This window comes from Aulonocara stuartgranti, assembly GCF_965226115.1.
Source record: "Aulonocara stuartgranti genome assembly, chromosome: 14".
Taxonomy (NCBI): Eukaryota; Metazoa; Chordata; class Actinopteri; order Cichliformes; family Cichlidae; genus Aulonocara; species Aulonocara stuartgranti.
In genome coordinates, this window is record NC_138950.1 from 32,533,953 (window position 1) to 33,083,734 (window position 549,782).

At 40.8% G+C, this 549,782-nt stretch overlaps 7 protein-coding genes and 4 long non-coding RNA genes across 20 annotated transcripts; 4 read left to right on the forward strand and 7 right to left on the reverse strand.

Annotated features, from left to right (window-relative positions):
* Positions 1–12,186: 12,186 nt before the first annotated feature.
* mrps22 (mitochondrial ribosomal protein S22) lies at positions 12,187–18,060 on the forward strand. Its single transcript, XM_082504112.1, has 8 exons — positions 12,187–12,337; positions 12,692–12,849; positions 12,954–13,118; positions 14,512–14,655; positions 16,475–16,558; positions 16,785–16,930; positions 17,050–17,158; positions 17,681–18,060. The coding sequence occupies exons 1-8, from the start codon at positions 12,211–12,213 to the stop codon at positions 17,771–17,773; spliced, it is 1,026 nt and encodes a 341-aa protein (XP_082360238.1). The 5' UTR covers positions 12,187–12,210; the 3' UTR covers positions 17,774–18,060.
* Positions 18,061–18,138: 78 nt separating this feature from the next.
* LOC309688399 (coatomer subunit beta'-like) lies at positions 18,139–30,147 on the reverse strand. 2 transcript variants are annotated; one of them, XM_082504110.1, is made up of 23 exons: positions 29,983–30,147; positions 29,399–29,490; positions 28,792–28,929; positions 28,538–28,624; positions 28,219–28,345; positions 27,779–27,927; positions 27,328–27,474; positions 25,777–25,876; positions 25,551–25,693; positions 25,171–25,370; positions 24,795–24,905; positions 23,554–23,642; positions 23,345–23,451; positions 23,095–23,238; positions 22,835–22,965; positions 22,449–22,656; positions 22,014–22,124; positions 21,423–21,637; positions 21,218–21,310; positions 20,792–20,972; positions 20,563–20,634; positions 19,091–20,062; positions 18,139–19,010 (listed from the first exon to the last, which is right to left on the reverse strand). In XM_082504110.1, exons 2-23 carry the CDS (start codon positions 29,399–29,401, stop codon positions 18,927–18,929), a joined length of 3,612 nt encoding a protein of 1,203 aa, XP_082360236.1. In that variant the 5' UTR covers positions 29,402–29,490; positions 29,983–30,147; the 3' UTR covers positions 18,139–18,926. The 2 variants fall into 2 exon arrangements, with proteins under 2 accessions (XP_082360236.1, XP_082360237.1); XM_082504111.1 differs by lacking the exon at positions 29,983–30,147 and adding an exon at positions 29,771–29,960.
* A 58-nt stretch (positions 30,148–30,205) lies between these two features.
* Positions 30,206–32,529, reverse strand: LOC309688401 (retinol-binding protein 2-like). Its single transcript, XM_082504113.1, has 4 exons — positions 32,381–32,529; positions 31,125–31,303; positions 30,918–31,019; positions 30,206–30,659 (listed from the first exon to the last, which is right to left on the reverse strand). The coding sequence occupies exons 1-4, from the start codon at positions 32,451–32,453 to the stop codon at positions 30,606–30,608; spliced, it is 408 nt and encodes a 135-aa protein (XP_082360239.1). The 5' UTR covers positions 32,454–32,529; the 3' UTR covers positions 30,206–30,605.
* A 14,774-nt stretch (positions 32,530–47,303) lies between these two features.
* On the forward strand, positions 47,304–49,948 carry LOC309687113. 2 transcript variants are annotated; one of them, XR_014270629.1, is made up of 6 exons: positions 47,304–47,471; positions 47,948–47,987; positions 48,134–48,180; positions 48,493–48,537; positions 49,223–49,252; positions 49,714–49,948. It is a non-coding gene; the product is annotated as an uncharacterized lncRNA (long non-coding RNA). The 2 variants fall into 2 exon arrangements; XR_014270628.1 differs by having other exon boundaries at positions 48,134–48,537.
* Positions 49,949–87,148: 37,200 nt separating this feature from the next.
* Positions 87,149–88,464, forward strand: LOC309688066 (lysophosphatidic acid receptor 6-like). The gene has a single exon (XM_082503496.1). It carries the CDS (start codon positions 87,340–87,342, stop codon positions 88,174–88,176), a length of 837 nt encoding a protein of 278 aa, XP_082359622.1. The 5' UTR covers positions 87,149–87,339; the 3' UTR covers positions 88,177–88,464.
* Positions 88,465–97,903: 9,439 nt separating this feature from the next.
* LOC309687253 (calsyntenin-2-like) lies at positions 97,904–438,904 on the forward strand. The gene is made up of 19 exons (XM_082502078.1): positions 97,904–97,967; positions 98,957–99,232; positions 99,323–99,558; positions 207,608–207,730; positions 276,564–276,759; positions 295,839–296,047; positions 318,477–318,626; positions 353,995–354,180; positions 355,957–356,214; positions 356,903–357,024; positions 394,163–394,325; positions 404,341–404,507; positions 407,542–407,690; positions 421,497–421,708; positions 426,684–426,854; positions 426,948–427,093; positions 429,384–429,507; positions 435,671–435,855; positions 436,181–438,904. The coding sequence occupies exons 3-19, from the start codon at positions 99,495–99,497 to the stop codon at positions 436,391–436,393; spliced, it is 2,838 nt and encodes a 945-aa protein (XP_082358204.1). The 5' UTR covers positions 97,904–97,967; positions 98,957–99,232; positions 99,323–99,494; the 3' UTR covers positions 436,394–438,904.
* On the reverse strand, positions 181,898–234,594 carry LOC309687259. Its single transcript, XR_014270676.1, has 3 exons — positions 234,538–234,594; positions 187,760–187,831; positions 181,898–182,056 (listed from the first exon to the last, which is right to left on the reverse strand). It is a non-coding gene; the product is annotated as an uncharacterized lncRNA (long non-coding RNA).
* Positions 340,778–343,133, reverse strand: LOC309687257. Of its 3 annotated transcripts, none has more exons than XR_014270671.1 (4): positions 342,908–343,133; positions 342,328–342,516; positions 341,865–341,957; positions 340,778–341,226 (listed from the first exon to the last, which is right to left on the reverse strand). It is a non-coding gene; the product is annotated as an uncharacterized lncRNA (long non-coding RNA). The 3 variants fall into 3 exon arrangements; XR_014270672.1 differs by lacking the exon at positions 342,908–343,133 and having other exon boundaries at positions 340,778–341,007; positions 341,093–341,226; positions 342,328–342,871; XR_014270673.1 differs by lacking the exon at positions 342,908–343,133 and having other exon boundaries at positions 342,328–342,871.
* LOC309687258 lies at positions 356,953–397,959 on the reverse strand. 2 transcript variants are annotated; one of them, XR_014270674.1, is made up of 5 exons: positions 397,728–397,959; positions 397,270–397,356; positions 394,253–394,339; positions 358,893–359,005; positions 356,953–357,015 (listed from the first exon to the last, which is right to left on the reverse strand). It is a non-coding gene; the product is annotated as an uncharacterized lncRNA (long non-coding RNA). The 2 variants fall into 2 exon arrangements; XR_014270675.1 differs by lacking the exon at positions 356,953–357,015 and adding an exon at positions 357,637–357,948.
* An 18,412-nt stretch (positions 438,905–457,316) lies between the features above and the next one.
* On the reverse strand, positions 457,317–513,148 carry LOC309687256 (SPRY domain-containing SOCS box protein 4-like). 5 transcript variants are annotated; one of them, XM_082502085.1, is made up of 4 exons: positions 513,006–513,148; positions 488,230–488,343; positions 474,379–475,247; positions 457,317–458,565 (listed from the first exon to the last, which is right to left on the reverse strand). In XM_082502085.1, exons 3-4 carry the CDS (start codon positions 475,085–475,087, stop codon positions 458,438–458,440), a joined length of 837 nt encoding a protein of 278 aa, XP_082358211.1. In that variant the 5' UTR covers positions 475,088–475,247; positions 488,230–488,343; positions 513,006–513,148; the 3' UTR covers positions 457,317–458,437. The 5 variants fall into 5 exon arrangements, with proteins under 5 accessions (XP_082358211.1, XP_082358208.1, XP_082358209.1 ...); XM_082502082.1 differs by having other exon boundaries at positions 512,801–513,148; XM_082502083.1 differs by lacking the exon at positions 513,006–513,148 and adding an exon at positions 510,385–510,470.
* Positions 513,149–521,720: 8,572 nt separating this feature from the next.
* On the reverse strand, positions 521,721–536,369 carry LOC309688251 (solute carrier family 25 member 36-A-like). The gene is made up of 7 exons (XM_082503850.1): positions 535,898–536,369; positions 533,222–533,386; positions 531,694–531,771; positions 529,440–529,540; positions 525,990–526,056; positions 524,479–524,768; positions 521,721–524,386 (listed from the first exon to the last, which is right to left on the reverse strand). Exons 1-7 carry the CDS (start codon positions 535,936–535,938, stop codon positions 524,193–524,195), a joined length of 936 nt encoding a protein of 311 aa, XP_082359976.1. The 5' UTR covers positions 535,939–536,369; the 3' UTR covers positions 521,721–524,192.
* Positions 536,370–549,782: the final 13,413 nt, after the last annotated feature.

The following is a 549,782-nucleotide window of genomic DNA, read 5'->3' on the forward strand; positions in this document are numbered from 1 at the left end:
CGGAGTGAAAGGATGACATTAACCTTATATATATGTACTTTAAATGCTTTATCAGCCATGTGCCACATAACGTCTGCACAAACAGAACTGATGCATTTACAATAAATAAAGCCAAGTACTATGTAAATTTGAGCAGAAACTAACTGTAGCCAGGTTAGGCGCCGCCAATCCTGTCTTTCCTTGTTTATCAAATTCCAGTAACCGTGATGCTCATGTAAAACGCCAACGGACAGTAAAGTACCAAAGATCGAGATCGAGAGTAAGCACCGGGGACGATGTAGACAGATAGTGGCCGAGCTGAAAAGGTAAATGAACGAAATGAGCTCATGCAATAAGGAAGATGGCAAGAATGAAAGAAGTAGCATGTGAAAGGAAGAGAGTGCAAGTGAGGAAACAGAGTCTTCCATGAGTCAGGGGTAAAGTCAAAGCTGTAGCACACACACACACAAGCACTTTTCTGTGACTGCCTAGCACTGGATACTCGGCATGTCATAACTTCACCTTAACAATAGGACACGAGGGGCTTTGGTTGCAATTCCAGATAACAAAAACCTTTCATATGACATCATGACAAGAGGATGAAGAGGTTTAGTGAAAACGCCTTCCTCCAGGTTAAAAAGAACAGAAACAAATTAAACGCAGTGGAAAACAAAACGATCTCTGCCGCACACTTCCACAAACACATTATGGAAAATTGGGGAAACACTGTTTAATTCCACCCTCTTTATATTCTAACATCCACATCACAACAAAGAAGCCATGTGCTAAACTGAATATTATTCATAACAACCCCCAAACTGGAGACTGTGTCTCAGTGGTGCACTAACCATGCACAAATTTCCAAAACAAATACGGATCTTATCAATTCCACATTTTGGATCTGGATATTTGGAATCTTCCCCCCCCCCCATTTTTTTTATCATTATGCTTTAAATGAACACCGTAAAAATAAATATGACTCTCAATGAAAGTGCACTAACGAGGCACTTAAAGCATTTTTCGCCCCCATAACGGACGCACAGTGTGGTACTTGTGCTGTCGCTCTGGTAATTTGAGTAAGTAAGGGGGACTTTTCAGAGGAAAGCGGCTCAGAGCTAAGTGAGAGCAGCTGATGTTGCATCATACTTCAAACATTCTTCAAATTAAAGATATGTCAAAGGCTATGGAGCGCTCTCCGGCACACACACTCAGATCTGCTTGAAGATAAGAAATAACCCCAGCACCTCTTCAGAGCAGTGCACGGTGAGTGTGTGTGTGTGTGTGTCACACTGATATGACAAGGGAGCTCTAAAAACTTGCTCTCCCACAACCTTTGTATCATGGGAGACAACCGCAGTGCATATCAAAGAAAAAGCGTGGCCCTTCAATATCATCCTTAATCCACCAACTCTATTATCGTAAGGTTGAGTTCTAAAGCTGCAGGGGGGAGATTCTCACCACTGGCGGACGTTGCAGATGTTTCTGGAACTGTCCGAGGCCAGCTGTTGGAATGTTTTCCCACCGCACGAAGAAGCGAGGGCAGCAGCACTATTGGCTGCCCCCACTGAGTCACGTGACCAGGGTCATGTGACCGAGGAGAACCTGACTAGTGGGTTTGGCAGCTGACCATTGCCGTTGTGGTCATCTTAACCGGGCTAGCCCACGAGGGCCCTGGCCACTGATCTGAAGCCAGAGGGAGAGAGGAGGCGACTGTCAGCCACATCAAAAGCCTGCAACCTCCCACTCTCAAGGGTACAAAGTCAGAAGAGCCGGAGATACGGTATGGTGGACAGACTGAGGTCACTCACACAGATGGACGCACACCCCCACGTGCATGCTTCAGTGCATGCACACTGTGCACCGAGGTTCAGCTTACCAGTAGAGGTCCATTGTGTCTATTGCAGTGTCATCGAGCTTTGCAGCACGTTTTCCGTACTTCTATCACTTTATGCAAGAAGCAGCCATGACAGGGACATTTACCTGTGGCAGATCGAACAGGTGCTAAAAGGGCAATCATTAGCAGAACAAAGTCAAGTGTGGCTGATTTGCCAGCACAGCTCAGAGTGATTAGTGCTGACAGACACGTCTAAACATCTCTAATGTTGTCTGCTAATTAAAATTAAACCCTTCTACACGCCACTGACAAGCAATATAATATATGGGTGTAGGGTGTCTGGGTGTATTTGTGAAGAGTGCCTGAGTGATAGGAGAAGTGTAATACAAAGTAAGTGTGTAACGTCTCGTGACATTACATTTAAACATCCAGCTTCAGCCGAGGTGAACCTTAAACATGTATTGTTTTGAACTAAAACCTCCGAGCACGCTCTCCACCTAGTTTAAAAACATTCTTTCTTATGTCTGTTTATTCCCAATGACAGTTTTTGCATCTCTGCTTTCATTTCATTGGCTAGATTTAAATCCTAATATTTTTTCTTGAGCTGAATTTTTATTTTGTGTATTTAAACCAGTGACACCAAAAAAATCTCAATTTAAGATGGTATAATGACCAATTTCTACTCAACTAAGATCATCTAATTATTTCGGATGCAACTTTGATTCATCCTTTTTTCCTGAAATTTTAAAAACTCTCATTAAAAAATGACATCCGCTATTATATATGCAACAACAAAGAAGGGGAAGAAGGCAGATCCATTTCACGGTATTTCCTACCCAAATGTTAAAGAACAAGATTTGCTCCAAATGAAAGTGACAACATACCATAATGTAAGATACATGAGAGAATTATGTATGTAGCTATAAAAATAAATCATGTAGGCCATGCAAGCCCATATAGTACAACCATAATTCATGCAATATTTTTCAACCCATGTGGAAAATCTGTGAAAGTCAGGTAGTGTTAGTTCAGTTATTCCAAACAGAGCTCTGGCCTGATGCCCTCTAGTGGTTTATCTTCCATTAAATAATAACTCCTATCTCAGAACACACTGAGATACTGTGCATGCAGACATTAAGGGACAACAGTGTGCACACACACCTCTATCACATGTATGTCATTGCTTAATTATGAAATAACCATAAAAAGCAGAGCCATGAGGTAAAACTGTGTTTCAGCTACAAATTGAAATCCTACTCTTATTTTTTTTTTTTAAAAAGAAAGAAATGAAATGAATGTGCAGCTCCTGAAACAAATGTGACTTCAGCTATGTGCACCACTCTATTTTATTTGGTTGGAAAAAAACACAGATTCAAAATCATATTCTCAGAATCTGTAAATACTGACAAAGTTCCCTCACAAAATTATCAGAATCTTTTATTTTGTCCTCATTTGTTTTCTTTTTGTGGCTAAAAATTCCATCCAGTGAAATGTAATCTATACACTTAAAGTCACATAAAACTGTCTGAGTCAAGAGTCTGTGCGTAGCTCTAACAAATGAAATACAGTGCATATGCTCCAGCTGTCCCCCTCCCTAGACAACAATAACAACAACAGCTGTTAGCATCTCGCGTGTAACTCCATTTCCCCGACAGCATCAGCGCTGCAGACCCTCCCCTCTCGTGCGCGACTTTGCCGTGACAGACATGACAGTTATTAATCACCTTTTCTTCCGCCTGTTCGCAAAGAGCTGCTATTTGGGAGCCAGGGGCCGACGGCTAAAATTAGAGGCCTGCTCAATCAACAGGCTGATTTAGTGCTAGCATGTGTGTGTGGTAAACTGTGTGTGTTTGTTGTCTGAGTGCTAGGGCAGATCAGAAGACTGATCCCAGTGGATTTCCTGTTCCTCTGAGCCACTGATTCTGCTTGCTGTCACTTAGGCAAAGCACCTTCATTTTCCTGCTGCAGTGTTTTGGTTGAAATTTTTCACCCCTGAATATTATGTGATGAACAATAATACCACACAATACCCATTCACCCCCCACCCCCACCCCCAAACACACACACACACACACACACACACACACACACACACACACACACACACACACACACACACACCCCAATCACCAGCAGTCAAGCAGAGGTGACCTTTGACATTTTAAAAAGCTGGGTATTAGCTACCTTATCAGTGCCACGCTCCCCCTGTCACCTCATCTCTTACTCTCCCCAGTCTTGAATTATAAAAATAACAATGTGAGGGTGAAAGAGGAGGTGGAGGGAACATGGAGAAGTATGTGTGTGTTGCTTCTCACATTGCATGTAAACCCTGTAAACCAAGCTGACTGTGGGTTTAGTTAGAAACAAATGCATTGGAGGCGGGGGTTATTGTGTGCATATGAATGCTTTTATTTGAAAAAGAACATTTGTGACTGCAAAGTTTTTTCAAGATCTGATCTATTACTATTATTAAAACTTAAGCTATTGCAATCCCTCAGAACTTGAAACACAAATTATTTGGGGCAAATATGAAATTTTTCAACATTTAGTCATAAAGAATTCCTTACACAGGGGACATCAGGTACTTCCAGTTGGTTGGATCCTTTCCATTTGTGATATAATTGATTGCTGTGTACTTTTTATCACCTGTGTGGCATTAAAGAAGAGACTTTGAAGTTGTCTAACACAGATCAGCTTCAATTTTAATGTTTTTAATCCTCTCCAACTCCGGGCTTGTGTGGTATACCCCAAGGTTCCATCAAGGCCCTAATTTATGTTAATTGCACAATTTTTTGCACATGATTTTTCACTGCTGCAGAAAACAGCTCCCACTGAAACCAAGAAAACCAGTCTTTGATCAGGATATTTCAAGTTGCTTTGATGATATGAAAAGCGTTAGTTTGGTTCAATTCAATTTGATTTCTATGGCACCAATTTACAACAGCAATTAGCTCAAGGTGTTTGTTATTGTAAGGTAAAGACCCTACAATAATGGTGAGAAAACCCCCCCAAATCATATAACCTCCTATTTGCAAGCATTTGCCAATGGTGGGAAGAAAGAACTCCCTCTTAACAGAAGGAAAACAGCTGGGGAGGAAGACAGGACGAAAAAGAGACACTCCAGAAGAGAGCCAAAGATCAGTAAATACTAATACTTTAATTCATAGGGTGTAAACACATGGTGAGTGAAAGGAGATAAAAAATGAAATCCCTTTTTTCCAGCTGTGCAATGTCAATGCTGATGCAGTTGCCCAATCTAGAATCCGTTTTGTCAAAGAAAGAAAAAAAGACAACATGCTTGCAGCACCACAGCATCACGAAATTGTTGGACACGATGATGGAACCACTGATGTAAAAGCCAATGAGTCACCAATGATTGGCCACGATTATGTCTGCCACAGTTTTCTTCCACGGGAAATACCCCAACTTCTGCTAGTAATGTTACATAACCTGTTAAAATGTGGGCTGATTGTTAAATGGCACCAAAGCGTAACTTGGTTTGGTTGAAAAAAAAAGTATAAATACACTCTCTACTTGTTTTTGTAAATGGCTGTTAGTAATGTAGGATTCATTAAAACAACACAAGGAAAAGTCTTTTTTTCCTCCATTACCATCCTTTTAAACTCTTTTAAAATCTTCCCTAGAGTTAATGCAACAGCGAAACTACATGCTGTATTACTGCACACTGGTTACCAGTCCCAGTCTTATGTGTTACTTACAACTGGTTAGGAATTTTATCCTGATATTGTTTAATGATATTCCCTTCTCTCAACACTTGACTTGGTAAATACCATGTTAAACCCGCTACTGATCAGAATCACCCTGATCCACTCCAGTTTCTGAAGACAGTACTATTTCCTGCGTTTATATGTTTCCTTATCTGACTATAACATGGATGGATGGATGGATGGATGGATGGATGGATAACATGTCATAGTGTCAAATTCTAAGTAACACAAATATAAGTCTAAAGATTTTATTTTTAAACCTACTAAAATATACATGAATAAATTTTCTGTAAGGCATGCGTGTATCCATATGTGCTTGTGAGTGTGCGGTGGTCTTCTCTGGGAGGCACGAATCAGTGAATATAAACAGATGGATGGAGGTTAGTGAAGGTCATGAGGGGCAGGTGAACTGCGCTGCCATTACTGTTCATACCTTCTACATTCCCCTATTTTGACCCTTCTCACAGCCCCCACTTTCTAAAGCACACACGCCAAACTCCATATGACCCTCTCCTCCAGCTTCTCTTCTCTCAAACAGCGGTAAATGTCGGCAAAGTCAGAAGCCTTTTTTGTTGTTGTCTATTAAAAATTATTCCACTTGTAGGAAACGGTTCCTGCAAATAAGAACTAGTAGAAGTGTCTTTAAACTGGTTTTAATGAGGTACCTCTCCTAGTTCCCGGTCTGTATCTTTGCTCTTACAGAACTGCATCTCTTAACTCCCGTGAGATAGCAATATTATGGTTGTGTGCCCTTGAAGTGTTGCCTTCGGCGATACCAGACACCTCCCAGTCTAGTTTGGAATGCACAAAGTTGCTGGGACAAGATACTGCTTTAGTCTGGAAAGTGACACAGGTGTGTAATTTTGTCTCCTTGTACACCACTACAGTAAGTTTTAAATCAAACAGTCAAGATGCGGTTGGCACTCTTACCCACATAGCAAGAAGTTCCTTGCTCCGTCATGCTGATTAGACTGGTAAACTGGGGTTTCTAAACTGGGTGCAGCTGTGGATGTGAGCATTAATGGTTGTCTGTGTCTGCGTGTTAGCCTGTGAGAGACAGGAGACCTGTCCAAGGGGCACCGCACCACTCACTTCAGCTCCCCCACCCAGTTTGGATTATATAAGTGGTTAAGAAAAGGAATGAATGGATGGGGCAATCAAGATCGAAGTGCAGATTTTCAGCTTGAATTTATGAAGTTTTAGGGATTACAGTTATTTTTATTTATACCTTATTTTCAGAGGCTCTAATGTAACTGGAAAAACTAACATAATTTATATAAAAGGATTGTTTTAAATACTTGGATGAAAATTCTTTGCAATAAATGATGGGAGAATAGAACCAATTAGTGATTGTTTGATTTTTTTTAAACCCACTGTGGTGGTGTACAGAGGCAAAATTGCAAAAATTGTCTTTTACGGTATTAGATTAGACGGTATTAGATTAAAAACACTAAACACATACCTTGCTGCTGAATTTTCTTTTTAAAAAGTCAAATAAATAAACAATAATGTCTATAGAAGTGATTTTTTTTTTCTCGGCCTTTGAATTACAGAGTTTGAGAGGGAGGCTGCTGAAGCCAGTGTCACTGTGATACCCCCACCCGAATCTTTTCCTTCCCTCCCTCTCACTCCTGCTATCACTACGTCTCCTCTGACCTTCCATCTGCCCTCTTTCTCCCATCCACATTCCTCTTCAAAGACGGGATGGAGGAGGTAGAGGAGAATAACACTGGCCTTGAGAGCCCACTGCCAAGCCACAACAGCTCATGCACTCATGCACAGGTGCATATCACACACACACACACACACACACACACACACACACACACACACACACACACACACACACACACACACACACACACACACAGCAACATTCTTCATATTTTTAACTTACATGAATCCATTTAAAAGCAAATCATTCATACATGGCCTTTATCTTTCAACAGGAAGCCTCTGGAGATAAAATACCTCTTTTATAAGAAAGCTGCTCAGAATAGAAGAAACAGTCAAACTCACAAGGCTCATGCAGTATACAGCGCACAGCAGTAGGATACAAAACTTCATGGCTAATAGAAGTCACAAGTACACATGTTCGCGTTATAAATATTTTTTCTAATCTTGAATTGTTTCTTTATCTCATAGCGGGAAAAACTGTAATAAAGGTTGTTAATGAAGGTTAATAATGTTAATAATGTAGATGTTGTCCAATTCTTTGATATTTAGCATTCAGCAATTACCTTTGTGCAATAATAAAAATGATGAAATATGCTGTCATTTGACGTATTCACACTGTGGTGTGAAAACATTCATTCAGAATCATTTCTGCACTCTGGCACAGTCACAATATGACAACAATGAAAAGAAGCACGATAAAGAAGCACAAAGTGACAGAGGAGAGTGAACACCTGACACACACAGAAACATATTTAACTGGTGTATGGATTTATATCTGCATGCAATATTTATTTATGCAACTTATGGTTGCACTGCTGTCCTTCTTTGGCCAGGACACTCTTGTAAAAGAGATTTTTGATCTCAAGAGCTCAATTTTTTCATGGTTAAGTAAAGGTTAAAAAGAGGGGGAAATAACAGCTTTTGTATCTATTTTTGCATTTTTACATGAAAAAATCAACATCATAAAAAATGATAGTGCCATATAACTCCACATCATTTTCAACATTGAACTCTTTTTTAAAAGTGTCACACACAGTTGGTAGTGTGTGTGTGTGTGTGTGTGTGTGTGTGTGTGTGTGTGTGTGTGTGTGTGTGTGGGCGAGGGGGGGGCAGACTGTATCGGGGCCGAACTGACAATGGCGAGCTGAAAAAGTTGAACTTATTTGTTCCAGCATCTCCTCTCACAGCCCTGCGTTTTTTACACTCCAGTTGTTTGAGCACAGACATCCTCTTCACATTCTCTCTCTCTTTCCACACACACACACACACACACACACACACACACACACACACACACACACACACACACACACACACACACACACCTTTCCGTTTCACCTCGCTCTGAACTCGTTCTCCGTTGACCGTGCAGAAAGCTAAATAAACATATGCGGCAAGTCATTCCCAGAGTGCCCCTACCACCACCACCATCACCACTCACCCACCCACCCACCGGCTCACCGCACTCCTCAACCCTGCATCCCCTCTCCCCGATTCATCCCATCCACCCCCCCTCCACATCCAGCCTCTCGTCCACACTCAGGTTTCACCTCTCAGCTTCCTGCTGCTCCCAGTCACGCTGACACACACTCTTACACTCAACCTATTCACTGTAGCCAGAGCAGCAGTAGAAAAGTCCTTTTCATTAATAGAGCAGAAGTAACAAACCTTTATTAAGAAGTCTTCCATTATAGATAAAGGCTCATGATGAAATGACACTTTCAGTAAGAAAAAGCAGAGACTGGCAGCAAAATATATTTAAAATATATATTTTTTAAAATCACTTAAATTTGAAGTTTATTCTATCACATTTTTATAGTTATGAATGAATGAACAAACAGTATTTGTTACAGCTGGTGGAGGATGAGATTGTTTTAATGGCTATATGGCCTTTTTATTTAATATTATCCATCATATTTTCAAAGATGATCATGCATTTAGGAGTTAAATCATTTCAGTGTGATTTTTCTGGAGTTTTTCAAAGATACTTCAGAATCTTACAGTAAAACCCTTAAATCTGTGTGTGTGAGTGTTGCACGTGTACTACGACTCGACAGTAAGAATTTTAATAGATAGATAGATAGATAGATAGATAGATAGATAGATAGATAGATAGATAGATAGATAGATAGATAGATAGATAGATAGATAGATAGATAGATAGATAGATAGATAGATAGATAGATAGATTAATTGAATTGGAAGTAAAAGTACTTGCGGTCATTTAAACCTCCACGGGATAGACACTAATTTTGTCTCTGTCTCTCTCTGGCTCTGTGCTTCGGTGGCAGGATTACTTTCTGTCAGCAGTGTGACAGCTGTGTACATCTGGTTGCGTAGGGGCCTCTTACATCTCAATCCACACGTCGTTTCGCCGGTGTCTGGGCCTCCGGATTCACTGCCACTGCTCACCTCATTACCAACTGAGCCACACCTCCATCTGTCCGTCTAATATCTAAATCCCACTGCAGATTAGTGGGGGAGTCGGGGCCCGGAGGAGGAGGAAGGGGGTCGAGGGGGAGAAGGCAACTAAGATCCTGGCGGAAGAGTTTGTGCATGGCGCATGAAGTTATATTAATGATCCCCATGGCTATGTGGTGGCGGTGGTGATGGTGGTGGTGTTCGGGTGGAGGGTAAAGCGGCTGCATTTTGGGTTTGCGGACTGTGGTAGCATGTGGGGGGCTTGTGGCTACTGTCGTTTGTGCACACGAGTGTTGAAGGACAAACAGAGAAAGAGAGAAACTGAGAGAAGTGCCGTCATATAAAATCTAGAAAAGACTTATTTCTAAAGTTTCTGGTCTGCATATAGTGAAGGTCAGCTGCATGACAGCCTTCTTTTCAATGCCTGTCTTTGTGCATATGTATCGCCTGTGTAGACAAAGTCTAATTTATCCTTTTCCTCTGTGCCACAGAGTCACAGTGATGGTTAAATACTGGACTGGATCTCACGTTCCCTGTTGAATTATCACTATCGAATGCTATTACTCTGGTATTAATGCCTTTAATATAGAGCACCAAATGTGGAATAATAGTGCTCCCTCATACTCTAGTGACATTTTCTAAAAATAAAGTGTTGCTTTATTATTGAATCAGGCTTTTTTTTTCTTTTTTAAAAGAGATACTTTTAGGTTTTTTTTTTAAAGTTTTGTTTTGTTTTTTTTATTTGTTTTTAAAGCTTGGAAACAATTGAGTGTCAGTCTGAGAACTATATTACAGTATAAAAAACCCTGCCAGAATTACCCTTTAATCCTATTTTACCATGCATCACAAAACATATATAAAAACATTAAAAGAAAGCTTGTGGTAGGCCTGCTGAACTAGTTCAAATCAGTACTAGACGTTAATTGCACCTCCCAAGATAATTCAGAGGTGTTATTTCGTTTTTTTTTAAACTTTTTTTTATTTGTTAGTTTTTACTATCTTTTATACATTTAATAATAGTGGAGAAGGATATGTTTGTAATATTAATATTACTCTAGACAAATTAGGCATCATAGATGATGAAATTACCTTAATCATTCTAAAGTAGAGCCACCATGGAATTACAAACTATTTCAAACATAAAAGTGACTCACTTAAAAATAAAATAATAACAATATCTTGGAAACTTATATTGAAAAAGATCTTGGATTGAATTTCCAAGCCAAGCACTTCCGCTAATGATTACTCATTATCACTTCTTTTTAAAAAATATTTTCTTTTCATTTTTCCGGTTGGCCAATAGACACTGCTTATTTTTAAGTCAAGGCTGGAGTGTCTATACAGCGTTGATAACATGTGGTTTGATTTTTTGTGTGTCAGCAACTGACTCACTTGCCCTTAATTGCCCTCTCATACTCGAGAGGGCAAGTGACTAAAATGCTCCACCGTTCAAGGGCATTTTCAACCGCATTAAGCAAAACTTTCATCCTTTTTACTCGCAACACTTTTCCACATTTTCCCACACTGTCTCAGTTAATCTGAAGTAAGAAAAAAGTGTAAAACACCACTGTACAGTTTTTGCTCGTTCTTAATATTGTAAATATTTGAAAGCATGCATTTTCTTGAAGCTATAAAGTCATCGACAACTTTTTTTGTTTAAACATATTACACTATTTTTTTCACCGTTAAAGTCTGTTAAAATAACAGAATTTCTTAAATCTTTTCATATTCTTTAAAAAAATGTTTCAAAAAGTGGGAAAGAGAAAAAAAACACAGTCTTGACCGTCTCGCGTTTTATAGCTACACTTAATTCTTTTAGTCCCACACTGCACAAACTTGGTGTTAAATAGGACAAAGTTCAAAACACCCAATGGGTATTTTTTGAGACAGACCTATCTTTACATAGAAAAAAATGTAGCATATGTTTTTCGCTGGAAGAAGAGTGTGTAATTTATCATCCAGACAGATTATCCAGTTATCAGACAATTCAAGAACACGCTGTAATGGCAAGTTAGGAATGTGTGTGGGCTACCCAAAGTTAATCCGCACAAGAGGAACAAAAAACAAGAAAAAAAAGGTCTTTGAAAATCTGATACAATGGTACGACATTTTTGAAAATGAATTATTTTCCAGTGACCACACTAAGGTCACAAGTGAACGCTTTCATAAGGGACTAATCGCATGTGGCAGCACAGTGCCACCTGGTGGATATTTTCACTGAGATTATCTTTTAATGGAATTAACTTTTTTAATATTCTACAATGAAGTTTTGTTGTAGACAAGTTCTAAATATCAATACATTACCAAAAAAATGAAGTACCCAAAAACAACAAATTAAAAAAGCTTCTCTTTTTTTTTTAAACAGCCACAGTTTAACACTCGAAAGAAAAAATAGTTTTAAATTGCTTAATTATTATTAATTTAAACTGCGCAAGCTATGAGAAAGAAACAAACAAATACAGGTGATTTTATTTTATTTTTCGTAGCGTTGTGTAAACATACTACATATCCCATGATCACTTGGGGGCGAGGGTTGAAAGGTCCTGTCGCACAGATGAGGTAATAACAAAGATGGCGGCCCTCGGTACTGCACGGTGCTTGTTGCGGAGCTGCTCTGGGGTGAAAAATGTGCAAAGCAGCAAACAGATACTGATGAGGTCTGGCGCGAGGACTTTTTGTAGTGAAACACAAGATAAAGGTGCGTTTTATTGCTGGTAACATGACTGCAGCTCAGGCTTCTTCTTCGCTGTAACGCTGACCTTGTAGCTCGTTGGGCTCAGCAGTTGGGGTGCCGGTGACAAACGCTCACGGACGCTTTATTGTCGCTCTGCCTTTCGGCACCTATGTGCAGCATGTAAAGGCTTAGCTTCTTTTACAAGCCGCTGTATTTGGAGGTGTTGGCCGGTATAGTCGATGCTTGCTAATCCCAATGAATGATGCTATACAAGCTAAGTTCGTCTGGAAAGTAAACAATCTACAGTTAAACATAACTGTCACCAAGCCAGACTTTGTAAATTATTTAACTCATTAACTAGTATGTCTTTCTCTGCAGCTGCTACAGACCATGCAAAGCCCCAATTCACCGATTCAGCTGTACAGGACATCCTCACCAGGATTACAGGCCTGGACCTGCAGAAAGTGTACCGACCAATTAAGCAGGAGCTGAAGCCACCCACGTATAAACTCATGACGGATGAACAGCTGGAACAGGTGCCCTGTTGAAGTGTTACAGAGTCCACCCCTTTTGATCGCATACATTCTTACATATGTTGGTGTTGCTTTTGTTTCATCCAATCCTTTTTTTGTGATTCTAGGCAGTCGAGTTAGCCAAAGAGCGAGCTAAAAAGCTGCTGCAGATGCCCCTTGTGTTACAAGAGAGGAAGCCCATCAGCGATGTGCTCTGTGAGGATAAGATCCTGGATGGCATGGACACAGCTAAATACGCCTTTACAGACATCACCTATAATATTCCACACAGGGTACACACATCTTGCTTTGTGTGTGTGTGTGTGTGTGTGTGTGTGTGTGTGTGTGCTTAAGTGGGTATTAGTTGGCTTCCACAAGTCGATCAGCCGCAGTCCTGGCAGAGCAGTAGTTACCCTTCCACATATCCAACGTGCGACTCTCGTATAGGATGTTCCGTTTTATTTGCTTTAAGCTACATTTGCATCATATCTGCAAGTGACTTTGCAATCCACTTCCACCCCAGCTCATCTTTTCATGCTGCTTCTCATTTAGTCACCATCACTATTGCTTTTATTGGTACCTGCTCTGTGCCAGACTGCCATATATAAAATACAGGCTTTTTATTATAGGGGTCCTGACTGACGTGAGCTTCCATAATATATACATCTCTATGCCCCTAATTAGAGCAGGGTGATATGACCAAAAATATTTATCACAATATACATTTGAAAATGTGCAATAATGATATAATTGACACTAGACAAAATACTTTACAACTCCACAACTTTATTAGTGCAAATAAAAAAACATCAATGTATTTTCACTTAAACAAGCAGCTGTTTTTTATGTGCATTAAAGTTTAACAGTGCAAATTCCTCGCTGACAGTTTAACCAAAAGGCATTTCCAGTGGAAATTAGCTGACATATCCTCAGCATAATCATGTATAATGTCCACAAAACTTAAAAAGAGGTTATACACACACAATACGGTAATATTATGTTGAAGCACAGTACGTATCACTCCGCGAGGCTCCTGCCTACGATAGCCATAATGCTCCGACAATCCATCCAACGGTGTGGGTTCGTAGCTTAGCAAAGTCGTACTAAAACATTTGACCGATGTTCGAGCGCCGTGTACCACATAAAATCGTTTCAAGGTCAGTAAACACAACCAGAATTCATACATAAGGCACACAGGATTATAAGGGGCACTGTCGACTTTCAGAAAAAGCAAAGGATTGATTTTAAGTGTGCCGTATTTTCCAAAAAACAAGGTAATAACGGCGGCCCGCTAGCATGCTCTACCAAAAATAGTGCTTTGTTGTGTATCTGACGGACGAAAGCTAAACCAGTTCCACACCACTGAAGTTGCAGCATTTTTACAAACAAATTCTGGTTCATTCGTTTCATTCAACAACCCGCTTTCGCCCTTCTTATTCTCCGTCACTGCCATGCTTTTTCCGCCATATGAAAACAAAGGCACTGCGCATGTGCGTTTCACCCATATTCTATCGCGATATTTCATTTTCTTATCGTTGCCCAACATTATACCGGTATTACCGTGAACGGTATGATATGGCCTAGCCCTACCCCTAATTGCCTAAAACTCACCAATTTGATTTAGCTTTGGATTCAAGAATGTTACTAAAATATACCATATATATATTCTGTATGTCTTTTCAACAGGAGAGATTCATAGTTGTACGGGAACCTAATGGAATCCTTAGGAAGGCCACTTGGGAAGAGAGAGACCGACTTATCCAGGTCTACTTCCCTAAGGAGGGACGCAAGCTCACTGCACCACTTCTGTTCAAAGCGGAGAACCTCAAGGTAGGACCTAAGAATTCTCCTACCTCTCTTTCTTTTTAAATGATATTCCATAAAACTCCTTCGATGCATCTTTTACAGAGCTCAGGTTTTATAAGCGGCAGCAGCCTTCTGTAGACAAAGGCTTCATTTTATGCCCATGAGTTGTTCCCTTTTATTTTTTATTGGTCGCAGTGAAAACATCATGTGCTGAAAGTGTTACACTAGAGTGTGGTGCTGGCCAACAGCAGATACTTGGCCTTGAACTGCTGTAGTTAATATGTTTAATAATGGTTGCCTTCCATTTATGTCTGCCTGTTCCAGCGTCATTTTATTCTGCATGCTGGGCTCATCGTCACAGTTTGCTGAACACTATTAGCCATTATTGTGATTTGTTGGATCTGTGATTTATTTATTTATTTTATTTATTTATTTTCCCCCAGTATGTAGCTCATGTTTGCTCTGATATAAAATGTGTTGATGTAATCTACTTTACTTTTTAAAGTTGTTTTTTTATTTACACACAGTCAGCATAATCCTTGTTTACACTGATGTTCTATTAACAGGGCTAACAAGGGAAAACTCTTGTTTGGACCCCATTTTCCAAACTTCATGTATTTCAGAATATTGCTGCTTGTATAGCATTACCGTGGATACATTGTATCCATACATGGGCACCAAATTTTAGTTTATTATTTAAATTGCAGATACAAATTAACTTTTAAGTACCAGAATGGTAAAATCAGTTTCTTTTGTAGTCCACCAGAGGGTGCTGTGGGGTTTTCCTAGCCAGGTCAGCTATGATGATTGTCAGCATGCAGGAGGAACGTTCATTAAACAAATGGGCATCAGAGAAAGAAATGAGAAAAGCACCATCTGCATTAAGATGAAAAATATGTTTGTTTGTTTTTTACTTTTGTAACAAGCCCGGGATAAAGGTGCAGTATGCAAGTGAAATACTCTGAGAATGTTACAAACGTGAGGAGTTGTCTCATGCACCGCTATCCTGAAATACCTCATGTTAAATCAGATCAGTCAAAAAACAACTAACACTTGACCTACTTATCATGATTCAATTCAGTAAAACTTTTTTGATCCCGAAAGTTGGCCTGGAATGAAATGAGAAACCTACCTCACAGTTAACGGTGAGCTAAGAGAATAGGGTACATGCTGAAGCCACTGGAATGAGATATGTGACACTGTCACAGTGTTTTATCACAGATGCAGCCCTGTCTAGGCTGTACAGAGGAGTGAACTGTAAGGCCGAGGAAAGTTAGTGTAGAACACAAAGGGTTACATTAAGTCGCAGGCAGTGGAGTCATATGTGATTAATATGGCTCATTTTGTCTCAGAGGAGCGGTGACTGCTGTCTCATATTCTAAATGTATGTAATGGTTCACACATTTGCATTCAGTTGTTTGACTAGAATGTGATACAAACAGTTTGACAGGTGGGTGCTGCATTTACGACAGGTTTTAATGACAATGTCGGTCCACCTGTGTGCCTAACAATAAAAGTCATTCAAGTGGAAGAGACTGAAAACCTTGTCAACATTTGTTTTAATTAATAAGATTAAGTTTATCACTGGAGGCCATAATTTGCAGATAAATCGCAGTATATGTTATTGCAGAACTCAGCATATCACAAAATGTTTAAAATCACAAAATATCACGAGTGAAGTGTTGTGATAATATCATGATCTACACATTATTCTGTCCATTTAAAAAACGGCTATTAACCATGACTGACAACTGATCATCACCTCATGTTGTTCATTGTCATTGTGTCTGGAGGGTTTTCCTCAGTACACTGTTACCCACTTAAACCTCTTTCTCTTCATTAGTTGGTGTTTTCCCAGGACCGCCATGAGGATGTGTTGGACTTGTGCCTCGTCCAGTTTGAACCAGACTCTTCAGAATACATCAAGGTAAAATACCAGTGACCTTGTGGTATTTTGACCTCATCGTTGGCTGCACTGAGATCTGTAAACTCTATCTAGAACTTGTTATGCTGTGAAATTTTCTGTCTTTTTATATGTTCTCTGCTTCATTTGATATGAAGTGAAAAAATGTGCATAATGAGTGTTGTGCTGATTAATTACAAATGAGCTAAATCATCAAGGTCTGTATTCATTTAATGTGTTTTGTGTCTAGGTACACACAGCCACATATGAGGACTTGGACAAGCATGGCAAATATGATCTGCTGCGGTCCACCAGACACTTCGGAGGCATGGCCTGGTACCTAGTCAGTGTTCGTAGGGTGGATGGGCTCATAGTGGACATGCTAAAAAGAGAGCTGTGAGTTTTTTTTAAGCATTTGCATTATTTTAGAATTGAGTTACATTGAGTATGTACTCATTGTACCTGCTGGCAAAAGCTCTGATCTGAGCCTTCAGTGTGTGTGTTGGTGTTTCCAGGCTCCAGGATGCTGTAAGCCTCGTGTCTCTGTTCCACATGGTCCACCCCCACAGTGAGTCAGCCCGGGAAGCTGCCAGCCAACAGGCCACAGGCACCGACCTGCTTAAGGTAGTTGAACTGTGACAAACAGTGTGCCGATTTGTATCTCTGTTTGGCACTTGAGTTCATTTGAAGTCTGTTTAACGTATTGCTATTTGATCTAGTTTATATAAATGGTATTCCTGGATGTTCAAGGCGAATCAGGAGTCAGTATAGCTGTTAAGAGGTCAAATCTAGGCTGTTTCCTGCATTAGACGTTTGGGTTTTTACTCTAAAGTGGGAATAGAGGGACCAGGTCCAGGATACATCAGGTCTTATTTGTTCTCACAGGCCTTCAGCCTTGAAGTAAGGGGGAGAGACACTGAGAATGACAACCATTTAATGTGAAAGGTTAGCGGCAGGAGGTGTGGGTGTGTGTCTGTCTTCTACATTCAAGGCCTCTCATTTAGTCACAGTTGATTTCGAAACCCAATCTTAGCTGTGTTTACTACGTCCAGTAATAATACTATTAATACTGTGATTGCACTTTGACTGCACTTTAGTGTAATTGATCTCTTTTCTTTTTCTATTTACTCACGTGTGCCCCTTCAGATCTATGCCCAGAGGGACTCCCAAAGGTCGGGCTACATCGAGCTGGCTCTGCAGGCCTATGAACAGACTGCTGTTGAGGGCTCTGCTTCATGATTGGTCCATACCTCAATAGAGAAATGCTATACAGAACGTCTGGAAATCCTGCCTCTCATGTATAAAATATGACAGTTTGTTGTTTTTGTGTTGGGCCAAGAGTAAAATATGCTTCTCCAAAGGAAACCTTTTCACATCACAACCAACAATTTGAAGAGTTGGCTGCAACGTCTTGTGAGATACTTTAAGATGTTTGTTTGTTATGCGGAGAAATTGTCAGTGTGGTTCTTTGAATCAAGCTTCATGTCTGCTTATATCATGTACATAAAATAAATACAGCCTTTGTACTTGAGTGTCATGTTATTGGAATTATATTAGAGACTATGGAAGCTCCTTTAATTTACTCGCCAAGAAAACAGTCACAGTAGCATGCAGTTTTTATTTCAAACAAAGGAAGCAGAAAACCATGTTAAACACACTAACAACAGCAACATTTTGTATGTTTTTGATCATTTAATAAGCTTAGAAATAAAATTATGACTTTATCATTTAAGACAATGCATAAAGTGGAATGGCATGCGGAACATTTAACTCACATTGAACCGGTGCAATGGTAATTTGGAGTCTGATAAAATGCTGTGATGCTTGTGGGAGAGGTATTGCGATTCTTTCCTATGAAGGCTATGTTTCTGTCAGCAAGTAAAGCGTGAAGCACTTAGATTTGAGACACAGCAAACCCCAAAGTATTTATTTAAAGATACAAACCATTTAAAATAAAATCATAAAGGCACGCTAGCAACAATGAAGAAATGCCTATTTGTCTGTCAGTACATTTTTGGCTTTAATACACTGCATATGCAGATAGTGTTAAAATACAGCCTGGTCTCATCAGAGTTGTGGCTGGAAACCAGCAAAACAGCTCTGTCCCACTGAAGCATAGACGGGCTTCTTAAGGGTGTCTGGCATCGTGCATCGAGAGCAGATACTTTGGGATTTGTGGGCTGCAAGGTAGGTGGGTTGGGCTTATTCCATTGTGTTCGATTAGTCTGGGATCTGGGCAGTTGGGAGGCTGTTTTTTGTCGTGTTTGGATAAGGGTTTAGGCCAGAACTAAGAACGCAAAATGCCTAATAATATTCACTTCAGTCTTAATTGTTTTGATTTATGAAACTCGCATCACTGAACAGAAAAAAATGGCTTGTGAAAGGCTAGTTTCTATTCACCCAGGAACTCTTCATCTAGGTTGACATCTGTGGTGTCAATATCCTCCAGGTCAAAGTTGTCCAGATCATCCAGAGCCTACAGGTGTAAGGCAAAACGATTCTGGATTTAACATTCATAGCAATATTAGTGTAACAAACTTATAAACCTTTGTTTACCTCATCATTTGCCTCGAGGTCCTCTGGCAGTACCTCAGGTCTTTCAGGACCTTCCTCTTCTGCTGCATGGCCTTCTGCATGAGCTACAGTGAGGGCTAAAACCTCTGGCTCAGCCTTGTGAATAACAGGAGGCTTTACTGGAAGTTCTCCAGTTTGTTTCTCTTGTTCTCGTTCTTGTGCTGGGACAGGCTTCAGTACTGGCGCTGCATCTTCAAACAAGTCTAGCAGAGGATCCAGGGTCAGCTCCGGTAAAATCTGGACAGCTGCGTCCAGCGCTGGAACATCTGCGGTTTCAAAAGAGATGAGCTCCTCCACTGCTGTGTGTGAAGGTGCTGTTTCTGGAACAAGTTCGCACGTAACAGGAGTCTCTTCTGTTTCTGCTGCTCCACCCATTGAACCTGGAACTTCTGAGGCGATCCCATCTTTTTCCAGATCTTGATGAATGATCATTTCCCCAGGTGCTATAGGCTCGGACGTAACTTCATTATCGACCGTCAGACCAGCGCTAACCAGGACATCCTCAGCTGCTAATGCCTCATTTGGCGCTTCTTGTGTTGTTAGAGTGGTTTCTGTTTCAGAAGCACAAACAGCAGGTGGAGCTTCAGTTTCTGAAGATAATTCCTGAACGTCTTTCTTCATACATGACCTGACATCTTCCACAGGACTGAGCTGTACCATCTCAGCCTCCTCATCAGGCATCCTGGTGATTTCCTCTACAGAGACTAGAGTGTCTGCTTTAGTGCCCACCTCCACTGCTTTAGACTCGCCTGATTCTGACACTGCTTGTTCTTCTGTAGCAGCAGTAGGAAAAGGGTCTGCTCCTCTCAGGACAGATTCTACTTCACTTGCTGAAACGGGATCAGTCGACTCTTGTTTTACTGAAGTGTCCTCCTCCACTACTGCAACTTTTGAATATTTACTTTCTGTTACTGCTGGCACACTGGTGGCCTCACTAATGCTCTCTGCCCCTTGCTTTAAAGAAAACACAGAACGATCAAATTCAGAAAAGGAGTTGCAGTGTTTGCTCAACCGCTGGCTTTAATTATCTGTTTAAGTTATATCTTTTTTAAAATTTGGATACTACATTTAAGTTTTACAGAAGGAGCAACACTGTTCTCTTTCATGCACCATGTGCCAGACGTGGTGCATGAAAGAGAACAGTCAAGTGTGAAAGGAGCTGAATCAGTGGTAAATTTGAATGGGTTTTTTTCGCTTCTCACAGTGAACCATTACAAATCTTTACAAATCTTTTTCATTTTTGTTATCATCCATTAGCTTATATTGTTACCCTAAAAACACATATTAGGTTAGGATATTACACTGTAGTCAAGATACCATGGAAGGAAATTAAAAAAGACTGGTATGCTGCTGTGACATTTAGAGTAGCTTAGGCACTTATTGACACACAGGAGCAGCCTGTTTGACTGCACTGACTGAATGAGCATGTGTAGAGATGAAGACTGTGCTCTCACCTCTGAGTCAGTGATTTCTCCTTTAGGTCTAAAACCTGCTGATTCCTCCAGAAGACTGCGCTCTTCATTTGGCTAAAGAACCAAAGAAATGGGAAAAGTGGGATCTCAGACTCTTAACTTATGTTCAAAGTATGAACAGCTATAGTCCAACGAGCTTTGCAGAAAATGCAAAAAATCTTAGATGCTGATTTAACTTTGAAAATACAGTTCGACTGACTCTCGCACTGACCGTAATGAGAGGGTATTCTGAAGCAGGTCTGACCCCGACATGAGTCTCCTTCAGGTACTGCTCAGCCAGCAGGGCTTGCTGGAAGCCAGGGAACAGGTTGGTGTACTGGCTGGGGTCAGCCAGAGCATCTGCTGCCTTCTGGTTGACCTTGGAAAGACTCTCCTTCCAGAGTTTCACCACCCTGAAGGAAGAGAGGCACACACATCGCCACAGTGATGCATAATATATTATAGAAATTCTAATTAATAAGAAAGAACATTTTTCTAAAAACTCTGATTCAGACTAGTAATTATTTCAACAGCTGGGAGGAAAACAGGCACACCAAGTGATACATGCAGAGGTTCTTCAGGACACAAACAGATAGGCCCACAGGCAAAGAGTGTTACACTTGGACATATGTTAGGTATTCATTAGAAGCAGCATTACCTTGAGACATGGCTGGGCACATATGTTCTTGCCAGGAATGCAGCTTCTGGCAGTCGATCTGTTTTGATCAAAAGGTCCAGACATTTGTCCACTCTGAGCAAGTACAAAAAAACAAAGATGGTGGTGACAGAAAAAAAGAATAAAGTTTAAACACATAAGTCAGTTTAAAAACCTCCTTTGTGCTCTTTACCCCTGACGCACTAACCTCCCCTGCAGGAAGTAGGTGAGGAAGGCCACGTTGGTCTTCCCATCTCTCTCTGCCCCCTCAGCCAGTTGGCCCACCATGTCAACGTTGCCTGAAGTGGTGGCCAGAAGCAATAATCCCCCATAATCCTGAGCTTGGTGGAGACACTCCTGAGCCAAGCTAAACTGGCACTTTGTAGTTGCAAGCTCTGCCAGCTGCTTCCATTTTTGTTCTGACTGACTCGGCCCCCGCGAGCAGAGGTGCCAAAGAGACAGGAGAGCGGATTATCTCAGGACGAAAGGCATGAACCTCGACAACAAAACACTGTAAAGCGGTTACTAAATAAGGGACACCGGGTCTGTGACTCACACTCTCAGGCTTGTATAGGGGAAATAACTGATTCTGCGCACATTATGCATCAAATTACACAGCTGTTGATTAAAAAACAAAACCAATAATCATTGATTTATTTATGTGAATATACACCACACAACTATTCCACTCTGTAGCTTTAGCTAACTTTAGCATTTAGCTCAGAGTAGCACAGTGTCTAAAGACATCCTTACATAGCCGCTAACATTTAGTAGCTATAGAAATTGTCCAGGCTCTCACCTCCACTTTCAGGGCCAGTTGATAGGCTGTCTTGAGCTCTCCCAGCTGCAGAGCAAGTTCAAACTTATGCTCTGGGTCATTGGACACAGCGAGGGCCTGCTGCCTAAAGCCCTACACAGCACAAAATAACAATGTCATTAGTCTATATTCTGTATATTATCCTTTCTCACTCGTTGTGATGGCCAGCAGTAGAGGCTAGATATATGAAGCAATATGAATAGGGGAAAAGTGACTGCGTGAGAAGCCAAAACCCTTGCATGATAAATATGTTTTATAAGAAACACACAGAAATTCTGCCCAGAGGTATCACACCATCTGGCTGCCTCATGTTCTGTAAATTATGCATTCGTCCAAGTCCTGAATTTTTACTCAGCCAAAGGAGCAAGAGAAGCACAAAGATGGATTTTCAAGGTAAAAGCTGGCATGCAAACATACCTGTTTCTCCAAGAAGTGGGCTACACGGGTCTGCTGCTTCTTGGGAATCGTGGGTAGAACCTTGTCAGCAGTGCTGAAGTCCTTCCTCATGACAGCTGTCTGATATTCTAGCACAGAAAGCAGCAGCGAATAGCTGATAACGTTCAGCTCCTTGTCTCCGAGGTAGAGACGGTCATCCTTCGGGATGTAGCCCAGCAGATACATCGTCCTACACCAAAGAAAGACTGTCTGTAGTTTTGAATTTACTGGATAGCAAGTGGAAATAAAACGTGAAATAAGACACTAAATGGATTCATAGCCATACAACAGATTTTGCAGCATTACAGGAACATTTATGAATATGCCAAGGAAAAAAAAACAATGCAGATGCATATTTGTGAGTTTACCTGTCCATGTGAGCAATGGTGATTATCTCTCCTCCTACATAATAGCTGAGTCTGTTAACAGAGCTGGTGTAGATGAAGCAGTCTCCCACCCAAACCCCTGTCTTTACCACCTCTTGGACCTCCCCCAGCACCTGACCAGCAGGAAAAAGAGGACAGACATAAAAGAGATTGAAAAATGATCTAAAAAGGTAACAGAATTCTTCTAAGACGTCAAATTTTTACTTAAATAGTCTAGACAATTAACCATGTGAGTCTCTGACCTCAAAGGCAGCCTCTATCCCATCTTCTGTCACCCCTTCTTTAGACTCCTGGGCTGTGGACACTCGCTCTGGTAGGTAGCGCAGCACGAAAAAAGACTCATCTGTAGCGATACAGACGAGCTCCCCAGAGTCAGACCACAAGACCTAAAGACACAATTAAAAAAAAAAAAAACAACTCTTATTAGAAAGCCACAGTAGTAAATTTAGTATCGATTTAAGCTGATAAAGTGCTCATTGGATTATAGCTGACATGTTTAGGCTGGATCTCAATACGCCGGATCAATTCAGAGCTCTCCCAGTCGTAAAAGGCCAGGCCGCTGTTTGACCTCACTCCTAGTAGGAAGCCACCAAAGATGCCTGTAGGGATGCAGGATAGTAATACATAGGCACAGATACTCACACATATGCTCTCAAAAATATATTCAACAAATTCAAACAAAAACGTGACATGAAACTCACCTTCAGCTCCAAATTCGGGTTTGAATGTCTTCTTCTCTTTGAAGTTCTTAAATATTTTGACCACACTGTTGCTTTCTCTGACTGCATACCTATAACAATATTTATAATAATAATAATGATAATGTACCAGACCACAGGGGACTTACAGTAAGGCTAATCAGTCCTTTGACCATTTTCACGAGTACATATTTTGGGTTTATGTTGACAGTTCGATGAGCAAGTTTAAATCCTGTTTTTAAAAAAATCACTCTCCATATAATCATTAGTTATTATTAATCTCTGGCTCTTCTTCACAGCATGTTTTTGTCCTCTCTCTCTCTCTTTATCCCCAAACAGTCTCAGCAGATGGCTGCCGCTCCCTGATTGTCCGGGTTTCTTCCTGTTAAAAGGGAGTATTTCCTTACGATTGTTGCCAAGTGCTTTACTCGCTGGGGGGTTGTCTGATAACTGGACTTTTTGCTGTATTGCTGTAGGGCCTTACAATAACAAAAGAGCCTTAAGGCTACTGCGATTTAGCAAATAAAACTAAATTGAACTGATTTGAAATTGGACGATGTGTAAAATGTAAAAAAAAAAAAAAAGAGAGCAAGAACACTTTGCAAATCATATGAATGCTATGTTCATTTGCAAAAAGTACAAGGCAACATATCAGGGTTTAAATCAAGGAAGTCTGATTTTATCTTAAGGTTAAATTCATTTGATGTTACTATTACCCCTGAGTTACATCACATTAAGAATATTCTGTGATTTTTTTTTTTTTTGGGGGGGGGGGGGGGGGACTGATGATGTAGATTTTTGAAAGCCAAATATATTTCAATTCTTGATGTAAAATATAGATATTTAGCTGCTCAACAGAGCCTCCTTTTTCATATTTCTTATTTCAAAATGAGCCAAATGGTTTTAATGGGCGATAGTTCTATCTTGCAAACAGGCCCATTTACACACCTAGACTCTTTTACTATCAAGCAACACTTCTGTAAATAGATTAAGATTTGCACTGCTGAAACAAGCTAGGTCTTCCCTAAAAATGAACTCAGTCCTCAGACCTTTTTTGGAAATTGGGCTGTACCACTCACCCTATAAAACTGCAACTTTTTACAGTGTTTACTGTTTTCAGTATTTACTCTGAGCTAATCAGCCTCTGCATATTTAGCATACGTGTGATATTGGTTTTCTTATCTAAGTCAGCACAAAGTACATTTTCTAAAATGCTGAGCCTTAATGTAAAGGTAAAGACTTACTGTGAAGAGTCATGTGCCCAGATAAACTCCAGAGCAGAGCCGAAGCTCTTGTTCCTCAAAGCCATGGCAGTATAGATGATATACTCCCCATCCCCACACACCACTACAAATCTGTCAGTGTGCAAATATACAAATTACACACATGATTATCAAATTATACTTTAAGATTTTTACCCCAAAGACTCCGTGAGCACGCAGGCTGCCACTATCTTACCTGCACTGAAACAATCATAGGCATTACACAATCACACTGCAGTTAGACATAAATCCAGTTCAAGTCTAATTTACACTTTAATAACGGTCATATTTTGGTTAGAGGAAAAAGAAAGATTAGTCAAAACCTCATGCTGTTTCCACCCAAAGCCTGGCGCTTTACCTCCCATTAGGGCTGTGTCTGATTGTCTGGGGGTAAATCTCACAGCTTCCCAGGTCTTTCACACTCAGAGGGAGCCTCTCTCCATCCCTTATCTCAGTCTCTGTCAGTGCCTTTAGGTTGGCCTGCTGCACTTCAGAGTGACGAGCCCAGATGACCTTCCCGCTAGAGTCCATGGACATGACGGGCTCCACTCGACCAATCTGAAACAAAGAGGAGAGGGAGTGGATGAAGAAGGATTAAGAATAATAAAGGGAAACAAGAGAGAAAGGTATATGAAGAAATGGAGGACGGAGATGTTACATCATCAGCTGAATCTTAACCACGCCACTACTTAAAAAGTCTATTCAGAAAATCTGTGAGAAAACTACAAATATAACTACCTTGATGATGATGCTGCCTTCATCAAAGCCTATAGCCACACTGTTGGAGCCGGGCTGGCCACATATGCACCACACCCGCTCCATGCCATAGTTGAGTGTGTTTTCCAGCCGGTAGGTGTTGGAGTGCCACACACGAACAGTGCCTATGGAAAGGACAAAAGGTCAAACTTTAAGCAAGATGCCGTGCCCATTTGGGAGCAGAAACATGTACCAATGTTTGACCCACCATCTTCAGCGCCTGTGAGAATGATTGGCAGCTGCGGATGGAAGCTGACGCAGGTCACATTCTGAGCGTGACCTTCCAGAGTCTGAACACACGTTTTGTTCTAGGGAGATAAAGCACACACTGTTTCTTGTTCTTTTCACATGTGGTAAGTTTTTTATATGAATGCACATGAACGTGTGTGAATTGACTATATCAACGCTGAAGGACAACGACTTTGCATATAATGGCTATATAACACCTTCTTACGTTTACTTCTACTACAGATGCACCTCTTACTGTTGCAAAATTAAATGGGAACAGCAGAAATAGAAATGGTTACATAGATATGGTTTTGCTTTCCATTCATAATAACCATATGAGTTATTTAACTGTCCTGATTTAGCTGTATTTAGAATAAAAGGTGTTTATCTTTAAGCCTTTTTCTTATTTTGCTTTTTAGCATGTACAGTGTACATACATAAATTGTACCAGATATAGAAAAAAATCTAATACAAAGGCCCCTAATGTCCAAAGTAATAATGATAGCACTTAATTGTGTCTAGTTTTTAGCTAATGAGAATCACTATCAACAGTCCCAAAGAAAACAAACACTTCATCAGGGCAAGGAAATTTCAGCTATGGGTACCAATGTTGGCTACAGTTTAAGGCAGACCTGAGAGTCTTTCAGTTACGTCTTCAGACTATATTTGCAATCTGTGCTTCACACTCTGATGCACACACACACCTCAGCCGCCTTAACTGAAAGCAGCTTTGCCCAAATGTTGTAGATGGAAACCAAAGATGAAAGACTCCTTGAGTTGAAGCTGTCATTAACCTTGAGTCAGCACTACATGTTTTTCATATTTTTACACACTCTGGTAGATTGTGGATACTTTTATACAGTGCAGCAACATCACCGCTGGCTCAGAGAGCTAACTTCAAATATGAAACTATCAAAAGACTTGATAGTGCTTGATTATCTATTTTGGAGTGGCGATGAGAGTTTGGCCTTTTGTCCATCATTTTCCATGTTTGTTTTTATAGACGAAAGAGGAGTTACACTGATGCAGGAAAGATAACAGTGTTACCATTTGAGTGACCGTGTTTTTTATAGTGTTGATAATCAGACCATCCAAAAATCTCTGCATTACATTTTTTTGTTGAGTGAAATTCTAATATTTTATTTATATATTAGCCCTAATTAGCAGGTAGCTGTGTCTGTGTCATGCACTATGTACAGTGTTTGGATACTCCTTGCTAACCAAGCTAGTTACTGTTAGCGGATGAGTTAGACATGAAACTTTTCATCCACAAATCAAATCAAATCAAATCAAATACAAATGATCAAACTGAAGGCTTGAAAATAACAGTGGGTAATATGTCCATCTTTTATATACAGGTTATGGTGGAAATATTTTCTTAATACTGTAGTGTGTTGTTATTGTATTTATTGTTTTTGTGTACCTCTTTGCATGTTTTGTATAATAGATGTCACATAATTATGGCAATAAACTGTTTTGATCCTAGGGTGCAGAAAGGAAGAAAAAAGCAGTCTAGTGTGTTTGTGATAACCTGATAATCCCAGATCTTGACCAGGCGATCATCAGCCCCTGATATGAGGTACGGCTTGTCTCCGCCACTGTTGTAATCAATACAATTCACTCCCTTCTCATGGCCCTCCAGAGTAAAGTTGGGAGTCTTGGAGCCCAGCTGCCACACCTACAGTACAACAATTGAGTTGTTTATCACTGAGCAACTGAATAATGTCAGCAAATTACTGCTCCTGTCTCACTTAAATTGTATTGTTAGCAGTAGTGTTTCTCAAAATGAAGACCACCAATCCCCCTTTTCTTCCTCCTGTAGAGAAACTACACCTGTGTGTTCCTCCTTTTTGTCTCCTTTAACTTCATTTAAACTGAAAAACACTTTCATTTCTTCATGGCTTACAGCGGTCTTCCTTGCCTGTTCTCACAATTACTTTCCTGTATTCGCTAGGTGTGCTTGTGTGTGCGTATGTGTATACCTTAATAGTCCTGTCCAGAGAGGCACTGGCAAACTGGTTGGTATCTCTGGGGTTGATGACAATCTGCATGACATAGTGAGTGTGTCCCTCAAACACCTGACTGCACAACCACTTTCTGTCCCAGTCCCACAGCTTGATCAACATGTCATCTAAAAACACGGAAACACGAGAAACGTAATTTCAATTCAATTTTATTTACACACCGTAGCACCACATCACAAAAAAAAAGCCAGACACGGAAAGGCCATCCAACTGCTGTGATCGGTTGGGGTGAGGGAAAAGGCAAGGAGAGAAGAGCGTAGAGAGGCAGTAAACAAGAAGCAGGAAAAAACATGATGATGATGATTACAGCTTGCAAAGTTTAAAAAGTTACATGCATGAGGTCATTTTATATGAGAGCATTTGTGTTTATGTGAGTATGTGCGGTGGCAGTTTCCTACCACTGCTGGTGAGGATGTATGGCTGTGTGGGGTGGACAACGATGCATCGGATGTAGTCAGAGTGAGCCTCAAACAAGTGAACTCTCTCCAGCGTGTTGTAGTTAAACACTCGGACCTGCATGTCATCCTGCAGACAGTCAAAGAGATTTGAATTTCTCTGCCAATTAGAAACGGGTCATCTACCAAAGCCAACATTACACACAACAGACTCATTCTTTTTAACCTTAAAACTGTCACATTTGTATTGGTATTTGCACAAAAAACATACAGTAAAAATAAAAGATTTGAATCAGCAGTGCACATGAATTCAAATACTTACGGCTCCAGTGATGACCCAGTGTTTCCTGGCTATGAACTTGGCCACTCTTACAGGCAGATCACACAGCTCGAATGTTTTCACTATCGTCTACACACAGAAAAAAGCCCCATGCTGTCAGACTACATCACCATTAAAGACATCAAAAGCACAGATGAAGGAAGATGAAAAGATTGGTTATTTCATGTAACCACTTAACGAGCGATTAGGGGGGAGATCAAACGGCTTTGTACAAATGTGCAGAGATGGATGGTGACCTGTGTTTCATGGTTCCAGACCACCACGGTGCCGCTGTAGAGGCTGACCACCATCCACGGCTCAGTGGGATGCAGGTCCGCACTCTTCACCCGGTCTGACCGAGCTGTCAGCTTCCGCTTGATGTCCAGTCTCAGAGGCTGTGGAATAAGAGTGAAAAGACAAAGAGATAATAACGCTGCAAAAATATGTTAAAGTAAGCTTTAATCATCCAATTTTGTCAGTAATCAGCGTGTCTCAGCTGCGGTTTGATTTCAGTTTTTGGCTACCTTGAGGGTGGGGTTGTGTCTGTTGATACTTCCCATACCAGATTTTATATGCATGCCTGCTCCATAACAACAAGTCCTTTCAAGTCTTTGCATAACTCTGCTTATTTAGTATTACGAATGCATGTTCAAAATATCCAACAACCAAAGGACAAAAGTGTTTTTTTCAGCCTTTTCATTGTCTCATTTTGAGAGTTTAAGACATACAAAGTTATTCCAAGTTATTATGTCACAATTATTATGTCGCTGACAAACACCCTTAAAAAAACTGCAAACGAAATAACTATAATTTTTTTCTTAAAGAATAGTCACATAAACAGTTTAGTGTTTCAGTTGTACCTACCATGGCTGCACATCGGTGAGTCTCTGCGGTGCTGTCCACTGTAAATACGGGCCTCACTGCTGCCTGCCTGTGGAGCTCAGCGGAGGAAGTTTCTGTAAGAAAGTTCGAGGAGCTTCAAAAACTACCTCCGGTACAGATTTTCCAAAATAAGCCTGAACGCCCAACTTTCAACAGCGTTATAAAGCCGAATATAGAACCACAAGGCTCAGTATAAACACCCGTCTTGTAGATTTTGCTAGCTTTAATTAAAGGCGTTTGTGCAAATAAGTGACTAGTATTTCTTCAATAACAAGATGCTAGCTCTGCATGTTCACACTTAGGAAAGCTAAGCTAGCAGTTGTTCTGCACATATAAATATGGTTAAGAAAATACCATTTTATAACAGGTTTTCTCGTTGTCAGAGCTACACATTAGCTGTGAATAATTTTTTAACTATTAGGTATAGTAATTAATGCAACACTAAATATATAAAGGTTGATATTTCAACAAGTTACAGTGGGCTATACGGGATAGACTGTATCCCGTTTTACAGTATGTATGCAGGTTTATATATGTGCTGCTTCCTGTTTTTTGGGGGTGAGCACCATTTCAAACACATTTCTCAGCAACAGCATAAATCTTTTCTTGTGAAGACAGAAATTTCCGGCCTGTATATCTCAGCCGCTGTGTGATTTACACAGCTTCCTCCAACGTGGATTCTTGCGCATTTCCTGTAGAGGCAACACACGGCATCACTTGTACACTTTTACCTCCGCATTTGGTTCTCAATAATTTCCAAGCAAATTATTATTTTGGTCTTTTATTTACGTTTGTCTGACAGAAGAACAGATGAACGTTATTTTCTGACGCATTCCTTTATTCATTCTGGCGTGTATAATTAGTATTTCTCTGTTTATAGTTTAGACATCAGACATTATTACATACATTACTTACATATCAGAGAAACCTTTAATTATAAAAGTTAATTTTAATGTATAAAACATACACTCTTTATGTGTTTAAAAGCCTGTACTTTTTAATCCAGTGCTGGATTTATGAGCAAGGTTGGACTTCACTTTTTGTATGCATTTAATAAACAAAATATATCATATCAAAATCACAGTAAATTAGAAAAGTTGTGTGACATCAGTTTATTGCAGCTCTCCATAATCACATTTTAAAAAAAGACACAGCAGACGGTTTTGTGCAGTTGAACTTCATTCCCATGTTATTTCGCCTTCTTAAATACTTGGTGGCAGATTTTGTCGAGAACGTGGATTTCCTAGAAGAGAGGGTACAGACCTTCAGACTTAAAGTCCAACATGGTGCAACACATGTCTGTCTAGATTACACAACAAGGCTGAGCCCGCATGTGTGTTGTTGTTTTTTTAGATAGTGATTCATTATCTTTGTTATGACATTTAACTGACTTAATGGATAAGATTCCAATAAGTAAGTTTAACTGCTTTTGAAAGATTCAAAACACAAGAACATCTAAATATATGGTGGAAATTTCCCAGCATGTCACATTTTTTCTTACCAGGTGTAGTAGGTCTCCCTCAATCCAGTGTCTCCAGCCACGATTTTCTTTCTCCCCCTTCTGAACACACACCAGCTTATCCCCATCCCAGGTAACTAGTGTCTGTTACACCACAATATAGGACAAAGACATAGCGCTTAATGCATCACTGGTTCAACACAAGGTGCACTTGTTAAAGGTTCTAGGAGTAAACAAATTCAGTCCTACCATGACCTTTCGGCTGTCCAGTCCCTTTGTGTACTCCTCAAACTCCTCACCCACGGTGAAGTTGACTTCGTAGTTTCGGAAGGTGCTGAGGGTCTTCGTTTCAAACTTGTCTCCATTCTGGACTATCACTTTCGTCTGATGCAGGTGGACGGCGATCTTCCTGGTGGCAAAGTCAATGTCTGCAAGCATGCAGGGATGCAAAAAGTGAACGCAGTGTCAGCTGAGGCATCAACTCTTTGTGGGTCTGTGAAGAATATTCTGTCCTGTCTTTGTGTGTGCGTGCACACACCCAAAGCACACATCCAACAGAAATACACACAACACCACAGGCCACTTATTATGATTCCTCTCCTGCTGGTCCTTTTGACAGTTTTGTTTACTCTTTAAAAATGACCTTGCTCCCAGTCAGAAGAGGCCTAAATGAGTTTTCCATCCTGCTCAGTTTGGGCTCTGCCAAAGAGAACCACCCATCCTGACCGTTTAGATATTCATATCCCATTTGCCCTAAAGTGAAAATTCAATTTCTTCCCATCACTCTTACAGATGAGGTCCCTATATTTACCCATCTAAATGATATTTTTGACCCATTTCCATAAGGATGTCATTTTCCCATCCGCTGGATGGAAATGAGGCGGAGGCATTGAGGATTTCCTGGATTTCGTGTGAGCCGAGTGTACTGAGGGTTGTTTTATGAATTGCAGATAGAGTCGTGAATAATGAAAGTGTTTCTGGGCCTGATCAACGACACGCCAAAAAAAAAAAAGAAAAAGGAAGGAGAGCCTTTTTTCCCCCTCCTTTTTAAAAAATTGACGAGCTGGCCCGCTGCCTGATCCAGGGTCGGAATCTGTCTTCCATTTCTGCGGATCGTGGAGGATGAAAATGCAGAAAGGAGTGAATCAATATTTATTTGGCGTCGTAACAGATGGCAACCGCTCACAGAGTGGAGGTTAACTCGGCCTGACAGCAGCTCAATGATGAAATGAAGCAGTGCCATAGCACTCTTCTTTTTTTTCCCTTCCTCTTTCCACTGTCTTCATCTGTCTCTCACGCTGCTGCTCTCTCATCTTTTCTGTCACACACATGCTAGATTTCATGCCCAGACCTTCCTGTCTATTTGGCTGCTTTTAATTACAGCACTGTAACTGAGCTACAGTAAGCTACAGTGTGTGTTTTTGGGTTGGTTTTTTAAAGAAAGTTGTCAAGCCCCAAATTGTCTCGTTCTATGCCGTATCAGATGTTGCATGAGCGTGACTTACCGAGGGCTTTCATGACGTCCTCAAAGTTGTCATTGCTCACCATCTCCCAACGTCCATTGTAATCTGCAGGCATGTTTGACTGGTGTGCGTTTGAAGGCAGGAGTTTACTGTAACGTGTGTTTGTTAAGCAGAGAGAGAGAGGCAGTGCGACGCCCAGCCCTTTATATATACTGTGTTTGTTCCTGTGTGTATGTGTGTGAAAGTGCTTGAGTGTGCATGTGTGTGTGTGTTCACACTTATACCACTATGTGAGGACTATGCTTGTGGGAACCAACATTTCCCACAAGCTTGAGGGTCAAAATGTGGTTTTAGTGTCAGGGTTACAGTTAGGTTATGGTTAGGTTTAGGCTGAGGTTTGGGGTTAGGCATTCATTTTTGATGGTTAGGGTTAGGATGAGCGGCTAAGGAAAGCATTATGTCAATTAGATGTCCTCACTAAGGCATAAAAGGGAAGCATGTGTGTGCGTCTGTGTGCATGTGTGTGTGGACCAAAGGACAGGGTCATTGTTTGTCCTTTCAGTGAGTGTGTGTGTGTGTGTGTATGTATGCAGAATAAGCTTAGGTTTGCATTTTTTGCATTGTAAACACACTCATGTGGGTTTGTGTGTAATGTTGTGATATAAAATCTCATATTACCTACAGCTGAGAGTAGACTTTGTGCATGCTTCGAGTTCCGAGCATCACACTGATGCACTGTAAAGAGTCTCCTGCACTTGTTCCAATCTCCATTTCCAACTTCCGCAATCACTCATTCTAATGTGCTGGAGTGGAGATGAGCTGTAGTGGAGCATGGAGATGTGTGCTGATTACCTTAGGGATAGGTTTGGGAGTTTTAGCAGTGGAGACATTCTTTTCTCTCTCTTTTTTTTAACTTCAAAGGAAGAAATTCTGTTGACTCAAACACAGACTTTTTTTTCTTTATTGGCAAATCGTTTGATAAGATAAGACACTCAGGCCTCAGTCAGCTGGATTTACTTTATCAGCAATTGAGTGTGAGTGTGTGCTCACATTTTTACAACACAGTCTTTCTCTGTGTTAATGTCTGAGCTGCTTAGTTCGGGTTAATGAAAAGTTTCTGGTTGGTTTATGTGTGCGGGGGTTTCGGCATTGGATCACAGTTCCTTATTTGTGTTTAAGAATTCTGAAAGCTGCCATCTAATCCAGTCCTCTTCCATGTCTGTTCATTGAATCAGATACCCCAGCAGAGACTGTGTCCGACACAGAGTCAATATGACTCACTCTCTGGATCTCTTTCAGAAGCTGCAGTGATTTTCATAAAATATTGTGCTGTTGTCACATGGTTTCACAACGGCAGCGGTACCGCGCGCTCACGCTCGCATTTAATTCATCTACGGCTCAAAGATGATGTTGTATGTGGAGGGCCAAAGGTGATGTTGGAGCAGAAGCTCTGATAAACCTCATAATTTATCAGAGCTGATAATAACCTAACCACAGCAACACTTACATTTAACACAGAGAGAAGAACAGATCGCAATGTCCAACTGCACTCTTTGCTTCATCTCACTGCATTTCAGCTGTCTAGTGTAATCATTGACAGACTCTGCCTGCAGTCTGTTTAGTTTGTGTTCTCCTTACACTATGCATGATTCTATGCATAATACATATGCAGTAGAGAATTAGTAAGACTAAGTAATACTAGTAAGACTAATACACTGATTGCCGAAATAAGAATCAGAGAAGAATCCTTCTACACTGTCTCACCTACTGCTGAAATTTTTACATAATACATATTTAAAAATGGGTCTGACCCCAGGCTCACCAAATCTGCTTTGAGGCAAATCTGGGTGTGTTTTGGGATTTTGTATCAACCATAAAATTAAAGCAAACAAAACTGGTTCTTTTACAGTGCTGCATATCTAACATTCACACTCTAATGAATGCATCAGGAGCAACTCTGGATTCGGTATCTTGCTCAAGGGTACACTCAAAAAAATGAAATTGGGTGGTTGTTACATGCATAAGATCCAAACTTGTAATTTGAACTAAATAATTCCATGTTTTTATGGTGAACGTAATTAAATCATGTAGCATCTGCATGAAATTCAGCAACTTAATTAAGTAAGAGTGGCTGGATCCAGGCAATTAACCGCTCTTACTAGATTGTATGATGTCATCTCAACAAGAACAAATTGCCAATTGTCCCACTGCCAAAGCGTACTAACATTAGCAGCCTCAACGACTACTGACCAGTTGCTCTAACACCTGTTATAATGAAGTGCTTCGAGAAACTGGTCCGACGTCACATCGTGTGCCATTGCTACAACGCTCCACACCACCATCTCTCACCTGGAAGTGCAGGGCCGTTACACCAGGCTGCTCTTTGTTGACTTTAGCTCTGCTTTCAATACGATACTCCGGACAGACTAATAGTTAAACTGCTGGAAATTGGACTTCCTTCTACCACCTGCCGCTGGATCAGAGACTTCCTCTCAAACCGTGTACAGAGAGTTAGAGTGGGGCCTCATCTTTCCTCGGCCCTCAGCCTTAACACCGGCTCTCCACAAGGCTGTGTACTGAGTCCCCTACTGTACACTCTGTACACACATGACTGTGTTAGTTCCCACCCAGACAAGGCAGTCATCAAGTTTGCAGATGATACCACCGTGGTGGGGATCATCTCTGGGGGAGATGAGACGGCGTACAGAGCTGAAGTTCAGAGGCTGTCAGATTGGTGTGTAGATAACAACCTGGACCTCAATACCAACAAGACAAAAGAACTGGTAGTTGATTTCAGAAGGAGGAAGTCTGAGCTGCAGCCTGTCAGCATCAACGGGGAGTGCGTGGAAAGGGTCTCCAGTTTCAAGTTTCTGGGTGTGCACATAGACACAGACCTTCAATGGAGCTCTAACACCTCTGCAGTTTTAAAGAAGGCCCAACAGCGTCTCCACTTTCTGAGAATCCTCAGAAAAATGGAGCTGAAGAAGGAGCTGCTGACCGTCTTCTACCGCTGCTCCATTGAAAGTGTGCTTGCATCGGTGTGTGGTTCTCCAGCTGCACCACAGCACACAGAAAGGCACTCCAGAGGGTCATCAATATGGCCCAAAAAATCATTGGACATCCTCTTCCCTCTCTGAAGGACCTGTACAGCACTCACTGTCTCAAGAGGGCACGCAGCATCCTACGGGACGGTACACACCGAGGACACCGGGTGTTTAAGCTGCTGCCGTCTCGCAGGAGGTTCAGGCTGCTGAGGTCCCGAACAAATAGACTCAAGGACAGCTTTTACAACAGGGCAATAGCCCTGATCAATGCAAATAGCTGACCTGACTGGCTACCTACCTGGACTTTTTTTTTCTTTGGGGGGGCTTTAACAACAGTAAAAACAGTAATAATAATAATATTTATATTTATAACAACGTGCAATAATAATTTTATGTGCAATAATACCAGTGTGCAATACAAATACACTTATTCTTCTTTTTTATTACTAAGTTAATATACTGTGTTGTGTTGTTTGTGTTGCGTTGTGATGTGTCGTATCGTGTCGTGTTGTGTTACATGTGCCGACTTAGGACAGTTTTCCAATTTCATTGTACTACTGTACTATGTATGACTGTGCAATGACAATAAAGAGTTATCTCTTATCTCTTATCTCTAATTTTCCAAAATTCTGAGACCTTTAGCAACTCTCAGCTCATTGTATTCATTTTGTTAAAGCCGCCACCTTGAAGGTTCTGGCACAAAGTGATCTCACCCAATGGTTTTATTTTCATCAGCAGCACATAAAGCAAAAAACAGCTCAGGTAAAGCCACTGTATAGGCTTCTACCTGCCTAGCACAAACAACAGTTAGTTGACAACAAGTCAAAAGCTGGTTATTTAAAAGAGAGCAAAAAAAAAAAATCTATGAGGCTGAATAACAGACTTAATTTATGTTTGTTGAATGTATAGAAACTGCAAAAATAAGAGCTTTGTATATTTAACAGTATGTCAGACAGATGCACACTCCCCAAGCCCTCAATAAAATCAAGCACTATACATTTAACATAAGAGAACATAGATTCTATAAACAGTTACACAACAATGACACTTTAAGGTACACCTGCAAGGTAGATGGATGAATAGATGAAATTGTCAATACTGAGGTCTTATATTATTAGTGCAAAAATGTACATGTGCAACACTGATTAAAAAAGAAAGAAAAGTAAAAATGAAGTTACTCAAAGCAGAGTAAAAATAAGACTGACTGAGTAGTGCAAATTGCATAACTAATATGTACACTATAGATCTAAGAACAACAGCTACAGCAAGGTATAATACAGACATATGTGTGTGGAATCGTATGCCTGACAGGTGTGTTCACCTGTCATACACAGAAGAGTTATAAAGTTTTCTAGCATTAAAGCAGTCTTTATGGCAGTGTGGTTGAATCAGTGTGAGAGCAAAGGAGCTCTGCTGAATGTGGAGTGAGTGTGATGTGTCGTCCTCGATGCAGCAGTTTGTTCAGTGCCCTCCTGTCCTGATCTTTAGTCAGTGTGGCTCTTGCGCAAGGTCTCGATCAAATGAACAGGAACGGCAGAAAGGGCCTGGAAGCCTTCTATGGGGCTCAGGAGGTATAGCATGTAGGCTGTCCACTACTCAGATACTTATTATTCAATCCGTCCTCTGCACTTGCACAGGTAAATTGTTCACTCATTCACACATGTTCACAGCCAGAATAATTGAATGTTTCTTGTAGTTTAATGTGCTTTGAGCAGTTTATAAGATTTGAAAAACTCTGTGCACGCTATCTATTCACTAAAAAGTATGAGGGACTTTATGAATGTGCATCTTTTGGCCAACTTGGAACACTTGTGATGATTCAATATGAAATATTGCTGCACTTTTTTCTCTGCTCTGGACAGTAGAACAGGCTCTGCTGTAAAAAAAAAAAAAAAGATGTTATGAACTGAAGCAAAATCTAACAAAAGTTGAAGGGTTGTTTGCTTATACTACCAAGTTGCTAATCACATCTGATCAAAGTGCACCAGCACAGCACTGATAAAGCAAATTACTAGAGGTTGCTTTCCCTCTTTAACATTTTAACTTGAGCTTGATTGGTGGCTGTTTCTGCATATTTAAGGTTAGAGAGAAAACTATTGCACTTATTTATCCTAATTAAAAACCACATTTCTAACTCACAATACAGAACTGTGCCTGTACATCACAACAGTTTCTACCTGTATCTACCTACACTTTGAAATGTGGACTGCTCTTCATCAAAGTTACAATAAACTAAACTAAACTGAACTAAACACACGAACAGCTTTACTCTTGATGTCTTGATGACACACTGGGTAGTCATTAACAGTTTATGCTGGAAAAAAGCATTTGATCATCTACAAATGTCTCACAAAGCTACTTGATACCAAAATTTTCATTTTGGAGAAGGATTGTGGGCTGTAACTGTGTCCCTCTCCGTAAAAAAAAATCTTGCATAGTCTGGTTACCGGCAACGTTTGATCTTTTCAAGAGAGATTGGTTCATGTAAACCACGCTTCAAGCACAGCAAATTTCCCTTTAGCCCTGAGGAGAAGCATTATCGAGAAGCACAAATCTGAGAAATGCTACAAATCATTTCTCGACCCAGATGTTTATCAGTTCGCATGAGAGGGAGTCCTGCAAACAACATCAAGACCACAGCATCCAGCCCTGAATTAGATAAGAAGAAAGGTAACAGCAACACCTGCAGAAATCTCTACAACTGACTAAATATTAAACCGTGCGTCCATTATATGAACATCAGCTTCATGCTTTTAACTGAACTAATCAAAAAAAACAAAACTGTTACTCTCCAGAAAAAATAAAACGGAAAACTGGACGTCTGAAATTTAGCGAAAAGAAGTAGAAATGTTGAACTTCATAGTCACATCTTTATCCTTGGTTTGATTTCTCTTTTTTTGTAGTTCCATCCATCCATTCGCTTCCGCTTATCCTTTTCAGGGTCGCGGGGGGTGCTGGAGCCTATCCCAGCTGTCATAGGGCGAAAGGCGGGGTACACCCTGGACAGGTCGCCAGTCTGTCGCAGGGCTAACACATAGGGACAGACAACCATTCACACTCACATTCACACCTAGTGGCAATTTGGATTATTCAATTAACCTATCCCCACAAGCTGCATGTCTTTGGACGGTGGGAGGAAGCCGGAGTACCCGGAGAGAACCCACGCAAACACGGGGAGAACATGCAAACTCCACACAGAAAGACCCCGGCCTGATGGTGGAATTGAACTCAGGACCTTCTTGCTGTGCAGCAACTATCCACTACGGTGGTTAGCACTGTGTAGCACTGTGTAGTTTTTTAAATAAAAATGGAACTCCACACTGACTCTAAATCCTCACCACTAGTGATGGGATTTCCGGCTCTTTTTAGAGAACCGGCTCTTTCGGCTCCGAACCGGCTCTTCAGGTTGTTTTGTTGCTTTAATTAATTTATTATTATGGGGCGATCGTGGCTCAAGAGTTGGGAGCTCGCCTTGTAATCGGAAGGTTGCCGGTTCGAGCCCCAGCTTGGACAGTCTCGCTCGTTGTGTCCTTGGGCAAGACACTTCACCCGTTGCCTACTGGTGGTGGTCAGAGGGCCCGGTGGCGCCAGTGTCCGGCAGCCTCGCCTCTGTCAGTGCGCCCCAGGGTGGCTGTGGCTACAATGTAGCTTGCCATCACCATTGTGTGAATGGGTGGATGACTGGATATGTAAAGCCCTTTGGGGTCCTTAGGGACTAGTAAAGCGCTATATAAATACAGGCCATTTACCATTTACCATTATTAACAATAATATAAAATTATGCACAAAAGAAATTACTAATGTAAAAAAATGCGATGACCTCTAGAGACAAAGCATGTACAAACTCCAAAACACATTTCTAGCGTTAACTGAACTTCCAAAGCAGAGCTACCTAGATCACTTAAATTACACAATTGAAAGCATATGTGTATTCTCTGTTGAGGTCAGGAAAGCGTTTCCGCTCCCTGAAGACCAACACAGAGAGACTGAGGAGGAGCTTCTTCCCGCAGGCGATACGGTCTCTCAATCACACCACCACACAGTACTGACCCACACATATAGTTCTTACACACACTGGACATTCTGGACATTGTTTTCACTTCATCACTTAAATCACTTTAAGCATATTTGCACTGCACAAGACATAATGTGGATTGCACAACACTGGTCACTACATTCTTCATTTCCGGTTAATACTTGTACAGCTGCTGTTATTGTGTATATATTTATTTATATTTCTTCATACATTCTTATATAGTTCTATATTGTGTATTTTGTTGTACAGTTATTTTATTTTCAACTTTAATTTATATATTTTATCTTATTCTTTCCCAGTTAAATTTACCCTTCATTCTAATTTGTGTTGTACAGCTATTTCATTTTTAACCTTAATTTATATTTTATTCCTTCCTAGTTAAATTTACCCTTTTTAATTTTTCATATTTATTTCCTATCTTATTCATAGCCTTTTCCTTTTTTGTTTTCTTTAGGTCACGAGCAGTTGTCCAAGCATTTCACTACATATCGTACTGTGTATGACTGTGTACGTGACAAATAAAATTTGAATTTATTTATTGTTTGTGCATTTATACACAAGCACTCATATATATTCAACTAATTAAAAAAAAAAGTTTACCTGTTACTACCACACACCAAATCCAGTCGTTGGTACTTCCTGGCTTGTGTAGCCACTAGGTAACAAAAGCTCAACACTGCGCCCAGCATCCTGAAGCACTTCTGTTGTCTTTTGTACGTGTTTTGAGTTTTTATGTGCTTCTGAGTTTTTACGTGTTTTGGAATTCGTACATGTTTTGAAGTTCGTACATGTTTTGAAGTTTGTATGTGTCACAAACAAGGATGCAGTGGACTCAAGAGCAGACTCAATTGCTCGAACTATGTACAATTTATTGAAAGGAAAAGGAGCTTAAACAAGACTGGGTCTAACAGAAATCATTCGCAAGAACTGAGGGAGGCCCGAGGGCGGAGAAACGGACGTAGAACACAGGGAGGACACGGGCGGGAACTTCTGCAAACACAGGAGAAGGGTTTTACTGAATGGGAAACAATTAAAGGGCAGAGGTGAGTGGTACTAGTGGAGAGTCTTGGGCTTACTTGAAAACACCGGCTATTAGGCGGGGAAGGGGTTGCCATGGGAGCGTTCCAGGGATGGTTGAGAGTGTGGGGAGGCTGGTCCAGGTTCCAAGGTGTCCAGGGAGGTTGAAGTACGGGCTGGAGGGCAGGCTGAGGAGAAGATGAGTGTGTGGTCCTCGGGTTCTGGGCAGATGGGAGAACGGGACGGAAACAGAACCAGCACTGCTGGTGAGTATGACGGGTGACGAATCTGGAGAATACAGGAGACGGAGGACACATTAACCCACGATCCAGGCACACAGAGTCTGAGCACAGAGGAGGCCAAGTTTACCATGGGTGGTAGCAGGACGAACTGGCGAGGAGTAGCAGGCAGTGCTGGCTTAAAAACCCTCTAGATGGAGCCCCGGAAATTGGAAGCAGGTGATGAGCTGGCCAACTCCACCCCAGGGGGCGGACAACAGGAACCTGGACCACACCCGACCAGAAACTCCCACAGCATATGACAGTATGTGCTTTGTCTGTAGGGGCCACCGTAAATATACTTTTATTTATTCACTCCACATAAAATGTAATAAATAAATCATATAATACAAAAACCAACTATTCACATTTCAACTTTTAACTATTTAAATTTTCAGCTTTTTCCTTTTAAACAAATTTAAAGTGAAACAACACAAAACACTGCAAACCACAACACAATTAAATATAAATTAAAATATGAAAACGAAAAGAAGATGCATATTCTCTGCCATATGGGCCCGCATGAATAAACTTCCTGAATCCTTTATCATCTGCAACTGAAAATAGTTGTGGATGATTACTATACCTTTCTAATGTGACGTTGTTGTCCCTGGCTCTCTTTCTCTCTCCCTCCTGCTCTGTTCCTGTGGTACTGCGAGTGCAACCGCCCCTCCCCCCTCTGCCCAGCGCAAAGAGCAAAGCGGAAAAAAAGTGCGAGAGAGAGGGTGAGAGAAAGAAAAATAAAAAACCCACGGCTCACGATAAGGAGCCGGCTCGTGTCGTTCACCTCAAAGACCCGGCTCTAAGAGCCATTTCGTTCGCGACCGACACATCACTACTCACCACTGCTATGAACGAGTGTGGAGGGAACATCATTTAAGGCTTCATGGTTTTGTAGGGACAGCAAATTTGAATTTGAATTAAGGAGAATGTCAGGGCAGCAGTTCATCACCTGAAACTTATGAAAGGTCAGCAACGCAACCAGGCAATTTATCCACAGCCCAGGAAAAAGAAAGAAGAAAATCCATGTTTGTGAGGCGCTAAATCCTGACTTCACACCAAATGAGATGCTGTGGTTCGTTAGGAATATTGATAGACTGAGATTGGACTGAGAAATGATTACCACTTCCTACTGTTCTTTGTGTAATTATCATAGGCAGCCACAGGAAGCATCTATTGTTAATGCTAAAGGAGTTTGTATGAGTTACTGCAGTAACACTTACTTCTTGTTGTGTGTTCATCTCTTTGTTTGTAAGATGAAGTCACATGAAGGTGAGCTTACATTTGATAAGTGAGGGTTCACCAAGCTTTCCTCGCTGCCGCACACGCAGCAGAAAACGAAAAAGTCTCTTTCTTCTCAAGTTCCCTCTCTACAGTTTCCCCATTTTACCACACAGGGGCGATGTTGCTACACACGAGACAAAGTACCTCGTGAGACCTTGTGAGAATATCTTGGACTCTGTGCAAAAATATTAGCACATTTCATACTGCGATCAAAGTTAAGACGACACGGAGCCATCTGGGAACTGAGAGGCCGACTTAGTGGAAATCTGTTCATGTTTTTTTTCTTTTTTTTTGTTAGGTTAAAGAAAAGTATTAGCTGATTTATAGTAAACACAAAGACAGAGACGGTTAATTACACAGAGAATGACAAGCAGTCCCCTAAGAAAGAATGGCTGCAACTATGTGCACATGTGTGCACGGCGTCTCATAAACGTATGCAAATGCAATTAGGGTAGTTTTAATAATGCATGACAGTGCATCACATTTTCAATTCTGCCTGATTCACACCTAATGGCACAGCCCCCGTAACCTTGTAGGCACACACTGCATTGACATTTACTTCTGTCAGCTGATTACACACTTCCTTGTGTGTGTGTGTGTGTTTCAAGATATCTTCACAACTTGCCTGCAACGTTGGCATCTAACTGATACACATCTTTGAAATAGTCTCACGATTCTGTTTCCTGCTAGACTTCACACCTACCCACCTCCCCACCCCAACTTGTGAGTGCCTTATTCCACTTATCTCAGCATAATCTTTTTAACGGTGAGATGTCGTGCATTGTGCTCGCATTCTGCATCAGTCTCCACAAAATGCGATTTCAATATCCTGTGCGATTCAATTCAATTTGCTTCATTAGTGTGGCATTCAAAGCTTTGCATTACGAAGTCTTTACTCCCCCGTGCAGCTCCCGCAGTGGGCTTCTCATCCCTCCCTCATCTCTTCCTCCTCCCCGTTGTTTTAAAAAACATCAAAGGTTAGATTAATCACAATCCTCAGAGGAGACGGATGACTGAGAGAAGTCTGCTCTTTGTTATGAAATCTTAGTTGCAGATTTCAGCAGAGAATAGATATATTTGCAGTATTTTTCCTTCATCCCACCCATGGATTCTAATAGTGCAGTGTCTTGCTGTGTGCTTTGATGTCCCAGTGAGAATTGAAAGGGCCCCAATGTTCCCACACAAATGAATGGTTTTTTTTTTTGCTTTTACCCTCCTTATGGAAGCCTGTTTGGGAAAAAAAGAAGCTCAGCAGTGTTACATGCATCAGTACACACTGAAAAATAGCCGTGTTAGAGGAAATTGCGCAAACAGGGGGAAAGCATGCTCACGCGCACAAAAAGATGCATAAAAAGACATTTTCATCCTAAATAACCTTTGCAATTTCAGACAGAGGACACAATCCAGGTAGAGTGTAAGTCTGTTATTGCTTCTGCACTTTTACAAATGATATGCAGGGCTTTAGACTGCAGAAAATAATAGATCTGCTGGTTATACAGTGTTGCTGTCAATACACAGGGTCCTTTCAGGTGTCAAAGACACGCTCTGTGGAGGTATCCTTTGTCAAGGTCACTCAATGTGCACTGCAGGCTGCTTCATAACAAAAAGAAAAAAAAGAAGAAAAAAAACCCCCAACAGTCAGATCTACAAAGCAAGCTCTGCTTCCTGTCATTTGTACAGAATGCTGCCATGAATGTATGCACGTGCTGCATGCACTCAGCTGTGCTTGTTTGTCCACTTATGCATGCTAAATGATTCACCCCCAACCAATCAGCATCGCTACATGTGTTCTTTGTTGCTTGCCTGCACCGAGTCTATCATTCTCACAATAAATCAAAATCTTTTTTTTACACCTCTGTGTGGACTCATTCCCCAGAGAGGGGGAACCCACCCCTTTAAAAAAAACTCTGACCTTTGCCAATCCACATCGTGGCTCCCCCCCCCACCAACCATTCAGATATAGCAAGACCACATACTGTAAATAAACTCTCTGCTGCCATCTTTCACTTAAAAAATCAAAAAAAGTAACTAACTTTTTTTCCCTCAGGAAGTTTGAGCAGGAAAGTAAAGAAGAGGAGAGGGGAATGACAATGTTAAATATTTCATGTTTTCCTCTTGGTAATTCCGTGCGGTTGGAACGAGACCTCGTTTTCCACAGAAACATGAGCAACTTTGGGACTGATTGCAGGAGCCTGGGAAGCTGTGTGTTTCTCTTTTATTTTTTTATTTTATTTTTTTTGCCTCTCTGCTCCAAAATAGGCCTGGGTGGTGATGCATAATGCATGGGGCTTCCTATGTGCAGCTGGAAAGGGCTGTGAGTCCTGTGGGATCAGCCTGGGAAAGGGGTGTCCAGATTCACATTCTGCTGCATGGGGCTGGGCACCTCAAAAAAACAAAACAAAAAAAAAGAAAACGGAGCTTGAAGGAAAACATGAAGTTTGTGTGTTTTTTAAAATTTCCTGTTCAGATTACTGTAAGATATCTTACTGGCTTTCATCTAAATCAGGGCCACGAGAGAAAATGTAGGGCTCTTTTTGTCAAATCTATTATTAATTGAAAGTTTCTTCTAGTGTGTATTTAATTTTTATGATTCAAATAATATTATATTCGAGCACCGTGTTGGTTCAGGCGTTCCATGGGAGTCAAGCTGCGGCAGATCAGCTGATTTCACTGCCAGCTCACATCAGCTGATGGTCAGCTGATAGGATTCTACACATCCAGCTGTCAAATCTCATACACATGGGTCCATAAGTATTTGGACAGTTTTCTTTTTTGTTTGATGTGGTGTTGAAAAGAGAAAAATTTAAACCGATTTATGTCGTTACTCAAATACTTATGGACCTAACTGCTATATAGGCTACTTTGGTTCATAGAGTTGGTGGTGCAACTGCAAGCCACTTAGGAACCCACCACTATCTCAGCTTTTTCCATTTCATTCTATTCATGCTACTGTATTTCTGACTTAACCAACACCAAGTGTTGTCATTGATGCCTGATCTGTCATGCCTTCAGGCCTTCCATTCCTGGGACAAATCTGATTTTGACCTAGGTGGCAAGACAGCTGGACTTGTAGAAATGACATGTAAAGACTGCCTCATAAGAGATTTGCTTTATCTGTTCCTGACAACGTCATTATCCCTTATCCTGTGGTGGTTCAAGTAAATCTGAGGCTCTGCGCTATCGGTGCATTCCTTGGCATATTTATGCAGAGTTGACGCTGGGTTTGGTTTTTTTTTTGCGCAGCGTGGCGGCTTTTATCCTGCCAATCCAGTGTTTTCCTGTTGTGTTGAAACAGAATCTCTGTGCGTCTCTCACGCGTACAGTTGTTTATTCTAAACATTAGTATGCACAGGCATGTCAGCTGTCACAGTCATGCTTGTATCCATAGCCCCTCCCCGATGGAAAATGAATTTCAGTGCACTGCTTCTTCTTCTTCCCAGTTGTTGACAAAAACCAGTGCGCCGTAGACTCTTATGCTGCTAACCTGTTGTCGTGCAAGTTTGGATTTGTATAATGAGCATTCATTCTCTTACATCCGACGCTGCCTTGTGTTCAAACATTTGTTTGATTAAGTAATTAGCAGAGGAAAAGAAAAGAAAACGCCAGAGTTTGGAAGAAGAAGCCTATATATAATGTGTTCACTTTAGAAGCATCATATATATATCTCGAATGATTAAATCCCCCTGCTTTAAACACTAAAAAGCAACTGATGCCGGGACTTGATGTCTTTGGGCGTGTAATTAAGATCAAAACAAAATTTGTAGCAGGACCGTCCTCTAATTTCAAGATGCTTCCCAAACACTGCTCAAGGTCTTCGTTGTGAGACCTTGGAGTGGTTATATGATAGTCCCATATTATTTCTATCTTTTTAATCCCTGCGCACATCTTCCACGGTGCCCCTGCCTCTGGCTCAGAAAGTGACCAAAATAACTTCCCATCACATGACTCTTCAGGTTTATATGGCTCGTACTGTGATTTATTCATGAAAGTGCGTTTTTCTCCTCTAACAAAATCAAGAAGGAAATAAGTAAAAGGGGGGCACTGTCATTAGTAGAGACACATACTGAGTCTTATAAATAAAACATTTACTATCAGAATGAACATAATTTGTTCTAAACTTTTGTTCTATTTAATTGAAACCGATAAAGTGCCTTGAGGCGACTTTTGTTGTGATTTGGTGCTATATAAATACAATTGAATTGAATTGAATTGATATTGTTGCCAATATATCTGAACACAACGTCAGTGGGGGAAAGTAAGATACTCATACTGTGTTACTATGACTTTTTGACTGCGAGGACAATGGCTGGACGGCAGCGGTTTACCTTTGTTCCACCTGTCAGTACTGCAAGTAATTCACTAGCAAAGAACACAATTATTGCACAAGTCATTTTCTTTTATTTCATAGTTTGTCATTCTGTATCATTATACTGACTGGGGGAAAAAATCAACCTTAGCTCAGCTTCGCTTTGCGACACCTCTTGCATGCGAAGTGTGCATTATTTAACAGTGTATTCACTTCACTTAGATATTTCATGTGTAGATCGAGGAGAGGAGAGGCTGCTGGCGGAAATGAGAGTCTGTTGTGCTGAGACAGTTGGTTGCCAGTCCATCTGGGTATGAAAAGTGCTCCAGTTGTCACAAACAGTCTGCATTTCTGTCCTGTGTTACTGAGAGAAATGGTGAAAAGGACAGGAATGACTGAAGAAAAAGCGATGTGAAAGCATTGTGGGAACAAGGAAAGGAAGGCAAACATAAGTGAAATGTGGAAGGAATGGAGGAAAACATAGGTTAATTTAGTTATCTGGAGTTTATGCCTCACTGTAGGAGCATTGTCGGGGACTCTGATTTGAGGTGGGGGAGTGAAATGAGAAAACTTTGGGCCAGGTTCCCGTCTAATTTCTCTTAGTTATTTGGCCTTTCCGCTTGCGGAGCTTTCAATCTCTGAGGCCTTCGGGGGGTCCAGATTATCTCTTTCGTTTGGAGAAAATGAGCTGAGCTGGAAGCTACATTACCTCCCCTGCCTTATGTGAGCTCATTTTTCCCACACCGCCATTAGCTCGCTAAAGCCATTTGGAGATGCACTGTGGAGTGTTTTCCATGTTCATCAGTAAGTGTCTGGCATTCCTTCAGTCAATTATCACCAGAACTGTCTCTGTGTGATAATTCAGGCCTCGGGCTTGTGTCTCTGTGCCAGGGTGGGTATACAAGGGACATGTTGATGGAGGTTTTGAGCAGAGCTTCCAAATTCAAAGTAGCAATCAGCCATCCCTGCTTCATACTCACATATGAGTGATTTAATTAAGTGGTTGGAAGATGTAAAATTCTCAATTCTGCCAACTGAACATATACGAGATTTTAATGAGGATGAATAATTAGCCGGCATGGAGGAAACGGACCTTTATTTCGTGGAGTGGCGACAAGAAGCCAAGGCGGGTGGCCAGTCTAAGAAGCCTCCATCATCAAGCTAGCAGGTGCCTTTTCCCATATAATATTACTTTATTCTCGTGTATTTGGAACGGAAGCGTAGAGCTGTCACCCAGGCAAAAGAGAAATATAAGTATATCACGTTATAACGTGAAAAGTTTATCGTTCTAACAATATACTATCATGTTTGAACAACATGTTTGAACAACATTGTACGAAAAATGTACATAATTATCACGTCCGTACAATATTGTGCGAACGTGACAATTATGTATATTATAATAACGTGATATTATATTATACAAACATGAAAAGCATAATGTTAGAACAATAAACATTTCACGTCATAACGTGATACAGCTCTATTTTTCTTTTGCCTGGGTGGCAGCTCCACGCTTCCATAATTTGGTAATCAAAATATGTAACTTAATTAATTATATTGTGACGTACTTTTGCCTTTTCTTATTATTCTGCCTTCTCAATAACTATCAAAGCCTATTCACATTTAATTTGGCTTTCACAGAAATCCTACCTCTCCTTCTGGCTACAGAGTACTTACCAAGGTTAGAAACAAAGAACAGTTATGCTTTATTAATGTTCGCTAATTACAATGTTCCACATTTCCTTGCTTTTTAAGTCATTTTTAGGCTTTTTAGAGTTTTTGTTTTTTATTTTTTTTAGCAGTAATGTTTCTGCCTATTTATTTCAGCCCATGAAATCGAATGCAGATCTTCCTAATGTGAGATTTACATAAATGTAAGTAATTTTGTTTGTCATTGTCATTAATGTTGTTGCTGTTGTTGTTTTTGTGCAGTTTGCAATCATATAAACCTAGCAAGCATCAGTCAGCACAGTGACTAACCTAAACAGATTCTTGCTTTATTCACATATATTATATGTAATTATATATACCTGCACATTGTACCTAGGGTTGCAGCCACTTGGCCCCACCCCATTGTTGTGACAGCCCTGATTGTACTTATACACTGCATCTGAACAGGGAACAGTCTGCCACATTAATGTATTTTTAAGTGACTTGTTTGTAATACATGAATTTGTTTTTTACAGATGTCAAAGTCTCAACCTCATGCTGCCCTCCCCCATCCTCCTAAAGTAAGTATTTGTTGTTGTAGTTTTTTATGCGGTGTCTGTGTCACATGCTAATCATAATTATTGAAATAACTGTTTTCTAACAGATTTTCCAAAACACTAGTTATGTTTGTTGTCATTCAGACCAATACTACTGCTTAGACATTGTTTAGTGGTCATGCATGTTTGACAAGCTCGTTATGATACCAAAACAGTAGGCCTATCACAATAATCGATATATCGACTTAACACACAATACATGTACATGACCTCAATAATTGTTGATGATGTAATTTATCCGCCATTATATTTACAAAAATAAAATATAATGATCTTGCATTATTATGGTGTTATATTATGATTATACATTCAAAGACATAAAATGGTCTTAAAATGACAATGACATAACTTGTCGCAATTGTTTATGGGGCAATATACCGACCAACAAAAAGTCGCTATCGTAACAGGCCTTCAAAACAGACGGTTTTATGATTGATAAATTCAAAAAATAAATACATTTAATTTCTCTGAGATTCTCTAATATTCAGTTACAGTTCACAACACAGTTACCCGTACATGCAGTATTATACTGTAAATATAAATCTCTGCATTTAGCATCCCACTAGAAGCGTCAGTTACTGCCTCTTTTTTTTTTTTTTTTTTACAAATACCTGTACTATCACTAACACATTTACTGTTTTACTTTTAGCCTGTGGATACAAATGCAGATTTCCTTAATGTAAGTTGTGCATTTTAATTACATCATGTTATTTTTATTATTATTTATTTATTTATTTTATTTTACATTCAAATATTTCAAGCTTCTTGGTTAAAGAAGCTTGATTGCTAGTAGGTAAAGAATAGTTCACCTATAATTCATATTCCCAATTAATTTCTCACCTCTGATTGAATGCCTTTGTTTGTTTTCCTTTTGACTATAACAAAACATTTTTGCTGGATATATATGGTGAATTTATATGCATAGATACAGTCGTAGTGCTTGACACATGCAAACAGCAGTAGATGTACTAAAAAGGAAATAATTACAATCATGATGTTGATTGCTGATGTCAGTATATATATTCTAGAGGAATGTTTTGTTTTTCACCCAAAATGAACTATATTGCTTCAGAAGAGATTTATTACCCTACCGGACTCTTATATATTGTTCTGTTTTTTGTTTGTTTTTGTTATTTTCAGGTTCAATGGTGCGTGTTCTTCTAATGGCCGCCTTCCCACTGGAGGTTTTGATCCACAGCAATTTAAAAGGTAATCAGCTTTGAAAGTCAGTTCAAATGGTTAGCTAATAGTACTTTAAAAAGCCTACAACTCTGTCACCAGTTTCTTTACCAAAAATTACCCATAAAAGTATCGCTCAATAGCATATATTGTAGTTCAAATGTTTAGTTGTACAAATATCAAATTTTTGGAAATCTAAAACTAGTCAAACACTCAAATGTTCATGCTTTTTATAGGAGGACATCGGCGCAGAGTGAAGAACTGCCCTTGATAAGGACACTATGACAGCCATATATAGTAAGTGAAGACTTTCTGTGTATCTAAAATTGCATACAGCACAAGTAACTTACTTTGCAACCATTAAAATAGGTTGTAAAGTAAGTTACCAATACAAATAGGTGATAATGCATTGTAGTGGTTGGTCTCAGACAAAGAAGGTCAACAGATTTATGAATGCTGGAAGGTAAGGAGAGACGACCAAAAGGGGTGTTAGCATTACTGTAATGTGAACTGGATAGACTTCCCATCTAGGAAAAAAAAGAGGTAAAATTATGCGTAAAATATATCTGTATTAATATTTGTATCTATATAAACAGAAATATCTGTTTGCTAAATGAAGCCAGCTAACATAAATCACATTTTTATTTTAACTCTGATAAAAGTAATAGAACTGTGACTTTTGTTTGTTACAGTGGCGGTAAGGAAGGGGTTTCCCAGCGTGTCCAGAAGGGCTTTGAGGATTGCCGTGAAAGCTGGGGGAACTGAGACTGCTGGAAAAGGAAAAGAAATTACATTTTAAGTATGCTGACTTATGTTCATACAATCACACACACATATACACATACACACACATATGTGTGTGTGTGTATATATATATATATACACACACACACACACACACATATATGTATATGTGTGTGTGTTTCTTTTAGAATGTTTGAGTATGTAATGAGAATAAACTTATAAAATGAATATTCCTTGCTTGATTGATATGCTATATGTATGTTTTAAACATCAAATAAAGATTTCTTTCAGATGTTACATGTGAATGTGTTTTCTTAGAAATATATGAAGGGTTAAATTTATATTTTTTTGAATGATTTTAAATAAATTTAAATTGTATTTTGAAATATATTTTATTAATATATTTCAAAATATACAAAAAATGGCCAAAAAATATATGTGCTAAAAAACATTTCAAAATACATAAACATATTTCAAAATGTATTTTAAAATACATTTTGAAATACATTTCAAAATATACAAAAAATGGCCAAAAAATATATGTGCTAAAATACATTTTAAATATATAAATATATTTTAAAATGTATTTTAGCACATATATTTTTTTACCGTATGGGATTGTGACATAACTACAGCCCAGCCGATGCAGCAGTATATTAAAGACTACGGTAACTTCATATTGTGGATGGATTATCTCAGTTGTTCTCCTGGCTGAAGTTTGGTCCATTTATAGCATCCCACCATGCAATTGCATTTGTCTCTAACCGTCAGGAACCCTCACGCTAACTTTTATTGAGTGGAAAAAGGTTAGCGTTCATCCTCCACCTCAATGAATGTAGAAGCTCCACCTTCACTATTTATTAAGCTAACATAGCTGTGTTGCTAGCGATCACGTAGCACATCATTATATACCAGCTAGCCAAATTTCAGTAACCCTACAAATGTCCCTGCTGTTTACTTTCCTGTCTTCATTTATGTTGGAAGTGATAGCAGAGCTGTATGTCTTACTTTGTTTCAAAAATCCCTCAGTCTGAACATGGTGTATTATATTTAGATGGAAGCTAGCAAGCTAACTCTCTGCTAACTTCTAACTCTATTAAATATAATAAATTCTGTTTTCATGGATGCCTGGATTTTAAACTTAATTGTTACACCTAGTAGAGCAGCCACACTTTATTAAATTTTATTAAAGATGAAAGAATTTAGACAGTTTTTCAACTCTCAGTGATCCCACAGTGATCGTTTGCCTTTGGGACCTGCAGCGTAGTTTGGGCCCAGACATGACGAATGACATTAGACTTAAAGACAGATAGGTCCATGTAGTTTTATATTTACTGCATATTTTTAATGAAAAGGCAGTAGGAGTTAAAGCAGATGCTCTTAGACACTTATTACCACTTATTACTTTTTTTTTTTTTAAGACTTTTTATTTTCATTTTTTAAATTGAAGACGAACAACAAACAAACAGAAACAAACAATAAAAGACATTTACAGCTATGGGACAGAGTAGGTATCATCAACTAGCCAAAGCTTGACTGGCCATTATGACAAAAAAAAAAAGAAAAAAAAAGAAAAAAAAAATACATATATATATATATATATATATATATATATATATATATATATATATATATATATATATATATATATATTCTCAGGAACACACTCTAGTGTCTTTATCTTTCAAACATAGCCTCAACCATCTGAGGACCGAGCATAGAAAATACGGGCGTATTAATAATAATAATAATAAAAAATAATAATTATAATAGTAACAGTATTGGTAATTACAGAAATTTTTAAAAAAAAGAAAAAAAAAAGGCTTACTTATTACTTAATATATTTTCTCTCAGTCCCGGAATAAAAAGCGTAGCCTCAGTAAGCTCTGTGCTTCTTTTTAAAAAATATAAACACAAAATGCATCATGACACAGGGATGTTAAACTTTTACTCCATACACATCACTTAAACCCTGTTTTCTTGGCATAATATGTGTTATATTGAAAAATTTAAGCAGTTCTCTCCTGTTTGGCTGACAGATCAGCTGACCCCCACCATCCTCCTGCTTCCTTCTCCTTTTTCTTCAACTGTTATTTGCCTGTTTGGGGCACAACTTCCAGTACTAAGGTCCTTGCAACACAAGCTTCCCTTTTTAAAAGAAAAAAAATTACAGCATCAGTACTGAAAAATACATTTCCTGGTCTTTTCTTTGCATCTATTTCTGTGAAATTCTTTTGCTTAGGCAACCTAAACAAGCAATTTCTCCACAATGAACCGCTACTCAAAATCGTTATTTTCTTGCAGAGAGCTATACGGCCATGGCGGTATGTTCACTGCACATAGCTGGACCGTTATCCGCTATCAATTAGTCATCAATTCTTGGGATTCATTTTTGGATGAGTACACAGTTGGGATCTCTCCAATATTATGATGTCACATTAGGTCAACTGAAAGCTCAGCAAAAGCAAATATAATATTATAATAAAACTGTAACTCAAAATAAAACCTATACCTACTGGTTAACATCCACAGAAAAATGTGTGAAATAATTTCCAATTTAAAACTTGTTTATTGAACGCTCATAATGATGTAATCAATCTACTACAAGTAGTGTTTAAAGATGTTCTGTCTGTACTGATGTATAAGAGCATACATATATGTCATTCCAGAGCAGCCTTAACATTTTGACTCCACAATTTCACTTCATTATTGCAACTGAAGAAAAGTAGCATAGCAGCTTCAGGTTACTGAGAGAAATAACTGCAAGAGTTAAATTGCATCCATAGTAACAAGCGTCCTTGCCCCCCCTCGCAAACTTGGCTGTTCACATCTCACATTGATACACTTCTTCTTAGTGACTATTCCATAATGATCCAACATTGCAGGCTAAACATATTTTTATACTTTTATAGTTAACTGAGCGTAAGATGGTGGCACGGTGGTTGGCACTGTTGCCTCACAGTAAGAACATACTGGGATTGAGCCCACCGTCTCACAGACAATGATTAAATGGTTTTCCGTCTCTCTGTGTTAGCCCTGCAACACATTGGTGACCTGTCCAGGATCTACCCTGCCTCTCACCCTTTGTCAGCTGGGATAGGCTCCAGCCCTCAGGGCCCTGAATTGGTTAAATTTAAGTGTAAGAATGGATATAGTGAAACTGAAGTCAGTTTTACAACATAATCTATCTGCAGAGCCCTGAGTTCTGTTTACTTCCTACATAGTTCTTTTCACTTCAAAAATCAAGCAAGAATATAATTTCCGCTTGAAGTGACCAAAAGCACTCAGACAGCTGTGTGAAGAGTAAGTCCAGTGAGTATGTTGAGCCACTTCCAGGCACTACAAACTGATAGGATAACCTCGTTTTTACCATAAATACCATCAAAGAGGCCTGACCGCAAATGTTTTCATCTCAGGTGTGTGTGTGTCTTGGTGCAACAGTCATATTTTAGGGAACAGAAAAGTCCACATTAGGTCTTTGCAGGGGTTATATGGGAGCATGTCACGAGTGTGCCAGCCAAGAGGCCCCAGTTTGTGAACTGTTTGAAGACTTTGTGTTTTGTGCTTTTGCTGGTAAAGTTCACAAAGACACAAAGAAGAAAATGGTAATGTTCAAATATGCTACAACACCATGGTAACAATGTAGACTGAAAAATGACATCCACGTATGGCCATGTGGCCAGCAATTGCAGCTTTGACAAACCTGTAGCATTTAAAGCCCTAATAAAGAGAGCAACCTGATACAACACATCTCAACCTGGTAATACAAGGCCCTCCTAATATGCAGTCATTTGCTCAGGATGCACTCTGCATCATGTCTTAAAACACTGGATACACTTGTAACACCAGTTCTCATCCCGTGAGGCCTCCTTGTATGCCTCAGTGGAAGCCACAGTTTTATGATGTAAACATCATAAAACTGTGGCTAAATATTCAAACTATTGCAGATGGGAGGAACAAGCATTCTAACATGTGGTTAAACGGGTTATTGTGGTGAACAGGTTACAAAGGGTACCTCAAACCATGATCATTTCCTGTCCTTAACCAGGTACTTAACTTGTTCAGCTGAACAGCAACTACAAATCAAAGAAAACAAAAAGAAATAAAATTAAAATAAAACTACTACTAATTATAATAATAATAATAATGATTAAAAAAAGGGCACAAGCTCCTGCCTGCTTGTATGAGCTCCCTTATGCCACTGCCTACTTATGCAGACTTCCATTGTTCTTCCTAATTTATTCAGCCAGCTGATACCCTGCAGGTCACAGTCTGAAGCTAAGGGGTTACACAGTGACTGAAATGTGACTCCAAGGAGGCATGACATCAGTACGTCAGTATGCGACAAGCTGAGTTGAAAACGTGTTGTGTGTTCCAGCAATAATGCATTGCTTCTGAGGCAAAAGATGAGCTCTGAGGTCAGTGTGTCTCTCTCTGTGTGTGTGTGTGTGTGTGTGTGTGTGTGTGTGTGTGTGTGTGTGTGTGTGTGTGTGTGTGGTAGCTTTCACTTCGAGCCGCATTCATGCCGAGCTGATGTGATGTTGCCATGGGTCTGAGGGGTTCATTGTGTTCTGGAGGTTTATCGTGGGCTTAAAGGGGCGTATCAAACAAGTGAAAGGGCTTTTTGAATGTCACTTCCAGGTCTGATCTGTAATTGGTTATTTGCAGTTTTGTCCAGAATTGTTAACCTGGGCCTTCACGACTCCTTCTAACCTCACTTTTCTGCCTCGCTCTGGCCCACGCTCCACTGTCTCGGCTAACATTTATTGCAAGTTATGGACCGTATGAATAATTGATCCTGATTCTATTTAAGATCCTGACGAGGACAAATGGGATGGGGCTACACTCGCCAATATTTCTCCCTCCACTGCCCTAATGGGAGCCCTCTTTATCCGTGCCACCGCAGTCATTTTTCCTCCCTCTCATATTCCCTCGTCTTCCCCACCCAGTTTCCTTTTCCCATAGTGCGCCATACCTTGTTCCAAGTTGCCGACACTATTTTAAGAACTGGAATCATTCCAGGCAGTGTAAAGGGTATTAGAGAGGAGTAGCTTCAGCTCTATGACGGACGATGCCAGCATCGGTCGATAGCAGATAGCGGGGTAAGGATGTATCTCTGTGGTTTTATAGTGGACTGGCCCTTTAAGTGTCATAACCAGGGAGATCATTTGGAAACAACAACATGAGACCATAGTACATCTATTAGTGCTATAAGGCGAACACCAAGATCAATGCTTATCACATTGGGTCTTTATGTCTGTGGAAGTAGCCCAATCTATTAAGTGTGCCTGTGTGTACTTCTGTGTATCTTGTGGCCGGAGGGCCGAAGTGCAGTAGCTCTTCCGTAGGAACGTGTCCCTGTGGTCGGGCCAGCGCAAAACGCCGGATCCAGGTTCAGAAGTGATGGCAGATCATTAGTGTGCAGACATGCTGCGGGGAAGTCAGAAGATATGGACCTAATGGACTGTAATGGACCCACAAACACAAACACATATATAGGTAGGCGTGTAATTCACTGCAGCACCGGCCATAATGAGCAATTCACTCCATGTTGTAGCATTCATCTTTCCCCTTCTTCTGTGAATTTGCTGGATGAGACAGAGACCCTTGAAAATCTTTCAGCACTAACCATCCCTACAGAAGTTTATTCCTTCTCTTGCTGAACACTAGCGTCCTTCTCAGCATTGATATTTGTCCAGCAGTGAGATCTAATAGCAGTCTAAAAAGAAGAAGGCCGCTGACAGAGCTTAGAATATCCCCGTAAACCTTCTGAATGTCATTCACTGTCAGCTGGACTCCTACACACCAATATGTTGTAAATAGAACAATAGCTACCCTGATGAGTTGCACAGAGAGCCCTGCTCCTGTTGTCGATGTCTCCCCCTTAGCCTTCTTCCTTTTTTCCAAGCCTTTATCATGTGCGTCATCCACTCTTTTGTTTTTCATGACTCAAACTTCCACTGTAGCACTTAAACAATGCAAATCTCCTGAAGATAGATTTCTGTAGATTATGATTTAAAAAGGTCTATAAAAGTGTAGGCAGGGAGATGAAAGGCCAGACAAATGAATAAAAGGAAGGTAAGATTAATTTAATACAGAAATATACTGGCTTTGGTGCTCGTAAAAGAAGCATAGCCAAACGTAACCCGGGGGGGAGGGGGCAGGTACATCAGCATTAGTAGCTTAGGTTCGTTAGAGCACATCTGCTCTCTTGTGATTCATAAAAACACACCAGCACTGGAAATATTCTGTACACAGGGTCTGTGGCAGCCAGTGGCATCAGACCCATTTCAAAGGCAGCAGGAAGGAAAGGGTTTGCATGAAATATCAGTAAATTACGGATACAAATATAAGCCAAGAAACTACAACTTAAAACTATCTCCATCTTCATAAACACTGAACACGAACTACTTCAAGAAACACAAGTTAAAGTGTTTGGAATTACTGCCACAGTTTCCTAAACTGAATAGAATTTAAACAATCTCCAACAAAGAGGATGGAAAACCCTAACTAGGGAATAAACACTTTTTTTAAGCTGAGTTAGTTAGGAGTAACTTACCATAGGAGGATCAACAGACTTTCGTGCGCCGTGGATGTTTGAAAAAAAGATGGGGGTGTTTTTATCGCAGCTGTGTGGTTTTTTTTTTCCGCTCTTACTTCAAAGAATAGTTCATTTTCACCCAACTTTTGTAAGTAAGAGTCTACTCAGAAACCATCCAACAACTGATGTGGCAACACTTCTGTTAGAGTGATTATCACATACAGTGTGACGCACTCTTATGAAGCACGCTGGAGTGTCTTCTCCGTGCTCACTGCTAATAGCTTTCTGACAACTCCTCTGAAAGAATGTGGTGAAGTTGATTGTTTTTGAGGTGGGGTGGTGGAATAACGTATAGAGAGAGATACCTGCCGAATTCTTGCAGGTGCGATCGCGCCCTCGGGTCATTTGTGTTAGTCCCAGTTATCTCGTGTCACGTGGTACATTACTGCCACCAACTGGTATGGAGTGTGTGCCGTGGCAACTTTTGGCCGACCTTTATAGCGGGTTTCCTTCCTTTTTATGTCTCTTTCCACACTCAAACTAGGATCTTTTGTTTAATAGTCAAACATGTTGACCTAGTAAGTCCTATCAAAAATGCATATGGCCTGATAGCTTTCACTGGTATATCAATAAGATCCAGTTTAACTTCCACTTTAAGTTTGAAAATCAGTTGCCTTCTCTCAGTGTGATATTTCTCAGAGTTGAATAAAATCTTCATCTTCATCTTCTCCACAATAGTTACACTTCTCTGTATGGTGTTTTCTCGTTATAAAAGATGTGTCAGCAAAGATGCTTATGTGGGTCCACAGTGGGCAGGTGTAGGTGAACTGCGGGGCTGTGTGGTAAAAGCAAACCCACACTGATCCTACGCAGGGTCCAAGTGGGTATGCCTACACAGTGCCAATAGCAGTTTTGACATTTCGGGTTCCTGTATGAGTTTTCTATGGGAAAGTCCACTATGGTTTGTGTATAGAAAAGCGTAATGGTATTTCCTGTAGAGCCTGCGTGAGCGAATCCACAATGAGGCTTTACAGTGGGTAAACCCACTGTGGTGTGTGGGGGCGACTCTTCAAAGAGCTATTCTTTTGTATTATTAAGTTGTTTGAACTATTTGGCAGAATCAACAGTGATTAAACTCTGCCAATCTGTTATTTTTTTTTCTTAAAAAAATTGTCACAATAATTAAAATTATTCCTAAAATATTAAAAATGTCACAAACGCTGTTACATCTGGAACATAAATTACAACTGTGGTTAAATGTTTTGTTGGGCTACAGCAAAACAATTTATGATGCAGCTGTGCCACACATCATATTTAATTGGCATGCCTTTAAAATGTGGGATGTCTTATTTAGTTAAATGGCTGTTGCTTCAATTCCTCTCTGCTGGTGTCGCTTTCTCACCTCCTCCACCCACATCTGTGGAGGGAGGAAATCGGGGCATGCACAAACTGAGAAATGAGGAGTGGGAGGGGGTTCTAGTGAAGTCTTAAAAAATAATCAAATTGGCAGAAGTTATGCCTGGCCTGATCCAGGCCCCAGGCAGTATAAGCACCTCTTAACACGGTTAAATTCCACCTCACACCTGCTTCCAGCACTAACCTGAATCAGCAGCAAAGGATTTACAAGAGTATGCTTCATCACACCACTTCGTTACAATGAAGTGCAGTTTATTTAACCTGAGGTTTGGGTCAAATTTGTCCTGTTTTGACACCTGACAGCAGTAAAAATACCCTAAATGTCATTCTTTTAGCTTCAAGTTTGATGACCTGTGAAAAGTATATGATTGAGTACAGTGCAGTGAAGTAGTATTTGCTTCCTGATCTCTTTGTTTCATTTCATATTTGTCACACTTGCATGTTTCAGACCAATTCAAGTGTAATGAATATGCAAACTAATAAATCAGGAAGGGGGCAAATACTTCTTAATGGTACTTTAGGTGTGCCAAGTCTTTGAAACTGCTCCAGGTTGGATTTGACTGGTATCTATTTACATGGATTTTAGAATTACAGTAAAGAGAACTCTCTGTGTTGACTCCACATTTGCCCAGGTCCATGCAGAAACAGCCACCTGTTGTTCTTTAAAGGCTGGTGGACTCTTGATAAGACCCATCATATATGGTACAAATAAGGAGCAGAGGTCATACTGAGAACACAGGCGCCTTATTACAAATTTCATGTCTGTGCTTTGACAGATGGCGTCTTGACACAGACATGAGATGTGTAATGAGGCACCACAGTGGTGAAGTGTTAACCACGCCACCATCGTAGCGCCTTATTAAATAGATCTTATGTCATGTCAAGAAACCCTCTCTCAAAGTGCAGACATGAAATTTGTAATAAGGTGCCAAAGTGGTGGAAGGGTTAGCACACTCACTCTTGCAGCAAGAAGGTTTCTCTTCCTTTGCCCACAGTCCAAAGACATGCACGCTAGGCTAGCTGCGAGTCTAAGTTCGCAGGGGATCTGAGGTTTGAAGTGTAAAGAATAACGTACTAGGCTAGCTAGACTTATGCTAGCAATTGCAACATGCCTGCAAGTCAACAAAATCTAAAATGTGTGAAAGTCCTCAAAGCACAAGGTTTCCTGCCGCTGGTTTGAATGCACATCGTAAAACTTTAGATTCCAGCCTGCAGCTCAGAGCTAATTCCCCTGTAATAGAATAGAATAGAATAGAATTCAACTTTATTGTCATTGCACATGCACAGGTACAGGGCAACGAAATGCAGTATTTCAATGGTATTTCACTGTATTTCGTTTAAAAAAACACTGTAATTATGTTTACCTGCAAATACTTAAAGTCAGAGACACTAGAACTCAGGGGTAATAAGTCAGGTTTTTACAGGAAACAAAGATGTAAGTACACTGTAAATAAATTTAAGTAGTCTTTCTGTGATTTAAGGTCAAGTCAAGTCAAGTGGTTTTATTGTCATTCCAACCATGTGCACTGACACAGTACACAGTGAAATGAGACAACACTGGTCCAGGTAATGCAAGGTAATGCGTTAGTAATTCTAAGGGTTGCATAACTTCACATAATCGGTAGGAATGAAGGAATAATTATTCTTTAAGTCATTTAAAATACAGTAACACTATTTCCCCATCTTACATTCAATGTAACTTAAATTTCCCTAACTTCCAGGTGTTTTACAGCACTCCTTTGCTGTAAAATCCTTTTGAAAGTTATCTTTGAGCAGTGATTGTGAAAAACAGAAACATAAGTGAGGATTGTCTCTATCATTATAACATCACATAGGCAGCAGCATCACAAATAATAAATAAAGATGAAAAAAAAATAGAAAAAGGTAAGATTAATCCACTCCATATCCATGTCCTGAAAAGTACCGTTTATTTACTATGTAAAATTGGGAAATTTTTAGCAAAAAAAGTAAACTTCTTATTGTATAGTTTCTTTGTTTCCTGTAAAAACCTGACTTGTTGCCCTCAACTTCCAGTGAGCTCACCTATAGTTACACTGTAACCCACTGGCGTCAAGCCATCCTCCAGTTTGTTTTCTGTTCCCTGTGTATTCAAAGTAATACGGGAAGAGATGTGGAAACCTGATTTCAAAATAAAAGCCAACTCCGAGTGAATTAACAGATATGTTAAGAACATAATAACCTGGGCACGAAGGGTTAGCTGATGGCATGACCATAGCGGGACTGGACATCGGGCATACCGGGCGATGGTGATTTTGTTGTTGTTTTTTTGTAACGGTATAAACAATGAAAGGTGGTGGATGCAGAATATATCGCTGTTACGTCCCCCCCGAAGGGGTCTAGGCATGCGAGTGAGGGGACCAGTAACAAATGAGTCCAGAACAGAATGAAAGGAAAACAGACAGGTGTTCTTAGTAAATAACATAGTCTTTATTGTAGATAATCATAACATAAGGAGCCGGCAACGCCGTATTACCAATAACATGCCGAAAAAAGGGAAAAAAGGTTGCAACAACAAAGAACACAACAACCAAACAAAAACTCCACACCACGAGGAGGTACTTCCAGGGGCCCACAAGCTCACCCTGTCACTAACAGCAGCTGGCTTTACTGCTGCCAAGGCCCACAAGCCCACACTACTCACGTAAAGCAGCTATGCTGTTTCCACAACTCCACACTTCAGGCAGGCTACCTACACACCAAGCAGAGACACCCCACACCCTGCTCACAGCTCATCCCCAGCTTATATGACCTCAGAGAGGTGATTGCTGACTGGGCCCAGGTGGTAAGTGAGTCCAATGAGCAGCAGCTGTGTCCTGGGGAGAGAGAGAGCAAGAGAGAGACAGAGGGGTGGAGCAAAAGAGGAGGAGGCGGAGAAAAACACCACGCCCACACAACGGCAGTATCAGGAGGCCCAGCTAGGGCCGTAACACCCCCTCCCATAAATACAAACCAGTGGTTTGTCACAGAACGTCCTACCCAGCTTTTAAACATATCACCTACCATGCACCATAATAACGGTTAGGCATACCCTGCCGAATCTGCCAAGACCTTTTTGATGGGTTGAAAACACTGCACGGGGTTGGCTCAAGTCCCTCAACATGTCCCAAATGACAGCCAGATGTTTTTGGAGCCATCACATATGGAGAACCCATCAGGCAGCTAGAAGGCCTTACAGCAACACTTCTCTGACGCTTCTTTGCTAGGTCATGGCAAAAGGCATGCTGGTTAGCCAGAGGTGCAGGTTGAAATGGTTGTGTCACACACAATCTATCACACTGTAGGTCATCTGGACCCGAGAGACCGTCATCAGGTGGCAGATTACAATTAGTTGATCTCTGACAGTGACCAAATGACACCACTGAGCAATTATGCTCCAACTGTTGCCTAGGACTGGCAACTTTGTCGGTTTGTGAACCACAGTTCACTCTTTTTGAAAGCAGATCGATTTTGCTTTGAGTTTGCTTTCAAACAGTGAGCAACCAGGTGGCCATGTTTGTGGCAGAAGAAACAGAGCTTTGTTTTGGCTCTTGAAACCACGCCTGTATCGGCTTTGTTAGCTGGCACACTCCTAACTCTCAAGACTGACTGTTTCTGTTTGTAGGCTCCACAATTTGCTATTAAATGGCCAGACTTGAAACAAAAAAAAACACTTTCGTTTTACCTTGGAATGGGACACAAGTACTTCACCCTTTGGGTACTGTGTAGCTGGCACATCACTAACCTTCACTAGGTCATCGCGTCGGTCGTGCTTAATGACACTGGTTTTATGGATGAGGGCAAACTCATCAGCGAGTGTTGCAGCATGCTGTAATGAGGAAACCTTCTGTTCACTGAGGTATACTGCAATCTGCTCGGAGACGCAATTCTTAAATTCCTCTATGAGAATTAATTCCCGTACCGAAGCTAGGTCTGCAGCTTTACAGGCCATACACCACCGATCAAAGAGGACACTCTTTTCTCTTGCGAAATCCAGGAAGGATTGACCCTGCACCTTTTTCAGCCCCCGAAATCGCTGCCTGTAAGCCTCGGGGACTAGCTCATAGGCTAACAGGATCGCACTTTTCAGTTTGTCATAGTCCAAGCTGCATTCAGCGGACAACGAGGAACAAACTTCCTGTGCCTTGCCCACCAGCTTGCACTGCAGCAGGATGGCCCACACATCCCGCGGCCAACGCAAGGCTGTCGCTATCCGCTCAAACGATTCAAAATAAATCTCCACCTCAGTGTCACGAAACGCAGGGACCAGATGACTATTCCGTCCTACATCAAACTGTACGTCTGTCTGTGACAGCGAAGCCACCACAGGAGGGGAGGAGGCCTGCTGGAGTTCCAGCTGTCGCAGCTTGACCTTCGTCTCTGCCTCCACCTTCATCAGCTCAACCTCCCTAGCCCTAGCCAGTTCCGCGTCCAAACGCCTAAGCTCTAGCTCCCTTTTCAGCTGGAACTCTCTCTCACGCTGGTCCTTCTCCAGCTAGAGACGAGCCAGACGGATTTTGAGCCTAGCATCCTGCTTAGAACCCTCTGATGACTGGATGGAGAGTGGATCAAAACGGGGCAGCGTCACTAGCCCCCCCTCGGGCAACCCCTGGTCCATAGGTGTAGACACTGATGGTTCTACAACCTGGCCTGGAACGTGAGGCGCCGCACTTGGTCCAGCCGGGCCAGGTGTGCTCGGGGGTTCTTGCATTACAACCACCCTCTTCTCCAACAACCCGGACACCAGAGCGGCTTTCAGCTCGGCTTTGCGTAGACCAGTGGAGACACTGATCCCGTAATATGTAGCCAGCTCATGCAGATCCCTCTTCCTACAAACATCCAGCAGGGCAAGCGACGGCTCTGCCGTAAACCCAGCAATATCAAAAGTGGCCATGAAAACTCAAAACGGCCTGCAAAACACAAGCAAACCACTAAAGGGCCACACACACACACAACAGAACTACACACAGGCGAAATAAAAATGTGTTGTGTCAAGTCAACCATTAATTAAAAATTCTACCCACACTCCCCCCAGTCCTGCCTACTCAGACTCTAGCCTGTCCTAGCTTCTGGAGCGTACCAGGCTCGAGGCCACTTTAAAGGCAAATCATCAAGTGCCACAGGCACCGACAAGCCTACCCCCAACAGAGAATTAATCCCCACCCGGGTTTGCTCCGAAAATAAAAAAGGCAAAACAAAAAACGAGTGTCCGAAGGAAGAGCAAATGCTCAGCTAGACACTCCCCTGTGCTAGCCGGGGAGAGCAGCAGCTAGCCAAATGACCTTCACACAACACACAAACACCTGTTCACACTTGTAATCAACCCAATTCCTTCCATTCCGATCCCGGACGAGCCCCCACTTTGTTACGTCCCCCCCGAAGGGGTCTAGGCATGCGAGTGAGGGGACCAGTAACAAATGAGTCCAGAACAGAATGAAAGGAAAACAGACAGGTGTTCTTAGTAAATAACATAGTCTTTATTGTAGATAATCATAACATAAGGAGCCGGCAACGCCGTAATACCAATAACATGCCGAAAAAAGGGAAAAAAGGTTGCAACAACAAACAACACAACAACCAAACAAAAACTCCACACCACGAGGAGGTACTTCCAGGGGCCCACAAGCTCACCCTGTCACTAACAGCAGCTGGCTTTACTGCTGCCAAGGCCCACAAGCCCACACTACTCACGTAAAGCAGCTATGCTGTTTCCACAACTCCACACTTCAGGCAGGCTACCTACACACCAAGCAGAGACACCCCACACCCTGCTCACAGCTCATCCCCAGCTTATATGACCTCAGAGAGGTGATTGCTGACTGGGCCCAGGTGGTAAGTGAGTCCAATGAGCAGCAGCTGTGTCCTGGGGAGAGAGAGAGCAAGAGAGAGACAGAGGGGTGGAGCAAAAGAGGAGGAGGCAGAGAAAAACACCACGCCCACACAACGGCAGTATCAGGAGGCCCAGCTAGGGCCGTAACAATCGCGCTATATATCGTTACCGCATATGCTTCAAATTATACCGTGATATGGATTTTTGGCCATATCGCCCAGCCCTACTACCAACATCTGCGAACAAATATAATGCTATAAAGTTGTTCTATATAGTGTGTAACTGTTAATATAGAGCGTTATTACATTTATTGCTAACGCAATCATATGGCACAAGGTTGCCGACCACTGAAGCAGGCTAATAATAATACGGCACAGGCCAAAATTTATAGTATATTAAGTTAAAGTGTAAAAGTGTAAATATTGCTAATTATGGATAGTTGCTATAAGGATTTTATTTATGATATAGCAGCGAGGAAAGCCTTTGACAGTTATAATGGTTATACATGACCAAATAACAAATCCCAACACTTCCAGAATGCTCTCGTTTTCACTTTGCATAAAATATATTTAAATCATTGTAGCTGTGATGTGTCCATGTCTTAAGTGAAAAACAGGATAAAATAATATGTAAAAACTAGTGCTGTCAATAGATTAAAAAAATGAACTAATTAATCTCACAATTTTCTGTAATTAATCGCGATTAATCGCAATTACTTGATCAATAGCCTGGTTGCAATTACATTTTTTTAACTTTATATTTAAGCTTGTAACTAACATTTATTGAATATAATGAAGTAAATGCAGAATAAAGAATGTATGCTTAAATTCAAAGAGAAGTTGAATAGTTTTCTTCTTCTTCTTATATACTAATAGGTAAGTATAGACTAATATATAATATATATTAGTTCTGTCAAACAATTAAAAATTTTTTTAATCAGATTCATCACAGGGTTACAATGGATTCATTTTGATTAATCACGATTAAATATTCATTTTTATTCTATATTAATCACATTTCATTTTGCATGAGTAAACAGACTAAAGAAAAAAGGTAAAATATACGCATTAAACATGTTTATTGAACATCTAGAACATTCATGTTAACAAAAAACTCCATAAACATTTATCCACCCTCTCTCTGTCACTCTTGGGGAGGCACTTCAAGTCCTTGAAAGGAGGAACCAAAGCTATGTAAAGCACGAATCCTCAACGATATTAATAGTTCTGCAGTTTGTTGCAATCCACTTGGCAACTGTGTCAGCCAATATTTCCGGGGTAGACTCACTGAGTCCCCGATGCTCCGTGAGTGGTTTGTTGCAAGCTGGGTGACACGTAAGTCCTAGCAGCATCCCCAACTAACGTATGCTTTGCGTCAATGTACTATTTTAAGCTGGAAGTGCTTCGGTGAAAGGAAAATTCCTTCTTGCCCAATGTGATAGTACATTATGTCGGTCAACTGTTCCGTCTTGTTATTTTTTTTAATACTCAAATGTCCCATTGAGATGGCCAATGTGCGTTTATCATCTTCCATTGATTGTCACAACCAGATCAACTGCCCATTTGCGGATGTGCAAAGGTAACTCTACTTGGACAAACTGCTTGAAATGCGTTGACAGAAACATTTCTGGGATTTTGAGTCATTCTGCACTCTAGATGTGTTAATTGCATTAAAAATTTCAATCGTGCTGACCATGATGGCGGATTAATTTGCGTTAACGCGTTAATTTGACAGCACTAGTAAAAACACATGAATTTTATCCAAAAATGATTATTGGAAAAGCTAAAAAATACACTCTAGCTCCCTTCTGAAACATTTTTCAGGAATACTCATCCATTTATTTATACCCTCTTAACAGATGCACTACAATACTATAATAGTATATATAGTCCGGACAATAACTGACTATAAGCAACCAGCTTCTTCAATGATGAATGCCGATGCTTCACTGGCTGATGAGCTGAACACGTTTATGCTCACTTCAACGCTGCAGCAAATAACACAACAAACGGCTGCGAGTGCACCAGTGAAGACAATGCTTTCACCATCACAGAGCATGCCATGAGGAAAGCTTTCAGGACAGTGAACATCAGGAAGGCAGCAGGATCAGATGCAATCTGGGGTCCTCAGAGCCTGCGCTGACCAGCTAGCACCGATGTTCACTGAGATCTTCAACCTCTCCCTGGCACAAGCAGTAGTTTCCACGTGCTTTAAATGGTCCATCATCGTCCCTGTCCCAAAGAAACAATAGCCCGCTTGCCACAATGATTACCGCCCAGTAGCACTGACTTCAATAGTGATGAAGTGTCTTGAGAAACTGATAAGAGACAACATCACTTCTTCACTTCCTGCCACCATTGACCCACTTCAGTCTGCATACCAGACTAATTGTTCCACAGACCATGCCATATCTCACCTGCCCCACACATCCCTGAGTCACCTGGACACTGGCAGAGGGAATTATGCTAGGATGCTGTTTGTGGACTACAGTTTAGCATTCAACACAACAATTCCCTCAAAGCTTTTTACCAAGTTGAAGGATCTAGGGCTGAGCTCATCACTGTGCCAGTGGCTCCTCAACTTCCTCACAATCAGCGAGGGTAAAAAAAACAAGTCTACCCCTCCATCTCACTCAACACTGGAGTGCCTCAGGGCTGTGCCCCTGCTTTACTCACTGTACACTTATGACTGTGTAGCCACATCAGACACCACCTCCATTGTCAAGTTTGCTGACGACACTGTTGTTGTGGGCCTGATCTCTGACAACACAGAGAAGGTCTACCTGCAGGAGATTAGGAACCTGGACAACTGGTGTCAAGAGAACAACCTCCTCCTAAGCATCAGCAAGACTATGGAGCTGATCGTGGACTTCACTACAAAGCAGGCGAGGAATTACGAGCCCTGATCATCAGTGGTGCACCAGTGGAGACAATGGACGGCTTCCAGTACCTGGGTGTACACATCACTCAGGACCTCTCATGGTCATGTCACATCAACATCCTGTTCAAGAAAGACTTAGAGACTTTCATCTGCCACTGAGGGTGCTTAACTTCTACTCATGCACCATCGAGAGCATCCTGATGGGATACATCTGCACCTGGTTTGGGAACAGCACCAAGCAGGACAGATGAGATCTGCAAAGAGTGGTGCGCTCGGCCGAACGCATCATTCGATCAGAGCTTCCTGACCTGCTACTTTCATACATCGCGTCACCATATGCACTCTGTTTATTTGCACACTTCTTATAATTGCACACTTTGTATTTTCTTGCACACTTCTTATAATTTCTTTCCTAAATGTTACTTGCACATTATTTTTTACTGTAAATTTCTTTATTGTAGTTTAATGGTCGGGCATTTCACCACGTCATACTGTGTATGGTTGTGTGTGTGACGAATAAAATTTGAATTTAAGTTTGTAAAGGCATGAAGTATGAAAATGTTGTTCTGTAATCCTACAGTACATTTACATCAGTTTCTTCCCGACATGTTGTACCAGTAGTGTGTTTCAGTTGCTGAGCCTCTTTTTCTTTTTCTAATGACCTTATGTTTATTGTAAACAAGCAAAGTAACCCATTTTCTCCAAACTTAACTAAAACTTGAAAACTTGCTACATTGCCTCCTAAATGGGCTGAGTTTGTTGTGAAGTGGAGGGACACTGACAGCCTGGCAGGATTTTTTAGGAACACGCCTAAAAATTTAATGCGGAGAAAATGTGTTTAGTCCTTTTTAAATTTTCTTATGAGAAGCACGAGTATTGGACACAAGTAGTTCCATTTCATGCTGCCGTGTATGAGATTTTAGTTGCAGGAAGTCATTTTCCTTTGTTCTTATTTTCCAAAGCACCTAGACTTTAATGCCATTTGGGGTGGAAAGAAATGCTCCAAAGATGTTTGGCGTGACGGAAAATCCTACTGAAGAAGGTTTTTAGCAGGAGCAAAGCCATGTTCTCCGCACCAGTTTCATCTTCTCTTTGTGTGTCCCTCTGAAGAGGTTTATTTATAGAGCCATCTGCATGTAGACATACGTGGTTCTATCTCCTGCAAAACAGCTAGCTATCCCATTACTGCTCCAAGCATGCTTAATTCAGTTTGTTTTGGGTTCCGTGGTGACAACTGCTCTCCTCCAGAATCTATGTGGGCTGTGTGTGTGTGTGTGTGTGTGTGTGCGCGCGCGCATGTGGCAGTGTGATAAAAGACAGATGTCAGACCTAGACAGAGATAGCATAAAAAAGAGGAGAGCAGGCCAGCCTTGGCCAAGTCGCTTGGAGTGGGTGGAAAAAGAGAGTCAGAGATAGCAGCAGAGTGGCGCATGTATAATTGACAACCTATGCTTCCTCTCCATAGAGTTTATGACATTTCCGCTCTGTAATCTACTTTTCCTGGCCAATACATAAGATGGTAGTGGGCTGGGTTGTGAGTTGGCGGCTTGGATGGAAATGGCAGAGCGGAGCACAAGCCTGGCAAGGAGAATGTGAAGGGGAGAAAATGCCATGGCAGCCTTGACGTATTTTTTCTTCTTCTGTGTTGTACTTTCACCAAAAAGCAGGTCTGTCACTGATAAAGCAGTGAGGATGGGAGGCACTGAGGTGAGAAGACACTGTGCTAAAGCCAGAGAGGGTATTTTGTTTCAATATTGTGGGTGGGATTTAAATAGGTGTTGATGTGATTGATAGAAAGTAAGAGTGAAAGTGAGGTGGGGAAAGAAAAGGTTTGGTTTTGCTGGTTCAGTGCGGAATACATTTTCTCTGCGCTGGCTATTAGGTGGCAGGAAGCTGGGGGATTTACACATGCATAGGTGTGTTGCCACTAAAGTACAAAGTCAACGAGATCTTGAAACACATGTTACAGTGCAGTCTGAAGGCCAGAGATGACCAGAGCATGTTTATTTAAATAATGAATTGCAGGTTGAATTGAAAGTAAGCTCATCGTGATAAATACGATATGATTAACTCGGGGAGGAAAAGCTGCGTAGAGTGTTCAGTGAATATGATGCATTTTAAAAAAGCAAGATCCGCATATTTTCATTAAGACTTGGTTAAATTAGCTGTAAATTGCTGTGAGGCTTTTTTATGCCTTCTTTAAACCCTCCTCATCATTAAGCCCCATAACGCATGTGAATAAAAGACATCATTTGGCTACTCAGACACAACAACTATTCGAGATTCGTTTTTAACGGACCTAATGGCATAAATTGTGAATTCCCATCATTTTTCTTATATAAGAGATTTATATGAAACGAGGCGCATGAAAAATACGAATGTTGTTAGGTGTGAATTTTGAAATTTTGAAGTATTAATGTTACTGAAACTTTCCCCAAGTTATTTTAAGACTTCTAGATAAATTATGATACATTTCCCGATTCTCACTGTGAGGCTGTATTGGGAATTGAAAAAACGCTTCTCTTACTTTCACTTTCACTCTAACATAGAGACAGAGTTTGAAACAATAAAAATAAAATAAAATAACTGTAAATGTGCTATTTTCCTGCTCAATTTTGATATTTTAACATAGAAGTCTACAGGGTCTGCCTGTCAATGGGTGCCATTAGAAAAACTGCCAGTTTCTTTTGGCACTTCCACGTTGAGTTCATTTTTCAGTTCTGGAGGTTCCCCCAATGCATTAACCTAGTACACAAAAAAAGAACACTCACTGAATTTAAGTGTAGTGCCAAAGGGCCCTTTTACAAGCATCCATATGTGAGGACTGACATCTGAATTGCATTGGATTTCCATAGAGCCATGACATAGCCTCTGAAAGCATTTATACCTGTGAGGGTTGCTTGTGTTTTTACATTTCTAGGGAGGTATGCTTCAGTTGACAACATGGGCCACAGTGTAGGGTTTCAGAAGGGTCAGTGGTTATGACATACCTAATGCATAGATTGGGTGCAGAAGGATAAAAACCCCATAAGTGAGACACTCACTGCTGCTGCAACCCAGCAGGGTTAAGGAACAGGTGTTAAAGACACCTCACATATGTCTGTATGATTTCAGCTGATATTTGATATTATGCATGGCAACAAGAAGGGAACAATCCAAAAATAAATTCAAAGGACTGAGAGGAAATCAGCAAGGAGGGCCAAGCAGAGAAGGAGCTGAGACAATGAGCAGTTGTTGCTGCATTTATTGCCCAGTATTGCCAAAGTTTGTTTCCCTCTCATTAAAATGACTTTTTCTGTGGTGGTCCCCAGGGTTTAGGTTAGATGTAGCAGAAATACCTGGCTGGGTTTAAGTTAAGCATCACTGTATGCAATTGGCTGGATTGGTTCAGATTCAGGACAGCCAACAATTACTTGTGAAATGGCCACCTGCTGCTGCTGTCCACCTCCTGGAACCACATGCGTTCAGTTGAAGAGAGCAGTTTGCAGCTTAAAATATGATGTAATGTGACATTAATAAAGTCAGTTTACTTTGTTAGCTGATTGTTAAGTGGTAGTTATAGGACATTTTGATCGCAGTATGCCACTGTATGATGCCTTCATCCAAGCTGTGTTTCTGCACTTTGCATGTTCACACGATGAATGTTTTTAAATCAGGTTTTATGAACTTTTCATCAGAGGGCAGCATCAAACCATTTGTTTCTTTCGGACTTCAATTTGAACAATGTATACTTTGCAAGATTAACATGCACAATATAATGGAATTGTCCCCGATACTCAGTTCAGGTTTATTTATATAGCGCCGAAAGATCCTACAGCAGAGGTGTCAAACATATTATCCGGGAGCCAGAATTGGCCCGCCAAGGACTCCAATGTGGCCCAGTGGATGACTTTGGAAAATGTGAAAGAAGACATGGATTTGATGTATCCATACGATGGTCAAATTAATTCCATTCTTTTGTGAGCATGTCTTAAGTAGAGCAGGGCGATATGGCCAAAAATATTTATCACGATATATATTTGAAAATTTGCGATAACGATATAACTGACGATATAATTGATACGAGACAAAATACAACTCCACAACATTACTAGCGCAAAAAGACAACCTTCCATTTATTTTCACTTAAACAAGAAGCTGGTTTTTAGGTACATTAAAGCTTTATAAAAATGTAACAGTGCAAATGCAAATTCCTTGCTGAAAGTTTAACCAAAAGGCATTTCCAGTAAAAATGGGCTGACATATCCTGAGCATAACCATGTATAATATCCACTGAAGTTAAAAAGAGGTGCTTTGCAACATTAAACTGCAGTGTGCAGTACGTATTTTTCGGACCATAAGGTGCACGGGATTATAAGGCACATTAAGCGAAACAAAGCAGTCAGATAAATCAAACTTTATTAAACTCATTCTTCTTGCTTCCTCCACTTCTGTACCATTGATTCATTAATGTTGAATTCTCTGGCAGCTGCTCTATTCCCATGTTGTTGCAGTATATTAATGACTAACCTCATATTGTGGATGGATTATTTCAGTTGTTCTCCTGACTGAAGTTTGGTCCGTTTACAGCACCCTGCCATGCGATTGCATTTGTCTCTAACTATCAGGAACCTTAACGTTAACTTTTATAAGTGGAAAAGTGTTAGTGTTCGTCCTCCAGCTTCACTGTTTATGTTATGCTAACATAGCTGTGTCGCTAGCGATCACGTAGCACATCATTATATACCAGCTAGCCCAACTTCAGTAACCCTACAAACGTCACTGCTGTTTAGTTTCCTGTCTTCATTTATGTTGGAAGTGGACTTGGATTTGGGGAGGAGCCAAGATGGCGACCTGTGTGGACGCTTCTCTGTAAGCTCGTGAATTTCTGATGAGTACCTAACGTTTTAAATGATCTAAACGGACTCAGATAATTCCTTTATTAGAAGTGACTCATTGCACTTGTGTTTTGCACACGTACAGGACATCTTTATAACATCAGGCCGACACAAAGTGTGGAGAGCTTCCCTCAACTCTGATGTGATGAAGAAGAAGAATCTCAGGTTGGCTGAAGATCTCACCTACATGGAGAGACAGTGCAGAAATAAACTGTGGCCAACTGTCAAACAAGCCCGTGACGAGGGAAAGAAGACCAAACGGATTGGTCCTGTGGCCATCATTGATGGTGTAAGACACACTGCATAAATAAGAGGTTATTAAAAGATCAGCAAGATGACTGAAATACTTTAAGTTCACTCTGTAAGTTACCTAACATTAACAGGTATTTCAACTACCTCAGGCTCCCAATGTTACTGTTCAATATTTAATAATTTTGAGGCACTTGTATATTGTATTTTTTGTTTGTTTTGTTTTGCTTGAAATACCTCAGGTTCATTAGGTAATATGTTTACAACCAATAATATCCTCTTTAAATTTTCTATAAAACTTTCATACCTCCAAGTTAGTTGTACCAATATTTGGCAAACATTATTATGGTTATGTTTGGACTTGCTTATGTTTTACAGTGTGAGTAGTTAAACATCCTACTTTCTTGGTGTATAAATGTTAATTTGCTTAAGTATTTGGGTCACTTCGATGGGGAAAAACGAAATAGAGTCTGAAGACTTTTACTTAGGTACTCAACATTTAGTTTTCCTGTTTGAGAGTATCTTCTTTAGGTGTTTATACCTTAGCACCTTATAAATTTCTAGTTAATTTTACAGACATCCAGTTCACTTTATTCATTCCCTTCTTCTCTTATGACAGACTTATATTTCAGTTCCTTAAAAATACTATCCCTTAATGTTAGAGGTATTCGTGACAGTACCAAAAGAAAGTTAATTTTCATTTTCTGTAGACGGAAAAATGCTGATTTGATTTTTCTACAAGAAACTCATTCGAGTGATAATGATGTAAAATTCTGGAAAGCACAGTGGGGTGATCAGTGTTATTTTTGCCACGCCTCTCAACATTCGGCAGGCGTAGCCATTCTCCTTAACAACTTTAAAGGCAATATTATTGAATCATTGTCTTCAGATGAAGGCAGATGGATTATTCTGGTTTTCAAATTGGACAACACCTTCTTTATAGTCTGTAATTTATACAGTCATAATAACACAACTCAGGCCAAATCTATGTGCATACAATTATCTGAGAAACTTGATTTTTTAAAATCAAAATATAAGGGAGCCCACATGATTCTTGGAGGAGATTATAATGATGCTCCAGACGATCTTATAGATAGAGTACCAATAAGAACATCTCAACACTCAAAATTTAAAAGCACTGCATTTTTCTGTGAACAACTTGCAGTTATAGATGTATGGAGATTCTTCAACTCTGATACAAAAGAGTTTACCTGGAGCAATGCAAATAGATCTCTACAATCCAGAATTGATTTGTGGTTAATATCTTCTTCGTGTTTACATTTTGTTTCAGAATCTTCTCATGATTTTGCTCCATTAACTGATCACAAATTCATCACAATTCACTTAGTTGGCAATAAACAAAGTCAAAGTAAACTATGTGGTTTTTGGAAGCTAAATAATAATTTATTGAATGATGATACATTTTGTAGTATAGTGGAAAAAACGGCAGAACAGATATTCGGGGATACCAATATGAATCACACACTAAAATGGGAATTTTTCAAATTCAAGGTAAGGGAAGCGGCAATAAGGCGAAGCAAAGAAATTAAAAAAAGAAATGACACTAAAGAAATCAGTATTATGAATGAATTAAACATATTAATGAAGAAAGATGCTCTATCAGATGATGAAGAAATTAAATTGAAAAGACTAAAGGAAGAAATAGATAATGCATATATTAACATAGCTAAAGGGGCTTTTATAAGGTCCAAAGCAAAATGGCTAGAACTAGGTGAAAGAAATTCTAGTTACTTTTTTGCTCTTGAGAAACGAAACCAAAGAAGAAACAATATATCTGCTCTTAAGATTGATAATAACATAACCACTAATTATTTAGATATCTCAAAACATGTTGGTTCATTCTACAAAGATATATACAAATCAAATTGTAATATCAATGATTGTGATAGATTTATCGAGTCAGTTAAAAACTTTGCACCAACTATCTCAGAAAACTTTAAAACTAATTGTGAACGTCCCATAACAAAATCAGAAATTTCAGAGGCAATTCGATCAATGAAAAAGGGCAAATCTCCAGGTAATGATGGTTTGTCAGTGGAATTTTATTTACAGTTATGGGATATCATTGTTGATCCTTTATTAGAATTGTTTAAGGAATGCCTTGATGGAAAAGAAATGTCCACAAGCATGAAACAGGGTATTATAACTTTAATTCCTAAACCTGATAAAGATCTTCTTGTTATAGAAAATTGGAGACCTATCACGCTTTTGAACATAGATTATAAGATTATCTCATTGGTCTATGCCAAAAGATTAAAGAAAAATCTGGATGAGATCATAGCTGAAATGCAAACCGGATTTATATCAGTTCAAACATAAGGCTTATTTTTGACCTATTAGACTACTCTGACAATATAGATGATGATTCCCTTATTGTGTTTCTTGATTTTTATAAAGCTTTCGATACGGTAGAACATTATTTCTTATTTAAAGCACTCAAAACCTTTGGTTTTGGTCCAAACTTTGTGTCAACTATCGAAATGTTTTATAAAAATATTGACAGTTGTGTTATACTATATCCAAATACTACTAAAAGATTTCCTGTCATGAGATCTGTTCGCCAGGGTTGCCCAATTTCAATTTTTTGATTGTGGCTGAACTACTTTCATTAAACATTTTAAATAGCCCAGTCATTAAAGGTTTATCTATTTTTGGTAAAGAAATCAGAGTGACTCAACTAGCAGATGACACCGTTTTATTCTTAAAAAACAAAGATCAGATTGAAAATGCTATTTCATTAATAAATGATTTCTCAATTGCCTCTGGTTTAAAACTAAATAAATCTAAATGTGAAATTTTCTGTTTGTACCAATCAAATGTCAAATCCTTATACAATATTCCTGTCAAAAACTGTGTTAGATACCTTGGTATTCATGTCTGTAAGAATGACACAGAGCGTCAACAACTCAACTTTTCTCCCAGGATGGAAAAAACTAAAACTATACTGAACTTATGGCTCCAAAGAGACCTATCAATTTTTGGTAGAATCCTTTTGACTAAAGCTGAAGGTGTTTCCAGATTTGTGTATCCAGCCCTTTCCCTTAATGTGTATGATTCCACATGTAAAAATGTTAATAACTTATTTGTTAACTTTGTATGGAAGAATAAGCACCATCATCTAAAAAAGTCATTGCTTTGTGGACCTAAAGATAAAGGTTGTTTTGGCCTTCTGGACTTCATGGACCTGAACTATACATTTAAGGTGAAATGGCTAAAAGAATGCTTAAAATCTCCTGGATCATTATGGCATTTCATTCCACATAACATTTTTAGAAATGTTGGAGGTTTACAGTTCCTATTGTCTTGTAGTTACAGTATATCAAAGTTACCAGTTAAAATGTCTGCATTTTATTAACAGGCATTGTTGGCTTGGAAATTATGTTATTCACATAACTTTTCTCCACATAGATCTATTATCTGGAATAACGAATGTATTACTAAGAGGAACAAATCACTATATTTGCAGAATTGGATTGATAAAAATATAATCTATTTAAAAGACTTATTTGACTCTGAAGGCCAGCTACTTAGTTACAATGACTTTATTACAGAAAAAAACATTCCCTATCAAATTTAAAGATTTTAGCTCTGTAATAAAGTCCGTTCCCAGCGGACTGACTGAGTTGATGAAAAGCTACAAAAAACAGAACACACCACATGCATCCGTTAACACTCTTTATATAAATGGTATTGATTTCTTAAGCAAGAAATGCACCAATAAACATATTAGAGAATGTTTGTATAATGCGAAGAAAATAACTCCAAGAGGGAAGTTTTTTTGGAATGCTATTTTTGATAATATCAACTGGGATAAAGCGTGGCTTGTTCCTTTTAGATTTTGTATTACAAACAAAGTTAGAGAATTACATTTGAAAATATTACATAACATATATCCATCCAACATGTACATTTCAAGATTCTGTGACATTGATAGAAAATGTACCTTTTGTAAAACTGAACTTGAAAGTGTTACTCATTTGTTTTATGGCTGTTCATATAGTGCTACATTTTGGAGAGAGCTTGAAAATTATATACTGTGCAAGACAACATACGAAATCAAAATTGAAGGGAAGAACATTATCACTTATTTTGAAACTAAAGAAAAAAAAATATGTGCCATTGTCAATCTTTATATCTTATTAGGGAAATTCCACATACATAAATGTAAATTTCAAAACTCAACCCCATCATTTAATTTGTTTTTGATTGAAATTGAATATTATTTAAACTCTCTTAAATTAACTTCCAATAAAAAAGGTTTATCATTGATTGAAATTCATTCAGAAATGTTTAACAAATGAGCTGTCATGACTTTCAAGTACTAAATTATGAAGTCTGTCACCTCCCCCCCCCCCCCCCCCTTTTTTTTTCTTTATTTATTTATCCTTCTTATTTCATTGTACTGTATATTGTTACCTTTATTTGCCTTGTATGTCTACTGTTCAGGCTGAACTGGAATGACTGGCTGTTCACTTTGTAATTTCAATAAAGTTTGAAAAAAAAAATTTATGTTGGAAGTGATAGCAGAGCTGTAGGTTTGAATTTTTTCAGAAATCTCTGAGTCAGAACATGCAATATCATGCTTAGGTAACTAGCGAAACTAGCGAGCTAACTTCCGCTAGCTTCCTGCTAACTTCTAACTCCGTTAAATGTAATAAATTTTGTTTTCATGGATGCCTGGAAGTTAAACTTCATAGTTACACCTGGTAAAGCAGCAATGCTGATCGTTTTATTAAAGATGAAAGAATTTAGACAGTTTTTAACTCTCAGTGATGCTGCAGTGTTCGTTTGACCTGAAGATACGGAGTTTAGGACCCAGATTACTTCCAGATTTAAGAGCATCTTAGTCCGACAAATACGACGGCCGCTTGCATGTTCTGCAAAAAAATGTGCTTTGTCGTGTATCTGACGGACAAACACCAAACCAGTTCCACATCACTGAAGTTGCACCATTTTTACAAACAAATTCTGGTTCATCTGTTTCACTCAACAATCGGCCATGTGCGTATGAAAACAAAGGCACTGCGCATGCGCGTTTTACTCATATTCTATCGCGATATTTCATTTTCCTATCGTTGCCTAACATTATACCGGTATTACCGTGAACGGTATAATATGGCCCAGCCCTAGTCTTAAGTCACTGCCGTCACTGCTGCTGTTATGCTACCTACCAGAAAACACATGACACTCACGAATACGCTCTTTCTAACAGTAAGTATTTCAATCATTACTGGTGAAGGGCGGTGGAATTAAAACACTTTGAAATCAAAATCTTTTTGATAAAGCCTATATATACACATTTAAATAACAGGAAATTTCCTGTTATTTCTTTATTATTTGTTTTGTTTTGGAGATTATGTATCAGAATTTCAGGAGCAGGGCCATACCTCCAAACACGCTCTTTCCAGTTGTCATCTATATAGGTTCCCCCAGTTCTGCAAGCTGTTCATTCTCGTTTACGTGCCCCACCCTCTCTCCCTCCTTGTTCTCACTTCTTTAACTTCTTCATTTCTATTTAATACTCGGGGATCTGCCAGGCCCGGGAGCCATCGCCAGTCCCTTCCCCAAACCGCAGCTCAATTCATGTCAAAGCATTAACCTTTACCTACTAAAATGCTGTCAAACGTAAAATGAGGACGTGGGCCCAGCTAGTGAATTTTAAAACAGTGCAATAAGCTCATCTTTTACTCATACTCATACAATTTTAGACCCAAAGAGTTGTGCTGGCATATTTCTAGCGTTTACTACAGCAGCACCTTTTTTCATGCAGAAAAACTGACATGTATTATGTCAATAATACAATTTCAATAAAACTGATATATCTATATCTACATATATATTCCTTCCTGTGTGGACACAAACTTGTTCACACAGATAAATGTGAAAACACGCAATTCCATGCTCTGTGACACAAAAAAAAACTGATGGAAATGAAACTCCAGCATGCACACATGCTCACAAATACACACAAGCTCTCCTTCTTCATATCGATGGCCCTTAAAGAAGAGGAGAAAGAGAAAGACAATCAAGTGCATTAACTGGGTTAACCATGTTCTTTCTCTCCTACACATCTTACCCACATCATCTCCTCCTCACTCTGTCGCTCCGTTTCTCTCAGGTAGCGTCACTCGCGTTCTCTCGCCTTGTCTTGCTTGTGACTCAGTGCATTGCAGTTTCTCTCACCCCTCGCTCGTAACCCCACCACCACCCACCCTTCAACTTAGCAGCTACAGATCACTTTCTTCTTCTTTCACACTATTGTTGCTTCATCTGCCAATTTTCCTCCTCTTCAATCTATCCCCCCCACCCATCTTTAAATCTTCCTAGTCTTGCTTTTACCCACCCAGCTAAGCGTGCATTGTTTTTGCACCATGCTGTTTCACATAATGGCGTACAGCTTGTGTCGAAGTCCCGCGACTCCTTCGAAAAGAGCTTTATCTCCCAGTATAGCGCTTATCTGCGGTCTCTGGGAATAGTATGATGCAAATTGAGCAGGTGGTGATGGGTAAGTGTTGTGTATTGCCTATTCGCATTAAAATGCAGGCATTTACATTTTCCAGGTTTACAATTAAGCTATGCTTTGTAACTAATTAACATAAGTGGCGTGGTAAGCAATTAAAGCCTCCCTTTGTAACACGCAGGAAGAACAATTATATAGTTGAGTAATGAGTTCTTTCCTCAGTCTTGTCTGGTGTCTTTTTTTTGTAGTTTTTTCCCCCCCAGTGTGTCGCTCAGCTTCATGGACACATAACCATAAAGGTCTTGCAGGCATGTAGCGTATATAAGCTATGTGTAATTTTAATTTATTTATTTAGCTCAATGCTTTCCTTAAGGGTGCTGTTGTGCTCTGCAAATACACTAATACGAACCACCCACTGACAGCAAATCTAATGAAGCAGAGTTTCTCAGTATGCACATGCACAAGTACACGGGTACACAAACTTGAAAGAAATGGAGTTTGCGATGAAAGCAAACATGTTAATCGAATAACTTCAATTTTCAGACCAAAGTAAAAGGATTTGCCCCCTGGCGGACTGGAGAGGGTTATTTGATTTTTTTTTTTTGGAATATGAAATGATTCCTCTCCCTTGTGTTCTCACAACATGTCATCTTCTGAATGCCCATGATTGGCTCAGCTTTACTGGGGGAAGTAATTTACACAACAGCAAACCGTTTTATGTTAATAGAGAATAGAGATTGGGAAGCCCACCTCCTCAAGCTTTTATTGTGTAAAGGGTAGATAAATGGACCATACTTTTAGTTCTTTTAATGTGAAAGCGGTACAAATTGCTTTATAGAGTTTCAAATTCACCCACGCAAATATACCATGGTGGAAAAACTGCTGTGCTAGAGAACATCTCTTATGTTGGCCTGCTCTGCAAAAGCAGTTTGAGGTTTAAGTCTTTAGTTAACCACACTTCCTAGGCTAAAAATGAACATCCTGCGTGAGTCTGAAATGAGAAAACGGAAAGTTACATACCCTTAAGATCATTCTTTTCAACATGCAGAACAGGACACTGTGATGGCAGGTTATCACTGACAGGTTGGATTATAATCTATGAGTATTCACCATTGTCAGCAGAACAGATAGCAGGCATTAGCTGGCACGTCAGAAAACCTAAAACCTCAGTCAGAGATAAAAGGTAACAGAACATTGGTTAACACAGCATTATCTATTAGCTCTGGCTTTCTGCTTCGGGTTCTGTGCATTCTCACATTTGTTGCATCATTTGAATCTTCTTCTATATGAAATGATCGACTAAGCATTGCCGACGGACATTATCAGAGGATTGGATTGAGATCCTTCAGAAATCTGAAAAGCAGGAATAGTAAAATGCAACACTGTTGCTGCAGTAATATAATTTAATGTATAAAAATAATAATATAATGGATAATAATATAGTATTATAATATAATATTTAATTATGTGATATTATGATGATCACAGGCACACAGTGGAAAAAGGAAATAGGCTGACTTAAGTTAATGTATTTTCTTTTACTGATTGGTGTAGGCTTGGTCCTGTTCTTTATTTCTAATATGACGAGCTGCTAAATTCTTAGAGCTGCTAAATTTGAAAACCTTTATAATTAAACATTACAGGTTACTCAGTGTGTTCAGGCCTGAAAGCCTAATAAAGGACGAGGAAATCACTTTAGTTTGTTGCCGGATCAAAATGAAATTAACAAATTAATAATTATAAATAACATACAAATGCTCAATTTTCTTATTTGTCTTCTACTAGCTGCTACTCCAGGGTGTAAAAGACACATAGGAGCTTTAGGATAAAACATAAAGAACACCAAAAACCTTGTGATTGTTTTGATCATGGGCAGATTGCCACAGTTACTCATAGTTTCCATGGAAGACTTGTCTGCACTTACCATTTATAGAGTGTTCCTAGATAAGTCAGAAGTGAGTAAACTATAAGTGAAAAGCTAATTAAATATTCCAACTGTGTTTCTTCTTTTTGGCTACAGTAGCAATTTACATAGTTCTTTTTCAAATACAAAGAGGAAATTCATGAGGAGAAACTAAAATCTTGGCCAAAGTTCCGCCCAAAGGTACAGTTATAAACACTAATCAATTTGTCTTGTTGCAACTTAAAGTGTCTTGGGAATGTTGTCGTTCTTTGTTTAGCCCAGCGGCAATGCTCACGATTGCAACGCTCTCCTATGTTAAACCCGTTTATTTCTGTTGACAGCTTTATTATAGCTTCCCGCTCATTTGCATAGGTAATCAGGCCATACTTTCTGAGCCTGTTAAGATTTAAGATGGCAGGCACTAATTGGAAAAGGCAAGGCAATAAAGCACCATTTGAGCTTGATTTTACAACTTCCTCTCATTGCTTGGGACTAATAGCAACGTCCCTGCACCTTGGGACAGATTAACTTATTTTGTTTTTTTTGGCCTCAGATGAAACATATGAAGTGGGTTAATTGCCTTGCCCCAGCTGGAAATGGCAGAGAAATTGTCTAAAGCGTATAATCTTTTCAAATCCAAGGTTCTTATACAGGCTCGAGCTTGACAGCAATATTGACTTTCTGTATTTGCAATGGCTGTAAATATTTGACTGAAGCAACAAAAAAGAATAAAAACAATTTGTATGCATTCATTGCAACCTTCACTTCAAACACTTAGCTCTATGGGTCAGTGTTCAGTCATTTTCAAGCTACCAGAGACATGCATCGCCTCTGCAGGTCATGAGAGCAGGGCTCATTGTGACACCTGCTGTTCAAGAAATGGAAATTTTAATGAAGTGAGCACAGAAATGGCTGTATTTCCACCCTCCCTGGTGTGGGAGAATGGCACTTTAACCACACTGCCCAAAAATGGACCGGTGATTTCATTAGAGATAGAGGCAGTCAACCCATCCTGTAATCCCAGCTCTCCTTGTGCCAATATGTAGCATGTTGGGAAAGTGAATCAGCACTTATTGAATATCTTCACTTTAGCCACTTATCCATTGCTGTTTCTACTTTTCTGATCATCCAAATTACTTTTGATACAAATATTCTGATAGTGAACAGAGGTTAACAAGTTAGAATGAAGCAACACAGAGAATGGAGCCAAACATTTGCTGTAGTAGCTGTATTTTTGTCAAGTCAGTTAAATTTATATAGTCCTTCATCATAAAATCTACACTTGCCTACCTGCCAAAGACAAAAGCTGACTCATGGCCAATTGGATTGCTTTTTGCAAAAAGTAAGGCTTAAAAAGAACAAGAACAAAGAAGGATGTCTAAGCAACTAAAGCAGCTTAAAGGTTAAACGATGAGAGAGCGGTTGCAGTTGTGGGTGTGGGTGTTATCAGAAAGTCTACAAAAGAGAAGGCACGAAAGGAAGAAGGTGCTACTTCATTTATCAGATAAAATTATACCAGCTTTTCTTAAAATTTTCAACAGGAAACACACTGAATGATATACTGCCTTCACTGTTTGCACTTTTAGATAAACCAAAAATGATTATACGGCTATCAAGCTAGCTATAGTTCAATCTGACCAGCTAATTTTCATAGTTGAAAAATGAATGTACCCACTGTGATGTCATAAATTAGATTGTAAAGTCACATGTAAGAGCCTTGATTTTAACATTTGTATCTTGCCATCTTTTATTTTGGAGACAGAATTGCTCACATTAGCATGACAGGGTGGAGTGCCAAGTTATCGCTTAACGCTAACTAGCCTGATTAGAAAGGTGCAGCTAAAGACTGCATGATTGCATTGCACAGACACAGAGAGTGCATATTTAGTGCTAAGTAACAGTGCTAAGTTCAAATAAAACACCCAGTCAGAGTGCACAACACGTTTGCCACTCTGGCCTTAAGATGCGTATTGCTGTTGTGTACATAACATTAGCATTTTCTTTCTTGGTCAGAATTCAATATTTATCCTTGTAGTCTGGTTTAATCTAATGTCTCCAGGAGTCTCTGGCTTTTTTTTGCTGCTTGGTGCTTATTAGGTAGTAATTTAAGAGTAGTGATTCATTTTTGATCAGTTTTGTTTATAAAAAATGTAGATTAAATAAGCAGCCGTTAATAGTATATAGTTCATATATACTTAATATATTGCTGACCTTTTGAAAAATCACTTGTTCATTCCTGTTATTCTTCCTTACTCAAAACAAACTTACACGAATAATGTATTTTTGTTCAGTAAAGAGCAGAAATTATTATTATTATTAGAAGTAGTAGTTAACTGACTTCTTTTACTCCTTGCAAAGACCCAAGTATCTGACTTTCTGCTAACACTCACAGTCCATCTTGCTATGAATGCAGGGCCAGCATTTTAAATCAATGTATTTTAACCAAGACTCTAATAACAAAGATTACCTGTCCTAGGCAGTGCTCAAGTTTCTCACACATTAGAGCCCAGAGAAAATGGCATTCGTGCTTTTCCACAGAAATCAATTTAGATGCTCTTGTGCCCTGCATGCATTGATGAGTTAGTTGGCCTATTACTCCTTTTATTTAAGTGTGCGAGTCAGATGAAATCACATAATTGCTGTCATTGCAGTAGCCATTTTGATTTCAATCTTCCAAAAGGTTATAGCTGAGAGAGTTTGAGGGAAAACCATAAGTGGTAAATTGAAGTTCGGGTGATAAGGTGAAGTTTGATTATTATTAGTATTTCACTTTCCAGGCAGTTTTCAAGTATAGCGCTCGACTATATTAATGCTTTATTTACGCAGTCCAGTATCTGCACGAGAGAGAATGAATGATCATGTATGCTGTGCAGTCACATTTTGAACATTTTGTTCTTCAGCTGTGACTTGAAACTGAAACATAACAGAACTACAGATAACGTACCACTCTGTGACAACCCTTAAATGATTACATCTTTCTCACACATATGATTCATAGTTGAACAATCTATTGCCTTAAAAAGAATTAAAAATGTAATTTTGTCTTAGAGGTGGTGGTTGATTTTTTTGTGAAGAGCCAGGTTCCCATCATTTCTGTCTTTATGCAAATCTACCTGATGCCTGTGGGTTTGGATGTACCTTGTAAAAAAAAGTCAGATTGTTTTTTTGTTGTTTTTTTAGGAAGTGGAGCGACATTTTAAAAAAAACATTGTAGCTACAAATCTGACAGCACATTGGTCTGACATGTTTGTGCTGTTGTGCTGTGTATTTTGGTTATCACCAAACACAGTGCTGTGCATTATGCCTAAAAAAAGGTTTTGTGGTTTGTTTAGATGCAAACCTGAGCTGCGCTGCATGTGCTTTTTATAGAGAGGAGGTTTTTTCCTGACAATCTTTCTTTTTCTTTTTCTGATAGTGCTGTCATGATTAACAGTTACATGCTAACTCAGACCTGTAGCGCCTGACATGAAGCTCTAGGGAGGCTTTCTTTTTAATTTCTCTGACCATGAGGTGCATTTGCGGAGTCTTCCACTAATAATATTGTGGCATTCGATCATTCAGACCAGCAAACTGCCAACGCTTGCTGATGATCGATTAATCAGATGCATTGGATTAGTAGCAGCTAGGTAACCTCTTAATTCTTATGGAACCAGTAAGTCAGTTTAGTTTTACAGAAAACTGCATACAGTCTTTTTCACATGTCTGTATGCCACTAATCAGCAACCAGTACAAGCAAGCGAAGCACTGTTTGACCGCTTGAATATTAAAAAATTCAAATGAATCAATTATCATTTAAAATTATAGCAAAGTAGCCATTTGGATGAAAATTAAGTCACTGCTACAGACTGATTGTAAATCAGATAAAGAGAAAAAATGATAAACTTTTGGTTTGAACCTGGGAGAAGAGCCAGACCAGTCACTTTATAAGAGTTAGAGTTACCTCTCGAATGTGCCTCAGTGCCCATATGAATTGAGGAACTGAAGAGACATTTGTCAAACTTCACACGCATATTGTTTCTTGAAGCTAGCTCGAGAATATGGTTTTAAATTAAACTAGCTGACAGGATACGTAGTATTTTGAAGGCACAATCAAACTTCGTGCTACGTATGCTATGCCTGAGTGTGGGCAAGTTGTTTCGCTGTTTTGTTGTGCTGATTAAGATCATTTGGTGGTGGGAGAAAATGATTCATTGACATTGCGTGCCTTTCAAGTCACCAGACACAACTGTACAAAACCAAACCTCATGTGCATTTGTGCTTCTGGCAGTGACTGCATCAACCTCAATAGGGCTGCTGAATACGAAGCTGTTATCACCATCGGTAAGCCTTTCTGTTCCTTGCACCTCCTTGCAGCAGACACTGTGCAGTTTTTTTCTTTGTGTTCTTGTTTATTTACAACTTTAATAATAACAATGATTTGCTCAAATTCCATTATCTGAAGTGTTGGCAATGACCAAGAGTGGCATTCTGTAGTTCAGTCTCTTTTCACGTTTCCTTATTAAGATAGTTTTGATGTACAGTTTCTATCACCTAAAACATCCAACGACTTGTGTTGTTTCCTGTGTTACCATTTTGTAATTGTAAAGTGCAGTGGGTGTAGCAGCACCCACAGGCGCGCACACACTAAAACACAAATGCAGGCACAACTGGTCAGCTCACAGAATAGTTAAAGTTTTGGGGTTAATCAAGATGTATTTTTGGCAAATGTGAGACGAAACCTTTTTTTTGGTCAGCAGTGGTTTTGTCTTTAGAACTCTTTCTTATTGAATCATGCACTCACACCTTACCTGAGAACATGTGAGGCCTGCACTTATCTAGATGTTATTCTGGAGTGTTTTTTCTTTTCATTGTTGCGCTCTTGGAGTAATTTTGCAGTAACCCAAGAAAATTTCACTATTGTTTCAAGTTTTCGCCATTTGAGCACAATGGCTGTCGCTGTGGTGGAGTGTCGAACCTTAGAAATGGCTTTGGAACCATTTCCAGTCTGATCAATGTCTTTTTGAGATCTTTTGGCCTGCTTACCTTAATAAATGAAATCGTTTTAAAAAGCTGCATTTTGTATTTATTTGAGTTAGCATTGTCCAATAATAAAATTTGTTTGATCTGAAGTCTGTAAGTGTGACAAATATATAAAAAAAAGACTAAGAAATCAGCTACATTTTCACAGCACAACACTGGATTTTAAATCATGGGATTAAAGCACAGACCTTCAGGTTTAATTGAAGGAATTTAACAAAAGTATGGCATCAATTGTTCATGAATTACATTCATTTTTTTCCTATAATCACATCTTGATTGTTTGACTCACACTGCAACGGTGCAGAGAAGCAAAAACGTATCATTGCCCTAAAGCTTATGAATCTAACTGTATACTTCTTATGTCTGAACCCGTCTGCATACACCTGTGTCACTCAAAGGTTCCTCTTTTGCTAGAAAGACCCTACTGTGAAGTATGAGCTAAAAAAAACCCTCCTTGTACTGTGCACTGTGAAAGCAGAAAAAGAACTTCCTCTGAAAGATAAAAAGTCCACTGACACTTGTGTTCATTTGGCTAATGTGCACCTGTTTAGGCTGTACTGTAAGTTTACAACAGCGGGTTAGTGTTAAAACTTAAATAGCTGTATCCAAATCACAAAAATGCAACCATAAAGGGATAACATTAAAATCTTGATGCATTGATATGTTCACTAAGATGAAAAAAACGACAATGCCATCAAAGGCACGCATGGTGTTTCAGAACACTGTAATCAATCAAAAACTTAAACAAAACCAAAATTCATGGCCACGTTTTCTTTTTGTCACATCACAGAGAAGAAGAAAGTCTCACGTGCTGCAACAAATTTATTTTCATAGAATTCTTATTTGCTAGTAAATCCATGTTAGATATCAGAACAGAAGAACGGGTGTGAGAATGTGACATTGTGGTGCATAACACTGTAGTATGCAACACCCAAAGAGAAACATAGTAGCTGGAATATTCAAGTATGGGGAAGTTTTGCCCTCACTGAAAGTGGACGCCTCCCAGTAAATAGATTTCATCCTGTACAAGAAGCAAGCAAGTTTGTTCTGAGCATGTCGACATGCTGGAATAAGATGGGTAACGTGAGTTTTGAACACATTTTTAATTTCTGTGCAGAGGAAGACTGGATTAAACAGTGAGGCACTAAAAATATATTTTTCAGAGAATCAGATTTGAACTCAAACAAAATTCTGATTTCCCTGTAAAACAGATGTAAAATTTCTTGAATTCTTTTATTGTTTTTCGATCAAAAATTAAAATCCACCAGTTACTAAAATCTTTAATGATGCTTTATCACAGAAAGGAGCTAAGTGTAAACAAACAGGATTGTGGATTCCTGAAATAATCCACAGAGAACATTTATAGTTTTACATAAAGGAAAAAAAGAAATTGTAACTTTTTTTTTCTTTCAACTTTAGGCTCCCACGCTGAACTAGTTCCACACAACTCTTTCATTCTCATACGGTTACTTCCTGTTTCAGCTTTCTCTGCTACTTCAGCACTGTTGAAACTTTTTTTTTCACACTGTTTTTGGCATTTGTGATTTGCAGGGAGGTGTGTCTTGCGGTTTCTAACACTCATACAGTCACTTCCCCCACTTCTACATTTCACACTCACGCAAAACATGCACGAAATCAACGTGGCTCAAAATGGCACGAAATGGAACAGAAGCTGACACGGTGTACGCCGTAGTTTATGGATCTGTTATAACGCTCGGACTGCCTCTCAACGCTCTGTCGCTATGGATTCTTCTTCGCCACCACGGCCGCAAATCACCCAACGCTGTCTTCATGATCAACCTGGTGATCTCAGACCTCCTGCTCATCATCTCCTTACCAATGAAGGTCTACTTTTATGCAACACACAAATGGCCTCTGGGAAACATGGCGTGCGTATGGCTCACGATGCTTTTTCGCAACAACATCCGCTCCAGCGCAGTCTTCATCACCTTCATCAGCATCGACCGGCTGCTGGCTGTAGTCTACCCTCTGAAGTCACGCCAACTTCGGTCCTCGTCCAACGCCACAAAAGGAGCTGTGCTCGTCTGGCTGATTGTGCTGATGGTGAATATCCCAGAGAGTCTGAACCTTTTAAATTATTTGAAAAACAACACTTCGAATGTTTCCACTTGTTTTGATGACAAGAAGGACTTCTTTCCTCCAATAGCGTATTTTCAGCTTGTGTTACTCTTCACCCTGCTGTTCATCAATATTGTGTCCACAGTTCTGGTGTCTTTGACTCTAAACAGACATTTGAATATCAGCACAAGGATCAACAACAGAGTGAACGTCATGCTGATTTTTGCCATGAACTTGTTGATGTTCAGTATATTTTTCTTGCCCGTGTCCTTGACTGTTTTCTTTGATAATAAACGGGCTCTGAATTGTCTTGCCAGTGTGAACTGCTGTCTGGATCCACTGTTGTATTACTTCTCATTTGATGGTTTCTGGAAGAAAAAAGAGGACACAGACAGGTCTACTGAATAGTCATCGAACATGACCAGTCAGATTTCCCAGTTTCTTGTGAGAATGTTTCACAGTAAGGTTGTAAGGGAAAATGAATATCAGTATTTAAGAAGGCCAGTTCTGCATGTCATTTATCTAGCTATCTAGTTTTGCATTGTTTTTGTTTTTACAGTGTATAAGCTCTCCTGTTGCCTTGGAAATGTAAACTAATGTGTAATAAGTACCAAAATTAACAACTTTTGTTATTTATTTGCTCTAAATGTTGCTCTTAAATATATAAATATTAAATACTTGGCAAGTCAGAGATTATGCCAGAGTCTGTTTGCATCACTGTGTTGGCTTGTCTTGAGTCATTATGTGAAATAGATGTGCAAAGCGGCTTTTTACTGTTTTAGGTTTTCAAAACAGTTCAATCACAAATGCTTTACAAGCTGTCATGAACCTCACGGACTATGTTAGTAACTCTCAAACCTGCGTCTTTTCCCTAAGATTGAGTGGAAATTACTTAAATTGATGCATGCCTTTGACGGCATCAGAATGAACTTTTTTGAGGCTGTAAGGATTGGTGCAGCTGCTGCTGTTGCAGAAAGTGACAGCTGTGCATGAGAGCTAAAATTTACACGTAGAAATATAAATGATCACCGTGAACTGCCTGAATTGCTTGCAGGCAAAATCACTCAGATGTTCTAAGTTGCACTAAATTATCATGTTTATTATATCTGATATGGAAGAAAAGAAATCTTTACTTCTGGTATCATTTGATGTATATAATTTTTTTTCTAGATACAGGTGCGAATATTAATTCATTCTAGCGCTAAAACAGCACCCCTTGTTTTTTTAGTTTTTCATTTATTTATTTATTTTGATTCATTGTTCAAATCATGCTCTAAAGCTGACTACTGGCAGGATCTTTTTACGATCAAGCTCCAAGTTAAGATGGGATGGACATGTGTGACAGGCACGTCAGGAACCTGCATGCAGGACATCTCCAGGTGAGCACACAGTTGCTGGTGCTTTCAATGAAGCGATGTCAACTATCCCTGGTATTTACTGTCATTCCTTTAATACGCAGCAGATATGAAAACGGGGCATTTTTATTTTTGTGATAAGACCTTCTTTTGATTACCTTTAACATCATTTGGCAAGTCAAGTGTGTGTCTTTGGGTATAAATCCTTCAATGCAGCTGAGGCTGTTGTGCTTTTTTGTCAGCATCTTAGTACGGAGGCCAGCAGCACTCCAGTCGTATGACTCCTATGAGTTTTGGCAAAGAGACGGGTAGCTCTCTACGCTTGTAGCAAACAATCCAAAAAGGCTCTAGGTGTGAAACAATCCAGACATAAAGCACAATTGAAGTTATTCAAAACTCACTACACGGTCATCTGTACCTAGCATCAGCTAACCTTAAACGGTTATTTGTCTCTGTAACTAGGTTAGTAATGGAAAAACACCAAACCTCAAAAACCACTCTCTACACGGTGTGTTCATCCTGTGCCATTTAGATGCTTTAGATGCGTGCTTTCATGTTTGCTTTAACTGTGGTTGAATTCGTCTTTATTACATAGGCTCTCTTTGTTGAGTCAGTGGTAAAATAAACAAAATTAAAAAATAGAAAGAGATATTTATGTCTTTTGTTAAATTGCCATTCAAACCTCTTTGTCTGCAGCAGGCCACATATCAGTTATTAATTTTTTATAGTTTATAATTCATCTCTTGTCTGTTGAAAACCTGCTTTGAGGAAGTTCCATCCTCTGCGTAGCTCACGTTTAATGTCAATTTCGTGTGTAACCTCTACCAGCAAATGCAAACTGAGAAGCTGAATGGAAAGTGCTATCGTACATAAGCAACCTGTACTGCTTTTATAAAACGTCTTATGGTTCATAAAACATCTGCTCTTATTTATCTTCTTTCATTTTTTATTAACTTCTCTGGTAGTTCTACAAAATAAAAATCAAACAGTCTTTTTTCAATCAATTTTTACAGCCTTTCTTTCTTTTCTTACTTTTGTTTCTTCTTTAAATATTGTCAAATTAAATGAATAATAGTCACAAAAATATGTGTTTTCTAAATGGAACATATCATTGCTTTCCATAGGGGTGTTGATTGATTGGTTTGTCCCAGAATTAACGTGTATTTTGGAGTTTCTTTTGGGTTCGTTTTTCCCCCCTTGTATATGTGTAAATCAAGGTTGTGTTCATGTTTATTTGAAGCTCTCCATCTGTAAGTGGCTGATACACCAGATCTGGAGGGATGGGAGGCTCTGACTGGGGCATGAATGTGTGTGCAAAGTCTGGTAACGGTCAGCTGACCCTCCACCCCCAAGGTAAAAGAAAAAAAACAACAACCAGAAAACCACAGACGCACACACATATACACCACACATACACACACAGACACACATATGCACACACCACGCATACACACCATAAATACACACAGACAGACCACACATACACACACACACACACTTAGACACATACACACCACACACAAACGCAAACACACAAATTCCACTGTTTGTTTCTCTATCACATATCACACACACACAACAGCACAAACACATTCATGCCATAAAAAAAGACCCTAAGTAGGTACATTCAGGTCTGCAAGCCTCTCCTGCCAAGGCCCACAAACAAGCCTGCTGTGCTGCAGCCAAGTCTCCCTTGGACCAGAGGAGGACTACTATTCAAAGACAGCAGCAGCTTTAGTGACTGTGGAGAGTCACGCAGAACAAAGAGGCAAAAACCAAGCAAAGGGGGGCAGAAAGGAGGAAGAGACAAAAAGAAATGCAGAGCTACCAAAACAGCAATGAGCAGACAAATGGCTATCGTCCTTGCATGTGCAGGAAGTGGCTCCATCCAATCAAGTTAAATGTTTTTCTTTTCTGTGTCACAACAGTCAGGGGGAAAATCCCATTTTACAAGGTTCTCAATCGCTAAAGCACTAGACCCTATTCTCTGTGTTGTAAGTCATTTTATTGTATCAGTCACTCTTTTGGCTAAACCTTAAACAGTTCATGACAGCACAATTAGAAAAAGACTGAACAAGTACGCCTTCTTTGGAAGGGCTGCCAGGACAAAGCCTCTACTTTCTGAAAAGAACATGGCAGCATGGCTTAGTGAACAAACCACAAGACTTCTGAAACACAGGTCTCACTTCTCCTTTGGACAGATAAGATGAAAATAGAACTGTGTGGCCCAAATGCATGGTGCAACATTTGGTGAAAAGCAAACACACCATATCAGCACAAACACCAACTGTCAAGCACAAGTACAGCTGAAGCTTGGGCCAACCTCGACATGCGACATATGCACCAGAATGACTGAAAAATAATAGGTGGCTCGTGTTAGGTTTTGTATTGTTGATTGTCCAGCGAATAGGTTCAAGCTACAAACCTATCAGCTCGGTCAAGTGCTGAAGTGGTTTGGTAGGACTTTATAGGTGCAGTGTGTAGAATCTCACCACTAGATGTGAGTAAATTGTAGATTACAGTCAACTGAGTTTTGAGATTTTTAAGTTTTTTTTTTATTCCCTTCTAATTCAAGTGCAGCAGCAGTGCCAAGTGTAAGCAATCCTTTATCTTAGCAGGCCCCAACCCCCGTGCCACGGATCGGAGTCATTTGGTACCAGGCTGCGAAAGTTGAGGCTCGGGTGTGAAATTTATGGTTTTCAGGGGTTTTTAGTGGTTTTTATTGTTATTTTTTTAAATTGTTTTTATCATTAACTCAGTTTCCCTGGGTCTTTTCCCATGTGTTATGAATAAGTCTTTTTTTGGTACTGGTACTGGTTTTATTTTGTTGTATTTATCCACGACACCTAAAAGGCCAGTCCGTGAAAATATTGTCGGACATAAGCAAAAAAGGTTGGGGACCACTGCTTTATCGGATCTACTGACAATAACTAATTGCGTAGTAGAATTGTAGTATTGTATAGTATAAATACGCACATTCATTCACATTTTCGTGTTTTAGAGGCCTGACTTGAGTTCAGGAGATGAGGCTTCCCACAAACCAGCACCCGCTCCTTCCTATTTTTATTGGAATAATTCTGTTTATGAGAATGCATCAATTTGTTGTGAGACACAATAATACACTAATAAATAACTAAATAATTTCTCGCTGTATCTTTAAGAGAGCTGTGCATTAACAAATGCATTAAGAGTCGACCACAATTCAACCACAATGATGTAAGAGTCTGATAAAGTCAGACTGAAAACAGTTACTTCATAAAAGTGTCTCTACACTGTTGAATTACAGGATGCACATAGTTCTTCTGCTTCTGCATTCTGGCTCTTTTTCAGTAAATGGCATGGTGTAATGTGTCCAATGTTCATCTGAGTGTGTACTTAAATAATTTTAGAAACTGATAAGGACTAATTATTATTATTTGCTTTATTATGTTGTGATATGTGAACCATTTGACTTGATAGAGTTTGTACTTTCTTTTTCACATGACTGTATGAGGTGTAATGTGCACTGCAGAGAATGAAAGGATATTGTTATCTAGGGCTGCCACGAGTAGTCGACTAGTCACGATTACGTCGACTATCAAAATCATCGACGACTGATTTAATAGTCGACGCGTCGTTTGAAGCTTTGTAAGATCACAACAGCCGCAGGAATAAGTAGTAGAATTTAATAATGGACTGAAACAGAAGATGGCAGCACTGCATGTACAAGGATGCCAGCTGCCGTTAAACCCCGAAGAAGAAGTAGCTCTGTCCCAGAATTCATAGTCCAGCCCAGGTCAGTTTCCAACAACGGTGGCAGCTAGTTAGTTTTAATATTACTGTTATTATTCTTTCTGGGTCACAAAGTAAACGTTTAACATATTTCGGGTGAGAATGTAGCTGTGTAAACGTCAAATATCTGCTCAATTTATCAAGACACCACATATTTTCAAAAGCGCTCCGACGTTTTCGGAGACGTCTGTTACCCACTAGCTCGATAGCTAGCCGGGGGCAAGGCTCACTAGAGCCCGTGAGAACACCGGACTCCCGGCAAATCGTTTTCAAACCCACCGCCGTCTTTCGCTACGCAGGTTAAACATGATATATAAGTCATTTAGATAACTTAAAAATGTTATTGTTTGGATTTTTTAATATTTTATTTGTTCCTGAGTAAATCGGTTTGGCTGAGATTAAAGTTATAGTTTTTACACAGCTGAATAAACGTCAAGCAGACAACTGATTATCAGAAGTGTGAGATGCTGGAGAATATACTCCGGTGTCCCGTTATATTTTAGATAGCAAGGAGTTTATTAAACTTCACCGAAACAATCTGCAAATTTCATTAAAATGTAATAAACTATCATCTTGTCTTTATTTTTAGTTAGCACATACCTTAAACACTTAAAGCTGTAAGCTAATGATAGTTATATAAGAGCAGATGCTGCTGGTGCAATAAGCTGTACGTTTTACGTCCAATGGATGATGATCTGATTAGTCGACTAATCGCAAAAATAATCGGTGACTAGTCGACTCTCAAAATAATCGTTTGTGGCAGCCCTATTGTTATCATGTGAAAATTTTTTGTTTAGGTTCTTATTTGTTAAAAAGTTTAAAAAGGACGTTTTCATTTCATCACCTACCTTTCAGCTTTTTTTCTTCTGTGTGAAGCATGTTGAATAAATACAATTTTATTCAACATACTCAAATCTTTACAGGCAAGAGTATTCTTTGTAGTATCACTCATGCTTTAAAAAAAAGGAACCTCTTTTTCTTTTTTCATGTTCATTTTAGAGGAAATCAAGATGACCTGAATTGGTTTTGGATGCATTGCAATAATGAGACTGAGCTACAGTGCGTGAGAAAGGACTGAACTCTCATACATGTGATGCTTAGTCATCTGTAACTGCTGTTCAGAATAAGTAACGAATAAATGCGATATATATCTATGGTGGCCCTGAATAATAAAGTGAAAAACCTGAAAGTCTTGTATTGTCTACTCACAATTCTGCAACTTCAGAACAGTACAAATAAAAGCTTTTATATTTCAAAAATGCACCTGCATGTGAGGGATTTATTTTGGTCTCTAAAATAAAATAAAGCCTAGTCTAGTATTGTTGTGTTCTAGTAAAAAATGTTGTTGTTGTTTTTTTTTTTTTTTTACCAAGTTTAATGTTTAAAGAAGAAGTAAAAATGACTGAGTTAAAGACATAAAATTTAAGTGTTTGGATTTTTCTGACGGGAGAGGAAACAATATTTTCTCTTACAGTTTTCAGTAATGGGATTGAGAAATGTGCAAGGCTTTGAGCAGATGACAACTTCTGGCCCAGTTCCTGCCAGTGAGACAAGGCAAAACGGGGCCAGAAGGCATTCTCACAGCTTCAGACCTCTGCATGATGTAGGCGGCATCAAAGCGCCGCCACCGACACTTCCTCAGAAAAACGCCAGGGGGATGGTGGTCTATCTCTTTGCCTTTCTTAGCCGCCTCTCATGCCTACCCTTCCCCGTCCTCACCTCCTCCTACAGCCTCAGCCAGCTGTCAGTGGGAGCATGCCGAGGCATTGCACTCTTGTCAAACACACACACACACTTACTGGACAGCGAGGGTGAGAGGGGAGAGGAGGGGGAGGGAGATGGAGAGATGTGATGTGGTGACAGTAGAGTGATTAGTCTATACACAGAGCTTAGAAGAAGAACAAAACATGGAGTAAAACAAAGGCTTTGTGCACGTGGAGATATGGTATAAAAGATCAAAAGGAAACATGGGAGCGTCATTACTTGAGAAAAAATTATCTCTCAACTGAGGGAGAAGGATCAAGATGCTGGGAGAGTCCCCACAGTCATAGGATGGAATACTGAGGTTAAGAGCATTCAGCAGGCAGGAGAACAATGGGAATGACATTGGGGTCTGGCTTGGACCTGCTTTGCAAAATTTTGAAAATAAAACATTTTTAACTGTCAACACATTCCCCCGCAAGCTAATGTCCAAACTCTGAAACTGACTAATAAAAAAAAATGCACACAAATAAGGCATTCACTTCTCTCCATGATTATATTCCAAATAGCAGCACAATGGACCATTAGCTCCTGCAATGAAGACGATGGTGTTTCTATTCTCTCCATGTGTTCAGCAAATGATCAAATTAAGATGCACGACTGTGCTTTTCTATCTGTCACACTCGCTGTGCACAGAGGGATCTCCAGCCAGACCTGATTTACTGGAAAAAGCTGTGTGTCTGTGCACAATTCCTGGGTGTGCAAAGTAAACGTTTAAAGTCAGTGTTCTACATGCATCTGTCTTCTTTGTGTGCCACGGTCCTGCATCTAAACTTTATGCAAGAGCAAAGGCACATGAGAACAAGCTTGACCGCTAGCCACACCTATGTGTGTAGCATTCTGGCTATGACTCACAAATCTTTGGTAAGTGGCCACAATGTTCCACACAATAAGTTATTGCTGATTAAGCCTGCTGAGTCACAAAAGCTTCATTGTGTTCCGCTGTGTTCAGTGTCAGTTGTTGCAGTCAGGGTGACGGTGCATAGTAAAGAGATATGGAATTAACTCAGAGCAGACTTGAGATTCAAAGATAAGAAAATTAATATGAAACAAAGCTATCAGTAAAAAGAAAAGAAAAAGAAAACGTAACATCAACATTCTCCTCTGAATTACCCAGATTGTGTTTTATTTAAATCCTTGCCGGTGCTTCATTTGTTATGGAAGGGCTACGTTCTGACATTATATATTTATTGCACAATAGTAAACTAATATTGTCATTCTTCCTAAGGTTTCCATCATCATATAGTAGCCGGTAATATCTCCCAAAAGTGAAATACTTCCATGAGGCGACCAGAATTGCACATTAAAACCACTCGGCCGGGTTAGATTGCCTGACGGGGCGCGTTGCGAGCGAAAGTTTTCTCTGGACTCTGAGCAGACAGACGGACATGGTGTGATATCGCATTAGCATTATGGCTCCCAATTCACTATTCCCAGGGTGGTAGATACAGTAGCCTGGTGGGAATAATGTGTGTCAATAATGAAAAAGCATCAAAAACCTGGAGAGCAGAAACGGGATTCTCACAAAATTGGCCATTTGCAGCAGGTTGTAATTTTGAAAATAGCCCTGATGAAAAAAATTGAAGTATTTTGCCTGATGCAGCTCAGTTACTGATATGGAAACTTCTGTCACATTCAGGACGTATCTTGCCAGGTGACTTGCCTTGCTACATTATTATGGGCCCTGCTTTTCTGTGATATAGTATTTGCGTCTGCAGATTAATAATTTGGAGAAGAGCTGTCCCTAAGCTTTAAAGCCTTGTGGAATATAATAGCTTATAGTATATACCCTCAGAGGTGTTTAAAGGGGACTGATTAGAAGCTCCATGTTGTTATTTTCGGACTCTACTATTGCAGCTTTAAAGAACACATCACCTCAGTTGATCATTCATCTGAAACTGACGCTTCACTTTCCTTCCCCCTCCCTTTAAGCCAACTTTCTGCTGATTGGCAGCCCCTCGCAAGCAAAAGATTTGAACAACAGCTACATGAGATTAGCTCATGTAGCTTTCATTTGTACTGTTCTGAATTTTCTGACTATGTAACTGTATAGTCAGAAAATTTAAAAAAGTGTAATAGATTCTCTTTCAGCTATGAATGACAAAAAAGAGGAAACAAAAAATTAAAGGAACAAGTGATGAACTGTAGCAAAAGCTTAACCCTCTGAGTCCTGATGTCTCCGTTATGCTAGCCTGTAAAGTTGCTCATGTAGCTCACCTTCATCTGAGTACACAGTGAATGGTTTGACTATGAAAATGATTTGAATGATCATTAAAATAACAAATAAGGGAGTATCTTTTAGAATCAATCCCAGTGTTTACTCAAGCTGTTCTGGGTGCAAATGATCATTCAACACTTTATTTTCCTACTGTGATGCATTTTGTTGATATTTTTCCCCTATGTCACCCAACCGTTCACTCGAGTCTTCTTTATGCAACATATTCCTTGGGTTGTTAAAGTCGAAGCATGCTAGCTAGAAAGACACTGCTCTGCCCCGTCACCTCTTTGTACACACGCCCTTGTAAGCTATACACCACTTTGGTCATTTTCCAGTGAAACGAAGACCAAAATTTAATTTCATCACTGGATTGTGTGGATTTAAATCAGAGCATTGTCATCTGTTTCTTACCCCCCGTAGATAACGGAGGCAATATTTTCCTCTGCCTCCCAGAATAATCCTTAACCAGCAGAGATGGTCCAAAAGAAGAAAAATCCCTTTTGAGATAGGCTACTCAGGAAAATTGAAAAAGTTATTATTAATCCCGCTGTGCAGCATCAACAACAAGGCATATACAAACCTGCACGCCTGCCAGCACACACCCACACATACACATTGACACACGCACACCTTCCAGACAAAAGTAGAAGAATGAAATGAGATTTCCCCCCACTCCCAATTTGAAACATGCAAAGAAATTGTGCTCTTTCTCTGCAAACATGAGTCATGTTGCACAGTGATTTTTAATTTCATTGCCCGTTTCACGAAGCAGCGTAAATGTCTGAACCAAGCAGCAACCTCTGGCACTGTCAAAATAAATCCAGTGTGAAAGTGCCAAAAACTGCAGTTCCTCTAATAGTCACTTGGGCTTTATGGATAGTTTCCTCCTTCATCACACCTGTATGGCGGGTGATTTAAAAAAAACCCAAAATCCATCATGATCATGATTATGTTTGATGTGAGATGTCAGACTAATTTTACACCGTGGGCCACATACAGCCCACTTTGAACCTACATGGGCCAGACCAGTGAAACTCCCAGTTTAACTACACATTGAATTCTTCTTCTAGCTTCTTATAAGTGCAGTTTCAATGGTAAGTCTCAGTTTTTCTACATGCTAAAGAAATGGTGCTGTGGTAACTGTAAGAAATCTGCCAACATAACTCTTTGTGCATAAATTGTAAGAAATAACAATTTCAGGAGGAAAAAAAATCTATGCGGTTCTTTACATTTTCCAAAGGTGTCCAGTGGGCCGGAAAACTCATCTAAACTGCCTTGAAGAGCAACTAAACATGAGTAGGAGCAATTTAAAAGAGCCGTTCAATTTACTGTGAGCCACTCAAGTAAATGGCCTGTATTTTATATAGCGCTTTTCTAGTCCCTAAGGACCCCAAAGCGCTTTACATATCCAGTCATCCACCCATTCACACACTGGTGATGGCAAGCTATATTGTAGCCACAGCCGCCCTGGGGCGCACTGACAGAGGCGAGGCTGCCGGACACTGGCGCCACCGGGCCCTCTGACCACCACCAGTAGGCAACGGGTGAAGTGTCTTGCCCAAGGACACAACGACCGAGACTGTCCAAACCGGGGCTCGAACCGGCAACCTTCCAATTACAAGGCGAACTCCCAACTCTTGAGCCACAATCGCCCCAAATATCCATGTCAGTTAAATTGTAGATTATTCAAAACTATAGATCCGACTTGCGGACACACCAGCCTGCACAGTAAATTAGGACTGCTTTAGAGCAACAACACTTTAATGAGTGGCAACAAAAAACAAAAAAACGCTGCAGTATTAAAATCACTTCCTGGATATTCCGTTTAAATTTACCGTGCCTTAATTGTATGGCCCTTTCCCCTTCATCGCAATTACAGCATTATATGCACTGCTTTCTAATGGCATTGTAGCGTTTAACTCTGATGGTGTTGTAATGAGCCTTTAGCGCTTGTAGTTCAATTGTTTCGGTTTTATTTTTTATTATAGAAATATTCGCTGACAACCCAACAGTGTTGTACACGGAATCCATTCAAATAGCTTCTTTTCAAACTCCCTCACCCTCTCGTTTTTTGTAACATTAGGGATCACTGCACGCTGCTGTTGGAGTGGGCTGGGATGCTCTACAGATAGGGAGGAGGAGGAGAGCGAGGAGGGCGGAGGATGAGAGAGTGAGAGGGAGACGGGGAGAGCGACAGAAAAAAAAGAAAAAGAAAAGAAAGAAAAGGAAAAGCGCCCGGGTCCATCTCTCTCCTCTTCATGACGTAGCTCGGTGTGGTCCCGGGGGTCCGCCGCTCTCTGGTCCCGTCTCCACAGTCCGAGCAGCCTGCGGTGCGACGCGCGCGGTGCCGAGCGGCGAGGTGCGTTGCGGTTATCCGCTGTCCTTCTACTTCCACGCTCCCCCGGCTTGTCCCACATATCAGTGAACTGTTTCCACACTGCCTCAACAGAGAGAGAGGAGAGACCCCGCGGAGAGAGAGAGGGCGGAAAGGAGAAGAGAGAGAGAGAGAGAGAGAGAGAGAGAGAGAGAGAGAGGGAGGAGGAAAATAAAAAAGGCAGAAAGAGGAGAGAAGAGGAGGAAGGAGGTCGCCTTAGTCCCTCTCCTGAATCTCCAACGAGAAGATGCTGAGAATAGCCGGCGTGCTGGCTGCTCTGGTTTTGGGGTTGAGCGCCGCTCACACCAAAGGTACGGTAGGTGAAGGGCAGCGTGCCCGTCTGCCAGTGTGCTTTATTATTATTATAGTGGGTGGCTGTGGATGCAGAGGGATGACCATCTGATGAGGCGAACTAATTGATGTTTCTGCTGATTGCACTGTGTGCGCGTTTTGTTCCTCACTCCAAGACAGGGCTGTAATTTTCCGCTGGTGTTTCTGCGTGGACTTGTGGATACTTAGCACTTGATAATAACTGTACGACGGTGCAGCCCCCGATGGCACTCGGAAGTATTCGTTTTTATCTTCTGTGGCATCACTACAGTCGCTCTGTGTTACTCAATAAAGACCGTACAGTGACCTTGTTATGGCCTATATTATAGGGTGGGCTAATCTCAGGTGGCATTGCTAGAAAATTGATTACGACTTTTGTTATAGTAGCTCACCCTCTTCACATTTGTTTCTTCATATTTGTGGTGTAGATGAGTGTAGATGAAGCATCCTCGTGCACTATTTGAGGTTACGGGCTTTCCTGTTTTCTGCTGTTTGTGACTGATAGGCGGAGGAATAGGCAGGGGAAAAAGCGAAGCAGAAGTTTTAATTAAACAAACAAACAAAAAAAATCATCCAAGACTGCGTATATATATTTGCATGCATGTAAGAAAATACATGACAGAATATAGTTAAAGCAGGGGGGGTTAGTGTGACCTGTCATGAGCTTATTGTTTGAGAGAATCTGCATGACTCACTTCTGAAGTCCAGGATCTTGGAAAAGGAATAAGGCAATGTCTTTGCCTGAGGATACACATGCCATGCACATGTATGTAACGTGGCAGCCCCCAGCTTAGTGTTGCAAAGATATGTACCTATGTAAGCAGCTAAATATGGCAAATTCTGCAAAAGCAGTCGAAGCTTTCAAGATCCAATCAAACTTTTATGAGTCTCCTTTAAAAGTCATGCGCTTTTGTGTGTGTACCTGTGTCAGTCCACAAACTGCCTCTAAGTACTGGCACTTACTTTTGGCTCATTTCAAATTGCAAAACACGCGCCACGAAAAATCCCCCAAGCCACCTGATATACGATAATGACGTCCAGATGTCATAAATCTGTGCCATACTGTTGGCAGTTTTGCTTCGCTGCTGAGCTAATTTTAGGTCTCCCAGCATCCCCACTGCAGCGGGGCCGCTCAGTCCTCTTGTGAAACTGGCATGTGCCGTAGGTAAGCAGGTAAATGCGGCAACAGGTTCATGCTAATCAACTCCCTGTAGACCTGGGCGGGCTTTTGCACAGCAAAATAACAAGGTGACACCTGTCAGTTTCATCTGGCAGCCACGCGGCACCAGAACTGTGATAAGCTGTTCATCCTCCTCGCCTTCTGACACGGGGAAGATCCTCCCTGTTGCTGGTCGGCTGGCTGCCTACAGCTGCAATCTTTTCTGCGTGTGTGTGTGTGTGTGTGTGTAAGGAAAAGATATGCTAAAAGACCTGCTGTGGGCTGCGACCTGGCCAAGAGGTCAAAGTTTTGCCTTTAATGCACTTTTCAGTTGCACGCAAGGAACAGTGGGGCTGTCTATCATGTGCAAATACATGTTACCTATTAGGGTATTAACTGGATTAGTTCAGAGATGTAATATGGCCAGAAAGAAAGGGTAAGGTTGCTTTGTAAGGAAGGATTTATTGTGTGTGTGTGTGTTTTTTGTTATCCAGAGCTTGGCTGTGAAGTAAACAAATTACTGCCAAGTCAATGGGGGTGGAAAAAACCAAGCACACCATGGTTCTAATTGATTCCCCTGGGACACTGTATAGTGCAGTTAAATCCAGGAGAAAATAAGAGGCTATTGTATCCAGTATCTGCCTATCTGCTGCTATCTGTTGCTCTGTACATTGCCCAACCTTTACCACCCGTTCCTGCTTCCTGTCACAGCTTCTGGGAAGCAGACACAATAAGAAGCACCATTCCCCATTTTCTTTTTTTTCCTTAACTCCAAGTCTGGTTCTCACTTTCAGCTTTTGAGATAACAACTGAAAGAGTGCATCCGTGTCAGGCGCCGGAGAGGGATCTGCCTCTGCAGGGCCAGTATACAAACTTGTTTCCCAGATAACTTTGAAGCGCCGCCGCTCCTGTCATTTTGTGTTTAGCCACCGTTTCATTCCAGGAAGGCGACTTCCTTTAAGCACCGTCACCCTCGAGTCATCCAGTCAGACTCGGCATGCAAGCGTGTGTTTCTTACTTAGTTGTCAATAATCAGAGCTTGAAGTGTTAACACCCCCTTTGCATATGTGTGTGTGCATGCAATCTGAGCGAGAGTGATGGATTGAAGCCAACATGTTGACAGCTGCCAAGTATGCAAAAATAGGCAAGGAGGTGATGTCGTTTACAAAGGAATTATTGCGTTCGCTAGATACACGCTGCGGCTCAATCGATTTCCCCAGGACCGACCGTGTCCCAGCTCAACAGGGAGAATCTCCTGGCAGCGAGGCAGAAAGAGCTATACAGTTTTTTGCCAGGGCTGCCCGGAGCCTTGCTTTTGTGTAATTCCAAGTAATATGAACTCTGAATTTAGATAGCTCATTACCAGCACACTGTATTTTAATTCAGCTGCCCACTGTGTGACTCGTTGTTGGGGGAACCTTTTTGCTGCTTTGTTATATCCAGATAAACACACTGTAGGTCCCCCCCCCCCCCCACCCCACCCCCCATCAGTGAGCGTGTAAGCAGCTAAGAGTGTAATATTCAGCCAGTGAAAGAGGCTCCGTGCTAACCAGCTGGCTGCTCGAACATCTGCTAGAGAAGTTGCAGGATTAATCAATGCAGGTATTATAATTTATGCCATTCCTTATAGAGCTTCTGCATGCGCAACTGTGTGTGTGTGAGCTAGTGCTTTTATGTGTGTGTGTGTGTGTAGAGGGGATAAAGACAAGCCAAGAGGATAGGCATTTGAGGATCCCATTAGCAAATAAAAAAGGGGGGTGTCAAAAAAATAGAGGCAGATTTATGTCCACTCCAGTGGAGGAGCGGAAGTGCATTATAGGGAGCACTCTATAAATCCTCCAACGAGGCTGTGACACAGTGTGCGGCACAAATCCTGTCCAGTTTGCCACGGCCACGGGGAGGCAAGCCTCAGTGACACGGGGGAACTTCACAGATTTCTTTTTTTTCTCTTTTCCACAAACACTTTCTTTCTTTTCCTATTTTTTTTCTTTTCTCAGAGCTCTATGCCATTTGTGAAGTAGGAGAGCTTAAGCGGCTGCAGTGATGGAAGAATGCCAGGCCGCTGATCCCGGCACAGTTCCACAAGCATTAGAGACAAAAGACAGAGTCGGAGTGGATAAGTTTAAGGAGAAGGTCGAGAGGCTTTCTGTGATCCCATGAGTGCCGCGGCTAGATTCGCAGGGAGTCTTGTGACTACGGAATAACACAGTTCCTTACAGCATATTGAACTTTGCTCATTAGCGAACAGATGCTGTTTTTATTGCTAATGAGAAATCAAGCCTTTGTTCTCTGCCTCAGTGCTAAGGATGGCATGAATATGGGGTAGTGTCGATTGGCTATTTGTTGCTTCCTTTCAAACTTTCATATAAAGCCACAAATGGGAACTTGGTGTCTGTTATCAGATCTTAGTGTATGCTGCTTGTCCGGGGTATTCCACAGTGGCCTTTACACTTATATTCGCCTACATCTTCACGCTATATACAGAATCTTTTTGTTCAGCCTCTTCTGCTTTTGCTCCATTGTTTTTTGAGACGTGGAACGGAAGGTGGGAGGGGCTTTTTGGGAGTCATGGTCTATGTGAGTATGTAGTTCAGTGGCTGACTGAACTGGGTAAAACATACAGTGAGTAGGTGTCTCATCTCTCTTAGTGATGGGTCGTTCGCGAACGAAATGGCTCTTAGAGCCGGCTCTTTGACGTGAACGACGCGAGCCGGCTCCTTATCGCGAGCCGTCACGTGGGGTTTTTTTTTTTTTTCTTTCTCTCAGCCTCTCTCTCGCACTTTTTTTCCGCTTCACTCTGCACGCGAGCCTTGTGCTTTACGCTGGGCAGAGGGGGGAGGGGCGGTAGTTACACTCAGTAGCACAGGAACAGAGCCAGAGAGAGAGAAAGAGAGGCAGGGACAACAACATTAGAAAGGTACAGTAATCATCCACAACTATTTTCGGTTGCAGATGATAAAGGATTGAGAAAGTTTATTCATGCAGGTCCATATGACAGAGAATATGCATGTTCTTTTAGTTTTCATATTATAATTTATATTTAATTGTGTTGTGGTTTGCAGTGTTTTGTGTTCTTTTCACTTTAAATTTGTGAAAGGTAAAAGCTGAAAATTTAAATAGTTAAAACTTGAAATGTGAATAGTTGATTTTTGTATTATATGATTTATTTATTACATTTTATGTGGAGTGAATAAATAAAAGTATATTTACGGTGGCCCCTAGAGACAAAGCGCATACAAACTTCAAATCACGTACGAACTCTGAAGCATGTACAAACTCCAAAACACGTAAAAACACGTACAAACTCCAAAACACGTAAAAACTCCAAAAACACGTAAAAACACGTACAAACTCCGAAGCACGTAAAAACTCAGAAGCATATAAAAACTTAGAAGCACATAAAAACTCAAAACACGTACAAAAGACAACAGAAGTGCTCCAGGATGCTGGGCGCAGTGTTGAGCCTTTGTTATCTTGTGGCTACACAAGCCAGCAAGTACCAACGACCGGATTTGGTGTGTGGTAATAACAGGTAAATGAACTTTTTTTTAAATTATTTGAATATATATATGAGTGCCTGTGTATAAATATACAAACAATACACACATGCTTTCAATTGTGTAATTTAAGTGATCTAGTAGCTCTGCTTTGGAAGTTCAGTTCATGCTAGAAATGTGTTTTGGAGTTTGTACGTGTTTTGTCTCTAGGGGCCACCGCATATATTTATATATAAACATATATAAATAAAACCACTTGTTTTTACGTTAGTAATTCCTTTTGTGCATAATTTTATATTATTGTTAATAATAAATTAATTAAAGCAACAAAACAACCTGAAGAGCCGGTTCGGAGCCGAAAGAGCCGGCTCTTTTTAGTGAGCCGAACCGAAAGAGCCGGATCTCTAAAAAGAGCCGGAAATCCCATCACTAATCTCTCTCTCTCTTCTTTCCTTACTTCTTTCCTTTTGGTTGTTTTGAGTGGTCACAGCTGACCATACTTGGCAGCAAATAGGCAGCCAGGGCCTATTGATTTGCCCTACAGACAGACAGAGAGTGAGACACACACACACACACACACACACACACACACACACACACACACACACACACACACACACACAGGAAGGCACACAGAGAGGAGACGAGGCCAGAGTAGATTTTGCAGAATTAAGTTAGATGCTGCAGTGTCTTTTTTGAGATGCATTTGGAAGGAGCAAAGAAATCAGCTTGAAAGGGAAAGAAAAAAAAGGATGGATGGATTCAAGAAGCAGAAAGAGGAATGCAGAAATGAATTATTACCGTATTTAGATTTTTTTTCCTATGGACCTTCACGAAAGTTGTGCAAACACTTCTTTGAAGCTTTTCACCATTTCATGTGATCTTCAATCTGCAGATGGCCTGTTATGATGCATTACACACTACTTGGAATGCATTGGTTTACCTTTTCTCTTAGAAGATAAAGTAATCTGTTCCAGTACTCATTACCAAGTGAAAATATAAGAAAAAAATAAAAGAAATTTAACTACAAAGTGACATATTCCACTATATTCTTGTCCTTTCATCCAAAGATCTGCATATATCTACTCTTTAAAAGCTCCACCCCAATGCCTTTTCACCCTGTCTTCTTCATGACCTCAACTCAGGCTAGTGTTGCTCACAAGTGCATGAAGAAGACAAGTAGAAACATTTCCCCCATCTTCCACTTTAATAAACCGTTGATGTGTTTGCTGCATTTAGTCACAATGATGTGTTGCATTACTTTGCTTTACTTTGTTAAACAAAAATTAAAGGTAATTCTTTTTTTTTCTTTGTCAACACTAATTTTGGAATGGTAGAGTGATGGTGTGCTGATTAGCATTTTTGCCTCAGAGCAAGAGGTTTCTAGGTTTGACTCCACCTGCTGGCCGTAGCCTTTGTAGGTGGCACTTGCATGTTCTCTGCATGCTTATGTGGGTTTAATCTGGGTACTGTGGATTCCTCCCACAGTCCAAAGACATGCATTAGTTAGATTAACTGACAATTCTAAATTGTCTGTAGCTATAAGTGAGCTTGCCCTGTGATAGGCTGGTGACCTGTCCTGGGTGCTCCCCACCTTTCACCCTGTGACTCCTGCATGTGCCCTGCTAGGCACTTAAGGGACTTTTTATGTCTGTTAACATAGGGACCATTTAAAGGAACATTTAAGCAACTCTACCTTTGCTGAACAATGGTGACTGTGGTCATATGGGGACAAAATTGAATCTTCTTGCTTCTAAATGGGCTTTCATATTGTCTTTCTAGACACTGGCTAGAAAGCTGATGTTATCTTTAGGCATTGGCTGTCTTAGCTTTCAACGAATTATGTCATTTATTTAAAAAAAAAACAACTAATACTGGAAAACACTGTTGTAGTCCAACACACCTACATTACAGGTCTAACCTTTGGTATAAAAGTGCCAATTAATTACCATTAATATACATTATGGACATTCTCTATTACACCGTTATCACTTAGCTGTTACTACTTTGAAAAAGAAAAATCCACTTGAGACACAACAAATGCTTTTAATGAATCCCAGGCACTGGTTTGTAAATGCTTGATTTAAATACATAATATTTCCATAACAGTACAACTCCTACAACTGTCAGTCACTGTAAAGCAGGACCCGTGTTCTCATAAAATAGAAGGAAAAGGAATGAAGAAAACACATTGCATTAAGAAAACTTGTAACTTAAAAAAAATTAACAGTTTAATAACACTTGCAAGTGAAGTACCGCTGTTCAGTTGTGTTTCGCTATGATGGCTTTTTTTGTCACCTGGAAGAGTAAAAAACAGTGGAGTCACATGAAGAGGTCGAACATTTTGATATGATCCTGTTCTCACTTCAAGCGCCTTTAAAGCTATAGAGCTTAAGTGCAATTCTGGAGCCTTGCTCTCTCCATTGCTGTTAATTTAACAATGTCAATTATCAGTGAGTTTTAAATGTGTGAGCTTTGTTTTCAACAATAACAGAAACTGCATCAGGCTGCCGTCTTTTAACTGATTTATTAGTAGATTTTGTGTGTCTTGATGTCTACCAGATGGTGACTTTCAACTCACATTGACTTTAAAGTACTTATGACACACAGCTGCATGTCTGAATGTGTGCGTGTATGTCTCTCCTTACTGCTACACTTAATCCCCACTTCTTTTGGATTATGAAGTTTAAGTTATTCTAAGTGTCTAGCCAGACCCTCACCAAACTCTCCTGTTGTTTTTGCTCTCATGGACTACAGTGCATACAATAGTCACTTAAGCCTGTTCAGCTATCTTAATGAGGACCTTCACTGACGTAATGGTTTCCCTAGCCCCTTACCCTAACCCTAACCATCAAAAATGAATGCCTAACCCTAACCCTTACCCTAACCATAACCTAATTGTAACCCTGACACTAAAACCACATTTTGAGCCTCAAAAAGGCCTTCACACTTGTGAGCACCGGTGTGTGTGTCCTCACAAGTGACTGTTGGTTCTCACAAGTATAGTAGAATGCAGATTTCGGTCCTCACAAAGATAGCTAGACAGGAACACACACACACACTTACGCTCAAGAGCTCTACAATATATTCAAGGAGGTCCTTCTGCCACCTTCAGTCCTCCTTTCATCTATTTGGTCCTGTTTTCCAATCACTTACCTCTAGCCCAATCTCGCCAGTGGACTCTCTTCTATTTTTCAGAGAGGAATGATGACACATCCTGAGACACACACACACAGACACATGCACGCACTGATGAGTAGCAAAGGGTTACACAGACAGATAGTGCCCGACCTGTCCCTCTCCACCAGCTGGGTCTGGCTGACCTCGGAGGAAATGATCAGAGGGAGAAGGCAGAGAGAATTATAGGATGAGTGAGAGGAAAGGGTCAGAGAAAGTTGCAGATCTTTGTCTTTGTGACTCATAAATCTTCACACTTGACAAGTGGAGCACTCTGAGTGGAGAGCGGACTTCAAGAAACGATGCGGAAAAATAGCAAGAGCCTCTGAGGAGCTTAGAGATAAGTCTCTACACTTATTTTTGACTTTTACTCTGTGATACACATCACCTATCTTAAATATATATCCAAAACATTAATTTCCTATCTGTATTTGCATAGTGCTGTAGGCTACCTTGAGGTGATGTATGTAAATTTTCCAACCAGCCACCATCAGTCCAACAGATGGTGACATGCTCATTTTTCTTTTAACTCTTTTCCCCATAAAGACGACATTTGACGACCTCGCCTGTGTCCTTAATGATGAGTTCTGACACCTCAGTATACGCCATTAATGATGCTGTTTGACAACCATTAGAATAGTTGCTGGGTTTTTCCAAGGACAGCTGCATAGGCAGAAATCACCCTCACTAACACTGATGCAAGCCCAGTCATTTTGTTCTATAAGCAGGCCTGGAATGTGACAGAAACCAATGACAAAAACAGCTTCAGGTGATCAAAATATTGTGACTAATGCTGGTATTAATAGACAGAAACATTTACATTCCCGGTTTACCCTTAAATAAACGGCCTTTGTAGGTTAAAAGTAACAGTTTCAGAATTGGTGTTGGTATACAACAGTGGCCCTGAATTTGCTTGGTAGCAGCTTGATAGCTTCAAGGGTTACTTTATGAGCGACAAAATGACAGTAAAGAAGATTCTAAATGAAGCTGAATGAATGGAAGTCCTCTAAAAGAACAAACCGGTGGGGATTCAACATTATGCACTCCACACTGTATATAAATGCCACTTGTTTTGCACATATTCAACTCTGTATATTTTATATATTTTATTATTATTATTTTATTTTATTTTTTTACTATTTAATTTGTAAAAATGTGTATACACACACACACACACACACACACACACACACACACACACACGTAGGAAAATATTTAGTATACACATCCAGAAATGCATACACTATTATATATTGTACATATATTTATTAGTTTCAGGTTGGCCATTCTTGTATTTTACTCGTTTGTGTTGTTGTGTTTGCACATCTCTGTTGCTTGTGGGGCTCGCACACAAGAATTTCACTCGCATGTGCTGTGCCAGTGTGCCTGCACATGTGATGTGACAATAAAAAGTGATTTGATTTGATTTAATGCATGCTTTTCAATGATCAGTGTGCGTACCATGTAAAAATTGCTGGTCAAAAGCTAAGCAAAGTGGCTAGGTCACCTGGTAAACTTCTTGGACATGCAAATGGAGACTGCCACACTGTTGCTTTGCTGCATATTATTATACATTGACCGTACATACTAGTTTTCCATGACTATATGTTGCACAGGATTGTACAGTTGCATATGACTCACCACTTTTAAGCTTAGTATATCTTCATACAGAGACAAGTTAATTACTTAACCCACTGAAGTCTTAAGAATGCAGACAAATACAATAACAGAAAAGCCGCAGTACATACTGGTCAAGAGGAAGGAAAGTATGTATTGTTCATGCTCAGAGTGCTGTTAGAACATTTTGTCCTGCTCTATTAAATGTAAAGTTAGGCTAAATATTTAATATTTTGAGAACTACTGGGAAAATTTTTTTGGCCTTGATCAGTTAGTTACCAGAGACTCTAAGATCTTATTGATTCTCCCCAAACAGAAGCTCTAATAAATCAAACATTTTTTACTGTCTTTTGTTTTGAAGAAAAATTATATAACACGATCACTATAAACGCTTTGAGTGAAGCAGAGTTCCCAAATTTGGAACTTTTACTTTAAGAATGAAGGGCTCCTTTATTAAACTGTTAAATAAGACAGAAAAAGGTCTGGTTGGTGCTGATCTGGTGCTTGCTTCAACACACAGATGTGTTGTAGGAGCGGGAGGAAGGTTGTTTGAGTTTCACTGCTAAGAGGGCTCCATATTCAGGTCAGCCCTGCATGAGTGTTAGCTGATTCTTTCAGCAGGGCAAGCAGCAACACATGCTCCTCATTGTCAGTCTACACAGACACGCACCACACACAATCCTCATTAGAAGCCATCAGTATTTGCTCTTGGTTTGCTGAGGTTGATGATCTTCCACTGGTATTGGGCTGGAGCTGCCGGTACACACATATTAATTAAGCAGTAATTGTTGTTTTCTCCGTTAGTCCACAATCCCTCAAAGCGCCCCGCACAAACACGAGCATGCAGCGCATAAGCGGGGTAGCGTGCAAGGAAGTCCCTGTGTGATTTTTCCTTGATGATTGCTTTAAGTGATCATCAGTTGCTGCCTGTTCTTCTATCTGTGCTCAATTTCAATTAATCTGTCCATTTCCCCCATGAAGGCAACAGTTGTCATCCAATATGCTAGCCACTTACAGGCCTGAGCAGACGCTGGCCGGGTTTATACGTATACAACCCAAAAATTCATGTACACACACACACACACACACACACACACACACACACACACACACACACACACACACACACGCAAACACACACACACACACACACACGCAAACACATAGGCCCTCACAACTGCTTTCCTGTGGCAGTGCATAAATAAAACAGCTTTTCTTTGTCTTTGTACTTGTGGATGCGTGGACTCCTGAGGCTCGGGGCCTTTTTGGCAGTTAAACCTTACATCTGCAGGGGTCTACAGATATGCCTGCCCTGATAAAACACATGTTATTTAGTGCTGCTTCTTATAAGTTAAAGTGCCAGTGCCCCTGGTGTTAATCCAGTCTGCCAGCAGATGCTCCAGAGTCTGTCACCCTTCTGCAGCGGTTATGATTGGTAGTGACTGGATATGAGGTCTGCCTAGCCTAAACCTGTTTCCCTACATTACCCCTGTTCTGGCATTATCAAAGCGTTGTCACTTTTTTTTTATTATTATTTGCTGAAATAGGAGTCATCATGAATTTCTAACACACAGAGAGATGGATGCCAAACATCTAGTCTTGCTATTATCAAGCCTATGTATATTTAATACGGGCTGATGCATCACAGATCAGTATAAACGCTTCGAGAGCAGCCTCGGTGCTGTTGTTTGGATGGGAGAAAGTGTTGTTTTCATTTTCCTTTTAGAAATATCCCACCCTCCCAAAGAACTGCACGACAGCACACGAGTTATAAACAAGCAGACATGGAGCGAGTGCTGGCGCTGTCCTTGGTGCTGAAATGAGCCAATGACACTCAGAGAGAAACTGCATTAACGGAGCCATCCATTGTGCTGAAAGCAGACTTGCCGGAAGATTTTTTTGTGTGTGTGCGTATCTCCATTAGCTCATTTGCATACACCGGCATGCAGAAAGATTGGAGGGATAGAGGAATGTGAGAACACACCGGGGACCTGACAGTCTGTCACAGTGAGGATAAGGCTGAGCGGTGATTGATGAGTGACAGATGGACGGGTGAAAATGGCCAGGAAATGTGCAGCATCTAAATGTTAATGCTAAGCAGTGCTCTTTGTTTTTTGTTTTTTTAACACGTAGCCGTTACATAGGGAGCTGCGGCATGACGATGATGCGTGTCTAGGCGATGAGTTATTATTCGCGAGGGTCCGCGACTTTCTCCAGTATCGGGGACCACAGAGCCAAGAACCATAAAGCATCTAAAAATAGAGTTCCAACAGTCTGAAGTGCACTGATTTGTTGCCAGTGATTCTCACACACAGTCTGCTTGACATATTTTCAACCTGCTATAGAAATCTAGGCACAATGATCCATGAAATCCCACATCCTTGTGATGAGTTTGTGGGGAGGTGTGTGTATCTGCGCGTGTTAAAAAATATGAAAGGCCTCGCCTCGAAACTTCAAAGTTGTCCATGCACGCTAAAATCCCTCTTTCCAAGAAATCTGTAACAACTGTGTTTACTCACATGATTGCATAGGAACACACACGCGCACACACAACTTGCACAGGTGGAGCGTTTGAACAGGTGGGGCAAGAATTATGTAGAAGGGCTGTCACGGATGCAGCAATTTTATCCCTCTGCTGTAACTGGGCCACTGATGCACACGTCCATGCACACATATACAGACACACACTTTGAGCGCCTTCTCTTCCCTCTGTTGAGTTGCGTTCCCTCTGGCTGTTGCACAACCTCAGTAATTGCATGGTCAAATGTGTGTATGTGTGTGTGTGTGTGTTTACCTGCGTCTAGATCAAATCCTGAGGGACGTGAACTCTGTTGGGTTGTTTCATTTTTTAACGGGACACTCGGGGCCTCATCACCAAGGTGCTCCTGTCTCACTCCCTGGGAAAAAAAAAGAAAATAGGAGGAAAAGGGGAGAGCGAGCACAGCACTGAGGGTACCTGTCAGCTCTTATAGGAGCTCAACACGCACCAAAAAAATCACACAATTTGAAGCTCCACATCCTCACATGTTTATTGTGATTTAGACCAGCTGTCAGGCCGTGGCGGCTGTTTTGGCTCATATCTGTGTCCTGTATCTCTTCATCCTGTGCTCCAGCCCCCACTTGCAGACAGCAGCCAGGCTGTAGCAGCTCCCCTCCTGGTTACCAGGAGGAGGATCTGGGTCAATGTGTACCACCTCCTCCCATCGCTTTGCTTTCTCTCACTCCGCCTTGTTCCTCTTCTGTTCTATCTGCCTCCATCTTACCCTCACGTGTGCCTCTTCCTTGTCTGTCTTTGTCTGATCTCTGAGTCACTAATATCAGACATTCGACATCTCCTCTTTTTGTTTTATGTCTTTCTTTCTTTCTTTTTTGTTTTTTAATCTATAGTCTTCATCAGTTTCCATGCTCCCGCTGGGTTTTTTCCTGGTGTAGCATTAGCGTGGTGGTAATTACCGGCGGCGAGGCTTAGCCAGGTCTTATCACACTGTTCTCTCCTTCCCTCAGGATTCGTCTATCCCCTCTCTCTTTCACATTCAGTTGCTGCCTCGTTTACCGAGGACCCCACTGAGATCCCACTTTTGGAAGGGCGTTGGGTTAAGGACAGTTAGAAGCTCAAATTTTAATCCGACTTTTGTTCTAGTTTTTGTTGACTTGATTAGACTGTGCTTTATCAAGGCTAAACATACCCAGGGGAGACTGAGAAAAAGAAGCAAAGCAATAATATTAGAGCCCCACTGATAAAGTGGTATATTTCAGCTGTGACGGTATTGGCGTTTTTTGGCATACTCGTAGTACAATATAAAAAACAAAATTATGCAGAAAAAACACATGCTTGGGGCCATTGAGATATAAAGTCATCACAAAAAAGAAAAGAAAAAAGGAATAATTTTGCAATCACGGCACATTTGCCAATTTTCTGACAAATTAAAGGAAAAAAAGAAGTAAGTGTCAGAGTAAATTCTAAATTGGCCATAGGAGTGAATGTGAGCAGATGTTTTTTGCATCTGTTAGCATTGTGATAGACTGGCAACCCCTCCCGGGCATATCCCGCATCTTCTTGGTGGCACCTATTTAAGTCCCACCTGAATTGCATAAGATAAAGACCAAACAGTTGATCAAAATGATTAATGTAGACAATGCAGTTCTGGAAGAGACTGTTTTTAAGGTTTTCCCTTAAATTCTTATCTAAAAAAACGAATCCTCCCCATAAAACAGTATTCATTAACCTATAATTCAAACATTCGTGTCCTGGGTTTGAACTCTTGAGGATTTGCATGTTCTCACTCTGCCTGTGCTTGTTAGATTAACTGGAGATTCCAAATTGGCTGTAGGTGTGGATGTGAGTGTGACTGGTTATCTGTTACTCTGAGTTAACTAGAAAACTGTCCAGGATGTATCAAGCTGCTTGCAGGACTGGCTGCAACCTGGAATGAATTTTAAATATGTTTTTTTTTTTTTTAATTACAATCGGGTTCCATAATAACACACAGGAACATGGCAGCATTCACAAACATGCATGCAGTATGTTGAATTCAGATCTTCAGATCTTATTTTCATACCCATTTAAAACCATGAGTGGACTCCTTTTCCCCCTTTGTCATACATAATAAAGAAGGTGCTACATTCGTTCATGGGGCACTCAAAAATGCTTCACAGGACACACACACACACTCTTTTCCAAGCCCTTGTTCCCCCTCCCCCCCCAACTTCTCACTGCCCTCTATTTGAATATCTTGTCACTTGGATACACTGCGTGTTAACATGGATGCCTGCATGTGTGCGAAGGTCACTTATTTTTCTAGCCAGCACAACATTATTAAATCATGAGTCCACCCACCGCTCTTGCTTGTTTACTGTTTAGCTCTCAGGTTTTGTTGGCTGTGTGTGTGTATGTGTGTGTATGTGTGTTTTGGTGTGCGTTACTGATGTGTGCTGGAAAGACAGGTGTTTTTTGGTGTGGTCATGCATGTGCATAAGTGTGTGTGTGTGTGGGACCGGACCCCCTTGAGTTCTCATTATGGTGAGAGTGGATGGCCGAACCCAGGCTTAACATCTGTCTCTGAGAGTGGAGGGGCCCCACATCGAGCCAGCGAACGGCCTGAGAGAAGAGGCTGCTTTTACCTGAATACCAAAGCCACAGCGCCGCACCTCGCTCTGCTGTTAGCTACTGATCTTTAATTCAACTGTTAAATGCCGGTCTCCATTACTGATAGCACATCACGCTGCAGAGAGCATTTTCCCTATCTAATATTGTTACTCAGTTTATATTTTCCATCAGGTGACAGGTTGCTAGGACACTGTCATTAATATTAAAACAACCCTGCGATGGGAAACAAATGTAGCGCTGAGCTGTATGAATGTTTAAACAATCGTTTATATCACATTTATAATACATTGGTAAGCAGATGTTGTTAATGTCAACAGCTGGTCTTCTACTCTGTCACATAAGTAGAAAAAAGAATAGCAAAGCACAGGTCTGACTGTAAGTTGATAAATGCTGTGCATTTATAGGCAAAGTAAAAATTATATCATACTGTACTCATACATTTTTTATATCTAATCTTTGTATACTGCTTGTTTTATAAACAGATTTTATTTTATGTAAAACTGGTCTGTTCCACATTAGACTTCTTTAATCTGTAACTTAACAGAAACGCTGGGTTGGATCTAAATGTCGGAAGTGATTAAACCCAATAACATGAAGGTGTTTAACAACCTGTCGTCATGTTTGTCCTCCTGAGTAAAGACAAAGAGAAAGTAAACACAGTGACACCTGCCAGAGGATAGGGATACATTTCAACATTGTAAGTTAAACAAGGACTACAAGCTGGTAAAACTTGTGGTCTTAACACTGGAGGAACACAAATTACTTCTCACGGAAGCGTTAATATTTCAATCAACCACATTAAAACAATATGACAATGCTGAGCTGGAAAATGTCTTATTTTGAAAATTAAACTAGATTTCCCTTTTTATTCTTTTGTACATAAAGTAAAATAAGATCCCAGTGTTTTCTTCTTCTTTTATTTATCAACAGAGCGAAAATCTATTATTTATTCAGCTCGCTTATTATACATTATTGGTAGCTGGGAAGGGGAGCAGAATATAATATTTTTTGCTCTGTTGTTCCTAACGATTAATAATTACTTATGAAGGTGGTGAAGCTGACATTCCAAGTTATGATATGAAATAATAAACTTATTATTAAAATGCATCCCAAACTGCACTTAGGTGGAAACCTAGATATTACATCTATACGTGACTGTTCAACATCTAATGGTTGAAGGTGGTTGGAACGAGCTAAACTCCTGAGTTTGTTTTTTTAGGTTAATTCTCAAAACTACAATATTAAATCAACATGGCAAAACAAGCAAGTGAATAGTCAGTCCATAATTATTGATTCAAATTTGAATGTTTGATTTCAACATGATGCGTTAGAAATGCACCCTTGTCTTTCTGATCCGTGGTGCTCCTTGCTGGACTTTGTAAACAAGGATTCCCTTTGATAAATAAAAAAGATAATGATGAAACAAGCCCAGGCAATGAATAATAAAAGAGATTTTGGATTCAATCCAATTCAATTTTATTTATATAGCAACAACAGTTGCTTCAAAGCACTTTATATTGTAAGGTAAAGACTCTACAATAATAGAGTAAATCCCCCAAGTATTTCGGGGTCTTGTTCATGAGTGATGGGAGAAGGGAACAAGAGATCGACAGATGGATTGGTGCTGTACTGGTCCGTCGTGGTGAAGGGAGAGCTGAGTGTAAGCTGCAGAGTTTAAGCCAACCAGTAAACTGAGAGCCGAAGTTTTCAGTTTAGTGAGAGCCGAAGCCAGCCACCCTTCCCCCGAAGGATGGCTGGCCTCTCCCTTAGAGATAGGGTGAGGAGTTTTGCTCCCATCCAGGAGGGGCTCAGGAAAGAGCCACTGCTTCTCCACGTTGAAAGGAGCCATTTGAGGTGGTTCGGGCATCTGAAAGCATTCCTCCTGGGCGCCTCCTGGGTACCTGTTCCAGGCATGTCCCACATGGAGGATGCCCCGGAGCAGACCCAGGACATGCTGGAGGGATTATATCTCTCAGGTGCCATGGGAATGCCTTGATGTTCCCCCGGATAGTCTAGAGGAGGTGGGCGGGGAGAGGGAGGTCTTAGCTTCTCTACTTAGGCTGCTGGCCCCACACGTAGAAGATGGATGGATGGATGGATGGATGATATGCAAAGCAGCGCATAAACACATTGTGACTGAAATGGGTGAGTAAGAAACCCTCAGTGCATCATGGGAATCACCCAGCAGCCTAGGCCTATTGCAGGGTCACCTGATGCAGCACTATATGCCTTATCAAAATGGAATCTTTAAGCCTAATCTTAAAAGTAAAGAGATCGTCTGTCTCCTGAATCCAAACTGGGAGTTGGTTCCACAGAAGAAGGTTCTGCCTCCCATTCTACTTTTAAAGATCCTAGGAACCATAAGTAAGCCAGCAGTCTGAGGGGGAAGTGTTTGATTGGGGTGATACGGTGCTATGAGGTCTTTAAGAATAGATAGGGCCTGATTATTCAATACCTTGTATGTAAGAAGAAGGATTTTAAATTAAATTCTGGATTTAACGGGAAATGAAGAGAAGTCACTATGGGAGAAATGTACTTTCTGTTTCAAGTCCCTGTCACTAATACTGCTGCAGCATTTTGTATGAACTGAAGGCTTTTCAGGGAGCTTTTAGGACAGCCTGATAATAATGAATTGCAGTTCTGCAGTCTAGAAGTAATAAATGCATGAACTAGTTTTTTAGCATCACTCAGAGACAGGATGTTTGCAAGATGCAAGAATGTGAGAAAGCAGTCCTACATATTTGTTTAATATACCTGCTGAAAGACCCTGGTTTAACATAGGAGATGAAAAAAAGCTGCATCCTTAGTGTCTCCCTGTTCCTTAGTGGAAAGCAACCCACTAAGGGACAGGGAGAATATGCAAAAAAGTCCCAGTTGACCTGGAGATTTAACCCTACAACAGCTTGACTGTGAGGCAACAGTGTCTGGCCTTCCCGGATTCCAATCCAATTAACTTGCCAGAGACTGATCCACGGAGTGGGACGCCACAACACTGCTTGAATTGAACCCGCAACAGGTGCCCTTGTGCCTACATGCCTTTCTTTACTGGGCCTCATGGGTTCCATGTCCATAGCGCAGTGGTGCAGAGCTGTTTTAGTAGAACGTAACCATATAATGCAACCAACTTGCATTATATGCTCTATGCTGTCGGTAGATCATAACCCCTTAACAAAGGATTGTAATTCTAGCCATTAGGTGGGATTTTTTAAAACAAGTTACAGCCATTTTCCATATCAAACTTAGGATCCATTATCATTTAAAAACTGGCGGCTCTTGCAATTATCCCGTTACCTTGTGAATCAGTAACAAGATCTAATTACTGATATGAATGCATTAGTTCTGTCATCTACTTTGCAGGCGTTTAGACACCAGCTGGTGTTTACTGCATTTCCTGAAGAATATCAAACGCACCTGGTGGATATGTTCCCTACATTCGACATGTGTAACAGTCAGAAAAATAAGCTGAAAAACAATGTTAATAATCGCCCTGAAATTTGCTCTTGAAAGCAGAAAATAATCTACCCGAGCCATCACCACATCAGATTCTCCTGAGTCATAGAATACATTCTGGAGATATGAAACAATCCATCTCTGCCTCATAACAGTGAAGAAATGTCAACTAATCTAATCTCCCTCCACATCTAAAAACAACAACAACAACAAAATAATCACACTTTTATGTTCATGGAATACAGTGTGAGTGAGTCTTTTTCTCACTCACACACATACTGATGCACACATACACTTAAATATCAGTGACTCCTCTCCTTTTAAGCTTTGCTGTGGGTCCAGAAACAAATAGATTATATCTAGCTGTGTGGCATTTCCCAGGTGGTATTTTCAAGAACTCGAGTGTTGGCCACCTGATGCTCGAGAACATATGAAATGGCTTTTTGTGTATGTGTGTGTGAGAGAGTGAGAGAGAGACATGCGGTGCTGTTATTCCGTGCCCTTTCTGAGCGGTGTCGAGTCTCTTTCCATCTGTTTGAATAGTGACAGTTCTCCCCCACTGCCCACACCCAAGAGAGCCGAACACCTGTAGAGAGGCACGCGCACACACGTTTGCATATAGACACATCTTAGCTGTTGACTCTCTCCTCCACCTCTGAGATGGCCCCTTCTTCTTTTTTTTCCCCACTTCTTTTTATTTACCCAACTCCAGTTTGTACCCTTCACTTTGCATGTGTATATGCTGATGTTTGTTGTGGTGCTCCACTGTGTAGCAAATGACTTGTCCCCGGCTGGGTGGGTAATTTTCCAGTGGCATTGGTGCTTTCATCCATGCAGTCTCTCGGTGTGCTGTGTTTATGAATTGACATCGTAATCACTCCTTTGCCACTTTCTCTCCATTTCCCGCACCTCGGGAGGGGAGGCAGGAGGGTCTCAGGTTTATATGCAGATGCTGAAAAAAAGAAAAGGAAAAAAGAAGATGGAAATCTGTGACAGAGTGTTTCAGAGGCCGGTAACAGCGTGGAATAGGTGAGCGACTGACTGACAGGATGAAATTGAAATAGGGAGAAAGTCCAGGAGAAAGAGACAGGGGGGGGGGGGGGGGGGGGGGGGGGAAGCATGACTCACAATGAAGTTGAGAAAATTGGATGGAGATTTTTGTCAAATCACATTTGACGATTCTATCTGTTGAATTTTTATATAGATAAATGTCTGCATTTTAATGTCTAGAATGAAAGGAAGAACCAGTTTCCTCTGTTGACATTTACCATCTGTAGCTGTCGGTGCTTGACAGCACAATGGCTGATTTGCGGGAAAACACTGAGGACCTTTTTAATCAAAGCGTGAGCTGAACAAGTTTTGAATATGTGTGTCAGAACTGCCACGATGAACAAGAAAGTTAGTATTTGGTACTCACCTTTATGCAGTCAGCGATCATAAATAACGCTTGTTCTACATCCATCTGCTTGTGCAAGTACAGGCTGATTTAAATACAGGAGCAGTTGCACTGTGCTGTACATGGTTAGTCACTTTGAAGGTAACTTTTTCCTAGATGAATGCAGCAGCCGGAGTAGATTAAAAGGAAAAATCATGACAGACAACAGTATCAAGCAACTTTGATGCTGTGTTTCGAGTTATTATTAATCTCTGGCTCTCTTCCACAGTCTTTTTTTGGTCCCATCTTTAGGACAGACAGGCCTCCCCGAGCTTGGCCCTGTGCAGGTTTCTTCCTGTTAAAGAGAGGAAAAGATGGTATTTGGCAAGCAATTATAAGAATCAGCAAAAATTCGCCCTACTGGCGTTTTTCCTAGGCCTGTAACACACTTGATACATTTACAGTTAAAGAAAACATATTTAACCTCCTAGGACCTGGTGTCTACATTTGTAGACAACACATTTTGGGTAGACCAAAATACTAAATTTTGCTCTACAAGGGCCTGATATCCACTTACGAGGACATTATGCTGCCACTGTTCTAGTGAAATTTAAAACGAATGTCCTCTTATGTGGATCTCATTTTTATCAGAAAAAAAAAAGTCAGGTAATTTTTTGCTTTTACATTCATCAGGTCCCAATCAGCCCCAGTAGCAAAGAGAAATTGAAAATGCATGCCATAAAAGAGAATACGAGTCTTGGGAGGTTAATAACTAACAATTTGAGCCATTAGAAATGCAAAAGGAGGGCGTAACTAATAAGAAAAAACAAAATACCTCATCCTGTATGTGTTTGTGTGTGTCGGTATATCATTGTTAGCTATTTACACTGATTGTCAAGCATACCTTTTTTGTTATTTTCGAATGCTGATCTATCTATAAATAATAATCCTAAATAGCTTAATTACTACTAAATAGGATTTTGAGCAGCATTTAAAACTATGACTTTCAGTACTTTGCTACAAGTCAGACACTTTAACTCTCACATTAATATCAATAATAGTTTTTTTAGTTGTACACACAGAAATGAGGATAGAAATGACTGAAAAGGTGATATTTGCAGACTTTTATGTCCATCATGGTTCTTTGGATGAAGCCTGCAAATGTCCCAAAAAATGTATGTTTACCATATTTTAAAAGGCACGCCAGCTAGGAAATAAAAATGATCTCATGCAAATAGGCTACAATCATTATAGTATGATAATAATGTGGTCTCAGTATTAAAATGAGGCTGCAAGCTCAAACTTTATAAGGAACCAAACAATTCAGACACTTTGGACGATACGAGACACATACGAAGATTTAGCGTCTGTGTCTTCATTAGGATTAACTAATTAAGTTCATTCAGTGCAGACCGACAGCATCTGAGTGTTGAATAAGGATGCATTCATCCTCCTCCAGCTGAAAGACTTGCACAGCATCAGTCATATTGGGGTTTGTTTGTCTCATTCACATTTCTACCTGTACATAACGCCCTCTATAAAACACAGCTTATTTGTTCCCGCGGTCGCGTTGCATCTGCACACACTGTCAAACAAAATCTGAGATATTCTATTGAAATAAGCACTTTGAATCAGAGTGGGTAAATCTGTATGAGCTTATGCTGAAGGTGAAGAAGCAACACAAAAAATTAAGAATGTCTTGTTTTCTTAAAACCTTGATAGAATGTGAAGTAGGGGATGGTTGTTTTCCTCTGATCGCCACTACTTTGAAAGCATGCTTTCCATCCCCTGTGGGAAGGCAGCTGGATTACCTTTGTTTTCAAGTGCTCCGTGCCACTCCTAGCTGCTGCAACTGAGCCTTCAGTAACAACCCCGGCTGGCTTTGTTGGGTCTTCTTACATTCAAACTCCTTTTTTTTTTGTCTGTCCTGTATTCTCTCAAGTCTCTGAAGCTGCATGATGAAATATAGAGGTACAGTTAGCAGCGTCAAGACACTGAGGCAATAGGAAAGGGATTAAAACCTTCACCCTGTGACACTGTTGAGAGCAGATGCCTTTTGATGTGAAAGCAATTGGCTCAGCAGAAAGGAATAAAAACCTAATCATACTTATAATGTCTGACAGCCAGATATGCAAACACACACAGTTTAACATGTGTGCATGGGAAAATTTCAGTTTCTCTCCTCTGATCTTTCTAACACTCTCTTTACGTCTGTCTCTCCGACTCAGCTGCCTTTTTTTCTGACTTGCTTCTTACAGGCACAGTGCTTCATTGTTTACAGCAGAATAGATCTCTTTATTTGAGGGATTAAAGCGATTACGATCCCCATTTTTTTACAGGCACGGATCGTGATTGAGTCTTTTTTTTAACCTTTCCCCACTTTTGTCCCAATGTCACGGGCAAAGCGGCAGAGGATTCAAGGTCTTATTGAACAAATTCAGTTAATAAAATACCAACCAGGAGGAGAAAGATGGTAGTTAATAGCAGAGGGGATTTGAGCTGGTAGCAAGAGATTAGGGTGCAGTGTTTTACTGGGCCAATTCTCTTGGAGTCATTCGCTGTCCCCTCCGTTCCCATCTCCTGGGTTTATGGACAGGAAGGTGTTCATAAAGTTACATGGGTGAATGGATGCAGGATGGAAGGAGTGTCATCCTCATATGTGTGTACTTAGATGCTGGTTTTCCAGCATCTACTGAGCCTGGCTTGATATTTCCATTCTCTGTATGTATATATATGCCTGTATGAAGCTCCCCAGATTTGTACTCCTATTTTTTAACAAAACTGATTTGAAAAAAATGGTTGCTTATTGCACATTTGGCATTTATGGTGACTTGATGAAGGTAAATTCAATACTCTACCACCTCCTTGGGGAAATATCAGCCGCTGTGTTCACAAGCTGCTCACTATCTCTGTTCTTTTGTGGTGAGCAGGTGGTGGGCAGTGAATTGAGCTTTTGTGCTGGAAATTACTTACTGCTACTGAAAGCACCAAAGCAAAGTAAAACAAGCCAAACAAGCTGAAACTTTCCATAATGCATTGTAAACATGATGGGAGCTACAGGTTCAAGTTTGTCTGTCACTGAAGGTGAACTATTTCGTGATGTTGCACCACTTTAAAATAGCCATTAGGATCGATAATTAGTCTAAAAGCATGGCTGTGCCCGCTTAGAGTTTCAGCAGACTTGGAGACACTGGCTATTTGGAGACATGGAACCGTTTAACGAGATTAATAAAGATTCCAGAAAGTTGATTCTGTACATGTGGATGTAGCGTTTTCAGTGGAAGAGCTCTACGGTGAAGAGAGTCAACAGTTAGCTGGATGACTGAACATTCAACAACTGAGCATACAGATAGTGAAGGGAAATCTCTACTCTGTTTTATCCATTCGCAAGAAGCACAGTTGCACGAGCTTAAAATTTGCTTTAGCCTTCTTTGCATTAAAGTTGAACGTTATATTGATAAATGAATACGTGTCTTAGCTGTGTTTGCTGTCATTCTTTGATGTTGGTCTTAGAGTTGCATGCTATAATTTTTTTTTCTTTGCAGCAAGACTTTGCAAAATTCAGCTCAACTCCATGCATGGTTTATCGCTCCTTTTGAGCCAGTGCACCACCATTACCAGCACTGGCTGCCAGGGGCAACGGGCCGGCTCGGCGGGATTGGAATACAGCCGTGTATTTGTGTGTGTGCTTGTGTGTATGTGTGTGTGTGGGTGGATGGCAGGCAATCTGTCGCTTGTTTACACTTTATATATCACTCTCTGGGTGCTGTAAATCTCTATCGGGCTCTGTCCATGACCATCTCCCTCCTGGTTGGATTACATCTGCTTTTCTCTGTCTTTCTCTCCCCTTGTCTCGCCGAGTGTGCATCAAACTATAAATCACCGCGTGACGCACTGTAGTGTCTCGAGGTGATGCGGTTCTGCGAGCAGGCCCTGAATCACCTTCTCGCCCTGCAAATTTTGAGGTCCGCAAGGGTGAATATTGATCCTCCTAATGGAAGGCGTGATGCTCCTATCAGTGTTGTGATGTCACAGGGTCGGACAAAGAATTGCACAATCGTTCCCTCCCCGGCTGCCTGGAGACATCACCTATATTATTGATTTATCACTCAGGTGTCACTTCTGCCACCGTAAATCTGTCTGCTGACCGGAAAAAAAAAATGAAATTAAGGCAGAGAGAGTGGAAGACTTTTGAGCCAGGTTCTAAATATCCCGTGCCTTCTTAACAAGCACACTTCACAGGTCACTGAGAGGCCAGGGCTCTTATCATGAAAAGCCTGCTTCGCTTACGGATCACCATCTTGCCAAATGACAGTGATGGCTCCAACAGGAAAATCAATGCCTTTCCACCCCCGTCATATGTGAGTCCTCTAAAAGCATTTTTTATCCTGCTTTTCAGCTGCATTTAATGATCTTTCAACCACTGACTCCTGTCACCCTCTCCATCTTAACATGTGGGATGAGGCCTGAGTGGTTACATGTTCCCCTCGTCCCCCCTTGCCAGCAAAAATGACCCGCTCGCTGGAACCTGATCTTTGGCCCTTCATGGGCAGACAATTGGAATTTATTTTCATGGTGATGGATAAAATAGATTGTTTGATAATTGATTCACATTTTTATACTTTAAGGTGTTGCTGTATTGCCATGAAAATATTAAAGACTAATGAATATTTAGCCCCCTCCAACCTGTTTGACAAACTATTGATTGAGGCACTTGGATAGGTCTTGAAAATATTATGCTCAATTTGTCAAGACTTTCCAGTTGTGAAAGAAGGCAGGGGAAGTTTAAGAGTGTCTGGCGGTAGGCCCAGGCAACTGGCTATGGGCTGTTTGTCAGAGTTGTCTGATTCAGCCGTTGATGGGGGTATTATTTGCAGTTGGAGTAAGGATGAGTTGCAGCAGATTGTGTGGAATATGAGGGATTTTCTCAGCTCCTGGATCACGGGTTGGGCTAAGAGATAAAATAATCCCTTGACAAGTGCAATATGAACGAAATCCTCGATGGAGAAAATCCCATGTTTACTTGGACATGCAGTTACACCATCTCCATTTCTGCTAAGGGTATGTTTTTTCATGGACTGGACGTGGTGTCTTTTTTTAATACTTCTCCAGTCACTCAATTTGCAGGTTTGAATATAAAAAGTCACACGCAAAGACAAATACTGTACACATGCACTTGTATTGCTGTCCTTTTAAAGATTGTAATATTCATTCCTCTATTCTGAATATGATTTCTTAGCACAAGGTTGGCATCTAACTAAATGTTTGAAATAACAACATAGAAATAGCAATAAAAGTATTTTGGGAGAAAGCAGAACTACATTGTGCTTATATAAAAAGTAGTAGTAGCAGTAGGAAAGCTCAGTTGGAGATTAAAGCACCATTTCTTTGCTGCCATACAACAATAATGTCACTCTTCTCGAACAAAATGCACCTGTTCTCTGAAGATCGGTGGGTGATTTTACTTAACCTGTTATTCAACTGTGTCCATTGATGTTCAGTTGAATAAAGACCGGGGCTCAAAGCGGGCCATTTTAGTATTGTGCACTGTTTTCTTCTCATTAGACTAAAGGTTTACTTTGACAGCTGAATAAAAGTGGCTGTTTCTCAAAAGGTTGTTTCAGCTTATTTGGAAATTAAGGCCAGTTAATGTGGCTTTATAGGTTCAGTTGCTATAGCAGCCTCTCCCGTTATAGCAGCTGAGTAAATGTGTAGACATGTTTAGTGAAATCATAAGCTGTTCGTTGACCAGATGTTAACTGTGGGATCAATTTGTCTAGTCTGTGATCTGCTACCTTTCCACAGCTGTAATTTCTAACTATTGTAAAAGAAGACCTTTAGTTGCAGTATACATGCCTTTACTGTATGTAAGCGTTAACTAGCCTTTACTGTGCAAACAAACTGTGCGCTTATGAGGAGATGGAGTTGTAAACTTGCAGTCTTTATTTCCTTTTCTGGGGCAGTGAACACGGTACACAAGATTTGCACAGCTGTTACACTGAAACTTGGGCCTATTTACAGAATTTATGGCTGATTATAGTAACTTAATCACCCTGCCAGCATGCATTTCACAGTGGCTTGGGGTACTTGCTGGCAGCGTTACTTCTCACAGAGTCAGAGCAGAGACAAAGTTATTCATTTTCCAGAACAAAGGCCACCTTTCTACAGGGAGGGTTCCTGTGGGTACCCGACCCAGTGCCTGATTCTGCCATAGTGCCACTGTGTTCATTCACAGATACTGTCAGTCAGTGTTCCTCAAAAATGTTCATAATGTGGCACTAAAAATGCTAGAAGCTTGTTTTAAAGTTGCTTACTTTCTCAACTGTGCACATCTTGCTTGGAAAGGGGTCAACACCTGACAGGAACTTTTGCTAGAACATGCTGAACCGCTCTGAATAAATTCCACCAGTTTGCAACCACAGCTCCAGTACAAGAAACAGGCCAAAACTATAAAGGGAGTCACATTCTGTATGAATGTTCTCACAAACATTTTCCATCCGAACTAAAGTTCAACATCAAACTTCTGTTTTGTTTTATTTTTTGTTTTGTTGTTATTTTTATCTTTAGCAGGAATATGTATGATGCTGCTACAGCCACTTTGGAGTCATTTTATTCATTAAAAGTTGTGAGTAAATCTAGCAGTTCCTTATTCTTTGTAACTAGGGTTGTAAAAACACTTTAGGGTGAATTTCAGAGGTCAATAAAGCTCCTGTTTCAACAGCCTGGCAGTATTAAACAGTCAGCACACATGTTAATGTTAGCTGTTTAACTTTTAGCAGTTATCCACTAGCCACATTAGCCTCTTGTTATCATTAACATAGTGGCTAGCGGACATTAGCTTAGGTAAAAGATGAATAATTTTTGTATTATGGCTAAACGTCTGAATAAATTATGAAGATTTACTTTTCTGCTTTTACAATAATTTATTAAAATGTGTTTCTTATTTTGTCGGCTGTGAGGGCACCTTTAAAATGCTTTGATCGGTTTAGTCTTTCACAATGAGCACTTTTTTTACTGTCTTTGTTATAATGAAATGAAATTCTCTAAGTAATTTATATAATGAATGCCTTATTTTCAAATGTATATTTTTTAAAATTGAACTTAAAATTGGGAAAATTAGTTGAACATTAACAAGTTAACTTTAGTTCTGTTGTTGCTAAATGTTCGGCATGGTCAAGTTTAAAATTCCAGTATTGTGACAACCCTGTTTGTAACATTGTATCTATCTGCAACTAGCTCCTCTCGTCTTTTTTTTTTTAAATTTCTGTATTTCCATTGAAAATAATAAAAACTTAGCTTGTCATTTACCAACTCTCCCAAACAGCAGGTCCTGCGAGGTCACTGCTGTGTTGTTTATATGACTGCAGCTCCTGTGACCGTGGCAGCAGTGACGTGATGAGGATTGTGAGGGCATCTGGGGAATGGCAGCCGTGCGCTCTGTTTAAATGCTGCAGTGCCCCGGGGATGGACGCTCACGCTCAAAGTGTCCATGTCTGTTATTTGATGACTAAAAATAAAAAAAAATCCTCTGACCTTGGTTGGTCGCTGATGATGGAGTGAAGACAAGAGATGATGAGAAACATAGTGAATGTGTGTGTGTGTTTGACAGCAGAGAGTTACAGGAACTGAGGGAGGATGAGAGAAGTTTGTAGGAGTATTCAAAGTAGCAAGACGAAAACAGATGGAGAGGTCATTCAAGGGAAGTAGGGTAGAAATATGATAAGGGTATAGCAATATTGTACATCACAGATTTTGACGACCTCTTCAATTTGCAGCTCAAACTTATTTAGATAATTTGAAAATACATACTTTGATCTCTAAAAGAAAAGAGAGAGATGAATTTTAAACTGGATATGTCATATCTCACGCAGGGGGAAAGAAAGTCTGTAATGTGACTGTGCACGGTTTAAAAATGGGGTGCAAAAGATTACATTTCTCTTTCTCTTTCTCTTTGATCCTTAATTATAAGCTTAACAGGAAATCACACATTTTGTCATCATCATTACAGTAAATATAACAGCATGTGAAAGTGTTTTTCTGCACCTAGCAACTTCTATAAGCTCACTGTCTTTTTCTAAGAAAAAGATAAATTTAATGTGGTGAAAACAAATGAGAAACCTGTCTAGTTCATCAAGCCCTGCAAGTAAAATCTATTAACATCTTGGTTTACACTGCAGCCTTTATGACCTTCAAATGATTATGTATAAAATAAAATCATATAAAAATATAATACAGCAAATGCTGATTAATGTAATTTTTTACATTGAAACACAGCTCGAGAGATTACAGGGAGTAGTAAATAACAGTGTCTCGGTTTAGCCTTGCTCTTTCAGTTTACATACATGGTGATTGTGGGATTTTTGAATTTTTTTAAACGCAACAATACCACACACAGAAAATACAACACTATCAACAGAATGAATTTTGAATTTCCATGGATCGACTATTTTCAGTGCAAAAATGTGTTTGACATGAGTTTAGCTAACAGTGTAGGGTAAGGATTACAGGTGCAAATACCATAACCCTACATAAATGCCACAGCAAAGGGAAAACTCACAAAAACTGCAGTTAAATTTTATTGAACCTTACAGTTTGCATTATTAGGAGTGGGACTGCTTTGACGACAGACTCAGGTTACTATAGCTAGCACCTGTCTATAGCTACTATATAATTAGTCAGTATTAAACTTGGATGTACCCCTGGGTTACCAAAATTAAGCCAATGTAAAAAAGTGTTAAACTCACATTCTACCTGAAGGTCACCAGGTTGCAAAGCAGTAGTTGCAAAAAGTCGTAGAGAGGCCTATGATTAGATGTCTTTCTGACTTGACCTCTGTAAATGCTTTCCTGGTTTGACTGTCAGGTCTGCTTCTTCTTGTGACCTGTTTTGAAACCAAGACTGTGATGAGAAAACATAAGAAACTAACAGATGACACTACAGTATGTTTCTTCTTTTTGGAGCATTTTAATGTCATTAAAAGAGACATGGTTTACTGCGGGATTAACCTTTATGGTAAATGGACTGATTCTTATATAGCGCTTTTCTACTCTCCCAGATTACTCAAAGCACTGTATACAACATGCCTCATTCACACAAGCACTTCTAAACACAAGTGCAACTAATCTACATTCACACTCCGATGAACACATCGGAGGGCAACTTGGGGTTAGCCGAAGGATATTTGACATGCAGACTGGGGAAGCCAGGGATCGAACCACCAACCTTCCAATCAGTAGCTGATCTGCTCTACCACCTGAGCCATAGCCACCCCTATCCAAGAACTCAGTTTTATTTATATGCTACAGAGCACTAATTAGTTAGTGTCTGTATCTCTATGATGCACCTATAGAGTGTATAGATGCACCTCTCTGACTAGGTTGGCTAACAATAACTGCTAACATAGCACTCCACTCTCTTATCCAAATATGGCTGGTTCTCACTAATAAACAAAAACAAAAACCTGTAGGCACCTATAGTGACTATGATGTCTTTTATATACAGTGGACGGAGACAGCACTTCTTATAATGACACTCTTAGTTGTCATTAAATATAAATAGCATAACTGTAATTGTCCAGCATGAACTTAATTGTGAGATGAAGTAATGAAATTTATCACTAATGCATTTTAACCTACTGTACATTTAGCTGCTAGCTACTTGTCCTGCCATGTAGAGATGAAAGAGATGCTCATTCAGGGAGCTGCAGAACTGTTGATATCTTATTCACATACACATTCAAATGCTGATACTTCTGCTCTACAATTGCACGGTGGGGTTGTACGGCCTGTACTTGTCTTCCCAGAAAGGACAGGAAGCATAGATGGAAGGGTACAAACGCTGTTTAAAGGCTGACTGACAGCACTGTAGGAAATACACAAAAGACAGCAAGAGAATCTAAGTAAAATATGGAGCATTGGGAGCCAACTCTATGGCAGAAAGGGGATAGTGGTGAAATCTGTACAATACAAGGACGAACAGATAAGCATTGAATGTGCTCTTTTCAACTTCTTTCATGCTAGAAACTGCAGACTATTACATATAGCAGCCCTTTCTTGGCTCTCTCGCCTATTTGTGGTTAATACAGCCCTCAAAGTCAAATGGAACTGGGTTACTGTGAGTTGGAGAGACTGTAATGATGTCATCTGTCTCCTGTCATCAGTGACAGGAAAAAATATTTGCCGTGGTGCTGTTTACGAAGGCTGTACAGATGTTGGTTAAAGTTTTATGGCTCTTGATTAACATCAGAAAGATTCATTGGAGCCACTGCATCCTTTTCCTCTAGTGGTGTTTGTGGGTTTGCGTGCAGACTCAGCGCTGATAGATGCCTGATCGTGTTTGTGAAAGGCTCAACAATGATATGTCGTAGATTGAACCAACAAGGCTCATGTCATTTTTAATAATGTACACCAGACACCTCATGGGAACAATGCAGCAGTACATGTTTGGGTTTTGGCGACACTTTAGCTGCCGTCCTGCCTGTCCCTCTCCACGCTCAGCCAATCATTTCCCCTCCAGGAGCACATTATTACAACATGTCAGCTGCGTGCTATTATTTTTTTTTTTTGCCTCATTTTGACATCTTTGCAATGTGAAAAACAATCTTTCTTTAAAGATGAAACAACTGTCAGAGCAGGGAAACATCTACACTGAGCTGAGTCAAAGGGGGGATTTTACACTCCAAAGTAAGAACATTTAAAATGATTGGAGGCTAAATGGAGAATTTCTGTCTCTGGGCAGTCTTTTTATGTGATGAGCCTAATGCGGTATTAAAAGTTCAGGAAGCAGTTTAGAAGGAAATGACAGTTTCTCTGATGACGTTCCTACAAAACATGAAAGCAGACCATTATCCTGTTTATTACCTCTGTGAATAAACGCAGTCTGAAAAATGCTAAACTGCATTATTGTCCTTGAACTGAGGCAGATTTCTCTGCTAATGGAGTGGACTCATCAAATACTTTTAAACAAGGGTCCTGTCCTTGCCCTTACTCATCTCTTGGGAGGGACATACCAGCAGATATGCGCTGAAGCTAATGGGCTAGCCTCCACTGCGCTAACGACCGCTAGGCTAATTGGCTGGCTGCAAGTGTTAATGTGAGACAATGCAATTCTCCTCCTTTTCCCTCAATTGAACCGGCAAAGACAGCCGCCGCCCTTTTGTAATGGAATTAATGGGGGAAAAATAGAAAACGGCCTGGTTTGAGAATTAAGGAAATGTGATATGTGGTCTAGAGTAATTAGGGCCTACAGAGTGAAGAGTGTGAGCACTTAGCACTTAACTATTCCCATGTCGAGCAGCCGTAATTACGATGGGATTTCTGCCTCTTTTTCCTCCCTGTGATGAAAAGGTTTTATTGTTCCGCTTCTTTATAAAAAAAAGATGGGAAAGGAGGGATCAGCATCGGTTGATGAAAGGAATCTCTCTGAAATGTGCTGCCACCGCAAAAACAAAAAAAAAAAAAAAAAGGAAAAGAAGAGCTTCATCTCATCTCAGTGCAGCACCATCACTCTCCCACTTTTTATTTTTGCCTTTCTTCCTTTCTTCTGCTGCCTTTAACTTCCGGAGATATTACAGTAGAGCTGCATGAGCCGTAGAGTAAATTCACAGGAAGCTTTATAAAGATTTTTTTTCCTTTTTTTGTCAGTGCAATGTGATCTCCTGGGATGCTCTCCACAATGGGTGTCAGCGCTGCCTTAGAATGAGGCAGCTGCACGTCGCTATGTTGTTTTGCTGAGCTTTTAAGAAATGTTTGTGTGAGTCTAAAGCTGCTCTGCATTTATGTGCACTGCTTTTGGCTGACAGCCTGTATGGGATGTGGCATTTCACACTGCGGTCCCTGTTCCAGAAGGAACATCGTCATCTGGGCCTATTCTCCATAGGCAGGAAGTCAGGAAGAACTTTGCAGAAGCTTGGTAATGCAGTCTAGATTAGAGGCGGGCCGATCGAGTCAAATATCGACAGTATCGACATAGAAGCTGGCATCGGTATCAGAATCAATACTTTGTTTCGCTCCTCTAAATTTAGTGCATTGCTCCCAATTATCAGAAAGTAGACATATCTGTGCAAACACCGCTCCTCTCGTGTAGGCATACTGTGCTCCTCCACTCTATGCTGTGTTGATATCATTGATTAATTGACGATTGATCATGTTTTTTTAAAACTTATAATTCATGACTACATTCTACGTAAGCTGCCTTTGTAACCTGAAAGTATCTGTAATATTAGCCCTGTATTTATTTACTTGGTATCAGATCAATACCAAAAATTGCAGTATCACACACAAACTAATCCACACTACGAGCTAGACCAAAGCTCCGGTGATTGATGGAGTACAAAAACCCTTCATGAGTGCAGGGGGAAAAAAGACAGCAGCAGTCAGCCAGGTGGTACCAGCAGGCTACTCGGCAGCTGGACCAGAGCAGTGTTTATAGAGTATATTATAGGGGCAAGCATCATTACACAGAATCCATAATGGAGTCCATCACCTGAAATGACAACTCTTTAATATGGAACTATTACAGCTACTGGCTTCACTGACTTGCAACATCCTTTCGTCCGTGCATGCATTTTACATGTGTGCTGAATCATATTTTCGCCGGGCCCGCAGCAGCCGAACGCATCGCGTCATCGACCCAGCGCATCCGCACACGCAAAGTTATCAGAGTTAGGCGCCACTGCTACAAAGCGCTAATGAAAGGCACAGGGCACAAGTCCCTGTGAACCTGCACAGTTGAAAAGGATCTTTAGCATTTCAAACAAAGAATGGAAGAAGGCTAGGGAGTTAGTTTGTGCCTTTTTGTTATGGAAAATAGGGTATAAATAATCCAAATATGATGAGGAAGATGATTAACACAACAAAACTTAAAGGGTTCATGGGTCCATTTGTTCAGCGTAGATGGTTAATGAGAGGAGACCTAATCTCTGCTGAAGAATTGCAGAATAAGATGGATACATACATGTGTGCATATTTTTTTTTTATCATATGTGAGCCAATAAAGTCTCATTTAATAACGTGTCTGTATTTTGACCTAAAGCTTTGAAAACAGCTTTGTCTGCTTGCATCCCCTAATGAAGCACAATGCTGCATTGCAGCAAATCTTAGGTGAACACGAGGAAACGATGCTAATGTTGTTTTCACCCTCTTCAACATCAAATACAGTTTTTACACCCCTTTTTGTTTTTTCTGGTGACAAAGTTAGTTTTACTTGCAAAAATAAGGCCGCCTTTCAGTGAATGTGTGTGTGTGTTTGACGGTGGCCTTGTATTCCCGTGATTCACATTCTGCTTGTACAATTTTGCTCAATTATCAACATTTCACCTTTCTAAAAGCCTTATTGGTGTGAACCATGAATAATTATAACCCTTCCATATATAGAGTTATTTGCATCGTCACCCTCTGGTTTTTTGAAAGAAAAAAAATGCTAAACAGCTGAGTGTTGATGACTTTGGTGGTTCTGGAATTAGAATTAATGGCTTTTTTAGTTAAGTGACTTGTGCTCCACTTTGCGATTAGTTTTCCCCTTTCAGGTTTGTGTGGTTTTATTAAAGCTGCAGGCTGTGGTTGTTCTTTATTGAAATGGTCCGTGATATAATGTGACAATTTAAATTGGACATTTAAATCTGTGCTTGGAGTGACATCCATCTCCACTCAGTCAGAACAAAGACACAGTACGCTACCCCCATGGAACAAGTTGTAAGACGCCTTATCTGTACTAATTAAGCACTTTAAAATTATACTTCTGAAACGCTCTGTGAAGCTGAGCCGGCGCCACCGGGAGCAGTCACAGCGCTCCTCTATAGTTGCTTAACTTCTCTTTACCATCCACCAGCCATTACCTGTGGCTGCAGGAGATCAATCTTAAGTGATCTGAGCCCTGACTGCCACGATAAAACCTTTCTTGGTATAAGAGATATGACTTTGACCCTCCATTTATAGCGGATGTCTGTTCTAATCAACACTCTGTCTTACTTCTCATCTTTTCATCGCGACTGAAAAGAGAGGAGGACGGGGCTGTATTTATCTCCCCTGGGGACAGATGAGGGCTTTTGTGCCTGGGTTGGAGAAACCCAGTGGAACTGAGGGATACGCCTCCCCAGTGGTTTATCAGATCACATACGTCCTCTGCATTACGTACTGTTCTGGAAGCAACCAGCAGCCCGTTTTAATTCTCCCCTGCCTGACCGGTAATTGTTTGATTAGTAATGGCTGGGGGGAAGCAGGAAAAGATGGATGGGGCTGTTAAGCTGGAGAAGTGGAGAAATGTGTCCTATGGGCCTTTAATGTAGGTGTTTCTGCCGTACAAAAAAATCATTGAAGGGTGTTTTTAATGTGAGTCAATTTGATGTAATTCTGGAAAAGCACTTCAAAAGACAGCATTGGCTTTATTGGAAAAGAAACCTTGTTTTTTTAGTTCATGGCCCTTTTTTCTTACTTTGTTTAATACTCAACAAGGAGCCACAGACAGGGAGTGACATGGGCTCTAACTTAAATCACTTGAACACTGAGCCATTTGATACATATTGCTCCCAGAGGAGCAACTGTGCTGCACCACAGAGGTAAACATATCTGTTTTTAAGGATGCACATACTGCATAGCCCACATGTCAGCACCATCAGGTTTACTAGCTGCTTAACCCTTTCCAGCTCTTTGTGGAAAGACTGGACAATTTGACAGCATGGTAAAAATCGTGGTTTTATTTCTATTCAAAATATCAGTTATCAGTAATCACTCATTCAGTAAATCTGTACATCCTGTTCTTATGTTGGGCTCCAAAGTGACTTTACAGTTAAAAAAAAGGTTACTAATTAAAATAAAAGATTTGTGATGTATAAAAGCATGTAATGTCAAACTGACAAATTTATAATGTAAATATAACTTATTAACATTTACATTAAAAAACAGCATCTTCAGAATAAAATGTTCAAACCCATACATCATCAACACTATATCAATCTGGGAGCCAACTAACTAGTATTGTCTTGCCTTTAGGGAGCAGAGGCCAATTTTTCCAGAGCTTTAGGTAAAAAGAAATGCAGATAATTTACTGAGAAGTAGTTGCTACACACCTCCCTTTTCCCGACATCAGAGAGTAAACCTTTTCTTATTTTCTTTCTTCCTAATCATTTTCCTTATATCTGCTTTGAGGCTGCTGGATTGTGGCTGGCTCTGAGCTCTGGATAGCTTTAGCTTTAGCCACTTATCCTTTGTTAGTTTCTTTCAAAAATCCATTTGAAGCTGGATGACGATGATTAAGGTGCCTGTTTAGGTTTGTTGTCACAAAAGTCTCCCTGGTTGTTCCCCCGTGTTTTGTTTTGGTGAACTTTGTGTTTTCAGCCACGGTGAAGAGCTTCCATGCTAACACCATATTAGCATATGTATGTAAGTGTGTGTCCACAACTATTTGCCTGCATCACTATTTGTGTATTTTGCATGCGTGAAATGGAATATATGGGAAGCTGACCAGATGGTCTCTGGTGAGGCTGAGAATGCTGGAGATCAGCCGTTTCTGGTCCCTGGGCAGTCAATCGATGCATTTCTAATCGCGACTGAAGGGAACGGATCTCACCGAAAAGCACCACTGAACGACACAGGAAATCATTCCTGCCTGTGGCCATCTCCCTGTACAACGCATCCACTTAACACACTGTTTGCTGCTACAACTACACATGTTTCTTTTCCAAATATTTATTTATAAGTGACTTATGTATGTATGTATGTATATATATGTATATATTGTACTATTCTTAGTTAGCGTATTGTCTGTCTTGTCTTAATGTTGGTTTAAAATGGAGCACTGTAACAAAAAATAATTTCCCCCAGGGATCAATAAAGTATTCTGATTCTGATTCTGATTCTGAAATTCCCAAACTCAGTGTTTCCCACTCAATCAGAGGCACTTTAGATTAACAGCTGCACAAGTTTTGGTATCTGCCAGTATAAAATAATGATCAGGGATAATTAAACAGGCTGTAACTTTGCTCATCACTTCAATACAGCTCATCAAAACAACATGTGTTTGTTATGTGGCCATCCTCTGCTGCTCACCTGCTGACTAGTTTATCCGAACTCTGTAGCATATTTTTCAGTCAAGTTTCACCTGGGTGGCTGCCGATGCACTGCTACTGCAACAGTGCTCCTCTCAGGTCCATTACACGCACTGAACTGTGGACACGCGTTCAAAAGCACACACCTCAGCACACATGCACGACGTTGAGATGCTTTAAAAGTCTCCCGAGAATTGGCTGTGATTATTGTGGTTACTGTGATTGCTGTCATTGTCTCCCATCACGGCCATTATCAGCGGAGCATTTCCCCGTGTGCTCCTTTCAGCTCAGCACTCTGTTTACCCTAATGTGAGCTGGGGGAAAATAGCAGAGTGGCGTCTTCCATAAACACCTTGTTATCTCTCAGTCCTTCTCTAATTTTCTCCCCATTCTATCACTCCCGCTCATTTTCCCCCCGTCTTTCGATGGGCTGTGTGGGGCCGTGGCTCTCCGGCTTGAAATGGAAGAAAACGGCGGTGTTGTGTAATGCGTGTTTGTTTTCAGGGCTCATTGCTGTTTGTTAGTCAGCATCCAGGGTTGTGCTGATGTTTGCTTTTGCTCGAGTTGTGCAGTTGTTCTGTGTGTGTGTTTTTTTCTCCCACCACCACCTCGTTAATAAAAAATGGCTGCAACCTATTTACACTTAAAGAGGTGCCAAAAAAACCGAGAGTGGGATGTAAAGAATTTCTGCCCACACATTTCTGCCCTTTGGCTCTGATTTCCTTTTATTATCCATCTTCTTTTGCTCTCCCTCTCATCTGTGTGAGGCAGCCTTAGTCAAAGCACTCAGTCAATTCTGCACAAATGGGATTCTTACAATCCAAATAGAGAAGATTGAAATCCGGCAGCATGTATTTGAAGGGTTTTAAACGTGTCACCCAGTTAATGCTTCCTCAAACAGGAAAAAAACCCCCAGAGGGATTCCAAGTCATATTAAAACTTGATTTCCTGGAGTACAGTCTCTGGCTGCTCTCTCAGGTATAGGCGATTACCTCCACTACTCTGGTTAAATGCATGCAACTGTGACCTGGATCAAAAAGTTTTTATGAGCACTAAAGCCTGGGTGACTCCTGAGTGATGCTTACTGATGGATCAGAGAAAGAACCAATCACAGGTGCCTTTTTTGTGCGAGCCTGAATCCAATCTTTGCATACAACGGAAGATGTACTAACCCTGCTGCAAGCTACGTGAGTGGGTGGACTTGTTTCACATGGTCAAGGTGTGTGTGTGTGTGTATTTGACTCAGTGACATTTCATCAGCCAGTCACGTTATCCCCCTGTCAGTCCTCGAGACACGAGCATCAGAAAGAGCTGGAGAATGTGTGAATGTTTCTTTGCGCGAGGTGTGAATGTGAGGTGCCACTTGTAATGCCCGGCTTCTTTGTCTTGTCGTGTCGTCTCTTTGTGTTTGTCTGCTGCTGTTCACCCGTGTGCACGTTCAAACACGCACAGACACACACGCAAACTTCACTTCTCTCCAACCTTTCTTGCCCAGGGCTTTTATCAGCAATTCATTTCCCAGTATCTCAACCATCAATCATTCCAGCTTGTCCACAAATGCAGCCATCACTCCTAAAGACGATGAGAGGGAACGATGTATACAGAAGTAGACGCCGGCTCCGACAGGCAAAAAGAGAGCGGGGCGGGGGTGGCTTTTTAATTAAGATTGCAATCGACTGGGACTCTTAAGAGATGAAAATTTGCCTCATTTTTGGGTGTGTTTGATCCTGAGCTGACGGTACTTTGGCAGGCCCCGGGTCCCCGTTTGTCCTTTAAATTCAGCGTGACTTACAGCGAGGGCCTTTATTTCGAAGGTTCACACTAAAGGCTAATCCATCCTCTTTTTACTGACTCCTGCTCAGGCTTCGTTCTGCGTTCACTCATGGTGTCCATCGCTGCACGTGTTAACTGCCCACTTCTGCTTCTTCTCTTCCCAACAAATCAAAAAAAGTAAAGAGCTTCCTACAGTATCACACAGTTTCAGTGAGTGACCCAGCAGTTTTTCTGACAGGGCAGGTGAACCTCAAATGAAAAAAAGCTGCAGCAGTTTGTTTTTTTCCTGAAGTTTAGTCAGCAATGTCCACTGAAAACAGGGTCACAGAGCACACACACTGTGCGTCTAATTTGAGTATAAACTGCATTCTGGGAGCCTAGAGCACACTCTGGCCCTGAACTGCATTTCTTGTGTGCTGCTCAGAGCACCACCCTTGCAGAGCATTGAGAGTGCTCCTTTGACACGGATGAAGGAGGAGGAGGAGAAGCAGCAATCCGGTGTTTAAAGTGAATAGGTTCCAGCTACCCTGGTGAGCTGCTTTTAAGCCAGTTGCTGAGAGCAAAAAGTAGTCTTTCTTTGAGATGTAACTCAAAACGCATATTGTTTGTCCATGGTGTATGTTTAGCTGTTGCGGTGAGGGGGGATGGAAGTGTGTGTGTCTTAATCTTCAGATTTCTTCCCAGACAAGCGAGCCTCCACCATCCTCTGTTTAAAAGGGGTCACGGGCACAGATGAGAGGCCAGCCAGCTGACAGTATGTGAAATGAATGTCATCAGTTTGTTCTTTTTCATCACAAACACAGATCTGAAACAGATGGTCTCCTGCGTTGGGTTACAAAGGTTGGAAATCCCTGAGAGAATGAAGTTTGATTTAATGCGCTGCTTGCACTTTATGGATTATCTTTATCTTACACATTTTGGTTTGGAAACAATTGCCGTGCTGTCGTTGCTTTATATTGCACAATAATGAGAGCCACCATTATAGCTCACAGAGGTCATAGTGTGAACAGCACATTAACAGAGTATAGTGGGATGTAGTATAAGTAAAATATGAGTCAGAACTGGACTCTCTAAAGCAGCGGTCCCCAACCCCCAGGCCTCGGACCGGTACCGGTCCGTGAGTCGTTTGGTACCGGGCCGCGAGAGTTGAGGCTCAGGTGTGAAATGTATGGTTTTCAGGGTTTTTATCGGTTTTCAGCGTTATTTTGTTATCGTTTTTATTGTTAACTCGGTTTCTTCTTTTTTTCAGTACCGGTACTAGTTTTATTTTGTTGTATTTTTCCGCGACACCTTAAAGGCCGGTCCATGTAAATATTGTCGGGCAAAAAAGGTCGGGGACCGCTGCTCTAAAGTATACTGTTTTGCCCAATGTATTCAGTCGCACATCCAAATCAGTGAATTCAGGTTTTTCAATCACTTTCATGGCCACAGGTGAATATAATCAAGCACATAGGCATGCAGACTGCTTCTACAAACATTTGTGAAATGGATCGCTCTCAGGATAGTCCAGTGGTGAATTTTCTTTACTACTAAATATTCCACAGTCAGCTGTAAGTGGTATTATAACAAAGTGGAAGCGATTGGGAACGACAGTAATACAGCTACTAAGATGCAGGCTATGTAAACAGTGAATTACTAATGCAGTTACACGCTGGTTAAAAAGCTCAAACCAAGTCAACAACATCCCAGGTGAAAAATGTTTTTCAGTTTTATTATGTGTCAACATTGTGCAGCTCCTGAAGACTAACAAGTTACTTTAATGTAAGTTTTTAAGCCACTTTTCATACTTAAAATTTCCACTGGAAATACTTATGCTGTGTCACTACTGTTGCACAATAATGCTGGCACCGTGTTTCCATCGATTCAGACTTCAACTTAGAAAGTCTACCATTAGTGACAGGGCCTCATTGGAAAAGAAGGATGGAAACTGCCCTTCATTTACTTACACTTAGGAATGCTGCTACAGCACCTGCAAGCTGCAAACAACAATAAAATGTTGTTCAGTCTTTTTTTGTATATTGTCAGAAATTTCAGCAAATTGTCTTGAAATATTGTGATGTAATTGATATCACCTACCCCTGCTGAGAACGTGTCTGAAGCAGACCACCTCCTGCTGTGTGCTTGTGTTAGAATGGACAGCTGTGGAAAAATGAACTTCTGCACTGAAAGCAAAGTCAACACATTGTAACAAGCCACAATGTCACATACCAGGGTTTCCACCAGTGTAATACACACATGACGGCATCCCAGATCTACTGTAACCTGAGTCCCTGGTGGGATTAAATCACTAGGAAGATCTGAAAGTTGTAGTCTGCAGATAACACATAATCAAGAATGATTACGTTAGCTAATGTATCTTATGAGCTAACTATTCCCAGTAGCTATTATAAACATTATACAGCAGTTCAAATGCAGTTTAAAGATGTAAAAATGAAACAGAGAAAATGTTATGACTTCATAAAATTTAATTATTCATTCACTGGCCGCGGCTACAGAACCAAACAACGTTTCTGGTGGAAACCCTGCACAATCATGCTGAGTCAGGACCCGTGGGTGTCAAATTTTTACTCACTGGTTACTATTTTAATACCATTTTCCAGTGTGCAGGGTTGTGCTCCAGAAGACCGTTTTTGAGGGAGCATAAAATGACTCCTAACCAGAAGTGGCTGCTGTTTCCCAACTATCATGTTACTTTCAACTTTACCTTTCCTCCTCTTGTTTTATTAGGCTTAGGCGCCAAAACTGTTAGATTAGGTTTAGAAGAATATCTATTGGTTTGGGTAAAATACACCTTTTGATCACTTGCATTCACCTCTTCCTCTTGATACCATTTCTAATATAACTGTGTTATATTTTATACCCATAATCTAAATCTCCTGATCAAATATTTTCACATGATGAAAATGTGGTTTCACCATAATTTCGTTTTGTGTGGGATGTCATCCACCCACACAGAAAGCCAAAGTGTAGTAGCCATTCCATATAGCCACCGAGAGGTGAGGCATGAGAGTGCTACAGTGTGGACTTATTGGCAAATACTTCAAACATCGCTCCATTTCATGCCAGCGATGTCCTGCATAAACTCACATACAATACATAGATACAGAAACTCAAGCTGAAAAGCGCTTCTGAAAGCTGACAACTTAATAGCACCACCTTACAATAAACCACAGCCTTTATGGTGGTTTTAGACTTCAATCATTTCGTCAAACTTGAATTAAGTCACAAAGAAGAATCGTTCTCTTGTCCTACCTGGCTCGATTTGGCTAATTTGCTATGACAGCTTTAAATGACATTATTGTCGTCTGCCTCACATTTTCCAATTGTTTCAAAGAGTTTTTTCATCTCCTTTTTTTCCCATCCACACATGGTTTGACAATGCTTTGACAGCTTTGGAACCCAGTGTGTTTGTGCATCGTTATCAGTTTTATCCCAGTAGGTGTTAAGACAGAGAGAGGTGGTCCACTGAAGTAAGATTACATTGCAAGCATAAATCGCCTGCTGGCTGCATGATGAGGTCACATTTCAAAGGAAGCCAGGACATTTGAATACACCTTTGTGCGAGTGCTGTCCTTCAGCTGGCGTTGGTGTCAGCCCGCGTAATGACAAAGGGAGGCTCACTTTCATCTGGCTCCATTTGTTCCTGCTCCCTCATTCTTTGCATTACTACCGCAACGGCCTGTTGTTCCCCTTCATCTCCCTCTATGCTTGATTTGTTTGGTCTTGGAGATCTGTGGATTTCATGTCTTTGTTCCCACTGTTGGGAGACATTACGTTTTGATGAGAGTAGATGCTGCATCTCTGTGAATGTACTCTGCAAAACAAATAATGTTCAGTGGGAATTTCTCCTGGAGTTTAAGTTAAAAATGGAACACAACTTCAAACTTGAGCAACAAGGTCTACTTTTGCAGTAGTTAGAGCCAAACTTCTCTGCCCGTCTTTGGTGCATCACTCTTGCTATTTATACACTTTCCAGAGATCACCTGTTGATTCATCTAGGCATCCTGTGATAGTGTGTTAAATGGTAAATGGCCTGTATTTGTATAGCGCTTTACTAGTCCCTAAGGACCCCAAAGTGCTTTACACATCCAGTCATCCACCCATTCACACACTGGTGATGGCAAGGTACATCGTAGCCACAGCCACCCTGGGGCGCACTGACAGAGGCGAGGCTGCCGGACACTGGCGCCACCGGGCCCTCTGACCACCACCAGTAGGCAACGGGTAAGTGTCTTGCCCAAGGACACAACAACCGAGACTGTCCAAGCCGGGGCTCGAACCGGCAACCTTCCGATTACAAGGCAAACTCTTGAGCCACGATCGCTCCATAAACTTGTACAGTGAACAGTAAAAGGCTGATGGAGTATTGTTCAAGTTCATACATTCCCAGTGCGTGCACCAAGCCTGGATCAGTGGGAGGGTTACGTCAGGAGGGGTTTATGGATCCATTTGCTTTGGGAAGCCCTTCAGAAATAAGGGAGCAGCTGAAAATTTTTTTCATTTTCTATTAATTTAAAACTTGCACTGTCTCATTTGAGGTCAAGTCTTACAGTTGTAGTGATAATTTGTTAGTCTTGTCAAACTCCAGGGAGTTCATCTTCAATTAAAACCTAACACATCATAAATCAGTATCAGTGTTAAGTTCAAATGTCACATCTTTTCACATTACAATCAAAATAAAAGAAAATACTTTTTTAAAAACATAATTTATTACTTCCAGACAGTGTGGAGAGAGCTTGGGGAAAACCCCATGTTAGCTCACAGTGACAGCACTTATGTAGCTCAAGTGAAAATAAACTCAATTTCACACTTTCCAAGACTATAAACAAATAAGAGGTACTGTTATCAAAAATTTGTTACCCTCACACAGGCCTGTGGGTTTGCAGCCAGAATTTTTAGATTCATGACTAATTTAAATCCTGGCTCACAGAAGCGTTCAGTGATATGTTAAAAACATTTTTGTCTAGTCATCGTCAGACCAACAACCAGCGTTTGCCGCAAACGTTTCTGGTTTGTGGTGCCGTGCTCTCTATTTTAAGCTGAACATAAAAGGGTTTCAAGGTCTCTGGGTAAATTCCCAGATGACTAAACATGCAACTATTTTGCTAGTAATACCTAAAATGAATAAAGAAAATCAACAGCCTTTTTATGCAAGATTTATGCAAGGTTATATTGGTTGGGTCTGATTATTTGGGGGGGTGGGGGGGATTACGCCCCTGTCCACTACACAAGACGTGTGTTAGACACACTAATAACAAATCAGCAGCAGTGTCTCTGTACAACTTGTAGGTCACATAAGATTATAAAAATAAAATGTCAAAAAGACACAGAAGGAGGATTTTGGTGTCATTCTATTACTGTATCTAAATCGCTACAAACTAGATTCTGATATGCCAGCAAAACTCTTTGGTAAGATAGTTTAGCTGTGTGGTGGTTAATGCAAGCACGGTTTAAAAGCATGCTAGCAAGGTCAAAGCATAAAGGTGGACCTTTTTTCTCATGAATTTGAAAAAATGAGGCATGAACTGAACCGTAAATCTAAAATATTCTTACACGCCAACCAAAAATGTGCACACGTCAACATGAATTACTCTTAATCACTGATGGCACAGTCTGTCATCTGTTATTTTCACACATCTTTTTATTTTTTTGTTTTCAACTTAAACTCTACAGCTACTGTGGCTCAGTCTCCCTGCAGGGATCATTCACATTCAATTTAATTACTGAGTGTAGTTGCACATCTTGCTTGTAAACAGCTACAGAATTATTTTTTTTGCACACATGTAATTTTCCATCTTATTTCACTTCTTGTTAGGGTGTTATGACCCGTTGTCCAACATATAATTTAAAGTCTAACAAAAACACTACCCTCAATTCCACCCACCGCCTTGCACCCGAGCAGTATCAATAAAGCATAACGCAACTGCTTTATTCAATCAAGGGTCGAGCCAATCAAAAAAATTGCAAACAGCACCAGTAAACCTCTTTATTACCTACTCCAGGTTTTTCGGCTACATCAAAGAAACCTCCCCAGATATGTGCTCTGGTTTTTTTTTCCTTTTTTTTTCTGGAATCAATCTTGTGAGGGGCAGATAATTATGATAGTAGGCACAGGAGCCAACGCTTTTCCACCATGGCAATTAACAAGGCTTGTTAACATCAAAGGCAGAAAAAGACCAGAGGCTGACTTTCAAACAGAAAGTGTACTGAACTCACAGGAGGATCAGCTTTATGCTCCGAATGTGTGCATTTAAATGCATTTCATCTGAGCTCAGAAAATAGAGAGATTTTTTGGGGAGCATTTATGAGGAATGATTGGAGACTGAAAAATGAGATGTAAATCTGTCAACATTACAGATGTGCTCGCTTTAAAAAATATATAAATTTTCTGTGCAGTAATTGGTTTAATGTCTCTCCATACAGTTATTTAACAGAAAATAATAGCCCGCCTGTCAGTTTATACCTAATCAGTTTTTCAGTAATTATTCTGTCCATGCTGTGGTTAAATCTGCACATCACTTCATTAATATTGCACCAAACAAGCTTTATTTCTGAAACCCAGATCAATGAATTCAAAGAGAACAGAGCGAGAACAACTAAAATTACATCTCTGAGCTTTCTCGGATCATATTTGTTATCAAGCTCTGGTTGTTTTCATATTCCCCATGAGCAAATCTGCCTCCTCTCCAAGTAAATTTGACACAGGGACACAGAAAAGCCTCTTTTCCTGGAACCTCAATCACACATGGATTCGTCAAAAAGTTTGCGCTCCCAGACACATTTTCATCTGGCTTCAACTTTCTCAGACGGAGGAAATGGGTAAATGTAATCCCTTTTCTGATGGGCGAACAAGCTAATCTGCTTACTTCCTCCATTGTGGATTGACTCTGTGATGGCAGAGAGGCAGGTGATAAAAGAAAAGTACAGAAAGAGAGGTTTATTTGACTTTCTCCACTTCACTCTTCCCCGCGATCCTTCTCCTGGGAGACTGACTGTAGTGGCTGGATTATCCTCATGTCTCCTATTCACCATCTCTCCCCATGCAGTATCTCTATCCCCCCATCTTTGTCTCCTTTTGCCACAGAGGGCACTGATCCCCTGTTTCTGGAAGTTTCTACGTTTGTTTCAATGTAGCTGCTTTTGTTTTGATGCCTTATCTTTCACAAGAGTGCAGCGAAGGGGAACACGACCTTGCCAATGGTTTTCTAGCCTGCCAGGCTGTGGGTGGGAGATAGAGATGTTGTGTACACAATCATCAAGTCTGAGTCTGAAATATGAAGTAGTGACTGTACAGAGAACTTTTAATATAAAATTTAAATATTAGAAAAAGATAACCTGGGTAAATACAAACTGTGTTTTTTAAATTACTTCATTTATTTCATTTAAGGGAAACCTGGCCCTGTATGAGAAAGTAATTCCCCCCTAAACAATAACTGGTTGTGCAACCCTTGACAGCAAGAACAGAAATGTATGCGATTAAAGACAACGACTCTTTCACATCGTTGTCTTTTTCTCATCTTTGTGAAATTGTTGCAATTTAGCCATGAACAGCCTGATTAAGGTCAACAGGAAAGTCCAGACTTTGACTTGTTCAGTCTAAAACCTTCTTCTTCTTTTTTTGATATATTCAGAGGTGAACTTGCTGATTAGGTGTTTCAGATCATTGTCCTGGATTGTCTTCACCGAAGTGCTCTCGAGCTTCAGAGCACAAAGCCACGGGAGAGAGCAGAGGACCCAGGCCATCACACTACCACCACCATGATTGTTACTATAATTTTGTATGAAATGCTGTTAGTTTTTGTCAGATATAACGGGACTGAAACTTTCTAAAAAAGTTCCCCTTTTGTCTCGTTCACAGAATATTTTCCCAAAAGTCTTGAGGATCATCAAGATTTTTGTTGTAATGTGAGACAAGCATTCGTGTTCTTTTTGGCCAGAAAGTCATAAAAAACATAATAATATATAGCTTTTTAAAACTCACTCTGTATTTCAGTTTGAGACCAACAATAGAAAAGACATTTTGGCCAACAACATTCATGACTAGAAAGACTTCTATTCTTCCACTTCAGAGTTTGAAAACAGTTCAGAAATTTTCTAACTACATGAGGCTGGCTCCAAAGACAAGTCAGTCTCCATAGACTCATATGTTTAAACGTCCAACGTTATAACATTAAAAACAAAATACTTACAGCCAGGCCTTTGTAGATAGCTTCCCCCACCATAACAACTCTGAGTGTGATGAAGATTTTGTAACTCATGCTGTAGTTGGGGACATGGCCACACCGATCAGCATTTGCTGAGCCTCACCTCAATGACTCTGAATCATTACACTGGAGCTCTCCATCACGTGTGTGCTGTTGGTACCTTTTGGAGTATTTTAATGAAGCATCTGACTAATGCTATAATGTGCTGAGTGGTATAGAAGATAGCAGTGCTTAAGCTTTTGTGAGTAAAATTCTAGTGTTTTAATAATGTGTTATTTAGCACGCATTAGCCATTACAAGTTATGGAGGGAGCATGCTAACTAAACTTTCCAGAGCACTTTAGCTTATCATTCCACATTTCAATAACTTGTGGCTCCACAAAAACAACACTGTATTGGGAAAAAGGGCCGGTGATGAAACTTCAGAGTACAGTGTTCACAACTAATGGTGATGTCATCTACTGCCTATTGTTTGCATAGGTCAACATGTTGCATTGGTCAATCCCTAAAGTTAGGTCACATGAGCATATGTCCTTCATAAGTTCTCTTTTAAATCCATGATGCATTTAATAATTGTTAGCCCCTCCCCCACCCCTGGGACCCTGAAATGGTAAGCGGAAGAAAAGCGGAAAGAGAATGGATGGATGTAGTCATTTTAGGTAATTATGATCTCAGTATTGTCTGAAATAAAAGTTATTAATATGTGGCTGTTAGTGATAGTGTCATTGCCATCTAACGTGCCAGTGCAGCTTGTGCAAAGAAAAGATTACCAGTTTATGACTTTTTACTTTTCAAGGTTAGGGGAAACAAATTGTTTGTTGCATATTTATATATCGATCAGATATGGAGCAACATTAGCATTCATTTGGAGTCATGTTTCTAACCACCTGATGAATGAAAGTCCAATATTCGCTCGCCTTTTATCTCTGTTTTTCATCTCCACGGCTCCTTAGAGAAATATCGGTCTCATTAACTGATAAGTGATCCACTTTGTTCACATGCTATTTTATAACTTTGTCTGTTTACTGCTAGGCAGGTAGTGAGCAATAAGGTTGGGAGTTGTTTTTTTTATTTTTTTTTAAGACAGGAAAAAATGCAGCTAAAGACACTCTGAGTGATGACAACTTTAAGTGGAGACCAAATATCAAATTAGCGAGCCACAAAACTATAACAAAGAGCAGAAAGATGCAATAAAGCTTTAAAGAGCCACAGGAAAGCGCACATGTGGGAGATAATTTTTTAATTTGTCTTTTTAATTTGAAGTTATTTAGTGACTCTAGTTTAAAAAAAAAAGATTGTCACTTGTCACACGTTAAGAGTTTCAATATTTCACTTGATATGATGACAGAACTTTTAACAGATATTTTTAATTGCTGCTTGCTAAGCAAAGCGTGTCATTTAATACAGTAATAAGGCATTAAAACTGTAGTTTCAGAGTCAGTAGCAGTAGACATGGCCATGATAAGACCCACACCACAGCCATTTACAATGTCTATAATTTCCCTCTGCACTGCACAAGCTCTCATTTATTCAGAAGCCCATTCAGCAGTATCAGGTTTGAAGATGGAGTGAAGCTCAATAAACTGCATATAATTTCATTCCTGCCTCAAGGACACGAAACATGAGGTCAGAGAGAGACGGGGAGGAGGGGGGAGGCCTCGTCCAGCGCAGCAGACGGATGAACTGCGAAAAACATAATAACAATATGTGGAAAGATAAAGGCAAAAGTCCGACTTAAGGGTCTGTGACACTTTATTGTGCGAATCTTTCATATTCTTTTTCAGTTTTCATAAAAATCTAATGAAAGCAGGGCTGTAATTTTGAGGAATGGTGAGGACCATGACAGTCAAGATAAATGAGCTGTGGTCTAGCTTATCAGATTGAACAAACCATCAATCTAATGCAGGGTTTAAAATGATAACACTGGACTATTTTTGGATGTATTTTATGAAGGCTGAACGTCAGATGACTGCAGTTCTGTGCGCCCGTGTGTGTAGATCTGTTTAGAGGAAAGCGCTGCCATTTGTGAAAGAGTACATTTCAAATATCGGAGCCTATCCGCCTGTTGCAGGTTTCAGCCCACAATTATCCCGTTGAGGACATGCTTCAAACAATCCATAACATTTCCCATTATGTTGCTTGCACTTATGAATGCGTAATGCTGGTACAGGTGATTGTAAAGTGCCCCAGCCCTGCTTTAGTAAACACCATTCCCTGCAGCACAAATGAGAGGCAATGTCACCTGCCTCCGGGAAAGTGAAATAGACTCTACTTCAGCTAATGATAAAACCAGCATTACTCTATGGGTGGCTTATTTATAATTTCTATTACGTAGTATTATGAGGCAGTACACTGAGTATTTCTCATATGAAAGCTAATCACAGCGCCATCACATCGTTTGCTGTGAACTTGTCATTTAGATACAAAGGCTGATGGAGAGAAAATGAGATGAAAAAGTAAGGAAACAGATTAACAAGATTAAAGGAGGATGCCAATTATGGCTGTGTGTAAAAAAGCGGATGTCTTTGCTGGGGACAGACGAGCTGAAATTTGCCTTCACTAAAGGAGTTTTTCTAAAAAGGATACCAGACGTATGCAGAGGCAAACAACAAGAAGAGGCTTGGGAACATAAAGGAGTAGAAACTACGTGACAAACACTGAGGGAATAGACACGGTTTAAAAAACGTGTCCACATCCTGTAGTGTAATCAGCATTTAGGAAATGATACTGGTATATGGGGAATCTAAATTACAGTTTGTATTCTAAAATCATGTCACATTTGACCTGTGACCTCTGTTTTAATATCTGCCTTTCTTTCAAGTTGATACCTAAATGTGTTATATCTTTAAAGAAAGTATTGTTAGAGAAAGCGAATGAGCTGCCTAGTTAGTGAGAAATACAGTGTCATACCACACACTCTGATAAAAGCTGAGTTGTCAGCGACAGATCCCCCTTACTAATCTCATTACCTGGTGCCCAGGGGACACCTGGCAAGGCTCACATCAATGAGCCCTGCTAGTACCTTTGACAAACCAGCGCTAAGTGATGCCCAGAGCGATGAAAACGGACTGCGCTACACTCTACGGAGAGGAGGGTAGTAACAAACAGGTGATTCACTCAAGGGTGGGGAAGAGAACGAAGGAGGGAAGCAGAAATATCGGACGCCCCATGAGGAACAAAACTTCAAAATAAAACAAAGACAAAGGGAACGCAGGAGGCACAGAATAAAAAAATAACACAAAGCGAGAAGAAGAAGTAAGGATTTATAACCGAAATCACAGATCATTACAGACACCACGACAAAGGGATCGCTGTTTCTGGCAGTGTAGAAAGAGTGAAATGTTTTGGTAGGAGGCCACAGCGACACGTGAGAAGATTGCTTCAAAAGAAATTCCACTAAAGCTAAAGCTATTTCCACTTGTTTTGCTATCAATAATAACATAACAGTAGAAAAAATGTGTAATAAAAACACACACAAACACACTAATGAATCTTACATTAAGCCCCCCCCCCCCCCCCCCAAAAAAAACAAAACAAAATGAAAACAAAACAAAAAGAACCCTTAATAAATCAAATGTTACAGACTTGACAAAGATGATATCAAACCATCAACCAAAAATTAATAACATATATTGAAAAACAAACAAAAGGTGTTTATTTCAGCTTTTTAGAGGATGCAGATGTAATGGATTGTCAGTCAAACTAGCTGCTTGTTGTGAGTTTCCTCTGCTTGGCCTGTTTTCTGGAGGAGAGTTGGTTTTGATTTGTTTTCAGCAGATTTATATTGTGTTTGTGTTTGTGGGTGTATATATGTGTGTGTTACCAGCAGTCCAGGATGGTAGAGATGGAGTCTGTCCAAAAGGCTGAATGAAAAGTGAACTTTCAAAATAAAAGCAAGGATAATGTCCACTGGTTAAATAATGGTGGATGATGTCATTCTCTCACATTTATTTATAATTTTTAAATTAAACAAAAATATATATTAAAATGTGTCACTGATGTAGGCAAAGACTGTTATATTACTATTTGATTATCATATACGTATATAAAGAGGAGTGTAGTAAAGTTAGTAGTACAGTTTGGAATTTGTAAATATCGATTTTGTCATATTTTGTGACTTTTTTGTTTTTTTACTGGTGAAAATTACACTGAGATGGTTGCAGTAAGGCACCGCAGATAGCCCTCCCTGAGCCTGACTCTGCAGGAGGTTTCTTCCTGTTAAAAGGAAGTTTTTCCTTCCCACTTTCGCCAACTGCTTGTTCATATGGGGCCATCTGATTGTTTGGGTTTTCTCTGTATTATTGTAGGCTTTTCACCTTACAATATAAAGCAGCTTTAGGTGACTGGTTGTAAGTTAGCGCTATGTAAATAAAATCAAATTAAATTGAACTGAAAAAATGGAATTGCAGTAAAAGCTTTTTTACACATCTTTTTTCTGCTACTTTTACTCTGTGCTGAGACTCAAAGGAACAACCCAACAGTACATGAGTCATGTTGAAGCAAAAAAGCTGTGTAGGATTCCCAGGCAGCAGTGGCATTAGTCACAATAAAATATTACAATCATCCAATTTAGTGTTGTTTATTTTATTTGTTTTAGTGACACACGATTTAATTTAGTGATTCAGCTATTCAGTCTGATGTGCATCAGCAGTTGCTGAGCACTGATGATGTATGATGGTTTTGAAAAGCTGGAGCTGCTGGCTCTAACACGGACTTTGTATTCAGCAGCCAACTTACCCTTTGGCTACACCGACTGTGGACTGTTCACGAAATAGAGGCTGCAGCATCACACTTTCACTAAAATTAGTGAAAATAGCTACACAGGGTTTGAGAACAGTGGATTAGTAATGCAAAGGTGCTGTGGACATCTGCAAATATGCACAAAGTTTTTTCAATGCACGATGTAGGTCTGTACACACGACCTAGATAAGCTAATACTGGTAGTTTAAATATACTACCAGTGTATATGAAAAATAAACTTTGCACAGTGCACTGCAGTCTGTAGATGTTTACACACCAGTCTTACACACACTTTTTTCACCATGCTGTGCTTTGTCCAAAAGCTGACATTCCCAAAATGAAAGCACAGATTACTTGTTTCCCCTGTGATTTACGCAGCCCTACACAGAATGCACATTGCAGGTAACCTCTGAAAACTTGCATTGTGCTGCACATTGGTTCTGAGATCGTGCCACGGGCTTCAACAGGTAACTTTAAGACTTGAGTTCAAGCTTAAACTAGCGATATAAATGAAAGCACCTTCCTTATAAAGTAAAAAAGAGGCAATCAAAAAGGTGATTTTGATGATAGGCCAGATTCTTTTCGTGCGAGGGGGTGCTCATGAACCCAGAGTTTGTCACCCTTGCTTACAGCCATGAGGATAACAAAAAAGCCTTTCCATCATTCAATAAGTGTCAGGATGAGCAGTGACAAAGTGACAGGTGAAGGTGCATTTGCTTCTGGTTGAATATCAGTCTAAATATGGAGTGACTCAGGGTGAGACTGCACTTAGAACGCTGTAAACAAGTGAGCCAAAAATACCAGCAGCCTTAAACGACCATGAGGGAAGGAAAGCGAGAGGAAAGGACATGGGCTTTTTTAGCACTGCTCTCTGTCATGTTTTCTCTTCATCTCCAAACATTATGCAGTTGTCTGGTGCTCTGCCAGCTCAAACAGATATTCACTTCAAAATATGAGAATGTCTTTTGGGACGCCGGTGCAGCAGCCAAAGCGTGTGAATGGATCCAGAGCTGTAAGCTGATTTTTTTGGTTTGTTTTTTTTCTCTGCGTGTGTGTGAGCACATGTGCTTATGAAGGAATATATGAATAAAATCCACATGGGAAGGGTGTCTGGATTCACTTACTGTGTAGGTCCTCAAGGTCAGACAGACACACACGCACACACACACAGATATGTGGAGATAAATAGGGAAATGGCTTCTGGGACACATTTGCGTCTCCCGTCTCATAATAAACACCCTGAAAACTTTAAGGGCCTTTCTTGTTAATGCTGCCCATTACTTTCCCTCCGCTGGCGTGAATGGGATTTCTGTCAGCATCGCACTTTGCCGTGCGGAGCATTTTGGGCTAAGTAGTCCAAATAACATGGCTCTAAAAGCCTTGACAACGGCTTTTACAGCTTGCCTTTTACCTTTAGAAGCCTCTCCTTTCCGGCCCACTTTAGTCTCTATTTCCTCCCCACTTTCTGCCTTTTAACCGTGTTAGAGGGTCTGTCTCCCATCGGGCTTTGCGGCGTTATCAAAGTCGACCACCTGCAGTTCGTTAATCATGCCGGTGTAGGTGTGAAATGGAGTGTTCACACTCGGCTATGTGGCTCACTCTCTGCTGAAGTCTTTTTTTTAAAAATTTGGTCACGGTCAGCCATTTTGGAAAGTCCAGTTGATGTTTACTCATCTCAGAAGAACTCATAAACTTATCTAGTCCAATCCAATCTAGTCCTTATCGATTAGGATGGCAATCACTTCCAGTTTGTGTGTTGGATGACAAACTTTTCTACAGATTCAATTGAAGCAGTTACCAGAACAACAGGTTAGCATGCAAAAGCCTTAATTTAGCTATAGTCAGTGAGCAGTGGTGCCTCTAGCTATTTAAAAGCAAACAAGGGAGAGATAAATCCAATTCTAGCTGAAGAAAAAAAAAAGCACTGTTATTTCGGTGTTGCAGTTATTTTAAAGTACTCTTGCTGTATTGTCACTCCTGAGCCCTGTTTTCTGTGCTTTTATTTCAAACATGTAATCACAAATCTAAGCCTCGGCTCCAAAAGTTGTGCCTGCGGTGATTGGAATGAGAGGGTAAACACGCTGTCAATAGGACTAATTTAACACACGCCAAGACGACTGGCCTCAGAAAGCACTGCCAATTGTGCCCAGTTAGGAAAATAACAAGTTCAATTTGTTTTTAACCCCCAGCTGGCACCACTGTTTATGGCTAAGAGGCCAACACCAAGCTTCAGCTTATTATTTAGTCAGGTCATCAGTCTAAACGCTAATTAGAATTGTCTCCCTGCCGGCTTTTTTTTTAGCATGTGCCCATAAGTGTGTTTGTGCTCCATCTCCTTGAATGTCAGAAACTTAATTGTACATATTTGGACATGAGCATAAATCGCCCTCTTTTTTAGATAAGAATAAAGCAAGTGCAGCTGGCCAGGAGAGATAAAACTTAATTTACCACAAGGGAGGCAACTCATGCCTCCGTACAAACCTTCTTCTTCTTTTTTTATAGTGGATTAAATTACAAACCTATTAAGATCTTAGTTAGCATTCTGTGTGTGTGTGTGTGTGTGTGTGTGTGTGTGTGTGTGTGTGTGTGTGTCAGACTGATGTAAAAACATACAAAGTGCTTCTCAGTATGTAATTATATAGAGTACAATATGCTGTCTTTCTAAATAACTTCACTGTAGGTTCTAATGACCATTAATAAGCATTATATGAAATTCTCATCTGAATCTAATCGCTATTGTCATTTGGCCCCTCAGTCAAAAGGTCCTAAAGTTCAGACCGAAAGTGATTTTAATTAGAAGTTATGATCATATTATCATATTATCAACTATTTAAGGTTACCGGTCCCTTTGCCCTTAGTTGTGTGGTTCTGGCGAACTGCCATCATGGGTGGTATGTGCAGGGCTACAGGGATCAGAGGTAAATGCAACTCACATGGTAACTGTGAGATTCCAGACTGCTATAAGCCGAAGCGTGTAGTCAAATGTTTATAGTTATATATTTATTTGCATTATTGTCATACTGTTTATTAACTGTACTGTAGAAAGTGAAAAATGTTGCAGCGTATGATTAATGCCATTTTTTTTTTATAAAGGAAAACAAGTTGCAAAGCTATCTCAAAGAAAAGATATTCAAACCCATCATGCAGATGTATGTTCCTACTTTGAGTCTTTGAGTTTGGTGAGTTAGTTCACTTGTGTACTCATGTATTCATTCTAATGCCTTATGTCTCCTTGTTTCACCCGTTTCCTGATTTACTTTGCTAATTAGTTGGGGTTTTTTTTAGTTTTGCTTTGAGTTTTACATCTGCTCGGGGTTGCCATGATTCCTGCCAGCTATGCATTGTTTCCCTCCTATTTGCATTTTCTTAATCAGCCTCCTGTGCACAAACAGTCCTGTCTACCCTGTTTTATTTGTTTGATTGTCTGCTGTTTCACCTTTCCTCTGTTGTCTCATCTCTCGTTTCCCTCATGTTTTGGTCATCCTAATTCTGATCTTATTAATTTTTTATTTTTTATTTTGCTTGTTTGTTTTGAATTAAACTCCTGTATTTTTGGATAAGTTGTCTTTTCACATTGCAATTTTGTATTAGCTCTTAATAAAGGCGGCTTTTCATTTTACTCTTTGTCTGCATTTGGGTCTGGCTTTAAACGAAATCACATCACAACCCTACATATCTGAAAAAAAGGAAAACCAATAAGTGCACTTACTGTCATGAATTGTTCATTCTCTCTTCTGCTCTCTCCGTTACCGTGTATCAGTGAATGTATATATGTAGCAGAAGTTGGGGGGCTGAATAAGGTGAAGATAATCTCAGTCGGCAACAAGTCCTGACATTATTAACATTTGAAATTCTGGTAAAACCACAGCCAGCCTAAATCCTTTTAGACAGCTGGAAAAATAGTCCCGACAAGAGAAGTAGTACTGATAACGTTAATGGCTACACTCACTAAACAAGCACAGGGGGAAAGAGGTTTGACCTATCTTGCCTTTTAGTGAGAAAATATCTCTCCTGGCTCTCTATTCATATTGATAAGGAGATCCTGGATATGCTTAATTAACTCCATACAATCTTTTATTTTGACAACAATCAAATACAAAGCATGGGAAAACATTGTATTCACTGGATGTCTTTGTGCTTGGATGCTTGTGTCTGTTCATTGCTCTGTGCGCGTGTTCATCTGTGCACGTGTAGGCTCGGATCACGTTTTGCATCTTGCAGTCTCGCAGTATACCTTTTTTTGTAGTTATAGGGAGTCGACATGGCTTGCGGCAGTAAGCTGTGTGTTGATATTGGCTGTGATTGGGATTTCTCAGCACGGCCACGAGAGTGTCAACACATTGGCATGCTGCACTCTATCAAGGCTCGGCGAGGTTAAGAGTGCAGCAGACGAGTTGAGAATCACTTCAGATGAGGAAAACAAGCTTGCACACAAGGTTTCTCAAAAGTGTGCATAAAGCTGTATCTCAGAGTTAGCTGATTATAGCTCACAATAACAATTAAAATGTGTACACACACACCCATATGGTTCTGCTGTAATTAGAAGCACATTTCTTCTGTTTTAATCAGTTTCCTATCAGATGTTCTGTGCTATATGAGTATAAAAGATCCTCTTGACACGTAGATAGGCAGATTTAAATGTTTGCATTTTAACACGTATTACAGATTTAATAAAAATGCATACTGCTTGTTCGCAGCTATCTTAAAAGAGGCCTACGTTTTTCTTATTTGTGTACAAGACTAACAGATGGGCTTTTATAGTCTTGGCTCTGTAAATGACAACTCTACGAACACAGAAGCCCCACCCTGCTATTCAACCTTTTGTTTGCATGGGCAGCTAATCAGAAGAAAGCTGATTTAAAGGTAGCTAAAACAGCTTGTTTCAGACTGCTTCAAAAGCCAGTCAAGGACTTCGAACTATGAGTGATGCAAAGTTACTCTAGTGAATCTAGAGCTAACTCATTGGGCTAGCGAAGATCACTTTAGTTTTAGAAACACTGGGAACAGGTGTCCAGGTGAAGAATGTCACAGGAAAGAACATCATCAGATATGAAATCATCAGCGGTGACAAAATACAGCCATTTCTAAAGCAGAAGTACAGATACTTGTGCTAATAAATACTCTGAGTAATTTTAGAGCCTGTGTTTTTTTCTCTTTTACTCAAGAAAACAATTTGAATCAGTGTTTTAACTTTTACCAAAGTAAGAAAGTAAAAAGTAGGTCTTTGAAAGGAAATTTCTACCAGCTATGTTTATACTGCAGTTAAAAAAACACAAACTGTATATGGGAATACAAACTTTCCTAAACAGAAAAATGAGTCCAGTCATGGGTTAAAGTGGGATTCTGCAGGTGAGAGAAACCTAAGTTCTGTTGTAGTGGCTCAGTGTGGGGAAAACCCACAATAATTTGTATTGAGAGCTCCAGCTCTCTCCTTCCTCTCATGTCCTATCGTCCTTCTTTCTCCATCTCTGAATGTAGATATACCTTTCATTCTTTTCTCTGTCTGTGAAGTACAGCAGCTCGACCTTTATGCAAAAGAAACTGTTTGAGTGATTGCTAATGTTTGTTTAGCTGACACAAATGTTGCATTTGAAATTACAAAAAAAGAAAACAACCAAAAACCATTGATCCCTGTATGCTCACCCTTTTCTGTATTGACAGCTGAATTCAGCAGCACTGTGACAATAACTTAAAATAGGTCGTTCCGGACTATTTTATCTGCTGATTGTGGTGCTACAAATGATGCACAAATTGGGTTTTTTTACTCTTTTTGCTCTTTGTAAGCCCCGATGACGGACACACCAATGTAACTGTCTTTTATTTGTTTTTTTGTCTTCCATTAAGGATCAAATTTGTTTGATGGTGGTACAACGGTGTTGTACAGCTACATTTATAACTCAAAGCTAGAGCGCTCACTCTCTACAACCCATCCTGCTGTGTATAAGAGAAAATCACTCTTTCCCAAGTCTGAAGATATGGCTCGATGCCATAGATGCTAATAAAGTTACAATGTAAGTAAAGGTCAAACTGTTGATCTCATTACCCTTCATAAGGAAAATGACAGTGATGGCTGGCCTCAGTGGCCTGGTGAGAATCAAAGCAGCGAGGTAACACTGTGAACCGCAGCGGCTTCGCCTGTTAATAGGACCTTAAATCACTTTATGATCTACATTATTTAACAACATTCATCTTTTGATGCAGTCATCATAAGCTGATAATAATTTGCATCGCGCCCTTCATGTTTCATGTCCTTGACGCTGAACGGTAAAGACTAGTCTGTTACAGACTGTAGGGTCTCAAGTCTAACTGACATTCTCCTCAGCTCATAGGACAGTCAGTCAATATTATCATCATTTCACTGTTGTAGCTGTGAATTTTATCAGCAGCTCATCTAGGTGAATATAAATGTCACCCCTTTTGCTATGCCTTCTTAGCAGTGCACTCTTAAGAACAGTTATCTTGGTTCATCCTCCCACTGGGAACTGTAATTCCTTCTGCAAACATTTATAATTATCACCTCAGCTTTCCCATCAAGTCTAGAAAACATACACGCGTGCACGGGTGGATGACAACACTCCTGGTGCACCCATTTATCTAGCATCTCATTGCTAAGCTGCAATATTGCTCTGACATGAAGTCCACGATTGCCTGAGCGTGAAGGAGAGGGGTGGGAGAAAGCGTGAGGGGAACGAGGGGAAAACAGCAGCTCTAATACGGCAACTGATAAGAAGAGTAAGCGAATGCAACCTAGGTGAAACCCTTAACCTGGATCTCCCTATCTTCATTTCCTTTTTTTCGTTCTCATTTCCCTCTACTTATACATCTCCGTCTGGAATTGCAAATCAGCCCATACAGTATGTTTTTTACAGGTGAGGTGGGAGATAAGGAGTGTTGGGCATATCAGCAATCTGAGCATGTTGTTCATTTCAATTTATTTAATTCATTCTTGGCATTTATTTATCTCCCTGTCACTGCTGGAATGTGTGTTTTCTTGTTAATGTACATGTGAATGTGAGAGGTTTTTTCTTGTAAAAATGATAAAGACGGATGGCTTGTTTTTGTTGTGTGATCTGGCTCAGATTGCGCTGAATTCAAGTGTGCAGCCAAGGGACAGGTGGACACAGAAAATTCAGTTTGCTTCCACAAACACTTGTGTGTTTCTTAGAGGTTCTCCGTGAGGTGTGCTGCTGCGTGACTGTGAATTAAAGATAGGGAGCATTGAGACGACACGAGAAACCTGCTGTTTGGCTTGTGTCAGTAGGCATTGATAGATGAGCCCGGAGTTGCTGCCTGGAAGATGGACTCTAGAAGATCACAGAGCCATTCACCCTAAGGAGATAGACATGGAGACAAGTCTTGCTCACTGAGCACAGAGATCGTGGTGAAAACAAGGTAAGACATGAAAGAACACACTTAAGAGGGCACAAAGGATGTCAGTCAGTATAGGTGGAACTTAGTTTCATTAGTGGACACTGTAAGAAAAAAGAAACCTTGGAAAAGTGCCTTTTAGTAAAATGTGTTAAATAGGACTTTATTTCATTTGGTACACTGTAGAAAGTCATGTGCAAAAGTCCTGAGCTACCTCTCTTTTCTTTAGAATTTTGCTAGGAAAATGGTAAATGGATGCTGCAATTTATTGAAACGTGCAAACATACATGGAAAAAACAGTATATGAGGTAAAAACAGCGTTTGTACAAGTCAAATGAGTTTGAAAGTCACTATTTGGTTTGACCAGCTTTATTCTGCAACACAACCTGAACTCTCTTAGGCAGCTTTCTTGTAAGTAGTCTTCAGGAAGAGTTTTCAATGCTTTCTGAAGGACATTCAAAGCTCTGCTCTTTGTTTTGTTTTCTGCTTCAGTAATGTTGAGGAGTGGCAAATCCCTCACTGATGGTGTTCCACTGTATGTTTTTCTATCCAGGTATGCTTTTACTGCATTGGCAGTGTTTTTTGGAGCACGGTCATGCTACCAGTCAATTGCTTTCCAGATGTTATTGCACGGTTATTCCAAATTCAACTGTACTTTTCTGTGTTCATAATTCCATCAATTTTGACAAATTCCCCAAACCATGACAGAGCCTCCACTTTGTTTTACAGTTGGTTGTAGACCTTCAGTGTTGTACCTGTCTCCTGATCTCCTCCTTATATATATTGACAAAGATTTGAACTAAAAACTTCACATTTGGATTTATCACACCACAAGATCTGTTGCCACTGATTTCTAGTCCAGTTTTATGTCATTTGTTATACATATAATGGAAGCTCAAGCTTCAGACAGGTTTATATTGCCTAGTTTCAGACAGCTTTTTCTAGTCTTGGGCTTTTTATGACGTCAGTGTGATTCTGGAGCCAACCCAGCACACGCTTATATTCACAGCATTAGTTGCCTATGGACAATTTTGGATCACTATTAAGGGTAACATCTCTTTAAACTGAGGGTTGAAGCCAGTTTGCATTTGTATATGCAAACTGCAAACTCCATGTCGTTGCCTCAGCCGGCTGACAGGTTTTAAAAGGTGCAGTCCTGCTGTGAGGTGAGAGTAAGTAATATTTTAACTGCCAGTAACACAAAGCTTCTGTATTAAAGTCCAAGAATAAGAAATGAAATAATAAATAATCATCACAGTTTTCCTTTAAAATATTATTTAGGTTGTTTCAGCCAGACAAAGTAACTAGTATTAGATGTCAGATTGTGCTGGTAGTATGTGAAATTAATGTTTTAGGTGACACAATATTTGGAAAAATAGAACCCAATACTATAACAACAAGCACTCAGTGGTCTGCAAAGTCAAGTTCATTTATTGCACATAGGAATAAGCAAGGCTTTTTTGATCTTCTCTGGGTGCCCAAGCTGCAAGTGTTCTCTGTTTCCAAGCTTTAAACACACACACGCAGCTTAAGCCTCTTTGGCAGCACCCAGCATGCTACGTCCACTCAATGCCGGCTCTGACACAAGGCTGAGCAGTGCCAAGCCACTTGGCCCTCAACAGGTGGTGTAAATCTGGGCATCCGTAGATAGCTGCGACCTCCACATTATCACCAACGGTAACTGCCAAATGACACCACCCTTCCCCCAATCGTGTCCTGACTCACACCAATAGTGAAAGGTCATGTATCATTGTCCTTGTTATGTCAGTAACACTTAAAACCTGCAGGAAACCAAACTGGCACACAGGTTTTCACACTTGATCCCGCCTCACATCTGGTGCTAACACAACTTTATAAACTGATACCTACATACTTTCCTTTCTTAATTTGCATTTAACATGCACTGGAACACACGGTGACATCAGAAAGAGAGAGACTTGGCCTCTACAGAGATAAATGATGGGTGTAATCAGTGGCTATTGTTAGCAGAATTATGTTGTCTAAGGAGATAGTTCTCTTGACAATAAGTATAATCTGAATCCGCAGTTTCAGCCCATCAGTGTAATAAGGTGCTTGCAAACGGATCCCTTTGGCAATAACCTCACATCCACCCACGGACAAAAGCACATGCTATACAGGGAGTGCAGAATTATTAGGCAAGTTGTATTTTTGAGGAATAATTTTATTATTGAACAACAACCATGTTCTCAATGAACCCAAAAAACTCATTAATATCAAAGCTGAATGTTTTTGGAAGTAGTTTTTAGTTTGTTTTTAGTTTTAGCTATTTTAGGGGGATATCTGTGTGTGCAGGTGACTATTACTGTGCATAATTATTAGGCAATTTCAATTATTTATTTTTACCAGTGACACCAATATAACATCTCCACATTCACAAATATACATTTCTGACATTCAAAAACAAAACAAAAACAAATCAGCGACCAATATAGCCACCTTTCTTTGCAAGGACACTCAAAAGCCTGCCATCCATGGATTCTGTCAGTGTTTTGATCTGTTCACCATCAACATTGCGTGCAGCAGCAACCACAGCCTCCCAGACACTGTTCAGAGAGGTGTACTGTTTTCCCTCCTTGTAAATCTCACATTGGATGATGGACCACAGGTTCTCAATGGGGTTCAGATCAGGTGAACAAGGTGGCCATTAGTTTTTCTTCTTTTATTCCCTTTCTTGCCAGCCACGCTGTGGAGTACTTGGACGCGTGTGATGGAGCATTGTCCTGCATGAAAATCATGTTTTTCTTGAAGGATGCAGACTTCTTCCTGTACCACTGCTTGAAGAAGGTGTCTTCCAGAAACTGGTGTCTTCCAGAAACTGGTGTCTTCCAGAAACTGGCAGTAGGACTGGGAGTTGAGCTTGACTCCATCCTCAACCCGAAAAGGCCCCACAAGCTCATCTTTGATGATACCAGCCCAAACCAGTACTCCACCTCCACCTTGCTGGCGTCTGAGTCGGACTGGAGCTCTCTGCCCTTTACCAATCCAGCCACGGGCCCATCCATCTGGCCCATCAAGACTCACTCTCATTTCATCAGTCCATAAAACCTTAGAAAAATCAGTCTTGAGATATTTCTTGGCCCAGTCTTGACGTTTCAGCTTGTGTGTCTTGTTCAGTGGTGGTCGTCTTTCAGCCTTTCTTACCTTGGCCATATCTCTGAGTATTGCACACCTTGTGCTTTTGGGCACTCCAGTGATGTTGCAGCTCTGAAATATGGCCAAACTGGTGGCAAGTGGCATCTTGGCAGCTGCACGCTTGACTTTTCTCAGTTCATGGGCAGTTATTTTGCGCCTTGGTTTTTCCACACGCTTCTTGTGACCCTGTTGACTATTTTGAATGAAACGCTTGATTGTTCGATGATCACGCTTCAGAAGCTTTGCAATTTTGAGACTGCTGCATCCCTCTGCAAGATATCTCACTATTTTTGACTTTTCTGAGCCTGTCAAGTCCTTCTTTTGACCCATTTTGCCAAAGGAAAGGACGTTGCCTAATAATTACGCACACCTGATATAGGGTGTTGATGTCATTAGACCACACCCCTTCTCATTACAGAGATGCACATCACCTAATATGCTTAATTGGTAGTAGGCTTTCGAGCCTATACAGCTTGGAGTGAGACAACATGCATGAAGAGGATGATGTGGACAAAATACTCACTTGCCTAATAATTCTGCACTCCCTGTAGATGGTGAGAAACTCAGAGTTTTTTAACTCAGTGTCTACGTTGTTGTCTTTGTTTTTCTGTCTCAATGTTTTCCTCAAATCAGATTTGTCTCATTTAATGTAGCGAGCATTAATCACACAGACAGATGATTGTATATTTGTTTTTTAATCTAGAATTAGTGAACATACAATTAGCTCCAGAAAAATTTAGACAGAAATAACTTTTTTCAAATTTTGGTTCAGTACATTACCGATTTCAAGCCCTTCATTTCAATCATTTCAATCAGTGAAATTTATGCTTAATTGGGTTGTAATCAGGTGAATGACTTGGACATTTATAAATACATTCTTTACATACTTTTCTTAGCTTTAATAAACTCCTGGGTTGCTTTGGCTGTATGTTTTTGGTCATTGTCCATCTGTATAGTGAAACGCCGCCCAATCAATTTGACTGCATTTAGCTGGATTTGAGCAGACAGTATGTCTCTGAAAACCTCAGACTTTATTCAGCTCCTTCTGTCCTGTGTCACATCAGTAAACACTAGTGTCCAAGCCATCACACTGCCTCTGCCATCATTCTGGTAGATGTAGATCTTGGTTTCATCTGTCCAAAGAATGTTTTTTCAGGCTTTTTTTAAACATATTTTTTAGTCCAATCTAGCCTTTTTGTTCTTGAGGCTTATGAGTGTCTTGCACCTTGCAGTGAACCCTCTGTATTTCCTTTAATGCTCTTTATGGTAGACTTGGTTATCAATATGCCTACCTCCTGGAGAGTGTTGTTCACTTGGTTGGCTGCTGTGAAGGGGTTTCTCATCACCATGGAAATGATTCTGTGATCATCCACCACGTTGTCTTCCGTGGACATCTAGGTCTGCCTTCACCACTACTTTCTTTCTTTCTCAGGATGTACCAAAGTGTCGATTTTGCCACTTCTAATATTGTAGCTGTAATTCCAATCAAAGTTCTTGGAAAGTGTGCACCATTCAGCAGGCTGTATTATTTGTCAGATAATTCCATTAAATGTCTCTAAGGTTACACACATGGTTGAGAGATTCAACTCAAGAGTTCAAGTCATCAGAAGTAAGGTGAAACAGACACCTACTGCCTACAGCTGCTTCTACTGGTACGTCTGTCAGCCCCATACCAGATTTTTAGCCTGCTAGGTCAGAGGTGGCATTTATAAAGTGCCATGTGAGCACAGTGTCACCAGAGTGTAGCAGCAGCTGGAGCTGTCTGACTGAAGTGGCTTGCAGCTCTGCTTTTAGGCATCCATCTCTAGCCCTCTCAGTTTTCCTCTTTCTCTCCACACTACTTGACAATTCCCCCGCCCACCCCCAAATCAATTCTAAATCCAATTAGTCATTGCATTAGACTGTGAGGAAAAGCACCACTGTGCACTGTAGCCTGACAAGTGTTTGGCTTCAGCTGCTGTTTGTTTTCCATGTGAGAGCTATTGATCAGAGGGTATGAGGGCACTGGGCGAGTGGTTTGGGTGGAAGGTGGAGAACCTGGTAGAGATAAGTGTTATTGTAAAGGAAAATGTGAAACACTTGTCTGTTTCTGAATTGGAAAGGGAGGACATAAAAGGTGTGGTGTGCAGGGGAAAAGTTCTGCTGGTGTGGGAGGGGGAAGATCAGATGAAAGTGTGACTGAGGCCAACATCTGGCAACAGCTGGGGGCGGGGGTGAGAGCGGGAGATAAAGAGCGAGGGGTGGCATGAAGGACGGATTTTTGCAGGGTTGAAAACAGAGACAGATTAAGGGAAGGAGAGTGGCACAGGGTGAGCGTTATTGCCTGAGGTTGAACGCGTCAAAACAAAAATGATGATGCCGGGCAAGGCCGGCAGGCTACCTGGGTATCTGGCAGCTTCCTCAGCCAGGGGTTCCCACTCTGAGGTGCCAACATGAAAAGGAGAGAAGGGGATGGATAGAGAGTGGATGGCGAGAGGCAGGCAGGGAGAGGGAAGGCTGATTTTAAAGGAGGATAAACAAAGAGGACAGATCAAAGGGCCGAGCAGACTCACAGTTTCACCCAAATCGTCGTGAAATCCCTCATGATGCTTTGGAGGCTCTCAGAGCCGAGCAAAGCCGAAACAGGAGTTTTGAGCATTACACCACAAAACACTTACAGCATGCTGCTCTGGGCAACAGCCCAGAAGGGATAATAATACAATGACACAATATGATGGTATTTATGGTTCGAGCCCCGACTTGGACAGTCTCGGTCGTTGTGTCCTTGGGCAAGACACTTCACCCGTTGCCTACTGGTGGTGGTCAGAGGGCCCGGTGGCGCCAGTGTCCGGCAGCCTCGCCTCTGTCAGTGCGCCCCAGGGTGGCTGTGGCTACAATGTAGCTTGCCATCACCAGTGTGTGAATGTATGCGTGAATGGGTGGATGACTGGATATGTAAAGCGCTTTGGGGTCCTTAGGGACTAGTAAAGCGCTATATAAATACAGGCCATTTACCATTTTAATACTCCAAGGGAAATTAAATTCAAGCCACACAACACGGGGGTGCACATCCATAAACGACTGCAGTGGAGGATATAGTGACCAATTAACATCCACAATTAAATGAGCAGAGCATATCACATCTATTGTTATCTGTGGAGAGTTTATCCATACATGCATATACTTATTTTGAACTGGGTCTCCAAAGAGAGATGGCATGTTTGCATATCAGATATCCAAAGGAATCCTTACACAAGAAATGCAGTGAGCAAAAACAATAAGCTGCTGCTTTATTTTATTACTCTTTTTTTGAGGTGAAGATATGAGATTTGAGAGTCTAGATATTGTCAAAAGTAACCTCTTCTATTTTTTTCCCCATATTGTCTCAGCCCACCCTTCATGTTTGTGCCGTGATTTCACTTGCAATTCCAATATTTCATCTAATATTTCCAAGGCAGAGAGCAGTGTTGCTGAATTATTTAGGGGTACCTGAAATCTGGAAAGGTTTCACACACACACATACAGTACTAGCAACTTCCAAAATATAGACTATGCTGTCGATTTATGGCTCTGGGTGTTGATTTCTTGCTATTGAGGAGTTCAAGAATGGCCATTCTTGAACTCTGACCTAGGATGGAGAGAGGATGGAGAGAGGTAGATCAATCAGGAGAACTGACCCCCACACAGGCGCAAGTTCACAGTTACCTATAAATCAGGTCGACACAGACGGTGCTGTTGGTCAGTTACTAGGGTGAGCATTGTCATGGATATGTGACATTTCTATAATGCGTCCTGCGGGGATTTAATTTGTAGCTCCTCAGTGCGCTGTCAGCAGCTTGTGCGTGCATTGTTGGATGTGCTCACAGGCAGCTGGAGCTTTTGTACGCTGGCCTTTATGCACCATTTGTGTGAATCAGCTCTCCCCACATATGTTTCCATCATCTCAATTCTGAGCCCATTCTGCTCCGCCCTGACTGGACCAATATCCATTCTTCTATGAGTCATCACCATCAGAGGTGTAGGTGGTATTGGGACCATTGTATTTTTAAAAAGTGAGGACTGATGGAAAGATACGAGCAAGAAAAGAAGACCAGGAATTGTGAAAAGAAAGAAAGAGCAGTACTACAGCGCCAATCTGCGGCTTTAATCAAATGTTAACATAACAAATGTTCTTCCTAATAAAGAATTAAGCGTTTGTACATTATGCACTCTGTATATGCATTAGCAATGCGGACAGGCAGACAAAGAGTTCAATCAACATGCGTTGGCCTGATTACTTCCCTTCAATCAAATAGTATTCACTGAGATCACCAAGCACTGCCATGATGGAGGTCACGTGGAAAGGAAATTGAGACTGCACACCAAGGAGGATTAGGACAAGAAAAGATCTCCACAGGTGTGAAAGTAGTAGGCCTACACTTAGCTGCTCATGGCTGTGTGAACTGAAATAACTGGAAAAGTTTGGACTTTAAATTTCTGTTATTATTCATATTTTCTATTTGACTTTTAGTTTGTACTTTTAGCAGGTATTTCCTGGTTTGTTTCCTTATGTTTCTCGGTTTTTGTTATCTAGTTTCTGTTGATGGCTAAAGTTTGTTTGTATTCGCTTGCTTGTTTCAGTTATACTGCCTTTCCCGTGTCCCATCGTCTTACCGTCAAGTCTCAGTTTTTGTGCTAGGTGTCCCCATCTTTTGTTGCTTCCTGTTTTGTTTTGGCAGCTTCATTCTCTTGTGTGTTTTTTCTAGTTTGTTTTCCAGTTGTGTTTTTACCCTGGTGTTTCCCATATCAGTGATTACCTCCTGTGTCTGTTTAAAGCCTGAGTTTACTTTCTTTTTCACATCATACTGTTGTCTGCCTATGCATTGCCCTTTATCTTGGCTTGATTTTTTTATCTTCTCTGGATTTCTTCAACCTCAATAAAGTCTCGCTTTTCGTTTAACTTAAGCCTTGGCAGAAGAGCAGTGGAAGCTACAAGCTAAGAGTAAATGGCTAATAGCATGGCTGTAGTTTTGGAGGCAGAGCGGGTCTCCAGTCTGCATGCCAAGTATCATTCGCTAAGATATTCACCACAATGCATCCATCCATCCACACAAGTTGCATAAAAAGCACTTTGAGTGATCAGTTAGAGTAGAAAAGCACTTTATAAGAACCAATCTATTTACCAAACATAAATCTACATCATGAATAGGGATGGGTATCGTTTAGGTTTTATCCGATACCGGTGCCAAATCGGTACTTTTGAAACGGTGCCGGTGCTCAAACGGTGCTCAAACCGGTGCTTAAAGAATGGAGAACACAAAATTGGTGCAAAAACCTCTCATGCTCAGCTGTTTTTTGTAAAAAGATAACAATGTTAGCCTTTTCTGCAGCTGTGGGGCATATATGGTATCACTCTTGGCTGGAAGCAGTGCTTAAACAATGGAAAAAACACAAACTTTGTCCAAAAACCTCTCATGTTTAACTGTTTCCCACTTTTTCTTTGGTCATTTTAGCCTTTTTGGCCAGGGTGAAGGGAGTATCTGCCGCATGTAGCTATGATGATGTTTGCTAGTTCACCTTACGTGCATTAATGTAATAACGTGGTTAGCCTACTCAACGTAAATTACACACGAACAACATTAAGCTACTCACGCAGAGAAGAACGGCTGCTGCTGCATCATCATCCTCATCATTTCTGCTACACTGGCAGGGCTAGGGGCCAGGACTCTCCTCTTCATGTTTTTGGGGGATGTTGCATAACAGGCAACCCACCCGCAGTAGATGCGCTCGGTGTGAGGTCTCGCAGCAAGCTATCAAATACGGCACATTTCTGGGCTTTAAAAAAAAAGGCTATGCGTCGCCAGGTGTTTCATCGGATTTGAGGTGTTACCTCCTTTGACAGTATCACAGTATCAGCTTAAAGCACTTGTTGCAGGCTGCTGAGTTTGCATATTTTGCTGTGAAGTACAGCCAGACTTTTGACCGCTTCGCCTTGTGCATTTTTAATCTGTAGCTCTGCTCTAAAAGAACGTATGTACCTGGACCCGCCTACTATCCTCGGAAACGTAAAATGATTGGCTAGAAGTGTATCACAGCTCAGGAAAAAAAGCACTGAAATAAAGCACCGAAATGTGCGCTGCTTTTCGGTCTGGTTACTACCGTTTATGTCAGAACCGGTACATCATGGCACCGGACACCGGTATCAATCCCTAATCATGAATCATGTGATAAAATTGTCCACATATTTTAAGCATGTTTTGGTTTCTGTCACTTGCACAGCTGTTTTGTCATGTTATTGTCTTTAAAAAAAAAAACACCTTCACGTGTTTTTTGGTCTCTATGTTTCATTCAGCTTCCATTGTGTTTTGTGCACTCTTGCTACATTTTTCTATTTGCTCGTGTTTTCTTAAATTGGAGTGCATTAGACCTCTCAGGGCCACCATATAATAGAAGCGTAATAGATATAACAGAGCAGCACTCACCTTTTAGCAAAGTAAGAGAGCAGCACATTTCAAAATCTGGTGTCTATTTTCAGAAATCAAGACCTAGTTACTTCAAAAAAGAATCTACAGACCTTATTTTGAGCAGTTTGATCAGGCAACTATTTTCTTTTGACCAAAATCCCAACAGCTAGCTAACATTACGGATATGCTAAGGGTAATAGCATCAATGTTACTATCCTGTCACAGCTACCAACCTCTTGTAGATTTTTGTTTGTTTGTGCTCTTCTCACTGGGCTGTACTTGGCACATGTTGTCTTTAGGATTTGTGATGTTTCGATGATCTTTTGTGAGGCTTCAGTTCAGCAGCACCCAAATGAAAATATGTTGACAGGTCTTCGCTTGTCTGCAATCTTCTTTCAACGGTGATCAAATAGTCTGATGAATCAGATTAACAGGTATTTCAGGGTATTAGAAACTTAATAAATTATAAGCAAGTATCATTTTCCTCAGCTGTGTCATTAATTATTGAACATGAATTCTTTTGTTATCGCAAGTGGGCTCAAGTTGCAGACATTTCTAATCATGAGGTTTGGAGAAAGGCTCAACGGTGCACAGTCTAAAATCTTAGCAGGCAGTAGAAACTATATATAAAATGCATCTACTGATTTCTGTCTAGTTCTCATTTTGAGTCATCTTTAAAAAAAAAAAAAAAAAGGAAAGGAAAGAAACATCCTAACTCTGTGGGTAAAAAAAAAAGGCTCTCCCAATCTGGATCTACAGTACGACCACACTGCATTAGCACTCTGGCTGATACCTTACTATTGACTCACACCAGTGCGGTGTGTGTGTGTGCGCGCGCATGCTAAGCCTCTTTCAAGGCATCTGATCAGCTCTCCAGAGCTGAGCTGATGCCTACCTCGATCAATACCTGGCCTCCAATACCATCCTTCATATATTCAGCAATGTCTGAGGCATGGCCCTTTCTTTCTCTTTGTACTTTCACCCTTTATCCTCCATCCTGTAAAACAGCTTAATTTCATAAAAGGAGCCGAGCATCATGATAACCTGTATTATCAGCCGACTCACCAGGTATTCATTGGGAGGCTCTCACTTTGCTTTTATTTCTTTTATTTTTCTCACTCTTCTGTCTCCCTATGTATTATTTTACTTCTGTCTCCCTCGCCTCTTCCATTCTCTCCCGCTTCGTCTCTGTACCTACCTATTACTGATGAGTCGATTTCACGAGTCATTGATGCGGAGAGGGTACAGTAGAATATGGTGCGAGTGTGAATAACAATAGCTGTCTATGCCCCATAAGAGAAACAATAATTACATGGACTGGCACGGGGATCGCATGCCTCATAAGAGCACAAATGGTCATTTCAGCTGAAAAGTGTCCCTGTTGTTGGGGGAGATTTTAGCTAATTATGTTAGGAAATGGGCATAGATGTGTTTTATTAGCATTTTTGTAGTGCAATCAATGATTTGTCTGAATACTTCTATCTCAAGTTGTGGTGTTTTCTCCCCCTTTTTCCAGTTTCTGTGCGTAGCTACAGAAATGAGTGAAACCCTCAGATAGTCATAACAAAAAAGAGCACATTCACATTAATTATATTCTTGATTCTCCAGCAAAATCAAATCAGAGCATCTTTATAATACCCCACTGGCTTCGTTTCCCTCATTTGTGCTGCATAAATCAATATTTGGGTCTGTAATTGAAGTGGGAGAAATGTAAGTACATGTGGCAGGAAGAGAAGCAGTTTAACAGTGTATGTGGCAGAACACATCTCTGCTCCGTTCAAGGCTTACTGGTGAATTGAAATGAGCATTGGGATCAGTTTGGCTACTGTCTGTTGCTATAGAAATGTAAATCAATTAATCTTGCGGCACAACAACATAAATCATCTGCACAGCATAAGAAGAAATTGCTAACAAACTTATGGTTTGTCTTAAGACAACAGTAAAGATTTACCTAGAATTCCATTTCGGTGTTCCAGATTATGCTCTGAAAGGAATCTGTGCAGCAGATTAATTCAACAGGCAAAAATTCAAAAACAGCATTCAAAGCATTTTTTAGCAGGTATCAGAGATACAATTAGGCTACTGGCTCATTGTGGAATTGCACTTTAAAAGGTTTTCCAGTTCCGACGAAGGCCTTTGTGACAGTGTGTACACACTGTCCGCTTTTTGTTTGTCTGCTTTAGCTATTTGGGCTGCAAAGTGGGGCTATTACACATCCATTGTCCAGGTAGAAAGGCTGTCAAAAAGGATGCTTGTAGAACCCTTTCCCTGTCCTTTTTCTTATTTCCCCCCCCCAAATGTTTTCTCTCTCGTCCACGGCTCGATGGCGCAGCACCGAGAGGAAGGTCGGAGATGTTGCGGGACTGATGGCTCCCGTCCTTTGTGTTCAGCAAATAATCTTAATTTTGGTTTCTTTTTTCCAGCAGCTTCAAATATCCAAATAGCAGTGAAAGCAACAGATGCATTCTTGCCTGCTGGCGCTCATGTAAACATTTGTTCACATGATGCTGAGGGTGAATGGAGATTGAGTGCGGTGCCTTTTCACCGGGGACTCACTCTGCCAGTCTCTGTTTTTATCTCAAAGCTCCACTCTCCTCATCCCTGCTGTGCTACTTGAAGCCTGTGTACAATCTGCTTCTCTTTTGCTTCCTTTCCAACATTTTCCATCTGTCCCTCAGGTTAGTTATTCTTTTTTGTGTGTGGGGGGGGCATTTGAATTTGCCTCAATTTTCTTCTTTAAATATTTGACATTTTTTGGCACACTTTGGACCTCCTGTTGCAACTGATCATCATCTCACCTTTGTCCATATGATCCCCTGTTAGTGTGTGTGTGCTTTGGATCTGGGTGTCACAGGAAATTTTTCTGGTGACATTTAAAGAGGCTTGTGTGTTATTACTGGCTGATTGTCATGCATTTCTATCCACGGCCCGGGAGCACACATTCAACACACATAGAGCTAAAAGTTTTGCAGATATGCATGCTAAATCCCTGAGGAATCTGCATTGTTCTTTTTCTTTTTCTTTTATCTCATTATTTGCCCAACGAGATATCAGAAGCTTGAAATATATTGATTTTGCAGCCTTCTTCCTTACTTTCTCACTTACACACGCACCACTTTGCCACGAGCTGAGTAGTCTATACTTAAGTCAACATATAGAGTGAAGTTTAACCAAGCACGACTCCCCTAGGCCTCCGCCCGTGCGCATTGAATTAACAGCAAGCTCGAGAGACCTGGGAAAACACAGCGCACATACAGAACAAGGGGCAGAAGAGAGGGACACGGAACTGCTCATTTTATTCCTCATCTATAAATCCACCGCCGCAGACTCATGTGAACACTGAACTTTCCGTGAATCATCCAATTCTCATTCATTAAGAGACTCAAGATTGCCAAAGACTGTAACTATCCTCTGCTGAAAGACCACAAAGATGGAATGACGCTCTCCCGTCGCTGTTATTTCCCCCCCACGCTAACTGTAATCTTCGCTGCAAGCTGATTTTTAATAGGCTGATGGCAGACAAATAATTGTTTTGAGGGGAGCTGAGCTCAGACCTAATTCAATCTTCTCGCCACCCAAATCCCCACCCAAACACGCTAATGCACATTAATGAGATTTCATAACTCTTAATGGGAGACAATGTGTCTGTGCAGGTTTTATCCTGTGTGCGTTAGCCTATGTTTTTGACGAATGTGAGCGTATGTGTTGTCTGTTTGGTCTAAATCTGTTTTCATTAGCTGTTGCATGAGCTCAAGTATGCTTATCCATCTGCTGCAGGGGATACATATGCAGCAAACAGCATGCATGCATAGAGTACACACCCTATGGGTGTTATTTAGCAAACTAGGCAAACATTAGAATGCCTTAAGGACCAATATTTTTTGTTTTAACTTCAGCTCATCTCAGCCCATGGAAATATCTGTCGAATATGTTCTTTTCTATTGAATTGTATGGAAAAGGTCCAAAATACGTTAAAGGACTAAAAACATGAATAAGGGTGTATTTGCAGAAAACGCTCAACACAGGATTTTGTGTCAGTCCCTTAATTTAATGGAGACATTACTATGGAATTGCTCATTGTATACAGATTTTGTCAAACTGTAGCATCCACTAACAGGACCAGTATTTTTTTTCACAACTATAAATTCGCCACGGTGCTCTGTAGTGTGAGCGTGACTTCTTGGGTTTGTTATTCGCAATATGCTGAACTGGTTCTTATGTAGCACTTTTCTACTCTATCGAGCAATCAAAGTGCTTCACACAACATGTCTCATTCACACAAGCACTGTTCTCTACATCTAAGTGCTTTCCTATGATGATGCATCAAGAGCAACTCAGGGTTCAGTGTCTTACCCAAGGATACTTTGGCATGAAGACTGGAACGGCTAGCGATTAAACCACCAGCCTTCTAATTAGGAGCTCAGTGGTGGTTAAGACTGTTGCCCTATATCGTGCCCTTATATCGTCAAACCCTAAACAGGGTTAAACAGAAGATAAGGGATGGAAAATCTGCGATGTAGTTGTACCTAGCTACAAGCTAAATGCTAACTGTATAACACTTGGTAGCTAAACCAACATAGTATATAATATGCAAATAGTATAGTAACTTATCTGTAGTAACTTATCAGATGTAATGAAACCACAAAACCACACAGAGTTTGTTTTGATGTCTTTTTCAAAATCTCAGGTTGTTATTTGGTATGTGCTTAACACTATTTTTTTATGCCTATTTATAAATCATTCAGTACAAAAAGACTTGCAGTTGAAGAGCACTCCACACACTGTGGCAAATTTAGCTAATCTAGAGATAATTTGGATACTATGCATTACAAGCTAGTGACAATCTCCAAGCTTCACAGTCTTTACAAAGACTGTTTATGAAACAATAACCTGTCATGATATATAGTGGAAATAAATGTAAACTTTAACTTAAAGACAGGTTTAGGTCTGTTATTGCTTACGTCCACAGCTGCTGTTTCTTTTTCCTCTTTATTTTTGTGTTGAAGAGTTACCATCTGGCTACTCATCTCTTGATGTAGGCACCTCAGGTTTTATTTCATGGATAAAAAGGGCAGTTGGCACAGTTCCCAAACTGTTACATGGACCTCAACACATCAAACAGTTCACCCTTCCCCGGCTGTCTCAGCATGCTGCTACGTTGTATCTCCATGGTTCTTCCACAATAAATTAATCGGACACCCTGACTGCAATGTGTGATGTCACTGTAATATCCACCAAACCAAATTAAAAAATGAATATAATAATAATTCAACACTATCCAAGCAGTGATCTAGGTTACTTTATATCATGTTCACAGGAATTGCTATTATTGTATACTAGTCATCATTAGGTATTGGGTAAATGGACTGATGGACTACTTATATAGCGCTTTTCTACTCCCCCAGAGAACTCAAAGCGCTGTATAACATGCCACGTTTTCAGTGCTTCCTAGCTAACATTCACACACATAACACATCCATCATACTTAAATGGATGCATCAGAGAGGAACTTGGGTTTCCCATGAATACTGGAGAACCAGGGAACGAACCACTAACCTTCCCATCACTAGATGACCTTCTTTGCCTCCTGTGCTACAGCCACCTTATCAGGTAGATGTAAATATCCAATAAATGTTTTTGTAACTTTTGTTGTGTGGCCCATGTCATTGTTCATGTTTAGATTAGTTTCATGATCAATAGGTTGCAGCTTTTTTTTGTAATTAATGTGGCCGTAAAAATAAAAGTAGTTTTTGTTCAGCAGGAATCTGAAACTCGAATGATAAATCCAACTAAAATGGCGTTATTTTCCTTTGGCCAGTTCTGTTCACTGTTCATTGTTACAGTTTTACTCATTCTGGGCACCGATGAAAGGATGTGGCCTTGGGTGCGTTTACTGACAGCTGAGGGAGAATTCTCCGAGAATGTCTGAATTCTCTCACATCAACCATCGTATTAAGCAAAAGAGAAAGAAGCATATACCACACACACACACACAACGTCCCATGTTCTGATGTTCGGTCTCCTTTTGGTCTATGTCCAAATTCGTCTGTGCATCAAACCTTACCTTACCCGCCTCTCTGATGGTCTACCTTAGTGCGGCTGCAGCCTTGTTTTTTCAAGATTAAGCCCAGATCTAACCCATAACAGTGGCACTGATGCTTAGCCAGCTAGCGCTTGTTGCCCATTGCTACAGGGCTAATCTCACATATGCTACACAGGACACGGACACGAATTACACACCATACCAAATCACTGTTGGTCTAACTGAGCCATTAAGATAAGATAAGATAAGATAAGATAAGATAAGATAAGATAAGATAAGATAAGATAAGATAAGATAAGATAGAACTTTATTAATCCCTCGGGTGGGTTCCTCTGGGAAATTCGATTTCCAAAAAAGCACAGCACCGACAGAAGTTACAGAGTTATACACACACATATATATATAAATACAGAGACAATATAAATAAAATATACGAAGGGGATAAATAGAATAAATAGGAATAAAAATAAAAATACAAGTGAATTGCACATTTCAAGTATTGAGTCTATTGCACTGTTGACTATTTACAAAAGTATTGCACAAAAGGTATTGCACAGTGAGGTGAAGAGGCACTACAGCTTAGTTGTTCCCTCCTTTGTCCTCCTGTTTCCCCTCCCTCTCCCCTCCAGAGAGGAGTTAAACAGTCTGATGGCGTGTGGGACAAAGGAGTTTTTAAGTCTGTTAGTTATTGTCTTTGGGAGAAGCAACCTGTCACTGAACAGACTCTTCTGGTTGTTAATGGCCGTGTGCAGAGGATGCCTGGCATTGTCCATAATGTCCATCAGTTTCTTTAATGTCCTTTTCTCTGCCACTGTCACCAGAGTGTCCAGCTTCATGCCGACCACAGAGCTAGCCCTCCTGATCAGTTTCTCCAGCCTGGATGAGTCCTTCTTTGCTGTGCTGCTCCCCCAGCACACCACAGCATAGAAAAGTACTCCAGCAACCACCGACTGGTAAAACATTAGGCTGTGCTGATAGCGAAAGCATAAACCAGACTCACCTCAGAACCATTAAACGGGGTGCACATGTGTGTGTGTGTGTGTGTGTGTATCTGGAACATAGGTAATGCTCTTCTGACTCCTTTGCTGAGTCCATAGCTTCATCATCATTAGGCTGCTGCAGTGATAAGACAAAGTGATAGAAGGAAGAAGGCACAAAGACAGACAGAGAAAGAGGCAGAGAAAAGGGTTTTGCAGTAGAGGTATCGGGGGATTACTTTCACAACTGCCAGCTACCTATTAGAATTTCTTACCAGGTCTAAACACACACACACACACACACACACACACACACACACACACACACACACACACACACTCCTTTTTAAAATAACACTTTATCAAAAGCCATGTTAATGGTTATTCTCCAAAAAATTGATTTTTTTTGTTATATACTCAAATATTGTTTGATTTGTTATCATCATCATCAAAGGGGGAAAAAACAACTCATTTTGGGGCTTAGAGATGGCAAATAAGACTCAAAACCCAAAGATGCTTTTTTTCCATTCTTTATGCTGTTCCAAAGGTTTCTCCTTTAATGCTCCTTTTTTTAATCTTCTTGCATTGCCCTTATCTGATCTGCCTTCATTAACAGCGGAGCATCGTTAGGGTTCCTCGAAACGTTAATCTCGTTAAGAACAATCAAAGAAGCCTGAATCTGAGGCAGCCTCCACGCAACGAACAGAGAACAATGGTGCAGTTGTCTCTCTTTGAACTCTTTTCATCTCTTTTTGTAAGTTTCATTTCTTTTCATTTGCTTTATATTTTACATTTCAGACATTTAGCTAATGGTTTTCTTCAGAGCATCACACTGGATGAGCCAGAAAGCTGGGGATCAGTGTCCTGCTAATCTTGTCCTGCTCTAATCTTTAACTCTGTTGCTGGTACCGTAAATGCTGAAACATTTGGGTGCATGACATCTTGGAAGCTAAGAGGGGAAAAAAGGTGTGTTGTGAAAGATTTTCTGTACCTTTATTAGCAATTCATCATGGTTACTTTTAGGCTTGATTCTGACCTCCACACTGCTTACATTCTAATAGTCCTCGTGTGTGATCTTTTACCCCTTCTCTTCTGCCCTTCTTCTTTTATCTTTGCAGAAACAGGCACTGACATCATGCTGATGTTTAGACATTCCATCATAAGCTGATTGGTTATGGCGCTTGACAGTGATTGGATTTTAATTGATTAGTTACAACCTAATTGACTGATTGGCGCCAGTTTAATGAAAATCAGAACAGTTGAAGTCAACTTCGACTCAGCCTTCATGTGTACCACTAGAAGAGACATCCCCATGGCAGCAAGTTGAATAAGATGCCTGTTACTCTAACAAGCAACATCTTTGAGCCCCTTTCTCAAGGATGCTTGAATTAGATGAGGTCTGTTTGATCTAGGTTTCCCCTAAAAGTTTCCTACCACTTGGACAAGCTTGGACACTCTTGGAAACCTCCAGACGTAAAGATATAGATTCCAACCAGAAGATGTTTTACAGAAACTTGTCATAGGTTTTAAGGTGAAATGTTTAATGCAATTTCTATGATTTTTACCTGATTTAGCATTAAAAAGAGCAAATCCCATATTACTCCAGGAGTGCTCTCTTACCTTTTCAGTTCAACATTACTTATCAACTTTCATATCTACCTCCCAGTAATTAATGCTACTTTTCTAATACTGAACAAATTTTTTTACCCATTACTTTTTCTCATTGAGATATCTGTGATAGAAAGCTCAGTGAGTTCTTCTCCTTCTGGGACGTATATATAACAAGTAGCTAAACTGCTAATTGCTGTTGCAACCGTGGTTAAATTGTGTGCTATAGCAGCCTGAGATGAATTTCCTGTGTTGAGCATGTCTTGTCAAAACGAAAGTTCATGTGCCAGTCACACCACAAATGCAAGAGTCCCATGTCATAGGGCCAGTCTCCGCAAAGCAGGCTTTATTACTGGGTAACTGCAGGATCATGACTTAGGGTAACATGCATCTGCTAATGAGGGGTTTTCCATTAAATTGTAACACATCACTAGGGCCTGCCATAAGCATCTCAGTGAGTTCTGGCTTCTGCCATTTCATTGGTTGTGTCAAAACAAAAAAAGCCCCCGTGTGATCTAAACAACTTAGTGAAAAAGTGAAAATTCCCTTCAGTCAGAACAGGAACACTGGCTTCACTAAGGAGGAAAATAATTTAGGCTGCTGTGGTTTAGTGAATAACAAAACATCATTACCAAAATGGGTGAAGGTTCATCACAACCTTCAACTCCCTCTGCATAGAGGTCCTATATAAAACCTGCATCAGTGTGATCCACTTGTCAGTTTACCCTGCATTTTACCCTCACTTGATAGAGCCATGGGCTCAGACTCAATTCTGCCTTAGTGCAGAAGGTAATTGTCTACTGAAACCAACAAGGTCACATCATCTGCAAAAAGTACAAACTTAAACCAGAGCTCGGAAATTAAAATTTTCGATTACTTCTAGCCAAGGATACAGAAACAGCTCTCACTCTGGTAATATAGGGACCGGTCTGTCAAAGGCTTAGGAGACATTGGCACCAAAAACTGTTTCCTCATTTATCATCTATGGGTTTCAAAGGTGTATTCATGCATCATACATCATGACTGTGACAGAAGGGTTGTACAGGAATGTATGTACACGTGTGTAACCTGCTCCTGGAGTTGGACATGTAGAAAGAGTGGGCCATATTTTTCTTAGTTTAAAGCCTAATCAATCAGTTTGTTCCCTTTTCTTCCTGTGGTCTCCATGGTGATCAGAATGGGCCTTATGCATCGTCCTCCATGTGAGGTTTCCATAACGATAACATGGAAGCACTTGCTACATTGCTGACAGCAGTGTGACTGGTCTGTAATTAATTTTCACTTTTACCCTTTTTTTCACACAAAGAATCATGGCAAAATGACTTAGACACACAATAACAGTGTGTCTGTAATGAAGGACTGTTTGTCTGGAGCATTGCCAAAGCTGAACACGAAAAATGATTTGGACTTTCCCTCTTTCACCCCTTTATTTTTGTGTTCTTCTGATGAATTGGGCTTTGGTTCTGTGCATCAGTGGGAAAGCGCTGGATGTTTAGCCTGGAAAATAAATGGTTTTTTTGTGTCTGGGTGAACAACAGGAAAGTTATTAGAGCAGCATAGAAATCATCACTGCCGTTTTGTGTTGCATGCATTTTGGTTGTATTCTCATCAGGTTCACATTCGTGAGAGATCAAAGTTTCCAAATTACTGAAATCTGTCGCTGCGGGTTGAGGATTTGGTCCTTAAACCCTCAGTGCTGTGTATTCTACAGTCTGTCTGATAAATAAAGATCTGATCTCTTGGCAGTCATTAAAGTGATCACTATGTGTGAGCGCTGGGGATGTGGGGAGGGAAAGAGCATTGGTCTCTGTGTAGCACAGCAGGAAACCTTCAGCAAAGGGCACAGGCTGCTCACAGCATGCACACTGGTCTGCTTCAGTGTGTGTGTCTGTGAGTCTATGATCTTTGCTCAACAGAGGTTGTGTACAGACCTCACAGTAAACCCCGTGTTGGCAAGAAACACTGAGGAGGCAAACTCAGGGTTGCAGTTCAAACAGAAAGCTTAATCTTTTTCAAGATGTCGACCATGTTCACAATGATGCTGATATATATTTTTTTCTTCACTTTCACCCTGCATCCACACTAAGCTATAGTATTTTAGACTCTGAGAAACAGAGCTTTAAGACAATGTTTCCTGACAGAATTTATCCTCTAAAATGAATCCATTTCAAAATGCTCAAAATCTAGCCTAAAGCGTTATGAAGGGGAAAAATGGTGGGAGACTTCCAATCTTTTACATACAAATCCAACATACTGCCAAAGCATTAAGAAAGAACATTGCAACTTATCAGACTTCTGGAAGTTTGGTTTTTAAGCTTAAACATCCTGGCCTGAGTGAAAATGACATTTTTAAGCATATCTGCAAAAGAACATTATTATGTGAATAGCTGATCAGAATTTTACTGTACCTATATTGTGGCCCTGATTGCAATTGCCTGTCCTACGGTCCTTTGAAGCCAGTAGGATGCTTAAAATCAGGCTAAGATTTTTTTTTCCTGTGGAGGAAACACTATACTTGTCTGTAGTAGAGGTGCTAATTTCAGACATGTTATGAACAGGATGCCAAATAGGTGAAAGACAGAAAAAATGCACATTTGCAGGAAGGAGGAAATTAGTTGTTTTTATTGTTTCTTGTATGAAAGATTTCTGTAGAAGTGAGTCAGTAACACATCATTGTAGCTTCCTGAGCAATGCTCAAGTATCCGTTTCATAGATCAAACAGCAGTGTCTGTTTACTAAAAACGGTATATTAGTGTATTACATTTTGTTTGACTCAGAAAAGTTCAAGATACTGGAATTAGTTAAATTGCAGCAGTAAAGCAAGCAATCACAACGTGAGTCAGAGTTGGAGGCAGCAGAATGGAGCCAAAATCATTACTCAGACGCTGTTCTTAATTCATTGTAGTAATAACGAAACTGTTTATTGTTTACTGACTGTAAGTATACCTAATTGTTCTTTGGAAATGTGTTGTTATTAGATGACTATTGATTTTCATGACAGGAAATGCAGCGTATCAAACATTCATTCAGTTGAATTGCTCCCATACTATCCAATAGTTTTGTTGCCTAAAGGTCCACTCACACATGCCTAGAGACCAGCTGCTGACCGCCTGGCAACCACCATTTTTCCAGTAGGGAAAGATAATATTTCCTGACCGGTTGTGAATGGTTGCTGGAGGTTGCAGGCAGATGCTGTTAAGCTGATTGATAAAGCTCCAACCACACTGGCCTAGAACCCCGGTAACCACCCATCACTACAGATAAAAGTAAATTTTGGTTCAATTCACTTTTATTTATACAGCGCCAAATCACAACAACAGTCGCCTCAAGGCGCTTTATATTGTAAGGTAGACCCCACAATAATACATACAGAGGAAAATCCAACATTCATATGACCCCCTATGAGCAAGCACTTTGGAAACAGTGGGAAGGAAAAACTCCCTTTTAACAGGAGGAAACCTCCAGCAGATCCAGGCTCAGGGAGGGGCGGCCATCTGGGGTGGGAGGGGGAAGACAGGACAAAAGACATGCTGTGGAATTTCTTGACTGGTTGGTGATTGGGTTGCTGGATTGGTGTTGCTAGGTGAAACTGGTTGCAAGAGGTATATGGTCCTGCACCGAAAACCTGCTGGTGATTGCTTTGTTGCTGAAGACACCAGCTTGACAGCAAACACTCACCAACTGCTCACTAAGCTTGATTGCAATACAAACTAGAAATGGAGAGCGTTCACCTTAAAAGTCAAAGTTGAGCCTTTTGAAACACGTTGGCGGTAAGGTGCAACTTTTACTTTGAAGGTGAGTGGTTGTTTTCAGTTTGCATCACTTGTTCAAGTTTCACTGCAGCTCAGTGATGAGTTACTGAGTATTTGCAGACAAACAGGCGTCTTTGGTGACCGCAGCATCTACTAACAACCAAAGCAATCTCAAGGTTTTAGGTGCAGCAGCCTCTTTATGACCGAGTTCACCGTTTGACAGACCTCTACCGAAAAGGAAACACACATATTTGGCTGTGTGGTTGAGTGGTGTGATTGTGGTGTAAGCTTAAAGGACGTGATCGAATTCTCATTTCATTCCAACACCTAATCTGGTGCGGCACCTCTCCGTGCAGTTAAATACAGTTACACTATGTTCATCTACCTCGAATTTTTCCTGGCTAGCTCCTTTTCTTTCCCCCAAGAGAAGATTTGTGTCTCCTCTATGAGGTACAACTTGACCTTAACCTTCCCTCATTCTTTCCCACACTGCCTCCACCATTTTCCATTTGATGTAAATGCAAATGATTCATCATCCTCCACTGATACAGTATCAGCAGTCCATGACGGGTGGGAAAAAAGTGATTTTATGGAGTAGTTCTCCTTTCCAACAAGTCTAGTACCTCACAGGGACTCTTTTACATAGAACTAGAGTATAATGTAGTGTACCTATGGAGTCCCGAAATGTGTCATTGTCTTGCTAGTTAAGGCTCAAAACGAAAATCCATGTGGATTTTTCAAATACCGAAATAGCAATTGTCATTCCTATCATTTCTCAGTTTTTCCATCTCGTCCCTCTGTTCTCGCTCCCTTCTCCTCTCGTCTTCCAATGTGGGCAGCAGGCATTCAGCCTCTTATCAGTAGAATCAGCCAAGCACAGCCACTTTGGAGCCACAGATAGGCAGGAATTGGCTGACAGTGTGGAACTGCTTCTGAAAAAGAGAGAGAGATATTAAAGATGAGGAGGGGCAAGAAAGGGTGGGGGGTGTTGGGGTGTTGGGGGTAAGGAAAAATGACTAATCATAAGGAAAAGAAAACAATCTGAGGTGTTGATTTTCTTCATAGAAAAATTCCTGGAGATAAGGACTTTTTCTTCCAATCACAACATCCAGTGCAGTCTCTTTTGCACAGCATACACTATCTCCCATGCCATCTTCAAAAACTGGCAAGCTTGCGTTTATGTTTGACTTTCGGAAATCCTTGCAGCTCCAGAACTCAGCAACTTTTTTCCTTCACAGTTTAATTCAAATACTACACATTTTGTCAAGTCCCCCTACATATAAAATATGTGTTAGCCCATTTGAAAGTGAGATCAGACTGCAGCTAATCGGCCTGGAAGCTGATCGTCTCCACCTGTCATGCCTCATCTCCTCTAAGGTAAACACAGTGATGTTTGAAAAGGCGGCTTGCTAGGTGTGAGCAACTAAAATTGTAATTACAGCGAGACAGGTGTCAACAAAATAGAACAGGCTATGCAGACAAAGAGAAGCTTCCTGTCATGTGACGCCACTGAAACTGCTTTTTTTGTTTGAGTATCATGAGGGATTAAAATCATAGGTTTGATTAAAGCATGAAACCTTCAAGGATGGTACAGCCCAGGCAGCCAAGAAGGGTCCAGTTGCACCAAAGAGTGATTGCTCTGATTTTACAAAAACATCACTCCCAAAGGCTAAAACTGATAAATAAATAATACAAATTGATGTGAGAAAAAGAAAACTTTGTACAGTTATGTGTTGTTCTTTGTGAATATGGTTGAATCCTATAAATGTTGGTGCCTTTGAGGGAAATAAATATTAACAGCAAACTGTTGTACACTTTTACAGTGTTTATAGATCTATATGGTTTTTCTTTATTCAAGACAAAACTCAGAAAACTATAAAGGGTTAAGATAAAATTATGAATTTGGAGTATTTTGTGTTTAGACTCTGAAAATTGTGGCTGTATACACAGTATAAAGAATGAGAAACCTGAAGGCTAGGCTGTCCCATGTTACAGCCTCGCACTTCCGGCCTTCTCTGTCTTCGAAGTACCCGGCCCATGTAAACCTCCGAAGGAGGACCGGGACTATGTCCCTATGAATTGGGACATAGCTACAGAATGAAGGTGAGTTGACAGGGAGACACAAATATCTAACACAGGAAGCTAGACACTAGAGGATGGAGAACACAGAGGGAAGATAAGACACATTAGACACGAAAGGAACCTAAATCAACCTAAACAAGGAACAGAGAACTAAGAAAACTCAGAAACGTATGGAAATCATACTCAGGAACTAGCACACTATCTTAAACCTCACTCCAGAAATACCTACCAATTCAAGGCAAGCACAAACTGCTGGTCACTACCTCGGGATCATCGCCTGAATAACATGAACGAAGGTTACACTACTTAAACGTAAAACCACAAATTGTACCTCTATCTAGGCTCCACACAAACTGTTTCCTTTAACCAGTGATTAACTGTTATTCCGGCCACATGGGGAAATGCTTGGAGTGCAGTGTGGATATTGCTGGGGGCGATGCCTGCGGAATATAAAGCGGAGGACAATATGGACACTCTGTCTGTAACAGGCAGTGAGTGAACGCCATGTGATGCTTTAAAAAGCTGGGGGAGAAATTTAGGAGGGGGGGAGTGGTGATAGTGGTGGAGTAATCTGTCCATTTTAATGCATCTCATTATTAGGGAAAAAGAGGCCCTGTGACATAGAGAGGGGTAGAAGAGGAATAAAAGGAGAAGGGGAGGAGATGAGGGGAAGATGTTGGAGTGTAATCAGACTATTAAGCTAGTCTTTCATCCACTTTTAGGGGTCTGCATATGCACACAGAGCAACTTACATGGTCGTGTATGGGCTCACGGTATCAGATGCATTAGGCATACTTCTCTGTTTGTCTTTCGTTCTTCTGGGTTGCAGTTTCATGGCTGCAGATCTATAGCATGCTGGCATTTAGGTGACCTTGAAACTCACCTGGCTGTTCATTTGGCATTTATGTGTGTTGCCCACCTGCTTCGCCACAAGCTGCAAGAGATGACACAATAAAATGTTTCATGTATTTAAATAAGGCAGTGATGGTTGTTGTTCTTTTTTGATATTCATTTAGGTTTTTTTTTAATTTAACATTTTTTCTCTGTAATGTGAAGCAGTTGCTGTAACTGGTCACACTGAGAATCCACAGTGCAAACGCTACAAGTCTACACTGCAGACTGTAATTGGCCAGACTGCATGGTTTTGTCCCAAGGGCTAAAATGCAGAAATGCTAAATAATACATTTGCAGAAGTAAATTTCTTGATATTATTCCAAAAGTTGGAGGAGGCCTGAAAAACTAGTGAAAAACAGCAAATAGAGAATGAGGACACTTTCTGTTTCACCTCTAGCTTTACATTATTTAACACCTGTCCATAAATTTCCAGCAGCACCTTGTGTCTGTGATAATCCATAGTTAGAAGCGCTGCAACCACTGCGCGTCTTTTGTCAAACACACCTCATTTGTGTTGAACCCTAAAGTATTTCACTAGTAGTATACAGTAAAAGACTGCCATGCTAGCATACCAGCACACAGACTTAGAAGTAACAAATAGTCAGTACTTTCTATTATACTAGCTACACGACACTTAATCAGAAATCATAAATGCGAACATAGGATATAATTTGGATGTGTCACACAGTTAAAGTTTTTATTTACCACTTAAATCTATCTAATCAAATTTTAGCAGTCAAAACAAAGGGGTGGGTCATTACCGCCAAAGGTACTGAGGTGTGAATCTTAAAGGTGGGCAGATCAACTCAAATAAAGTATTGATACCAGTGCTTGTATTGGTATTGGATGGATACTAGCATGACTGGACTTGTACTTTTATTCTACCCTCTAAAGTTCAGGATGTAGCCCACTGAATTGTGGTAAATAAATGATCTTTATGGAAATTGGAAACACTCAAATGTGTTCAGAATTTTGCAATATGCTGATGATTCATCTCATAAGTCATGACACACTGCTCTCCCCTACAGCTGGCTTTATAGGTTAAAAGTATCCATATCGGTATCAGCAATACTGGTCCTGTATTTCCTTAGTATCTATTTGATACCAAAATTTACAGTGTTGCACAGCACTAGTGAATCATTTACGAGATATCACATGAGCTTTTGAAATCAGATTACCTTCTGTTCCTATTCCTTATTTGTTTTTCTAACAGTTACATAGTTGTACAGCTCTGGTGTTATACTACCTTGGTAAGTTAAGCCAAATCTTTTACTAGGTAGTAATTATGACAGTCTAGTTCTAACGAATTAGACATCACAAAGAATACTTTTGATCAATTTTGATCATCAGTTCTTCAGAAATTGATTTTCTGAGAATTTATCTAATAGTTGGAAAGTTTATCTCATTCTAGCAAACCAGAGCTCGTGGAGCAAACTTCCACAGAGTCATTCAGGTAGAATATGTGAGGTCTGTTGGTGTAATGGGTGAGAATTTTTCACCACCTCAATCTGCATATGTTCCGTCAAATACTACATATTCTGCACCACATGCCTAACGATGCTAATCACAGAGTCAACACAAAACATTGTCATTGTTTTTAACACTTGGAGTTTGCATCGTGCATGCACACTCACACACAACATGCACGCGCACGGCATTGAAAAACAGGTCTTACTCACTTTTCTTATTGCAAGGGCTCAAATGCTGCATTAGCATAATTTAACACGGGAAATGTGTGAGTCATGGGGAGGGAAGAGCTTATCATCTAAAAGGTTATCTGCATGTTCACACACACAGGCTCACATGCACGCAGACCATCAGGAAGAGGGCAAGATATTGTGAATGATAAATCAAAGAAAGAGTTGAATGACTAATGATGGAATTTTTTTATCAGATTGTATCAATTTGCAGGTCCTGTGGCTTCCACTGCAATCAGATTATACTTTAAACAATGCAAGCAGTAATAAGGACTCGATTAGATTTTTATTAGTTGCATTTTTCACTTTCAGAGATCTCTAGCTGATGACTGACTTGGTGTCAGCATGACCTCCAAAACCTGCCCTTAGGCCGGTTGTTGGGGCATGGATGACACCGCGCACTCAGGGAACTGACTAATGCATATGTGAAATGCATATATATATTATGTAGTGCATGCTCTTGGCGCCGGATCGACTAAGTGACCAAGCTTCTTTTTTGAGATTGCTCTGCAGAATTACAAGTAGTCAAAAACAGAGGTCTGAATTCAGCGGACATTTGATTTGATCAATTTACAGCAGGCAGAACCTTGAAGAAGAAGCAGCGGCAGGCATCAGATGAAAAAAAGTCTTCCGTCTGGCCTTCCCAGTGAAGTTTAGTAAACATGTGAGAGCACCAGAAAGAAGAGAAGATTAGCTTGTATCAAAATCCTCCCTCCTTCTCTCCAGTTCGCCTCTCTGTCTCTCTCTCTCTGGTCCAGCAGGTTCAGCTGCAGCGAGTGGCCATGAAAAATGGATGAGTGTGTTTCTCTCTCACTCACTCACTCACTCACACACACACACACACGTATACACTCACACTTCTTTCTTTCCCCTTCACTCATCCCGTCTTTCTCCCTCACTGCAGTCTGATCATGCATGGCTGTAATATATTTATTTTGCCAATAACTCGAATGAAGACCATTTCTTTTCCTTTTTCCTTTTTTGTAATCTTGTTGCAGAAAATAGCAGAAGAGAACGAGCAGAAACAAAGGAAGAAAATAAAATAATAAAAGAATAAGATGGGGCATTACTGCTGCCCAAAAACGTGTGAGCAGGTAAGGCAAAGTAGAGTCGTTGAAGCGCAAAGTCTGCATCTGTTCCATGCCCGAAACCCCCTCCCCGAACACACACACACACACACACACACACACACACACACACACACACACACACACACACACACACACACACACACACACACACACACTTCTAGGAAACGTCACATGTTAGTCAGTGCATCTGCCACCAGTGCCACCTCATGTTCTCCTGCACCTTCTGATTATAGCACTTTGAATTTGGGTTTGTGGGTAGATTTATTCATCTCTAATCTCTCCACATCCTGTGTGTGTCTGTTTGTGTAGGGGTGTGTGAGAGAAAGAGAGAGAGGTGCCTTATACGTTGCCTGAATGTGGTAGCAAAAGCAACAGAGGAAACAGACAAAAAGATTGACCTTTCTCTAATCAACTCTGGTTGTGTGCATATATATGTGTGTGTGTGTGTGTATATATTTGATATGAGCGTTCAGAAAATCACCGCCACGTTTCTACTCTGCTAGCGTCAAACCAGGAGCACATTGACTGATATTTATCCAGTTTTAAAGATGAGGAGTGCTGAGCTGAAATCGTCAGCTCGCCGCCTTTGATCATTGTATTCACATTAACCTGAACAACCTGAACTGACTGCACATCAGTGCACTAGCTCAGAGATGATTGATTAATGGCAACCAGCGAGTGCAGGCTCAGAAATGGCCGGCCAGAGTTATGGTAAATAATTTGGCAGCGTTCTCTTGCATTCTACTGTGTTGTTTACGCCTGCAAGAAAAACACATACAGGAAAAACACTATTATCATTTCCATTTGATTTTTATGGCCTATTACTAATCTTAGATGGGCTTTCGCCCCGGTACTTCTTTGGCAACCTGCCGTTGTACCCTCTCATATCCCAATTGTCTCCACCTCAAATTGCTTAAGCCCTGTAGTCCTTTAGATGCTAAGAGGCCTTTGAACTGGAGCCAGCATCTTTACGCTTCACTCAGTGGCGAGTCTTCAAGCAGCTCAAATATTCATAGGGGCCACGTCTCACCTGGCATACTGATGGACACTGCACCCTGTGGATGGGAACAGATGTGTCAAGCGTGGTCCAAGACACGGGCCACAGGTACAGTATATGAACTGTGTTATGGCACTGGCTGTGAAAATGGTTAGAGAGTTGCCAGTAGAATGGGTTATGCCATTTTATTGCAACATGTGATGGATACTACAGCAAGGTGCAAGGACTTTCTTTTATTTCCATGAAGGTCCTCTGTGTGGGTTATACGGCTCTCGACCGATATAGAGGTGACTGTAAATGTTGTTATGGGGGTTGTTCAGAGGTTTGTATGAAAGTTCACGGTTAGGTCACAGCGGGATAATAAGACTGCTGCAGTGATGTAAGTTCTCCTTGTGCTGGTAAACAAAAGCATGCTGGCTAAGAAGAGTGTATTTTCAAAATATAGAATTTGATTATTTAAAATAGCTTAAAGGACAGATGCTCAAGTACCCGCAATGGAACTTGAGAGGTCTGCTGTAATCATGCCGCTGCTTAGTGGTGATCAAAAGAATACTTCCTAAATCTCTTTTAGTGCTGCTGCCATCATCATCTGCAGTCTTAGTTTGTGCAATATTGTATTCAGAAGTTTGCTTTTCTCTTTAAATATGAGGCTGCAGCAGTGTGAGTTAAACTCATTCAATGTTTGTGTTTGCTTGGACAGACAAACATGGACTTTTTTCTTTTCTTATTAAGGGACTGAAACAATCTTTGGAAGGTACCGACTGGATTTGTTTGTCTCGGCCTGCTGGAAGTGTTTTTTAACTGAGTGAGGACTGCTGGATTCTGCCTGTTATCTCTTACAATAGAATTGCAATTTGGAAGTCACATTTAAAAAGCAAGTATGAAAAGAAAGCATGATCACAGCCATCTGTTAGGGTTGGCTGTCAGAAATGCCCGTAGATGTAGATGGTGGTCACCTTCTTCTGACAGTTTTTCCAGAAGAAATAAAAACACTCACAAAATCCTAAATATAGACGTATAAGAGAACCTAACAGGCAAAAAAAAACCCCAATCATGTTGTTTTACTGAGCCATGTACACAGCTGGGCTTTACAAAAGGTTTAAACTGTGTTTTGGCAGACATATACTCATTATTATCCCAGTTTACGGCTATTGTAGTAAAGATGAAGCTGTGTGTATTTATCTCTTTTTTCTTGGCTAAATGTATTCATAACATGATTGGCGATTAGGGTTAAACGCAAATTCATTTTTTAAGCCATTTTTAGCTCAGGGATTCTGATTTGTGTGAAAATAGACTCTTACAAAGCCAGATTTGCTGCTGTTAGTGTAATAGCTGGATGTCTCCAACATAATCTGGATAGCTCTCTGTTAGTCATTAAATACAGTACAACTAAATACAACTAACAAGTCGAGAACTATGAGAACCGCTGGCAAAACAATTGCTAATGACCATTCAAGTTGGTCGAATTGGGTATTCCAAGCAGAAATGCTTTCATTGCTCTCACGAACACATGAGAATTGTTTTTGAGACATTTTTAATTATTTCTGGAAAATATTCATCTTCCTCAGCAGCCCTGGTGTTTGCAAATGGCCAGTGTCAGGTGTTAGCCTCACCAAACCAAAGCCTCACGCTACGGATGGCTGTGCTCTATTATGCAGAGTCTGGATCTAGATTAAAGCAATTTTTCATAACCAAATATCATTTGGGCTGATTACAACACAACAGGTTCCTTTCCCCACATGGTGTTCAGTTCAATTCATCACACACTTCACAACAGAGGCATTCTACACTTGATTACCAGACAGGGGCTATCGTATGTAATACATATGTTCTCAGCGCTTAGTGAATGGAGTCTGGAAACGCTTCTTTGCCGTGCCAAGAGAAAGATGCATTCATGTTCATGTTTCCTTGTGCGGGTCAATGCATTTTAGTGTGTGTTCTTTTTAAGGAGTTCCTACCTAAAGTTATTTATGACTCGTCTTCTGTGCTTTGTCCCATGGAGTGCGGCTCTGAATGGTTTCAGGATTTCACTGGAAGCAAATGAATAGAGGTTGTCAAATTATAAAACATTTAAGCTGTTCAAACTGGCAGTAAAGAACATTCCAATAATCGTAGCCATTTAAATTAAATTACTTCTTATTTCTGAGTTGAAAATGGCTCCCTCAAGCCATTGGGATGTAACTGCCTTTGTTGACCTGTCATCGGCTCAGGAAAATAATTGGTACCAGGTTGAGATGGGTGTAACCCAAAGAAAAGGCATTCAAATCAGTGCCATTTAGACTGGGAGCTCGGGGGGTTGCGGTGGGGTTGCGGGGCAGGCAGTTCTCTTTGTATAATCTGAGTGTTGTGAATGTAGCAGAATGAATTTAAATCAGACACAGATAAAATAAAGAAACAAAGAAAAGCAAAATTGGAGAAAATAGAAAGGAACAACATTGGGTGAATAGAATCAACTTTTTGTGATTTCCGTACCTGGATGATTGAGCATCAAGATCATCATTTCATTTCTGTGCCATTTAAAGTCATAATAATGAATTGTTAATTGAATTCTATCTAGAGGTTGTGGCTCCATCGTATAGTGGTTTACACATCGACCTAACAAGTGAAAGATCGCTGGTTTGATCTCAGCAGGAGAAGCAACTCCGCCTGGGGCATCCAATCGTAAAAAAAAAACAAACTCAAACATGTAGAGGCATCTGCTACGGTGAGCAGCTTTGGAAATGATGTTTGACGTTCAAGGAAATCCACAGTTAAAAGGAAATTCTTCAAGTTCAATATATTGTTTTCAAAGTCATTGAGTATCTGTGTTTCTCCTTCCCCATATTAACCATGCTTAATTATTTGGACGTAACACGCAACAATGGGTCATTTTAACAGCTTGCACAAATGACCTGTGGAGGTTGTTTTCTCGAGAAAGATGCTGTCAGAAGTATTCCAGACGAATCTGTTATAAAGTCGTTGAAAAATAAAGACAGAAGTGCAGTTCTGTATCTCCAACTGAGCACCTTAAGGTCAAACAAGAGCAGATTGTTCTTAAAAACCACATTGGGGGACACTAGTAAAGGATCCTGCCACGAGGCCTGGGGACATAAACCTTCATCTGTGCTGTAACAGAATGTGTTTACTTGACAAAGTAAAAAGCATATGTTGTTTTTGCACGAACCGCACTGATAGAATCTGCTGTCCAAAGGGTGACAGTCTCACACATTTCTGTTTCGGTCCATCGGTCTTCAATATCCACCAATTCGTCTGTAGCAGAGGGTCAGAAATGAGTTGTCTCTGTGCTAGCCAGCTGGTCATGTGACAGCTGCAAGCCATATGCAGGAGCACTATTCTGAGTATTGCTAGCTTAGCGTTCAAGCCCCTGTGCTTTCACTCAGTAAACCCTCCACATCCCCAGCACTGCTTCCCTCTGACTATCGTGACTGCCATCATTCTTACTACTAATAACTGTGAAGAAAGCAGTTGCACTGGAAAACAAAGCAGGGAAGTGCAAGTAATCAGACTATTATAGAAGTTTAAACAAGCTCATAGGGCAGACAGGCTGTCTGCTAAGTAGCACAGATCGAAAGCCACCTTCTTCATTCAGGTGTAATTGTTTAATGCATTCAAGGTACAGCTTTTTCTGTGCACTGAGAACTAAGCATTAATGTAGTTGGAGATCCACAAAGACACAGTGCAGCTCCTTTTGACCTTCTCCATACTTCTCCATAAACACTCAAAAATGGCATCTGCAGCACTCTTTTTTGGCTTGGAGCCATACTGCTGAACTGATCATCATCCTTCTCCTTAACTTAGCTTCAACAAATCTTTCTCATATCTTCATGGTATGGCTCATCAGTTTTATCCCTCTGTACCGACTACAGCTCTGCACATCACCTTTGTTTTTCAAAACTGGTACCTCTCTCACTCCCCAGGATTGTATTAAAGAGGCTGGTTAAAAAGTCCAGTCTGTCCCTGAAATCTCCACACCTCCACTAATATGCCATTAGGTCCAATGTGTTTCCACCCTTCATCTCCTTCATAGTTACCCTCCCTTCCTTTACTAAGAGTACCCCCACCCCCAATGGCTGAGTTATCCAGTACTACATTTTAATTAGAAAATTAAATATATTATGGAGAGCGAAAATAATCAGGCAAGCTTTGAAAAATCTTTAGATTAGTATTTTGAATGTTATTTTATATGAATAGTAAATGGCCTAATTGCTGTTAATATTTTCAGATATAATTTGAAAAGCCTGGGCAAGGTTGAGTGGAGGTGATCTGTTGATCTCTTTCAGAGAAACTCAATTAAAAATGCTTTATGCTCCTTTCATTGCTGATTTTAATACCGGTCTTGATTTGTTTACTCCCCCGCATTTCATGTGGTTTATGTTGTTCTTTTTCAATCACTTTTGTGTGCACTAGTATTTCATTAATGTACATTTGCCTGTGGCTTGTCCACCAAGTCCGCTAAGAGTTTCTTTGACTTACTAAAATGTGCCGTCCTCTATAGATTATAGAGCGTCTAAGTGGAAACAATCAATCCTTTCATGCATTGCGTTGTTTGCGTGTGCTTGTGCAATGGTCTTTTGCTTTGTGTGAATGGTTTTCTTTATATGTTTGTGTGTTTACACTATTTAAGTGCGGGTGTGTTCACAAGTCTGGCCTCACGGCTTCTGGAGCACTTCTGGGCATCGAACAGCCTGTGAATGTTTGGACCAAGGTTGTCTGCAGTGAACTGATGTGTTCCTCTTTTGAAACGACTGCTTCTTTTATTTAAAATAGAGTTAAACATAGTTGAAGGTGTATGTATATAAGATGTGTGCATTTTTTGCCTCAATGTGTTTGCATGCCCTCTGTAGAGATGCTTATTGCTCTGCTGGTTACTGATGAATCTCTGGTTCAATGGAAAGTGACTAACACAGTGCAAACCTACAACAGTGGCCCAAATCCATACCCTCATATTTGCTAACAGTCCCATTAGTCACATATTATTGTTGTTGCATTCTTGGCTACCTGTAACTCAGTGTAGTTTTTATACTCTCAGCACACATCAGAAGAGGCACTTAACGCCCATCTTTAATTTACGGTACATTCAAAGCACCTACAATACAATACACACCAAACAGACGTCATGCTTAATCAGTTGCACCCCCACACCCCCCATGTTTTTCCACCTGAATTAATTTGCTGCACAAAAGTGCAATATAAATTTCAGGAAAATTACATGCAATATACAGCGTGCGTGTGTTCATGTGTGTGTGTGTGTCGTATTCTCTTCAGTATAATAAACTTAAAATATAAACACTTGATCTTTGGCTGAGTTAAAAAGAGGTTGAGAGGATGTTGTAATGCACAAACACTTTAACAAAGCAACAACAACAGAAAAAACTAAAACAAAACAATTGATTGCTTCAGTATTTAGCAGCATACATAGTGGGTGCTACCCAGGGTGCAGATGTGCATCATAAAATGAAGAGTGCCGGTCGGTGGGAGGAACAGCACAATAATTGGACATGAGTGAGCTTTGTGGTTCATAAGTGGAGACTGTGCGTGTGTGTGTTGAATACCTGCTATTGTGTTTCGGTTGGTCTTTTTGTTTTGTCTGAACTGCATTTAACTTTGTAAAACACTAAAGTGTTCCTGTGCCTTCCATAAGAGCTTCTTTAACACTGTCATTTTTCCTGTTTGCTGCTTCAAATAGCGCACTAGCAGCTTTAAGAGATCCTCTCGCATAAGTGTGGCTTTGCCAACGTATGCCTCCTTTACCAGTCTTCCAGGAGTTTCCTTTTGATAGGGAAGTAGTTTTGATTATGTCAGGTATGTCAGTAGCATACCCAGCAGTCAAGCCTGATTGGATACCGCTTCTGGGATTTTTATTTTGCTTATCGGTGTTTGTTCATTCTGTGCGTATCATCAGGTACATATTTTGGAGATTTGGTGAAGGTTAAAGTGCGCTCAAAGCAATTTTCTCCTTTGTGTACATCGCTGACTTGCAACCTCTTCTGTTCTCACGGTTCACACTCAGGGCTCCATGGTCATGCACTTGAGCTCTCTAGGTTTAACCACAAAAAGCACACAGACACAGACACACACAAGAGAAACAAATACACAAGAAGTGTGTAAGGGAAACAATATCCTTTTTTCATCTCTGTGCCATTTGGGCTTGAGAATTCCAGCTTACCCCTGCAGTCCATAAAATGCCTGTCAGGTTAACTGCTGAGTCTACATTAACTGTAGGTGTGAATGTGTGTTTGAATGGTTGTCTGTCTTTCTCTGTTAGCCTTGCAATAGACTGGGCACCTGTCCAGGGTCTACCCTGCCTTTCACCCTATGACAGGTGACAGACTCCAGCCCAACTGTAACTCTGAATTGAATAAATTGAAGAAAATAAATGCATGGCTGAATGGATGATTAAAATACCATTAAAATTACAGGCTGCTGATTTCTTTGACAGTTAAAATTATGAATTCAGAAGAAGGGCAAATACTTATGTCATCAACTATATATATTTCCCTCTCCAGGTAATATTGTAACAAATAAATGTGGACTTGTGTGAAAGCTGATCCTTTAGGTCTGATGGCTAGATGATTAGGTCAGAGCATCTCCAAACCTGTAGCTCTTGTGAGGTGTTCCCGGTCTGCAATGATCAGTATCTGCGCAAGTTGGTCCAGGGAAGGAACAGTGATGAACCAGCAGCAGGGTCATGGGCGACCAAGGCTCACTGATTCAGGTGAGGACTAAAGACTGGCCTATGTAGTCCGATCGGAACAGATGAGCTACTGTTGCTCAAACTGCTGAAAAGGTTGATGCTGGTTCTGATAGAGAGGTGTCAGAATACTCAGTGTCACAGTTTGTTGCGTATGAATCTGGTCCTGGCACCAATATTGGGCACGTGAGCATCAGAACTGGATCACAGTGCACTGGAAGAAGGTGAGCTACTCTGATGAATCACATTTTCTCTTACATCATGTGGATGGCCAGGTGTGTGTGCTAAATATGGAGCACCTGCCACCAGGTTACACTATGGGAAGAAGATAAGCTGGCAGAGGCAAATGTGATACTTTGGGCACAAGTTTGAAGTATTGAGTTGGCCTCTAAATTCTCCAGATCTTAATCCAATCGAGCATCTGTGGGATGTGCTGAACAAACAAGTCCAATCCGCCTCAGAACTTACAGGACTTACAGGATCTGCTGCTAACACCTTGGTGCCAGATACGGCAGCACCCCTTCATGGGTCAAGTGGAGTCCATGCCTCGATGGGTTGTTTTGGCAGTGAAAGGGAAACTAACACATTGTTAGGGTGGTCATAATCATACACCTGATAGCCGCTATCAAGTAATAATAATAACAAAGTCATTTTAATGTGAAACCAGCAGGCTACAATGAGACAGACGCCATTGATTTCCAAATTATGTTGGAAATCATAATTTGGAGGCAGCAAGGTGCAGCAGGTGTTTCATTATCAATTAATAACGTTTCTGTGCAAAGGATGAAAACTTAACTTTAGCTCTAAATACACAGTGTAGAACTTTTATCATCACACTGCCAAAGAAGGGCATTATTGTCTCCTTCTACAGGAGCAAAAAGTAATGTTTCAGATATATCTGTTTTACATATTATGTGATAAGTTGTCCTTCACTCTATGCTGATTTAAACAAGTGTATTGGTGTTGTTTAAGGCAAAAGAGCATATATTGAATATATTTTAGACTTAATTGTCTTCAGAGACAAAAAAATAAAGATTTTGTGTTTTGTTTACAGTGGAACTGTCTCACCAGACATTTTTTATATATTAGGATTGACAAATTTAGCTCTGCTTGAAGCTGTTCCCCAACAGTATGTCAGTGGGGCTAATGAGCCCTCTTTAATTCTTTTCTGTTTCTGCTCTCTTGAACTTTGTTTTTGGGGAGGAGGAGAAATGATGCATTTTAGCTCTCTTTTCCTGCCCTTAATCCCTCCAGGATCAGGTAAAATGAGCTAGATATCTGCGTGGATGAAGTTTGTGCATGTGTGGGTGCGCGTGTGTGTTTAGCAGAGGTCCAAAAAGAGTCCCAGCAGGGATACTCTTCCTCTCATCTCCTTGCTCAGTTGCCTTCGATTTTTAGAGCAATATGAGAAAGATAGAGAGAGGCAGAGTGGAATGGACTGCCAGGAAGAATCATGAACACGCTCTTAGGAGCACAAGGGACTAAGTGCTGTGGAGAGCTGAGTGCATGTGTATGTGCCGGGGGGGGGGGGGGGGGGGGACACGTGTCCACGGTATGTAGGCGACTAAGATGAAACAGCCTGACCAGACTGCATGCATTTGAGTGAAGAGGCTGAAAGTAAAAACACAAAAAGAAATGAACAGAAAAAAGGGGAAAAAAACTAAGCCAACTAAATCTATTTGAGAACAGACACAAGAAGAAATTGTTTCCAAGGTCATGCCGCTGTAAGTGTAAATGTTTCCTTCACGCACACACACACGGGGCCACATACACACACGTCTTTAACCAGATTACTGTGCATAGTGCACTTCATGTTCCATAAGACGGTGGCCTTCGTTTCAAAAGCCCAGCCACTTTAAAAGGATTACACTGGGGATACTTTTATTGGCTCAATGTGTTTTCAACCCCCTGTTCACAGCTGGCCTGAGGTGCCATATTAACTGGGCAGAGGAAAAATTCTGCCTGCAACAAAACAGACCTGAGAACTCCCTGCGACTCCTTGTTCTCAGTTCATACATGAGGCCATCTGCAAATACGAGGACACTTACTGAGCTGTGAGAGAGAGTAGAAGTGGTCTGAGTCAGCCTAGGTGTTATATATTTGGTTTGCTTCCTACAGTGTATAGAGCAGTGGTTCTTAACCTTGTTGGAGGTACCGAACCCCACCAGCTTCATATGCGCATTCACTGAACCCCTCTTTAGTGAAAAATAAAATGTGATTTTTTTACTGGTGCACAAAATGAGCCATGCATGTCATGGCGAAGGCTCTGCCGAACCCCTGAGACCGACTCACCGAACCCCTAGGGTTCGATCGAACCCAGGTTAAGAACCACTGGTATAGAGCTTACCACCCAACTTATCTAATGCACGGTTTCTAGAAGTCTAAAACAAAGCAGGCAGAAACGGAGGTTTTTTACACTTAACTGAGCAGAAAATGATCAGTATATTCATGCATTCCTGCTAGTCAATTACATTTTCCTGCCCCTCCCTGAAAAAGTCCACCAAATACTATAAAATAAAAACAGACTGAAAGGAATAAAAATAAAAGTAAGATAAAATAAAAGTATGGAGCTTTTACATGTACGTCTCTTGCAGTCAAGTAAATGTCAAGCTTCTATCTAAAATAATATTACAAATACACACACACACACACAGGAAGCGGGTGGATTTATTAGGTGCTGGAGTAAAAAAGAAAGGAAGAAAAGTCATTTCTGTTGGGTGGAGAGCAGCTAAAAAGGAGGACGCAGAGATCAGGGAAGCTGATAGGAAAATGTAATGTATTAAATAACAAAAACACAAAGAATAAACTAGCAGTCAACAGTATATAATCTCCACAGACACAGTAACCTTAAACCAGACGTTTGAGAAACCATTACTGGAATCAGTCGTTTGGGTCTCACTATACAGCAAGCTGCCTTTCACTGGGTCCACCTCATCTGACACCAGTTCCACAAATGCAGCTCCGTTGCTAGTCTCCAGTTTCTTTGACATCCCATGCAATGTGATTTTTAATGCTTCCTCTCCTTTCTTCGCTGTCCTTGACTAAATTGTCCTTCACTGTGCTGTCCTTCACTCTTTTACACCAGGTGACTGTGCAGATGTTGACCATTTCCTCAATTGGGAGATGTGCATATAAAATTTCCAAATAAAAAATGTGTAAATAAAATCCAACAAATCCAAAACAAAGTTTACTAATAGAAACCAAACAAGATAAAATATTAACATTTATTTAACCCCGTGACATCAACAATGTCTCTAATCCTTTCAACAGCTTTTTTTTTCCACATAAAGGGAGAGGTCTCACTGGTCCCAAATTCAATCTGCAACATGAAAAGGACCACGGGCATACAGGCAGCATTATAAACAACTCTCATCATCTTCTAGTAGAAAAAAAAACAGAAGCGCTGGTCCTAACGTGGCATCTAGGACTACAGAAGCAACTGAGACACAGTAGTCATAGCAACATGTTGATTTCATTTTTTTGTCTTTTATCAACTCTGTCTTTCAAAGTCAATCAATAAAAGCTATTCAGACCATTATTTTTAAGCCTTCTCAATTTATGTGCCTAAATCAGCATTTCCTAACCAGAGACTTTGACCTTATCTCAAAACATATCCAGCTGCCTCTAATTGATTTGAATTGCCATGCTGTTTCCAGACCTGTGTATGGTCCATGGTTACACTTTATTATTTTCCATCAGGTTGGCTCTTTTTTTTTATACCTGTTTTTGGTAGAAAGTTGGTCATGACTGAAGCAAACTGGCTCTGTCTTTGTTTATAAATTAGCACATTTTAGTAGATCAGCTGCAGAACCTTCTACTCCTATTGGTGCATTATTGGTAATGCAACCACACGCTAATTTGCCCCCTTAGTAAAGTTAGCCCATGCTCTTGAACTTATTTGAACTGGATAGGGTTCAGGGATTTTCTTCTAGCATGAACTAGACTGAAGCGTGTGATCCGCAGCTCTGAGTGTGCTGTAGTCAGCAGTAGATACCCAATAATGTATGTATTGTAGGTAACTTTAATATACTCTGCAGCAACCCTTTTTTCATGTGCATTCATTACATTTTGGCAGGAAATTAGTGTACTATGTGTAGATCAGGAATTTACACATTATATATGATGTGTAAATTCCTGATGATTGCATCTGCAATAATCCCGCTGTGGTTAATTTTCCTATTTTTCAGTGACTTATCAAAACCTCTAGTGACAGTGGCAGCTAGTTTGTAATTAAAGTTCCAAACTTACTGCACTGGAGAAAAAGCTCCACTCAGGATAGTTAACATCTACAAGTCCATGTTGTGATTTCTCCCTTAACCAAACAGAATGATCCCCTTTCTGTTTTCCTGCTTAGTTCTGTCCATTTGGACTGCTCATAGAGCTCTTGATCAGAGTCCTGAGTGAGGATGCCCATAGCATTTCAGAGCAGGGATACTGATCATTTTTCCATGATTTTCAATTTTATGTACTTGGTAATTTCTTTAATCATTCCACTTGAATGGGTCGATAATAACTCACCTTTTCCTGTAGTGTTGGTAATAAACTTTGCTTTCAACGCTAACGGTCAGGGTAGCTTAGTTATAAAATGAATTTGCAATGGCGTGCACTAGTAGGTTCCATTTGGGTGGAGGTGTGAACCTCTACCTGAGAGTAATAAGCATTTGAACACCTAGCAAATGCTCATTGAGTCTGCCACTGATTTGTGCTGTCTGCAATGGTTCAGGTTGTTCTGCAGAGAAATCAGCAACGTGTTTGCATTAGCACTGTCATGTAACAACAGCTGCGGCAGTGAAATTATGCAATTATACAGCGGAAAGTATGTAATCACAACATGGATTTGAATTGGTTAATGTAACAGTTTCTTTTGATGGAAATCTGAAAGGCACATGTTCTGGAAAAATATAGCATAGTTACAACTTCTTTGTGCACGCAGTACAGACAAGTACAGCTGTGTCTGCTGCTGCTGTGGGTGGTGGGATTAAGACTGGGGATGTTATCTTCCTGAGACAGAATCCATTTCAAAGAAAATGTCAACTATTATATGAAACTGACATATGCAGGATGTTGTGAATTCCTCTACAAAAAACATCTCGACAAAGTTTGTCAAACGATATGACAAACTGAAACTGTTCCTAGCGACTGTTTTCAAAGTAATGTTGAATGTTTGAATATGCCCGTCAGTGTAACATTTTGTAATACGGGCATCTCATTCCTCTGTAATTAGATCACATTTAAATATAGGCTCACACCAAATTTTAAATGTGAAATTATGATATAATTCTGTTGTTTTTACCAACTAATACTTGGAAGTATATACACTAGAATAAGGAGGAAACAAGCCAGGTTTATACAGGGAACAATAATTATACTGCAAGTAAATTTAGACAATGCATGAGTTTTTTAAGTGCCTTCAGAAAACTAACTTCAGAAATTTGCCTAACTTCCAAGTATTTTACATGAAAGCTATGTTTGAGCAGTCGTTGTGAGAGAAAAGCTACGTTAGACTTGACTCATTATAAGGTCACATAGACCTGCAAAGTTTGAGGGGATTTACTTTTTCTTGTGAGTTGATAAGGGAGAACAGTCCTTGCATTTATATTGGTAAAATAAAAGGACCACTGAATTAGAGAATATTATTCATGTTAAGATAATGAATATTAATTAAAAGTGTAAAAAAATAAAGATTGGATTCATCTACTCCATAATCAGCCTACGCCTGAAAAGTACAGGGTATTTATGATGTGAGGTGGGGTAATAAAGTTTGTTTTTATGTAAATTTACCATCAAATTACACACTACCTGAAATTACTTAGGAGTTTGCTTCCTGTAAAAATTTGGCTTAAGAAATTATTGCATATTATATTAAGTAGTGTTTCACTACTACTTGTTCTCCATTAGTTTCTTTCATATCCTGTAAAAATGTCAAATTAAAAGTAGAGATTCTGATGTAAATGCACCATCATAGTCTTTACTGTTTAGTTTATTCTCAGTATGCATGTGATATGTGCACTCAGTACACATCATTTGTGATTCTTGTGACTCTTGCTCCGCAGCAATACTTTGCAGTGTAGGTGTATTTAATGGCATGTTCGGAGTGCATGTGAAATTTGAGAAAAGCAGGAAGCTGTAAATGCCATATCTCGAATTGCACATACAATAATGGAGCGGGGTAATGGCTCTCAAATGACGCACAGAGAGAACATTTGTGACTGTGAAGCCATTTGATAAAGAGGGGTCGTGATAGCTGGGGGTAATGGCACCAGAAGTGCGTATTCAGCTCCTGTGAATCTACCCTGGTCATTTGGATGGATGCTTTTAGTTTTTTTTCTTCCTCTGTGTACCTTAATGCATAACACTCCTTCATCTCTCTCTTTGTTTTTCTCACACTTCCTCAGGGGCAGTCACAGACGTGGGGGTGTTACACAGCAGCAGAGTAACTGTTCAGTGAGCCTTTTTTCTGCGGGTTAATAAGTCCCCACCTAAAAACAGAGCAGCGCACACGGTGATACGGGAGAACGGTGACTTACGACACAGAGACAAACTTCGACAATTTGTATTGTGCATTTCCGCCTCTCTCTTCTCCTCTCTGAGGCTCTTTTTTGGTCTTGCATTTAGACTCCAGAGGGGGATTTTGCACTTCAGCCAAGGTGGATGGAAAACAAGCTTATGATAAAAGCCTGACCTTTGTCTTGGCTCTATCATTTTGCTGCAGGGACAATGTTGAGGGAAGGATGGCAGACAAATGTCAAAAGAAAAATGCCATTGCTCACCGAGGTGGAAATAAAGGCGGACTTTGATATGTGTGGCAGCACTTACCTCCTCTGTGTTTTTTTTTTATCTTCTTGTGTAGTGCAGAACTATCAGCGCTCCTTTATGAGTTTTTCTTTTTGTATATGAACCTTTGAGCTTGATTGTTGTTATATTGTTTGTTGTTTTTTGCCTTCTTTTTTTTTTACCATGGTCAAAAGCCTGCTGGGTGTTTTCACACAGCGTTGTGTGAACTTGCTGCTTTGGATTTGTTAGGCTCAAAGGCTGTAGGTACCTGCTGCAATGCCACTGTGCTCTCCAGCATGCCACTGAACCTCCCCTACTGCCCTCCCAAGCAATAACCAACACACACACAGACACACACACATGCACACACTCACGTACCAGACACCAGGCGCTTGGATCATACCCAGAATGCACAACTTGCCAGGACCACAGAAGCAGCAGGCACACAAACATGCACAGGCCTATATACTGCTTTTTACACCTACACATGTACACACAAACACACCTAGGGGCAATGCAGAGCAGACTCTGAATGATTGGGTTATTCTACTCTCAACAAAACCAAAAAAAAAAAAAAGCACAGTGTGATCCCGCTTTATCTCACTCAGCCCAGGGCTGCAAACAGCTCATAATCTCAAGGAACTAAATCCAAACAGAACAGCCACAAAAGGCCAAAGAGGGGGCAACAGGTGAATTATTTTCTGGCCGTGTCATGATTTTCAATTACAACCCAAAGGACACACAAGGTCTATGTGTAAGGATTTTATTTTTCTATTGTATGAAACTGTGGAGTTTAGCTTCCATTGTGTCCTCCAGACACTGTTCTAAGATGAGAGGACAGCAGAAGGAGCTCTATACCAGGCACAGCGCAGGTCAGGGTGTCACTGTCTGAAAGGGACTGCAGAGAGACAGCCTCAATGTGACCCAGGTGTTTTGGCAGGAACACATTTTCTTTTGCTGTATGCTCTGACTGACTAATGAACTTGGAACTTGCTTGCATTCTACTCAAGGAGAAAAAGCAAAACAATAAAAAAAAGCCTTTCTCCCCCATATAGAGAATAAACTGAATTTAAAAAATCCTAGTAATGCTTTTTAATACAGTCCATCCATCCATTTTCTTCCACCTATCCAATATATCCGATACAGGGACGCAGCCGCCATGGTGCAACATGCAGGTTACACCATAGACAGGTCTGCAGGTCTCTTACAGAGAGGCAGACAACTATTCACACACACATTCACATCTATGGTCAATTTAGAATCATCAAATACCCTAGGACTTTGAAATATTTTAAATAATTTGATTGTAAGTGAGTAGTGCTTGATGGTAATTTTGCAGAAAAAAAAGCAATATTTCCTGTCTTACATTGTAAGTACACGGTACTTTTGGGTACATGAATACAAATTTACTCACGCATTACTTAAAATTACTTGCGCACTCCTTAAATTTACTGACTATAATTATTTATTTATTTACCGTTAAACCTCAATTATTACCTCCTTATTCAACTGCCTACCTTTGAGTATTTATAGAAAAATATAATAACAATGTCATTTGAAATTAAATACATATCATTTAGGAGAATTATACCCATAGTCATGGGTCATATCACATCCAAGTGTTTTTCCGAGTGTTACCCACTATACAAAAAAGGGCCACATTCATGAGTATATGAGACATATTGTGCCATATTTATTGTGCCATATAGAAAGTAAATGCTTACTTTGTACTTTCTTTTCAAGATCCTGTTTACAGATTACTGTCAAGTTTCTTAATCATTACACCATCCATTGATTCAAATTAAATAATCCAACAATGATATTCAATAGAAGCAGAAACCAATTCTTCATAAACTGGTATCTATGTTCCTTTTCCTTTGTTTTATTCAATAAAATACACTAAAGACTCGACCCAAAGCTCAACCCAACATTTTGAGAAAGGCAGTTGACAGTATTTTTTTCTTTCTCGAAAGACTAATCAGAGCCTTACAAATGCACATCAGGGTAGCCTCGCAAGTTACACCAAGACCTTTGCATTTCATTTCTACTAGGCAGTCTAATTGTGTTGAATGCTGGCATGAGGGAACTAAAAGGTTACATTAACTCTTCACGTATTTCAAGATCCTGCTTAGTGAAAGAAGAAGAATAGTGTACTATTTTAGCGGAACAAAAGACGATATCATAGTATATATTTTTTACAGTGTAGTCGCCATGTGAGTGTGACTTTGGATTTCTTGCAGACATCTGCATTACAACCTGTGGGTGTGAATTTACAAAGATGTGGGCATTTAGTAGGCAGGGAGGTACTAAAGGCAGGCTTTGATCCAAGGTGCAATACTAAAAAAACACTGCACCTCTAAAATACCCACAAAGTTTTTTTTAAATGAACTTACACTATATAATACACATTTTCTCAGCTCTCTACCTGTATTACCCGTATAGTCTAACTGATCTTAATTCAAAATCACAGAGCGAGTACTCAGAGCAATGTAATAAAGTCTTCCCCCCCTGCAGATCAGTCCTGTCATCTTGCTCTGTGAAGCACAAAGCCAGCACACTGAGTGCAAAGAAGATTAAAGTTTGCAAAGATCTCCAAGGTTCAAGGAAGCCATGGATCACTGCATTGAAGAAGTGGTAGTGGGTAAAGGGGGAAAAGTGCAATGAGAAACACCCCTTGACAATGGCAGAGCTGGGATGTTTCTTGATAATTTGCAGCAACCCGCTGATGGACATCTCTGAGCCTCTCCGAGCTGGCGTGAGCTCCCCGTTTGCAGTGTAGCTGTAATTGCCTGTTGGTCACAGTAATGGCTAACTGTCTGTGCTACGTTTGCTTTTCATTATGTTGATGTATTCATCATGGCCCCCTTTTGTTGACCTTATCAATCAGAGTTTAATTTCAAACAAATTTCTTTTTAATTACAACGGTTTCTCTTCCTCCCCTGTCCCCCCGAGAGGCTGTTCAGATTGCAGCACCCGCCTGTTAAGGGGTGTCACCTGCCAGCACAGTTACGGTGGCACACCATTGCTTGGTCAGAGATTAATCAGCCATTATAGCGCCCCTGCCATGCCCAGAGCCTCAAGTCAAATCCACGACACTCAGCTTAATTGGCAGTGAAACGACAGAGGCAGATAGTCCCCCTGACCTGCAGCCAGCAGTAAAGGGCACATGAGCTCCAGCATTCACCTTTCAGCTGTCACACAACCTGATTATATTAGCCCGTACAACTTTGATAACTGGATTGCCTAAACCCTGAGATTAATTTGAAGTACAAAAATGATTCAGTGGCCTTTCACTTCACTCATTTGTGAAAAGACAATGAAAGACAATATTACAAGAAAGTGGTAATTATGGAAATGTTCGAGTAATACATTTGATTAATTTAGTGGCAACAAACCCAGTAAAAAGCAGAGAATATTGAAGAGCTGAAGGCAGTAATGGGTTTCATTAAAACAACTAAAAAAGAAAAATGGTTCCTGCTGCATTAGCTCCTGCTGACCACAAAGCCACAACCCCTGCATATTTTACTGCTCTCAGAGCAGGGCCACACCAGCTACCGCATTACACATGCAACTGGCAAATCTCAGTGCGTGTTTGGTATTTAAGCTGCTTTAGCATGGCAACTGTTGCCGTGCATTGGCAAGCCACTTTGCAACCCATCTCCCATTTCGCTTTATATACATATCACATCACCATATAAAGAAAATGCAGAAAAAATAACCCATCCGATATATTCATATTTTAAAAGAAAGATCAACTGTCCCCTGAGGTCACTGCTGTCTTTAGGTTTTGCATACTTAGTGACAGGAGAGCACATGGTACTGCTGGCTGTCATTTCCAAATGTAAAAGTAAGAAGAAAAATAACATTTGGTATTGTGTATTTTGTAAATATTTAATTCAAATTATAAAATGAACATGAGCGGGCTAATGTACCTTGAGATTTTTTTCTCAAGTGTGCAAAAATGTGACAAGATCTCATTTCCACAGTCACTTCCATTGCTTTCTTTAATGTGCCAGAAAAGACATATTGGATGGATATGACAGTTGCCTTGTTAAAATGCTTTTCAATTGTCTTATCATATATTCACTTAAATGAATCCTTTTGGTTATAGTGGCTGATCTAGAGTTTTTTCTCCATTAACAGAATTCACCCACTTGCTTCGATGTGTGTCATGGTTGTGAAAGGTCATGATATTTGAATACCAGCTTAGGTCTGGTTGGGAAAACATGATAATCACACATGAGCAGTGTGCTCTGCTTGTTAACACATGAAACAGAAAATAATTTTGGCTCTGTCGTTAGGTGTAACACGTCTCTTGCATCTCAGTCAATTTCTTCAGCCAAACAGCCACCAGGTCTCACGAGATGCTGGCAAATTGACCTTCTTCCATTCACAAACACAGGTTATCACATGCCATTTACTGAGTGCTTTTAGTAGCCATTCAAGTTGTTTGCTTTTAAAAATTGGGGTCACTCAAAGTGCAGTTTTTTTCACGCGTGGGCATGTTTGTTTGGTCCTTTTTTAAGCACACATCTTATTATAGTCTGTTTGAAGCCTGAAGGCCTCACAGCACCACACAGTTCAATCAGATGTCGAAAAGACCAATCTCACTGGTGTGTCGTTAGTAGATAAAAGCTCAAAGCCTTTTAGCGAAGAGAACAACTGTTCTCTTTCTACCTGCAGAGGGGAAACTGCAGACAACTTTGGCTGAGATTCATGTTCATTTCAGATTGATTAGCGGATTAACCGTGTGTAGTTTTGATACAAGACCCCATTGATGAGTATGTGGCTAATCACTTGGTTTCAAGGCATTAGTGCTTGCAGCCGTGGGTTCGATTGTGTTAATCGGCTGCAATGTTTCCTCTGGGAATCTCTGGGACTGATCGTCCGGCTCATTCAATTCTCCCCCCACCTGCACGCCCTCCCTTCTACCTCTTCTCGACTTCTGATGTCCTGCATTATTTCTAAGGATAAAGAAACATATCATACATTTTGTTTCACTGACTCAGGGTCTTGTCTCAAGTTGTCAGTACATGAACCCCACTCTGCTAAAGTGGTGCCAGCATCATATTTCTTACCAATGAATACACGAGCTGTCATTGGGGGTTAACGCGTAGGTGGTACTCCCATTGAGATACTGTGGCGATTAGTGGAGGTGGAGTCTCTTTTAATGGTCTCATTACTTCTGCTGAAAAACGATTCCATCCCACACACTGAGAGCAGTGAGACTTTAAGATGGATTTAACCCTCAATGTCAATGCAGCTTGGGCACACCGACTGGAAAAACAGTCCACTTTGCACATGCTTGATATGACAAAGGTCACCAGCAGTGTGATATTAATAAACTAATTTGCAATGTTCACACCAATAATCACTGTGTACTGCAGTTTATGAACAGAAAAACTTATTTTTTAAAGTTTTTGAAAAGGCATTTTCTTAATTCTAACAAGCTAAGACTTGGTTACAGTACACATTTAATGCACCTTTACTACAGTTGCTTGAAGGATGATGATGTACAAAAACTTACAGAAGCCTAGTTGGGAGCAAATGGATAAGCAGAAGAGGATGTACGTATGGATGGATGGATTGGAAGGCATGTGGATGGGCTATTGGTATGTCCAATTAAAACAACAGAGCTACGTGCATCAGTTTAGGAAAAAATGATGGTTGTGCTTAATCATGCTCATTTCTAGCATAGTGGTCACGACATCAGGTAGGGTGACACACAAAGGTCTGCACAGACTACCCAAGTCGAAAAATTATCACAAGCAACATTATGTGACGAGCTGGGAGTGAGGCCAGGTTGGAATGCTTTGTGCTTTCACAGGGGAAAATTTGGATAATGCTGAACAGAACCTTTGGGTCAGCGTGACACTGCTAAGTAGTCATGGTGAGTGGCAGAAACCGAGAATGAAGGATTAAAAGATCAATAGGTCATCTAAACTGTGAGAAGACTGAATTTGAAGCCGATGACAAGCCCCTTCTATTCTCTAGACCCCTCATTAGCTGTCATGCATTGTACTCAAACAGTATTATGCCCTGTATTACACATTTATTGGGGTTGCGCACTCGTACCAAGTTGGAGAATAATATTAGCTTTTTTCTTGTCATCTTTTACAGATTACTTATTTTTGGATTTGCCTGCATGGGATCCTGCTAAAGCAGTTGATTTTGTCTGGTTTATTTCTGCAACAGTGTGCTAATTGTTCTGTAACAGTCCAACAACAGATTGCTTTGGAAAAAAAAGCCTCTCAAGAGTGATATTTTTTTGTATGTCTTGGAGGCGCCGTGATAACACATTCAAATAATGTTTCTACTTGATATTCCTGTGCATCATCAACAGCAAGATTTTCATTCCCAACATGACACAGTTTGACATTTAAAGATGAAATCCTGTGGAAAAAAAAAATGTTTTACCCCTAACTGTTGTCACAACCTCATGCATGTTTATCACACCCAAATACACTAACGTGTTCCCATCTCTGTCTCCCTGTAAATGAGACTGATTGTATCAGCGCTGTTAGCCATGCTTTGCGGGTTGACATTCATGAATATGCATCCCTGTGGTGCTAACATGCATTTCCCCAGTCTCATTACCTTTTTTTCTGCTACTCACATTAAGTGAAAATATAATTTCAATACTTGTGCCTAAATATCAAGTTAAGTACTGAAGTGATAGAAACTTGCTCTTTCAACACTTAATTTACATGGATTACATTTAGCTATTTCAGCTATTGCTTTTGGCAAGTTCCATTATGACACTATTATGTTTAGCTAGTAATTTGAACCATTTTTCATCAGTCTATTTTTCAGTTTTCATAATTTCCTTATTTTGGTTACTTTTAGCTAATTGAACCATTATTACATTTACAAAACTATTTCCCTTTTTCCTCTTACCTGTTCCCTTGACTGTTCAAACCATTTAAGCTATCAATTTTGACTTTTGTGGCAGTCACTTTTAGCTAATAGTTTCTAGCACTGTCATATCCACCTCTTGTATATAATTATACCAACCATCTATCATTATGATGATGATAATAATAATATTTAACTAACATTTTTTATGTTAACAAGCTAACTGATAATTGACTCCTGTTGGTTGAAGATCTGCTCCATCTGATAGCTTACATATTAGCATGATTATAACTTCTGATCACCACTGTTTCAACTTTGATCCTATTTCGATGGTGATTTTTCACCGCGATACAAACACATCAAATTCACATTAGTTGAGTTTCATACAGTCTTACCACAAGCACCCAGGCAGCTGTAGAAGTGTCCCCCGGGCTCCGAGTACTCCTGGTTGGGAATCACTGTTTTAGACCGTGTTAATTTGATTTTAAGTGCAGTGAAAGCAGATAATTAAATTGTGTGGAAATGATTAAATGAAAATGTAATTGAAGATGCATTTGTTTCATAACGACAACAAAGTGTTCTTTGTGTACTCACATTAAACGAGCATGATGTCTGGGTGCATTTACTTGTCTTGTTTGGAAACTCCACTTTTTAGCATTGTCAAGTGGCTTTTACTGGCATTCAGTGCATAACTGAAGTGCTCTATAACAATGATTGCTTGATTAGGATTTAGAAAGAGCATGCTTTCTTTGGTTTTCCTTTCACTGAATGAAAAGTAATTATTGTTTATGCACTTCATTCACCATTAAATAAAATATTCTGTTTTTTAAGCACCGCTTCTCAGGGGACCTCAAATTAAAGCTTTTCATCGTCAATTTCAATCCACATACAAAAACATGACATTTCGAAAGTAGACAAAGTGCTGTGTTTTTCGTTTGTTTGTTTTTATGGCCTGGCTAAAAGGCAGCAAAAATGGTTCATATGATCCGCTGTTTTCTTTTGGCTCTTTGTCTCCTTCTTCTTCTTCTTCTTTTGACTTTAGAATAGTAAGCAAATCGCAAGTGGATTGGCACAATGCTGCGCACAATCCAAAGGGCTTTTATTCAGTTATGACCATTAATAAGACCCTGTGTTTTGACTCAGACCACAGTTTTGTGTTGGCAGCACAGTGGTGGTCTTTGGTTGAGTTTTGTCACCATGCTTTGAAACCTGCGGGGAATGTTTGAAGGAAGAAAAGAACAAAAGAAAGAACAGAAGTAGCAGGGGAGATTAGCCAAAATGAAAAGGTCTTATAGAAAAGGAGGCTGCAGGAGCTTTGCCAGTAAAATTTGTACGGCTATTTGCAGCAGCATGTTAGGTGAACTTGTCTGTGGCCACGTTTTGTTTTGTTTTTAAAGGTGACATTAGTTGAAGATTTGCATTTTAGTATGTTAAGGCTGAAGCATAGACTTTTTAGTTTACATATGTTTTCTTTCTGTCTCCACAGTGAATAAACACAAGCCTTGGATTGAGACATCATACCATGGGGTGATCACTGAAAACACTGACATCGTTCTGCTGGATCCTCCCCTGGTGGCCCTGGATAAAGATGCCCCAGTTCCTTATGCAGGTATCATACATTTCAACCAGGTTGTCAACTTGACAAGGATCATAGCAACAGAGCAGACCAAATGGAGGCGGTCGCCAATGACTCAGGTGTTAATCCGCACAGTGAAGCATAGCCGCGGGATATACTTACACTAAGGGTATAAACATATAAAGCTGTCATGTGACATCAATGTGAAGGGGCTTAAATTGGCTTCACTATAACTGCTGCATCACAGCCTTTTTTTAAGAGTTATCCGAGCTCTTTGCTGCCTGCAACTATTAAATCCAATAATTCCCAGTGAACATACATCACATACTCATCTTTCATATTTATTTAGAGTGGAAAGTAGCCCAAATAAGCCCCATGGTGGCGGAGAAGAGTGGGGACGGGAGGGTAAGAAAAAAAGACGAGTCAAACCGGATTAGATTCTTCCCACTTTGTGGCCATTCCAGCTCATCCAAAGGGTGCCAGCTCTTGTGGGAGGACGTTAGCTGGAGGCTGTTGGCGAGCCCAAACAGTCAATCTCCTGCCAGGCTGCTAATGTGGCCAGGGCACTAGCATGGGGCTGTTGTGCGGGGCTGAAGCCCACTCACAGAGACCCTCAAGCTGAGCTGGACGAATGGTTGGACGGAGAGGGGGGCGCGTGTGATTTGTGTGCTTACCAACACATTTTTTTTCATTATTGGCTATTGTGAGTGTGTGCGTATGTGTGTGTGCATGTGCTGGAGCATGGCCTGAGGGGCTCACTGTAATGGCCACCCCACAGGGAAAAAGAGAGAAAATGATTAGACAGTGGGGAGGGTAGCTGGCTGACCAGCGTATGTCCTCTGGCTCTTGAAAGACTGATAGCCACACAAGCAGGAAGTGCACACAGAGAGCAGGCAGAGCACATGAGTATTCCAGGATTGCATAAGTGAGAGTAAAAGAGAGATCTTGCACTTCGATATTAAGAAACAAAAGCTGTAGCATTACCATGATGTTTTTTTGCAGTCCGCCCTCTCTTGTCCTGCTATCTCTGTCAGTTCTACATTGTCTATTGCATCTTATCACCACTTCCCACATTCATCTCCCTCCCTGTGCACTGTTGAGCAACCCCCAGCAAGCCCACAGTGCAGCAGACACTCTTACAGAAGTTTTATCCAAATGCACAGACAAGATTCAGGCCAGAGAGAGTTATCCAGTAATTAGCTGAAGTGAATCTTTCCTTCTTCCAGCAAATTGCCAGTGTGGAGTGGCAGGGCAGGTAGTGGTTAAGGCTCATTAATTAGGCCAGCCAGGTTTCAATTACCATAGATCTAAGACACGGACACGCCACGCCTGACTGACAACAGTCACCCAGATGAATCGACGATTGCAGGAGCAGTGATATATTGACGAGATCGTAAAATCAGCATCTGCTTGAGCACATTTCTACACTTTTGAAAGGTGTTAAAATGTCTCTCTCTCACTCACACACACACAAACACACACACACACACACGTATACACACCACAAACATTTATGTGGAAATCGGGATACACACATTTTCTGGGAAGCCCCTCATGGTTGAGATTAATTCAGCAGCAAAATATGACTAAGCTGCCGTACACACCTGTCTTTAACATCACTCCAAACCTGACCAGTAATCCTCCCGGACTGCCGAGCAGGATGCAGCAGTCACCACAGTCACTGGTCTGGAACAACAGGAACTGTGGCAGCACTGTGTCTGTCTAAAAGCTGGCTGAGACTGACATCAGCCATCACTGTGGCGCTACAGCAGATCAGAAGCTTCAAAATCACAGAGACAGAATATCATGACAAGTGAAATGCGCCAGCATAGATACTCATTGCTTTATGCATGGCTGTGTGTGACAAAATGGAGCCGTTTTGCCCTAGGAAACAAGGAGAATAAAAAAGGCACCTGATTCAGACAGCTATATGCTCCAGACATCAAGGCAACACTTCAATATACATTCTCTGCTTTATAACTAAGTTGATTTTATATTCATGAAGTGAGTTAGAATGTGCAGGAAAGAAACCTTGTCTGTAGCATATGCTTCTGTCTACTCTGTCACAACACATAATTTTATTAGTTGACAAGTGCCTACACAAACTCAATCATCAACTTGGATTTTTCCGTTCCAGTGACAGCTCTGCATAGAGCGATGTTGAAACTGTGCTGGAAAAGTGACAAGTACCAAGAGAACATGTCAGCTTGGTAAAACTAGACCTTATTAGGTTACCAAGGAAATCAGAAAGACTGCATCAGGCTGTTATGCAAAACTACAGATTAGTTTTAAAGACTGAGCTCGAGATAAAGCTAGTTGTAGTTCTCTGTAAACTCTGGTGTTGGGTCAGCCTGTCCGGAAACACATCTTCCACATGCTTCAGGCTTAAGTTGTTAATCAGACATCACATCAATGCAACACCAGGTCTCACAAATAATACATAATTTAATCATTACAAAAGGTTTAGTATTCTCCGAACCTGAGGAAGGAAACTGCTCCAACATGTATAGAAGCCGTTACTTCCCTATTTCTGACAGCACAGGCTGTGGCTGCCCTTTAGTAACCCCACTGCTTTCACCAATGCTGGGTGCTGGTGATGTACGTGATAGTATTAGGTACAGTGGGTTCTGAGCTTTCTTTAGCAGGGTGCAATTGTGTGATGACTGTCACCATAACCATTCAGGGTCGCATGGGGACTGGAGTCTTTTAAAAGAAAGAATATTTTGAAAGAAAAATATTCATTTGCTCCATCTCAGCTCTGTGTCTGCGTCTCTCAAATAGGGCCTTAATTTTCCACAATCTCCATGTCTGAAAAGACAGTCATGGGTGTCTAGTTTGAACAGAAGGGAGCTGAGCACACAATCTTGGGTGGCTCTGATACTGAGCACTGGAGCAAAGTAGGTGTTACTGCCAGTCCGAATGGTTTGGCACTGAAACTTGTCAATTTAAATTCATCTTTTAATTTCCATCTGTATACTTAATATGATGTAATTTTGTGCTCCTTTGCCATAAATTAGGAGCTACTGACTGATCTGATTCAGATGCACTATAAAGGAATATTGGCCTGTGACATATATTATGCAACCTCATTTCCATAAAAGTTGGGATGCTGTGTAAAATGTAAATAAAAACAGAATTCAAAGATTAAAAAAATCGAATTAAACCATATTTTATTCACAGTAGAACACAGGGACATTTTGAACGGTTGAAAATTAGAAATTTGACTTTTTGGGGAAAAAATTGCTTATTATCAATTTGATGGCGGACAGGGCCATCTTTACTACTGTGTAGCTTCCCCTCTCCTTAGCAACAGTCTGTTAACATCTGGTAACTATGGAGACCAACTGCTGGACTTTTGGAAGAGAAACATTGCCTAGTTCTGGTCTCATATTTAATTCCAGCTGGTCAACAGTGCAGTCTTCTTTGTCATATTTTCTGTTCCATGATGTATCCAGTGTTTTCAATCATGGAAAAGTCTGGAATGCAGGGAGACCAGTTTAGCATCAGCTGTCTTTTATTATGAAGCAACGCTTCATATGACGCAAACCTGTATAGATCTTTCAGCATTGATGGGGCCTTTCCAGGTGTGCCAGTTTAATTACAGGCACCAATGCACCCCACACCACCAGAGATGCAGGTTTTTAAACCGAGTGCTTATAAAAAGCTGGATGGTCCATCTTTTCTCCCTTTTTGATTTTGATTTTTGCCCACAAAACATTTTTTCCACATTGCCTCGTTCCATTTTAAATGAGCTTGGCCAAGAGAAGACAGCAATTTTTCTGGATGATTCACAAATGGCTTCTTCTTTGCATGGTAGAGCTGTAACTTGAATATGTGGATGGCACGGTGAACTGTGTTCACAGATTTCTGGAAGTGTTCCTGAGCCCATACACAGATTCATGCCTTGGAGAAAGATTAGAACGATTTCTCCAAATTCTCTGAATCTTTATTGATATTGTTGATATTATGTGCTGTAGATGAGATATTCTTTGCAATTTCCATTGAGGAATATTTTGTTCTGAATAATTTTACACAATTTGTAGATGACTTTTTGTAGATGGGTGAACATCTGTCTATCTCTTCTTCAGAGAAACTCTGCTTCTCTAAGACGCTGTTTTTATACCTGACCATGTTACTGATCTGTTGCCAAATAACCTCCAGCTTTTTCTTTTTAGTACCACTCTCTTACTGCCATCAAATTCAAAATCAGCTAGTATTTTTCAGGAACTAGTGAAATGTCCCTTTATACATTTGATATGTCTTCCTAAACAAAATATGAATTTATGGGATTTATAAATCATTGCAGTCTGTTTTACACAGCGCTCCAATCTTTTTTGGGATTGTAATATGTCACTTAAGATAATCAAAGGGCCCTGGAGACTTTACAGATACCTTTCAGTTAGCTAAGACTGTCACATGACAAGTATTGCTCTGGATGCTGCAACCTAGCACTAAATGGCATCTCTGGAAAGTTCGGGACATTTCATATTGACAAGAAAGTATTAAAATAAGACAGTATTAAAACTATTCATCCTTAACTTAAGATGAGAGTCACAAATGAATGTTCTTAGGCAATAATTTCTACTGGACAAATTATTGCAGCAATCACATATACACAAACACATTCCCGTGAATATAACGCGACTGATTAAATTAACTTTGATACAAAATTTGTCTGTCTAGTAGGTATTATTTGTTTAAAATTTGCGATTCTGTTTACGAGGTGTAATCCCAACTAATCTTTCCAGAGAACACCCACTCAACAACCAATATTTTACTTAATTTACTATTTGAACACAATTATTAAGTGGGAGGGGCCACAGGTTTCAGAGTATTTTACCCACTTGGGATTTTACTTTTAACAACTATAATGTTAATGAGCACAGACTCACAGCAGTCTCCTGAATAAATACACACTACAGACATGCCTGTGAGTGCCAGTCTGCAGTTGTTCATTAATTAACGATAGCTTTCTAAGAAGGCATGTGGAGGAAGTTCTGTTTGCTAAAATTTTAATCGTGTGTGTGTGTGTGTGGGGGGCAATTATGTTTATAGTTCAGATGCTGAGGCTCTGTTTTATGTAACTTTATGTTAGATTAGCAACGCTGACCCACAAGTGGGTTACGAGGTTGATGTCAATCCCTGAGTGACAAAATGTAGGTATAGTCAAACTGTTGGATGCTGGAATAGCCCTGCTAAGTATGCACGAACATGGTCCTGTTTGGCTTTATATGTTATTTCTAAAATTAATTCTTAATTACTTAATGGAAATCTGTAACTTAAAAAAACACAACAACGAACAAAACTGTTAAAGTAATAAATCACTCATTCAAAAAATAAATAGTGAAATACTGAAATTAGGGTTCACTAGAAAAACTACACAATTAAGCAGTTTATAAAATGAATAGGCAAAGATTCCTAGCAGTGTTAATGACAAAAACTAGCTTCGGTCAAGCAGGATTTAAATTTTTTTACAAGTACAGTGGGTGTTTCAAACTGTTCTGCTCTGCTAAAAGTAAAATTCTCTTGTTGATGTAAAAATGGACTGCATTCTGAAACATTCACTCTGTCAGTGGTAGAAAATATGTGAGAACAGTGCAATAGTCCATCAGGTTATTAAGATGAAGTGGCTGTTTTAGGTGACTTTTTGCAGGCCCAGTGTTCTGAGTAGGCTTCTAAAGTGCCAGGTTTTGCAAGGTTAATGGGCAAAAGCAGTGCTGAGCGCTGGTATTTGACACAGGTTAGCTGGTTGTCAGTCATTCCTCATTTTCTGCTGCCTGCACACACACAGACACCGGCACCCATGTATTTTCTTGAGGCCTAACTTACTATTCATGTGTCAATCCTTCACTTCCACTGGTCCCTGGAGCCTCGCGACTTTTATTTGGGCGGCAAGCAAATGTCTCACCAGTGACCCGCAAAGCGCATACGTGGCTCAATCAGGAGCGCTGGCAGTTGAGACAGGCTCAGAAAACCTTAAAACCTCCCCTCTACACATTCACTTACACATTCAGCTTTCATAAATATATCCCCCACTTTACATTGGCTCTAATGTGCCACACGACACGTGCCTTTTGTCAGACTCTAGAAGAGGTAGGCTTGCTACTTATTCCTGTTTGTGTTCTGCAATCATTCACAGCAAATAAGAAATCAGACTGACAGCAGGTATCAGCCCGATTCCCACTGTCTCTTCTGATGTCTGCGCAAACAGTGTTTCTGAATTCAAATTTTTCCGCATTACGAAAATATACCTCTCAAGACATTAATAAAAAATAATTATCTCTGACCTTGGGAGAATCCAGCAGCTTCCCATTACTTAAAAAACGGCAGGTGATAGCACATCATCTCTCACCATAAAGCAAGGTAAATAGATTCACATAAACATACAGGGTGGCTAATGTGCTGTGATTAATTAGCCTCTCAGCGTCTGTCTGATTGAGAAACAGATCTCAAGCTAATTATCAAAAGTATCTTGTTAACATGGTAGTAGTAGAGCTCGGCGCAGTGTGTAGGTGGAGAATTAACACTGCTTTGCGTTTATTAACAAGAGAAGAATGAGAAGGGTTTGTTCTAAGGTTGATATATGTTGTGTGACTCAGATGGAAGAAATATGTTGAAGTGAGATAAATGGCTTAATGAACAGAGGATGTAAAGGTTAGGGTACAGTCACTGTTTCTCCTTGTAAAAGATAAGATAATGGCAAGCTAGAAAATGCTTTGAAGTCTCAAAATACGCATGTTGAGAGGTCTTAATATGAAAATACCACTTCTCTTAGCATGCATACTTGCAGCTACTTGACTCAGACAGCGCCTATGATCTGTCACCCAGCACACTGACAGCAGTGTTGTTTTTAATGGTTAATGTTTTAATGGTTAGTTTTGCAGTTTACAGGTTCACAACAACATCACAACAACAGTCGCCTCAAGGCGCTTTATATTGTAAGGTAGATCCTACAATAACACATACAGAGAAAAAAACCCAACAATCATATGACTCCCTATGAACAAGCACTTGGGCGACAGTGGGGAGGAAAAACTCCCTTTTAACAGGAAGAAACCTCCGGCAGAGCCAGGCTCAGGGAGGGGCGGGGCCATCCGCTGCGACAGGTTGGGGTAATTGAGGTTCAGTTAGTTACTTTTTCACATTCAGTCGGCTACTATTAAAATAATTCCACATTTTCCTGATTGTTCTCTTGTTCATTTACTTTGTTGACTACAACGAAGCAGTGTTTCTGACTCTTTGGCGCACAGCTGCAACACAGTGATGTTTCCTACAGATGTGCCAGTGTGCATGTTATAGTCAGCTAGTGAAATTGTTATTATTACTATAAATTTTATTGTAATTATTTCAATGAAGAGAGATCATTAGAAGGAACTGAATATGATTTATTGAGGCAAAAAACTCTAGTCCCTTTAAACTCTGCCCATCACGGCAGTGACAGGAATTAAGGCAGGACCCCCTCCTTGTTGGTTTGAAGAAGGCGAGAGAAAGATGATTGGACTACAGCAATAATGTGGGCTTTGAGTGTGGGAAAGTGCAAGTGATGTAATGAACAGAAAAGCAGCTAAACACCTAGGACAGCAGGTAGAGGAGTAAATGCAGAGCTTGAACATTCACATAAGTTTCACTATTATTATTATTATTATTATTATTATTATCATGTACTTTGCATTTTAAAGACGCATTCTCAAGCTTGTGTTAAGCTTGAGAATGAAGAACGATGTTGATGCCACAACTCTGAAACTGCAACACAGTGGCTGAGACAACACCAAATGTGGTGTCACTTCTGGCACGTGGCGCCGTTCGCAAGGGTGAGAACACCGAGTATAATGGGCCCATTAGTTCTGCTCTGCAGAGTGAGGAGAGTCCTCTGAGGGAATCATGAGTGGGACTGTATTTTGCAAAAGACATTCAGCTGAGTACCATGACATCTAAATGCAGCGCTGCATCAGACACATTTTAAAGATGCTGAGGGAAATGGCAGAAAGTGCTTTCTTTAATGAGGGGAGATTCGCAGGAAAAGGACGTCTCATTTCGCGGAAACTTTTCCTCGCTCGCTATTTCTTTTGCATCGCCTCCACCCGCCGTGTTTAAGCTGAGTTTATTACGTTTTATTGTATCGTTTGTCGGATTGAATAAATGGAAACTAGATGTCATTCTCATCTAAGACCATCACGACTGAGAAATATAGATGTGGAGTTAAAGAAGGAGCTGTCTTGTGATAGAGCCTTTATGCCTTTTAAATTTCATCTCGTGAGCTGAATGGAAATTTAGGGCCAGGGGGCTGCTTTTAATAAGGCAACTTTTTTCCCCCTTTTTTTTATTTTTCAACAGGTGCGGCTGTGTCAGTTCACTTAAAACACTCTACTTCAAAGCTGTGGCTTAAAACGATGATTAAAAGGTAACAGATTGAAATAATTTTGCAGAGCGATGGTCCAAAGACACACACGAAAAAAAGAAGAATCCTCCATCACAAGGCTGCCGGATGCCCTTAATCCATCTCTGCTTTCTGTTCAGGTTCTCCTCCTTCCATGGTTCAGCTCCTCCTTCCTTCTTATTTAGCATTTTTCTTCTCGTATTTCGACCTGAAACAAACACTCGCTTTCCTTTCTTCCTTCCCGTGCGCTCGCACAATTGTCTCATCTTTGCTCGGATGATTTCCACCTGTCAGATTTCATCCAACAACTGAGCTCCTGTGCACAGGATGTTGCATGATTTTCCCCACAGATGACTGCTCTTACATTTTGGACAAATAAAATCTAATTACTTCTATTTGATGTCATTTATGAAGGCTAACAGGAAACAGATGGACCTGACAAAGTGTGGAGTGCTAGTGCAACAAGCCTGTAAAACTTGAGCACAGTGTTATTGTGTGATACAGGTATCCTCGCAAACTTGCTTCGGCTGACTTTTGAGCTGAAGAGAACCGGCAGCATAATGACTATCTTGCTTCTAACATTCAGAGTGCCCTATAGTGTTCAGCTTGAAGACAATGGAACCATCACTCTGCCATTGTTCACATACTCATTTATTAATGAAGTACTGAAATGCAATCTGCTTCTTCACTGAACCACACAGATGAGGGAAATAGTCTTTGTAATGAGATTTTTTTCCGGGCTTTTAGCTTTTTTTTGTCTTTTGATGAGTTACAAAACTGGCAGAGGGGTGTCAGGCAGGTTAGAGTCACTCACTCTTTGTTCGTTCAAAAGGACTCTGGAAAAAAACCCAACCACATTTTAGATATCTTCAATTCCATTAAGCTGAATTTTCAATTGACTTCATCCTTATCTCGCTGTGCAGCTTAGTAACGTAGCCTCTTTCATAAAGACAAATTTGGTGGTATTTATTTAATCAATTTTTTTAGGTTGCTCAATTGAAAACGTCGATTATTACTGCAGTAAGTGTACAGCTGTGATGTATTCTTTAGATCAGTGGTGTCAAACATTTGGCCTGGGGGCCAGATTCATCCTGCCCAGGACTCCAATCCGGTCCACTGGGCCGCTTTTGGAATAAGTAAGGCATAGATTTGGGAGTTTTAACTGTATTTTCAGCTATTTACAGCTCTTCCTATTGATAAAAACCCCCTCCATAAAAAAAAAATTTAATTAACTAACAAAAAATTTTCTTTTTTTCACTATCTACAATAGAAATACATTTTTCTACGGTTTAAAAAAGATAATAGCTAAAACCTGTGTTTTTCTGTGTGATGTTACTATTTTTATTCCTTATCATTTAAGCCAACTAGAGCCTGGACTCCACCGACTGTCAGTTTAAAAGTGATGCACGACAAGAAAATCACTTCGTGTGGACCCATGAATAAGCTTTAACAAAAGCTAAATGCGTGTTATTTAAAAAAAAAATATATATATATATATATTTTTTTTTAAATCCACCCACAGTATTATCATTTGTACCAGGGTGTTAATGTGCTTTCCAAAGGTGTTGGTGGAATATAACGCTGTTTAGTTCGTCTGCGTCTTTGGAGATTGACTTGCTTTTGACCTCAAGTGGTCACTCCAGGAACTGCAGGGTTTGGCTTCATTTTCCAGCTCTGGATGTTTCTGTGCATATAAAGCACATGCATCTTGTGGTTGAAGGTGTGCAAAAAAAAAGAAACCATATTTAAATGTGTGTGCAAATAGCTGTTTGTAATGTACAGTTTCTCAATAACTGCAAGTGCCAATAACTCCAGTCTTTCATTTAACAAGATGTTTATAGATTTATTTAAAAGGTGTCACTGTTGCAGCTGCTGCTCTGAATAAAACACTTTGTATGTGCAGGATACACCTATACACAAATCTAATTTTCATGCAACTGGTACATTTAGCACTGTTATATAACCATATGTTTGCTGCTGGTGTATTTGTTCTCGATTACTAATCAAGCCTCGAGGCTTCCAATTAAAGTGTCAGCAAACTGTCATGAACGCTCCTCTCGGGAGACAAACACAAGGAAGAGAACCAAGAGTCAGCTTCGAGTCGTTGGAGTCTGATAGAAAGAAGGATGTTGTTTCAAAGACTTCTCGCTGAAGTTCAGCTATCGAAGCTGCACTCCATGAGAGTAATCCATGTTTTAGCAGTTTGTCAATATCACAGTCATCACTTGCCAGTACATTACAGCTTTCGCTTCAAAGAGTTTGACAACGCTTTTGATATACAGCTTAAATTTCAAAGTTCATCCTGTCTACCCGTGAATACTTGTTTTTCATTGCGCTCTCTCTGATGTGACTCCCAGTCCTATCTTCACATCATCCCATCACATTTTGAGTCCTCTCTCAGTCTGTTTTCTGAAGAAGACCTCCCCATTTCTTTTGGAAATTTGACATCTCCGCTTTACCGCCCTACTTCACTTGCGCACACACACAGACACCCAGCAGAGACCTTAGTCGCTGTGCGTGTGTCACACAGATTTTGAGGTCATAAAGATGCTCTTTCAGAAAAATAAAACTTCAGGAACAACTCAAGCTCACACTCGTGCATTTGTGAAGAAACTTGGAAAATTCAAGAATTCAACACTGCCACTCCTTGATTTACTTTGCTGCTAATATATTTATCCTTCACTCTTTCACTGCCTAGTTTCATTGAGTGAGTGCAATTTTCCCACAAGGGCAAGAAATTGTATGTCACACTGAATTTAAAAGCAGCGAACTGCTGTTATTAAACAGCACACAGGAGAACAGAGGGAAATGAACCTGTGAATCAAATCAAAATCTCCTTTTGATAGAAACATAATAGATAGTCAGAGCTTTAGATTTAATCCTAATCCCCCACCCACATCCATGTAGTTAATTCCTGGATGGCCTTGTAGCTCCGCATTCAAGAGCACAGAGGCTGTTAGGGCATTGCTCCTCAAAATGTCTTGTAGCTTTAATCATCTGCAGGAATGATCACCTGAAAAGGCACCCACTCCTCTCTCCACTATTACTTCATATTGAATAGAAAGCACTTAAAAACATAAATGAGGACTTACACAATCTTAGCTATAAAGACTATGTCCAAATGCATTGGAGGGCAGAACAATTTACAGCTCACTCGTGACTTTGAAGGCACCTCCTTGTTAATTCATTCAGCTAGAAAAATAAACACGTGCACTTCCAAGCTTTACAAAATTTTTATACTGATGCATACAGATTAAATTTTTTCCAGAGCAGAGCCAATGTAAGAAAGATATTTCCATATACTGTTAGTATCAGTGGCAGACGTTTGCTGGAGGTCAGTCAGGACACGGACGCTATAGTCCTCAGAAAACAGGAACAAAGACAAGGTTTCATTATTTAGCATCAGTATCTGTATTTTTGAATAAAAAAAATAGGTATATACATTTATATATGCAAGGAAGCTGATTTTGCCAGTGGAATACTAGCTTTCTGCTAACACATGCTGATAGGATGGGATAATACCATTTCTAAATGATAACTATGAAGTGGAGTTAAAGCATGAAAAAAAGTGTATAGTCGTGTATGTGACGTAGGTGGTCATGGTTATCAATGGTGACTGCTCATTTCCAGATGAATTTGAACAATAAAGTCAGTAAAACTCACATAATGTTGATTTACTACAATCAAACCCCATCAAACCAAAAATAAAAAATGGAACTCAAGTATTGTGCACATCTCAAGCCAACCCCCATTTCTTTCTATTTTGTCAGGAAAATGGGAAATGGGTGTAACGATTTATTAAAACATGTGCAATCATATATGGAAATATATGTTATAAGACAAAAAAGCATTTTGGAAAAATTCCCACAAGCTTGAAAGTCGATGTTTTGTTTCACCACCCACTAACGCAGCCTGTGTTTTTCTGGCCAAGTATGCTTTTACTGCATTGGCAGTGTGCTTGGGATCATTGTCACACTGAAAAATGAAGCTGTTGCCAATCAGATATTTCCCAGATGGTTTTGCATGATAGGTCAAAATGTGATGGTACTTCAAAGCATTCAGTTATGTTTCTGCATTCCCCAAAGCAACGGGCTGAAACAAAGCCCCAAACATGACAGAGCCTCCGTGTTTTACTTATGGCTGCATCCTCAGTTTTGAGTTTTTTAACAAGTTTATGTTTTCTTTTGGTTTTGAAAATTATTAATGGCTTGGTTTTTCCTTTGTGTGTTCATAATTTCTTTTGATGGTGTATGTTTGAACTTTGGTTGCTTGTTTGTTTTGTAAGTTATCTTTGGTTTTTGGTTTTGTATGTAGTTTGCTGTTAGTTAAGTTAAGTTCATACATGTATCTGTGTTCCCCATTTCAAAATGGAGAGACTATTTAGAAGAACTAAACATGATTTAATAGGATAGAGGAATTAACTAATCTATTTGACCATTTGACATCGATCACCCATCATGTTAGAACGGAATCCCAGCAGCAATAGTCTAGAATGGTGGTGGGGAGGAGGTTGGTTGCACGAATGAGAGGCTGATAGAGAGAATGACAGAGTTCTGGGATTTGAAGCGAAGTCGAAGCTGATTGGTTCATCAAAGGCGAGCAAGAAGATGACTGGTCTAGACCAAGTTTGGCAGCGTGGGAAAGTAAAAGCCTTAATTTAAATGTTTTCTCTTCCTGTTTTATTTTGATAATCTTTTGTCTCCGGTGCTTTGTTTTTAATTTTACTTCCCCAAGTGTCCTTTGTTGTCTCCTCCATTTTGCTTTGGATTGCTTTGCTCTGCTTTCCCTGTTCTTCCAGAATTATTTTTGTGTTTTCCTGGATACTTGTTTTTCCTGGCATCAGTCCCTACTAATCCTTGGAGTATGGAACTTTTTTTATTTTTGATTTACCAGCATTGAAAGCTCACTTTATGTTTGACTTCTGAGTCTTCCATTTGAGTCTGTAAAACAAAGACACACAGCGTTTCATGACAAACCATTCCTGATGGGACTTCGATGGATCAGCTGAGGGTCCAGATGTATCTTTCAGGTCCTCTGTCAGATCTTTACTGGAGTTTTTTCCTGGTTCTTAGGGAGATGACTTTCAGATAATGCTCATCTGCTGTTGATTGTTTTTTAGGCTTATTTTTCCCTCAACTTTCCCTCCAGTTTCATGACTGCAGATGCTGAGTTTTCAGCTAATAGCCCTTTAGAAATCACCTTGTTGGAACAAAAGTGCTATTTTATGCTTGTCAAACTATGTTATTCTTACCATTTTTTTTGTTTAGTTCACGAAATAGGAACAAAATATCTGTTTTTATGACAGTCTGCCAGTTACAAAGTGCCTAAAGATACAATTGGTTGTCTGTTATATGTAGACGCAATCCTTGTTCATCCCTTGAGCTAATTTTTCTGCTTGTTTATGGTTGAATGATTCATAGATTAGTCCTAAGTGGCTTAAAAAACAAATGAACAAAAACATTCCTCTGAAAACGATCAGGTGCAATGAGTGAAAAAGCAGACAATGACCAAAGAAAATCTTTGAAAGACCTTCAGAAAGCCTAGACAACTAAAAAAAACTTTTAAACTGTTTTTTTTTGTTGTTGTTTACCTGACTACATTTACATTTTTGAGCTACAGCTCTGTGGTGTTCCATTCATTCTAGACACAAGCACCCCCTGAGAAACCACAAATTCAGACAGTGGTAGTTATGTTAGTTCCTATTTAGACATTCATTGCTCAGAGCATATTATCTCTGTATATAGGAGCGACTCACAGTCGGAAGCCCACTTTAGCCTAATAACACTCTGCTTTTTATTTCTTATTAATTTATTTATTTAGATTTTTTTTTATCTCTGCTCTGCTGTTTTATCTTCTTTTCGCTACATGTCGTCATGGCTAATATCATTTCCAAATGTTCCCTCGCATTTAAATCAAAGACTCAATTAACTGAGTGAAGGCTGGGTGGGTGGGTGGGTGGGAGGGTGGAGAGGCAAAATGACTGGCGGAGAAGGAAAACAGGAAAGGAATGATGATAAATCGTAAAACATCAAGCGGCATCAGTCGGGAGGACACATGACTTACTCAATGTGACTGGAATGGAAAAAGAATTTTTTTTTTGTTTTCATATAGAGGGGTGAAAGTAATGCAGGGAATGTAATTTCTGTTTAGGCATTATAATTAATACACAGACAGACGAACACGTAAGATAGTGTAGAACGTGCTGAAGGTCGTCTGGTAGACACAGAAAAGGAGATATTTTAAGTAAACAAAGATTATATGGAAACATGACAGGAAATCATCAGTGGTAATTAATAGGCTCTGCTGACTCGAGATTACAGACAATATCCAGGAAGCTGCACATCAAGGTTATTTACCTGAAAGGAAAATGCCTTAAATGCGTTAAGTTTATATTATGTGAACTGGTTTTATATATACAATCTCCATCTGCCGTGCACACACGCACACGCACACACACACACACACACACTCACTCACTCGTTTTTATATCTTAGTGAGGACATCTAATTGGCATAATCCTTTTCTTAGCCGCTTACCCTAAGCGTAACACTTACCCTAAGCCTAACACTTACCCTAAGCCTAACCATGACCTAACTTTAATCCTGTCACTAAAACCACATTTTGAGCATCAAAAATGCCTTCAAACTCATGGTGATGAGTGACTGTTGGTCCCCACAAGTATAGTAGCATGCCAATTTTCTGTCCTCACAAAGACATCTAAACATGTACACATACACACACACTTGCAGAAATGACTGCTTCTGGTTGTACACCTGTATAGTTCAACAAGGGTAAATGGTAAATGGCCTGTATTTGTATAGCGTTTTACTAGTCCCTAAGGACCCCAAAGCGCTTTACACATCCAGTCATGCACCCATTCACACACACATTCACACACTGGTGATGGCAAGCTACATTGTAGCCACAGCCACCCTGGGGCGCACTGACAGAGGCGAGGCTGCCGAACACTGGCGCCAGCGGGCCCTCTGACCACCACCATTTTCCCTCTGAGAAAACACTACCCTGTGACTATTCATAAAGAATATTCATGTGTTGTATTAACCCCGTATCACGATATGTTCATGCGGTGTCTGACTTTGGAAACTTTTATGCGCACACCGCTCCCAATACCTATAAACAAAATCACTGGATTTGTGCCAGGCAGAAAAAAAAACAACTGTGTTCTTCTAAACAAGGCTGAGTTTTAGAGTTTGGAACAAAATACAGTTATCTGACAGAATGGGAACAAAAAGAGCCTCGGGGGGGGGAGGAACATTGCTGGCTCCAACCCCGTAATCATAGAGGGTTTTAAAAGGTACAAACAAGATGAGTCGAATTACTATTGAAGGGTCTGGTTGAGATGGGAGTAATTGGGTATGGAAAGAAAAGGAGAGCTCCAGATGAGGGAGGGAATGAAAATAACAAGACAGAGAGCCTAGTTTTTCTTCTCTCTCACTTTCTTTTTCTTTTCTTTTTTTTTTTACCTCTTTTAGTTAGCATAGATATTCTTGTAAGTGGCATGTCGCAGGACCCTGCAGTGAAACGCTCGCAAAATTACTGAAAATTAAGTGTACAAGATTGGCCACCAAAATCCAATCTGCTCCCAGCCTCAGTCATTTTATAAAGTTGACGATGCCTGGGAACTTGTGACAGTCCAATTAAGGACATTTGCATATCAGGGGGCTTAAATTATTGTCATCCGCTGGAGCATAAAATGGAGGTGCAACTCAGGAGGAGATAGTGGTGATCTGCACTCGTAGACCATGGAGGAGTAAGCGGAGGGGGGAGCTGCTTTCAGTTAGATACATGTGGTATTATTGTACATTCCCAATGCTTTTTTTAGTCTCATCCTATCATTCTCCTCTTATGCTTTCACCTCCTGCTTCTTTGTGGTCCCTCCTTTCTCTTTACAACCTTTCTGTCTCTCCTCCCTCCTCAATCCTCCCTTCTTTTGCTACCTTCTTCCACCAGTCCCTGTACTTATGCTTTCAGCTAATTGAATGAGTTTGCTGATTAGCAGATCTTAAAATTTTATCCTCTTGATAAATGGATAAACTATGTGAGTACAGGCTGTAGTTGTAAAATGCTCCATTACTAAGAATAAAAGTATCTCAAACAGTTTAAAAAAAACAACCTGAAGTTTTTTTCCCAACTCAGTCTTTCCCCATCTTTGCCTGGGGCATGTGTATCGTTATGGTCTTATGTCATGGAGGTACAGCCAACAGGAGATACAGCACAAGTAAAGGTAACTGTCAGGTACAAGACAAGAGAGGCAAGGCCTTACAAGGAATGACTGCAGGCTGTACGCACAGACCGCATAAGACAGTTTTGTTTATCTTTTCCTCTGTCTGTTTCTCTTTGTGTTCGCATCAGTCTGAGCACGTCTCTTTGCTTTTGTGTGTGTGCTTTTTTTCTATTTGTTTCACACGTGGATCAGAATCAAGGTGCAGAGTTTGAGTCACATTTCAATAACTCTACCTGCCTCGCACTTGACTGTGTTAGAGCTGTCATTGCCATTTTGGCGGCGTTATGATAATGTGCTATACATCACACGGATAAATTTAGAGAGGAAACGCTTCCATGAAATGCTTGAGACACCTTCGCTGCGCATGCAGGGGCAACCATAGTCGCCTCCACTCTATAAGTTATTTATATCCACAATGACTCATGGGCTGCTAAAGTTTGCAGCGTCAAAGGTGAAGTAGAGTGCAAGGTGAAGGGACCACACAGCACTTCCCTTCAGGGTCGACTGATGCTAGCCATTTTCCACCTCATCAAATGCCCATAATGCTGTCAGCCATGTAAAAAAACCTGACCTTTTGTCCCCCCTGACATGTGCTTTTCCTATATTCCTGAGTGTTTTCACTCCATAAGCTTAAATCCATGCATTTCTTAGAGGTATCTCAAAAACAAAGCAAAAAGACAACTTAGCATGCTGCAGCACTGCAGTTTTATGCATTTATGGTAATAAATAGGTAAAATGTTTCAACATGAAACAAGCTACTTTTGGCTGCTTCTTTGTTTACAGGGGGAGGTGCTACAGTGGTTTGATTTGCATATATGCAGATTTTAACACTTGATGCCCTTCCTAACACAACTCCAAAGGGATTTCAGTTTATAGTGTGTTTTTTTAGTCAGAGTGATGAAGGTTCCAGAACCCTAAGAAAGTTGTATTTCTGCATCTACTCATGTATTTTGTGTATATATATGGTTTCATTTATATATTTTTTTGAATAGCTGCAGCCCATAATCCTCAGAAAATGTTGCTATCTTTATGCTATGCACCTCGCATTTTTTTCTCCAGTGGCAATGTTCAGCACCAGCAAGTATCCAAAAACAGCATTTGTTCAAGTGATGTAACAGGATGTGAAGGAGGGATAAAGAAGGATGTAAAGCATCCTTTACAAAGCAATAAAGTCTGTGTCAGGAGCAGGTTGGCAGGAATGGATTAATCAACAATAAAACAGTACTACATAAAAAACAAAAAAAAACGCACACACACGCACTCTAATATCTAACCATATTTCACTGGTAAAATAATTAATAGTCGGGATGCAGCGATACCGATGCTGGTATCGGGTATCGGGGCCGATACCATAAAATGTGCGTGTACTCATACTCGCGAAAGTTTGACCGATACCATGAATCGATACCAACTTACTTCATGAATCAGAGGGTGGCCTGTACTTTCTGTTGTAATTTTTTAGATTGGCCGCTAGGGGGACATGTCACTAGGGTTAGGCGAGTGAGACTGGCAGCTCCTGTAACTACGCTAAACAAAATGTCAACAGTGTGGACTTACTTCAAAATTTGTGAAGATGACAGACGCAAGGCCGAGTGCAAACTGTGTACCAGTAAGGTGTCCAGGGGAGGGAAGGAGAGTACATCGTTCAATACAAGCAATTTAATAAAACACCTGAGGACACATCATGCTCTATACACCGAGTTTGCTAAGGCTAACGCAAGACCAGAACAGCCCACTTTAACTCAGGTTTTGGAAAAGTGACGAAAAATGTCAAGAGAAAATCCACGAGCAGTTAAAATAACAGAGGCTCTGACTCATTTTGAATGATCAGCCACTGTCGGTCGTGGAAAACGTAGGATTTTGCCGTCTTCTCAGCATACTCGAGCCACTATATGATGCTGCCAAATCTTTTTGAAGAGGTAAAAAGAGGTAAAAAAAAAAAAAAAAACACGTGCATAACCTCTTGCAGGAGGTGTCAGCCTTAAGTTTCACTACCGACATTTGGACAAGCAGTGTGTCCCCGATGTCGCTCCTCAGTTTAACAGCGCAGTGGATTGATGAGAAGTTTGTTCGTCATCAAGTAACACTACATGCAAAGTCGTTCAGGGGCTCGCACACCAGCCAAACCATCGCAACTGCTTTCGATAGCATGCTTCAAACCTGGGATATACCAAAGATGTCCGTCCACGTAGTGCTCCGGGACAACGCAAGAAATATGATAAAGGCCATGAGTTATGCTGAGCTGCCCAGCCTGCCTTGTCCTGCCCACACTCTCCAGTTGGTTGCTCATGAGGGCCTTCTGTCACAGAAGAGTGTTGCTGATGCGGTGGCAGTTGGCTGCAAAAAAGTTGGACATTTTAAACATTCTGCTCTGGCTAGCTCCCGTCTGGAGGACATTCAATTACAGATCAACCAGCCCGCGAAGCGGCCCAGCAAGACGTTCAGACCCGCTGGAACAGCACCTTTTATATGATACAGTCATTGATCGAGCAGAAACGGGCTCTGGGAATATTTGTGTCTGATTATGGACTCCCTGATACGCTCACGGCTCACCAGTGGACACTGCTGGAGAAGGTGATATCTGTTCTGGGTCCATTCGAGGAGTTAACTCGAAAAGTCAGCTTTTCAGATGCCACGGCTGCAGACGTCATTCCAGCCATCACTGTGCTCCACAGATTTCTAACAAGGGAGACTGACAAGGACCATGGGATCAAAGCAATGAAGGGAACCTTGGCTGCAGCTGTCAGGACGCGGTTCACTGACGTGGAGGAAAACCCACTCTATAGCATCGCCACGCTACTCGATCCCAGGTGAGTGTTGTGCCTGTGTGTGTGTAACTGTTTGACTGTATGTGAATGTGACTGTGTATGTAACTGTGTGTGTCTGTGACTGTATGTGTGAATATGACTGTGTATGTAACTGTGTTACTGCAAAAAAAATGGTAAGCAACACAATTGTCAGCTAACTTTTTTCTTTCTCCGTTTTAGATATAAAAATCGTTTTTTCTCCAGCACCACAACTGCAGCAAATGCCAAGGAGATGCTAAAACTTGAGCTGCTAAGGTTGGCTGGAGAGGAGAATCATGACCTGAATGAACCACCTTCAAGAAAAGCACGCAGTGACCACCCCACAGCTAGTCTGGACAGCATGTCTGAATAAATTGCAGATGAGCAGGCATCAGCATCGGTAGGCAGAGCTGTGGTAGGTTCTAGTGTAGAGTTAGAGACATATCTTGGAGAGGCTGCAATTTTACGAGAAGACAAACCTCTACAATACTGGATGGTTAATAACGTGCGGTTCCCAAACCTGGCTAGAGTGGCAGGCAGACACCTTTCAGCACCATGCACAAGTGTAGACAGTGAAAGGCTGTTCAGCTCAGTGTCACACATTGTGAATGAAAGCAGAAACAGGCTCACAGCTGATCATGCAGAGATGATTCGTTTCATCAAAAAGAACCTGCCTCTCACTTTCCCAAAAACAGTTTAGTTTGGAGGTCACACCATTGAAGTTTTTTTGTTTGATTAAAATGTGGACACTCTGCAATAGGTGGTTCATTAATGTTATGTGAATCTGAAAGCTGTAGACAGTGCCACATAGTTCACTATTATTTTGTTTGGATATAATATGGACATTGTGCAATAATTTAACAAAAGTGTTTATTTTATTCTGAACAGAAGTGTTTATTTTTCAATCTGAAAGCGGGAAAGAGACCGAAAGAGTTCAGTTATTTTATTTTATTTTTTATTACAATGTGGATACTCTGCAATAGGTTCATTAATGTTATGTCTGACTCCAAAATACTTTAGTTATTTTGTTTGTTTGTTTACAGTGTGGACACTGCGATAATTTAATGTAGTATTTATTTTTCACTTGAAATTAAATTTTTTGTTGTCATTTTTATTAATATTTTTTATTGACAGAATGTGTGTGGTAGACGTATCGGTTTTTGTACTCGGTATCGGCAAGTACTCAGATCCAAGGATCGGTATCGTATCAGTTTGAAAAAATTGGTATCGTTGCATCCCTAATTAATAGCTATTTATTTTAATAAAGACATATCTTTGAAAGAATCCAACATAATTTACTGAAGCACAGAATTTGAGTAAACATAATTAAGTGATTAGATTTTTGTGAAACTCCCCAGCAGAGACTTTGAGAGTGCCAACAAGAACAGGAAGTACTATAGTATACACAGCGATCAGGCATAACAGTGACAGGTGAAGTGAACAGCACTGATTATCTGTCCATCATGGCACCTATTAGTGGGTGGGATATATTAGGAAGCTGAGAAATCTTGGGTCTTGCCATTCATGTTTATGTTACTTTGATTGTACCACCTACCTGAACACTGTCACAGGTCATGCACACCCTTACATGGAAACAATACATCCTGATGGCTGTGGCCTCTTTCAGCAAGGTAATGCACCATGCCACAAAGTAAGATGGTTCAAGAATAGTTTGAGGTTTGAGGTGTTGACCTGTCCTCCAAATTATCCAGATCTCAACTTAATCGAGCGTCTGCAACTTGTAGCCAAACTTTGCCTTAGCTCATACCGTCAGTATTGACACCACTGGTTGACAGTAGTAGGATCAATTTTGCTCTTATAATGATGCCATAGTTACTAATTTATGTAGCAAAGTGGCACTGAGCTATTTCTGGCACAGGTACAAATGAGACTTATTGAAGATGCTTCTGAAGTACCGGTAAGTATCAGGTGACAGTGTCAGTACCTCAAAATCAAAGAGCACAAGCTAATGCTATTATTTTCCTACTGTCAGCTGGGAGCCTGTGATGTGCAGAATATAAAATGCAATATTCTTATAGGTGTCTTGTTTGGGTTTGTTGTTTTTTTTGCTTTATATATATAACTATACTCTCATTAAGAAAAACAGATTAGTCTATTGTTTCTCTTCTGGTAAGCAACACATTGAAGTGGCATGCAGCCAACTGTGGGATCAGTGTAGGGACATAAAACATTATTAACCTCGTCATCACTCTTGACTGTCACTCTAAAACTACACCCTCCACTAATGTAATTACAGTCAGGTCAAGTCTTCGGATCACACAGTGGTATCCTGACAAGCTTCAGCTCAAAGGCTTCAACAGTGAGAATACTGACCTGACACTGGGATGATGTAGACCTTCTTTAGCTTTATTGAAAGCTGTCTCTGAATTGTTGCCAGAACAACGTGCATTAACATATGAAGAGAAGCACTCACTTAAAAAGATGGAGTAGAGTTGTGGGGGAAAGAAGCAGTTCAAGGAAGGCCAAATACCAGCTGTCTAAAGCCATGTCCCATTTACTGAGTGTAATCGATACATGTGTAGTAGGCATACTGGATGAGCAGCTGAGGAGACAGGTTAGTACATTGCAAGAGGCAGTAGTGCTCAGTTCGGAAACATGCTGACATTTCATCTATAGGTTACTGAATTATCATCAGTGACACTGAGGAAAGTCCTACACACATCAAGTATGTCTGAAATGGATGGGACTCTTTCAGGTAGGCTGTCCTCAACAAGAACTGTGAAGAGGGACTGCCAGCATGTGCATTCTGACAGTTTGCTTACTGTAAGCCCATTGGCATGCATCCTGTCTGTGTTTGGATTCCCATCTGTAGACTTGGGTAGACTTCAGAGAATGTGAAGGATCATCTTCCAACATTTGAGTGTGAAGGATTTCAGAGAAATAGCAAGCTTATTTGGATAAGGCGAGTATGGCTCAGCTCATAGTAGACTCTCTACAATTTAAAGGGTTCACACACACACATGCAGTCTAGCTTAACCCCCTCTGCCACATTTTATGACATTTGAACACAGGCGCAGACTAAATCCAACAATTTCTGTCACTTTCCAGAAGTGACTGTCCGACAAGCCCGTCCATCTCATTGCAGCAATTGACCAGTTGTACTTAAATGTGAAACTACCATGGCTTTCTGTGCCACTTTATTTATGTGGCACTAATTCACAACAACAGTTATCTCGGGGCGCTTTACATTACCGAGAGAAAGCCAGCGACTCCCAGAGCAGACATGTGGACACAATGGGACGTGAAAAAAGTCTTCCTTTTTAACAGAAGGAAACAGAAGCAGGCTTTGGAAGCAGGGCCATCTGCCTCGACTGGTTGGGGTGAGAGGAAAGTGAAGAGAGAAAAGAGGCTTACTAAAGCTTACTTCTTTTATTCTGTCTCTTTGACTTTTCATGTGTACACCAGAGTGTCACACCATGAATGGCTTTGGGGTGAGGAAGTCAGAAAGTACGCACCAGTATGCTCATTTGTACTATTCATTGCATCTCGTCTATGACGGCAGGCTTTTTGCACTTCACATGTGGCACTCTGGAACAGGTTTTAGCCTCTAAATGTGGTTGATGACACATTGTGGCACTTTCTTTCATTCTAAGCATAATGAACGCTTTAACACTGGAATTCCCAGCTTCTACCGTTCTACCTTTAAAAGCCGGAGAGCAGTCAAGTCAAGAAGGCTTCTACCTGAGACCCCCGCGGAGTCATCATTTTGCGTTTCTACCTTTAAAAGCCGGAGAGCAGTCAAATGCTGGAAGTGGAAGCTAAATTGGCTAGTCATTCATATGTATATTGGGTCGTTACCTAGGAATTCTGGAGGGAGGGGATTGGGGGAGAAATCAACACACATGAGTCTAGGTCCTTTGTTGCTGACATTTATTGATAAAAACATGTGCTGTATCAAGAATGCACCGGGACGAAGGAAAGACGGGTGGACTTCCTGGTAGCCCTTGCAACCGAATTGGCTCACTCTCATGTAGCTGCGAAGAAGGAAAGAAAAGAACAGTTGCTTCGGACACAACCCTCCACACCGAGCCCTGGAAAAAGGGCCACGTGTCAGGTCAAACACAGATGCAAAAAAAATCAGGCCACTGTGCGATGTGTTCACTGCTACAGGTACACATGTGGTAAATGCAGGCGACAGATACCGTGGCAGTGCCAGGATTGTGAGTGATTGCTGAAAATGTTGTAATGTACTCACTCAATTTTTGTTATTATTTGTAAACATGTGTACAAACGGTTGGTTTTTTTTCTATTTTCATCAATAAATGTCAGCAACAAAGGACCTACATGTGTGTTGAGTTCTCCCTAAGATGGCATACTGAAACACTCCAAGTGTTTGCAAGTAAACCTGACAAGTTTGGGATCAAGTTTTGGGTGGCTTGCAACCTAAAATCCAAGTACATTTGCAATGTCTTCCCATATCTTGCTGGTACTATTGTACCAGTGCTCTGAATGGTGCCACAATGGACCACTGATCAACGACGGGGGTGTGACCACATAACAATGCAACCCGTCACCCCGTCGTTCAGTGGTCGTTGATCAGTGGTGCCACAATGGACCACAGAACGACGGGGTGACGGGTTTCCTGCAGTATATTGCAAGTAAACCTGACAAGTTTGGGATCAAGTTTTGGGTGGCTTGCAACCTAAAATCCAAGTACATTTGCAATGTCTTCCCATATCTTGCTGGTACTATTGTACCAGTGCTCTGAATGGTGCCACAATGGACCACTGATCAACGACCACTGAACGACGGGGTGATGGGTTGCAGTGTTGCACTCACTTTTTATTATTATTAGTACATATGTGTACAAATGGTTGGTTTTTTGTACTGTAAGCAATGGGAAGGTCAAACAAAATCACAAATGCATGCATAGATACTAATTATAATTCCAGTATCTCCTCCTCTGTGTCAGAATAATGTCTGAAATATCTTACTTACTAACTACATCCACTTCCTTGCTTGAAATGAAAAAGGAAATAACATGAAATGAAACTACTGTTTTTATCAATAAATGTCAGCAACAAAGGACCTAGACTCATGTGTGTTGATTTCTCCACACTCACTGCGGATGAGGAGACTGCTTCTCCACCGAAAAAGAGAGCTTGTTTGGGGACTGAGACACTCATCTGCAGTGTGAACAAATTCAAATTGTGAGCAATGGGAAGGTCAAACAAAATCACAAATGCATGCATAGATACTAATTATAATTCCAGTATCTCCTCCTCTGTGTCAGAATAATGTCTGAAATATCTTACTTACTAACTACATCCACTTCCTTGCTTGAAATGAAAAAGGAAATAACATGAAATGAAACTACTGTTTTTATCAATAAATGTCAGCAACAAAGGACCTAGACTCATGTGTGTTGATTTCTCCCCCAATCCCCTCCCTCCAGAATTCCTAGGTAACGACCCAATATACATATGAATGACTAGCCAATTTAGCTTCCACTTCCAGCATTTGACTGCTCTCCGGCTTTTAAAGGTAGAAACGCAAAATGATGACTCCGCGGGGGTCTAAGGTACTACCCCGAAATGACTGCTCTCCGGGGGTGTAAGTGTTAAATTGAGCAGAAACAGCAGAATGTCTAGACGAGCAATTAAAATCAAACCAAACCAAAAAAAAAACAAACCCCTAAATAAATTAAAAAATAAAATCACTACAATAAATTGGCTGTGCGCCTTTTATATTGGACTGTGTTGCATCTCGTCTATGACGGCAAATGTCTTGCAGGAAGGTGTTGGCCACATCCTTCCTGCAAGACATTTTCCACTAACAAGACTCTACTAGACTCATACTGTGTCTCAAATCACAGACCTCTTTGCACTTACATTTACTCTTCTAGTTGTATAATTTTGACAGATGAACTGTTGAACAGTTGAGTGTTGCATGCTCTACACTTCTCACCCTTAGTGCTTACTGGCTATGTAGAGAACAGGGTGGAACCAACAACCAGTGCTCAGCCAGGAGTAGGAATATACATCGCCATTGCTGGTGACAGTGTGATGCTTAGTAACAGAGATACATTTTAATCTAGTATTACATGTGTTGCTGCGGTGGCTATTGTTTCGAGGGTTCTTGTGTTAATTCTTTTTCATTACTGTGCAAGGAATTAGTATTCAATGTGAGGTTTGAGGTTGAAAATGGTCACAAAAAGTAACAAGGCCTCACTTTGCCCTGAGAGAGAGTTCACTTTCAAACTTAAGCTAAGTGTACGGTAGTGTACAGCTACTGTCATAAGTTTATATATACTCACTGTGGACATGAATGTCATGGTAATTTGGGGATTTTAAGGATTTCCTTGAACCGTTTGTTTTCTAGAGTGGAGCACAGCATACATCTTTAATGACTTAAAAGAGGAGGAAGAAGAAGAATTTAGTGCAATAGTTTAAATTAATTTAGGTTTTTGTCTAATCCACACAGGCTCAAATATATACAAACCCTCATTTAAATCTTTGAAGTGGTGCTGAATGTTCTTTTCACTTGACAAGGTCAAGGCCCATGAACTTCTCATTAGTGATTTTGATTGTTGGGTAGTTTCTTCTTTGCAGCATCAAAAATTATATGTTTGATAGCACTTATTGGACTTACCAATACTCAGAACAAAGGAAAAGCCCAATGAACTGAATGAGGATCTAAGAAAGAGAATTTTTTATTTATTTGGGAAGGTCTAGTGGAGCCATTTATAAACAACTGCATATTACAAGATCAGTTAAAACAGTTATATGTACAAGTAATATGGATGTGCCACCACTGTGCTGAGGCCTGGAAGAAGATTCGAACACTCAATCTCTGACGAATTAAAGATGTTGAAGTACAAGCCTGGAATGGCCTTCCTTAAGGCGCTGAACTCAACTCAATTGATAATTTGTGGACTATGCTTAAAAGCTAGGTCTGTGGCACAAAACCAGCCAATTTAAATGAACTCTACCAATTGTGCCAAACAGAGCGGTCAAATACCAGCCACAAATGTCGAAGCTTGTTGATGACTACATGTACTAAAGGTGTCTTGCGGAAGTGCAATATTAGTGGGGGTGTATGTCTGCTTTTAGCCATGGGTGGATTTGAGAAAATCCCAAATAAATTCAAATTAAACCAATTTTTCAGTGAAACGATTTAAAGACCAAAATTACCATTACGTTCATGTCCATCATAAAAAGACTTGCTTGACTTAAGTGTGCTAAAAAGACTCCAGTAAAAGTTGAAGTATTGAAGTATTCAGCTTCTTCTCTTTTCATGAAACATTTGAATAACACAAATTTAGTATATTTTAGTTTGTTTTGCAGGTTGTCGATAATACATCAATTTTGAAAACACATTATATATACAAATCCAATATGTAATTAAAATTATGACATAAACTATAAAGTTTAAATCTGCAGAATATCAAGCGTCACTGAGCAGTCCCTACCTTGAAATCCGACCTTAATTCTTCCACTGGTCTTCTGTTTGTCTTCCTCCATCTCTGAGTGAAATGATCTCACACTCTTCTCTCCCTGTGAAATGCAGCAGCAACACACTGTTCAACAAACTACACATAAACAGTTTGTGATGTTTGTCCAATAGAAACATTGAATTTGAAATTACCCGCCGCTTAAATAAACGTCCTTCCCTTCATTCTTCCTCCTCTTCTGTAGAGCTGGAAACAATGGGAAGAGATACTTCAGCTAGATGCTGAAGTATCGCAAACACACCTGACGGTCACCTGCACTCCTTTATTTCCTACGGAGCCCCGCAAAGGACATGGGAGAAAAAAAAATTACGATGAACTTTTGCGAGATCTCGCAAAACTAACTCGGGATCTCGGAAAAGTTGAATTCCAACAATGGCGGCAGCTACTTAGTTGTAATATTACTCTTTCTGGGTCACAAAATAAACTTTTAACATATTTTGAGGCGTGAATGTAGTTGTGTAAACGTCAAATATGTACTCGGTTTACAAGACATCACATATTTGCAAAAGTGCTGCGACGTTTTCGGAGATCTGACACCCACCATGTCGAAGCTAACGGGAGGTCGAGACCTACTACAGCCGGGAGGCTGTGCTCTCCCGGCACATCATGCCTCGACTTCCCGGTCGGCTTTGAGCTGGCGGCCTCCGAAGAATGCAGCTAAAAGTTTTGCGAGCTCTCGCAAAAGTCCGTCTTAATTTTTTTTTCTCCCATGTCCCTTGCGGGGCTCCGTAATTTCCTAAGTATAAATGCTGTAGATAATAAATTTAAGCTAAAAGTAACAAACCTATTTTGAAAATGTAAGCAGTACAAAGTACAGATATTTGTTTAAAAATGTAAGGAGTAATAGTAAAAAGAAAAATGAGTACTCAAGTAAAGTACAGTAACAAAGTATTTATAGTTCATTACTTCCCACTTCTGATGACGAATGTATGCAAACTTCTGACCACATTTGTATACAGTTTATTGCATGCAAGTATAAAGGCTGAAGCTTTCAAATTTCTGCTTAAGTTACTTCTCCGTGTCACCGTGCGAATCCATGCTGCAGCCTTTAGCGGACTCATTTACAGGGGAGGCCACCTCTTGAAAAGTAATCATCAAGTGCCTGAGCATTTTATCTTGTGCATTTAATCACACACTTGGGCTTTACAGGTGCAATCCTCCTCTACCCCTCAGCTATCCCCAAATAAAAAAAAGAAAAAAAAGAAAAGCTCATTTTAAAGGAGCGTCTAGTGGCTCATCAGAGGTGATACCCTGTCTTCACTTCCCTCTAGGCCTGTAAACACATGAGTAATGAATCACTTCCCAGCCATACCCAAGTGGACAACAATTTGTGTCCATCTCTGTCTGGTAACTCCATCTCTTCCACTGCGTGAGACCTACAGGGATTACCGAAAAGAGAACGACTCAAAGTTTAAAAGCTGCTGTGTGCATTGCTGTCAGTGAGGATGAGAGCCATCTTAACACCACGTGTGTGTCAGCCTTGCAACATAACCCTGCCCATCAGCATTATTGTAGTCTATTAGGGTAGCTGCTTAGTTGACAGCTGAACGATTGTGCTTTACTTGTGCTGTTGCCCGGTCGTGTCGTTTTCATGCTCCGAGCTCTTCCCTGTCATTTTCCCCTTGTCTGATCCTTTTTGTGATACTGATGCTTACATACAGTGCGCGGAATATGGGAAAGACCTACTGTAGTACACACCTTCATTGGAGCTGTCAAACCTCATTGCAATGACAAGCCGGTGGGAAGCGTAAGAAGCTGCGCCAAAAAAAGAAAAAAATAATAATAAGGAGCTAAAATGTTGAAGTGAAATGAAAGGCTTGGGCGTTTGTCATCATCCACTTGACACACAGGAAAGGCGACAAGCTGTAGGGATAAAAGAGACATGGAAAGTGATAAATGTGGCTGGAGTGTAAACTTTAATGGCCCAACCTTGGATGGGAACAATTTGCCAATATTTAATTAACTGTAATGTGATCAATCAGAGTGTTAAAAGATGAGGCTGTTCCGGTGGGGCACTCTGCCAGCTGCACTCATCCTAGAGCTCATTTAGTCTTGAGAAAGCTCCAGCAAAATGCAGCAATCAGCAAAAGCCTCTCTGGATTCTGTCTGGAGGATCCTATTGTCACTGCACCGACAACAGCAGCATGTGTTCCCTGTAAATCAACAGAGAGGCTCTGCTATTCACTCCAGTTTGAGGTCTGCGGCGCTTGGGTTTCTTTTTTTGCCTGGATTTCTGTATTTATGAGATTAATGTGACATGATATTGAGATTTTTTTAACTTCTTTTTTTGCCTCTTGATTTTTCACAGATATATTATTTAAAAAAAAAAACATCAAACAAAGATTTTCAGGATTGGTGCTCAGTTACACATTTGCACATGTGTACAGCCTCTCCCATTGCTGTGTCTTAACTGTGTCATGTCGTTTTGAGAGCAGATACTGCTCGTTCTCACTCCCGAGGCGTAACATGTCGACGTTTTGTCACGTCCCGCGGCGTTCCTGAGGAACGCGAAAGGAGACCTTCGGTGTACTTATGGTACGCGGCGGGTTATGGCTGGAATCCAGTGCAATGACGCTCCCACGGTAATAGACATTCCAGCCCTGTATTCCAGCCCTAAACCTAACCTTATCCCTAGCCCCAACCATAACCTTATTCCTGATCTTAACCAAGACTATAATGATGTTAAATAGTGTGTTTCTAAGCGATTTGAAGAAAAAGAGCGAACATGTGTAGATGGAGTCCAGGCGGTTCTCATATTTCCTCTTTTTTCCGAGGTCGTCATTTAGGAACGTGGTGGGTAGCCGAAAACGTAATATGTTGACGATTTGTCACCTAGCGTAAAATGTTACGCTTTGGGAGTGAGAACGTGTTGGCTGAGTCACTTGTTTTCTTTGTCTCCTTATGTGTTTCTCTCTGTTAGCAGAGAGGACTTAAAATACGAGAGGGTGCCCACCTTAGAAGTAATTAACTCATAAAGTCCATCCAGAAGTAGATCTGGAGCCAGAAATTCCTACATGTGATCTTTAACACTACAAAATATATATACTGCATTGCTTGGAGAGACTTGTGTGTGATGTCTCAGACTTCTCTTGTTGTCTTTGTGGTATTGCCGCACTCATATTCAACTTTTAAATGGTAAATGGCCTGTATTTGTATAACGCTTTACTAGTCCCTAAGGACCCCAAAGTGCTTTACACATTCAGTCATCTACCCATTCACACACTGGTGATGGCAAGGTACATTGTAGCCACAGCCACCCTGGGGCACACTGACAGAGGCGAGGCTGCCGGACACTGGCGCCACCAGGCCCTCTGACCACCACCAGTAGGCAACGGGTGAAGTGTCTTGGCCAAGGACACAACGACCGAGACTGTCCAAGCCGGGGCTCGAACCAGCAACCTTTTGATTACAAGGCGAACTTCCAACTCTTGAGCCACGATCGCCCTTTTAAGCCAAAGGTTACTTGCGATAAAGTGTTCACTGATGATCATTGTTTTTCTGGGGGAACTTAGACTAGGCCACATGTTATACTCTGTTATAGAATTCGTTTCATTCATTTTCATTTGCTTTACTTCACTTGGTTTAAAGGTGTAGTTGATGTCTGGGCTCCTGTGTTTTCATTCCCCAGAAGATTACACCAAGCTTAGTGCAGCAGGGATTGGAGAGATACAATAATGAAATCTCCAGGGGAGCTGGTTCCCATAGGTGAACGCTGGGAGGGAGGAGGAAATGAAATGCTATAAGAACAGATATACGAACAGCAGATCAGCATGCTTGCCTAAATGCATTTATACTCTGAATGATCTGCTACATGAGCCAAATTCTGATTTATTTAGGTTTGAAAATGAAAGGTAGTTAGTCGCAAAGAAACATATTTCAGAGTCTTAGTGAAATCAAACTAGCACAAAAAGAGATCATAATTAAGAGACTCTTTATGCTCCATTAAACATAATACAGTGAAAAGTAAAGGTCATTCTATGATTACAACCAAACCAGACTTAAGATCTCATATCTGTAGTCTGCAATAGACCGTTTAACTAAACATTTCAAAGCTTTCTTCTTTCTTTTTTTCCAGATAATACCATCACCTGTGTTCTGATAAACATATTATTCATTCATGGTGTCAGGAGCTTTAATTTCTCTAACGTTCCAAGGTTGCCCCATGCTTGTGTGCTCATCTAATTTTAAGAGTTTCCTTATCACCTCCAGTTCCGCAATATTTATCAAATAAATAAGTGATTAAACAAATGAAAATCTGAAACCTGGCTAATATCGCTCTGGACCAGTGACAGCGATGCTCACTGTGCTGTCTGTCAGAGATATATTCCATCTATATAACGGCATCTAAAACTGTCAATGAAGATAGACAACAGCCAGGCTAAGTGAAAATGAAGTGCAAATTGATGGCATATATTATCCCTACCTCAATTTTCTACTCGACCTTTACAACTCACCACCAAAAAGGAAAAGGAAAAAAGAAGGTCTTTGTGCATTCTTACTGGTTGAGTCTCTAATCTCTTGCAGAAAACTAGGAAGATGGTGAGGGTAGGATGCTGTGACCGAAAATATATGAATTGGCTAATAAAAGTGTGGCCGATTAAATTAAGACAGTAACTGGATTCCTGCATGAGCACTAAAATAAAGCTGGGTAGAATGAAATAGTCTAGTCAAGATTTAGTTACATCGCTGCTCTTTCCCCCCCTCCTTTTAGAGCTGGAAGCTGGAGCGGGGTTACAGTGACAGGCAGAATTGGAAACTGGGAACACGGCAGTTGGAAAATGGATTGAGACACACGAATTTGTTCACCGCTGAGCAGCCAGGCAGCCAAATAGCATTTTGTTTAGGCTTCATCCTTCAAATCAAGTTCAGTGACTGAACGCAGCGAAGGCAGAACTTGCAAACAAAAGCCATATGGCCTCCATTATTCTCTCTTTAAAATTTCTCTCTTGTGCAATCGCAGCGAGAATCTTCTGTAATCGTTTTCTTGGATTGACAAATTTAAAACGCTATTAAGTCATTATTAGTTTGAGCCTAACCTTGTCTTTTCAAGATAACCTTTCTTTTTCTCTGTCATTAAAAATAAGTTAAATAAATGATTGTTCCCATATAGAAAGTGCTTTGTGCACTGTTCAACTGTCTCTCAGTTCTACAGGAAGTTTGATCTTCTTTTTAGTTTTACAGCTATAGTTGAATTCACACCGGATTCCTTCAGTAACTGTATTATTACCATGGCAGCACTTTATGCTGTGGACCAGGGCACTTTTACTTCAGCTCACGCAAAGGTCTGACTATCACTCATTCCACCTTAATGATCCATTAACTTGTAACACACACTGAGCACACACACACACGCGTTACACCAACACCACCACTATAAGCGATTCATCAGCGCTGATTTATTGAGAGTATGTGTTAATTACAGTGAGCTAATCGATACCTTTCACTAAGCGATGGCTCCAAAGCAGGTACCTTTGCATCTTCGTATGTGACCAAGTGCACATCTCGGTGTATGTGTGTGTGAAATCCCCTGAGGTATAAGTACTTTCCATGATGCACTTTTTTGCACTTTCGATGATGGATGGTTGAGTGTTTTAGCCATCAGCAGTGTTTTACTGGCTGTGAGCGCTCATTCTGCTGAGCTGACCCTATGACAGGCAGCCTGGAGCTGAGCCAGCATCTGGACAGCTGGACTGATGGTAGTTAGAGCAGTCGAGAAAGTGCCTTGAGTATGAAATTAGCTCTGCTAGCTAAAACAAACTATTTACTGTAGAATTAAAAGTATGGCTGCCTTTGTTAACTATGAATATATAAGACTTTGTGAATATACTCTCATACAATTTGAGAATGTAATCAAATTGTTTATCAGAGGGAAAGTGGGATTTTTAGGACAAACAAGCCTAACGTTAGCTGGCATCATGTTAGCTAATAGCTAATAACCAACAGCCATCTATAGACAGGAAGGTAACATGTCTAAACTGCTGAAGATTAGTAATTGTTTTAATATTTGGAATAAGAAGTATTTATATGCCTTTGTGTGCTAGAGCCCCGAGACAAAGTATGAATTAAAATTTGCCTCCACAGCACACCAGTGCCTGTGGTTGCTTTGGTGTACTATGTATGCACCTGGTTCGTAGCTGCATACATAATGCAACATTTGGCATCTATGTATATTTAATAGATTAATTCTAAAAATGATAAATTTGTTGAAAGACAAATATATTTGAGTACAGTATCCCTTTTTTCCTATCAAATAACCTCAAAAAACAGCTGATTGTACCTTTAAATCTTCTTTCCCAGTTCATATTGCAAATGGTTTCATATTCATATTGCTATAAAGTAAAGAATGTCACTGACATTTTGTTGTAGCTGTTGGACCCTTCCTGCTCAAAGTTCTGAAATCAAGCATCTGCTATTGTTGTAATCTGCTAGTGTTCAAAATTTCACTGAACCATTGTAGCAAGGAGGAGCATTGAGACAAACGATGGTCTGAGTCGATCACAGCTTCATTGCTAACACTTTTAACATTACAGACTAACAATGTCTAGGCACTCCATTACAGATATACACCTCGGGCTTTTATTGAAGGGCAGAAAGCAAAGAGGCAACTTAAAGACCTGGTAGTTTGACTTCTTCAAGTGATTGAGATAACATGGCTAAATTGTTTGCTTGTCAACAGTGCAGCTATGACCAACTCTGTTTGTTGCCACCCCAGGTTAATTTAGGTCTAACCGGGTACTTCAGTGAATTTAGTGTTCTCCACAAATAATGGCTGAAACTATAAAAACATGTATTTATCCAGGAATACATTGCTGAAATGAGTGCTCTTTACAGGAATAAGCACCACACAGTTAAAAGGATGAGCAGCTCCACCTTGAGTCATTTGCAAGTGGAAGGCCTTGTTCAACAGCAATAGTGAGTGCAATGAGGGAAAGGCAATCGCTGCTCTTGTCTTGGACAATATGTATAAAACCATGTCAAGCTGATGGTCTTGGGCCACAGAAATAAAAACACAGCAAGGAGAAACATTTGTATAGCATGGCACATGTGAAAAGAATCACAATTTTCAAGAACATTCGCGCCTGTCGTGTTGCAAATGAGTAATCAAAGCGCTGCTGGCTATCATGATGAGACAATAATTAGTCCAACCCTGATAAACCAAAACATTTTTTAAAAAAAAAAACATACTTTCTACAACTGTGTTAAACTTTGTCAAGATTTCAATGACCAAAGTTTAAAAGACATCAAAATGTGCACCGCTAACTCAGTTTCCCCAAAATCGCATAATGGTGTTTGTCATCCTAGAGGAAACCCTTTTGTTGATCATTGCGCATTATGCCCTCTAAAATACAAAGGGTTTTTTTTTGTATGAGTTTATTCTTATTTGGGATGATTGAAATAGACATGCTTAAATGCTGTGGCTTTTACAAAGATTGGGAAACCACCAACTGTGCACCATAGCTGTCATGGATGGAGGAGCATGTGTATGCGCCGGGGAGAGGATAAAAACAATAAAGCAAAGAAGAATGGAGGGTCGCCTGGGGAGTTGTGCTAAAGCACTAATAACGCTGTTAGGAATTTTGGTAATTTTCTGGATGAAAAGCATCATTTAGCTGCAGACAAATTTGCGTAAGGCTCCATAGTAATTAGAATCTGGGGATATGATTATAGAAGGGCGTCAGCATGAGCAATGACAGGCTTTGAATCCAGCAAGTCTAGATGAAAGAAGGAAAAGAACCGCAATAATAACAACAACAAAAGGGAAATTAATGTAAACACATTAGCAGAGTATTATACTAAGAGTCCATGCTTATTGAGAATTTTTAATTATCATTCAAAGAGCTGGGACTGTTATTGCTAAATGCTGTTTCACTCGTCATTTTATTACGTGCCTATCTGTGATCAATCACGCCTCAAAGTCGAGAGCAGATTTGGAAGTCTGAAGTTAAAGTTTGATGTGAGAGGGGAAACATAAAGCTCTGTGACTTTCCAGTTAAAACAGTATCAAAAGAAAAAAATCAAGTATCAAAAGACATATTTCTTGACCATCCATGTGTTGAATTGTGCGATCACACTACAAATAAAACAACTTTTTTTTGTACTGGAGCCTAAACCATAGGAAGAGAAAAGAGTGCTGAGCAGGAACTCCAAATCAGGTTTTGAAGCAGTGAGATTGTCAGGTTTTTTCTTTGTTTTGTGTGTGTGTGTTGGGGAAATATTCACCTAAATGTGTATGTTTGTGCTGTATCAGTTTACAGAGATCTGTGTAAAAGTAAAGAGCTGTATGGTGAGATTATGGTGCCTGTCAAAACAGTCCGTTGGCAGTGGAATACAAATTTCTCCTCTCCGTAGTGGACTGCCAGTCACAAATCTTTCAAAGGCAGCATTTAGTGACGTATTTGTTATTCACTAAGCTTCATGTCTAAAGGTCGTCTAGCTCAGTGCTCCTTGCTGTAGAAATCAAATTCTAGCTTGATCTACAGCCTGCTGAATGCCCGCACAAAGGCTTTTATTTTCCTTCATTTTGTGCCTTTGACTAAGTCTCATAATATTTTGGGAATGATTGACAATGATAAGCAGATTAGACGTAGATGAAAGAGAAAACACTGTGCTTTCAGACAACAGAAGGATTATTGCGATTGTGTGAGATATGAAGATGAACCCTTGAACCCTTTCCATAAAGCCTCTTTAACTCTCCTTACCTCACTACACTTCAACTTTGCTCTCCACCTTCCCACCCCCACCTTGTTGCATTGAACCTGTCTTTATGGGGAATATGACATAACGGGCTGACGGGGCCTGTCCCGTTTCAAAGACTTCTGCAAATGCAGCAGCTGCTTTGGCAAAAAGGCTTCAAGGACACTTTCTTTAAAGGCAAAACATATCAAAAGAAAAAATAACGGCATATTTACTTGGTGTTTTTGTTCAGGCGTTAATCATCACCTGTAAACACAGAAGCCAGGCTTCTGTGTTTACAGGGTCAAACTGCATTTAATCCTAAAGGGCAGCAACTGAATGCACTGAATTGGATGTAGTGTGCAAAACACGCATCTACTGTAACCTCTCAGTGCATGTGAATGCCACACTAAAAATGATATGGCCATCGTTACATAGCATCTATACTACATGTGTTGGAATCAGCTTACTTCTAGCCCATTTTAAGTCTACAGAAAATTGTTTCCATGCATTGAGAGATTGCGAAAGACTGTAGTTGCTAGTCAAGCATTTGGTGGTATGTTTGACACTTTATATAATATTATGCACACACACACCCAGTCAGTTAGTGTGAACACAGTGTCTACTTACTATTAAACAACTACTGCAAGAAGGTAGGAATAGTATAAGCACTGAAAGGCATAAGAGCTCGATTTTTAAAGTTGGGATGTTTGTTGCAAAGAATCAAATGAACCAAGTCTTTATCATCCAATAGATAAGATCAAGTAATTGCTTTTAAGTGTAGTATGGGTTGCACTCTGTTACGACACTGGTTGTTAATTGCTGGTTTAATGAGCAGTGCAACCATGTCTGACTGCGTGGTCAATGTTATGCTAATCTGTGTGTTTCTGTGCAAGTACTGTGGTTAGTGTAGTTCACATTCAAGTTGTGTCAGACGAGCCAAAAGCTGATTTTCACAGATATGGAGATGTTTGCTGTTGAATTTAAAAGAATGTGTCTCATTTGGCATTCTCCTTCCATTAATTTGATTTTACTGATGAAATCCTCAACCGTTGTACGTGTGTTGTGTTGTGCGCAAACCGTGCAACAATCAAATATGAATTGTTTTTGCATGAGACGTCTGATAAGTGCGGGGGGTGGAGGGGTTGCTGGCAAATGGCAGTGATGATACGGGCTGTCATTATGAGGGATGAATTGGGATCTGTATTGTAGGCTGTCTGTGCAGCATGCATTCAAAATGCCACATGTACTGATGTCATTATAAACAATATAGACTAATTAACACATACTTCCCATGACTTGTGATAGATTAATCAAAATGGGAGCACTTAAAACATCGTTGCATCCATATGCTACTGTTGATTACAACCCTCATCACTTCATCACTATACATAGTACCAACATTGTAAAAATGAGTGCAGCCATTTCTCACTCATGTTACATATTTAACCATCTGCAGAATTCAGTACTTCATATTTTTATTTTTATTTTTTCCATTTTAAATATAGTGGGGCACACAGTTGGGGGAAGGCATAGTAACTGTTGTTTCCATATAGAAGGTCTTGAATCATCAAGCACCGTCTTATGTTAAAGACCTCATAGCGCCGTATCACCCCAATAATTCAATTTCAATTCAATTTGATTTCTATAGCGCCAAATTACAACAACAACAGTCGCCTCAGATTGGTTTACTTGTGGTCTCTCTCTGCTTTCTTCTCTTTCCTCTCACACCAAACCGGTCACAGCAGACAGCTGCCCTTCGCTAAGCCTGGTCCTGCCACAGGCTTCTTCCTGTTAAAAGGGAGTTTGTCCTTCCCACTGTCGCTAAAGTGCTTGCTCACAGGGGGTTGATTGTTAGGGTTAATTTCTAATATTTTAGCGTCTTATCTTACTTGAATCACTGGCTTCTTCTAGAACAGTCTTTTTAATAGTGACATAACTTCTGTACGATGTAAGACGGTAGCTCTGGCCTGTTTTCCATGAATTCATGAAGTTTCTTGAAGACGTTTCACCTCTCATCCATGAAGCTTCTTCAGTTCGCCGTATGCTTCTGCTGCAAGTTTTTGAAGAGTGGCATGTCAGGTTCACTGACCAGGCCAGCTACTTCGACTATGGTATTTGTTGTGCTTTATTTCTGTTGCATCAAACTTGTAGATTTGCATTCTGTAAATGTTTTGCGAGCGTCACAGACTCTGTGACACAGACTGTGTCATATTACTTATGCTCTTATTTACAATTTTGTTTAGAAATTTAGAAAAATAATGTAGGATTAAGATGCTGTTTTTTAACTAGAACCTCTAGAACTGAAGTTTCTGCTTTATTTTTTTTCTAAGTGATTATAATATTTGAATTTTTGTGGCCATTCAATGCATATATTTTCCCTGACTACAGACGTCACTGTAGCTTGCAGACTAAACACCAAAAGTAATTTATCATTATCAGTCCTGCTAATTTCCTAAACTTCATGAAAAACAAATCTTTGTAGCCACTTGTGGTATTTTGTGCTTGCTCTGTGATTGTGATTGTTGTCAGCTCAGCCAAGAAATTCTTTTTTTCCCTCTTTTACCCCCGGCCTTTCATTTACACTGACTGCATGAACAATAAAGCCCAAATGAAATGCCTCACCTGAGTAATGGCTTAAGGTTTTCACAAAAGCACAGCTCGATAAGTTTTAGCGCAAAGCTGAGTTATAGAAATACGTTGAGACTGTGATGTATAACAAGCATATTGTATGCGCGCTTTGTCTGTGAATGCAGTCATTTTGTTACCCATTCACTGCATTTGAATGCTTTTTTTGTTATATTTAGCTGGAATCACTCAGTGTCTCCAACCATAATGTCAGTAGATGCTTTAATTTTACTTCCTAAAGTTGGAATTCAGGATAGAAGTGGATTGTGGAATTCTCTGCTGTACACAATTACATTACATTAAACCCAGGTAGACAGAGAGCCGGAATTTCTCTGTTAAGACACGTGTTGTGTGTGTGTTCACAAATGTACAGTATGAATGAGAGTGTGTGAGACAGAGATAAATAGAGAAGAGCGGAGGTGTCAAAGATAGAGACGGGGATAGAGATAGCTGTGGAAATCCTGAAGCCCTCTCATCTTTCTTAATGATACATTTGTGATGAGACGTTTGCAATGATGACATCTCTCATTGTAATTTGAAGTGCCTGCGCCCGTATCAGAGTCGTACAAGACAGGATGTGAAATTGGGGTCTCAGAACGGGATATTTTATTAGCTGCTGGATATTTCCAGGGTGGTTAAGATAGGGTATTTGATTTGCACCGCTCCTTTCATTTACTCTGTTTGATTTGCGATAAGTGACTGTTCCTGGGGAAGAAATCGGTAGTAATTTCACATTTTGTGCTCACTTTCTCTCTTTTTTCTCTTTGTGCCCCCCCCCGCTCAACCCTCTCACCCTTATGGACTCCCCTCACACACCTCTCTGAGACTCCCACATGCAGCCTCAAGCCACGATGGTGATGAACAATGCAAATGAATTGATTCCAGTATAAATGAACTCATGATAGCAATCCCATGCTAAGTGGCTGCTGCTTAATTTCATATTGATAAATGAACTGCCGCAGCCAGTGCTCAGAACAATGGTTTCTAATTAGAGCGACACTAATTGCAGACACATTGATTGGCTTATGAGGATCCAGTTGGATCAGTTAAAGAGCTGTTCCTGAAGAAAACACTTCAGAGTTTGTTGCTAGAGACTCTAAACCTCCAGGAGCACCATTTCAGAAAACTCCTTAAAAGCACATAAATTTATCTCTATTAGTCTGCAAAATATGTCACGGGAACAGCAAAAATGTGTTTTGAAGCAGCAGAAAAGGGACAAATACACTGTGTTACATAAATATAAAATAGTTTTACACAGCATACATGTTTAGTAGCTTTTACAACACAACTCTTTTAACCTTTAGGGACATGAAGGCATTTTGACAGCTTGGAAATAAGAAATAAAGTATACACTCGTACCCTAGCCCTTTCTGTGTGGTCTTTAAATCATAAAAATGTACAATAACAGCAATATACTGACAGCAGGCGTGCCAATATGTTACTGTTGTTTTACGGTCCTTTTTATTGGTATACTTTTCTAGTAAGTGTTAGTGTTAGCATCAGTCTTATTACGTTGCCATAATGATACCAGTCTCTGAATTTCAGTGCATTGCTGTATTTCCTTAAACTATTTCCTCAACTGGCAGGCAGTTTGCTGCTAATTTTCCTACAGTTTGCTTGTTGTAAACTAAAGATTCATGTCAGTGTCATGTTGGCTAAATATTAACCTACAGAGGACACCTTTAGGTTGAGCAGACAGGAGACAAAGTTAAAGAGGAACGGTTGTGAAGGTTTGACATGTACAGAGGAGGCTCCAGTGGACAAAGGATGTTGAATATGGCCAAGTAAGAGGGAAGTAGGAAGATCCCAGAGAAGCTTTATAGTGAATTAGGAAGGGTAGGCCTTTGGGGTGACAGAAGAGGATCCTGGGAATAAGGTGAAATGGAGGCAGATTTTGTGGTAACCACTTAAGGGAGCAACCGAAAGACTATGTTAGAAACCTCTGATGTGGATCTAAAGTTCAGAGTTTATCTGGCCTCTAAGGCTCATCTTGGATTTAGTTCAGAGCAATGACTTTCCTGGTGCTACAACAAACACAAAGTTCCTGGACAAAAATAAATAAATAAATAAATCAGGGCTGTGTCTGAAGTCATTCGGTTAAACTCTAAACATATTGTTTACCTTCTGCTATCTTACTGAAGTGTCGGGAGTCTGAGTATGTACTGCTGTGTAGCATGTTAAACACTTCTTTTTGCCGAAATTCCCACAGCACAATCTAAAATTTAAAATGTGCAAATTGGAAATGCACATTAAAAGTACTAACATTTATGGATTTATCACTTATTTTTTTCATATGGGTATGAATTTATGAATATCTAGTTCCAGTTATGATTGAACTAGGAATGTTGCAGTGGGATCCATAATCTGTGCAATGAATATTTATACTGAATTACATAGTGCACCTGTTATACAGCAGGTATGAGCAGGCAGGAACCAACCAGTGAATGGCTTTTGATACTTCAGAAGACTTTTATTTTATCATTGTTGCTTTTTTGATTAATTTGACAAGGACATGCATAAAGCAACTCACATCCAAGAAATGAATGAATACTGATTGCATCTCTAGCATTATGTGTAGCATTATATTGTCTCAAAAGCCATTTATATAATGGGAAGAAAAACCAAAACAGAAAACTTAGTGGAGATCGAAGACACTACATTAATATTCCGGAGCGGGATTACTTTTGGAAATCTTTGTTCTAAAAAAAATAATAATAACAAACCTGAAGTCCAAATATGTTATAGTAAGAGCTTGAATAATTTTATAAGAAACACTCAAATTGTTCTTTTTCTGTCCTTATATGTCCCATTTCCCAGTGATGTTACTGTAAATAACAAACATGGCTGACCTTTAGCTTGCACATGGACCTTTTCCTGTCATGTCTGAAGTGTAATCCCTGCTGAATGATGACAGTGTTGTAATGGTGGCTTCTACAGTAGAGTCTGTTGCCTCTAACAGGGCAGTGCAGCTGAGATCAAATCATTTGGTCTGATCCAGTAGAATGAAATGGAGTTAGAGAAGGTCAGGCTGTGGCGCCATGTTTCTCACTCTGCTCTAATGTAATAAGAGCACACTGTGAGAGACATGGATTAGACTGTAATCCACCTGCTTTTCTCTCTCCCTCTCTTTCTGATTTGTTTGCATTATGCATCCCCTTTTTATTCTTTCTTCTTCTCTTTCTCACACTCGTCTCCTGCACCATCTCTCTTCCAAAGCCAATTTATTTCAGCCTAACCTCACTGGGTTATTGGAATTCCTCTTCTCTCTCTGTCTTCTTCCTTCTCCCTTCTGCTCATCTGCCTACTAACGCTGTCAGTCAGTCTTTGGTTGTGAATATGTCAAGTGTTTGATCAGTTTCAATGTTTTCATCACTTTCAACCAAAGTTTTTATTAGAAATGGGACTAAATCAGTCAGTATAAGGATCCCAATAATGTTCAGCTTGTCTATGTTTTATTTTTTGGGGGAGACTGCCCTTGAATGCATTGTCTGAACTTTTCTATGTTATGTGACTTTTTTTAATGTAAATTTTTAAAAATAAAATACCACCTTTTTACATTATTGGACTCATGAACAATAACCATATGACTGTACCCGCCACTAACACATGACCCTACGCTGTGTCACTGCATCATTCTATGTTTGGCACTGATCACCACCTGCACTCATGTATATATCTTTCAACGTAGCACTCTTAATTCTTATTCTCATGTATATATCTCATGTATATCTCATGCACATATCTTTCCACGTAGCACTTTTAATTCTTATCCCTACTTTTATTTTTTTCCATGTCTATTTAAGTGCTATTTATGACAGCATGTTTGCACTGAAGCACCGCAGCAATTTCCTAATGTTGTAAACCTGCTCAACATTTGGCAATAAACCCCATTCTGATTCTGATTCTGATTCTGATTATACATTTCTGTTCAGTTTTGTGAGACAGACTCTAAGAATTGCTGTTTTTTTTTTCTGTGTAAGATATACTGATTTGATCATTTATATATTTGATTGTAAAACTTTATATAAAGATAGCAACATAAAGAGTCCAGGTGATTGCGTGTGGATATTATGCAATGAGAATAGGTTCATGAACAGACAATCATTATTTGATTCCAGTGTAACACATGACGAGTACTGACAATGGATAATTAATTATAACAGTACTGTTTAACACTTTGATATAAGCTGTAGGGCTGGTCATTAGCATGAGTGTTAAAGACCAAACGGGATGTTTAACTGTACATATTTATATATGTAGTTAAAGGCACATCTGCACTGAAAAATGCTGGAATATGGCATTATGGAAGCTCCATTTGTCCCAGCGTAAAGTAAAAATATTATACGAAAAGAAACCACATTTTGTTCCCTTTAGGATAATATAACATTGGAGATCTCTTAACTCTTGCACTGTGAGCTTTCATTTGTCCATCACTCTGGATTAATATTAAGTAATTACAGAACTAATGATGAGCCTCAGCTGTACCTTCAACACAGTAGTGTGGGAGTTAGCTCATTAGCTTGGTTAGCTAGTTTGCATCTTAATCGCAGTACAAAGGTCCACTCACTGGGTGATGCCTTTCTGTGTGGAATTTGCAGTGCAGTGACATTAGGTTAATCTGTGAATGTGGCTGAATGGCCTCTACACCATCTGTCTCATTTTAATGTCGATGACAAGCATGGTAAAATAAAATCTAGCTAAACATGCATGTTAGCATTGTCTGCTTAAAATGACTAACAACTGTAGTATCCTCCAAGGATCCTTCAGATTTAGTCAGTAAAAACCATAAAACCTACCTTCTGCTTCCAGCAGTTTTTGTCATTTTGCGCACAGCTTAAAGTGCTAAAGCAGATTATCCCAGCAATGTTAAAAAAAAAAAAAAACTTCACTATAAATGCTGTAATGTGAGAGAATGGTTATTTGACGAAGTGTCATGTTGTATTTGCTCAGTCCAAATGTGATTTCATTTTGTGATTTTTATCTCAAGACATCAAATCTATAATTTACCAAATATGTCACACAGCAGGCAGCCCCATATCCATCACATCACAGATCAACAACCCAAACTAGCAATAATCAGTAAAACCTGATTAATGATATGTAATATCAGTCTGATATACTGCCTTTAACAGAGATTAAAATGTACTTACTCTTCAGAGAAAACATAAAAACTCACTTTGCTTAGCTCAAATGATTCCTGTCCACACTTCATTTACTGCCCTTGGGAAAAGACTATGACAGCAACCCACCCCAAACTTCTAAATGCTCAACCCTACCTCTTTCTTAGTTAAGAGAAGCGTGTGTGTCTTTTGGGGGTGCGAAACAGTCCATTACTTGCTGCCCCCCACTCCTCCAACCTTCCTCGTACCGAGACAGAAAACTGTCATCATCATGTTCCGTCAGTTCGATCAAAGCTGAACACAGTCAGCGGAAAGCAGATTTCGTTGTTTAAACAGTCTTTGGGGAGAATTGGACAGGAATGTGATTGTGGTGACAGCAGGAAAACTGGTGGGAATAATGATGTGTGTGTGTGGGGAGTGTAGGGAGAGTGACGCAAACACGATGTGCATCACTGTGAGATGATATATCAGGAAATGTCTGAAAAATAATGATTGTTATAGTCAAACTTTTTTACTTTATTTTCATCTATCTTGGAGTGGGAGGCTCTAGTTGGCCTTTGTGTCAATATGTAAAGACATCATTCATCTACACTGAGTGCATTTACAATAACTTCTTAGTATGTACAGCATAGCTCACATTTTTATATTCATGTGTTGTATGTCCATTCTGCAGTGGTTGCTAGGTAGCATCATGACATCATAACATGTCACGTGTAGTTCAAGTTTTGGGAATATAAATGAGATGCTGTTTTTGTGAAATTGAAATGTTACAAAATTTTGCAAGGTGTTGTAGGTTGTTTTAACCCACTGGTAGATAGTTGCTAGGCAACATGATGATGTCTTAATATCTGATATCAATGAGAATTTGCACGGGTCTAGGATGAACCTGTGTGCCAAGTTTGATTGCTCAACTCCTGATCATGTAGGAGTTTGCAGGCAAACAGATGGATGGATTTTGTGTATTAGAGTAAGATCCGATATTTTAGAATTTAGTTTTTATGGTAGTGAGTTTGTTTCTGCTCTTTAGAGTGATAAAAAACAGATCTTCTTAATGGTGATCTTAATGGTGGATTTAAATGACAGAGAAAGATGCCACTCAAAATACTGAATATTTTCAATAGGTCCTGGCAGCTGCATTAACACAATCTAAAGAGTGAATTTCTCTGAATCTTGCAGCCTTCTCAGAAAGGAAATGGAAAGAAAGTGATTCCATTACTCCCATGGTCAGTGTTTTCGCAGTTTTTGAAGTAAAGTTTGTAGTCATCTGAGTCTTTTGTCCTTAGCAGAGATGGGCAGTAACGCGTTACTTTTTTCGAGTAACAGAGAAACTGCCGGATCCTTCCACTGACCTCTGCGGCACACCTGCACCAGGGCAAGCCTCCACCTGCCCCACTCCTGCTATACAGGTGAAAATAGAGCAACAGAACTGCTGAGTCTTTGATTTTATTTCTTTTCTGCTGTGTTTTACGTGTATCTATTTGAAAGAGTGAGTGTAAACACAAAAAACTATTTTATTTTACATGCTGGAATATGCAGAAAATAGGTTTAAATATTAAACATTTTTCTTCCAGTCAGAGACTGTTGCATATAATTTAATGATTGCTTGATGCATAAAGTTAAAAGATTAAAACTAATAAAACAAGTTTTAAAAAGAGACTTCTTCATTTGATTATTTTTTATATGATGGATTATGCAGAAAAAGTAGAATTGGGCTGAAAGATCTATCGCTTTATTACCTATTTAGGGGATAAATCATGTTTTAAAAAGTAACTAAGTAACTAATTACTTTTGAATATAAGTATTCAGTAAAGTAACGGGATTACTTTTTTGGGGAAGTAATCAGTAATTAGTTACTGATTACTTTTTTCAAGTAACTTGACCAACAATGGTCCTTAGTGTATTCCAGTAGTGTTTAGATAAAGGGTAGTCCTGGTATTAGGGTGTGGTATTAGCCCTGATTCATATCACTCACACTAAAATCACAGAGTTACACGTACAGCTGTCTGAAGCTGTATAGCCGTCTTTGGCATGTCACTCACACTGCCATAAGCCACACAAACTCTGAGTACCCGAAAGCAGACGCTGAATCTGAATACAAGTTTCAAAGGTTTATTCAACACCAGAACGCAGAGGCGGCTCTGGGTCCCTGACACATACTCCTTTGAGTTTGTTCACTCTCAGTCTCACCTTGTCACATATGAACCCTTGTAAAGGATATCTTGGCATCACATTTACGGTGTGTCATTTTTCAAGGTGCAAGGGCAATGCTATTTTACTCAAAGCACAATCTCTTTCTGGTCCTGTTTTCTTTTTTGCTTTGTTTTTTAAGCCTAATCAGCAAGTGCAAGTGAAAGTAAAAGGCAAGTGAAAGCAATCTGAATAAACCGAATCTCCTAAATGGTGCACAAACTTCAGCCTCCTGACAGTTTTTGACATGATAGGATGATAACATGTGGTTTCTCAAGGCATTTTCAGTGTCTTCAAAGACTATTAAGTTAAAGATGCTTCAATTTCTACATACTACAATTTTGGTAGAATTTGTCTCAAAAAAATCAGAGTAAAACCGAGTAGTAACAAAAGAAAAATGCAGTAAAATACTGAAGTCTGGAGGATGTAATAGTTCCTTTCAATGCAGAGGGAATACATCTATTCACCCATCTAAACAAGCAACTCTCAAACTCTAAGCACTTTGTATGTTTGTGTATGTGCTCAAGTTTAGTTCTTGTTTGTTTAAAGCTGCAAGGACACATACCAATTCCCAGATTCCTTTCTAACAGTGGCAGGCACATCCTCCTGCGTATATATATGTGTGTGTGTGTGTGTGTGTGTGTGTGTGTGTGTGTGTGTGTGTGTGTGTGTGTGTGTGTGTGTGTGTGTGTGTGTGAGTGAAAGACAGAGCGATAGTTATGAAAACTTCTACAAGCAGACATACTCACATGGGTAACTACCTGAATATGCATGTCTGCTTCTCCTCTTTACGCACTTTCCTGCACGTACACACAATCAATAAAACTGAAACACAGCTCCCCTTTACAGGTACTGCTGTTGTTTCACTGGATTTGCATTGACACGCCACAGTTTATACATCTCCAGGTGGATACGTGCCTTCTGCTGTGTGATTTCCCATTCAGTTTGTGTGGAGGGATTATTCTTGCATGTATGAGTCTGGCCTTGTCATATGTGTGCTGGATCGAGGCAAATCCCACGTTTCCGAGCAGGGATAGTCAGTGTCAGTCCTCGCTGACATGCTGACATTTACCGCAACGCCGACGTCTTTGTGCTGCTCTCATCACCGTGACAGCGGGCTCACAGATCACCAAGAATCCCTGCGCAGTATCAATTTGCTCAGGCAGATCGCAGCAAATGCATGCAAGGTGTACACACAACCGCACACAGAGCTGTGGAGTAGAGGCACAACACACACACACTAGTGGGGTGGATACTGAAGGGCAAAAGGTCCAAACCCCATATTAGCTGTGGTGATAATAACCTCGAAGTAAAAGGATTGAAAATTACTGCAAGTGACAGACTGGCCTGTGATTTACATCTCTGTGGCTATTTTGGTGGAAAATAAAGGCTCAAGATTTAAATATGGCTGCCATGAAGCACATTGAGATGCATTAAGGGTTACTCATTATCCTTTTCAATATTGATCAGACATCAAAAGATCGTCCAACAAGCATGCAGCTAAGACTTCATCTACTGTCTATCATCTGCTGTAGGCAGGGAATAATACATTATTAATCCCCTCTTGGCACATGAGCTGTTGTTGTCATTAATAGTTTAGAAGGCCTCATGACTGACTCTAATGAATCAATGTTCAGACTTATTAATATTAATTAAGGGTAACATGTTCATATGAAATTATTCAGTGTTTCTCAGTGTAATATCACACATTTTAAAACTAAAGCATGTTTAAATGCCTTCAGTGTAATCCCCCTGTTCGGGAGAAGTACTATTTCAAAGATTAACCGTTACTGCATGATTGCATGCATATATTTGCATCAGATTGTGTGTTTTTTTTCTCTCATGCAGTTTTTGTATTTAAAGAGTTTATTTTTGCGTCAGCCACCTGCGATAGAAGCACAACTTTCACTGCATGACCTCTGCCTTCTTTATCTAAACTTACAGAGGTGAACGGAGTCAAGAACAAAAGATCTCCAGTCTCTGAAATCTGAGTCCATTATTGCCTGTTCTAGTAAAATGTGATCAATTTACCTTGGAATAATTTCACAGTCTCTTCTTCCTCTTTCCAGCTTACAGTTTAGGTTATTTGTGAAGTTTGGGGAAAAATTGAAGTATTATTTGCATTAGTCTTTCTTCAGTAACAGAAGTGCAGCATGTTTAGTTTTAAAAAGGGCATTTGCACAATTTTAGCTCTTTGACATTTACTGGCACTGTTTAAACAAGTTACCGATTTTGAACTTCTAATCACATAAATGCTTTAATCAAAGAGCAGCTTTTTAATAATGGATTGCATTTATATAGCGCTTTGAGGCCCCCTCAAAGCGCTGTACAATGCCACTATTCATTCACACACTGGTGGAGGCAAACTACAGTTGTAGCCACAGCTGCCCTGTGGCAGACTGACAGAAGCGAGGCTGCCATATCGCGCCATCGGCCCCTCTGGCTAACACCAGTAGGCGGTAGGTGAAGTGTCTTGCCCAAGGACACAACGACCGAGACTGTCCGAGGCGGGGCTCAAACCAGCAACCTTCCGGTTACAAGACGAACTGCCAACTCTTTGAGCCACGATCGCCCAGCTTAGACATGCCTCTTTTGTACATTCAAACCCCGACTCCAGCAGCTGTATGTATAATATAGCAGTTGTCAGTAGGTAAATGTCAGGTACCAAAACATAATTCAATCAGATAATATTTTTATTTGCTTTAGAGATCATTTATTTCCTTAGTTGTAAATACTGGCTTTTCCATGACAGATAACTTTAATTTTGTAGCTAATAGAGACGGACAGTGAATTTCGGTAAAAGCAGTCTTGGCCTCACTACCACCGTTTGCTTTGGAGAAGCTGTAGTCAGCAAGAAGGCTGAAAGGGCAGCTCATTAGGATCTTCATATGCAAAGGACGGGCTTATTTATGGAAGCTTTGTGGCTTCTATTTGCAATTGATTGCATGATTGTGTTCAGAGCTGAAATCTAATCTCAACACTACTGGCTGTGATCTCATTATGATTTAGCTTTTCATTTACATGTGTTTTTAACATATGTATTTAAACTTGAGTGGTGCATTGAACTGAAAGTCTTGGTCTGGGTTTAAGTTATATGTCGACTGCTATAGAAGCTCTCAAACATCGGTCATTCAGCAAAGTCATGCTAAGTTGTTAGGTGATGGCTGATGTTCACAAATTGGGATCAACTACTCCCCAGGACACAAGCGGCTTTATAAAACAGTAGGCTTATGATTTGATAAAGGCTCATCACTGATTAGTGCAATTGCCTTAATCCTCTAAACATTCTTCCATCAATAAGTGCCTTATTTTCAACAGATTTATGCCTGAAGTGGAGCTGCCGAGTAGCCTGTATTTAAAACATTTTCATTTTCAAGGATGAAGTGAGACAGAGAGGTCTGTGGAGGTGCTGTTCTGGGAGGGTTAATCTTTAATTTATTTGGTTCAGACTGTCCAGACCACAGCTAACAGTTCTTTTCCTCTTATCGAAGAATCCCAGATCAACTTGAAAGAACGCCGAGTTCACACTGTAAGGCTCTTCATCACCATGTGTCATAAAAATGAGAAGAAGACTATAAACTCCTAACAAATTGCCTAAGATTTATAAAGTTCATCTGAAGAAGCAAATAAAATCTGGGATCTTATGCTGTATGTACTATATACACCTTCAGATAAAAAGAGGAGGATTTTATTATGCAGTTGGTATGCATGGTATTAATAAAGCAAAGCATGCCCTTCCTTTTTTTTATATTTGCAGCACATAAAGAGGAAATGAGAAATATGCCAAAAAGTCTCGATATTCCCTGAGCAGGAAAAACATTTTTATAAAAAATGTGTGAGGGTAGCAAATGGTGTCCATTACGACCCAACCACCTCGGTTATTAGATGAAACATCAGGTTAAATTCTCTGCTACTTAAACACTGCAGTGAATTTAATTACTAAATTATCTCTGAGGAGAGGAACTGTTTTTTGCAACTAATAGCATGAAATTGGACTATGATCATTATATATTGTAAAAGAAGGGATTCTGCTTAGGGGAAATATTATCGTAATTTCCATGTATTTAGTTCCTGGACTCTAGAATATCTTTGTATGATGCACAGTTCAAAATGAAACTCATTTATCTCATACTGGGCCTCATTTTGTCCACTCTGAAACAAGCAGCTTTAGCTCCTCTCCCTTTAAGCCAGCTTTGTTCTGACTGGCTGCTTCTCACAAACAGCAGGTAGGTGGAGCTTCTGTGGTCTACGCCAAAGCGCCAAATTAAGAATAGCCGCTTTTATTGATCAGACAGGGCTATGAACTCACAAGGACTACTTGTACTTTTACACACAATGATCTTACCTTGAGCAGCCTGACAGTAGGCAGGTGGAGGTCTGCCATTGCAACACCTTGATTCTTTTAAGAACTGTCTTCCAATTCTTTTTCAGCCATCCTCTTGCTGCTGTGCTGTGATTATAGTCCTGTTGCATGGCCCAGTTTTGGCAAATTTCAGCTTTGCCAGTCTGACTCTAGAATACTGTTATACAGTGCCTGAGCCCTCTGCCTGCAAAACAAGCTTAAATCATTACCCCTCCACCACCATGCTTCATAGTTACTATGAGGTGATTGTGCTGATGTGCCAATTTTCACCGAACAGTATGCATAGAGTCTCGTGAAAGCTTTCTTTTTCACTTGACTGTACAGTGCTGGTGTAAAACTAATACAGCATATAGTAACAGTAAAATATAGTGGTGATGGTCTGGGGCTGCTTTGCCACTTCAGGACGTGGGCGACTTGCTGTAGTTGATTGAATCATGGATTCTGCTGTCTACCAGAAAATCCTGAAGGAGAATGTCCAGCCATCAGTTCGTCCCCTAAAGCTTAACTGCACTTGTGTTATCCAGCAGGTCAGTGATCCAAAACATATCACCAAGTCCACCACCTCTGAATGGCTCAACAAAACATGAGCATAACATAAAGGTTTTTTAGTAGCATAGTCAGTCCAAATTTTAAATGAAATGCTTTGTCCAAGAAACCCCTCCAATGTGGCTGAATTTAAAGATTTCTGCAGAGGACTAATTATTAGGTTCAAGAGGCAGCTACTTTTTCATATAGGGCCAGGTAACTTTGGATAACCTGCTTTACGTAATAAGTGAAAATAGCATTTAAAAGCTTACTCTTTGTGTAATATTAAAATTTGCTTGATTATCTGAAGTAAGTGTGACAAACATGCAAAAACTAAGAAACTGGAAAAAGGGGCAAATTTCACAGCACTGTATATGCTGGGAAATAAGAAATAGCACAATCGCTTATATATTAGTATATGTAACACAACATGCTATGCTCATACTGTTAATTAAAGGTGTTATGTAGTGTTAAATGTGCAAGAAGAATCAGCATATCATCACTAAAGGCAGGTAAGAGCTTTGCTACAATGTAAAACTTCAACTTAAATGTTTCATGAGGAAAGAAGTGCATTTAACACATAATGTGGAGGAGGTGAGAAATAGTGAATGTAAACAAGTTTGGTTTGGCAGAGAACTCCACAGGTTACCTTTAAATGATCTGTGACATGCACAACATAATTCATTACAATAGTTTCTGAATAAAGCGAACAATTATTATATATTATATGTTAGATATTGTAGTGATTAGGGCCTTAAGTGGCCAATTAGCACTTGAGTTTATCACGCTGAATGATGCTTTAGTTGACATTATCACCATCTGTAGTGGCTTGGGGCCTGTGGCTCAGCTTTAGCTATGGCTGTTTCCAGAACAGCTGACAGCATCTATTCTGTAGTTAATGTGGCATAGTGAGGAGCTGCAATAAAGATAATGTAAGGGTTGTAAAAGTGCTAAAGCTAATTACAGCTTCTGGTAGAAGCACGCCAGGTGAGTGGAGCTGGTCGAGATGGAGGACAGACAGGAAGAACGATGGAGTTGTTTTTTTTAAAGCAAGCTGTGGCCGGCATAAAAAGACTCTCAAGGTTAAAAGTGTCGTGTGCCAAGTATCACAGGAGTGAATTTGTGCATTTTCCTCACTAATATTGATTAGCCTCGGATATAGCATGACACTGTCAAGGAGAAAGATCAGTGCTATTTTATTAGCATCCTTCTCATGCTCCATCACACCATGTAATACACTCCAGCACTCTGTTGGGACCTGCTTCACAATCCTGTTGCGGCAGGAATGATTATTTGAAATATATTTCTCAAAATATTCCCACGCACTCTCAATTAGACTTTGTCTTTGTAACTTTTATGTTTACGGATGGGTTTTTTTTGTGTGTGTGTGTGTGTGTGTTTTAAACTGAAGCATTTATATTATCCTTTACCCCCTTACCAACTTCATCCTCTGTTAACCCTCAAATTTCTGTCAAACTTTAACTTTATAAGATTCTGGCTTTAAAAAAATAATTACAAGTAGGCCACGCCTTCATACCAGATGGATTTTAAAATAATAAAACTATAAGTCAAGCTTACAATTGCTATGACGGCTACGTCTGCAAAGAACATTTAGTAACATGGTTGCATGTGAGTCATTAGGCTTCTGAAAGAACAACAGGCTGGTACTCAAAACAGCGATTTTATATTTTATTTATTTATTGTCTTGTCTATTGTGCTGCTAAACATTTCATACTGGGCTCTGAGCACTTCCATAATGCGGGCGAGCCATGCCACCACTTCCTGTGTATACACGCAAACATCCACTAACAGACTCCAGAAGCTGTGGCTCAGACCTGGACAGTATCCCTGGGGAATTCCTCACAGAGTCACTTCAGAGTTTTAGGACAGCTGATGTAAATCGCTCTCTTGGTGTGATTCAGCAGCATCGTAAACAGAGACGATAACTGCCTGATGATTATTTTAAGGCTTTAACTGTTACTCTGGGCTTCATCTTGAACCTCAGTGAGAATTATGTGCTGTGCCTTTAAAGTTATCTTGGCTGAGTCGCCACAGTTTGTCAATACGATGAGCTGATCAATCTCTTTTAGAATACCTTACAAGTCTTATGCAAATCAGCAATTTTCTCTTTTTGATTGATTAGACTCCAGGTTTCTAACTCCTGGCTTCAATTGGCTTTTTTTCAGATGTCATTATCCAAGTGATTCACAGAGTTATTAATGATCAGTTCACTGTGGACAAAAACACCCGAAAAACTTGCTATGACTACGTTTTAATGTATTTGTATATGGAGGACAGTATAATGTTATTCATTAATGATAATATTTTTTTTATTTTTTTATTTTTTACAATTAACATGCAGATCTTATCAACAAATTAAGAGTTAAAGTCTGTTTTACCAGCAGTTCTTGTATGTATAATTACATAAAAACTTAGACAAGGGTTTTGTTACAGACACCTCTTACACCTTAAACCTTATTACCTTAAATCAATGTTCTTGTCATAAGTTAAACGTCGACTTATTAACAGGTGACTAAGTGTTACAAGGCAGTTGTTGTCTTTATTAGATGTTGATGTTGAATATGGATATGGTGACTGAATGTGCCAGCACTCAGCCCTAAGCATCCCAAAATCAATTTCATCCTTGTTTGGACGTGATTGGTTGATTGATTTTTAACACTGTGCTCTATAATAGTCCAGATAAAGGCGCCCATTAAGCACTGTTATCTCTCAATAAGTATATTAATACATCTATTAAATTTAGCAAATCATTATTATTACTTAAGATCTGGTGCTTGCAGATAAGTCAGCTGTTAATAAGTCGATGTTTAACATCTAGTAAATGTATAATGAAGAATGTGTTGATGTTAAAGAATCCACACAAATCAGCAGAGGTTTATATGATAGGAGGTTAAACAGTTATTAACGCATAATATCAATGTCAATGAACATCATATAAGTATTTAAAGGAATTATATGACTGTGTGAGTTTACTCTTCACATCCATGACAGATAAATAAGGGAGCAATCTCATTCCCAACGCGTAACATAACCAACAATTTGTCACATCCCGAGGCGTCCCATGGGTACGGAAAAGGTAACCTTCCGCGTCCCTATGATACGCGCCCGATTGTGGATGTAATCCAATAGAATGACGCTCCAACTGGTAACACACGTTCCAGCCATGTATTTGAGCCCTAACCCTAATCCTAACCTTAACCACAACCTTAATGGTGTTAGATAGTGTTTTCGAAAGCGATTAAAATAAAATGAATATATATGTGCAGATTGAGTCCAAACGGTTCTCATGTTTCCACCTTTTTCTGAACACGTAACACAGGAACGTGTTGGGTGGCCGAAAGCGTAACATCCTGACGATTTGTCACATACCGTAATATGTTGGGAGTGAGAACATGTTGGCATCTTTCAGTGTGTGTCATTGATGGTGGTATCCTTTAATGCTGAATAATAATCAGTGGATATTTAAATGGAAGGAATGAGAGATGATGGATGAGACAGATTCATACACATCAACTAAATAAAAGGTGGCACTCTTATTTTTTTTAATGTTGTTTGAACATCATAAGTTAAAAGACAAAGAAAGAAAATTGCTCTTGAAGTTCAGTTTGCACTCAGCTTCCCACCCTTGGTTGGCCGGCAACAGCACACAGAAAGTATATCCACTGTATCTGGCCTTTTCCTGCTACCTTGATCTAAGGGTGGTTATTGAAATGTCATTACTGTAATTCTGCAATTTTAAAGGAACATTTATTAGGGTTTTATGATGGAAAGAACACATTGTTAAATTACCTCTTATTTGGACCATCAGTCCATTTCTCAGCCCAGACCTGTGTAATCTGTGTAATTTTGTGATATACTGAGCTGATTGGAGATAATGCCACACTATGGGAATAAAGATAGGTCAATGAGCCACCCTTAGCGTAAGGATTTAATGGCCCGCTAAGGGCTGAAAGCTGGAAAGCTGCCTCTTTAATGTGTGATCATTATGTGAAAGAACAGAATTACAGTACCAGCAGTAATAATATCATATTGTTCATGTCAAGTAACTGAAAACTCATATATATTACGGTCATACATTATTGCCATTATTCATAGACTGATTTGTCTTGAAGAAAAAACAGTGTCAAGATCCAAAGAAAAGCCTGTAACAACAGATTCTTCTCAAATATTTCAGCAAATATCTACAGATGTACTTTGAAGGCCAGTTAAGTACTTGTTTGGGCTTTTTTCCCCCTCATTCATCGTTACATTGGAAATTAACCTTCTTGTAAAGTGTATCAGCAGCATGAGAAGTGACACTGCGGGAAATGTGACCCGTCCTCATTTATCAGGAGAAAACATTTTAATCATAAAGCCGCTAAAAGCTGTAAGGAGATGTGTTGCCAGGTTTAATCACGTTTCACTCTCACTGGCTGTGCTTTGAAGAAGGAGTGCAGTTTGACTCGAGTGTCCCACGGGCCTTTCTTGAGTGATCCGCTGAGGTCCTCTTGCCAAGGATAGGAAGCTAGGAAGCAGACAGGAAAGAGAGTGATAGACATCTAATTTGGCAGTGAGGTGGAAATGACAACTAGCTTTGATGCCCATCAGCATGCAACAGGTATTTAAGTACAGCAGCATCTTTTTGTTGAAACCGTGGTACGTTAAGTACGCATCGAAACAGGGTTGGAATGTATCCGGTTTCCTTAAAACGATTAATCGGATAATTATTAAAAATGTTTACACAACCTATAATTTAGTGCTTTCTTTTTTAGTTAGTAAGCTAGACCACAGTTTTGTCAGGGCCTCTGTGTTTGGTTTTATTCATAATTAATTGAGAAGATACAACAGTTTGACGGTTGATCCAAAAAGATGGTTCCACTTACATAAGCAATGAACTCATTTAATGCTCCGGTCAAGCCACATCCAGTCAGGTGTCCTTTTTCTAACAAAGCTGTGTAAATAAAGGATAAGAACACAATATCAGAGCAGAATACACAAGCTTTAATTCTCCAGCAAGGTGAAGCAAGAGAAGGACAGAATGGCATGAAGGGCAAATGAGGGAATGGGGGAACGCAGCACCATGGACAAATGGCACAGATGACAGACATTTAATAAGAAGCTGAATTTGAGAAATGGCAGCAGCTGAACGGCAGGAATAAATGAGAGAGCGAATGAGAGAAATAAATGATAGGAGGGATAGAGGCCATGTTTGCCAGCCAATCACTGAGTGTTTTCACTCTGTGCAGGTTTTCAGGAGTGTGCAGACAGAAGCACACACTGGACAATAGAGATAGAGTGGGCATTCGCGTGCACACACATGCACAGACATCGACATTTTTAGTTAGAAAAAGAGACAGATATAGGAACAGCAAGAGACCAGCCCCTCTCTCTCACACACACACATGCAGAGTTCTAGAAAAACAGGTGCAGACAGCAAGAAATCCCATCTATAGGGTATTTTTGTGGTGCGTATTGTTGCTCCCATAATCTCTTATCTTTCATGCTTACTTGCTCTAACACCTCTCTCTCACACACACAGACACACACACGCACACACACAGACACATATATATACAGTTTGTGGCAGGGACTACCCTGCTTTCACAATCCCAGGTTCCTAGGCCAATTTGAACTGTAGCAGTGAGCGATGGTGACCCACTGGTGCCAGCAGACCTTGGTGGAAAAAGTCATTTTTCACAGCTTGTGCAAATGCAAACTTCTCTCCAATGAGAGCTCAGGTAATATTTTGCCTCTTGGAACGATTACTTTGTGTTTAGGGAAAATAGAAATATATCATACTTTTACTAGAGTTTCTTTGAAAGGTTTAACTGCTGGAAATATTTAAACTGAAGCTTCTGAAAAGCTGAGCTAAGAGCTGAGTTTTAGAGTTTCCCAGTGGGTAACTTTTCAGGACGGAGGGAGGGAGCAACTATTCCCAAACTGCTCACTTTAACTAATTTAATTCCAGGTAAATTTTACATGTAATGTTGCTGCATATGAAAAATGTAAAACATTAAAATTAAATGGAATCAGGTCAAATGAAAGATACTTGTTTGGTATATATCCAGTTTATATTGGAGCATTTCATTTCATTTATTTATTTATTTCACACTTGGTACAACAATTCAAACAAACCAACCACACTTGCTATCAAAAAGCACTACAACCATGTGTGAAAAGGAGCAGGAAGAAGAAAATATTCTTATTTATTATTATCTTATCCCTGCCCCTGCATAATTTCCTCGTTTATCATATGAAAAAAATAAACCTTTGATTTGTATTTCAGTTTCATTTTACTCACTTATTGCTTCATGTTTCTAAGGACCAACATGTGCCATTTAAAAAAAAAAATCTGTTAAATGCCACTGTGGTGACAGTTTTAACTGATTTAAAAACAGCAGCTTTGACGAATGCCGTGATGAAAATGTTTCATTTGTTTCACACTCTTTCCCCGAACCACATGCTGATCACAGTAACTGTTCACACTGCGGAAGGCAAAGTGAAGACATTAAACCATAATACAACATTCAACTCACACAGCATTCATTCTAGCACAATAAGCCAAAATGTGTTTAAAAATATTCAGTTCAGTGCCACTTCATTTATATAGCACCAAACCACAAAAATATCAAGAACCCAAGGTTCTTTATAATGTAAGGTTAAGGCCCTACAATGAACAAGCACTTGGCAACAGTGGGAAGAAAAAACTCCCTTCCAACAGGAAGATACATCTAGCAGTACCAGGCTTTAGGGAGGTGCGGCTGTGGAAGAGAACTGGAGATTAACTACTACTTATTAACTGCAGAGTTGTGTATAAACACACAGTGAGTGAAAAACAAATGTTCAGTGCAACATGGGAACCCCCCCCCCCCCCAGCAGCCTACGCCGATTGCAGTGCAACTAAGGAGGGTTCACCCGATCAAGCCCAAAATTAGTTGACATTATTGGCAGGCTAAAGTTATAAATTAGCCTATTTAGCTGTTTTGGCATTGATGCAAAGACTGCTTCCTTGTTAGCTTCTATAGCCACTACATAAGTATTAAAGAAGCATATAACAGCACATTAGAAGTGGAAAAGAGTAGTCTAAAGTCGGGACTGGTGTATAGAAAACTAATGAATCACAGTGAGGAGAGCTATAATTTCCATGTGTGAACACACTGTCTACAGTGATGAAATTTTTTATAGTTATAAACCATTTCTCAGATATTTAGTGCTTGGAGGGGGGCTGGAATGATTTCTGCCATTTTTCTGAGCTCTGTGTGTGTGGTTTAGAAAATCATGTGAAACATTTGCCAGGAAATCAGCGTCTAATGTAAGTTACTAAGTTGCATTATAGGAAACGTAGGTGTGTGTTTGGGTTGTTTTACTTGTTGTCTTTGTTGCCGTTTTGCATCTTTACACAACTTATCATGTACACAGTGGTATTTGAAATGGACTGTTAGCACAGGGGGAAGCGTAGCCACATCCATGTGTGGGAAGAGCCAATCTGGTCTCAAAAGCACAGTGCTTTAATGAAATGAAACAGAGGCTTTAAAGAGGGCATTCAAGTGTTGTGAACGCTGGAAAAGCAGAAATCATGTCTCTACTGTAGCTGTCAGAATAGCTCATCTGTCACATCTGTCTTGCTGTTTGATGTAAATGCCAAGATTGTGGTGCCTTTTGTAGATCTCCGAGGCACAAGTATAAAAATAATCTTCTAGGAGTTTTCTCCAGGGACGTCACACCAACACAGTAACAACATTTTCTCTGCAGCTGTTATCAGACACACTGTACACTTCCCCCCCAAAGGTAAACACTGCCAGCAGTGATGGTGGACGTGTCATGTGAGCCCGCTGCGTTTCATAGTCGTCAGCGTTCCACAGCAAGTCGTCCGTCCTGCACTCCATTCCCGCTCGCTAACACAGCCTAACACAGTCATTACCACAGAATGCACTAAAAGAAGATATGTTCCTGCCTCGTGGACCCTTTGGCTGCGGGAGCTTTTAAACAGGATGATGCAACTGATGGCAATTTACATATAAAATACACCAGAGATATGGGCAGCAGCATCAATATTTTCATCTGGTTTCCCTCTCAAATTCCCTAATAGAGCATAAACAAGATTAGAATACATTTTGTGTTTTGGTCAGTTGGGACACGATGCCTCTGCCATAAACGATATCGCAACTGATTTTCTGATAAACCAATTCTCTGTAGCATTTACAAACATCCAGACTTTTGGTTCCTGCCTCATTTCAGCCCCAAATGCGCCGGTCGAAGCCTTATGCCTTGTTGGCTTTGGTCCAGCTTTCGTTAAATCACGGGCAGAGTAAGGAAAGCTGAGTGGAGCCACATCCATTGTGTGGTTGGACCGGAGCCTATAACACTCAGTGGTGATGATGGTGAACAGCTGGGCCTGACTGCCGGAGCCGTCGGTACACGACGAGATGATCGATAGCTCGATGGCAGGATTTCAGCCTGTATTTGGGCAGAGTGGAGTGACATAATGGAGAGTCAGAGTAGTTATTTTTGGAACTGGGACTTTTTAATCTTCCTCTGGGCTCTGTGGAGGGCAGTGGGTGATGCCTTTTGGTAAGCTTAGAAATAATATTTGGAATGGCTTTAAAATGAACAGATGCATTAAAATGCCAGGTGATCCCTGCAGTGGTCATTCTCTGATTCGGGTTCATTTCAGCTTATTATTATGATATAAACATGAACTTCTGACACTATCAAATCTTTCATTCGAATATATAAAAAAGTTTAAATCCCTGTTTTTGTTGTAAAACAATGAAGCTGATGCCGACAGAAATAGATACATATAAATGGATTTTCCCAGTGGAAGTTTTTGTGTGACTTTGTATCTCAAGTTGTGTCTTTGAAAAGCCTTGTTTTCCTCATAACATACGATTACTTTACCCAGTTTAAAGTTTGCTATATAGAAAACCTTTTTAGCAGTAAAAATCAATAAAATGCATACCTCTTATTGCCATATATTTCTGTTAATCGAACACTATGTGGACGCTGCTGTGAGACAACATTTGCAGAGGTAAATTGTCAGGTTCTTATTTAATGCACGACTTAATCTACCTTACACAACATGTCTTTTTCACACACACACATTTACTTTTCTACATCTAAGTGCTTTCTATCTATTGATTCACACTCCGATAAACATCTGGGTTCAGTATCTTGCCCAAGGATACTTTGACTGGAGCATTCAGAGATGGAACCACCAACCTCTCAATTAGTTGACAGCCTGTTCTACCAAGTGAGCCACAGCCATCACATTAGATCACTACTAATGGGATGGGATGGCACAGATCCTCATCTGTGTGTTTGTGTGCGTGCGTTTCTGTTCTCGTGTTTCAAATTGCTGAGGGTCATCTGTTTTTGTTACTCACCGTTCTCTTGTACTCATGCAGACATGACTGGTATATAAAAATAAACGAGAAGGACTCATAAAAACCTTCTTTGTATCTTTGAACTGATTACATTTGTAAAGTTATTATTTTTGAATTATTGTTTTAATTAAGGTCAGTAACCCTCTGGTAGCAATCAGTTGTGGAATCAGGGAATAGTGACTGGAGGTTGCCAAGGGGTCACCAACTGTTCTTTATGCTTGTGTGAGTGAAGCCAGAATGTAATTAAATCCTTCTGTTTGCTGTGGGCATCCAATCAGAAGAAAGATAGCAAACAGAAATGTAAGCAGAGCCTTCCAGGCAACAGGACTGGCTAACTGTTCTCTTAGTTTAGTAAAATGAAAAGCTGAACAGTGCAAATGGCTTAGATGCATCAATAATCCAGTTAGTGCGAGAGTTAAACTGATATCTGAAACGAGCTTCTCATAATCCCTGCCTGAGCCTTAGTGGATCATTCTGACATTAATTTCGGGCCTATAAAGCTCAATAAAGCACTGCATGCTACACTGGTGAAAAACAAATAAAACTGAAATACTGTAAACGTCGAAACAAAGCCAGGGTGTTGTTGCGTTGTATTAAAAAACACATGAAAAACGTTTGTGGGCTCGGTTGCATTTCTGCTGTGAAGAAAACTTGGCACGTAATCAGGTTTGCATGTACTCTAAATATTCTATTGTGTGGTTGTTCTTTGATTTTGTTTGGCTTTGCTGACCTTAGATCTAATAAACTCTATCCATGATCAAAGAGAGTGTCAGCGATGTGATGGTCTTTGCTTCATCATGTTGCTCGACTGTGGAGAGAACATCCTCTGAGGCATTAATGGGGGTCATAAACTCTGATACGGATATTTGAACACATTGAACTTTAACTGGCCTTGCTCAGACAAGGACACATGCTCTCCCTCGAGGGCATTTCCATGAACAGAATTGGAAAATAGAAACTATTGATTTCTCTTTGTGTTTAATGTGATTGCCTTGGCTTTGTTTTGTTAATGTTTAGCGGGTTTTTTCTCTTTGGTTGCTTTTGTGGTTTTTTACCTCCTCTCACCATTTTTGGAAGGCCAATCATATTTCAGTATTCAGCGTAGAGGAAAGAGTTGTGTCAAAGAACTTGCGTTTTACATGTAGAAAGGCCTTACAAAGTCATTCTATGACACAAAATACTGGAATTGATCTTAATTAAAGCCTTATATTGATTCATTTTATGGCATTATCTTTTTTTCCCCTCAATTAGCACTTGGTGGATACAGTTTCCAATGTGAGCCATGCCTTAAATCAGCAACAGGAAATAGAATAAAGTTGTTTTTTCAAAAAATTGCCCAATGTCAATTTTTAGATCACTGTCGGGAAATTTCACCTTTCCTGGCCGTCACTGACTGAAAGCAGTGAATATTCTGTGGGTGGATGTAAGCTGCCAGCTGATTAAAGTGAAGTGTTTGTGTTTACTGTAATGATTTAGCTGGTGCTGCATCGGATGCCAGTCTGTTATTGATGGTTTGACTCCTGCACGGCAGTGCTTTGGCCCTGCTCCAAGTTGAAGTAATTGACACGTTGCCCCCTGGGGTTTGTGATTAACTTTACTGACATATAAGGCGAGGTGGGTGTGTGTCATTGCACACACTTGGCAGCGCTAACAGACCTTTGAAGCTGCTATGACAAAGTAGCCTTGAGTTATTAAAATTTTTTTGGTGCTGTCCAATGAAATGCCTGGAGAGATGAAACCGAAAACCCCATGCTGATTCACCCAAAAATCTGACCTAACCGGACTCATACTGCGATACTTCTACAGCACTTTTAGATGCTTCTAGAGGGTTAGGGTTTTTACCCACTTCTAAACATCTAAATCTGTGCATTTATCATAGAAAGTTCTTCTCAGTGTTGGGGTAGTCCAAAAACTCTATAAAGTATTACACTGATGAAGTAACTAAGGTAATTTTGGCTTGTGTTTGAAGAGCACTACATTAAAAGCCAAAGCTTGTGTGACGAGCTCAGTTAATTTAATTCATATGTGCACTAGGCAGGGAGGGACTGTGAAGTATGCAGAGGAAACTCATAAACCATTAAACAGCGATTTTACTCTAACCATAACCTAAAGATAAAGTGATACCAATAAGTTCTTATCGCAGGGCATCAAATATTGCTGTTCTGTCAAAGATATGAGATATGACTAGATCCTTTGGCTTTGGTGGCTTGTTGTAGAGGAGAGGAAGCTGTTCTCTGTGAAAAAACTGAATTATAAAATTGGAGGAGTGGTGCAAGCTTGGGGAGAGTCACAAGTTTGTCAGTGAAGAAATTGTCATTTGTGTGTTTGTGATTTGTGTTTTACACTTCATTTACACTCACGGATTTGTGTCATTGTCACTTACTTTCTGAATTCACTCGCTTGTTGGGTTCAGGCACTTGAAACTACTTGGTTATATTTTTGAAACGCTCCGAGTTTGGGTTCGAACGCAGTCATATCTCTCCTGGTTGAGCAGGCAGCCTACATTGCTGGTGACTGCCCATTTGGAAAAGAAATAGAAAAAACTTGCATAAGATGTGGCCTACTTCATATAGTGAATCATAAGGCTTATATGATTTACTCATGAAAGTGGCCACTTTCTCATTACTTTCATATATTGTTTTAGTAAGTATCCAAAACATTTATATAATATAATTTCATTTATGTAATTTTTCAAGGGATCTTATATCTGTTTTCACTCTTGTATGCTTTTCATAAAAATTTCACAGACAGATACAAACTTTATAAGATTTATAAAGTTTGTATCTATTCCATATGGGTGGCGTCAGAGTCCGCCACAATATTAACTCTTCACATTGAATCTCGGTGCTTATTTAGTTCGTTTAAATGTGACATAAACTGGTGACAAGTCAGGAGTAAAAGACACACGTCATAATTGCCATAATTGTATGCATCAATGTTCTGATATTTATACTATCCTTGGTCTCAGGCAAAGATTTGTGCACATGAGCCACAAATTCCATGCATATATCTCATGCACAATGCATTTCATGTCACACCAAATCTGACTGTTGATTCTCCTGCTGGATCACAGCTTACTGGGGATTTATGCTTCAGCGGGAAATGTACGCCTTAACCACAAACCCCACTGAAAACTTAAACTGTAACCAATGCGAAACGTGATGTGCAGCTCCCTACATATGCAACTACATGTCAAGAATTTGAATTTATCACTGAGAGAATCATCATCATCTTAATATAAACAATAATAATCATAGCATCAATCACAAATGTCAGTAAATTCCTGGAGGGACAATGCAGAAGCTATCAGAACGGATGTGTTCGAATGTACAAAGAAGGACCAGAGGGACAAATGTGCTGAAAGAAAACTGACTACAACCAAGAGCAGGGGGCCAGGGTTGAGAAGCAACCACACGGTAATTAACACATACTGCACAAGCATGAGCATAAATGCTGACAGCGACTTCAGCCGTTTAGGTGGATAACATCGTAGGTTCTACAAAGGTTCAAGGCTTAGTGTTTTCCACATTCACTACTAAATCCAGTTTGCACTTTAATTTGACCTATTGTACTTAACCTAGATTTTCTTGGTGTAGGTTGTGCTGTTTTTTGAAATGTTGACCCAGTTCCTTAAAAAAAAAAAAACAACACTTTTTCATGTACAGTATTTCCTTTTTCTTCCTACCAAACTACACCCACCAATTGAATCACCGTGCAGAAAAGGAAATTCTCACGTACCTGTGATGAGAAACCTGGACCTGTGAGTGGATGTAAACTTTGATGAGTGAGCTGTAATCTTTGGAAGCTACATGCTTGCTTTGGTTGGCAGATTGCACTTACTGGAAAGGTCACGGGCAGCCCACCGTGCAGTTTTCTGTGTTCACTGTACTAATACAGAACGCTGTTCTGCACATCAGGAGCAGGGATAGTGCAGATACATACCGTCTACATGCTTATGAACAACAACAGCATGAGCTGATTTCAGGGGGGGCACCCATTGCTTCCTTGACGTGAGTGTCTGAGTGTAGAAGGTTCAATCCTCCACTGTTCACTCTCTCACACATGCCTACACACACATTCACAGACACACACACACACACACGGTGGGTGTTCACTCTGATAGAAGACAGTGGGATGTCATTAACACTGTGTGAGGGGCCTTTAATGTAATTAACAGAGAGGAGAGGAGAGAAGGGAGGTGGCAGTGGGGGTGGCACCCACGAGGTCGAGCAAATCAACTCGCACCCCTTCTGCAACAGTCGAACACACGCAAGCCCACTTCCTCCCCGCTTTAAACCCCTGTTGAGAAAGCTGTAGTTTAATTAAAAATCCCCGTTCCGACAAACACTCAGAGGCGCTCACTGTACAGAAACACCACTTCAGTTTTCATGCACCGCAGTCAGAACATGTGGACTTGATTAGTATTAATCCTTATCTCAGAAATGGACAGCTTCTCAATTGTGTTTTTTTTCCTCTGCTAGCTAATTTCATGAAGAGCATAATTACAGCATTTTCAATTTCGTCCCTCAGCAGAGTTATGAGGCTCGTGCTCTATCTCTGCACTGCAGCTGAGAGGGGCCGGAGTGTGTGCTTGTGGGTGTGTTGATTGCATTTTTTTTTGAGGGTGGGGGCTGAAGTAAGCAGGAGAATTAGTAGGTTGCAGAGGTGACTAATACACCAGATAATTTGATCCCACGTCAGAATTGGAAAAGCAGCTGAAATCATGACAACTGTGTAAACCTCATAAAACACAGCAACTCTTCTGCAAACAGGGCCGGTTTACTAACAGCAACAAGGGGAAATATTAAATGAACGCAAACATTTCAGTGCCAGCGAAATGATTCCTCTTCCAGAATGTGCTCGGTAGCAGTATGAGATCCAGAAATCTGATTTACTTGCTGTCTATCTGGTGTTTGTTCCAACAGTAGGAGGATGAAAGGCATGTCGGCTCTGATTAGAGCCGCCGAGCTGGCACTGTTTGAGTGAACGTGTGTGTACTCATGCCTGTGCTTTGGTCATTCTCCAGTAGGGAAATCGGAGCTGCCCTAAGGCAGCAGTGGCCATGTTCCCATCCTTCTCAGTTCCTCCTTTCATCTATCTCTATATCTTTCTCTTCCTCGTCTTCCTCTCAGCAGTGTGACTGCTTCCTCGCCTGATATCTCCACTTTTACTCCTCGCTCAAATGCTCGGTAAACAGCTGCCGCGCATATCTCTGCACTCGTGAGCGAAAGCACCTTTTCGGCTTGTGTATATATTAAGATACAGGCAGCTCATCAAGAATGCTTTGTCAGCTTTGATAATAACTTGGGGCCCCAAGGCGTCAAGGCCCCTGATATTTTGTCACACTCCTCCAGCTCTGCAAGCACAAGCCAATATTGCCGGTAAAGCAGCTCTGCCTTCAGTGATAATGAGCTCTCCGTCCTCTAAGATAGTGCAGAGTGGACCGGTGCCAGATTCCCTTGAGGTGTTTGAGCACTGGACGACTTCTGACACCAACAGGACAGCAGCTTAGGTCCAGAGTGCACTTTCTACTAACTAATAGACAACCCTTAATTCAGAGTTGATTAAATGAAAATGTAATGATGTCCAAGGGGAAACGCAGTAATCACAGCAGCAGAGAATGAGGTAGCAAAGAAGAGGGGGGCAAATCAGGCATAGTCGAGTAAGTTAGTTTCAAAGTTTTACAGTGTGTAAAGCATAAAAGCATATAGTGATTAAAAATGCTGCAGGCCTACTATATGGAGTGCTGAAGATCATAAAAGCAATTTATTATGCTAAACAGTGGTGATTAGCCAGAAAATAAACTAATAAAGAAACAGCACTGCACTCACACTATCCATTAGTTTGCATCCATTAGTTTTAAATGTCCCCCACCTCACCCCCCTTCAAGAAGACAGAGTTCCTTCTGATCGTAAATCTACCTCTTAAAAGTCTAATGTGACACCGAGATGCATATTTAGCTAACAGTTTAGCGCAGTAATTAGCGTTTGGGAGCGCTATGCCTCTGCCAAGTTCCATCCGCCCAACATCTGTTCCTCACCTGCCTCCGGGGGCCAGTGCTCTTCCACCTCGTCCCCTCTCCCCCATCCCGCTCCACCGCCCATCTTTGCCTCGCTGTAGGTGGCAAAACACTTATCAGGTCTGGAGTGAAGTGATAGATAGAAAGGAAAAGAATGGCAAAAAAATGACAGGTCTGTTGGCAGCTGGAACCACTCACAGTGTTCTTTTGAGACTTAAGAGGGAGCCCCCCACCCCACTCCACCCGCCCCCACACACACACACCTCCTGCGGTCACCTTGACCCTTCTCCCTGCCTCTCCCCTTCAGCTACAATTAAATCACGATGGAGCACGTCAGGCCACCCAGCCTCGACGGTGGGCGTGCGCACCATCAGCATATCTTCAGCATATTCGCCCTGATGGGAAGCTTCTGCACTTGCCTGTGTATTGGATTTATTTCTCGCTCCAGCAGTGATGGATTTTCCATTTTCCTGTTTTGTGTGGTGGTGGCGCACTGTCGAGAGAAGCCTCACGTCAAGACTGTTGCATCTTCTGTCACTCGCCGTCTCACACCGTTTGCTCGGTGCCATTTTATGATTTTTCTCTTGCCGGCAAGCCGTGCTTCTCCATGACATGGGGGCCCATTTAAGTCTGATAAGTCATTGTTCAGACAATACAGAAAAGGGAAGGGGGGGGGGGGGGTGTCCTTTACAGTAACCAAACAATGTGGACACCTCCCAACCCTTTCAATTCTCTTACTTTCTGCCCTTTTTTTTCCCCTCCGTCTGCTCTTTCTTCATCTTTCTTCGCCTATAGCTTGTCTGCAGGCAAATTGTCATCTCAGAGCCCCTGCGGCAGGAGAGTTGGGTGTGGGCGGGGTGAGGTGGCGGGGATTATGACAGAAGCAGGATGAAGGGGGGCAGAAAATAAAGTTGCTCTTATCAGAATTTGCCAGGAGCAATGTGCACACAAAGCTGCTTGGGAATCCAATTTAGTCCTCGCTGTTAGTTTAAGTGATATCAGCGCAATTAGCCGTCACAGGTCAGAGTGTGAGACCAGCACGTTAAGTGATTTCCTGAAATCCCACCAGTGGAAGCACAAGAGGATGTCATTTCTCGAAGTTAAGAAGAAAAAGAAAGCGTTCCGACCCCACAAATGGACTGCTTCTTTATACGCTCCTGCTAATAAATGTCAGCCTTCTCTCGCCTCTTTTGTTTTGCTCATGTCAGCTGCTCACTCTGGATTTAAATGGATTTTCTTGCTCTATATCTCGCTACAAGGGTGACTTTGAGCTGTTTTAGTTTTGCTTGAGCCTCTGTGTAACTCAATTGTGCTTAATGTTGCTTTTGGGTGCACTACTAAGAATGGCTCCATGTTGGGTGGAGAAACGGTGGGAATGTCCTTGGTGTTTCTCACAAGAGCAATTAGACACTAAGTACGAAGGGGCATTGGCGGGATTGCGAGTTTGATCTATTTATAAATGCTACAGTGTGACTTTCTGATGCTTTTTGCTTTGCCTGTATGTTTCGTTGTGCACCTGTGAAGGAGCAATAGGAATAACCCAAGGTGACCAAGAAGTAAACGTTAGGGTTTGTTTTGTCCAGCTTTTATTCAGCCACAATACACTTTAGATCAAATAAAGTTTAAATTAAAGAATTTCTTTTAAGCGAGGTGTTAAACCTTACCATGGAATTAACTGTACTTCTTACACTTTAAATAACGTTCTCACATCATTTGAGCAACACTTACAATATTAAGAAAACGTAACAAAGCTACATCAGGAATATTGCTGTACAACACAAAGGAACCTGTAAAACGCAGTCGTAAAGCACTTTCTGTCTTCTGTTTAAGGACAGGTATGTTACTTAACCCTCTGAGGTCTAAGTCATCTAGATACCACAAACTTCTTGTTGTTTCACAGCAAGTAGGTGAAACAGCAAGTAGGTTTGAATCTGCTATCTGACTGGAGCTTTTTTCTGTGGAGTGTATGTTCAGTGTCAGTTGTATGGTTCTTTTTGTTTAAGGGGGACAGCCAATCACAAGTAAGTTGGCTTAAAGAGAAAGAAGCCTAAGCTTGTTTCAGACTGTGACTGAATAGAGAGCGGAACAAGCAATATAAAATAAATCTGTATTTTTATTAACTATAAATCTGTATAAACTCTACTAGAGATCAAGAATCCAAATATAGAGTTGAAAATAACATAACGGCTTTAAACTTTGCTAAATTTCTAAATTAAGACAGTGAGGTTCTAATGTAGAGTCTTACAAATGAGCCTGTGATTGTTAGTGTAGAGCATTTTAACTTTATTCATGAACTTTCTCAGGCAGGAGTGGGCTAGACCTTTTTTTATATAATTCCCAAATAAAAATCATGAGGTTTTAGTAATCTACTTGCTTTACATTTTTATTATTCTTTCCAGTATGTCACCACGTATGTATTCTCTGCACTGGTATCTTTCTCAAGGATGATGCTGAGAGCATGTGTGAAACAGTTACAACTGTTTTTTCTCCTCCACTGCAGATAGGGCAGCACAGAGCAGATATGAATATCGCAACAATATCTCTTACAGTGGCTGCTGGTGGAAATAAATAGCTCAGCAATATTCCCAGAAAGCATGTGTTTCTTCTGTGCAATACAATTAAGAGTTGGACCCACAGGAACATCCATAAATGTTAAATTAAGTCAGCATTTCTTTCCTACAATGTTAGCGTAATCTGATTGTGAAAATGAGTTAGTTGGCAGGTAGGTTGTTCCAAGCATCTTGGAGAACCTGCCACACACTGGCTTCATAATGTCAATATCAAGGCTCTGTGGGGGTCGGCCATCTGTAGCGGGGCTCCTTCTGAAGTTTAGGGTCATGTCACGCTGCAGACTGAATCTGGGACCAGTCAGGTGCTCTCTGGTGGGTTTGCATGATGGATAAGAACATTTCAGGCATCTAGTAAAGGCAAACTTTTTTCTTGAACTTCCTCTCCCCAAAAAAGCTTTTTGTTTGCTTAATTTACACACAGAATTCTGTCTAGCTGGTTTCTGTGTGACAGACACTGATTAAATCTGACCTCATCTTTCCTTTTCCTTCTCTCTTCTCTACCACCCTGCTCTCTAGGAGAGATCTGTGCATTCAACATACACGGGCTGGACGCACCGTTCGAGGCAGTGGTGCTGAACGGTACGTCCGGTGAGGGCCAGCTGAGGGCACGGGGCCTGGTGGACTGCGAGTTACAGAAGGAATACACCTTCATCATTCAAGCTCATGACTGCGGGTCGGGCCCTGGGGGCATCGAGGGCAAGAAGTCCCACAAGTGAGTAAAACAGACAATGGGGTTTGAATAAAGCAGGCTTTGCGAAGGTGGACAGAATGCACTGACATGAAAATACCACCAACTGCAAGGCCTAGACAATTAAATAAACAAAACCCGAGTTAATAATGCATGTCAAGTGCTTGGGCTACATTGTGTAAGGCTACAAAGTAGAAAAGAATGAATTATTCATGAAGACAATGTCTAAACTCACATTATCACCTATCCTAGAGGACGGTGGAGCTTTGGAAAGACTAACGAAGACAACTAGTCGGCTTTATATAACTGTGAATATATATATACAGTGGAACCCTGGCTTACGAAGACCCCATTTAACAAAAAAGTTATTAAGGCACATAATATTTCTGCCTGTGGTACGGCAAAATGCCCGCAAAACAAAATAGATAAAATAGAAAAAAAAATTCAATTAAATTCCATAATGTTATGTACACGTATGCTTTCTTCAACCTCCGCCACCTCCTCCTCCACCAAGAACTTAGTCTTCAGCCAGTATTGCCTCACTCAAAAAGCAATGGAAAAAGGGGCTTCGACTTACGAAAATTTTGACTTACGAAAGACCCTCTGGAACGAAATAATTCCATAAGTCGGGGTGCCACTGTATGTATGTATGTATGTATATATATATATATATATATATATATATATATATATATATATATATATATATATATATATATATAAAAATATATATATAAAAAAAATATATATATATATATATATATATATATATATATATATATATGTGTGTGTGTGTGTTTGTATGTGTGTCTGTGTGTGTGTGTGACAACCACAATGTGCGTCCACATGTTTTGGATGGTCCAAAAATGAGACTATCGGCAGTAAGTTCCTACTTTATTCTCAAAATGCTAAGGAGCACCTCTGCAGCTTATGTCAGTATCAGCTCTGCCCTTCAGCAAGATGGATACAGTTCTGTACCTTCATGTCTTGAGGCCCATATACACAGAAAGACAGTTATTTACATATGTTTGGTTCTATTTAATCAAGTATTCTAGAAAATTATTGCAGTTTAAGTTTATTTGAATGTGTATTTTGTAAATTTACCAGATGGTTTAGGGGCATCAGCTTAGTAAATATGTTCTATGACTTGTGTCTTTTATGCATCAGTAAAGCAGCCCGCCCCCCTTCTTCAGTGGGGTGTTATTATTCATTGTAATTAGTAATGAAAAAAAAGAGAGCATCACAGACTATGTAGAAGACATCGAGTCTTTCAGTGAAAAGGTGCTAATGTAAAAGCTGATATACGCTTTTTAAATTGCACTTTAGATTGTGACCCAAACTGTGACCGCCTAAGCCTAATCAAATAGCCCATTTTTGTTGCATAAAAAAAGCCAATTAGTGCATGAAAGTAAACAGCCACTAAAAGACCAATTAAAAAGCTCTTTGGAACAAAAATAAAATCTAAAATATGGGACTCAAACTTGTGTGATCATTGAAGTGAACAGCCCCAAAGCCTCGTTCTGTGAAGTTTTGTTTTGTTTTACCCACACTACAGCACCAGATTCAGACCTGAAAATGATTTTTTTTACAGAATGAGTCAAGTAAGCAAAATACTTCAATGATGCCAATGCAGCTATCATTACAAGAGCATTATGTAGTTATATTTATGAGGCCACTGTCATTGCTAATCATCAAAAGTCCATGGGTTGTATATCAGTTATAGAATTAAAGAAAAAGTACCTTGAGAAAATAAAATGATACTGTCAAGGGATTCATTATTTTAAAATGTATTGTGCTACATATTTTTTTTAGGGGTGATGTAGATGTCTCAAAAACTCAAGTTCATGAATGAGATTGATAGACTTGGTGTTAAGGGAATACATTTGATGTTAGATTCTGTCTCTCTGCTTCTTCATCATGTACTCAGCCTGATCATCCTCACCGTATGTTCCTTTTTAACACCAGTTTATGTGTGTGTGGTAAACAGTGCGTGGAGTTGTGTTTGTGTAGCTTGTTTAAACTATGAAAATATATATTTAAAAAAACAAAGCTGCACCAAATCTACAAAAGAACCTGCTTGTTTTTCTTGACTGTGACCTGATTCCTCATGATAGACGATTGTTTGCATCTTCACCACTGAGTGCATCCCTCTTTACACATCTGATTGATGCTCGGTGCTTGCGTAATTTTTAGGAGGCTATTAACTGCAAAGAAGGTGGCGTCGCCTGCAGTCTCCCTCTCAGACTGCCTACAGCGCCAACAACCTCCAGCTAGAAGTCAGGGCAAGACTGTATGCAGTCTGAGGCAAAGCACAGGGGGAAAAGTGCTCAAATAACATGCTTATTAAATTTGTTTTTCTGAGCACAAAATAGGCATCAAATATAACTTTTTAAATCAAATTTTCTTTTCAAGTGTCGTTCTACTTGGAACAAAATTACGTTTCCTGCCAGCACAACAGTGCAGGTTATAAGAGAAAAAAAATACAGTCAAAATTAAAGGGGATAAGTAAACCAAATTAGAGCAGACAAGGGAAAAAGCAAAGTGTGGAAATATATGGAGTTCAGAGACATTTGAAATGTCAAGAAAAATGGGGCAAAAATAAGAACTCAGAAAAATTAAATTAGGTAAAAAACTTACAAGTAGATATCTAGTCCACTTAAAACTAACTCCCTAGACATGGTGTTTATATTCATTACAGAAAATAAATAACCTTTATGTAGGACTCATTGATTATAATTCTGGCTTTAGACTGCTCTGCTAGAGATTTGTAACATAATATTAAGTGAAGCTGAAGGAAAAAAAAGCTTGATATCTGTTTTTTAAGTCTGTCTCACACCTTTGTGAGCATTTATACTCGTGCGCTGGTCTATTTGCCAGTATGTGGCAAGTAAATTGCCAGAACACGTGTTGGAATTGAATTTTACTTTAAACAACAGCAACTACACCCAGAGAGGAACAGATATGCAGAAAAATACATTGCAACTAAATGTATCTGGGATTGAGCTGGGAAGACTGCATGCACTGGCAGAAGTCTGGCTATTGTGTTTGCAATGTAGGCAAACCTGACATATTTTCAACCGACAACACATTTCACATTTTCACATTGTTTCAAGGTAGAATTCTTGCACAAAATAATATGTCATGGTATTTTTTACACCCTTTAATTACATATTAGTCCAATGGCACTCAACATATTTCTTTAGCTCTTCCTCCTCCAGCCTTCACTTGGTCTCAGCTTGATTCCAGAATGCTTTGAAAGCAACACCCACTTCATCTCTCCAAATACTGGTAGACTATACTTTAAAGAGTTGACCTGATAAAAACAATTTGTCACACTTGTTGGCTTTCCTGAAAGCAGCTTCTGCCTGAAATTGCTCTCAGTCCAGACACCTCCCTTTGTCCACTGTATAATGCACATCTCTCCTCACAGTCTCTCCACTCAGCTCCCACTCTCACCTCAGCCAACAACGCAGTCCAGCACAGAAATCTATCATTGTGTCGGTGCATTTACTGTTATTGTTGATCATTGTTATGAATAGCTCTAACATTCATTCAATGAAATTAATGAACAATGAATAAAAAAATTAAATGTTTTAATTTAAAATACCAGTATATGCCTCATATTTGTGACTCCCGTAGCCTACAGTCATGGACAGATTACGAGAGGATGAGGCACATCTACCCTTCTACACTAAAAACAACTACAAACAACACAATGTAATATGAACGTTACTGTAATTTTATTGCACAAAAAGACAAAAATGGATGATGGTGAGGTGCAAAACACAGGCTATAAGACAGTATTCTAAGTACTGAAGAACCAAAATGGATGTTAAAAGTGTACACCCACTCCAGAAAGGCATTCAAAGCCTGATTTTCAAACATCTCTTTGTCTTTGTTTTGGATCTTTGTCTGATAGTTTTGCATTTCTGGGTGATTGTTTTGTATGTCTGCAGTTGGTTTGAGTCTTGGTGTGGTTATTTTGCATCTTTGTGTGGTTATTTTGCATCTCTGCACAGTTGTTTCACATCTCTCTGTGTTTTTTTGTATCTTTGTGTGATTGTTTTGGATCTTCTCTCACCCCAACCAGTCGCAGCCAACCGGTCTCACCCCCAACCGGTCGCAGCAGATGGCTCCTCCCCTCCCTGAGCCTGGTTCTGCCGGAGGTTTCTTCCTGTTAAAAGGGAGTTTTTCCTCACCACTGTCGCCAAAGTGCTTGCTCATAGAGGGTCATATGATTGTTGGGTTTTTCTCTGTATCTATGAAGCGCCTTGAGGTGACTTTTGTTGTGATTTGGCGCTATATAAATAAAATTGAATTGAATTGAATCTTTGTGTGGTTGTTTTGCATCTTTGTGTGGTTATTTTGCATCTCTCTGTAGTTGTTTTGTATCTCTTTGTGGTTGTTTTGCATCTTTGAATGGTTGCTTTGCATGCCTGTGCGGTGGCTGTGTAGCTGTGTGGTTGTTTTCATCTCTGTGTGCTTGTTTTGCATTCCCGTCTCTGCCTTCACGCTGTTGATAATGTTTTACATCCCTCCTAAGCTCCCAGGCATTCTGTTATGTCACACTATTACTTTCTATCAACATAACTCACTGCCTGCTGTGACGTAGAAACAGTTTGGTTGGTACAGACAAGCTGATGCTGAAGGGGAAATGAATTTGGGAACACTTTAAATGGCCTGTCCTTTTGCTGGCAACTCTCAAAGGATGAGGCTGGCCTTTCACTGCACTGCTCACTTGCTTGCTCCGATTTACAAAGAAGCTAGCAGGGAAGAAGACGAATCTCTGCCTAAGGCTGTGCTTAAATTACACATGACACATCAACAGCACAGAGAGAAGGCAGTCAAGAAAATTAGCCGCTAAAGAGGACAGGGGAGGGGATCAGGAGTGACACAGGATGAGTTCAAACTCATCTTTCTACCCTTTATATATTCCTGATCTGCTAACCACTGGCTGCTGCCCTACTTCTCCCTGTAGTATTTTTTCCCCTGGCTGGCTACAGCTCAGCCAGCGCTTGCTGTCAGACGCTGTCCTTCTTTCCGTCAGGCCTTCTCTCTTTGTTAAAGGCTGCCGTGTTTGAATATTTTGTTCCACTGCCTCTGCATTCACAAATGGATGCTCTCTCTGCTCTGGCTATACAAATCTGTCTCCCAGTGTGAGTTTTTTGCACACAAATGAGATGTTTCTTTCTTTTTCAAAATGCCATGTCAAACTTTGAATACATGTATCCTACAGAGCCAATAAAAATGCTACATTCCGACGCATTTGACGACTTTGTCAAAAACCACCGAAACAGACATTTTTATAAACAACGACATTAATGACTCAAGTCAAAGCACCATTTTAAAGGATTCCCCAGAATTACTCTTCTTGCCACTGCCCTCAGATATATTTTACTTGGCTACTGCATTAGTCACTTGTCAGCAAAGTGCAAAGCTTGAATGAATTCACCTTAAACTCCTTGAGGCAGTTTCTGCTCAGGTCAGCTTTAAATGAAACACAAATTACACTATAGGGCTGACCTCTGTCAAATCTGAGCTGTGAAGTGTTCTCAGCCTTTGTTGCAAGGAGCCATAAATGTAATAAATGTCCATTTTGTGTCAATTGATTTAACACAATAATGATTCAGCTCAGGCATTAATGAAAAAGTCAAGCAGTGCTGATTTTTGAGAAAAAAAATGCATCTCATAAGCAGGAATGACTTAACCACACAGAAATGTCATTAACAAAGAAATCATTATGATGCATCTGCTGAGGCCACGTCGTAGCCGTAGGGCGGCTCATGTGGTAGAGCACGTTGTCAAGTAACTGCAGAGTTTGCAGTTTGATCTCCGGCACGTCCACATGGAAAAGTGTCCTTGGGCGAAACACGGGCGCCCAAGTTACACCTCCTATGACATGCCAGTTGTTTCATGGCAGTTTGGCTGTCATTTGTTGTGTGTGTGTGTGTGTGTGTGTGTGTGTGTGTGTGTGTGTGTGTGTGTGTGTGTGTGTGTGTGTGTGTGTGTGTGTGAATGAGAAACACATTAAAAAGCACTTTGTAGAACTGCTACACTAAAAGTGCAGCTGGTTACTTGACCAGCATGTAATGTAGGTGCTTTGGAGGCCGCAGGCTTTCAACTCTGACATAACATGCAGGAAAAAATCTCCAAACTTTATTCTGTATTACAGAACCAACATTTTGCAGACCAAGTTTTAGCAATTTGCTTTTTCAGACAGAAGTTTCCAAGGATAGAGTGCTTAGTGATCAAACTAGCAATTTTGGTAAGAGACTACAGTCATAAGCTATAAAGGTGCAATGCACAGACACACATATATGCTAAATGGTGCCTAGTGATAGAATATGAGAACGTCACTCAACGTGATGTGTTGGCTGATGTGTTCCACGTAGCAAACCATATTTTTTAGACAACGCTGTTGAAAACACCAGGACCTCAAAGAATGTGAAAGTTGAAAAAGCAGAAACTATCCACAGAAACCAAAACATGTATGTAAACTTTATAAACGTAGTCGGGCATTTTAACAAAGGAGTTCATGGAGACTCCCTTTTGCTGTCAGACTCGTGGCCATTAGAGCAAATGCAAGAAGGAGTTAGATGCAATTTTCAACATCTGAGGTTGCAGCTTGACTGTGACCCAAATTTTCTTTCTCTCCTTTCTCTCCATACCCAATGTTTCTTGTATCATTGAAGGTTTTGTGTGGTTTTATGTTCTGACAAAAGAAATATGGTTATTATTCTAGATCTCTGCCGAGTAGAACTAAACAGCTGTAAAGTCAGCGTTTATTTAAACCCCCAGATTTATTGTTTTAGGGCTGATCGTTCCAACTTTTTAATCAGGAAGGGATCAAAAGTTACATCTGAGATCTACCCGTAAAATCACAGTATGAAAAACAATGTTACGTTTCTTTTCTGGTTGTTGAATAGCTTTTTTGTGCCTCTAAAAATGATTGAAATTAAGCAGCCTATGTGGGGAACCTACTTTTCAGTTAAACCTCTGACAATTCCTGCTCAAGGGGCCATAACGTATACATTTTTTTCTATAATCGTTAAGGGTAACTCATTATATGATTTTTTCTTTTGCCGGTGCTCCTGTGAAACATTAAATAGAAAGCTCAGAAGTCACAGTTGTAGCTACAGATGTAAGCACTGAGCCTTTGGGATGGGCACACTTGAAATCCAACCAAGTTATAGCAATAATAAGCAACAGAAGACTAGAAGTTTGTCTATAAGGAGTATAGCTCGCCTTTTCCCGCTCCCCTCTCTTGACACAAAGTTGTGCCATTTCTACAGAGTAATTAGGCGTAGGGGATGTTTCACTGCCTTACAAAGCAAGTCATATTCATAATTCCTCCCAGGACTCACACCTAACCATGACACGTGTATTTAACACTGGCCCAGGGGTTAAGAGCCTGGAGGCTGTCAAGAAGGGTAATACATTCACAAGGTTAGGTGTTCCTGGACGTGTGTGTTCATTTGTGTATGTGTTCAAAAGAAACTCTAGACTCAATGTAGACACACATATGTTTTTTCGTGTCCCTAAATAGCCACACATTCGCACACTGTGCTCGGCAGTACGGTAGTTATTAAAGTCATCATTAGAAGCCTGCATGTTCTAACCTCGCCGCGTTTATGAAAAGCTAATTATCCAACTGAACAGCCAGCTGAAGGACAGCCACGCACGCCCACACACACAGACACACTCTCAAACCCCAAATGCTGAGACAAATTCACACTCATATACCTACATTTACATACAAATAAGGCAAACAGTGTAACTGGGGATAGATAGGCTGATTTTGCATCTCATAACCGACTCACAGATACTCTCCTAAAAGCACCTTTCAACATTAAAAAAAAAAGAAAAAAAGGGAAGAAAGTCACTTCCTCATGTGTGAAGAAGTGTGCCAAACGCTGTGCCTCGTTAGCATAAGCTGTCATGATAAATTTCTGCAGTGAGAAAACCAGGGGACTCCTCGCAGATACTGCCCTGTCAGTGCGTCGGCTCTTTATTCTACCAAGAATCTTAACTTCTCACTTGTCACACTTGATGCTAATATGAGTGAAACCTCATTCTGTCAAAACCTGTTAGTTGACGTGACTATTATTCCCAACAAGCCAAGAAAAAAAAAAGAAAGAAAGAGAATACACATCTCGTGTAGAAATATGTTGTTTATCCTCAGCTCACAGATTGTAATGGGGGAATATATGCTACACGTTTCAATTATGAATTTGCACCGGCAGGAAGTGCGCCATCTGTGTTTGCCTGCATCGCTTACCAGACAAAAGAAAGTGAAACCCGTTCCTATCCACGATGCAAGCCACAGTCAGGTGTTAATACACATCCACTGACACTGAGGTGCTCGTCAGCAGAGTTAAGCAACAGGACATTCAAATCAAATCAAATCAAATCAAATCACTTTTATTGTCACATCACATGTGCAGGTACATTGGTACAGCACATGCGAGTGAAATTCTTGTGTGCGAGCTTCACAAGCGTCAGAGTTGTGCAAAATACAATAATGTAAACAAGCAAAATACAAGAATGGCTACATCTGAAACTAATAAATATATGTACAATATATAATAGTATATGCATTTCTGGATGTGTATACTAAATATTTTTCTACGTGTGTGTGTGTGTGTGTACACATATTTTACAAATTAAATAGAGTAAACAATAAATAGAATATATAAAATAAATAAAATAAAATATACAGAGTGAGACATGTGCAAAACAGTGGCATTACTGTACAGTATGGAGTGCATAATGTTAAAGTTCCAGTAGTGAAGCTGAGGTGTCTATGACGTGTTCAGCAGTCTGATGGCCTGATGGAAGAAGCTGTCTCTCAGTCTGCTGGTACGGGACCGGATGCTGCAGAACCTCCTTCCTGATGAAAGTAGTCTGAACAGTTTATGGCTGGGGTGACTGGAGTCCTTGATGATCCTCCCCGCTTTCCTCAGGCACCGCTTCCTGTAGATGTCTTGGAGGGAGGGAAGCTCACCTCCAATTATCCGTTCAGAGCACCACACTACTCGCTGGAGAGCTTTGCAGTTGTAGGCGGTGCTGTTGCCATACCAGGTGGTGATGCATCCAGTGAGGATGCTCTCAATGGCACAGTGATAGAAGGTCCTGAGGATGCGGGGGCTCATGCCGAATCTTTTCAGTCTCCTGAGAAAGAAGAGGCGCTGCTGCGCCTTCTTCACTGTTTTGTTTGTGTGTACTGACCACGTAAGATCCTCAGCCAGATGTACACCAAGGAACCGGAAGCTGCTCACTCTCTCCACAGCAGCGCCGCTGATGGTGATGGGGGTGTGTACTTCTCTGCACCGCCGGAAGTCCACTATCAACTCCTTTGTCTTTGCGACGTTGAGGGTGAGATGGTTGTCTTGACACCAGTGGGTCAGGGCGCTGACCTCCTCCCTGTAAGCCGTCTCATCACCGTTGGTGATAAGACCCACCACTGTAGTGTCGTCCGCAAACTTCACAATGATGTTGTTAGTGGCCATGCAGTCGTAGGTGTAGAGTGAGTACAGGAGAGGGCTCAGTACACACCCCTGTGGAGCACCAGTGTTCAGTGTGACGGGGGATGAGGTGATGCTGCCCAGTCTGACCACTTGGCGTCTGTCAGACAGGAAGCTAAGGATCCAGCTGCAGAGGGAGCTGCTCAGTCCTAGATCCTGCAGTTTCCTGTCCAGCTTCAAGGGAACGATGGTATTGAATGCTGAGCTGTAATCTACAAACAGCATCCTCACATACGTGTCTCTCTTCTCCAGGTGTGACAGGGCAGTGTGTAGTGTCAGGGCTATGGCATCATCAGTGGACCTGTTGTGGTGGTATGCGAACTATAGAGGGTCCAGTGAGTCGGGTAGTGCAGAGCAGATGAAGTCCCTGACCAGCTTCTCAAAGCATTTGCTTACAATGGGGGTCAGGGCTACAGGTCGCCAGTCATTCAATGAGGAGATGGTGGAGGATTTGGGTACAGCGACGGTGGCCATTTTGAAGCAGACTGGGACTACAGACAGAGAGAGGGAAAGGTTGAAGATGTGCGTGAACACTCCAGCCAGCTGAGCCGCGCATGACTTGAGGACGTGGCCGGGAATCCCGTCTGGACCAGTAGCTTTGCGTGCGTTCACCTTCCTGAAGCACTTCCGCACATCCTCCTCAGACACAGTGTGCGCACTGACGTCATCCGCGGTGCGCACACTGTCCGGTCTCATGGTGTTCGCTGCGTCGAATCTAGCGTAGAATACGTTTAGATCCTCACACAGAGAGGCCGTGGTCTGCGGTGTGCTGGTTTTCCCTCTAAAGTCTGTGATCGTGTTTAGTCCCTGCCACATACTCCGAGGGTTGTCAAACTGTTGCTCCACCCTGTCCCTGTACTCACATTTGGCTGCTTTGATCGTCTTCCGGAGTTGGTAATGTGCGTGTTTGTAGTCCGATGTGTTCGCGGAGGCAAAGGCGGTGCTCCGTGCCGCCATTCAGTCATAACTATTTTACTTTTTAATGTATTATATAGTTTTATTAAAATATGTTATTATATAATATTTGTAATGTAATATTTTTGCACTACTTTGAGATTTTGTGAGACCCAGATTTGGACCAAATGCTTAAAACATTGTTTTCAATTCATGGGCTTTAGATTAGTGAGAAAGAAGAGACGTGCATAATATGTAGTCTTCTATTTTAAATAGATTATTAACAGCTATAGTGGAAACTACTAAAAAAAACCCCACAATGTTATATAAATTCTATAAACTTTTATCAAGAAAAGAAGAAACATCAACAGGTATAATAAAGATGAAACAGAGAGAAGTGCTGGGAACACAACAAACAAAGAATGCAAACAGACGTTCTCTGAGATTCATTAAACTACCAGTTTTAGAAGACGTAACTTGGAAAACAAACCTGAGATACTTCTTGAGCACAGAAATGACGTTTAATTATAGCACAAGTTCATAATCTCATTGCTGGATACATTGGGAAAAAAACAATGCATATTACCTGTATGTTTTTTTTATATGAAGCTATTTTGTAATATGTGTGATAGATAGATAGATAGATAGATAGATAGATAGATAGATAGATAGATAGATAGATAGATAGATAGATAGATAGATAGATAGATAGATAGATAGATAGATAGATAGATAGATAGATAGATAGATAGAAAATAGTAATGGCAGATATCTGGTGTATCTCAGTCTATCAGTCTACTTTTTTAATGTTGTGGCTTAGGTGTTTTTACATGTGGGACATAAAACTGTTTATGACTTTGGCTTAGGTTGTAGTTCCAGTGACGACTCTATAAAGATTCCAGCTCTCTGGTTATCTCTTTAAGCCATCATAGCCATCAGTCACAGGTTGGATCAATAGTATCACATGTGAAGTCAGGAGGATTGGCTCACGAAGCTGAAAACGGAACTGGATTACCTTGCAGCGAAATCACCTCCTATTGAGATTACGCCGGCCTCCGTGGAGTCTCTTGTGGCTGCTTCCGAGGAGGATTCTTGTCGATATGGAAATGCGATTTCCTTGCATAGTGCTGAAGTTACTATCCTGTGTTGTGTTGTGCATTGATCCCACTGGCATAGTTGGGGTTGTTTATTCCCATTCCGGTCTTGCACGAGGAATCTGACGATTCAGCCTCTCGACTAATTCTTGTCAAAGATTAATTGAGTCCTTTCCCTTTGTGTTGGATGTTGACTTGTGTGTGTATTGGAAGCGTTCAATACTATCAGTCTGTTTGAGTGCCAGTGTTTATAAATAATGAGCGCAGATGAATATGTAATAAGCTTTGAACAATGCTAACCTGACATTAACATGCATCGCCTGCCTTTAACATGCAGCTGGTATCTGATTGTGTCGGCGTATGGTTTAACTGGGTTGAAATCCCACCTGGCACTTAAATACATCTCAACTGCTTGGGATGCTTTTCATTTTCTGAGATACTTACATCATTGAAAAGAGACCGACTACTTCCTTTTATTAGATATACAGTGTTCTATGTAAATGAGACAGCATTCAGGCAACTGGGGTTATTAAGCAAAACAAAGTTACACAATTGTGTATTTTATGCATGCTGCGTTCAGTTCTAGAAGACTGATTAGATGCTGTTAGAAGCACTTTAAACTCTCTGGTCATTTACTACTTTTGATGTAGCTGTTTGAATGAAGAAAGTTAACAACAGGAGCATACTAATATTGTATTTTGATTAATTTTGAGGGAACATAGAGGAAGACTGATGCCCTCCGTCATGTTGCTATTCAGGAATACTATTTCAGTCAGCACCATTACTGAAAAAAAGACTGAGATTTCCATGTGCAGTAATTTATATTTGGCAGCTTGGCTTTGTTCTGAGACCTACCTACCTTCCATGCGTGTACGTGGAATGCATAAGGTGGGGAGTGCTCACCTCTCTGTCCTTGTATGTGCATACATGGAGAGCTGGAGGCAGAGAGAACAACACCAAGACCCCAGCACAGAACGGCGTAGGCATCAAAGACGACTGTTATATTTAAGTCAGATACAGATCGAAAGGAGGAGCTGCGGTGGGGGTGGGTTGCATAGCAGCTAGCAGGTGCAAATCAGCTGTGGGCAGGTGAAAGCAGCTTAAGTAGCATGAGCTACATGAAAGAGCCAGTTGTAGGAGCAGAAAGGGGATCAGCTGCTGTGAGCTGATATTTTTTGCAGATGTTCACAACATAACTAGTAACTCAAATATCAGAGATGGAATGAACTTTGTTGATTCAGTCTTTTCAGAAAATACCCCCAAAATATCATAAGTCTGTTCAAGTGTTAAATATATAACATCCATTATGAACATGTCTCAAAGGAGGAAAGTAAAGTAGAATCTTAGAGACTTCAGAGTGGGGAGGTCATGGTGCTGTGAGCCATCAACAAAATGTTGGCTTTGACAACAGGTCTATGCACAGATTGGTTTCTTTCAACAAGTTCTCATCCCTAGATGTCAAATACTGCCATTCTGTCAGATACCAGACATGTTTACCCTTAGCCTTGATCCACCAACCACAGCAAAATAAGAAGCGAAGAGATTATTTATTTATTTTTATAATAAAGAAGAAGGAAATACCCACTAGCACAGCAAAATAGGTGTATACTGAGTTAAACTACTTTCAACTTTGCAATGAAAACAGGCAAGCAGTGGAAACAGTGACTGGGCTGAAAATATACAAGAGGCTTACCTATGCAACCAGAGCCTTGAATATTTCCTATGAAGGCAAGGTGTCACCTACAAACCTACTAACAATCTTTGTTTGCTGATGGAGATTAAGGCCCAAGCTTCTCAGACATGAGATCATTTTCATGCAGTACTTAGTGCTTAGATGTTTTTCCATTTCTTATCCACTTGTTAAGTTTAGATAAAACCAAAACTACATAACCTATTTAGGCACCAAAAATATACTTGGTTAGGTTTAGGAAGAGACTGTTATTTAGTTGACATGATACTGGAAAAAAACTCTGATAGCTACCTATTGCAGTTAAAAGTGGCTTCAAGGCATATTCACAACTTCAATGAAATATACAGTACGCTAATCACTGTATATACTTCTGGGATCTCCCTTATTAACTAAGGGGTGGCAAAAGCAGGTCGATCTTAATTTGATTTAGCACAGTTTTTATGCCTGATGCAAGCATCCCATTTGTCTGGTGTTGGAAGCAGCACAAGTTCACTAACTTTTGCCCCTTTAAGGCTCTCTTTGTGTGTCCTACCATTCTCAACCCAGTGACCTTTCACATGCATGTCAGATGTGTTAACCAGACTGTTTACTTTTTCCCAATTGCAAAAACGTCATTAGGTTAAGTTCATTTTTATCTACATTGTACTAAATCACAGCAACAGTCACTTCAAAGCCTTTATATTGTAAGGTAAAGACCCTACAATAATACAAACCCCAAACAGTCAAGCACTTGGCGATAGTGGGAAGGTAAAACTCCCTTTTAACAGGAAGAAACCACCAGCAGAACCAGGCTCAGGGGGGGATGGTCATCTGTTGCGATTCCATGTGCTTTTCTGTTCTGTTGTACTTGTTATCTAAACAGTCAGATGACCTGTTGGAATGACAAACTGGGAAAGTGAAATTATTGCACTAGTGCTTTGTCAGCATTAAGGGAAACTGAAGGATGTCAAAATGCATTTTAGAGTAATAGGATTTACAAGTACAGTTGTTACTGTGTGTGTGTCCTTGTATAGCCGGCCACATCTAGCAGTGTAAATGTTTTACAAACAGTGTGATCAGGCACTGTGTATAAATGAGTTCCTCTGAGTTCCTCTTGTCACTTATAAATGCTCAGTGACAAGAGGAACTCAAATGTAGTTTCCCCACTCAGTGGGATTATATAGTTTGTTTAACCTGTGACTTTTCTTTTCAACTAACTATCCCCCATGGTGCAACTTTTTTAATCCTCTTTGTTTAAAGGTGGTGTGATCATTCACCCATAGGGGCATTTAACCCCCCACTGTCTTTCTGTGTCACTCTGACTCATTGTGGACCCCTCCTTGTGAGTTGGAGCCTGTCACAGGGAGGGATAGCAGCCTTGGGCTTAGCTTGGCAATCTTCCAGCACTATGACAACACACACACATACACGCACGCGTGCATAGAGACACACACAAGTAAGACTTGCCCCAGAGAGCCAGGCGTCTGTTTGAGACAGATGTGAAGCATCAGCAGAGATACACAGGCACCCAGACATTTTTGCAGTTATAGCAGTTAGTTATATATCATGCATTTGTGTGAACGAATTCATAATCACACACACATATGTACACACACACATACACACACAGATGAGTCTTTCTGTACAAACCCCAAAGGAGTAGAGCATATGTTTCCTCTTTCACCACTGGGGAGAGTGGCACAGTGAGGGGAGGGGGTGTTTATGAGCAAGTGTCATTAATATGACAAAACAAGGCTGGCAGAGGGATTTACGGCACATTCTGGTGCCACCATCATCTGTCAGTGCTTTTTCTACTGCTGTTAGCATCACTATTAACACTGGGCTAATCCCGCTTGGTCTGCAACATTGTTTAGGTGAGTGACACATGACAAAATCACATTTTAAATTAATGACAGGACGCTATGTTTCCCAGGAGACCACTGAAACATCTCATGAAGAATTAAACAAAAAAGTGCCCATAAATGTCTGTCAATCCAACGCTTTGCATTGTGCTTGGTGATGTAAGGCTTGGCAATAGAAGCTCATTCCATGAAGCTCTCTACACAGTGTTCTTGAGCTAATCTGCAGGCGACATGTAGGCTTGTTGCGCCTGACTTTGCAGAAAGTTGTTGACCTCTTGGCATTCTTTAAATTCCATTCTTTCACAAATGTTTGTAGAAGCATGGAAAGATACTTGATTTTATAAACCTTTGATTGGAGCTTCTAAATTCAATCATTTGGATGTGTGAGTGAAGACAATACAGTGTAAATAGATGCATATTGACACCAGTTACTCAAAACACGATTGGAGCAGAAACTAAAAGTTTAAAAAAAGAAATTCTCAAAATTAGTTTGTACTTCAGCGAACTTGCTTAAGTAAATGTACTTAACAGTAGTTACTGTCTCTGCCCTTTTGCCACGTCTTTTTTAATAGCTTTTCTTCATGAGTTGTTTAGGCCTTTCTGTGTTCTGTTAAATAATTCAAGCATGTGAATAGAAGCTCAAAAACAAATCATAGCCTGTGTTTGTGGACTTGTGACAGGGTGCGATAAGGCAGTACAAAAATCAATTCTGCCTGCGCTCTGCCTGCGCTCTCCCTCCCCGCTGGCTTTGTCTTTGTTGTCCAGTCTCTGTCTTCAACCAACCACCGTTGGAGAAATATCTACTGCTTCTTTGAATAGGATAATTTCACCGTCATTACATACCCAGCTCGAGTCCCATAAGCCACATCTCCACCCCTTTGTGGCTTAAAGCAAAGTATTACTTGGGCTTTGCTGTTCTGAAGCCATTCCAAAAGCAAATTATTGTAGCACATTGCCATCCATCATCAACTGTCAGTCAATGAACTGAAGGACTGATCATGCAATCTGTCGCTTTTCTGGAGAATATTGATGAAGACATTTTGAGGTGATGAATGGTGAGGAGTTTACATGATGTGTGACTATCCATGAATAACTGTTGATAAATCATTTATGGAATAATTAATTAGTGCAGTTTGATGCGCTTGATGGAGATTCTGCATAGCAAGCAAGAATCTGGCAGATGAAGTGATCTGGGGGTTCGCTTTATCTTATTTTGGCACCAAAACACAATCAAAACAGTGCTTTAGGTCAGACTACATTGTGTATTACACAAAGCACAATGCGACTAGTGGTTACTGAGCTAATCCATCACCTGCTGATGCGAACTCTGCCCTGAACTATCCAAATTTAGCAATTATCTAGGAAGCTGTAATTAGTCCTTTATGCATGGCTGTGGAAGACGTATTTAGCCTTGTAAGCCATTTCCCATTTTTGGGTGGACTGAGGCTGAAAACAATAAATACACACAGCCTCTCCCCATTCATAAAGTTCTTTTACTGTGTGTTCTTTCACGCTTCCTTTTATTTTCTTTTTGGGGATAAAAATGCCACATTGAAAATAAAGACAACAAACCTTAATTAAATGTTGTTATTCTGAAAGTTGCTATAAAAAAATTGGCTGCACGAGTTTTGATTGGGTTAATATTTCATGAACGTGAATATTTGAGTTCATTAATGTGCAGGTGATGATTCCTTGTTATCTACTATTTTGAAATGTCTTTAAAGGAGTGCTATGGTGATTTTTTTCCTTCATCTTTAATAGTTGAGGGAGTCATGAAGAGCATGAGATATCCTGCCTTCTCTACGATGCATCATGGGCAGGGGTGTCCAACTCCAGGCCTCAAGGGCCGGTGTCCTGCAAGTTTTTAACTGTACTAATTCTGTACAGTTCATATAAGTTTAAATCAAGCTTGGTAAAGCTTGAGCCTAACCAAACATGACACATGTTCTAAGAAAACAAGATGTGGAGTAGATATATTTATATACAATTAATTTACTTTCTCCTTCAGCCCTGTTTCCAAAATGGGGATGCTTTAAAGTAAATAAAAATAAGAATGCAGTTATGTGCAAACAAATAAACCGAATAACTCAATACAAATTTAGAAAGTACAGCATATTGTACTGCTGTATTGTTTAAATAAAGGATGCCAAAGACATTTTTAAAGAATGGTTTCAGGTTTCAGAATGAGCATGTTTACCACTGCATTGCATCACCTCGACTTTCAACACTGTAACCATTTGGGAACTGAGGAAAGCAGCTGCTGTAGTTTTAAAAGAAAAATGTTTTCCCATGCTTGCTCGATATCGAAGTTTAGATGCACAACAATTTGAGACTTCTTTGTTCTAATGTTATTTTGAAAATATGCCATTTTTTCAATGGGTCACAGCTCTGAACTGTTGGAGGCCATTTTAGCACTAGGAATGTTTATTCGTGCAGAATGTGATTAACTGTTATCTTGTTGAAATAACAAGTGCTGTGCAGTCCTGTGGAAAACTAAGCACACCCCTACTGCTTCCATAGGGATGTGGACAATAAACAGCCAGTTGCTGTATATCAAATGCACTTGATTAACTGATTATCAGCAATTGTAAGAACTGCTACAAAAGCAGGAGTTTGGACAGTTTGCTGGTCTGGAGCAGCATTCAGGTGTGTATTAACACAATGCCAAAATGTTTCAAGGAGTGGACATGCTGGTAAATTCACCCAAAGGACAGACCATGACCTAAGAGCAAGTGAACAAAACTCCAGAGCCTCTTGAGTCTGAGCTTCATGTCAGACACATTTAGCATGTTAAACGTTGATGTTCATGGCAGGACTATTTGAAAATAGTGATCAAGTACAGTTTGTTTGGAAGTGTTACAAGAAGAAAGCCAATTCTCTCTGAAAACAACATGGCAGCGTGGCTTATGTTGGGAAAGTTAGATTGGAACAAACTACAAGGCTTCTGGAATTATGTTCTTTGGACAGAGGAGACCAAAGTGGAGCTGTTTAGTCAAACTGCACAGCACCACATCCGGCAAACACAGATAACAGTTTAAAAACCTCATACCAACTGTGAAGCACTGTGATGCATGTTGGTGGAGGGGTGATGATTTGGTTTGTTCTGTTGCTAGACCACCTGGGCACCTCACAGTCATGGAGTTAGTCAAGAATTTCTCTGTGTACCAAGTATTCTAGGGTCAAATGTCAGGCCATCAGTCTGACAGCTAAAGCTTGAGGGAAATTTGATGAAACAGGACAATGAGGCCAAGCACACAACCAATAAAACATTTTTTAAAAAAAAGAAAAGAACCAAGGGGTTGCAATGGCCAAATGTAAGTCCAGATCTCAACCTACTTACAATGTTGTTGTGGAACTTAGCAGAGCTCTGCGTGCTAACCCTCAATGAGCTAAAGTAATTTGTAAACAAGAGCGGACCAAAATTCATCCACAGCAATGTGAGAGACTGATAAATTCATTCAAACAACAAATACATCACATTATTGCTCCTGAAAGGGGTTTTAAGCTACTGAGTACTGTACTTAGTGTTTCATAGGATTGCATGGAGTGGAAACTTTCATTTTCACTTGACTGTATATCCTTCAGTATTATTGTTACCCTGACAGATGTTTAAATTAGATATGTTCTTTAGTTTTAATATCGCCTCCAGAGAAAACCTCACAAGGCAGCATTTCTGTGTTTGGCTTTGCAGTTTTAACTTGCATTTTTAGATGCAGCACCAAACCAGTTTGTACACTGTGTCTGAACTTCAGAAGTGTTCCTGAGTCGGCACAGTAATTTCCAATACTTCTAGGATGCTTTCTTTATACCCAGTCAACATAATAATTAACCACAAGGAATGAGGTTAATTAACTCGGTTTAATTTAGTATGTGTTTTTCAAAGGAAACAATATCATTTCTCAGTTTCACTTTTGCCTTTATACTAAGGCGTTTAAATGTTTGCAGATCTTTTACATCGTTGGTTTATTGAAAATCTGGCTTGTAATTAGAAAAATCATTTGTGTTCACTTCTTCACAGCGACTGACATGATTATCTACTGTTCTCCCCTGCTGTTTACAGGGCAGTGGTGCACATTCAGGTCAACGATGTCAATGAGTTTGCCCCAGTGTTTCGGGAGCCCCAGTATCAAGCAGCAGTGACAGAGGGCAAGATTTATGACAATATCCTGCAAGTGGAGGCTACTGATCAGGACTGCTCCCCACAATACAGCCAGATCTGCAACTACCAGATCACCACTACTAACACACCCTTCGCCATCGATCGTAACGGTGAGTAGAAGTTGGGGTGGAATATTAAACGCATTCGGGAGTTTTTGTAATAGTTGTCACAAAGAAGCTACGCTGTTACCGGTCATATTCAGTGCGCTGTAAGTTTTATTTTGAAACACTTTCCTTGAAACTTTTGTGTGCCCATTTTCTCTCAATGTTCTGCTTCACCTATTTCACTGATTTCCCACAAGTCCAAAAAGATCTTCCAAATCAAGTTTAAAGTTTGTTGCCTTCCCTTGGCTCTTCATCTGATATACAAAAGATGTAAAAACACATTTCTCACATAACGCCACAACACGCATGATCTGAAAATCCCATCCATCCGTACTCACTATAGAGCCATGGGAGAAGTGAACACACATACCTGCATACGCTCTAGTAGAAAAACTTAATACTCTGACAGATATCTCTCCCTGGGGGTAAAATGCACTCTTTAGTCTTTCCAAGGACAAAGTCAAGCTTTGCTCAGAGAGCCATCACTCTCCACAAATCAGATCACAGAAGTCTGTGCACACACAAACATTATATAGACAAACACACACACACGGAGACAAAGAAAAATCTAAGGACACGTTCACATACCCCCGCAAATTTACTTAACTTTGCTGAGTTGCTACTTGTACTTTGCTACATAGGTAGCTATTAATCATTATTTTCTAAACAAAAGTTAAATGTTATCATGAGCCACAAACTCAAATACGAAAATGCCCACAAAATTATTGTGAAATGTGGTTCCACTGTTTTTGTGTGTACTGACCTTCTGTCTTATTACCATTACAATTGTTCAATTTTAAATTGTGAATGTAATAATAGAACTTCATACTTAGAATGCAACATATTACATGAGCATACACTTTAACACTGGACTTACTGTGTCATATACTTTTTAGACAGGCAACTCAAATACGGCTGCTGCATTAGTGCCACCGAGACGGTACATAAACTCTTTTGCCTAAAATACAGAGATGAAAGGCACATTACTGTTTCAATTTTTACTACTGCCAGCAGAGAGTTCCTGACTGTTGAGGTGCTGCAGTAAAAAGGCTGACTGAGTGAGGTGTGGGCCAAACTGCTCCGTGAATGATACAGGAGCGAGGCTGCAGCCTGTGCACGCTCTCTCCATTTCAAGGGGTCTTGCTTAGCTATTGACCGCTGAGGAAAAAGGCTTTGAGAGCTCTTGAACTCAAGAGTACCTGAGGGAGAGGAGAAGATGGTGGGAGAAAAGTGGAGGTTGCCTGTGAGAGAGAGAGTAAGTGGTGAGACTGGGTCAGGGACATAAGCACACTGCAAAGTGTAGCAGGAAAAATCTAAACAAGCAAGGAAAAAACTAGTGATGTTGTAATTTTTAAATAGACCGAAAATCCCATAAAAACACGGGGTATTCATTTTCCTAAGCTTAAAACAACCTCTTCCTTTGTACTGTAGATGCTTAAAAAAGTAAAGTAATCACTAAACTTGCATTAAAGAAAGGGACTTGCTTGGTGGGGGTGCTTCGCCTATGTTAAGATAAGATAAGATAAGATAAGATAAGATAAGATAAGATAAGATAAGATAAGATAAGATAGAACTTTATTAATCCCTCGGGTGGGTTCCTCTGGGAAATTCGATTTCCAAAAAAGCACAGCACCGACAGAAGTTACAGAGTTATACACACACACACACACACACATATATATAAATACAGAGACAATATAAATAAAATATACGAAGGGGATAAATAGAATAAATAGGAATAAAAATAAAAATACAAGTGAATTGCACATTTCAAGTATTGAGTCTATTGCACTGTTGACTATTTACAAAAGTATTGCACAAAAGGTATTGCACAGTGAGGTGAAGAGGCACTACAGCTTAGTTGTTCCCTCCTTTGTCCTCCTGTTTCCCCTCTCTCTCCCCTCCAGAGAGGAGTTAAACAGTCTGATGGCGTGTGGGACAAAGGAGTTTTTAAGTCTGTTAGTTCTTGTCTTTGGGAGAAGCAACCTGTCACTGAACAGACTCTTCTGATTGTTTATGGCCGTGTGCAGAGGATGCCCAGCATTGTCCATAATGTCCATCAGTTTCTTTAATGTCCTTTTCTCTGCCACTGTCACCAGAGTGTCCAGCTTCATGCCGACCACAGAGCTAGCCCTCCTGATCAGTTTCTCCAGCCTGGATGAGTCCTTCTTTGCTGTGCTGCTCCCCCAGCACACCACAGCATAGAAAAGTACTCCAGCAACCACCGACTGGTAAAACATCCTCAGGAGCTTCCTGCAGATGTTAAAAGACCTCAGCCTCCTGAGGAAGTACAGTCGGCTTTGGGCTTTTTTATACAGGTACTCTGTGTTGCATGACCAGTCCAGTTTATTGTCCACCCACAGCCCGAGGTACTTGTACTTGTTGACCACCTCCACCTCCTCCCCCTCTATCTGAACCGGCAGTGGACCTGCTCTAGACCTCCCGAAGTCCACAACCAGTTCCTTAGTCTTTGAGGTGTTGAGTTGCAGGTGGTTTGTGTGACTCCATGCGACAAAGTTCCTCACCAGACTTCTGTACTCCTCTTCCTGATCATCCCAGATACACCCCATGATGGCTGTGTCGTCTGCAAACTTCTGAATGTGGCATAATTCAGAGTTGTAGCAGAAGTCAGAGGTGTACAGGGTGAAGAGAAGAGGGGACAGCACAGTTCCCTGTGGTGCTCCTGTGCTGCTGACCACTGTGTCAGACGTGATGTCCTTCAGCCTGACGTACTGTGGTCTGTCGGTGAGGTAGTCGGAGATCCAAGCCACCAGGCAGGGGTCCACCTCCATCCTGTTCAGTTTTTCTTGAAGCATACAGGGCCGGATGGTATTAAAGGCACTGGAAAAGTCAAGAAACAGGATCCTGACCGTGCCTTTTCCCCCATCCAGGTGTGAGTGGGCTCTGTGTAGGAGGTACAGGATGGCATCCTCCACTCCGACACCCGCCTTGTATGCAAACTGTAGTGGGTCCTGGGCATGTTGTACCTGTGGTCGGAGGAGGTTGAGGAAGAGCCGCTCTAGAGTCTTCATAAGATGTGACGTCAGTGCCACCGGTCGGAAGTCATTCAGCTCATTGGGCCGGTTCTTTTTGGGGACCGGGACGATGCAGGATGTCTTCCATAGGGCGGGCACTCTCCCCAGTCGCAGACTGAGGTTGAAGACTCGTTGTAGCGGCTCCCCAAGTTCAGCAGCACACGCCTTTAGCATCCTAGGACACACCTTGTCTGGGCCTGCTGCCTTTCTGGGGCGAAGCTTCCTCAGTTGTCTCCTGACCTGATCCACTGTGACACTGGGAGATGTTTGGGAAGAGGGGAGGGGGGGAGATGTCTTGCTGCTGAGAGAGGGATTGGAGGAGGGGGGTGTCATGGTGTCAGGAAGGGGGGAAGCGAGGGAGACAACTGAGACAATGAAATGCAATGCAGGCGGAACTAGAGAGATGACAAACTATAGGTTTTTGAAGCCACAAAACACTTCAGAGTGAACCTTTACCACTCTGCTGCTGCAACACTGATTTAGGGAAACAGTAAATACAGTATTCATGCTGTATTGCTGCACCAGGGGGGATATTGCACTACATTCCATGCTTGCTAACATGCTAATATTAGCAAGCAGGTTAATGGTATTTTGATAAGATCCCATTAAATATGGTTAAATATGGGAGGGTTAATTTAGTACAGTAACACTAATTACTTGCTTTTCAGTTATCCTCACCCCAGGTGGATTGAAAGAAAAAAAGATATGCTTTTTTTCCTGCACACTACAGTCAGATGATTTGTGTGCAGGAGAAGGAAAATGGTGGAGCAGAGACTTTTACTGCACTATTATTTTTTATTGCACAAAAGGACAAGAACTTGATGGCGAAGTGCAAACTCTGTCCAGGACAGAAACAACTGTGTTACAATGCCAACAAAGCCTCAGCTCTTTGCAGGCATCTCCACAAACAGCTTTAGCATAAGTCTGGGTTCTTGGGTAGCTTTTTGTTGGCATGCTGAGTGCTGTCCTTAGCGGGTAACAAAAACAGTGATGAGCAGTCAGCCCATGTTTCTACCTGTTCAATCACTTTCAATATTGCTTTTAAGTCTCTTAAGACAACTTGTGTTGTTGGCTTTGTTTTCACAGTAAACACTAAAACAATACATATGTGTGGCTTCATTATGATATATACGCATACATACGGTATATATATATATACACATACATATATATATATATATACATATATATATATACATACATATATATATATACATATATATATATACATATATACATATATATATATACATATATATATATATATATATATATATATATATATATATATATATATATATATATATATATATATATATATATATAAATAAACCCAGCACGCCCCTGCGGGCGGTTTATCCTTCAAGCTCGGGTCCTCTACCAGAGGCCTGGGAGCTTGAGGGTCCTACGCAGTATCTTAGCTGTTCCCAGGACTGCGCTCTGCGGATCTGCTGGAGCCACTCGCCTAGCTTGGGAGTCACCGCACCTAGTGCTCCGATTACCACGGGGACCACCATTACCTTCACCCTCCAAATCCTCTCGAGCTCTTCTCTGAGCCCTTGGTATTTCTCCAGCTTCTCGTGTTCCTTCTTCCTGATGTTGCTGTCATTCGGAACCGCTACATCGATCACTACAGCCGTCTTCTTCTGTTTGTCTACCACCACTATGTCCGGTTGGTTAGCCACCACCATTTTGTCCGTCTGTATCTGGAAGTCCCACAGGATCTTAGCTCGGTCATTCTCCACCACCCTTGGGGGCATCTCCCATTTTGACCTCGGGACTTCCAGGTTATACTCGGCACAGATGTTCCTGTACACTATGCCGGCCACTTGGTTATGGCGTTCCATGTATGCCTTGCCTGCTAGCATCTTGCACCCTGCTGTTATGTGCTGGATTGTCTCTGGGGCATCTTTACACAGCCTGCACCTGGGGTCTTGCCTGGTGTGATAGACCCCATAAAACACCCAGCACGCCCCTGCGGGCGGTTTATCCTTCAAGCTCGGGTCCTCTACCAGAGGCCTGGGAGCTTGAGGGTCCTGCGCAGTATCTTAGCTGTTCCCAGGACTGCGCTCTTCTGGACAGAGATCTCCGATGTTATTCCCGGGATCTGCTGGAGCCACTCGCCTAGCTTGGGAGTCACCGCACCTAGTGCTCCGATTACCACGGGGACCACCGTTACCTTCACCCTCCACATCCTCTCGAGCTCTTCTCTGAGCCCTTGGTATTTCTCCAGCTTCTCGTGTTCCTTCTTCCTGATATTGCTGTCATTCGGAACCGCTACATCGATCACTACGGCCGTCTTCTTCTGTTTGTCTACCACCACTATGTCCGGTTGGTTAGCCACCACCATTTTGTCCGTCTGTATCTGGAAGTCCCACAGGATCTTAGCTCGGTCATTCTCCACCACCCTTGGGGGCATCTCCCATTTTGACCTCGGGACTTCTAGGTTATACTCGGCACAGATGTTCCTGTACACTATGCCGGCCACTTGGTTATGGCGTTCCATGTATGCCTTGCCTGCTAGCATCTTGCACCCTGCTGTTATGTGCTGGATTGTCTCTGGGGCATCTTTACACAGCCTGCACCTGGGGTCTTGCCTGGTGTGATAGACCCCAGCCTCTATGGATCTTGTACTCAGAGCTTGTTCTTGTGCTGCCATGATTAGTGCCTCTGTGCTGTCTTTCAGTCCAGCTTTGTCCAGCCACTGGTAGGATTTCTGGATATCAGCCACCTCCTCTATCTGCCGGTGGTACATACCGTGCAGGGGCCTGTCCTTCCATGATGGTTCCTCGTCTCCCTCCTCTTTCTTGGGTTTCTGCTGCCTGAGGTATTCACTGAGCACTCGGTCAGTTGGGGCCATCTTCCCAATGTATTCTTGGATGTTCCTTGTCTCATCCTGGACTGTGGTGCTGACACTCACCAGTCCCCGGCCCCCTTCCTTCCGCTTAGCGTACAGCCTCAGGGTGCTGGACTTGGGGTGAAACCCTCCATGCATGGTCAGGAGCTTTCTTGTCTTTATGTCAGTGGCTTCTATCTCCTCCTTTGGCCAGCCTATTACCCCAGCAGGGTACCTGATCACGGGCAGGGCGTATGTGTTGATGGCCCGGATCTTGTTCTTACCATTCAGCTGACTCCTCAGGACTTGCCTGACCCTCTGCAGGTACTTGGTGGTTGCAGCCTTTCTAGCGGCCTCTTCATGGTTCCCATTTGCCTGCGGGATCCCCAGGTACTTGTAACTGTCCTCTATGTCTGCAATGTTGCCTTCTGGTAGTTCAATCCCCTCAGTTCTGACTACCTTCCCTCTCTTTGTTACCATCCGACTACACTTCTCCAGTCCGAACGACATTCCAATGTCATTGCTGTATAGCCTGGTAGTGTGGATCAGTGAATCGATGTCTCGTTCACTCTTGGCATACAGCTTGATGTCATCCATGTACAGGAGGTGGCTGACAACTGCTCCGTTCCGTAGTCGGTATCCGTAGCCAGTCTTGTTAATGATCTCACTGAGGGGGTTCAGGCCTATGCAGAACAGCAGTGGGGACAGAGCATCTCCTTGGTAGATCCCGCACTTGATGGTAACTTGTGCTATGGGCTTGGAGTTGGCCTCTAGTGTTGTACGCCACATCCCCATTGAGTTCCTGATGAAGGCTCTTAGGGTCCCATTGATCTTGTACAATTCTAGGCATTCCAGTATCCAGCTGTGGGGCATTGAGTCATAGGCCTTCTTGTAATCAATCCAGGCAGTGCACAGGTTGGTCAGTCTGGTCTTGCAGTCTCGGCTGATTGTTCTGTCTACCAGTAGCTGGTGTTTTGCACCTCTGGTATTCTTGCCAATTCCTTTCTGTGTCCCGCTCATGTATTGACCCATGTGCCTGTTCATCTTAGCCGATATGATGCCTGACAGGAGCTTCCATGTAGTACTGAGGCAGGTTATTGGTCGGTAGTTGGAGGGGACCGGTCCCTTCTTGGGGTCCTTGGGGATCAGGACCGTCCGCCCTTCAGTTAGCCATTCCGGGTGTCTCTCGTTAACTAGCAGCTGGTTCATTTGTGCTGCCAGACGCTCGTGGAGTGCAGTCAGCTTCTTCAGCCAGTAGGCGTGAACCATGTCGGGCCCTGGTGCTGTCCAACTCTTCATACTGGAGACCCTTTCTTGGATATCTGCCACTGTGATGGTTACTGGACCCTGTTCAGGGAGGTCGCTGTGGTCTGCCCTCAGATCCACTAGCCACTGAGCATTGCCGTTATGGGTTGTATCCTTCTCCCATATGCTCTTCCAGTATTGCTCCGTCTCCAGCCTTGGTGGTGCTGTTCTCTTATTGTTCCCTTGCCACTGAGAGTACACCTTTGCTGGTTCTGTGGAGAACAGCTGGTTTATTCTCCTGCCTTCTATCTCTCTGGTGTACCTCCTCAAGCGGCTGGCCAAGGCTGTGAGTCTTTGCTTGGCAGTTTCCAAGGCCTCAGGTATGGACATGGATATATATATATATATATATATATATATATATATATATAAATAAATGTGTTGGTGTGTTGAAAGTACACTATATTGAGGTATATATTCCTTACTGGTTATTATGAGACGATGCATTTCAGGTCATTTTACAGACTAATGAGAAAGTATTTAACAAGGGGTAATTTAACAACTACTGTAACAAATTACTTTTTTTTATATCAAGTAATGTGTCATACGTTACTTTTTTGGAGTAATGAGACAACACTGATAGCTACTGTATAGCCCTATAATCGACATCATAAACTACACCATAGCCTGATCGCCACCTTTGAAGAAATGGAACTACATGGTGCAGTCATGTAGATTTCAGCAGACCTCTGATAGCTCTGTATAGTAATAATACGCTTTGTAAACAGTTTCGTCTGTCCTGTCTTGTTCCTGAAAAATTTGATTTTTTTGGCTTTGAGTCCAGCCTGAACACCTCCTTTCACTTGTGATGGCAGGGAAATGCAAATATTGTCCACTGTGTTAATGGGTCTGCACAAAATCATCGCAGTTTATTAGCTTGGTGACAAGTTTCATCTACAATCTGTAAACGTGCAACACCTGTTAATTATTCCAAAGTAACATACTAATAAAATACTAGAATTTCACACACTGAAAATAAAGGCCAGACTTTTTGCATGAGCTATATAATTATTGCATGCCAAATAATTTGTCACACCACATGTTGTCATGTTTCGGCTGTGTGGCAGGCAGGAGAGGACCCAAACGCAAACTCACGGGGACAGAACTTGAACTCAAAAGCACAGCTTTAATTGCTGGAAAAATAGAACACAGGTAATACAAAACTAAACTGGGAAAGCTAATCATAAAGTATACCAGGAGACACGGGGAGAATCACACACAGCATGAGGGAGACAAGGCCACAAAAACACAATGTCCATCAAAAGCATAGGAGCACAGGGAACAGTTCACAACTCCTCAGGGGGCCGGCCCGGAGGCTGACGGCACAGGAGTTCATAGTCAAACAGTTCCGGGGGCCGTCCATGCGGACGGCAACGGCGGCGACATGGAAACGGTTCAGGGGCCGACCGTGCGGACGGCAACGGTGTAGAAACAGTTCAGGGGGCCGACCTCGACGGCGGTGACGTCCAGCTGGTGGCCCGGAAAGTGGCCGGCGATCCCGAGGTGCCGAGGCCGGACCAGGCGTGGCAGAAGCAGAGGCCGAGGCCGGACCAGACGAGGATGAAGACTCGGATGGAGTGGACCAGGCGACTGCGTGGGCGGAGACACGGAGGCCGTAGCTGGCGTGGATGAGGCTGCTGGTGGAGCAGCTGGTTGCTGGACGGGCCCCTCGGGCCCTTCAGCTGACGAGGCATGAGGCTGGACGGGCCCCTCGGGCCCTTCAGCTGACGAGGCATGAGGCTGGACGGGCTCCTCGGGCCCTCCAGCTGACGAGGCATGAGGGGCTCCTCGGGCCCTCCAGCTGAAGCAGTGGCAGGACCAGTAGGTGCAGAGACTACTGGCTGAACAGAAGGCTGAGCGGGTGATGGAACAAATGACTGAGCTAAACACTGGGGAGCTGGCTGAGCTTCACAGTGGGCTAAGGGCTGAGCTAACGGAAACACAGGAAAATGAACTATGGACTGGGCTGCTAATAGAGCTAATGACTGAGCTATAGACTGAAAAGCATGCAGTAGTGATGGTGATGATGGTTGTGGACTGTACTCTCCTGAGCCTCTGGAACACAGGGAGGACTGCTGGGCGGGGTTGACCAAGTCTTCAGCAGAAACAAGAACGGGTGCAGGCACCTGACGGACACTAGCCGCTCCCACCCGAGGAGTAGGTACGGGTGCAGAGACGAGCTGTATCCTGGCTGCCCTCACCCTGGGGACCGGCATGGGTGCAGAGGTGGACTGGTTCACAGCCCCCCTCACCCTGGAAGCCGGGACAGGCAACGGCTGGGCAACTGCCCTTCTCACCCGAGGAGCTGGTACGGGTGCAGAAACTGACAGAGCCTCAGCCAGCCTGGAAACCAGAGCAGGGACCAACTGGACCTCAGCCTCCCTCACCCGAGGAACTGGTACGGGTGCAGGGGTACGCTGGGCCCGAGCTGCCCCGGGAGCAGGAACACGAGCTGGCAAAGGAGCGGGCTCAGAAAAAACAGTCTTAGAATTGGCAGGCTTAGGGTTAATATGTACTGGGTCGACAAAAACAGACCTATCAAAAATGAACTTAGCATTTTTCCCCACCATGTTCTTCAGTCTTTGTTTTAGCAGGTTTTGACGTCCTTGGGTTAACGGTCTTAGAGTGAGCTGACTTGGGGATGACTGAACCAGACTTGACAAAACCTGAACTGACAGAACCTGAACTGAGTGTTTTAGACCTGGTGACATTGCTCACAGTTTTTCCTTTAAAAGCATTTACAGCCTTTGGCGAGTGATTATTGTCTTTGATTTCTTCTGTTCAGAGGGAGCTTTGGTGCAAGCGGGGCAACAGGCGGAGGCTTTTGGCAACTTCGGGGACCTCCAAAAGCCAGCCGAGTTCCGTGGAATATGTGCTCAAAATCCGGAGCGCGCCACGGCTTCCAGCGGAGCTCCTCCTCCAGCTGGGCGAGGGCTGCCTCCTGGCGCTCATACAGCTGAGAGCGGTTTGCTGGGTCCATGTAATGGTCGTAGTCTTCTGTCATGTTTCGGCTGTGTGGCAGGCAGGAGAGGACCCAAACGCAAACTCACGGGGACAGAACTTGAACTCAAAAGCACAGCTTTAATTGCTGGAAAAATAGAACACAGGTAATACAAAACTAAACTGGGAAAGCTAATCATAAAGTATACCAGGAGACACGGGGAGAATCACACACAGCATGGGGGAGACTACGACACTGACAAAGAGAAACACAGGGCTTAAATACACAGAGGGATAACGAGGGAATGAGACACAGAAGGAGACCACAGCTGGGAGTAATCAGGCTGGACGAGACAAGGGAAGCAAAACTAGAAACACTCACATGAGACATGGACCTTCAAAGTAAAACAGGAAACACACTGACTGAACTCTAAACATGCAAACTTAACAGCAACTGAGAAGACAGACTATAGGGACCAGAAACATGGTACATAGAGGTCACAGTAGACACAACATTGAACACAGGGAAGCCATATTACAAAGCCAAAGAACTAAACCTATGATAACCATAACTGAAATCTAGGGAAACAAGAAACAGTACAACAAAGGACTCAAAACATACTCCATAATATAAAAAACACGAGATTTCTTCAAAATAAAACAGGAAACATGAGAGGCAGACATGACAACATAAGACAACAGACATGAAACACATGAAGGGCAAGGGAGACTTCACAGGGGTTGAAAACACAAGGGGGAGCTAATAAGCAAATGAACATAGGAAACCTAATAAGCTTAAACATACACTATGAACATCAAAATGAACTAAAACTCAAAACACTGGGTCATAAGACCCAGGATCGTGACACATGTATGTTCAAGTGTTCCAGTCCAGTGACTCAAATTAGCTGAGGTGAAGCCCACCAGCAGCTGCCAACACCAGGTACTTGTGCAGTCATCCCCTTGTCAAAGCACCCTAAATCAGGGCTGCCCAATCCCAGTCCTCGAGAGCTACTATCCTGCAGCTTTTAGATGCATCCCTACTCCAACACAGCTGAATCAAATGGTTTGATTACCTCTTCAGCATGCCATCATGTTTGGCAAAGGCCTGATAACAAGCCATTCATTTGATTCGGGTGTGTGGGAACAAGGATGCATCTAAAAGCTGCAGGACGGTAGCTCTCGAGGACCGGGATTGGGCACCCCTGCCCTGAATACTTCTTAGAATAAGTCGAATTTTGAATTTTAGCCCTCATCCTACATACATACACATCCTACATAATTTACATACAGGGACTACTGAGTTGCATCCCTGGGGACCCCAAAAATAATTTACAATGAGAAGCAATTATCATAGCAAATAATAATAGCAAAACTTATTATGTCTTAGAGCATTATCAGTTATGCAATGAACATTGCATATTTTCTAACATCAAAATCTTTGGGTCAGCTCTTGTTTCACCACAGCAGACTGATACAGTGTCCACATCACTGCATCTGTCAGGATCCGGATCATCACACCTGGATCATCACACCTGAATCAAATGATTAGTTCATTACCAGGGCTCTGGAGAACTTCAAAACATGTTGAGTAGGTAATGTAACCATTTAAATCAGCTGTGTTGGATCAAAGACACATCTAAAACCTTCAGGACACCGGCTCTCGAGGCCTGGAGTTCCCTACCCCTGGTGTAGACTCTGTGATTAAAAATATCCAGCTTCATTTTGGGCATTTAATGTAATATTTAGTTAAAACTCCAATGTAAGAAAACTGGAAAGTCTTGAAATGCAAAAATGTTTTTATGTATTTTGTATTTTTATGTTATTTATTGAAGAAGAGAGGATTAATGTGAGTGGTGTCCTGTAAACAAAGACAAATGGGCCTTAGCAGTGTTAGATAAGAAAAGCTTGGTGGTAAAACTAGATGGTAATTACAAAAGGGGCGATGGCATGAATTCACAAAGACAGGTGCAGAGACGGTTTGCTTGTGTGCGTGTGTGTGTTTTTGTGGATTTGATAGAGAGGCAAATGGGGCAGGTGAGCTGGAGGGTAAAGCAGTCATTTACTAGCTGACCACCCTCACCAGCAGTCACAGCACGCACAGCCTGCTGACATGGATAAGTTGATGTTGTAATTGAAGGAGCAGGAATAACAACCTCTGTCGTGCAGAAAGGCGGGAGTGCATGCACACTATGTATGTGTGTTTGCGAAAAAAGAGAGAGCAGAGCACAACAGATGAGGCAGCAAACAGTGAAATGGGATGAGGCTGCAAAACAGTGAGACAATGATGTTCGCTAGGAGGGAATGGGAAGGTTGGGCAGGGCAGAGGGAGGAGGGAGGAGGGAAGGAATTCTAAACAAGCAGAAAGGAAGACAGAATGGGTGACGAGGAGGACGGGAAGGCGAACAATGCCCTCCTAATATGAATTACAGCTAATCCTCCTACTCACATACTTGTATTCAAATATACCACATTATCAACATTCAGCTCCTTCTGCACCTCTCTCCACACAATGGAAAAAGCTCAAGAAGCATCCAGGCTGTTATACAAGTAACTCATTCTAGCTCCATTTCAACTCACAGCCAATAAGAGCCAATTTCCATGCACTTTACACTCCGCAAGTGCTCTCCATCAGGGACCCCCTCCCTGTCCAGCTCTAGTGGGGTGTAGAGCATTGTCATCTGTCTTTAGTGGAAGACTCATCAAATATTAACAGGCACATTAGGACTACACAAGGTCCCTTCATCCCCTTTGCTCAGCATGAGAAAAGATGCCAGCTTGGAAAATGGGTTGTGGTTACCAACGAGTCAGGAGATTCTCAGTAACTGGTTGTGGTCTAGATGTTGAATGTCCAATGGAGGCAAGCCAATTATCTGTCCCTTCTAAGGTGTTGAGTGGAGCATTACAAAAAGCCTTGTTTTGTACATTAGCATATATAATATCAGTTTACAGAAATCCGACAGGCTGCAATGGCTCACATGTTTGTTGAGGATGGGGATATACCCGAATCACAGGGTAACTCTAGGCGTTGTTCAACAAAAGGGAAAGACAGAGATACAATATTGTGACACACAGTACCAAACTGATATTCATGGAAATATTTAGATTAATGATCCTCTCTGATTTCTCTCTGCAGAACCAGAGATATTGATCCTCATTCAGTATTATAAACCTACAAATGTTCTTACCTGTGCACAAAAATAATCCACACAAACATTTTTCCTTGAATGTGCTGTAAAAGCAAAAAAAAAAAAAAAAACTCCAATGAGGAAATGAGACAACATGTTTCCTAGGAGGAAAAAAAACAGTACCTAAGGGAATCTTATGTCCCCTGAGACACAGGCTTTAATTCAGATTTTTAAAACATACAGTTGATGAGAAAAAAAATGAATAAGAGACTAGAAGAAAAGGGAAGAAGCAGGTGGAGGGTAAGGCACAGCTGATCCGATGGCAAAGATGAATTCAATGTGCTGTATTTACTGAAGAAGCTGAGTCTAAACATTCAAAAATAAAGTACAAACAATGTTCTCTATGAATGTCTCCTGTTTCATTTGGTCTTTATGTTGGTGAAGCCAGGTAGCGAAAGGATTACTTTTTAAAGCTGTAGCTGTAGCTGTAGCTCAGGTGGCAGAGCAGGTCAGCCACTAATCAGAAGGTCGGTGGTTCGATCCCAGGCTGCATCCTGGCTGCATGCCAAATATCCTTGGGCAAGATACTAACCCCGTGTTTGCCTACTGGTGGTGGTCAGAGGGCCCGGTGGCGCCTGTGTCCGGCAGCCTCGCCTCTGTCAGTGCGCCCCAGGGCAGCTGTGGCTACAATGTAGCTTGCTATCGCCAGTGTGTGAATGTGTGTGTGAATGGGTGGATGACTGAATGTAGTGTAAAGCGCTTTGGGGTCCTATGGACTAGAAAAGCACTATACAAATGCAGGCCATTTACCATTTAAAGGGGAGTGTGTTTCTCAAATTTATTACTTTACAGTTAAAACTTGGCATTCTTTACATGTGATTCTGTCGAAGCACCCATCGCGCATTTTGAGTGAACGATAGGCTAATTGCTAACTGCAACAGCAATACGTCGTTCAAGTGGAACAGCGAAGTGCAAGTACGAAAGGGATTGGGCATTGTAGGCATTCTGGGCTCTGCCAATCAGAGCCAGCAGATTTCGTTACGCGGGCATTTTGCTGTAACACGGGCAGAAATAATGCCGTTAAGTGCCTTCGTAACTTGAATTTTTCGTTAAATGGGGTATTCGTAAGTCGGGGTTCCACTGTACTTGATTTTATCTTTCTGGCTGAGGTTGTTTTGAAAAAACTGTAAATAATTACCTAAGTAAAATTCTCAAGGAAATATTGATGAATCTGAGTTTTGTGCATGCATACACAGCTGAAGCACTGATGTGATGTTTTTGTTGTGCTAGTTGTACTTTTGTGCCATATATTAATTTTCCTGGTCAAGAGATATTATAACTTGCCAACAAGGTTTGTGAGTCCTTTTAAATGACCATGATTTGTGTATAATTACTCATTACAATGTGCTTTGGCGATAAAAGTCTTATACGCTATTTGACTAAATTCAGAGCTGCACTTTTCATTAATAAACACATTAATAGTTGTGCAGACTGAAAAAAGTGTAATTTAAAGTAGTAACTTGTAGAATTTCCAGCTGCACCTTCAATCAGACATTCAGGCTTTAAACGAGTCTGCAGAACCTTTTTAGTACATTTCTTGTAATGCTTTGGGATTCCGCTGGGTTATGGTCAGGCCTCATGTACTCATTTCAACATATGAATTTTCTTATATAATACTTATTCAGTGATTTACGTGTGTGCTGTTGGTCGCTGTTCTGCTGCATTACCCAACCTCTCTTAAGCTGCGTTAACGTTGCTCCTTAATCATGACGCTCCCTCCACCGTGCTTCACAGCTGTGGAGTTGGTCTCTTTCAAAAAGCACCTAAAAAATCCCCCTTTTTGTGCATTTGGTCAACTCTTGTTTTTATGTTTGGGCATGTGGTTGTGAAGAACTTTGTGATGTTTGTCTTGAAAGGTGGTATTGTCACGGTTCTGGGTCCGTTGGACTAAAACTCAAAACACTGGGTCATAAGACCCAGGATCGTGACACATGTATGTTCAAGTGTTCCAGTCCAGTGACTCAAATTGGCTGAGGTGAAGCCCACCAGCAGCTGCCAACACCAGGTACTTGTGCAGTCATCCCCTTGTCAAAGCACCCTAAATCAGGGCTGCCCAATCCCAGTTGCCGTCCGCACGGTCGGCCCCCAGAACTGCTTCCTCGCCGCCGTTGCCGTCCGCACGGTCGGCCTCCAGAACTGTTTGCCCGCCGTTGCCGTGTGCACGGTCGGCCTCCAGAACTGTTCGCACGTCGCCACCGTTGCCGTGTGCGCGGTCGGCCCCCTGGACTTTTTGTAGACTCTTGGTGAGCTCTGGTTTCGTTTTGTTTTTGATATGCTTTCCTGCGTTTTTTGGACTCTGGTGCTCCTTGTTTTTTTGTTTGGGCTCTGTCCCTCCATCCTGGACCCCCTCCGCCCGCCCTGGCCTGGTGCTTTGTTGTGCTTTTTTTTGTTTGGGGCTGTCGGGAGTCAGCCCTTAGAGGGGGGGTACTGTCACGGTTCTGGGTCCGTTGGACCCAGTATTTTGAGTTCATTATGTTTTGATACTTTTGCATCATGGATTTTCCTTTGTTTCTCTGGTACTTGGTGTTTCAGTTATCTTGGTGTTTTTCTATATTATGATTTATGATCTGATACTGTTGTGATTGTGATTATCATTTAGTAGCCTTTGGTCAGTGTCAAGTCTGTCTCTGTCTAGTCTGTGTCTTAGTAAAGTGTGTTTTGTTTCCTGCTCAGTTAGCCGCCCGGCCTCAAGCTCAGTCTCCAATTCCACCACCGTAGGCATCCCAACCATTGTTTCAGTCACCCTCAGTTCAGCCTCCTGTTCAGCAGCCACTAGCCCTGCACCCTGTGTCACTTGCTACCCCGGTACAACAAGCTCAGTCAAATCAATCTAAAAGGAACTGTGTTTCATCAGTTTGTTCTAAGCAGAGCAACAAACCTCATGATAATGTAATCATTCCTAAAAAGCTGGCCAGTTCAGAGACTGTGACGCGCTCCAGGGCCTCCCCAGAGGCTGAGTTTCAGCCCTCAGCCTACTCTGGACCCCTGGAGGCTAGGAACCCAGCTGAGGACTGCACCCGGCTGTCACTGCCTGAGCAGAGTCAATGCTCTGGGCGACTGAAGTCTGCTATGTGTTTGCCAGAGGCCCGTGCGCCTGCTGGTTCTGTTCTGTCCCTGCCAGAGGCCCGTGCACCTGCTGGTTCTGTTCTGTCCCTGCCAAAGGCCCGTGCGCCTGCTGGTTCTGATCTGTCCCTGCCAGAGGCCCGTGCGCCTGCTGGTTCTGATCTGTCCCTGCCAGAGGCTCGTGGGCCTGCTGGTTCTGATCTGTTCCTGCCAGAGGTCCTCGCACCTGCTGGTTTTGTCCTGCGTGTTCCAGGGGCCCCTGTGCCCACTGGTCCTGAGACTGTTCTCGCTGGAGGGCCCGAGGAGCCCGTCCAGCCTCCTTCCTCGTCAGCTGGGGGGCCCAAGGAGCCCGTCCAGCCACCAGCTGCTCCACCAGCAGCCTCATCCACGCTTGCAGCAGCAGTTTCATCCATGCCGCCGCCTGCTGCAGCGCCTCCGTCTCCAGCTTCCACGCCGCCGCTAGCTGCAGCCTCCGTGTCTTCATCCACGCCAGCTGCAGCCTCCGTGTCTTCATCCACGCCAGCTGCAGCCTCCGTGTCTTCATCTACGTCAGCTGCAGCCTCCGTGTCTTCATCCACGTCAGCTGCAGCCTCCGTATCTCCACCCATGCCGTCACCTGGCTCGGCCTCTGCTGCATCCTCGCCGTCACCTGGCTTGGACTCTGCTGCATCCTCGCCGTCGCCTGGTCCGGCTTCAGCATCACCCACACCTGGTCCGGCTCCGGCTTCATCTTCGCCTGGTCCAGCTCCGGCTTCATCTTCGCCTGGTCCAGCTCCGGCTTCAGCTTCGCCTGGTCCAGCTCCGGCTTCAGCTTCGGCTTCAGCTTCGCCTTTTTCAGCTTCATTCGCTTCGCCGGGTCCAGCCTCCGCATCCGCTTCAGCGTCGTCTGGTCCAGCCTCCGCGTCCTCATCCTCGTCTGGTCCGGCCTCCGCGTCCTCATCCTCGTCTGGTCCGGCCTCCGCGTCCTCATCCTTGTCTGGTCCAGTTCCCGCATCACCAGCTTCGTTTGGCCCCGCCTCTGCATCAGCCTCACCTGGTTCAGCCTCCGCATTCGCTTCAGCGTCGCCTGGCCCAGCTTCGGCTTCAGCCTCTGCCTCATCTGATCCAACCTCCGCTTCGCCTGGGGCTGCAGGGGCCACGCAGCCTTCGGGTCCCCTCCTACCACCTCCACATTGTCGGTCATCTGCCAGGCCGCTTGTTGGGCATCATCACCACCGTGGCCGCCCTCCGGACTTCTGTTGCCGCCACTGCCTTCCGTGTGGCCGGCCTCCAGGCTTGCATTCCCGCCGCCGTTGCCGTCCGCACGGTCGGCCCCCAGAACTGCTTCCTCGCCGCCGTTGCCGTCCGCACGGTCGGCCCCCAGAACTGCTTCCTCGCCGCCGTTGCCGTCCGCACGGTCGGCCTCCAGAACTGTTTGCCCGCCGTTGCCGTGTGCACGGTCGGCCTCCAGAACTGTTCGCACGTCGCCACCGTTGCCGTGTGCGCGGTCGGCCCCCTGGACTTTTTGTAGACTCTTGGTGAGCTCTGGTTTCGTTTTGTTTTTGATATGCTTTCCTGCGTTTTTTGGACTCTGGTGCTCCTTGTTTTTTTGTTTGGGCTCTGTCCCTCCATCCTGGACCCCCTCCGCCCGCCCTGGCCTGGTGCTTTGTTGTGCTTTTTTTTGTTTGGGGCTGTCGGGAGTCAGCCCTTAGAGGGGGGGTACTGTCACGGTCTCAGTGTTCCGGCCTCACTTCATGTTTGTATTCCTGCCAGCAATAAAGCTGAGGTTTTTTGAGTTACATTCCATTTTCCGAGTCCTGCATTTGGATCCTCATCTCTGCCTGCCCGCACACAGAGCCCTGACAGGTATACAAATAAAATACAACATTTTTTACTTACAATGAGGTTTTAATGTCTATCTGGTGTATTTTATCCTGCTAACATTGTCCCAAAGCTTCTGTAGATACATCCAGGTGGTCTTTTCCGAACCAAATGCAATCTGCAGTGTTTCTTTCACAATAGAGTCCTTCATATCTTCCCATCTTATTCAGTGTTTTTCTTAAAATGACCATGACCAAAGATTTAAACAGGTGGCAAGTTTACATTTTTGCATGTGTTTTGCTGTTACTCTGTGAATTTTTGGCTCTTTAAGGATTGCCTGCTGTTTTCTTACTGTGATCTTTGCTGTGAACAGTCATGTTCCTACTGAATATGCTCCAGTTTCTCTTACTTTGCAGTGATGAAGATGTAGTACTTTAGAAATGTGTTTTTGCATCTGTATAACGCTTCTTCCCATATGGAAAAGAAATAGTAAAAACTTATATGATTTACTCATGAAAGTGGCCACTTTCTCATTACTTTCATATATTGTTTTAGTAAGTATCCAAAACATACGAGTTTCATTATATATTTTTTCAAGGGATCTTGAAAAACTCTTGTATGTTTTTCATAGAAGTTTCATACAAGTAGACCTTATACACTTTCATTTATAGTAAGCAGCAGTAACTGCAACCCACTCTTCCCATCTCATCTGAGCTGGAGACATGTTTGTAAAATATTTTGGTCTATTATGTTAGTAGAGGCTAAATGTAGCCTAGAGGCATTAAACCTAAGCAAAGAAACACGGTACAGAGGTCTGCAAAGGTCATTTTTGTCCACACTCCAGATTTTTTTCTCTTTCTTTTCAAACATGTGGTATTTAAATTCAGCTGAAAATACCTCAGAATCATTTCTCTTAAGGCAGTTTATTGCATCTTGTACTCTACTCCTACTTTTTTTTTTTTTTTACATATTATCATAATATTGGGCTTCTCTTTAGTTACTTCCTGTTTTATTTTGAACTCACTAACTGGATTTTATTTTTTGTGTCTGTCTTCCTGCTCATTTTCCCATGAGGGAAACAGGTGTTCCTTCTAAGGTGTTGAGTATGCAATCATTATTCCCTTTGAATCCCTGCCAGACTGTGGCATATTCTTGTTTAATTAAGCTTTCCCAGCATTCCTAGCATTCACTTTTAACTGTATCATGTGTGACCTTTTGGGATTTGTTTAATGGTGAGTACATTTATAATAAAATGCAGGTGTACATAACATATTTGATCATTTCTAAATTTCATTCAACTTTCCTAGTTTTTGTGCGCACAAGCCCGGATAACCTTATGTAATCTAGTAAAGTGTGCACTTTTTAAGCCTAAAGTGACAAACCTTTGTGATAATTTCTATTTCTATTGATTGCCAGTAGGTATCCAGATCCACATTTCATTCTATTTGACAATACAAAAAAAATCTCTAATTAAAACTGATAAGGGCTTTGATATGATTCATATCAGAAGTTGATTAACCAACAAGGATTTTTACAACAATAGTAATCTCATTGTTGAAGGATGATAATAACATGAAAGGACTGATTGTGGTAATGGCAAGACAGGGGCAACATTGTCTCTGAATCAGAAGGCAGCATGGATTTAATGAAAATGTGTTCTTAATTTTAAAAAAACATTAGCTCTAATCAAACACTTTGAGAGACGGAGGCTACCTGTCATCTCTGCCGTGATCTCATTTGTTACAGTGATTATATTAAGGCATCAAAGTTAATTTGACAATGACATATTGGGATGGTTTAAAATTAAATACTCATTGCTCCTTTAAGCAAACAAACTGCACAAGGGAAAAGAAGACAGCAACAGATACACGTTGTGTGTTATCTAAAAAGTCTAAAATGTCATTAAGATATACAGCGTCGTGCAGTAGACACCAATTCAAGTGGAACTGCTGCTTCTCATTTTCCACAAGGGAGAGCATAGGCAAGTATATATACTTAACTTGCGATACTATGGTTTATGCTAAAATGTCAAAGTGGGTATTTTTCAAGGCACCAGACTAGAGAAGAGATCCATTCTAAATAAATGTAAAAGTCTAGTGATGAGTACAGAAACATAGCTATAACATATTTCTTATGACTGCAGTAAAATGAAACTCATTTAGCTGTAAAAGATCACATTTTATGACTCTATAAAATCTGACTTCCAGCCACTGATGATTTAGAAACTCCAGACTCAGATTTGTGTTTGTGGTATGTATTACATAAAATGGTTCACAAAAAATGTGCAGGCTGTTTTCTGTAATATGTAATAACTTCCCAAATGCTTCCACTGAGCATTTTATATTTACTTGGTGTCATGATCTGCGGGCTGCAGATCGTGTGGAGCTGAGTGTGGAACAAAATGCAGATGACGCAGAGAGACAGGAATGAGTTAATGTAAATCGAGCGTTGCTGGAACATGAGAGTACAAAAGAAATACCAAGACATAACAAATAACCTAAACTGGGAAAGGAAACTAAGGAAACATGGGACTAGTGGGACATGAAAACAAATGAGCAGAGACTCCGACGAGAGACAAGGGGAGACTGAGACAATATATACACAAGGGGAAGATTAGGGAGAGTGGAGACAGTTGGGAAACACAGCAAGAAGAAATTAGATGTAACGAGGTAAGGGAAGCAAACTGAACCTAATTCATAAGAGACAACAGACTACCAAAATAAAACAGGAAGCCCAAGGGACATAGAGAACTCAAAACAATGAATCATTTAGAAAAATCAACAGTTTAAAAACCAAAACACAGGCTCAAGACCTACATGACACTTGGATGTTTTGAACTTGCAGCCTTTTTCCAGGTTAAAGGTTTTAATTATTAGATCCCGGATCTAATAATTAAAATTGAGATGTTGATCGGTTTTTTTTATTTAAAACATATTATATATGTGTATATTTAAATATATTGTTTATTTTTCTTTTAGATGCATGAAACATATTAAGATTTTCCTAATATTTGTTATGTGTAGTTCTGCTGGGATCAGCTAGTTATTGTTTTTAGCATTCCAACTGCTTTGGTCGACACGCTGTGCAACATTAACACACACTTATACTTATTTTCATTTATCAGCTGTTAAACGTGCCAGTAGCAGTAGATCTGCTAACAGTTAATAGTGGTTGGGTTGGATTAGCCCACATATATGACGATTTAAGGTGCTAAACAATTCAGATATTTATGTTAGTTTACTTCAATGTAAAAGACTAACCTTAAATATGTATGTAATAACACAGCAATTTCACTTGTATAAACATAAAATCAAATCAAGACATGTAGCATCAATGGCTGAAAAACAATGGTGCTTTTAGCTAGAGAGCCAGCTAGCACTAGCATCAGCATCAGTACTCATATTTAACTGTCTGGCAGTTTATTGTGATCCCTGGTCAAGTTTGTAGTAAAGCAGCCACTGTGGATGAAAACTGAGTTTTGCCATTAAGAGTAGTCAACTGTGTCTTTAACCTCATTTTTTTTATATTAACATACTTAAGTACTCAAGAGTCATGACTAATCCAGAGCATGCATGGAAAACAACCCTACTCGGCCCTGTGTGCATGTACCATTAAAAATTTTCCTGCTGTGTTAGCATGCTTTTGATTTTTAATTATAGCTGTTCCTCAAACCAAAAATTCTGGATGTCTTCCATTTTTCTACCAACTCAGCCAATGGGAGCTATGTTTAGTCTCAAAATGTTTCTGGCCCATGAGAAGAGAAATGTGATTCAACCACAGTTAATTTCATTTACAGCTGCCTTTTTTGTCTAATGTGAAATTAGGATAAATGTGCGTTTATTGTCCAGGCCATAAACCATTTGATCCACCCAAATGGATCAAATCTACAGCTGCCTTATATTTTCCCTAATTGCCTAAATCAATTTCAGGTGTTTTGCTGGTTGGGAAGTGTAAATTAAATTGAACAATTTAACAGAGAATCTAACTGCACAGGATGAGTTCTTTTGTAGAAAATTGGACACAGCGATTGCAACTTTCTAACTTCATCACTGCCACACAAACCAGACAATAGTTTACTAACTGAATGATGGTTATTTTATTTTTTTTATTATTCTTAAAACATTTAATTTTGGCAAACCACTAAACACAAAATGTGTTCATTATGAGACACAATAGGGAAGCTGGATTTACTCAACAATACGCTATAATGAGTTGCTTTAAAAAGCTATTTTGGATTAATTTGACCTCGACCTTTTCTTCCCTACCAGGTAACATCCGGAACACGGAGAAACTGAGCTATGATCGCCAGCAGCAGTACGAGATCCAGGTGACAGCCTGGGACTGCGGCCAGAAGAGAGCCTTGCACAGCGTTCCTGTCCGCATTGACGTCAAGCCGGTCTGCAAACCTGGCTGGCAAGGTTGGTCCTTGTTATATCTGCCTGTCTGTGTTTGTGTGCACAGATTTCAGGCAGGTCTGACTGTGCGGTGTTTATACACCCAGAAACACAGATGCGGTTGTTTGTGTGTGATTATAGTCTGTGCAGTCTGTGTGTGGCTTCATTCTATTGATGTTCACAGATGTGCTTATTTGTAAGTGATTACTCATAGTGTGTGTTCCTACTTACCTCTAAATGCGTTGCTTAAGTCAGCATGCTTCATTTTTCTCCATTTGTGCTTATCATAATGTCTACATTTCTCATCTTTCTTTACCTACAGTATGTTTCTATATTCTTCTCTCTCACTTTCCTTTTCTAAGCCTCTTTCTGTCTCTCTTTCCCTCCCTGAGGAATTGGCCTGTCAAGCGTAGCTGGTGTGATCAACAACACTTTACTAAAAGCACTGTGACTCAACCTATACCGCTCCTAGCGCATCAGAAGATGGTCTTGGCAGCTTTAACAAGCCCCAGAGTAATGCAAAGGCAAGCGTCTGAGTGCTGCCACAACAACACAAACAGTGCTTAAGATAACTTTAGATGCAATTTACGCTTGTCAGAGAGGGCGGCAGCACGTGATGAAAGATGGCCACATGCTGTTTTCAGCTTCACATGTAACCATGCGCAATCTGTGTTGTTCTGTCATTAACAAGGTGATTCATGTGCTCTTTGGCATCCAGCCATTTATCCCACAGAACGCAAAGATAGCAGGCTGGTGATAAACAGCAGTAAATGAGGACCCTGGCAGCAGCTCAGTGGCAGCCACTGAACCCTGACGAAACTGCTAAGTTGCTTGGCTCATATTCAATCTTGTTTCAGTCCTCCAACTTGTATGTTTTTTTTAAAGCTTCTGGACAAGTGTTTATGTTTCTGATGTGACTCAGGAATTTCACAGAAAAAAAGAATCTTATAATTCTGTTTCCAACAACACTAGGACACTGTTTGAAATATGAATATAACAAACATCAATATTAAATGTTTAAGAGCAAAGAAGAGGAAGAGTTGAAAATTAAGATAACTTTTGTACAAGATCCAAAATCCATGCTGAAGAGATCATCTTCTGGTCTTCAGAGGCCACTGCAGTAATAATTGACATGATTCAGTTAAATTGTTTTTCTAACACAACAACATCTGCATCAAGGCACTTTGTATTGTGAGGTAAATACAGAAACTCCCAACAATCTAACAACCCCCTATGAGCAAGCACTTGGTGACAGTTAGAAGGGAAAACCCCTTTTTACAGGAAGAAACCTCCAAAAAACCAGGATCAGGGAGGCGCAGCCATCTGCCACAACTGTTTCAGGGAGAGGAGTTTAGATAAGCGTGATAAATCGAAATTTCAGCTGCTTTTTGGTGTTGTCTGAGAAAAAGAAAACCATAGAGGAAATCACTGGCTTACCATCGGTGCACAGTTCAGAAGCTAGGATCCATGCATGCACAGCATTGCATTAGTACTCTTGGCATATATAACTTCATATCTGCATGACATATAAAGGTTTTGGACTATATTCTAACACCTAGACGGCAGCTTTTTCTGGTAAGCTCCTGCTTATTTCAATAAGACAACGCCAAACCAGCAGGTATTAAAACATCACTCTTACTCTAGTAAAAGAGATCAGGTAATAAACTGGCCTCCCTGCAGGCGCGAGCTATCACACACACATTTGGCAAAAAATAGACCCAGAAGGGTCGAACTGTTAAAACTCTGCAGTATATCGAGTAAGGATGGGGAAACATCTTGCTTTCAGAACTACAATTGTTCACCTCGGTTTCCAAACATTTATACAGTGGTGTTAAAAGAAGAGGTGATGCAACACAGTGGTAATAATGCCCCTCTCCAAGCCTTTTTTTTTTTTTTTTTTTTTTTTTTTTGTTCTAAATGACATCAGAAACAGCAGTATGCGACATTACGTGATGGCAGAGCTTCAGTTCATCCTTTGTCATTTTTTTTTTTTTTTAATAAATAGGACAGGGGGAATGAATGAGAGAGAGAGGGGGAGAGAAAGAAAGAAAACCCAAAGGGGAGAAGAGATGGTGAGAAGGGGGGGGAAGAGAGAGAAAAAAAAAAAAACTCCTGGGTCACCTGTATGGAGAAAAAAAAAACAAACAAACAAACAAACAAAAACAAACAGAGGAGACAGCAAACAACAAAGAGCAACATAATAATAGAGAAAACAAAGCACCATCACAATAAACTAGCTAGTCATAGATATCAGTATTTACTAAGTAATAAACGATATTGTGCAGCACGCAAGATAGACAGCGCACAGTGTGCTTTGAGGCAGCAGCCAAGAAAGCTTTAGTCCGCGTCTGTGAATACCCATGTGTGCATACCTGTGTGGATCAGCATGCTTGCATTCCAAAGGTTTCTCCATGTAATGATCTGCTAGGGAGTGTGGGGGGGCCATAGCCCCGTCCTCCAGGGTGTGAAGCGGGTATGGAGGAGATCAAAACTCCAGACATCCAGAGGCCCCCAGAACACAAGAGACCATGGAAGACCAACAGAGGGGCAGCCGCGCCACTGTCCCAGTAAGAGCTGAGGAGAGTCCCAGATGAGGGCTCGCCCAGCAGCCGCGGAGCAGAAGTCAGGGGGAGTTGCAGTGACGCGCCCGTGAGCTCCGCCGGCCCCCAGCTGCGCCTGAGTGACCGAGCCCTAGGCCGAGAGGCCGGGGGCACCCCACCTCCAAAGGGGCCCGAGCGAGCCCCAGGCCCCAGGCCCCGACAAGCGACCGCCAAGGAGTGAGCCGATGTGCACCCGGACACCCACCCCCAGACACAAAGAACCACCAACACACCGACACCTGAGGGAGTCCGCCACCGGCAGGGGAAGTGGTGGTGGGTGGAGATAGGCCTCCAAACCTTGGAGGGCCTGAGGTGTCCCCAGAGAGGTGGCGTCTGATACCCAGCCTGACATATAGACACAGACATACAGGCACACACAGACACAAACATCCATTCCCACCCTCATGCTCTCATATGCACTCACTCCACACTCAACCAACGTGGAGACAGACATAAAGAGACGCTGTACACACGATCACACTCCCCAAGCGTACTCTACAAACCGGGTCTAGGTACCCTTGCCCCTGGAGGGGGGAATTGCACCCAGACCCAGGTGGTGTTACCCTTTTCCCTGCGGTGGGGAGAGGCAGACCACCCCGACTCCGCAGCAGCAGGGAGGCCCCACACCCCAGACCGCAGTCGGACGGCCAACTCCTCCTACTAGCCCTCCCGCTCCAGCAGGCCGCAGAGAATGGGGGTGAAGCCTTTTTGAAACATAGTCCTGGCGTGAAATTCAAGAGGAGCATTTATTTTTTCAAAAACACAAGGCAATTTCTCAGTTTCAACATTTGTCGTTGTACACTTTTAAATTAAATATAGAAAATAAAATATTCAACAGTCGTTTTTGTCTCCACAGTTTCCCAAGCAAGGTGGAAAAATTAAGATGGGAAAAGGGGGAAGCAATCAAATTTAACATTAGTACTATTTAGTATAAATAATTTCTTAACATGGATCAATTCAAACTCCACCAGAGTAGGAGGCTTAATTTTAAGATTCACGGGAATCAAAAACCAAAGAATGAGGGAAAGAAAAGTGTAAAAAATGTCACCCTTTATTTTACAATTCAAATTATTACATAAATATATGATATTAAAATGTATTTTAAAACAATTGCTCACTTTGTTGTGTTTTAATGGTAAAGGTTTAATTTAGAAGTAATCACGATGGCACTTTGAATATTTCGTATTTCACAATGTACAGTTGAACTATCAAGATGCCACAACACAATAGGTCACACATAAGAAAAAATTGGTCATTATGATATAAATACACATTCATAGACTCACATATTCACATATATACATAACTAATAACAAAATTAAAAGCCCAAGCTTAATGCTGTATACACCTCCTGCTGCCAGCACAGCTCTGAACCATCAGTGACAACATTTACAGTTGATCCTTTGGCTGCTGTCGGTACTGAAGTACTTAATTCTAGACGAGGCTTGCTTCATGCATTGGATGGATGGATGCTGATGAACTGAGACTGGGACAGTTTGAAGGCCAAATTATCATAGTGTGCTCTTTTATTGTAGTGCTCATGCTGTGCCTGTGTATTTTTTTTATTTTATTTTTTCCCTTCTGGGAGAGACCACTGCCATCAGGGAGGGCAGCTGCCATTGGGTAGATGTTTAGTTGAAACAAAGTAACCTACTGCTAAACCTTAGACTACCCCGGACAAAATCTAATCCAGCTGAAAATTACATATTAATAAAATGGTCTGTTTTTTATTCACTTTGCCAATCAGGAACTGATCGGTCTTTAGGTTTTGGTGGGTGTGTGCACAAGTTCAGTGCCTTTGCCTGGCACGCTTACAGTCACGCAGCCACACACAGAGCACTTTGAGCTGTTATGGACATACAAGGTAACCTTTACGTTCTCTGTGATAATGCTGTCTTTACACTCTGCTTTTGTGTGAGCATTTTTTCAAGTTAAGATTTGAACTCCGAAATTATGGTGAAAAGATCACACACACAAATCTACACAGAGACACTGTTCCTTCATGAAAGGGCACTTGTCGCTATGAGAGTTGTTTGTCAGCAGGGAAAAAAGCAAAGGATGGAGAGAAAAGTAAATGCCACGGCCATAGATCAGGGGATATTTAATAGGCCTAGTGGTTGTTGTATTAAACACAGGCTACTGCAGGAATGTCAAAGGTGCGCTTGTACACATACACACACAGACACACAGACACACACAAAATTTGCTTTCTTGCAGTTAAAAAACTGTAATCTGTCTGTTCAAGTTAGCCATGGTCTCTGGCTCTGGACAGCAGGGCTCAGTTGTGTGTCTCTACCAATCTCAGGTCTTCAGTTGTTCTTGGAAACTTCTTTACTGAAGGGTACTGCCTGTGCGCGCGCGCGCGCGCGCACACGCACACACACACACACACACACACACACAGACTCACATTTACAGAGGTGTGTGTAGTATTTTCAGCCACATCATACAGCTGTTTTCAGCTGTCCACCAATTAGTAGATCATAAGGTTTGTAATCAGCCAAAGGCAGGTCTAAAAGAGAGTGGTTATTTGGCTTTTGGCAATCCAGCAGACGAAAACATGTCTCCATATAAATCATTATATTAGTATGTAACAACAAAGATGTCCTAGAGATTTACCCATATCAACTTCAAATGAGACGCTTTGTCAAAACCTGTTTCTACGAACTCCTGCTGGCTGAAAAAGATCTAAATCATACCCCCCCCCCCAAAAAAAAGACAAAAATCATGGCGGTAGTTGCGTCTGATGCTGATGGACTTTTTTATTGTTAAAGCTTCAGTGTTTTACCTACTTCAAATTTACCTTGCCTATGGGTATAAATAAAGTTACCTTGACCTACTGTCCTGTTTTTGTTTAATTAATTGGTTAATAACAAAGAGACATGCATATCTGACAGCCTAATAAGATACTAGAATTTCATGCATCAAAACTGAAGCAAAAACTTTTTCACGCAGCAGATCATATTATTTATTGAGAGTAATAATTATAGGTGAGATCTAGCGGACTTCTGAAACCTGTCAATTAAGCTAGCCAAGCACCTGACTATAGTAAAGTATGGATGAGTGTGCCAGGCGATGATTTTTAAGAATACTTTTTTGCACTTCAGGCTTAATTGTTTCAGCTCTGAAAGTTGTCACTTGGTTTAAATATGAAAAAACAGCAAGAGTCATCACATCAAACATCTGTGTCCAAAGTAACCTTTTCCAGATCTTAATGGATGAAGATACACAGGCAAATTAACTGGACATGAATCATGGTTCAGAGTGCCATCTAGTTCCCTCAGCATGTAAACCTGCAATCAGTGCTCTGATCAGAGCCCACAAATCTGTCCTGTACCTGCATCTCTTCCTGGTGAACATTATGTTTCATTTGTTGCAGGTTCTTGGAAGGATGCCGATGTCTGTCCCTCTCAATTCCAATATGCTCTGTAACTATCTCACCGGTGCATCACTTCTTCATCGTTTTTTTTAGCACACTGTTCTATAGCCGGAGACTACACCGCCTCTGCTTTTTTCCCTCCACCAGTGAAAAGCTATTTAAAACTTCTCAAAGTATAATAGTCCATCTCATATCTTGTCTATTAATCTCCCTTCTCCCTCTGCCCACATACAAAGACAAACATGTGAATACACACACACACACAAAGACATACACGAAAAACTAATAATGGATGGAGCGGCTGTTGAGCCTCTTCTCTAAATTCGAAGGGTTGGCTATCAGCTTTATTTGGTGTGATACAGTTTGTCTCTAACACAATAACAGGCACATTGACAGAAAGCTTTATGTGGTCAGTCTTAAAGCCAGGAGGCCCCAGACTAGAGACCGAGCACTTTGAGTTTTTTTGTTTTCTGAGACTGTTTGTTTTCTCAGTGTTTGTGTCCTTGGATGGTGGTCAAACACAGAGACAGTCACCAACACAACTAAATTGACTTTACGGAGGTACACTCTTCAAAGTTTCACAAAGGATTCTTGAAGTTATTTGTAACTGTAGTGTATGACATCATTGCTTATTAATCTACAGTTTGGTGTTACAAAAGACACAGTATATATTGATCAGCACATTATGGATAAGCATGAAAAGGAAATTTGTACCATATAATGTGATTTAATTGAAAAATTTAAGCAAAATTTAAATGTGTGTGTTTTGCCTATTTTCCTCCTCCTTAGTTGTCTTACAGGCTCCTGGTAGGCAGTGCTACTGGGAAGACCTGGCAAGTCTCCCTGGAGCATTTAAAGAGCCGCCTGTCTCAGTGTTTGCAATCTTCCTCGCTTTACCCATGTCATTTATTTGTTTGGCCTCAGCCTGATTATTTTAGGTTCTACTACATCTCACCATATGCCTAACATGGAAACACTTATCTAACTGCTGACACACTGATAACACTGACTAACACTTATCCTAAAATTAATCATGCTTTTTTTGGTTTATAAATTCCTACGTCTGTCGTATTATTTGTCGTGGATCATGGAACTATGACAAAACTTGCAGCTCAATACTGATAAACTTGTAGGGCAGTGTACTTACAATGGCAACGCTAACATGGTGATGTTGAGAAAGTGTATGCACCTATTCATCATGTGTGAGAGTTAGCTTGAGTACTGACATTGACTAGAAAGAAAGACCTTATGTCTCCCGACTTGAATTTGAAAATCCTGCTCCTCACATACAAGCAGTAGCGGTTTTTGATATGGGCGACACGGGCGGTTGCCCGGGGTGCCATCCTGGTGGGGAGCGGCATCACAGGCATCGGCAAAAAAAAAAAATTGCTCGTACTCATGCTGCCCCGACATCAGCCAGCACATATTGGGAATGGCATAGGCACCGATCGGTTTTCTATCGCCCATTTACTGGGAGTAAGGGCGCCCTCCGTTTGCGAGGTGCGCCCGCTGCTTGCGGCACAGGGAGGAGAGGACGGGGCGGCGGGGGATTCTCTGGCTGGCTGGAGCAGCATCTAATAACCAACTCGCAAAATAAAACTAAATAAAAATAAACCAACAAACATGAAAACACCAGACATAATGATACAGACTTATAATTTGCCCCGAATTTTTCGAAATTCTATATGCGAAAAGTGAGCGCGAGAGCCCTCGGTGCGCCTGCTCGGTGCTGAAGTCAAAGTAAACTTTATTGTCATCTCCGATACAGTCCGGTATATAGTGAGATGAGAGAACGAGGCTCCAGTTACAGCAGTGCAAGTAAACAAACAACATATATAAGAAGAGTAAGAAAATAAATATACACTTTAGGACTCGGGGTAAAGGGATCAATAACAATTTAAAATTTACAATTTACAGTTTGATGATTTAAAGTCTCACACACAACCTGTCGAAAGGGGAGGGGGGCCAGCTGCTTCCAAATAGAGCACATTTCAATCATAATGTTGTAAATCCAAGCCCATCATGTATTCATGTTTTGAATCCTGGGTTGTGTGAAATCCCAGAAATAAACCGTAGACAAAGTGAATCTGTGAACTAAGGTGCAGGTCTGTTAGGTTATGTTGTGGTGATCCTGATCCTCGAGTTGGGGGATTTGTGTTCATACTGGAGTGCAAAATTGAAACCAATGGAAGATGGACAAGAAAAGTTCAAAGCCAGGTGCTCAGTTTATAAAAATTAGAAAAGAAGAAGAGGAGAAACGAGAAAAAGATACAGGTAAGCAGATGTGTCATTGGATAATGGCAGGTCATGTATCCTGAAACAATCAGAATCAGAATACGTATGTTACTTATGGAAATTATGTGGTTACAGTTGCTCCAAGAAGAAATGGTAAAAATAGTAACAGTAACAGACTGAACTCCAAAGAATATATTATGTTACAGATTTTAATATTAATTAGTCGTTGTAAATTGATTTGTCCTGTTCTCATTGTATGACGAATTATGATGGCTGTTGGTAGCCGTTTGCATACTATGCATACTCTCTCTCTCTTCATATGTGTGTGTGTGTGCGCGCGTGTGTGTGCGCGCGTGTGTGTGTGCGCGTGTGTGTGCGCGTGTGTGTGCGCGTGTGTGTGTGCGTGTGTGTGTGTGTGTGTGTGTGTGTGTGTGTTTCTCTGGTGAATTTCAGTATGGTTCTGACAAGTTTTATGTTAATGTGCAATCCTTAATATGTTTTTTGTGTGTGGGGGGCAGAGGGAGTGTTCGCCGAGGGCGCCAAACAGGCTAGGACCGCCACTGCATACAAGGTCTTAAATTATGAGGCCCATCAAGCTTCATAGTACTGGATCACCCCAATAGAGCACTTTTGGGAGCTCTCAGACTGCTGGTTTACTTGTGGTTCCTAGAGTATTTAAAAGTAGAATGGGAGGCAGAGCCTTCAGCTTTCAGGCCCATTTTTTGTGGAACCAGCTCCCAGTTTGGAATCAGGAGACAGACACTATCTCTACTTTCAAGATACTTTCAAGTTTTCTTCCTGTTAAAAGGGAGTTTTTCCTTCCCACTGTCGGCAAGTACTTGCTCATAGGGGGTGTTCTGATTGTTGGAGTTTTCTCTTTATTGTTGTGAAGTCTTTACGTTACAATTTAAAGCACTTTGACACAACTATTGTTGTGATTTGGTGCTATGTAAATAAAATTGAGTTGTGCTATCATTTGTGAATAAATAAATAGTGTAGCTGAGGCTAAAGTGAATGTTAGCTTTGCAAGGAATGAAATGTGTGCTATCATCACTAACAACAGGAAAAACAGCTTCCAAAACCAATTCTGTCATCTATGCACTCCACAGCAGAGATTGTAGTCACAAGCACACAACTGCACAACCAGCAACAAGCACAGGCCTTGACTGGCAGATGTCGCACTGCTCAAAACAAAAATCTGCATATGCATGTCTTTCCGTTGTCTTTTGAGCTTTTTGAGCCTTAAATATTTGTGTGTCCATGTTTGTGAATGTGCAATATGCTCACTGCGCAGTTTCATTTTTTTCTTTTTGTCTTTCTTTCATAACCACCTACAGCCCCAAACTCCAACTAACCCCAGAGGCAATTAGTGTGTACTTGGACGCCATGTCTGCTTTCCACACTGGAATAATTAGAGCAATATAGCATAGATGTTTATGTTTTAAAAGTTTACATGTCGCAATCATTTTCTTCCTAATGAGAGTCATGGATGGCACCATTATGACATGAGCACACACTTATTTTGAAAGAGGTGGCATTTCTTATTCAACTTTGAATTGAACAGTAACCTTTTATCATATCACTCTAGTTTTTACACAAATTATTCAACTGTTTAACAAGCAGACAACATGCAGGTTTTACAGAAATATAGTTATGAATCTATGAACTAAAAATATCCCTTACTGAGAGTGTTTGATGTCTCCATTTCAGCAGAAGATATAAGTGAAGAAAAAGTCATTGACATACAATGTACTGATGGTCCTGGCCATAAAACTGTAGCGTGAGGCGAGATAATTATGAATTTTATATCTTTTGAGCATGCAGTGTAAGAGATGTGACTAGTTATTAAAAATGCATGCACCATACGTCAATACTACTCAGTTTTAATGGTTTTTGTAATGAGGATTGGAGTAATGTTCGCAGTTTGTCTTCCTTAAAATGAATAGAATTGACCAATTCCATAAAAGGTGAGGTAGACCTGTTGGATAAAATGACATTTATCTAATGGAGAAAAAAAACAAAGATCTGATGATGATTATGATAAGAGGCTCTGGTTTGGCAGATTGTCTGTAAAAAAGGGTTGCATCGGAAAAAGATGAAAACTCGGTCTTAATAGATGCCTGTATGTAGCAGCTTTCAAGAGGATTGTAAATGGCCTGCATTTAAGACGTCGAGACATTAAGTGTGCAGAGATTGATGTTGTGATTTTTTTCACACACATTAGGCAACAATTGTTCCTCATTTTTGTCAGAATATATAAATGTCACTGTGACATAAATACACATTTATTAATGAATGAAAAATGTTCAAATATGCACTTAATTTGCAGTCATGAAGTAGTTTGAATTGTGGTGTGTTATTGCTTAGTTTTCACGTGACTGTGTATCCACCATAATTCAGTAGCTTGTAGATCAGTCTTAGCAGTGATAACTTGAAGTAACTTTTTTCAATATGACTTTATCAGTGTCTCACTTGGTTGTGGAGGAATTCAGGCCCGCTCTCCTTCACAACATTGCTTCAGTTTGTTGAAGGCCTGGGAATTCATTTGTGCACAGCTCTCTTACGGGTGCTCGAAAGTAGTCGGGTTTAGGTCTAGACTTTTAGTGGGCTATTACAACACCTTGATTCTTTCCTTTTTCAGTTGTAGATTTGGGATCATTGTCTTGTTTTATCACTATGTTTCAGTAACGCTTTACCTATTAGACATTTGACGCTGGAATACTTTGATACACAGAAGAATTTATGGTGGACTCTATGGAGGTTGTTGCCCTGATGTGCTTTGTTTTTGCCAAATCCGGTGCTGTGCAGTCCAGCCAAACATCTCCACTTTGGTCTCATCTGTCCAAGGGGACATTGTTCAGGAAGTCCATGCTGCCATGTTCTTTCGGGAAAGAGGAGATTTTATTCTGGCAGCTCTTACAAACTAAAATGTACTCTCATGAAATTTAACATATAACGTGCTAACTGAGACCTGTAGAGTCTGATATGTAGCTCTTGGGTTTTTTGCAATTTCCATGATTATTGGACAGTCTTACTATGGGGTAAATTTGGCTGGGATGTCTACTCGTTGGAAGACTTTGGATATGTATTGACAAACACCTGAATGCTCCAGATCAGCAAACTGGACATGATTAACGTTATGAAATAACCAAAACTATAAACTCTTCCTATCCTTTGTTAAATAGTTTTATTTACTCTAAAACTGGTAAAAAATAAATAAATAAATAGTTGCAGTTGCAAGGGTCCTCCTGGTAAAGGTTACTGTAAATGTGGTGGTAACTGTCTACTGAACCTGCTAACTCATGGCAGAGGGTTTTCTGAGAGCAACAGAGGCTTTCAGGCAAATTCTCTCTTTGAGGAAAGAAGCTGAATTTTCTGGCTAACTCTTCAGTGTGTGTGTGTGTGTGCGCGTGTGTGTGTGTGTGCGCGTGTGTGTGTGTGCGCGTGTGTGTGTGTGTGTGTGTGTGTGTGTGTGTGTGTGTGTGTGTGTGTGTGTCTTGGGAGCCAACAGTACTGATCTGTGATAAAAGAAGGAAGAGGATGAATTAAAGAGAGGAAAAAGAAAAATAAATTACTCTGCATTTCCTTTTCCCATTTCCTTTACCACCTCCTCTCTTGCTTCCTCTCTAATCTCACACTGAGGCTGTGTGACTGCTGCTGTAGCACTTTTCATCCCCTCACTTGTATTAGCTAGTTTCCCCATATTAAATTCATTGTTTCCTCGTTTCTCCCTGTCCTTAATGTCTGTGTCTCATACTTTTTTCTTTTGTGGGTTTTGATGCTTTTCCCCTTTCCCCTGTTCCCATATGATTCCTCTCATGAACATGAGGGTTCAACCCTCATGTTCATGTTTCTTTCATTATTGCTCCCTTTCTTCTCTGATCCCCTGCTAGTCATAGCAGTTCGTGCACATCACTGTTTTCAGGCTGTTGTCTTTTGCCACTTTTCATTTTTATTGCATCACATCATAACAAATTTGTGCGCATTGTCGCAGGGATCATCTCACCCAAAGTCTTTTCATTCTTCTGTCTGGCTTTAGTTAGAAACGATGAATGAATAATGGTACGGGTAAAATCCATAGCTTTGCTTTTTTTGTATCTTAAGAGACGCCGGTGGTAGGATGAAAATAATGTTATGAATGCAGCTTTTTTTAAAAACTACTGATGTGAGTACTGCCATTGTTGAAGTTGTAAAAAAAACAACCAAAAACTATAAATTTATACTAAAAAGTCACATCTTGTTCTAAAAAGAAAAAATATACTTTCATATACAAAAGTAGCCTAATTTTCCTGTTACTGGTAACATCTGTTGCACATATAAAAACATGCAACAGTCGGGAGAATATGTAGGGTCACATTGTTAGTTGAAGCGTCCTCGATTCAGTTTCATGAGCAAACAAGTATCTTGACCTTTACCTGTTGCAAGTCTTAAAAACAATACTATCCACGTGTCCTTTTTACTTTAGGGAAGTCTAACAAATGTAGGTAAAAAAGACTATTCCTAAACAGAGTCAGATGGAACTCCAGTATATGTGACAATATGACAATATATAAATTGCTGGAAACCATTCTGAAGCCTGAGTTTTTACTCTGCAGTGATCACTTGATATGATTAGTTTTGACTTGATCTACATTATAACAGTATACCAAAAGGGAAATGAAAATTTAAAATATTGACTGCCATGAATTAAACTGTGTTTGGTTGCAACTGCAATACATGATAATCTTTATGTTCCTTTAATCATAAATTATTTAGTTGGACAAAGTCTTGACATAAATACATATCAGTGTTTTTATTTCCTCAGTCCCAGTCTCTCTGCCAGCAGAGACCGGAGCTTCCTTTATAGAAAGAAAGTGTACTTTATTGGTCCCCGTGGGGAAAATCCCTCTCTGCATTTAACCCATTCACTCAGTGAAGCAGTGGGCAGCCACTGGGCGCCCGGGGAGCAGTGTGTAGGGACGGTACCTTGCTCAGGGGTACCTCAGGGTAGTTGTTCAGGGGAATCGAACCCCCGACCTTCCGATCATGGGGCCACCACTCTACCTACTGAGCTATCCCTGCCACCTTACTGTCAAGATGACAAAGCTGGAAAAGGGGAGAGAAAGGGGATAAAACAAAATGGAGTGACTGGATGTCTGAGGGAGAAAAACAGAAGAAGAGTTCAGGGGAAGGATAAGGGAGACATGTCTCTGTGTCTAAGGAAAAGGTTTGGAACATTAAGTCCTTGGGTCTTGTCTAGCGGGGGCTCCAGTTATGTAGATGTATTTTGCTACACACTACAGCCATGTTGCATTCTCACCCTCTCCCGCACCTACAAGCTTTAGATGTGACTAAAGAGCAATACAATGGGAAAATCTCACTGTAGGGAGAAATGACCCTGGGGCAGACATGCTGCAGGGATTACAGTGTATGCCAGGTTTGGATTCCTTTGGGGTCCCCCATGAGGGTTAGAGGACATGGGATGCCTTGAGTAATCTGTTCAGTCTTCTGATATGATGAGCAGGACAAAAACAAAGATGGTATAAAGAGAACAATTTGTAGAGTCCAAAAAGGAACTTTTGGATGATTTTTACTGAATAGTTTTAGTGTCTTCACTTTAAACACACAGGATTAAATTGTCATTTTCACTCAATCCTCAGAGGGGGCAAAAGAATTAGAGTTACTCTAGACATGAAATTGGAGTCTTTTAGGAGGCTTTCCCACAGAATTCTGCAGAATGAGAACTGGTGTAATTTCATTAAATTCCATTAAAAGCTTTATAAGATTATTATAATAGAAATATGTTTCTTACAGTGCAGACCTTTAATTTCACACTCATATCTGCAGCACCAGACACTTAGTAATGACAAATTTAGCAGATTAATCATGTTCAAAAACAACAGATGACAGATGATAACTGGTGCCAGAGCAGTGAAAGCATACAGTGGGGCAAAAAAGTATTTAGTCAGCCACCGATTGTGCAAGTTCCCCCACTTAAAATGATGACAGAGGTCAGTAATTTGCACCAGAGGTACACTTCAACTGTGAGAGACAGAATGTGAAAAGAAAATCCATGAATTCACATGGTAGGATTTGTAAAGAATTTATTCGTAAATAAGGGTGGAAAATAAGTATTTGGTCACCTCAAACAAGGAAAATCTCTGGCTCTCACAGACCTGTAACGTCTTCTGTAAGACGCTTTTCTGTCCCCCACTCGTTACCTGTATGAATGGCACCTGTTTGAACTCATCATCTGTATAAAAGACACCTGTCCACAGCCTCAAACAGTCAGACTCCAAACTCCGCCATGGCCAAGACCAAAGAGCTTTCGAAGGACACCAGGAAAAGTATTGTAGACCTGCACCAGACTGGGAAGAGTGAATCTACAATAGGCAAGCAGCTTGGTGTGAAAAAATCAACTGTGGGAGCAATCATCAGAAAATGGAAGACATACAAGACCACTGATAATCTCCCTCGATCTGGGGCTCCACGCGAGATCTCATCCCGTGGGGTCAAAATGATCATGAGAACGGTGAGCAAAGATCCCAGAACCACACGGGGGGACCTGGTGAATGACCTGCAGAGAGCTGGGACCAAAGTAACAAAGGTCACCATCAGTAACACACTACAACGGCAGGGAATCAAATCCCGCAGTGCCAGACGTGTTCCGCTGCTGAAGCCAGTGCATGTCCAGGCCCGTCTGAAGTTTGCCAGAGAGCACATGGATGATACAGCAGAGGATTGGGAGAATGTCATGTGGTCAGATGAAACCAAAGTAGAACTTTTTGGTATAAACTCAACTCGTCGTGTTTGGAGGAAGAAGAATACTGAGTTGCATCCCAAGAACACCATACCTACTGTGAAGCATGGGGGTGGAAACATCATGCTATGGGGCTGTTTTTCTGCCAAGGGGACAGGACGACTGATCTGTGTCAAGGACAGAATGAATGGGGCCATGTATCGTGAGATTTTGAGCCAAAACCTCCTTCCATCAGTGAGAACTTTGACGATGAAACGAGGCTGGGTCTTCCAACATGACAATGATCCAAAACACACCGCCCGGGCAACAAAGGAGTGGCTCCGTAAGAAGCATTTGAAAGTCCTGGAGTGGCCTAGCCAGTCTCCAGACCTCAACCTCATAGAAAATCTGTGGCGGGAATTGAAAGTCCGTGTTGCTCGGCGACAGCCCCAAAACATCACTGCTCTCGAGAAGATCTGCATGGAGGAATGGGCCAAAATACCAGCTACTGTGTGTGCAAACCTGGTAAAGACCTATAGTAAACATTTGACCTCTGTTATTGCCAACAAAGGTTATGTTACAAAGTATTGAGTTGTATTTTTGTTATTGACCAAATGCTTATTTTCCACCCTAATTTACGAATAAATTCTTTACAAATCCTACCATGTGGATTCATGGATTTTTTTTCACATTCTGTCTCTCACAGTTGAAGTGTACCTCTGGCACAAATAACTGACCTCTGTCATCATTTTAGGTGGGGGAACTTGCACAATCGGTGGCTGACTAAATACTTTTTTGCCCCACTGTATCTAGCATGCCAGTCTCCCATCAGTCTTCCCTGAAGACCAGAGGTTCATCCATAATGGGCATGCACAAAGAACCAGAAGAACCTGCTGGATTCAGAGCTGGCACAACTCCAGCAATCTGTACACTATGCAGATACTTGGTTATGGCGTTCCATGTATGCCTTGCCTTGCCTGCTACCATCTTGCACCCTGCTGTTATGTGCTGGATTGTCTCTGGGGCATCTTTACACAGCCTGCACCTGGGGTCTTGCCTGGTGTGGTAGACCCCAGCCTCTATGGATCTTGTGCTCAGAGCTTGTTCCTGTGCTGCCGTGATTAGTGCCTCTGTGCTGTCTTTCACTCCAACTTTGTCCAAGCATTGGTAGGATTTCTGGATGTCAGCCACTGTGGGTCATCGAGCTAATAAACTTGTGTATAACAGAAAGTTTTATGTTGAATCCTTTTTTATTCCCAGCTACATCACATTGGCAAGTTGATTATTACAGCTGCAAAACAAATCACACAAACAAGGCTTCTGCTGCCACAGCCTAATTAGATTTATATGTTGGAATCACAGATTTCATTTGCACATTTTAACAGTAATTTTTCAGTTTGAATTTGTTGTGTGATGCAAGCGTCATGCCACTCAGTGACTGTGTCAGGTTTTGCTGCATTCCCATTGGTTGGTTAGTAAGTAAGTAATTATAATTTTCTTTCTTGACATTAGCTTTGCGTTGCAGCACCCTGGTAATGATAAACCTGTCTTTCAGTGCAACCATCATTTTGAAGACATGACTAGGGATGTGTATCGAAAACCGGTTCTTGTTGAGAACCGGTTCCCACTGTTTCAATTCCTTGGAATTGTTTGCCATTTTTCCAAACAATTCCCTTATCGATTCCAGTCGCCCCGAATGACGTCACCACGTTGTGGAGCTTCATTTACCCGCCAGGAAACACGGCGCCTAAGCGGCTCAAATGCTCAAAAGTTTGGTCATACTTTACGAGAACGGATGACAACAGGGCAACTTGCAATACTTGCAAAGTAGATACTTCATTTAAGGGAGGAAACACTACGAATATGCAAAAGCATTTGCTCACAAAACACGCGATAACCTTAAATGAATGTCGTGTTTTTAATTCCGCTCCGGACTCGTGAATCTCAACCCAGCAGCAGCGGTAACGTTTGCACGTCCTCTCCCGTTAATATGGCAGGTAAATAATCAACTAACAGTGCATATTATGTTAGCGCGATCTGCCTTATTACAAAACCTGCCATTACTGTGCATTTAGGTGACCGTGATGAGAGAGACAGAGTCTGGCTGGCTCAGATGCTGGCAGTTCTCACTGCAGTCTACCGGTAGCGTCTCCTTTCAGGCCAGGATAGACGAATGTCACCGAGCAGTGACTGAGTTTGTGGTCAAAGGCTTGCACCCATTTGCCACAGCAGATGCCCCCGATTTCACTTTGGTAAGTGAATGTGTTTAATTGTAGGCAGGACATTACTGGATATTCTTGTGTAATTGCTACAGAATAATTTATGTTACACTTTGTTATTGCTACAGGAGAATATTTATTTTATTATTTTACATTTACATTTTTTTTCCTGGGGACCCTGTGACACCCCATTGAAGAGCCATAGGCTGTGGATCTCTTAAGATCTCACTGTTGGGTTTGTAAGGCCATGTTACTCCTAAATTTCTATCTTGTTCAAAGAGAAGATATAAAACAAAGTTCTAAGCTAATCGAACTTAGTGTTCTCTTTTTTAAAAAATAAGAATCGATAAGAGAATCGATAAGGAATCGAATCGTTAAACAGAATCGAAAATGGAATCGGAATCGTTAAAATCTTATCAATACCCATCCCTAGACATGACCAAACAAAGCATCAAAAACAATTTTCATAGATCATTTTGTTTTCTTCTGGTACACTCCAAAATAATATATCTGGCTTTACACTGATAATGTGAGGCAATGAATGAACTTCCTATCATGGAACACTGAGAAAGGAAAAATCATTCCAGTCACTGGTGTGTTTTTTGCATTTTGACCTTGTTTTTCTACTTTTTTCTTAGCCTCCAACATTTTGTGAGCTGCACATTTTTCAACTGCAAGTCTTGCACTCTGGTGAAACAAGTAAGAGCTCTCTATGCACTTGAGAACAAAAAGTATCTTGTATGGCACACAAAGAGCATGCATGAAAGCATTAAAATGAATCCTTTGGGGGAAAGAGAGAGACCTAACGACAGCGAGGAAACAAGAGAAATCAGAAAGATGAAGTGGAGAGAGATGGAGGAGGACTGAGGTGGAGAGGAAAAGGAAAGGGAAGAAAAGGGAGGAAAAGAGGAGCAGAGTGCTCTTTTATATGTAAATTGGCTCTCTCACTGATGGCTGGGACGAGTAATGATGACCTCTTCCAATACTTGAACATGGAGTCAGCATTTTTACATGTGCGCACGAACACACACACACACACACACACACACACACACACACACACACACACACAGTATTCACATAACCACTCGCCTACACATCTGCACATCTCCATACACATTTAAAAGCATGCAAGTTACTCACAACACGCATACACACATGCACAGGAAAACTCACTCTTCCACACCCTCAAGAGACAGGGAACAGTGTGAAAGTGTGATGATGCATCATTTTCTTTAGCACCTCTATCCATCTTTCCTTCCCCACCGTGTCTTTTTCCCTGCTTTTCACACCCTTTATTTCAGGCAGGATGATGTGTATTTGTGTGTGTACAGCAATTTCAGTGCCTGAATATTCATATGTGGTTCTACTATGAGAGATTATCTATCAATATTATATCCATATCTGCTGACAAATCTCTTAATATTCAAGTGGGAAGACAAGGAATAAGACAATGAAAATAGTCTGCAGTTACACGTGTGTTTGTAAGAATTCAGCCTTAACAGCAGCTCACTGTACTGTTAATTCTGGGCAGTGTTTACTTTTAAGAGAATTGTGTAGTATTTTGTATGTATTCAACTTGTTTTCTTTGTTGTTTTAAAACATACATACAAGTTTGTAGTGCAGTAAAAATCAGATAAGAGTAGTTTGACAGACTTTGATAGGCAATGATTTGTAAATAAATGGACATGAATAACTTTATTAATAAATAATATTATACTGCAGTATAGTTATCACTAAATGGGCAGCTTATTGTCTTTCTCTTGTCAATTCTTTCTTTAAAGATATAACACAGCTTGGGATCAACTTGGAAAAAAGGTCAATGTGACATGTAAAAGTGAGGTCAGAGGTCAAATGTGACATGATATTTGGATGCAAACTATAATGGCAGACAGACCTACCCCATACCTGCCACTCGGAAAGAGTGACCACACATCCAAACACTGCGAAAAACTTGATCTTCTTGGTGAAGGTGACAATGACTGGTTCTTCTGATGTTGGCTTTCTTTCAGCTCAAATCTATCTGGGTATTCTCCTCTGACCTTTAGCTTCAACAAGACATTTTTGCCCAGAAAACTCCTGCTCATCTTTTTCAGATCATTCCTATAAACTCTAGAGAAGGTTGTGGTGGTGCACGTTGTGGTGTGACCAGACATGTCGCCATCTTTCATATTTTCAGTGTGCCTTATAATCCGGTGCGCCTTATCTACTGTATTTTCCGCACTATAAGGTGCACTTAAAATCTTTTAATTTTCTCAAAAATTGACAGTGCGCCTTATAATTTGGTGTCCTTATGTATGAATTCTGGTTGTGCTTACTGACCTCTAACTGATTTTATGTTGTACACGACGCTCAAAAATCTGTCAAAAAATGTTTTAGTACGACTTTGGTAAGCTACGAAGCCGCACCGCTTGATGGATCGTTGGAGCATTAAGTCTACCGTAGTCAGGAGCCTCGCGGACTCGTAGTAATCTGGGTCCAAAACTCCGTCCACTTCAGGTCCCAAAGTCAAACGAACACTGCACCATCACTGAGAGTTAAAAATTGTCTAAATTCTTTCATCTTTAATAAAATGTTCAGTGTTGCTGCTTTACCAGGTGTAACAATTAAGTTTGACATCCAGGTATCCATGAAAACAGAATTTATTAAATTTAACGGCGTTAGAACTTAGCAGGAAGTTAGCTCGCTAGTTTCCACCTAAACATGATATAGCACGTTCTGACTGAGAGATTTCTGAAAAAATTAAAACATGCAGCTCTGCTATCACTTCCAATATAAATGAAGACAGAAAACTAAACAGCTGTGATGTTTGAAGGGTTACTGGAGTTGGGCTAACTGGTATATAATGATGCATGATCGCTAGCAACACAGCTGTGTTAGCATAAACACAGGGAAGCTGGAGGATGAATGCTAACTTTTTTCCACTCGATAAAAGTTAACATGAGGGTTTTTCATGATGGTTAGGGACAAATGCAATCGCATGGCAGGATGCTGTAAACCGACCAAACTTCAGTCAGGAGAATAATCCATCCACAATACAAGGTTAGTCATTTATATACTGCAACAACATGGGAATAGTACAGCTGCGACAGAATTACGGAGCGGTACGGAAGTAGAGGAAGCAAGAAGAATGAGTTGAGTAAAGTTTGACTTATCTGACTTTCTTGTTTTGGTTAATGCGTCTTATAATCTGGTGTCTATGAAAACAGACCCCTTATGGTACGAAAAATACAAAACTTAACAAATTTGCTCAGCATGATTAGCAGCCTAACCTTGCACATTTGCTTCATAAACGTAACAACAGTAGACTGTGCGCCACTCCTCAGTGACAGCAACACTACTTTTACGATTTGATGCCAGTAAATATTTAGATCGTGATCATACAGAAACATATCCCTTGTTTCACACGCAAGATGCAAAAACAAGATTGTTGACTTGAGCGCACACACACATAAAAAGCTCCTTTTTCATGATCCAAACCTCAGCGAGTTTGTACTTTAGCACTGATGAACCAGCTTCACATGGTTGTTTTCATGTCTTCCCCGCTTCCTCTGCCTCTCGTCTTCCTTTCACATTCACAAAGAGAGGAACTCTTGGGCCCTCTGTGTGAGTTCTGCTCAGCGCACTGCAGGCGAGCGCACAACTCAATAGAGACCAGATAGCTTCCTATTAAACCCGCTCTGCTTTTAAGACAGCTGAGCATTAGTGCAGAGCTGTGTGTTATTGTGCCTGTACATGCACGTCACATTGCGCGAGAGCTTTTCGTGTGATTCTTTAGATGTATGTCTTTGCACGATGTGCGCTCCTGCTCTTTGGTTTATTTATTTATTTATTTATTTATGGGGTTTTTTTTGTTTGTTTTATTTGTTTTTTTTAGCTCCTACTGCACCTGTCAGTGGTAGCAGCAGTAATCTCATACAGATACGGCTAAAATAGTTTAGTTTTAGTTTGCGTCTGTGAAATTAAAAATACATTAAAAATGTCTTTGCTACTTGTTTACACACGAAATATCCTCGTGACTCTGCTCTGCAGTAATAAAACAAGTTGACTCAGTAAATCCAGTTGTGAGATCCCACCTCTGGCAATTTGTTCAAACCCTTTCTGACTTTCCTCTTCACCTAGCTTTATTGCATCTGTTTTCCCCAACGCAGAGCTGCAAACCATTGAGAAGCTGGATTCACCAGGGGAATATTTAGATGCTACCTACTCAAATCCTGCAGTTTCCTATAGCAACTGAAAAAAATAACATATCAGTATTGAAGACTGACAGCACTTCATAATGTCCGTGGAATAAGCAGAATAATACTTTGTCACAGCTACACTCAAAAAAATAACTCTTTAAATGAACATAAAAAAATCATGGAAAGAATTTCCACGTGATTAAATTGCTTTATTTTAGCATTATGCAATTCTGTTACTCCAACTTAATGCACTCAAGTTGGACCAACTTAATTAAAGATTGATGAATCAACGTATTTACTGCATTTTGATCCAATATATTTTAATAGTGTTGATCCAACTTAAAGAGTTTTGTTCTTTAAGTTGGATCAATTCAACTCAATTGAATTGATCCAACTTAAACCTACTCAATTCAGTAGGTTTTCTCCAACTAATTTACTAAATTTGGTCCCAGCTTAAGTTAATTGAGTTGAACCAACTCATACAAATTAAGTTATTCCAACACAAGTCTTTAATGCTAATAGAAAGCAATTTAATCACGTGGAAATTCTTTCCATGATTATTTTAAGTTAATTTAAAGAGTAATTTTTTGGAGCATTTAACAAAGTCTAGAGCCTGGTTAACATACATTTCACTATTACATCTAAAAGGTAAATAAAAATTTGTCATACACATCTTTTTGTTTTCTCCAATTTATTGAATTTATAGCAAATTTCACATAATGTATAAAGAATACATGAAATGAAAGTACAAGTTACATAACAGAAAAAAAAGTAGTGGACAAAGTGGAAAGTTAACCTGTTAAAACAATTTTTTTTAACAACAATGAATGGCTGAATCAGGTGATTTTCCGATGACCAATACAACTACTTTGAAGGTCAACAGATGCACTTTCAAAAAAGAAAATATCTGCAATTATTTTAGGTTCATGGTCCAGATACATGGTGTAGCTGTTGTAATGGAAACATTTCTCAACGAGAAAATAGTCTTTTGAGAACCTGTACTTTGTGTGCTGTTGGATAGTTTGTGTGCATCTAATTCCATAAGAATCTTCTGCAGGACCTCAAAGGTGTACCTGAGTTCCAGAGGGTAGCTCAGGTTCAGTGAATAGACCAGACCAAGCAACATTGTCACTGCAAAAACTACACTGCCCAACTCACCCATCACTTCCACCCCCTCTAGAACAATCACAACATCCTGAGGGTCATCGCCAGGCTCCGCACCCTCTGACCGAATGACACAGATTCCAAAGACTGTCTCTGCTATGGCAGTGGCGATGCTTTTTATCAACTTCCTGTGACAATAAAACAAACAAAAAAAAGATAATGATTTCTCACTAATGTCCATTGCAAACAGTTTTAAAAGTAAATATCTGTTTTACATTAATGTAAAATACCTAAAAGCTTTACTCATTCAAGCCTTATAATAATGTAAATGTAATCAAAAATGACTGCCCGATATTTTTCCTGACTCAAGAGAAGTTCATTCAGTACCTCAACAATGTCCTGTCTTTCAAAATCTTGAGTTGTGATAGGGGTGACTGTGGCACAGGAGGTAGAGCAAGTTGTCTACTGGTTTAATCCCTGGCTTCTCTAATCTGATACTAAAACTATCAATGGGTAACATACTGAACCCCAAGTTGCTCCTGATACATCCATTGAAGTGTAAATGTTACATAAAAATCTTGTATGAATGTGTGTATGAATGAGGTTATTATAATGATATTATAATAATGATAGTATAAAACACTCAAGAATGGTGTGTGTAGTATCCAGTGAGAAACTTAAAGCTCTTACTTTTCCTATTTTAAAAGGTATTTTTTACAGCCACCGGTAATTTATAGGAAAACCCCATCCCCTGAAACTTTTTGTATGTAGTTCAAGCTTATCTTTGATCATCTCCTTAGTTAAGGATACAGGCAAGTTAACATACCAGGTAATCCTTCACCAGCTTCTCAGGATCTTCATTCAGGTACATGCAAAGACCTTTGGCGATGTATTCTCTTCTGATTTCAACAGCATCAGTCTTTATACACAGAGGGGGGGGGAAACAAATATATAGGGAAATCCATCTCAACGACCTAGCAGTGGGATTAAAGAACTATTAGTTGAATTACCAGGAATTTGTGAGAAATACAGAGGCTATTGTTTTACAGTCTTAATCTTTTCAAATAGTATTTATGCATTTTAGACAAGTCTGTCATTTTAATATTGTTTTGTAAATTGTGTATTAATTTAATCATGCCATACCCCCAATTCAAGAAAGTTTAGATGATGTGTACATAAAATCAGAATGCAATGTTTTCTTGGTCTCAAAACTATATGTCACTTACAAATGAATATATTACATTTTTAACATGGGAATGTGATAATTTTTAAGAAAAATATTAGCTCACTATGAATTTGATGAACTGGCCTGCCAGCTCTCCAGACCTTTCACCACCTGATAAGATTAAACATTTATTATCTTTACAGGAGGGAACTGCAAGTCTCCAAGTTTATTAAGTAGAAAAATATTTAATTTCAAAAAAATTAAAAAACAGGAAAACATATCTGTTCATGTTTTGTCTTTCCTCCTCAGTGTACTAAAAACACATAAATTGTTAAATAAACCACTGTCCATCAGTTGCAACTTACAAACTTACAAATTTCAACAACCCACATGTAAAATGTAAATTTATCACAACAGTCTCTGTGGTAGAGCCAAACTAGCTTATGTGCAGAGGTTAAGTTATAAACAATATCTATATTTGGAGTAGCTAAGTCTTTCATATTAGGCTATCATGCTAGCATGACATTGTGCTATATTCTTGCACTAACGTGTTAGCTAGCTAGAATGGCATAAACAAACAGATATTTTAATAAAAAAACAAAAAAAAAAGTGAATAAATAGAACTGAAAAGAATCGACAAACTAATGATACCTTTGTGCAAAAAGTATTTTCATCAAGATGGATGAAGATAGATTCACTCTTACCCTTCCAAGATGACCGCGAAGCAAACCATGTGCTTTCCTGCCTCTTGTTGTTTAGAATCTCACGTGATCTTGTGATATCGCGAGTCTTTAAGGCAGCTAACCACTCTTGTTAGATTTTATCATGTCATATCAACAAGAATAAATTTAAGAGGCGCTAAGTTGGTAAATTTCATGTAGATCTTATATGATTTTATTACGTTCACCTTAGAAACATAAATTCATTGTGTTCAAATTACATGTTAGAGTCTTGTAAATGCAATAACCACCAAATTTCACTTTTTTGAGTGTATTCTGTTGGAACCTCCTGTATTTCATTGTACAGAGATATACCGCGACATCCGCTGGTTTCCTCTTTTTGGCACAAAGTGGGCGATAAATAAACAAGAGAGAAAAGCCGATCAGCTGATCATTGATCAGTTTCATGATTGAAGTAGAAACGGGAGAGGGAGAGGGAGAGGATGAAAGAAGAAGAGGCAGCTGTGCAGCAAAGACACAGAATAACTCCAGCTTTGTGTCTTTTTCATTGTAGCTGAATTACGGGACAAACTGTTCCTTTTCACCTCAATAAGAAACGCGTAATATTTTCTCTGAATACGAGACGATTCCGTTTTTTACTGGACGGTTGGCAACTCTAATAATTAACCTTATGAACAAAATAAAGTTCAACATCAGTAACATCACAGCACCCACCCAGCTGTATAGAAACTCCGTCATGCTAGCTAGCACGCACTACGAAAAAGTCAGCATAACGAAAATAAACTCCACCTAAACTTGGTTCATATCTGACCCAGATGGACTGCAGGTTTTAATTTCTTACCTGAAGTTTAGTTCACCTGACACTCTCGGACCAGCGGCCACTTCGGGTCTCTCCTCTTGCCTCCCTTTTCCTTCATCCACCTGCTGGCTTCCACCACTTGCTAATGTTATTGAATCTGTGGAAGCTATCTAAATCCCAGTAACGAGTAACGCGTTCCCAGTTTTGGCATAATAACTAGTTACCGTGCTCGTTACCACAATAATAACGTAGTTACTGTAACGCGTTACTTAATAACGCGTTAGTCCCAACACTGGATATAACACTGGCAGATGTTTCTCTGATTAATAGTTGTGCAACCAGTCAGACTTCCAAATAAACTCTTAAATAACATCCAGCTGTTAGTCTACAGCAGCGATTCTCAGAGTGTGGTGCTCAGTCCCCTGATGGGCTGTAAGGACACCTTAGATGGGCCATGAAGTCATTTACAAAAAGCAAATATGTTTATTTTGTTTTGTAGGGTTTAAAATAAAGCACTGATACTTACCTGGTTCAGGGTCATTGTGGCTGGAGCCTATCACAGCTGTCATAGGGAGAGAGGCAGGGTACACCCTGAATAGGTTGCTAGTCTATCACAGAGACAGATAACCATTCATGCTTACACCTACCTGTACAGCCAATTTAAATCACCAATTAATAACCTGACACATGCGTGTAACTGTGGGAGGAAGCCGGAGTACCTGGAGAGAACTTTAGAAGGCATAGGGGTAAAATGTCCACACAGAAAGACACCAGTCACTGTGAGGTGATGGAGCTAACCACTGCACCACCGTGCAATGTATTATTATTAAGCCTGAAAACTTTCTTATATCACTTGTCAATAGTAGGAAAGAGCTGAAACTGAGCTGGTGCCAGATGTAATGATGTTCAGGAGAATCAACCTCAACAACAGTCATGAGATGAAAATGTTTCAGTGAAAACATAAAGAAGCAACTACTTCATCTTCTGCTCGTCTGATAAACAGAGTTTTGATCAAAGGTTTGGGCGCACCGCAGAAGACTTTCTGATTTCCTAATTGGCCACAGCAGTCTTAGGTTTAGGAATGTCAGGGCAACAGTATGTGATCGCTCAGCTGCATGACGGTCATTAAAAAAAGGCTGCTTTAAGATCATCAGTAGTTCATTAGTCAGTTTTTCTCTCCCCCACATTATGATTCAGCTTTCACTTAAATATTCTATACATTACATCTACAGTTCAAGTTATTGAAAGCAACTTTATTAAACATTTTATTAAAGTTACTTTTAATATTTCCATTTTTTAAAATGTAGTTTTAGTCTAAGTTGGTTTGTGAATCAAAGTTTGTCAAACGAGTGTGAGTGTACTCATGCCTGCCATTCTGTCCAAGCTGCTGACACGTCAACAACATGAAGAAACTGGTCAGGTTATGGCAGTGGTGAAAATGAGCCTGTCATTCTACATCTCCTCGTTCTCATGTTATTGCTCTCACAAGATTTTTAGAAAACTTGACCTGTGACCTCGACCTTGAGGTTGAGGTCACTGAGATTCGAACAGTTTTTTAGTAGTATCAGTGGAATCAATTTGAAACATACTCTCAGAATCTTGAGAGTCCACACCACCCTCTCACCTGCAGGGCAGAGTGACAACAATACCCCATCAGCCTTTTGCACTAAGGTGTAAAAATTAAAATTAAAATGCACTAAAGAACAAAACACAAAGATCCAAAGCGTATGTGAACCACAGTCTTTTGGCTCTTACCGTGGCAGATGCACAAAGGACTGCTGCCAAAGTACAGCTTTTGTGTAACATAGACAGCATCTGACAAATTAGCATTACATGACACCCGAGGATGTGCTTTGCAGCAGCACATTCAGTGGCAACAATAGAATCAAAATATACACATTCTCAAGATCATTGCAGTCAAAGGAGTACTCAGCTGTTAGTATTCAGATGCTGAGGACAAATTAAAGTCCTTCAAACTATTACTTGTAATAATCTCTAGAACTTTTCAATATGCTTCAAGTATAAATATATCATTTCAACTCATGCAGCAGAAGTGCCCCTTTTATTATTACCGAGTAAGTAATAATACTACATCATACACTGAACAAAAATATAAACGCAACACTTTTGTTTTTGCTCCCATTCCCCATGGGATGGACGTAGAGACCTAAAATTCATTCCAGATACACAATATAACCATCCGTCACAAATCAGTCCAAATGTGTGGTAGTGGGCACATCTGCTATATTGAGATAATCCATCCCACCTCACAGGTGTGCCACATCAGGATGCTGATCTGACATCATGAGTAGTGCACAGGTGTACCTCAGACTGCCCACAACAAAAGGCCACCCTGGAATGTGCAGTTTTGACTCACAGCAAAATTCCACAGATGCCACAAGCAATGATGAGGGAGCGTGCAATTGGCATGCTGACAGCAGGAATGTCAACCAGATCTGTCGCCCGTGCATTGAATGTTCATTTCTCAACCATAAGCCGTCTCCACAGGCGTTTCAGAGAACATGGCAGCACATCCAACCGGCCTCACAACCGCAGACCTCGTGTAACCACACCAGCCCAGGACCTCCACATCCAGCAGGTTCACCTCCAAGATCGTCTGAGACCAGCCACCCAGACAGCTGCTGGAACAATTGGTTTGCACAACCAAACAATTTCTGCACAGACTGTCAGAAACCGTCTCAGGGACGCTCAACTGCATGCCCGTCGTCCTCATCGGGGTCTTGACCTGACTCCAGCTCGTCGCCGTAACAGACTTGTGTGGGCAAATGCTCACATTCGATGGCGTCTGGCACGTTGGAGAGGTGTGCGCTTCACGGATGAATCATGGTTCACATTGTTCAGGGCAGATGGCAGCTGAGAATGTCCCAGTTCTTGCATGGCCAGCATACTCACCGGACATGTCACCCATTGAGCATGTTCGGGATGTGCTTGACCGGCGTATACGACAGCGTGTACCAGTTCCCACGAATATCCAACAACCTCGCACAGCCATTGAAGTGGAGTGGACCAACATTCCACAGGCCACAATTGACAATCTGATAGACTCCATGCGACGATGTGTTGCACTGCATGAGGCAAATGGTGGTCACACCAGATACTGACCGGTTCTGGGTCCCCAGACCCCCAATAGCGCAAAAAACTGCACATTCCAGGGTGGCCTTTTGTTGTGGGCAGTCTGAGGTACACCTGTGCACTACTCATGATGTCAGATCGGCATCCTGATGTGGCACACCTGTGAGGTGGGATGGATTATCTCAATATAGCAGATGTGCCCACTACCACACATTTGGACTGATTTGTGACCACTGTTTGGGAGGGATGGTTATATTGTGTATCTGGAATGAATTTTAGGTCTCTACGTCCATCCCATGGGGAATGGGAGCAAAAACAAAAGTGTTGCGTTTATATTTTTGTTCAGTGTATATTTAAGTCTCTGGGGACATAGCATGAAACATGCCTCACAGATCCAGAGATGTAAAACATGGTGGTCAATATATTTCCTCTGCGATGTGCGTAAAGTAGCATCTAGCTGTTCAGTTTCAAGTAGCTAAAAATTCAGCCTAAGTAAATGGACTTGTGCTCATGTCCCTGCTGCAAGAAATGGCCTTTTACAGCTTTGGTTGGTAAGGCTTTTAGTAGAAACGGATTGAATAAAATAGCCCATAGGGTTTGAAAGCAACATAAATTCTGTGCTTTTATGACATGAACTGGAGGAAAAGGCTATACCAGAGCACTTTGGTTTACATCACTATCTTAAAAATAGTGTTTTAGTGACAAAACAAACACATCACAGGTCTAGCACTGTAATTTAGTTCTATTGCAGAACTAGAAATAACATAAGGCTTCTGCAAGCGTGCTTCGAGTTATTTATTAGAAATTTTAAAATGAGCACATCAGTGCTTAGAATATATGACAGGGATGAGGTTGGTGATAAATGTTCTGTACTCTTCGATATATATATGCATTTATCTTTCAGAAATCAGAAACTTCATTGAGGACAGGTGCCACTGTGAACTATTTCAGAAGGAAGATATTCAAGACACTGATGTATTTCTTTGTTTTGTTCCTGTAAATACATTTCAGTACAGCCCACTGGGTTTTTGGCAAAGGACATTTTCCATTTCATCGCTGCAATGTTTCCTGTTATTAAAGATAAATGCCACTGCCAAATATTTATCAGCGATATGAGATTGTTTGTTTGGGTCTTATCTAAGCCTAAGAAATAAAAAGGAAACTGTTTTTCTTTTGTGTTGAGAGTATATGGCTTTTCATTTTCTTTGCTTTTCTCTTAACAGTTCATATTTCAACTTCACTGCTTCCACACAGTTTCAACACTTTCTGCCTCATGTGTAACCACAGAGGCAGGAGGTGTCTCAGAAGGAAATGTGTCTTTTGGTGTGAAAGAACATCTGCTACTGTACTCGGCACTGTGATTGGTTTCCGTGACACGCTACTCCCACGCTTGCTGTAACTCATTTCATTCCTACCAGTGAGCCACTTCCTCACTATAACTGAGGGCAGTGCACTTTTCAACAGTTGGTCAAACAGTATTATAAATACCATAGTTTATCACCAGGACTAAAGTGTATAAATAGACCTTGCCTTCTTAGTAATCTGACTCGCTGTCATTATTTCAGTTTTTATTCATCTTCTTTTGATTAGAGTTTTGTATGAATAACTTAACTCGGAAAACGCTCCAGTAATTCCAAACTGGGTTTTCTTTTTCACTTTTTGAGCAAATCACTACACTAAAGCAATAGTGGTGGAGCAATAGTGGTCAACAAGAGCTTTACAAGAACCAATAAAAATATTATGAATCGATAGTGAAGATTGTGTGGTTGTCCTGAGCTCAGAAACTGTTTTCCATGATCATTTTTTAGAATATATGCTTCCAGTTATATGAAATATTGTGAGGTAATGACATATCATCATAAAACTAAGAAAAGAATCAGCTGGTTGGTTAAAAAAAAATGGTGTCAATCTTCAGTATGATGAACCTGCTGGCGACATCATAAAAAGCTCACCAGCTCACTTATACAGGAATAGTTGTACAGACTTACCATGAAGTTTATCAGGTTTAGTGAATGCATTCTGGTCACTGCAACCTCCAGACAACTAGACTGCAGGTGGTGAGATTTAACTAAGGACTGAGGAGACTGAAACCACTTTAATCTTTCCTGAGTCTGCACCTTTTTTTAAGTCCTCATGTTTGTCTAGTGCTCTCTAACCCATAACCGTTAATCACCTACTTCCAATCTGAACCAGGTCCTTCCCATATATGCTAACTGTGTCCTCAACCCATTACTCCTCACTGAAAAAAAGGGATTGCCCATCTCTTGGATTTATGTAAGCATCTTGCGTGCCTGGTGCTTTAAAGTTAAGTGTAACTATATAGTGTAGAAACTACATGATATGGAGAGAAGGTATATTAAATTGTTCATATCAAGTTCAAGTGAAGTAAGTCAATAATACAGCAATGTTAAATCTTGCATGGGATTTTGGCTTGCGCACTGTGGATCGTGGTTTGAGGAAGGCCTCTACTTTTTTTCGGGATACCGAAAAAAAGGAAAATGGGTGGTTGTTACATTTACAAAAGTCTAACTTGTAATTTGAACAAAATAGTTTCATGTTTCTATGGTGAAAATAATCAAATCATTTAGGATCTGTATGAAATTCAACAACTTAATTTGATCTCGTTGAGATGACATGATACAGTCTAGTAAGAGCGGTTAGTTGCTGGACTTATGAAATTCACAAGATCACACGAGATTACAAACTGCAGGGAAATCACAGGAGGTATAAGAGGCAAAACACTACATACATATACATACGTATATGGTATTGGTATTTATTGTGGTTTAACCTGTCAAGGACAAAATTGTACTGAAAATTCTGCATCAAACCTTGATAAGCTTTGTTAATCCTGGCTTGGTAGCGTGGTCGTTAGTGCTGTTGCCCCACAGCAAGAAGGTCCTGGGTTCAAATCCACAAGCTGGTTAGTTTGCACTGTGTTATCTCTGGTTTCCTCCCACAGTTAAAAGCCATGCAGTTATTAGAGTTAGGTTAATTGGTGAATGTAAGTGGAAATGGTTGTTTATCTCTATGTGATAGACTGGTGAGCTGTCCAGGGTGTACCCTGCCTCTTAACCTTTCACAGGGTTATGCCCCAGCTCCCCTGCAACCAGGAGAAAGGAAGTTGTTGTAAATCCATTAAATGTTTATGTTAACTAGACTTTGTTGAACAATATTAATATGAAGACAACATGTAGTATTTAAGTAACCAAGTAGTACTGGGGTAAAAGTTATTGAATAGTGTTGGAATAAAGTGACAAAATTGTGAAGGATTAAAATATTCCAAGAGCTCAACTTACTTCATCCAAACATGTTTCAATCGTGTTTTATCAACACAAAATGCACAGGTTTATTGAATATGAATAGGTTGTGTTGATTTTTAAACCTCAGTTGTTTAAGTTTCTGCCAAATCAAAACATCTGTGTGCAACCAATGTCCACTATTGAATTAAGTAAATCTAACATGCTCTTTTTTCAGTGCTCATTTATCCCTTCCCTCACACGTTTCCATGCATTCTTAACCAAGCTCTGCTCTATTATCCCTGCTCTTGCTCAAATTGTAGAGCTAGGCAAAGGTAAAGCCCCGTTATCACCTTTCATTTGTTCATGGAGTCTGTTTTTACTGAACAGCCTTTTACACCTTCTCACAAACTTAAATCTTAGGTCTACATTCTTAGTCATCCAGGTCATGGTGGTCTCAAACGTTTGAAATAAAGACAACTCTACTTCTTTTTGACTCATGAAGATTTTTCACCTCCCATCCAAGATGTTTCAGATGATGGAGTCCCAGGCATTTAACCCCTTGAAAGGGGTCCTAAGAGCCACTGACCCATCCTGTAATCAAGTCATTAAGAATCACCCAAACTAGGGAGTGATTCAGGGCCATCAAAGGGGCCAAGGAGATGTTGCTCAACCTGCCATCATGTGAGTTATTAAGGTCACATGGGTCAAGGTGTGAGTGGGGGGTTGAAATACCTGAGAAGGGATCTCAAGAGTGTGTTATATGTGACTGATAGCTGGTATCATAGGCCTCTGTTCAGTGATGGTTATCTATGTCCACTGTAAACCGTCATTAATGACCCATGCTGCGATTCACACCTTGGCTCATGTGACCCTTAACGACTCACATGACTAGGGTGGGTCTACAGCTGTGAGGAGACAAGGAGGTTAAATACCTGGGACTCTTCATTAGTTTTTAGAACTGAGCCTAGCCTAGTTCAGTTGCGTTCATTGCAAATGCTCAAGAACATCCTAAACTACTGCAGTTATAGTCAGCCAAAGTAAATCTTCAACTAGTAGTTGTAAAAGTAAGTAAAAAAAAAACAAACTTAAGGTTCTTTCAGAAGAAATAATTCCGATTCTGACCAAATCTGACCACCTTACACCTCCATCCATAGTCATGTTTTCTAAAAGTGGAATTATATTAGTCTGTGATCCCAGCACACAAACTAGTGACGAAATACGCTAAAGCTCATGTGCTGAGCTAAGCTCCACAGGTCTAATTATGATATCGCTTTAATGTTTTGATTAGTGAGAAAGCTTCACATTCAACTTGGTCACTGTTCATACAAGTATGTGTGGAAGCTGCCACTGGATGCACCTGCTATTATACAACCACTATATATAAATATATTGAAATGTGCCAACGCTGGTATGTTCACACGCAAACCTTTAAGTATAAAACACAGACATGTACACATTCTGAACAGAACATACAAATCTAGCCTACTGTTTTTAGATAAAGTTCATTAGTTGTTGAGCTGCATGGCAAAGTCACTTGACTGTTTGGCCATTTGTTTTAATGAAATGACCACAGTGTGGTTTTTTTTTTACCAAGAGTAAAAGTTATACAATGGCTACCAAACACTGGAAGACTTTAAACTTTTAAAGACTGGGACCCTCACACATCTAAAAGTTGTCTTAAGGCTTTTAGTTTGAGACTATATACTATAAGATTGTCCAAAGACCGGGGATCTTGAAGGGTTGCAGTTCAGAAAATCAACTTTGAGACTATTTCCCATCATCCCACTGGTGGAAATTTATAAAAAAGGAAACATGAAAAATTAGAACAGAATTAGGGCCACTGTGCTGGTATTAAGATTTAAAACACAGACACAACACAACGTATGCTAATCTAAGTTTACTGTATCACTAGCTGATGTTCCCATCTCACTGTTGGCAAACGTGCAGTTTTTTTGTTTAAATATTAGAAAACGGAAAGATGTTTTTCAGACAAAATGGAGCTTTATTAGTGGACGTCCTTGCTAAAGGTTGATAGTAAAAAAGTGAGAAAAGCAAAAGAAGAATAACAGACAAAGCTCTGCTGTGAAAAAATCCCTCTCTGCATCAGCAAGGTTAGCTACTCTATCTGCTCACACAAAAATAAAGAACTATTTTTCTTCTATTGTTGTTGTGAAGATTGAATGTCTGTCGGCAGTTGTTGCTGCTACCTCTGAAAAAAGAGTGGCATATCAGCAGCTAACCCATCAGATGGTTCAAATCAATAGCTGACTAGCTTTAAAAGCATCAACCCCAAAGTGGACCACAGAAGTAGCAACTCCATACAGGGGTAATCAACAAGTAAGATTGGACAGGCATGTATGCAGTTACTGTATGCACAATGAAATGTGTGTGTGTGTGTGTGTGTGTGTGTGTGTGTGTGTGTGTGTGTGTGTGTGTTTAAGATAAGATAACCTTTATTAGTCCCACACGTGGGAAATTTGTTTTGTCACAGCAGGAAGTGGACAGTGCAAAAGTTATGAGGCAAAAATTAGAATACAATAAGAATAAATACAGTACACAGCTGTACAGAATAGAATAAAGTAAAATACTATATACAGTAGAATAAAATAAAATAAATATACAATAAGATAAAAATAGAATACAAATACAAATACTATATACAACTGAGTAAAAATACAACGATGACAAAGGATTATTGCACTTAGTATTATTGCATATGTATGGATGTGTGTGCTTGATCAGTTAAAGTCTTTATTATGGAGTCTGACAGCAGTGGGGGGAGAGTAAGAGAAAGAAGGAAAAAAAGGCTAAATTAGCCAAGTCTTTTGTGCTTGTGGCCTTTTCTTAAAATGCTCCTGCATGTGCTTTTCTTCTTGTTTAGCGTGCACTGTTGTTGGTACCTATTTTCATTTCTGCTACAGCCAATCCCATAGAAACAGTGGTGCTGTAGCCCAGAGCAATTGCAGTCTAGAGGAAGTAAATCAACTGCAAAACAGATGCAGCATGTGTATGTGTTTCAGCATGAGCTGGTGAGTGTGAGAGGAAGTGAACATGGCAGATTTAACAGGCTTGTGAGCAACAAAAAGATGCTCCCTTCTTCTTCGGTCAGCTTGGCTTCATGCTTATGCCTCCAGCTCCTGGCTAGTAATCGTGGACAGAGGAGTAGATAGACAGTGGATGGATTCGAGCTCATGTATGCTTGTGAAAAAAGCATGGACTGGGCAGGATGGTTTAGAGCTGGTATCAATAATTCTGAGGTCACATAATTTGTTTTTAAAGTGCCAGTTTCATGAGCGATGATGCGGTGATGCTGGCGTATGACAGAGGAAGCAAAGTAAAAGAAGTAACAGGGATGAGGAAATGTTGGAAATATGTGCTGACAGCATTTATAGATATGCCAAATGCTCTGTTTGAAAGTGAGATAATGAGTGAGAACGGCTCACTGTAAACACAACATTAAACGGGTTACAGAATTCCACAATTCATTCTGTTGTTAAATAGAAGAGACACTGCAGATGAACACAACATCACACCGCAAAGCCTGGAAAAAGAAATTGATTGAAAAAGGGAAAAAAATTTACTGCCACACAAAATAATAGCCTTCCCAGATAGAAAAACACAATTCACAGCTGACATGGCAGACAGTGACAGCATAATGACTATTGCCGCTAATGCAGGTACTGCACTGCACTCCAACAACAATGCAGCAATTTCATTAGTAGGGTACATTCTGCCAGAAGGATATTGAGTTGTGATGCCAGAAATACCAGTGACAGAGAAAAATTGGAATTGGTGTTGTTTTGATGGCAGTCTAACTGGACAAAATGAGGCGCAAAACGTGCAATAACAAAAGCAACGACAGGCTTGTGAAAATCTGATATTATTACAGATAATAATCTGCATCCGCTCACAGGATGAACTCTACAATATAATATATCCTCTCTAAGACTGTCACTCCATCTCTTCTTTTCACCCAGGCTGGAATAAGCGAGTGGACTATGAGCCAGGAACAGGCAGTAAGCAGCTGTTTCCCAGGATGCACCTTGAGACCTGTGGCGGACCTCTGTCCTCGGTGAGGACCACGGTGGAGCTGCAGACCAGCCACATTGGAAAGGGCTGCGACCGGGAGACCTACTCTGAGAAATCTCTACAAAAACTCTGTGGTGGGTTATTTGGGGTTACTGTGTTTTCATAATCACTAGCTATTCTTGTGTGGTCGAAATGAGCAATAATTAAGATAAAAACTTGTGACTATTAAATCGATGGTTGATATGCAGATTTACACAGTATATGGCTCATCAAAGACTGCTGTCTGAGGCAACTAAAAGTTGGGGCAGTAAATTAGAAGTTAGATCCTGCTAAAAGCATTAATGCAGTCCATGCGTTGAGCACCAGGGTCAGACGGCGCCCGAGGTGTGTTTCTGTGCCCTTTTTAAATCAACATCTGAAAGCTCCCAGTCCGTGTTGCTTTCTTATCTCCACGTATGTCCCCGGTAAACCCCTGTGCTAAATGAAGGCACCAGAATGGCAAGTTAAGGCTGTGTCACTAATGATGTGACAGAGCGAGGGCATTAGCCGCCCTAGATGCAGCCGCGCTTTCTCCTCAGTGACTGATGAGCAGTCGAGCCGCCGTGTCAGTGCCCAGAGCGCCAGCAGAGTAGTCGAGCCTATACCCCCACCCACACCGCACTGCCAGCAGGAGGGCTGGAGTCATCATCTTTGACTAACGGCCTTCACAAGCCACATTCCACCTAATCTGAATGCATAACATCCACTCCCTGCCTCCCCTGGCTCCCAGTCCACGCATGGTTTACCACTAAAGAGGCCTTTTCAGGCACCTCATAATCGTTATCTGATAGCAAATAGAATAAATTGTAATAGCTTTTTTAAAGCACAATCAATTTGAGATAATGTACAAAGACATCGGGCAAAGGAAAGGCTGCAGCTGGGTGCTGGAGGAGTCGATGGGTATTTATTTACTGAGGGAATCTAATTACTGGAATCAGAACGTCGACGGCGCCACGAGCACGCAGTGGAGAAAAACAGGGTTTTACAAACGAGTGAAAAACATCAATTAACGTGCTAATGTGTTATTAGCGGAAATGAACAGATGCATGTTCGAGTTTCTTTGCCAGGACAAGGGACACAGTGAGTTGTGACACTTCCTGTTTTGTTTTGTTTTTTTTGGTTGGTTGGTTTTTCTCCTATAACATCATAGCTCCCAGGTCGCTTTGATCCATTTCCGTCAGTAAGCCATTAGAAATGATTCATAAATGTATTTTAAAGGGATGAAATAAATGTTTTACTGTCACACAGGAAAAGCAGAAGATAGATGGGTGAGGGCATGTCGTATGCATGGAGGAGCGAGGTGAGCATGTGTCAGGGGCTGCGTTTGTCAAGGTGACGGCTCGAAAACAAAGACTGGACGGGGCTCAACATATTAGGGTTATTGTGTCAAAGGAATGATGGAGCTGCTTTGAAAGGGAGGAAGAGAAACCAAATGAGCCAGCTCAGTGCAGGACGGTAACGACAGGTCTGTTTTGTCAGAATGTGTAGGGATCGTGTCAGCTGTAAGCCATCTGTGCGACTGGCTGATTCTTACCAAGCCTTTGCTATGTCTTTTTCTCTTTGTGTTACCATAGTGCTTGGTTAGTATTTCCTCTCTGTTTCCATAGAGGTGCATTATAGCAGTGAGCTATGTTCTGAATTTATGAATAGTGGCTCACATTTCTTTTGAAAGTTAGCTTCATTTGCCATGAATCAATACCCACATTCCGTAGCTATCTCAGCCCATTGATTCCTTATTAAACCCTGCCAGCTGCATTACTCTTAAGTAATCATAGCCAAGAATAAGGCAATGCACACTGCGTATCTGCCATTATTGTTGTTGACAGATCTACTGTCTCACCTCTTGTTTGTTCCCACGGCAATAACCCCAGGCGCCTCGTCGGGTAGCACTGACCTCCTCCCTGCTCCCGGCACGGCCACCAATTGGACAGCGTCCCTAGTGTCTGACAGCGGGAGGGACAGCGACTTGATCTTCAGGTTTGACGGTCGTCAGGCAGCCAAAATCCCAGACTGGGTGGTACCACAGAATTTGACAGACCAGTTTACCATTGCAACATGGATGAAGCATGGGCCTAGTCCAGGGCTCAGAGCTGAAAAGGAGACCCTACTTTGTAACTCTGACAAGACTGGTGAGTCATTTGTTAACACATTTCATGGAAAAAATATATTTTTTTGACATTTCATTAGGTTATAAGAGATGTCTGGGTAAGCTGTAGTAAGGGGGGATTAGCAGAAATCGTAAATCAGAATTTAATTCAAACACCACAAATGAAGTGCACCTTGATTCTTTGGTGGATCATGTGTTGTGTGGTCAGTTGACAGGAGAATTGTGGTCTGTGAGCAAAGGTATAAGACACTGACTGCAATACCCCAAGTGACAGTGTGCAATAAAGACTCAGAGTCTGATAATATCTGTTTTTGTTCGATGTAAAACCATAAATCACCGCTTAAATCATCCTAATATCACTCCTCTATACAATAGAGCTACACATGTATAGAATATATCTATAGCTCCTCCACAGATCTAAACAGCAACTGTTTGTGAAATACTTATTTCAATGTGATACTGTTTAATAGTGGCACATTGAACAAAATTTGCAGCTCGGTGGACAGCATGCCCTCCCTGCAGGGATTATTTTTGTTGTTGTTTTTTTAAATTCCAGTGAAAGACTATCTGCCTGCAAACTCACCTCCTTTAGAAAAGTGCTGCTGTCCCAGATTTGTGAGAGCCACCTGTCAGGCTTGCTTTACCTGTCAGCTGTGAGTAGGTGGAGTGATTTGGTCCCTGGTGTCTACTCCTCTTTTTACCTCCCACAGAGATGAACCGTCATCACTACTCGCTGTATGTCCATAATTGCCGCCTGGTGTTTCTGCTGAGGAGAGACTTCACCCAGGTAGACACCTTCCGGCCGGCCGAGTTCCACTGGAAACTAGAGCAGGTGAGGCGCTAACGTTGGAATACGTGTGATAGACCAGGAAACTTGTACTCTGAGCTTATCCTCAGCTCACCTTTTTGATGAGGTATGGACCTCTCGCATAGAGAGTTATGAAGCCTCTAGCCTGGATTATACCTCTATTAATCATCCACTGGGATATTTTTTTCTTAGTTTAATCCATGGTGGTCTGTGTCTTGCGTTAAAAATAGAAGGCTCCTGGTAAGACATTGGGATTCACTGGCAGCAGCAAAAAGGTTTAAAAGGGAGTAGGAGCTGTTGGTGATTTACTAACACACATCATATTCACCCAGTGATTTGCAAACAACCATGGTTTTGTGGGTGTAAACTGTAACCAATTAGTGCTTGGCTATACTAGAAATCCCTCTATAAAAAACAAACAAAAAAAACCACCTAACCTTTAAGTGACCCCATTTAATATAGAGAATCCACATACTAGTTAATATCCATGTAATATCTTAATGAATTTAGGGACTGAATAAATGTTTGGCATCTGCCCTTTCATATGATTCCTTCGAGGAATGGAACATTTCCACACATGAAAATTCCACAATTAGTTAATAATAAAAACAATAGATATGATGGCTAGAGAAATATGAGCTTCCTCCAGGGTTGTGCATGTGTGCATGTGTCTCTGTGTATGTGTGTGCGTTGCGTGAAGACAGAGGCAGCTGTCTGTTGATCGTGGATGCTGTCTCGGAGTCAGACAGGTCATCTCGACTCACAAAACCCCCACGCTCACCCAGTGAGGACATTTGATTCAGGAGGCACACAGCTGAGGCTGGACATCCAGATGCAGCTCCCTGGGCTAATTTAATCAGACAGATCACTGGTCCTTGATTGGAGAGATAGCATGAAACGGGTCATCCATCAGTCTCCTGACAGAGCATGGTGTGCATGAGGCCCCATCTGGAGGAATTTAGACAGAGTCTCTATTGAGTATCTGTCATGGCTATTGGTCTGTTTTTCTCACTCTACATTTTCTCCTTTTGTTTTTAATTTGTTCTGTTCTTTTTTTTCTTTTTTTTTAAAGACATCTGACCAATCTGGATATTTCACAGACCTCACTGCAACAGTAGTATGGCTTCTGCTAATGACATTAACAGTGATGTTCACTGTACTTTCTCAGGCGCTGTTCAGATCAGCAAAGGTTACAGTGGCTACGAGAAAAACTAAGCATGGCTGGAATTCTTTGCCCTCATTCCCTCTTTCTTTTCAACCAATCAAGCAATTATAGTGTATGTAGAGTATTTGTTTATATGTTGAATCAAATAGTTTGAGAGTATCAAAAGTGTTATACTACTGTGATGTCACTAATTATATTTCTGAGCAGTACCTGAAAACTACTGGGAATATTGTTGCATCACCTTTGAGTATGTTAATGTTGTTAACATGGCCAACATTATAAACATTGGTATGTTAGTACTGCCAGTTTGATAGAGGTCGTGTTAGGATTGACATTGAGCTTTAAGGAACACTATTAATCAGCATAACTTCATTATACGTAAAAGTAATTTGTAGCCACTGTAACGTCAACCTTTGGTTTGTGGACTAACATTTCGAAGACTTTAGATTTGATTTGGATGTCAACGTCTTTCAGAGACAGAAACAATGTTGCAAGAGCTAATCTCTCTGAAACCTCCAGGACGCTCTATTCATATGTACTTGTCTATCCCAAGGAAACAACCCCCAAAACATGCAGTTATTTATCATTTATTTTGTTCTCAATTTGATAGTAATTGATAAAATGAATGTGATTCTCTATTAAAGGAGACTTGAAACTAGCAATCAAGACCAGAAAGTTTTTATAAAAGTATCAATCTAGTGAGCAGTAGGACCTTTTTCTCACAGACCTCAGTACAATGGGACTTCGTTTGGAGCTGGCAGAGCTGACTTAGTGGCCTCCTCTTCCTCCTCCTCCTTCTTCAGGTTTTGTACATTTCCATTCTGGCTTCACTTTCCAGTCCTAGAGGCCAGTGTTGTGTAAGTTGACACATAACAAGAGCTTATTCACAGTTCACAAAGAATTAAATGAAACAGATAATATTCATAGTTCACAATTTAATTAAGGTTAAGCAAGCCTTATGACCGCTGGAATATGTTCCAGGCCCCAGGCAGCCCTGAACTGGATAAGCAGAAAAGGATGGATGGTTTATATGGATCTCTAAACTATTCTATTTTCTTTATAATTACTTCCTATCAACAAATCCATCTTCACATCATTGCATAATGTTACTTCTTGCTACCTCCTAAAATAAAAATATTATTTTTGCTTTTCTATATTTCTTTTAAAAGTACAAGACAAAGCAATGTGAATACATGTTTTAACACCAAATTGGTTGTTCATGTGGCTGATGTTGTTACTTTTTTTTCTTTCTTTTTGTTAGATAAATATAAAAATATTCAAACTAAGAAAAATGAGCTCAGATAGGTACAGTGGTCACAAACTTGACAGAATTGACGTGTTCATCTCCGTATTTGTTTAAAAATTGTGCTCTACAAATGACCAAAATTCAAAGTAAGAACAAAATGTAAATATTAGATGCTAGTGTCACGTCAGTGGTATCTGTCTATTTAGACATAGATTTCATTTCAACTGTCTGACTCTGATATTAAGTGACAATGGAGGTAAATAAAATTTAGTTGCTTACTTGAATGTTGTAAACTCACTTTTACAAAATTCAAGTGCAACTTCTCTTCCATTAACAGTGTCTTGCTGCTTTGGGCAATCTACACTGACACAGTTCACATTTTCATTCTAGCTACTTAGTGTTCAACAGTCTGCCATATGGTCAGTGAGCTTCAGCCTGGCAAAGTCCCTCTTCACAAATCCCAATTGTATTCATTATATAGTATGTATCATACATAATAGCAGCATTGCTTTGAGCTAAGCCACTAAGGTTTAGGCTGTTTATTGTTTACCAAGAAAACAGTCCTAGTTCAGCATACTGTCATTTGCTAAATGGCACTAGTCAGAGTATAGCTGAGGCTAATGTAATAGAAAAATAGCCTCACAGAGCCATTAAGGTAACGCAACCTGCATGCAGAGCGTATCCAGTTTAGAGGCCAGGAAAGAGGCAATTTTCCCTTTGATGTTCTTGCTTGTTTGTGATAATTCTAATTCATAACATGACTCGTTATAAAATATATCATATCACACCTTTCCCCCATAGTTGTTTTAACCATATGCCACAGTTAATGAAATCCCACATGAAGGAAGTTAGTAAATTAGAAGGGAGTTTGACAGTTTTTGGTTGTTTTTGCTGTGGCTTAAAAAGGGTTGAGACAGGTAGTTCTATAGCAGGTCTGAAATGATCTTGATTTATTTCATTAGCACGTCTCACGATAAAAGTTTCCACGGTCGACTCTGGCACCACATAGGCACACAATAGCTGTTAAACTTTCTCGAGCACATTTAGAGTTCTCACTCTTTCGCGCGTCCTCCCGCTCATCCTCCTCCCTCTTGTTAATAGTTGTCTCTGTGAATCCTGGGGGCATGAAAGGAAACTTTCATTAAGTCGCTATCTCCCCTCGCCTTGTCGCTATTTCCTCCTCATCTGCTAATGTCTTTAAAACAAAATGAACTTCTGAATACCTCCAACTTAGAGAACCCTCGAACAGAAGAATTCTCCTCTCCCTGCACTGGTTTATCAAAGAAGTAAGAAGTCCAATTAATTTCTCATACAATCCAATCACGCACTGCGAGCTGCTTCATAATAACCGCACCGGGGTGGTGGGGGGAGATGGTTGCAGATATTAGTTTTACCTGCTGAAAAAAATAAAGAGTGTACTATCTGTTAATAACAGGCAGCATGGTTTTATGCACATTGGCCTATTCTGTTCAGTACGCTTAAACTTTGCTCTCTGTGCTGTATGCATTGTTGGGAGATGAAGCCTGAGGTTTTCATTGAAACTTCACTGAAAGGTTTTGCAATGAACGTGTACCAAATGTGTCTTTTGTGCACACTTTCATATTCTTTAAATGCAGATCCGAATAAGAGTGTCTCAAAGAAGGAGGCTGTCAATCTTGAAGATGTTTTCTGCATGAGCCAGTACTGAATGAACCCCTGCAGGTGTTATAACTATGTACAAAATTGGATCGGGTGCGCACAGTCTAAAAAATAGCCTTTGGCGCTCGCAGGTGTCCGGGAAATTCACTGTATAAAAGAGTGCCTCACAGACCCAGACTCCCACTTTAGTTCTTTCACAGTGTATTAACAGCTTGTGAGGTTTTATTGTTCAATTCACCATATTCACCCGGCGCCTACTTTCCTCCTGACATCGGATGCTTTTATAATACTGCACACTGCTGCGTTGTAGTTTCAAGTCTAAACAGAGGGAATTTGACAGGGGATTTGACTGTTATCGTGTTACTGGTTTCTGATTGATCAGCATCTGAAAACACAAGAGTAAAGACAAAAATGTTCAGGACACACACACTGTGTCATCTTTAATGATTAAAAAAAAAATATATATATATATATATACACAACGACCCGTTACCTGCCATTAAATCATAACAGAAATTGCAGATTACAAGGGTATTTCCAGTCCCTCCGCTTCCTGTTTCAAAGACAGAATTTGTGAGATATGTAAGAATGAATATGACCATATGAAGCCCAAAATGTAATGTTTTAAAGAAGCAGTCAAAGAACAAAAGCCTTCTAATTACCTCTGCCAAGGAAACTGTTGCATGCTTATGTGTGATTTTTTTTCTGTCTGTAAACATGATAGATCTAAAAATTCTGGATGAACCTCTGTAGGGGTGTGCAGTGGGGTCATGTTATCAATCCATTAAACTTTGACTTACATCCACCGGTGTCTTCAGGCTCAACATAATGATTTATTGGTCAAAAATGGACAAAACACTTTAAAACTTACAAACTATGATTTTTGCAAGTGTGGTGTGTATTGTGAACGTACAGAAAGTACTGTATTTAAAACTTTGCTGCCATTTTTTGTCTTTACAACATATAAGAAATGATTTGCGGGGATTCTAAATACTTTGGCCCTTTGACAACATTTGACCTTAAAGGAGAGGTCAAACCTTTATAAAATGTCCATCCATCCATCTATCGTCATCCGCTTTGTCCGGGGTCGGGTCGCGGGGGCAGCAGCCTAAGCAAAGAGGCCCAGACCTCCCTCTCCCCAGCCACCTCCTCCAGCTTGTCCGGGGGAATACCAAGGCGTTCCCAGGCCAGCCGAGAGATATAATCTCTCCAGCGTGTCCTGGGTCTGCCCCGGGGCCTCCTCCCGGTGGGACATGCCTGGAACACCTCACCCAGGAGGCGCCCAGGGGGCATCCTTGTCAGATGCCCGAACCACCTCAGCTGGCTCCTTTCGATGTGGAGCAGCAGCTGCTCTACTCTGAGCCCCTCCCGGATGGCCGAACTTCTCACCCTATCTCTAAGGGAGAGGCCAGCCACCCTTCGGAGGAAGCTCATTTCTGCCGCTTGTATCCGCGATCTCGTTCTTTCGGTCACTACCCACAGCTCGTGGCCATAGGTGAGGGTAGGGACGTAGATCGACCGGTAAATTGAGAGCTTCGCTTTTACACTCAGCTCCCTCTTCACCACGACGGACCGGTGCAACGTCCGCATTACTGCAGCTGCAGCCCCAATCCGTCTGTCGATCTCCGGCTCCCTTCTCCCATCACTCGCGAACAAGACCCCGAGATACTTGAACTCCTCCACTTGGGGCAGGAACTCATCCCCGACCCGGAGTGGGCACTCCACCCTTTTCCGGCTGAGAACCATGGCCTCAGATTTGGAGGTGCTGATCCTCATTCCCGCTGCTTCACACTCGGCTGCGAACCGTTCCAGTGCGAGCTGGAGGCCTTCACCCGATGAAGCCAACAGAACCACATCACCTGCAAAAATCAGAGATGAGATTCTGCGCCTAGAAATCCTGCCCATAAAAATTATGAACAGAACTGGAGACAAAGGGCAGCCCTGGCGAAGCCCATCACCCACCGGGAACGAGTCCGACTTATTGCCGGCAATGCGAACCAAGCTCTTGCAACGGTTGTATAGGGATCGAATGGCCCGTAGCAATGGGCCAGACACCCCATATTCCCGCAACACCTCCCACAGGACACCCCGAGGGACATGGTCGAATGCCTTCTCCAAGTCCACAAAACACATGTAGATTGGTTGGGCAAACTCCCATGCACCCTCAAGTATCCTGGAGAGGATAAAGAGCTGGTCCAGTGTTCCGCGACCAGGACGAAAACCGCATTGTTCCTCCTGTATCCGAGGTTCGACTAACAGACGAACTCTCCTTTCCAGAACCCTGGCATAGACTTTCCCAGGGAGGCTGAGGAGTGTGATCCCCCTGTAGTTGGAACACACCCTCCGGTCCCCTTTCTTAAAGATGGGGACCACCACCCCGGTCTGCCAGTCCACAGGTACTGCCCCTGATCTCCACGCAACATTGCAGAGGCGTGTCAACCAGGACAGCCCTACAACGTCCAGAGCCTTCAGGAACTCGGGGCGGACCTCATCAACACCAGGGGCTCTGCCACCAAGGAGTTATTTAACTGCCTCAGTGACCTCGCCCCCGGAAATTGGCGGGTCATTCCCCTCATCCCCAGACTCTGCTTCCTCCTCGGAAGACGTGTCAGTGGGATTAAGGAGGTCCTTGAAGTATTCCTTCCACCGCCTGACAATTTTCTCAGTCGACGTCAGCAGCGCTCCGCCAGCACTATACACAGTGCAGGTAGAGCACCGCTTTCCCCTCCTGAGACGCCTGACGGTTTGCCAGAATCTCTTCGAGGCAGTCCGAAAGTCTTTTTCCATGGCCTCTCCGAACTCCTCCCACACCCGAGTTTTTGCTTCAGCCACTGCCCGAGCCGCATTCCGCTTGGCCTGTCGATACCTGTCGGCTGCCTCCGGAGTCCCACAGGCTAACCAAGCCCGATAGGACTCCTTCTTCAGCCTGGTGGCTCCCTTCACCTCTGGTGTCCACCATTTGGTTTGGGGATTACCACCACGGCAGGCACCCACCACCTTGCGGCCGCAGCTCAATGCAGCAGCTTCGGCAATGGAGACGCTGAACATGGTCCATTCGGACTCAATGTCCCCGGTCTCCCTCGGAATGCTGTTGAAGCTCTGCCGGAGGTGTGCGTTGAAGATCTCGCGGACTGGGGCCTCTGCTAGACGTTCCCAGCACACCCTCACTACGCGTTTAGGTGCACCAGGTCTGTCCAGCGTCCTCCCCCGCCACCTGATCCAACTCACCACCAGGTGGTGATCAGTTGACAGCTCAGCCCCTCTCTTTACCCGAGTGTCCAGAACATATGGTTGCAGGTCTGCTGATACGATTACAAAATCGATCATCGACCTACGGCCTAGAGCGTCCTGGTGCCACGTGCACTTATGGACACTCTTATGTTCGAACAGGGTGTTCGTTATGGCCAAACTGTGGTTAGCACAGAAGTCCAATAACAGAGCACCGCTCGGGTTCGGGCCCCATGGACTAAGGCCCGGCCACCAGACGCTCGCCCTCGGGCACCCTCCCCGGGCCTGGCTCCAGGGCGGGGCCCCGGTGACCCTATCCCGGGCAGGGTAAACTGTTCCCTCGGTGTCCTTTTCATAAGGGTCTTATGAATCGCTCTTTGTCTGGTCCCTCACCCAGGGCCAATTTGCCATGGGAGACCCTACCAGGGGGCAAAAGCCCCCAGACAACATAGCCCCTGGGATCCCTGGGACACACAAACCCCTCCACCACGATAAGGTAGCGATTCAAGGAGGGGTTATAAAATGTCCTTTATCTTAAAAATGATGCTTCAGATTTTTTGTTTGTATTGGCAACATGTATGAAGTGAACTAGTATATGGGGATTTTAAATATCACATTATAGTTTCCCCTAAATATCACGTCACATTTGACCTCTGACCTCACTCTTACATTTTACATCTTTCTTTCTTTCAAGTAGACCCCAACATGTGTTATATCTTTAAAGAAAACTATTACCCGTTACCTAATCCTGCATGTCATAAATGTAATGCATGCACTTTGCACTACAAACTGTATGCAAAGTATGTTTAAAAAGAGCAAAGAAAAAAAACATGCATAATGGGGCGATCGTGGCTCAAAGAGTTGGCAGTTTGTCTTGTAACCGGAAGGTTGCCGGTCCGAGCCCCAGCTCGGACAGTCTCGGTCGTTGTGTCCTTGGGCAAGACACTTCACCTGCCGCCTGCTGGTGATGGGGCCAATGGCGCAATATGGCAGCCTCGCTTCTGTCAGTCTGCCCCAGGGCAGCTGTGGCTACAACTGTAGCTTGCCTCCATCAGAGTGAATGAATAGTGGAATTGTAAAGTGCTTTGAGGGCCCCGAAAAGCACTATATAAATGCAATCCATTATAATGCATATATACCATATGCAAAATAAAATACTATTCCCTTAAAAATAAATACAGAGAGCAAGCTGTTTTGGCAGAGGTTTGCGCTCTTGGAGGGCTTCTTGTAATTTGAATGTTTTCAATGAGAGCAACAGATGTACAGTAGTTCTGTTTTTAGCTCTTATGGGTTAATAAAATTGCATTTCTGTAAACACCGCACAGTATTCGCCGTTTTGAATTCACACATCAAATGAGCAGCAGCAGGTAATTTCCACCAGCAGCTGCCAAATAAGCACTGACTGAGTTTCATGTTTAGTGTTGACACAACTGTCTAAATTTCTGTTTTTACCATCAGTGGAGGAAGTCCTGTTGCAAATAGTCATAAAACATTAACTAACATTAACATTAACAACAGCAAAAAAAGTACTCTGAGCACACAGCTTTTTTCCCTTCTGTTCTCACAACATTCTCAGCTGACATCAACTATGTCAACACTGACATTTACTTACAATCTAATATTAAAAGCAGTATTTCAACACTACAATAAACACTTAGGTTTGTGCTCTGAAAGCAGGCTCATGAGCACTTCCAATGCTAAAAACACTAACAAATAAACACACATCTGATGCATACATCAGCGAAAAAGTGTTTCATGGGCAAAAATCACCAAGAAAATAGTAAAAAATTAGTAGCTTTACGTTTTGCTTTTGATACAGTTGCAAAAACCAAAGTAAAAAGCTGGGATTTTTTGATCAAGAAGAAGGTTTGAAGTGTTAGTTGACATTTTTCCGTCTTGCCGCCCTCTACATGAATTGCAGACTATCTCAATGCAAACTGAATTACAATAGAGTTAACATGCTCTCTGTAGATGTGTTTTTGCCTGCAGCTAACATTAGCATTCAACCATATCATAGCCAAGATTACGGTTACAGTGTAAGTGACACAGCGAGGAGCAAAAACACATTTATTTAAATGTGGAAATAAAACACACAGGATGCAGTCAAGCTTACAGTGGAACATTACTTTCTTGCACCTTTTCATGCAGCCTCAGAAATGTTTTGTTTAAGTCAGTGATGTTCTGTAACATTAATGTTAATAAAACTTTAAATACCAGATTTTCACCTGCTCTGCTTTCAGCTGTCAATCAAAGAGTATTAAATTTAGCTGTCAGCGAATGTTTGTCTGTTTCTCTGTGTTGGCCCTGCAACAGACTGGTGACCTGTCCGGGGTCCTATAGTAGCTGGGATAGACTCCAGCCCCTGTGCTACCCTAATAACTATAGGTGGAATCATCTTTATGTTATTTAAAGTATATATGTCATTTGTAAATTATTTCTCTAAAACCATCCATTTGATATAAGATTTATCAGTGTTACTTTAAAGGACAATAGCCTACTCCCTTAATACCTCAAAAACATTTTAAGCACTAATAGTTTAAAAACTTGCTTCTAATCAGTCCTCTACAGTTAAGAGACTGATTTTAAAATACATTAAGTCTTCCTACAGCAAAAAATAAATAAAGCAAACTGTAAATTAGAGGGTAAGTAACAACCTCATAATAACCTCATAGTATATAATGGGTCAGTACACACTGGTGCTGATGAACTTGTTCAAAATGCCGAACTGCAACCAGTTTGATAAAAAGGAAGGAAAACTGTGCTATTTACATTTTAGTAATATTTAAGTTGCACTAAAGTAACATATCAATGGGCTCCAAAATAGACAGCTCCAAGACATAGACAGCTCACACTTATTTAGCCTTATTCCTTAAGGAAATTTCCTCTATGTTTCAACTCTGGAGGTTTTTTGTTTTTGTTTACAGCTCTTGGTAAAGGAGGTGTGTTTGGCATGACCACATAAAGGTTCAGACAATCCCAGCAAAGTATTGTAATGTATATTGTAACACACAGCACAAACCTCCTAATGATTTAAAGTAAACGGTAAATGGTAAATGGCCTGCATTTCTATAGCGCTTTCTAGTCCCTAAGGACCCCAAAGCGCTTCACACTACATTCAGTCATTCACCCATTCACACACACATTCAAACACAAAGTAAACGATAGCTTTGTGTGTATTATTTCAAACATCTGACTAGTCTGTCCTAAACTAAATGCAACAATTGCTTGTTTATGAATCTCTAGATACCTCGTTGACCAGCTCAAAACGTCCTTGTTTAGGCAAATGTGTGCCTCACAGATCCCATATAACTTGAATAAATGCATTATGCACTCTCATATTTTTGCTAATTCTCAGTCAGAAGATAGCACCACCCGAAGGCATACTCTACTCTATCGTCATTTTACCACTGAATGGTAATAGTAAGAAGACGACAAGATAAAATGAATATCATGCAGAAACAAGTGAGGAGAATTAACTAGCTCACAAGTGAGGGGAGAGCGGGTGAGTGGAGCGGGACTGTCTGTGGTGCTGTGTCTGCTGTACTGGTCTGTTCTGGTGGAGCTGGATCTGGGCTTGACACCGAAGCTGTTGATTTACGGGTCAGTCCACTTTACCAACCTCAGCTATGTTAGCAAGCTCTGCGTAGTCACCGAAAAGACCACATGATGGAAACAAGTCATAAAAATTTGTTTTTTTTAAAGGGTGGCTAGGCTCTCTTAGTGTAGAGCATGTACAGTTTGGCCATTTGGGTACAAGTCAGAGTAGAGTCAGTGCTTCTCCGAAATGAAAGGAGGAAGTTGAGGTCGTTCAGCAATCAGACAAGGATGCCTTCTGGGCACCTCTTTGGTGAAGTGCTCTCAGCATGTCCTACGGGTAGGAGGCCCTGCAGCAGAACCAGGACATGCTGATTACATCTTTCGGCTAGCTTGGGAAAGCTTTGGTGTTCCCCAAGATCAGCTCGTGGAGGTGGCCATGGAGAGGGAGATCTGTGCTCTGTTTAGACAATTTATTAAAAGCAAACAAGTTAACCTTTACACATGTCATTGTTTCATGTTGTGACCCAAAGACACCATCCTGAACAACCACTGATAAATGGGTTCAGTTTCCACATTTGGAGACACTCTGCAGAGTGTGTGAATTTCCCGTGGCTGTGTTTTTAGCCCATTAGGATTTATAAAAGGTAGAATTTTTTTAAGTTGAATATTAACTAGGACCACACCAGTGGTGTCTCATTACTTTCATGCTTCTGTAGAGTTTGATAATACGAACCCACATAGAGAGGTAAATGGAGGCTCTCATTTTTCAGTTAGAATAAAGAGAGCATTGTGTCCTCATTTGACAGGCTGGAGGGATTTTGGCAAGAGGAGAAAATCAATGAGAAGTCACCTCGAGCCTTTCAGCTGGCAAAAAAGAACAAGAAAAACCAACAGGGATAATTGAGATCTAAATGATGTTTCTACCAGGAGTCTAAATTGAATGTGGAAAGGACATCATTACATTCAGCTACCCAATGGAAAACACTTATTTTTTTCAGAAAGCAATCAAGCAAACACTCAGGGGGGACTTTCTCTGATTTCGCAAGTGGACAGTAATGGAAATATAAAATCAGTGACCATTCTTGTTGTGTGGTACATATGTCATGGAGGCTAAGCCAGGGACAGAGCTACAGCAGAAGGAATATTTACACAGAATGGTGTGTTATTTTACACATATAGCGACTGTTTATCAGTGCATGTGTAAAATCAATGGAAGTCTTTTCTGTCCGTCAGTCTTGCCTAACACTTGAAAAAATCTAGCACAGACATCAGACATTGTTAGACTATATTTTACAGCAGCTTCATCAGGTGCACATTCAGTCATATTTTAATTCCTCCTCATCATTTAAATAGTGTAAATAAGCCACTGTTGAAAGGCTTTACTAAAATGTTTTCTGCAGCAGATGTTATCCTCATTAGTTTTGCTTCTTTCACAAAAAAAAAGTTAAAATTTAAAGCTACAAATGCTGTGTTTTAGTCTTCAGCTGAGCATAACAACAAATTTAAAAATTGAATGATCCGAGCCTTAAGGCAACAGTTGCATCACTGCCAGATCATGAAAGTCCATCTTAAGGGTCCTAACCTCAAATGCAGTTTAAGCATTTGTTGTTTTTAGTTTTGCATTGTGCATTTTGGTAAATGATTGTGTGTTCAGTGCATATAAAGTACGTAGAGAAAAAAGGACGAATAGGTCATTTTGTGCGCTGGACCGCGTTTTTTGCCAGGGGCCTATCTCATGACTTAATTTCATCCAGAAAATGATTGCAATTCTGCATTTCCTGTTGCTGTGTACACGTAGTAGAAACAGAAACATAACTTATTAAAGTTTTTTTCCATATATTAAAATTTCAGTACATGTATTCAAATTCAGAATGCACTGATAGAATTCAGCGTGTCTCTCTAACAAATGTATTGTTTTTTCAACATAACTGTGACCAATTCAAAACATATTCTGATCATAATTACTCATAAGAACTCAAAATAATGAAAAGAGGACCCTTAAGATAATGTGCTGTAGCTGCTTCACTGTTTGATTGTTAATAAAAACCTTTCTGGTTCGTTCAGTGCTATTTTGAAAAACCCATGCAATTCAGAAGGCTACTCTTTTTAACACAAGAATAGAATTATGTATCACGGATTTCCAAGGTTTTAAAATGAAATGAGATAAGATAGCCTGTATTGTTGCCACGGTTGGGAAATTCATGTTGTTACAGGAGCAGATTGGACAGAGCAGAAACGAATAATAGCCAGACTTTTGTGTAATTTCTCTAAGTGGTCTGCAAAGTTATTCTTTCTCAACCATTTTTAGAGGATTTTAGTTTTTTTGTTAAGCCACCTAACAGTGACCTGCGGATCATTATAGCTCAACAGATGATCCAGTGTTGCATCTACATATAAAAGAAAACTTGGCTAAGAATCCATTTTAGATTGTATCAGACTGTCGTAAAAACACACAGTTTGTTCCAATTTCTTTAGTTGAATCTTTGAAGAATGCTAAAGATAACACAGTTTGACTGGCATAAAGTAATAGTTTTGAAGCAGCAGGGGTGATTCCCAAAGAGCTGTTGAGCAAAAACTTGGCAAATCTCATCATAGCGTTGAGTGTGTTCTTCAAAAATTTGAGAAAAATGGACAAAAAAATGGAAGACAAAAGATAAAACAAATTCACAAGATCACATTAGATGTCAAACTGCAGGAAAATTGCTGGAGTTTTAAGAGGCAGACAACTACACCCACACCACATTTATGCTATCACTATTTATTGTGGTTTAACCTGTCAAGGACATAAACGCACAGAATAGTCTGCATCAAGCCTTGTAATCATAGCTTTCCCAGTTTTGTTAAGCCTGGATTGACAACTTGGTGGCGTGATGGTTCGTGCTGTTGCCTCACAGCAAGAAGAGCCTGGGTTCAAATCCACAATCTGGCTTGTTTGCAGTGTGTAATTAGAGTTAGGTTAATTAGTGATTCTAAATTACCCATAAATGTAAATGGTTGTTTGTCTCTATGAAATCATCAACCCCCATGTTGGTTCGTTAAGCAAGACTAACAGTAATTGCCTTGACTAAAAAATAGTTGTTCAAACAACAAGATTTCATTGTGTTTTCCCAAAGTTTTTAACTTGTGTAGAATGAATTAAAACAATTTTCACTCTACATACTTAAATAAATCACTTCAAGTCAATGTAAGTATACTTCGTTGATCCAACGTCATCTGATTACATTAAACCACCAAATGCCAAATGTGTTGGTTTGACATGGTTAAAAATGGTTTGTTGTACTTGGTTAAATCACGTGGAAATATCATATCATTTTTGAGTGTGCTTTCTCTTTTTAGTCTCTGTCCGTGCTCCCACTGCAGGCTTTTCAAGGAGTTTTAAAGACAGCCTGATATTAATGAATTACAATCATCGAGCCTAAAGTAGAAAATTCAGTTTTTTAGCATCACTATGAGACAGGATGGTTCTAATTTCAGAGATATTGAACAAATGGAAGAACATATTTGTATATGTAACATATATTACATATTTGTGTAATATGAGCACTGACAACATATTCCTGAAGACTACTTGAAGAAATTAAGAGAGAGTTTTCCTAAGAGTTGTAGTAACACCAAATATTGACTTTCAAGCTTGTTAGAATTGTACAAACAGTTAAATGCTGTATATGCTGTATTTTCATGTATGTTTTTATCATTTTTTAATATAATATTTAGAAAATCATATCAGGCAGTTGCTATTTTTTACGACTATAAACAAACATTGATATTTGCGCTAGCTGCACCTAAAACAAGAAAGATGAGTAATTGAAACACTGAAAATAAATCAAAGCAGATAATGAGAACATTTAATAGTATAGCATGAGTTTATATCAACAGCTAGTAAACAGTGAGTGCAGATGTGCACTGATTTAACCAGGGCTTAACTGCTGTGCAAAGAGTTTTAAAAGCCTAAATCTTCTTTTATCACAACAGTTTAATATTGCATCAAAAAGGAGGCTGGCCAGTTCACCGATCCACTCTGACTCATTTCCTGTGGACCAGGTGTTCATTATTATTTATTGACCGATATGCTCTTTCCCCCCGTCTTCACAGGGAAAGTATAACTAGCTAAAGCTAACAGGCCACTGTCAGCGTGTGCACTCACATCCATGTGGCACATCAACAATTTCTGAATTTATGCTCAGTCATGGCATTAAAAAGATGCTCACCACTTGGCATGATCATCCCCCACAGTTGCCTCCTAACCGGTCCAGGCTCATTGTCAAAACAAGCCTCTCCTGAGCACAATTTGAATACCGAGCATCTGGCAATTTCAAATTGCTGATGTGCTGCCGTTGACTGCTGTCATCAGAAGCTCCTTGTTAGTAAACTGCAGGCTGTTTTGGGACCACCATACCTGATGAGTTTATGAAATTATGTTGTTTTTTTATTCTTACATCAGGAGGGGAAAAATGTTCTTGCTTGTAAGAAAAGGGTGAACACCTGTCTCACTCAGAAAGGAGATTCTGAGCGAGACATGCATCAGTCATACATGCTGCTGTCCTCACAGGAGTAGACCTGCCATGAGGCGCATAAACCACTTACTACAGGCTCAAAGTGCAGTGCGTGCAGCTGCCTCTTATTCTGCACCAAATTAATGTGCAAATGAGGGTGGTGCAATTTTGTTCCACGAGCTGAGATCTAACAGATGAGTGAAATAAGAGGCATGGTGCATTTTTTAAAATTTTAGCCATTAAGCTGAATAATTTACAGTAACACTAGATTTTAAACTTTTAAAACAAATTACATTAGCCAAAAATCTTTACTCGTCTATTATAGTTTTTTTGTTGTTTTTTTTTTAAATCCTTAAACATCAAGCTCTCGGAGTGTCCCACTTAATAAAGAACAAAGATTTTTTTCTTTTTGCTATTGTTAAATTTTCTGCCTTTATTTTATTTATGAGCTGACATACGTCAGTAATAATCAAAAGGAGGTCAGGGAAAAAAAACATTTAACAACTGTCTGTCTTTTACCTTGGCTGTGCTGCTATTTTACCTTCTTTCTGGGAGACATACATACACTCACAACTAGCCAGCATCTCTCTCCTCATGGGAGGGGTCATGTTGAATGATAGATGACTCCTACTAAAGAGCCTGCTAAATTTAGAGCTCTGCTGCTCCAGTGGGCTCCGAAGAGCTTGATGGGCACACACACACACACACACACACACACACACACACACACACACACACACATTCCTGCTATCTCAAACCCATACAGACTTTTGCCTCGTACACTTTCAAACCTGATTCTTGTTTTGCCTGTTCACCTGAGACTACCTGCAGTAGCCCACACACACACCCTCTCCACTCCGAACACATGTTTTTATGTGTGTTTGTTGCGTCATCGTGCTCTGGGGTCAGGACTAAAATCTCACTGTTTACCAAGCTCAGGGCTAAGATCTCACAGCTTTACTCACAAATACTGTGACCGATGTCTGGCTACACCTGGAGAGGTAAGACGGGGGCGGCCGTTACACGCGATGTGCTATGCCACTTCACCTGTAAAAATGCATCAATTGAAGCGTGCAATTCTTCTGTATAAAAAAAAAAAAATCCTCTGAAATACAGTTGTCACTGCAGTCTCCATTGTTTGCTCCTCACACAGCACACACTCACATTAAAGCAATGGATTTACTTGCAAACAGCAGAAAAGCTGCTCCTGGATTTGTGATATTGATTGGCAGTCATGCAGATGGACTTGTTTGTATTCAGGTGGAGGATTTTATTGACAGGATGAATCAATAGCAGCGCAAAGATGAAGGGGCAGAGACAGAGGACAGGGAAAGAATAAGGATAGAAAAATGGATAGAAAAGGTAGCACGGCTTGAGAAACACCTCGAAAGAGAAAAACAGGTTAAGAAAAGATAGGAGGAGATAGAGGCAGCCAAGGAAGAAATGTCAGAATTTACCTCCCACTGCGACAGACATGCAAATATTTAGAACACGCTGAAGGGAGAAGCTGGAAGAAATGGACATTAAACAACAGGTATTACTCTGATACCTCACGCACACATGCGCACACACAACATGATGGACAGACGTGAGATCGGTGCAGCGGCACAGAGTGCGAGGAGACAAAATATTCAAACTAATAACTTAATAAGTGAAATTGGAGCAGGCAGGTTTTGCCGTTGCAGTCCTCTCAGTGTGATATTACTCATTCATCACCGACGACATTATCACATTCCGCCGAGGCGTCTCTCAACCTGCACTACCACGGTCTGCTTCACAAATGAAATCAGCCTTTATTACAAATGCACTTTTCAAAAACCAGATCCATGTACTTTTCCATCATTTTTATTTCTTTCCCAACCCAGCATCCTTCGGTAATATCGCCTCGCCTTTATGAGAGGGGTAAGTGTTGTAGGTATTAGATAGGTTGAAATGGTGCTGGAGAGGCCACTAAATGACAGAATGGAGTACCAATGGCTTTTCTTACCTCCTTTACACACACACACTAACTCTGTGTACATATGCAAGGTGATACTGCTAGAGATTTCCTATCTGTGGTTTCATTAGAGACAAGTTAATGTCAGCTCCCCCGGAGTCACTGGCATCAAGTGTCAAATTCTTTACAAGAAAATTTATTCTTTTTAAGTCCTTTAACCTCCTAGGACCTGGTGTCCACATATGTGGACATCACATTTTGGGTTATTTAGACCAAAATACTAAATTTTGCTCAACAAGGGCCTGATATCCACTTACGAGGACATTATATTGCCACTGATCTATCGAAATTTTAAACAAATATCCACACATGTGGCTCTCATTTTTCTTAAAAATAAAAATCAGGTAAAAAAAACAAACAAAATCTGGTAATTCTTTGTTTTCACATTCATCAGGTCCCAATCAGCCCAAATATCAAAGAGAAATTAAAAATGCATGCCGTGGGAGAGTTCGGTCTTAGGAGGTTAAGACTTCACATTGAGAAAAAGCCTTAAATCTTCTCTTAAACCAGATCTCAAGTCCTTTTTCATGAATCCGGGACATGTTTCAGTTCAACTGAGATAAATCAATTATGAAATTATTTGCCAAAAGTTCAAGTCATTTAACCAATCCAAGCTGGAAAGCTGAAACTTTACTTAAATTTATTCTGTTCAAGTAAAATCAGACATCATTAAAGAGAGGTTTATTCTTATTTGAACATTTGAATGTTAGCTGTGGGTCATCTGTAGGGTCCTCGCCTAATACTACCAGTAGGGACACTTACACTAGCCAAATGTGGAACTAGTGAAAGAAAGGAGGAGAAAGAAGGAAGGAAAATGTCCTCCACCTGTAAAATCATTCGTGTTCTGGGGTCGGTTTCACTCTTGCCCCTCTAGTGCACCTGTTGTTACTTTTATTAACATCAAAACAGCTGAAACTGATCAAAAAACCCCTCTGCTATTTAACAGACACTTAACTGACTCAATGCTATACTCTACATACTGTGCTGTGCTTTTTTGAGCCATATACAGTGCTACGAGTCTAACAATCCTCGCTTTCTTGCCCATTTAAAATCCAGTTTGGCTAAAGCTTGTGGCTGATCACAAGGATAAAAACAAAACACACTTGGGGAATAGTTTTGTTGTCGTGATAAAAAAAAGGAGGAATTTGGCCAAAATTATCAAAAGAGAACTGTGACAGCAGACACAAGGTCGGCCAAAGATGCAGACCAAGACTTGTAGCTGTGCACAAAAACAACCAAGCAATGATGCAATCAAGAATAATATCTCCACTGGTAGTTTCTGATAATTTCACTGCCTGTCATATCTCTGAAAACTGTGCCAGAATAATGTTTCTGGTGCATGACGTGCAAATAAAAATCAAAGTATTTTCCATATGTACGTTTATATTTAACCAAGAAAACAAAAGTCACACGTTTGTCACTATAATGTCATCACTGTATTTAGAGTGTCAGCTACACACTAGTGAAATTAAGTTGATGTGTTGCTGTAATTTATATCACATTAATTACTACACCCAAAGGTAGTAAGAAGGTAAGATAGATGTGCAAATCATAAAATCGTATGTGTCCTTGCATAAGAAGCAAGTCTGTAGGCCTTTGTATACTTTATGTGACACTTTTATGTCCTCGCTTTGTGAATAGGTGTTTGAGTGTCAGAGAAACTGGAGACCTTTGATGTCATTTTGAGGTAAAAGGGAGCAGAAAGGCCAAATAAAAGAAAATAATAGCACAGTAAAAGCGGTTGGTCTGTGCCATTCATCATATTAATCTGCAAAACACGGGTTCCCTGTATCCACGTCTACTGCAGCAAATCTCTCCCTTTACCCTTCGGACTTTCCTCCCTCTTACTGTCTTTGTTTTTTTCCCACCAATTTGTCTTACTTTCTTGCCAAATGACTCTCAGTAAACTCTCCACCCAGACTTTCTGCCTACCCAAATAGTTTTTAAGAGGGAAAGTTTATGTGCGCTGCGTCCCTTGCCTCCGACTGGCTAAAGCACTTCCTGGATTGAGGGTGGCTGTCAGAACCTGCAGTGAAGATTTATTGTGCACATCCCACCCTGACCTTAAGTGTGGTAGGAGAAAGGGATGTGAAAAAGAGATGAATTGAAGAAGCGATAAGGACAGAGGCAGAGGAGTAAGTGAGCCTGGTAGAAAGCTTGTAAATTTAGCGTAGGAGTATCTGCCGTGTAGGTGTTATCAGTGTTTAGATAATCAAGAGGAGGCGTGTGATGGATGTAGTGTGCCCCCTCCCCTTGAGAGTGTCTCCTTCCACAACTCTGAGAAAGGTCTGTGGCACTGCTGCCTGGTTTGTACTGACAGTTTAAGCCTGTGGGAACATATTTTCCTTTTTATTTTTTTTCTCTCCTCTTGCTGAAGCTGCTGTTGCTTCAGAGTCTCCTCTCTTTTGCGCCGTGTTACCCAGTTCTTTTCCCTCACCTAGACGTCCACATTTCACTCACACTGTGTTCTCCTCCGTGGCAGTATCCACTAATTGAGCATAGCATTACACCGGGCTCTGCAGATACCCTTGTACACAGTCCACTGGCTATCTCCTATAGGGAACACCTTTTTAAGCTGCTTTAGCTTCCCCGGATTTGCTGTTTATCTGCAAGCTGCTTAACATCCCACCTGCACTGCAGCTCCTCCTTTCACGCCTTTCATTGACTTGATCAGTGTCATTGACGACCGCTCGTTTTCAACTATATTCACTGCAACATATGTACATGTGCAGTAGTCATCAAGCGACTCCAGGAAATGGTGACTCACTATGTTCACCAAACAACAAATATGGCGTAATGCATGCATTGATCCTGATTTAGACCTTACAGGAAACAGCTGTGCATGTGCTTGCACGCATCGCTGTTTTACCATCAAAATTAGAAACCAGCAGGGAAAATGTAGAACAACCTAACTCTGTTAAAGATCACTCTGTCTGATAAGTTAGGAGGATGAATATGGATTTATACAAGATGCCCCTCCCTGAGCCTGCCATTGTCAGAGGTCTCTTCCTGTTAGAAAGGTAGAAAGGTCAAGGTCAAGGTCAAGGTCAGATTTATTTATATAGCACATTTCCAACAGCCGATGCTGCACAAAGTGCTTAACAATAACAATAAAATTAAAAACTACAGTGTAATACAATAATAACAATAGAAACAATAAAATAGAAGAATTGAAACAATACTAACTAATTCAGATAAATCCAAAATGCTTGGGTCATAATGTGTTAAAAGCCAGAGCGTAAAAGTGTGTCTTTAGTAAAGATTTAAATTGCTCAAGAGTTTGAGCAGATCTAATATCACGCCTGCAGTTAGTGCAAAACGCGGCGGCGCGATTTTTAACCGGTAGTAGGAAATTCGATCACATCACTCCGGTTCTGGCTTCCTTGCATTGGCTTCCCATTGATTTTAGGGTTCGTTTTAAGGTCCTTTTATTGGTTTTTAAATCTTTAAATGGTCTGGCTCCTGTGTACTTAACTGACTTGCTGAAGTCACATGTTCCTCCTCGCTCGCTCCGTTCAGCTGAGCAGCTGCTGCTGTCGGTCCCTAAGTCGCGGCTGAAATGCAGAGGAGACCGTGCCTTTTCAATTGCGGCTCCGATGCTCTGGAATAACCTTCCCCTCCAAATTAGACAAGCGTCATCAGTGCAGGTCTTTAAGTCCAGATTGAAAACCTATTTTTATTCCCTGGCTTTTAACTCTGTAGGAAACTGACACCTTCTTATTTATTTTATTGTTTGTAATGATTTTATGGTATTTTTAATTTGGTTGTTGTTTTGATCTGTGTTGTTCAGCACTTTGGTCTGCCTGGTGTGTTCTTAAAGTGCTATACAAATAAACGATGATGATGATGATGATGATGAATATTAAAGGGGAGACTATTCCAAAGTCTGGGACCTGCCACAGAAAAAGATCTATCACCACGAGATTTGAGGTTAGTCCGTGGAATGGACAACAATAGTTTTGAACTAGATCTCGTGGGTTTTCCTGGAGCATAGGCAGAGAGGAGCTCTGACAAGTAGGGGGGGGCTCGGGCGTTGAGTGACTTAAAAACAAAAAGTAAGAGTTTAAATTGGATCCTGTAGGGGACAGGGAGCCAGTGTAAAGAGGCTAAAATTGGGGTTATATGCTCTCTCCGTTTGGTACCGGTTAGCAGGCGAGCAGCAGCATTTTGAACCATCTGAAGGCGATGGATGGTGGCATGATCTAGGCCATAATACAATGAATTGCAGTAGTCCAATCTGCAAGTAAGAAAAAGGTGGATGATACGCTCGAAGACGTCAGCCGGAAGGTATGGCTTTATCCTGGCTAGCTGTCTTAGCTGAAAAAAACAGGACTGAACTACTGCACTCACCTGCTTATTCAATTTAAAAGAACCATCAATGTAAACTCCGAGGTTTTTTACATGTGTTTTACAATACGAGGAGAGGGTACCCAACGTGCTGTCGATATGATTGAAATTGCCAAAAATGACAACCTCAGTTTTGTTTTCGTTTAGCTGTAAAAAATTTAATGATAACCACTGTTTAACGTCGTCAAGGCAGCGTAATAAGAGCTGCGGTTGATCTGATCCTGATTTTAAAGGTAGATAAATCTGTAGATCATCCGCAAAGCAATGAAATGAAATGCTGTACCGCGAGAAGATGGAGCCCAATGGCAGCAAATAGAGTGCGAAGAGGGTGGGACCCAAAATAGAGCCTTGAGGAACGCCGTATTTAAGAGGAGCTAATTTGGAGTTGTGGGGGCCCATATTGACATAAAAGAACCTTTCTGTCAAGTAGGAGCGAAACCACTGAAGGGCAGATCCTTTTAGGCCAGCATGCGATTCTAGCCGTGATAACAGGATGTCGTGGTCAACCGTGTCAAAAGCTGCTGACAAGTCCAACAGTAAAAGGGCAGCAGGGCTGCCAGAATCCATAGTTAAGAGAATATCGTTAAAAATCCTTAAAAGTGCTGTCTCAGTGCTATGTAATGATTTAAAACCAGATTGAAATTTTTCTGAGATCATATTAAAATCGAGGTGTGCCTGCAACTGTAGATAGACCACTTTCTCCAAAACTTTAGATAGAAAAGGAAGCTTTGAGATGGGCCTGTAATTAGACAGAACAGTTGGGTCCAGGTTTTGTTTTTTAAGAAGAGGCTGAACTACAGCTTGTTTGAAGCATAGTGGGACGCAGCCTGTAGTAAGGGACGTATTAATCAATTTCAGAATAAAAGGGCCAACAGTATTAAAAGTGTTTTTGAGCAGACTCGGGGGAAGAGAATCAGAGGGGCAGTGTGATGATCTTAGGCCACTAACTATCGCGGTCAGGTCCTTAAGGGAGACGGGATCAAACTGCTCTAAGACAGCTGAACACACAGGTGGAGGGCTTTGAACTGAGACAACAGACAACGAAACAAGGGCCCTAATCGATAAAGGGTTTAATCATAGTGGACTGTGATTTAGGGATTTGACTGTGATACCATATTACCTTAAGATATTCAGAGATGGCTTTTGTTGTGAACTGCTATCATAAAAATAGATTGTATAGAATATATGGACTTTATATTACTGAACATCTGATGCAGTCTGCCCTGGATCCAAACATACCCGTGACTGCAAATTGTTTTGCTCTAAATGTAGCCTAAAGGAGTGATTAATATGAATGGCTCTCAACCCACAGGGGGGTCCCCAGCTTTCCTCCTTAACAAATCCCATTTAAATCTTAGCACATATTGTACACGAGTCCCTGCTGACAATTTTAGACTTTCCTGCGTTTCTATCTGGTCCGGTTCCAAACTTAAATCAGAGACTTTCCGTCTGATTTCAAATCGAAGTACTGTAGCAACACGCTTAACTGTCGCTGTGTGTTTGCATATCACACAGACTAAAGAATAAAAGTAGGAGATGATAAAACAGAGGGGGGGGGGGGGTACCGTAAGGGTAGACACTCGCTAGACTTCATATCATGTATAACAGTGATATGAGAATAAAATCCATCTCCATCAGTGCTAATACTAAATATAGTCTGTTTGCATCCTGTCAATATCACTTCTCTAATTCTGGATACCAGTACAGATAGTGGTGATTCACAGCTGATGCTGCAGCACAGCTAAGATTTTGGCGTTCATCTGCAGAGATGCCCAAGTATCCTACCGGGGATCCACTGGGGTGAAATGAGGTAAAACCCGCTTTCTGCAACTGAGTATTCTCTGTTTGCTAAGAGACCAAAGCAAAGTGCTCCTGGGACTCTGAGAACCAGAAAATTGTATGTGGGCCAAAGTGTTTCTAAAACTAGCACTAAGAAATGATGTTTTTGTGCAATGTGTTTTTAGACAGCTAGAAAGTCAAAAGAAAAGGACCGTGTGCATGCTGACTGACTCACGTTGTGGGGTTTAGACTGTCGGCTTTGATAGGAGTGTCCTCCCTTAATTCATCTGTCTCACACACATCTATTTTAAGTGATTCTTAATCTTCTCACAGGCACATTCAAATGGGCAGTGTATAAGTGGAGAGTAGCTGTGCACAGCGGTGGGGAAGAACTAAAATGCTCTCGTTTGATGCAGGTATTAAAGCACTCTGCAGTGATTCACTCCTTTTGTTTTCCTTTCGATTATACGACAGGCTGAAATGTCCTCCCACTGGAAACATTCTCTGCTTACGCTGTTTTTTCCATTGTTATTATTCCCATCTGATTAGCTCAGTACTTCGTTCCTCATTTCCCCTGTCTTGTTTCCTGCTTTGAAATAGACTTGTTTTATTCATAAAGAATTATTAAGGAAACATGTGAGCTAATAAGGAGCACCTCTGATAGATAATTAACAGCCATCCCACAAATTAACAGCACCCCTGAGCCACTGACAATCATATTGAGTCATTTGGGGAATTGGGAACCCTCTCGATCTGTGTTTGTCTGTTCACAATTGCCACAAGCATCTAAGCATCTAAATACCTAACGTTCTCAGAGTGGCTTAACCCTTGAGGGCTTTCATGTATTTACAGTGATGCCCTTAAAAGTACATGGATCACTTCTAAACCCTTATCAAGCATGAAATATTGTCCCACACGCTAATATTTCTTCTCCTGCATTTAGAATTAGATTTAGATTTAAATTTGCTCACCCTACCTGAAGGTCTAAAATAAAAAGAGCATGTACAACTCAGTGCAGTCATGTTGCAGGCTATACAGATAACCACTGACAACTTATTTCCAGTATCACCCTGTGCCTAATTTCTCTCCCTCTATCTTTAAATGAACAACTTAAAATCACAGATCTGTTAGGAGAGTGGTGCAGAAAATTATTCTCATGACTCACGGCAAAATGAGCTGCACTGGAGGGGCTAAAGTAATCATAATTAGTGGCCACAAAAAGCTCCTGAAGTACAAAAATGTAATTAGAATGCAGGCACGAAGTAGAGCATCTGTACCTAACGTTACCTCATATTTTTAAACTTTCAGCAAAGGCAGTGTATAAAATCCAAACAGATAAAGCCCAGCATTTGCCTCCTAAGCCATTTAAATGTCAGAAACACTTGTCTTTGAGGGGAACCACCACTGTGAAAATCGTGTTCTGTCAGGCGTGCCTTGTATTGAGAGAACAGACGTGGCTGGTGCAATGTTAATTAAATCTGGAGATATGGCAAAAAGCAGGCAAATTGAGTATTTAATGTTAAATTTAGGCTGATAAAACAAGTTGATGGCTTGATTATGACAATGTACCAAAGTGTTTTGATTTTCCATGGTACCTCAGTTTTTTTTCTCCATTATTCTAAAAGCTTTTTTCTTTAATGGAAAAAAACACTCAAATTGGCATTTCCAGTAACCTTTCCAAAAGTGTGCGGTAGTTAAAATAATCTTGCTGAAAAAGAAAGAACATCAGACTTCATCAGACACACTATTAAAGGCAGCGCTGGTGCAGCGCTAGGTTGCAAAGTGGCTTGCAACCGTGGCCAGATTAAAGCAGATTAAAAGTCTATATGGGATGGCCCTTTGGATGTGCACGCAGCAGCCGATCCATCAGCTGATCCATCAGCTGATGCATGCTGGGACTGAGATCACCTGATTTGCCGGTATTGTGGGTGAGCTTGACTTCATGGCCCGCAGAACTGAAAAAAAGAGGAAATTTGTTTCGTCTTTGTCCAACCAGCTGACCATACTGCATACTGTATGCATTATATTACGACCTGTAAACCACTTAAGTACAAAGAAGTCCCCGTGTTTTAACCATTTTGCATCTCTGCATGTAGAAATCCAGCACGACATTGACACGATCAGCGTGATCAGTCTTACTGAAATGGCCACGTAGCCTAACAACCTGGTGGTTATTATTGTGCTTTTGTGTGCACATGTGTATGTGTGCCTATTTATGTGGGCAACCCATTATGAGCTCTTGGAGAGGTCATTTGGCTGTTGACTCCCAGTCTCTGCCGGGAGCGGCTGTATAATTGCTACTCTAATTAGTCACTTTTGCCAGCCGGTAATTCATAGTCACCTTCAAGTGCTTCTCCCATATACACAAACACACACACACGCATATACATACACACAATTTGGGGGATGCATACAGTAACATCCTGTGTACACCAAAGAGTTCCATCGCTATCGGTCTCTTTTAATTGTTTCTTCTATTTTTGTAATTATGGGCTCTCAGACACCCGGTTTTGGACGCTTACAACAATTGACATGATAATGTTTTCCATGTTGACACGGAGCTGACGATGATTTATAGCAATTATGTGTTAGCAAACGGCACTTTGCTAATGAATCTGAAGGGTAGGGGTATTTCTGAAGCGTGACAGCTTGGCCTGCACAAGAGCCTTTGCTTTAATGGAGTTGGCATTGACTGAGGTGTGCAGGTTTCTGTGGTATGTAGAAATTTTCTGTACAAAAAAAGAAAATTGTTTGGAGGAGATTCTTTTTCGGTTTTACTGTTTTTTTGTTGTGAGAGAGACAAAATACCAAATTCAACCTCAGATGTCTGTGAGTAGGCTCCTACTTTAATGTTGCCTGATTGTTCTCTAAATATCAGATGCCTCAGGTTCTTGTCACTGCCCTTGTAGATATGAAACCATCATACTTCTGCATAACAGTCTGAATTTGTTTGTCTCTTTGACCCCTATGCTCTTTTTAGATCTACTCCCTTTATTAACAAAGATAAATTCAATATTCTCTTTACTTCTGCTGCTAAATTTTTGCATTTGCACTGCCCATATGTGGATTTTTTACCCTGTCATTGATCCTCCTGTTAAACACAAGGCTACATTATGCTGATGACCTTCTTTCTCTGTCATAATGGGATCATTTCCAGATTTGTTTGGTGCTTCAACATCCAATCCCCCAGCCAGTCAGATCCCTTTATTTTACACCTCTGTTTCCACTTCGCCTGCACTATAGCGTTCTTATTCCTTCCCTGGTCTCCCCTCCCCCCGCACAGCCGTCTGTAAAGTCACCTTCTTTCCAGTGCTCATCAATCTCTGTTGTGCATCTTTCCTCCAGCATGCCTTAAAGGCCCCCCTCCATTGCTCCATTCTTCCACCTATTTTACTTCCTCTTTAAACCGTCTTTCAATATGTGTCCTCAGTCACGTCGCATTAAGTGCTGAAAATAACGTCATGATTAGATTGCATTAAATTTGTTTTTTACCAGAGTTGCCAATTAAATAATCATGTAAAGATAAATGCAAGGAACTTCAGCTTAAACATAATTATTTAAGACAACTAACAGTGAGCTGAGCAGAAATGTCAATTTTGCTTTGGTCATCAACCAAAGCACTGGACAAATGGCCAACAGCTACAGTTGTTTGAGGCAGTTTATCCTGGACTGTTGGAGCAGCGATCAGATGGACTGACAGACATCCCTGCAAGCATGGCAAAGAATGGCTCCCATCAATGGTGGTCTATTTAAAATGGGTAAAACTCGCAAATCCTGCCATCACACAGTTAGCATGACACAGTTGTGCTAATATTGCTAACGTCACTAATTTATCAGTGTTGTAGAGAGTTGCACTTCCAAGTTAAAAAACTGGTTGAGGCATGCTAAGGCTATAGAGGCTGGGCAGCAGAAACAGAGCAGTGGGTATTGGTTCCAGCTCTTCCACTGACCAGTTTTACATTTTCTTCCCATGTGACCTCATGTGGTAGCGAAAGCGATGACATTCTCAAAAGTAAAAGTGGCTCTTCACAGAGTAGTTCAAAGGTCATGATGTATTCTGTTAACAAAGAGTCTGAGATTGGCACTGGTAACATGGTTTGCATTCCCTCTTCTGCCAACAGTCTTCTTTTTTACTTCATGGTGCTAAAATAAGGCTCGAAATATAATGATGTGAAAATAAAACGGTCAGTGTGGGAATTAAGATTCTTTGTTTGTTTTTTAATAAAAGGGGGAAGCTACAACTATTACTTCGCATCGAGAGGTAGCTGAGATTAGCATAAAGGTTGGAGGCATCTTGAGAGAGTACCCCTAAGGCTGTAATTAACAAATAAGCATAAGGATATCCTTATCCATCTTAAGTGTAATGAATGAGTTTCCTTAAGTATTGAGCCTTATTCTTTCTCCATCTAAACATCTGCCAGGATCCACTTGGGTCAAAGTGACTGAAATTTCATCATCAGACAGTGAGTGTGAGGGCCTGTACAGGGATCTGTGTCTCTGGCTGGTTTTTGTACTGACTATGAGTGCACCCCAGACAGAGGACTACAAAGAAGTATCACAGGAATGACTGCTCGCCCATCGTGTCTCCAGCTGTCCATATACACAATAAATAATAAAGCCCCCTTTAAACCCAGAGCCTGTCTGCTCTGAGAAAACAGCAGACCATTTTCTGGGCAGTTTTATGATGGTTCCAAAAGGTCTGCTGATTAGAGCTGATTGGATTTTTTGAAAACAATAGGTACTCTGGAGTAGGTGCTCCTGAACAACAGCCCAGAAAAAATCTATGCTGATTGGTCTAACACAGAAAGGACAACCACAAGAAAAACAAAAGCAGTAAACTTGCAGAAGCCAAAGAAACAACAGAACAAATGAAAAAGATAACAAATAGAATTCCGAAGTGGATCGATTGGGCAGCGCAGGCTTTGGTTGCGTTTTGCATAGGAGCAAGAGAGACAGACAAATGAGTGGTGGTGGTCAAGTGAGCCAGAAAATAAATGAAGAGATCTAGCAGTTTTGAGCAACAGAAATATAATATCACACTCCTATTTTTTACAGCAGTTGAAATGCAAACATATACCTGCCCACACCTCTTTACATTCCCCATTGCCCCTTCATCCTCTCCACTGCACCTGCCATGTGTGTGCACCACCTGTCACACAGACATAGACTGTGTGACATCGCATAACTGTGATGGAGACGGAGACGTAATCTGGTTGTTGCATTTTTATAAAGTTCTGTAAGTACAAAGCTGTCTGTACATCAGGGGACTACTTTGCCTAATGGTCACAGGTCTTTGGGAAAGATACACAATGGTCTAATAGAAGCTTTTAGCTCCATGAAGAAAAGTTACTCAGAAAGAAAGTTCTGGATACTTCGGATGGAGGAAAAAAAACTGCTGGGTATGAGCTTTAGAAGTGTGAGCAAACTAGCTGTTTACCCTTTAGCGCACAGACATGAGAGTATAGGACATTTTTGAACTGCTCTTCTGTTATTTGCTGGGTGCCTCGATAATTGTTTCTAAGGTTTTCCTTGTTGCAGCTCTGAGTCACTTTTCCTCCCAAGTTCTCCTCATCTCTCCGTACTTCCCTCCTAAAGTCTTTTCTCATATAGTTTTCATTTCCTCCGCCGTCTCTTCGTCCCTTTCTTTCTTTCATCTGCAGCCTCCCTCCTTCCCGTGCTGTCATCTCTCTGCCCTGCCACCTTCCAATCCTAGATCACCTCATCTCTCTTCATTCTCTACCTTTTTCTATCTCGTTTCTCCATCTCTTGTTTGAAGTTAAAAGGTTGGGTTGGATGACAGATCTCTTTAAGACTTTCAACTCCAAAGGACTTGAGGCAACAACTGCTCAGTCAAGTTCTAATGGAGACATTGGAGAAGAAGAAAAGGAGACAGAGTAAACTGCAGAGAGAAAAAGGAGAGTGAGACGGGGTAGGGGGTGGGGGTGGGGGGCAGATAGCAATTTTGTTTTCTTCTCAAGTGCCCCAAGAGACGGTGAGGGGTCTTTGATGTGCTATGTTTCCGGCCTATACATCACTCTCACTCTCTTTCACGTTCCTTTCTTTGTCCTCTGGTTATTTCACATCTTCTGTCTCCTTTGTTTGTGTGTGTGGTTATTTCATTCATTCATTCCTTCCGTCTGTCAATTTGCATGAGGCAGAGAAACGGGAACGTGGAGGGATTAGGGAATACTCAACTTTTTGCTTTGCTACAAGCTAGGCGAGTCAGGAGTGCTCTCATCAAGTTTAATTTCTGCTTTGAAGTTTTTGGAGTTTGACACGTAACGATGCTGGATTTGTTGGGTGTTGTTACGCGTCATTGCAGACTCTATGGCTCTTTCTCCCTCTGTTCGCACACACAGCAAATGCACACAGAACAATGCTTTTTTTGTCCGAGTCCAGCTGGCATCTTCTCATTATTAGCAGTCTACTTTCTCCCGCAAACTCGAATTATTTATTTCTTTGGGAAGATGCCAGGCGCTTGTGCCACCTCCACCAGTTGGATTTCATCATCATCCTGTCTGAATGCAGTTCGTCATACTCCTTGGGTCTTGATTCAGCACTTAACTGGTAGAGAACAGCTGCTTGTTGAAGCAGACCCAGGTCTTGTCAGTCCTATAAATACAGCTTGTGTATTTTTACGCACCGTTGTTTTAGCTTTATTTAAACCAAGAATGGAAAAACACAGCAAAATCTATAATGAGCGTGACTCAGACACTCACACAAACAAAGCATTAATTCACCGGATGTTTCGGCAGGATGCACCGAGCTTTTTATTGCTTCTTGCAATGAAATTACGCGCTGCAGCTCTCGGACTACACACAGTGGTATCAGATTTCCAATAATGTAAAGTTATGTTGATTTTTTTATTGAGCAAGTTGGAAAAATTGGCGAACAACGATATAAATTGCATTCAGAGCAGCAACACTGTTGTCAGACAGTGAAACAGAAAACCACACTGCACTGGAGTGAAAAAACTAAAATAAAATATAAAAAAAAAGCAAGGCTGTGTTAACGTGAGCATGTTTTTCATTCTAGTGAGACACTGAGGAGAGATTTTCATAGCATGCTGAAAGATTTCACTTGTTTACTTGCACACATTCCTACCATCCACTGTGGTGATTATGGTATATTAAAATTACCCCAACGTTTTCAGCGGAAGGTAATTCATCAGAAATTCGCCAGCGGAGCACTTTGACAAATGATGATTCTTTGCATTGAAATAAAAACTGAGCCTAATTGATTTGTATTGTCTGCATTCCCATTCGTGGTGTGTTGGTGCACTGATGTTACTGAAATAAGTCCACTGCTGGCTATGCATTTGGTAATTCTATTCATAAGGTAACTAAAAGATATTTTAATAATCTTCCTGCCAAAACAAACCTTCTCTATGGGCTGATTCAATATTGTAGGCAGAAACCTTACCCCTACAATAAAATGTGATACACTCAATTAGCCCCCTCCAAAGTCACAAAATTCTTCCTGTAAAGCAAAACCCTTACCTCGTTTAGTTTTTGGCGACGTCACCTTTAAGCTTGTCTCTTTGCACACCTTTGGACCAATTCCGGCACTGACAGGTCACATCAGAAGTGATCCTTGGCATTAACATGGTGCACATTCTGTACATTCATGCAGATCTGCCATTCTGCCACATCCCAAAGACGTTTGCTGGACACAGTTCTGTCTCCCACGAGGGTCCATGAATTCCACTAACGTCACTTTTATGTTCATGAAAGCAGAGATGACTTTGTCTTTGTGACAAAGCATTGTCATGCTGCACGTACCTTTGGGAAGATGTTAGGTTATGACCATTTAGAGATGCACATAATCAGCAGCAGTACTCAGATAAACTGAGGCATTCAATCAACATTTGTCTGGTATTAGCAATGGCAGTGTGTGCCAAGGAAGCATTCCACACTCCATTACACCAGCAGCAGCCTGCAAGTAAAGCAAGAAAGGTCAGAGCCATGAAGCCATGCATTCTGAGCCTATTCTGAGTCTACCATGGGCAGCTTCAGCAGAAATCAGTTTGTCATTTAATTAGTTGTTTTGCAAAGAGTCCTTTTTAGGACCTTGTGCCCACTGTAGCTGTTGTTTTTGGCTAACAGGAGTCAGGTATTATAGCTCATCTGCCAGCATTAACAACCATATCATGGTGAAAGTTACATATTCATCCCCACTCTGCTGTTTGATGTGAACATTAGTTGAAGCTCCTGGCCTGCATCTATATAACTGTATGTAGGACACCTGTGCCGCCCAGCTGGTTGAATTTAAATTGTCTAAGCAGGTGTGCAGGGATTGATAATAAATAGGGATGGGTATCGTTTAGGTTTTATCCGATACCAGTACCAAACCGGTACTTTTGAAACGGTGCCGGTGCTTAAACGGTGCTCAAACCGGTGCTTAAAGAATGGAGAACACAAAATTGGTCCAAAAACCTCTCATGTTCAGCTTTTTTTTTGTAAAGAGATAACAATGTTAGCCTTTTCTGCAGCTATAGGGCATATATGGTATCACTCTTGGCTGGAAGCAGTGCTTAAACAATGGAAAAAACACAAACTTTGTCCAAATACCTCTCATGTTTAGCTGTTTTCCACTTTTTCTTTGGTCATTTTAGCGCTTTTGGCCAGGATGAAGAGAGTATCTGCCATCAAACAAGAAGACAGCCACATGTAACTACGACGGTGTTTGCTAGTTCACCTTACATGCATTAATTTAATAACGTGGTTAGCCTACTCAATGTAAATTACACACGAACAACATTAAGCTACTCTCGCAGAGAAGAACGGCTGCTGCTGCCATCATCATCCTCATCATTTCTGCTACACTGGCAGGGCTAGGGGCCAGGACTCTCCTCTTCGGGTTCTTGGGGGATGTTGCTAACTCCGGGTCCGATAACAGGCAACCCACCCGCAGTAGATGTGCCCGGTGTGAGGTCTCGCAGCAAGCTATCAAATACAGCGCATTTCTCGGCTTTTAACAAAATGCTATACGTCGCCAGGTGTTTCATCAGATTCGAGGTGTTACCTCCTTTGCACAGTATCACCTTAAAGCACTTGTTGCAGGCTGCTGAGTTTGCATCTTTTGCTGTGAAGTACAGCCAGACTTTGACCGCTTCGCCTTGGGCATTTTTAATCTGTAGCTCTGCTCTAAAAGAACGTACGTATCTGGGCCCGCCTACTACGCTTGCAAAGGTAAAATGATTGGCTAGAATCCAAAGTGTGTGACATTTCAGGAAAAAAAAGCACCGAAATGTTATTGCCATAATGGCACCGGATACCGGTACCCATCCCTAATAATAAAGTGTATATTGGAGGTATTGGAAGCTTTTAACATCCACCAAACCAGGGTTAGGATCAGGTCCACATCTATACCATTATATAGATTTTTTTTATTTTTTTTTTACCTGGCCAGATGGAAATCTCACAGAACTGTGAAACTCATAACCTTGTCTTCTTTGCATATCAACCCTAGATTTCCTGAATCCTTTTCCCTTTCACACTGCTTAATCTGATGGGGTCTGATATTTAAGATTAATAAAATGGAAGGTTGCTGTTGATGTTTTAGTCTTGTTTACAGAGGTGTTCTTACATCTAAATTACATCCATACATGATTTATTGAATTCACAGAACCTCTGCCTGCAGTTGTCCAGTTGAATTTTCTTTCTGGTATCTTCTAAAACCTTTTAATTTGGGAAAATACAAATATTTAGTGACTTTGAATGTTTAGAAAGAATCTAAACCATCAGCAGCTACTAAAATATTTTATCAAAATAGTTATTTGCCTTGTTTTTCTCTGCTTGCCTAATGTCGTCACTTTGTTCACTCCTCCTTTATACTCTTAAGAGGGCTCTCCACCTGACATCACAAGCCGACTCAGTCAGCGTCCTCTTGGGCAAAAAACACCGCGCCATTTTCCCTTTTGAAGGCTGTAAGAGTAAATCACCCACTAGGTGCTCAGAGCTGTCTTTGAAATACTCCACAGCAAAAAGTGAAACGAAGCAGTAGTGTGCATGTGTATATGTCAGAGGGATTAGAGCATGTGTGTGCCAGTGTACATAAGCGACTTTACATCTGGTAGTTGAGATTTAACCAGATTGGAAAAAAAAAACACTTTAAATTCCAACTGATGATGTACAAACCTCCGGGGGATGAATTCAGTATGAGTCTTGCAAACATATGAAATCGAGAAAACCCCACGATGCACAGTGGACCGCTGACATTAGAGCCACAGGGTGTTTGCACACGCTTCTTTATGTCCTCAAATCCTAACTAGCTAATCAACGTCGATGCAGTTAGTTTCAATCGTATATGCAGCACCATCAAAACCACAAACACATTATCCCCCTGCAATTCTGAGCACCGACTCAGCAGATCGACGTGCCACATATGTGTTAAGCAGCTGTGCAGGATGATCACTGGTCGGCCAGATGTTGCATCTCGCACCTAAATAACAGGGAAAATGGAATGGATTGATTAGAACTCCCATCTGCTGCGCTGGGATGGTGCTAATAAGCAGGCTGCAGAGTGCTCTTTCCTAGAGAGGGAGGTTACCGCCGGCAGAGTGTTCAAAGGCTGTCGCAGGTTGTATCAGAGGGGCCAAGAGAGGAAGAGGTGAAGCACGGCCCGGTGAGTTTTGAGAGGCAAAGCCTAAAGCCGACAAAAGGGGAACGACAGAGAGACAGATAGGCGGGAGAGGGCCGGTGCACTCAATTAAATTGCACAGCAGGACGGGGTAAATGGTCAAACATGCCGAAGAGTGCCGCAGTCAAGCATTTTTCAGAAGAGGTTAAACAGGTGATGTACTAATGCATTTCAGTCAGCGTTTAGTGGAGAGGAAAGCATTTAGTTTTCACTTCCCAAGCCAAGAATTAATGTACAAAGGGCTGTTTTTTTTCCCACACTAAATCACAAAGTGGAGGCAAGCTCTAATAGAAAACAAACATCCCTCTTAAATGAGACAATGTACTGCAATATTAATTTATTCGCCCACACAATGTGGTCTCGGGAGGTGAGGGAGGGTTTTGAGTTTACTAATTCTTACTGTAGTTAACGTCTGGTGAAAAATGAAAACCAAACAAAACACACCATAAACATCACCTCTGTCATTTAAAATCCCACGTATCCAAAATCAAGTCAGTTATTTCACCATTACTTGATTTACAAGTGTCAGTCAATCTGCTGTGTGCAACATATTTCACGCATTTCCTGTGATGAGAAGCAACTGGCAGCAGAATGAGATCAAAGGATGTTTTTTTCCTTGGTGAACAGGGAGCTTTGTATTCCCTGACAAAGAACAAAGTTAAAATGGTTTTCAGTATTGTGAGTCTATTTTTTGTGCAAGTCGATGACATAAAGGCTGTTCTTTTTTTCTTCTTTGGTTGTCTCCTGTTGACACTAACGCACATCATCAGATGCTGTAACCATCTCTAGCCTGTTGTTCTTGTTTTGAACTGATGTTTTCTGAGTCAGGTCATTAAAAAAATATGCACAATACACAGCAAATGCACAAAGCATAAATATTGTGTCTTAAAATGTTTTCTCATCATAGTAAAAAGAAAGTACACCCTGTTTATATTCTGAGGTTGAAAATGGTACATATAAGTGCAGACTCTTACTGCTTCCATTCAGAGCGTAAGTAGCAGCCAGGTCCTGTTAATCAAATGTACTTGATTAAGTGCTCATGAGCAAGTGTGAGCACCTCTATAAAAGCGGTTTTGGCAGTTTGTTGGTCTGCAGCATTCAGGTGTGTGTTAACACAAGGACACAAGACATCAGCAATGATCTTAGAGGCACAGTTGTTGCTGCTCATCAACACAGATGATGTCAAACTCAACCACTCCAAGGTCAGACTGTGAATAATATTTAAATTCTAAATAAATAATGATGGCATATAATGTCTTGTGTTGTTAAAAGCATCTAATTTGAGAACCAGCAAAGACTAAATTAATTTTTTATTATGTCCTGATATGTAAAACCTTAGTTGTGACTGAGAGCGTATTTTCTTTTTACCATGACTGCATACAGGGTACAACAACCTGAGCATGCACTGGGCAAATATCAGAAATGATGAAATAAAAGCAGTCCCTGTTTTCATGTTTAATGAAGAAAAGCTTGTTTTGAATAACAGAATGTTTGATGAAGAAAAGTGTGCGTTTGAAGCTTCTTCCGATTTACTTTTATCATTTGGAGATACAAACCTGCATTCATTTATAAATCTACCCTAAACTTGCTGCACTCCTGTAGCCTCACAGCAGCATTCCCACTTCTCTCTTCATGGTTTAAGGTCAGAACTATTTTGTTTCATCTAAACAAAGTCTGTGCTGCCAATATTCATCAAGCTTTTTCTAGCTCTGTGATGAATGATTTCACTCTTGGAAAAAATCCATAGACGCTTTCTTCGTGCAGTATCCTTCACACTGTCACTGTCACTCGTGTCAACAAATAATCCACGTGTCAGCTCCCATGCGCTACCGTGACTATTTTTCAATTCAAAGTTGCATGGGGGGCTAATTGTACATGAAATGATTTTCCCCAAAGGCCACCTTATCCGTTCCTCCTAACAGCTGCTGCTGCTTGTGTTTCTTTTACGTTCAGTAGCCTGCTCATGCTCCTCTACTTGTACTGAGTTTCATGAACGTTCACCTCTCTTCTTGGAGGAGCTTCTTTTTCACGTGGTGCCATATTCTATTAAAAACACCCAAGGCAGAAACCTGAGCAAACAGTAATTGAAACTAGCTCTCATCATGCTGATGGTTTTGCTGATACCTTTACACTTTGTACATCTTAGATGGTGCACTGTTTAAGCTGCTTTACAGATACTGAATACATGCAAGCTGCTTTGGAACCCACTTTCAATCTAGCTCAGGGATGTCAAACTCATTTTTTATTATCATGGGCCACATAAAACCCACTTTGATGTTAAGTGGGCGGGACCAAAGAAACTCACCTTTCTGTCAGTCTAAGTAGGTTTAAGTACACATTAACTAACCATTGTAGAAAACCAAATTCCCTATTATTGTAGAACCTTTCTGTCCTGTAATAGTTCATTTATTTCTTCATTACTTTGGTGTAGTGTAACCAGCCATGGGTCCAGTGCAAAGTTTATACACTCCTTCACATTTTCCTGTGCCATCCATAGGGCCAGATTGGAGTCTGTGCTGGACCGATTCTTGTCCCCCAGCCTTGTGTTTGGCACTTCTCATCAAGATCCTTTTTTTATGCTGTCTCTGACTGTCATATCTCTTGTCATGCCTGATCTGTTCTATATGTGTGAGTCTTATTGGCAAATATAAATTAGTGCAGAAGGAAAGTCTTTCGGCTGTAGGGGTCCAAAGCCATGATTTTATAAACCTGCTTGTGCAATTAGCCTTAAATAGAAATTACATTTTGTAACAACTTGCTGCAGGTGGACTCCTAGATTCTACTTTGAGATATGTATTTTTAATTGCTGTTTTTTAATAATACATAGGATCAAATGCACTTTTAAATTAATGATTACCATTCCTGTAAAATGCTAGTTATCAAAATGTCTACAAGTAAAAAGATATTAAAAAACTCCATTTTAATTTCAGACGGTGTCCTGAAACAGTGGTAATAAGTTCATATTTAATGTAATCACAGCAAGGCAACAGTGAAGTGTTACTTAAAACAGAAAAATGATTCAGGATACTCGTGACTTTCCTGAATAACCTTTTAATCCAAGCTCCATTTATCTCTCTGGGTTTTCCTCTCAGATATGCGATAAGGAGTGGCATTACTATGTCATCAATGTGGAGTTCCCAGTGGTGACGCTCTATGTGGACGGAGTGACCTATGACCCCTACCTGGTGACGGACGACTGGCCCATCCACCCCTCACAGATTGATGTTCAGCTCACAGTGGGTGCCTGCTGGCAAGGTGAGCAGCCAAAGCTGATGATGATACCAGAGAGCGGTGCAGGTATTCAGTTAATGTTCTTCAACAGAATTCATTCATCTTGTGGGCAATTAAAAAAAAGTGCAACTGAAACGAAAGTTTTAATATGAAGGTCACTGTAATTTGAAGTATTTTGAGAATCCTCCTGCTGCTTCTATACGTGAGAAGGTTCAGGGATAACACTGCTGAAGTATTTGCACTGAGGGAGTCACCGAGTGTGGAACGTGTTCTTTGGCCTTGAATGAACAATGTAATTAAGAAGAGCACTTAGTCTGCCTCTGACAAATGACTGAACGAGTGTGAATGAAGGCGTACAATTAAACTGTCCTCTAAACTGATAGCTGCCACTAATTGCATAAGGGTAGAAGAAAGAGGATTTTTTTTGCATGCTGCTGATTTGATAGCCCAAATGAGAATGCTCAGTGATGCTTAGCCTTACATAAAGATGGCTCTCAATGTGGGGAGCAGCAGCAGGTCATCATGTGTGGCTTTCATTTGCATTCATCCTCCTTTACTCCACCTCCCTCTCCCATTTTTTTTCATTGAACACTGTAGGCCTTCAGGAAGATTAAAGGGGCCTTGAATAGTAGAGGGAGTTCAGAGACTATTTGTGCTTTCCTTGTTGGGGCCAAAGTCTCAGTCGTGTATTGTAAAGGCAGTACTAAAATCTGAACATAAGCCATTAGCGACATAAATAGCCTTTTCAAAGCACAGAGTTAAGTATCCAGTATGTTGATTGCAAACATGCTTGCAAAGTTGCGCTCGTCTGTTGTCTAACTCGCCCGGTTTGGGCTGTAAATGTGTTTTCAGAGCAAAAGAAAAAGAAGGAACGTGAACACTTACTGATGTGCAGTAGCATGTCTTTGCTTATTATAGCTGCTAACTGATGGGCTTTACAGAAACAGTCGGATGCTGATAGAGAGTTCAGGCAGGATATAATATGATGGAGTGTGGTGGCACAAGAAATAAAAACAAATTTGTCAGCTCTAAGTGCTCCACTGATATTCTGGAGTATTTAATTCAATGTAATGATTTAATTTCATGGTTCATAAGTCTTAACTGGTCGGTCAGCTGTAGTCAGGATTCTGTCCTGACTACAGCAAATTGATTTAATCTAGAATTATTGTGTTACATACAGTCACCCAAATAAGCCATTCTGGTTGTTGTAACAAGCAGTGGCGTGTCTAGAAAATTTTTGTTGGGGGGGCCAGGTAGGGGCACAGATTTGGAGAAGGGTGGCAGATGTAATTGGCAGATAATGTTTAAAAAAAATTTCTACCAACCATTAACCATAATTCAATAAGCCTATAAACCTAATAACTGAATGCGCTTTTAACTCTTATTAGAATGAGATTTTAACCACTACGGTGCAAAGTTTTTAGATACTGCGTTGATAAAGTACAAGAGATACAATCAGTGCTTTGTCAGTCTTTACTCAGCATTCAAGGACAGCAATATTTGCATAGTATTTTTACTGACATATAGTGCACATATGTTTTGGGCAAAAACATTTTTTAATATTAAAATATGAACATTTGTAACAAACAATTGGCAAATTAGCCAATGCCAATGCAAAACTTTATCTGCCTGTTAAAAAAAGAAGATAATCTTCTCACAAACTGGTGTTTGATTTTGAAACAGGAAAAAAGTGGAGAAACAACTGAAAAGATTAACATTTGAATAAAACCTGAAAGCAAGTAAATACTTTCTATGCTGCCTTATGGTAAACTTTGGTAATATTGATAAAGAACAACACTGGCTGATGATGAAATACAGTCAGCTGGCATGGTGACACTGCCAGTATTAACCTGCAGGGCTGGACTGGGACAGAAAATCGGGCATTTTGACTACAGACCGGCCCACCAGGTAGTAAAGCCATAAAGACTTTGAATGAAAACAAATGCTGTTGTGACAGTGATGTACACTGTCTTGTTGATATATGTATGATTTCTATACATTTTACGTCAGATAAAAACTTTGGTTGTAAAATTTAGATAATTATTTAATAAAAGCTAGATATTTTAAATGAGAATAAGAAAGAAAAGTATTTCTTTGTGCCCCCCTTTCCCTGTTAATGCCCTACCTGGCCCCCTGGCAAAAATTTCCTAGATCCGCCCCTGCACAGTTACCAGCTGTCAGCTACATAAAAAAGGATCCTGGTGTTATTTGTCTCTCAGAAACAGTTGATAACTTCAACTCATTCATGTCACCTAAAAGGTAAACCTGTTTCTCCATCACAGCTCTGATGATTCAGTAAGGACATCTCCTGGTTTCATCTTCATGTTTCCCTCTCACCACATATCCAAACCGACATCATGACCAGCAGCTTTACAGCTGTGGCTCCAGCAAACATCAGCTGATACTAGAAATTAATATTAAATAAATTCTAACAACAGCTGATCAAGCTTAAACGTGCTGCTGTTGTTTAGCGCGACATCTGCTGGTTTCCTCTTTCTGGCGCAAAGTGGGCGATAAACAAACAAGAGAGCCGATCAGCTGATCATTGATCAGTTTCATGATTGAAGTAGCAACAGGAGAGGCAGGGGGAGAGAATGAGAGAAGAAGAGGCAGCTGTGCAGCGTAACGACAGAATAAATCCAGCTTTGTGTCTTTTTCCATTATAGCTAAAGTTCGGGACAAACTGCATCTCTTCTCAGCTCAATACGAAACGTGTAATATTTTCTCTGAATGAGGGACCATTCCATATTTTTAAGGAGCCGTTGGCAACTCTACTAACCTTATGAATAAAATAAAGTTCACTATCAGTAACATCATAGAACCCACCCACCTAAAAACTCCATCAAGCTGGCTAGAACGCAGTACGAGTTATTGCAACTGACGGTAAAAAGTCAGCACAACGAAAATAAACTGCACCTAAACTTGGTTTATATCTGACCCAGATAGACTGCAGGTCATAACTTCTTACCTGAAGTTCAGTTCACCTGACACTCGGACTGGCGGCTGCCTCGGGGCTCTCCTCCTGCCTCACCTTCCCTCATCCACCTGCTGGCCTCTGTGGAAGCCCCGCCATAGCCACCACCAAACAACTGAGTTATTTTTACACATCGACCTGCATCTGGCAAATCCACCACCTCTCATTGTTCATGCCATTACAAAAAAAATAAAAAATAAGTCACCGGGCATATCCCGGTATGCCCGATGGCCAGTCCAGCTATGTTAACCTGCAACCAAATCTGCAGCTCCATACAGCAATGTTACGACTTAGATTATATCTTATAACTCATAACTCTTATGTTAGCTGCCCTCAGCAGCATACTGTCTGAAATATTCCACGGCTGCAATAATTCTTTAAGTGTTATTTTTTTCCTTGGTATTCTAATTTCACCGAAGTTTACTAAACTCAACAAACTTGATATTACTTACCGGGATATTTATTCTGTCCTCATTTTCTTTCACCGAAAAATTGTTTCCTGCAGTGCCGTCTTTCGCGCTTGGCTCTCCTACCTTTGCTAACGTGATGCGCATAGCGCAGAAGCGATGCTGCATTCACTTACACTCGGATATCTGAGCGTCACCGTGAAAACATAATCGTACATTTGATATTTGATTGAATTTTGTTTTACCTTTGGGGTGGCACCTGGGGTGGCCAGTCTGGTTGGGGGGGGTGGCCTGTGCCCCCCCAGGCCACCCCGCTGGACACGCCATTGGTAACAAGGTCTGTAGTGTTGCTACATGTGCTTCAGACTGATTAAACTCATTAACAGGTGATCATGGTCTGCTTTAAGAGAGCCTGGTAAAACACCAACGTGAAAAATAGTTACTGTGTGTACACACTGTGTGCGTTAACACTCATTCTTTTTGCAAATCAGTTGCAGAATTAACCAAACAACCAGCCTAAGAACAAAAATCAGGCTTCTTAGTTTGTTATTACTTGTTGTTTAGTGTAAATTGCCCAACATTAGTTCGAGATCACCGTGAAGTTAAGATCAGCTGCATTGCTGCCAGTTTACCTGATCTTAGCACCATCTTAGCATTCTGCATGGCTCAGTTGTGACCATTCGGCACATCCATTTGGCAAATGTAATGTAGCTCTCTATTTTAGTTGCTTTAGCCTGCATTGAGCTGCTATGCATCTGCAAGCCACCCCAGCCCAGCCCAGCTCTTCCCTTTTATCCCATATCTGAATGAATCAGTGTTATGTTGTCTTGATGCCTGCTCTATTCTGTGTTTGGATCTTGCTGTTGGGGTTCCTCCCTGCAAAAACCGACTCCCGCACATGGAGATACCAATACAAATCCAAACAGCCTGGACTATTATATGCTGGGATGATTGTATTGTATTGTATTGTATTGTATCTTTATTTGTTTCAGACATATAAAACAAAAAACAATATATACACACTACATATATTTTCATTTACAGATACGAATATATATGTAGATATACACACACACACGTATGTGTTCAGATAAACAAAAAATATTCATCCTCATTCTGAGATTTCGGATCTTTCTCTATGAAGACGTTATGTCTGGGTGAGCACTAAGCAGCATCCGCCCCTTCTGCACATGCACACACAAAGGTGTGTGATGGTTGCTGCTGGATGAATGCACGGTTAAACTAGCTTCAACTTCAGTAGAAAAAATAGTTCCTGTTCTGTTGTGGTCTGAAATACTTATACACTTCAGTTGGACAATTTACATAAACTATAATACTTTTGGCTTTCCACTCCTCAACAGTTAATGCATGCTGAACTTTAATCCCTCATCCTTACTGTGAGTGAAAAAGAAAACAAAACTATATGTTAACCATCTTAAAATCAGACTTATTGAAACTACAGACAGCACTGTATTAATGGAGGTATGATTCTTTGTGAGTGGTGGGAGGTTAGTTCTAGTAACAGATTCGTGACTTTCTATGTGCAAAAATACTGTGCAGGTGTTTATAAGGCTATGTTTACAGTTCTGGACTGTCTGATATGATGACAGGATCTTTCCAGGTGGATTTGCATTCATTGAAATGAGTGAGAGGCCTGTGCTGTGAATGAACAGCTAACGTCTAAGTGCAAAACCTTTAATATGCAAAGACAGATATAGATGGTATTAGTCTCATGGTTAAAATCAGTCTTAAACCTAGAATCCATTGGCCATTACTGTGCATAAGACAAAATCTTTCCTGCTAACCTGCTAGTGAAACAACAAAGCTTATTTGGCTGCACATCTGCCTGCCTTTTTTCCACACTCTCCTATTTTCTAATAAAAATGTTTCCCCCCCCCATCAAACCCTTTGCTTCCACCTTGGAGAGTAAGTGCTGGCTGTGTACTCCTCACACAGTCAATCTATATTTACCCTCTGACCTGACGGAGGGTGTTCATGTTCGGAAGTATGTAACAGCCAGATAGCAAAGAGCAACACGCTCATCCTGCCTCGTTCTCTTCGTTCTTCAAGTGTGTAATCACACACCGTTGGTCTGCCTCTGGAGCTCCCCTCCTCACAGCGGTAAACATGCGGGAAGTAATTTTGATGATTTGCACTGCTGAGCCATAAATATATCTGTATGTAGAGTGTATTGAATAAATACAGGCTCACAGGTGTTGATACTCATACATTATAAGTGTAGAGCTAAACGAGGGAGCCACATCTTTCATATTTACACTTAAGTAATGATCCTGTTTCCAGCTCACCCATGCCTCTCCACCTCATCTGTTGTTTTCGAAACGACGCAAATAAAAAAGAGTGAAGATCTATACGGCTGCACATATCGGGCAAAGAGAGCTGACGCCACATAAAGACCAGTCTCTGTAAAGTGGAATGATCAGTGATTTTATCACCCGTGTCATTCCTGCTCTGAAGCATCTCAGTAATCCCCTCTCCTCTGCTTTTCCGTTTTTATCCTCTGTCTGGGATCCTTAATGGTTTCTCTGGCCGCGGCCTAAATTGATAACATCTGTCAGCGTGGGACTAAGTGGAAAGGTGGACATCCTAAGAGAAGGCAGGGGAAGAAAAACGTAACTGAGCATGGGAGTGAGAATAAGGGAAGCGTGAAGTAAAAGGAAACTATGGCTTTGGCATAATTTGGTGTCTGTTAATCCAAATGTGACTTTGTGGTTTTATGAGATAGACTGAAGTCGCCTGACAGCCTGGCACTTGGCAGGGCATCAGCCAGCACGTATAAAGACATGGCTGCGGTTGTGGTAATTTAACTGAACTGGAGTGGAGTAACATGGAGTGACTTGATGTCAGTGTGGCCCTGTCGCTCCACACAGTAAAATGTGAATACACTTACAGGTGATTGGTGTCAGGAATACTAATAATAATAGACTGTATACAGTGATCCAGTAACAACCACTACTTTCCTGTCAAGCTTGTAGTTCTGTACAACACATAACACAGTTTAAAGTGACACGCTTGACACATTTACCTCTTAATGGCCCCGGTGGTTAATTTATGTCAGTTTACAACAGCTGCTGAACATTTTCATCAGCTTGCTTAAGGACAATCATCATAAAAAGATGAGTTGGGGTTAGTATCTTGCCCAAGGATACTTGACATGCAGACTGGAGGAGCCGGGGATTGAACCACCAACCTTCCGATCAGTAGGTGACCAGCTCTACCTCCTGAGCTATAGCCACTCCTAGTGTACACTTGGTAATTACTTGAGGCTAAAAGTATAGAAGCACCTGTCTCAATGAATGAGGCATTAAGATAAAAAGACAATTTGCTTGATTATTGTCACTTAACATGTTATACTTAGAGGCTTCTAGGAAGTCAAATGTCACACAGACACCATCTTCATTGCCACAGACACCATATATTTCGATTCAGGCTTCAGAACAGCCAGCAGATTTGCTCTTCAAATAAATATGCTACACTATATAAGCTTATATTCTGCTCGTGTGTAGCTGGTTTGACAAGCCTAAGCAATTACAAAAAGGTATATGTCTAAAGCTTGACAAGACAATTGCAGTTCTTTGAGTAGAAAATAGTTTGAAAAGAACATTTTCAAAAGTCTGTTTCCTGCTTGCTTTTTCCAAACTCTTCCATTAACTTTCGAGTAGGTGTATGGGAGCATTTGTCATACAAGCATGACTGGGGACTTGCACCTAAATTCATGAACTGGGCAGTAAGCTGAAGAGTTAGGGGGTAAGAATTTTTATATCTACCCCTCTATTTCCCACTTCCTAGTCAAGAAAAAGGCTTCATCTGTTTCTCATCTAAGAAGGCAGGCGAGCAGATGACAAGCAGCTGGGTTGATAAGATCCCCCGGGTAGATCACATCAACTGGTAGGACTCTGTTGTCTGCCCCGTGGGTGATAAGGGAGGTCTGTCTGCGTAGTCACTGTGCACAATGTAGCTGCAGGTCAGCAATCATAGCCTCCCTGACTTGAAGGGCTGGATTCACTGCTCCCCATTTCTGTCATGTTTTCTCACCAGGAGAGCGAGGCATGATAAAGTGTTTCCAGTAGTGGTCAGTTGTGTCTCCATCTGTGCTGACTGAGCCATTCAAGAGCTAAATGCATCACTTAAGACAGTAATAAATGTGCCGTTACAATTAGAAGGTACTGGGCGACCCCCAAAGGAAAGTTTATCATCATAAAAGTATAAAGAGTTTTCAAGAGTGTGGAGGTCTATTGTATTGAAATAGAAAGGGAAATAGACGTACTCTCCTGCTTCTGGTTTTTCCTCTCTGGCCTATGATGACTTAATAAGAACAAAAAAATAACTTATAGTTATTAAGACAAAGAAGAAGCGCTAAATGAGCACGAGTCTCCACCAAGGCAGCTCATTCCCTTTCTTTAAAGCTGTAACTCATTTTGGGATCAACTTGAGAGAAAGGCAGATGTGAAATGTAAAAGTGAGGTCAGAGGTCAAATGTGAAACAATATTTGAATACAAACTATAATGTGATATTTAGAATCCACATATACCAGTATCACTTCATAACTACTACCAATACAAACAAAGGCAGTAAAATTTTAATTATAGTTTAAAGATAAAAGCCATTTTATGAAAGCTTGATCCTATTTGACATTGAGGAAGAGGTCCGAGGTCCATCATAGTGATGTGATACAAACAATGGCAGTAAGAAACATAGTTTTAAACAGCTCTGGATATCATTATTATCGCTTTGACCTTCAGATCAATGCTTTGACCTTAAAGGAGAGGTCAGAGGTCAAATGTAACATGATCTTTGAAATCTTTAAACATTAGCTACTACATCCTGAAAACACACACCACATAGTTTCTAATTTATGAGGCTTTTTTTTTTAATCAATAAATCAGTGAGTTGACCTTAAAGACTTTGGTGGATGTCAGCCAAAATGTAACAGATTTAACACCCCCACTAAATTGATCAGAATTCATTCAATCAATTACATAAACGCTGCCAAAAACATAACCTCCTTGGCAGAGGTAAGTATGGCTGGCGTAAGGACAGTATATCCAGGGGGAGTTTTCATTTTTGTAGATGACTCTTATTTTTGTCAAATCCAGTAATACTTGTGCACTGGAGCCTTGCATGAAAGCTAATACCTTTGCCACAGCTGTTCACTCATCAAACTTTGAGGTCCTGAAGGTTGAGCATGAATGTGTCTTGTCCTTCAACAGACACAGGCGTGTCCTGATAAACACACGGCGACCATCGCAGACAAATGTTATTGTCAGTACTTTGGCCTTTAACATCTATAGCCCAAAGGGCTGCCAATTCCTTCATATTACCCTGCAGATTGTGCCACTGACACCTACCTGCAGCAGTTTCACAGCAGGGATCCGTAGTACTCAACTGCTGCAGTATACCTGCTTTAAAAATTTCAGAGCTAGTTCAGTCATTAGGAAGGAATTGTCAGAAGTGCAGCACCACATATAATGTGTGTAAGGATCCTCCAGAGGTAAAGATTGTTACAACCTATTTACCATCCATATGAGCTGAGATACTCAAAGATGCCTGGCAGTAAAGTAAAGGCAGTAAAAATAATGTGTTACATCTGGAATCCTACCCAGAGCCCACTGTCTACAGCTGCAGGATTAAGTGTCTACTGGACACAGAGGCTGAGGTTCACAGGTCAGAGCAAAACGAGATCAACTTATACAGAATCTACTTACAATGCAAAAGTGGAAGAAAGACACTGGCATCCAAGTGACGGGTTAATGCGGTTAATAACAGATTAGCTCGAGGCTATTAGATAACTGGACCCAGTCCCTCACTTGCTGTATCTACTGAGTAATTAGATGCAAAGCAAGCGGCAATCATGGAAGAATCTGTGGACATGCCTGATTTTGGCCAAAGCTGTACATATTTTCCCAACATTAAGAAGCAGGTGTGAAAAACATCCTGGATTTGCCAGCAGCAGTCTCTTGAGAGCAGGTGGATCAGGGCACAGAGTCTCTCAGAAGTATGTTGAGAGGCAAGACAGATCAATTAATCACGAGTGGAAGACTTTCTCTTGGTATGCACCCTTCCCATCGGTCACTGCTTCACTTCATCCTCCAAATGTGTTTGATCAATGAGCCAGTTTGGATTTTGTTGTCATATGAGCGGAATGTTCAATACTTTTAGTGCTTCGGTGGATTACCGCCAGAATTAGAGACCAAAAGAGGGAAAAGGAAGAGAGAAATGAAAGGAAGGACAGGAATCCAAAGGTGACGTTTTGATACCCAGAGCTGGTAACCTTTCAGCTAATGAGTGGTTTGGAGACTCATATCGCTGGTATTGGCCTTTATGGAGTTCAGAGGACAGCCTTTAAATGTGTTGACTTTTTCCTTACCTTTATTTAGCCTGGATGGGCTGGCTGAGGAGCACTTGCACTTATACAGCAGTACCCTTCCACTTAATCATAGGTTGGGAGACACAAAACATGATTCTTTGGGCCATTTATAACCATTATTTGACCTAAAGGATCATAAACCAGTGGTTTACTGTAACTAAATGTTTACATGACCTTCTGTAATGATTCCATAAAAAGTGGAAAAATGATTTTCATTTATCTGAACTGTAGTAGTACGCACTGTTTTATCTGTTTGTTGTTGTTTTCTGCAGGTGGGGAGGTGACCAAGCCGCGGTTCACTCAATATTTCCGGGGAAGCCTCTCTGGATTGACCATCCGACCGGGAAAGATTGAGAGTCAGAAAGTCATATCCTGTCTGCAGGCCTGCAAAGAGGGACTGGACATAAACTCCCTCGAGAGTCTGGATAAGAGTATAAAGGTACACGTACACAGAGATAAAGGAGGTGTTTCAAAAAGAGGGACTGCAGTAAAACCTCTCATCTTGGTTTAAAGCGTCGGATAATAGTGCAGATCACATCAGTTCAGTGAAGAGAATGGATATTAAAAGAAACAGAGGATGGGCTTTTTTCAGTGTTTTAGATACCAAAAGCCAAACAATTACTGAATGACTCGCTGAATTCAAGTGTGGTACTGTAACAGGATCCCAGTGTTGCCATAAGTCAGTTCATGGAATCTCCTAGATATTCCTCAGTCAGGAAGTAAAGTGTTTAAGAAATAAACCAACTCAGTCATGAAGTTGCAGACCACATAATGTTACGGGGTAACAACACTCCGTAGGTGTTATGTGTATGTGACCCAGTACGTTAGTCAGTATAGCGTAATGTCACAAGGAAAGTGTTGCGTATATACATGTAAGTGGTTCAGCTGTTATCCAGACTAACAGAGGCTACGGTCATCTGTGCGTTCCTGAAGCACACCAGTCAGCTTGTACCGTATTACCTGTGTCTACCCAAACAGTGTCGCCACCTGATTAAGCAACTAATGAAGCAGTGGAGCACAGGGGAAGAGACGAGTCGGGTTCTTGCCTTCCCGGCCCTCAATAAAATCTGCCGCCAGAAGCAGGAAACGTACCTCAACCCCTATTCTTAAGCAAGTGTACATTTCTTGTGTACAAAACTGCAAGTTCACGTCTCCCAACGTGCTGCCCATGATCAACTTCATGCAGAGAACTCTAACAGAGATGTACACCCTGGACACAGAGGTCACTTACCAGCACTTCATCTATACCCGACAGCTGGGCAGTTACCTTAGAAACGCCATGACCATGAAGAAGAAAGAAACGTATCAGTAAATGTAATGGCAACCAAACCTGGCTTTCCTGAAAATCTTCAACTACCTTCTTCTTCCCCTTTTTCACTGGCGTAGCTAATTGATCTCACTGTGCTGTGCAAGATAGAGGGCATACAAGATAGATGGGGCTTTGTGTGGACTCAAAGCCATCGCCTGTAAGCACCCTACCACTCTCAGCTCCTTTATTCTTTCTCCCTCTTCAGCTTTTCCCTCTCCAGCAAACTCCAGATCCTTCTATAGAGAACCTTGTGCTGTGGCGCAGCAAAGAGATGCATGCCAGCCTTTTGAAAAGGCATGCTGGGATGAGGTGGAGGATATGAGAGAGAAGAGGAGAGCCTCTCTAGGGCCAATGCAGTTTATCTTTTGAGAGCCATTTAATTTTCTTCTTAGCCACACACTCATCTGGCCCCTGGAAGTCCACGGGAAGCTTAGCCAGGCAGGTGGACAGCTGGCACTGCACAATCAGAGGAGAATAACAGGCAGAGAGGCAGGTAGACACAAAGTATAGACAGAGAACAGAAGATGAGAGGAGACAGAAAGAAGTGTGAATGGGGAAAATGACAGGGCGTGGGGACTGTATAGAGCACCACAGAGAGGAGGAGTAACTTCACCCTGGTGCTGATACCCAGTTTTAGAAAATGGGAACTACTCATTGCAGTTCTGGCAGGAGAACACTGAATCCTTTTTGAAGTAAGAAGGCTTCAAATCGCTACCATCAAACTCTGCAGGAGAGCACACTGCTCTGTAAAACCAGCTCTACTGTGTGTCTCTATGTTTACGATATTTACTAGTTCATGCATATTCCCATTATTATCATACTGCCATGTTTAGTTATGCCAGGTTTTCATTTATTTCAGTACAGTATGGAAGCAGAAGCCTGAAACTACCTTGAAACAGGTGATCCATCACAGTGAACATTGGATGTGTTTGTTTTATGCCGTTGCATGGTAAAGCAGCGCAGCCGTGATGTTCACTTTGATGGATTGCCTGATTCAAACAAGTTGCGAGTCTCTGCAAACTAATGTGTGCACCACTGTACAGTGAAACCTGTAGAACACAGGGACTGCCTGGAAACAAGCAGAAAGGTAGTGACCTTTTATCATTTGCAGAAACGCTGCTGAAATTATTCAGTTTTTACCCCTCAGGCTGATGGAGTATTGCTGTCAACCCGCCGGGCAGGCGGGCAGCGTGGACCCCCAAGTTTGTGAATATGATAACTCGAGGAGGTGACATAGGATTTTGAAATATCATCGTGCATCTACTAAAAATCTCAGATGAGTTCGAATCTCAGTGATGCTGACCTCAAGGATTTTCAAATTTATACCATAGGTGCATCTGCCTGAGGGCTGGGCATGATAGTGCTACCATGGGATTATAAGCACCCTTGCCTCTTGTTGCATCACAAATATCAAACACTATACACTAAAGGTTCAGCAACAAAAAGTTGGTTTTCTGGGTTTCAGCCACAGGAGCCTAAGCAGACAAATCCAGAGCTCCCTCTCCTCACGCAACCTCCTCCAGTTTACCCAGGAACGCTTATTCATTTGAATCGTGACCCTGAATGGGATAAGTGAAAGAAATACATTTGAAAATGTTGTTTTTTCTAGTCTTTTCTACTCTCAGTATAAGCCACATTCACTTGGTCAAACCCACAAACACATACAATAAACAGAGATGACACACGGCGGCATGTTTATAGGTCGTATCTTGGGCAAACATGCAGACTTGAGGATCTGGATTTTGAATAAAGCATCTCAGATTATTGGATAAGCTGTTCTTCCTTCGAAGCTGCGGCCACCCCTGAAACATCCATATAGTACCGATTCCATTTAATTATTTGATCTTAAGGCCACGACTTGAAATCGTTGGAGTTTAATCACATTACCACACAGCAAAGCGTGAGCCGCGCGGTATGTAAACGGTAAGTTTTGCACAGAGAGTGGAATCTGTACCCCTGCCCCCCCTTCTCCTGCAGCAGGTTAATCTGCCCATGCCCTGCACGCTTTCACTCTGTCAGCTTTCGTATGCACAGGCTAATCTACAGCATCTCAATTAGAGCTGACTGATTTCAGTTTTAAATGGCTCTGTTCCCACCGACATTTTATCATCTGCTGTGTCAGTTCTCGCTCTCCGTCTAACATCTGTGTTTTCTCTCTCCCTAGTTTCACTTTAACCCAGCTCAATCCATCCTGGTAATGGAGGGCGAGGACTTGGAGAACATGAACGCTGCTGTGAGGAAAGTTTCCTACATAAACTCCCGTCAGTTTCCCACACCAGGCATCCGACGCCTGCACATCTCCACTACCGTCCAGTGAGTGCACTGCCGCGTTCGTCTTGTTCTTCGCCTTGTTTTTTCTCCTTTATCTTTACTGAAATCTGCTTCGTGTGTGTGTCTCTCTGTCGTTTTTTTCTTCCTACACGACGATCTTTGTTTCCTTTAGTGTTCACACGCTTTCTCTGTTTCTGGGTACCTTTTCTTTAAGATGTTCGCCCACCTCGACACTTCTGTTAAAACAACACGGCAGACATCACACCGCGACTGATATATGATTCCCTTTCCGCGCATTGATCCCCACCCCGCCCTCTGTTTCTCGTTTTCCTCTGCTGTCGCTTCCCCTTTCCTTTAATACACCATTTTCGGTTCACTGTCGCCACCGGGGGCTGGTTTTTACATTTTCATGTCATGTATTAATAATTCTTCCTGGATTTTGCCAGAGGAACGAGGGGAAGAGAGATGCAAAAGGAGAGGGTGTGTGTGTGTGCGCGCGCGTGTGTGTATGTGTGTGCGCGTGTGCGTGTGTGTATGTGTGCGTGCTTGTAGACGCAAGGCACAGAGAAGAGAGGCTGGCTGGTAAAACAGCCTCCCTTGGCGGGTTACCATTAAAATTCATGATTGTTTTAAATATATGTAGACCCCTGCAGCACAGCCCTGGGGTTTCACTCTCCGCCCTCCCGATGGGTTCGATGCACAGCGGCAGGCCCGAGAACTTCAACTAACACAGCAGAAGAGTGTGTGAGTGTGTGGATGGATGAGTATGCACATGTTGGTGTGTGTGCTGCACAAGCTGCTGGTGATGAAGCAGAGTCGTAGCTGGAGGCGCACCGATTATCAAGGAATACATTATGCTAATAAGGGCTAAGCTTGCATCATTGCTAAATGTTGTTTAAATGAAGTTTTTCCACAGACTGCTGACTGGTCTGCGAGTTGCCGCAGCTGTGTGTGTGTGTGTGTGTGTGTGTGTGTGTGTGTGTGTGTGTGTGTGTGTGTGTGTGTGTGTGTGTGTGTGTGTGTGTGTGTAAAATAAGGAATAAAACACTAATTGAGGACATGTGTGGCTAATGTTTAAAAATGGGGTCCACTCAAAAGCATGTTTAGGGGATGAGTTTTATTTAAACATCCAGTTTGACGCCAGAAAAAAAAAAAGACCGTAAATCTTGCCTTTCAGCTCTGTTAGTTACACTGAGAGTCTGGAAATTGGCCTCCTGCAAGAAGGCATCAGCGGGTGAACAAACTCCCTTCACTGCTACAGACAGCATGGCTTTACACAAATAAACAGAGATGCTAAATATTTCCTGGCGATGCAATTAAACGTCTTTCTTGCTGACGCCTAATAAGCCAAATTACTGCAGGCACTGAGAATATAATTAGACGAACCACGTTAATCTTGGGTTCCCCTCGTCCTCGGTCTTGTTTTTTGTCACAGAGAGCGGTTCAGACACGGAATCTGTACTAGAACGCGGAATTTTATTGATTCCGCGTTCTAGATGCTGTGGAATCAATAAAAGTGTAAACGTGGCGTCGACGGTGCATTATTCTCGTACCACAAAAACACGAAAATGGAGACGGACGCTTCCCGGACAGGTGCTTTCAGCTGGCTCTGGGGCTCAGATGTGATTGGAGAAGTGCTGCAGATAACAGATTTAATCAGCCAGAGAGAAAACACCTGTGTGTGTGATCGAAGTCCAGGTGTGACTAATGACATTAACACTGGCTGTGATTCATTAAGGTATCCCACAAGCCTTTGCCAGTGAGACACAACGCACAGCACTGGGACCCCCTTGACACGCACCTGTGCTTTTTCCTGCTAAAACTGGTGAAAATACCGGTCTGGAAAAACATTACTGCACATGCCCACTTGAGATTGGCCGTGGAATGTTCAACGCGAGGGTGAACAATCACGACTCGATACGACATGGCTTGTGTCGTAGCCAGTGTTGGGTAAGTTACTTTAAATTAGTAACTTAGTTACATTACTAGTTACTTCTATCAAAAGTAACTCAGTTACTTCAAGTTACTCATTACTTTCAGAGTAACTAGTTACTAGGGAAAGTAACTTTGGTTTTACTCAGAATTCTCTTGTTAATGTGTTGCTTCCGTAACTGGATACCCAGCAAGATTGCCAGTCTTCTAGCTTGCTTACTTGCCACAAGTGCACTGTGCCACCTACCAATAGAAAGGAAAAAATAATGTCCACATTTCCACGAGAGAAATCCCACACCTGATTCAATCCTAGCCTGCTTTTTACATCCAACACGAAAACTGCAGTCGTGGTGCTTTCGATTGTACTCAGAACTCGGAAATTCTGCCTTCTGAATAGGAAGATGTAGGTAACACCAGACTGCAGATGAGCTGCATACAGGGCTGGACTGGGACAAAAAAATCGTCCCGGGCATTTTGACTAGAGACCGGCCCACCATTATAGGAAAAATCATAAAGCCTTTGAATGAAAATAAACACTGTTGTGACAGTGATGTACACTGTTCTGATGGTATACATGCATCAATCTATCAATCGTTTGTTGTAAGACTCAGATAAGGACATCTCCTGGTTTCATCTTCATGTTTCCCTCTCACCAGATAACCAAACCGACATCATGACCAGCAGCTTTACAGCTGTGGCTCCAGCAAACATCAGCTGATACTAGAAAGTAATATTAAATAAATTCTAACAACAGCTGATCAAGCTTAAAAGTGCTGCTGTTGTTTACCGCAACATCCGCTGGTTTCCTCTTTCTGGCGCAAAGTGGGCGATAAATAAACAAGAGAGAAAAGCCGATCAGCTGATCATTGATCAGTTTCATGATTGAAGTAGAAACAGGAGAGGCAGGGTGAGAGGATGAGAGAAGAAGAGGCAGCTGTGCAGCGTAACGACAGAATAACTCCAGCTTTGTGTCTTTTTCATTGTAGCTGAAGTTCGGGACAAACTGTTCCTTTTCACCTCAATACGAAACGCGTAATATTTTCTCTGAATACGAGACGATTCCTGAAGTTCAGTTCACTTCGGGTCTCTGCTCCTCTTGCCTCCCTTTTCCTTCATCCACCTGCTGGCTTCCACCACTTGCTAATGTTATTGAATCTGTGGAAGCTCCGCGATAGCCACCACACGAAGTAACGAATAACGAGCCTATTTAAATCCCAGTAACGAGTAACGCGTTCCCGGTTTTGGCATAATAACTAGTTACCGTGCTCGCTACCACAATAATAACGTAGTTACTGTAACGCGTTACTTAATAACGTGTTAGTCCCAACACTGGTCGTAGCCAGTCGTGGTCTGGGATGCAAATGTCCAAAACTTTCGAAATGGAAAAATATATGCAATACGTCCCAGAAAATGAGTTTTAAGAATCATTTTAAGAATTCATACGTAATTTTGTGTTATATATGATATTATAAAAAGTTTGTATAGCCATAATAGCACCCGCGTTTTGTATAAAAAGACATACTACCAGTAATGAAAAGCATTCCCCTATGAAAGATTTAAAAAACACAAAGTTCAAACTATAAAAATTGGTTTAGCAGTATAACACAGAGACAAGTAAGAGACAAGTAAAGACTGAAACAGTGTACCTCAGTGGTTAAGAATAAAGTAAAGAACACCAAAGTGCTCACATGGTGGAGAGGTGGATAGCACCGTTGCCTCACAGCAACACGGTCTTGAGTTTGAACCCACCTTCAGTCTGGCCTTTTTGTGTGGAACTTGCATGTTGTGTCAGCGTGGATTCTCTTTGATTTCCTCTCATAGTCCAAAGACATGCAGTTAGTGGGGTTAGTGTGAACGCGAGTATAAATGCTTGTCTATCTCAGCTGGGATGGGCTCCATGACCCTGAATTGGATAAGTGGACGAAAATGGAAGGGCTATATTAAAGTATTATAAAAAACTCTACATAATGTTTCTTTATAGCTGATTTAAAAGAAGGCAAAGGTCTGCAGGCAGGGCGTTTTACAACAAGTCTCCCAAACAGCAAACACTCTGTGTGTGAACAGTCAGATTTCTCCTGCAGAATCTCAGGCTGCTCACTGAGACAAGAGTTCCAATATGTTTCCTTGAGCCATGAGGGGCTTTAAATGTGAGACATAAAATTTTAAAATGCATTCTAAAACAAATGAGCAGCAAATGTAGAGCCGTTAAACGAGTGTAATACGTACACTTGTCTTAGTTCTTACAAGAAGTCTTGCTGCTGCATTTTGAAACATTTGAAATCTATTAATTGATTCTTGATTTACACCAGTTACAAGACCACTGCAGCATGAATGATCATTTCAGTATTGCTGAAACTCAGTGCTGATCAAACGGTAGTAGCAGGACTGAGAAACCTGCTTTGTATAGTTCTCAAAAGTGAGGCTGAATATCACATAGCACACCCAGATTACAGACGATTAATTTAGCATTAACTATCAAAACACCAAAGAAAGGCTGAAGGATAGGATGCAGTTTATCAGAACCAGTGATAACAATGACGGTTTTGACCATTTTGCAATATTAGTTCAACATTTTGTAAGAATATAGTAGTTTGTGGTGTCTGTGGACAATAAAATTGGAAAATGTAAAAGCTGGCAGAGCTGTTGTACATGTACATGTATTTACATAGGGGAATAAAAATGACTGAATCTGTGGGTCAGGTATTGAGTTTTATGATGTGACGTCATGAGCAGAAAGTTGTCCGTTATATTGGATGTGATACAATTGAAAAATGGGACGTAAAAATGTTTTCTCCCGCCTGGCTTGCAGTGTTGCCAACTCTAGCTGTGTGAAATCAAATTCGAAGAAGGTGCTGTTAGATTTGTATTGTTGATTGTCATTTATGCTTAGAAATATTTACTTATATATGCTTAGAGTTTTGTAATTAGTTGTAGATTGGTAGAGGTTTTGATCCTTGATAGTCTGCAAACTTTGTGTGTATTAGACAGCACTTTGGGAGCATGAGAGGTCATACCGTGTCTTATTGTTTTATGGTAGGATTAACGTAGTTGCGTCTGTTCTAGTCTAAGTGCTCTTTGTTTAGATGAACTGCAGGACTTCCTCACCGTGTTATCTAGGATGAACCATCTAGGGTGAGGGGGAGGCTACCCTATTGTCTTCAACGTTCCAGCGGATGGGTTCAAGCTACAAACCTATCAGGTGCTACGCCAAAAACCTCTTCGTCATTGCTGTGGTTGCTATCAAATTGTTACAGTTGGCTGCAGTTTCTTACGTTTGTCTGCAAACACTTGCTAACTACTAGCCATAAGGTGCAACTTTTATTCTGATGGTCAGACCGTCTCCATTTCTGGTCTGTGTTGCACTTCCCACAGTGTCAGCACAGCTTGGACAACTCACTTTCATTTAAAGTACAACCGCAGCAAAATGCTAAAAGCCAAAGCAATCCCAGTGAGGATTTTTCCAAACGATTAGAGAATACATGTTTTTCCTTAGTGATAGGTGGTTGCCATGGTGGTCACTTACTGGTCCGTAGGCTTGTGTGCCTGGGGATTTAGCAATCATTTTCCCAGCGACTGCCATCAACCTCCAGCGACCGGTAATGAAATATACATTTTTCCCTCACAACCACTGGTTAACAAATGGTCATGGACCAGTCTCTAGGCATGTGTGACTGGGCTCTTACACTGTCACTATGAATCTCAGGCATCCAGAATGGTGGTCACATGCCTGCAAAACCTCAAAAAGGAATGCTTATCAGGTTGTTAGTCTTAGACTAATCACTGTAGCTATATCTGTGTGGGAGTCATCTTGACTTCTGATGTTTTTAAATGTCAGTAATTACTAGTAGTTATTATAGCATCGTTCCAACTATATGAGCTAGTTCTAGAGCTCTGCTACCCTGACTTTAATCTTTATGCTTCTCTGTAACAGCAGGAGCACTCTGAGTGATAGCGATGTGTATATGTTTATATACGAGCAGTCTGATAATAAAACACACACTATAAAGGTTTTCTTCTAGAAGACTCTGACTAACATAACAGGGCTAATAAGCTGCTTTACCACACAAAGCTATAATCAGATCATAAAGTTTAACAGCTATTACGTAGTAGGATGAAAATGGCATGTCATGTTTATATGAGGACTAAATGAGTGGTGTAGTAATCACTGCAAAATGCAAGCTGTAAACTGAAAGTCTGGTTGTTTGCCATGTGACCTCAACTTACCAATAATTCCAGTGTAGGAGCGCATGACATTTTTTACCCGTCAAAACAGTCTTGCAAAGAAAGTATCATGAAGCCAGCTGTAAGCTAGTTGTAGCTTTGCTGTGTCGAGTGTCTTTTAAATCAGACAAGTGTCTCCAAGAGATTCCTGTTAGGTTTGAAGTTTGTGGGCTGACACGTTCATAACCAAGCCTACAATTTTTGCTTGGTACCTAGAGGAGTTTAAAAAACAAGGACATGGAACAGACAAAACAGCTGAGCTGTAGTTCAGAAGGTAGAGTAGGTCATCTACTCATTGGATGGCTGGTGTTTCGATCCCTGGCTGCTCCAGTCTGGATGCCTAATATCCTTGGGCAAGATACGCACCCCAAGTTGCTCTCGGGTACATCCATCGGAGTATGAATGTGTGTAAATGTTAGATAGAAAGCACATATTTATAGAAAAAAGTGAATGGGTGAATGAGTCATGTTGTAGGCATGTGTTTAATGTGTAATCTGTGGTCTTTCAGGTTTCCTCCAGCAACAGACACACTGGGCACTGGTCTCTTTGTTAGGTCTTCAACTGCTCATTTAGAGAAATATCTAATCAGCATATCACACGGCAGCAACTACATGTAGACATGGTCAAGGACACCCTAGGTGACACTCCTTTTCTGCTAAAACAGGAACCAAAGACTACAGTTCACACGGACTCACCAGAACTGGACAATAGAAGATTGGAAAAACATTGCCTGGTCTGATGAGTCTCAATTTCTGCTGCAACATGAAGACAGTCTTCTTGCTGTGAGGCAACATGGTCAGAATTTGGTATAAACAATATGAAAGCTTGGAGCCATCCTGACTTGTATCAGCGGTTTAGGCTGGTGTGGGGGATATTCATACATTTTGAAGGGCGTTTAAATATCACAGCCTACCTGAATATTGCTGCTGACCACTTGGTCTGTGGTCACAGTGTAACTGTCTACTGATGGCTACTCCCTGCATGGTAATGTGCCATAAATAGACAATCCAGTCCATTCATGGTCAGGTTAAGATTTAATTCAATACTCTATATGGTCTTTTCTGCATTATATTTATGATTTGTTAATTTAAACATGTTTGTTTAAAGTTGACTCTTCTTACAGAAGAACACCTCTATTGACAAAATAAGAAATGTAAGGGGGCTTTGCTCATAACCTTTAGTTCCTGACTGATATTGACTGACCTCAGTTTTTCTCCTAGACTGCTTAATGGTCAGCCTGTGGCTATAAGTCTCTTTGTGAGCCATTGTGAGTTTCCAGCAGTAAATCCTTGTGTACAGTCTAGTTGATAACACAGGCGATTTCACAGACTACACTGGGAGGCTGAAACATGGCCAGCTGCCACGACGTGTCCGCGAGTGCTGGAACAAACTCCCGTTTTGACTGATGCGGAAAGTATCGCTCTTCACATAATAAACAGAGATGATAATTGATTCCTCCAAATGCATTTAAATTTGTTTTGTGCTGACACCTAATAACTGCAATTACTCCAAGCATCTTGCAAATAAAAGTATCCAGTGCTAATCTTTGCAACAGCCCTTTTAAGCTCCCTTGTCATATTTCTTTATAATTAAGTTGGCGTGGCTCCAGTTGCTGTTTGCGTGTGTGTGTGTGTTTTGCAGGCCCACGCGGCAGCCGACTTCCCGCATCACTGAGTTTGTATCTCCCACTGCTCACAACAATGGCTTGGTGCCCAAGCTGCAAGCAGGCACGCAGACACATAACACCAGCCATAACCGTAGGAAAGAAAGGGAAAGATTACACAATGCCCCGAAACCTGTTTTTGTCCCAAACTGTGGCCTCATGCCCCTGACTACAGAGGATTAGAGACTGCAGTCAGGTTTTTCTCTGCTGTTAGGCTAAGTTTAAGAGGGTTTTTTTCTCTTTTGTTTCAGTCTTTTGTGTCAAGAAAGTGAAAATGAATTTGCTCCATTTTTTAAATGATAGCGCTACATTCAAGACTTTTGAAAATGTATCCGTGTGATTTTGACAATTCAGCTAATATATCAGCTAATAGGTGTGTTACATGTTATATTTGTCATAAATTAAAGAAAAACTCACATATGAGTTTAATTTAGTTCATTTCTGGTTTCTTCTACGTCAACATCCACACACACACTGTTAATTAGCAGGATGTTTTCTTATTCTTATTCAGAATATGGCATAAAACATGTGTGATTGCTCATAATTGATTTCAATTTTGAGCCAATTCACAACAACAATCACCAGTATGAGCTTTATACAGGTCTTTGAAAGGTGAAGACCTTGCAACGTTAGAGAAAGCCAACACATTTTTTGTGGCACAACTTCACCTACTTCCAAGGTGCATGGAGAAGACAAAGATCTGATGATGTGAAGATTACTGCAACAGTTAAAGTATTAGGGAACAACTTTAGTGGGCGACCATATCCGTTAATGCCAGAATCTCAGGTTAAACCTCACAAAATTTCAAGAACCACCAAACAGGTAAAACAGTAAATGAGAGGAGGTACACGGATTCTGCACAGACATAAAAACAAAGCACCCGCCGACGGATCAGAATCAGTGAGATGTCGCCTTTCTCACCGACGGCACGGACACGGTCGGGGCTGAAAGCCGACAGCTCACTGATTCTGATGTTTTGGCGGGTCCACGCTTTGTGTTTACGTCTTTTTTGCGCTGATTCTAAAGCTGTTCGTTTTATCTCTCTCCAAACATTATTGACCGAACCAGCAGCAAAAGAAGATCCAAACTACGCTTCACAAAAACATCATCATGAATTCCCTCTGACTTTTGCTGTTTTGCTTCCACCACACTTCATGCACTGCTCTCTCTCTCTTCAACAACAGTTTCCCGTCTAAAAATCTGTTTTCTGCATTATTCGCTTGCTTGTTACGCACAAGTCTACCGTTGTTTACAGCGCTGTCGGCCGCTGTTTTTTTCCCTTTTACTTACTTCCGAAAAGAAAGCCTCATTTCTGCCATTCAATAGGCTTCTGAACAAATGTAAACTTTTTAAAATTATGCAAAACGCTTAGCTGTGTCTGTAATAAAACCGCTGTAACTTCAGAGGTAATGTTCATATGTTGATTAATGGTTTTCTTTCGTTTTTGATGTACTGCAGAATATTTTTCTAAAATCCCAGGCCAGGAAAATCACCTTCATGTTTTACTGTGTTTTATCTTCAGCTACTTTGACACAAAGGCCTCTGCTGTGATGCTCACACCTTTGATAAAGTCTTGCGAGTGTCAGCTTTCTTTTTATAGATACAAAAATATGTAAATGTACTGATCTGAATTATAATATTTCTGACTGTCTGAGGCAAAATATATGTATGTATATATATTAGGGGTGCAACGATACACAAAATTCACTGTTCGGTTCGATACTTTGGTGTCACGGTTCGATATTTTTTTGATACAAAAAATGTTCATGCCTTTTTAATTTGTCATTTATTAAAATTATAAATATATATTTTAACTCAAAGGTACAGTTTTTAAATTAAATGTTGCTGAAACAACAAAATAATTTAAAAATAAAATAAATCTATCTGATCGATAAATCAATCATCTTTGGAAAAGAGAGTTTATTACAGAGAAATGTCTCTTTCCAAAATAAAAGCTATACTATACGCTTCTTCTGGGCTATATTCTCAGCAGCATATTAAACATATCAGGTCCCCATAAGGAGAATCATGTGCTAACGGCTGTCTAAATGACTCGGGTAAAGTTTGCAGCATGCGTGCTTGTTGTTTTTGTCTGCTTCCACTTGTCTTTGCACTAGGATGATGTCGGCGTAAATGTGCAGTCATATTCATTGTGTTCCCACTAGTGCTGTTAGAGTTAATCTCGTTGAAATGACGTTAACGCCATAACGCAGCAAATGTAATTGAGCATTGCGTGGAACATCCAACATACTGTTTTACTTTAGTCCATGACGCGCTTACCTTCAGGGTCATACTTCACATGAAAACCAAAATAGTTCCAAAGGCCAGATCTGAATGAGGGTGGGGGAGGTTTAATTTCGGGTAGGGTTGAGGCAGTTGCCATGTTGCAACGAGCTTGGCTTCTGTCTCGCTAGCTTGCCCCCCCCCCCACACACACACAAGAGCACACTGCGCTCAGTGGATCTGCACTCGACAGTGCAGCCTAGGCGGAGTAGTCGAACGCAGATCCACTGAGCGCTCAACACAGACAGCATCGTCAGAAGAAAAGTTGATCAAATAAATTAAAAAAATTTGTATTGTTCGATACATATGCGTACCGAACCGAAAGCACTGTATCGAACGGTTCAATATCGATACATGTATTGTTGCACCCCTAATATATATATATATACATATGTGTGTGTGTGTGTGTGTGTGTGTGTGTGTGTGTGTGTAAAATGTGGCTCTTCATGAAATAAGTTAAAGATATAATTTAATTAGCAGTTCTGAAAAGTCATAAAATAGAATTGCTCGGCTTAATAAGCAACTTAAAGGAGTGTGTTAAACAAGAGTACGATGGTTACACAACTACCATACTCATACCTACTACATTTTTCTTAAGAATGACAACTTTACATTTATGTATCTTCATCTCAGAGTGTAAATAATTATTTATTTTGATACATTTGTTTAACCAGTTGGTCCTGATATGATGTTTACAACAGCATGTAAGTGCGGTATTTAATTAGCCATTTCGTGTTCATTAAAAGCTACTTGTAAAGCCAGGCTGATTAATCAAGTTGACATGACAGGCCTACCGTGCACACAGTAAAACCCCTTAAAGGGCATTTTCTGCATCAACATCAACAACATCACTAATACCTGACTTGTGTTATTGTTCTAGCAAATACTTTAAAGAAAACTTTTCACTTTTCTTTGGCAAATCTACCGTCTCCTTTCAGCTTTTCTAATGCTAATCACAAACAATTCTAACCTAGCTGTAGGTGACCCAACATATACAGATTCATCAAGTACATTCAAGCATTGCAGAATCATTTACATGAGAATGTAGCTGAGAAAATAGAGGCTGCATAACAGCTGAAATCGTATAGCCCAGACTTCCAATCTAGGAAAAAAAAAAGTTATGAATTCTCATAGCCCGTTACAGAGCCGCAGCAGGGAGACAAGGCAATGATGTCCCTCCCACTGACAGATGTTTGTGTGCTTGAAAGGCCTTCGGTGAAATGTAAAAACAAAAATCTGGCTTGTTTGCTTGGCTTTCAGTGCTTCTACTACCTCTCCTTCCCCCGCAATGCTCAGTCCTCCGCCTCGACACAGCCTCAGCCCGTCCTAGCCTTTTCTCAGTTTAATAACTCATGCGTTCCGTGTGATCTGCAAACTGCGCTGTGTTTATCAAATAATGCAATAGAAGGGCTGCACGTCAGATGCCTGCCCTCATTTGTGTGAACATGTGTGGGTGAATATGGCAGATCTGTGTGTGTGCTGGGTTATTCTCTCTCTCTCTCTCTCTCTGCATGACTGTATTGTGAGCTCTCAGCTATCGAGCTCGAATCCAAGCCTGTGCATTGAATGTTGCCAGTGGACGCTGGGCATTTAAAGGCATGCTATCACACGCAGACAGGCAGCCATGCACGAGTGAAAACGCAGCAGGTCTGTGTCTGCTGCCTAAGCACTGACAGGATGGAGCGGTTTGCCTCTTTAATAACTGCACGCACTGTGGTCTGGGTTTGAACCACACAGCTGTGGTTTGAGCACAGCTGAGAGGGCTTGATGCCATCGACAAGCTTTATTAGTTGCTATAAAGTTCCACAGTTTTACATTGTGATGCTGCATAGGTGTATGTCAGTTTGTCTGAGGGCCAAAATGTTTATAAAATAAGTTTTAAGCACTTTCCTGTCACACTTTGGTGCTGTGTATCAGCTAGATAGTCCTTATAGAGCAGAGGACCTCAACCCGCAGGCCACGGACCTATACCGGTCCGTGAGTCGTTTGGTACCGGGCCACAAGAGTTGAGGTTCGGGTGTGAAATTGATGGTTCTCAGGGTTTTTTTTATCAGTTTTCAACGTTATTTTTTATCGTTTTTATCGTTAGCTCGGTTCCCCTGGGTCTTTTCCCGTGTTTTATGAATAAATATTCTTTTTTTTGGTATAGGTACTGGTTTTATTTTATTGTATTTATCTGCGACACCTTAAAGGCCAGTCCATGAAAATACTGTCGGACATCAACCGGTCCTTGGTGCAAAAAAGGTTGGGGACCGCTGTTATAGAGTATGTGGCTTACTCTCAGTGACCTACTCCTTAGGATTTAAACATCTTGACTGAAATAAGGACAAGTGTCAACATTTAAAAAGGGCAAACTACTGTCACACGCTGCTGATAGGTAACTTTAACATCTACAGAAGACTGTGGTCAGTGGTTCCTATGCAGCACTTTTCTGCTCTGCTACTTTAAAGCACGAATAATTCCCACACATTCATATAAGCACATCTTTCTGTTTAACACTCACAATCATTCACACTCTGATGAACACATCAGGAGCAACTCCAGGTTCAGTATCTTGCTCAAAGTCTCTCTGGCATGTAGACTGGAGCAGCCAGGGATCGAACCACCAACTTTCTAATTAGTAGATGACCTGCGCTACCCCCAGAAAAATTACCCCCCAGTGTCACAGTAGCATTATTATCATGGTATGTGTCCACACGATCTGTCATTTCTACATTTCCATGGACCGTTTGTCAAATCAGCCATTCGTTGGATTCTGGTATAGTTGTACTACCTGCTCCTCATTAGCATAACGATGATGTCTAGGTTACTTTGTGCAAATCGGGGCATCTGGCGTGATGTATGACGCTCTGGAAACTTCTGAAAATCGATTAAAATGATCTGCGTTTAGCTCAAATGAGAGAAGATTGAGCAAATGCTTCAAAAATACATGTCACTGGACTATCTTTGATCCCAAAGAAAGCTTGTGTTTGAGCCCTCAGTGTACAGTGCACACTTGTGTGAGGCTGGAGGAGTGGGACAGCACCCATTAGTCATCATCACCGTCATCATCATCACTGTCCGGTGTCTCATCCGGCCAGCATCAAGTTTGTATTTACAGGAAAATACGGATAATTTTGTTTGAACGTTTGACATGTTTTTTTGTTTTCTTAACCAGAACGTCTCGTCGTTGTGGAGGAATTACATTAAATGACATTAAATTGCGTGGATGGATTGATTGGATTGAAGATAATTGCTCCTTTTAAATAGCAAATTTTAGTCACAGTTGTTAAATATTCAGAAGTGTGATCAAAGGTTTGTGTGGGCTGCAGAACACACATTTACATTTATTATAGCACGAGTATAGCTCCGTATTTCCTGTATTATTTGTGTATTTTTGTACTATTTTCTTATGTTCCAATAAATGCTTATGTACTCTGCCATCAGAGGCCTCAAGATACTTTCCCATAAATTACATGAAACAGAAATTAAAACAGAGCTTTAAAAAGTTCACCAGCAGTTATCCCATACCTGCAAATCTCTGTAACCATGCTCACCACATGGAGTCTTCACTCTGACTTCATCAGCTGTGTGGAGTGTCCAAAACTTTCAAAATCTGATCTGTATCATATAGCGGTCTCTCCACAAAATCTGCTTAACCAAACAGCATCTTCACACTACAGCTAAACGGAGCAATGCAGTAAAACACCACACTAATTCCAGCTTGGGTTCGCACAGTCTCTCTCACTCTTCTGCCTCTCTGCGTCCAGGTGTTTTGGTGAGGACACGTGTATTACCATCCCAGATATTGATGCAGTGGTGATGGTGCTTCAGCCCAGTGAACCCAGGATCACAATCAGCGGAGTGGAGAGACTGAGCCATCCAGCCTCCGACTTCAGAGCATCAGGAGGGATTGTTCTGTTCCAGGACCTCCACATCATCAGCACAGTCACCAGGGCAGACACCGCTGCACATCACACAGGTAAGACACTTATGCCAGTATGGCAAGTGTGGAAAACAATTGACCACGGGCAGCAGCGGGTGGAGAGCCAGTGAGGGGTTACCCGTAAGGCTGAAATCAGGAGGTGGAGGTGGACTAGATCATTTCACACTCGGGGAAGAGGAAAGGAAAACTCTAATCTAGTATCCTGATTGTTTTCTTGCATGTGTGGGCTCATATTAGCATTTTTTAAAGCTACATGTCACTTTCTGATCATTTTAAATAATGCTCTCAACAATAAGTTTACACACCAGAAAGTGCAACTTTGCGTACACTTCACAAAGTGGGATATGCACTCCTTCCCACAGGTAGAAATCTGTCTCAGCTAAATATTTTAGCTTTTTTTTTCATATTCATAATATGTTCACTCATTCATGAAGTTCCATAGCCTATTCAGCGCCAACTGTCTTGCAAAACAAACCTTCAGAGAAAGCTGAAACATTTCACGATGCCTCGTGAGATTTTGAACAAGCAGCAACGAGTTCTTCTTTCATCTAGTACATCTGTGCACAATACAAACTCGAGGAAACTAAAGATGGGCTTTTGCTCCCACACTGACAAGTTCTCTAACGTGTACAGGATGCAATAAAACTTCAATAAAACTGCTGCTTTAACTCCATACTACTGACAACATCGCCAAAAAATGTGAATAAAGGTTTATATAAACCTACACATGCATTATGTGACTGTAGCAGAGGTTGAAGTAGTATTCCCGCTGTCTATTCGCAAACTGTTAACTCTTTTGGAAGTCCTACAAATAAATATAAACATCTGAAAGCCACTTAGCAACCCATCTCCAATTTTCATGGAGTCATACCTGTTGTCAACTGCACCTGGTATGTTCTGTGCTGGGGTTTGCTACTACTCCAATTTTTCATGTATGCACACTGGAAGGTGTGAAGGTCCCAAAACAAAGTCAGAAATGGATCAATCAAAACTGGGCACTGGTGTGCAGATCCCTGATCTACAATGAAAGACCTTCAACAACACCTCCCTCACCTAAGTTTGCAGTTTAGAACTGGTACCAAATTGACCAATCCACTGCAGTAGCAATGAATGATTCTTTGCTGGTTTGTTCCTTTGTAACATGATGACGTCAAGCTTGTGGCAGTGTAGCTCTGAGTCACTTACAAGCCCTTTACTTGTCTGTTTCTACGCTGACTCAGAGATAATAAAACATAGTAAAATAGTAGAATTGTAAATCAATTTAAAAAACTGATTTTTTAAGTAGACCACGGCCTTCGTGGTGTATGTCCTTTGAATGTCTCGGTCCTTTGAAAACCGAGAAGGCCGGAAGTGCGAGGCTGTTTAATGCGACGGTCTAGCCTTCAGATTTGCATCACCAGCTATCTCGGTGGACTTTAATAAACTCAGCCGTCTGCTCCTTGCTCCCTAAACTATAACAGCACACTGAAGTAAATTCTCTACCATCTCACACTTCTGTTTAATCAGTTTTCTCCTTGATGTTCATTCAGCTGTGTGAAAACTATAACTTTAATCTCAGCAAAACCGATTTATTAAGGAACAAATAAAACACTGAAAAAAGCCAAACAATAACATTTTTAAGTTATCCAGGTGACTTATATATCATGTTTAACCAGAGTAGCAAAAGACCACAGGGAGTTTGAAAACGATGTGCCGGGAGTTCGCTGTTCTCACCGGCTCTAGTGAGCCTTGAAACCCCGGCTAGCTATCGAGCTGCTGGGTAACAGACGTCTCCAAAAACGTCGGAGCACTTTCGCAAATATGTGATGTCTTGATAAATCAAGCAGATATTTGAAGTTTACACAGCTGCATTCTCGCCTGAAAATATCTTAAAAGTTTATTTTGTGACCCAGAAAGAGTAATATGGTTAAGATCAAAACTAAGTAACTGCCGCCATTGTTGGGAACTGGAATTGGCTGGGCCACGCTATGAATTCTGGGATAGGTTGGGCCACGAAGGATAAATCCGACATGTCCTTCAAATTCAGGAAAATGAGGGACACATTTGTCGGAGAAGCCTTTGAATTGGGGCAGCCTTCATCGCCTGGCTGTGACATAATCAGCCTTCAAATGCGGCCTCCAAAGGATGCGGCCTAGGAATTGGGACACAGCTTATATATCTACATGTACCCTGCCTCCTACTTAACAGGTGGGCCAGCTTTAATGAATCTTAGTGACTAATAACATCTATTTCTTTTTTTAAAGGATTTATTATAAATCCCAGTTCTTTTGATTTTTGTATATATCTTGTTTCATTTCATCATCCTTCTGTGAATGCGATGTTACGTTCTCCGTTTGTGTTTCACGCGTCACGTTCATCGTACATCACTCATACGTAACTTCATGATCACCAGCATCCCAGACTGAATTTTGTTTGACTCACCGCTAAATACGAAATGAAGTTAAAAATGGTCCTTAAATTCCTTAAATTTTTACAGATTCCTAGCAGACAGCAGTTTGGTTTGGTAAAGCTGAAGACGTTTTTGACGACCATTAGGACTGCATGGATCTTCCAACAAACACTGCTAAACTGCATCTAAAAATTCATTTTTCATGTTTTGCAGTAGATTATGATTAGAAATACTTTTTAGACTTTTTAGAAACAAACGAGAGAAAAAAGAAAAAGTACCGTACCAAAAACAAATCAAATTTAACATTGTAAAACTTCTTGCTAGGCCGTAACACTCCCTCAAAGCCTTTTCCAACTAAGGGTCTAAGTGACAGCCTTTTCAAATCACCTTGCCAATATGTTGAGTCAAATGCCCGCACAGTCCTTCCCTGTGCACACAGGTTTGTAGGTATACCCTTTACTATCTTAGCCTATGCAAACGCCCTCCTGCTGAGTAAGCCCTATACCTACCAGAGGACTGATTCGCTAGGTTACGCTGCCTTGCCCGACCGCAAATGAGTATGACATTTAAATCCCGAAGGCTTTGGTCTCATCCAACGATCTGGCCACCGAGGCAGGAACCATCTGGCTCGGCCCCAGGCCCTGCCGTTGGCAGCCAATTAGGAGCAGATAAGCAGAGCGAGAGGAAGGTTTTAGCCCACCATTGTGTGTAATTCGGCACAGGAAGACGAGTAGAAAGCGGTGTCCCTTTCAGGAGTTTTTGGAGTTCTTTCTGCTGGTGAAGGAGATATTCTGGCTGGGGGCGAAGAGATTAGCTGGAAGCCACAGAAAGACATGGAAGAGGGAAAAAAGGAGGATAGATGGGAAGATGTGAGGGAGAGGGCGTCACGATGAAGTTCTATAATGAGCAGATTTTGTATTCTCTCAAGGCTTAAAGGATTCAAGATAAATCACATATTTCTTCATGCAATAGGTTTCTTTTGGACCCTGCTAATCACCCCCTCGCCCTCTTCCTTGCTTTGTCTTTCTGTCATTCATTTGTCTTTTTATTAAGCCTGCTCAGCACTGCCTCGTTTCTCTCTCTCATATTTCCGTATCTTTTCCAGGCTTATTCTGATTCTTTTATTCAAAGGCAAGGTCATCACTTCTTTCTTTAACTTGTTTTTGACCCATTTGCTTTAACGGTCATCGTTTTTTCTTTTCTTTTCTGCTTCGATCCAGAGTTTTCTTTAGTTTTAATTTCTTTACTCATTCAGCACTCTTTATCTTCTTTCTATTTTTTGCATTCTCTCTACCTTCTGCTCTTGTTTTTCATCTCAGCCCAGACTAGCTCTAAGGTCAGAATTGACTGCATCACCACACTGTTCAAAATGAGTGTGTGTACTCATATATTACTCTCTAATTTCCAGTCAATTCAGTAACCACAGACTGCATATAAAAGCCAGACATATCCACCTTGACATGATGGCTTTGTTTGGGAAGTCATTCTTAATAATTTTCAGTTTGGCATTATCACTTAGTTTTTAGTGAAACCTGGTGCCAGCCTGTTAACTCAGTTAGTAAACTGCATCAATAATTCATTGGGATTTAAAATAAGATGCAACAAAAGGTAATCAGCATTTTATTTCAGGGGCAGGGTCTTGGATGGACCCACCTTTGGATTCAGCTGCAGATTCCCATAAAAGGAGATCTCAACCTGAAACAATAGGCTAAAATATGGTTAAATACTTCTATCGTGAACTACAGAGCACTTTGAGGGAAAGAAAATGTAATTCATTCACAAAAAGCATACATACCTTTACTTCTAGGACCCAAATTTTTTTCCCCGTTTTGCTCACTTTCCTACCTTTTCTCGGCTGCGTCAGTCTCCCCACAAACACAGACACACAACATACAGTGTCTGTCCTTCTCAACTGGGGAGCTGTTAAAAGGGGCATAGCTGGTTTCCTCCCTTGGGAATCTACAGCGAGGGAGAAAGCTGGGTAGCAGCTGAGAGGTGGAGGCTAGTGCTTAGCAGACTGTCAAAGAGCCCCAGCAGCCACCCAGAAATGCTGTGATGGGAGCTGTCTGCAGGAACACGGTACCACAGCAGCTCACAGCGCTGACTGTGTTCAGAGAGTTCATGGGTAATTGGAGCCTGGGAGTGGGAGTAGGAGTAGGTGTTGTGTCCTGTGCTGTTCGAATTATGGTTCTTCAAAGCGTGCACCGTTTTCTTCCACACACATTTTTTGGCATGGCAGCAGCAATTAGACTGCTGAAATGTGACAATTAATGGTACATTCATTCACGCTGGCCGTGTTTGGCACCGCGTATTTGATTATTAGTTTGGATCATTCTGTGAGATTAGAACAAAGGAAGCTGAGCTAAAATAACCACCTGAGAAGCAGGAATGGAAAAGAGCTGCAGTGGAGCTCATTAGCAGTAACAGCATATTCGGAACTAAAAATAGAAATTGACCTCAAACACTAAGTTATAATACCAACGCTATCTTCGGCTGGTAAAACACAGGATGGAGTGAGCTGAAAGCAAACTGATGCAGATCTTCTTTAGTTGCCCTCTGGGATGAGCATCAGAGGGGGCAAATTATAGCAAATTGCATGTGTGTGTGTGTCTATGTGTGTAGCACATCGACCTGGAGTGATGGAGGAGATCATTCATAACTTAGACTACTGTGATGTCCTGGTGCTGGGGGAGGAGCTGAGCCCAGAGCACGAATCTCTCCAACTGCAACGAAGCGCTCTGCTTGGAAAACACCTTGATGCAACCAACTCCACCTCTGGCATGTCCATATACGGTAGGTTACTGATGCCTTTTTAGCTGGCTCCTATCTACCACTACTACATATACTAGCTGGACAAACCTGTGCTGTCTCTCTCTCCTTCCACAGGCGTGGACTCCATGTCCAACTATGAGCAGGTGATCCGAGAGGTGCGCTACTACAACTGGCGTCCCGGGCAGCTAACAGAGAGGCGTTTTCGCCTCACCTGTTCAGAGCTCAACGGACGCTACACCAGCAATGAGTTCAGCCTTGAGGTCAGTGTGAATCACAGATAGGATCCTCTTCATACTTATTTTTGGCATCTGTCAAAGTAATCCATATTTAATAAAAAAAAGATTTTAATAAGATGTATTTATATCATATTTGTCCTTTCAGTTCATCCTCTGTCTGATTCAAGCAGTTCTTCTTCTCTCCCTTTAAGATACTGTAGCTTTCTCCTGATTGGCTGCCACTTGCAAACAGAAGGTTTAGAACAGCAGGAGTTGGGTGCCTGAGATAGCCATGTTAATTGTATCCATTACATGGTTTAGATGCCAGGTCTCTCTTGGAAATGAGATTTTTAATCTCAATTAGAGTTTTGCCTGGATAAATAAAGGCCTAATTAAAAAAATAAATCCCCACTTTTGTCACTTCACAGATCTGAGAGTTGAAAGGTACTCTTCAAAAGCGAGGACTAAAGGATTACTTGTATACATTACATTCACGTCATTATGTGGAAGTATGAACGTCTAACGAGAGCAGCCATCATTAAAAGTATACATAGAAAATAAGGAAAACCATAATGGATTATTTTAAAATTTGTGTAGTGAATTCACCTGTTGACCATTCTAGAAAAAAACCTTACGGGAGCATTGTTACTGTCCACTAATGTAGAGATTCCCAAAATATGGACCAGGGAATCTCTGCTTTAGTGAAGGTACTGCAGGTGGGTCACAGCGATGACATAAATTCAGTTTGAAATTACGAGTATGTAGAATTACATATTTATTTATAAACTTTTATTTATTTATATAAAAAGTTAAAACTAGAGTTCATTAATAGGAGGTGGTTAGTTTGTGAATTTACTGCTCTTGTACTGAAGTTTGTGTCCCATCAGCCTTGTATGTGACTGGAAAGCATTAGCAGCTTATAGCCAACAGCCTGTGCTGTTTATGTATTTTGAATAAAATGGAAATGCATCGCTTTCTTGTGTATTTTAATTAGAATGAGAACGGGTAGGCCCCATGAGATTTTCAGGTTTTTAAGTGTGTCGTGGCTCTCTGGGACTTTGGGAATGTGTTGAGTATAGCTGAAACTATCTGTTTAGACGGAAATTGAATCTCCAGTTAGTTTGATAATCACCTGAGAATTTTGTTATACATTATAATCCCTTTTCATATAAACCCTCCATGTTTCCTATCCATGTGGTGGTCAAGGCTCTATTGATCATGGTAGCTGCATCAACATACTATTTTCTGCCACACATTTACGCCTACAATGAAGGGAGAACCTATAAAGTTTGGGTGACCAGTGTAGCCACGTTTGCCATTTTTTAATCGGAATATTAAAGGTTGAAATAAACTAGAATTATCTTTTAAAGCAATATGCCAAACATTAACAAGTTCTTGCAGTCCAGATGTAAGGACTTTCTTCTGTTCTTCATCAAATGACAGTTTAATTTGTTTTTACACAACTGTGTGAAAATTTGCATTCAGTTTTTATGATGTAAAGACAATGACTTGTTCATTAATCAAAAGCAAACTGTATGATTGTTAAAATTAATATTTTAAGTGTATGAAAATTTGTTTTTAATGGGCTGGACTATAATTATTCAGGTTAATGCATTTATACCCAGTGCTTTTAATTTTACTCAGCCCGCCCACTCCCAGACAAGCTTCAAGTATTTCTAAAAGGCAATGTAAGAAGATGTAACTGACAAGCAGCTTGAATAAAACAGATGTACATTATGCTCAAAAATCATTAATATCACTAAGTGCCACTAGAGATCGTGTTGCTTTTTACTACCAAGTGAAGCAAAGTGCTTGAACTGGCAAAGTGACTGAGCTGACTCAGCTGAGGTCTCCACTTTAACTTTCAGGGCGAATTTAAAAAAGAACCTCAACAAGCCTTCCAGCTGTGCCACTTCAGCCTCTTAGTAGCAAAATACCGTCTAAAATACCCAGGCTGTAAAAGACTTAAACATGTCTAAAGAGGCCTCAGTGCAACTTTGAACACCAAAGTCAGAGTAGGCCTCACATTAACACACACACACACACACCTGTTCTTTGTGCATCTGTCCCTACTCTGAGAAAGGTTTGACTTATTGATCCATCCCTGGTGTTCACACTCAAGTATTGATTTGGTTCTGTCTCCTAAAATATCCAAGCATAAATTTGCTTCCACATTTATTCCATTTTCATTTTCATTTGTCACTGATTATAATATCAGTCGTTAGAGTTGAGGCTTTTTTGGTTGTGCAGGTAAACATTGAATGTTGTAAAATGTTTATTTTGATGGGCATACTTTCTAAAATCCTCACTCCTGCTTCATGTGTCCCCAACCTAGGTGAGCATCCTGCACAGTGGAGAAGCACGGGAACACGTCAATCACGTGGTAGCTCCACCTCCGTACGTGCAGGTGGTCCACCATCCGTCCATGATCCAGGATCTGTACCCCATCCACAGCTCGGGTAAGAAAAAAGCAACTGGGGTGGATTGTTTACAATTTTTTAATGTCACCTTCAGCCAGGATAGATTATGATTATTAATACATTATTGTTGCGATAGACAGGAAGACAGGTTTTATTTTTAATATAAACCAGAGTTATGGTGTCATTAGCATCAGAAACAACCTGTTAAAGCAATTCTAGGCCAGTGAAAAACCTGAAATGGATTAAGGTAAAAAGCAAAAGGTCCAAAGTGAAAGAAACATTTTAGGTCACCAAAAACTGAAACATCTTATTTTATTACATGAAATCTCTGCCTGCCCATGAACTCCTCCTAGATCATCAGGAGTTGAGCAACCATACTTGGCACCTGTTGGGTTTTAACTATGTCAGATGTTAGAAAAACATCAGGTTGCCTAGCAACCACCTACCATTTATGTACCTATAACAACTTATAAAACCACCATTTTGATTTCATAACAGTAACATCTAATTTGTATATAACACATCTGAATTATGCATGTTATATATTAATCCTATCATGTTGCCGGGCAACCACCATCCAAATGACCTGTTTTTACCTTTTATACACCTGTAAGGCCTCATGAAAGCATCCTGTCATTTCGATTTCATGACAGTACCATCTCATTTATATCCACAAAAGCTGCCACCAACTAGCACCAGGCTAACATGACCCATATAAACATCTCCAACCCATATTCTGCTTTTCTTAATGTGATCAAGTATATTGATAAGTATATGTCTGTGAAGGTTCTCAGTCATCCAGGTCATCGTAGTCAAAGGATCTTGCAAAGAAAAGCGTCTGGACTTCTTTAAGTTACTTGAAGACATTTCACCTCTCATCCGAGAAGCTTCTTCAGTTTTAAGGTCAAATGGTGGGGAGTCCCAGATTTAAACCTGGGACCACTCACATCCTGGGCCATCTGACCTCAGGAATTCGCATGATAAGGTGGGGCCAGGTTTCACAATGAACTCACCCGAAACTCTGGCTGATTGGGACCCACACCCAGTTTCACACCTTGGCTCAGGCGATTAGAGGATCATCAGGGGGTCCTTTTGTCCCTCTGTGGGGGGATACTCCCACTAGGTTTAAATCTGGGACTCCCCACCATTTGACCTTAGAACTGAAGAAGCTTCTCGGATGAGAGGTGAAACGTCTTCAAGTAACTTAAAGAAGTCCAGACGCTTTTCTATTGATAAGTATAAGTTTGCCAACAGCACAGACAGAACAAACAGTACTGTAGTATGGGCATGTACCAGTAAACTAAATTCCATACCGAACAGGACTTGAAAGTAGCTGTAGAAGTAAATGAATCCCTGAAGATTATTGTAGCCAGCTGCTATAGGTTAAGCTGTTAGTTACAAAGCCCTCTGCATGCACAAATGCAATGTTTGAACAGACTGTCTTACTACACATTCTGAGTTATCACTCTATTGCAGGTATTAGTACTCTATAGTGAATAGAGGACAGTTGAAGAAAGATTGTGGTTGTTAGGGGTTCATTCTGAAGCTACATAGAGTCTACTTCAGTAATATTGAGGTTTAACACTCCTGGAACAAAAACTCAAAAGAAATGTGGAGTGGCTAAATGGGTCATGTGGTGAGTACCTGTGAATGCAGGTATGTGGTGGAGATGTTTAAAAGAAAGAAAACCAAACAAAACCAAACAAATCAGCCCGTTTTAACAATGTCTGTCTGTCTTCTACACAAAACGAGAAAAAGGAAGAGCAGACCAGGCAAAGTGGGCGGGGTCATCACAGCACAGTATTTCACCGTAACCATGCAACAAATAGCAGGAAAAGAGAGAAACTCCTCAAACTCCAAATAAATTCAGGGACTCAAACTCAGTCTTTCTATGACAAAGACGAGCATTATCAGCCACTGTAGCTGGCACATGTGGCAGCGCAGGAACTTCAAATAGAGCTCCACACATTGATAGGGAAATTAGTCACTAAGAGACATTTTTAATTAAACTACCCTGCAGAAATAGTTTGGCATTAGTTACCCTGACTCCTGCCCTCATATTGCAGTGTTAATGACTGAAGTATAGCACAGATCCTGGAGGGGGGCACAGAGCGCTGCTTAAATGATCTCACGCACAAAGCGTTCATCGTGTGGGGTTTGCAGTGATAGAAATGAGTATTTCCACAAATCGGGTAATGCAGTGAGTTTTAATCGGAAAAAACGAACATACGAGTGGTGAAAGAAGTCAAAGAAGCAAGAAGGTTCTGAGTAAAGTTCATGAAATATTGTTTGACTGACAGTTGAGAGCAAAAACTTGCATTTTTGACAGTTGTCAAGTCATTTTGAGACATGAAAAAAAAGGAAATCAATAAAGGTAAAGCATTATAAACAAGGCACAGCTACAAAGCTTAAAGTTATAATACAGAAGTAAAAAGTATTAGGAGTCTTGCATTAGTTGCATACATGACTGCTCAGCTTAGAAAATGGGAAAATTCAAATGTGGAAAAAGTGTCGACGTAAACTTGACAAAACACTGCCTCTCAAAGGAAACCATGAGAGACAGAGGGTGAAATGCTGAGACTCAGACTCAGGAGCCTCTGCTGTGCCTGTGAAGAGTTTTTCTGTCAGCCATCCATCCCAGGGTAAACATAGCGAGATCCAAGGGAACGCTCCGTTCCGCTTTCTAGTTTGTTTATCGCAGCGCTCATCAGACTGCTGCTTTCCTACTCTGCGCCTCTCCGTGATTGAGGCCCTCCCAAATGATGCAGCAGGCTTCTTACCCTCCTCCTGAGCACATGAGTGATCTGAAGTTTAAAAAAAAACATGGAGAGGAGGAGAGACATTGGTCTTAATCTAACACATGAGATTTAATTATTCATCACACTCTAATGGATTCTACTTAGAGTCCTGGAGAGTTCAGTGGCCGATGCTGTTAACGGCTCAGAGAGTTGGAGGGTGTGTGTGAAAAGGAGGTCAGGGGAGCGCAGAGGGAGGTGGATGGTGGGCAATCGCCGAGCCATACGTGACAAATAAAATGTTTCAATACATTTTTACACCTGTGACGCGATTTTGTCTAATGTTTCAGACGGCCTGACGTATGTAGAGTATTAGCAAACGGCAAGATGTGTGTCACATGGTGTGCGTACAGACACACAAGTTACATGAAGGTTCAAGAAGATGTGAAGATCAAAGCCCGTGGATTTAATGTGAAAATCTAGGAGCTAGAGCGAATCAAATGATCAATTGAAGAGTCCTCTGTGAGCCTCAACCTCGTTAAGCAAGCGAGCACGCACACACACACATACACACACACACAGGAGGGACTCGTGGGGAGAGGGCAGGCGCAGAGATGTCGTGTTAGTTCAGTAGGCTCGAGATCAGAGTGGATGAAATAAACATTTTAGTTCAAGAGAAATCCCTCAGTCTGTGTTGTGGGTATGGTATTAAAAGGGTCTATGATATATCTTTGCAGTCATGTGCTGCATACAGGCCAGATCTAAATGTGTTTAAAGCTGGTGGGGGGGCAGAGCCACTAAACACATGAGGAGTAGGGGGAGCTGCAGATGACAACTGAGTTTTTAAATTTGGTTATTTTGAAGTTTGTTTTCATGTTCTAACAATTCCCTTATAAACACAAAAACCACAATTTTAAACCATATTTAAACAGCAAGCAACTAGCAATGCTTTCTTATGTTTAGTGGCAGCAAAGAGAAACGTTTCATGTGTTGATCATATAGAGGAAAAATTGAATTAAAATTTTAATATTTCATCCACTTTTTCACCCAGTAAGTGACCATATTTAGGCTACAAGGTGTAGCACCAGCTGGTACCCCCACAAACTATTTGGGTGCAGCACAGAGACCTGCTAATTAGTTTGAACAGACTATCAAAATGTTTGCCGAATTTCATGCACCAAAACTGGAGCACAAACTTCTTGCATGGTCTGTAGCGCACAGAAAGTGCACTTATGTCCCATATTATTGAAGTGAAGAGGCATCAGCAGCGCAAACCCAGTTCCGTGACTTGAACTAGCAGGGCTGGCAGAAAGCTGTCCAAACCTGTCAATCGATTGACTTTTTAAGGCTTTTTAAGACTTTTTAAGGCTTAACTACGGAGCCCCGCAGGGGACATGGGAGACATGCGAGATCTCGCAAAACTAACTCGGGATCTCGCAAAACTTTTGCGAGATCTCGCAAAAGTTGAACTCCAACAATGGCGGCAGCTACTTAGTTGTAATATTACTCTTTCTGGGTCACAAAATACACTTTTAAGATATTTTGAGGCGTGAATGTAGTTGTGTAAACGTCAGATATCTGCTCGGTTTACAAGACATCACATATTTGCAAAAGTGCTCCGACGTTTTCGGAGATCTGACACCCACCATCTCAAAGCTAATGGGAGGTCAAGACCTACTACAGCCGGGAGGAACACCGCTTTCCCGGCACATCGTGCCTCGACCTCCCGGTCGGCTTCGAGCTGGCGGCTAAAACTTTTGCGAGATCTCGCAAAACTTTTGCGAGATCCCGAGTTTGTTTTGCGAGATCTCGCAAAACTTTTGCGAGATCTCGCAAAAATCCGTCTTAATTTTTTTTTTCTCCCATGTCCCCTGCGGGGCTCCGTACTTAACAAAATCCAAACAGGTTAGTTATAAAAAATGTAACCTGCCATAAAGTTTTCCCTCAGCCTGAACAGTCTTGCTAAAGTCAACAAGACAGTTCAGCCTGTAGACATGATAACTTTATACACAGTTAAAATGGGAGTCTGCTCATATTTGGAGCCTGCCTCTAGTGACCATTTAAAGCACTACAGTTTTTTGTCTCTTACCATTTCTGCTTTCTATCTTTTAGCCCTAGATGTTGCAGTCTGTTTTCACTATGCACTGCTGTACAAAATCTTTGTATTTTGCTAGGAAAATATCGTTTGTTCTGTTCTGATGATCCCACACTGCTTAAATAATGTTAAGGTCCGGGCTCTGGGGAGGCCAGTCCATGACTGATAGTGTCACATTGTGTTTTTTCTAAACATATGTGCTTTTAGTGCATTGGACATTTGACTTCCTGCTCCAAACAATGGCAGAACCTTCACCATCTTTTTCAGATGGCTGTAGACAGTCAATGTTGGATCGTCCTAATTTGTACATATTGACAGCATTTTGAACCAGAATTTTCAAACGTGCTGCTACTGATTTTCAGTCCAGTTCTTGTGTAATCTGGCGTATCTCAGCCTTTTCCCTTCCTTAAGAATGGCTTCTTGACAGTCATCCTTCCACTGGGACCATTTCTCACGAGCCTTCAGTGAACAGTAGTTGAATCAGCTGAAAGTCCAGATACATCTCTCAGGTCCTGTGTCAGGTCTTTGTTGGATTTCTTCCTTTTCCATAAGGATATGACTTTCAGATACTGATCATCTGCTGCTGTAGTTTTTAAAGCCTGCCACTTCTTTTGTCCTCTGCTTATCCAGTTTCCTCAAAATTTTTAAAGGACACACTGCACACCATGCCGAGATATGCCACGTTTCCAGCTAATAGCTCTTTGGGAATCACACTGTGAAAACTGTGTTATCTTTGTCAGTTTTCATAGATTCAGCTAAAGAAAAGTGACAAAATGATGTCTTTTTGTAACAAGCTGCTAGTTACGAAGTGTCTAAAGATACGGTTTAGAATGAATGCTTTGCTAAGACGCTCTGGTAGGTGTAGACACAACATTGGTTTATTTATCCTTTGAGTCTTGTGCCTTTTTATGCTTGAATGATTCATATGTCAGTGTTAAGTGGCTTAAAAAAACAAGCCAACATTTCTCTGAAAATGATCAGATGCAAGGACTGAAAAGGCCAACATCCAGAGAAAAACTTTAAAAGACCTACAGAGATCCTGGATAGCTGTTGCCTAAGACCACTAAAAAAATTACAATAACATTTGGCTCCTTTGGGTGGGATGTTGGGTTGCGTACTGATGCAGGCACAGATTAGTAATATGGTGAGATGCTTCTTAAGTGCATTATAAGATGTCTGGAGCTTTCTCATCAAGGACTAGAGTACAGTACCTCTCAAGGTCTGCAGCATTCAGCTGGCTGTTCTGGGTATTTTGTGCCCGTGAAAGTGAAAGAATAAACCGATTCAGTACATGCTGAAGATTTTCTGACCAAACAGAATTATTCTGATTTCAAGTCATTAAATCCCTGATCTCCTTTCATTTGGTTCTCAGGTGTACCGAGTGCTGCCACCGTGGTAATAGTAATGTGTATCGCTGCCCTGGTGGTGGTTGTAGTGTTGGGCATTTACCGCATCCACCTGACCCACCAGCAGGAGGTGAAGTTGGCAGATGCGGCTAAAGAGGCAGACGTGACCTGGGACGAGTCTGCTCTGACGATCACAGTGAACCCAATGGAGGTAGGAGGGAGGGAACTTCAGGAATTAAAAGGATGCTGTCAGGGAGGGAGCATAGGAGCTACCCACAGTGGACCGTGTGTAGTGGGATACTATCCCATTTCTATTTAAGGATAGAAACAAAGGATTAATCCTGTTGTGCCACTATTGATCCAAATACCAATACCAGCAATTGGTATCAATGTTGTCAATATTTGGATCAATCCGCCCATCTCTAATGTCTCCTTTGTATTAAACCAGTCAAAGGAAGAATTACTGACATTTCTTGTTTCTTGCTTACTGTCTGATGATTAAGTTTGTGAAACTTTGCAAATATTTTTTACCACAGAACTTGGAGGGGCCTCAGGCTGCAGAGGAGGAAGCCAGCGAGGAGGAGGAGGAAGACGAAGAGGAGGAGGGGGAGGAGGAAGACGACGACGAGGACGACATCACCAGCGCTGAGTCAGATGACAGCGAGGAGGAAATAGACGTCCAGCTACCCAGGATGCAACGCTCAACCAAGAAAGGCCAAAATTGGGACAAAACAACAATATCCTATTGAAACATACACACGTACATACACCCTCACACACACACACACACACACATACACTACAACACATCTATACTCAAATCACATGGCTGAAACAAAAAGACTATGATGTTGATGCTCTAAAAATAAGGTAATATCTCCCCCTACTGGAAGACAACATTTAACCACACACAGACGCACACAGTTACACACACACTCACACACACAGTGCAGTGATTTAACCTTAGCCTTGTCACAGAACCTCCTGTTTTATACAGCTGATAAGAGATAATATGACTCTAAAAGTGCTCCTCAATCACATGACTTTCGTTGTTCTTAGACGAAGAGATCACCAAATTTAGTTCATTCCCAGAGAGATGTCCCATGAATTATCTCTCTCCCATTCCAATGCAATCTTTAGTGAACTCGAGCTGTAGGAGAAGCCTTTTGTCAGTGAAACCCTGCATCATGCATTCAGTTTGATGTGTCAAATTCCACAGTAAGATTTCTGATGTCCCATATAAGAATCAAAATGCAAAACATCCTTTATTTAGGAAAAGTCAATTGCAAAAGTAAAGAAACTGACTATTTTTTGGTTTGTATACTTCATGTTATTTATCAGTCTTTATTCTGGCCTATGTGGCAAAGCCAGGTAATTTTACAGAAATAGCATATTTTAAATGGTACTCAAAAACAAATAGAACAAAAAAAAGGGGAAAAAAAGATGATCAATGTGCTGTCACAGACGTCATGTTGAACTAGCCGACAGGGCCTGTGTTCTGGGTTTTTGGGAAAGACAGAGGAGTCTCCTTGTACATTTTTATACGCTCCTTTCTTGTAAATATTGAGTATAGTAGGTGACCCCGACCCACTGAGTCAGCCCCACATTGTCTAACCAGAGACCTTCCTCTCCACCTGTACACAACACACCTCTTCATATGTATGTACACGCCCTGATCCCTTAGCCTGCAGGAGTCTTTCCAGAGCAGAGCCCCAGATCCTCCCTGCGTGTTTTTAGCTCAGTGTTCAGATCATTCTGGCTAATGGCAAACTTGGGTTTGCTCTCACGGATGTGCTACTGCCTTTGAAATAGGTGGGTTATTAAAAGCTGGACTAGGTGAGATTTTTGTATTTAAAAAAAAGAGAACAACCTCTCATTAAACAACAGCAGAAACTCAGTGATAGAGTTTTGATTTAAAGTCAAAAATTCCAGCTGTAAAACACACGATCCTTGGTGTGGAAGCTAGCTTAATGGAATGAAATGTTAGCCGCTAGCTAGTGATTTCAAAAAGGGGAAACCTAAGCTAAAAGAATAACAATAGTGTACTTGGACTTATAAGGTGAATATAATACAAATCTAAATAAATTAAACAGTTGTTTCATGTCTGCTGGGTGTGTAGATAGTCAGCAGTTAGCCAACACATTAGCCATATCAATTGTGAATTTCACATCTTGCAGAACTTATCTTGGTACAGCTTTTACTTTGTTACCCATCAAACTACTTTGTAGCTCTAAGGTATTGATCATATTTGGCAGAAATTTCAAACCTTCAGAAGCCTTCAATGGTGACCAGGCCAATAAATAGTCAAGCTCTCACATTATGCATTTAAAGACACTTTATTGTGGCCTAATGGCCTAAACTATAAAACACAGCCTTCCTAACTGGATTGCTAGTGTCTACAGAGACATCAGATACACACTGCAAAAAAATAAATAACAAATTTAAAATAGAAGAGGAACTTCTCCAAACTTCTAACTTTGAAAAAAAAAAACCGCAGCATTAATGGAAGAAATTTAGGTCTAGAGACTAATGTCACATTACATAAATCCCACCTCATTAGCCTCGTGCAATGAGGCTCGTGCAACTTTTAAGAGGACAGAGAGTGGAATGCATTTGGCAGTGTCACGTTTGACGCGATCAGAAAACCCAGTCGTGGTTTTTTTTTCCCACTTTGAAATGAAGGGGCATTAATCACTGTAGCCATCCTCAATTTAGCTTGTCTGTAGTGTTTGGCAGCAAGAATCCACAAATGACCAATGAAATGATGTTTGTGTCACAGGAAAGCTTGTGCGCTATATGCCAGAAATCGATAAAGGGTTCGGTTAAAGTCATAAACACTGGAAAATGTCCTCCTCTAACCTAGTGAGCCTTTGCCAGCTGTCCTGTGGGTATAACTGGGAGAACCTGTTGTATGTGTATACTGTAGCTCTACTGTATGTTCATCTAAAGATCTCATATGTTGTTTAAGAGTTTTCCTCATCTACTGTGACACCTGGTCTTGTGACGCCACTTCCCTTCCTGCACACACCCCTCCTCCCCCCTTGACATCTTTGGTGGATTTTGCATCAGCCCTAATGTTGTCCTGACATTTGTTTTAGAAGAGGACGGTGAAATTAACATCGAAACCTTGTATAATGTGTAAAAGTTTCTTTCTTTTTTTTAGTTTTTTTTTTCTCTGGACTCTTTGGTCTGTTTTCCTTTGGAATGGTCACTACAGCACTTTCTGTAAATTGGCCAATAAAAACTTGTTTTGGAATCTAGCTGTGGGGGTCTGTATTTGTGTGACAGTGTGAGTGTTTCTGTGTAGCCAGTAATACATTTTGTGGAACTGCATCCTCTTTGGAGCTCATAATCCTCTTGTGGAAACTGTATGTGAGCAATATCAATTGAATTATGCAAAAAGAACAGTTGTGCACTGTACTAAAAATTAAGTTAAAAACTATTTAAAGGGACTTTTTGTAATCAACTTCTGCACAGTTCAAAAGCTTCATCACCAGGTGGCACGTATGTATGCTGCTGCATTTAAAAATTGTAATCTCTCTTTTTAGCTAGCCCTATTTCCTCTAGATGCTCTGCCTTTTTGCCTAGCCATTAGAAATTACATTGTGTGCTTAATGACTCTTCTGTGAAGGCTTTCCACAAGTTTTAGAGGTGTGTTTATGGGAATTTTCAACTGTTCTTCCAGGAATGCATTTGTGAGGAGTGCAAGAAGGCCTGGCTCGCAGTCTAATTGATCCCAAAGGTGTTCTATCAGGGTTGAGGTCAGGTCTCTGTGCAGGCCAGTCAGGTTCTTCCACAGCAACTCAGCCATCCATCTCTTTATGGACTTTGCTTTGTGCACTGGTGTGCAGCCATATTGGAACAGAAAGGGACCATCCCCAAACTGTTCCCATGAAGTTGGGAGCATAAAATTGTCCAAAATGTCTTGGTATGCTGAAGCATTAAGAATTCCTTTCACTGGAAGTAAAGGGCCGAGCCCAGACCATAATATGTCCTATACCAAACAGTGCAGTCGGACATTTACTGGTCTCGTGGAAACCACCAAAACCAGAATCATTCATCGGATTGCCAGATGGAGAAGCGTGATTCATTATTCCAGAGAACACGTCTCCAGTGCTCTAGATTCCAGTGGTGCCATGTTTCACACCCCTGCAGCCCACGCTTTACATTGTAGTTGGGGATGTAAGGGTTGGCTGCAGCTGCTCAGCAAATGAAACCCATTCCATTAAGCTCTCTGTGCACCATTCTTGAGCTCATCTGAAGGCCACATGAAGTTTGGAGGTTTGTAGCGACTGACTCTGTAGAAAGTTGGCGACCTCTGCCCACTCTGCACCTCAGCATCTGCTGACTCGTGGCCACCAATTCATGGCTGAGTCGCTGTTGTTCCCAATTGCTTCTACTTTGTTATAATACCACTAACAGCTGACTGTGGAATATTTAGTAGTGAGGAAATTTCACAGCTGGACACGGTACCACGCTGGAATTCACTGAGCTCCTGAGAGCGAGCTGCTCTTTCACACATGTTTGTAGAAGCAGTCTGCATGCCTGTGTGCTTGATTTTATACACCTGTGATTGGAACATCTGAATTCAATGATTTTGGATGTGTGAGTGAAGACTTTTGTCCTCAGCACAGCACACAGACATTTTGGACAGTGGGTGTTTCTTTGCATCCTGCTGACAGCAGTATAAGAATTTACAATAATTACCTTAAAGCATAAAGCACTCCAGATTAAAAAAAATTATTCCAGTTAAATTCACAACAGACCCACAACATCTGAGGAGCAAATGTCTCTAAAGGCATCAGTTTAATTGAACGCAATCAGCCATTTTCTAAACTACTTATCCTCTCCAGGCGGAGCTGCGGCGCTGATCCCTACTGGATTACTTTTTTGTTCTTCAACAAAAGACTCAGGGCTGTGTCAAATTAGAAGTGTGGAAAAGCCAGGAAACATAAGTCGGGCTGTACAAAATGCCACTGACAAGGTCTTTGAGTCATTTTTGCCTCTATGAACACTAATTCTACTCATAGTGCCAGGGGCTGGTTAGAGTAAGCATTACCAAAGCCTGTTATTGGACATGTTTTTGTGTGAGAAATTGGAGTTCAATGACTGAACCACCCAACTGTGCGCTCTATCTAATCTTCACCTAAAGAACAAGCCAGCACTGTTGTCGATGTAACTGTTCAATAAGCAGTTTGTAAACGCAGAGCAAGCTGCAGGGTTGGGTGTTCTCCATGCTGCTGAAATGCTGCCCGGCAAAGACAGTCCATCTGGTCAGACTTCTCTCAATACATTAAAAGTCCTCTGTGGCTATTTGGGTTGTGCTTTTCCTAATTTTGAGATGGCGACATCAAACGTATCCTAGATTAAAAGCATCTTTTCAAGAAGAAGAAGAAGATGAAAATCAGCAGCTAGTGCCACAAAGCAGCTTCTCTTTGTATGACTTGCCACAGCAATTATGAAGGAGGATGTAAGTTAGTAAGGAGTACATCTATGTGTATTACCTCTTTTTCCTGTTCAGCTTAGAGAACTTGCTAAATGTACATATATATTTGCATAAACCAAAACTTGTTTTACTTATTTTCCTCATGGATAGGGTTACTCTGTGTGGTATAAGCATACCCAAGGATAGACAGGCCTTCTGAAGATACACTAAGCGTCCCAAAAACATTGGTGTGTTCCTGAAATAAACTAGATTTCTCTAGAATAGAACTAAAAATATCCGAAATGAGATTCAGACAAGACATTAAATGACCACAAAAAATGTGAAATGGCTCTAAAGAGACACACTGGCTCTAAAGTGATTTAAAAAATGATCTAAATTGAATCCAAACAACCTATAAAGATGCAAAAATAGCCCCCTAACCCTAACCCAGAAAACAATCATTAATTTATGCAAAACAATCAAGATTTCACATAAAAATCATTACAGAGCAACAAGCTGGCCAAATTAAGACAGAAAAAGATACAAAATTACTTCAGAAAGGCATAGAATAGCTCAAATAGATGCCAAATAACCATAATGATACACAATATGACCCTAAACAAACCCAAAATGAGAAAAAAACAGTGTAAGATGCGCATCCCAAAATCACATCTATGAACAATGCAGGAGGACCATGTGCAAGTCCATGCCTAATGATGCATGAGTGCACTGTTAGTACTGTTACAGCTAATGTACATGTACATATTACTGAGATCCAATGCAGTGCAAGAAAGTGAAGAACATAGCTGCTAAGCCCAACCCAGAGACAGCTTGTTCAGCGATTTCATTCACAGTGACTTGTAGCTCTGAGCGGCTTGTTGAATGGTAGTCGAGTATACTTTACTTTGTCACTCTTCCCATGTGAACAGTCTCAAAATCTGCATTTAACATTTACTATGGAACTGGGACACCACTAAGCAAGAGGGAAGATAGCTTCAGGCTGGCTGTATTTGCCTCCAAGCATTGATCACTGGTTTTTAAATATTAAGTTTGCTGATTTTTGGCTCGGGTTATTATTTCTGTGGTTTCTTTATGGCATCTTTTATTTGAAAAACAGCATCTGTGCAGTGAGATTATCACTAGAAAGATCAAAATTATCTAATATGTTTGTATATCATAGACCAGTAATGGGCATATCTAGAAGAGGGGCATGGGATTGCACCAACCCAGCCCATTTATGTACACTGAGTATGTCATTGATGTTTGTGATGGGGATATGTGCTAAGCGCTGGAGAGATTGTATATCCAGTTGAATGTCTCCCTCTAGTGGATAAAAACTATATTGCATGACCTTAGCAATTGCAAATGTTCTCCAGTCACACCTGAGCTCACGCAGTCCTGCCACGCTGCTCACACATGTCTTTGTCATGATCATTATCTGTTTTCATATCAGCCTTGAGCCAGTTTGAGATTACCATGGTCTCAGAATACCCAGTGTTACTCAAACTGTACTTTGCACAGCCAAAAATTGGGTTAAATGAAGACCCAAGAGGCCTTCTGCTTGCATAAACTAGCGAGAACTCAGCAGCTCAGTAGGAAAGAATTAAAGTATTTGCAAAACTTATCTTCGAGCACAGCAGAGGGGGAGCCCCAGGCGCTGTCACCTTCACTCCTGACTCACAAAGAGATGTTGCAAAAACTAAACTCTGTCAAGCTGCTTTAATGCACATCTATAATTACTGTCTCTCTAACAGAAACTCTTTTGACCTGACTTCTCAGGACAGCCAGTGGGGAGAGATTTGGACAGATGTTGCCTTTTGCTTGTCATTGCTAGATGGCGGCAGTCGGTGTCAAGGCTGCAAAGTCACGGCTTCCTGTCACTCACTGGAACATCGAGTACGGAGAGGTTGAGGCAGCAGTATATAAATAATGAAGTTCACGATGCCCCAGAAGAAAACAGACTACCTTTATCCCATCATGCATTATTCATTACATTTCTTCCCACTCCAAGGCAGCGAGAATGCATTAATGTTAAGGCTGTAATTGTAACCTCGAAAAACTCCCAAAAAAAACCACCAAAAGAAAATTACAACAGGACTAAGGCTTCTAGAGGAACCAGAGAAACTATGATTTTACACACAGAGTCAAATTTCACAATAATTCTTTTATTAAAAAAAAATTTTCATTTATGTTTTTTAAAAGTGAGCATAAGGTGGATGTGACAACAAAAGGCAGAAAAATGTAAGCCTATAATAAAACACTGTGCTGTGTGATACTTGGAGGTAATAGTAGATGGTGATGAAGCATGCATGGTAACAGCTCGATGCTAGCCCAACAGATACTTTGTGTCCCTCCTCTACGTTCAGTAACTCAAACATATGCTAGAAAAAAATCTCTGAACCTTTTATGTTGACCATCATGTCACATTTAAACGATCGAAGCTGACCCAAGTAAGGGCTTTAGAGACAGACACATCCAAAAAACAACAACAACAACAAACAGTTTCATCAAAATACATAAAAAGCTGTTTTGCTGTGTTAACTAATTACTGTGAAAAGTACAAATCCTGTAAACTAGAAGCAATTAAAATAAAAAATAAAGCATTTGCAGTCCTACAAAAAGCAAAATAGTTTTGTCCAAAACTCACAAAGTGATTGGATGAGATTCACCTTCAGGCTGCTGACAAACTGCAAACCAGCAACAGGATGAATGAAACAAAGCTGAAAAGGCTTCAGGCTTCCCTGCACATGTGTGGCAGCAGATTTGTGGCATAATAAGGAAAATGTTGTGGAGAAACTACTGTAATGCAAAGACTAATTTCACCTTTCATTTATTAGAAAAATAAATGACTCCTCCCTCTAGTTTTTACCTACATGTCAAGCTGACAGTTTATGTCAAAATTATCACGGAAGCAGTGAAGCAATGGGAGAATGGTAATAGTAAGAGTTACAACAAAAACATGTGTGTTCTTTAAGGATGATGTTATGGTTAGATCAGCTGAAACTGGCTGGCAGTGAGTCACTTGCAGGCTTACTGTAATTCATGGACTGAATATAAAAAAAAATGCAGCTTAAGGCTCTGACAAAGCTCAATGGCCTTAAATCTGCATAGCTTTCTAGTCGCGCATATGTGGCAACTCAGCTAAATTCAAGCTGAGTTCCAAGTCTTAATGAGTACAACACGATATTCATTTTGTAGATGAAGGGTTAGTAACTGTGCAAAAGTCTTAAGCTACTACTCATTTCTGTATATTTTGCTTCCAAGGAGCCATTTTCAGAGGAATCTTTTCTTTTTTTTATTTGTGAAGCTACTTATCATTCAAGCATATTTTTTAAAAAAGGCCGTAACTGGATGAGCAAGTGTTGTGTCTACACATAACAGAACCCATTTTAAATTGTATCTTTTATCATTATTTGTTCCCTCTTAATAAAATCATAAAAGTAGTATTGTCAGTAACAGTAAATTTTTCACAAGTCTCTACCCTATTGTATTTTTAAAGAAAACCTAAATGGTAACTATGCCCACCTTTAATATACCGACAAACCTCCATCCTGTAAATCCATCCAAGCCGGTGGTGTCTATATCCAGCATGACAGAGCCAGTAGAGCGGTAGTTAAATGACACTGAGGACTGTGATGAGATGTCACTACTTATTTGGAAAATTCAGTTGCTTCTAAGATGTTCACATATGGCACCTTTAAGGGAAATGTCAACTTGGGCGAACATCGTCTTGTTTTTTGAGTGAGTGAGTGAGTGTGTGTGTGTGTGTGTGTGTGTGTGTGTGTGTGTGTGTGTGTGTGTGTGTGTGTGTGTGTACTTGTTTAAATGTCTTTGTGAGGACCAAAAATTGACATGCCACTATATTTGTGGGGACCAACAGTTACTTGTGGGGTTCAAATGTTGGCCCTCACAAATTTGAAGGTATTTTTGAGGCTGAAAATGTGGCTTTAAGAGTTAGGGTTAGGTTATGTTTATGTTTAGGGCAAGGGGTAGGATTAGGCATGTATTTCTAATGGTTAGGGTTAGGCTAACGGGCTAGGGAAATCACTATGTCAATTATTTGATGCCATCACTAAGATGTAAAAACGAGTGAGAGTGTGTGTTTGTACCAAAATCAACAATATCTGCATGTAATCACATTATGGCACAAATGTAACTCCATAAGTTTTTATGTCTTCTTTTAAAAGAGCAACTGGCAAACATGGACCTGAAAAACAGACAAACTTCATCAGCAGAAATCCTTTGCAAGCTGTGTGGGACAGTAAACAGTCAACAAGTGGTTAAACTCAATAATCAGATATGCTTCCTCGGGACATGAGTCTTGTAAGCTCTCCAAAAAAACAGGAGGAAAAGGAAAACCATGTTGGAAAAACAACATCAGCTTTGGCAGAACACAAACCAGCCCACAGCTGGGAACAGAAACTACTTTTCCATGTAAATATCCAACAGCTTAGTACGATCCTCCAAAATATCACCATTCCCTGCCAAAACCTCTTCAACTTACTCCTAGAACACTTTAAAAAAGAACAACTACCGCTCCTATGTTTCAGTTTGAACAATTAACATATACATACACATACATACATTCAAACTGACAAAGCTGCACACCAATGAAGTATGTATACAGTGCACCAATAAGTGTGGTTTAGGTGCCTGAGGCAGGGTCAGCATTCACTGAAACTAGGTTTGTGCTCCAGAGGAAGTTAACTGTGGTGAACTTCTGGCAACAGCTTGCAGAACTGACAGACCGAGTAGCATTTATTTGGATTGCAAAACACTGTGCATTACGTGCAGAGTAGCATTCAACCCCTTGATCTCCACTGCCGCGGGCTTCTGAACTCACTGTGGTGTAAACAGGGTACTTTTTTTTAATAGAACAAGCTGTGGCAGGTTACACAGATGACATATTAGATCACTAACTTGGCAGATAGAGAGAACATGACTGAAGTCATTTCAAATCAGCTTCACATTCCTCGGTTGTCCTCAAAAACAGCAGCAAACAAAAAAGTTCTGTTTTTAGTTATTTCCTGTTTTTGGTTTCCCACCAACTACTGACAGTCTTCAGTAGTACGATCTCTTCTGTGCTCGGCAGCTTGGCATACTACGAAAGAGTGAACTAAAAAGCACCTTTCAAAACACTCAAGGTCACCAAAACAGCTGAGTTCAAAAATACCCATCAAGTCAAAACCATATTTACAATATTTAAAAATCACTAAGAACAGCTGATTGAACAGGTGAGTGTGAGAGACAGACAGAGGCAATTAATGTTGCAAAGACAGAAGGATCAGGACCTTGTAGTTTTACTGATGTGCACGGTGTTATTTTCGATGTGCGAAATGAAAGCATACTATCCAAGGATGACACCCAGACTCTATATCTGAAAGAGAGGAAGAAACTAAGGAGTTGTCAACAGAAAATGAAAAACTATTACATTTAGATAAAGTGAATTTGGTGCCAATGAGGAAAATCTCACTTTTATTGATGTTTTATTAGAGAAGATTGCAATAAAACAAAGATTTGATTTCCTGGAGGTAAACACTGAGGGCAGTGGGTGGGATAGTGGTAGTAGAGTTAGTAGATAGGTAGAGCTGGGTGTCATCAGCATAACCATGAATGTCAGATGTCTATTCATATTAATGTACAGAATTCACCTGCTTGCTGCTACTACTGCACATTCACCCAGTGTATATACTATATGTATATATATATATATATATATATATATATATAATGTTCTTCCTCTACACCCCCCCCCCCCCCAATTTTTGCACATGTCGAGGAGCGTGTCAGGCTACATTTCACTGTATGTTATACTTGTATAACTATGCATGTGACAAATAAAGAACCTTGAACCTTGAACCTTGAAACTGATATGACCAAGAGGAAGTAGATAGTAGATAGATTACAAATAAAAGAGGGCCCAGGAGAGATCCCTGGGGGACTACAGTATAACTGGAAATTAATTTAGCAATTCTGAGTTGAATGAACTGAGTGTGGCCAGAGAAATGAAATCTGTGGGCCACAAAACAAAAACAAAAAAACCAAAGAAAATAAACAAACATAAACTGAGCTGAAAGAGCTTAAATGCTCTGTTGAGCTGAGTGTGTTATCAATTACAGCAGCTCAAAAGAAGACTAGAAATTACATGTATTTTCCATTGCTGACGAGGACACTGTCTTCTCTCTGTTTCCTCCTGCAAATCAGAAGCTGGTGTATATTCACAGTTTACAAGCACAGAAGCACAATAACTTTCTTCCATAATCATCTTTTAAAAACCTCCACCTTCTTACACTGGATTAGTCATTTGACAAACAATTACAGTCGTTCACACTCCAGCGGCCAGCAGCACCACACCATTTCACAGTCAAGCACGCTCTAATCCACTTTGCTCTAATTACGAGGCCACCATCAGAGAGGTGCCTGGAAAATGAGTTATGCCTCTCATAAATACAGCTAATCAACATATAAAGTAACTTTGTGCTCACCAGGTTAGCTCATAGGTTGAAAGGACGATCTACTTCCTTTTTATTAGTTTACTCTAAATAAGGTCCACAGACATAATCAAAAGAAAGCTCTGAAATTCAAGTTACTATATACGTCATTTCCAACTAGTGAAGAACACAAAATAAGCTTATGGAAGAGGACATTGCATCACCCCCAACCCACCCCCTCTTATTTGGCTTTCCATACATCTGATAAAATCAAGACTTAAATATAAAGTGTGTAGATTACAGTAGATTGGAGATTTCAGTCAAATAAGTTCTGTTTTCTTACCCTTCGCAATTCAAGTGTATAATCCCAGCTACAGCGGCCGCTGTAGGACAAACAACTCTGGTCCCCGGTTCATCTTTAGTGAACGTAGGCTATCAGTCCGATGTTTACCTCAGCTGTCAATGTGCGTTCACATATTTACTCCGGAAGAGGCTGTAAAACTTTGTGAAAGGAGCCGATATGAGCTGAGGAGTCAATGAAACTCACTCATGTCTGATGGCAGTGATACTGAGGTGACTTGCTGAGACTATCCTGAACCTTTCCATCGGTAAGCACTGCTATTTTTGCTGCTGTTAGTCTCTAATGCTGTTAGCATTACTGAAACTCTCATTGAAATGGGTCTAACGTTGTTGGACTTAATGAATAAACTCTGATAACATGTCAGATTGCAATCAAACTCTTTATCAGAGGGAAAAGATGGTTTTTAGGACCTTCAAGCCTAACATTAGCTGGTATAATGTCAGCTCACAACCACCTGTTTTTATCGCATAAAGTAATTGCGACAATGAAACTGTTTTGTGTGTTAGAGGCCTGACTTGATGCTTGAGATGAAGAGGAAGAGGATGAGGTGGAAATGAGGGAGGAGAGAGCAGTTGAGGAGAAGAAAGACATAATGAGAAAGAGATTTTTTTTATTATTTACTTGTGTATGTTTAGGCAATTTTGGGTCATATTTTCATCCTTTTTGATCTAATTAATTACATCTTTGTGTTTGAACATATATTCTGCTTGCAATGGTCTTTTAAGACTGTTGTCCTGGAAATCTAACCTCTGTTGCTCTAGAGGAGCTTGGTCATAAAAATCTGACAATGTAATGCTGATGTCATCATGGCCGGGCTACATTTATTTAACACAAACCAAGAGCAGTTTGAAAGATGTGGCTATGGTCTAACGATGAGATGTGTTCGTTTGCATCATGGGTCGTTTTAAAGTCGAAACGTACCACAGAAATATTGATCTACAAAAATCTGATAATTTATTATTTAATTTAATGTATATCTGCAGATTCTGTTTGACAGAAGTCACTCAAGGAGCATGAAGTTAGTGAATAAGCGCTTGAACTTTAATCAAAGCCAGAAGTGTTGCAGTGATGGCAAACAACCAAATGGTGGCAGCAGAAATGTAGAAAATACTACATCTCACTGTTTCTCATTAGAGAGAAAAGAGCAGGCCTCTGATTCATGATGCATTTTACGAGTTTTTAATGACTTAACAAGTTAACTAGATTCAAAATCAACACAACTTAAATTAACAGGACCTTTGCAGCCGCTACGTGTTCAGAATGTGACAGTTGCAACAATCCAGCGTGAAAGGAGCCGTTCTGTTAACAAAAGAAGAAAATAAGGGAAAAAAAGCAGACATCTGGGAGTGTTTACTTTGAAAAAACAAAAATAATAAATGAAGAGAGAGAGGCTTTGTTCCTTTTACTGAAATCAAGCCACAAAGCAAAACCGTATAAGAGCATTAGCAGTCATGATCCTAAATCCCGCGGCTGTTATTGGCTGGGTGCTTATTTACATAAGGTGTAGCGGGCACAGCACTGGAGAAACAGGACAGGCCAGTGGGCACAGATGACACAGTGCAGTGACGTCACAGCGAGTGTGTGTAGAGTTGTGGAGGATTTTTTTTTTTTTTACTTTTGGCACAGAGTCAGTCACCAAAGAGGCCGCCGCCGTCCTGCTGTGTGCTCCAATCAGATTATGAGGTCCAGTGTTCTGATAAAGGTGCCAATTCACACACGCACAAAATTTAAATACACATATCTGAGCGTCACATCACCTCTAGGCTGTGGCCACTAATCAAACAGGTGTGTGTACTATACGTGTGCGCCCACGGATCTGTTCTCACTGTTTTTAGAAGCACCTCTCGCAGCAAAGGTAGTTTGTTTTTACCTAACAAGCAGCAGGTGACATTTGAAAAGGTTGCGATAGCAGGCAGGAGGCCCAACTGGAACCCTTTGGAAAATATTAGCAACCACAGACCAACTTCACACCACCTCCTTTTACACTTTAAGACACTTTTTTTTTTTAAACATTGTTGACTCCTCGACTTCCTCTTGTTCAACCGAAGAAATGCACCGAAGCTGAAAAGAATGGAGGGTGATGCTGATGGCTCACAGGCCACAGACAGAAAAAAAGATGGAGGAGAGATAAGAAGCACCACACTGTTATTATTGGGCCTCACACTGAGTTCTCCTGCTGAGAGTGTGCGCGGCACTCAGATAAGAGTATGACTCATGCATACCTTCACATAAGTACAGACTCCAGAACTTGTGCTACTCAAATTAGAATTCCACGTTCTGTCCGTTTCCTGTGCTTGTTAAGCTGCTGTTTACAAAGTGGAGGCTTTTTTTTTTCGCCTTAGAGCGTTTTATTTTTGTACTTCTGCAGCTTTCCTCCATATATACAAGCAAAGGCGGTGGCATTGCCACCATGATCGCTCCACAAATGCTAGGGAGGGGTGCTATCCTGGGTAGCACAGCTTAAAATATGGCCTTTCCTACATTTTTCTCCCCTCATTCTCACTCTCTGCCAACCCTACTGTTACCCATCGTCCTTCAGTCCGACTCGCTCCGCTTCTCATTCACTAATCCTCTCCCTCCTTCCTTCATTTTCTCTTCACTTTCTTCTGGTTATCAGCCCTGTGTTCCAGCTGAAGGAACAGACTGTTCAGGTAGCATTTGAAGAGCATTTTGAGCTCCGGTCTGATAGAAAGACTTAAGAGAGCATCGTCACTGAGGCTGAGCTGAAGCTGCTGCCGCACATGCTGAAGCAGTCACTGAGGTAGCACGAATCCAGCAGAAGAAAATGATCACACATATTCTGGATCATCATGCTGCCATTCCAGTGTGGTCTCAAGCAAAAACTGGTCACCTCGGCCTCCAAGAAAATGTGACAAGTCTTTCAAGAGTTAAAGTAGTCCTGTGTGAATCACAAATTTCGTGCAACCCTAGATCATGCTCACAAATAAAATGGATTTTCCTCAATTAGGAAGTTTGAACATTTCAGATATTCACAGTTTGATTCCAGCTGGGAACCAAAATGCTTAAAATGCAGTCTCACCAGATGGTGGACAATCTTAGTGTTATAAAATCATGTCAGGAAGGTGTAAATTGGTAAAAGATGCACATTATCCTGACCAGGAAAGGTCAGCTCTATTAAAGGCAACAGTGGGGGGTTGTCGGTGGATTGTCTGAGGACAACAGCAGGAATGCCTTTGAGGAAAAGTATGCATTGTTGTAGCACAGAGTTGAACAAAACAACAGAAGCATACCTTTTGTGTTTTAGGTTTTATATAACTGTGCTAGTGACTGTTTGATCAAGGATATTTCCAGCATTGTAAAAGCATTGAGATAAGGATTCGTGAAGCAAAACCAAACCAAGAAAAGATGGATACTAAATAAAATAAACAAAATATAATTTTAAAAAAGTAAAAAGGCAACGATAATCCACTCTATAATACAGCCTACGACCCAAAACATACAGCATAAATTTAACACACTGAAACCAAAATAAATAAAAAAGAAAGGTTGATTTATTTAAAAAAAATAATCACTATGTAAAATATGCTTGATATAAACTCACTCACACAATAAACTTCATTTGACCAGATTCCATTAAAATGTAACATTTTACATTGTACTTATGTAACAGAATTACATGGAAGATTGAAATGTAATCATATTACTTAGAATCAGCTTTTTGGGATTAAACTTTTTTCCCCCCAAAAGTACAAAGCTGCAAAGTAGAACAAGGACCGTCATCCTCAGCTACCAAGTTTGAGTCGGTACACAGAGACTGGACAGGAGAAGCAGCTGAAGACCGTCAAGACAACAACGGGATGCAGTAGGTTTCACAGCAACTAAAGTTTTAAAGTAAAATGCTTACGTATAGCACCTTTGAAGTCAAAAAATATACTACTACTAAACATATAAAAGAATTTTAAAAACATAAAATGTGTCATCAAAAATATCTTTGCAAATATGATTACCTAAACATTCATCTGCAAGAGCCTAGACGCACGGGATTTTTCCTTTATGTGACACATGTGATTTCTGAGCAGGCAGACTTGGATTTGCTAGTGAAAATACGAGTGGACTCATGCAAACATAATTTTGTTCTTCAGAGCATAGCAGAAATGTCAGTGATCCACTGGCTGCTGCTTCTTTCAAAACGTCTTCTGGAACAGTAAGGAAACTCTTTTTGTCAATACAAAAAACCTACACCACACGTGTATATACATTCTTGTGCGTGTATATACATACAAATATATACACACACGCATGTACACTACCAGTCAAAAGTTTGGACACACCTTCTCATTTAATGATTTTTCTTTATTTTTACAACTATTTACATTGTAGATTCTCACTGAAGGCATCAAAACTATGAATGAACACATATGGAATTATGTAGTCAACAAAAAAAGCGTGAAATAACTCAAAATATGTTTAATATTTTAGATTCGCCCTTTGCTTTAATTACTGCTTTGCACACTCCTGGCATTCTCCCGATAAACTTCATAAGGTGGTTACCTGAAATGGTTTTCCAACAGTCTTGAAGGAGTTCTCAGTGATGCTGACCAATTGTTGGCCCTTTTCCCTTCACTCTGTAGTCCATCTCATCCCAAACCATCTCAGTTGGGTTTAGATTAGGTGTGTGTGGGGTCCAGGCCATCTGGTGGAGCTCTCTATCACTCACCTTCTTGGTCAAATAATCCTGGAGGTGTGTTTGGTGTCCAACTAATCGCAAACCCAATGGGATGGCATGTCGCTGCGGGAGGCTTGATGGCTTTTACAACTGCACTTGGGGACACATTCAAAGTTTTAGCAATTTTCCAGACTGACTGACCTTCAGTTATAAAAGTAATGATGGACTGTTGTTTATCTTTACTTAGCTGATTGGTTCTTGCCACAATATGAATTCTAACAGTTGTCAAATAGGGCTGTCAGCTGTGTACCAGCCTGGCTGCTGCACAACACAAAGGCAAGAAATTCCACAAATGAAAGCTGTGAAGTGAAAGCCATTTCATGTGACTACATCATGAAGTTCACTGACAGAAGGCCAAAGGTTTGCAGCACTGTCAACAAAGCAAAGGATGGCTACTTTGAGGAATCTAAAATATGAGACATATTTAGAGTTATTTATCCATTTTTTCTTTGTTACATTATTCCATATATCTTGCTTCATATAGTTAATATTTTCAGTATGTATCTACAATGTAGAAAGTAGTAAAAATAAAGAAAAAAAAACATTAAATGAGAAGGTATGTCCAAACTGGTAGTGTGTATATTATATATTTATGTCATGATGCATACTCAACCAGGTAAGTAAATCCCAAAATGCTGATTCTGTTCATCTGGACGTGGCGTTTTCAGTGGGAGAAATGTTTCGTCACTCATCCTGACTTCTTCGGTCTCAACTGACTGCAGGTTTCCCCAACCTTCTAAACAGTACATGTGCACAATAACTGAAACCTTCCCACTGAATGAACAATGGGCTGTGAGGTCAGTTCCTTGATCATTATTATGCAAACTGGCATGACCGTTGATCAACAACCACTGATCAATGCCCATGAGTACCATTCACAGAGAGTTGTAAAATGGCGACAGATGTACCCTTAGGCCCCCTCCTCGATTCAGAGATAGTCTTTCCCTTTTCACATAAATGGCCTCCTTGACTCCGCGCTCAAACCAGTGTTCCTCCCTGTCCAGGATGTGTACATCCTCATCATTGAAAGAGTGTCCTCAGGCCTCTAGGTGTAAACAGACTGCAGAGTCCTGGCTCTTCTGTGTTGTGCCATCCACTTTGCCAAAGGTTGTTTGGTTTCTTTGAGGTGGACCAATTTTTGGCACAACATGTATAGATATAATCTCTCTATATAGATATCTCTATATCTATATCTGGATATATACTGTGACTTTTCATGTGATTAAAGCATCTCGGCCTGCTGTGTTCTTGCTCTTTTAAAGAATCACAGTAAAAACTACTGCAGCCCACGAGTTGCTTTTACTTTATTAATTCTGTGTCCTGTGGACAGGTTTGTGGGGGTGGGGAGCTTGGATAGCGGTCCATCTTTTTGATAACAGACACTTTAAAAAAAAAAAAAAAAAAACCTCTGAAGCTTAAATTACCAGCAAAATGCTTAGTGTTTGCAGGGTAGTTTAAAGATATGAAACATGCTGAAAAGAATCTTTAACATTCAATCCTAAAACTACAAAAAAAAAAAAAAAAAAAAAAAAAAAGTGATAAAAAGCAGGACGGATAACGCATCTTTCATGTCGGCACTGAACATATACTGGACATAAATGTAGCAGCAGTCCAATTCTTATCATCTGCGGCCATGCAAATCCTCAAGTAGGTCAAAGAAACATCCTTTGCTTTGAGGAATTTAGGCGTGTGAAGATCTCCGTGTGTGATCTAGAGGAGTGAAATAAATGTTAGCTTTTACATAACTTACCAAGCAAAGCAGACAGGATTTTTTTCCCCCTCCATAAATTATGGATCTCTGCCTGTCTCTGTATCAGAGACATCCGACCTCCAACCAACCATCTCCTCAGCTGCTCTCCATACATGCATATGTATAACACAAGCACAGAAAAGGGAGGCAGCAGGGCTTGCGGTTTCAGCGAAGGGAAAAGGATGCTCGGCACTTCCTTTGTCAGAAATGCTTCTCTTGGCCTGAAAGTCATTTTCCCTTCCAGATAAAAGCTCGGGGATGGAAGGTGTGCTTCTGAGCAAAGCAAACGGTGATGTGAGGATTTTTTAAAAAGAACGAAAGAAAAAAAAAAGTATATCGCCTGAGCAGAGCGGTCGGAAAAGAAGATAGGAGGAAAAGGCAGGATGTGATGGTGGAAGCAGAGGCAGAGGAGGCGAGATGAAGAGATGATGAGATGAAGTAAAGCCTCGCTGTCAGGCAGCAGCTGAATATGGATCTGGACGAGAAGAGTCACTCCCAACCTGATCAAACAAGTCATCAGCTTTAACTTTCAGCCTGTTCCAATAATGCTTTAAATGCTTGGCTCCTGCATTATTGAACAGCACTATATGCTACAGCAGGAGAATCGATTGCAGGCAGAAGCTCACGGCTGATCTCGTCTCTGCAGTGACTCACGTTTCATTGCTCACCCTTGTGTTGGCAGAGAGCTTAATGAGCACATTCTTGATAGCCAGGTATTATTAAAGGCTAACTCGACACATTCGTGTCATTACTAAAGCTTTAAATGTTCTCATCCAACAGCTGTCTCGCTGGACATTTCCCTCTCACTGAGGTAGAGATGCCTCTTGTTGCGATTATGATATTATCAACACAGGCTGCTTTCTGCTGCACAACATTAATGGATTTTCTGTTGGCAGTGCCAGGAAAAGAAGCACAGAGCTGAACTTTGATCACACGAGCAGCTTTGTTCTGGTGTTCAAAGGCTGTCCCGGCACGGGGAAATCCTGTTCATAGATGCACCTCATCTCGACTCGACACCAAAACCAGCATCAGGGGGGCTTTGACAGCAGCAAAGGACTTTGTATCACTGCAGACCTTTGGAGTAACTACACTGATTTCAATGCTGTGTGATGTCACTGGTTTTATTGCCAATACACACTTTTAAATGACCAGAATTCACAGCTGCTTGTATATGACTTCACAAAGAGCCAATTAAAGCAGACTTGTCATTTAATGCCACACCAATGACGGTGACCGATGAAAGGAAACTAGGCTACATGCATAAAATCTATGGGGGTAGATGTGGTTAGCAACATACTATACAAATATTATACAGTAAATATGCGTTCAATGTCAGCCTGTGAATTTACAATTATGGATCTCTGAGAATGAGAAAAGAACACTATATTGTGTCCTAACACAAGTTCGGCTGGAGCCAGGTGTTGAAGGTCAAAGTTTACTGGTAACGACTGAACCATATACTGTTGGAAAGAGCAGATGCTCGAGTTTCACGTATTTGCTGATAGGTATAACAACAAGGCATAACAATAGCAGTGGCTGCTGTGATTTAAGACATGCTCGGGATGTATGGGACGAGTTTGGCCATCATATGGACATATGCTGAGCACTTGTGAACATTGTAAGCTTTTCATGTAAAAATTCTTTATTTATTTTACGCACTCTATTAAGTTAGAGTGCGTAAAATCAATGTTTTGTATAAGGTAATTGAAGTGGATGACGGATGTAATAACATAAGTTATCGCTTGCATCATTTTTGTAATATATCAGAAAATCCATCCATGCATCATCTTCTGCTTGTTCAGTTCTTGGACAATCAGACCTATTTATACAGCTGTGTTGAGTACATAAACAGTGGAAGAAATAACACTGATCCATACAGATTTGAGAAAACTTCAAAGAAATATAAAATGGTTAAAATCAGTATTACAAATTGCTAATACAAATTTCAAAGATCTTTCTTGAAGGATGACAAAAGAAGCCGTTTTTAGCAGCCGTCTGCTTTGACTGGCGATCTAACCATACAGCATGTAACAGCTGACGGATGTTTATCAGGATGGATAAGTGAAGTCTCTCACGTCGAGCCCTTCAGCTCCTCCACCCTAAAAATCTCTCTTTGACACCGTCACCAACAGGAGCTAAAAAGCAAAGATGCATGTAAAGGAAGCAAAGAGCCATATTGGTATGAGTAACACCCACAGACAGCTTTCACACGTCCACATCCCAGGAAATAAATAAATAATTGAAGGAATCATTCAGGGATCAGGGATTTTTTGTGTGTGTGGTTTAAAGCGGGTACTAATACATCCAGAAATAACTTCCTACTGTAGGTATTATGTTGATTACATGTGCTCACTAAAGTGCACAGCTTAGGTGTATAATGTTTTTAATCCATTCCCTCCAGTTGGTTTCAGCTTCTGGTTCAACTTTAAATTTAAAACAATCTGGGAGAGAAAAAACAAAAAGCCCACTTCGGTTAGCAAATGTAACGTGACAAAGCAGACCACGGTGACCAAACAGCTGCTCAGTGTTGCAGTTTAGCACATCAGTGTTCTAAGCACTGGTTTAGCTCACTGGATCAAGTGGGTGAAGCATGTGCTACAGCAGGAGCCTGGGTTTAATTTTGCCCCAAGCTTGTTTCCTCAACGTGTCACCCCCTCACCCTGTATGTCCCTTCTTTCTCATAAAAATAAAAAATACTGGCAGCCATTAGTGCTACCCCTCAGACACACATGGTTTCAATTTCAAAATCTTATGTGGTCTGGCGCTTAACTTATCGCATTTGCAAGTTTTTCAGAAAACTTACTGACCTTGAGGTCAAGATCAGTCTTATTCAAACTCATCCAAGATTTTTAGCAAATGCTCCTATTGTCACCTCGTTCTCAAGTTAAAGCATTCACAAATCTGGGTCCATCACGCCTACCCACCGGGGTGACCACAATCCCCCATCAGGCTTTTACAGCTGAGGGGGAAAAAGGCCAAAAATAAATCTTTAATGTCAGAGAACAGAGCCAGGCAGTGTTAATTCATCTCAGTTTATTCTTATTCACATTTAAAACATTTTCATGGCAGCACATTCTTCCAACCATACAGGCGAGACATCCTGTCCTGCAGAAAAACAAAATCCCATAAAATTCTTTTTTTTAAAAAGAAAAAAAAGTCTAAGGGTACGTCAGTGATTAAAAACAAAACAAAAAACATAAGTCATATGGAGGATAAGCAGCATTTAAAATTTTTGGGGGAAAAAAGCGTTTCCTGATAAATGTGTGTTTGTGTGTTGTAGCAGAGCGGGCCCCTGCTTCACCTTTGGATCAATCCCTATCAGTGTTAGAGGAGCTAGAGAGCCGACCAACGGCGTGTCTGCGGTCCTTTCAGTTCACTAAGCCTGACGGGGGCTTAAAAATCACATTGGAGCGAGGGGTGGAGAGATACTGAACGAAAGAGAGAGAGTACAGCTGGCAGCAGAGAGAAGGACGATTTAAAAATCTGAAACCAGAGCGGGGTTGTTTTCTAGCCTGCGTGTATTACTGCCTGCTTGTCAGAGAGTCGTCTTCTTGCTACAGACCGGGCTCACATTGTTTCTATACACAGGCTGCCTATACGTGATCCATGTGTGCCGTGTACACAGCAGCAGAAATAGAACTGCGTGTGGCTTTGCAGGGATTGTCGAGTCTCCACAGAGCCTGCTGTGTTGTTGGGAATATAAATATCAATATGTTCCCGAGGAAGCCTCCACAGAGTCTGTGCACAGCAGATGTCTGGGTAAACTGTTACCCGAAAACCACAGCATTTCTATCTGAGGACATGTGGTTAGACTCGACATAGGAAAATGGATTGACACGTTCTCTTTTAATCTCTCGCTCCCTTCATTTCATTCATCAGCTCCTATAGTCATCTGTCAGAAGATGGAAACAATTCAAAAAAAAAAAAAATAAGAGCATAAAACCAGAAGATAAAAACACCCAAAATGGAAAACCCCCAAACTTGTGTAAACAAAACCCTTTGCGGTGGCATCTTAACCACCTGTTCAATGTCATCGCCTGCATCCTCAGCAGATGTCTGATGTTCAGTCCAGAGGCTGGTTACCATAAGAACAAATGGGCCTCAGTTTCTTGCTGTGTGCGTTTAATGTGTATGTGCCGTCACTGGTACTGGAGGTAGTTCTTTAGTGTCTGCGGCAAGGGGAGTGTGTCAATGTGATGGATGCGCTCTCTACCCAGAGCCAGTCGAGCTACTCGTCTGCACAGGTCCATGAGGGGGAGGGGCTCCGCTGTTAGAGATAGAAGAGAGCACAGACACGGGTTAGAGTCCAAACGGGCCAAGGAACAACTTCAAAATGCTCCAGGTATAGATGACAAATCATGTCCAGAGTCATTTTAGTCACAGTTTACATTAATTTTTAAGTTTGGGCAATATTTCCTGTGAGGCAGGAAAGCATAAAGAAGCATAAACATGTAGACACATTTCATATCAAGGACAGTAAGACACTTTGCAAAACAAAACCGTAGGTCATGGTAGTAATAAACTACAAACTTTTACACCAACTAGATTTAGGACACTTAATTGACAAAAACTGAAATAGTTGGATGCTTTCAAAGTGACTAAATGACCTTTCAGTCAGAACTAAAACACTGCTGTCAAAATTAACAGCGCCTGCAATAAGAGAAAGAAAAGCCCAGCAATCAGACGACCCAACAAGCAAGCAATTTGGAACAGCGGGAAGGAAGAACCAGGCGCAGGGAGGAGCATTTGCCACTAATGGCTGAACTTTTTTGCATTTTGAACCATGCAAAACTACTCTGGTCGAACCCAAGAACAACAAGCAGGGAGCTAGGAGTGAGCATAGGTCGTCCCTTTCAAGCCTCATTAACCATTGTAAACCAGAGGGAGCAAACCCAGTGATACATGTTAACATTTGTTTCATCGTTTTGTGTCATTATAGAGCAACTGCTGCTGCAGTTAACAGACACTCAGTGACGGGTTGTCAAGTAAACACCAGGAGCTGACATTCTGTGCAGAGTGTAAAATGCTTTGTTTGATTAGGACTTTGTTAAATTATTACTGCAAAACACAAGAACACGAGGAATTTCTTTCTTCTTTTTAATGGACTGATTGCACAAAGATAATACTTAAGGAAAAAGGTTTATGAGTGTGATCATAAGGCAGATGCGACCTTGTGACCTTGCATGAATGCAACTCTGTTGTTCTGAAGTGTAAAACATCAGTCAAACTAATGTTACAGCACTCAAAATGTAGCAGCCTTTTTTGGGTGGGGGCAATCTCACGACTACTTTAATTACGTTGCATCTTCATACATGCGAATGGAAAGAGAAGCAGCTGTTAACAACATTTAAATATATACACTTGTCATCACTTCCAACAGAGTGTGCCCAGCAGAGCACGCCAACTTCCCTCCCACCAGTTTTAGAGGCAACTGATGTCTGTGCATGTCACACAGACAAGCCTCTTAAACTGCTACCCCTGTACGGATGTCAAGCTGCTCCACCTGGAAGCACCATCTGGTGAAGCAGAATTCCTGCTGCTTGGAGTCCACTTAAACACTGTGAAGGACATGAGGAGAGACGTTTACACCTGCATAAAAACCCAGTTACACACACACACACACACACACACTAGTTGACGGGGGTAAATATTGAAGAAAGACACTTCCGTGAGCCAACCTGACCTGCAGGATCCACTTCAGTTACACACAATCACAACACAACAATTACTCACACACAAACACAGTTGATACTAGATTTTCTTCCCAAAGTAGATGTTTTCAGTAACCACATCCATCAGCACAAATGCTATTTCCATCTGTTCAGTCAGCTAGCTGAAACAATCTAAGGAGGGCCACAGCACACACTTACAGTCTCCATCATCTGCCATAACATTACATGGCCCATATGATCATATACAGCAGCGGTCCCCAACCCCCGGGCCTCGGACCGGTACGTGAGTCGTTTGGTAAAGGGCCGGGAGAGTTGAGGCTCAGGTGTGAAATGTACAGTTTTAAGGGTTTTTATCGGTTTTCAGCGTTATTTTGTTATCATTTACTCGGTTTTCCTTGGTCTTTTCACGTGTGTTATGAATAAAAAAAAATTTCGGTACCGGTACTAGTTTTATTTTGTTGTATTTATCCGCGACACCTTAAAGGCCGGTCTATGAAAATATTGTCGGGCATAAACCGGTCCGTGGCGCAAAAAAGGTTGGGGATCGCTGATATACAGTATGATGTGTGAAAACGTGCCAATGATGGGATGCAGTTCTCTTTTATGTAACAAAGTTTTGGCTTTTCCTCGTGTCCCGGGCAACCGTGACAGCATGATCACAGCTGTCAAATATTAAGCTTGTTTATTAAAAAAAACAAAACAAAAAAAAAAGATAACATTGAGAACATCTGCCAGTGACAGGTTCTTAAGAATTAAGATGGGAATCTACACGAAACACTAAAAACACAGACTGGATCAACCCAGCTGTTGATTCAGCAAACACAGTAAAGTGGTGCAGTTTTATGTCTATGAAACTATGATCAATCCCAAATGTGCAAAGCTGACTGATTATGACACTTAGGGTGGGTGTAATATAATGGGGCCAGTTCCCGTACTTATGAAGTCATAATTTTTTTCAAGCCTTTTTGAGCCCTAAACTAAAAATCAAAATTTCAAACCACTCATATGTACTTCACGGTCCTGTTACTCAAAATATCCACAGTATGAAAATGAAATAAATTCTGAGAGTTGGAACTTGTTCCAGATTTGACTGCTTTTAGATGGAACAACGTCAGACTGACTGTTTCCAGAACCTGCTTACAGTCTGAAGCAATGAAAATACATTTTAAACATCCACAGAAAAGCAACAAGGGCTATGACTGACCGAGCCCTTACTCTCTACAGTTAACAGTATGCAGCATTACCACAAACCGAAACCCTCTGCCAAACTCCTATGAGGACTATTCTGACAAGTGTTCATGGAAATCAAGCACATGGAGCTCATCAAGAGACCTCGGGCATTCCTCTGGGCATGAACTGCTGCCACTGTGGCTTCATGACCGCTGAATGGCAATCACAGCTGAAAGGCAGCAGGAGCTGGTGAGGCTGGACAAGCACACATCAATACTAATTAAAAACCGCCTTCATCATTTTATGTCTTTGTTACAATCAAAGCTGATGGGCTTTCCGTCCTCATGCTTGTCATGTTATTTGTAAATCATGGCGAACATCCCACCAAATCTCTCTGCTGTGGTTTTGCTAAGTGACGTTTTGAAAGCACAGTGAGGGGAAGTGATGAAATCCAGCAGCTGAACAGGCATAAGGAAATCGAGTAGAGCTGTCTGGATTTATGTGAGTGTCGCATGCTTAATGAGAAGTCTTTGTTAAGGGTTCTTTGTGGACATGTGGCAGTGTGGATTTATTTGTAGCCACATCAACAAGCCCATATCACAAAGACGAGTTGAATGAACTCCGACTTAATATAGACAATGTGCAGCGATGTGTGCAATGAGACTGTACAGCCGATAATCCTTCACAGCAGCAAGTGAAATACTTGGCAGGCCAATTGCATCCCTCCAACATCTTATTAGCCTCTCTCTGCAAAGGCAAGTCCATTCTTTAGCGCAGCAGCTTAGCAGATTAGAACTTAAGTCTTTGCAATATAAACCGATGATACAACATCATCTCCATTCAGCCTGCAGCTTGTGACGGGCTGAACTTTGCTCTCGAGAACAAGGAACGCGCTCTTTGTGCACGTGGAGCCTGTGCATATGCATGTTCCCTTGACAGCAATCAATCAGCCTACTAGCAGTAGCCTTAGCATATGGATAGTTTCCATAGTAACCAGCTCCTTGCACCCCCACTATGTGATGTCACTGTACCGGTAAAGACTCAGATGCAAATGTGCTCTGTGCAGTCCACTGTCTGCATCTGACTGTAGCCTGTTAAAATTGAGCCAAATTCAGTTGTTTCAGCTCAGATGGAAATGACCGTATTAAAAAGTAGCTTAATAGCAGCAGATCCCCCAATAAAGACACAGCTGCACACCCCGATTTACAGCTACAATACCACTGCTCTAATTGGACTTCTAGGTTATAGAAGTAGGTTCTATAAAGGGTTGTTCACATTTTCACAAGTGTACTTACACTTAGTTTTAAGCTGATTTTTTTTTATTTTTTAAACAAATGGAAAATTCTGAAGGACGTCTGTCATACTGACATAATATTGGCAATGGATCTACTGCCGCATTGAATAATTCACATTACAGTACAATTAGAACATTCTCCTTGGGACTTGGGGGGGAATAAAGAAACCGGTGGTTCCTCCAGTGCTTTGTGGAATTTTCTCACATTACTCCCTAGTGCAGTGGTTAACGCAATCACTTGGGAAGTGAAAGGTCACTGGTTTCAAAGGTCACAGTCCAGAAGGGCATCTGGCCAATTCTGAACATTGGCTGTGGAAAAAACTGGATTTTGACTGCATGTGGTTGCAGACCTGGTCCTGACATTGCTTTGCATTCACTGGAAAAAGCCTCAATAATATTGATCATGTTCCTGCAGCATTAATATAAAAAGGATGAATAAGGATAGGATCGTTAAATGAGGTGAAAAATGTCAGTGACTATAAGATGTCATACAGTGTCCATGTACATGAGTCTATGGTGTTCCCAAGTACACGATGTGTAAACCAGCAGCTTGGTGTTAATGACAGATTTTTTTGCATGTTACTCAAATCAACATAGATGTCATGAATCACTGTGCAGCAACAGCTTCAACCATGCATTTTGTATTTGTGGGTTCTCTTACATGCACACACTCTGATACAGTGCAATTACAATTAATGTGAGTATTTGATTATTTGGATAAACTAGTGGAGCATTGTTCTAATGGAGTTTTTTCACCTGTATTGTTAAGGTGCTGGAATATCTATGACCCCTGCAGAGCGCTTCTTCCACACTGCGCTGCAGAAGTAGTGCACAGTGCAAGGGGGAGCGAGTGCTTGGAGACCTTCGTTCAGAGAACCTTTGATGACTTCTGATCACTTGTGTTTAAAAAAAATAAATATAAAAAATACACATACAACATTACACAACACATTTATGTCTCCCCCTGTTACACAGATGAGATCACTATGGCTGAAATAACCAGACAGGTGTCTGTAACAGGGGAATGCATATAAAAAAATTAAAATATTCCTTTGCAACAACATTTCTTGATGTATTTGATTACACTCAAGCAACCACCCAGCTGCAGTCCAATTAGTTCATATTTTTCTGCTCTGTAGCCACACTGACTACAGTTTTTGCGTGCCTCAGCTGTAATTGCAGCAAGACGAGTCCATCTTCTTCTTGCACATTTGAAATAGGTTTAAAATTTATTTTTAATGACTTATAATTACATTAAGAATTTCTTTATGAGCCTGTCAGTCAAATGACAGAAAGTCTAAAATCTGCTAAGATTGGGCCTCTGTGTGGGTGCGTGTGTGCATGTCCATGTACATTTGTCATAAATGAGTGTGCATCATGTCAGCATTAGGTTTATATGCTTATGAATATTGATGTGAATTATGAATGCTATAAGTGGTTCCTTAATGTCTTTTTGTACTCCTATAGAGGTCAGCATGTTTAATGTACATTTATCTCAGCCCACACCTACAACAGTTGTTTTCAGAGGTACTACATGTGCATGCATCAGCAAGGAGAGCTGAGCAAAAAGAGAAGAAGAAAAAAAACTTCGTTATTTAGAGTGCAATGATGTCATTACATGTGAAAAACCATTATTTGCAGTATTTCACTCATTACTCTCTGACAGTGCTCTCCTGAGGGATGTGGGGTTTCTACAAACTTGCTGGAAGCCAGTCACTGCCGGCACAAGCTGGTCTCCATGGTAAGGGTTGCCTGGGGTGACAAGTGGTCCTGTCAGACACTGATGATGAGCACTAACAGAAGGTAGGCACTGTCCATCAGCTGATAGACTCGACTAACACTGACAAGTGATCCGAGTTTGGATTACAAAACTGCTTCTGTTCAAATCTGCATATGTTCAGTCTCAGTCGAATCAGTCTCAGATTCGACTTCACACCACATCCAGCTGTGACTATGTTCAGACTGTTGGGATATTGGAGCTCATTTTAGAATATCACTGATGAGCAACAATACAATTTAACACAATTACATTTTTTCTTTTTTCTTTCTTTTTTTTTTTTAAATTCTCGAGTGCTACTGTACACGCTTTAAAACTTGTGTACCCATTTCCATTTCATCAGTGTACATAGTGATGTTAAAAATATAGTGACATATTTGGACAATATTGCTTATATACAGTCTTACGCTGTGTTACATAAACCATCTGTTCAGGTTGTGTGCTTCTGTTAAGTATAGGTAGAGCTGGGCGATAGAACGATAACGATATGTATCGCGATATAACTTTTACTTGATAGAGAAATTAAGCTATCGCGATAGACCTCGCCGCTCTTGTCCTCTTTAAAAAAAAAAAAAAAAAAAAAAGATCAGCCAATCCAAATTAAGTAGCGCAGAGCCGAACCAATCACAGCCGCAGCGTCACGTCGCGTGACTTGTAACGTACAGCACAAGTGCCAAGCCGCACGTGTGTTTGTTTGGGAAGCAGCCAGCGCATAATGGAGGAAATGAGTGTGCCGACTAGAAAAATCAACCGAGCGTGACCGAAGAGAAAACAGATGATTGTTACAACGCCGGAGAGATTGTCGAACGGAAGAGCCATAGAAGCTCCGTAGTTTGAAGGTATTTCGGCTATTTCAAGTCTGACAAAAAAACAGAGTAGCGTGCACTGTAAATTGTGCCGAAAGCAAGTCTGGAAATACAATGAACTGGTGCATGCGTCACACTGTGCGCCACGTTATTGTTTCGGTGAAATGAATTTCTACAATACTGTTAATTCTACTCTCTGCAGTGTTTAAATGCTTACATATACACACAGTTACTGTCCGTCCACACATACGACTCGGTTCTGCTTCTATGCCCCAGCTTTGTTTACTTTTTCCCACCGAGGCTTCTAGACTTCTGATTGGCCAATATTTCTGCACGGTTAGGAATCCAGCACCACCTGCTGCTTTGGCATGTTCATAGCAGCGTTTTCCTTCATTTCTGCCTTTATGTGTGGACGGGATTATTTTTTAAAACGAAAACGGAAAATCTCCGTTTTCAAAAATACCCGTGTACGTGTGGACGTAGCCTCAGTCTCTGACTGGAAGCGCTAATTCGTCATTCGGCTTTTGTCAGACTAAAGTAACTGTTAAAACTGTTTGAAAAGCTCAGCTATACAACAAGGAGAGATTGAGAATTTCCTTTTAGTTCTCAGTTTATTTGATATTGACAAAAGTTAGTCAGTTTTGTCTGTTCTTCTGTAAAACAAACTAAGATTTATTTTTAGAATTAATATTTTGTTTCTAAGTGGAATTGACAATTTAGTAGTCTGTTTCGTTTGTTCTATTTTGAAACTTAAACGCTTTAGCGGCTGCCTTTTGTGTAGTTTGCAATATTTGCCTTTATCTGAAAAAGTCTCATGTTCCTTAAGTACATCTACCCTGTTGAACTTATTATGGGAAATAAATATTTAAATAAAAACAAGCTGCTGATTATTTCACATTTTACTTGTGAGCAACGGCACATTTAAATCTTACAAATATAGTTATTTGGCTTATATCGTGATAGATATCGTTATCGCCTGAAATGAAAAAAACATATCGTGATATGAAAAAATCTCATATCGCCCAGCTCTAAGTATAGGTAACAGTTTTTATAAGGGATTTTTGGTTTCCATAGCACAATAACTAATTAAAGCTTCACCAAACAAATAACAACTAAAGAATCAATAAAGAGGTGAACTAAAGTGTGAGAATCTCATAACCTCACTTTCCAGAGAATGAACCACTGGACATGCCCACTGTCTTCATGCAGTTGATGAAATCATTATTCCTTACAGCAGAAATAATCAGAATCTGCTGCAGTTTTCAGTAAAGTTTAACTGTTTCGAAATATTATCCAAGACACTGATTTGCATTTTATTTCAATCTATTCTAATAAAATGTGCTTCGGGCACTTCATATATTGTTTCCAAAGAAAACACTGACGCACCGCATTATTGCCATTCAACCCAAAACTGGTTCAGCACCATGCATGTCATCTGACATGCAAACTGACTGTTAGAGTAGGTTTAGCAAAGAATCTTTATCATCCTTTGGAGGCATTTAAGTCAGCTTAAAAGTGGAGCTCTTTGCCAATTCTTTATCTTTCCTCCTGCTTCCAGTCTGCCGTGTGAGTGTCCAAGTGTGCGCTCTCCCTTTCACCTACCGCACTCATGACTTATTTGGAATAGCCAGAGACTCAACTGACAGATTTACGGCACACTAAAGGGGAGATGGAGTATGAAAACATGTGGATAAGGACGACTGAGCACCTGATGCACTAGGTGGACAGAAGAGGCCCGCAGGCTGGCAGGCACCCACACCCACCTAACACTTAAACAAGAACAAAGCGTAGGAAGGGGAGGTGAGCTCAGAGTTGGCAGCACGTCAGTTTGTCTGGCCTCACTCAGGTGTGACGGCTTGTGGGTAACTGTTGATGGTTCCCTTTACTTTCACATGTGCAGCCCACTAATTTTAAGTGCATAGACATCAGCTCACCATAATAGACGACCTAGTTATGGCTTACTTAGAAATTGGGGCTTAGGTAGGTCCATCTTTCTGGCACGTGTTCCAATTTAGTGATCCTTGAATTCCACCCACTTTTCCCTGCCTTCCTTCAATATGACAAATGTACTGAGGTAACAGGCTCCTAGCCATGCTTATCCAATACATTAGCATAAAACTGGTGCGGTTGTCAGACCTACTTTTAAAATGATGGGTGCATGTGTCTATATAAATAGCCCTTAAGGTGCTTAAGCAGCTCTGTTCCCAAAATGAGGGGAAAAGGGAGCCAGAGAGATGTCTTGGAATGGACAGAACAAGATGACCTGTGTGGGCGATGAAGGAAACTGTGGTTTTTAAAAAACCCCCAAAGGGATTTCTCTCTATACGCAATTGGCAATGCAGCTATCTAAATTGAATGGTCCACTCAGAATGCTAAACGAATCAGATATCATTAGTGGAAGAATTTTGTATTGGCTTCTCGCTTCCTTTTACATTGCATCGGCAAACAAACGAGTTCCACGCAATCAACTGCCATGAATTTAGTCTCTGCTCAAGAAATGGAGGCTAACAACAGAATTACTACACAGACCACTAAAATAAGTGATAGCTAACAGCACATGCAACATTATAGGCAAACAAACAACCAATCTTAAATGGGCTTAGTATAAATGTGTTTAGCTCCAGTGGTCATTCCATACCAGTTCTGCCTGGGAAGCTTTCTAATACGTCTTAGGAAGGCCCTTAGTGTGACAGCTCCTTAGTAGTGAAGCTAAATATTACCAAGATGGGATCTGCCATGTTAATATTATGACATCTCTGGTGTACGGTGAAAGGCAGCTATAATGCGTCATCCATCTTTACATGCAGTCTTGCAAGAGAGACCCAACTGTTTACCCACTACCTCAGTCAAATCTCTAATTGCTGTCAATCATAACCAAATGCATGTAGCAGCAGTTTGAAAGCTCTGTGGTACATAATATAGGATAGAACACCAGTTGAAAAAGGGTGTCATTGAGACCACTGTTTCATTGTTCTACTCAAAGTGCACCCACAAGAGCAGCACTCAGCCAGTCATCAGTGCTGATCACAAGTCCTAAACTGATGTCCTCTTTACTTCAAAGGGTACTTCATTTAAATGCTTAATTTACACCAAAATGGGCAGATAGAATTACCAGGATCACTTTAGCCAGAAAACATGTCTGACTGTTACATCTATTCGATACTAGAAGTGGGACATTTTGATCAACAACACCACATTCTGACTTAATAGCAAGCATAACAACACTTTGGATTTAAAAAAAAAAAAGACAAAAAAAAAAAAAAAAAAAGCAACAACCCACACTTGGTAAGTGCTTGCAAGTCAGTGAATGAGCTCAACCTTAATCTTAGACCTTGCATAAATTAAGTTACAGCTTGCATCTGTGCTGTGAACACTGCTAACAGTGCTGAACGCCAGACAGCAAGGAAGAAGAAACTATGGCTTTTACATGGGGCAATCCTTGACCAACAAACTAGTGAGCAAAGTGACTGATCAACAATTAACCACCCACCTTTGCACACAAAAGAAAAAGTCAGCTAACCCGTTTCCACAGCAACCGACCACTAGAGCAGGGCGATAGGACCAAAAATATTTATCACGATATACATTTGAAAATTTGCGATAACGATATAACTGACGATATAATTGACACTAGACAAAATACTTTACAACTCCACAACTTTATTCGTGAACAAAAAAAAAAAACACATCAATGTACTTTCACTTAAACAAGCAGCTTTTTTTTAATGTGCATTAAAGTTATATAAAAATTTAACAGTGCAAACGCAAATTCCTTGCTGACAGTTTAACCAAAAGGCAGTTGGAAATTGGCCGACATATCCTCAGCATAACCATGTATAATATCTACAAAACGTAAGAGGTTATATACACACACACACACACACACACACACTACGGTAATATTATGTTGAAGCACAGTACGTATCACTCCGCGAGGCTCCTGCCTACGTTAGCCTAATGCTCCTCAAGCGGTGCGGCTACGTAGCTTAGCAAAGTCGTACTAAAACATTTGACCGATGTTCGAGCGCCGTGTACCACATAAAATCGTTTCGAGGTCAGTAAACACAACCAGAATTCATACATAAGGCACACGGGATTATAAGGGGCACTGCCGACTTTCAGAAAAATCAAAGGATTGATTTTAAGTGTTCCGTATTTTGCAAAAAACATGGTAATAACGACGGCCCGCTAGCATGCTCTACCAAAAATAGTGCTTTGTTGTGTATCTGACAGACGAAAGCTAAACCAGTTCCACACCACTGAAGTTGCAGCATTTTTACAAACCAATTCTGGTTCATCTGTTTCATTCACCGATCTGCTTTCACCCTTGCCATTCTCTGTCGCCGCCATGCTTTTTCCCGCCATGTGCGTATGAAAACAAAGGCACTGCGCATGCGCGTTTTACCCATATTCTATCGCAATATTTCATTTTCTTATCGTTGCCCAACATTATACTGGTATTACCGTGAATGGTACGATATGGCCCAGCCCTACCTACCACCACAACAAATGGGTGTGTAAATACTGGAATTAAAGGGGGGGGTATCAGTGTTGAAAGGAAGGGGGAGAAAGACGATGAAACAGGAGGGAGGTAATGAAACACAATGAGAACTGGAGGCAAACACAGTTGATTTACAACCAGGGGTGGACATGCATGTCAGCAGGATGTCTGAACCCCTTCTTATGTGGTGTAAATTGCTGCCATTACACCGACTGTGGTATCATGAGGCCTGGTGTGGTTGATAGAAAGATCAGGCCAAAATCCAGTGACACCATGATAGCCAGTTACAGGTATAAAAGTGATTTAAAAAAGTAAAAATAATAAATAATCAAAATAATAATAATAATAATAATAAATAAACAAATCCCGTCTCAGTAGGTGTGGCTTTCAACTGTATCTGGGACTCAAGACCAAAGTTTGGCGTTGAGTCTGTGAGGATGAGAAAACTGCTTTAATGTGGGGTATTAAGGGACAATACAGACAGGAGAAGGGTAAAAGGATACTCATCTCTTTTCGCTTCCTGGGGAGTGAGATGAAGAACAAAGGAGTCCAAGTGGGGGTAGAACGAGGGGAAGAAAGGAATGAAAGAACTACATGACACATGAAAAACCAAGAACCGAGAAAGCGAACAATCAGTGAATCCTCTGTGAGACCCAGGAATAAGGGAGCACTGACATCTCCGAGCATACATATTGACGCTTCTATTCTTCTCTACATCAGAGAGATGTGCTTTGTGTCTAATATCATACACTGATCTCCCATGTGCAATCTGCCACAACACAGGCTCGTCTGAACATTTGAGACTTCCAAACTCAACAGACAAAAACACGATATACCAGGCAGACAAATGGGAGTACGATTGTGTCGATTCATGGATCATTAATCTATAATTTAAAATGTTAAGCAAAATGAAAATGAAAACAAACGGTTTATATTTGCAAAGACTAATGAAGCTCGTCAATAGAAAACAAACTATAAATGTTCTGAGAGTTAAACTAATGAGAATCACTAACAATTTACTTGCTAAAAGCACATCCATTCCTGACAGACCAGTGCAGACTGCTGTATAGTCACTTCCATGCTATACTGGCACACCTTTTAGCTACATCTTATATGCGATTAGGTCTATGTTGCCGCAAAGAATTTACCCGAGTAGGTATTTTTGGAAACTCATCTTAGCATTTCATGTTTTTAACTTTTACATCCATCGCAAAGATCACCATCATCACTGCTGAATGAGGAGTACCACCTGCAGGACGGCAGCTCCTGATACCAGTCCTTTATCTTTTCTAGTCACAAACGATGCTGTCATGATGCCAGAACTTCAAATAGTATCACGCACAAAAATAGGCAACAATCATGAAAGACAGCAATGAATGAATATCTAATCCCACAGTAATTTTTACTGTTGATTAGAATAGTTTGTTTTTTTGGACAGCCCTAGTCACAGAGTACCCGACAATCAAACGACCTCCAAAAGGCCTGAGCCTTGTGGTGTGGCTTTCACACTTTTCACCCCCCCCCACCCACCCAAAAAAAAATAAAAATAAAAGACAAAACAAAACAAAACACATTGAGCTCTTATATGTGGGAAACTGTACACCATACAACCACATACCCACATCCTCTTATTAGACCTAACTGAGGGGCCAAGTGGACAATTGAGACAGCCGAGCTTATATCCTCAGGACATTCCACTGATCATCGCTGTGACCGAACTCTGAAATCACATTACATTAAAAGAATGATACCACTGGCTGACAGTCGGCTGCTTAAATGTGTTGCCATATATTGACAATAAAAACAATTGACCAAATGTTCTGTAGGACAGAGAGAAGAAATACCTCGACCTTCTAAAGTTCGGGGCTGTGTTGTACTCACTTTTTGAAAACAGCAGTAAATGTTAACACTTCAAAGCAAGATTTCCTTTGGTCTGGGCCGGACATTACAGCAGCTTCACGTTCAGCCGTGGATCCATACATTCAGAACACTCAATGAAATCCCTCTTTTTGATAGCATACAACTTTAAAGTGGATTCTCCGTTTCAACCATGTTACTAGCTGTCCAAGGGCTTATCACTGATATAAAAAGGACTAGCATACAGTGATTTGTGAACTGAAACTAGTCAAAGAAAAGTGCCATGCCTAATCCTTACACAGACCACATTAGTATTTTAACATATTTTTCACACTAGCCAAATCCCACCTTCACACGAAGATGGGAAAATGTTATCATATATACGCAACAAGTGTGATCGTCATGATGTAACGACAGATGTACTGTGGCATGTTTTGTTCACAGAGCCAACTTTAACCTTAAGTTTCTCACCATTCAAGGCTAGACGCTTAACTCAGAAGCACACTGGGAAATCCTCCAGAACTCCCCCTCAACTGTCTGCTGTCCACACATGGCTCACAGCCATGGACACGGCGTCCGTGCCACACTGTTGGCAACGCCCCCAGCCTGTTTTGGGCCTGCGCGCAACATGCAGGCAAGAGCTGGAGGGTTGACTGAGGGCAGGGCTGTTACGCAATCTGAGCCGACTCCAGTCTCTGGGTTAGGGAATGATGACATTTAACAGAAAACACACAAAGCCAGCGCACGCACGCACGCACATTCATTATGTTTAAGTTTGGGACAGCAGTGAAATGGACAGAGCTGGATGTTTGCCTTCTGCGTGTCTGAAAGTTGAAGTCTGTATGAAAGTGCCACAAATGAAGTATGAATAGCACGCTTTAGTACAGAGACATCTTTCAGCTGCTTCCTAGTGGTTAACAAAGCAGCAGTCCCTCCTATTGTGGGCTTTTTGTAGATGGAAATTCATTGAGCATTTCTAACTGCCTCAAACCATATATCCTGAGAGCCAACACATGTTATAAGCACTTGGAAATCATCCACACTATTACCAATGGGTAATCCTCCACATCACTCGTGTATTAAATATTAGATAAACATGCCTTTGCTAGAATTGCTCCCTCCTCTCCCAGTTTCGCTGGACTCCAAGATGTTACAGCACAAATCACACCCTGGGTCACTGAAGCCCTAATGAGCTGCTCTAAATAGAAGTCTTTCCTGATTTGCAGCCATAAACATTACATATCCACAGTGTGGAAAATTTGCCCAACACATCCAACTCTCCGCATTTCTGCAGCGATGCAAATGCAATCAGCAAAACTGGCTGTAGTCGACTCGGTAGAGAGCTACGAGTTATGTGCTTTTCACACCAGAGTCTCTCTCTCTCTCTCTCTCTGTGTGCATGCTGACTACAAATTAAGTTCAAGTAGGTATCAACACAGCAGTCCACAGACAACCTAAAAAGCTGCATGAGCTCTAGTAAGAGAAGCCCATGCAAAACTTAAACAAGAATTAAGCAGAAAAGTCAAGACATTCAATTTGTGCCAGTCTCACTTTGGAAAGTGCTCCCCTAAATGCATGCTATGTAACATGTTTTGATAAATTATACAGTATTAAAGCTCAACACTGTCAGAAAACAAACAGCAGAAGGTAAAAGCAGATGCTGGAGATTACTGAAGACCGTAAAGGGAATGGAAAGAAATTATATCTTCCCTTCCTATGTCATTTCTGTTGCAACACTTTCTTCATCTCTCCATGTGTTCCCCTCACCCACCAATCAGTCACAGCAAGCAGTTGCTCCTCCCTAAGCCTAGTTCTGCTAGAGCTGTCTTACTTTTAAAAGGGAGTTTTTTCTTCCCAGTCACTTAGTGCTTGCTCTGAGGGAATTTGCATTTAGACGACTCATTGTGAACTTGTTCTACATCCCAAACAAAAAACAAACAAAAAAAACAAAACAAAAAAACAAAACAAAACTGATCTGAACAGTAGAGCATGTGACCAAAAATATTTATCACGATATACATTCGAAAATTTGTGATAACGCTATAACTGACGATATAATTGACACTAGACAAAATACTTTACAACTCCACAACTTTATTAGTGCAAAAACCCCCCCCCCCAAAAAAAAAAACCATCAATGTATTTTCACTTAAACAAGCAGCTGTTTTTTTATGTGCATTAAAGTTATATAAAAATTTAACAGTGCAAATTCCTTGCTGACAGTTTAACCAAAAAGCAGTTGGAAATTGGCCGACATATCCTCAGCATAACCATGTATAATATCCACAAAACTTAAGAGGTTATATACACACACACACAATACGATAATATTATGTTGAAGCACAGTATGTATCACTCCGTGAGGCTCCTGACTACGGTAGCCGTAATGCTCCAACAATCCATCAAGCGGTGCGGCTTCGTAGCTTAGCAAAGTCGTACTAAAACATTTGACAGATTTTCCAGCGCCGTGTACCACATAAAATCGTTTTGAGGTCAGTAAACACAACCAGAATTCATACATAAGGCACACAGGATTATAAGGGGCACTGTCGACTTTCAGAAAAATCAAAGGATTGATTTTAAGTGTTCCGCATTTTCCAAAAAACAAGGTAATAACGACGGCCCGCTAGCATGCTCTACCAAAAATAGTGCTTTGTTGTGTATCTGACGGACGAAAGCTAAACCAGTTCCACATCACTGAAGTTGCAGCATTTTTACAAACCAATTCTGGTTCATCGGTTTCATTCAACGATCCGCTTTCGCCTTTTTCATTCTCTGTCGCTGCCATGTTTTTTCCGCCATGTGCATATGAAAACAAAGGCACTGTGCATGTGCGTTTTTACCCATATTCTATGGCATTTTCTTATCGTTGCCCAACATTATACCGGTATTACCGTGAACGGTATGATATGGCCCAGCCCTACTGAACAGAACCTTTTGTGCCAGCTTGTCAGAAAAATAATTTCAAAGATTAAAGTGCAGAAAACACAGTGTTGTACTTACGATCTAGTCCGTTAACGTAACGAATCGACACTTCACAGTGCCCCCACACAGCGCTGACGATAGGATAGAGTCTCTTGCCCTTCAGCCCCCTGAAAGCCACTCCTAAGTACTGTCCATCTACCATGAAGCTCAGCGTGCCTTCATCCATGTCTAGTATCACTGTCAGACAGTCCGGAAGCACAAACGATTCATCTGGCTCCAGGAAAGAGGGATATGTGGGTGCTGATGTGGAAACAGGCCGGTTCTTCCCATCATGGTAGAGTCTGTTCCGACCCAAGTCCCAGCCCCAGGACTCCGAGTCTGAGCCCACCAAGGCTGTGTAGCCCACCGAGTGTAGAGGCGCTTCAGCAGAGGCCACTCCCACAACAGCGTGGGTGCCTCTCTGTCTGGCTGGCCAGTGAATCCTCCATACATGGAGGCCCCTTGTATATCCCACCTTACCTCGGATACAGTCTGTGCTTTGTGCTACAGGGTGTCTGTGGAACGTCAGCTTGTCATCCTCCTTAACAAAGACATTGAGTGATCGGTCGTCAGGGTTCCAGGCGTGCTGAAGCTGAGTCTCTGGGCTTGCAGGGGGCATGTCCAGCAGCAAGTCCAGCCTAGGTGGCCGACAGAAATCTGGGCCCCGCAGTTCACGTCGAACAGGCCTGTATGATGGCTCTCCACGTACGTCGACTGACTTAATGGTTCCAGAGATCTTTTGGCCCATGGTTGGGAAGGTGCAAGGAAGGAAGGGTCAGAGGGGAGGGAAATGGATGGACCAAGGGTGATAATGAGGGGCCGGTAAGTCCTGACGTTACCTCATGGGCGCAATGGTAATGCAGAGTCTGGTTGGAAAGTACCGTCTTCAACCAGGGGAAACAACACTCCTGAAATGTAAGAAAACACAAAATTAATTTAAAAGAGTTACCCATGACACATTCATTTTCAGCTCCTTATTTTTATTCTTGGACTATTTTGTATAAAGCTACTTTAACAGTGTACATCTGATTGGTGCAGCCAGTTAGTTCATCCACTGTCAGGTACTTCATTCAGCTGCCTTTAAAGAGAGTTCCTCATCCCAGTCAGAAACCAGCTGCACTGCTATGGACTGTAGCTGCCAGTGCTTGTTCTCTTATGCAGATTCTGTGCTTGTACGCGAGCCAAACCAGAACTTCAACCATGTATAAAAAAATTAATTAATTAATTTAAAAAAAAAAAAAAAAAAAGGTCATGTGCTGGTCATCAAGGCTGCAAGGCAAAGTGCTGCTGACATTACTGGCAAAGTGCTGCACCGAAAACATCCTAGTGATTGCTTTGTTTGCTAGCAGACTGCCAGGGTTGGCTATAGTATATTATGTTGACCTGCAAACAGTCACTGTCTATTAGTTGGGCAGAGGTAAAACATTAAAAAGTGCAAACAGTAAAATTGGTAAGGTTCACCCTAAAGGTAAGCTGCAGCTCTGATACACAGCTTTTACTTTGACGGTTGCATCTATTTCCAATTTTTGTCACTTCAGTTTCACTACAACTCAACAGTGCTAGTAGACTGTTAGTAGTCGGTCACTTACATTTAAACTACAACCACAATACACTGGCAACCAAAGCATACATGCACAAGGAGGCTGCTGGAGGTATACACATTTTTCCCCAAGTGACAGGTGGTTAACCAGGGGTCACTGAGTGGTGTCTTGGCCTGCATGACCGAGGCCTTATTTTCTGCCATCACCCTTCTGCCACACACAACTGATTTTTTTCCCCCCTCATGACTAGTGGTTGGCAGATGGCCACCATCCTCTCTGTAAACCTGGGGCCTTATTCTCTGGATCTTAAGTTGTCACACATCCATAGTGGGATACAAGTTAGCGTCATAGCGGCCCATGTCTGCAAAACCTCAATATCAAAAGTTACTTTGGTAATGAAAGTGATTTGACATTTGAGTGACATTTAAGTTACACCATGTGGAACTGTTTATTTGCCACTTGATACCTTGGCAGTCATTTGTACACCATGTACCGAGTTTGCAGCAGTCTAAACATGTGACTTGTCTGCCTTTACACTATTATCCAAAAAGCTGAGAAGACGACATCTGGTTCATGGACTGACCCATCTACTACATATTTGGGGAGGGAAAAAAATAACTTTAGAAAGTAAAACACATGACACACTCAAAAGCACCTACAACATTTTTGATCAAACAATCTGTGAAGAATCATTTAAGAACTCAGCTTTAACAGAGAAGGAGAGCCGAATTGCTTAAATTTGCTGCTGACTTCCTGTGAAATCACGCAGGATGCATTTGCTTTTAGCCAATTCCTCCTTCACAAAGCACACAATTGTGACGCAATTCATATTTTATAAGCCTGTAAGAGAACGTAGCATGCTGAGCTTTCCCAGCAAGCAAACTGAAAGCCTGAAGCTACTTCTAAACACAGGTGCAGAGTTTCCCTCGAATGACTTAGCTGTTCTAAATATTTTGCACTGGCATTACTCCGTGCGCAATCCCTCCACAGTGTTTTTCACACTCCCCTAGAGTTTCTGAGGAAACAACTCTGCAGGGTTCTTCCAGGGAAAGTACAGAATAATAACTAGTAGTGACCCACCAAGGGAGACAGTCATAGATGTGAGTAAAACAGATGAAGAGATCATGAAACTTTTAACACAGTTAAATGCAGCTTAAATCCATCCATCCATCCATCCATCCATCCATCCATCCATTCGCGTCCGCTTATCCTGTTCAGGGTCGCGGGGGGCGCTGGAGCCTATCCCAGCTGTCATAGGGCAAGAGGCGGGGTACACCCTGGACAGGTCGCCAGTCTGTCGCAGGGCCAACACACAGAGACAGACAACCATTCGCACTCACATTCACTCGCACATTCACACCTATGGGCAATTTGGATTAACCAATTAACCTATCCCCACTAAGTGCATGTCTTTGGACAGTGGGAGGAAGCCGGAGTACCCGGAGAGAACCCACGCAAACAGCTTAAATCCTTTCAAAGTAATAGTCAACAAATGAAACTAATTTGCTAATCTTTTGATTTTGAACAACTCAGTCTCATTTTTTCCCTATTCTCAGTTTTAAGCCTGATCTTAAAAGTAGAGTATGTCTGTCTCCTGAATCCAAACTGGGAGCTGGTTCCACAGAAAGCTTTCAGAAGCCTGAAAACTGAAGGCTCTGCCTCCCACTCGACTTTTAAATACACCAGGAAGTACTTTGTTAGGATAAGGAAAAGTAAAGTCTTTACAATATGATGGGGCCTCATTATTTAAAATATTGCATGTCACGAGAGGAATTATGAATTTAACAGGGAGCCACTGAAGTAGTAAATGGCCTGTATTTGTATAGCGCTTTACTTAGTCCCCAAGGACCCCAAAAGCGCTTTACACTACATTCAGAGACACACACACACACACACACACACACACACACACACACACACGATGGCAAGCTACATTGTAGCCACAGATGCCCTGGGGAGCACTGACAGAGGCGAGGCTGCCAAACACTGGCACCACCGGGTCCTCTGACCACCACCAGTAGGCAACTGGTGAAGTGTCTTGCCCAAGGACACAACGACTGAGACTGTCCAAGCCGGGGCTCGAACCTGAAAGACATATCCTGGTCAACAATGACTTAAAGATTCCTCACAGCATCACTGGAGACCAGAGTAATGCCATCTCAAGTAAATATCTGGTTTAAAAAACAAAACAAAAACAGCCGAGTACAAAAACCTCAGCTTAGAAGCAGGAAATCGGAGGTCATCCATGCCTGTAGTTTGACTAGTTGATTTGTATCATCTGGATTTGTGGATAGCAATGAAAGCGTATGCAGTGTTTTCTAAGACCACCGATTAAGGAAAGGACTTACACTATAAAAGGCATTTGTCCTAACACTAAACCCTGTGGAACTCCAAAATTAACTTGTGTGTTAGGAATACTCTTCATTTACATTTGGTATTTAGATTCCAATTTGTCAATGTGTGTTCTAATCTCTGTAGTAAAACAGAAGAATGTTATCTGTTGAAATTGAGTGAAACAGTAGTACTGATAAATTAAAACCTTTCATTTTGAGATCCAAACAATGAAAATGCTTACTTTTATGTATTGGTAGGAGGTTGGGGTTGTTTAGTGTCCCTTTCAGGAAGAGATTAATTGTGAGCTGATTTGGACCATATTCATTTAAAAATATATATCTTGTAGACCAAAAGCTCTTTCCTCCTTCATTCTGAAATAAACCATGCAAGTTTGGGCTGTTAGGGAAGCACAAAAGCATGCCAGTATAGGAAAGGAGTGACTTACAACTGATAACAAAGGCATAATGATGAAATGATGGAAAATCAAATTGCCAAGCTATACATCGGATCCCAGGAAAAAAAAAAAAAAAAAAGGAAAATTCTCAAATTTTTCGCTCGTTTCATGTTAGTGTCTAAATATCACAAAGTAAACATGAATTGCAGAAGTAAAAGGAGACATGAGATCCAAGAAAAATGTCACAGTGATGAATAAGCAGCCGCTCCGACAACACTCTCCACATGCACATTTAATGACAGTTTCATTTGCAGAACCTCCATTATGACTACATCCATGAAGAGAGACAAGCTCCCCATTTCCATATTAATTACTTGCAACCAATGTTCCCTCTAATTTTTCACGTGTCTGAGCGAACACACAAACTCCCTGAGCGATCCCATGGACCACTGTGAGCGACATCAGACGTGTGCACTGTGGTCACGCCGGCATCGAATCCAACCAAGTTACATGGTTTATTAAAATAATCAAATTACAGCATTTACATTTATGTTAGATTACTTTTAAACTGCTTTAGCCCATTTACAATGAAAATGTAAAAATCTAGCCATTGGCCTGTGTACTATGTTAACACTATTGGAAGTAAAAATAACTTGAACTCCAATTTCAAAAACAACTTTCTTTTTCTTTTTTATAAAGCTCTGACTTGTATTATGAGTCTGTGGTCTGTGAGAGAGTCCTGTAACTGTCTGCAAAATATAGTATGTAATGACCAATGTTGGGTAAATAATTATATAGTTACTCCTCAAAAAAAGTAACTCAGTTTGGCAAACAATGTTTTTTGCAGCTTTTTTTTTTTTTTTAAATGCAGCAAAGGCGTTTTTTAAATAAACATTTCAAACTATTTACAGAACAATCAGCTGTTCTGCATCAAATTTGATGCCACACAAATTATTTGTGCCACTCCAAAAAAATAATCTGTCCACTATGAGATAAAGGAGAACAACAGCCTGATACCTGCAGGCCTGACAACAGGAGATGTATCACTCCTGTAATATTCAGCAGTCGCCTCATTGTTCTGACACACACACAACAAATCTATTGACTACACTACACACCAACTACATAAGATTTGCGCTAAACGTCTCAAATCTCTCACATCTCAAAACACCGCCGTCACTCCTAAAACTTCCCCCCGTTTCTAAACAACTAAATGCCAGGTTGCCATGTCATTTTTTGATTGGTCGACATGGTACTTTTTTCGACCAATAGGAAAGGGTGGGGGTGTTTTTGGTTTTGTTCTTGCTCCCAGGCGGAGAGTGCTTTCGAGCCTTTTTTCTTATAAAACGCCGTTTTTACCGTTTCTTCCCGCAGTAAATATAAACAACGACGGTGTTCAGGAAGGAAACCAAACATTGCATATTGTTTTAATGACAACTCTGGTTTTACGTGGCCTATCAACGCAATTTAAAAACTGGTATAAAGTCCACACTTTTTCTGTCAATTGTTCCGTCTGTCCTGTTCATATCTCCAATGGTTGTACATGTTATCATTATCGTGGTTTCACTCCACATCAGCCGCTTTGCTAGCTAAAACACCGGTGTCGGCACATAAGGACGCTGTCATAGCCTGTCAACGACGTTGATTGGCTGCGTATACGAATGTGAATTGCATTATTGGCTGGACTATGGGATAAGGTGGGATCGTTCTAATCCCATACGGGAGCAGCCAGTCACTGACTAACACTGCAAAACAGAATTGTTAAAGTATTAATTTTAATTTCAATTCAGGTTAGATTTTTTTTTTTGTGCGCAATGCAGATTTTCTGTGCGCAGAGACTGTGCCAGCAGTGCACAATTGCACACGTGCGCAGCTTAGAGGGAACATTGCTTGCAACTACCAAATATGCCACATGGAACCAGTTCCAGACAAATGAGGAGTCTATTTAATACGGGGCTGCAACGATTCATCAAGTAACTCAACTACTTTAAAAAAAAAAAACAAAAAAAACAAAAAAAAACACCATCCTCAATTCAAATGTTTTGCTTTGATCCTTCATATTATCCACAACTCTGTCACACTCTTTGTAAGTTCAAGCATTTCACCCACAGTACTGAGACCGTGAGCTCAACTGTAGTGAAAGAGTTTTTCCAGTGTCCAAAAAAGCAGCTTTTGTTACTGTAACATAAAACCAACGTACCAACCAACATATATATTTAAAAAACAAACAAAAAAAACAACAACAACAACATGGTGGCAGAAATGACCAACGAATGCAAACATGAATACTTTGTTTTACACAATGAGAAATCTGCAGTAAAAGTATGAGCAGTTTTAAAAAGACCTGAGTACAAGTAAATACTCGTGCTGTCAGCCCCACACACGGGCAATCCACATTGACTAACACCAATATAGTGCAATCGAGCACACTGAATGAAAGAAGAAAAATTCTGATGGAGAAGCAAAAATAAGACTATGTCTAATGCCGTGATAATTTTGAGAACTATGTGAAATATAATTTTGTTTAAAAGTGTTTCAGCTCTTGATCCAGGAAAAAATAATAATAAATAAATAAAATGGGTACGGCTCAAACAAACCTAAAAAACAGCCTGTGCCTTTCACTGTACATCAAAGACGAAGAGGACAAGGCAGAAGCAAACTATCAAAAAAGTTAAAGGGTGAGGAAAAAGCTGGATGTGAAGAGGGTTAGTGAAGAGCACCGCGGTGGGAAAAAGAGTTGGAACGTGATGGAAAGAAGAGACAAGAGAACTGATGAGAAGCACCAATGGAGCAGGTGAGTAATGTGAGAGGCCCGATAAGAGAAAGTGTGAGTATGAAGGAAGGAGATGTAGTGTCCTTTCCTGAACTTCTTCAGATTAAGAGTGTTTAGTTTAGTGGAATCATTCTTCAGCAGCAAAAAACAACCCTCAACACCACCTCAGTGATTTTCATCAGCTCTGAGCACACAGAAGACTGGATGTGAGAAGGAGCTGGAATTACTTAAAATGTAGCTGGACTGTAAACCATGGCACAAACTTCTTATCTCACGCAAGCGAGGCAGTGGCATGGAGAAGGGCGCTGATAGCGTGACAACCACTGTTAGCATATCAAAGATACACAAGCTAGTATTAACGCAAGCAACCCCCACCCAATGCACAGACACAGACTCATGCATATGCGCTTAAGGGCACATTAATGCACTGTAGTATTGCAGGGACTTTGAAGTTGAAAAACGCAAATCCACCAACGCAGTTATCTGCACACTGGCTTTAGAACATGAACTGTGGGCAATCATGACAAGGGTCTAAACACACATGAACAGTCTCCCTCTCACTTGGACAATGATTTGTGTCTGTCATCACAGTATCTGTCACATAAGAACACATAAGGAAAAGGACAGTTTGCTGATGCTAACTCTTACTGAAAAGCTTGACTTGGAAAATGTTTCTGGAACTCGAAACGCCTCGAATTTTAGAATTTAGAACCATTCTGAAAGAATCACTGATATCTATAACTTTAAAACCGATGTTATATTTCAAATTAACAACTAGAAATCACAGGCAGAAGTTCATGAGACGAGTTAACTGCTTCTCCCACTGAAAACGCTATGTCCAGATGAACACAATCAAATTTGGGGGGTTTAAACTGCTGTGTTTATAGTATAGTATAACCCATCGAAAGACCTGACACAAGAACTGAGAGATACATGTTATTCAGTTGATCTGTTTACTGTTCACTGAAGCCTCATCAAAAACGGCCTCAGTGGAAGAGTGGCTGTTCAGATTTTCCTTTCCTTAAGGACGGAAAACAGGGAGAAAAGGTTGAGGTAGCAACAGTTCCAATGGAGTGATTAATCAAATTTGAAATTTGTGGTTCAAATCATCAACAGCATGTAGAGAGGTGGTCAGGAGAGCGGTACGAGCCATCTGTAAAACACAGTTTAGTCTCCATCAAGGCTTGAGACTGCATTTTAGCCACTGGTGTTGGGGTCGAGTCAAAATTGATGGAATTATGAACACAGACAAGTATCGTCAGATTCTCATCCACTGTGCAACACTGTCTGGAAAGTATTTGATTGATATGGCTTTATTTTTCACCATGACAATCATCCCAAACACATTCCCAATGCAGTGATAGGGAAAGGACACAGTGGAACGCCATCAGTCATGGATTGGCCTCCTCAGAGCCCAGACTGCAGCATAAATAGAGCAGTGTGGCATCAGTGAGATAAAACGGAACAAAAAGCAGCCAACATCCAAAGAAGAGCTTTGAATGTCCTTTTAAGACTATTGCTGAAGACTAAATAAGCCACCCACACATAACCACACCTACCCCCCCTTACCCACATGGCCTCAACATGAAACATTCTTTACAATCGCCTCCTCTCGAGGATTTTTGGACCATGAAATGCTGGTGCTCGTTTGTTGCTGTGATACAGGTAGATGACGCAAGACGGCATGTCGGGGGCTAGACAAAAAAAAAAAAAAAAAAAAAAAAAAGGCACACACAGTCTGAGAGTTTCTTCTAATGTTTGAAATGAATTCAAACAATGTGTTTGGTTACAATAGGACGTGACAGATGACATGGCAAGAGCATCAGACAGTGCCCTGTATTTAAATATTTGGTTCACTGGTACTCGACAAGTATTGCTACTGTTGTACAAATAACATTTGGATAAAAGTGTAACTGACAGAGTTAAGCACAGCCACCCAGTCCTTATGAGAATGATTAATCTAAGCATGGGACAGCTTAAATATTTTACATTTTCTTTTAAAACTTACATTCTTAACAAACCTGTCCTGTTGTTACAAATGTATTCAGTTATTATCTTGGTTTAACATTCCTTTACTCAATCCTCTGCCAAAGTGTTAGTGGCAAATTACCGCCTGCTAGATCCCACTTAACAGACAATGATCTTGGCTTGCTGTGATGTAAGGATCATTCAAACAGTTCTGGGCAGCCTCTCATCCAAAACAGTTCCTTGTGGCTTCAAATACCAATATAGAACCAGTCATAGCATCAGCACTGAGGCTTCACAATACAGGGGGTATTTTCAGGTGAAGTCATTCATGAACACACAAAGATAAATGCTAATTTGTGCCAAATAACACTCTCGGAAACTAAAACTGAAGCACCAACTCCGTGGAGGCTTAAAAAATGCTCCAATAGAAAACAATAACACAATATTATAACAATAGGTTATAATATTGTTTAGTATAACAGTCGCAGTGTCCACTTTAGTGACTTGAATTATCAGCGATGAGGCCTAGCTACACCTCCTTGTGTCAGTCAATGAAAAAAAGGGAATATGACCGCTTTATTTTTATACGGACAAACCAAAAAAAAGTGAGTTTAAGTCATGCTAGAACTTCACCGTTTTATTTCATTGACTGAAACTTTTGCAAAATGCTGACAGCCTGAAATCAATGCAGCACAGTCAAGAAGACTTTTAGAAACTGAGTACTGGATGAGCCACACAGCAGCCTTACCAACAGAGAGTCACTTGAGTCAGAGACTGAAGGAGGCACAAATAAGAGGTCAAAAGACAGAAGTAGCCTGTGATTACAGGAAGAGACGTCTTACCATGAAAGCATTTCTACCAACAGTCAGGCGGCTCTCACACTGCAATGTGAACACGCAATCACAGCAGCCAAGCAGAAGAGTGGGAATAGCTGCTCCTCAGTCTCTAGTCCAAAATGAGGTCAGCACACAGTCAACAGCCAGACGAGTGTGGGACAGGGCAGAGACGGACAAGAAGAGTATGTGTGTGTATTTCGGTAAGTCTGCGAGTTCCTGCTTGTGAGGCAAGGATAGGGAAAAAAAACAGCTTGGCTCCAGTTCCCAGGCCAAGACAGGAAAACAGCTGCTTGAGGGAGGAGGGAAGACAGAGAGAGGGAGGGGGAAGTGTGGGGCTTAGTGTGGAGCACGCTCAACGTCTTTCCTGAGCAGTTTGAAAGAACCCCCCCCCCAGTAGAAGAAAGGATGGCGGAAAGAAATGTGGGCGTGCACATACACACCGTGATCCTGCATTTGCTGATTACCAGTTCATTTCCACTGAATTCAGCTTTGCTGCCCAGCTTTTGTTTTTATTGAAATTTTGCACTCGTGTCTAGACAATAAAGTTGTGAATGTTAGACTATAAAAACTTGTACACACTAGATAACATTTCGAGACATAACATACACACTGCAGCGTCTACTAGATCAAGTGCCAAGAAGTGACTTCCAGGAATCCAGCAGTGAGTTCGATTCAACTGACAACAACAACAGCAACTACTAACATCAAGCAGACTGTGTGAAAGCTCAGAGAAAGTGATTGCTGAAATCTCAACAAACTCACATTTCAACGATTGTCGTCTCCATGTGGAGTCTTTTTTAAATTTTTTATTTTTAAAATTCGCTATATTTTACAACGTAACCATGTATTGTCACTTGGTCCAAGCTGAAAGTAAACAAACCTTGCCTCAGTTAGATTCATAGTACATTCACACTTGTATGTACAGTCTTTATACATCCCACTAACACTATTGCACAATACCGAATGCCAATACTAGCATTTACTTTAGAACCTGGGGCTTACGCATCTCTGACATTTGCTATTCATCATGATGAGAACAGTCAGTCGTCCCGTCACTACATAAAAAATACAGATTTCAGGGTCATGTTGCGACAAGTACTGAAGAAATCATCAAATAGAAACTACTGGAGGCATGTGCTGACTGTCAGGTGAGGTTGAAAGTGTTTTAAATGTTTTTACCAAACTTCTTTGTATCTATGAGAGCAGATACCTGTAACCGAGTGCAGAAGCGCCACCCACCTGCTATTCAAACCTTCTGTTTTTTGAGCTGAAGCCAATCAGAAGAAAGTTGGCTTAAAGGTAGCAGAAACAATTCAGACCGTAGATGAAGCGACGGTTCCCAGTAGATAAATAATGACCATTCACTTGCAGAGTTCAAAAATTTAAATATGCGACTGGAAATCAGTATAACACCTGCCCTTAAAGTCAGCACAAACAGTTTTTCCCAGCCTTTTATGATGTGGTTTTATAAGAGCTCAAGCCTATAAGTCAAACCTACACTTCAATGCGGTGTTTAGATATTTACCATGTCTTTCCTCATCTTCTCTCGTCTGCTAGGTTCTGACACCATCCCCCGCTCTCTACCTCTTCACCATGCCTCTCTTCCTCTCATCTTTCTCCCCTGAGAGACAAGAAAGCCCTCCTCTCACTTATCCCCCCCCTTCCAAACAGGCATTCCTCACTGCCTGCTTTTAGTCTTCTGCTGAATTCTGCATACATTAACACAATACCACAAGGAAAAAAAAAAAAAAAAAAAAAAAAAAAAATGGCACACTCACCACATTCATAACATATTCAACAACATCCACACTTAAGGCTGCCAGTGCTTGCCGTGGAACTACCTTGTTATAGCACGTCCTTTTATATGCATAAGAGTGCAGCAAGAGGTTGATGGTTCATGTAGACACCATGAGGGTGGGCCACAACTCTGTCAACATCCCATTTTGATTTAAGGGTGCAAATTATTATGGAAGGAGTGAACACATCAATCAATTACAAACATAATGAACTGACAGGGGCAGACACACGGATTGGGGGAAACTGCAGTGAAACTGAAATAAGACAAGTGAGGTTAATGAATAAGTGGAAATAAATGAGCAAGGGTGAAGTGGGTAAGCAAAACAAAAGAACACTGGTGTTTACGGATCCAAAATCAGCATTACAAATTTTCCCCAAATCTATTGCCTTTCTTCCTCAAAGGAAGAGATGGAGGACTTTATAAGATACAGATCAAAGCTTCCTGTTGGCCAAGATAGTGGAGTGGTCAATAATAGGCCCATTTGTCCAAATGTTTTCCTGCCCATCACACAGCGGTGCAGCCACCAGCCGAAGACAACTATCAGTTTGCTGTCTCCCGGTGTCTGTTTACTCAGGAAAAGAATCTGATGGCAACCACGTGTTGTATTTGTAAAATATGTGTACACACACACACACACACACACACACACACACACACACACACACACTCACTCTTATGGTCATCTTGATGTTTTAAGTTCAGATCTCATTGGATACTGACTATTTAACACTTTAATAAGCAAAACACAGAACTGCACATATCTGTGGAATCAGACTGGAAATCTGGCAGCATCACTCTCATGCTTTCATACATGCGTAAACCCTGCTCATGCAGACTGCCCTTTTAACACGGCTCGGAAATAGGTTGTGCACACATTACAAGTTGCGCAAAATAAAGCCAGAGAAATTACTGGCTATTATTTAACACTCGACATCAACTACACCAAACAAGGTCTGGGACTATTCTGGCTGGCTTGATAAAGGGATCTACTGTAAGTACCCCAGTCAATTAATGTATAAAAGAGGGAGAATGACAGGGTAGTTCAAGTCACCAAGTTCACTTTAAAATACTGTGTCCTGATGAGGAAATTGCAGTTGTAGTGGAGAGTCATTCAGGAGCTGAATAGCAACACAGACAGTAGTTTCTGAAATAAACCTAAAATATATATTTGATGAATAATACAAAAACTAAAGGATGATAAAAGTAATTTTACATCTGTTTTTCCCAAGGAGCCATCTAAACGGTCATGATTAAAACCACACAAAAAAAACAAAAAAACACAACAACAACAGGGGTTTCTTCTTCTTTTAAAGTGGATCACCTCATTCCACAAGTGGTGCCAACTCCCAGTAAAAAGTAACTAAGCTTTGGCTTGAATGTGCTTTTAGAATAGTCACGTTGTTACCACATCTTTATTTCAGTTTTGCCCAATCTCAACCAGTATCAGCACTTTAGATGTGCCCGTTTCCATCATCTCTGCATAAATGTTTTATATACACAGTATTTCAATACTGCTACAATCTACAATCTGAATTTTGATTCTGTAAATCGGCCAATGGAATCTGCAATATATGTTAACGCAAACCTTTGGTTTCAGTGTCATGACCAAGTCTAAATCTCCCAACCACCTTAACTATTCCTTGATCTAGACAGTAACTTCCTTGCAAGTGTGATGTACTTCAGAGAATTAATATAAATATTGTAAAGACAGGCCAGATCTGTGATACACCTTTCAAGTAATCTAATCCTCTGTAACTTCATACGGTGCGCCTCCATCACACTCAAGTGTGCTCAACAATTGAGCCGGTGACGTAGCCTTCCACAGAATGTAACCCTAACCAAAATTCTGAGACGGTAGTGCATATCAGCTGCTTTTGGGTTAGGAGCTGTTGAAAAATTTATCAGCAGCCACCGCAGCTCAGTTTTCCAGTTCCTACAGGTAAGTCCAAACCAGGCTGATTAGGTTTCCACCGCTGGGCTCTGGTTTGGGACGAAGATCACTGAAATATGTCTTCACGTCAGCAACAATCAGCCGCTTTCTAGCAAGTGATATGCCTTTGTTTGATAATGACAAAGACTCCCTGTGCCGATGGAGTCACCGTGTATTCAGTCTTTGCTGACAGGAAAGACTTTTTCCCCTAGCTGCCAATAATAAACACAATGCACGGCTTTGACTTGCTTTGAATAGACAAAACGCAGCCTTTAATGAAGGAAGATTAGGGTTGAATGTGAGATTGGAAACTAACCTCTTAATCCATCTGAGTGCAAACTCCTTGACAAAAATGCATCTCTGCCAGGTCAAAAGGGAACAGTGTGGGGTGGTGGGAGTGAGGGTCACACAATGAAGTCTTTGTTATTTCCTGTTGAGATAAAACAGGTTAAGGTTGGATTAGTGTGATGTACAGAACTAAATGTTGTCTTTGTGGTCACTAATTAACAGTCCCTTTACTGTAGCCGAGGAAATGGTGCTATTAATATGATAAACAATAGATGGCAGATCATGTTAATGAGCTCAAACATTAAACACTCAAAAGGACAATTAGAGGCAACAGGCAGGCAGCGTTTTGCATTATACATTCAAGGATCACTAAAGTGCTGCTGGATGATCTCATGAGAAAGGCCGTTTGTTTGGGTCCAGCTCAAATTCAGGCCAACATGAAGGGATCGGAAATAAGAGGACGGTGACAAAGAGATAAGAAAGGAAGAGGAAAGGGGTTCTGGTCTGATGAATATTTATGAGCCTGTGCAATCTTAATGTTCATCAAATTTTAAGACTGCATCTTCAAACATAAAAAAAAAAAAAAAAAAAAAAAAGCAAAGGGGATGGTGTTTTAAAAGTATCCTGTGGATACACCAGTTCTCTGGCAGTGCAATGGAGCCATTTCTTTATGAGTGGGTCTCTGGCGTTTTGCATGCCATGTGCGGGCCTGTGTACACGGGTGACGTAATATGCATTCTTGCCAATGGTTTCACACTATTTGAGTGATCAACAGGGGCCAGAATGTGCCAAGAGACGCAGCAATGCGCCAGCAAAGACATTGAAGAGGAGGACTGCAAGCTAGACGCTGATGTAAACAAAGCAGAATCTGAGATGTTCGAAATGGCAAATGTTTAATGAGAAAGAAAATAGAACCCGTGCCTTTGTTAGGCACCGGGAAGAAACGGCAACAGTGACAGGGAAGGTACACAACTTCAGTTTTATTAATCAGTGTATAAAATGGCTTATGGTTTGTCCACAAAAAGGCACAAAAATATTTTGTTCATGACATTCGACAAAAGAAAAGTGGGATGACTTCTCATTCTACAGACTGAAATCAGACTATTTTCAGTCTTACACATTAGATCTTGGTAGTGGGGACAGAAGTTGTAAATTCCCCAGCACGTCCTGCACGTGCCTCATTGCTCAAAACATCTTCGACGCATCCTACTCAGAAAATCCTTTTATATACAGAGGAGCAGCAGCTCTACAATGTTGACATCCTCACCCCATCGTCAAGGGTGAGCCGAGACAACCTTTGGAAGAAGCTCATTTCTGCTTGTATCCTTGATCTTTTTCCAGTCACTACTCACACCTCGTTGCCATGGGTGAATGGAGGAGCTTACACACTCGGCTCCCTCTTCGCCTCAATAGACCAGTACACATCCACTGTGCTCTGCTGATCCATCTACTCTCCACCACTCATAAACAAGACCCAGAGGTGCTTGAACTCCTTCACTCGAGGCAGATCAGAGCAGTCAGTGCACCATTTTCCTGCTGACAACGATGTTTCTGTGGTACCAATTCTCATCCCAGTCACATCACACTCTCCTGCCAATCACCCCATTTAATGCTTGAGGTCAACTAAGCCAGCAGAAACCTGACACTCTCTGCCCAGTAAAAATGTATCGACAAAAAACTGCGACAAAGCACAACCTTGGCCATGTCCAATGAAAACTTCCTAAATATTTCTTCAAGGCAAGGCAAGTTTATTTGTATAGCACAATTCAACAACAAGGTGATTCAAAGTGCTTTACAGAGACATTAGAAACAAGAACAAATAAAAAGCATGATTTAAAATTGATTAAAACAAGCAAATAAACTAACTAATTAACAAACAAACAAACAACAGTATATAAAATCAAAACAGATAAAATCAGAACAGTAGATAACTTACATTTAACTACTGATTTTTTGAAATTTAAGCTTAAAGTGTGGATTTGGTGCTTTATTCAAATGCAGCTGAGAACAGGTGAGTCTTCAACCTGGATTTAAATAAACTGAGTGTTTCAGCTGATCTGAGGCTTTCTGGGAGTTTGTTCCAGATATAAGGAGCATAAAAGCTGAATGCAGCTTCTCCGTGTCTGGTTCTGACTCTGGGAACTGATAAAAGACCGGATCCAGATGACCTGAGGGATCTGGATGGTTCATACTGGGTCAGGAGGTCATTGATGTATTTTGGTCCTAAACCATTCAGAGCTTTATAGGCCAGCATCAGAACTTTAAAGTCTATCCTCTGACGGGCAGGCAGCCAGTGTAAGGACCTCAGAGCTGGACTGATGTGGTCCACTTTTTTGGTCTTAGTGAGGACTCGAGCAGCAGAGTTCTGAATGAGCTGTAGTTGTCTGACTGATTTTTTTAGGTAGACCTGTAAAGATGCTGTTACAGTAATCAAGTCTACTAAAGATGAATGCATGGACTAGTTTTTCCAGGTCCTGTTGAGACATCAGATCTTTTATCCTTGATATATTCTTGAGGTGATAGTAAGCTGACTTTGTTATTGTCTTAATGTGTTTTTCTAAGTTTAGGTCTGCATCCATCACTACACCCAAATTTCTCGCCTGGTTTGTGGTTTTTAGATGTATAGATTGAAGTTCTCTGGTGACCTGTAATCGTTTTTCTTTGGCGCCAAAGACTATTACCTCAGTTTTGTTTTTGTTTAGCTGGAGAAAATTGTGGCACAACCAGTCATTGATTTCCTCAATGCATTTACCAAGAGCCTGTACAGGGCCTCGGTCTCCTGGTGACATTGTGATATATATTTGTGTGTCATCTGCATAGCTGTGATAGTTTATTTTGTTGTTGTTTATAATCTGTGCCAGTGGGAGCATGTAGATGTTAAACAGAAGGGGTCCCAAGATGGAACCTTGGGGAACTCCACATGTGATACTTGTCTGCTCAGATGTGAAGTTACCTATTGATACAAAGTATTTCCTGTTTTCTACGTATGTTTTGAACCAGTTTAGTACAGTTCCTGAAAGACCTGTCCAGTTCTCCAGTCGTTTGAGTAATATGTTGTGGTCAACTGTATCAAATGCTGCACTGAGATCCAATAAAACTAGGACTGACATTTTTCCACTGTCTGTATTCAGACATATGTCATTAAACACTTTGGTCAGAGCGGTTTCAGTGCTGTGGTTCTGTCTAAAACCTGACTGGAAGGCATCGTAGCAATTATTCTGTTTTAAGAAGTAACTGAGCTGTTGAGAAACTGCTTTTTCAATGATCTTACTTAAAAACGGGAGATTTGAGATCGGCCTGTAGTTGTTCATTTGTGTCTTGTCAAGATTGTCCTTTTTCAGTATAGGTTTGATTACAGCAGTTTTTAGTGATTCTGGAAACACACCTGATAATAAAGAAAAGTTGACGATCTGCAACAGGTCTGACTCTAAAGTCTTTGAGACCTTTTTGAAAAAACTTGTTGGCAGGACATCTAAACAGCAGGAGGAGGAGTTCAGTTGACCTAAGATGTCCTCCTGGGGCCCGTTCTTCGTACGTCGCTCACTACATCCAAGATCAAATGACACATCCAAGACCAAACCATCGCGCTAACCGTGAGCTCGCTAATCCGGTTCCCCGAACACACCTGTTGTTGACGATTAGTACAGCTGGACGCAGTAATGTGACATCACTGAGTGTCGTAAAAGGGGCTACGCATCGATAGTAGAAACATTGATCGGCAACCCTTTGATTGGTCGGCGAAAATGTCGAAGGGGCGCGCTCGGTATTTTCCGGCAGCAGAGCAAGAACTCTTGATTGAGGGATTTCAGGAGTTTCAGAGTTTAATTAAAACGCAAGGGAACACTGCAAAGGCTGCAAAAGCAAGGAGAGAGGGCTGGCAGAAAGTTGCTGACAAATTAAACTCGTAAGTAATTTAATAATAGAAATAATAATGGAGTGGGTTTATATAGCGCTTTTCAAGGCACCCAAAGCGCTTGACAATACCACTATTCAGTCACTTTATTATTTATTTATAGATTTATTATATTACACTATATTATATTACATTATATTATATTGTTATATTATATCCCCTTTCACATTAGAGCCACAACAGGACCCACTAGAACATGGGAACAAGTAAAAGTGGAATATAAGAATATTCTACAGAATGGTAATATTTATCACTTATATTGCTTTTCGTCTCTTGGAAAGAGACCCTGTAATAGTCTGTTAGTTTGTTTATAACAGCAACCAAGAAAAGGGCAGAGCAAAAAAAGACAGGTGGTGGTCCTGCACCCCCTCGTCAACAAGTTGGTTAAGTGAATAATACCCTCACGGGGATATCGATATCTCTCAATGAGCACACTGTCGCGCTGAGCTAAAGGATCCTGTCTGTCCCGCAATATACGCTGAATTCTGAGAACTCTCCTTATCAATCTTGCACCTTCCGCAATGGGTGGCTCGCGTAAACGGACAGGACATGGCTGCGACAGACTTCCCAAATCCACCTTCGCTTTTATAGCCGTGGTCTCCCATCTTGATTACACGGAGTGATTTACAATTACTACTCTGAAATATGAATTACATCTGTAATAATCACATACATGTAATAGAATGATTAATAGTACATTTCCCTTTTTTAGGAAATGACCTGTATGTATCTGTGTGACATCAATACAAGGATCAAGTACTGCATTATCTTTAGTTACATTGATGTTATTTATTTATGGTGAAACAGTGGTGGAATATCCCTGTTGCTTTCGTATAAATGAAGCGGACATACCTGCGTGGCCGCGATCTAATCCTGTTTACATAAAGTAAACCTGCTCCCGAGCAGGTTTACGCTTACGGCTCTGTTGCTATGACAGCAAGTCCCGGATGAGCTTCGGGGAACCGAACGATCCAAGATCACGCGAAATTGTCAACAATCTAATCCAGCTAACCTACTTAGCGAGGTACGAAGAACAGGCCCCTGGTCTTTGCTGTTAATAGGTTGAAACTGTTTCATGGTGTTTAAACAGTTTTTGGTGGACACAGTACATATCCTGGATCTGCTGTTGATGTACCAATTGCTTGTCTAATTTTTTGGATTTTTTCAGTGAAGAATTTGGCAAAGTCATTGCAGGCCATGGTCGAATGAAGTTCAGCTGCCACTGACACAGGGGGGTTTGTTAGCCTGTCAACTGTAGAAAATAAGACCCGAGCATTATGGCTGTTTTTAGTGATGATGTCAGAGAAGTAGGACCTCCTTGCATTCCTCAGTTGTAAATTATAATTGTGAAGTTTCTCTTTATAAATGTCATAATGAACCTGGAGGTTTGTTTTTCTCCATCTGCGCTCAGCTTTCCTACACTCTCTTTTTTCATTTTTCACCAGTGTGGAGTTTCTCCATGGAGACTTTTTCCTTCCAGAGATAACCTTCACCTTAATGGGAGCAATAGTGTCCATTACATTTAACATGTTAGCATTGAAGCTATTGACGAGCTCATTGACTGACCCTCTGGACAGGTCAGGTGTTAATGGGAAGACCTGGTTAAAAATTGCACTACTGTGTTCAGTTATACACCGTTTTGTGATCACTGTTGTTGATATATTTGTGTGGGCTGAGATTTTACTTTCAAAGAAAACACAGTAATGATCAGACAGGCCCACATCAGACACAGTAACCTTTGAAATGCTCAGGCCTTTGGAGATCAGTAGGTCAAGAGTGTGTCCTCTATTATGTGTGGCCTCTGTTACATGCTGAGTCAGCCCAAAGTTGCCCAGAGTGTTACTCAGGTCTTTAGTCCCTTTGTCCTGAGGGTTGTCCACATGAATGTTAAAATCCCCAGCAATAATTACACAGTCAAAATCAACACAGATCACAGACAGCAGTTCACTGAGGTCATTAAAAAAGTCTGTGCAGTATTTGGGAGGCCTGTAAACATTAAGAAACAACTTTGGATGGGGCCTTCAGCTGTAAAGCCACATATTCAAAAGACTGAAAACTTCCAGGAGATAGCTGCTTACATTGAAATGATTCATTAAATAAGACAGCAACCCCTCCTCCTCTCCTGCTCGCCCTGACCTCACTGATAAAACTGTAGTTAGGAGGGGTCGTCTCGATGAGAACAGCTCCACTGTTACTTTGGTCCAACCAAGTTTCAGTTAAAAACATAAAATCAAGGCTGTGCTCAGTGATTAAATCATTAATTAAAAATGTTTTCCCAGCTAGAGATCTAGTGTTTAATAAAGCCAACTTAAGTGTTTTAGAGGTATTACTTGTCCCCTCGTGTTTGGGAGCAGTCTGTGGCACACAAGGTATGTTTACTATGTTTAAAGATCTTTTAGAGTGCAGCTCTCTGTGTTTTGACCAGGCCACATGTCTCCTGTCACCTAAAAGTACAGAAATTTTAAAACCTTCTAGTAAACAGGGTCCCAGCTTCTCCTGGGAAAAGTCATCACTGCCATAATCCTCACAGCCCGGACCCTTCACACATCACGCATCAGACTGCGGAGACAGGGCATGAAGAGGAACTAAGGGGGGCGAGGCTGGGCAATGTGACTTCGATTGCTCTGTTGAGGGTGGGGCTCGATGGCGAACCTTTGGCCGCTCTGGTGGGGGGTTTATGGGGGACAAAAAGGGATTGGGACGGGGGGTAGATCTGAGCCCAGCATTGACCCGCTCCATCATCTCCTCAGTGAATTTCAGGTGTGGGGAGGAGGGAGAAAGGGAGGGGGAGGAGGGTGATGGCCTGTCAGGGGTTTGGGGGACTGGGGAAGGTCGTGGTCCCTTGTCCTGGTCGTTGGTGTTGTTGAGAGAGTTGGAGGCAAATAGGGACCCCTCTTCTTGCCTTAGATGTCTCTCCTTTCTGAGGCTCTTCCCGGGTGGGGGCAAATGGAGCTCCTCCTCAAGGTTTCTGCTGGGCTTTGTCTGTTCTTGGAGTACTGTTTGTTCCTCTTTATGAGATAACTCCTCGTTTATCTCAGCCTTGGCACCAAGCACAGATGGATGACGTATGGAATAAAACAAGTTGGAGGTGAACAGTTTCACCCCTGACTTGTTAAAATTAAATCCATTTGCTTTGAACAGATGGCTGCGTTCCCAAAAAATATTAAAGTTGTCGATAAAATGCACTGAGTGGTCAGCACATGCTGATATAAGCCATTTATTCAGTGTAAACAACCTGCTGAATCTCTCGTCTCCTCCTCTGACCGGCGGTACAGGTCCACTGATGAATACAGCTGCATTCAGAGAGTTTACAGTATTTAATAATCCAGTAAAGTCCCGTTTCAGAACCTCCGACTGTTGTTTGGACACATCGTTTGACCCTGTATGCAGAACAATGTTTGTCACAGTTGGATATTCATCTGCAATTTGAAGAATTCTCTCCTTCAGGTTGTTGACCATATCGTTAGGAAAGCAGAGGACTTTAGTGTTCTTACCGCACATCCTTTGTACATCCTTTACGGCAGAGTCACCCACAATCAGAGTTTCAGGCCTAGCCTTTAGCTTTCCCTGTGGCCTTTCACTTTTCAACAGATTTTCAGACCTTATTTCGCTGCTTTTAGATGGATGGTTGTCCGATATAGATCCAGGGTCCTTTGATAGTGGAGCAAATCTGTTCTGCAGTTTCACATTCAGTTGTTTTGGAGGTTTGTTGTTAACCTTCCTATTCACGGTTGTCCAGTCCTGTTTCCTCCTGTATACAGGGGTAGAAGAGCTTCTCTGTCTCGTAGGAAGTGAAGGCCAGTCGGTTTCAGAGATTTCAGCTCGCTGTGCCCTGCCTGTGATACGTCCTCCCCCTTCCAGGAGACATGATTTATGTCTTGGTTTTGCACCAAGACAGTCTAAGGGGGGATTATCACTTGAGGATTTATAATAATGCACAGAGTCTACTTTCTTGGTCATGTTATCTGTGCTCCTTAGCTGTGTACTAGCTTGCTCATCGCCATTGTTTTGAATCAAAGGCAAGGTTGTTTCATTTCCACACAGTCCATTTACCTCCACGTTTACTTCTAAGCGATGAATTTTTGTCTCCAGTACTGCAATCTTCTGCAGGAGGCTGTGGTAGTCATCTGTGGAGAGGGAAGGCATCTTGTTGCTAGTTAGCCTAGCGGCTAGCACCTTTCCAGGCTATTGAGGCTGCTCGGTGCCCAGACGCTGTAATCAGGCTTCAGCTGTGTCTAGGCCACAGACACACGGAGCGCTGAGGACAAGGTAACCATAAAATGTTGCTGTTTCTGTTAAGAACACTCTAGTCCTAATGATCTACAAGTGTCCAGAAGTTATCGCAGGTAAGCTCACACAGAAAAAAGGGAAAAAAATCAGCATAAAAATCAATAAAAATCAATATAAGAAGCAAAGCATTCAAGAGCAAAGAGATGAAGCGTCCACACTCACAAAGGGGAGGAGCCAAAAAATTCAAGATAAATTTTAACTTTTACAGACTCCTAAATGTCATGAATGTGAGCTGTATTACTGAATCAGTGCAGCTCGGAGGATGTCTGACTGGCAGGGAGGTGCACTGCTGTGGCTTTAGCACAACATTCCTCCCCATGGTCATGCACACTGCAGCTTTGCACTGTTCACTTTCTACTGTGACACAAACAAACTTCCCACATGTGGGACTAACAAAAGGTTTCTCTCATCTTATCCCACTTGTCAAGTCCTCAATATGCTGGCTCCTCAACCCTTATGAGCACAGCTAGAACAGAGCAGTAATTCTTTCCAATAAGTATTTGAGGGCTTTTATTCATTTAAGAAAAAACTGTCTGAGAAATGTGCAGTTCCTTATAGAGGCCTTAGCTTGTGCATGTAAATGTTGTCACTTACGGTCATCTGAGTCCAGATTCAAGCCTTTCACCAATTATACACGTGCATGAATTACAGATGCCCTCTTAAGCATTACATGTGAAAAAGAGCGATACCTCCTCCTATGAAGTCTAAGCTACTGAGCTCATTAGAAAACCTGCTCAAGTACACATCTTACTTTGTATGTATTCTTTGTGACTGCTTAACTGTAGACGAATTGATGCAAACACTTAAGATCATTTCTCAGACATTTACCTAAAATACTGTCAGCACTGAGGATGATATTACCATGGCAACTCTAGCGTTGTGTCTTTTTCAGCTAAACTGCACTTATAGGAGAGGGGGAAAAAATGATGGATTTAGCACGGTGGCAACAGAGTGCCCCTCTTCTAAACTGTCAGCCCTCAAGAAAAGCAAGCACATCTAACTGATCCGGGCCCCGACAGTGTGTAGTCTGACCAAACAGCAGGACGGCTCACAGAGCTTACACGGTAGCCGCTTTCCAATGCCCCTCACTCGTCGCCAACTGTTTCCTCCCACTCTGCCTCCACACAGCTCCAGTGACAGGCAGCGAGCTGGTGTGGAAACTCAAGTCAAGGTGATATCAGTAACACACAAGCATTCATCGCCATAGCATAACCAGTGAAGGAGCAGCCCGCCCTATCTGAAGGTTTAAGATGATGCACATTTATATTTTCAAATCTGTGTTACTGGAAATTAGGCACAAAAGACTTTTCTTGAAAACGCCATCAAAACCACTTTTCAATCTGGAGTCAAGGTGCCAATATGCTCCGTGACAGACAGACAGACAGACAGGCAGGCAGGCAGGCAGGCAGGCAGGCAGGCACACACACACACAGCGATGGGAGAGCTACATAGAGGTCAGAAGGGACCACGGCTTCAACATCCTGTCCAATGTTCGGTGATGGCATATGGACTCTTGGATATTGTTCTTTCCAGGTCTCAGGGTTTTGGATGCCTCACAGAAGATGAATCATTCTGTGGTCAATAATGGTTTCAGATTGGAGGTCAAGTTAAGGATTAGAAGTGTTTAGCAGCAAAATAATTTGAACCACGCTGCAACATATTAAATAGCACTTGGGGAAAAAAAGGGAAAAAAAAAAAAAAAAAAAAAGTTAGTGGGCATGGACACTGTGGCTGGCTTAAAATATGCTGGCTGATACAGGCTTGGGTCTAGACCTATTACCATTCTTACATTTGTGCTTACATTCGTGCTTGTAATTGCCTACATTTAAGTGCCAACTTCTTGTCATGGACTGACCCAGAAACTGCACCCATTAACCTGAAAACTGCATTAAGTGTTTTTGTTTGTTTTACATTGTTTAATACACCTACAGTTAGCCACAGAGTATGATAACCACTGGCTTTAAGTTTTCTCATCTTCATTCAAAACCATTATTACGGAACTGCTTTTACATGTATTTGTATATTTTTTTCTCTATTAGATCATGGGCATGCAATTATTAGCTGTCAACTAGCCAGGTAACTTACAGCTAATGTGTCCTTACTGTCTAATAACTCCTGCGAGAACCTCTATACCTACGATTTTATTTAAATAACTCAACAGATTTGGACCACCTCGGCCTAAACTGTAGCTATTTTTAAATGGGTGTAACCACTTTTGTGTTCTACTTCTGTTCTTTTAAATGTTCACTTCCTAAAGAACACACACTGCCCTCGTACAAGACCCTTAACCACTGACTACACTGGCATCTTTAACTAGGTGCATGAGTGTTGAGCACCTGTCGCCTTGCCAGTGCAACTCTGCTTCAGTCTTTTATCATCTACTAATAATTAACAGGACAATCGGTTTGAGGCAACTGAGGAACAATTCAAATGTAGTTTACAAACACTAGGGAAAGCAATTAAGCATTCTCCAAAACAGGAAAGATGAGGCCAGGAGACATCGCCCATCAGCGAGGAGAGTGGTGATTATGAAGAAGTGCAGCTTTTAACGATTTGACATTTTTAATGATGGTTAGAGGGAAGAGGCAGTGAACCATTTATCAGTAGAAGGCCCTTGGGACACTACAGCCCACGATAGTTTCCAGCTCTGTGTTTCAATTCAAAAACACTTTCATAACCAATCACTTCTACTGTCTGAGCAGCTCATGGGCCAAGACCAAAATAGTGGCCAGTAAAGATAAGCTTTATCTTTATTGTACAAGTTAATGTCTGGTATGAGGATGAACAACCCTGTTAGCTGCTTTGAGGTGCTGAACCACCACCTCCTCGTATGTACCAGACAGATGAGAAACAAATAAACCCAGTGATAAAGCAAGAACATTTGAATATAAAAATTACAACCAACATGACTGGCACCACGAGTTCCTTTCTACAACTGACCTGATTGCAGTTCCAGGGAATTTTTTTTTTTTTTTTTTTTTTTTTTTTTTAAACTACCACGTTGTAACCAATAAATATGAGAAACTTCATAAAGGTTGTGACATCCGTCTATAAATTTACTGAACTGGAACCAACTACAGTGGGGCAAAAAAGTATTTAGTCAGCCACCGATTGTGCAAGTTCCCCCACTTAAAATGATGACAGAGGTCAGTAATTTGCACCAGAGGTACACTTCAACTGTGAGAGACAGAATGTGAAAAAAAAAAAAATCCATGAATCCACATGGTAGGATTTGTAAAGAATTTATTCGTAAATCAGGGTGGAAAATAAGTATTTGGTCACCTCAAACAAGGAAAATCTCTGGCTCTCACAGACCTGTAACGTCTTCTGTAAGAAGCTTTTCTGTCCCCCACTCGTTACCTGTATGAATGGCACCTGTTTGAACTCATCATCTGTATAAAAGACACCTGTCCACAGCCTCAAACAGTCACACTCCAAACTCCGCCATGGCCAAGACCAAAGAGCTTTCGAAGGACACCAGGAAAAGTATTGTAGACCTGCACCAGACTGGGAAGAGTGAATCTACAATAGGCAAGCAGCTTGGTGTGAAAAAAATCAACTGTGGGAGCAATCATCAGAAAATGGAAGACATACAAGACCACTGATAATCTCCCTCGATCTGGGGCTCCACGCAAGATCTCATCCCGTGGGGTCAAAATGATCATGAGAACAGTGAGCAAAGATCCCAGAACCACACGGGGGGACCTGGTGAATGACCTGCAGAGAGCTGGGACCAAAGTAACAAAGGTCACCATCAGTAACACACTACAACGGCAGGGAATCAAATCCCGCAGTGCCAGACGTGTTCCGCTGCTGAAGCCAGTGCATGTCCAGGCCCGTCTGAAGTTTGCCAGAGAGCACATGGATGATACAGCAGAGGATTGGGAGAATGTCATGTGGTCAGATGAAACCAAAGTAGAACTTTTTGGTATAAACTCAACTCGTCGTGTTTGGAGGAAGAAGAATACTGAGTTGCATCCCAAGAACACCATACCTACTGTGAAGCATGGGGGTGGAAACATCATGCTATGGGGCTGTTTTTCTGCCAAGGGGACAGGGCGACTGATCCGTGTTGAGGACAGAATGAATGGGGCCATGTATCGTGAGATTTTGAGCCAAAACCTCCTTCCATCAGTGAGAACTTTGAAGATGAAACGAGGCTGGGTCTTCCAACGTGACAATGATCCAAAACACAGCGCCCGGGCAACAAAGGAGTGGCTCCGTAAGAAGCATTTGAAAGTCCTGGAGTGGCCTAGCCAGTCTCCAGACCTCAACCCCATAGAAAATCTGTGGCGGGAGTTGAAAGTCCGTGTTGCTCGGCGACATCCCCAAAACATCACTGCTCTCGAGAAGATCTGCATGGAGGAATGGGCCAAAATACCAGCTACTGTGTGTGCAAACCTGGTAAAGACCTATAGTAAACGTTTGACCTCTGTTATTGCCAACAAAGGTTATGTTACAAAGTATTGAGTTGTATTTTTGTTATTGACCAAATACTTATTTTCCACCCTGATTTACGAATAAATTCTTTACAAATCCTACCATGTGGATTCATGGATTTTTTTTTTTTCTTTTTCACATTCTGTCTCTCACAGTTGAAGTGTACCTCTGGTGCAAATTACTGACCTCTGTTTTAGGTGGGGGAACTTGCACAATCGGTGGCTGACTAAATACTTTATTGCCCCACTGTATATTTAAAAAGGTCATGCGTCTGTTTAATCACACTTAAATTCAATTCTAAATTTCCTGCAGGTTTTGTTCATTTGATAAACCAACATGACTTGAGCTGAGTAAATTAAACGCCACTTTAGAAAAAAAAAAAAAAAAAAGGAGCAATGTCATTATAAATGTTTAACCCCAGTGCAAATGATTATCTTTTGGCCAGAGGCTGACTCCTTTGTCACAATTCTCATCTTCTTAGGTGTGCTATATTATGGCTGGGCAACAAACATACCAGCTCTATGACACATCCATCGCCAGTGCTTTTATTAGGAAGGTTTTTTTTTTTTTCCCTGAGTGATTGAGTTTGATAATTTAGTGGCGAGTCTCCTCACGGTAAATAATTTACTTGTACATAGTACCACGCAGGGGTGCATTATATCTTTCTGTAGCATTCAACTAGAACTGCTCTGGGGATGTTTCCCCATCATGTACAGCGTTGGGCAAACGTCAAGACTCACTCTTCAGTTCTTTATAATTTACTAGGAAATTGGGAAATACGTGAGGCAATTTCTTGAAACTAGAAATTCAAACTGAAAACTGATATCCAGAACACTGGACACACTTTTTTTTACAATAAAAAATAAAATAAAAAATTAGAACAATGCTGGTTCATGCAACTGTATTCAGCTACCACCCGCGTTTATTTCCTGTGCATCTGGTAATTTGGCACAAAACTTTTTATTTTATTTTATTTTTTTTAATTGCTGATCAAACAGAGTGGGTAAGTTCAGCTGCCACAGTTTCTAATTGCTGGTAAAGTTTCAAAACATCAATCTAAGAATTTATGACAGACATAGAAAGTTTTACTTACAATCGGGCAGGCTGGATAACACCTCCTGCCTTGCTCTCACACTAACATTATTCTTTTATTATTATTATTAGACACAGTCATAGCTCCACTACTTTGGTCCCCCACTTGTCCAGTCTCCTCAAACTTTTTTAAGAAACCACTGCACACCATGCTGAGATATGTTAAGGTTTTGGCCAATAAATCTTTCAGAATCACCTTGTTGATTCAAATCAACAAGGTTTACTGCTCGATTCATAGATTTGGTGGGTAGCTTACCAAACAAAAGAAACATCTGAAAATGATCAGATACATTGACTGGGCTGAAAGTGAGCGAAAAAGCAGCCAATATCCCAAAAAAAACTCAGACTTCTTCAGAAAGCTTGGCGAACGATTGCTCAAGACCACTTTTATTCATTCATTTTAGAATTTAAAGATAAGTCATCTTGTGAGTCATGTTCAGATTCCTCCTGCTACAAGAGGGAAAAAAACAACAACATTTTAATAGCATAATGAGCTGTGCTCAAAAATGACTTGACAAGCTCTGCATGTAGGCCATGGGATGGTCGTGACGACATTGAGCTTAACTGGAAGGCATGTTAGCAGATCAAAAGTGCCATGTCACTTTGAGCAGTTAAATAAGCTCAATCTTCTATAGTTGAGAGCTTGTGGCCTCATCTACCCTGAAGTCACACATAAGTCATTAGCTACAGTCAAACACGGACTGAATTTACTTGGATAATTAATGGGTTTTTTGCTCAAGGACTTGACTGACGTCCAATTAAAAATGCAAAACAATATTTGGAAGAAAGGGGAAGAAGGAAAAAAAAAAAAAAAAAAAAAGACACGGGTGTGAAAACTGTCTTCTCCTGTTTGTGTCACTTTCATCTAAGCAATTTCCTCCCCCAGTGTCCCAGAAACACTCAGCCTCAAAGACATTCGTCTGTCCCAAACTCAAGAGAACTCACTACAAAACAAAGCTTTACAATTACCTTCTCTGAACATGTAGATAAACAATAGTGCAATAAATCTACAGGCTAAATTTTCAAACAAAGATTGGCATTTGCCACCATTAAAATATATTCCTCTCTTCATTTAAACCGGACACCTGACCTACTAAACCGTAAACTACTCAAGAAAAAAAAAAAAAAAAAATGTAGAGAAAGTGGAAAGATTAATAGGGTTCTTTAGATGGACCAACTGCTGTGAACAAAGGATGCTGACATCTTGCAGAACAATACAGCAGGCAACAAAGACGTTGAACATCAGTAGAACAACAGGATCCCTAGGGCATAGATGTAGGAGCACAGCTCAATTATTCATGTCAGTGAACTACAGCTAAACAATGGTTAGGCTCTCGGGACGGTTGCAAATACAGGTGGAGGCATGTGTATGTGCAAGACCCATCAACAAAAATAAGATGAGAAACCACCTTTTGGTGTGAGAGTTAAAATTCCTGGATAAAAATAGACCTTTGGGCGCTCAAACTCTGTAAGCACTGCTGATGGTAGGGCTGCTCGATTATGGCAAAAATGATAATCACGATTATTTTCACTGAAATTGAGATCACGATTATTTGACGATATTTATTTAACCCTTTAAGACCTACTATAGAATCAAGTCCACCAGAGCTTATATTTTTTTTTTTTTTACACATGCTGTAGTGCCATTTGTGGGAGCATTTCAAGTTGCTATACATCAATACAACTGTTATAGCCCATATTTTAATAATATGTATGCATTAAGTGCATAGTAATTACATAAATTGCAAAAAAGTGCAATAAACTACAAAAAAAAATTGAAAATCGCTTTTGTTTTGTTTACATATATTTCTACTTGGAGAAGTTTAAGAGGTTTATCCCTCAAAACTTTAAATACAATAAAGTTGCAAAAAATAGTTTCCCACCACAGGAAATTTATTTTGAGTGTCTTCATAGTTTTATTTTGGAGATACAGCAATTTTTATATACTGCAGGAAAAACAAAAAACAATCCTATGATGCAAATTTGCAAAGAAAACAGCATGTGCATCATTTCACTGTGGGAAGTGTTACGAACAGCTGATAGGAACGGCAAAGCGTGTTTCTGGAATATTATGTTTTTGTTCCTGCAAGCGCTTTTTATGCAATTTTTGCAAAGCTATATGTGGAACGAAACCATGACCGAGGACAAGCTGATGGCATCAGATGTAAGTACAACTCCTCCGGTTTCATGTGCAAAACAAATTATTGCGCTAGCTTACACGGTTCAGGTTCTACAGGGATTTAAAAATAGTTACGCAAAACGGAGCGTGCTGCTCTGACCGGCTTTAAAGGGTTAACAATGACTTTAAAAAAAATAATATAAAATAGTGTGCAACACCACTGAAGTTTTTTTTTTTTTTTTTAAACTCTTTTCAACCAACAGCAGTCACTCTCCTCTCCAAATAACTATAGCTTTCCGAGCTTCCCTCGGGTCCTCTTAATCAGCGGTCTCCACCCTTTTTTGCGCCACGGACCGGTTTATGCCCGACAATATTTTCACGGACCGGCCTTTAAGGTGTCGCGGATAAATGAGGGAGGGGCTAATAATAGGCTCAGTCATTTTTAATGATCGTTGAAAGCCCAGATCGTAATCGTGATTAAAATTCGATTAATTGAGCAGCCCTACTGAAAATACATACAGGAGGCAGGGACGCACAAACAACAACTGCAGGTGGCAAAAGAATAAATAAATAACATTGTCCAAATCACTGACTAGGCACCACTAAAGCAGTAAACAAGGTTAGAAACCATGAGGATTAAAAAGACTTACTTTATTGAGAGGGAAAGTCTGAACCACGTTCATCTGAACTCAGTGGCATGTAGAATGTTTTCCTGTCAGAAACTGACTGTTAACACAATAAGTATTTACATGGATAGTTGGACATAAAGGCCACTATCATGAAATGAGCACAGCTGGTGACCGCTCCACAACAATTTATACAGGTTTTGCTACACACTTATCCCATTGCCACAAGATTTACCATAGTCAGTGCACAGCTCCAAATGAAAAAGCCACAAGACTATCGACAAAGTTAAACATTGCATCTGGAGTTGGTTTACTCACACTCTGATAATCATATGCCTCTGCTTCAGCATATTGACAAAATGCATCCACCACCCTCCTGTTATCCCTTCAATTCTGTCTCAGTAAGCTGACAGCAGGCTGCTGTAGGGCTGCTCAATTAATCGAATTTTAATCACGATTACGATCTGGGCTTTCAACGATCATTAAAAATGACTGAGCCGATTATTAGCCCCTCCCTAATTTATCCGCGACACCTTAAAGGCCGGTCCGTGAAAATATTGTCGGGCATAAACCGGTCCGTGGCGCAAAAAAGGTTGGAGACCGCTGATTAAGAGGACCCGAGGGAAGCTCGGAAAGCTAAGCAGAAGTTATTTGGAGAGTGACTGCCGTTGGTTGAAAAGAGTTTAAAAAAAAAAAACTTCAGTGGTGTTGCACACTATTTTATATTATTTTTTAAAGTCATTGTTAACCCTTTAAAGCCGGTCAGAGCAGCACGCTCCGTTTTGCGTAACTATTTTTAAATCCCTGTAGAATCTGAACCGTGTAAGCTAGCGCAATAATTTGTTTTGCATATGAAACCGGAGGAGTTGTACTTACATCTGATGCCATCAGCTTGTCCTCGGTCATGGTTTCGTTCCACATATAGCTTTGCAAAAATTGCATAAAAAGCGCTTGCAGGAACAAAAACATAATATTCCAGAAACACGCTTTGCCGTTCCTATCAGCTGTTCGTAACACTTCCCACAGTGAAATGATGCACATGCTGTTTTCTTTGCAAATTTGCATCATAGGATTGTTTTTTGTTTTTCCTGCAATATATAAAAATTGCTGTATCTCCAAAATAAAACTATGAAGACACTCAAAATAAATTTCCTGTGGTGGGAAACTATTTTTTTTGCAACTTTATTGTATTTAAAGTTTTGAGGGATAAACCTCTTAAATTTCTCCAAGTAGAAATATATGTAAACAAAACAAAAGCGATTTTCAATTTTTTTTAGCTTATTGCACTTTTTTGCAATTTATGTAATTACTATGGACTTAATGCATACATATTATTAAAATATGGGCTATAACAGTTGTATTGATGTATAGCAACTTGAAATGCTCCCACAAATGGCACTACAGCATGTAAAAAAAATAATATAAGCTCTGGTGGACTTGGTTCTATAGTAGGTCTTAAAGGGTTAAATAAATATCGTCAAATAATCGTGATCTCAGTTTCAGTGAAAATAATCGTGATTATCATTTTTGCCATAATCGAGCAGCCCTAGGCTGCTGTGTACGTCTGCACTTCTTGTACCAACATACACAAACACACCATTGCATAATACGTTATCCGAGGTGAGATGATTCACTGAGGCTGTGTATGTGGACTGTGGCCTTGTGCTGACCCAGCGGTTTGGGTACACTGTTTTGCATGCAGCAGTTAAAGAGAGACAGCACAGACCGCATATACTGCTACAGACAGGTAAGTGGGGTCAATCAGATAAATCTGGTAGTTTTGCATCTCTATATCAATAATGGAATCTTGATTATTTGGAAATCATGCACATATGAAAAGAGATCACAGACAGGAGCACTTTAAATGCAATTCAAATTAACTCATTCACTGCCAGCCATTGGCAGTGAATGAGTTAAACCCATTGACTCATTCACTGCAATTGACGGCTATAGACGTCAATGGCAGTGAATGAGTTAAAAACAGGAGGGATGGAATGAGTTGCCAAGTTTGGGGGCGTTCCTGACCCTAAAGCCCATCTCACAGGGCATTTTACAGCCTTCCTACACCACAGTTGGTTTCCCTTTGCCTGCAAAGGCAAAGAGAGCCAAATGGGGCTTGAATGCCTCAGGAGACTGTAGTCGCAGTGTTAGCAACAAAAGAGCTGCAGTCAACTATTGAAAGTGATCCACAGATCAAGACACATGCAGGCAAACTTAAGATCTTACTGCTTAATAGCAAAATAAATACTTTTTTTGGAAGTAATCAGTTGCAACTAGTGTTACACTGTTGGAAATAGTTTTTTTTTGATGCACATGCCGTTTCTTTGCAGCAAGTTGGGAAAAGAAAAACTATAGCCAGCCGAAGATACAGTCTTTCACACAAGGCCCTTGTGAGAAAACGTCCCAGCGCCATAAACAAACCACAGGAGCCATCTCGCGTTACATTTGTAAAGGCATGATCCCCGTTTATGTAGTTGAGAAGGACAGCTTTCGTGACCTCGTCAAAGTCCATGATCCGAGGTACGTAAGCACTTCAGTAAAGTTGCCTCGCTTGTATGACGCATGCCGGGCCAAAGTAGAGAAGGATGTTTGCAGTGTCGTGCATTATGCCTTGACGACTGACCTATGGATGAGCAGAGATACGCAGCCCTACATGAGCGTAACCATCCATTTCATTAACAAAGACTGCACCCTCTGCGCTCGCTGTTTACAGACTGCGTACTTTCCCGATGACCAAAGGTCAGGTGGTATATCGTGATATAAAATAATTCATATCGTGATAAATATGTTTTCCATATCGCCCAGCACTAGCTGAAACTAATGAAAGCTTGGCTCATAGACCGTTTCAAGACAGGAAAATAGAGACTACAGGATGATCATGATATCCTAAGTAGCTGAACATTTGGGTGCAGCTCTACAAGAGTAATTTTCATTCATAGGAGTTTGTACTTCTATACACACACTGTGCCCAGCTTCTGTGAAAAGTACAGAAGCGTAGGTGGAAACTTTCTCCAAGAGGAGCTCTTTACACCACATCCTTCTTAGATGCGAAAGATAAACAGCCCTGGTATTTTGTCGCTCCCTCTACACACTCTGCTGAGAAAATCCTTGGTGTGCCTGGAGGGCTGGGTAAAAAAAAAAAAAAAAAAAAAAAAAAAAAAAAAACCCTAAATAGCACCAGGTACCACCAGGTGGCACGCAGTATTCTGATCTTCTAGTCATACATTCAGTGCCTGAAGTAAGAATGCAATGAGCAGGGTTTTCTCAATTGTTTTGCATGTTAAAGGAAACCTTTTGCTTAAAAGACGAAGAGGCTTTGCATCAATACAGTCTATTATCAGTGTCATGATAGAGACTGGGTGGACACTATTATTCAATAGCAGACAAAGGCCACAAACGACCCATCTGAAAGCCAGTGGTAGTCACAGCTGAACCTGGTGGGAAATGTTGCTGCTTTGCATACAGTCCCTGCTGTTCAATCACCCTTATCAGGACAGGGCAACAAAAGCAATAGGTGGATTTGTTTCTCCACCCCCAACCCCAGCCAACAAGAGTGGCTAAAGCCTTAGGGCAAATCCATCCAGCATTTGCCCTTTGGACTAAAGCCTCTCTGAAAAATGTTATCCTCCATCAGTAACACTTGTTAAGAAAGAAAAAAAAAAAAAAAAAACTCATCTAAACTGCCTTTAAGAGCAACTAAACATGAGTGGGAGCAATTTAAAAGAGCCGTTCAATTTACTGTGAGCCACTCAAGTAAATGGTAAATGGCCTGTATTTTATATAGCGCTTTATTAGTCCCTAAGGACCCCAAAGCGCTTTACATATCCAGTCATCCACCCATTCACACACACATTCACACACTGGTGATGGCAAGCTACATTGTAACCACAGCCACCCTGGGGCGCACTGACAGAGGCGAGGCTGCCGGACACTGGCGCCACCGGGCCCTCTGACCACCACCAGTAGGCAACGGGTGAAGTGTCTTGCCCAAGGACACAACGACGAGACTGTCCAAGCCGGGGCTCGAACCGGCAACCTTCCGATTACAAGGCGAACTCCCAACTCTTGAGCCACGATCGCCCCAGTAAGTAATTAGATCCTATTACAAGAGTGCAAACACAGGGACACTGCCGGCCTTTTAAAATGACCTGCTGTCCCATAAAGCCCAGGCTGGGCCCTGCTCAGCACTGGCTTGCTCTTAATGGGATTTCACAACATTAACATTCTACTGAGTCAGCATCAGACACACTGACTACAGCCTTGCTCTGCTGAAACAGCCTGGGCTCTGAGTGTACATCTTTACTACCGAGTGCAAGTCTCTGTTAAAGTGAGCGTGGGATGGAGGGATTAACCAGACAGATAAAAGTGGAATTCTAGAGACAGTATTCAATTTTTGTCTATGGAGGGAAAGTGTCTCCTAACAGTTTCAATCCATTTTTTTCACTTATTAAAAAATTATGAGCATTGCAAGTGCTGCTTGAAAATTGGGTTACACACCCTTCTGTTGCGTTTTTATTTCAGCACAGTGCTCTTTCCTGACAATGTTTGAATTGGAAAGTATCCACATCAGTCATCCCAGGCTCTGTCACGTGTCCCACATTTATATTTTACTTGGGACATCCATACAGATATTCTAACCACCATCAAAGCACATTTTAGCATTCTGTATAAGCTTGTGATAATGACGCCATCTATGATTGCCTGACTAGCACAACTGCTCCCTTACGGCAGAAATTGCGATTACTTTCTTGAATATTGTAATTATTTAAAACAAACGTTCTAATACTATATGAACATTATATAAAAGAAAATTTAAAAAAGGAAATAAACACAAAGACAAAAAAATTAAAAAAATTAAAAAAAGCCCGAGCCTGTGTCCTTGATGGTGATCGAGGACACAGGGTCTTTTAACATTAGACATGAGTTGGACACCGACCATAGAGTCCATCTCACAAAGACAACCACCAGTCTCTGCAAGCCTGCCATCACCACAGGATGTTTACACAAAGGGACTGACTGCCTCAGGGAGACCAGAAAGCTGACGGCTATCCTGTGTATAAGTGGATCATGAGACACTGAGCGATCTGGAGACAAATGCTGGAGTGGGAGACCGATAATCCCTCCACAGCACACTCTCACCTATGGAAACCCTGAGTTAACCAGAAATATACTGGTTAAACTCAAGGTTAACCAGTATATTTCTGGCAACCAACCGAGTCAAGTCCCTTTTGGCAAAGAGTCACATCACAGAAGATTTCCACTTGTTGGTGCAGACTGACTCAAGTGGATTTAAAGCCCCTTTTCCATTAGTACCTACTCAGATCGACTCACCTTGGATCGCCACAACTCTACTCCGATTGCAACGCGTCTGAGAGTCCCGCAACACTACAACAAAGGTGGACGTCTAGGCAAGAATATACCTGCTGCTCGGTGTATGAGCTTTTTATCAGACTCAGTGACCACAGCATTGTTTTTTTGTTGCATTTTCCCTTGTTGCCAGGTTTTAAAAAAAAAAAAAGAAAAAAAAAGTGGTTTTTATGAATAAGTCACTCTCATAATTCATCAAGTGACACCACAGGCATGCAGTCTTAAGACATCACATTTTAGTACCTACTCGGAGCGCTTGGAAGCCCGGGCAAGCAGGTACTAACAAAAGAACCAGGTACTGTGACCTAATGGAAAAACCTGAAAACCATAGCGAACCATGCCGAGTTGATCCAAGTAGGTCCAATAGAAAAGGGGATTTATTCTTGCCACATCCGCGAGTCCACTAGGGTACACTTTGATCCCTGTGAAGTAAACGAGTATCCGTAAGCACAAGGGTTTGTCCAAACCACATTTTATGTTAAAAACTTTAAAATAACAGGGAGAGCTAATCATGGTGTCTCAATGGTAACATCCTAGCAGCAAAGCGAGTTTGTTTAAAAAAAATAAAATAAATTTTAAAAAAAACCCACAACAAATATTAAGAATAGATTTCCTGTCCACATCCTGAACAAAAAAGCAGATAGTCTCATTTTTAGAGACATTGGCAGGACAGGGTTTGTAACAGCCGGAGGAGACAGTAAAGCAAAATTTATGCTCTGTTCAAACTGTATATCAGATAACTGGAGACTCCAACTGCTGCACCAAATGACCTTGCCATTTTTAGGGCTCAGTCTTTCAATGTTTGGATCCAGACAAACCTTAGAAAGTTGTCCAAGTGTAACTCGTGGTTCAGACTGTAGAAATATCAGAAATGCTACGCCGAAGAATTTATGGTCTTTATGTTATATGCAGATTATTGATGGAAAGCAGTAAATAAGAGCCAGAAAGGGTCTACTGCACCACTTCTGCATACGTCACAACGATCTATGGCTTGCATTAGATGTGGATAAATAAATGGCGGTAGTTGGTACCTTGGTGAACAAAAGACACATTCAGTATAGTCTGAAGGTGGAAAATTCATTTATCTATCACAATCTAAGTGGCATAACCTTATGATCAGTTTATCATAAAGATTTTACAAAACTAGTATGTGATGAGCAATTACGTTGCATTCGTGAACCTCATAGCACCAATTGGTGAGATTCCTATATGGGGGAAATGCACATCCAAAGACCCCACTCACTAAAAATCAATCCAGATCACTGATCATTAAGTAAGGTCTACTTGAGCAGGTTAAACTATGTCACAGAGGCGGTTTGTTATCACACACATACCCCACAGTCAGTGGACTCTAATCAACCATGAAAATCCAGAAGCTGAAGAAATACCAATTCCCTGCTTTTTAAATGCACGAAGTGGCTACTATCTTTTATATGACTGAAGATGACCCATAATATAAACTAAACATAAATCAGAACTCAACTGCTGACTTCTAACGCCATGTTTACATTTATGCATGGTCAAAGTGAGGTGAGCTGACGTCATGATAGCCACAGGGTCGAAATCCAGATGGCTGGAAGTGGAGTGCAGGGGTCATTAGCCCCTCTATTAGGAGAAGATAAGCTTGCCGTTGTACTGTATGGGAAGCTAGTTAACATTCACACCATGTTCAGTGCCGCCTCTGATGGAGCTGTGGAAAGTGCTTGCCTGTTGAAAGATTCTGGCTTTTGTTTATTACACTGTTGACAACTAAAAACACGATCCAACCAACCACCACAATGGTTTGCCTAGCTGCCACATCAGCCAGCTATGCTCTCCATCTTACCATCTGCTGTGGTCCACCCACACAAATCTCCCATAACACTTGATCTGGACAGTAGCCTGACAATACCCTGGAGGGCAAAGCAGATGGTGTGGTTACAGGCTAGGCGTTTAGCCTTGAATAGCAGGCAGGCTTAAGATTAAATGGCCACTGAATGGAGTCAAACAGCCTAGCTGCTATTGGTTGAAACACACTCTGCTACCTACCTTGTTTGCTCACATGGAAAACAGCCCGTTTCAGGAAAAGAAGTTCACCAACTAGCGAAATTAAACCAATCAGGCAGCACACATGTGAAAACATCTCAAGACCTCAGGCATTCAGGTGGTGAAAACTGTGCTTAAAAAGTGCCTTTAAGCAGCTTATAAACACAAGGAAAACTAGTTTCATGCATGATCCTTTAAAACGGCAAAGAAATAAATTAAAAAAAATAGTTTGGTGTTGACACATTTTAGTCAACTACAATACAGGTCGATTGACTTAATGCTGCAGCAATGTCATCTTAATGCATTCGGGCACGACTGACTCCCTACGAAGCCATTTAGATAAGTATACCAAGCCTATATACGCCAGCTGAAGCGCCAGTCCTAGCTGCTCAACAAGTTAGCCTTAAACATAACAATGACCGACCTGCTCTCAAAAAGCTTATGCCGAAATACTCAGAAAATACCTTTAAGTTTAGTTATTCTTTGTGTCGTCTGTCATCAAGGAGGGGAGCACGAAAACAAGACCCGAACATTTAGTGAGTTCGGGAGAACGCTCCCGTCTCCGGGCTGTTCGTGAGAAGAAGGTAACGTCGCTTTCTCGAGCCTCAGAAATCAAACAGGCAAAGTTTGAGTTCGAGGAGTTTTCTGCTTCCCGCAATGCAAAGCGACGAGCGTCCTTTACAGACTCTGTAGTTTCTGACTGATAGAAAAAGAAAAACTAACTTACCACACACAGACCTCCGGCAAGCGCATCCAAAGCTGGAGGGTTTCGAGAAAGCCGACCCGACGAAAGAAAAAACTAAACCACCTCTCACGACGCCAAGTTTCCTCTTTCCTCAGTGAAAACGACTGCTCGGAATTAATACGTAGAATAACATGTAATAGTTACGGTAATGACTTTACGCTAAAGACAAACAAAAACCCACACAGACCTAATCCAACACGGTATACGTCCGTGTTGACGAAGTGAAAGGACGCCTTACGAACAGCGAGCGGCTTTCTTTGTTCCTCCTGCCTGCAGCGGCTGTTCCGCGGATATTATCGCCGTTCATGTGTCCCTGACAGCCGCTGATTGGCTGGAGGGTCGGGATCAAGAAAAGGTGACTAGCGTTAAGCTAGCAGCCCAGCAAAGCGTTTCCGGTCACGACGCCCGAAGAGAAACGCTTCACTTAAAAACGGCATTTTTTTAAAGCGAATTTGTGTCCAGTCTACAAGCATGGCGTTATAAGAACACGCACCGAACGACGTCGTGGAGTGTTTTTGTGAGCTTTTGTTGCCAAATGCTATTTTTTCCCTGAAGGTGTCTACATGTGTGCTTTTATTTTGTGTGTCGGCTTCTCCGCACTTCCTGTTACACTCTCGCTTTTACAGCTGAGGCAGGGTGGAGACCACTTCATGCCTTACATAGTTTTACGCTGAGCTTAATCACAACGGCTCAGTGCCTTTGCAGTGTATTAACGTGAACTTGGAGCACTGGTTCTACTTTTTGTTATGAAAAAGTATATAAGAAAATATTTCTATAATTGAGACTATGTCTTGGTGACACACACAATATGTAATCCAACCATTCCATAGAACATTTCCTGATCTTTTTTGTCTTTGATTAATGTTGCATACTTAAATAAATAACTTAAAGCTGACATTGTTTATGGATTTATCTAAAACTGTTGATTTATCCAAAACTAATGGCTCAGCAAGCTTATTTCTCACTTCTAATGCACCTTGCCACAAAAGCCAAACCAGTTCAGGTAATGACGATCACACTGGTTTGTTTGGATTTAGGTGTGGTGTGTGCTCACAGTAACCACTGTGACTCCACCTAATGTCAGTTCATATCAATATTAACTCCCTCTCCATCATCCCAGTCCAATTCCAGCTGTGCTCATCTCACCTGCAACGGTATTAAAAGCGTACGGAAACACGGGCAAGTAAGCCTCTGTGAGTAATAAAGGTTTGGATGAAATGAGGCTCATTGTAGAAAGTAGACCACTGGCTCCCTAAGCAGCTGGCCTCAAATCAATTCCGAAGAGGACCAGAGAATTGAAGCTGATGGGTTTAACACAGCCCAGATCACTCGCCTGTCAGTCAATAAAAATCAGCTGATTTTTTCCCCTTGCTCCTCTGCAGTGAGTCATTAAGGGAATAATTCAACATTGTCTGGTAAGCACGCTTCATTTTCTTTCTAGAAAAGTTAGTTGATGGGATCAATAACACCCCTCGTGTCTGTCTATTACATATGAAGCTGGAGTCAGGAGATGGTGTGCTTAACTTAGCCTGAAAGAAGCATGAAAATATCTACCTATCAATCTTCAAGCTGTCACCTTAGACAGTAAAACGCCTGTTACTCATAAAGTCAGAAAGTTGATGTACTTGAGGCAGAAGCAACTTCAACCGAACATGACTCATGCTGCATGCTGTGTGAGTGTGCAAGCAGTGAATTTCTACTCTTGTGTAAGAGCGTATCTATTGTCTATGAAAGAGGCTGTGAGAGTTGTGAAAGTTAGTGAGTGTGTGTGTGTGTGTGTGTGTGTGTGTGTGTGTGTGTGTGTGTGTGTGTGTGTGTGTGTGTGTGTGTGTGTGTGTGTGTGTCTCCCTGCTCTTCAGTGCTGACTTCAGAAGAAGCTGCCATGGCTCTTCTCACCAAGCACACACCGAATCCTCTGCGAGTCCTTTGACAGACACTTTACATGGGATGTTTTCATTCACTGCCTTTCATTATGTCGTCTCTGTCTCTCTACCTCCCAACATCTACACCCATCCTAATCTTTTTTGCCTACCATTCCCACTGGTTATCTGTCTCTATCCAGTCCTCATGTGTCACACCTTCATTGTGTCTGAGTTTTTTTAATCCCTCTGTGGACCAGGTTGTGTGGCCGACCGTAATTGGACAGTGTCCCTACAGCCGAAGTGGTGTCACAGAATCATCATGAGGATAGCTGCTTGTGAGAAAATAAATGGAAGTACTTTGCTCTGGTTTGGCTGTATTTCCCTTCACTTTACATTCACATATACAGTGATGTAAGTGTTTGTGTGTTTCAGACAGAAAGAAATGTCTCTAAATTTAACCTTGCCAGTCTGACTTTTAAGTCCACAGTCAACAGGCTGTGGCTGAATTACTGTCTCTGTAATTGTGTAATTGTCTGGGTCTTGCTGCCCACAGGATGAATCTGTACTGTCTATGGTGCTCCAGACACCAAATAAGTAGTTCTTCCTGAAAAATCTAAACAGATAACAACAGGTGTGTGTGTGTGTGTGTGTGTGTGTACGTGCATGTAAACATTACATTACAGTATTATCATTAAAAAAAACATTTAAAAATACAGGTGGTCTAAGCACTGTATGTACACCTGTATGATATGATACGCTGGCTAGGGCAAACCAAACTCTTGATTTATTAACACTCAAAACTGGTGAATAAGATCATAAAACCATTAGTAAAATATTTATTGAGTTAATCAATCAGTAGTAAACCAAGAATTCAAATAATTTAGTAATCTCAATTGCTTGAAAACTAGAGACCTCTCCCTCTGCTGGCCGTTAAAACACAATACAGGTTTAAAAATGTGTTTCATAGACAGACATATACAGATAGTATAAATATTGGTTAATTCTGAAATGCGAGCACTGGTATCTGTGCAGACACGTTGTCAGCAATCCTCTGCTGTTGACATTGCAGTTAGCTAACTGGAAATGCTTCTGTGCCCCTTATTTTTCCAACTTGGGATTGCAACTCGGAAGTTGATATCAATGGTTTTCCCCCTAAAACTCATAATTATGGCCTGAAGTACATGACCAGAATGCAGCCTAAGAACAACCTTACAGCACAGACCCACAAGCATGGCTGGAGATTCTCAGGCCACAGACAGTCGCGCCTAAGATGCAAAAAGCTACACTTAGTGTTAGTTTTGGGTGGCTTTTAAGATCCAGGAACAATATAAGATTTAAGTGCTCGGGGAAGAATAAGAGCTAGAGACAGAGAGCAAATGCATTTCCTTTTTAATCCATGCACGCAATGTGGTGTGCATAATGCCTTGTGCATGTCAGCCATATGCCGGAGTTGTGGTTTTTTTCACTGACAGTATGAGCCGTGGAAGACATCTAAAGCAAGATGAGAGGGGATTGCTTGTCTGAATCTGGAGCCTAGTGCTTCACCCTCATATAAACCTGCAACAGGCAGACAGCTTCCAATTACCAGATTGTAGCATTTCAGGGTTAGAATGAAACAATTAACCAAACTTGTTACTGCTAGCTGCTAACCAAGTTTGCTAGTATTAGCTGCTAACCAAGCTTGCTAGTGTTAGCACAAATCCTTCTTGTCCAAACATGCCCACTTTTACCTTCAAAAAAGAAAAGAAAGAAAAGAAAAAACAGAGACCAAAGCACCTTTGTTGAGGTTGTGGAGTCTAAAACCAGTAGGTAATATCGCAGTGCTTATATCTATGTTTAATGTACAGTCTAAGCTTTGGAAACTCAGTTCTTTAATGATCTGATCGGGTGAGTACAAAAAGTTAAAAAGGTCCTTGTGAGAAGTAAAAATTGGTGAGCAGAGAACTTGGATCTGGCTGAGCTAGCTGCCAGTTCTATATGAAATACGTGCATAAGCTGGTGATAGTGGGGTAAGGGGAGAGCTGCAAAAGGAGGTGTGTTTGGTATTTACAAGTTCTCTTCTTGAATATCGCTTGACAAGTCAAATTTATAACAAGAAGCCTGTTTCAGGACAACTTTGTCAATTATTAGCATTTATTTTACTGGAGACACAGGTTCTAAGTTGCTCCTAGAATACACTATGGGAATGTGTTTTTGTAACTTGACCCACACGAAGGGTCAGCAGTCTAGATATCTTATCCTCTGCTCCATCCATTGTGTAATCTGCCCGAAGCTCCCATCACAGCATCTTTCTGCCTCTTTCTAATCTCCTTTCCTTTCCACTCTAGAGGTAAACAAGGTACCAGTTATAACGCCCTACTGGCTCCATCACTTTCTGTCGTAGCTGTTGCTTTTCAGTGTGTCCCCAGTGCTCAATTTACAAGTGAGCCACAACCAACACCCTGAAGCCCTTTGTACTATTCCAAGAACACTGGCAGATTGTGGAACGTGTTTTAGGAACACACTCGTCCCTTTCAGTCTGACACTAACTAAATACATGTGGTGTGTGAGTCAGGCTGGTCCTGCTAGAGCTAATATGATGATGCGATGCCCGTTGTTTAGCAAAGGGAATTAACTGTGAATTAGGGAAGAATGTTTGTCAGCTGAAAGCTACACCATTGTTCATCCGTTGTTGTGTCTTTTACAGTTCATTTATATTCTGATTTAGTTGGCAAAAAAGTCAATGCAAATTTCACGTGTCAATTAGAATTAAAATTTGGGGTTTTCTTCCCCAGTCTCCAAGCATTTGGACTGAGCAATGGGATGGAAGCAGGCTGTCATCTGCTCCACTGGCTTGACTTTGAGAGTCTTTGAGTGAGAGTTAAATGGGGCAGAGAAGCAGGCGACACTGCCACCTGCTGGAAGGTAATGTGCTTTCAACAATCTGTTGAGACCAAATAAAATGAAATTCAATTAAATTTGACTGATATCAAACAAACAGAACAGAACATGCAGTAAAAGCAAATCAACCACTCACTAAATCACAGATAACAGACCACTGAAACACAGAAATGGCATAAATCTTTCTAGTAGAACATTTTTGCAGGGCCTTTTCTCCCCAGCCATAGTTTCCATATGGACACATTTTAACAGCACAAATACCCATTTTAGTTGTAATCACCTTTTTAGCTTTAACAAAACATAAAGAAGATCGCTGTCTTGATTCATGCTCAAAAGGAAATCTCAAAAAGTTGATTCTGCTCATCTGGATGTAGTGTTTTTAGTGGGAAAAATGTTCCGTCACAAATCCAGGTGACTTCTTCTCAGCTGACTGCAGGTGTTCCCAAACAGTACATCTGCATAATGACTGAAACTACCATCACTGACAAACAATGGGCTGTGAGGTCAGTTTCTTGATCATTAATCAGCATGGAGGAGAGGAAGGCGCTCATATCGCTAATGACACAACATTATCATCCTTCCAGCAGAAAAGGTTAGGTGCATGGTTTTGCTAAGTTTTGTCACTGCTCAGTGACAAAAATACTTATGAGCCCCTGAAATGAGACTCACTGTGTATGGTTTACCAAAGATACACAAACAGGGTGTACCTCTAACACCAATTGTCTGTATGATCAGCTTGGTCACCTATAACATCTCAAATTTTCTGGCTTTGACCCTCAACCTGTTGGTAGGCAGCTCTAAACACCACATCAAGAACAGCTTGGATTTTGTTGAGAAGGTGAGAGATGGCATTATGGAGGGAGATGAAACAATGATCTCGTACTATGTTACACCCCAACCTCAGCAACAGGACCACTCTCAGCTCCGACCAAGTGTGTTGGCTCTTGGAACTGTGTCAGAAACGTGGGTGTGCCATGGGTTCCCCAGTTTCACCCATGGTGGCCAACTTGAACAAGGAAGAAGTGGAAAAGAGGGCTCTGTTAAGTCGTTGGTTCAGGTATGACACCTCGGTGAAAATCAAATCTCAGAACTGCTACTACTACAATTCACTGATCACATTAACTCGGTGGACCAACACAAGTTCAGCAGGGAGGATATAAAAAGTGACAGATTAGCCTTCTTAGACTGTGAGATTTCCATCAGTAATGGGTGACATTTAAATGTTGATGTGTACCATAAACCAACGTATACAGATCAGTATGTAAGGTTTGACTCTCATCATCCACTGGAGCATAAACTCGGTGTCATCAGGACGCTACAACACAGAGTGAACACCAGTATGGCTCTCTGTGTATGGTTCTTCCACATGATACTGAAGCCCTTGTTTGTTAAATGGATAAATGATTAAATTCCTAATGTCTTGTTTCATCAAACTCCAATCATCCAATCCAATAACTGACACCAAATAAGGGCCAATAGCAGAATAAGCTGTTTGGTATTGGCAGAGGAGATCCGGCAAGTTTTTCATGTGTAAACTCAACTCTACTGAGTTTGTGTCTTTAGCCTGTTTTCCTTCTCTCACCCCAACCGGTCGCATCAGATGGCCGCCCCTCCCTGAGCCTGGTTCTGCCGGAGGTTTCTTCCTGTTAAAAGGGAGTTTTTCTTCCCACTGTCGCCAAAGTGCTTGATCATAGGGGGTCATGGGATTGTTGGGTTTTTCTCTGTATCTATTATTGTAGGATCTACTGTACAATATAAAGCGCCTTGAGGCAACTGTTGTTGTGATTTGGCGCTATATAAATAAAATTGAATTGAATTGAATTACTACTGCTCAACCCACAAATGCATTTTCCTTACAAAGCATCAAGCATCATTTAATCTGCCTTTTCCTCGTTCTCCCATCACGCCCAGGGACCACCTTCATTTTCCTTGCTCTCTTCACTTCTTTCTTCCTCGGTCATGTCTTCATGTCTTCAAACAGCGACATGCTGTTTTCAGCCTGTTTGGTGCCAAATCACATAAGAGGTCAAACAGATCATCAGGCTACACCAATAATTGTAACAGAATAAAAGTCATTATTTTGATAATTGTGTCCAAACTTATGTTTATGAAAAAAGAAAACAGTATAATATCAGTACACTGGTGCTGTGAGTCTAATAGCAGTATGTTAAATTAGATTTATATGTTATGTAATGACTTGACATTTTGCCCTGCTATTTAATCAGCACAAACTCATTTCTTTCTCTCTCTCTCTCTCTCACTCACTCACTCACTCACTCACTCACTCACTCACACACACACACACACACACACACACACACACACACACACACACACAGGAGCTCAGAGAGGGCCTGGAGGTATGCTGGCTTGTGGTGTGAGAATCATCATTTCATACCTCTTAGCCTTAATTACAGAATGAAATCGTGCAGCCTTTTGAAGCATGCAAGTTACAGTCAGCGTTTTTCTGAGTCTGGTTGGCTACAGAAACATCCACTCAGGACGTGTTTTGCCTGTAATGACATTAACAAGGAGGCAGGCTAAGGTTAGTGAGCTAGCTGTAACTTACCACATTCAGGGGTTTGAATGAAGTAACGAACCTTATTACATTTTCTCACAATAATATCATTGAATTTAACAAAAGTCCTTTGCAAAAATAATGATAACACACATTGAAAAAACACAAGTACAAATACAAGTTTCACAATAATGAAAACCACAGTTTATAAACACAGTGGACATATTTGTTTAAAATCAGGGATGTCAAAGTCATTTTACACCGTGGGCCACTTTAACCTTAATTCTGGTTGTGCAGGAAGCAGCACAGCGGGCTGGACAGGAGACTTTGGCAAGCTGATTCTGGCCCCTGGGCCATTCATTTTTTAACCTTAAATGCTCTTCTGTGCAGTGTTAGGTCTCTTTCTGCCTTATTCTGTTTATGCTCACGAGCCACATTGTTAGGCCTGTTTAGTTGCTTGTTAATGCAAATATTAAATTAGCCAATCACATGGCAGCAAGTCAATATATTTAGGCATGTAGACAAAGTTGAGATACCCTGCTTAAGTTCAAACTAAGCACTAGAATGGGAAAGAAGACAAATTATTTGTCTTCTTAGTAACCATGGTACTTAGCACCATGGCTGCTGGTGCCAAACAAGATGGTCTGAGTGGCTCAGAAACCACTAACTCTAGGGTTTACAAAGAATGGAAAAAGAGAAAATATCCAGCAAGTGGCAGTTCTCTGGGTGATTACAGAGGTCAAAGGTGAATGACCAGACTGGTTAAAGCTGATAGGAAGGAAACAGCAACTCAAAGAAGCACTTGTTACAACTAAAGTCATCAATAGGAAACTGAGGCTACAAATCACATAGAGCCTGGTGTGATGAGTCTTGATTTTTGTTGCAGCACTTGGTTGTAGGGTCAGAGTTTGCCTCCCTTGTGTCAGTGATTCAGGCTGCTGGTGGATAGTTTCTTGCTGACCATGTCACCCTATTATTACCACAGTGTACACATCTTCTGACGACTGCTTCCAGCCCTGTGATCCACCGTCCACCACAAGTCCAGATCATCTCAAACTGGTTTCTTGACAGTTTCCTTACAGTCACCACATCTCAAACCCAAAAAGCACCTTTGGGCCAATCAACATTGACTGTGTGACGTTGTTTCATTACCTCAATACAAACCAACATCTCTGAGGAATGTTTCCAGCACCTTATTTCATCTCTGCCAAGAATTCGTACACTTCTGAAGGCAATAGGGAGGCCAACCCAACAGTAATATGGTGTACCTAATAAAGTGACCAGTGACTGTACATAATTTTATCTAACCCTGTTGTTGACAGTGTTGTTTACCCGTTAAGTTTTAGGTATTCACTCATCTTTCCATTTATATACATTTTGCAGTATAATATCTTATGTAGCCACCTACAGAAGATAGTGCCTCTTTATTACACCTAAATATTGCCAATATAGTTTCATGTTTTTGCTAATCCTAGGAAGAATACTAATTTGACAGATCCTGACAACACACTATGTTATTGTGATGCATTTTAGAGGCGTGAGCAGGCGAAAGATTTCAATATTTGCTTTAAGGGGAGGAAATAAGATTTTTTAACAAAAATTGTATTTCAGAGTAGTTAAGAAAGATGCTCTGACAGCAGAATACATTTGCACTCCTTCCGGTTTATTGACACTTTGTTTTACAAAAACAGTTATGAGAGAATGCATAGTGAGTCGCACTCACAGCCGACTCATCAAGGACAACATGGAGCAACACAACAAAGAGCGTCAGGAAAAGGCAAAAAATTTCAAGTGATTAACTTAAAAAACAAACAAAAAAAACCAAAACTCAACAACAACACTGTTTGCAGGTCTCCCGCCCACACAATACAACTGAATGACACACATGGGAGTCTGATCTGGGCAAGCGCACGCAAAAGAAACAAAACAAAAACCCACACACACACTCACTGGTACATAATGCAAATGTGTGGGGGTTGAGGAATAACAAGGGAAGATTGGTTCATCTGACAAATAACATGAAGAGATGCTTAGAAATGCACATGTACAGGGTCACATCACCCGAAGTTTAAAAAATAAAATAAAATGTACTCATTGTTAGCACTTTTACGCTCCAGATTTTTAGGAGTCAGGGGGAAAGATGAGGAAAGATTTTCTCATATTTGAGTGAAATGACCCTTTAATCGGGTTAGGTACAATCAGCTCACACTATCTGTCCAGCCTTCAAAATCCACGTGAGTGAAGCCAGCACCATGATACGCAACTGTCCGATCGCTACTAGCAGCAACAGATCACTCGTGGATTTGCACGACATCAAGAGTGTGTGCTGATGGTACTGTATGCCACACGCACGCACACACTCTGCACTTTAACACAGAGAGTCTAAAGAAGAGTCTAGAGCATCCTTTGTGCGTGCTGTAAAACCAAGAGCTGAGCGGTGAAGTGTTTGGATAAAGACATCTGAAGGGCGAGCCCGTGGTCATAAAGCGAGATGTGCGTTGTTAGCGTAATGGGCTGAATCACCGTTTAACATACCCACTCTACAATGGGAGGATCACAACAGGAGGAAAGTTAACGGGATAAATACAATCACAGCAAAAACAACAAACAAAAACAAAAAAACACTGTATTGTTTGTAATGTTTAAACAAAGATGCCACAAAACAAAAAACAAAACCCTCAAAGGTTTCCAAAGAAGACATAAAACACACTGACCCTCTGGTCACACTCACCCAAAAAAAGATTTTTCTAACTGGTTGAAAACGACTGAAAAAAAACAAAACAACAACAACATTATAGGGAATCAAGAAAAACAAACTTCTTTTTTGTTTTTAAACTGCAGTTAATTAATGTGTGTTTTATGACACAGAATATTCCTGGCCAACCTCCTCCACGTGCTGGCTAAGCTGTACAACAAGTGTTCCAGTGTAAACTCAAGAGGATTGTCCTCGCCTGGAAAACTAGCCTGGATTTTCCAGCTAAGGGAATAAAAATTAGAGTACAATGAGATGAGCACTATGGAGAAAGAAAAGCCGCTATAAACAATAACGTTTTCTGAGAGAAAGGTAACAACTACCAAGTGCTCCAGTAAAGAAAACACACTACACGTCTGCATCTCAACTAAATTGGCCCGACAAATACAATCACGTTAGGTAGTTATTTCATATATTTATCTGCATCTATGCCACAGTCTGTTAAGCTTAGTTACCTCTACTGTTTTTTACTTCACACCATGAACCACAGCAGCATTTAGAGCGGTGGATTATACTGTTGTTTAGTTTGGTGAGATTACAGAATTGAATCATTTGGATGATAACAGAGTCAGTGTGAGGGAAACCAGCAGGTGACTGCATTTACCTTCATGATATGTAAAAACGGTGACTGAGGGCACCTGAAATCAAACAACACCAGTGTATGACTTGACGTTTTGTTGTTCTAGATCAGCCAGAGATGCATCTCCAGCTGCTCAACGGTCTTCACACAAGGCACGTCTTCTTCCATCCACCTCCCTCCACCCCTCTGTGAGCCACAAACCCCCGATTCGTCCTCGCTCTCAGGACCTCTGTGATGCACATCGAGATGAGCTATCGACTTCGGGGCCTTTGTATTCTGGATTTCTGCTGGTTCTCTGAGGGATATGTGGAGGACTATGCACTAGAGCTAAACTGTTTTTAAAAGAAAGTGATCATGAGGATTGGATCTAAGCTTTTTACTTAAGATGGTTCTATGCTCACTTGGTATTACGGAGCTTCATTATTAGTACGGTAATGTTAAGAGATAGAATATACTGGAAGTTAGCTTCTTTCTTCATAAGGAAGAAAGTTTACGTCAGAATGGAGAAAAGGATGGAATAAAAGTGAAAATAGGGGATCTACTTCTTTGCCATTGCTAAACCTCGATGCCCAAACCAACGCAAAGATCTTTCTCACACTCCTTCTTCGTCTATACAACAAAACTCCAGACTTTTTTATGAACGACCGCTCGTGTTGTCTTGTGTCACCAAGACAGCAGTTGAGGTGCTGTCTCTGGAAGCAGGCTGTTAGCTGTGCTAGCTGGTGTGCAGGTGCTCTGGGTCTCCTTTCTCCAAATAGAGGAGGGAGGGGGGTGGGGAGGCTTTAACCGTTCAGGAGGTAGACTACCAGCTCGTAGGTGCACATCATGATGCCCGTGTTGGGTATCTGGCGTACCAGGTGGGTGGTGAGACCGCGGTACAGGGCGCGGAAGCCCTCCTCTTTGGGCACTGTCGTTAGCGTCTGGAAGAAAGAGCGGTACTTGTTGCCTTCTTCGCGTAGTCGCGTGCGAATCACTTCTGCAAATTTGAACAAGAGAGAGGGTGGGTAAGAGAACATAATGGGGGGTGATCAGACATCCAGATGAGAACAGCTAGTAACAGCCTCTCACCATGAGGGTAAGCAATAGATGTGGCACAAGTCTTGGAGGTGGCAGCAGCAAGCATCATCCCCACAAAGTCTGAAGCATCTTTTGTCAAATCCTCCTCCTCGTCCATATTCTGTGGTGCCTTGGCCTCCAGGAGGCGCCGTTTAATGTTTTCATAGATCACAAAGTGGATCACAGTCTCTGAGATGCCGGCGTAGGATGCCGACATCCCTCTGTAGAAGCCCCGAAAGCCGTCTGTCTGATACACCTGACGCACGCACTCGAAAGCGCTCATCCTTCGCTCGCCTCGATTCCTGAAAACACAAGAAAAATGGAGGGATTACAAGCTGTGTAGCATACTGCTTCCTCTCACTGTGGATTTGGAGAAAAAACTGCTCTTCTTCAGAGACTTTAAGGAGGGATGAAGAGATATTGTACAGAAGTTGCATTTACAGAGCACAGTATGTAAAATAATTAACAATTTCAGCAGCCACTCAGCCTCTTATTAGTTACACCTATGATATCAAGCTCAGAATCCTGGATGACTTTCAGAAAACCTGACCTCTGACCTTGATATTGAGGTCGAGATCACTGAGATTCAACCTCAGAGATCCTCAGTAGACACACCTGTGGTATCAATTTGAAAATGCTAGAGTGACTCGTTCTCAAGTCACAAACTTGGGTGTTCACGCCGCCCAGCCATCTGTCCAGCGAGGTGATGACAATGCCACATCAGCTTTTCATGGCTCAGGGGTAACCCCCCCCCCCCAAAAAAAATACAAACAGAACCCCCCCAAACCCCTAAACGAAAGAAAACTGCACACAGTTACTAAGAATATAAAACATAAAACAGGGAGCTGAGCCACCTGACTTCCACACAAATGAAATTTAACCTTTGTCCGGGTAACATTACTCAACAAAACAAACAAAGCCACCCGTTTACAGAACAAAGCAAGGCTCCTGCAAAGATGGACTCCTCGATTACACTGCAGAAAATACAAAAGCACAGGATTTGTCTCCAGTTCACTGTTTAAATTTACACTGAAAACACATTCGAGTGTGTAAAGTGAAAACTGTTCTATGATCACCGAAGCGCATGCCAATTAACCTTTAGTCAGTTTGGCAACGTTTTGCATAGCAAGCCTCGTGGGAAGGGCACGAAAACACTTAAAGCTAAATGCAGAGCATTGAGCGTGATCTCTTTAAATTCAACCAATATCTAAACAGACAGCTCCTTGTTCTTAGTGTTTCAGAGTCAGATTTACAAGTACTTCTGAAACCTACTGTACATGTAAAATAAAGGAAAGTCAAAGCCTGAAGCTTTATGGTTATGAAAGACAGACCACACCCAGCCAGGCGAGCTGCACAAGGTCCAAACAAAAGCAGCGCTCGTTCAGTAGAACTGGTTTAAACTATGAAGGAGGATTCAGAAATAAAGATAGCAACATGTTCTTCAATGACAGCGAATATCTGTGTGGTGACGCATATCAGAGCAACAGACAAAAAAGAAAAAGAAAGCTACATGAACTGTTCACCTTGCATCCAGCTGTAGACGCGTCTTTATGAGCCATACTGGATTGGTTGCGGTGATGGCTGTAAAACCTAAAGAGGGTAAAAAAAACACAACAAGGTTACTCTTCTACAAAATTAAGAAATATGATAAGCTAATTCTCAAGATGCTAACAGTAAAGTAAGAATAAACAGGTTCTTTTAGTAAAAAAAAATAAATTAAATTAAATTAAAAAAATATCAAAGCCACAAAAGCAGGTAGCCCCAAGTAGAGGGGAAACTGCATGTTATAAGATTTGTATGTCATGCTAACAGCTGTAAGAAAGAGAGAACAACTCCATCTTATCCAATGAGCTAGGTGAGAGTTAGAGAAAGAAGAACCAGACATAAGAAGAAGCACAGATCTGTGGCGAGTACTCACGCAGACCCAAGTAACTCCTCACAGATGCAGCTAGAGACCCCTGGTGGTGCGGGGGTCTCATGCCCTTGCGAGAGGAGAGCTACGGTAGAGTAAAAGCCTAAAACAGACACAGGGCTTGTGTGTTTGCGAAAAGACCCGGCATGCAACCATTCAAGATCCCATTCCCACCATCACCCCGCAGGATTTAACATAATGCACAACGTCATGTGAAATCTCACTCACTCACACTCACACACACACACACAAAGACAGCAGAATGGATATGACGGGAGAGAACAGCTGTTCATTGATTGAAATAAACTTACATAAAAATAACAGTTTAATGCAAGAGTACTGCAAAACTACAATGCTGCATGGATACCTGCAGTTCTGAGGGATTATGGGATAATAGGGACGGTTATGCTCATTTTCAGCTCTACTAGAAAAGCTCTGCATTATCTTTTTATTTTTACTGAGCCTTTCTGCAGCTCCTCAACCATCATATCCAAGTGTGTCAAGCAGAGAATCATCTGCTAACAATTTATTTCAAACCCTAAAACTGAAAACACTCTGCACTGTCTATTATACTTTACGCTCCTATATAGAGCCTCTTAATGTCATCTTTCACCTGCGATTCGGATTTTTACTAGGTTATGCAATCTATATTCCATACATCTTAATATTACTTATTATTTGTATTTAAATGTTAGTGGTAGGGAAGGGAAAAAAAGAATACAGCATAGTATCGCAATCTTTTGCATGGTGATATTATATCGATACATGGAGACCAGATATTGATATTTTATTAAATAAATTAAAATACTGTGGGAATAGTATAAACGAGGAATCATCGAATGCACAACCATCCTGAGGCTGAAAGACTAGCATCTACGCTTACTCTTCCTGCTATCAACAGCAGAAAACTGCTCTAGCCTCTGCTATGTGTGTCACGTAAAGATGAGATGACTGTTAACACCTCGTCACCTGTCACTTCAGCTCAGGCAGCTCTGTTGGTTGCTGCTGGAGGGAAATGTAGTGACGCTGACCTTGACTGGTTTGCTGAAAGGTCTAAGTCATGGTGTGCTACAAGTGGTGTTACTGTGAACTTTGGATTCACCCAGAAACTCAGTGAAGCAGTCTGACTGACCCATATCATACAGGTTTATTATTCCCAAAACAATCAGCCACTTGAGAGCAGATAACCCACCCCTGACATGCAAGGCATCAGAGAATTGTGGAGTGGTATTTAAATCTGACCTCATAACACATTTATTTTAATCAGCATTGCAAAGGGAGCCATACACACACACACAGCAATTAGTAAAGAAACACAAGTGATGCCTGTAGGATTTTCCTACAACCCCTATTCCATAGAAGTTGGGACGCAGTAAAATCGAAATAAAACTGAATGCAATGCATTTGAAAATCTCAGAAATATGCACTGATTTCCATGACAGAATCATTCCTGTTTTTACTGAAGTTCTGTCTGTACATCCAGAATGTGCACAGGGATTTCTTTTAGAGCTCTTTTAGTGATTTTATATACTGTAGATGATGAGATATTTAATGTCTGATTAACAGTATGATGAAATTTATAGACACCGTTTCCTGGAAACTGGTGAAAGGCTGTCCCTCTAAAATGCTCTTCATCATCATGCTCCAATCATGTTACTGACCTGTTGCCAGGTAACCTATTTAGTTGCAAAATGTTCCTCCAAATGTTTCTTTTTAGTCCAATTGACTTTTATAGCCTTCTGCTGTCTTCACCCAACTTTCTGGGGCATGTTGCTGCCATCAAATTCAACATGAGCTAATATGTTTGATAAAAAGTAAAATGTCTAGATTTGAACATTTCATGACCTTTTTTTTATGTTTTACTGGGAACAGTATTTGGGTTGATGAGATTTACAACTCATTGTATTCTGTTGTCATTTACATTGTACACACGTCACAACTTGTATGGAACTGGATTTTAATCAAATTTGATACAATATTAGTTTTACCACTTTAACTTTCATGTAACATGACTATTTGTGGAAGCTCACCAACACTGAAGAGTCAAGATCAATATGCTCACAACATTAGAAACAACTGCTATTTTAGTTTCTAAAAAGCAGGACACGATGATGCATGTCTGTCTGATGCCTTGGGGACTAGTTGCATAAAACACCTCTAGTTTTCTCCTTCTTCTTCTTTTGACATAGCCATTTACTGCAATGAAAAAGACTTTATAGATTTAAAACTCTATAGTTTTTAAGGAAACGATATGGATGTGCATTTCATATTTGCAGTCTGACCTTTATTGCACCACCAAATTAGTTTAAGAATGAAGAGATTATATTTGTGCTGGATAAAGAAAAAAAGAAAGCACAAAAAACAAAAGCTAATTTAAAAACAAAACAAAAAACAAACAAAAAACACACACGTGCCAAAACCTGCAGTTCCCACATTGGCCACTTGAGGCTGGTTCCAAAAGTGAGTCATTCTTCACAGACTCCAGTGTTCAAATGTACAAATAAACTGACTTATGGTTCTGGAAATGTGACATCAACATGTGCAACATGTGCCAATCAGTGCATGACACTGATTGGCCAGTCAATGGCGTAACTCGATGACTCATGAGAGCCACTCTCTTACAAAAATCAGAAACGCCATTTTTGAAATCCAGCAACGAGGGAAACGGCTACACAAAAACAACACGGTGGTCCCGGAGTCTGAAAAAGCCATACACTGAGCAGCAGGTATTGCATCACTATCCCCTGCTGTCATGTTGTTTGTTGGATAGAAATGACGCCGTGGACTTTCGGGCGCGTTGCTATAACGACCCTATGCATATTAAGTGGTACTCAATTATCATGAAAAAAATGACTGAAACCGAGTACAGTAAAGTTGAGTTGAGTAGAGTAGGTACTAGTAGTCTTTTGTACCACCACTGTGGGGATTCTTTAAGTTTAAGGCAAGGAAGTTAAAATCTTAAATCCATAGAAGAAGACTGTAAGAAAAAGACTTGAGAGTGTTTTATGCAACTAATTTAACTTTGACTTTAAAAAAGACTTTTTTGCAGACATGTAGTTACCTGCTATTCCAGCCGACACCATGTGCACCTGTGTGGAGTCAGGTTCCAACACTCCGTTCAGTTTCTCTTTGGCAGTGGAGTAAGCACCAAAGTAGATTGCTCTATTAGTAGAAAAGGAGGACAAAAAAAGGGGGTCAGCATGTGTTAAACTGGAATGAGGCAAAACAAGTTATATATGCCATGTTTTTGTATTTCAGTGCACAACTAATTAGTCTGAGCCACTGCCTCCAGTAGCAATACAGCTCATCAATTACACTGCATTAACAAGTGTACAACTGCCCTCGTGTCTGGTTCAGTTTAATGGGGTTTAAAAATTCATTAGGTGTAAAGCCAAGAGCAGAACTAATATTCTCAGCAAATCAGCCTAGTTGGACAAATAAGGCTTTCAGCAAAAAAAGCATGCCTTCATTTATTTGCAGTAATTATCTTTAGTTGTTTTCACTAATTAAAATGGTCATAATGATCATGTTCACACTTGTGTCTAAATAGGAGCGCTGCTTTTGCTTTTATTCCAGTAATGGCACTACGCTGTGCGCCATCTGGTTCATTTGTACACCGGTTTGTCAGATGTGCTTAGTCAGACTTTTAATGATGTTTGGAGTTCATCCGTCACATTGTAGTGCGAATCTTTGCTTGCTTTTCATTAAATCTCCATCTGTACTCAGGAGTCCTCTTTTCCTTCCTTTCCTCTACCTAACCATTTGTTCATATAACACTAACAAAACACTTAGTGTATGCTTAGCACTGGCACCTGCTTCCGCAGCACTAGCTGCTGCCCACTGCCATTAGTCACCACTTTGCTTCTCTCATTACCAGTCAGAGCGGTTAATGAAATGAAACTATTATGGCAGTTGGTTAGAAGTTTTCCCCAGGCTTAGACTATGTGAACACGTCGCCATGAAGTCAGTGGTGCACAAACTGCTGAGAATGCCATGACAATGAATGGCTCCTTAATGAGTGTGGATCCCTGATTCTTCTTCGTCACCAAGTAACCTCAGCAAACGTTGTAGTAGTTACAGAGCACAACTGTTTTTCACAGGCTATGGAGCTGTAGACTTTTTACCAGATACTTAAATCAACATTTCTTTAAAGCACACAGTATTTTTAGTGCTCTTGATTCTTCAAGGTTGTCAAAAACTATATGAGCTTATGATATCAAACTATGTAACAATATAGACAAAAATATCTACAACAGCAGCAAGGAGTGCAGAAGATGATTAAATACGCCTGCACTCCTGTAGCTTACTGTGTGCACATGGATCAATCTACAATCAGAACATGGCTGTACAAATTTGACCTGCATAGAAATGATGCCAAGAAAGGCCTTTGGTGTCAAAAAGGAACAGAGGCCAATTACTTGGCCACAGTAACAATAAATTTTTTTGGAGTAGATCAATGACACCTGTTCAAAAGAATTACCTCACACCAACTAAAACAAGGTGGTGGAAATTTTCTTGTCTAACAGTCATTAATTCACCCACGAATACGGAATCTTAATAACCAGTAAACATTTGGACACATGTTCCAAAATTGGAAGCTGAACATAGCGGGATAATCATCATCTAGGAATGACTCAGAAAGATGAAATGGAGGATTATGGATGGTCAAAATAATAATGCAGGAAGACAGTGAGAAAAAAGATAAGAATAAAACCATCAGAGCAAACCATTTTATCTGTTCAGCTTGACTCCACAATGTTTTGAAACTGATAACAAATAATGATGATAGAATTAACTATAACTATTAAACTAGTACTTGGCTAACAGTCTCTTTCTGCCCCTCATTTGCCGGCTGTGGTTCAGGTGGTAGAACTGGTCGTCTACCATCCCGAGTTGACCCAACTGCATCAGAGTGTGAGTGTTTGTGATGTTAGCTAAAAGTGCTTGGATATAGATAAAAGCACGGTTTGATGTTCCAGGATCAATATGGCAACTGACCAGTCATACTGTTGGGATGTCATAGCTTTGCAATGAACAAGAAATGGCTCTATAATATAATAAATATATTATATGCCAATATATAACCATATTATATAAATATATGCCAATATAATAAATTATATTATCAAGTTAAGTTTGCTGTTAGCTAACTTCTAATGCAAACTGAATGCTCAGACAACGTGATTTAGTTGTAATACTGATCCTGGTCCTATGTTATATGATGACGCATTAACAAAACCAACACGGGTATATCAGGTCGTGCTTTTGTACGTAATGCTAACAGTAAGAAAAACACAACGTATCACATAACTTACCTGGAAGGTGCCACACCCACCAAATTTGGCCCCAAGCCTCTGAAGAGAGATCGAGGTCCCTCTTTCTGCAATATCAATCTGAACACACACACACACACACACACACACACACACACACACACACACACACACACACACACACACACACACACACACACACACACACACACACAAATATGTGGATTAGAAGCAACGTATTGCACAAAACTCCAAGGTTTATCTGACAGAAAGTCTTTTCCTAAAGATGATGCCAGTCAGACAATCCCAGAGTGCCAGCCCTATTTATAGTCATTACAGTTTTGTTATGCCCCCCTCACCACATCACCAACCCAGACCCTCTGTGTGGAACCTTAACCTAGTTTCAAAGCCCTAAAACAAGCAGGCAATCTAAGAATAGCAAAAACTGTCACTCCAACACTTGGATTGTCGTGTGTAATGAACACCGCAAGGTCTAGGGGGACACACAATAAAACACAATGTCTCAGTTTGTTCCCAAGGATTAGGAGCACTCCACCACTTTAAAGAGTGGCAGCACCCAATGTGCTATGCTGCAGGTTGTTTTCACCCAAATCAACATGAGATTTACAAGTAGTAATAATTAAACTAGAGCCAGAAATTGTGATATGATTTTGCTCATTTCTCAGTCTTTGGCAACAGCTTCCAAAAGCTGAAGAGTTTCAGTCTCCAGTCATGAATCAGGTCTAAATACTGGTGTGCAGTTTCAGCTTTAGTTAGCAGGGGTAGCCAGGTGTTTTCACACAGGCCTGCTGACTGCACCCCTTCATCTACAGCCTGCAACATGTCAACAATGTCTGTACTCAGCAGCAGCTGGAGAACATATAAAACATGAATAAGTTAGGAATACACTACATCCTGCAGAGCAAAGCTGCAGCTGGCAACTCCCATATGACTAAACTGGAAAGGTGGCACTCTGCCATCGAACACACTTTTTTCAGAGTAGCATTCGCTCCTCTTCTAAAGTTGCCATGCTGCTTTTGGGTTGCCACAATGGGTTTGGTTTTTACATCGGATGCTAATGAAACCCTACATTTGGGATTTGTGTCTCATTCTGGGACTGAACCAGGGATCATTAACGTGTTAGTCCAATGTGTAAACCACTACACCCTCTGCCTAAATCTGTATGGTATTGCTGTGACTGTCATAACAGATACTGTGACTGATGATTAGTTTCACAAATAAAATCACAGATAAATAAATGGTAACAGTTGGATTTGCTGTGAAATGTCCTCTTTGACTAAAGGAACTAGTGTGTTCTCCTGTGTGTACCTCTCCCAAAGGCTGCTATTGAGGAGTTGTATTTCAGGGAGAGAGTGGTTTTGCCAGGGGGGCACTGGCCAGATTAAACCACCTCTCGGGGAGAGTACAGACAACTGAATACACATGTGAACAGCTCCACTCATTTTAGCTCAAATAACTGTAAGCTGCTAATTCAAAGCAATGCTAACATTATGTACAATGTCAAAATATGCTCTGTGTGTATGTGTGTGACATGTTAAAAGATACCCACTTGAGACAGTGCAGGGGGCCCGGTGGAGACACACGGGCCACGCTGGCCCCATTGACAGTGCTGAGCTGAACCTCAGACACATAGAGGGTGATGGAGGATGACTGGAGACGGGTCTTCACTACTTCCAGTGGACAAGTCAATATGGCTCCTACGGTGCCCCCACATCTGGTGCAAAAACAGAGAAGGCTGATGTGAGCCAGCAAAGCACAACAGATAAAATCGGCACAAACAGTTCCTGTATTCTTTACCAAAAGATCCGCAAAGCGTTGCCTAAACGAATCACCCGGTGTGGTGAGTGGAATTCTAAAGATCCCAGGCATGTAGACAAGAAAAAGCACAGTGTTGGGATAGAAAGCCAGCCAGGAATGCTTTGTGTTTCTTGGGAAGTAACAGCATGCTCCCATTTAGCACCACACCATATTAAAATTCCTAGATATGTGGATTTTAATAAACTAGGAAACAAATAAAAATACTTCTGTTTTTAGCAGGCTTCAAAGTCAGGTGCAGCCAGCCCCACTTTGTATTCATCATGTCATACATCAGGACAAAGATGTATCATTAGTTTCTCTGAAGCATAAGTAATCGTATATGTTTGGAATACTATAAATTCTTCCTAATCAGCTGCCTCTCCAGCGAGCTTTTCAGTTATACCCCTTGTTCTCCTCTGCAGAATCAATTACATTGCTGTAGTGCCATGTGAACCAGTTCTCCCCTAGCTGCCAGCTCTGATTGGAATGACTCGCAAGCTTATTGGATCTCAAGATCATAGTAGGATCAGCACTGAAGACTGACCTGGTTAGCCTGCCAGAAAGGAAGCTGAGAAGGGAAACTGCCAAGAGTAGCCAGTTTGCAGCAACTAAACATTTAGAATTACAACAAGGGGATTTTGTCAGGCAGATTCAAATATAAAAATAAATCTCTATACTTTCTGATATTAATGGCCACTTGAGTGGCCATTAATATCAGAAAGCTAAGTGCAGAAAACATTGGAACCTTGGTTTAGATCATCATGGTTAGAAGAGGATTCTTAGAACAGTGTAAATGTAGTAATAAAGCTTGGTTATTTCAACCAATGGCAGCTAATTATGTTTCACAGAAACTAAAGGCTACCTCATTTTATGTGTACAAAGTTAACGCTGCAGTCTTAGATCATGGGGATGTACAAGTTAAATGTATCACTTTTAGTATAATTGTAATGAAACTGAATGTGAAAAGAAAACTAATATATCATTGATGCTCTAAATGATCTTAATGCCTACACCATGTTCATTGCAATATTCGGGGCTCCCATGCATTGCTAATTTTGAATTTTTAAGACACTTTTTTTAAGCATGAGGTACAATAGATATGGTGGCTAACATATCTTGTAAACATACTGTTATTATTTATTTTTTTACAGTTTTTACAAATATTCAAACAGCAGGTACAACGTACAGTCAGGTACGAAAAGTAAAACAAACTGCATCGACAAAGCACAAGAATATTATCTACATGAACTCGATAAATAAACTGAGCCTAACAGGACTGTATTGGTCAGGTCCTGTTAGGTTTAGTTTAGGCTAGGCAATAGCAAAAGAATTGTAAACAGCAGTTATCTACACTTAAAGTTAATTTTCAACTGATACCAAAACAGAGAGTGTGTGTGTCTGTGTGTTAGAGAGAGAGAGACACACACACACACACACACACACAGATAAACAGGGAAAGCAAGTCCCCAAAACACAGTTTTTAGCAGAGGTGAAGTAATCAAGAGTCAGATAATTACTGTATATAAAGGGAAAGCAGGACATCAGAGACATCATACGACTACAGCTTAATATGCAAAAACTGACTCCTTTAACAAGATAACACCCACTCAACATGTTCAGGCCTACAAAAGCAGAACTCTTATCAGTGCTTTTCTTAAATATGGTTTAGTATGCCAGTGCAATAAACTGCTGCATGTTGTTAAAGAGAAGCAAAGAGCTCATTTAAGCTGATAAATGATCCCTTTGCCCATTTCTAGTGCTGAAACACTAGTATTGTGTTTCACTGTGTACCAGGTCAGTCTTTCAGACGGAAGATGAACGTTTCTGCAAAATTCACGGATCTGCAAAAATACAGGATTGCTGATTCACACCCTTTCGTAACAGTCCCAGGCTGTGATTCAATCATAGTTGAACGTGCTATATACCGAATATGCTTTGGAAAACGAGTTTGATACAAGCCTATAGTTAAGATACGCTGACATAGTTGAGATGTCACTATTTCGAGTGACCTTTACTGGGAGTCTGCCCACATTTGTTTTGCTGCACACAAGGCGCACAGACGTTTAAAGACGCCGGCTTTCTAAAGCCAAAATTTTCCTGGTCGTAGCTATAAATAATATATGATAATACACAACTCTGACGAAGACTTCCGAGTGTTCGTAAAAAGCCATTTCATTCATACATTGAAATGTCATTGAGAAAACTGCGAGTGCGCATACGTGAGGACAAGATTAGCTGACATCTGACAGTGATGCAAAAAGTTATCTCTGGGTTACCTTTACGCAACTACCCAAAGCCAAAATACACAAAACATCAATACGGATATCGCATAATGGACAGCTACAGCGTCTATAGCGATTGCAATTAACTCACAGTGTGTGGCTAGCTAGCCCCGCTCTGACGACAGGAAGACGAGGAATATACTCACCCTCCAGCAAACAGATGAACTAAGGTATCTCTTTGACTCATTGTGGATCATATTCGGGAAGCGTCCACGGGGCACCACACAGGGGGCAACGGGAACGTAAGTGAAGAGACGGGGGAATGTCGACCCCGTCGTAGCAAGCAAATGTTACTCAGCAGGTCTGTGTTGTGGTGGAGGTCAGCTGCGTGCTAAAAGCGAGGGTATGTAACAGCTAACTTAGCTAGCTCGCGCTAGCTGCCACGGCTAGCGGGAGTGCGTTGGTAATGGCAGACGTCAGAGCGACAGGACAGCGTCTTCTCCTTTCTGAACGGGACACTGCTTCACCGTAAAAGTGTGCGTGTCTTTAATGTTGTCGGGTAATTCCAGTCTTGTGGTAATAAGATCAACTATGGACTACACTCGACCTCCCTCCCGCTGACGTGCTATTGCCTCACTGAGGAGCTCTGCGGGTCACGTCGCAATGTTTATCGTCGAATGGGAAGCCGCAAAACAGAGGAGCCGATTGGCTGAGGGATCCCGCGAGCCCGCCCTGTCACTATTCTTTCACGTGATGTCGTTTGAGGGCAGAGATCGTCACTGGACTCAGAGAAACGAGCTGGGCTGATGTAACGTAGAAGAGACACGAAACGAGGCTGATCTAAAGCTTTTATTTGTATTCGTTCAGGTTACAGTAGGACACCAGGATATAGCACTCATATAAACGAATACAATGGCTGAATACAAGCCACAGCATTTAGTTGGAGAACTACATAATCACGACTCCTAAAAATTATATCATGTAGTTCCAGTTTGGGTTTTGTTTATGCTCAGTGTTTAGTCTCGATATTTAAAACTTCCGCCGCCCGAACAGGGACTTGAACCCTGGACCCTCAGATTAAAAGTCTGATGCTCTACCGACTGAGCTATCCGGGCTCTGGTCATGGTGGCTTCAACGTATTTAGTTCTCCATCAAATCTGTAGTTCAACTTCTAAAAGCGAAGCTCCCTAAAAATGCAATAACACCTAGAGTAGTTTTGTAGTTACAAGGATTTATTATTTTCCTGCCTCCCATTTTTTTAACGCAACCATCTATGCAGTCATTTTGTTAGTGTTGTGATCACAGACTGTATATAAAATATGTTAAGTAACCACAATAACCTCAGCAATTGCTTTTTAATGCTGTGTTCCAGATACCTCAGAAGCAGTGTTGGGTGTAACGCGTTACTAAGTAACGCATTACTGTAATTAAATTACTTTTCCACTGAAAAAGTAGAGTAACTGATTACTGTTCATTTTTAGGTATTTTAATTACAGTTACTTACAATGTACTTGTGTTACATTTTAAAATAATTAAACTCACTGAATATCATTATTTAATTTCAATAATTTATCTTCTAAAGGTCAGTTGTCATGACTGAGGACACAACATGTTGATAATTTAGTGGCTTGTCAAATAAAAGGTAGCCATGATCCAAACCTTTTTGGATAAGTGAAATCACGTTACAATGACCTGTTTTGACACTTACTATGCCTATCAAGCATTTACTGCTGGGAAGCAGCTGTTACGTGACACTTCATTGTATCGAACAAGCAAAGAATTCTGAAAAATATAACTTGTCAAGCCGCATTCCAGTAATCATGTTTTTGGTTTAATCATTATGCTTGTAGCAGAGTGCCAGTATGTCATGTGTGTTACATGACAGGTTATTATTTTCACATACACAGATGCTCAGTGCTGCTACCAGTGGTGATTAAATTTAAAAAAACAAACAAACAAACAAAAAACAACAACAACAACAAAACCTACAGTATATCACTATATATATGTGTACATATATATGTATATATATATATATATATATATATATATATATATATATATATATATATATATATATATATATATATATATATATATATATATATATATATATATATACATGTTTGTTTAAGTTTAGAAACTGTTTCTTTAACATATATTCCTTATGTGACCCCTTAAAGTTAATGTAAGATGCCCCCAAACCCACAAGATAGGCCCCTTCTAGGTGTAGGTAGTTAGACAGGTTCCCATTCAGGAGGGTTTAGAGGCTGCTAAAGGTGGTTTGCGTCTTGCGGCTGTAATGCAGTGGCTATGTAATGCAACTACTAGACTGGATCCTGCAGTCTTTAAAAGAAAGGGCCTTCTGTTGCCACTGATGTATGACATGTTTGATATGATGAATGCAGACGCGGGGAAAATGTTGCTCCACTATGGGCTCATTGGATCTCAATCCAGTTTGGATCCATGTGCAACCCAAATATTTCATACAGAGTTTCTTTGTGCATTTACTATGGGCAACTGTGTGTGTGAGTGTAGGGGGGAAAGAAATAGATAAACTCTCGCCAGAGACTAAAATGAGGTTTTCCAATTTGGGCAGCAGAATAAAATCCATACGCCACTTAATTTCATAATTAGAGTTGAAGCTGAACTTAAGGTCAGATCATGTGCCCAAGTTTCTCGTGTAATCATGTTACTGTCTGACTGTTAAAAGGGAGGGAGGGTGGGAACAAAAGCAGTTAGTTTTCTTACATCTTCTGGACACAGAGGAGCCCTCTATCAGAACTGCACTACTCATATAGCATTTTTGTCATAACTCAGTTGTCATGTACATGACAATATATGACGTAAAACCACAGAAACCTTTGTAGGGCAATTTGCCCTGGCAGCCTTTATGAGATTTTTATTAGTATAAAATCTAAAACCAAATCTTATATGTTGTTAAAAGGGAAAAAACTAAAAAACTATGTGTAGAGCTGATGTTCACTGAGTATTAGCTGAAAAAAAGATTACATTCACTTCTTTTAATCTTATTATTTATCTGCTCTTTAATTTGCAGTTTACGGTACGATCTGATAAGTCAGTATAGCTACAGCCACACTAATGGTTTTGTGAGGCTGCGTCTTATGTCAACTCTCAAAATATATCAAATCAAATCAAATCAAATCACTTTTATTGTCACATCACATGTGCAGGCACACTGGCACAGCACATGCGAGTGAAATTCTTGTGTGCGAGCCCCACAAGCAACAGAGATGTGCAAACACAACAAGACAAACGAGCAAAATACAAGAATGGCCAACCTGAAACTAATAAATATATGTACAATATATAATAGTGTATGCATTTCTGGATGTGTATACTAAATATTTTCCTACGTGTGTGTGTGTGTGTGTGTGTGTGTATACACATTTTTACAAATTAAATAGTAAAAAAAATAAATAAATAAAAAAAATAAAAAAATAAATAAAATATATAAAATATACAGAGTTGAATATGTGCAAAACAAGTGGCATTTATATACAGTGTGGAGTGCATAATGTTGAAGTTCCAGTAGTGAAGCTGAGGTGTCTATGACGTGTTCAGCAGTCTGATGGCCTGATGGAAAAAGCTGTCTCTCAGTCTGCTGGTACGGGACCGGATGCTGCAGAACCTATATATATAATCAGAGGTGTGGACTCGAGTCACATGACTTGGACTCGAGTCAGACTCGAGTCATTAATTTTATGACTTTAGACTTGACTTGAAAAAATGTTCTAAGACTTGTGACTTGACTTGGACTTTTACACCAATGACTTGGGACTTGAATTGGACTTTAACCGGTTTACTTGAAAAGACTTGATATTTCACCCCAAATATAAAACTTAACATGCATATTATATAGAGATTGAAAATGTGACGTCATTCAGGGGTAAAACCGCAAAGGATTCTGGGAACTCGTGGCAAGAGGTACTAGCGCACGCAGGCTTTCAATTGAAATCAGTCACACAGCGATAAAAAGAAACACAAAAATGTCAAGAAGCTGTTGTATTATTAACTGCAATAGCCGGTCGCATGACAGCCACGGGAAGCCGACGGGTAAAGAGATCGGTTGTTATCGGATTACGACGTTGAAGAGAAATTGTTCAAGCCATGTTTCCGAAGTGACAAAGACGCGACGGATGGCCTGGATTTCAGCCATTTAAAGATCAAATATAACGTCCCAGAACACTCCAGCTCACAGGTTAGTCTGCTCCAAGCATTTACACAAAGGTCAGTGTTTTTTAGTAGTTAATACGTCATTTTCATAACATAATTGGTGATATAGGTTACAAGCAAGTCTGGCGCTGAACAGAAATTGTTGCGCTATGCTCCTTTATTTATTGTGCATAAATAGTGAATTGTCCTGACACAATACTGCGTTTCGCCTCTGTTATTATGGTACATTGACAAAAACATATACTTTTATTCACAGGATAAAACAGGTTTTTGAATCACTAATTGCCCAGTACGATTACAGCATACAGTATTATTGTCACTGCTACATTTCTGTGATGCTACCAGAAATTATTTCCACTACTGACTAATTACCGTTGAGCTCAAAGGTTATATTAATAAACGGTTAACGAATGTGTATTTATGACGACGATTTGTGAGACTGGTAAACTTATGATACGTACGATGGTCTTTCGTTCTACACGGTGCGTTTCAAGGTCCTGCACCCATCCGTCGGTAAACTGTACCTGGGCTTGTTGCAGTGACCTGAAGTTACTAAACTTCATGAGTGTATGCACTCACTCCAAGAACCGTATAATTATAAATATGCATATAAATATGCTACGATGAGATAGCTGACTTCATCTAACTAGCAAATGTTGTCCAGGCTACGTTGGTGATACAGTTTTTTTTAATATGTATGATATTTTTGTCATGCGATTTTAAAGCTGGTCCTACAACCGCATCCAAGAATAACATGCAGCTTATCTCAGAACTGTCGGTGAAAATTATTCTTGGAGCTAGGTTTAATTGAGCTGCATTTTATAGAGGTGCAATTTCACAATTTGTGTATATTTTCTAAGTTCACTATTTTGTCATGTGTTGAGAAAAACACAGATTTTAAAATTACATGGTCTAATATTTACATTTAGCATATAACTGCAACATGCTTTTTTTCGGGATTTTTTAAAGACTCGAAAGGACTTGAAATTCAAAGTTTCAGACTTGTGACTTGACTCGGACTTTTACACCAGTGACTTGAGACTCGACTCGGACTTGCCTGACATTACTTGAGACTTCACTTGAGACTTGAGGATAAAGACTTGAGACTTACTTGAGACTTGCAAAACAATGACTTGGTCCCACCTCTGTATATAATATATATATATATATAAAACACAGGAAGTGACAAGTGACTTATCGAAAGTTGAAGAACTCACAGTCTTAAGTGTGGAATGCTTTACACCTTCATTCACAGTGGTCACACTCGTGGCTATGTAACAGCTATGTTAGAGGAGGATACTTTGTCAGTAGAGACAGCGAGCTTAGTGCTAACTAGCGTGCTAACAGTGGCAAGTTTTTACAGTTGCTGGTGTTACATGTGTTGGAATATAATTATGGTCTTTACTCAAGAAGAACTTAATGTTATGTAAATATATCATTTTCCTGATGTTCTCAAAGTGCGGCAGCTACCATGAATTTGTGATCGGACAAACATTTGTCATTTTATGCAATTTAGAAAAGGGATTTTTATTGTGACATGCATCAGGCAAACTTGCACGTGGTGATCAGCCATGCAAACCCATGCAATGAAGCTCCCAGTGCATAGCTTTTGTGCCGATATTAATGCCAGAGGTGCCTCAGCACTTCACTCTGTAACTTTATGTGGTCTGAAGCTTTGTGGCTGAGTTGCTGTGATTCCCAAACACTTCCATTCTGTAATGAATACCACTTAAAGCTGATCATGGAATATCTAGGAGAGAAGAAATTTCACAAACTGACTTGTCGCAATGCTAGCTTAAATCCAGTGAGCCCTTTACAATGACTCTTTCTTTAACAAAAAATTACAAACTCCATGAGCAAGTGTTTGATTTTGTGACACTGAAAACACTTGAATTCAACGATTATGCAGTGGGGTCCAATTTTTCTTCTCCATATTGTGTATTTTAGTTTTGGTGAAACTAGTGTTGATCTAACCTATGTTGATCTCCCTGAAGCCATCCGGCTATAGTAAGTTGCCCTGCCTCCAGCTCCCTCAATTTCATGATAACTCAGTCTAACCAATACTGTCTGCAACCTATTTAACTATCTACTGTACTGCTCTAATGATACACAGTAAGGTAATTAAACCATGATTCACTCCGCGTGGGTCCTTATTACTACCTTTATGTGATCTGTCCTGCTCCCACAGACTGCTTCTTTATTGGGACATCTTTGCAAGGTTGTGCATTTACTATGTCCATTACTATTTACAAAAGTAAATGCGATTTCCCTCTTAACACGATCTTTTGCATAGTAGGAAGACCTGTCTCCCAAAAGTCTGTCTCTACAGCAGTAAGTTTTGACTCTGCACAAACTCTTCAAACTAGACAGGCCAACCCTTCGCACAAGCCGAGTATAGATTTTTTTCTTTGCTGTCTGTTTGTGAGGAAATGTATTTTCGGTGTGTTTGTGTTGGCTGTCAGTGCAGAGGCAAACAGCGTTCGGTGGGTGTCTTCCTGCTGGTTTGTCTGGAAATAGTCAAATACAAAGTTAGTCTGACCTTTGAGAGCAAACTTTTTTTGTGCCTCTTGGTTAACCTCTGAGCACAAACACGATAACAAGAACAACAAAAACGTCTTGAAAAAAATGACAAATCGCGTACAGAGCGTGCAAAGCAATCCTGTGGCCAGTCGGTTATTTTATATGCAGACTGGGGATTAAACCTACTGCAATTATCAGGATTTACTCGGTTTCTTAATATTGCTCTTGTGTGTCCCCTTTTGTGATGGTAGCTGATTTTAGCCAACTTAAGCTAACTATTTCGATACATTGAATAATACTTTTCCTGTCCAATCACTATATGACGTTATTTAACTATATGGCATGTTGGCACATGATTGCTTTGGTTCAGCAAAAGTGTTGTTGTCTTTGTTTAAACAACCAGGGGCTCACTTTTAGGGTATATAGGATATCTTTAGCTCTTATATCTATCCAACTGCAGTAATTTAAAGGAAGAGAAAAGGTCACTGCCCCCCTGAGTTGACGCCAGAGGTTCCTGCACCCACTGTATTAGGGAGACAGTGACTGTGTAGCTTGGCGGAGGCCATATTAGGGTGCTCCCTTATAAAGAAAATTGATTTGGGGAAACCCTCTCTGAAGTAATCCCTGGCAAGGTCTGTGCACCATATAAGGAGACTAGTTTATATGCTGTATATAGGAAATACAGGTATTTGTGTATGACTGTGCAGTAATGTGCAGTTCTTTGGCCACCACAAGAGCAATAAATGATGTGTTTACTACAGAAAATATGTGTATTTTACTCTGAATACTGACTCTTTTTTTGCAGAAGAAGAAGAAAAGCAGACCTTTCACACCACTGCTGTGCTTAAAACACATCGGGAACGCACATGCTCAGTAAACACATGAATGATCAAACAACTGTTTGATCACCTGGGCAGCTCAACTTCTATAATTAAGACAAATGACATACGGACAGACATGCCTTTACCACTTATACAGTTTACCTGCAGTATTTCCAAGAACACAGTTCACAGGGATTATACGGCCTGAAATCGTGTGTTTTGTTTTGTGGAGATAAGATAGATGTTTTCTTTTGTACACGAGTGAAATTTATTAGGGTAATGCCAGTTAAAGTTTAACCATTTCCAGGGCACTGGGTTTATGTGTGGAGCACATGTGACACTCGCATAGTCACTCATTACAGAGATAACCACGCTGTACTCACGTGCTGCCTGGCATCTTTAAGCCCTGATTAAACTCCAGGATGGCTGGCATCTTTTTTTGTTGTTGTTGTTGTTGCTAATTTTATTGTTCCGATTATATCGATTGTAGGAATTCAACCTAGGAAGAGGCTACAATGGAGAAGCCATCCAAATACCCAAACTCCACTTAGCTCACTGCTGATTTATGGGTAGGTAGGTATGTGGTTGAAAAGTTGGCTTGAACAGGAAAGGAAGAAACCGAAACGGTGACTAACATGACAAAGTAGTCTGAAAGCAAAATGCAATCGAAAAAGCAGAAGAAAACCAACAGTTTTCATTGTTTTTAACAATGGGATCCTCTCTGCTACAAAGAAGTGTAGGGATCATGGTTTTCATAGGTCGGCCTCAAAGTTAGCATTGTCCTGGTTTGTTTGACAAAGGGCTAATTGGTTATTCTCTTATGCTTTAAGAAATAAAAAGTTACGACACATACATGCTTTATTCAACAAGATATTTTCCACAAACTTACTCCAAGTTTATGATTTCTGGAGAGTGAATACAGTCAAAGGAGATAAAACACTGAGTATAGTACAGTTATATAACATCAACACCACTAATTCCCTGAATTCAACATCATGACTTTGAATATCCCACGCAATTTCAAGTTTGATTTAAATGGTAAATGGCCTGTATTTGTATAGCGCTTTACTAGTCCCTATGGACTTTGCACTACATTCAGTCATCCACCCATTCACACACACATTCACACACTGGTGGTGGCAAGCTACATTGTAGCCACAGCTGCCCTGGAGCGCACTGACAGAGGCGAGGCTGCTGGACACTGGCGCCACCGGGCCCTCTGACCACCACCAGTAGGCAACGGGTGTCTTGCCCAAGGACACAATGACCAAGACGCATGTTACAAGTTATATACACAAGTTACAAGTTATAACACATTATACAAGTTTCATTGTATAACTGGGATATTTACTTGTGTGTTTTATGTGGTAAAACAAGATGTGAAAATGTCATTCATGTACCTGAAATCACATTCAAAACAACAAATGAGTTTGAGAAAAGGGTACAGGAAGTGCAAAATACTAACTTATTTGTCATGGTCCTGGGTTGTGTCACCCAGTGTTTTGAGTTTCATTGTATTTGGTTTTTCATTGTTTATGTTTTGGTCCATTTAATCATCGTTAGCTCCTAGATCCTCAGTTATAGTTCCTCCTTATTAGATCCTTTTGTGTCTTCACCCCCGGTGCTTTAGTCTCCTTTGTTGGTTCGTGTGTCTAACCTGACCTGTTTCATGTCTGTGTGGTTCACGTTACCCAGTTCGTGTCATGTCTGCATCTTGTCATGTTCATATGTTAAGTTCTTGTGTTAGCATTACTAGTTAGGATTCAGTTGAGTTTTATTCTAGTTTCGTTTCCTATAACTTCTAATTTATAAGTCTCTCTTTGTGCTCAATGTTTCATCTCCACTTCCCTTTTCCCTCTGGTTGTTCTACAGTGTTCGCTCTCTTCGTCAGTCCACCATGTTAGTCTTAGTCTGTCATGTGTTTCATGTTGTCACGCTCGTGTCATGTCAGCATCTCGTTATGTTTCCTGTTTTATTTTGAAAGTCTTGTTTCTATGTTCATTGTGCTTAGTGTTATTTTTCCCTGTGCTGTCATGATATTCATTTGTGTTAGCTGTTTTCCCATGTGTTTCCACTTCTCCTGATCACCTCCTGTGTGTATTTAGTCTGTGTGTTTTCATTCTGTCTTTGTCGGGTCATCTGTGTTACCTTCCTCCATGTCTTGTCATAGTTGTCATAGTTGATTCATAGTTACCACAGTCCTCATAGTTTTCCCAGTTTAGGTTCTAGTTTAGTTTTCGCCACTGTCCTTGGTGCTTTGTTTTCGGTTCCTTGTAATTTTCCATAATAAAGGCTTGTTTTCCATTTGAAACTCAAGTCAAGCTCCACCTCCCTTTGTGTGACATTTTTTTGATACATGCTCAATCATCCAGGTAAGGAAATCCCAGAAATTCGGTTCAGTTGTCTGGGGCGATTTCAACATCAAATTACTGATAATATATTAATATTGTACTGGTTTTTTTTTTAATTGACAGCCATGACAAATGATGTAGTCATGTTGACTTAAACATATTTAACTTTACTACTGAACATAAATTTATTATGTAAATTTAAAGTAACTATATGTTCAAGGCTTTAGCTAAGCATTAGCTAAAACATTAGCATTAGCATTCATGCTAATGCTGCCCAAATCAGCCGTTCAATTATCATAAAAGTATTCCAGGTGCAATTATGCTCGGCACTCTAACATCAATATGTTAACAAGTAAATAATTTTCAATGCTAACACATAGTTTCAGTGTTTATCGTGTTCACAGTCTTAAGTGTGTGTTTTAACCTGCTAACCTTTTCAAATTTGGTTCTACTAGTGGGACTAGATAAAAGTCCTACTTTTATCTAGTTTAATTGGGGGAAAAAGAAAACAAGAGAGACAGTGTTATATAATCTCCTCCATTCACATAGCAAGGAATGAAACCCGTGATTCACTGAAAATCAATCTGGGATGTCAGGAATTCACACACACTGCAGTCTCTCAGACTCAGTGTGTCTCTTGCCAACCCATATCTCATGATGTACACACACACACACACACACACACACACACACACACACACACACACACACACACATCTGATCCCCAAGCCTGATTTGAATTCTTATAAAATCATATTAGCACAGCCTTAGCATTACTGTAAAAAAAGACACACTCAAACATAGTACACATTTGCTCAGTTAACTTCTTAAAGGTTTTCACGTGGCAACACAAATGCGCACACATGAGCACAGACATGATATTCCCAATCACCCGCATAATCCCTGTCATCCCCATCCCATGACTTCCATTGGTGCAGAGTAGAGTGGGAAGGAAACTGTTCAAGTTAAGTGGTTGCATGTTCAACAGCTCTGCTCATATGACTGCCGTACCTTCAGATATTACTGCAGAAGAAGCAGGAGGAAGTTACAGACAATGAGCCACTGAGGGCCTGAGAGCTTCCTCCAAGAATGCTGATCCAGTGGCTAACAGTCGTTTCAGCTTGTTCCATGAAAACGTTTTCAAAGGAAAGGGTTATTGAACAATGGTGTAACCGAATTTGGGGTTACTCATCTGTTGTATTAACAAACACACTGAAGTGAGGGCAAGGAAGTGCCTTCTTACATCTACATATTAGCTGTGCAAGGGTCACCTCAGTTTTTTCTCTCCTTGCAATTGTTTTGGTTGCTAGGAGGTTGCTCTGGCAGTTTCTATTTGACTTGTATACAAACTAAGAAGACTGTGAAAAATGCAACACAAATTGGAAAAGAAGATGGTTCTGCCTGGTGAATATTCGCCTCTTATGGTTTGTGTTTCTTCAAGTTTTATTACGACTCAGCTACTAGTTAGTGAGTGAGTGCTTGCATATAATTTGGCATCTTCCATGCAAACTATTGGCGATCAGGGTATCCAAAGCAATCACAAGGTGGTTTTTAGCGTGGCAACTCCTTTGTGACTGATTTCGCCTAGCAACTGTGAGCCCCTTGCCGGAACCAGAATAGCAGAATTTTAAATTGTGGTTTGGCTCTAGTTACAAGAAATCCTCATTGAATAGGAGTGAATGGAGCTAAAAACCTGCTTCCAGACAAAAAACAATGCCACTGTATTTTAGTTTCAGAAAGATCAAGAAAGATATTGATTGCAAAATTGGCATTTTGGCTAACTTATGCTAATTGGTTGATTAAGGATTTATGACAAGACATGTCCCTTGATCAGTAAAAAATGACAACTACACTAAACATTAAGAGCAGAAGATTAAAACAATAACAGATCTGTAAGAAACATTGACCACAAGTGAATGCCATAAAGGGGATGTTGACACTGGAATGTCCCTAAAACTTCCACAAAGGTATTTTCCGGCAGCCAAACCACTGCAGATGATCTAAAAATAAAACTTTTGATGAAAAAACTTTTGAATGAAACTTATTGTTCTCTCAACCACGAGATAAAAGTGTGATTATTTTTGACTTTTAATTTAACTTAACTTTATTTAAAGATCTCTAGGATCCCTTTCATTCTTGACTATCTCATGATCACCGCCTAGTAAGACCAAGAGTGGGAGTTCTCCCTTGTCGAGAATGTATTTTTTTATACTCATTTTCTTATATTCTTTATCTTCTGTACAGATATTTGATGAATATAAATTCGATTGCGGCAAAATGTAACTTTTCACTCTTAAAACATATCGATGTATCCACTAAATCCACATCACATTCAGCGATGAACTGACTAGTGTGTTTGTCTTGGTAGACAAAGGCTGAAAACACTGAAATAAACAATGGAGCTGTGAGTTAAGCAGGTAAGCAGACTGAAAATGTGTCCTGAAATAAGATGTTGTTATCAGCAAAAGTCTCAGCGTCTTGCCTCGGCCGAGGCTGAATGCGAGTTAAGTCATTGCAGAATTCGTTAACCACATGAGCAGACAGTGGTGTGCTGCAGGCAGGATGACACTGATTAGTGGCAGCCAGACGGCAGCGCTGCAGGACACTGGCAGCAGTAGTCTAGAAAGAAACGGACCATTAACTTTGAACCAATCGTGTCATTTTTCAAAACTTTTCAGTGGTGACATTTTCATTTAAATCATAAAGGAAGTGTTATGGCACTTTTAGAACGGCATCAAATATGACTTTGGCAAAATAAAACCAAAACAAAAGAAAACACACAATAAAAATAATGTTTAAATTTTGATATTTCTCAATAGAAGTCTGAAAATAACGCATAACAGTGGAATCTTTGTGCTTTCATTTAGTTTAAACTGTGGCTGCTGTTGTTTCCTACATAAGAAGAATTTAAAGTTTGAGTTAATGTCATTGGTGCTGGTGATTTTATAACGGCTGAAGTAACTTAAATTAATTTCTGAATGTCATTAACTATCTCTGCATGTTGACTTTTGGACCATTCATGCTTATTCTTAGCATGCTTCAGGCTTACCTTTACAAAGTAACCCCTCATATTATAGCCTATGATTAAGGCTGTAATTCCCCTGTAATTAAAAGGAATTTCAATGACCTCAAAGCACATTGTGTGCTGTCAGTCTTGTGTGCTGAACAATAACATTCAACATTTAGTTAAATTATTTATGTTATTTACACTTAATCAGATTATTGTGAGTGTCTTATGTATTATGTTGCTCTCTTTTATTTGATATTACATATTAATTATATTTAACTACAGATACTTAATTGTATGCAAGCTAGAGTAAGGGGGTAACAAATCTGGTTTCTAAGGGAAACAAATAAATATGCTGTTAGTAAATTAAGTACTCCATAAGTAATTTTAAGTACTGCATAATTTCTAGGTAATTTTGCACAAAACAAACAATATTTCTCCATTTTACATTATAAGTACACTGTACTTTTCAGCGTGGAGGCTGTATTATGAAGCTTAATTTTGCCTAACTTGCAAGTATGTTTAAGGAAAGGAGTGTCTCTTTTCCTGTGAAATACTTAAAACTACTTTTGAAAGTTACATTTGAACAGTGATTGTGAAAGACAAAGAAATTAAGTTGGACTTGTCTCTATCATTAGAAGGTCACACAGGACTGCAAATTTTAATGATATTTATTTTTTCTTGTGAGCTGTGGGAGGAAACTAGAGTAAACAGAAAGAACCCACGCAGACACAGTGGGAACTATTGATATTCTAGGGCAGGGCTGTCAAACTCATTTAAATACCGGACCACATACATCCCACTTTGATCTTAAAGGACCAGTGAAGCGCTCCCTTCTGTCATTGTAAAGAAGATGAACTGTGCATTTAATGCCAGAGATATCTTTATATTAGAAAGGAAAGAGCAATTTCAACAGCATGTCTGGATTTCCATGTGATAAAGAAATAGTGCTCTAAGCATGACTTTTTGGCCTTAAATTGTAAAAAAAAAAAAAAAGTTCCTCTCTGTGAAAAAACATTTCTATAAATAATTTCTGTAAAATTACAGAAAGATTTTATAGGAGTTCTTCTATAAATCTTTCTGTAATTTTAAATAACTTGAACATTATTGTGATTTATCTACTACTTAATTACTTTGGTGAAGTATATTTACGATAGAGGTCTTTATCTGTTGGGAAACCTGTAAAACCTATTAA

Bases quoted from the DNA above. Each gene is read 5' to 3' on its own strand.
- LOC309688066 (XM_082503496.1), top strand. From the start codon at position 87,340: ATGGCACGAAATGGAACAGAAGCTGACACGGTGTACGCCGTAGTTTAT.
- LOC309687256 (XM_082502085.1), bottom strand. From the start codon at position 475,087: ATGGGCCAAAAGATCTCTGGAACCATTAAGTCAGTCGACGTACGTGGA. The intron at 458,566-474,378 runs GTAAGTACAACA...TATCTCTAACAG, and splicing joins TTACGTTAACGGACTAGATC to CGGAGCCCCTCCCCCTCATG.
- LOC309688399 (XM_082504110.1), bottom strand. The intron at 28,625-28,791 runs GTCACCATCCAT...TTCTGTGTGTAG, and splicing joins TCTGGAACCATGAAACACAG to ACGATAGTGAAAACATTCGA. The intron at 20,635-20,791 runs GTCAGTGCGAGA...TTGGTTCTTTAG, and splicing joins CAGAATACCCTCTCATTACG to CCAAATGAAGAGCGCAGTCT.
- LOC309688251 (XM_082503850.1), bottom strand. From the start codon at position 535,938: ATGAGTCAAAGAGATACCTTAGTTCATCTGTTTGCTGGAGG. The intron at 531,772-533,221 runs GTGGGTATCTTT...GTGTGTGTTCAG, and splicing joins GGCCCCCTGCACTGTCTCAA to ATTGATATTGCAGAAAGAGG. The intron at 524,769-525,989 runs GTGAACAGTTCA...TTGTGTTTTCAG, and splicing joins CGTCTACAGCTGGATGCAAG to GAATCGAGGCGAGCGAAGGA.
- mrps22 (XM_082504112.1), top strand. From the start codon at position 12,211: ATGGCGGCCCTCGGTACTGCACGGTGCTTGTTGCGGAGCTGCTCTGGG. The intron at 12,850-12,953 runs GTGCCCTGTTGA...TTGTGATTCTAG, and splicing joins CGGATGAACAGCTGGAACAG to GCAGTCGAGTTAGCCAAAGA. The intron at 16,559-16,784 runs GTAAAATACCAG...TTTTGTGTCTAG, and splicing joins ACTCTTCAGAATACATCAAG to GTACACACAGCCACATATGA.
- LOC309688401 (XM_082504113.1), bottom strand. From the start codon at position 32,453: ATGCCTGCAGATTACAATGGACGTTGGGAGATGGTGAGCAATGACAAC. The intron at 31,020-31,124 runs GTAGGACTGAAT...GTGGTGTAACAG, and splicing joins TGGACAGCCGAAAGGTCATG to ACACTAGTTACCTGGGATGG. The intron at 30,660-30,917 runs GTAAGAAAAAAT...CCTCTCTTCTAG, and splicing joins AGGGAGACCTACTACACCTG to GAAATCCACGTTCTCGACAA.
- LOC309687253 (XM_082502078.1), top strand. From the start codon at position 99,495: ATGCTGAGAATAGCCGGCGTGCTGGCTGCTCTGGTTTTGGGGTTGAGC. The intron at 354,181-355,956 runs GTGGGTTATTTG...CAATAACCCCAG, and splicing joins ATCTCTACAAAAACTCTGTG to GCGCCTCGTCGGGTAGCACT. The intron at 435,856-436,180 runs GTAGGAGGGAGG...TTTTTACCACAG, and splicing joins TCACAGTGAACCCAATGGAG to AACTTGGAGGGGCCTCAGGC.